This window comes from Papio anubis, chromosome 8, assembly GCF_008728515.1.
Source record: "Papio anubis isolate 15944 chromosome 8, Panubis1.0, whole genome shotgun sequence".
Lineage (NCBI taxonomy): Eukaryota > Metazoa > Chordata > Mammalia > Primates > Cercopithecidae > Papio > Papio anubis.
The window spans coordinates 110,567,177-111,143,892 of NC_044983.1; the positions used below are offsets into that span (position 1 = coordinate 110,567,177).

Below are 576,716 nucleotides of genomic sequence, written 5' to 3' on the forward strand. Positions count from 1 at the left end.
CCTGTTTCTCATTTAACACTGAAACAAGCTACCTTGGAAAGAAATATCATTACTGGAGGTATTCAAGGAAGAGCTAGATGACTGTCTGTCCAGGAGAAGAGAGAAGATCTTTAGTCTTGGAACCTGTCTGAATTTTATTCTGGCTTGCTGTGTGATCTTGAGCCCATCACTTCATCTCTGTGAGACCTGGTTGGTTCATCTGCAGGCACAGATTATACCCACCTTTTAGCTGATTTGAGAATTAGAGTTACATTTCATAAAGTATCTAAAACAGTGCCAGATATATAGCAAGTGTGCAATCAATAGGAGCTGCTAGTTTCTTTATCACATTATTATTACGAAAGTCAGTTCAGAGGATAAATTAGATAATAACTGTTTAAGTCAGCTTGGCTTGCCATTACAAAATACCATAGACTTGGTAACTTAAACAACAGAAATTTGTTTTCTCACAGTTCTGGAGGCTGGAAGTTCTAGATCAAAGTACTAGCATGGTTAGGCTCTGGTGATGGCTCTCTTCCTGGCTTGCAGATGGCAGCCTTCTTGCTGTGTCTTCCTGTGGTCCTTCCTGAGAGTTTGCACTAGGGGATAGAGAGAAAAGAAGGGAGAGGAAGAGAGAGATGTAGAATTCATTTCCTCCTCTTACAAGGCCACCAATCCTATCAGATTAGAGCCCCACACATATAACTTCATTTAACCTTGATTACCTTCTAAAAGCCGTATCTTTAAATAGTCATATTAGGGATGTGGAGCTTCAGCACATGGGGTTTAGGGGGACACAATACAGTCCATAGCAACCACTAAAGACTTTCTGTAAATTTTCACATTTCAAAAGCACTCTATAATTGACAAACACTTTATTTCACTTAATTCCATGGTTCCATGCCTACTCTTGCCAGTGTTGCCTCTTACCCTCTGCCTTTTCAATTCCCAATCATTACAGGCCTTTACACATCACTCCCCAAGGATGTCGTCTCTGAACCTATAGGCTAAGTAAGATGTCCTCATTAGGCATTCACATAGCACTCTGTATGTTCATTTTGTAGCCCTTCATAAAACTGCATTAAACATTTTGAGTCTTTTCTAAATGCTTCCTTTCACTAGAAACCCTCTATGCTCCACTGGGATACAGACAAGTTTTGCCTTTTCCACCTCTGTATTGTCTGAGGTAACATAGTTGTGGCACACAATACATTTACCATAAGCATTAATTAATTAACTAAGAATCAGTAGGTTGGTGCAAAAGTAATTGTGGTTTTGCCATTGAAGGTAATGGCAAAAACTGCAATTAGTTTGCATCAACCTAATAAGAGATGCTCCTTGCATACCTCTACCCCCAGCAATGTTGTTCTTGACACCTACTTGAAACCTGTCCATCCAAACTTTATCCACTAAAGTAAATTTGGTACTTCTGCGTTCACTCTGTCCATACTAATGATATAACACTTGACTACAATTAAGCATAACTGTCTTCACATAAACTTGCTAACACTGATGCCAGGAACTCAGAGTTTTTATTCTCAGAAATTACACAAACTGATAAAAAGATGGGTAGGAATATATGCAACACATTGTCAGGTGTGTTTGCCCCGCTAGTATCTTGCTCCCTGTAACACTGGACATAAAAGTGCAAGAATTTTCTAGAGTCTGAGACACAGATCCAAGAAACTAGTTCCACTAGTCCCTCAGGATGCTCATGACACAGTGTAATAACCCCTCATAAAGCATGTAAATTCTTGTTTCTAATCCAGAAACTAGAGTGGACACCTTGGGACCTTCTGACAAATACCAAATATGAGTTTTCCAGTGACCATCCATGCATTAAATATTAGTACACTATATTTCTCTTATATCTACATTAAAAAATATACACTATGTCTTTATGGTGGAAATACAACATTTGGGAAACCACTGCTCTCCAAACCTTTTTGGTTGTCCACCACATAACTAAAAATACTTTAACTGCATTCCTCTTGTATTTGTGGGTTGATTGACTTATCTTGTTTAAATATATACAACCATACCACTGTTACATATACTATAAAATATGCATAAAATATACATAAAATGAAAATTAGGTAAGTATTATATGAACAATATTTATGAATACTTTACTGTATTATTGATACAACATTAATCAGGCTATATATTGATATAAAATTAGTACAAAATTAATGACAAAAGTTAGTCCTTTAATAAATACAATAACTATTATTTTTGATATGAATTTTAATGTCTGTCACAGCCTAAAAAGAAATCTATAAAGGTCAAGTATATACATATTGAAGGTATTTATGGTTGGCCCATTTTTTATTCCCATCTACAGATATTCAAATATTTAGGTTTTAATTTGGCTGGAAAAACTCAATCTTCTGATATATTAATAAAAAATTAATTTATCCAAATTAATACAAACATGTTGAATGTTTATTTTTAATACAAAGATTTTAAAATTATTAAAACAACTGGAATATTTTTTAAGTTTTTTAAAAAATTATATTTCTATGTTTTTAAGTATGAAAATATGAGACTTTTTAAATAGGTGACTCACTTGAATGTTATTTGGCAACAAAATCTACACAATTCCAGGCATGCTTTTTCAAAATACACTGTCCATAGCATATTTGTTTTATTTTGTTTTTAATTTATTTCACATAAACACATTAAATGGAAATAACAAATATGTATAAATTTTCTTAACGTTTTGTGCTGCACACTATCAAAAGCTTTTAGTCATCACAGTGAGCTTACTACTTTGGGGATCACATCTTTTATAAAAGAAAATGTATAAATGATGTTTAAGTTTATGAATCCTTGTAAACATTATGGTATGGTAACTGCATTTCACCAATATTCATTCTTTCTTTTGGTAAGAGGGTTGCCCAACTTTAGCTGGACACGTGGACATATAGTTAAAATTAAAATTTCTCATTTCCATTGCAGCTGGTAATGGTGTGGGAGGCCAGAATATGCCACCCCAGTATATACTTCTTTGGCATATTCTGAGTTGGTAATTTGAGAACTGAAGATAGAAATATCTAAAAAGCTGTCCTTTTGATTAAAAGAATTTACATCTATCTTGGTAAGATAAATAACAGATGTAAGTTAAAGTATTTCTGTTAGGCTGCTTTATCTACCTAAAGACAGATAAAGTTCTGAGATGACCCCCAAACATCTTTATCTTCTCAGATAAAGTTCTGAGAAGTCACCAGTTCTTCTGATGGCTATTACCTAAAAGATTTTATAACATGATGGCCTTTGTTCACCAAGTATTTCCTCCCCTCACCCTTCTACAAATAGCTGATACCATCCCACTGTCCAGAAACCCCACCCCCCTATCATTTTCTGTACAGTAAAACAACTTCATTTATCTGGCCATTGAGTCTCATGTTTTGTGTGGCTCCCATGCACACATGTGCATATAACAATTTGTATGCCTTTTCTGTTAATCCGTCTATTGTCAGTTTGTTTTACAGACTCAAATTATCAAGCCTTCAGGAAGGAGGGAAGAAAACTTTTCTTCACTCTTACAGCTTTGGTGAGCCAAGAGAACAAATCACTCTACTTACTGGGAGTCTGCAGATGGGATCCTGGGAAAACTGACAAAAAACCAGCAAAGAAAGATAAACATTTTTTCTGAGGTCTCATGTCCCTGCCTGCAGTGCCTGGTTGGGGTGGGTGGTAAGAGTGTCTTCTTGACTCTTTTATCTTTACAAATCTATATTAACAGAAGGAAGTGTGTATGTAAACTAGTTCTTATATTTGTTGGAATCACCTTAGGAATAAATAAATTAGTTATATTTAAAGGAAAAAAAAAATGTTAGAGGGCTCTTATCTTAACCATCTGACCTATTGGTACATATGGAAAACCAAACTTAAACAAAAGACACTTCAGCCTGAATCTCCAGGCCTTTCTCAGTCTCCTGGAGATGTAAATCTTGCTATGTTTTTGAAATGTAAACATTCAGGGAGTTAACTAGACAGTCACTATACCTAATTCAACAGAAATCAGATTTAAGGCAGACTTAAAGTCTTTTGAACTCTCCATAAATTCCTTTCTTCACTAAATTACTTTAGCTCAGGAGAGAAAAATTTACTTTATAGAAATTAGTCAGAAATATTTGTTTTGAATTTGTATGACTCTTGTCTTTTGGGATACCCATTTATTAGTAATCTTTTCCCTCCCATAAACAGCTTTTGTTTTCCTATTTGTATCATTTTTATTTTCTGTCTATCAGTAGCACATGGATTATTGAACCTTCATGTGTAGGCACCCAACTGAAAGGCTGGGAACCCCAAGAATATGACCAGACAGAAATGCAAGTTGCACCCCATTTGTGAGTAGCATACTGATAGTTGTTTAAGCTTTTCTTTCTCTTTCCCTGTCTTCGGAAGTTATCTGGATTTTGAAAGGGCTGAATTTTATTTTGCTTCCTCTTTAGAGACTTGGTTAAAGTCATAAAGTTTATTTGCTTTTGGCTCACGTATACTTCTTTATTTTGATCTCAAATCACTTGTAGGTATATTTTTGATATAAAATGTTGGTTTCTATTTAGAATGCAATAGGAACATGTTATTTTGTTTGTTTAGCCTTCACCCTTAAGCATAATGGAACCATATACTCCGAATAAAAGAAAATAATTTATTAAAACATATCAAAAGCAAACAGCTTTCAGTACAGAACAGAGAAATCTTTTGATTTGCATCTTAGCTGGAAATCTGCTCCCTGTTATAAAAGAACAAATTAAAGATGATACTGTTGGATGTATGAGTTACCTTTATCATTCAGGTTGCCACACAGTTTTTAGAAGAATTAAAAGCAACTGTCTTTGTCTTACAAGTTAAGTATTTCCAAAAAACAGAAATGTTTCTTTGATAGAAATTTAAAGCCCACCTGTTCTTGCTAACCACTGAACTGCAGTTATTTATCTTAGGATGTCTGAAAATACTGTAAAAAATCGAAGCATTAGAAATGAGACCATCCTGCCCTTAAGAAATGGAAAAAAAATCGAATACTGATTACACAAGATGTCTAACATGCAAATATGTCCCTCAAAAGTCATTCTTGGAAAAACTTGTCTTCTTTCCCTATGCCTTTGAGATGAAAATTTTCTAACCAGTCTTGCCTGAGAAACCACTCTATTTAAAATGCAAACTTGAAGAAATGATTCTCAAAAGAAAAAAAAACAGTTTAATACTGCTGTTTGCCCTTGCTAAAATGTAATAAGATTTTTTTTAATTTAAAGAAAAGAGCTCTATGATCTATGGTCAGAAGTTGGCTTAATTAAAAGCTATTATTGAGACTCTCTCTTTTTCTCTCTCTTTGTGTGTGTGTGTGTGTGTGTGTGTGTGTGTGTGTGTGTGTAAGGTCTTTGTTGTGTGCTTTAGATCCTGTTTTTTCTATGAGAACTTATCAGTTAGCTGAATTCTATGTTTGTGTGCATTTACACATGTGTACATGTATGATATATGTTGTGACTACTTGGTATAAAATCCTTTGAAGGAATTTAGATAAATGAGCCCTAATAAAGCTAAATCCTAAAACTAATAAAAATATTGAATAAACTTAAGTACTTTTCAAGTACATGTGAATTGGGTGGCTCTTTGGTAAGGCTAGGTTAGTATCATTGGTTTAATAAAGACAATTAAATCTTCTTGAATTATCAGTAAAATACCCATGTATTTGATTTTAAGATTCTTACACATGTTATAAAAATCTTTAGCAGGGTTATAACTTACTTCATTTAATGTCTTATTGTATTTTAATGAGAAAAAGAAAACTAAATATATGTAAGTGGGATGAAAGTTTATAAATGTACTTTTTATCAATAACTATATTTTGTAACATGTTTGCTTAAATAAGTTTCCCAGATCCCTTTGATAAGTACACACTTAGAAATTTGCTAAGTTAAATCAAATGATAGCTAGTCATTGAATATCTAGATCATTTCCAAATTAGATAAAATATTGAAACATTAATAGCAGAACATGTTTATTTACTTTTGGCTTCTTTAATTTTATAAGAGACAAAATATATTTGATTCTGTAAGTATATAGGTCTTGGCCCACATTTAAAAATTATACAATAATGAAGCATATATTTTTTATAAATTATAAAATAAGTTGGTATGTGTCATTTTAAATTGCTTACTTTTTAGGTTTTCAATAGAAACTAAGGTTACTAAGGGTAAAATTTTAATTATCATATGTAATTAAAATTACTAAAAGTAAAGGAAACAATTCTGTATTCAAAGCACACAAGGAAAGTAAGATGGGGTTTTGGTTAATAAACTTATAAAGAAAGCATGAGGCTGTTTGTTCTTGTTGAGCAAAAAGCAATTTTGTCTATTTAGGAGGATATTTAAAGATTGTTTCAGAATGAATAAAGATAAGAGTGATATTGATAAAACTGAATGGATAGGTTATGAAAGATGTATTAAAGATGATTCTTATAAAAAAGAATTTAAGTATGATTAAGTTGACTAACATTAAAAAGAAATTATTTATGTTTTCTTAAAATGAGCCCTTAATATCAAAAGGACACTAATATAAAACCAGAATTTGGTCCTCTCTTTTAAACAAGATTTTTATTTAGTATTTATAGGGAATAATAATAAAAAAAAAATTTGTTTACCTTTTTCAGAGAACTGCAAAAAGGAAAAAAAAAAAAAAAAGGTGGAGAAACAGATTCTATGTACCGCATCCTGTCTTTTGATTACTTGTAAAAACTGCTTCTCTCCTATCAAAGAGTAAAGGTTTTTTGTTTTGTTTTTGTTTTTTACAAGTATGTAACTTCCTGTGTTTGCTTTTAATATGTTTCAATTCTCACTCTGATTAAAAGAATGATCATTTTGCAGTAATCTATAATTCTATTTTGATCAAGTGTTTAGAACCTTTATTTCTGACAAACTTCCCGAAATCAAAATTAAGGTTTTTTTGGCCTCCAATTACCTTTTGGGTACTCTGGAACGACCCCTAGAAGTCCAAAAGAGAGGTATTAAACAAACTAGGTCTATTTAATATAAATTACATGGGAAGCACTGTAAAATTGGAAATGATATTTAACATTCTTTGAGTTATATTTATATGGGTATGTTATTGATATGAGTAATACAAAATTGTATGAAATTTCTAGAATTCTGATATTTTGTCAGTCATAGTTCTGGTTATTTTGTTAAAATGTTGTACGTGACAAAAATAACCACTTTTTTATCAATGGCTATTTATAGTAAACTCATCTGATTTTTAGCCATAGCCATTCTAAGTTTTTGTCATCTACAGATCATGGTGTTGACTCATCTCTAAAAATGTTTTGCAATTAGCAACAGTGCAAAATTGCTTCTTCAAAAAATTTATGGGAAGGACTCTGGCAGGTACTCTGAAACACTTTCTGATGACTTTAAACCATATTAACCATATTATTAGACTGGGTAAGATTTCTAGAACTCTAATAATAATTTTTTAACAATGGACTCATAAAACTGCTAAACCAACATCTAGTTTTACGAGTCCAAAATTTGTATTAAAGAAATAATTATCTGATAAGAAGAAATAAAATTAATTATGTGGGGCTGAACTGATGAAGGACTATATTTTACGACTTTTGTTTGAAACATTGCTGTTTATTTTTGTGTCGTTTTCTAGATTTAAGAAAATTTTTTCTTTTAAGCTTTCCATAGCTTACAGCAATCTGGTAATACATACTTTTATAAACAGAATTGAAACATTTATATTTTTCTCCCTGCCTGATTCCTCCAAAATATGGAAACCATTCATCAGTATTCTTACTTTATGGCAGTATTGTTACCCACATAAGTTCAGTAATAATCTCTGCTCTTTGTAACAGGACAACTGGTAACACTGGTTACATTACCAAGATTGCAACTGGAATGTCATATGCTTAGATACGCTCAGACAGCTTTGAGAAACTGAGGTTGACTTTATGAAGCCAATAGAAGCCCTTGGAAAACTGGCCTGGTATCTTGAAGACATGCTTTTCTTACAGGGTTCCCAGACTTGAATTAAGTAAAGAATGTCACTTCCCAACAGTTCCAGGAACCTCAGAGTATTTTAGAAACCTCAAGAAGATAGGAATTTCCCTAGGTAATACAGGTAAAACCTGATGGCAAGTTCTTGGCTTAGTTTCATAGCAATGAGTGGCTTTTAAAGGCCTAATCTGAGATTCCTTATGATAAACTCCAGCAAAACAAACTTTAAAAGAGCCTATATGGTCAATCATCATTCTTGTGGCACTTTATGCAAACAATCAGGCCACATTTAATGAGACTAAACTCATTTTGCAAATAAATTCATCTTACTATGATTATCTTTTATAAAAACTGGTATGACTGGAAAGAGGAACAACTAGGTTTCAGAAGAAAACTATAGTATAATCATTATTATATTTTAACCCTGTTCATTGTTTTTGAGATTCTTCTTCACCTGCAATTCGGACTGGATTCTAAATATTTTTTAGCTCTAACACTCCATACTAATTTTACCAATTTTTCTCCCATTCTTCTGACTTGGAATCACAAAAATTAAAACCTTGCAAGCAGGAAACTGGTCAACTTGATAAACAGACTCAGAGAAATTACTACATCAGCTACATTTAAACTGCAAATCAGGAAAATCTGTACAGACTGCCATTGTCTGCTCCTGCTTTCACCGAAGATGCTCTGAGCCAACATCTAGAAATCTCAGCTGGCTGCCCTTCAAACTCAAATGTTAGTTTTTAGACTGCTTCAAGCATTAACCTTTGTTTTTATTTTGTTTCCTTAGAAATGTCTCTTATTAAATACCTGTTTTATTGTACCATATAGAGGCCTAACTTTGGGAGCCCACCTAAAACGCCAGTTCCTCAAATGAGACACAACTATTTAACTGAACCGACCTATTCTCAGGACAGAACTAACTTAATTCTCAGGACTACAAGACTGATAGGGGGTTTTAATAAATGAAACTTTCTGAAAATAAAGATTCAAAACGAAAACTCTGGAAGACCAGAATATACTTCTCTGGCATATTTTGAACTGCCAATTCAGAGAACTCAAAATAGGAATAGCTCTGAAAAACTGTCCTGCTGTAAAGAAAATTTACATGTTTCTACCTTACTAAGGTAAACAGTGGATGCAAGCAGAGGTTCTTTTGGAGCTCCATTTATTTGTCTAAGGAGAGACGATGTTCTGACATCTCCCCAAAACTAAGATTGTCACAGAGAGTCGCCCATTCTGACTACTTTTATCTAAGAGATTTCATAACAAGACAGCGTTGCTTACCATGTGTTTCTTCCACTGACCTTTCTATAATCTTTTGCCACCACCCTCCAGAAGTCCCAAGCCCTTATTCCTTTCTGTAGGATATGAAAACTTCATTTATATGGCCATTCTTTGAGTCTCACATTTTGCGTGTCTCCTGTGCACACGTGTGCATGTAATAAATCTGTAAGCATTTTCTCCTGTTAATCTCCCTATTGTCCATTTATTTTATAGAGTCAGATTATTGAAACTTCAAAAGGAAGTGAAGAAAAATTCTTTTTGCCCCTACATGGCCATGGAAATAAATTCTGGCAAATGGGAGGTGAGCTTAAGTGAAACAGGCTACTTCCTGACTGTACTGTCCTGCTCTTCAGATCCTCTACCTTTAATGGCCGGAAGGTGGTTAGGATACTAATCTTTAACCATGCAAATGAGAGAAACAGCTTGAAGACGGCCGAGGAACAAAACATAAGAAAAGCCATCTTTGCCATCATTAAATTGCCATTCTAGCTAGCCCTGACTGCACACTTGGATGCTTCTCTGAGGAAGAGAAAAACAGAAACAAGAGCCCTAACATGCTGTCTACTTTACAATGTATCGTCTTCAGCAACTGTATTTTGGATAACAGTTTTTGAACAAATCCACTTTTTAGATACGTAAATATTAACAACTGGAAAAAAAATCAGAGGGAGATCAAACAGGTTCATCAAAAGGAGGGAGCTGGTGAATTAATTTTCTTTTTGTTCTACTTTTTTTTAACTTCATTTTTCCTGTAAATTTGACCTCAACACTAAATTCTAAACCATTTAATTAGTTCAAGATTGGCTTTGCATTTTTTAAAAGAAAACAGACCAGAGCCCAGAAAAACACAAACAATCGGATATAGGCAGATAAGATAGGACTTACAATATAAAATAGCTCACATAATGATAGAGGCTGAATAGTCCCACAATATGTCATCTGCAAGCTGGAGACCCAAGGAAGCTGCCAGTGGAATTCAGGCTGAGCTCTATAGGACCCTACTTCTCAAGTGTAAAGTTGTCTTAAGAAGACAATCTTTAAGAACTGATGTTCTAATATAATCTCCTCCTCCTACACACAAGGCAATGTGACTCAGACCCTCACATGGGACATAAGTGTCTAGCCCCAGGTTACCACATCAAACTCAGAGCCTACACTAAAATCCAACCTTCCTTGGTTCTATTTATCAAAGCTGTACTGGAAAGAAAAGGACTATTTTTCTAGCACACTTAAGCATCTAATCTTAATTTGATGGTGGCAGTGATAAAGGTGAGAGGAGTATTTTTAAAACAATTTTTACTATAGGCCTCAAAGTGGCCAAATGTCATATAAGACATATTATCAGAGGCATGTGAACCAGAGCAACTCCATCTTGAATAGGAGCTCGGTAAAATAAAGTTGAGACCTGCTGGACTGCATTCCCAGATGGTTAAGGCATTCTAAGAAGTCACGGGGTGAAATAGAAGGTCGTCACAAGATACAGGTCATAAAGACCTTGCTGATAAGACAGGTTGCCATAAAGAAACAGGCTAAAACCCACCAAAACCATAATGGCCACAGAGTGCAAGAGTGACCTCTGTTTGTCCTCACTGCTACACAGCCACCAGCGTCATGACAGTTTACAAATGCCATGGTGACATCAGGAAGTCACCCTATATGGTCTAAAAAGGGGAGGCATGAGTAATCCACCCTTTGTTTAGCATCAAATCAAGAAACAACCATAAAAATGGGCAACCAGGTTGCAGTCCTCAGGGCTGCTCTGTCTGTGGAGTAGCCATTCTTTTATTTCTTTACTTTCTCAATAAACTTGCTTTCACTTTACTCTATGAACTTGCCCTGAATTATTTCTCGCATGAGATCCAAGAACCCTCTCTTGGAGTCTCGATAGGGGCCCCTTTCCTGTAACAATATGGAATTCTTTTCTAAATAAAAGGATTCTACAGGTAAGCAGAATTAACAGAAAAAAGCAGCCTCCTAAGACTAAAGACTCTTTATTCCTTAGATCTCCATCTCCCCTGAAAAGAATGTTTTAACCAAAAGACATAATCCTTTCAAAAGAAATAAATCATAAGTTAAATAAACACAGAGAATTATGCAGCTCCCATTTATGTAGGATGAGAGCACAACAGTGCACTTTGAAGGAGTGCAATTACAGCTTGATGCCCTAGGACACACTCTATGCACTCAACCATAAATCAGAGTCAATCTCCAAAAGAGATATGCTCAATTCTATCTACAGAAGTAAGGCCGCATGCTTGTTTATCACTTCCTAAGGAGAGGGACAGACAGACCTTGGGTGAACTCTCCCATATTTGAGTCAATCCAGAATGTTCTTGAGATATATGCTTATTATGCCACATTCCTATAGCATCTTATACAGGACAAAGTAGACCTGGGGAGAGCATGCTAATAAATTCATATGAAACTTAGGAAAGCAAACTGATGAAACACAATCATAGTTCTCATTGGTAACTTACGGTGACTCCCTTGAAATTCCATTTCTTTCCTCAACCAACAGGGTTTATGGAAATAGAGAGTGTGACAGGCTGTCAGAACTAAAAACAAACAAACCAGCATCTCGACAAAGAGATCGAGACATCACTTTGATCATAATAGTCAGTGCTATGGCTTAAATGTTCCCTCCAAAACTCACATTGGAATTTCATCCTCAATGTGCTTGTATTGAGAGATGGATCTTTAAGAGGTGACTGGATCATGAAAGCTCTGCTCTCATGAATGGATTGATGGATTAACGGGTTAATGGGTTATCATAGGAGAGGAATCGGTGGCTTTACAAGAAAAGGAAGAGAGACCTGAGCTAGCATGTTAGCACACTCAACCTCCTCCCATGTGATCCCCTGCACTACCTTGGGACCCTTCAGAGAGTACCAGCAAAAAGGCTCTCACCAGATGCAACCTCCTGCCCTTGGACTTCTCAGCCTCCAAAACTGTAAGAAATAACTTCCTTTTCTTTATAAACTACCCAGTTTCAGGTATTTTGTTATATGCTACAGAAAACAGACTGACAGTGTTTAGCAGCCTTACTGGGTATGCTAACAAAGACTATTTAAAGAAACCGCTGGTAACCGCATAAACACATGATAGCTAATTAAATTCAAACTTGAATAATTAACAAGAAAAAATTCCAGAAAGGTTTAGGAAGTTAAAATTTCCCTGGAAAAACCAATTGTGGAACATGCTTTAGAACTTTAAAATATCCTTGAACAAAAGTTATTCTATTCCTAGTATCTTCTCTGAAATATATTATCTTACTTTTGTTTTGCCTTCATAACACTGATCATGATCTGAAATATATACTTGTATTTCACTTGCCTGTTGGCGTTTTTTGGATTGTTTTTTGTCTTCTCACCCACTCACAGAATACAAACTCTGTGAGAATAAGGGCTATATCCTCAGGATATAGAACAATGGTTACCACATGTAGGAAATAAATAATTATTTGTTGGATGCACAAATGTATAAACCTAAGATCAATCTCTCTTCTGTTCAATTTTTCCTTCTGTCTTCAAAATTTCACATGAATGCCTCTTTTTGGCGGACACTAAACAGGAACCATATGAGGAAGGACTCTAAAAATGCAGTTTCTTGTTTCTCCACTGCCTAAGAATGTGTTGGTGGCAAACCTAAGCTGAAAATAGATAATCTGTCATGGGGTGGGAGGTTGAAATCTGGGTCTCACCACAGGCTCCTTTAGTGCTACCTCACCAAGATAGTTTTAAGAAGTTTCCTAATATCTCCCAAGCTCCGTTGAACATAAATGTAAAATCACTATTCTGCTCTAAGAAAAGGCTATGAAAGTTTGCAAGAAAACGGATGTTCCCCTAGACAGGCATTATAATAAAACTGGTACTAAATTCCATTGAGCAGAAACCAAAAGTAAAATACAGTAGGGCAGAACAAAGGAGGGTTGTTGTTGTGTTTAATTGTTTTTGTAGTGCTTAATGAGCACCACTTGTGATGTCAGAACCTGCAGAAAAGGAGACTGGTGTGAGCTACATGCAGGTGTGTAAGCAGCTAATGGAAGTGACAGCTAAGATTATATATAACCAGAGTGCTGAAAAATGAATTATCCACGCGGTTTAAATGGGCCAAATGATATATTGGAACACCATGTGGTTTAACACAAAGCATGGCATTCAAGATGGAAGATCCAAATCCTAACTCTGGCTCTAACACAGACCACTTTTACAAGACTGAGTGAGTCATTTAAACCACACCGTGCTGTGGTTTCTCCCTCAGTCAAATCAGTGCAGCAAAGTGTATTGCCCAGTCACAACACGGGATGTTGCGAGGAAACAAGGGTGGTAGCAACAAATGCAGCCTATTCTGAACGCTGCAAGGTGCATGCACTGTGCAAAATAATGACCCTCATGTGTGATCATCAAGGCAAGACTCTTGCAAAATTAATTACTTTTTCAAACTGAAAATTCCACTTTCTGAAACTGGTGTAATTCATAAAAAATATTAAGGTTTATTGCCATAATTCTGCAGTTTCTCCCTTTATGTGAATTTACATAACATACCACAAACATTTAGAATTGAAAAATCCATTTCAGTTATGCCAACAGTTGCCAATAATTCACGATATTTTACCATAACTGTAAGATCCCCTCAGGCCAGAAATATGCATCCCTGTCCCTGTATTTACAATCTTATATTTAGACCTTGCCAACTGGTCGTTTAGGTTGCTCCAAATCAAATAAACTTTGAAGCCCACACAGTAAGTATTAGATCATTACTGAGCAGGAGGTACACAGGCTGGAGGTGCAAACAAAACTCAGGGCAAAAGGGAATCACCAGACATGAATTAGATACAGAGGCAATTACGGCATAATGAAAAAGAGTAAGACATAGAGTCAAAATAGCTGACGTTAAATAACTGCTCTGTCCTTTATGGTATGACCTTGGCCAATCTTGAATAGGATTTTGGACCTCATCTGTAAAATCGGAATATGAGATTATGCCAGGTGAACAAAGACAAGAAGGCATGCATTAATCAATTCACCCACTGAGCGCCTATAAGAACACAAGCTTTACAGCCACACTGCACGGAGCTTTAATCTATAGCTCTAACCTTAACTGTGTCACCTTGGACGAGATACTTAACCTCTCTGTGTCTCAGTTTTCTTATCTCTAAAATGAGAACAATAGTAGACACTACCTTAGAGGAATATTTTTGAGGACTGAGTTAATTTGTGTAAAAGAATTTGAACAGTATGTAGCATATAGTAGCATTATCATTATTAGTATGTGCCAAAGGAGACAAAGATCAAAGATCAAGGAAAACCATGCCCCAATGGAGTCACAATGCATATCAAATGACCTCCCAAGATCTCTTACAGATTCATGATTCCCTTACATTTAGTTTTGTTTTCTCTTTTTTTCTTATGACCAACGAAGTTTCATAAAAATTCGCTGTTTATTGCAGATAGAATTGTTGGCTTTTACAAGCTTTCCCTCCCCTTAAAAGTTCTCACCAGTGACTGTGACATTAATTCTCTAACAATTGCTTTATCACAGAGAATAAACCACCATGGGAACCCAGAGCAAGTGCAAAGTTAGGTACACAATATTTAAAGCAGTTTTCATAACCTTATTAGAGATCAGACAAAAGGAGGCAAACAGTGAAAATCTCTTTATATTCTTTCCATGAATCTGCTCTTTGTTGAAGAATCTCGTGGATGAGAAACAAAACAAGGTTTAATGAACTCTAAATTAAAGATACTTTGAAAATGCTATTACGGTAGGTTTCCTAAGCCAATATTTCATAGTAATGACCCTTGTCTTAGTCTGCTTGGGCTACTAACAAAATGTTATGATAACAAAAATATCATAAGTTGAGTGGCTTATAAGCAACAAATATTTATTGTTCAGTTCTGGTGACTGGGAAGTCCAAAATCAAGGTGCCAGCGGTCTCAGAGTTTGATGTGAGCTCTCTTCCTTACAGATGGTGCCTTCTGGCTGTATCGTCTCATGACAAAAGGGGCAAAACAAGCTCCCTTGGGCCTGTGTTATAAGAGCACTAAACCCATTTATGAGAGTTCCGCTCTAGTCGCCTAATCACCTCTCAAAGGCTCCACCTCTTAACACCCACATGGGGGAGTGAGTAGGTTTCAACATAATAAATTTGGAGGGACACAAGCATTCAGATCATAGTTACTAAACCATTTACCCTCTTCTCAAGTTTCTAGCCTGCCAAATATACTCTTTTCTCTCAGCAAACTTCCTTACGAAAACCCATGTTTTCATGAAAGTAATACAGGAGTTATTAAAGAAGTTATTTTAGGCAGATAGAGAGGGTAAGGAGTCCCTGGTAAGGTTTTTTCTTTTAATAAAAGCAGCTCCAGAAACATTTCTTTTCTAATAGAAAAACTGCTTGAATAGCCAGGTGGGCAAGCTTTGATATACAAATGCCAACAATTAGAAACTGGATCCATCCAACATGGTGATTCCTGCCCTCTTCTCCTTGTCACCACTGTGTCAAGCATCATGGCTGCTTCCAGATAACTCCACGTGTGCAGGACATCATGGTGACCTGCCTTTGCATATTAAAAGGCTAGAGTGGGAGGGCCAGTTTTCTCACAGTCTATGTGAATGACGCACCTGGTCAAACCAATCACCTGAGCCCTATGCAAATCAGACACCACCTCCTACAGCCTCCTAATATAAATACTGTTTTCCACAGGACTGGCGAGGTGGGGGGGTGTCTCTCTCCACTCAGAGCCCCCCTCCCTCTGCACGGGGGAGCTTTTTTCTTCTTTCTTGCCTATTAAACTCTTCAGTCCTTAAAACCACTCCACGTATGTCCGTGCTGTTTATCTAATTGGCAGAAGACAAAGACCCTGATGTTCCTCCAGTCATCGGAGCCATATCAAAAGGCATACTCCACTGGCTTCCTATCACCAATTCTACGAATTTACTTTCATTACTTCCCCATTTGCGTTTTATTTTTGCACATCATTCTTACTTAAATGGAAGATTTGTCCTGCTTTTTCACTAAGGTGAAGTCTGTGTAATAAATCTCATCCAGTATCACCTGCTGGAGTTCATATTTAATTATCTCCATCCTTTTCTGTCACTACACTGCCCCTTTCCACTGGTTCCCCCACTTCAATATGTTATAGGAGGTAGCTAGTCAGACATGAGCAGGGCAGGAGAGAGCGTAGCCCCACCAGGAATGTCAGGCATGCATCAGGTGATGGTCAGGCAATTGTTAAACTGCATCTCTAAAATAATAATTGGCCGCAACTGGCTCCCGGGAAAGGCAGTCTCCCAATACACAGAAAAATCCCAAAACTAGTGACCAGTAGCTTCCCAATAAGAACTGAGGAGTTGGGCGAGTGGGCTCAAGCATGCACACCAAGAGGCAAAATGGTGGAGTTTAACTGGCATATGACCTTCCTCTAGCAATGCTAGACTGATAAGGGAAGAACACCTCAAGTGAGCATTCATACAACTCTAGTAAACACACTGCTCATGTTCCCCTCCCAAGGGCTAGCAGACCAAAACTGCACATGTGGACAGCCCACCACAAGCAAAGAAGCAGGGGAGAAGAGATGCAAGTACCCAGAAGCACACCAACATACAAAACTCCAAGTCATAGGTCAAACCATGCACTTGATATCTCAAGTCACCCACTTGGCCCTCTTCCAAGTGTACTCTACTTCCTTTCTTCCCGCTCTACAGCTTTTAAATAAAGTTTCACTCCTGCTCTAAAACTTATTTCAGTCCCTCCTTCTGACTTATGCAACCTCAGTTGAATTCTTTCTTCTGAGGAGGTATGAATTGAGGTTGCTGCAAATCTGTATGAATTAGCTGCCGGTAACAAATATACAAACTTAATAAAGGTTCCACATAGTAAAATGTGAAAGGAAAACAAGAAAAATAACAAAAAAAAAATCCTGCCCTCACACATCCCTCTAGCTTCAACTTTGTCTTTTTATCTTGTTAAAAGTAGCAATTTTCAAAGAAGTTATCTGCAATTGGCATCTCCCTTTTCTCACTTCTCCTTTTCTCTTTAACTCATTCAAAGCAGGTTTCTGTTCCACTGAAACTATTCTTGCTGAGATAGTCAATAATCATCTATATCTCTAAGTACAGTTGACTCAGTTTTTTTCTTGCTTGACCTGGCAATAGCATTTGACCTTTCTAACCACTTCCTCCTTTAAAAAAAAAAAAATAACAAAACACTTTTCACTCAGTGTCAGCACACCATACCCTCCTGCTTTTCCACCTACATCTTTAGCTGTCTTGTCAAGATCTCTTTGTTGGCTCTTCCTCATCTACCCATTTCCTAAAGATTGAAATTTATCAGCACTATCCCCAAGACTCCATGATCCTCTTTCTCCATGTACCTCCCCAAATTCTCTCTCATCTATCCATGTTTACAATAAATCTCTCCTCTAGTTTAGATTGACCTTGTCTAACCTTCAGACCCATATACTCAAATTTGTGGTCCACATCTCTACTTGAGAGATCTTGCAGGCATCTCAAAAAAGTTTTCTAAGACTAGTCATATCATCTCATTGACAGACGTGCCCAAGCCAGTACTTGGGTAGTAAGCTTGACTCTTCCCTCTTACTCACTCCTCACATCCAATTTTTATTTAAAGCATTTTGAGCCTTCATTTCTCAAGAAAAAACATCACATCCTAAAAATAGCTTTTCTTACATCCAGAGATATGATTAGCTATCTTCCCTTCCCCTGCACTATATGGTCCCATAGCTTTCCCTTCTTCTTCAACACCATTATATGCAAATCTAAATTATCACTTTCTTCTACTCATGTTTTACATTCGTCTTAATAAATTATTCAATATCTGTCTTCCCCAATAGGCAACTTAAATAGTTGAATGAGTGGACGATTCGATAGATGCATGAAAAGAAAAAAAGGGAAGGAAGGAGGGAGGGGAGGGGAGGGGAGGGGAGGGAAGGGAAGGGAGATAAGTAGATTTGCAAATCTTTACAATTAAAATAATAATTTATGAACTTAATATAGTAATTTAAGGGAATAAAGTTTTAAAGGAGAAATATAAAAATTAAGGAAAGAAGAAAAGGGGAAAGAATTTAGTAAAAAACTCAGAGTTTGCACCAAAATTAGAGAACAGACCTAGAAAACTTGGGACTGAGGATTGTGGTCATCTAAAGAGGTTAAATAAAATGCCCAGGGAGGTGTGATTTAATGCAGTAAGTAGTCCATTAGTTACTAATTTTATTATTGTAAGCAAGTTTCTTAATTATTCTGTGTCTTAGTTTTTTTACCTGTAAAATTGGGGCAATAATAGCACCAACTTCACAAGACTGTTATAAAAATTAAATTACACTAATTGATGTCATTTAATATTGATAACAACTTGGGAAAATGCAGAGTATTAGTTACCATTAGTGTTTTTGGTTTAAGTGAGTGGGCTTCAAGAACAGCTGCCTTCATAGTCTTCTCAGACCATCTGAACTTCCCTTTGCAGATAATCCCTTTTTCAACAGTGCAGAAAATGGACTACCTATACCCAAAATAGAGAATGCGGCCTGAAACACACACACACACACACACACACACACAGAGAGAGAGAGAGAGACAGAGAGAGAACTTCAACTAACAGTGCTTTACAAATGTATCTTGAAAATTAATGCCTCTGTGACTTTGCTCACTCTGTTGTCTCTTTATATGTGTCAGGGTTCTCCAGAGAAACAGAACTAATAGGATGGATAGACAGATAGATAAATGGATTGGATATAGATACAGGTATAGATATAGATATAAATAGATATCTCCCTCAGAAGAGATTTACCATAAGGCATAATAAATTAGACTTCATGTAACATAATATAAATAACCTTGTATACCTCACACAATTATGAAGACTGAAAAGTCCTGAGGTCTGTAGTCTGCAAGCTGGAGACCCAGGAAAGCAGTGCTATAGTTTGAAGGCCTTGGAGCTGAAGGACAGATTTGTAGACTTTTGTTTGGGTCTGAGAGCCTGAGATCCAGGTGTCAAGGACAGGAGATGATATCCCAGCTGAACAATCATACAGAGTTAATTCAAATTTCCTTCACCTCTTTTGTTATATTTGCACCCTCAGCAGATTGGATGATGCCCAATCACCTTGTGGAAACAATCTGCTTTACTCAGTGGACCAATTCAAATGTTAATCTCCTCTGGAAACCCTCTCACACACACACCCAGAAATAACGTTTTGTTATCTGGGCATCCCTTGGCCCAGTCAAGTTGACAAATAAAATTAGCCATCTCAGTTTGGAACGCCTGCCCTTCTGTTGCTGTTCAGCACCCAGGCCATCTTCTCCATTTGGCTATGCAACATTATTCACCTTGTACAACATTATCCACCTCTTCTTTGTAACTCTCAAAGCCTTTTGTTTCAACTCTGATCTAGTACACAGCCTGAGATTCAAATATGCCTTGCTGAGGTGATCTTTTCTTATTCATTGTTGATTTTTTATAATCAAGTAGAAAGTTAGATACAAAAGTGCTTAATGTATGTTTACTGATTAAAGTTGAAACACTGAAAAAGAGGTAACTTGATCATTAGTCTGAAAACCAAAAATTAAGATTTTAGTCTGTTTTTCATAAAGTTGGTTGAGCTGTCATGAAATTTCCTTAATTCTCAATAATAAAATACTAGTGGGCCAAGTGTGACATTATATCCTCTAAAGAAAATTTACATTATTCTGTACTAGAAAATGGGAGAAAAGTAATGATTAAAGATTAATGGCGGCTAATGTGAAAAACTAAATAAAACTCTGACACTTATTAATAATTTTTGAAAAATAAAGAATATGACAATTCCCTTAGGCTTTTTCTTAAAAGACATAAAGTGAAGTGTTTGAAACAACTCTGCATAAATTCTGGGAAAACACTGTCTTCATGTATAATATTAATAGCCTAATGATGTTAGAAATAATTTAGTGCTGCCTTGAGCTAGGATGAGAACATAAAGTCTTCTGAGACTGATTTGGGGCCTACTGATAAGAAATCATATAGGGATCCTTACTCTCTTCCTCTTTGTCAGGAATTTAGAGAATATTACTAACTTTGTTAAAAGTAATCATGTTCATATTATGTTGGTTGAGCTCAAAATATGTATTAGGTAGTACTATAACATGTCAATTATACAGAGTATATATGAAGCAGTCCCTTTTCTCAGACTTTTCTGTCTGAAAGCAAAGACACACAGGTAAAGCTGCAAAAACATACCAAATTGTAAAGACCATCTACACTATGAAGAAAGCACATCAACTAATAGGCAAAATAACCACCTAGCATCATAATGACAGGATCAAATTCACACATAACAATATTAACCTTAAATGTAAATGGGCTAAATGCTCCAATTAAAAGACACAGACTGGTAAATTGGATAAAGAGTCAAGACCAATTGGTGTGCTGTGTTCAGGAGACCCATCTCATGTGCAAAGACATACATAAGCTCAAAATAAAGAGATGGAGGAATATTTACCAAACAAATGGAAAGCAAGAAAAAGAAGGGGTTGCAATCATAGTCTCTGATAAAACAGACTTTAAACAAAGATCAAAAAAGACAAAGAAGGGCATTACATAATGGTAAAGGGATCGATGCAACAAGAAGAGCTAACTATCCTAAATATATATACACCCAATACAGGAGCAGCCAGATTCATAAAGAAAGTTCTTAGAGATCTACAAAGAGACTTAGATTCCCACACAATAATAATGGGAGACTTTAATACCCAACTGTCAATATTAGACAGATCAACGAGAAAGAAAATTAACAAGGATATTCAGGACTTGAACTCTGCTCTGGACCAAGCAGACCTAATAGCCATCTACAGAACTCTCCACCCCAAATCAACAGAATATACATTTTTCTCAGCACCACATCGTACTTATTGTAAAATTGACCACAAAATTGGAAGTAAAACACTCATCAGCAAATGCAAAAGAACAGAAATCATAACAGTCTCTCAGACCACAGTGCAATCAAATTAGAACTCAAGATTAAGAAAATGACTCAAAACCTCACAACCACATGGAAACTGAACAACCTGCTCCTGAATGACTACTGGGTAAATAACAAAATTAAGGCAGAAATAAATAAGTTCTTTGAAACCAATAAGAACAAAGACACAACATACCAGAATTTCTGGGACACAGCTAAAGCAGTGTTTAGAGGGAAATTTATAGTACTAAATGCCCACAGGAGAAAGTGAGAAAAATCTAAAATCGAAACCCTAACATCACAATAAAAAGAATTAGAGAAGCAAGAGCAAACACATTCAAAAGCTAGCAGAAGACAAGAAATAACTAAGATCAGAGCAGAACTGAAGGAGACAGAGACGTGAAAAACCCTTCAAAAAAAAACAATGATTCCAGGAGCTGTTTTTTTGAAAAGATTAACAAAATAGATAGACTGCTAGCCAGACTAATAAAGAAGAAAAGAGAGAAGAATCGGCCAGGCATGGTGGCTCATGTCTATACTCTCAGCACTTTGGGAGGCCGAGACAGGCAGATCATGAGGTTAGGAGATCAAGACCATTCTGGCCAACAGGATGAAACCCTGTGTCTACTAAAATACAAAAAATTAGCCAGACGTGGTGGCATGTGCCTCCCAGCGCTGAGGCAGAGGAATCATTGAACTTGGGAGACGGAGGCTGCAGTGAGCCAAGATCGTGCCACTGCACTCCAACCTGGCAACAGATTAAGACTCTGTCTCAAAAACAAAAACAACAACAACAACAACAACAAAAAAAAAAAGTAAAGAGATGAACCAAATAGACACAATAAAAATGATAAAGGGGATATCGCCACTGATCCCACAGATACAAACTACCATCAGAGAATACTATAAACACCTCTAGAAAATCTAGAAGAAATGGCTAAATTTCTGGACACATACACCCTCCCAAGACTACCCCAGGAAGAAGTCAAATCCCTGAACAGACCAAAAACAAGTTATGAAAATGAGGCAGTAACTAATAGTCTACCAACCAAAAAAAGCCCGGGACCAGATGGAATCACAGCCAAACTCTAGCAGAGGTACAAAGAAGAGTTGGTATAATTCCTTCCGAAACTATTCCAAACAATAGAAAATGAGGGAGACTCCTCCCTAACTCATTTTATGAGGCCAGCATCATCCTGATACCAAAACCTGGCAGAGACACAACAAAAAAAGAAAATTTCAGGCCAATATCCCTGATGAACATCGATTCAAAAATCCTCAATAAAATACTGGCACATCACATCCTGAAGCACATCAAAAAGCTTATCCACCACAATCAAGTTAGCTTCAACCCTGGGATGCAAGGCTGGTTTAACATACACAAATCAATAAACATAATCCGTCACATAAACAGAACCAATGACAAAAACCACATGATTATCTCAATAGATGCAGAAAAGGCCTTCTATAAAATTCAACACCTCTTCATGCTAAAAACTCTTAGTAAACTAGGTGTTGATGGAACATATCTCAAATTACTAAGAGCTATTTATGACAAACCTACAGCCAATATCATACTGAAAGGGCAAAAACTGGAGGCATTCCCTTTGAAAACCAGCACAAGACAAGGATGCTCTCTCTCACCACTCCTATTCAACATAGAGTTGGAAGTTCTGACCAGGGCAATCAGGCAAGAGAAAGAAATAAAGGGTTTCAAATAGGAAGAGAGGAAGTCAAATTGTCTCTGTTTGCAGATGACATGATTATATATTTAGAAAACTCCATCGTCTCAGCTCAAAATCTCCTTAATTAGATAAACAACTTCTGCAAAGTCTCAGGATACAAAACCAATGTGCAAAAATTACAAGTATTCCTATACAGCAATAATAGAGAACCAAATCACGAGTGAACTCCCATTCACAATTGCTACAAAGAGAATAAAACACATGGAAATACAACTTACAAGGGATGTGAAGGACCTCTTCAAGGAAAACTACAAACTACTGCTCAAGGAAATGAAAGAGGACACAAAAAAATGGAAAACATTCCATGTTCATGGATAGGAAGAATCAATATGAAAATGGCAATACTGCCCAAAGTGATTTATAGATTAAATGCTATCCCCATCAAGCTACCACTGACTTTGTTCACAAAATTAGAAAAAAAACTACTTTACATTTCATATGGAACCAAAAAAGAGCCTGTATAACCAAGACAATCCTAAGCAAAAAGAACAAAGCTGGAGGAATCACGGTATCTGACTTCAAACTATACTACAAGGCTACAGTAACCAAAACAGCATGGTACTGGTACCAAACTAGATATATAGACCAATGGAACAGAACACCAGGCTCAGAAATAGCACCACACATCTTCAACCATCTGATCTTTGACAAATCTGACAAAAACAAGCAATAGGGAAAGGATTCCCTATTTAATAAATGCTGATGAGGGAACTGGCTAGCCACATGCAGAAAATGGAAACTGGACCCCTTCTTATACCCTATACAAAACTTAAGTCAGGATGGATTAAAGACATAAAGATAAGAATCTAAATTATAAAAACCATAGAAGAAAACCTAGGCAATACCATTCAGGATATAGGCATAGGCAAAGACTTCATGACTAAAACACCAAAAGTAAAGGCAACAAAGCCAAAATTTACAAATGAGATCTAATTAAACTAAAGAGCTTCTGCACAGAAAAAGAGACTATCATCAGAGTGAAGAGGAAATCTACAGAATGGGAGAAAATTGTTGCAATCTATCCATCTGACAAAAGGCTAATATCCCAAATCTACAAAGAATTTAAACAAATTTACAAGAAAAAAAAAGTCAAAAAGTGGGTGAAGGATATAAACAGATCCTTCTCAAAAAAAAAAAGACAATTATGTGACCAACAAACATATGAAAAAAGGGTCATCATCACTGGTCATTAGAGAAATGCAAATCAAAACCACAATGAGATACCATCTCACACCAGTTAGAATGGTGATCATTAAAAAGCCAGGAAATAACAGATGCTGGAGAGGATGTAAAGCAATAGGACTGCTTTTACACTGTTGATGGGAATGTAAGTTAGTTCAACCATTGTGGAAGACAGTGTGGCAACTCCTCAAAGATCTAGAACCAGAAATACCATTTGACCCAGCAATCTCATTACTGGGTATATACCCAAATGATTATAAATCATTCAACTATAAAGACATATGCACACCTATGTTTATTGCAGCACTTTTCACAATAGCAAAGACTTGGAACCAACCCAAATGCCCATCAATGATAAACCGGATAAAAAAATGTGTCACATATACACCATAGAATGCAGCCATCAAAAAGGATGAGTTCATGTCCTTTGCAAGGACATGGATAAAACTGGAAACCATCATTCTCAGGAAACTAACACAGGAACAGAAAAACAAACACCACATATTCTCACTCATAAGTGGGAGCTGAACAATGAGAAGACATGGACACAGGGAGGGGAACATCACACACCAGGGTCTGTCAGGTGGTGGGGGCTAGGGGAGGGAGAGCATTAGGAGAAATATGTAATATAGATGGCGGGTTTATGAGTGCAGCAAACCACCATGGCACATGTATACCTATGTAACAAACCTGCACATTCTGCACCTGTATCCCAGAACTTAAAGTATAATAAAATAAATAAATAAATCACCTGGATAGACTTGTTTCTATGAGTAATAAAGAAATAACACAGATAAGAGAGAGTAAGGAACGCTAAGCATGAATGATTCAAGAAAATTCTATAAGAAAAGTGATTGAACAAAGTGTTAGTATTTGTTTTAAAGTTTTATTTATTATTAATCATATTTTAATTCTTGACACATTGAAAACCAGAATCAAATAACACCTGCAAATCTAATACCACCACCTAGAGTTACACACAATAAAATTTTAGACTTCTTCCCTTGATTTTTCTAACTACTTTTCCTTCATGTCATTGAGTTAATACTACATCTTATACCGTGCTTTTTGCCAGTGTATGTAACTAGCATTTTAAGTAATTCTTTGAACTTCAAGTATTTTTAGCAAAGTATAAATTTTTTTCACAAACATAATTTTCATAATCATCATATGAAATTATATTTCATGGTATACTAGACTATGTTATAATGTTGAGGTTTTTATTAGTTTTGGTATTCTAAATGTAACTATTACAAAAACAATTATAAGAAAGTTGTCTTCGTAAATCTCTCTCCTCATTTAAAAGGATAATTTGGTACAGAATTCACAAAGAAAGAATTTTATTTAGTGAACAGAATTTTTATTGAATAATCAAAGTTCAACACTTGCATGATGACAAGATAAGCATGTTAGACCCCTGCAAGTGAATGTACAAAAGAATAAAATCGTACCACATAATAGTGGTTTTAAGATTCGCAAGCACATTATCTTGCTATTCCATAAAGGTAAGTCAGGTGATGAGGCAAAGCTGAAGAAGCACGTAGAAACCAGATTATGAATACACTTTTATGCCATGATCAGTAACTTATCTTTTATCCTGAAGGCAATGAAAATTCAATAAATGTTTGCTCAATGTAATTGATTTACCCACTTAGGAAGAGTTTGCTTCCTTAAGTAAATAAGACTAGTAATGTTATATCTAGCAGGTGCCCCATTGAAAATATCATTTCTTCAGGAAATATACCTTATCTTCATAGCTGAAATTAGAGGAAGCCGTCATATCCTATTTATTCAGGTCTTCTAATAAATCCAAAAAATCATAGCAACAAATACTGTTTACAGATTTAGCAAAAATACTGAGTGTCAATTTACTTTAGAATTTAGACAGATTCTTCAGTTGAAAACTTTTGGTTAGAGCCAAAGCCTCTTCTTTGACTAGAGATCCATTGATCAGAGTTCTACCTCCCGATCTTTTGCATAAACCACACCCACAATTTATAATATAAGACACTAATTTATTCAAGATGAAGCAAAATGTGTGATATGTAAAGCACTCTAAATGCAGACTCCATCACTGAAAATGTTTGTAAAACATATTTCTTATGGATTTTTCCAATTCTCAAAATGTTTTTGGCTAATTCCATAGCAATATTTTTCTTAGCGACTCATACATAAAATCTTCTAAAAATACGTTGTTTAGATTTTTTTGTAATAATAAGTTTCATTTCACATTCATATCATTAGGTTACTTACTATTTAATCCTTTGAGTAGTCATATTCGTTAGTAAACTGGCTTAATAAGAGTTGGAAACAACTGCAAATAATTCTTTTTTTTTTTTTTTTTTGAGACGGAGTCTCGCTCTGTCGCCCAGGCTGGAGTGCAGTGGCGCGATCTCGGCTCACTGCAAGCTCCGCCTCCCGGGTTCACGCCATTCTCCTGCCTCAGCCTCCTGAGTAGCTGGGACTACAGGCGCCTACCACCGCGCCCGGCTAATTTTTTGTATTTTTAGTAGAGACGGGGTTTCACTGTGGTCTCGATCTCCTGACCTTGTGATTTTTGATAAGAATCAATACCAATGGAGGGAACACAATGGCCGCTGGCTGTGGACATCAGTCAGTCTGCCTTATAGAGGGAATGCAGGGCATTGCTAACCCAGCAAGCCTTTCAGTGGAGCTCTTCCAAGGAAGTTACCAGTAAGATTTCTCTTTTCTCCAAACTTCCAAAGCCCTTTATCTGAAACCTCATCACTGTCTATGCAAATATATGATTACTTAGGTACATGACTTTTCTCCCTTGACAAATCCATTTCTGGTATAGTTTTGTGTCCAGCATATGGAAACTTTCATTACATTTTTATCTTATTGATGGCAGAGCCGAAAAGGTTGAACTAATTCCACATGGACTTTGAAAAATATAAATATTGTTCAAATTGATAAAGACTTTTTTGTGTATCCTATTACTACCTTGTGGGGGTTTCCCCACATGTGCTTTAGTCGTTTAAACTCTTCTATGCAATAAAAGTTTATAAACTACAGAGTGTTATGGTTGAGTAGTGACTTTATATTGTTTTCAAGAAAAAAAATGTAATGATCATGAAAGAGATAATACAGAAAATGTTCCCAGACAATTGAGACCAGACAGTCTTGGGCCGCTGTTGTCCCTTTACAAATTCCTGCCCTACATAACCTTTAAGCCCCTGTTCTGACTCCTAGGAACTACTGCAGTCAATCCATCTAGTTCTACAAGCCAGAGGGATTTGGACAGCAGGAGGCCCCATAAGAGGATTGGAGGATGAAAGGAGACAGTGGGCCAGGGAACTTTGATCCCGTCTCCCACTATACCTCAGTAGCAAAATTTTAGCAGTGGCTGTCCCTGAACAACTCTATCTCCTGTGTGGCAACCTGGTTCCAAGAGGTTCCTCTGGTCTCCAGAGGACTTCCAGAAAACCATGTCATCTCCCTGTCCCATCAGATTTAAATTACTAGTGGCTTCCTTAGGGGTCTCGACATCCCTTATTGGTTCTCTTAATCCCACCCATACTTCTGTAAAGAACTACTCAACCAATTTTCTTCAAGATTTCAGCTGAGTATGTATGTATTCTGTTTTCTGCCAGGACATCTACTGATACCACTTCCAAATATTTGTCTATAAATCCCTACATTAAGTTTCTTTTTCTGAAAGAAACTCAAGAGTTCTTACTTCTTTTTTCTACTTAATTTGCATTGTCTTTAGGTTTAGATGAGAACCTAGACATAAAAGCACTCTAGGTATTTAATACAACTTGAAAAATAATTTCACAGTACTTAAAAAAAAAGTAACCTGATTTACCCTTTGACCTAGAAGTTCCAATACTTAAATTCTATCATTTAGAAATACTGGCCCGGGGGGCGGAGCAAGATGGCCGAATAGGAACAGCTCCAGTCTCCAACTCCCACAATTTGTTTCACACAGAAGACAGTGACTTTACTCTCTCAACCGAGGCACTGGGTCCATCCCACCGGGGAGCCGGAGCTCCATCTGCGCCTCGGTCAGCCGCTGTTCTACCATACCAGAGCTGAAGCTATGCTTGGTGGCATCACCCCACCTGGGAAGCAAGGGGAAGGGAATCCCTTCTCCTAGCCAGGGGAACTGAGACACACACAACACCCGGTAGCAAATCGGGTAACTCCCCACCCAATACTGCGCTTTTAAGCAAACAGGAACACTCAGGAGATCATATCCCACACCTGGCCGGGAGGGTCCACGCCCATGGAGCCCCCACCGCTGCCAAATACAGTCCGGTGATCCACCCATGCTGCTGTTTATGGGGCCGTAGAGTCCGAAGTATTGCTGGAGAGGCTTAAGTGAGGGTAAACAAAGCTGCTGGGGTGCCTGAACTGGGTGGGAGCTCTTGGCACCCAAGGAAAACTCCGCCTGTCTCTGTAGACTCCCACCCCGGGAGCAGGGCACAGTAAACACAACCCAGCAGGAAGCCTCTGCAGACGCAAACGACTCTGTCTGACAGCTTTGAAGAGAGCAGTGGATCTCCCAACACGAGTTGAGATCTGAGAAGGACAGACCTCTGCCCGGGCTGGGTCCCTGACCCCTGAGTAGCCTGCTAACTGGGAGACACATCCCCCACTAGGGGTAGTCTGATAATTCTTACACTACAGGGGTGGAGTGGCTACCCTGAGAGGAAGCTTCAAAGCAAGAATCAGACAGGTACACCTCTGTTCAGGAAATATTCTATCTCTGCAGCCTCCGCCACAGATAATTCCAGGCAACAGGGTCTGAGTGGACTCAAGCACCCCCACAGACTTAGACAGCTGAGGGTCCTGACTGTTAGGAATAGGAAAACTATCAAACAGGAAGGACACTCTGACACCAAAACCCCATCAGTACATCACCATCATCAAAGACTCAGAGGCAGATAAAACCACAAAGATGGGGAAAAGCAGGGCAGAAAAAAAGCTGGAAATTCAAAACAAGAGTGCATCCACCTCGCGAAGGAGCTTGAGTCTAATGTACAGCAATGGATCAAAGCTGGACGGAGAATGACGATGAGATGAGGAGGAAGAAGGCTTCAGTCCATCAAATTTCTGAGCTAAAGGAGGAATTCATGTAACAGAAAGCGCGAAAGAAATCCAAAAATCTTGGAAAAAAAGTGAAGAATCTGATACAGGAGTAATTACGGTGAAGAAGGTCATAAAACGAAATGAAAGAGATGAAAACCATGACACGAGAAATACGTGACAAATGCAAGCCTAGTAAACTGGACTCAATCTAACTGGAAAGAGTATCAGCGACATTGAGATCAAACAGGTTTGCACCGAAGGAGAAGAGAAACCAAAGAAAAAAGAAGAAAAAAAGAAATGAACAAAGCCTGCGTGAAGTATAAGATTATGTAAAAAAGACCAAATCACAGTCTGATTGGGGTGCCTTGAAAGGGTGTGGGGAAAAATGGAACCAAGTTGGAAAACACTCTTTCTGTAAGATAATATCATCCAGAGAACTCTGCCAACCTAGTAGGGCAGGGCCAACATTCAACCCAGGAAATACAGAGAATCTACAAAGATAATTCTAGGACATAACCCAAGACATTATAATTGCTAGATTCACTCAAAGTTGAAATGAAGGAAAAATCTCAGGCAGCCAGAGAGAAAGGTTACACGGCAAAGGGAAGTCGACTTTCGATTAATATTAGGTAGATTCGGTAGAATCCTATAAGCTTGAAGAGAGTAGCTTAAGATCTAATATTCGGAAGAGGACGGAATCCTAGAATTTTATCTTAGCTAATTCAGTCTGCCGCCAAATATTAAAACAGTAAATCCTCATGCCGGGCCAGCCAGAGATTCGGTCATCACCAGGCCTCGGCCCTACATTATTAACTTAAATAGCCACCCAAATACGGAAAAAGCCGAAACAACCGGCACCCGTACCAAAAACATGCCAAAACGTGTTAATCTCAACGATGCTGTAAAAGAAAACCGCATCAACCAACGACAAAAATAACCAGCCACATCATAAATGGGCAAGGACCGTAAGTTCACACAATAATCTTAACCTTAGAAATGTAAATGGACTAAAATGCTCCAACTAAAAAGACACAGACTGGCAACTGATAAAGAGTCAAGACTCCACTAGTCTGCTGCTGTATCCAGAGACCCATCTCACACGCAGAGCATTACATAGCTCAAAATAAAGGGATGGAGGCATCTACCAAGCAAAATGGAGAACAAAAAGCAGGCTGCAAATAATTAGTCTCTCAACAAAACAGACTCAAACCATCAAAGATCAAAAGAGACAAAGAAGGCCATTGGCATAATGGTAAAGGACTAATCCAACAGGAAGAGCCAACTATCCAATATATAGTGGAAAATTCCACATAGGAGTAATTTAGATTCATAAAGGCAAGTCCTTAGAGACTTCATAAAGAGATCATAGGACTCCATACAATAATAATGGGAGACTTAACACTCCATCACACATTAGACAGATCAACGTGAGGATAGAAAGTTAATAAGGATATTCAGGAATTGAACTCCCATCTCTGCAGCAAGCAGACTTTAATAGGACATCCACATGAACCTCCCAACTGCAAACCAACAGAACAATACATTCTTTCCTTGCACTAAGAATGTAATTTAATACTCCAAAATTGACTATATAATTGGAAGTGGTAAAGCACTCTCAGCAAATGTACAAGAACAGAAATTATAAATAAACTGTCTCTCAGACCACAGTGCAATCAAACTAGAACTCAGGACTAAACCTTAATCAAAACTGTCAACTACATGGAAACTGAGCAAATCTGGGTTCTGAATGACTATTAAGCATAACGAAATGAAGGCAGAAATAAAGATGTTCCTCTTGAAACCAATGAGAACAAAGATATTAAATATACCAGGAATCTCTGGGACACATTTAGCAGTGTGTAGAGGGAAATTTAGAGCAGCACTAAATGCCCACAAGAGAAAGCAGGAAAGATCAAAAAATTGACACTCTAACACCCAAATTGCTATGAACCAGAGGGGCAAGAGCAAACACATTCAAAGCCAGCAGAAGGCAAGAAATAACTAAGATCAGAGCAGAACTGAAGGTGATAGGAGACACAAAACCCTCCAAAAAATCAATGAATCCAGGAGTTGGTTTTGAAAAGATCAAACAAAACTGACAGACCAACAGCAAGACTAATAAAGAAGAAAAAAGAGAGAAGAACTACAACCATGCAATTAAAAATGATAGCTGGGATATCACCACCAACCCCACAGAAATACAAACTACCAACAGAGAATACCATAAACACCTCTACGAAATAAACTGGAAAATCTTAGGAAGAAATGATACCCCCTGACACTTACACTCTTCCAAGACTAAACCAGGAAGAAGCTGAACTCTGGACAGACTGCAGCAGGCTCTGAAACTGGAGGCAACATTTTTTGAGAGTTGCACCATTCCTTCTGAAACTATTCAATCAATAAGAGGGAATCTCCCTTAATCCCATTTTATGAAGGCCAACATCATCCTGGATACCAAAGCCTGGCAGAGATAATAACAAAAAGAGAATTTTGTGACTCACATCCTGATGAAATATCGGGATGCAAAAAATCCTCACAAAATACTGGCAAACCGGATTCAGCAACACATCAAAAAAGCTTATCCACCATGATCAAGTGGGTTTCATCCCTTGGATGCAAGTGCTGGTTCAACATCTGCAAATCAATAAATATGCTAATCCAGTATATAAACAGAAATCCAAAGATAAGAACTAATGATCATCCCCAACAGATAAGCGCCGCCTCTGGACAAAAACCAACATCTCCACAAAACCACCAACAAATCTGGTATTGATGGAACGTACCTCAAAAACTCATGAGAGTCACCACACAAACCCACAAAACACATCGCATACTGAAATGGGCAAAGAAAACTGGAAAATTTTGAAAACTGGCAAGACAGGATGCCCTTCACCACTCCTATTCAAGAGCAAAGTGTTAAAGTTCCAAGAGCAATTCAGGGCAAGAGAAAATCAAGCAAGCATTCAGTTAGGAAAAGAAGAAGCTGTACCCAATCCCTCTTGTGGCAGATGACATGATTGTATATTTAGAAACTCCCATTGTCTCTAGCCTAGCAACTCCTTAAGCTGATAAGCAACTTCAGCAAAGTCTCAGGATACAAAATTAATGCAAATTCATAAGCATTCTGAGACACCAGTAATAGGTAAAATAGAGACAATCAGGAATAGAACTTCCATTCCAATATAATTGTTTGTGAGAATAAAATACTCTAGGAACCAACTCTACAAGGGATGTAAAAGGACCCCCAAGGAGAACTACAAACCACCCAGTGAAATAAAAGAGGACACAAACAAATGGAAGAACATACCATGCCTATGATAGGAAGAGAACTAATATCTGAAAAATGGCCACACGTCTAGCCGTGTAATTTTATGATCCAACGCCATCCCCATCAAGCCACTACAATGAGTTTCTTCCTACAGAATTGGAAAACTGCTTTAAAGTTCATATGGAACCAAAAAAAAGAGCCCGCATCCCAAGACAATCCTGTCAAAAAGAACAAAGCTGGAGGTGCATCACGCTTACCTGACTTCTAAACTATACTAAGCAAGGCTAAGCAGTGCAATTCAAAACAGCAGGTACTGGTACCAAAACAGAGATATAGGACTAATGGAACAGGAATAGAGTCCCTAGAAATACTACTACATCTATGTGCCATCTGATCTTGACAAACCTGAGAGACAAGAAAATGGGGAAAGCATTCCCTATTTTAATAAATGGTGCTGGGAAAATTGGCTAGCCATGGGTGAAAGCTGAAACTGGACTTTTCCTTTACTCCTTATAATGAAAATTAATCTAAGATGGATTAGAGGATCAAATGTTAGGACTCCATTACCATAAAAACTTAGAGGAAAAACTCTAGGTAGTACCATTCCAGGACATAGGCATGGGCAAAGACTTTTATGTCTAAAACACCTAAAAAGTAAATGGCAGCAAAAGCCAAAATTGACAAATGGGATTCTCATTAAACTAAAAGAGCTCTGCACAGCAAAAGAAACTACTCATCAGCGTGAACAGGCAACCTGCAGAATGGGAGAGAACATTTTACAATCACTCATCCGACAAAGGCCAATATCCAGAACCTGGCTAAAGAACTCCTCAAACAAATCTCCCATAAGAAAAACAAACAACCCCATCAAAAAAGTGGGCAAAAGGATATGAAACAGACATTACTCTCAAAAAGAAGACATCATCTCATACAGCCACCAGACACATGAAAAATGCCTTAATATCACTGGCCATCAGAGAATGCAACTAAAACTATAATGAGATACCATCCCACAGCAGTTAGACATCATTAAAAAAGTCAGGAAACAACAGGTGCTGGAGAGGATGTGGAGAAATAGGAACACTTTTATACTGTTGGTGGATTTGCAACTAGTTCAACGCATTATGGAAAACAGTATGGCGATTCCTCAAGGATCTAGGAACTAGATGTACCATATGACCCAGCCATCCCATTACTCGGTATATACCCAAAGGATTGAGGTAAATTGCGCTGCTATAAAGACACATGCACACGATGTTTATTGCAGCACTATTCATATAGTAGATTTAATTCAATTTGTAGCTGTTCATTAGTGGATAGATTGATGAGAAATGGGTAATGAGAGAGCATTTATCAATGTCGCGTTTCATCAAAGGATGCTGAGTTTTAGTCCTTTGTAGGACATGGATGCAGCTGAAACCATCAATCTTTGAAGCAAACTATCACAAGAACTGGAAAACTGGGAACACCGATGTTCTCACTCATAGGTGGGAAACTGAACAATGAGGATCAATACTTTGACCCAGGAAGGGAACATCAGAATACCACCCAAATCTTACCGCTGGGGAGGCAGAGGAGGGATCAGCATCGAGCTACACCTGATAAAATGACGAGCTGATGGGTGCAGCACACCAACATGGCACAAGCATACATATGTAATAAACTCCGTATCGCTATGCACATGTACCCTAAGCAACTTAAAGTATAATAATAATAAATTCAATTAAAAAAATCTTAATTAACAGAAAAAAAAGAGAAATACTGGGCCTAACTGTTTAATGATACATCTCAGGGATCACAAACTTAAGGATTCATTAGAACCAGGCAGATACTATAAATGAATAAAGGCAGCTACATGCAATGTGATAGGAAAAGCAGGAACAGTAGCAAGTGAAATGAGTATTAACTTATAATTGCAGCAGGTTATACTCTGTCAAAGCAGAGTTTTTGCAATGCAAAAACTAGACCCATAGCTATTGATCTTTAGGGTTTTCTTAGAGACGCCCAAACTGGATTTTCATCTAAATTGCCTTGATTTATAAATGTTGACTCTAATTTTTTTAAACAATGTGGAATTCAAACTAGTTGAACTTGTAGTTTTGTTCTAGTTTTAGAGGCTAGTTTTTATCTTTGAAGGATGAATAAGAATGTTATTGGCTGCATTGTTTGTAATAGCAAATATTTAGAGATAAATTAAACGGCAGACATAAGGTAGATTTTATGATATATATCTTCTATGTACGAGTATGCCACAATTAAAAGAGTAAGGCAGATATGCATGCATGAACCAAAAAAAGGATATGCTATACACATTTGAGTTATTTTTAAACCAATTTCAAAAGTAACATAAAGATGATTATCTATTATTTAAAAGGATTCACGTGGTGAGATTGTGTGTGATGAATAACAAGCATCTGGAAGAATACACATTAGACTTCTGCCAGTGCTTCAAATATGGTTAGTGGGAATGGTAACAATGGAGGTGTATTTACTCTTGTCTTTTTTGTTTTTGTTTTTTGTGTTTGTATCTGTTATCATTGAGTTTTTGTTTGTTTGCTTGTTTTTTGTTTTGAGACACAAGATTGAGCAACATAGTGTGCTATGCTGTCTAGGGTGGTCTCTAATGCCTGGGTTCAAATGATCCTTCTACCTCAGCCTCCCTAGCAGCTGCAATTACAGGCACGCACCACCATACCTGGCTCTTTTTCTTTTGATTAATTTTCCTTCGAGTTATAATAGATGTGTAATTAAAATAAATATAAAATTTTGCCACCAAATAGCTTTAGATTATTCTATTATGAACTAAAGTAATAAGAAACACTCAATAGTCACTAGATATGGGCTATTAAGTTCTGCCAAGCATGTTTCTAAGCGATGTGCATGTATGAACTCAGTCAAAGCTCACAACTTTTGGGAGGTGGCTACTATTTTGTTCCTCATTTACAGTGGAGAAAACCAAGAGGTTAAGTGATTTGCCCAATGTCACACACCTACTGATGGAGCTGGTACACAAATTATTAGTTTAGCTCAAAAACCCACACACCTAGCCCCAACAACACTGCCTAAATGCTGTCTGTGAAACACCAATAATTCAAGAATGATTAAATATAAAATTAATGTTGCTCACTTTTATTCATAAAATATGTAAACTGAATTATCAAAAAACTGAGAATATTTTATTCAAGCTAAAACAGCTCTGTTTATTGGGAAGCAAACAACCCACAAAGAATTTTCCATATCTCTTCTGTGTAAGTTATTACCAAGGCTTAAGAATTTATAGATTTACCTCTATCCAAGCTAAAATAGCCAATAACTGTCTTTTAAATATTCAGCCAAAGAAGAAACACTTCAGTTTCCAAGATGTCTTGGGGTAGATGCCAAAATTATGATTTAAAGAGAGGTTAAGGCCATTTTATCTTCTGGGGAGAAAAGTATAGCTGACCTTGTAAACTCAAAGAACAATAAAGTAGATCAAAATATCTTGAAGACATGCCTCATAATATCGAATGTTTCTCTTAAGTATGACTACAATAGACACATCTACAAAGAATCACCCATTGTTAGGCCATATGGGCTTGGTACACAACAAGCAATATGTTAGAACATGCTAAAGTGACTGTAGAATTTGTCTTTTATGAGTTCCTACACCTTGTTCAGTTTTATCCAGCATTAGTCAAGGCAGAAGGAATGAGTTTTGACAAGAAGAAAGATTATAATTTTGCCATTAGTACTTGCCAGAGAATGGCATAATTGTGGCAAGAAAGATCTCTGTGGTTTATGGTTAATTTAGTATTTAAATTATACACATCTACCAACAAATGAAACATGCCATACTTTCCTTCTGTCCTTAAGTATTCATAGTTCTCACCCTAATTCACTCAATCAAACATAGGAGCTTATCTGCAGGGCATTATCAAGGCATCAGAACAAATTACTTTGTTCTTACTTTTGCTTTTGTTTTTTGCTTTCCTAAAAAAGATAACTAGATATATTGCATACTCCTTTATCTGGGAAATTCTAAAATTGTTAAAATGGATTCTTAAATGCCTGAAACATAAGAAAAAAGAATGTGTAAAAACTTAATTCAAAAATATCTATTTTAAATTATCAATTGAATACATGAAAAATAAGGAAAGAGACACTTCTGTGCTTAATTCTGCTGAATAACCGGAATTCATTCAAGAGATAAAATGGAGCTACCAAGTTAAAATTTTGAGAGAGAAAATGGTTTGAGAGAAAACGCAACTCATGTGTTAATTCTCTTCTGTCTGCCTCATCCCCCTGTGGTCATCCATATTGAGTCACAAAACACAAAGCCATTTTCCAGACGTAAAAGTATAATGGATGGAAGATAGGCATAAAATTGTGAATACTAAGATCAAGTCTTTACCTACCTCAAGGACTAGAGCTGATAGACTGCCAGATATCTGAAGCAAAGGAGCAATTTAAGAAAGAAAGAAATAAACCAAGACCAAGGGGCAGATACCTACCTCCCCAGAGAAGTCACATTACACTTGCAAACTAAGACAAAAGCTACAGATAAATGAGAATAAAATATTCTAGAATATTTAACACAAGGATTCTACATACCAGAGTTATCCCTTCCAACAGCTCTTATCCTGACTGGTTTCCATATTTAACACTTTCTTTGCAAATCCAACAGAACGTCGGCGCCCCAGAGGTTTCTTCAGGATTGAAAATCCCAGGGATTAAATGTCGACCTCTTTCCACTCCATACCAACGGTTCTTAGAATGTTGAAGAAGTCGTATAATCATGTGTCCTCTTTAGGATGTTATAAATACTATAGACCATTTCCCCCAGAAAAATGCACACTGCAGTTAGCTACAATTTCATGGTAACTGCTAAAGTCTGACCATAATCCTCCCATGTTGGGAACAACTACCCTGCATAGGTGCAAAAGATATAACAAAACAAAACAAAACTCTACATTTATAGCATTTATAGTTTTCTGTTTTTGTTTTTGTTTTGGGGCGGGGTGGGGGGGGGCAGAAACGGAGTCTTGCTCTGTCACTCAGGCTGGAATGCAGTCGCGTAATCTCAGCTCACTGCAACCTCCACCTCCCAGGTTCAAGTGATTCTCCTGCCTCAGCCTCCTGAGTAGCTGGGACTACAGGTGCCTGCCACCATGCTCAGCTAATTTTATTGTATTTTTAGTAGAGACGGGGTTTCATCATGTTGGTCAGGCTGGTCTTGAACTCCTGACCTCATGATCCGCCTGCCTCGGCCTCCCAAAGTGTTGGGATTATAGGCGTGAGCCACTGCACCTGGGACATTTATAGTTTTAATCATCACCTAAAGGCAAATAACTCCTAAATCTATGACTGTAACCTCACTGCTAAGGTCCAGAAATATACCAGTTGCTTTTTAGACATTCAAACTAGAATCCCATGGTAGTTGGGCCTAAGTTGTGTGAACTATTTCAGAAGTTGGGACTTAATATATCCAGGCTTGAATCTCAACTCCATGACCAATAGTATTTCTGATTTCTCATGATAATTGTATATATTTCATTAGTCCATAAAGAGAACTAACGCGTTTGTATATGTGAAACACTTGGCACAATATCTAGCGTAAAGTTAATGCCAAATAAATGTTACACTGATATCACCTTTCTTATTAGCATTAACACAATATCCATATTAATGATATTAATATAAATATTAGTAATATCAATTCAATATTTATATAATAGAACTCTCCATGTATTCTCTACAACCAGATACTCAAATAGTTCTCTATCCTTCACTTATTCTCTCTTCCTGAAATCCTTTTTCCAATGTATTTTATTAGCAGCTCCGACTTTCTTAAGACAATTTTGGCTTAATATTACTACCTTCAGAAAGATTTTCACAACACCCATTGCACTAGATCAGGCAGAATTTTTATTCTTTTCTATGTTCCGTCCTGTGAATACCCATAACATACATGACCTACATCCAATGCAATAATTGCCATAAAATATTGTTAACAGTTAGACCTCTATATCTGTGAGAAATTATTAGGGAATGTGTCTCGTTTAGCTCAGCAAGCCTATGGCAATCACAGTGCCTAGCATATACTAAGTACTCTCAAAAAAGTATTGAGTACATCCAGATAAAATCAAGGACAGTTTTTGTTTTTTAAACTGTTACCCAGGCTGGAGTGCAGTGGCACCATCACAGCTCAGCTCACTGCAGCCTCAGCCTCCCAGGCTGAAGTGATCCTCCCACCTCAATCTCCCAAAGTGCTGAGATTACAGGTACAAGCCACTATGCCCCGCCAAGGGCACAATTTTTGATAGTAAATAAAATATAACCCAACGATCATCCTCCCTATCCCCAGTAGTAGTTCTGAGTGGGAAAATAATTTAAGAAAATTTGCTGATCATTCCTGAGAATGGAAACATCAGAACTTTATCATTGACGTATTATTTCAATGAAAAGCAGTCATGTCCAAAAATGTCAAAGTGACCCTGCACTTTCATCAGTCACGTAATTAAGGCACTTTACTTACAATGGCCAATTGCGTGTAAGACATGAACCACCAACAAAGTACTGAGACAAGAGATTAAATTTACAGTCACCAAATCTCTTAATTTTTTAATGTTTCTGTTCATCTCAAGATGTGTTTTCCCAAAAACAGCTCTTACATTTTTTAGTTTTCTATTCACAAATGCCACATGAATCCATATTTATGATAAAATATAACTCTCACATGAACATTGCTGTTGCACTCTACACATTCAAAGATAGCGTGCCTAAATGCATAATTCATTGCCATCAATTTATAGGCAAAAATACAAAATGTCTAAGAAAATGCTTCATAATATGTCTCTAACTTCCTGGCATTTGACAAAATTAAGTTACAGAGTTTAACCAAAGGGGAAAATATTTCTAAATTGAATCTATTTGTGATATACTGGTTTAAAATGCAGAACTGCCAACATATTCTGTTTACTCCCTTGGCATCTGCTGCATCTGCCAACTGGTGGCCAAAAATTAGAGCAGACTTAACTAATTAGAAGGGTCCCCATCTGGTAGCTGAACTTCTTGTTTATGCGTCCTTTACATTCTAAGTACAGAGATTCGAACCAGAACTTTTGTGGTTTATAGCAGAGGAGGCTCTCTCTGGCTAGCCTGCTAGCTATTGTCCTGCTGAGCTGAACTTGGTCCAGATGGAAGTGTTTTCTATATTTTATGGCCTCTGTCCCTGTGTTCCCTTTGGGATGAATCATCGTCTTTGCCACAGGAGTTTCCATTGTCTCTCCACACTTTTTTCATTCATTTATTTCTCCGTAGGCCAAGATCTAGGACTCTGAGTACTTTATTGAGAAATAAAAGTTTCCAAAAGAATCCATGATTTGGTAAAGTCAATACTACCCTCATAAGAATAAAACTGGAGAAAAGAATTAAAGTAAAATATCCTAGTGTAGTTTCTTTCTTTATGGTTTTTATTTAATCTTTGTGAGTATAGCTTCAGAAAAAAGCATACTCCTGGCAGGATCAGGCAACAGATACATTTGTAGGCTTTGGATAAAGACTTCTGTGGGAATTCTGGCCCTGCCTGTCATTAGTTGCGTGTGCCTCAGAAAAATGACCTAACATCGCTAAACCTCAGTTTCCTCATATGCAAATTTAGAACAATATTTTAATTGCTATTTCATAGGACTATGAGGATTAAATAATAAATTATGTGTGACATGCTTAGCACCAATACTGGCATAAAGAAAACTGGCCATAAGAACCTCTACTATTGGCTGGGCGCAGTGGCTAATGCCTGTAATCTCAACATTGGGAGGCCAGGGTGGGTGGATCACGAGGTCAGGATATCAAGATCATCCTGGGTAACACGGTGAAACCCCATCTCTACTAAAATAAAATCAGCCGGGCGTGGTGGCGGGTGCCTGTAGTCCCAGCTACTCAGGAGGCTGAGGCAGGAGAATGGCATGAACCCGGGAGGCGGAGGTTGTGGTGAGCGGAGATAGCGCCACTACACTCCAGCCTGGGCAACAGAGCAAGACTCCATCAAAAAAAAAAAAAAAAAAAAAGGAAAAAACCTCTACTATTACTGAGAATAGAGGCAAAAATTATTTTTAAAATATTATAATAGTCTTTTCAAATGCAATATACCTTGTACCAATTAGTTGTTTTGAAGTTTAGATATTTTCCCATATATATATATATATATATAATTTTTTGGGGGGGATGGAGTCTCGCCCTGCTAATTTTTTGTATTTTTAGTAGAGACAGGATTTCATCCTATTAGCCAGGATGGTCTCGGACTCCTGACCTCATGATCCACCCGCCTCGGCCTCCCTAAGTGCTGGGATTACAGGTGTGAGCCACCGTGCCCGGCTGATATTTTTGTATATTTTTAAAGTTTCTCTTAGAGGCATTTTGATTTCCCTGAGCACATTCCTGTCAATATTAGAAGAAGATTAGCAACATGATGGGTGGCTAAAGAAGGCAAGCATGAGATGATCTTGTTAGAAAGAGAAACAGAAGTACTGTATTCACTTTATCATCTTTTTGTCTATTTTCCAATGTTATTTTTTTCACTAAGCAAGCAAGAAGTGATAGTAAATTTGAAAACAAACTTACTTGGAGGGTGTTGAGGAGTTATTCAACATCTGTTGAACATCTATTATGTGCCAGCCCAGTTTTACACCTGGGAATAGAAAGATGAGTAAAGCATGATCTCTATTTACAAAGAGTTTACAGTGTGTAAGTGGGGAGCCAGGTATATGATAAATAGGTTTCCGTATAAATAACCCATACCCGTGTTATAGTGTCTGGGAAAACCTCTGAGAATAGTGACTACTGAGATAAATTCTAAAGAATTCATAACAGTTAGAGGAGCTTCATATGATAAATGAAAGGTATGACAGTTAAAAAGCAGTGTGAGTTCAATTATGGAATGAAGTGAGATGAGATGTTCTGGGTTAATACAAGTAGTTTAGAATTGTTGGAGCCTAGAGTGCATGACTGGCAGCATAGAAGGCAGAGATGAAAGAGGTGGCAGTGACCCATTGCAGAAAGCTTCTGTAGGAGTTCAATGACACTGAGCAACTATTGAAAGGTTTAAAATAGTGAAGTGGCAAATACAGATGTTCATTTTAAATGACTCTCAGCAGCATTGAGGAGGACCAATCTGAAGTCGTCAAGATGAATTTTCTGCAACTCAGGCATTAGCTAAGGAAAAACACCCTCAATTAGGGCAGTAAGACCCTGAATAGAGTAGCTAGGACAGACCTCAGGAAAGGATCATGGAACAGGGAGGCCTTGGTGTTCTAACAATGTTAATGTTAGATATAGTGTGATAAATCTGGTACAACCACAGGAGCAAATAAGAACAAGGCTTGGAAGGAAGACATGTGTTACACCCACAAGTTCCAGAGTAGGTCACCACACAACATGCAGGGCTATAGGGGAAAGTGCCAGTATCCATCAGGAGTCAGGGGAGAGCTTAGGCCGTGGCCTTTGCTGGAGTTCCCTTAAGAAAGGCAAGATAGGGCAAGGTGAACAGTGTAGGATTGGCTAGTTTGAATAATTTCAGCAGCCTCTAAACTACAGGACTGGTTTCTAGTAGCCTGGTGCCTGGTCCTGGAAATGATCAAAGCAGAGGAACATTGCCCCCTGCGTGTATAGAGGAAATAAGGCTCCAAACTGGGGTTAGTTTGCCTATCAAAGGTTTTGTCCCAGCGGAGCCTTTTGCTAGTCTAAGAAATGGCTAGTAACAAAGATTCTGTCTTTACCCAAGCTCTAGACAGGCTCCTCTGAATCCTTTCTTGTCTAGACCTCAACCTTAGTCTATAAAGACTCAAACAAGACACTAACATAGCTCCTGACAGCATAAAGCCACATCACTAGGATGTCTCTATCCCTCTTAAAGTTCCTGCCTGAGAAAACACAGGCTGCCAAAATAATTTAGTTTGTTTCCGTCAACACAACACCTTTAGATAGGACTCTGGTCTTCCAATCTCTGTGTTAACTTCATTAAGTGCCAGTTAGCAAACCCAGGGACCAAGCCCTTCTTCCTGCTTTTGTAATTTTTTTTTTACTTTTCTGACTCTACTGAGCCCCGCTTCACTTCCCTCCCTGTTCACTCATTCTCCCTTTAAAACATTCAGTCACTTCTGTACAAAATGAAATTGAGTTCAGTTCATGTTGGCTTTTTTTCTCTATTGCCAAAGTATATTACTGATTAAAATCTGTCCTTACCACTGTAACTAGTGTTTGGCTTTGTTTATATTTGACACTAATCCTGGGAGGGGCAGCGGAAAAGGTTTTTAAGGTGACAAAACATCACAATATGTAGAAAACAAAAAATATATACAATATGCTTGGTGACTAATCAGATCTGGGGCATGTGTCACTGTGGTGAGGGTGGCACCTTCATTTGTAAGTGGGTAACTGGGCATAGTGACACCACACACAAAACTAGAGAACAGTGGAAGAGATACAGGCTAAGTAGAAAGATGAAGACTTTAGTTGAATTTGAAGTGCCTATTGCACATGGTGGCATAAGATGAGGGGGAGGGGACAAGTTCTCAGTCTATTGGTTATCATTAAAATCATGCAAATGAATGAGAACATCCAGAAAATGCATAGAATGAGAGAAGGGGTGGTTCAAGAATAAAAATCTGGGGGAAAATTCACTTCTAATGAACAAAACGAGGAAAAAGAACCCACAAAGATGACAGAGAAGCAACATTGATAGAGGAGAGTCAAGAAAGGGTAGAATCATGGAAGCCAAAGATGTAAAGCATTGGAACATAATGGAGATCTCATGACTTAATACAAAGTCTAAGCCGTGTAGTGATAACTGGATTTTGGAGTCAGGCAGCTCAAGTTTGAGTCCCACTTTCACAATTTACCAATTGTGTGACTTAGGGAAAGTTATTCTAAGACTGTAATATTCAGTTTCCAAGTCCATAAAAATAATGCAATATATCTCCCTCTGAGATTTGTTGAAAGGGCAAAATTAAACAACGTTAGTAAAGCATCTAGCACAGTCCTGGGCAGGTAATTCCCCCAATAAGGGCATCTATTTTGATGGAGATTCTTTTTTTCCCCTCTTGAAAATGTTAGTACTATAAAATGATCTCATAGTTTAAATGTTCTAATTAACAAATTAAGAATATGGTCTCTGCAAGCTCATTATTTTAATATGAGTACTGGGTGTTAATCATTCCCCAAACACCTAGTATGTGCCTCCACATATGTATTAATGAAAGAAGTATAATTAAAAAGGCAATTTGCAGTCAATTCTTATAATCACAGGTCTAACACTTTATCAATCTGGGTAATACCTTTGGATACAATGGAAGTTAAAGAATTGCAATCATGCTTTAATGGATCTTTGATGGAGGATTTATCACATTACCTGCAATATATTTCAGACATTTAGGAAAGTTGGACTCTAAAGTGGAAATAATAGTTCCCTTGCCTGCCCAAATCCTCTGTTCTCTTGCCCGTACATTTAGGCACCAACTACCTGTCACAGATGCTCCAAAAGAAGTCAAACAGAAAAACATGAGACATACAAGAATCAAAAAAGAACACAGCGCACAGTAAAGGCACAAATACAATTTGAGTGTTGACCAGATCAAATGCATTATCCCAGGTCCTATAAAGTACCCGTAAAGAGACTGCCTAGAAGAAATATACCCTCTAGCAGCAGAGATATGACACATCAAAATAAAGAGGAAGAAATCACATCAGCATAAGCCCTTTAGAAAATGCTTCATGAAGAAGCCTTTATAAGAGATTAAATATTAAATAAATAAAAAAACTTGTAATAAGTAGATTTGTTCAAAAATATATGTCATATGTCTGTGAGTCTGGCATCATTTTCAAGGTTGAAGACTTAGTTGCAAAAAGTGTTTTTCAGAGGCAATGGCTTGTTTGCTTGCTAAGCATCAGCTGAGTCAGCTGGGAGAGAAGAGCAGCCCGTGCAAGAATCAGAATCTTTCAAGATGTGAATATTTTATGTCAGTAGAATAAATCATTTGATAACATTATAATTGATATAATTCACATGTTTCTTACTATTTCACTGTCAGCACTTTGTATACAATTTGTCAAAATAAATGAGTGATAGATTACTCATTTAGACTAAGAGCCTAACTTACCCTGTGACCCCTGTTGTTCTACGTAACTAGCCTGGATCATCATGAATTTCTGAGGGAAACAAGCATAGCATAATACATTAAGAATACAGTAATAAGAACCTTGACAGAGCCCTGTTACCATGGACAGGCACTTCCTACCTCAGTTGGAGTCATGAAATCTTATCTAATATGGAGTCGATTGGATATTTACACCAGTTAATTGTGTCTGCAGAGAGAGTCATTGGTGCTGCCCTTTTTTTTTCATCTTATCAGGCTTTCTCAATCTTAGGATACAAGTTTCTGTCAATATATAAAGAGGCAAACTCACAATAACCCAAATGCAGCACAGGCATTAATTGACTGATCGTCATTGGAACTGCAAATATCTTATTTTACAAATACTTTTCAATATATATATTTCTAGATATATTTTAGTCATTTTTACATAAGGTGATGTTTTGAAACTTCTAAATAATTAAAAATACATAATGAAATATTAGGCAAAACTACATCAAACTGCCAGTTCTGTAGATCAAAAACAGATGATTTCATATGGTCCAACCTAACAGACAGCTGGGAAAACATCATATGTAAATATCAAATGTAATATAAGATCCACATATCCAGCTAACAGAAAAGTATGATTGAACCATGTACCAGAACTCATAAAACCTCTCAGCCAAACAGGTGAATTATCCTTACCTGTGCTCCTTTTTATGATCTTAGTCCCACCTCCCCACCATCCCAACACTGCTATCGAGGTAACTACTACCTTAAAAATATCGGTTATCTCTACAAGTATTTGTTTATGCTTTATTCAAACAGTGCCATCACAACCATTCTTGTACAGTTTTCCTGCACACACGCACATGAATTTTTCTAACATAACACCAAAGAGCAGAGCTGCTGTCTTACAGTGTATGTATATTTTGCACATCTCTGAATACCACCAATGATTTTCTAACATAGCTGTTCTTATTTATATATTTGGCCAGAGTTAAAAGGTAACATGGTTCCACATTCATACCAAGACATAATGATCAAACATTTTAATTGTTTCCAATCTGAAGGATATAAAATGGTCTCTCTTCATGTATTTCATCTTTATTTTCTTGTTTACTGCTAAAATAATTGTTAGGTATAAATGATACAGTTTCTAAAATTGAGCATAGGTTATAAATCTACTCTAGGCTTATGAACTATCTGGGCATGTCTGGAAGGCTATAAAAAGGAATCGCTTGATTGATTTTTGAATGAGAGACCTAGGAATCTCTTGGGGGACATAGGGAATTCCTGTGCAAAATGTTAGCATAAAGTCATTTGGATAATAGCTAAACAGAAAAGGTGAGTCTGGATATTGTTAAGGATCGAAGCCAATGTTGTCTACAATTTACTCCTCTGGATCTGCCTCGTGGACTCATAAATGAATCCTAGATAGAGAAAACAAGCATAGAAAAAAGTTTTTGTATGAATTTCTTTTGTTCAACTCTCTAAGACACTGGAAGATGAAGGCCACAATGCTCTGAAGTTTCCGTAAAAGGGTGTATTACAAGTGGCACACTCATAAGGTCTGCCATTTTCCTTCGCTCTCTAGCCCTAGAGCTGACCAAGGTTCTGGAGGACTTTGACCCCAACGACCCATTGGCATGCCTACTACTGAAGATGCAGGTTACCAAATATATGCCAAAGCTTCAAACAACATTCTTCCCACAGTTCTTCTGTTTCAGATGTGAGACTAGGTTGGCTTCTTCTCAGACCACCCTGTTTAGTGCATCAACCTCTCCCTTTCTCATCATTTAAAATAATATAAACTATACCCTTACAATATAAGATAAAATATAAAAATAGAAGGAAAAAGCATTGGGCATTATGTTCTCACATGCATTGTGATAATTTTTAATTTATGTACCTAAATAGAAAAGAGAGCAATTATATTGACTTGATTGTGATGGTCAATTTCAAAAGGTTTAAAGTACTAAGAAAAGAAGAATATAAATAAGAGGGTAAATGGCAGAAGTTAACATTTTGAAATACTCCTTTCAAAATACTACTGTTCCTTGACAGTGCCACTGGTCACCCAAGCACACTGATGGAGATGTACAAGATGAGTGTGGTTTTCATTCCAGCTAACACAACATCCATCTGTAGCTCATGAATCAAGGACTAATTTTGACTTTCAAGTCTTATTATTTAAAAAATACATTTTGTAAGGTAGTAGCTTCCATAGATTGTGATTCCTCTGATGGATCTGGGTAAAGTGAATTGAAAACCTACTGGAAAGGATTCATCATTTTACATGTCATCAAGAACATTCATGATTCATGACAAGAGGTCAAAATATCAACATTAACAGGAGTTTGGAAGAAGTTGATTCTAACCCTTATGGATGACTTTGAAGCCTTCATGACTTCCGTGGAGAAAGTAGCTGCAGATTTAATGAAAACAGCAAGAGAACTAGTACTAGAAATGGAGCTTGAAGATGTGTCTGAATTGCTGCAATCTCCTGATAAAACTTTAACAGAAGAGTAGCTTCTTATGGATGAACAAAGAAAGTAGTTTCTTGAGATGGAATCTACTCCTTGTGAAAAGCCTGTAAACATTGTTAAAATGACAGGAAAGGATTTTGAATATTACATCAGCATAGTTAATAAAGCAGAATTTGAGAGTACTGACCACAATCTTGAAAGAAGCTCTATTATGGGTAAGAGGCTATCAAACAGCATCACATGCTATAGGGAACTCTTTCATGAAGGGAAATGTTCATAGATGTGGCAAATTGCACTGTTGGCTTATTTTAAGAACTTGCCACAGCCACCCCAGTTTCAGCAACTATCACCCTTAATCAGTCAGCAGTCATTAATATTGAGGCAAAATCCTCCATCAACAAAAAGATTACACCTCACTGAAGGCTCAGATGATCATTGGCATTGTTTAGCAATAAAATATTTTTAAATTAAAGTATGCACATTTTTAGACATAATGCTATTGCACTCTTAGTAGACTACAGTATACTGTAAACATAAATTTCACAGGCACTGGGATACCAAAAAATTCACTTGACTATTGCGATATTTACTTCATTTCAGTGGTCTTGAACTGAACCTGCAATATCTCTGATGGATGCCTGTATTAAATTACTTTTCTTTGAAAGAAAGAATGGGAGATGAAAAAAGAAGGAGAATTGCTTTTTATTTAAAAACAAAAACTATGAAAAATTTAAACACTTAAAAATGTTTTCAATAGTAGTATCTGCCACGTTGGGACATTTATGAGCCAAATATTAATGTGTATCTCTATCTCTGTCAGTGTCTTTCTCTCATACACACACACGTAAAGCCCAGATGTTCAACCCTTATCTGCCTGTGAATGTAAAATAAGGTCTTTTGATTTCCCATTAGTGACTTTGAAACTCTGCCTATTAAATTATCTAGGTGTCTTGTCATCACCCAGGGTTCTCATCACAAATATCCTCAGGTTTGCTTTTATTTGTGGAGTTTGTTACTTAGTATTGATCTCAGCACTACATACACCCATCCTTTTCTCCTCTGCTCCACAGTGATTGGGTAGACTTTTGTAAACTACATTTCTCCAGCTCCCCTGCCAGCTGTCTGGCTGCCCTACAGCCTGTCTTAATAGGAGGGCCTGGTGCGTGATCACAAGCAAGAGAAATGATGAAGGCATATTTCTCTTCTCTCTGTCTCTCTCTCTCCCTCTGTCCTCTATTTTCATTTCTGTCTTGCTGCTGCTAGCAGAAGCTCTGGAAGTTATAGCAATTCCTTAGAAAACCAAGTCTTTGAATAGTGCCCCCTTCTCCACTATCTCAGAATGAGCTGTTTGCCCTGGGTCTTGGTATATCATCCCCTTTTTTGTTTGTTTGCTTATCTAGCTCTAGTAGTGTTTTCTGCTATTATTTGTCGCTGGATTACCTCACTTCTCCTTTTTACTTCCTTGGCCCTTTCAATACTTGTGTAACCAATTCCCTATATTTAATTCCTTCTGTTTGAAACACTGAGTGTTTTATGTTTCTCTGATTGGACCTCGGCTGATGCACTTGTGTATTAAACAGTCCTCCTCAATCTTCCACTGGCTTGCCAGGAATGTGGAAACTCAAAAACATCCTTTCACACAAGAATCTGCAAGTCCTTTGTCATATATGTATGTATGTTAGACACACACATGCACACAGGTTAAGGAACATTCTCAGAAAATCATATCTTAGTGTAATTCTTTATGTAAAAATGTACATGTATAAACGTGTACACACAAACACAGATGTCCATGTGGATCAGCACACTAACAAAAATTATCTTCTGGTGGAGAGCATTAACAGTTTTACTCTCATATTTTATATGAAATTATATTAATCTGATCACTTTACAAAGGTACTTTCGTTTTTGTTTTGTTTTTAATGACCTCTCACAGTCGTGTCAAAGCTACTTTTGTTTTGGAAAAAAAAACCCTTAAGAGTATATGCATATATATTAAAACATTTTATATTCATGAATTTGATTATATTAACTGGATATAACATGTAATAGAACTAATAGATGGGAAAATACTAGATGTAATGTAAAATAATGTGACTACAATATGCCTTTCTCAAAATAGAGACTTGATAAATGTTAAATTATTTTTTTGTTTAAAAGTCAATTATATTATATTATTTGTCACATTGTCATTTTTTAATTAAAGGATAAGCTCTCATAACTCTGACCTGACAAATTCTAATCTGAGTCATCCTTGCATCCATTAATCTGATACCAACCGAATTTACACAATAAATGTACAAAAGACTGAATTGAAAGCAAAGAAAGCACCAAATGTAAGACTGGTAATTATTTCTTCCAGGCACCTGTTTTTACTGTAACTGAACAGCAGGATACTACATGACTCAAAAGAATGTCTAAAAGGAGGAATAAAGCAATTTTCACAGAAAAGTTAAAGATTGAGTGACTCCATTTTGTTGGTCTGTGTTATAAACTTAATGCTATTTAAATGTATTTTTTATAGTGTGCTAATAACAGTAATAAAAAAGAAAAAATAACAACATACAGCTATGTTATAACAAGCAGATGGTGGCTGGAGATGGGCTGTTCTCCAAATGTTCCCATTCTTTTCCAATTTATGATCAGTAAAAGGAATAAACATTTGTGTTCCTCCAGTCTGCCATAATACTCCAGCTAAAGTCATAGAGCCTCAATGTTTTACCAGATGAAAAGTCCATACAATAATTATTTATCATTCTAAACTTGGAATTGCTAGTCCAAACCATGAGCGGTGATTTAGAAAGTTCAAGAACGTTATTTTTGGGATTATAGGCAATATTTTTGCCATAATTAGAATTCTTCCATGGGAAAGGATTATCCAATAATAATTTATCATCATAATTTAACAAAGACATACTTTACTGCCCCAAATTTTCTCCCATGGTAAGTTGTTTCAGTAAACAACATAATGGAAAATACCAGTCAAACATACTAATTTTCATATTTGCAATCTTGTTTCTGGCGTATTTTTGGTGACATGGATTAGCATTGATCTTTAAAATCCAAGTGGGGATATCTTTAGGAAAATATACACCGTACATCAAATAGACTCACCTTAATCATAGGGATTCCACGATCTGTGCTTACCAGTTGGTCTTATGCCATACAACTCAACCTCTGTTCTAATTATTTTCACATCTAGGTTTATTACATTCTTGATATCCCATTTTATTAGGCTATTCCAAGAAAATTGTGGCATAGAAGAAATCGTCTTTCTCCATCAATTTATCATCATTTTGGAAAATGTACCTGAATTGCACATACCCTTTTTTGTCATCAATAGATAACCAAAGTCCTCATGCCCTTCTTTATTTTTTTCTAAGGAACCAATGCTGTTCACGGGGTCTTATATAATTTCACACTAAAGTATAAATGAGTGCTATATATACAAGTATTACAGATATAGATGCAATAAAACCTTAAGTCAGTCGCTTCTTCTATGTGTACTGCAACCATCTCAGCTCAAACCCTGAAAAGTTCTCATCTGGCCTCCTACAACAGCCTCTGAAATGATCTCCCTTTCTCCACAGCCTGGTACCCCTTTAATCCAAGCCAGAATATATTTGTGTAATATTTTTTTAAAAGATGTTTATACTGCTATTCCCTCTGCCTCAAAAAATTCCCCATTCAGTACTTGTTAACATCTATAAACTAACCCTTCTCTAATAATCTGACATTATCTCCTACTATACAACTCTTACATCTTATATTTCAACCTTACTAAATGACTAACAATTTCCATACGCTGGACAATGTTACACGCTGCTATGTTTTATTCAGGTTTTGTTTGTTTTTTCTTTTGCTTCTTTTGGCTGAAATGAGTTCCATGCTGATTCATCTGTTAAAATCCTATTGCTCTTCAAGATGTAACTCTATAAGCTTCAGAAAGGAGCTTATCTTGGTCTGTGTTTCAAAAAAATCATTCCCTCCTTGATTACCTTTATGTATACCTGTATTTGTCTCTTTCTCACATTAGACTGTAAGCCAAGGCCTTAAGGGCAGTAACTATGCATAAATCTTTGTCTTATTTGTCTTTCTATCTCCTACAACTAAGCATTGTAGGTGCTTTATGCATGTGCGTTAGTTGAAGAAGCCGAAATAACATAGTTCTAATTATTAAATTTCAAACATCATGAAACCAACAGAGAAAACATTTTTTGGGGGATGGAACTTACACACTTGAAGCTGTATATGTATACAGCTGCTTAATCATAAGGCTAATGTACAGATAATCCATATTCCTTACATGGATACTATAATAAACAATTGCTGGATACTTTCCCAACATATATTTTACTTCCTTCTCCCTGTATTAATAATTCTCTGATTTCCCTAGCTGTGTGGTTTGAATGGAATAATTCATGCCTACTTAATAAAGTAAGCTTTGTTTTCCTTGTTCATAAAAGAAAACTTCATTCCCAGCCACAGTGATTGGTTTAGATGAAATCACACGGCACAAGTCAAGCCAGTCAAAGCCAATGAAACTCAGTTCAGGGATTCAGGGTGAATTACCAGAGAAGAAAATTTGTGTTTCCTCGTAGATATGTGGACATAAGTAAGGAAAGACATATCCCAAGGAAGTAAAGGCAATAATTCTGTGACATGGAGAAAAGAGCATGCTTTGGAACAGAGTCAACTCTGAGAAATCAGAGCCAAATACAGGAATCTTGGTAATACAAATGAGCTTTGGATCAAGCTTTCTGTTCCCAGGAAGTTTATTACAAGCCAAATTTTTTTTATTTGTTTTATCATATTTTTATTTTTTGGAGAATCTTAGGTTTATAGAAAGATTACACTGAAAGTACAGTGAGATCCCATATACTCCCTCATCCCCTCAGTCCCAAATTTTCCTATTACTAACACCTTTCTTTAGTGTGGTACATTTGTTACAATTAGTGAACTAACATTGATGTGTTATTATTAACAGAAGTCCATAGTTTACATTAGGGCTCATTCTTTGTGTTGCATATTTCTAGTTTTGACAAATACATAATGCCATGTCGCTACCATTAGAGTATTTTTCACTACCCTAAAAATCCTCTATGCTCCAACTATTGTTCACTCCTTTCTCCCTGCAAACCTCTGGCAATTATTGATCTTCTTCTGTCTCCATAGATTTGCCTTTCTAGAATGTCATAAAGTTAAGATCAGATAAGATGTAGCTTTTCTCAGGCTGGCTTTTTTCACTTGTCAGCATATATTAAAGTTTCTTCCATGTTTTTTAATGAATGAATAGCACATTTTATTTTAGAATTGAACAATATTTTATTGTTTGGATTTACCACCATTTGTTTATTCATTTCCCTACTGAAGGACAACTTGGTACTTCCAAATTACGGCATTATGAATTAAGCTCCCAAAAATTTATCTGAAGGTTTTTGTGTAGATTAAATTTTCAGCTCATTTGGATAAATATCTAGCAGTGCAACTGCTGAATCACATAGTAAACATATGCTTAGCATTGTAAAAAAGCTGCCAAACTGTTTTCCAAAATTGCTTTGCAATTTTGCACTTCCACTAACAATGAATGAAATTTCAGGTTACTTCTTATCCTTGCCAACATTTGTTTCCTTTAGTTTTCAAGGCAGCTTTCATGGGATTTTTTGGTTACTTGTAACTGATCAAATCCTAAGCAATAGAGTAATCCAGAAGTCTTAACCAAAAGTGGGGAACACATAAGTGTAATATAAATACTTTATAATATAAAGTATATATAAAGTATGATATAAATACTTTATAATATAAAGTATATGTAAAGTATAATATAAAGTCCACGGCATCTGGATTAGAATTCTAGTTCTTTTATTTATTAAATGTAAGATTTTAACAAGTTGGTTAGCCTCTCTGAATCCCAGTTTTCTTAGGGGTATACAAAATAGGAATTATTCTTCCCAACGCTGCCATAAACCCTAACACAAATGACAACCTAATAATCAGTGTATTAAAAAAGAAAGTCAGCTGTTAGATCATCCTGGAAATTAGAAAAAATGTAAAAGAGGAGAAACAGGTGTATTTTTAATCTTCCTTTTGAATAAAACTCAGGTCAATTTAATTTCATCTTTACATTCTTTGCCTGTATCAAAAATATTTGAAAGAAAACTAAGCCACAAGTCTCAGAATTAATCTCTCTTTCAAAACAGCAGATCTGAACTCTAGGACTTGTTAGTTAGCCTCTACCCTATTCACTCCCAAGCACTTAATGCACTATGTAATTGAGCATAAAAATACCAGTTTTGTGCCCCTACACGTTGATACTTAAACAGTAGCGTAATCACTTTTAAATGAAGAAACATAAAGTGAAAGTAAGATAATGCTTAAATGTTTTTTTACAAAATGAATTTCCTCTGCCCAATACAGAAATCCACGAAGAGATATTTTACTCTTTCCTCAATATTTTCTGTTCATCTCTTCCCATGCTTGTGTAAATATGTTCTTCCTTTTCAATCGTTTTATTCTTCAGAAACAGATCTTCATTCAAATAATCTCTTGGCTCTGTCATAGAGCCCCTATCCTCAAAGTTTTCTTGTATGTTCTCTTACATTTCTTAGGCCAAATATAAAAGTAATGTGAAAAAAGCATTATAATATTTTAATATGTATCCCAATTTTTATTTTGCCTGAGGATGGTCTTTAGCAGACAAGTCAATCAAAATTAAACTATCTAGTATGTGGCTCTTTTTGCTAAGTACATTGTAGGAATTCCTGGGAAACTACAAAGAATTGTACAAGTGAAAAATCTCTAGCTTTCTTTCTCCACCATTTTTAGAGTTTATTTTTTCTTAAGAATTCCATAAGCCCCAGTAAATTCTTTAGACTAACCCAGATAATTATTGATTTCTCAGGTTTTCCTATTTCTAAAAAGCTTATTTTTCCATTTTTCCTTTTTTTGTTTTTTCTTTTTTTTTCTGTGCTAAACATTAGTTGTTTATTTATGACAATTAATAAAGTTTATAATTATAAAATTTGGTCAAAATCTAGATTCTAAAAGCTACACAAGAACAATAAAACATGACACAATGATAAATCATTTCACTTTGATAATTTATAGGTTGTGCTCATCTAAGCAACTAATACATGTATTGAAATACATCAACAAGTAGCCGGGCGTGGTGGCTCACCCCTGTAATCCCAGCACTTTGGGAGGACAAGGTGGGAGGATCACGCGGTCAGGTGATCGAGACCATCCTAGCCAACATGGTGAAACCCCATTTCTACTAAAAATACAAAAATTAGCTGGGTATGGTGGCACAAGCCTGCAATCCCAGATATTCAGGAGGCTGAGGCAGTAGAATCACTTGAACTCAGCAGGCGGAAGCTGCAGTGAGCGGAGATCGCGTCACTGCACTCCAGACTGGGTGACAGAGCGAGACCCCATTTCCAAAAAAAAAAAAGAAATGCATCAACAAATAGTGACTATCCAAGATGTGCCAGAAACTGCTGCGTTAGATATGAGAGGAACCAAGTCAAGTGGAGCCTATTTTCTCTCTTTTTTTTTTGGTTTGTTGTTGTTGTCGTTGTTGTTGTTGTTCTTGTTGAGACGGAGTCTCTCTCTGTTGCCCAGGCTGAATTGCATGCAGGGGCACAATCTCGGCTCACTGCAACCTCCACCCCCTGGGTTCAAGCGATTCTCCTGCTGGAAGAGTAGCTGGAATTACAGGCGGGCACCATTACGCCCAGCTAATTTTTGTATCTTTAGTAAAGACGGGGTTTCACCATGTTGGTCAAGCTGGTCTCGAACTCCTAACCTTGTGATTTGCCTGACTCAGCTTCCCAAAGTGCTGGGATTACAGGAGTAAGCCACCACACCCAGCCTAAGTGGAGCCTATTTTCTCAAGAAGCTTAGAGTCTAGTAGAATGTGATGGGAATATAAACAAGCACAATGATGTGTTATGTAGACTGATTTAGTCTCCTATGGCTCCTATGGCTAATAGGAGAAGTATAAGCCAAAGAACAATCAGTTAAACCAAAGATTAACAACAGCAGTAAGTCAGGTTATTGCTGAAAAGACAAAGAGGCCAGAATTGTCTAGCAGAAACTGAAATTATGGCAGACCAGCTAAGTGAGAGCTGGAGCCATGAAGGTGACAGAGGTCCTGCAGGAAAAAAAGTCTGTGGAAGAGAAAGGGAAAATACATTGTCTTTCTAGATCTTTCCTTTTGAATCATCAGCCAGTGTGTTGTGCTTACAAATGTACAAAATCCAACTTCAAACCGACTAACATGAGAGCTTGAGAAATCTACCCCACAGCAGTCAAGCTCCCAACAACACACAGCAGTCCAGGAGAAAGACACAAAATAAGTCAGAGGGCCAACAGGCTGGACATTTCATATGTATTATGATAAAATCTGAGCAAAGTAGGGTGAGGGCATAAGAGAATTGATTAATTTGGCCAGGCGTGGGGTGGCTCACGCCTGTAATCCCAACACTTTGTGAGGCTGAGGCAGGTGGATCACGAGGTCAGGAGATGGAGACCATCCTGGCTAACACAGTGAAACCCCATCTCTACTAAAAATGCAAAACATTAGCCAGGCGTGGTGGTGGGAGCCTGTAGTCCCAGCTACTAGGGAGGCTGAGGCAGGAGAATTGCTTGAACCCGGGAGGCGGAGGTTGCAGTGAGCCAAGTTCATGCCACTGCACTCCAGCCTGAGTGACAGACAGAGCAACATTCCACCTCAAAAGAAAAGAAAAGAAAAGAAAGAATTGATTAATTCTGGGGTGAAAAATGAGAAGCATCCATAAATTCCTTATGGTAATATAAAAGACAGGGAAAGAAGGAAAGAAAGAGAGTGGGGTGGGGAGAGGTAGACAAAGAAGAGTCAAAAATTAAAGCCATTTTATCTTCAGCCTTATTTTCCAAAAGAAAAAGTGGTTACAACTTACTGTCTACTTTCTTTTAGTAACAAAAGAAACATTTCAGATATTAAGATGTAAATTGGTGCAGATAAAACATTTCTATAAGGGTGGCAGTTCACCACTACTAGCAGAAGAATGCCACTGTCATATAGAATCTTTTCTATTCAGATTCAGTGTCCTAATTGCCTTGACTGAAGACAGGACACTAAGAGCCTAAATCATAACAGGAGAATTTAAATATTTACCTTTCAGGCTTCAAGGGACTCCAAAATTGGTAGTGATCAACAACTAAAACAGAAATTTTCCATTTAAGTATTTATTATAGCATTCTAAGTTCAACCCTAAAAGAAACTCCAGTGTTGAATCTTTTACATATCATAATTTATTTCATTCCCAAAGGCTGGCAGGAATCAATAAAACAAGAAAAGTGTTGCGGGGCATGAGATGTAGTAGAAACTAAATGAAGCAGAGTCCAAAAGCTTACAAAACCACAATGAAACAAGATCGCTAAAAGTCTGAGCCTATTCAGCACAATGCACAATAGCCAAGAATAAATTGAGAATCAATAACCTCAAATGCTGAAATTGCCTACGAACTTAGAACATTGATATTTATCTTTTTCTTTTTAAAGCAATGCATAACAGGGTCATGGAGTCTTATGAAAACCACAACATAGGAAATTTTATTTCCCCCGATGACCTCATGAATCTTATTTTGCCTTATGCCACAAACACTGCATGGCCATATACATTTCTTGATGTGAGAAATACGCCCCTGAAAAGGCTGGAACTAAAGGCTGTAGCAAACTTACAATTCTATGTGTGTTTAATTTCATTTATGTGTTCCAATGTTTTTTCAAAATGTGCCTGTTAGCAATAGAAGGAAACACAAATCGGTACTTTCGATCTCCCAAATCTACTGCTGGGCCTTCCTGTGTTTGCCTTCTAGCAGAAAAAAAATACCTCCAAATTCTCAAAAAACTAATGAATCATTAAACATACAGTTTACTTGAAGCCAACAGAACTTTTACTAAGAAAAGAAAACCATTCCATGATTTAATCTTAAATCTCTGGATTTCAATATTGCCTGCTTTGAATTTAAGTTGTCTCTCAAAATTGTCAAAAGCTGTAAAGTTTCTCTGATGGCCCCAATGACCATTTAGAAAGTATTTTCCCTAGTCCGTGAACAGGAAATAGCATATTGATATTATCACTGTGTCTGCAAATAGAATAACTCCAGGACTATCTTTGGGGGATAGGGAAGGCGTGTCAGGGAAGTGCCTGCCTTGATTAGACTCCATTCTTATTCAGCAGTTGCTCAAGAAAAAATTGAAGATATTTCTAAGATTATTCTGCACACCCTAGAGTAGGTGAAAAAATATAAGAGAAGCTTTTGCTAAGGATCCTGTTTCTCTAAAAGGACTCAGAAATGAGGTTCACTATAGACAAGCATTTTGCTTCTACAAGACAGAATAATTGTAATGTTCTTAGTTTAGAGGACGTGTGGTTGCATATTTGACTGACCATTCCAATCTACTTTATACCAGCATGGTCCCTGTGATTCAAATGGCTTGCCAGAGTGCTACTGGAGGCTTAAAAAATGTCAGAGAGAAGAAGTTCCAAGCTTTCTCAGAGCCCCTTCCTTTCAGGACACTCATCATTCAAATTTGTATTGGTTTTCACCCAAAGAGCTTACCAATTTCTGTGGAAAACACAGATACTACGGAAAGATGTAGGGAGAGAAGAGGACAGAATTTGAAAAAGTCATCTGTTTGAATCCTTCAGATTGCTGAATGTCCAAGTCATTCAGAACAAATACCTAGTTTCTTGAAGACCTCAGGGAGGGAAGGAATGGAGAGAAAGGATAGACTTATTGAGTGTCTAATGAATGTAATCTCAACATCTGCCCTATCCCGTGATACTATATTCCATCGCCTTCATATTTAAAAATGTATTCCTTGTGCTTAGTTGTAATCTTTCTTCCTTAATTTTTACTAACTTTTATTGTGTTTTTGTTGTCCAGAATCATAAAGAATAGCTGTTCAGCAAACCTCCTCAGTTTACTATATTTGTACAGATAAAGATCATAATCAAAACACCCTTTGGACTTTCCTAAGTTCACCACTCAGTCTCCTTAGTCATTCTTAATATATTTTTACTATTTTAAGCATCTTGTGATTTTCCATTTCTGCTCACCCTTTTTTAATATTGTACAATTAAATTAAAAGATTACCTTATAGCCTATCTATTGTATTCTTTTTTCTACATAACATCAGGTAGCCTTATTTCCACAATGTCATTAAGCTGACTCATTCAGAGTCTACTCAACCAAGCTCCAGATACTTTTCTTTTTTGTTTTTATACACAGATAGTCTTTCCTTGAACTTTGTTTATAATGTTTACATTTTGTCCCTAAGCAAACTGAGCTATATTGTGGTTACAGCCAGGGGATGTAAGGAATTAAAGATAACAGATTTTAGAAAATCACCTTGAGACTTTACACTAGTTTCCTCTTGCACCAAATTTTAAGAGCAAGTTTCAAAACTTTTTGTAAACAATTTTGACAAATTTGCCCAGTTTTTTGTTTGTTTCAATGTCTCACTGATAAAAGGCAAAATTTTAACATAGTCAACAAATTACTCAGCTGAGAGCTTAGTTCCTTAGAGAAAATATGACACATACAGGAAATTATACTTTAAGATAAAGAGGATTCACTAAAAATACATGAATTAAAACAGAGTTGGTTGATCGAAATTCATATCATAAATAAAATCTGGAAATGTTACGGCAATCAAACTAAACTTTAGTATTTGGATGGCAAAAAAAAAAAAGAGAGAGAGAGAGAACTAGCTCGTCTTAGCTGCTAGGTAGTTTTCGATGTCAGCATATGGGAATGTGTCTATATCCAAGACAAAGATGATAAAATACTCAGCCTTAGATCAAAACTAAATGGGTATCTTCTTCGGAGCCTGCATGTGCCTCAGTGAAATCTAGTCCTTCTGAGATATGTATCAATTTACAAGTGTACGTCCAATTTTTAAATAGTTAGAAAATCATAATTATATTAATTTAAAATGACAGCCATTATTTTTACCTATTTGGATTATTTCCAGCTTGCAAACTAAGCTGGAAATCACTCAACTTTTTATCATAAAACCAAAAATATATAGACTTTTCACAGATTGTTTGGGATGTATTGGTACCTCACTCAGCAAACTGCAGGACCTCAAACTTTCCTCTTCTTTTGACACCCGCATTCATTTAGTCTCAAAAGACAGCTCAAAACTTCAGACATTTTTGAGTCAGACTCTTCTTTCATTCCACATGGTTGATTATCATCAAGACCTGTCAAAGTTTAACTTGAACTGTTTCTTATTCAATACTTCCTCTTTTCTCCAACAGCCAGTACATATGCTGTACCTTCTTCATCTTAATAGTCTGCCAGTTATTTTCAACCATTCTCAGGTGAATTTCATGACATTGGATGATCTTCTTTTTGCTACGAGATGCATATAGCTTAAATATTTCTTTTCTAGCTTCACTTTTTGTTCTAAATCTTTTCGACTTCTTTATTATTTAGGACATTGGTTACAAATTATAGAAAACTCAATAATGTAAAAAAAATTAGTCACATGACCACACATAGCCACTAGGAAGGCGGGAACATGTTGTGTACATGGGCATCCATGAACATAGCTAAAACCAGAGTCAGACTGCACACCACTAAAAAGAAGGAGAGACTGGATACTACTAACAATTAGCAGTCTCTGCGTAGCAACACCAAAATACTTAGTATTTTTTACATGTCCCTGGTAAAAGCATTGTTAGATAGAAAGAATTATAGTATGATTAGTCCAAAACTTAAAACAAGAATAAACTATCCCCTGGCAAGGCGTAAAATTCATCCAAGATGTCCCCTACCCAGGCTTTGGAGGAAAAAAAAAATTTTAAGTGATTTACTATTAGCAATTCTGGCCCTCATTTTCTATTCAATAAGAGTAGCTCTGCTTTTTTACCTACATATATATGCATAAATATATGCATAGGTAATATATATGTAAAATATGTGCACATATGTAAATATATTTTTTATTCTACACTACACAGGTTAATCATAGCCATTTTCTCATCTTGGGATAAATATTCTTCTGGACAAGTTAATCTACATTACTTGAACAATTATTTTTTAAAGTCAAATTGTACTGAAAGCAGAAGATTAAAACACTTCTTAGATATTATTGTGTTAGAAAGAAATAAACTGAAAAAAAATGGCCTGCTATGTATGCAAAACAAATTTTCTTAGAGAAGAATGTGATTTACAGACAGGTACACTAGAATGATAGGAAAGGGCAACTTTGGTCTGCACTTAATGTTAGATGCCAATATTTTTACCTTCCAGAAGAGTATTTATGACTTCCTATCAAGGCTTACAGTACCGTAGGGATAAAGAATGGTATTCTTTGAATTCCTTAAGCTTTCTCCACACCCATCCACTTAGTGTTTACTCTTGTCTACTACATGTTTCTTGGTATTTAGAATCTCAGAATATTTTCAATAGACAGAAATCTAACCTCTGAGGTCTAACCCACAGTTGTAATTTCAATTTTGAGTGAACACCCACTCAATCCCTAAGACAGTAATCCCTGACAAAGCTTTAACACATAGGGTGAAATCTCCCAAGGCTAGAACTTTTTCTTGGCAGAAAAACATCAAGGAGATGGAATACGCTTTTTAAAAAAGGACCTATTGTTTTAATTTGTACGCATTAAAGTCATCTTTTCAAGGTGCTTCTTAGAAGTTCAGCCTGCAATGTCCAAAGGATAAAAAGTAGATGTCCCTATGTGATTTTGCTACAATTAAATTTATTAAAGGGTTTTGTGTGGTTTACACCTTCAGAAACAGCCAAAAGACCCTAGCACTCATATTCACAGCCTGCCTCCAATGACTTTAATTTTCCATTTTCTCTCTCAGAATTTAGGTGCAAAATCTCCATCTCTATAGTATCTTCACTCATTCTTCTTCTAATTTAACTTCTTCATTTGTGTTTACCCAGGTTTCCCATTCTCAAAATTTATATTAGTCCTAATTGTATTTCTTCTGCATTTTATCAAAGCACCCATTAAATTCTAGACACGAAAAACATTATAAATCAACCATCTATTTCTTCTAGCTATATTGTCTCACATGTTAACACCATGTGAGGTCACAAGGCATTTCTTCTAGACAAATCCGGGACCCATTTCTCTATACTAACCTTTATTTTATTTGTTCTAGTGTTTTCTAATTTGGGGCTTCCATAATAATAATTTACTCTCTTACTCAGTGTAGTTCCTCATTACTCATTTCTTAACTCTCATTCCCAAATCTGTAAGTGGGTTGTCTTTTTAGTTTAAAAATGTTTGGAAATGTATTACATAGTGTGGCTAATTTAGGCAACATATTGAATTTATTTGGCTACCTCCAAAGAAAACTATTTCTTTTTAGTAAACTGCCTATATTTGTCAATGTTTCTACTCTTCTCAAATAATGAAGAGGTAAAACAATAGCTAGGGCAGAGTCTCAAGAGCTGAGGACATTTTATAATGGCTAAGCATCCTGGCATCCCTAGGTAATCAACATCAAAAATGAGGTGGGAGGGGTTGGTTTCAAAAACCTTTACTCTTCTGTAATCTTGCTTCTCCTGGCCCAAGACCCAACCTCTCAACCTTTTCACATGGTCCAAAGGTATATGAATCGGAGCAGTTCAAAAGTAGTGGAAACTAATTAAATACCCAAATAACATTTCAAAGAGTTGAGATCAAAGATATGGAACTACTATTGCTAGAAAAGATAGTTTTTCCTTTTTACAAAGGGCAAATAAATTATGCAAAGTACAGTTGAGGCATCTGAGCTTGTTATAAATAAAAATATTTAGGGATAATAAAAAGATTAATTGGCAAGTTGACTGTGTGAAATGATTTGGAAAATTCTGGAAATTTTGTTTAAGAAGGTAACAGTAGAGTGATTATATTTAATGTCTGCGATACTTTTAAGAGTATAAAAGCATGTTATTAATAATTATGATGAAATGGCAGGAGTAAATTGTGACTTCCCCCAAACAAATTAAGATATATGATCATCCTTTAAAAATTACAAATAAACTTCACACACTTAAGATATAAATTAGTCCCATAATTCCACAACAATTTTTTAATAAAAATGTTGACAGGAGGCCGAGCACAGTGGCTCATGCCTATAATCCCCGCAATTTGGGAGGCCAAGGACGACAGATCGCTTGAGTGTGGGAGTTCAAGACCAGCCTCGGCAACATAACGAAATCCTGTCTCTACAAAAAATAAAAATAAAAGGCTGACAGATTACCCCCCCAGATGCTATAAACAAACTAGAAAGAAACAAATAAAGATAAATTACAAGGGGACTAAGTGTCTACAAAAAGCATGAAAACCCGGACAGAAGCACCACCCCTATTTTTAAAGAATAAACTAGCAGTATCCTAGAATAGAAAAGACAAATGAACAACTGGATAAAATAACTATCTTAATTTCTCATTCAGTTCAAAAGAAAAATTGGAGTTAAGTTTAAACAAGTAATATTTCAAGTTAATATTTTTAAATTAAAAATAAAAGGAGTTGATCATCTAAGAGTAATAGTTATCTGTATGATAGTTTATCATTAGCAATGATCAAAACTTTATGGCATGGACCCTCGGCAAAAGAGACTCAGGTATCACATCAACTATTTCATATCTGGTTAAATTTACATACTTCTATATGAACACACACATAATTTATCAACAGGCTTAAGGAATTTTTCCTATAAACTAAAAGAGAGAAGAATAGATAAAGAGAGAAAATGCTTCTTATAAATATTTACAACCAAAAGCACTTATTTGATGACTATTTTGACATGACAATAGACTACAATTTGTCCTCAGAATACTTAGGTTTAATTCTTTGGAACAAACAACAGCAATGTTCCTCTATAAAGACAGGCCTATAAAGGTTGTAAGAATCATAGAATTCTAGAATATGAGAATAATAGCTTTTAAATCTGTAAATATAATAAATCAAGAAAACATTTAACTATACTAAACTATATTTGGATCATTAATAAAGTAATATTTTTAATTTAATGTACTACTCATAATATTTTTTCTATTTTGAAAGGCTTATAAAATAAAACTATATTAGTAATTTTATTATTATTGGAACAAAAATCAAATATTTAAAATGGCACTCTTACAAGTTATTTCTACTTTCAAGACTCTGCGCCAGTTTAAATAGTCTCACCTGTGTTTAGCAAACAATAGGCAAGTATTTCATTATATAATAAACAAATTAACATTTATGAAAAGAACATTTCTAAATCTGTTTAGGTTCCCTATCTCTCCCAACTTAATTGTTAGAACTAAGCAAAACTAAAGTGTCCCTTATTTTATACTGTAAATGCTTTTCAGCAAACACTGAATTCAAAATTTACTACATAAAATTGCAGATTTTTCTTTTCACACAGATAAGGCCAGAGTGTCTTATTTTTCACTGAAATAAGGAAACAAAACATCATCATAAGGACATCATAAAACATTTTGTTTCCTGAAATAAGGAAGCAAAACTTTATCATAATCAGTATGAATCAGTGAAGTCATTACTTCCTTAACCAGAAAAGAAGAAAAATCACAAATCAACTCTAACAGAAAGTAGGGTAGAGCTATGGAGTTGCGTGTTTTTCCTAAAGATCAATACACTGACCACAAGGTCTGAATGCAGATTTTCTTTTTCTGAATCCCTATGATGTTGAAATCAAATATAAGCCATTTCATGATGTTTTAATGCAAACAAATTAGCCACAATTTTTTTTGTTTTTTTAATGCAAATAATTGGATTTAGGAGCTTGAGAAATAAAAATCATTTTTTTATATTTTGTTTTGACTTGTTTCCATACTAACAGCTATCTTTATTTTGTGTTTCCACAGCTCTGAGATGCATAGGAATGAGAAGCCTCCTCTTTTCACGCTTCCCTGCTCTGGTTTGTTTAAAGCTTCCCTCATCATCTACTACTAACAAAACTGTGGTAAGGACAGCCACTATTTGGTGGGACTATTAATTTGTTTGAGGCTGTAATTTTTGTTCCAGTAACTAACACTTCATTAAGTTGAAAATCTTTCATTATGAAAGGAAATATTCACAAAGAATTTAACCAATGAATGGAAAATTACTGTTTCCAACCGGTTTGATTCAGACTAAATGTAGAACTTATTAATGAAATTGGTTTATGTTTTGGATTTCTTAAATTTTTTAATCATAGGAGAATGAAGACGGAAGTTATTTTTGTAAGCTTTTAAGTTTACCACAGAGAAGCACAAATGGCATATAAAAACACTTAATTACTCTTTAAAATGTCTTAGCTTCTATTTCACTGGAACTGAATGCAAACATATGCTTTGTTTTCTTTTCTTTTCTTTTTTCTTTTTTTTTTTGTTAAAGTATTATATCCTGGATTTTATGCTCCCATTTAAGCATAGAAATTCAGCCTTCTTTCATGTCATTCATCCGTTCAACAACTATTTACTAAACACACACTTTGGTCAAAGCATTGAACTAGAAATACTAAGGTAAAAAAAATTAACATCCATTCTTCCCCGGGGAACTAATATTTTAAGACGTGATAGAGAAATTACATCAGTTAAGGTTATTTTATTCCAATCATTTTAAGTGGCATGAAAGTGAAGCATTCAGTGCTAAGAATGTTTCTCCATAGAAATATCACTTAAATATATAACTGGAGAATGAACAAGTCTGGCTTAGGTGAAGGAGGAGGAATAAAAAAGATAGTTAATAAGCACAGATACCCTGAGGGGAGAAATAGCATGACTTATTTGTGAAAGTTGGAGGAAAAAAGAAGAAGAAGAAAGCTACTGAAGCTAGAACACAAACAACCAAGTGGGACTGAGTATTGACTCTAGAATAGGAGGTCTAGAGTCAAACCTCAGCTCAATAATCACTTCCAGGTTATGTGATCTTGAGCAACTTCAATTTCCTCATTTATCGGAAGGGATAATAATGTCAACTCTGTCATTGTTATAAGGATTAAAGAGCTAACATACTTAAAAGCTGAGGATGGTGTCAGGCCCATAGGAAATACTGCAGAAATGTTAGCCCTTTTATTATAAGGTTGACATAATCCAAATAAGAATCTAAATATATATGTTATTTATTGCACATTTTCTTCTCTGAACTATATCCTCAGGTACAGAATAGGATAAATAGGATGAGAAAAGGAATCTTTGTTTATTACAGCAGATGTTGAACACTTTAAAGAGACAGGCATCACCGCCGAAGCACTTGCATATATTTTCAAAATGTCCTTTGCAATAATCTCTCAAACTGCACTTCTAGGAAATTCAGCTTTTGTTTTTGTTGTGGTGGTCGGTCATCATTATCATTGTTACTAGTAGTTTTAGTTTTGCTTTAACAATGTTAAATCTTTGTTTTGTTTTCTCTATCTACAATGTCCAGAATTAAAGTTTACTATTATTGCCAGACTCTTGTACAGTAATAATTCTTTTAAATTAAATGTAGTCATATGGTGTGAACATAAGTTTTATTAAAAAAGAAGAACACTATATAAACATATGCATGTTTTTGAATCAAATTATAAGCTTTAAGCTTCAGTGTTGATTTTTACGGTTTTTCTTCTTTCCTCCCTGCTTTCCTCCTTTATGTTCTTCCTTCCATTCCTCGTATTTAATGTCTACTATTTTATTCATTCCTTACTATGTAGAAAACATAAGCCATACCCCTCCTGTTTCTTTTGTGGTTTTTGGCCATTCAAATGTAATTAGACTTATTTTGTTGATCAGTTATTTTTTTCTTTCTTGTTTGTCTATGAAGACCGTAGCATTTAGGGCCTTTCAAATGTAGAAGGATTAGCAAAGCCCTTCATTTTAATGTCATTTGTTACATGCAGGAGATGATTCCAGCCCTGTTCTCTGACCTAAGGTCACAAAATTTTCACATATAGCCTATAAATGTAGAATTTACTATAGAGACCAGCAAACTGACTGATAGTGATGTTCTTAGTCCAAGTACTTATCTGACATTGCTAGTGCAACAGAAATTCAGACTCTGGACAAATCCCTCTATGCTTTCTTGGAAAGATTCCCAGCTTTACTGATGTTCGCTCAGGAAGAGACTCAGGATTTTTCTAAATTTATCTGAAAATGAAACCACTCAGGGGAGTGACTACAATCCATTTATAGTCTGGCTCTACATGAACATCTATCTTGAAATTTGCCTACAATTATGAAAGACCAAAAGTATTCACTTCTGAAGCCCAAACTAATACTTGTCTTATTTGGTTTCCAAATTCTGTGTTAGGGCTTTCATTAAAGGCTTCCAAAACCCTATAGTTCCTCAGTTATCTTAATTTTGAATATGAGTTGCTTTTATAAATTGTAGGAAACATCATGTACTATCTCACTCCTAAGTTTGTTCTAAATTTTTTTCTGATTATAAAATAATAGATAATTATAAAAAAAGTTAAGAAATCATAGTAATACACATCCACCATAATCCATTTTTAGGTTGCTTCACTGTGAATGTTTCAGCCTATTTTTTTGTTGTTGTTTCTAAAATAATTTAAATACAAGTGATTTTTTTATGTAAACACCAGAAAAATAGTATTTATTCATTCAAAATTAAACCTACCATCTATATTCACCTACCCTCCCCAATAGAACACATTGATTTTTCTTAATCTTTGTAGCATTTTAAAATGTAAAGGAAGAGAGTTTCCCTTACAGATGCCACCATTTCTGAGGCAATGCATTTTTCTACTTTGAAAAAGTACAGTGAGAAGGCTACACATTAAAATCAATAACCTTCTTTAGACAGTTAGTAGGAGAGAAAGATGCCTCAAGCTGAACAAAGAAACAAGGTAGTATTTTTTTCTGGATTTTTGCATTTAAAACAAACAAACAAACAAAAAAACAAACAAACAAAAAACATAAAAGTAAGTCAATAAGCTCCCCTTAACTTTTTACTCTCCTTGATATTTTACTCTGTCAAGAAATTTTGCCATCTTGGTTAAATTATATGTCATTATCCGGTGTTTTTTTAAGTAAAATCGCACACCAAGTAATTGTGGTTAAATGTGGATCCATCTATTCAGAGATTTTTATAAACACCTACAAATATCTGAAGTACATTAACTGTGAATTTCTGTTTGTCACATATGGAAATATGATCACATCCAGATAAAGGCTAATGTTGTCTCATTTTTAAAATGCACAATCGATTTCATCATAAGGGGTTATGTCTACAAAAAACACACCTAAATAAAAAGAATGAAAAGATTACTTTGGAGTTATTTAGTAATTTTTGAACTGCTCTGATTTATTCATAGGAAGAGCAAATTTTGTAAAAACAAAGTCCAGAGTCAAGAAATCATATTTTACATCTTTTTCTGTCCTTTATCTTAGGTTAACCAGAGGCAGAAATAATTGCTAAAAAAAAAAAAAAAAAAAAAATGTTTTTATTTTTGTCTTCTTCCTTTGATGTCCTTGGATCATAAAGTAGATACACAGTGGGATATTGCAATTACTCCAAGTAGCTATTGAAACCTAATGATTCTACAGCCTTGACAATTATTGGCCAAAAATCTTGAATATGTTTAGGACCTCGATTTACATGTGATTTCTGCTTTAGTACCAGGAAAATTATAGCCAAAGAGTTAATATTGTCAGTATATTTGCTAGACATCACACTGGGCTATCAATTGTTCTAGCCAGGTTCTAAAATTATGGAATGCAACTTGAGGTGGGTGTAGGAGACAGGTGCCATTAAAAGGTAGAGAGGGAAAAATCCATTGAAATAAGTCACATCTTGCATATCTTTTCCTATGGGACTACCATTTTGACCATCATGGCTTGGGTTCTCTAACACCTACTGCCTTCTTCATCTTATCTTCATGTGAAATAAAATCTTCGTATTTTCATCATGTAGACCAGCACTCTACACATTGGGGTGTGTGGTACAAAATCACTCATTTGGGAATGAGGAGGAAATAGTAAAACTTCTATTTATATTGATCTTTGTCTAAAAACTAAAAAATAAAGCCTTTTAATATTTACTATGTGGATTGACATTGGCACAAGTATGTAAAATGTAAATAAGTATACATTTATGAGAAATATATACTTTAGCTTTTTTACTATAGAGGCAAAAATTAAGGTGTGAGAGCATTCATCTCTACTGGTAACTAATACAGCCTGGTTAAAAATGCACTTGGGAAAATGAGCAAACACTCTCCCTGCCCCAGCCCCACTAGCCTTCCACAAAGAAGGAAGTTTGTTTCTAGTGGACTGCTCATAAAACAAGGCACGCTTCTATAAGGGGCTTCTCATAAGAGAGAGTAGTTTTTGCTTGAGTGAGGAGTTTTCTGTCTGTGTTTCTGCAAGGAATTTATGATAGTCACCAAAACAACCCCACCTCCTAGGACTCATGATTTTGTGTAGTCTCCCTTCTACATAGAAAAGGGCTGACCTGTGCATCGCATAGGGTATTGAATAAATCATACGGCACAACTTCCAAAGGGTAATAAAAGACATAGTGATTTGCATTTTGCTCCCTTGGATCATTTTCTTTGGGAAAGCTAGTTGCCATGTTACAAATATGCTCCAGTAGCCCTGGTGTGAGGAACTAAGACTTCCTGGAACATCCAGCAAGGAACTGAGACTTCTCAGCCATAGCAAGCCAGCAACTGACACCTCCTCCCAACAGCTCTGTGAGTGAGGCATCTTGGAAGCAAATCCACCAGCCTTGGTCAGGTCTTCTGATGACTGTGGACTGGGCCAGCAGCTTGACTACAGCTTTAAGAAATTCACTGAGCCAGTCCATCTGGCTTAACTACTCCTGAATTACTGACCCACAGACACTCTAAGCTAATATAAGTTTACTGCTTTTATCTGCTAAGTTTTGGGGTAATTTGTTACTATGCAATATATAATTAATACATTTTGCTCCATAATTGCTACTCAGATGCAGAATTTGAATATAAATGTTAAAACACTGGATATACCAAATTAAAATAATCATAAAAATAAATATTCTCCTCTGACATTAAACATTGTGATGTCCCTAAAAGGTTGAGAAGGAAAACTGATGAGATGATTCTTTCTATTTATTACTATGGGATCTCAAAGAACAGAAGACAAATTATCAAAGTACATTTAATATTTATTCACTTTCCAAAATTTTGCCAAAATCTTTAGTTAATAAAATTCTTCCTAATTCTAATGTCTCACAAAGGCATATAATATACCAGTTTTGCTCTATTAGTCAGTGAGAATAATAGGATTTCGTTTCTACTTCTCCAAAAGCTATGCACACTGCCAATTTTTCACATTTTAATCTCTTTTTGAAGCTCGAGGAAAGACGGCTACTGCTATATGACTGCGTTAATCCTGTACTCCCTCAGCAGTTAAATGTATTGTTTAATCAATATGGATCACATATAATCTGAGAATATTTTTCAATTAATTTTCCAAACATGTTTTTAATCCTCTCTCAACAGACCAAATGATTCTTGATAAGAAGATGATAGGTCTTGCTTTTCTGTTGTTCTCAGAGTGACTAGAAATATGTACTGCATACAGTAAGGGCCCAATCAATAAATGCGGTTAAGTAATGGAGCAAAACAAACAACAGCAGACTTCTGTAAGGAATTATATCTAATACAGTTCAAATAAAGTAAATTAGCACAGATAAAATTATTTTGTGGGTCAAATCATGAACACACCAGCATAATGCACTATAAATATTTTAGTTAGGTCCACATTAACACTACAGTGTCAGAATCAGTCTTCTCCAGATTAAGCTATTATAAACAAGCTTCATAGCTATAACAAATAGCTATTTGTGTTTTCAATAAGAGATTCAAAAATATAAATTCAATTTTATTTAGTATCATTAAAAACATTGAACATTTAGTACCAGCATATTTAGGTGGTATCTTGCTTACATTTGAATGACTAAGCTTGTCTGCCCAGAGTTTCTGTAAGAGAATCACCATGTCCACACAAGGCCCACATGTTTGATTACACAGTTGACTCACAGGTATTTAGATCAGATGTTTTCCAATGGATCCCATTTATTGCTGGCCTGACACCTATAACGTGGTTAGAAAAGATCAATTTGGCCAATTCATTCTTGTTTCACAATACTGAATTTATTAAATAAGGGATCATGCACACTAGTTTGTGTGATTATCATGCTAGGCCATATGTAGACTCATGAGAAAGAGAGAAAGCAAATTGATAATGGGAAAGAACAACACAGCAGGCTCATTCAGAAAAGAAGAGGCTGGAGAGTCCTCAAGACTCTGAGACATGAGTCTTAGTTCTTGACTTTACTAATTTTCATTTCACATGAAATTAGACTGTACCTCAGTAACTGTTCCTCCACTTTACAATAACTCTTTTAACCTGAGCGACTCTAAGTGGGTTTTTATTCCTTGTTCCAATAAAAAGCTGTAGCTGTGATATTCCTTTAGTTTAAATATACGGATAAATAGAAATATTACATTAGTAAAATAGCATCAATGAAGATGAAAGCAGAGCTGCTTTGGAAGAATAAAAATGAAATAAACAACTTACTTTAACCTATTATTCCTGTGAAGAAAAAAAAAAAAAAAAAGCCTTTCTGTGGTCATCTCATTTACCATCATGTATTCAACAACTATGTATGTATAGATGATCCCTAACTCTAGTCTTAATCCACATCCCTCTCCTAAGAAATTCAGATTGTCTCCTCAACCCATCTACCTAAATGTCTAATGGCATTTTACATTTAAATCGTATGTAAATGTAACATATTTATGTACATTTATATACATAAGGTACAAATGTACATTTGTCATTCCCTTTACATTAGTTATGTTTCAGTATTTTCTATCTTGGGTGACCTCACTATCTTACCCAAGCTGAAATCTAAAATCCACTCTTGACTTCTTTGACTCCCTATTTCGATATCTTCCCTGGCCTCATATACCCAATATTTCAAGACTTGCCAATTGACTTCCTTAACATTTCTGTGAAAATGCACCCTCTTCTTCATTTCTAGTATTACTGCTCTAGGTTATCAGCTCTCCTCTGATGTAGTCAAAGCAGAGGCAAATATGCTCACTTACCAATATTTTCATGTACATAAATTAGCAAAGAAGTCAACTTTTCTCTTCCCTCCAAATAAAGCTGAGAACTGAAGGTATTGTATAACATAAGTGTTATTTTCTCCTCATTGTTGCTCCCCAACCATTTTTTTTCACTCGTTTTCTCTTCAATATCAACCATTGATTGTACCACGATGAGTGTCCTGTCATGTCATTATACCTCTTACCACTTCTCATTTTTTTCTGTCAACTAACTCCTAAGTCTTTCCCTTTATTTCTCATTGGTTTTAATGTTTGACATAGCTTCTTTCTTACATCTTGGTGATTTCAAAGTTCACCTCCAAGATCTTCCCAACACCTTAGTGTTAAAATTTTCTTTTCTAGTTATTTTATTCAGCACATATCAACCTTGCATTACCAAAAACAGCATATTCTTCATCTGAATTTCAGAATCCCACTTTCTGATCATCTCTTTTATTCTTCATTCACACCCTCTGGTACACCAATTCTAAAAATCCTTTACCAACACCAGGACTCTCCATTGACCCTACCAATATTTCATGCTCCTCATTCTACCTCCCCACTTTTCTGGTTTCACAGCTTAGACTGTATTACACATCATTATAACTGCCTCTTGGTATATGCTCTAAATTCCTTAGTCTTTCTCTCCTACCTTCTCACTGGCCTTGCATGATCCAACGTCCTATAGAAATAAAATTTGTGTGGGTGTGTGTATATGTGTGTAGTTATTTTTTGTAAATAAGAGAAAATGTATTGCCTTTATTTAAAAAAATAGTGTGGTACCAGTATGAAATACAATTATTTATATATTCTGTGCTATGACTGAGTAGCTCAATGTGGTGAGGTAAAATGCACACATGCATTAAGCTCAAGTGGGCCCTTAAGGCTATATGGAAATGTATTTATTTTTCCCTAATCCATTCAATCTCCTACTTTCCTAGATAACTATTTCATGCTTTGTCCTGTTTCCTCAAACTTTCAACACATCCTCCCTTCTTATCACTCTCTGGTGAGAAAACAGAAGCAATCAGAAGAGAAGCTTCATTTGCTGATTTACACTAATCTGCCTACATCTGAACTCACATATTTGTTTTTCCTCCATCTAGAATAAATAAAATATTGGTGCACTACTTGGGCACCAGAACCCTTTAACTCTCTCTACTGAAGAATATAATTTTAGCAATATTTTCAGGCTCTCTTCTCCCATCACCTTGTTCCTCTCTATTGGGTAATTGCATCAGCCTACAAGCATGCTGTGATGTGCCCCCTCTTACAAAATAACTCTCCCTGAGGCACACATTTCTCTGCAGCTCTGCTGCTGCCCCATGTTTTTGCTTTCCTGTATTGCCAAACTCCTCAATAGAGTGGCCTCATAATCCCCACCTCCAATTTAGCTTCCTATTTTCTCTTCAACTGACTTCAATCAAGTTTCCAACACTGTAAGTTCACCATCTCAATGTCACCAACCTACACAATGCTAAATCCAGCCATGAATTTTCAATGTGTGTCTCATTTGACCTGTTGGCAGTATTTACACCTTCCCCTTCTTGAAAACTCATCATCACGTGTTTTGGGGGACTTCATATTGTCCTGGTTCTCCTTTTATCACCTCAGACTTTATTACTGGTTTGCATTTATTCTGTTCTCCCACACCACACTTTTCATTTCCAATTTCTAAACAGCGAGTTCCTCAAGAAACTGTCTTTGGACCTCTTCTCTACCTATAATCACTCCCCATGTGGGATTTCATCTAGTGTCAATATTTTATATACTTTTTACATGCTGGTTACTCCCAAATCTGTATCTCCAGGCTTGACATATATCCTTAAGTCTTTACTTAAATAATCATTGATTTGTTCAACATGTTTACTTAGTTGTCTATCTGACACCTCAAACTCAATACAAAGAATAAATTTTTCCCATAATCCGTAAAAATATTCCATTCTACTTCGATTATTTTTCACGAAGGTAAATAAATTACATTTATCCCGTTCTTAGGTAAAAATGTTGGGAATATTTATGAAGTCTTATCGTTCTCTCTCACTCTAACTCCAAGCTATCTGCAAATTCTATTAGCACAAAATCCAAAATATATTCAAAATTGGATCGTAGCCTCCTAAATGGTGTTCTATGCAACCTCCTTTACTACCCACATTTTATCTTCCACTGAGAAACCACAGATAATCTTTGAAAAATTAATCATAGCATAATACTTCCACTCCAAAACCTTTTGAATCCTTTCCCTTTCACTGGGAATAAAACTAGAAATTCTAGAGTATCCTATAAGACCAACATAATTAATGTCTCCTCCTCATGACATCTGTGCCTTTTGAATGTACCAAACATACTCCCACCTCAGAGCTTTGGCACTTGCTGTTTACCTCTGCTTATAAGGCTCTTCTCCCAGAGATTTGCACTACTCACTCCCCCTCTCTCTTACATCTCTGCTGGCTCAAATAACAGAGGAGATCCCTAACCAACCTGACCTAAAAGAGCAAATTTTACTTTAGGCATTCTTCGTCCTACTTACTCTTCGTTATTTCAGTCCATAGAACTTATCAGAATTTGACACATTATACGGTTTTTATTTGTCAGTTTTCTAACTCCTCAAAATCAAATACAAACTTCAAGAGGACAGGAAAATCATTTGTTAGTTGTGGTATCTCATATCCATTATGGTACCTAGTCTATATTAAGCAATGAATGAGTATTTGCTAAATTGAATAAGTGAATGAACTGACTTAAGAACAGCACAGCTGTCCAGATTTTGCTGTAAACAAAAATTTTGCCTACAGACCCAACAGAATTTTGATGCAGTAAACATCTTCAAAATTGTATCTACAGTGAAGACATTGAAAGTTATTATACCTTTTTTATCAAGTATTTTAACATAGACCAATAGTCTAAGTAAAAATAATTTTACACGAGGCCAGTAAAACATATGCCAGGTACACACTTCTCTCATGATCTTGCTTAATTCAAAGACTAATTTAGAGTTCTAGAAAAATAAAACACAACACATTAGGATTACACTTTATTGTAAAATAAATTTAGAAAATATTGGCTGGCTGTGAGTTTGAGGATATAGTACTTCCTGACAGGAACCTAGGAGATAAGAACATGCTGCACCGATCAGACAAGCACAAGTAGTTTTGTTCTCCTCTTGTGAAAGTTGAGAAACTTTTAAAAGATTCAGTGTGTAAATAAAAGGACTACTATTTTTTCCCAGATCTGAGCCAAGGGAGTATTCATGGACAAGGTCAAATTTCCCCAAACAATTAATATGATTCTACTTCAATAAACACAGATTATCTAATCCTTGAAATTCTATATCATGAGAAAATGCAATAATTTGAGCATGAAGAAAATTAAAGCAATATTAATGTTGACCACTGAAAACGAGAAACATGAAACAAAAGTCTTTATCATGTGACCTTATGTTAAAATGTTTACAAAACGAGCTTTTCCTTGAAGTTGCTTTACTATCAAGATTATAAGCTATAAAACAATAGAAAGATGGAGAATCTCTACAAGTAGTTTCAGATAAGTTTGAGAAGTTACTCTTTCTACCAGTTGCTTGTTAGCAGAATTGGCTTTTAAAGAGATCTCCTTGTTCAGATAAAAAGACACATTCCTTGTACATGGACACACCAAAAATATAATTGAGGTAATAAAGAATTAAACTTTTAGGTACAGACTAGTGGGGAATAAGTTCATATTAAAATAAGCAGAGAAAAGCATAAATTTGACTTTACTATGTCACCTTGAATTAATAATAAAAGTGTAAGTTAACATCTGTGCTTACTAAATGCCTGCAATTATCCTAAGCAGTTTTCAAATATTTTTATTTTAATCTAATAAAAGGATTCATACACAGGTGAGGACACTGAGGCTCAGATATTTCAAATATTTTATTTTAATCTAATAAAAGGATCCATAGGTGAGGACACTGAGGCTCAGGTATTTTAAATAAATTGCCTCAAGTTACAGAGTTAATAAATAAAGAAGCCAGTTCCTGAACTGACAGTGGCAGCCTGTAAAACCGAGGCTTTTAACCAGGACAATCTGCAGTCTCCACCTTGAGGTAAGCATGGATGTCAGCAAGGCAATTAAATAAAACTATAAGAAAGCAATGGGGAGAAATTCAAAAGCTATCTACATGAAATCAAGATCCAAGGAATGGAGAAATTATTTGTATGGTAACCTATACAAAGGAGATAAATCAGGACAAAACTTCAAGGCAATGTCAAAGACAACAATAATTGAATAATATCTTTAGAGGGCAGCAGTGGTGGTGATTTATTAGTTCTGACCATGTCATCTTGTCAAAGAGATAGACAAGAACACCATTTGGAGCAGAGGAGAAAGAGTACAAAGAGACTTGGAGATAGATTTTCAGGGAAACTGATGCTCAAAGGATAAGAAGCATTTTGCCAGCAAGTCAAGAGAAAGAAAGGCATTTCAGAGAAAAAAGAAAACTGGGGCAAATGTATGGTTTAATGAAGAAAATAACCCAGCAACTTCAGGAAATTGGTAGTGAGGATGGTGGCAGAGGAAGGGGTTTCTTCAGAGAAATCATGTCAGCTAGAAGGCTAGCTTAGCTTCTGAACAAAACTTCCACATTAATTAATACAGACAGCACCTTGCAAACCTAATCCTAGATTTAAAGTAGAGAAATTATATCATTTGTCCAAAGCGTCCAAGAAGTCTAAAAGTACATGCAAAGCGACTTGACACTGGATAGGTTCTGGTAGTGATTCATTTAATTGAAATAGTGAAAATAAAAGCAGAACCAAAAAAGGCACAAAAAAAAATTTAGATAAGAGAAAAACAGGAAATGACACTGGCAGGTCTACCACTTTTGGGCCTAAAGGAGAACTGCATGATTAAAAGACAGAGTAAGAAAAGTTTATTTATTTATCTGCTTTTTTTTAATCTTCATGAGATCTGGATAAAACTAGACAATTCCATTTGAAGACAGATTTTTAAAATCATGAGTTGTGGTCAGTCTTTCCTGAACTGAAATCTTCAAGTCTTTTGAAATTCATTATTAACTGCTGACTATAATTCATCCAGTCAATTAACTCTGGCTTTGAAATTGTCATGACACAGGGGGCCCACCACACATCAGGGTGGAGCCTCTGTGCCATGCCTGATAGAAAAGAATAGCCAGAATTAGGAAAGTATTTAACAACCCAAAATGGCTTTGCTCACAAAAGGACAGCATTATATGACAAAATCTGGCTTCATTTGGGCTAACGCTAATAATGAAGTCTTCTGTACTGCAGAAAGTAAAGTAGCAAGATGTTCCAATCTATTCTACTAAGAGGAGCTGTATACATTGACTGAACAATTATGGTTTGATTAATAGAAGGGGATTATCTTGTCATAATGGGAGGACTGGCAACAGACCCATATTAATGACACTGTAATCATATCTACTGATTATATCAAGATTACCTGCCCCCTTTAGAATGACCACAAGAAATAGGCGGAACTGAGCCTGCAGAGGACAGAAGGCTCTAAACATAGTAAAAGCAGCACTGCCAACAGTTACTTCTTATTCTTCCTTCTCTTGTTATTTAATTCCTACTTTATTATTTTATTTTTAATATCTGTGATTAGTCTCTGCAGGTAATTGGTAAGTTCTCAAGAAGGAACAACATAATTCACAGATCATTGTAGCTAAGTCATAGCACTTACCCATTAACTGGTGCTCAAACAATGTTGGGTAATTTGAAAAACATAAAGATTATGAAGACGCAAATTATAATTATTAAAGAGTGACATTAGCAAGACAGCGAAATAGGAAGCATCAGATCCTCCTTCCTCCAATGGTGACACTAATTTAACAACAATACAGAGACCAAATCCCTTTGTAAAAAATTTAGACATCAGTTAAGAGACTCCCACACCCCAAATAAGTACTAAATCAGCGAGCTGTGTCAAAGCCAGAAGAAAAATTTGTGGCACCCTGTCACCACAGCCTGTCTCTTAGCACAAATCCACATGATCAAGAGGAAATTCTCAGCTCCCAGCTTCTTATTGGGCAAGGAAAGACAAGACTGATGACATATTCAACATTTTGAATCTTAGGATGGGCTGCCCAGGATTGGTTTCTGTCTCACCTATCTTGGAGTGCTAATGGGACCTAGCACACTTAGATTATGGGAGCCATAAAAACAAACAGAAAAACTGGGTAGCATGCTGTCGTTCCAGAGGACTGGTGGTACAGCAAACAGAGGCAAATACAGTTTGCCAACCTCTCCATCAAGAAGGAAAGTGAAGAGTGCAGCATGTGTCCAGTGTTCCAGGTTTTATTTGGGAGAAGGGGGAGTTTGCCCAAGGGACTAGATTCATTTTTACCCGTCTCAGGCTGTAGGCAGTACCTGGCATACTCTAGATGCCTTGGAGCCACTGAAAACTAAAAAGAGTGAGTAATATGCTGCTTCTTCAGAGGACCCATGGTACAGTGGATAGATATCAAAGAGTAAGAGGTTATGAGCCATACTTATATCACACAAAACAGACTTTAAGTAAAAACCTGTCCTAAATAACAAAGGACATTACATCATGATAAAAGAGTCAACCCACCAAGAAGACATAACAGTTATAGATATGTATAAATCCAATGTTAAGCAGCTAAATAAATGAAGCAAATTGGCAAAACTGAAGGAAGAATTAGATAGCAACACAGTAATAGAAACAGATTTCAGTACCCCATTGGATATTGGATATCCCCCATTGGATATTCCCCATAGATAGAACACCCAGACAGAAGATCAATAAGGAAAGAGAGGACTTGAAAAACCCTGTAGACCAAATGGGCCTAGTCAGCACACACACAACATTCCATCCAATAGCAGGAGAATACACAATCTTCTCAATTGCACATAGAACATTCTCCATGACGGATCTCAGGATTGATTTTAAAACAAGTCTAACAAATTGAAGAAGATTGAAATCATACCAAGTATCATTTGATTTCTTGAATGAAAGAAGCAGCAGAAGAAAAACTGAACATGTTATGATATATGAAATTTAACACTCTTGAACAACCAACAAGTCAAAGAAAAAAATCAAGAGTGAAATTCAAAAATAACTTGACATTAATAAGATGAAAACATAAATTCCAGAACTTGTGAGATAAGGTCAAAACAGTATTCAGAGTGAAGTTTAGAGGAACAAACACCTAATTAAAAATGAATAATGATCTCAAATAAACAACCTAAATTTACATCTCAGGGACCTAAAAAAGAAGAACAAATTAAGCTCCAAATTGGCAGAAGGAAATAAAGATTAGAACATAAATAAATTGGAGAATAGAAAAAAATGAAAAGTCAATGAAACTGAGTTGACTTTTTGAAAAGATTAACAAAATTGACCTTTAAATGGATAAAAACATGAGATGACTCAAATAATTAAATTAAAAAGGAAAAGAAGACATTACATTACAACTGCTCCCACAAAAATCAAAAGGATTGAAAGAAACTCTATAAACAAGTATATGCCAACACTGAAAACATACAACCTATCAAAATTGAAGAAGGAGAAAACAGAAAATCTTAACAGACACATAACTAGTAAGGTGATTAAATTACTAATCAAATAATTAAATCACTAATCAAAAACCTCTCAATACAGAACACCCAGGACTAGATGTCTTCACTGGTGAGTTCTACCAAACATTTAAAGAAGAATTTATACTAATCCGTCTCAAATAATTCTCAAAATTAAAGGGAAGTGTATTAGTCTGTTCTCCCATTGCTAAAAGGAACTACTGAAGACTGTGTAATTTATTCAGGAGAGAGGTTTAATTGACTAAGTTAGTTCCACCAGATGTACAAGAGGCATGGCTAGGGAGGCTTTAATAAACTTACAATCATGGAGGAAGGCAAAGGTGAAGCAGGCACATCTTCTCATGGGGAAGTAGGAGAGACAGGGCCAAGGGAGAAGTGCTACACACTTGAACAACCAGATCTCAAGAGAACTCACTCCCTCTCACAAGAACAGCAAGGGGAAAGTCCACCCCCATAATCCAATCATCTCCCACCAAGCCTCTCCTCCAACACTGAGGATTACAATTCAGCATGAGATTGGGGCAGGGACACAAATCCAAACCATATCAGTAAGGAACACTTCTAAATTTATTATGAGGTCAATATTACCCTTATACCAAAGCTAGATAAGGACACCACAAGAAAAGAAAACTACAGATCAATGTAACTGATGAACATAGAGGCAAAAATCCTCAACAAGATCCTAGCAAACTGAATTTAGTGTCCTGTTAAAAGGACCATATGCCATGTCCAACTGGGATTTACTCTTGCTGTAAGGTGGTTTCAACATATGAAAATCAATTCATGTGATATACCACATTATCCAAACAAAAGATAAAAAGCACACAATTACTTCGATAGATTCAGGAAGTGAATTTGACAAATTCAACACCTTTTATGATAAAAATATCCAACTAACTAGGAGTAGAAAGAAATTACATCAACATAATAAAGACCACATATGAAAGTTCACAAGGAACAACATGCTTGATGGTGAAAATTTAAATGGCCTTCCTCTGAGATCAAATGCAAGAGAACGGTGACTACTCTTGCCATTTCTATTCAACATAAAACTGGAAGTCCTAGCTAGAGCAACTGGACAAATTAAAGAAATAAAAAAGTATCCATATCAGAAAGGAAGAAGTAAAGTTATCTCAATTCACAGATGACATTATCTTATACGTAGAAAATCCTACAGCTTCTACCAAAAAAAAAAAAAAAAAGGACTAATTTTAAAATTCAATAAGGTTGCAGGATACGAAATCAACATATAAAAATCAGTGTGTTTCCACCAAACGCAAACAATCCAAAGATGAAATTTATAAAACAATCTCATTTAAAATAGTATAAAAATACTTATGAATAAGCTTAACCAAGGAGATGAAAGACTTGTACCCTGAAAATTATACAACATTGCTGAAATAAATAAAGATGACACATACATGTCAAGACATCCCATGTTTCTGAATTGGAAAACTTAATATTGTTAAAGTGTCCATGTTACCTAAAGCAAACTACAGACTCAGTGTAATTCCTATCAAAACCCCAAAGACTACTTTTATATAAATAAAGATTTCTAAAATTCATATAAAATCACAACAAATCCCAAACAGTCAAAACATTCTTGATAAAGAAGAACAGAGCTGGAGGCCTCACACTTTCTTATTGCAAAACATTACAAAACTACTGTAATCAAAACTGTATAGTACTGTATTGGTCTGTTCTCACTCTGCTATGAAGAAACACCCAAGACTGGATAATTTTTAAAGAAAAGAAGTTTAATTGACTCACAGTTCCACATGGCTGGGAAGGCCTCAGGAAACTTACAATCATGGTGGAACGCCAAGGGAAAGAAAGTCACCTTCTTCACATGCCAGCAGGAAGGAGAAATGCTGAGCAAACGGGGAAAAGCCCTTTGTCAGATCTCCTGAGAACTCACTCACTATCATGAGAACAGAATGGGGGTAACCACCCCCATGATTCAATTATCTCTCACCAGGCCCCTCCCATGACACATGGAGATTATGGGAACTACAAACCAAGATGAGAATTGGATGGCAACACAGCCAAACCACACCAAGTACCATCATATAGACAGACATATAGACGAACAGAATACAGAGCCCAGAAATAAATGTACAAGAATACCCGATGTAAAAATGAAAATCTATTCCAAAAGTTGTGCTGAAAAACTGAGTATCTACCTGCGAATTTGACTATTATATCACATCACGGACAAAAATCGACTCAGAATTGATCAGACACTTAAATGTAAAACATAAAACTATAAAATTCCTAGAAGAAAACATGGGGAAAACTTCATGAAATTGGTCTTGGTAATGGATTCTTAGATATGACACCAAAATCACAGGCAACTAAAGCAAAGATAGGCAAGCGGGACTACATCTAACTAAAAAATGTTTGTGGGGCGAGATGGCGGGTGCCTGCAGTCCCAGCTACTCAGGAGGCTGAGGCAGGAGAATGGCGTCAACCTGGGAGGCGGAGCTTGCAGTGAGCTGAGATCCGGCCACTGCACTCCAGCCTGGGTGACAGAGCGAGACTCCGTCTCAAAAAAAATAAATAAATAAAAATAAAAATAAAAAATGTTTGCGGAGCAAAAGAAACAATCAACAGAGTGAAAAGACAAATTCCAGAATGGAAAAAATATTTGCAAAGTCACCTATCTGATAAGTAGCTAATATCAAAAATATGAAAGGAACTTCCACAATTCAACAGCAAAAAATCCAGTTGAAAAACGGTCAAAGGACTTGAACTGACATTTCTCCAAAAAGACATACAAATGGTCAACAAGTATATGAAGAGATGTTCAACATCACTAATTATCAGAGCAATGCAAATATAAACCACAATAAGACATCACTTTACATCTTTTAGGATAGTTGTTACAGACAAAAAAAAAAAAAAATGAAAACTGTGAGGACTGGAAAACTTGGAATTCTTGTGCACTATTGATGGAATGCAAAATGGAAATGATGTTATTAAAAACAATATGGAATTTCTTTAGGAATCAAAAAGAGAATTACCATATGGTCCAGCAATTCAAATACTGTATACTTATCCCATTAAAATCAGGATCTCGAAGAGATGCTTGCACTCCCACGTTCATTGTAGCATTATTAATGATAGCCAAGAGCTGAAAACAACCTACATGTCCATTGATGGATGAATGAATAAAGAAAATGTGATATATACACACAATGGAATATTATTCAGCCGTAAACAAAGAAGTAAATCCTATCATAGGCTACAACATGGCTAAATCCTAAGGACATTATGCTAAGTGAAATGGGCACAGAAAGACAAATATTTCATTATTCCACTTCTTACATGTGGTATGTAAAGTAGTCAAAGTCATAGAAGCACAAAGTAAAATGATGATTGTCAGGGACTGGGAGGAGGGAGATACGGGAATTTGCTGTTCAATGGGTATAAAGTTTAAGTCATGTAAGATAAAACAGTTCTAGAGATCTCCTGTACAACATTGTGCCTGTAGTTAATAACATAGTATATATCTTGGGATATTGTGATACAGTAAGAAATATATCTTTGGTCTTTGTCCCTGGTTTCTTATACACAGCTCCTAAAATCTTTGAAATCTCTCAAATAATAAGTGTATTTTTGGATGCTAAGGGATAACTTATGGCTGGGGACTCCAAGATAGCTTCAGGATGGGAGGACTTGTTGGAAAGGGAATCAACCATGTGATTAGAGGGTTGGCATTTTCAGCCTCACCCCTTGACTACCTAGGAAGGTTGAGGAGCTGAGGGTTGAGATGATCGCTATAGCCAATGATTTAATCAGTGATGCCTATGTAATGAAGTTGCCATAGAAAATCAGTAGGACCAGGTTCAAGAGATTCCAGACACCTGAACAACCTCAAACGTTGTCTGCCCAGAGGAGGCATGGAAGCTTCTCGTCCCATCTTCCAAAACTCACCCTATGCATCTCTTCCTTTTGGTTCTTCATTTATATCCTGTGTAATATCGGTTACAATAAATTGGTTAACATAAGTAAAGTGTTTCCCTGAGTTCTGTGAGCCCCTCTAGCAAATTAACTTACTCAAGGAAGGGGACACGGGAACCCCAATTTATAGCCAGTTAGATGTACAGGTCACAACCTGGGCCTTGATATTGGTATCTGAAGTGGTGAAATAGGGCAGGGCTGGGGGTAAGTTTTGTGGGACTGAGCCCTTAACCTGTGGGAGTTGATGCTATCTCCAGGAAGATAGCATAAGAATTGAATGATAGGGCCGGGTGCAGTGGCTCACACCTGTAATTCCAGCACTATGGGAGGCCGAGATGGGCAGATCACAAGGTCAGGAGATCGAGACTATCCTGGCTAACACGGTGAAACCCCGTCTCTACTAAAAATACAAAAAAAATTAGCCAGCTGTGGTGGTGGGCACCTGTAGTTCCAGCTACTCAGGAGGCTGAGGCAGGAGAATGGCGTGAACCCAGGAGGCGGAGCCTGCAGTGAGCCAAGATCACGCCATTGCACTCCAACCTGGGCAACAGAGCAAGACTCTGTCTCAAAAAAAAAAAAAAAAAAAAAAGAATTGAATGATAGGACACCTAACTGGAGTCCACTGGGGAATCTGGTGTCAGAAGTGCTGTGTTGAATGGTTGTGTAAGAGTAGAAAAAGTGCTGTTTTGTTTTTCAATTTTCTATTAATTTAGAATTTTGCTAGAGAGTAGATCTCATGTTATACAGTTGTTACCATAATAATAAAAAAGGTATTAAAAATCATGATAAGAATAAATGAGATAAATATAGGTTTACTGCTAACATTCTGAAACTCAATAAAGAGAAGATAACCCTAAATTGTGGAAACAATAAAATTAAAACAAAGAAAACAGCAACCTATATAAATGATTGATTTACCTTCAGGGAGTGTTTATTGGAAAACGTAACTCAGGTGAAAAATATACATGAGTCCAAGAAGTATTTCAATAAATTATCAGATAATAATCTCAGGTGAAATTAATAAAAATCACATTTTTAAAAATTATTTGAAGTTAACATCATATCGGATAATGTGCTCTCTTAAAAATAAAAATGTTCCCTGATGAACTTGACCTCTATGTAGTTCAGCAAGTTTTATAGTAAGGTCACTTAGACAAGCTAAAGAAAAAGCCAGGAAAGATAATACTGACACTAACAGAGATGAAGTAAAGAAGGAATCTTTCCAGCACTTGAAAAGTTTTGTGCTCAAAAGTGCTGATGACACAGCAGGAATGAAACCTCTGTCCCTGAAGCTAAGGTCTGGTTAATATTTCATGGAGTCACTGCTCTTCAGAAGTAACCAAATTAATTCAGTGGCTGCACTGAGATCTGAGAGCACACAACTTCCTCACATACACACTTTATAAAGCCCCGGCTCCCTGGGAAAGCTGCTGGAGTTCTGTCAACACAGGGGAGTTACCAGTGGAAGATTCTGTAATGTCATGCTGGTAGTAAACAAAAGTAGGGACCATACTTTGTAGAACATCCCCAGGAAAGCTAATACATCCCACATGGACTCCAGAACCCTGTCAATGGTAGACTTTCAACTTTGAATATTATTTATTTATTTATTAGCTTGATTTAGCAGCAGATCCCACTTTTCAAATAAAGTTCTATTTGGAAATCCAGCATATCAAACTGGAAAAAGTGGATCTAAGCTGAATGAAATGGGCTGGGGAGGGTAAAGCTCTGCTTACCTTCCTTGGATCTCATGTCCCCATAGTGGCTCCAACATTTTTGCTGAGTTCTAGGGTTTTTGTAGAACACAATTTAAAAAGGAATACATATTAACTACTTATATGAAGTTTTCAACAAAATTTTTGGAAGTTTAGAATGAAGATTAGTAAATACTTTCACATAAATGAAATCAAAGCTAGATAATATTCACCACAATTTTTAAGAAAAGACACCATTCCTAATTGTCAACCAACCTGCTATATAGCTGACCTGGGAAAGTTGTGGAATACAATACATAGAAAAGTTGATTTAACTATTTGAATTTATTCAAGAAATACTTAATAGTATCTCTGATCCACTTGGCATGGACAAATACTGGGAATATATAGCTTGTAGAGCCCAGACTCCATCAGCTTTCATGCACAAAATTGGGTCATATTTATTAAATATCTTATAAATCTAAACATTTTTGGACCCAACAGCTTGATTAGCAGAAGTCCACTTGTTTTCTAGAAGATTCTCTCAGATATTGCTAGAAATTCCTTGGGATGCTTTCACGATGACTACCCAGCATATCTGGTTATCTCTGTCTTCCTGCCAGTGTGGTGGAAACTCACATACAGTGCTGAAGCCTTCAAATCACAAAACAGACTACACACATACACACACACACATGCACACACACACACCTGATTGTTTAAGTCAAGCATAGTCTATGATGCTAATGAGAATAGGATACACCTTTTTTTTTTTTTGTTGGAGTTGCCAGATCATTCTGAGCGTATGTGATCTTGATCCCTCATAGTCCACAGGGGATGTGCCTTCTCTCACTAGCTTTATGCAGAGCTAATTACACAGGCAATTATGGATCCAAAAGGTGAGGGGTAAAGTGTGCCTGGCTTTTGCTTTGCACTTAATCAGAGGGGTGATTGGAGCAGTGAACCCTCGCCCACCAAAGGACAAGGTGCTGGGAGATGAAATGGAGGCTCACCCTCACGTGCCAGCTTCTTCCTGGCTTAGAGGTCCCTCTGTGCTTGTACAAAGCACACGAGAAACTATTTCGTATAGAAGGGAGGAGAAACAAGAAAGACGAGGCAAGGGGAAGGCAATGGAAAAATGAATTACAAAGAAGAAAAAAAAGAGAAAAGAAAAGCATATAGGACATTTTGCAATAGTTGAACTGAGAAACAGTGAAAATCTAAACCTAGTAGTGGAAGGAACTGAGAAGCAGCTAAAATCTGGGTAAAACCTTGAGATATAACACAGTCCAACTGAAAAGAGCACATAGTTCATAAGCAAAATCTGTCATTGTGGTTATATGTTACTAAGTTACGTGATGTAGTCAAGATGATAAGTCCAAAAGACTTTTTTTTTTTTTTTTTTTTTGAGAGAAGGCTGAGGCTGAGGCTTTTATGAATCCAAGGAGAAGGTTTTTCTGCAAGGGTGTTATGAACTGCAGAGTCAATGACTTTCGATGACTTTGTGGCTATAAAACCGACTCAGGTTCCTTGGAGCCTGGCTACTGCAAGAGTAATATGTGGAGTAGCAGCATCTGGGAATTTGTTATAAATGCTGAAATTCAGACCTCACCCCTACCTTCTGAATAGAGCATATTATAGTTTGAGAAACACTGCCATAGAGGATTAGAAAGGCAGAAATGCTTTAAAACACATGTGGCTCCTCCAGAAACATGCAAAGAGTATCACAAGTGGAAAGCTCAGGTTCGTGTAACGCACAGGAAAACCCAGCTCAGGAAAAACTAATGTAACATCTGCTAAATGTAATATAGACATATCTTCCTAACTAGACAGAGTTCCACGACATTCCGCACTAAAGTACAATTTAATAAAGGAGGTTTAAATATAACATTTGAAAGGCTGATGTGCAATGAGATAAATAGCAAAGTATACTCACAAAGGTAGCATTAACTTGGGCAACGTGATTGTAAGAGAACTCATGACCAGCCACTGTAGCCGCAAAATTGCACTAGACCCCATTACTACTGAGAAGGAAAGCAACTCAGATATGACAACTGGATTTTTAAAAAGAGATCCAGGACCAGAACTTTACCTCTGATTACCGGGTTGTTAATTCCTTATGAAAATAGTTCTTTATTTAAAAATTAGCATCTGTATAATAAATGACATAATTAGCTACAAAAACATGTAAGTAAACTGCTAAGTAAATCCGTGTGTCATTTACCTTCTAGAGTTCCTTTGAATTATAATTTTTTCCTTCCCAAAGGAGGAACCCAATTCATGTGTAGAATTTGGCTAAGTCCTATATTTATTGCTCCTAAAACAGTGTTTCTTAACCCAAGGTCCCTAGATAGATCACCTGCAGAATCATGCAAGAGTGCTTTTAAAAACCAGCCTCCTAGAATCAACTCCAGATAATGATTCATAATCTCTGTGGACCAAGGCTAATAACAGACATACTTAATAAAACGCCTAGGTGATCTTCATTCATTCATTTATTTCAGATATTACACTGTGTCTGGCATTGTACAGTGAACAAGATGAATCCTTAATCATTGTGATGCAGGAAATAAAGGAACAGCCATTCTGTTACAACGTGATCAGGAGATCAGGAATGCTTCTCTGAGGAGATGAGCCCTAGCTCCTCAGCCCAGATGCAGAGAGTACCCACTTCAGTAGTAGCATCTGGCGAGTCCCAAATGTGTCTTTGTGGAGTCCCAGAAACAGGGGTGGTACATTCAGTGATACAAGAGTCAGCTCCAGACACCGTCAATATCAGGAGTCCTCAGTATCACCATATGGAACTGGGAAGAACATGGCCAAGCTAGAAGGCTTCCAAAATGACACTCCATTAGGATACTTGGAACTCTTTCAGGGAAATACAGAGCTGAAGGATTATAGAGCAGGAAGAAAAAGAATAGGAGAAATATGATTGGTTGGTAACTTGATTATGATGCTATTCCTTCCACCCCTTCACTTTCCTTCACTGGCTCTCTGTCCATTCTCCTCACCCAAAGCACCCTCTGACACATGGATTTTTAGGAATTCTGAAAATAGCTTCTTAAAAATCATGTAATTCCAGGGTAGGAGTGGGCTGTGAGATACCCTATCTAAATACCTGGCTGTTAAGTTTGTAGACTTATGTCAGTTTTGTATCTCAGTGAATAGAAACATTCAGTCATAAAATAGCAGCCCTCCCTTGCTAACAGGAGCAGGAAAGCCATAGGGAAGTTTTGTCAGTGATGTTTATATCTGCAATTGCCTAACTAGGAAAAATACTCGTGACAAACACATTAGGAATTTTCAATACTATTTACAGGGGAGTCCATACTGTTACATATGTATATATGTGGGGGCCAAGGCTCTTGGACCCCTACAGTTTCACTGAAAAATCACTGACATGAGGCAGATTAATAGGCATGCAAATTTATTTGATGTGTATAGATGGCAGCCTTCAGAATGGAAACCCAAAGATACATAGGAAATTGTCCTTTTTTATGCTCAGGCTTAACAAAGTATGGATAGCTGTGAAGAAATATGATTGGACAAAAAGGGTATAGCCTAACGTTAATAAACTGAGTGCGGAAAGCCAGCAAGGCATGTCTGTCAAGATTCCTTGTGGCCTCTCTGTGCAGCACTCCTTTTTTCTGGGTGTGGGGCAGGATCCTCTGGAATGGGGGTCTTATGACCTATCGTCAAACAAGGTAGGTCAGATAATGTCTTTATGGCCCATTTTTACACAGATAGGGCAGAGAGAAAGTTAGTGTACGATTTTTAGGTTTTATGGCTGGCTTTGGAAAAGAGGTTCTGGTTTGTATGGCCCACCTCAGGAAAGAGGGATTCTAGTTTCTATGTATATTACTCAGAATCTGTATTAGCCAGGGTGCTCTAAAAGGACAGAACTAATAGGGATAGCTGAATACATGAAGGGGAATTTATCAGGAGAACTGACTCTCCACTCACATGTTCACAAGGTGAAGTCCCACAATAGGTCGTCTGCAAGCTGAGAAGCAAGAAAGCCAGTCACACTTCCAAAACCTCAAAAGCAGGCAAGCTGACAGTGCAGCCTTCGGTCTGTAACCAAAGGCCCAAGAGGCCTGGCAAACCACTGGCGTAAGTCCAAGAGTCTAAAAGCTGAAGAACTCGGAGCCTTGTCTTTGAGAGCAGGAAGCATCCAGCGCAGGAGAAAAGTTGGAGGCCAGAAGACATAGCCCGTCTAGTCCTTCCACATTTTTCTCCCTGATTTTATCCCAGCCACACTGGCAGGTGTGCCCACCCAGATTGACAGTGGGTCTACCTCTCCCATTCTATTGACTCATATGTTAATCTCCTTTTGCAACACCCTCACAGACACACCCAGGAACAATATTTTGCATCCTTCAGTCCAATCAAGTTGACGCTCAATATTAACCATTACACTATGGCTAGCCTTGGGGGAAAATGGGCCTGAGAGATGGAGGGCAGAAGGTCAGAGAATAACTTTTGCTTCTGAGGCTGCTGCTTTCATTTTGGGGTATTGTTTTCTGAGCCCCAACATATACAATCTAGAGCTACTTGAGAAAGTGTCAAAATATATAGCTGAGCTCTCCAAAATCACTTTATATTCAAAATGTAAAGGCTTGTTCAATTGTTAAATATAATAAAATGCATATTTTTCTTTTAATTTTATTTTAGTCAATCAATGCATTGTTGAAAGAAACCATTTACTCAAAATTGAAGCATAGGTAAAACATGAGTCACAGTGCCTACCCCAGAGAGCAAGAAATTTTATAAAAGGGGATAATGTGAATTTATCTATACAGAGAGTAAATAACAGAAGCAAAATCACATGAATCAATGAATTAGCTCTATCTCTTTAGTGCCATAATGGGAATAAGGTAAGTCAGGGACGAATGGGGAATGTGGTTGTAGAAGTAGATGGAATTTGTTAGAAAAGACCATGAGGGAAGATGAAGGAAGAATAAGTTCAGTAATGACATAAAATAACTATTAAATGTTCAAGATGATTATGAAATAGGATCAGAGGCTAAAAATATCATTCTAAATGGAAAGAATCCCTGCAAAAAAGGAAGCATAGCATTATCATGAAATGTATTAGAAAGAAACAAACAAATTCTGATAGCTGGCAGATGTGGTATTTGAAATGAGGTACAACAGAGAAATGAGAGGACTTAAGTCTGCAGAGAGTATAATTGCATACTAATATTTTATTATGAAGACAGTGACAAAATAATCCAAAAAATTAGTGAGAAAGATTATTCCTCTTGCACTGACACCCAAGTAAAGACAATAATATTTGGCAACCTGGAAATAAACCTATAACAGTCCAAAATTGTTTAATAATTTTTACAAAGACATTTTAAATGCATGTTGGGTATCAAAAACACAATATAAAAGTGACAATAGTAGCAAAGATGTGCATTTTAGTGACCAAATGAGCTAGTAGCTAAATAAATTCAATTTTGTCACTATGAAACACACGACTGAAAAGTCAATCATCCAGAGGATTTTATAACATATATATAAATATATATGCACATGTGTGTGTGTTTCCATTGACTTAATTTGAAAACTATAAATTATAATTACATGAGAATTGGGTGCAAATATAACAAAAAGCTTACATAATATATCTGAAAATATGTAGTACCTATTTAGAATTGCAGGTCTAGATATTTCTTCAGAGACATAGATATTGCCATTGTTCACATATAATTGATTAATTTGTTTTAAAATACTTATGAACTTGAAATTCTTGACTAAATAGCTACTGAAATGACATGAATTAAACAAAATACAATGGGCAAAACTCGTAAATCAAAGACATGGAAATGTAGTTTTGTTGTGCTCAACCTTAGACTTGAGACAAAGGGTAACTTTCTGAGAACACTATTTTCAACATTCTAGAATCATTTATAGAAAAAAAAATGAACCAATAATTAAATGTATTCAAGACACTATTCTTGGGACAGCTTATATAGAACAGAGAGCAAAGTGGCGTTATAGTCACATAAGAGATAAGGAACATCTGATACATTCCTCGTGGCTAGAACTATGGCTTAAGTTTGATGATCTGGAACAAGTATCTATCAGCGCCCATTAAAATTTCCTTCCCTGGAGTGTTGTTATTATTAAACCATGAAGAGTAAGGTCCTTAGCAATACAAGCTTCTTGTTAAAATAGAAGCTCTAAGAGGATAAGATTTTTGTTGTTGTTGTTAACAACTCAGTAGATAAAAGAGTGACTAGCATTCAGTTAGTGTTGAATCAGTGCACATTGCATGGAAACAGAAAAGGACATAAATCCATATTTTATTTAGCCTAAAATATTAAGCATAACAGTGACACTATCAGTTATCCATGAATTTCTTTACATTTTCTCTTACTATTGTGTTATTTTATCAGTCTTCTACACAAAAGTTTCCTGTTTAAGTTACTACTTCCTTTCATTTATTCTAGATGTGTATCTTTTGTGCGACAAGAAGTACCTTTTGTGCAGGAATATCAAGGATGAAGCAGCAAGAAAGATTACTAGCAATCATAGTTTTCTACCATTCTTTAAAATCCCTGGAGTTTCCTTCAACTTCTTCACTAACTTCTTGGATAGCACCTCTCCACCTATGGTTACAAGAGATGCACTAACTCCCACCCTCCGATCCATCAATGGGAGCTAATTCTTCCCCAGATGATTGGAGTATACCCCACCCCAGGCCAACTGAATCTTTCTGGAATCTTTGGAGAAGGCCCAAGCTTTTTTTTTGTTTTTGTTTTGTTTTGTTTTGTTTTTTTTGAGATGGAGTCTCGCTCTGTCACCCAGGCTGGAGTGCAGTGGCGTGATCTTAGCTCACTGCAATCTCCACCTCCCAGGTTCAAGCGATTCTCCTGCCTCAGCCTCCGGAGTAGCTGGGACTACAGGCATGCGCCACCTCGCGTGGTTAATTTTCGTATTTTCAGTAGAGACGGTGTTTCATCATGTTGGTCAGGCTGGTCTCGAACTCCTGACCTCATGATCCACCTGCCTCGGTCTCCCAAAGTGCTGGGATTACAGGCATGAGCCACCGTGCCTGGCCAAGCATTTCATTTTTACAGTTCCCCCAGGTTATGTTGTGCATCCAAGCTGGAGAATTGCTGCTTCATTTGACTCATGTTTCTCAAACTTTAGTGTGCACATGAATCACCAGGAATCTTTTTAAACTGCAAATGCGAATCCAGTAGGTCTGAATTAAGGGTCTGAAATTCTGCATTTTAAACAAGCTCCAGTTCATTCTGATGGCTGCTGGTATGAACCATATTTAAAGTAACAGAGTATCCTTTAAACTTTTGGGGAAAGGGAGATCCTTTTTACTCCCCATTATTGTGGTCCTTAGAGGTAATTACAAGTTTAGCAATTTTTTGTTTTTTTTAGCTTATACCTACACACCCCTACTCCAACCCTCTTTGCATATTTCGTCTAAGTAGACCCTGATGATGCTTTAGTTTTGGAGTCCAGCTCTAAAAAAGTTATTTTCACTTGTCTGAGGGAAGGAAGGGAGTAATATTCAAACTCTCTCAGAAGATAATAGCAAATATTTATCTGTAACGAATGCTCGGAAAAAAATTTTAAAAGTAAATTTTCCATGTTAAAACAATCTAAAAGTCCCTTCTCAGTCACAGTTTGTTAATCTGGAGGTTCTATCCTATATTCTATAAGATGTAGACCAGAAGAGAAGTCACTGGAAAGAGAAAAATCTTAACGAGAGTATATATTGTTTTGAAGAAACAAATATATCTGCTTACAGGAAAACACCCTTCTCCCTTGATCTCTCTCTCTCTCCCACTACAAACATTTTTAAAGTAAGTTTATAATTTCTCAACTCTGGAGAAAACCGGTTAAAGATGTTTTTTTAAAAAGCAAAGCCGGCTGGGCGCAGTGGCTCACGTCTGTAATCCCAGCACTTTGGGAGGCCGAGGTGGGCGGATCACAAGGTCAGGAGATGGAGACCATCCTGGCTAACCCGGTGAAACCCCATCTCTACTAAAAATACAAAAAATTTGCCGGGCGTGATGGTGGCCTCCTGGGATCCCAGCTACTCAGGAGGCTGAGGCAGGAGAATGGCGTGAACCCGGGAGGCAGAGCTTGCAGTGAGCCGAGATCGTGCCACTGCACTCCAGTCTGGGCAACAGAGCGAGACTCCATCTAAAAGAAAAAAAAAAAAAAAAAAAAAAAAGCAAAGCCTAAACTCCACCTAGAATAACTGATTCATTCCCTTGGGATGAGATCCAGGCATCTGTGTTTTCTAAATTCCCCCATCAACGCACACAGAGTGTGGGTTGCAAATCACTAATATAGATGGAAATTAAGGCTATACCAAGGATCTCTGGGTCACTTACATTTTGAGGACTCCAAAAGGAACTGATAACAGAGATTGAAGAGTAGTAGTCTAATATGGTTTGGCTGTGTCCCCACCCAATTCTCATCTCTAATTGTAATCCCCATAATCCCCATGTGTTGACAGAAGGACCTGGTGGGATGCGATTAGACCATGGGGGCAGTTCCCCCATGCTGTTCTCGTGATAGTGACTGAGTTCTCACAAGATCTGATGGTTTTATAAGTCTTTGACAGTCCCTCCTTCACACTCTCTTTCACCTGCCACCATGTAAGATGTGTCTGCTCCCCCTTCTGCCATGAATGTAAATTTCCTGAGGCCTCCCCCGCCACTTGGAGGAGTCACACCATGTGACTGTGAGCCCGTTAGACTTCTTTCCTTTATAAATTACCCAGTCTTGGGCAGTTCTTTATAGCACTGTGAGAACAGACTAATACATAGTTAAAGTTCAAAAGATACTGAAAATGCTTCAGATAAAACTCAACACTCAATTATGAAATAAAACAAACAAACTAGTAAGCAAAAAATGAAAGGGAAATTCCTCTAACCTGATTAAATATTCTATCAAAAACCTACAGCAAATATTTTATTTCATGATGAAAATTTAAAAGTATGCCCTTTAAAATAAAAGCATATTAAAGGTGAGCCTATTGCTACCAGTTTGTAACACTGTGCTGAAGGTTCTAGCTAAAGAGGAGAACAAGGAAAAGCAAGAAGAATGATAATCAGAAAATAAAATACAAATACTCATATTATGTGTAGACAATATAATTTTGCACATAGAAAATCTTAGAATATTTAGCAAGAACATTTTAAAATACGGGACTTCAGCAGGGTTTCTAGATGTGAGTAACCTTCTAAAAAATCAATAGCATTTCTATTCAGCAGTAATAACAATAATTATAAAATTTTATAAAAATCTGAAAAAAAATACTATTTACAAAAGTATGGAAAAATTGTAGTATTATATAAGGGAATACAATTCAGTAGTTTAAATAATGCTATATATATATCAACATGAATAAATCACAAAAATATAATTTAAAAAGTTTTATAATAAAGTATTTACACTAATATATTTATTCAAGTTTTCCAGCAAATAAATTAAAAGTAGATATATTTGTTAATAGCTATGTAACACCAGTAAGAAAAGGTGAGTAACACCAGTAAGTTAAGTTATAGTTGGCCTTCTATATCCATAAGATCTGCATCTGTGAATCCAACCAATTAGGTATTTGAAAATAAGGAATACCTGTGTCCATACTAAACATGTATAGACTTTTTTCCTTTTCAGTATTCCATAAAAAATACAATATAACAACCATTTACATAACACTTACATTGTATTAGGTATTATGGGGAATCTAGAGATGATTGATAGTATGTGAGAAAATGTGCATAGGTTATATGCAAATACACAATTTTATATCAGGGGCTTGAGCATCCCTAGATTTTGGTCTACTCTGAGGGTCCTGGAACCAACCCCCCACGGATACCAAGAACTATTGTTAAAACACAACTTCAAGATAACTATTGCCTTATATAAGGGAAGGGAATGAAACAGGAGAGAATAAGAAAGAATAAGAAAAAGAAATAGAAATAAGAAAAAGAGAATAAGAAAAAATTATCATATTTGTAATATTTTATTTCTTAAAAATGCAAAGTAAATAGAAAATCAAAATGTTGCCTTTACTATGAATGTTTATATTACCAAGGTTTTTTGATATGTGGTATATGTTATGATAAGAAAAATTTACAGAATGGTGAGAGATGAGGATAACTATGATCATAGAACATCATGGAATGTAAGAAAGGAGGTTTTTATGCAAAGTCTATACTGTCAAGGGGGCCATTTGATTGGTGGTTCACAAATTCACTGATTCACTAATAGTCATATAAATAAAGTAGATAAAACTTTAAAACTTTCTATCAGATAGACATGAGTTTGATTTTTAATTTGGCCTCATTTGTTGTGTGGACTTGGTTAATCTTAATTTCACTAAGCTTCCATATTTTCATCTCTAAATCCAAGTAATAATAGCCTTTTGTCATAGGATAATTTTGAAAATCACATGAGATAATGTACACAAATAATGTATCATAAATATTGGTGACCTACTCATTGGCTCTACCTCTTTGGCCCAGAAGGAGTTGATTTAGTGAAATATCTTTCCAAGAATAATAAGTTCAATTCAATTGGGATCCCTCTGTGCTTCCAAATAATTTAACAATATCATTAAGAAAGCAGAGTGTGGGAGAGAGACGTTGGAGTCAGATAAATAGGAATTCATGTTCAGACTTCTCCACCTTAATGACTGTTTTCTTTCCAAGTCTTAAAAAATGGAGATAATAAAACATTTTCCACTAATTTGTTGTTAGTACTGAGATAAAGGATGCAGGAATGATGAGAACAAAGTTCACCATAAAAGAGTTGTTCCATAATGTTCATTGTCTTTAGAAAGACAATAATAATATGAAATGTGGGAATAAGTCACCAGAACGTGTAATCAAATGCCTAAGTGGGTGTACAGATAAGCGTTCCAGGAAGCAAGAGGGCGCAATGTGTAAGAGTGTAAGATCCACTACCTTTTTTATGGTAGGATTAGTCCAAAGGTGTAATACTTCTCAAGTCTAGGCAAAACTACCTGTTTAAGGAAGTGACAAAATAAAATCTTCCGTATCTCTCAAAGAAGTTTTTGAATTTTTGGCTCATTACCCCTGAGAACCTTCTTCATCAATCTTCTGAAACATGATCCCTTGAGGCTTCATTCTCGTATCTTATCTAATTCTACAAACTAGCTCTGTTATCTTTTCCTATTTTAATCTGGAGCCTTCAATACATATTTGCCTAAATTTTCATGCATCATTTGCAAAGCAGAAAATTAATAAGTAAGACTCGGCTGCAGACTGTGCATTGGTGCACAATTAGTCTGAATCCCCTGAAAAAGCTGAGATAACCTCTGCAAGAGAGGCTTATCTCGCTTGTTTTTACAAATCGAAAACAAGGTGCTGAACAAGGGTTTATCTCAACCAAGAGAGTTACTTGAACAATTTAGATAACTTTCTATTTGCCAACCAACTTTCTGTTATCAGGAAATACTATAGCAAGAGGTTGGCCGTGTAAAATATGTGGAAATTTTCAGCATACATTTATATTCCAGCTTGAAAGATGATGTTGTTTAAGTAACAGACAAGTGATGAAATGCTATTAAAAGTGTACAAAGTAACTGCCAGTCAAAAAAGCCAGAGCAAGCTGTCACAGATAGGCTCATGTATCAACAGCACTGTGACTTTTTGTTTGCTTTTATCACAACTTGGTGTATAAAGAGCCATTTACCTGATTGGATATGGGACAGTTGCCATTTTCCTCTTTCCCTTGAAAACGTGTATTTTGAAGTCATGTGCCTAATGATGCTCTAGAGACAGAGCTTTCTATACAGCGGTGTTTCTAGAAATGCCCAAAAATTCAGAAGATACATTTGGAATCCTTCAAGATCAAAAGCTTCCTGCAAAATTTGAGGGGGTGGAGAGGGACGGAAATTTCAAAGGCTTCAAAGGAAAAAACAAACTTGCTACCAGGGAGTGTTTTGCGAGTGAAACTAATTTTCAGCAATGGAATCGGTTACAAAAATAAAAGTGGCCTATCCCACAAAGAGGGACGTAGATGGCAAATGCTGTTTCCTGTTCCACACTTTGGCAAGTGGAATCTTGCAGTGTTAGGGAAATATCACAAAAGAATATTACACCGCGCGACAGAGAAATGTTGAGAAAAGAGGACGAAAGCCTGACAGTAGGAGGAAGCAGATGCATTTGGATGGAACTCGGCAGGAAGTTTAATAACATCGCCTCAGACCTGGCAACTGCTGAACCATAGGCTTACTCTAGCAATTAATCGAACATTCTAACAGTCACAGGAATAAGAAGCTGGCAGAAATTCTGAAAAATAAAAATAAACTGTAAAGAATCTCTTGTATGTGGCAAACTGCAGATAGACCAACTATGCATCTGATGGATTTTCATTATGCAAAGGGAAGCAGTTCCATATGAAACGACACTTTTTCGAATCAGCTGGCAACAAATTTGGAAAATGAAGATGAACCTCTTGATTTGAATACATTTATGAAATAAGATTGACAAAAATGGAGAAAAGGTATAAAGTGCTGGGGTAGAAAACAGCTGAATCATTTCCAAATTGAAAGTTTGGGATAAATGAAACTTTTAGGGAAACAAACATATACAACTGTGAGACTCATGATATTTATGAAAGAATTTTTATCTGTGAAAAGTCATGCTAAGTCTCTTAAGCAGGATACAAATTTTTAGCTTGAGTTCCCTCCTAGAATTCACATGTAGTTCAGAAACACAGTGTGGACCAGAAGGAAGAGTGTAATCTTAAACAGGTTACTTCTCATGCTCTGAGACCCAGTTTCACTATCATTGTAAAATGGAAATGATATTGATCTTCTGAGGTTGTTGTGATGATTAAACAAGAATATTTATAAAGAATTTAGTACTTTCCTGGCATACAGTAGATGATCAACAACTGAGATTATCATCACCTTTATTATGACCTTAACTCACTTTACCCTATGACCTGGAACACAAGAGATTTCGCCTGAGTTTTAAGGGAAAAACCTATAACTAAACAAATAAGTCTTTCATTTCTAAAGAAAATTAGCCTAGTTCAGTGTCACCAGTATTAATGCTCACATGTCAACGGGATATAGTGCCATGAAGTGGAAAGCGTATCAAACCAGGAAAAGACTGTAATAGCAGAAAGTCTCTAGACATAACATTCAGTATCGTTGATTTACGTGCTGAAAGAATTATCCCCTTTTTTAGTTTTTTGAGTACCTGATTAGTATGAGGACCAAGTATCAATGGGTGTTAAGGCCGCTTCCATTTTAACACCTCTCTAACACTTACTAATCTTAACCTCCTCTTAAACAAAGAAAGATCAGACTTCAAGTCTAGATTCTTTACTAGTAAGCATCTCTACTTAAATTTAGTAACACTGTTTGTTTTCATAGTATTCATTCTTTTTGTTCCTTTTAACAATTTTTAATTGATACATAATAATTATATATATTTATTGGGTACATGTGATATTTTGATACATGCATGCAATGTGCAATGATCAAATCAGGGATTTAGGATATCCATCACCCGTATCATTTATCATTTTTTTATGTTAGGAACATTTTGGCTCCTCTTTTAGCTATTTTATAATATTTAATAAATTAACTTGTGTCACCTTACTGTGCTATCAAAAACTAGAACTGATCCCTTCTGTCTATATGTTTGTACCCATTAACCAACCTCCCTTTATCACCCCCACCCCCACTCTTGGCAGCCTGTGGTTAACATTATTCTACTCTTTATCTCCATAAGATCAATTTTTTTTTGCTTCCACCTATGCTTAAGAACATACAATATTTGTTTTTCTGTGCCTGGCTTATTTTACTTAACATGTAACTTCCAGTTTCATACACGCTGTGGCAAAGGACAAGATTTCCTTTTTATGGCTGAATAATATTCCACTGTGTGTACATATACCACATTTCCTTTGTCCATTCATCTGCCGATGGACACTTAGGTTGATATCTTAACTATTACAGTATTCATTCTTATAATTATCTTGTATTTATAACAATATATTGTTTTTCCAATTAAGGTAATTAAAGAAAATAAAAAATATTCCACCCAAAATTCACTTCTTTTGAAATATTTTGAGATGGGCTATTCAGAGGGCCTGTAGACAGGAATAGCCCTGAAAAGCTGCCTTGTGTGGAAGAGACTGGCATCTGTAGAGAAAAATCTGTAATAGGAAAGTAAATCAGCCAAGCTTTCTCTGAGGCCTTCCCCCTTATCCGGATTCAGGAAAAATTAACTCAACCACAGGCTACCATCTATGCTTTCCGAGAGCTGCTACCTATAAGGTTTTATCTACATAGTGAGAACACCTTTACCCCAGGCCTTCCTTTCTCTCTACCTCCCATAAGCTCTCTTCACAATCCAATCCCCTATCCTTTTGTAACCTCAAAATGGTATAAAAGTATCTGGTCTTTTCTTTGTGTTTCATGTTTTCTATGACTCTCATACACACCTGTTAACATTAATAAATTTTCTATTCCTTTTCTCCTATTAATCTGCCTTTTGTCAGTCTATTTTCAGTGAACCTTCAGAGGATAAAGAGTAAGTTTTTCCTTGGCCCCTACATAGTGATAAAGAGTGTGATTTTAAAATACATATATGTATGTAAAAAAAGTGAACATATGTAAGGAAGAATATTCAGTAAATCATTGTTCAGCTTGTCATTAGTTGTAGGTTCTTGATAAAGTTGCTTAAACTTTCTAAGTCCTACTTCCTTGTTTATAACATGAGATCATTGTACGTATTTCCTAAGGCTTTAAAAGTACATATTTCCTATGGTTACATAATCTAACCATGTATTGAAGTGTGTAACCGAATGTTCCAGCCCATAGTAATACAGGCTCAATAAATACTTGCTATGATTTTAGGGAATGCCAATCCTTGAGTAAGTGTGTTCATCATTCTATGAAACCAATCTTCATATTTAACAACCTGGTTATCCAAATTACCTTCTACTAAACAAGCAGTAAGGTGAGATTTTTATTTAAAAAAAAAAGAAGAAGACAAAGCACATACATACAGAGTTCTTAATTATTTCACTTCTGATAACTGATAGAAATGCTTAAAAAATAATGGCAAGGCTGTTCAGTATATCTGAAAAGAGGAATACATAGCTATATGAGATTGAGAATTAAATAAACAGCAAGTATCCCAGAAACCATATGATATTCTTCTGGGGTATACAGAGGTTGAAGAAAGTAAAGAGAGAAAGAAAGTAAAGAGATGGATTTAAACATTGAAGATAAAGGAACACAGAGAATAAAAGAAATATTACCAAATGACTTACTTTAAAATGTTATACAACTTAGGGTCTTTGGTTGCAAGCAATAGAAACTGACTTTGACTAACATAAGCAAGTTTACATTTTTGACTCATAGCAGGGAAAGGCTGAAGAACCAGAAATGGAAATGCGTAGGAACAAAGGTGGCTCAGAGGCATGCAATGGAAATAGAATCAAATCAGGAAAGGTTGCTTAGGATGTTAATATTTGGAGAGGATAGAACTCTATTTTCAGTATTCTTTTCTTTCCGTTAAAATTTCATATTTTCAAAAGAAAGAATCCTCTTAGTCTAGCTCATGGCAGGTATCGCTTCCATGACCAAGAAACACCAAAAAACTTAACAACATTAAAACCCCATTAGCACGAACTCACTAGGAGAACCTCATGGTAATGTACCTATCAGGGAAAAAATAATTTTAATAAAGGACATCAAAATTCTGGTGAAATGGGAAAACAGATGCTAAGCAGCCAAGGAAAACAAAGAGCCATGGCAAGAAGGATGAGGTCCAGGCCAAAGGCATTTCATCATCAAGACTAGCTTTCCAATAGCCATAGTTCTTGGCTTATATTGAATCCCAAAACACAAATCAAAGACCATGGTGCTATGGAGAAAGAATGGCCCTCTCACATTTGCTGGACATCTTTAGTTTGCTCTTCAAGGCCTCCTTTGCCTTTCTCCAACCCTGATCTCACTAAAATAATAATTCTGCATGTTAGAAAGCAAAAAGTTAAAGGAAAATTATTAAGGATAATACATTATGACTGAACTTCATTGACACTAAAGGTAGAAGGCCAGGCCCAGTAGCTCACTCCTGTAATCCTAGCACTTTGGGAAGCCAAGGCAGGCAGATCACGAGGTCAGTAGTTCAAAGCCAGCCTGACCCACCTGGTGAAACCCTGTCTCTACTAAAAATATAATTAGCCAGGCATGATGGCGTGCACCTGCAATTCCAGCTACTCAGAAGGCTGAGGCAGGAGAATCGCTTGAACCCAGGAGATGGAGGTTGCAGTGAGCCAAGATTGCGCCACTGCACTTCAGCCTGGGCAACAGAGCGAGACTCCATCTCAAAAAAAAAAAAAAAAAAAGATACAAATAGAAGTCAAATTTCAACATGTTGAAGTTTGCTCTTTCCCTATTTAAATGGATTTTAATGGAGTGGGCAGGAGGGGAAGAAATGAAGAAGGACATGGGCACATTATCTTGGAAGAATGCCTACTAAAGGGGCACTAGCTCAATAAAATGAGAGGTAGAGAGGCTCAGCAAACTTCAGAGAACTTGAGAGTCCATTTTTCTGTAGTAGATGGAAATAACAAAAACAATGAACAGAAATGTGCCACAATGTCCTACTACTGTTCTATTTATCTATTAATACATAGCTCAGTCTCAGATAATCAATGAGATTTGAAGGGAGTTTTTTTTTGTTGTTGTTTTTTTTTTTTTGACAGTCAAATTCACTAAGAGGAAATTTTATGTTGGTAAGATTTCTTATAGGATGTCTCATTATAGACAATTTCATGTGATTTTTTAAACTGTTTTTAATTCATATTTCAGTAATGGTCCTAAACACCGTTGACTAGCTAGACCAATTCTACTAATCTCTCAAATGACAGTGGCTAGACAAGGCAAGACAAGGAGGGAGGTTAAGCCAAGAATTCTCAATGGCAGGAGCAGTAGACGAAGCAGGTTGTATCAGTCCATTTTCATGCTCCGATAAAGACACACCCAAGACTGAGTAATTTATAAAGAAAAAGAGGTTTGATGAACTCACAGTTCCAAGTGGTTGAGGAGACCTCACAATCATGGCAGAAGGTGAAAGGCGTGTCTTACAGGGCAGCAGACAGAAGAGAATGAGAATCAAGCAAAAGGAATTTCCCCTTATAAAACCATCAGATCTTGTGAGACTTATTTGCTTCTATGAGAACATCATGGGGGAAACTGCCCCCATGATTCATTTATCTCCCACCGGCTCCCTCCCACAACATATGGGAATTATGGGAGCTACAATTCAAGATGAGATTTGAGTGAGAACACAGTCAAGCCATATCACAGGTCTACCCCTAAGCTTTGTAAGGAGACCCACATGCCTTATGCCTCATTATTTAAAGTTACAAATCAAGCTAACAAGCTGATAAATTAAATATGCTTATCTGTATTAACTTCTTACCAACTCACAGAATTGATTCAAACTTAGAATGATTGGATTCCTTGGGTTTCCATATCAAAACATGAAAGTGCTGGTGGATACAATTCCTACTCTATTCCTCTGCTTTCTCCCTTCTCCTTACCACCCTGACAACATCCTGAATGGTGAAGGGCCTCATGTACATCTATGTTGTCATAGAGTGAATATTTCTGTTCCCCCACCCCAAATTTATATGTTGAAGCTCTATCATCCAGTAAGATTGTATTTGGAGTAAGGAAGTAATTAATGTCAAATGAAGTCATGAGGGTGTGACCCAGATCCAGTAGGATTAGTGTCCTTATAAGAAGAGACACCACGGTGTGCACTCTCTGTCTCTGAGCAAGCACCAAGGAAAGGCCATGTGAGGACACAGTGACACAGCAGCTGTCTGCATGCTAGAAATAGAGGTCTTACCAGAAACCTAATTGCCTAGATCTCGATATTGGACTTCTAGCCTCCAGAACTATGAGGAAATAAATGTCTGTTGTTTAAGCTACCCAGCCTATTTTCTTACATCAGCACAAGTAGGCTAACACATATTTGGACACCCCACACTGCACATCCAAGCTCTGTCCACACTTTCTGCTAACAGCCACCCTTTGGTTACCCCTTGTACACAGAAGTGTGCATAGTGGAGACATGGAATGCCATCAAGAAGATAACCTAGGCAGAGAACTGTGCAGGTCCTTAGTACTCAAATATGGTGGGGAAGAGTAGGCATAGGCTCTGGGTAGGCATGTACCCTTGACTCCAAAGAATCCTTGCCCTACAGAGAAGAGTATGGTTAAAGCAGCTTCAGAGAGACATCTCAAAAATATGGGGCTAGTTCTTAGGACTTATACCCAGAGACTCAAATTTGATAGATCTGTGATGCCTCAGGGGACTAGATGTTTTCTATTCAGAATTTCTGGTGATTCTGATGAGAATCCCCCATTGGAGAACACCATTCTAAAGAGGAAATATTGTGTAGTGGTTAAATGCATGACTAAATGTGGTTAATTATATTCTGATCTAAAATACCTGACTTTGAATGCTGCCTCTATTGGGCAGTAACCATGGAACTCTATACAAATTACTTAACTAATTTATGCCTAATTTCTTCACTACAAAATGGGATAAATATAAGTATTTCATTCTTATGGTTGTTTGAAGAGGAAATAAGTGAGTACATATTAAACATTTATAAATGTATCAGATAGAGAGCACAAAAATTTCTAGAAATTAGTTGACATTTACTCATATTTAAAATAATCGTGGAATGAGTGTGAAAGGCAGAAAACATATTTATCAAATCAATTAATATATTTTGCCAACAATGAATAGGTAAAGATATTGAAACTACTGCCTGATGCAAAGTTTTTGACACATGTGAAATTTAAAATCTTCAATATGTTCTTCCTATATTCATCATCTTTCTCCTTCATTAACTCTCATAATTGAAACTTGGTTTTGAATATGAAATGAAATTGGTCTGCCAAAGGGATAAAGTTGTTGTCTCTACATAGTGTGAAAGTCATTCCATCTCTGCTATGTAAACTCCTATTAGTAAAAGTGCAAAGTCCATGTACACCTTGAAAGATTTCCCATTCGTAGGACTATCAAAATGTCCTGTGAAAGTAGACCTCACTGAGTATTTCCAGCATACTAAATTCCTAATGATTTTTCCCCCATGGAAAAGACATCCTTATTCTTACAGGCTAAGAATATGCTTATTCAGAAACAGAACTGAGAAAGTATGCAGGCTAATGAAATAATATTTCAGATCTCACATTTCCATGTGGCAGAACAGGAATAGAAAGAAATCCTACTAAAGCTGGTACTGACATTCCCAGATGTGCAGCCATTAACACATGCTAAAACAGGCTTTTAAAAGAGTCTATGCATTTTTCTCCAAAGAAATATAAAATACTGTTCTCTAAAACAGTCCCATAATCCTCTGTCCTCCTTAACTTAGGAGTTATCAAAGCAGCAAGCAATTTTCTGGAACATTGCCACTGTCATGAATGTCATAAGTGGAAAAGAAGGAAGACAATGTAAATCAGCATGGTATTTTTATTTCTGGGTTTTGTTTTTTTGTTTTTTTGTTTTTTTGTTTTTTTTTTTTTTTGAGTCCTTACAGAACCATGCAATATTGATTTAAGGTAGGATTAGCCCACAGCAGTCTATGCATCATTGAAGGGTTTAGTTGAAAGCCTGTTTATTCATTATTGTTTACTGCCACCCAACATATCTTTTGGGGATGAGGATAGGACTCTGCCAAAAAGCTAGGTGAGAGCAAGCTGTATAAATCCACTCTCTAGCAGTACTGGTAAAGTATTAAATGCATCCCTGCCTGGACCTGGGGCACATGCTGGGCTGGAAATGGCTCTTTTGGGAGGTATTGAAGAATGTGATGTCATACAACTTCTCAAAATGTACTAAAACGAAGTCCAGACATTATCATAATAATTTACATTATGTAGAGTCAGAAGCTATTGATTATTCACAGGAGAATGAAGCCACAAGAACTGTCCCATAAAGGCTTAGTACTCTGCCATACTTACTCAGAAATGTTGAATGCAAGATAAGTTTTGATTCCAATTGTGATCAACAATAATAGAAAATACAAAGCCGTGTTTTCTTAAGAGCCTCTTTGACAAGGTTTCTGAGCTCATCATTCACTCTTCCAGACTACATTGGGTACATAAATAATTATGTGTAAATGTGAAAATGGAAATTTTCCAATATGTTTACATTAGGCACAAAAAATATGTCTTATTCATCATTGTATCCCAACTCCTTAGCTCATTAGCTGGTCCATAATAGGCTTTTAATTAAATATTGAACTGAAATAGAATAAACTTCCACTCATTTGTCGAAAACGCATACATTTTTGGGGAAAACACTAGCTTCTGCCTCTAGTGTAATTTTCATCGAACTAGTTTTACCATAGGACAGTGTCAATAAATTCCTCAAATGGAAAGTTACAAGAAGGAGTGAGGTAGACTGATTGCATTAATGCCTCCCCTCCAATTGCCCCTTTCTGTGTGTTTGTCTTTTGTCATATAAAATTGTCATCTCCCTGGTTCTGACTCAGAGTCTGGTCATGTGACTTGGTTTTGATAAATAAATGCTTATTGTTGACTGCCACCAATTATTTGTGATTGTTTGTTGTGCAGCATTATCTAACTGACAGAAGAAGCTAGTTTAGTCTTTTTATATTTTGTCTGCACACTAAGTCTTCTAGAAGGTAGAATTGACCTTTTTGCTCTAAATCAGGAAAAGAAGGAATTTGGCATCTAACTCTACTGACATTATTCTTGGATTCCATCTTTTTGGTAAAGCTTTACCTAATATGTATTATACTCTACATTTCGCTCTTTAGTATTCAGTGTCACACCATCTTTTTTTTTAACTCTCAAAATACCCATGATACTGCTAATAAAAACTACACAAATGTACACACACACAAACACACACACACACATCCTATGAAACCATGAACACGAAGTAGGACATTGGTATGATCTGAACATGTCCAAGATCCACACGTTGGAAAATTAATTCCCTTTTCGGTTCTCAAAAGCTATAATGAAGATTCTGTATTAGATTATAAAGGCAGTAAGAAAATCCTGAATATCTGAAGTAGAAGATTGATATATGATATTCTTGTTTTTTTCATAAGAAGCATTTGCATTGATTTCAAAAGCTAATAATCATTTTTCTTTTTTATTTCAACTTTTATTTTAGATATAGGGGCTACATGTGCAGATCTGGTACATGAGAATATCGTGGGATGGTAAGGTTTGGAGTGCAGGTCCTGTTACCCATGTAGTGAGCACAGTACCCACTATATAGTTTTTAAACCTCCCCTCCTCCACCCTATGCTAGTCCATAGTGTCTATTGTTCTCATATTTCTGTCCATGTGTGCTCAGTGTTTAGCTCCCACTTACAGGTGAGACATGTGGTATTTGGTTTGCTGTTTCTGCATTAGTTTTGCTAGGATTATGGCCTCCAGCTCCATCTATGTTGCTGCAAATAACATGATTTCATTCTTTTTTATGGCTGTGTAGTATTTTGTAGTATATTTGTACTATATTTTTTTATCCAATCTTCCGTTGATGGACACCTGCATTGATTCCGTCTTTGCTACTGTGACTAGTGCAGCAATGAATGTACAAGTGCATGTGTCTTTCTGGTAGAATAATTTATTTTCTCTTGGGTATGTACCAGTAATTCTGTGAATAATGACATTGGTCATTTGATAGGAATAGCATTGAATCTGTAAATTGCTTTGCACACTATGGCCTTTTTTACTTTATCAGTTCTTGCAATCTGTGAACATGGAATGTTTTTCCATTTATTTATGTCATCTCTGATTTCTTTGAATAGTGTTTTGTAGTTCTCCTTAGATATATATTTAACCCTCTTAGTTAGCTGTATTCCTAAATACTTCATTTTTGTGTGTGTGTGGCTACTACTGTAAGTGATATTCCTTAAATTTAAAAAATATTTCTCTAGATGCTAAGTGGGGAAAGGACTAGAAAGAAGGAAGAAAGAAAACAGGTATCTATATGAGATATATTTTCTTGAGCTACAGAGGTAGGGGAGGTGAAGAAAAGTCATATCAAGAGTTACACTAGCCAAATCTGATCATTTAATATTTGCACTGTAATACTGATATATTAATTATAAATTTTACGGTGTTCAAGCATGATTTCACCAAAATTATAACCTGGACATTTCTAAAAGAGGAAAATACTTGTGACTACTGATTTTGCATGCCTCTCAGTAATACATATAGTACAAAAAAAACCAAAAAGTTTTACTAAGTCACCACAGGTAATGATAATAAAACAGTAACACTGATAATATAGTTGGACCTCCACATCTGTGGGTTCTGCATCTGTGGATTAAACCAACTTTGGATTGAAAATATTTGAAAAAAAATGGCTACCCCAAGAAACTACTTTTTCCTCCTTGGCCTCCAGGCTTGTAATGGGAGGGGTTGCCATGAAGGTCTCTGACACTGCCTGGAGACATTTTCCCCATGGTCTTCAGGATGAACATTAGACATCTTGCTATTTATGTAAATTTCTGCAGCCCACTTGAATTTCTCCCCAGAGGATGGGTTTTTCTTTTCTTTCGCATAGTCAGGCAGGAAATTTCCAAACTTTAATGCTCTGCTTCCCTTGTAAAACTGAATGCCTTTAACGGTACCCAGGTCACCTCTTGAATGCTTTGCTGCTTAGAAATTTCTTCTGGCAGATACCCTAAATCAGTTTTCTCAAGTTCAAAGTTCCACAAATCTCTAGGGTGGGGACAAAATGTTGCCAGCCTCTTTGCTAAAATATAACAAGAGTCACCATTACTCCAGTTCCCAACAAGTTCCTCATTTCCATCTGAGACCACCTCAGCCTGGACCTTATTGTCCATATCACTATCGGCATTTGGGGCAAAGCCATTCAACAAGTCTCTAGGAAGTTCCAAACTTTCCCACATTTTCCTGTCTTCTTCTGAGCCCCCCAAACTGTTCCAGCCTCTGCCTGTTACCCAGTTCCAAAGTCACTTCCATATTTTTAAGTATCTTTCCATCAACACCCCACTCCAGGTATCAATTTGCTGTATTAGTATGTTTTCATGCTGCTGATAAAGACATACCCAAGACTGAGAAGAAAAAGAGGCTTAATTGGATTTACAGTTCTGCATGGCTAGGGAGGCCTCAGTATCATGGCAGGAGGTAAAAGGCACTTTTTACAAGGTTGCAGTAAGAGAAAGTGAGGATGAAGCAAAAGCAGAAAACCCTGAAAAACCCAACAGATTTCATAAGACTTATTGACTACCATGAGAAGAGCATAGGAAAACCAGCCCCCATGATTCACTTACCTCCTCTGGGTCCCTCAATTCTGGGAGATACAATTCAAGTCGAGATTTGGGTGGTTACACAGCCAAACCACATCAGATGGCCTTCAATGGTACCTTCCTATTCTATATTAATTTACTATTCCTCAAATCAAGTGGTGACTATTTTTTCACCTCTCCCTAAATTTAACTTGGCCTAGTTCCTTGCTTTGGTTTATAGAATACAACAGAAGTGAAGCTATGTCAGTTCTAGGCCTAGCTTCGGGTGGCAGCTTTCCCCTCTTTTTTTTTTTTTTTTTTTTTTTTTTGAGACAGAGTCTTGCTCTGTCACCCAAGCTGGAGTGCAGTGGCATGATCTCAGCCCACTGCAAGCTCTGCCTCCCGGATTCACACCGTTCTCCTGCCTCAGCCTCCGGAGTAGCTGGAACTACAGGCACCCACCACTACGCCCAGCTAATTTTTTGTATTTTTAGTAGAGATGGGGTTTCATCGTGTTAGCCAGGACGGTCTCAATCTCCTGACCTCGTGATCTGCCCATCTCAGCCTCCCAAAGTGCTGGGATTACAGACATGACATGACCCACTGTGCCTGGCCAGCTTTCCCCTCTTAAAAATCAGATGCCAGGTACGAAGTCCAACTACCATGAGACCATTACGCTGTAAGAAAGCTCAAGCTAACTATGTGAAGAAGCCACATAGAGAGAGAGAGAAAGAGAGACAGATACACACACAGAGAGAGGCTCAGCTCAGTCAGCCCCTAGCAATCCTTGCTGACACTCCAGACACGTGAGTGGCAAAGCCATCTTGGATATTCCAGCCATAGCAGAAGAGCTGCCTAGCTGAACCCAACTCAAACACAGGATTGTAAGAAATAATAAACTACTGTTGTTTTAAGACACTAAATTTAGTGGTGTAGCTCTTTACTGAGAACAGAAAACTGAGAAAACTTGTATTTATATAATTTAATTCACATAATAACCCCATGAACAGTTACTATCTTGGTGCACAGGTAAAAAAAACTGAGGTACTAAAAATTTAAGTTAGCAAATGGCAGAGTAAGAATTTTAATCAAGGTATCTGGCTCCGGAGTCCTTCCTCTTAACTTCCTGATGCAATTGATATGAATAATACATTCATGTGACCTGGCAAAGCATTTACAGAGATTATATGCTATTTTCGAGGGTGTGCCATTCACACTTTATTCTTTGTGAATGTTTTCCCTGGATTTGTGCAACTTTCTGCTCTACATGTGCTCAACACAAAAACATTTCTAAGGTTTTTAGCTATGAGACCCATTGAAAATATACAAATCAAAATAAAATTTAAAGGTACACTTTGCTCTAAAATCATCTGGGATTGGCCTTTTGGCTGTGTCAATAAGAATGCGTCAGAGTGCAAAAAGTGCAGGAAGCAGTGATTTTTTTCTGACCAATGCAACTGCTGAAGTGGAATTTCACTTTTATGCCCTAAGGAAAACACTTAGATTTTATAGCTCCAGAGGCTGTTTAATGGTGTTACATATGGAACGTCAGGATGTCCATGATTTATGCACTGTAGGAAAAGCTTTTCCAGTTTAACTCAATCTCAAGTTATTCTTTCCACCAAAAGCAACAAGGGTGTAAAATCACCCTGTTACTGTCACAGCCTGGCAAGGAAATATGTTGAGTAAGTTGAGACATGATTCATCCTACCTCCAACCTTTTTAAGGTAAAATCTTGTTTTTAACTGTTATTTATGCCTATAGAAACCATTCCTTCTGTTTTGTTTTGTTTTTTTTTTAAACTTTCAATAGTCTATGTCATATATGTTTGGCCTCCCAAAAAGTCTCAAAATATGTATCAGTGGGATTATTCCTCCTCTTCTTTCAATTATTCTAAAACATAAAGACATTTTGTCTGAAATTATAGTAGTAATGGATTTGGTTTGGATAAGGGTTCATCTTCAAATAGCTGGGATCTAAAAACAAGTACTACCATTGATTTTGTTTTTAATAGCCATCATTTCCCCCTGACTTCCCCTGGGAAAGGATTTGAAAGAACTTGAGATTTTCCACTTACATTAGATTGAACCATTCAACTCAGCTCTGTTTTAATGTCTTAAAGCTATCTTGGGGATTACTTTCATGCTATATTAAAACGCTCACTCTTAAAACAATGGGTTAGCTTTTTACATTATGATAGGCATACTATGTTTAATAAATATTTATTAATATTTCCATCTTAGGGAAATTTCAGCGTGTAAAAGAAAATAAAGGCTAGGTATACAAAGACTCTTCTGAAGTACTATTTTGGTAAAAGTTTATTGCATTGGGATCTAAATGTCCCATGCATGACTAACAAATGTAATACTCACAACTCCATGACAGATATTGAAAAAGCTAAGCAAAAAGAACCTTTTAGAAACAAAGAAGTTGGAGGTAGGTAATATAACCTTATATTGCAATATTTGTGAATCTAGTAGTTTAAAATAATCATAAAAGGGGAAAACATTAACATTTGCTTTAGGATCTTAAAGTGAATCATCTGAAACTAATTTTTGGAAGGATTGAGCTGTTCCTACAATTTTAACACCTCTATTTTCTGTTATAAGTATGCTTTTTCTACCTAATAAACCACTATAACCTCCAAATTGTACAGTAAATGCCCAGAATAGACCTTTGCTGGAGAGGTATGTATGTGCTTGGATTTGTTAGGTAGTATGTTTGGCAGGGCTTGTTTGATTTTTCCCTTCTAGGAATTCTTCCATTCTGGATATTCTGATCCAAGTTTCACCAAAATTTTTCTGTGAAACCCTAAACAAGTAGCTTAATATGCTTACACTTTAGTTACTTAAAAAGAAAAAAAATAACCTAGTTCACAGTGTTAATTACAGAAATTACCCAAAGAAATTATTTTCCAGCAATCTGAAAAACACAAACCAAATTAGTTCCTACTATTTCTGAGATTTTCAGAACATTTAATTTTGCAGAGCAAACTAAGTTCTCATTTGGCCAACCAGTAAAACTGAAGTAACTTTTATTTTTCATAATGTAGTTCATATACCAAAAGCATTAGGTCGATCACCAAGTAGATAAATTACTAATATTAAGAGTATGTTATTGAGAGCAACACATGGCAAATATAACTATCAAACTTCTTTATCTATCTATGGCATTTTATTTTCATTTAAATTATGTATAACTCCATGGCTATCTTTGTATTTTTTTCCATTGTTCTATTTTTTCCATCAAAAATATCACATTTGTGTGCACTTGCAATTACTATTTCACTCACTATTTTAGTTGCTAGCATTGCAATTACTATTTCAGTAACTCTGAAATTTAATTCTAAACATGTGCAAATAATGTTATAGCCATCATTTACTGAATTAAAGCAGGTTTTCTGCATTTATGACATCTCACAATCCTCCCCTGTAAAGATATTCCTACAAGTACACGGTCAAAACTTAAGTAAGAAGTTATGTTCCTTTTAGGACAACAGCTGTACTATTATTCTCCCGCTACATTTCTCTTGCAAGTAGGAACTTTTAATACGATTAATCACACATTCATATTTTTTTCAGATTTTTCTTTTTAAAAATGTTTGTGCATGTTCTCTTTAAGAAACTATTCACAGTGCCACAGAGTAATTAAACCATATATATATATATATACACACACACACACACACACACACATATATATGAACACATAAGGTTGGGAATTATTTTTCCTAGGGCTCATGAAGTCCCAACAGGACTTGCTCTATTATTCTATTGTTAATGAATAAGTAGTGCAACAAGATTAAAAAAAACTTAAAATGTGTATGTTGAAAGAAGTTGCTGTTAGCAGAATCCAAATCATGCTTTACAAAAAGCTGACTACTAATTTGTATAGACATCGGTAGAATCCCAGAGGCTATATGAAAATCCCCATAGTGCTTTCTGCGAAAGAGATTTAAGTATAGCAATTATTGCATTGTTTGTGGTTACAGTGCAGTTAACCTCCCTTATGTAGCCTTAGGCATAGACAGAAATTTGACATAGCAAAGATTTTAATGATTTTCTTCCTTTCTTACCTAATATATTTACCTTGATAACTTTATAGTATGGGAACTACAGGCTTTTTTTAAAGCAGAGAAAAGGGGTAATATTGAACATATTTAAGAATCTTTTCAATATGGGTAATACTTAATAAGAATGATGGCAACTATAGCAACAACCAATGAAAATGGATTCTGTCTATAAATAACTCTTCCTAACCAGTTGAATATCAGCCTTGGCACAGGCTCATACTGTCAAAGAAATTTACAGAAACCTGAAAATTCCTGTTCTGTGTTCCTGGTGTCTTTGCCTATAAGTGCATTCCTGATCTCAAGAGTTTAAAGAACCAGATAAAGCATAAATATATACATACATACATACTTACACTTAAAAGGATCAAAGAGGTAAGAAGACAATAAAGAATTACTAAGGTCCGAAGGGAAGGAAAACTGAGGACTGAAGGAAGAAAGCTGTTTTGGAATCACTTTTGTCCTAAAAAGATTTGTGGATCCAGGGAGATTACAATATTTGTTTTGATCAGCTTCACAAGAGGAGACAGAAATTAAAGCCTGGCATGTACAAGGTGGGAAGCCGAACAAAAAGCCCAGCCAAGTGGACTGCATTTTGAAGGTAGGGATGTCCCAGAAATAATAGATCTTATCTGCATTTACATTCAAATTTTAATCTCCTATACTGTCCACAGATATTTTAAACCTTGAAATTGGATTAAGGCAGTACTAGGAGCAGTAACCACAGATTCCTAGCAAAAATATTAGGAACATTGCTAAAAATTGAACATGGACTGAGTCATAAACCAAGTATCAACAAATACAAACAACTGAAAATCATATAGAGTATGTTCTTAGGCTATAGTTCGATTAAGCTAGAAACTGCTGAAAAGGAATGAACAAAATAAAATGTTTTTTCAATTTAAAGAAAGCTGAAAATGCCAATAACCTTAGAAATGAAGAAATAAGCTTCTTAATAACCTGGGGGTACAGAGAAAATTATAACGAAAATTTAAAAACATTTAAAATTGAAAAATAATGAAAATACTATATATCAAAACATGTCTGCAGATTTAGGCAAAGAAATATTTAGAAGACTATATATTGTCTAAAATGAACATATGAGAGAAGTATAAAATCGCTAAGAATCATCTAGAAGAGAGAAAACAAACAGCAAGAAAACTCAGAGTAGGATGAAATAAAAATAAAAGTAAAAATTACTGAATTAGAAAATCACATAACAGAAAAAGTCAACAAAGATAGTTTTTAAAGTTTCATAGATGAGAATCATCACATTAGAACTAAACATAGGATATTATGAACTGCTTTCAGCCAAGACATTAAAAATTCAAAAAAATAAATAGTTTAAAATCTCAACAAATTTATTTTTTTCTAAAAGAAGAAAACATTGAATAGTCTTCTAAGTTTTAAAGTAACTGAATCAGTAGTGTAACATTTTCCTACTGAAAAGGAAAACTACGGGCTTTGATCCCGCATTTTCTATTTGGCACAATGATATTCACTCATTTTTTGAGTCTCTCACATTCCTCAATGTTTCACTATCTCTGAGCAATGCAGGGTGCATTATCTTAGATGTATTTCTCTTTTCTGACATCCCATTAAGTGGTGGCTAAATTCTGTTATGTCTATCGTTTAAGTCACCCTTAGATCTCCCCACTTCTCTTTTTCCTAACAGATCTTTTTTTTTAACCTCATTCAGGTGGCCATCATCACTGCTCTCCTGGATGACTGCAAGGGTTTCTGTACAATCTCTGTCTCTTGTATTGTTCATTCTCAAAGTGATACTTCTATAATCAGAGTGATATTTCTAAAACAAAAAGTTTATCACGTCTCTTCCCTGATTTTCAAAAAAAGAAAAGTAGGTAAAAGTTAACAATAAGAAGCTTATCATCTTTCCATTTCCCAAGGGACGTAAAACATCTTTAACATGTTTTTCAAAGATTTTCAAAGATTTACTCCATTCATTGTTCCATCTTCATCTCTCACAATTATTCTCCTTAAGCTCTAAGTTTTAAACATCAACGTACTTTAACTTTTCTTAACATTCATGATTTCTCTTGCCTCTGAATACTTGTAATGTTGTTTCTGACTGTAACTCTCTTCTCCCATGTTACTCCAACTCCTTTTCAGTTGAACAATACTTATTAATCCTTTAAATCTTAGTTTCAACTTTACTTCCTTTGAGAATCCTTCATTTACTTTCCAAGTGGGTTAGAGGTCTTTCCTATGTGTTCACATAACATATTCTAACTTCCATCATAGCACTTCACAGAATGTGTTGAAAATATTTTCTTACTGGTCTGTATTTTCCCACTCGATGGTAATCTCAAAAAGGCTAAAATTATATCTACTTAATATCGTAATCCCAGTATTTAGTAGTACATGAAAAGATTGAATCACCCGTAAAATACAGCTAAATTATATTTGACAATAAATGCTCAAAATTTTCAATAAAAAGCAAACACTAAGATTAGTCTTTCAGACTGTAAAATTTCTACTGACCTATCTTAAATTCACTAAATCTGTCTTCTGCCATCTCAAATTTAATATTGATCCTCCCTAGTAAATTACTGAACATGATCTGGCACATTTTTAATTCAAAATACTGCATCATGACCCAGTAAATTTTATTACATTAATGCAAGAATAGTTCAGTATTATAAAATCTAGTGACATAATTTGTTACATCAAAAATCACAGTGAAACTAAATAATATCAGCGAAGATTGAAGACACCATTGATAAAATTTAATGACTAACATTGTTAAAACCTAAGTTATAAGAATATAGAAACCAAATATGATAAACTAAGAACAAATAATACTCTAAATAGCAAAACATTAAAAGCATTTTAAATTTTCTCTGTCATCAGCAGTTAATATATTTTGAATATTCTACCAAATACATTAAGAAAAAGATCATCACAAATATTGCAAGAGATAAAATATTGTATTTTTGCTGATAGCACAAATGTTCAGACAGGAAACCTACAGAACTCCAGGTAAAACAAAAAAGTCCTCTGAGAATTAACAAGAGACATGGCATGGTTGGTGCATATTTCTTTCCAAAAATTGTCAATAACTTTTCTCTCTATGGACAATAAGCAGTAACAAAAATAAGAAAGATATTTCATTAACCATACTAAAAAACAGAATATTTTTAAGAGTTTTAGGCTAAATTTTTTACTAAAATATTCTTTATAGAAAACATATTAAAAGCTGAATTCGTGGAAAGACATGCCATGTTTTTGGATGAGAACACTTCATATGAATTAAATTCAGTTTTCTCAAAATTAACATACATTCAGTGCAATTCTAATTAGAATGCTAATATTACCTAAAATTTTTACATGAATTTATATTCAAATTCATATGGAAAATTGAACTGAAAAATGCAAAAAAAGTTATGGAAAAAACGATGTCAGAGGGACTATTACCACCAGAAACCATAACATGCTATAAAAACACTAAAAAAAAGTAGTTAATATGGTATTTGAAAGAAATGGGCAAATAAATCAATGCAAAATAATAGAAATGACAAAATAGTTCTCTTATATATGATAATGTAATATATGGCAATGGCATATTTTAATTCAATGCTTTATTTAATCTAGTGCATGTTATTGTTATAACTGGCTAAACATCTGAAAGAAAAAAATGTTGAACCTTCATCTCACACTATATGGAAAAATAAATTCCAGATGCATTAAAGGAAATTCTTTTTTTAAGTTTTAAAATCAAAGGTTTCTAGTAAATATTAACAACAAAGTAAGGCTTGGATATACCATCTGAAGACAAAAACCCAGGAGTTATTACAAATATACATATAGGCCTATTCGACTCTAAAGAATATCACACATTTGAGTAAAAGATCTATTAGAGACACTGAAGTCCTGATATCTTACTTCCCCCAAGCCTGCTCCCTCTCTGTCCTTCCTAATCTCAGTTGATGGCCACCTCATATTTTCATTTGCTCTGGGCAAAAGCCTTAGAGTCATCCTTGACTCTTCTTTCACATCTATCATCAACAAGTCAGAAAATACAATTTCCTACCTCTGAAACAGACACAACATCTGGCTTCTGACCATGCCATTCCCACTGCTTTCTCCCTGCTGCAAACCGTCATCCCCTGAGGCCTACACTGCTCTAGTAGTCACCTGCAGGCCTCTCCCCCTATTCTGTTTCTTCTTCATCAGGCTCCGGAAATTATCCTTGTTTTAAATTTTATTTATTTATTTATTTATTTTGAGACAGAGTCTTGCTCTGTCACTCAGGCTGGTGTGCGGTGGTGTGATCTCAGCTCACTGAAACCTCTGCCTCCTGGGTTCAAGCGATTCTCCTGCCTCAGCCTCCCGAGTAGCTGGGATTATAGGTGTGCACCACCACATCCCACTAATATTTCTATATTTTTTTTTCTTTTGAGACAGAGTCTCGTTCTGTAGCCCAGCTAGAATGCAATGGCGTGATCTTGGCTTGCTGCTACCTCTGCCTCCCAGGTCCTGCCTCAGCCTCCCGAGTATCTGGGATTACAGGCATGTACCATCATGCCCAGCTAATTTTTGTATTTTTCGTAGAGATGGTGTTTCACCATGTTGACCAGGCTGGTCTTGAACTCCTGACCTGATGATCCACCCCTCCCCCCCCCCAAACCCCCCCCCCCGCCCCCCCAAGTGCTGGGATTACAGGCATGAGCCACCACGCCCGGCCTAATATTTGTAATTTTAGTAGAGATGGGGTTTCACGGTGTTGCAGGCTGGTAGGCTGGTCTCGAACTCCTGAGCTCAGGTGATACACCTGCCTTGGCCTCTCAAAGTGCCAGGATTACAGGCCTGAAATTATCCTTTTAAAACACAACTTAGATGTGATCATTTCTCTACTGTAAACCTTGCAACAGCTACCCATTTCTCTCAACATAAAAACCAATGTCCTTACAAACCACCATCCCCAACCTGGCCCCACACCCCATTCTTTCTCTAACCTCATCTACTACCCTCAGCCTTGGTTCACTCTGCACCTTGATTCACTAACCACAGTGGTGATTCCTCACTGTTTCTCCAACACAGCAGGCCTCCTGCTCCTCCTGTCTACAATGGTCTTCCTCTGTCATCCACATGCCTTACTCTCACCAGTCTTTTAAATATCTGCTCCACGTTACGTTCTCAGCAAGGCCTATCACCTTATTTAAAAGAGCAGTCGCCTCCCAGGCCCCTTCTTCCTGCTCTAATTCTCTTTGTTTTTTTCTTTTTCAATGTTCTCTTTCCTAAACTTGTCACCTTTTACATACTCTATAATTTAATTATTTGTTATGTTAATTGTTTTTGTTCCCCACCCCCACGCCCCCACTAAAATGCAAGCTCCTTTAAGGCAAAGATCTTTGTCTGTTTTACAAACTGATGTCTCTAGAACTGTAGAACAGGCTCTACCACAATGTAGGAGCACAAAATAAGTGAATTTTGACGGGATGAATGAAGAAACGAAAGCTGTATAATATCATAATAAAAGTCAATGGACAATAACTTAAGTAAATTTATCTGCAGTGCACATGACTATCAAGTAAGTGATGTTTATGTAGTTTGACCTGATAATGCCATAAATATATATACATAAATAAATATGTATGTGTACATACGTGTGTGTGCATATTTAGCTATATATATATATGTTTAAAAAGAGAGAGAGACAAACAAGGAGAGAAAACCAACATGGTGATACATGATTATTATTTCTTTCATATTTATCTTTTTTCCTAATTTTCTTCAATTAGCATTCAACTTTTATAAGTACAGAAACATAAATATTAACTTTTAAAAATAACTCAGTTGAACATTATCTTCACTAGCAATGCTTACTTGATCACCCACTCAGATATAAATTTTTGTTTCTCCAATGCATAGCATACCTCCTGGTATTTAAACCACAACTGTGGCCTTTGTTGACCCAACCCTATAGATGGTTAACTCCTGAAGAAAAACATGTAAGCTTGCATTATTTTTGTGAGTCCTTGGTATTCTCTGCAGGATTTCACTACATAAAGCAAGTCTCTGTCTCTTGATAACATGTTTTACTTCTCCAGCAGGCGGGCCAGTGCTCTTGTAGAGCTATCTGCCTGTTTTTAGTGTTTTCTTTGTTTTTTTAGTTTTGCAATTGTCACTTAATAATAAATATTTATTTTTATATATCCTAATTTTGATCATTATGTACTCATAAAATCCTGTATTTTCATGTCTTCCCATTATTGTATAAATTAGCTATTATGGGTATTTTTTGTGTCATTCAAATAAATCTCCAATTGCCACAATTTGAATTTTATAACAAAAGTAATACATATTCAATGTAGGGGAAAAAACAAACACATTCCACTTTGAAGGGAAAAATAATACTGTTAACATTTTTGTATATGTTCATTCATATTTTCCTTTCATATTATTAAATATAGATATTTATTCACAACAAAATTAAAATAATAAATCTGATTTCCTACCAATATTATTTATTAGTAAATTTTCCTACATCAGTTAATACATGTCCACAATAGCCTTTTAATGGCTCTATAGTATTCTATATCATGTTGAACATTAATGTTTTGTCCATGTTTTACTCTTCTGAGCAATGTGGTTTTGTCTCTCCTTACATCTAAATTCTTAAATGTACTTTTAATTATATCTTTAGAATCAATTCCCACAAATAAAATTATTGATTCCAATGGGCAAGAGTATTTTTTTCCTGCTTAGTTGTTTGATATTTAAAAGTATTACATCCTATGATCAATGCCCTCATTTTTCCAACAGTATACTGATAACATATCCTGGTGATTTTTCAACATCTTTGTGGTCTAATCAGAGTTTCATTAACATTTTAGTACTTAGATAATCTTTAGAATGAACAACATTGTTGTCTTTTTAATTACTCAAAGTCTAGTTGAAGCAAGTCAGAAAATATTACAAATAGTTTCAACAATTAAATATGGCACATACATATGAAAGAGGTGGTAGTTCCACATTAAGAAGAACTTTGAAATAAATCACAATTATGTGGTGCTGTAAATGTATCCACTAAGTGTAGAAGCACAATTAAGAGTCTAATTATAAGGGAAAATGCGATCACATCCTAAGTAGGAGCCTAAGCCACAAACCTGTTCCTACTTGCGCCATTGTGTTCAAGAAACCCTGAGGCTCTTCTGTGTCAATGATTTGAGGAGTTTCCACAAATTTGCCCCAGTTTTATCTCACTCCTCTCCCCTTAATGCCCATTATCTGTCTCATTATCTTCATTAAATTTCCTGTATAAACTTTCTTAGTTATTTTTTTTTAGACCATATCTCCACGTAGGTTGCCCACCCAACTTGCATCAGTCAAACCCTGATAAAAAATGTCATCCAAAATCTGACACCTCCTCTAGCATATCTCTCTGATGAAGAAACAAGAGGTGGTTGACAAAAGATTCCTACTGTCAACCAACTTGTCTTTCAAAAGGTCACAATTAAGCAAAATCCTTTCATCTGTTTAACATCCTTTTCATCCTTTCATCTATTTAACATCTCATAAACACAAGACTTAACCTTTAAAAGCTTCATGCAAGTATAGAAGACACAGAAGCAAATGCTTCCCACTTTATTTTTAGCCAATGTGAAAATCTATAAACTGGGAAACATTAAGTCTTAATTTGGGGAGGAGGTGTAGATGTTTAATATTCACAGTTAGATAACTTCAAGCAATCAATGGATATTATTCTCACACCCCAGTGGAGCATATGAGAGTTTTTGCTGTTGTTGGGAAGACGATAGAGTTGGAGGACAAAGAGAATTTAGTCACCTAAATCTATTTAACTCCATTCATCTCTTTCCCTTTTTATGATATCAAGTGATGTAGCCAGTAGCAAAGACTCAATCTTAAAATGTCCTTCCAGCTCTATGGCAGGATATAGCACACCTTTTTCTTTTGGTCACTCAATTTAATTGCTGTCATTTAATTTCTAGCAAAGGGCAAAAACAAAGTTACAGAAGACAGTTACTTTCTACATGGCAATAAAACTTTTCAAATGTCCTCTGATGTGATTTTTTATTTCCTAGCACTATTTGCTGACCCATGGCCTTTCCAATAAATTTGGGAAATCCATTTGTTTAGACTAATGGTAGAAGATAATTAAATGTTTAAAATTAAATTAGTATTTATCCATGATACTTCCAAATAGGCTCCAGAAACCCACTGCCATCGTAACACTCTAATATAAAGTACTTCGATTTATAAGAGCCAAACACCTGAGAGAGAAAGAGCTGAATTTTTGAATTCCAAGAAAATTTGATTTAGAAGGCAAATACTATAAACTATGATAGAAAAGATTAGAATATAACTCTGAGGTTTGTTTTTTGTTTTTTTAAACCATGGAGGAAGATGAAATCCTGTGCTGGAATTCTTTTTTTTTTTTCTTTTGAGAAACCTGGAGGGAGGAGAAAAGAGAGATTTAGCTATAGGGATGGGTTTCAGAGATGGAACTCCATTAAGAAAAACTCTGTAATGAGTTGGGAATCATAAAAGAAAATGTCAACAGAAATCATCTAAGTAGTTTGAGGATACAGGAATAGAGGGAAATTTTGCTCCATGTTTCAACAGATCTTTGGAAAGAAGCAGAGACTAGTAGCAGAGAGCTCGCTTCAAATAACAGGATCTTATAAAGAGAAAGTATAGATAGGAAACCAACATCTATTACCCACATAAGGGGTACCGTTGTCACAGTGTCACTAAAGGCAAAATTGGAGAAAGGTGAATTGCGTTGGCAACCACCAGGCCATAACTATGGCAAAAGGACAGAACTGGAAAGACACAAGCCTCAGGAAACTTCAGAAGCAGAAGCAGCTAAAACAGAGGCTTTCAAAGACTAGGCCGAATAAGCTTACTTTAAATACCTCAAACAGAGGCTGTTGACAGCCAGAGAGGAACCAGAGGTCTGGTCCTCAAGATGATTTGTATATCATCCACTAAAAAAAAATTTTAAAGGCTGCTTATACTCTTGCTAATGTTTAAATTGGCATCCATAGTTTTCCATTCTAGTCTTACGTAGTTGTAAAATATGTCATTTCTAGTGTGCTATAAATAATGAATTTTAAAATAAACCTGTTATATTGCTCTTTTAAATGAATCAAATGTAATCTAAATACCATACAGATTTGATATCTGCCATAATCCATCTATAAAACATATATAAACTAGCAAGCTCCTCTTTATCAATCAGAAATTTTAGAATGGAGAGCATCCTTTTTTTTTGAATTTATATATTCATTTCAGTTTCACTATAGAATTTAATGTGATGTAATATTATGTCCGAAAGCATTAATCAACGTATCATGCTTCACTATAACAAAATATGCATATAAATTGAAATTTCACTTTTTATTTTGACTTTGAGATCATAAAGCTGTAAGTAAAAAAGAATAGAAAGTGTTAGCAATAGAAACCCAGTTACATTAGGGTATTGCTATATAATGGAATACTATGCAGCTTTAAAAATCCATAGTGATTATATCTATGTCTCACTATGTATTAATATAGAACATATTTTAAGGTATGTCAGAAGAAAAAGAAACTATAGAATAATGTGTAAGAAGAGAAAGCAAAATTGGAATTTATAAGTAAAAGCTTGATTTTATAAGAAAAATTTCTGAAACACTAAAACATTATATTAGTCCGCTTTCACACTGCTATAAAGAACTACCTGAGACTGGGTAATTGATAAAGAAAACAGGTTTAGGTCATATGGTACTTCTAGTTCTAGATGTTGAGGAATCCCTTCCGCCCTTCCATAATGGTTGAACCCCAGTTTACAATCCACCAACGGTAAAAAGTGTTCCTATTTCTCCACATCCTCTCCAGCACACCTGTTGTTTCCTGACTTTAGCGATCGCCATTCTAACGGTGTGGTGGTATCTCATTGTGGTTTACCACACTACCTACCTGCATTTCTCTGATGGCCCAGTGATGATGGCATTTGCCTTTTCAATATCCTGCATTTTTCATATGAATGTCTTCTTTTGAAATATCTCTGAATTTCACGATTTCACTCTCTCTCACTTTTACACCACATGCCGAGTGGGGTTGTTTGTTTTTTCTTGTAAATTTGTTTTGAGTTCTTTGTGGGTTCTTGGATATTGGCCCGCTTTGTCGGATGGTGGATTGCAAAGGTGCCTTTCCTCTACGCGTCTGTGGTTGCCTATTCTGCGGCGCTTCCTGGTCGTAGTTTACCTTGAAGCTCTTTGGATTTAATTAGATCCCATTTATCCGATTTGGCTTTGCTGCCACGGTATTTTAGACATGAAGTCTTTGCCCGTACCCTATGTCACTGGGTTTTACCTGGGTTTTCCTCTACAGGGTTTTATGGTGTGGGTCAAATTTTAAGAGTCTCTAATCATCTTGAATTAGTTACGTATAAGGGTGAAGGATCAGTTTCAGCTTTCTACTTGGCTTCCAGTCAATTTCCCAGCACCATTTTATTCAAGCCAGGGAATCTTTCAGTACCTCGCGCTTGTTCTCGGTTTGTCAAAGATCCAGATGCACCATGAGATGCTTCATGAGTACTTCTTTTCTGAGGACTCTGTTCAATTCCATTGGTCTATATCTCTCTGTTTGGTACCAGTACCATGCTGTTGCGTTCACTTACAGCCGCCGCAAGATACCTGATTGCAGAAGTCGGGTATTGGTGTGATGCCTGCAGCTTTGTTCTTTGACTTAGGATTGTCTTGGAGATGTGGGCTCTTTTGGTTCCATATGAACTTTTAAAGCAGTTTTTTCCAATTCTGTGAAGAAACCTCTTAATGACTGGCTAGAATTATTGGGGATGGCGTTGAACCTGTATAGGTGCGGCGGGCGGTATGTGCATTTTCATGATATTGATTCTTCTATCCATGAGCATGGTATGTTCTTCCATTTGTTTATGTCCTCTTTTATTTCACTGAGCAGTGGTTTGTAGTTCTCCTTGAAGAGGTCCTTTGGCATCTACTGTAAGTTCTAGTTCTAGGTATTTTATTATCTTTCGGAAGCTTGCTTCGTGGAGTAGGAGTTCATTCATGATTTGGCTCTCTGTTTGTCTGTTACTGGTGTATAGAATGCTTGTGATTTTTGCATTAATTTTGTATCCTGAGACTTTGCTGAGGTTGCCTATCAGCTTAAGGAGATTTTGGGCTGAGACAGTAGGATTATTCTAAATAGCAATTTGCTTGGGATTCTGAAAATCCTGCTATAAAAGGCATGCACCGCGTATGTTCATTGCGGCACTATTCACAATAACAAGACTTGGAATCAGCAAATGTCCATCAGTGACAGACTAGTTAAGAAAATAATGGCATATACACCATGGAATACTATGCAGCCATAAAAGGATAGAGTTTGTGTGTCTTTGTAGGGACATGAATGCAGCTGGAAACCATTCTCAGCAAACTATACAGCAGAACGAAAATCAAACACGCATGTTCTCACTCGCCAGGTGGGGCAATTTAATGAATCACTTGGACTGGGGAAGGGGAACATCACACACGAGGGGGCCTATCCACGCGAGGGAGGGAGGAGATTGCATTGGAGGTATACGATGTAAATGGCGAGTTGTTGATAGATTGCTGGCGAGTTGATGGGTGCATACACTAACCTGCTGTAGAGTATACATATGTAACAAACCTGCCGCGTGATGCACTGTACCCTGGGAGCAAAATTTAATTAAAAAAGAAACAGGTTTGTCACGACTCAAGTTCCCACATGGCTGGGGAAGCCTCAGGAAACTAATCTGGCAGAGGCAGGGAGCAGGTGTCTGAAGCGGCGGGGAGACTCAGTGAGCAGGAGGGGTGGCTGGAAACTTGCTTTTAAACCATCAGATCTCATGAGAACTTACTCACTATCACAAGAACATCATGGGAGAAACTGCCTCACCTCCTGCCAGGCCCCTTCCTCAACCTGTAGGGATTACAATTCTAGGTGAGATTTGGGTGGGGACACAGAGCCAAACCATATCAAATGTCAACAGTCATCACCTTTTGGTGGTAGGGCTGGAAGTAGGCAGATAAGACAAGGGCAGGAGAAAAATATTTACTAAATCACAATTTATAAATCTTGAGTTTTGAAAGATGTGAATGTTTTGCTCTTTATATAACATATATTCAGTACTAATACATCATGACAAAAGTTTGAAAATTATAAATTTTCATAAATAATAACTATAAAGCTGTATCTCAATGAAAATGCATCACTTAATTAGATAAATGATGCAAGATTTTTCCCCGTGTGAATAAATATTACTTATCACTAGAATGTAGCCAGAATAATTCTATTCCAATCTTATATTTAATGGTAGAGTTTATTTGTTAAGAAACTGTTATACAAGTAGATGGGAAAAGAAAAAATTTTGTATAGCTATTTCATCGTTTTTATTTTTCATTCTTTCCAAGTTTTCTGCCAGAAATCTTATGACTATCATAAAAATTAATTTTAACTCTCTATCAGATGATAACTAAATTATCTCCTCCCTGTACTTCATTTAAAGTTAATAACTGGATACCATCTAATTCACAAAATGACTTGTTACCTGGTTATTAGAATCACACTTTTCAATTTTATAGAAGCACATAAAAATGTTATAAAAAGTTATCAGAAAAATATTAATGATACCCATTATTCTTTTAATTTTATTTTAAAATTAAAATACATTTAAACGAAATTTAAAATAAAATTATTGTTACTATCAATAACTTTGTCACTACAACATTTTAATTAAATAACTTCAACTTTTCTCACATTTTAAATAAGATATTTTTTCTAATCTGGGTGTGGAAAATTTATTTAATTTACTTAAGTGTCTGCCATATGATTTAATCGGAAAGGCCGATCTTTACTATCAGACTCATTAGCCTAATATGATTACTCTCTACTGGAAAAACATCTAACTTGATATTCCTATTCAGACAAGCATACGCATTCTCATGACAATGATCCTCTTCTGACTTCTAATTCTAAGATAGATAGATAAGGCACAAACCCTGCCAGAGTTTTGTCATCTGGATGAAATGAGTCACATGGCATTGGGCATTTCTTACCAAAGCTTTCTTTGTGTTGCTTTACTGTATTCTCATTCAGGAGCAATGCATTCTTTGACAATAGTCAAGGAATGGAACAGGCAAAGCTTTGAATCAATAAAAAAATCATCACTCCCCCTGCCTTGCCCTGTGTTTTCTCAATTCAGAGCATCCTCATACAGACCAAAGTACATTGTTTCTCCCGTCACTCTGCACTCTTTTAATATAAACATATAAGACAGAACTCAATAAAAATAACAGCACCCAAAAAGAAAGGAAAAGAAAAAATAACACAAAATGGTGTTCTGGTTAAAGCATGAGTTCAGAGTTCACTCATCTGGCCCCTTTTTACTCCTCAGATCTGCTCTGAGCCTCCTTCACTGAGACTTTGGATTCCATGGAACATAATCTGAAAAATATTGAGCTACACTGATTTTTTTTATGGATCTTAAAATCAAACTTGCAGCAACATTAACATTTAGAACGAAGTTGAGAACCTCAAAAGAATTTTTTTTTTTTTTAATTTTCTGAAGTAACAGATTTGGCACCAAGAGAGACAGTCAGGCAGCCTAGGTTTGAATTATACCTTGGGCATTTATGAGTGATATAGATAACTTGAATAATAAATATATTTAGCAAGTTACTGAACCTCCTTGAATCTCAGTTAAGCCATCTATGATCACCCTGTTTACAGAATTGTTAGAAAAATTAGCAATAATAGATACCAAGTACCTGATGTGTACTACGTAGCTGATACAAAGTAAGAGCTCAGCAAATAAATATGTGGGGTTTAATAAACTCATGAACTTTTACTTAAGTTATTTCTAGCAAAGTTCTCTTCTGCATATCTCTTCAACAAACATACCATACTTTTTAAAGCCTATTTCAATACCCATATCTTTGGGACAGAGGAGGGGAAAACACCTAAGTGCAGATTTTTGGAGAGTCCAACAAAGAAAATAATCCCAAGGCAGATGACTTGGGTCCAAAGAGAGGAGAGTGTTGGATCATTTTTATGAACTTTTAATACTACATCTGATATGTCAGAACACACAGAGTTTCACGCTACACATGAGAAGGAGGTGGATGGCTACAGGGAGACACATTGAACCAAAAGTGAATTCTGATAATCCGGAAAGAAAAAGAAAGACTACCATAATGTATAACAAAGGGCCATCATTATATTTCCAAACAGGCAAAAGATTAAACTATTTTCAACATTTGCATTTAAGAAATAAAGTGAATCATCTTACAAAATGCCATCATCAAAAGTACTTCATTTTTGTAAGCTTTGGCACTTAAGGTATTCAGTTTTTCCTACAGAAAATCCACGTATGGGTTTACACATTTACTGAAAAGTGATAGGTGGCATTGTAGTATAGTGCTGAAAACTTGATGTCCTGAAAGTACATTGCCTAATTTCAAATACAGTCAGCAGTTGAGTTTAAGCCCTATCCTTATTCATCCTTAAGTATGTGACTTTGGTCAAGTTTCTCTTAATCCTGCGAAGGTTTTTACCAATCTGTACAATGGAGTTAATATTGACAAGCAATTGATAGTTTTGCTGTGAGAAATAAGTGAGCTGATACAGGTAAAATGTTTAGTACACTTCCTGGAAGAGCAAAAATTCAGCAAACATAGGACATTATTAGTATTAGTATGACAACTACCACTGCTGTTACTGTACTTCAGTGATAGTGGCAGTATTGCTAGTATTAGTATTACATATAAGTATTTCCATTTCAGTCATTTTAGAAGTTTTACTACTGGTTCCCCAACTATAATACAATTTTCTTTGTAATAGGGTCCATTATTGTAATAGGGTCCATTTATCACTTTTTACAAAATCTGTCAAATTTCTAGCAGAGTTCTGAACTTTCAATAGGTGTCTCGTAAACATTTCTTGACTGACTGATATATGTACATTATAGTTCGGTAAATGTGAATTCATTGACATTTTAACTCAACACTTTAAGAAAACACCCAGCTTCACATTTGATATCTCCATTTACTCGACTCTTTGTTGCAAACAGCTAATTAGGGATGACATGGCACTGTTTGAGTTTTGGTAGACTATAATCTGTGGACTTTAAGGCAACCAACTGCCTAATTCATCTATGCTGGTCTACATGCCAAGAAAACATATGCAAATTAAAGAATATCATTTGGTCAAAGAAAATCAGAAGAATGGACTTGCCTAGTAATGACTTTGGAAGTCAAAATTTTAACATAGATAAATGGTTTTATTGATGCTTTCATTTATAGTGAGCTTTATTTATATCATAAATACTAAAGAGATAGTATTTTTCACCAAGGATATTCACAGGTATAGCATTAGCCAAGTAAACATGTCATTAGTTGTTGTAATTGCTCAACATTTTTCAAAGTAATATGAAACAAAAACATTTCTGTTAAAAAACTCGAATTCTGATGTCTAAGCAAATACCATTCTCAATACACAAATTGTTAACTGAAAGCACCCTCTGTAAAGAGATTCAGAAGTAATCAATATATTGCTTCTAAATCAAAATTTTCCTTCTCTCATTTTCACTCAATACAATTAAAATTAGGGAGTATCTACTATATTCTCTAATTTTAAGAAAATGGAACAATGTGAAATCACATATCTATTCACAGATGTATACATTGCTATATAGCTTACATGAAAGCATGGTACATCATTTGGTGTGCGTGCATGTGTGTGTGTACATATCAGATATAACTAGCACAGTTAAATCCACGTAAATTATCTCTTAAAAAATCTATATTCAAGTGCACAAAGCAATACTATAGTTAAAATTACTTAAATGGAATAGATAGAATCAATGTTACATCATTAGATAGACAGGTTGAGAGAGACAGAGAGAATAACAGATTGATAGAGATACAGAGCCAGACAGACTTCAATAGGTAATTTAATTATTATTCATAATAGTCTACTTCCTCATGTCCTCTCTTCACCTTTCCCATGTTCCTTAAATTTTTTTATCCTTCTGAATACACTATGAAGCAGTAAATAATCTGGAACACAAATACAGGTTTTGATTGTGTTAATTTTATTATAAACAAAATAGCCGCGGAAACACTAGCTTAGATTTTTTTCAAAAAGGAAGTGCACAGAGTAGAAAGGAAATTAATAAAGAAATCAGAAAGAGATGTGAAAAGAACTAGAACCTGCTTTTCACAACCTAAAATGAATTATTTGATACAGTGCATTCATTGCCACTCCAATATGTATTCCACTCTTCTTTACTTGATCTGTTTAGGTCAATAAATGCATTTAAAAAAACTACTTAAATTTTACAATCTTCTTTGCAGCTACACTAGGAAAAGCCAAGTCCTGATCAATTAGATGTCAGTGGGAGGGGACAGGTAAGCAGGTGGGAGCTCCCAGGAAGGAGAAAAGGCAAAGAAGAGATTCAACTGATGTGTTCCCTTTCCCTGTTGACCATATTGCTTCTCCTCTACCTACAGTGAAGCTGAAGGCATAGCAGCCATCATGTCCCCACAGCATGATAAGCATAAAGATGGATGCTGCATGGGTAGACTGGCTAATGCCTATTAAAAATATATATATTTTAGAAGGACATTTGTGAAGAAAATAGAGCCTTCTATATATATATATATATACATATAATTAATAGACATTAGCCAGTCTTTAATCATTCAGCATCCTGCTAAATAAGTTACTTGGATACCCTGTGCTCCTTCCCTCCCAAAAAGATGTTAATTCAGGGAGCCTTCTGTGGGTGGGAGACTAAAAGCAAATACATTTAGGCTGCCAAAGGCCTGCATGAAATACAACATGATCAGATTACAAGAGTCAGGAAGAATCACCTAGAAACGACTTGTTCTCTCTGAAAATGTAAAACTTAATTTTATAAGTCATAGTATGCTAGCAGAAAACATAATCCACTTTTGCTTGTTTAAGTAGAAATGGTTTTATCATAGCATATTAAGTGGCTTATAGAATTGTTGGCAAGGGTGAAGAAACAACATTTAATTTGAATTTTCAGAATGACTTTAAAACTGCATTACAAATTTGAGCCACTGATACTGAGTTCCAATCCAAAATGTGCACTGGGGATGGAAATCCAGTGAGATAAAAATTTAAGGTGCATTCACCGTCAAGATTGTGCCAAGTCCCACTGGGTAAGCTCCCCTTTAAATTTAGTAGCCTAGGTTCCTCATTTGCTTCAACCTGGTTCCAATCTTAACATCTGTGAAACTAACAGAATGACAGGGACTGGATTTAGAGCAGACATCAACAGTAGAACTAGAAAATAAAATTAAAAATGGCTAAAACAGTCTCAATGTTGTGTTTGGGGTGAGGGATGGGAGAAATCCTTCTAAGTGTTCAATATTTTTTGTTATTGCTCAAAATGTGTGTTTTTTAAAAGTAAGTGTTATCGTGTATTTTGAGGTTTATAACATGATGTTATAGGAGATAATATGGATAATAAATGATTACTAGAATGAAGCAAATTAACATATCTACTATCTCACATGGTTACTTTATGTGTGTGACAAAATCAGCAAAAAAACCTACTTATTTAACAGAAATCTACAATACAACATAATTTTATTAACTATAGTCCTTATGTTATATTACAGCATTATTCTAATATCCAAGATAGGGAAACAACCTAAGCGGTGACAGAAAAATAGGTAAAGAAAATGGGTGATGTGTGTGGGGAGGTGGAGGGATGAAATGTATAGAATATTATTCAAGCTTTATTTGCTGTTGTTTATTTGTTTTTGTTTGTTTGTTTAAAGATGGGATCTCACTATATTGCCCAGGCTAGTCTCGAACTCCTGAGCTCAAGAGAGCCTCCTACCTCAGTTTCCCAAAGTGCTGGGATTACAGGCATGAGGCACCGCACCCTGCCAATTCAACCTTTAAAAAAGAGATTCTACCATTTGCCACAACATGGATGGACCTAGAAAAAATTATAAGTGAAATAAGTCATATACAGAAAAAAAAATATTGCATGATCTCACTTATATGTGGAATCTAAAAAAAAAAAAATGTCAAATACACAGAGATAGAGAATAAAACAATGGTTATGGTTACCAGGAGTGAGGGTGGGAGGAGGAAATGGAGTAGTTCAAAGGACACAAAGTAGCAGATGTGTAGGATGAGTAAACCTGTAGATCTAATGTTCAATGTGATATTAAGGGAAAAGTTGTGACCACTTTAATCAGTGCCACTGAAGTAACTCAGGCTGTGTGCAACAAAAGCTCCTGATGACCTGCATCACATCTTCTCAGTCTACAGTACCAAGCCGCTGCTGTTGTGCATAATTTCATGTGATCTCAGACTCACCTGGTGCTCAAGGCTTCTCACCTCAAATATGTGCTGTGCATTTCTTGCCCTAGGGCATTCTCAAAAGCTACAGGAGCCGACAAAGGCAGCCTTAAGTGCTGAGAGCTAACCACCCCAGGGCATTCCTCTGCTAAGCAAGAAAATGAGCTGGTGGATAGATGTTCCAGCCAGAACTTCTCAAACTATTTGTATGAAGAACCAGCTTCCTTTCTCCTTATCTTCCTCCCTCCCTCCCTCCTTCCTTCCTTCCAAGTTTTTACCCGTATGGAACCAATAATATCACTTTTGTAAAATCACACACTTAAATGATGCAGCAATGTCAGATTGCTATAAGAGATTCTAAAAGCCGACTCTGACTTTCTGAACTTGATCTTGTTGTGACAGGTGACAAAAGTTCTGGGAACAGACACTGGTCCACAGAGTACGCTCTAAGAAGCACTGCTTTCACCTTGGTCCTTCAGGACAGCAATTCAGGAAGGCATTCTGTACACTTCTCAGGAGATTATGGTCAAAAGAAACGCTGTTTCCCACATTAACACACATTCTTATTTTGACTTTTCCTCCTTTCACGCCTCACTCTTCCAGCTTGTTCACTCCTGCTTCCTGTATCCCCTCCCCCAAATAAGCAACCCGAAAAAATAAAGTTCCTGCCTCAGGCTCTGCGTCCTGGGAACCCAAACAAAAACACCAGGATGGCTACAGTTCGGGGATCAGAAGCCTGATGTGGGGAAAGCTGTGAAATACAGATAGTGTGCATCCATGTAAAAAGAGGAACAAAAACTACAAACAGATTATCCTCAAGGTAATAGGAGAAAGGCTGCTCATCACGTTCCTCACTTCTAAAATGAAGGAAACAAATTATTGACCCTTCCTGGGACTTCTGCACTCTCTTGAGAGTTAAAGATATGTGTCTTTTTCATCTGTTATTTCTTATTATTCTTCTCTATTTTTATGTGAAACGGTATGGATAAAAATCTGGATAGACATTTACCACAAGAACATGAAAAATCTTATTAAACCTATAGATCTTGTCATTAATTTATGTTTCTAAACCTCTCTTTGCCTAAATTCTCTCATCTATGACAATGTGTTTGATCTTAGAATAAACTTGATACACATCTTACTATGACTAAAATAGAATCCAGGTAAAGCATTTGGTAAATTACCTAGCACAAACCTGGTATTATTAAATAATTATCATTTTCTCTCTCATGACCCTCTTTTTTCACTCATTATATTCCTGCCATGTTGGTTTTCTCCCTGTTCCTCAGCCCCCAAGTTCTTTCCTGGTCCTGTACATGCCTAGAATGTTCTATACCTTCTAACATCTCACACTCCCCATTAGTGCTAACTTAACTTATGCTCATCCTTATGTAAACATACTCGTGACTTCTTCAAGGAAGTATTTTTGACACCTTAATCTAAGCCTACCATTAGAGACTTGTTCTTCCCTATACTTTTTCTATGACACGCAATTGCAATTCAGAAACTATTTTATGTTTTTCTGATTGTCATTCTGTTCTCCATCGTTTATATTGAAGGACCTGTTCAGTACTTCTTTATGCCTCATATAATGGCATATAATAGGTACCCACACATATGCACTGGGCAGACAGATATTAACATTGGGCTCTTTCTGTCTCCATTTTATTTGAGGCTACATAATTCCTAGAACAAAATAACATTGTAAGTAAGCCCACCTATAAATGTGATTTGCTGGCCTAAACAGAACTTGCAAAGGTAGTGTTCTAAGAGAAATTTGTGATTCTTGCCCAACAGCCATATGAAAAATCTAAATGGAATATTGGAAGAGAATAGGATGTGGGAAAGAGTTCCTCCTTCTCAGCTTAAGCCTATAAGAGCTTCAAGAACACCCCTGAAATGATTGATAGGTGTTCCATAAAGTTTGAGGCACACAAGACTGTGGTCTGAAACACACCAGGGAAATCAAATTGCAAGAAGCTGTGGCTACCAGTCGGGGCTGTGTTGGGAGTGTGAATAAATGACTATTTCTTGCAGGACAGAGGGAGAACTGAAAGTTGAGATCCAGGACGTAATCATGTTTACATTCTTTGCAAAAGGACTTCCTAGAGTGATGATGTGACCCTAACAAAAAGGGGAGACCTTTGATATGCAGGGCATGGCACCTAACTAGAGGAGATAAATAATCCACATCACAAGAGGTTTGGGTAAATGTTTCAGTGGGAAATGTCTGAGGAGTCAATTAGAGTGTTTTATAAGCGAATAATTCCAATGAGATTTTTTCCTCTCTCTGGCATCTCCTTCCTACCGTTGCCTAACCTCTAATCCTAGAAGAAACAAGTAGGCTAGTGGTGAGAGGGTGGGAGAGGAAAGAGGAGAAGCTAAAACGGGAAGCCTCTCTTTCCAAAACACTGCAGGTTCCAGCCTGAGGCAGATCCTAGCTGAGGAAACATTAATTTCCTATTAAGTTCAGATTTCTAATTTTATATTGGAGTGGAAACAATAGTTAGAAAATGTCAAGAGGATTTTTTAATTATGTGAAAGTGACGAGAAATGTCACAAATCTATCTCAAAATTTTATTCAGGATATGAGAAAGAAGTAGTCCAACAGAATGGGTTTTAACAGTTGCAATGGGGTGAAGTTGGAGAGACATTTTTTTCTTTGGAGTTTCAATAAAGTTACACTCTATAGCAATGTAATCTTTTAACATAATGGTTACCTTTGAATAAATGATAGACTGAGCATAAATGGTCCTATTATCAAATGTACATTTTAACAATTTATTAATAAAGGCACTGCATGGGATTTTAAACGGCAATCAGCTTTTCCTTTGTGCTTTAAAATCATGTAGAAAAGTTAACTAAATTGATTATTTTTTGTGCATTATAAAAGATAATCGACTGCTATATTTACTCCACTAATGACACTGAAAATTTGCAAGGCACTAAAATGTATGCTTACAAGCAGAATTAATAACTTGTCTATCCAACTTTTGTCTAGTTTATTATCCATAGCATACCACATAGACCTAGAAAAATATTGTAAGCTTCATTAAAGTTTTAAACAATTATGAAATAGCAATACCCACCACATAGTTTAAATATTTTACGCAACATCTTTAATCACCTCTTTATAATTTATGGAACAGACTGTAAAATCATTACAGATGTGCATTAATAATTAATATGTAAAATTATCTCCTTATAAATATATATTATAGATTCATTAAAATGCTTTGCTTGCAAGATGAATAATAAAGTTTCTTTTATGACTGCTACATACATTATAGTTGTGTTGTAAACTTGTGTTTTACACTTAGATTTCCAGGCCAGATGATTGCTATCTCACATTAATTTAAAACTGTGATAACTACCCTTTGGATTATACAGATAATTTCTCTGCAGTATTACTTGTTAGCACTATTCACAAATATTCAAGTTTTCCTTCCAGATACATGGCAAGATTTCATTTTCCTGCTTCCTTTGAGGATAAACATGGTCCTGTGACTCTTTGCCCAAGAAAGTGGAATCAGTGTATCATTTCCAAGTGGAAGTTTTAGAGTCCTGTGATCTCAGAAGCAAATGTCAAGATGTAACTCCTGTCAACCTGGAACTGGGAACTTAGAATTCATGCCCATCCATTTGAGTCATGTAGCATGAGTGAAAAATAAATGCTCTTATACTTAGAGCCATTTGGACACTGTTTATTACTGCAGCATAAGCCAGATTAGGAGGTGGCAAACATTTTCTGTAAATGGCCAGATAGTAAGTATCTTTATATTTGCAGGCTATAATGTCTCTGTTGCAATTGTGTCCAGGGTTTGTTCCTTCCAGTGGGTTTGTAGTCTCGCGGACTGCAAGAATGAAGCCGTGGACCCTCGTGAGTGTTACAGCTCTTAAAGGTGGTGCAGACCCAAAGAGTGAGCAGCAGCAAGATTTACTGTGAAGAACAAAAGAACAAAGCTTCCATAGCGTGGAAGGGGACCCAAGAGGGTTTCCCCTGCTGGCTGGGGTGGCCAGCTTTTATTCCTTTATTTGTCCCAGTCCATGTCCTGCTCATTGGTCCATTTTACAGGGTGCTGATTGGTGCATTTTACAAACCTGATTGCAAAATGAGCACTGATTGGTGCATTTTACAAACCTCTAGCTAGCTACAGAGCGCTGATTGGTGCATTTTACAAACCTCTTGTAAGAAAAGTTCTCCAAGTCCCCACTCGACCCAGGAAGTCCAGCTAGCTTCACCTCTCACAGTTACTCAATGCTGCCACTATAAAGTGAATGCAGCTCTAGAAGGAAAAAAGTAAAGGAATAGGCATTCCTGCATTCCAATAAAACTTTATTTACAAAAACAATCAAAGTTAGTGAATCAGAATTTGTCTGTGGGGCCCTAGTTTGCCAATCCCTTGTCTAGCTTATTTGGACATAGTCACACAATGGAGTGATGGAAAGTTCATGAAGGTAAACATCAAATCATGTATTTTAATTGATTATCCTGATGTTTTATATTTTAGATTTTAAACTGATACTTCAAAGAAGTTTTAAAGTTCTTTGTGGTTTTCATTTTCCATGTATTTTCTAAACAGTATTTAGGTTTAAATGAGATAAAATATAAACATGTTTTTACATCCTTGAATTGAAATATTCAAATATTTCTTCTTTTGCTTAGTCTAAATATAAATATCTTGACAAGGTTTGGGCAACATTGCTTCATATTTCCACTATTCAATTATAGGAAAATAAACTATTGCAATATGTCAGTCTTTAAGTATGGTTGGATGAAGATGCAAATACAAACTTGTTTGAATTATCAAAAAACAAAAAATTTCTCCACCCAACAAGAAGTGTCTCCATTCTAAAACTCAGTGGTGTTACATAGGTGAGAATATGGCTAGAAATATCAAGGGTAGGTTTATTTCATTTATGTAAACACATAGCTTAAAAACTAAGCTGAGTCCTGAAAAGAAAGCAACATTTTTCTTCACATGTAGGTTTCTTTACACATAAATTGCCAAATTTAAAGTTGGAGATCAATGCAGTGTTGGGATTCCTTCGGACCTGTACTATGGAACGTATTAACATTTTAACACACAATAATACATCTGCATATATTCACTCTTAAAACATGTTCTTCACACACAAATACAAGTATATATAGTAAAATGGCTAAAAAGGAGAATATTTGAGAAAGCATAATTTCTATCCAAGGGAACTATAATCTCTAAGTTATTTCACTCAAAAAAAAATAACATCTAAATTATTCTTACTCTTTGTAACTTACAATGATTATTTTGTTTTGTGTTGAGACAGGGTCTTGCTCTGTGCCCAAGCTGGAGTGCAGTGGCACGATCACAGCTCACTGCAACCTCGCCCTCTAGGCTCAAACTATCCTCCCACTTAGTTTCCCAAGCAGCTGAGACTATGGGCGTTGCATTACCATGCCTGGCTAATTTTTCATTTTTTGTAGACACGGGGTCTCCCTAATTGAGGGAGGTTGGTTTAAACCAGGTTGAATTCCTGAGCTCAAGTGATCCTCCTGTCTTGGCCTCAGAAAGTGCTGGGATTACAGGCATGAACCATTGCACGCAGTCTACAATTATTTTCATTTTAATAAAATGTATTCATATTCCTCATTCTTTTTTCACAGTAACTTCTTCATCAAAATTTAAAATAAAAAAGTAAAAATGGTAAAGTGTACGTGAAGTATTTGAGTGTTAACGTAATAGCTACATATTTCAGTGAACATACTACTTTTTGGCTGCTAGCTATTATACCTGTAATGTCATTATGTTTTATTCTACACAATTCAATGGATGAATTTTTGAAAAGGCAAGTTGTGTTAATTCCTTTGGATTCATTATTTTTTTCATGAAATAGCCTTTCAGCCTTGGAATTATTAGTATAGTAGATTCTTACACTACTAAATATGTTACTGAATTGTCTGGCTTACAAGAATATTCATTTAATTAAGTTTTTTTCCATTCAGATATGATTGTTAAAATTAGGTCAAATTATACACCAAATGCATTCCAAAGTTCCTAATTTTCATTCTGTTAATTGTGAGTAGAGCTCAAGGAAAGCATCTCAAAGCATTGAACTTTCTCCCACACTGTGTGTGTGTTTGTGTGTGTGGTGTGTGTTTGTAAATGTAACCCTCTAAGCATGTAAAATATGCACTTGCTCTGAATTTCCAGGTTCTCCCTGAAAGAAATATTTAGAGTTTGGTACTAAAATCATCAAATTGTGGATTTTAATGGAAATATTGCCAGGCCTTTCATGTACTGCTCTAAATAATTAAAGATTATAAAATTCTTGGTTTGGTTTTTACCATGTAGATACATTTATTCTACTAACAAGCAGAACATTGTATAACATAGCCCAAATTAACAAAATGCAAAGAATGTCATCTCAGCAGGAACCCTGGAACATGAAATGGATTTCCATCGCTGGAATTTTTGTTACAGCTCATTTGGGTTCTCTCTATATACTGCAGTAGTAACATTTACGTGCCCAATTCTCTGGCTTAACCTTATGGTTTTTCTGTATAACAGGGGGAAAAGACTCTACAAACAAGCTCTGTGTATGAATTACTGTTGTTTTATTTTCTTTTGAAACTTTTCCCCCATGGGCTTGTTTTGTAATTAAAATAATAAGTTACTTACAGGGAGGTCTTGAGATTTTGCCCCATCTTTTTTATATTTTAGAAAAATGTCTTTGTTTCTGAGTAGTTGAGAAATCCTCATGACTTGGATTTATATAATTATGGCTTCATTAGAAGAGTTATTAATTTACTTAAAACATAGCCTTCTAGATTGAAAAGATAATATTATGAAAAGCTATTGTATGTATTCATTTTAAACTACATATTCAAATTCATAAAATACCTATTGACTCTCTGCTGTTAAAAAAACTAGTTCCACTATATTTCCTCTTACTTTTCCTCCTAATAGTTCCTGTTTTCATTAATCATATTTTAAAATACAATATAATGTATTTGTGCGTGTGTTATATAAGTGAAGGCTTATCACTTCACTTCAGTTACCACAATTTCCATAATTCTGTTTGAACTACTACTTAAATTAACTGAATAAACTCCACTAGTTCAATTTATATGGCTTCTCCTTTTCTGGATTCTTTATTTGATTGATCTCTTGGTTAACAGATTTTGTTGTCAAGTAGTTCTTTTCAAGAAACATACATAGGTTCCTTCTAATCCTTCCACACTTGAAGCCATTTGCTTCTTACCCTTTACGCCTGAGATGCAATGACTGGAAAATTACTGAGGGAAATTTTTCTCCCCTGAAAAATTTATGTATGTTGCTCTGATATTTTCTGATATTAAGTACTAAGGTATAGTTTTGGTAAGTTTAAGCTTTTCCTGTTGACCTACTTTGTTTCATTTTGTTTTTTCCATGTAATTCTTTCTTCATTATTAAAGTTAAATAACTTTCCTGGCCTCCTTTTCATCTGCAGATTCAAGCATTCCTTCATTTCAAGAGTATTTCCTTAAGGAAAATTTTATTGTTATCTGTTCTATTTGCTCTGATGTTTTCTTTATCAATTATAGTTTCCAATTTATCTTCCATATCTTTATCTTCTCTATTACTATTTGTATATCTTCCTTATTCTAAGTTTTGTTTTATGATCTTGCTGATCTTCAGTTGTGAAAAATTTATTTTATTGCATTCAATATTTTCTTCCAGCATTATTTATGTTTCTCTTTCATTTCTTTTCTGAGTTTTGCCACCATTTTCCCCTTTTCTTTTCTTTTTTGATTTTTTGAATTGTGATAACTTCATCTTTGAACTCCTGTATCTCTTCTTTGAGCTGTTAATTTGAGGTAAATCACATTGCCTACAATTGACTTTAAAACATGGAATATCTCTTGCCAGATTGTTCCTTTTACTCCTTGGATAAATTATTTTATAATTTATATGTTTATTTCTCATTTGTCTTCTCCACCTTTTCCTTATTTTCATTTCTTCTTTAAAATTTTGATGCTTTGCAGTGTATTGGGTGGCACCCACTAAGAACTGCTCTAGGTATTTCAAACAACAGATTATAGCACAAATGTGTTGGAAGAACAGAAGGAATGAGTAGATGTGTGATTGCAATGCTACACAGAGATCACTAACTAGAGGAAGCCATTCACACCTATAGGACTAAAGAGGCAAACAGAAGATAATAGTATTTCCTAGAGCCCATAAGTGTGCACACCACTGAAGCTGCTGGAGTGACAGCTCTGCCACTGCTGGAAATGGAGCTGCCACTGTTGCTGTCAGTCACTCATTGAAGTTGCCCACCACAGTATTTTCCTAAACCCCTTCATTGAAGGAGGACCTAGTCACCTGCAAAATAGTATTTGCCAGAACAAAAATAATAGAAAAAAATATAGTTATTTCTTCTTGCCTTTTCATGTCCTATCAATATCTCTTACTGGAAGATCTTAACTGGAACCCAGCTGAAGGGAGTTTATAACTTTCTAGACATTGGAAACAAGGGAGAGTACAGAAGGGCAAAGGATGGCTGAGATCCAAAAAGCAAAAGCTGGCATATACAGTATCCATACAAAATTCCAGTGCTTGTTCCCTTCTGATGAATGCATATGTTTGATGAGCATACTGTGGGGTGAATTAAGAGACTACAGGCAGGTGTACACTGTAGCCATGATGCAGGATTTCAGGATTTTCCTTTTAGAATATTTTCTCACCAAAGCCGCTGTTTCTCTTTCACCTATATATTTCTTCTGATTTTTTCCTCCAAAGAGGTTAGTGTTTTTCAGTTAGGCTCACTTCAGTCACAAGCATTTTTGTTTGAAATTTGATCACAACTCCCTCTCTCTCCCTTCCCCATTTACCTTCTGCAAAAAAGGCTGTCATTGTGGCAGGGAAAACTAGTGTTTACCAAATATCCACACACTTCCTCACTTCCCCAGTCTCCCTTGCAGATAGGATAAAAGCCACATGGCTCTTTATGGAGACTGAATTGTGAACAGAAGTGATATGCCTCACTTGCCCCGGAAGACCCACTCCTGATGGCAAAGATAAAAATGGAAAAGAGTTGTCTGAGCTGTACCAAACTTCATACAAGCAAAATAATCAAGTCACTGATGTCACTGATAGTTGTGTGTTTTTCAATATTAATTGCCTTGACTAGTCAGAGAAATTAGAGAGACATGATAGGTTCACACCACATAGCTCCTCTTCCAGCTCCATCATTCTTTCTTTCCCAGAGGCTCCAACTGGGTTTGACAGGAACAATTTTTGTGTATCTCATGAATCACTCACACCCCTGGATTTCATTATTCAAACACATAAATATATTTTTTTTTTCAGGCAATTTTAGGAAAATATATTTCCTACTCTAGGTTTGAGAAAGATGTGTCAACTTTTAGCAACTTCCTTTACATTCAAATTTAATATTATTATATTATGCAATTATACACTCCAGGTTTTGTTTTGGAATTTGAGCTGTATTCTTGTTATGACTGAAATACTTTATCCATTTTAACTTTTTATTTGTTTGGAGAAATGTTTTTAGTGAATGTAAATGACAATTTTTTCTCCACCATTTATTTGTAACTCTTCTGCAAGTCCTACTGAAACTTTGCATGCAGTATGGCATAGAATGGACCATGTCAGTTCACATGAATGGCTTTCTTTGCTCTTTTCCCGTTTCACCCTTTCCCAATATAAGCCTCATATCCAAATGAGGCTAAATAAACATACACATGACATTTGCCCAAAATTACAATAAAATTATGCATAATACCTGGAATAGTTATTTGAGCACATGAATAAACAATAAATACCCTTCAAAAATTGGGCTTAAAAATATATATATCATATATATTTCATATATAAATATATTTTATATTTTATATATTTATATATAACTATGTTTTATATATTTATATATAAATGTATATTTTACATATATGTATATTTTTTCTTTTTGAGATGGAGTTTCACTCTTGTTGCCCAGGCTGGAGTGCAATGGTGCTGTCTCAGCTCATTGCAACCTCCGCCTCCCCAGTTCAAGTGATTCTTCTGCCTCAGCCTCCCTAGTAGCTGGGATTACAAGCATGTGCCACCACATGTGGCTAATTTTGTATTTTTAGTAGAGATGGGGTTTCTCCACGTTGGTCAGGCTGGTCTCGAACTCCTGACCTCAGGTGATCCACCTGCCTCAGCCTCCCAAAGTGTTGGGATTACAGGCATAAGCCACCACACCCGGCCCGGTAAAATATATTTTTAACTTCAACTTCCCTTCTGATCTTCAAAGTATTCAAATCTACTATGTTCATAAACTCTAACACATATGCTCACTGCTCAGAGTCTAACACTCCTTTTCTCCATTTCTAGCTCCTACTTCCTTTCTTTTTATATCAACACTCTTTTGATTTTTTGGTAGATTTTAACGAAATATGCAGGGAGAAAAGAAAAGACACCAGGTCTCTATGAACAATTTAACAACAAATAATAACTGTAAATCGATGAGTTGTTTGAACAGCATTTCTCCTCTAGATATACTGAGTTTCATTTAATCAAATTACGACAAGCCATTTTTTTCCAACGGTTCATTGCTGTATCAATGTTATGTAATTACATTTCTAGTGTATTGTAATCCTGTAATTTTTTTTCAGTTTTTGTATAAATTGGATAAAAGATTAAAAGCAGAATGGAAACCTAATAAAAGAAGACTCATTAAGAACAAATATGAATATATTACTTAGGGAAACTTGCTTTGGCTTGTCCATATCTCATTTAGTACTAGACTACAAAGGGAGACTGTCTCAGAAAAAAAAAAAAAAAAGAAAGATAGAGAGAGAGAGGATTCCCTTGAGAAAGGGAAGGTGAATATATAGAAGACAGAAGGGAAGAATAAAAGGTAAAGCTTTTGAAAAGGTAGGAGTAAGATGGATCCAATGCTGGGAAGAAGGAATTATCATTAGAAAGAAAAAGCGAAAGCTCTCAGTTGTTTCTAGCTAGGAGAAGGAAAGAATTAATGCAAAGGTAGCAATTCTCTAATTTGGCAGAGGTGAGTGGAAAGATTTGCTATAGGAGGTTGTGTTATCTGCTGAAAGTGACAAGGTGAAGGCAGTGCTTAGGGTGTTTAAGAAGGATGAACAAGGCACAAAAATGACCATGAAAAGGAGATATTTCACCAGAGATAAAAGAGAATAGCCAAGGAGTATCAAAAACCCATTTGAATGCAGCGATTGCAAATTAGTAGTGGAACACAGGTGGCCTCTGGTGTGGCCTTCTCCAGGACTACTCCAGCACCAGCACTGAGAATTGGCTGTTAGGAAGAATGGGTTTTACTAGGAGGTTTAAATTAATTAAAAAGGTACTTTTGTAATTACAAAGGATTATTAAAATGACAGAGTATAAAACCTGAGCTGAATGATGAGACCAAGAAATGATTGGGAAAAGTAGAGAGATTAACACACTACAATCTCTGAAGAGGTAGATATAACTAAAGTTGTAGAATAGTTCATTCCTGATTATCCTAATTACATAGAAAATGATATTGTCTATGAAGAAGGTGAAGAAGGTGGCTGGGTATACAACTTGGACCATCTTTGTAAGGTGCAGGCTATCTCTTTTTATACATGAAATACATTTTTTGAGAGTGAAATTCATGATTTCACACCAAAGTTTGCATTTGTTTTTGTAAGGAAAAGGCATTAAGGAATTGTTCTTTAAATGCACTAAAATGCACAGTCTCAAATGCACATTTCCTAAACAAAAGCATACAGCTATTTGCTGAAGTAATTACTAGTTCAAGTTGGGTGGCCTGATGCTTTTCATCTGAAAGTTCCAACCAGCTCCAATTCTGTACATCAAATGACATTTGGTATGGGTATATACACATACATATGGATAACTAATTAACATTATTTATGAAGCCACAACAGTATGCATTCCTTTATAATAAAAGGCACAATTCACTGTTTTATAAAAGAACAAAAATAAATAAACACGAGGGAGACATTTATCCCCAAGTTTAACTTCTTTGTATAATCTGAAAATGTCCAAGATTACTTTTGTTTTGTTTCTAAATACCCATGGGCTTCTCGAATATAGTTAATAATAGTTTTCTGAAAAGCGATTACATTCCTTTAACGGTAATACATGATGGAAGAAAATATCAAATAGAGGTTGTACTATCATAATTCATGAACAGATCATGAAAATAATTAAGATTGTTTGATGGTTTGATAAACTTACTTTTAAAAATAACTAAGGTCCATTCTACGTTAAATATATTAGCTGTGTTAGAAAGAAAAGCTGAGATGGGATAATAAAAATGAGTCATTTCTAGGTACGTTATGAGACAATTTTACTTTGTATTCTAGTCTATCTAGTCTATAGTACTCCTCACTCAAACATCTGGAAAGCAGTCTAGAAAATTCAGCCATAAAGTATTTTGTTTCTATCAATAGAATGCCTTTGTCCATTAATTTCTGAAGTGATTTCCACACCCATGGAATTTTTGAAAGTAGCAATACATAAAGCAAATGAATGAAATACTGGATACGTGTAAAAATCTTTGTTGGGCCAGTTAGCTTTTTACATAATCTGTTAACATTTGAGAGTGTTCAGCAAATATGTAGCTTGTGCGTCTGTTCAATGAACTGGTCTTCACTCAATAATTTGTTTATTTAATGGAAGTCTATTGTTCTTCCTAGCAAATGCAATATATCAAAATAATATTTGTTGAGTCTAGCAAAGCGCCAACCCTCTCTGGACATTAGCCAGTTAGCAGTAATGCATGCAACTGGGGAAAATGGATAGAATCACATACGTACACCATTACTGTTGGAAGAAACCTTAGAGATTCTTGGGCTCAACCCATTTATTTTACATAAGAGGAAACTGAAACCTAGAAGAAGTGGCTTGCCAACGTTTGTACAAGTACTTATAAACTGGACTAGGACCAGAGCTCAAATCTTGGACTCTACATCCAATAATCTGTTTTCCAGCTGATGAACATAGCAGAAAGATGGATATCATTTTTGCAACATACTAGCTCTATGCAGTCTCATAAAGATAGGTTAATAGCTGCTTCACATATTAGAGAACAAAACTTGGTAATTAGAAGGAGCATTACAATAAAGCTTGTTATTTTCCCATTTTTGATAACATCATATTATCATAAATAAAGAATATAAATGTACAAACGTATCATTCAAATTCATGTAAAACTATTTTTTAGTCTTTAGTCCTTAGGCTATTCAAGGCATTATGACTACTGAGATTACAAAAGACACAGTGGCAAGAAAAGTAGAAAGGTTTAAATTACTTTAAACTATTTCATATTGACAAATAAGATAAATTGTCATTTTCTGGCTTGAGCAGTCATGAATATAATATCAACTCCATTACATCCATGAAGTATTGAGATGAATTAAGAATGTGCTATGTCTCCTATTAATAGAGTAAATAAGCAAGATTTTAACTTCACAGTCTGTTATATGTAAGGAAGTGAACTTCACAGATAACAGTAGGCAAATATTTATGGCAATCTATATGTCCTACTTTCTCAACTTTAAGTACAAAATGAGGTCTCATTTTATATAGTAATGTAATTAAAAGAGTTAAGACATCATCCTTGATAACTTTTGGTTGTTCTTGTTGTGACATTTCCTGTGAAGCATTTAACAATTAACTGGAGATGCTTACTAAGTTCTGGTCATTACCAGGGTGTAGAGAGAAATCAGAAAAATCTGGCCACCAGTTCCATATGTTACTGCTGTTGTTAATGTGGCTGCCACATGGCGTCTCTGTTGAAAACAGGAGCTGCTGTAGCCCAGATATTCTTGCCTACTACCGGCAAAGTCTAGGCACATTACATCAAAATCAGTGCATGAATTTACTGCAGGCTCTGTCCTCTGCTGGTTGATTTAATGCCACCTGAGCAAAACTCATCACCAAAACCTAATAGCTCAGAGAAGTCACTTTCAATTGAAAAATAAAACAACAACAAAAAAAAAAGACTGGGTGTCTGAGGAACACACCATGGTCACACTCTACCACAGTATTTTCTCAGTGAGAAGTTTTTCAGGATGCAGGCAGCAGAGCAACTTGTCCCAGAGATGAGCATAATTCAGTTTTTTCCAGCAATGTGTAGGCCTAATCTGCTAATATTAGGGCCCTTGCAATTACCTGAAGACCTTTCCACAGGGTCAGCATGACTGAAATGGACAAAGTCTTAATTTCAAGCTCAAGACATGCCTGGAGGTAGCATCTCCTCAGCAGAAGTTAGGCTTTGGTGTTAAACACAGGCCATCAGTATAGGGGCCTCCCTGGTCCTGTTACCTGCCACCTATATTCATTGCTTTTTCACCCTTCCAGCCGACTCAGAGCTATCATTCCCAAGCCTCTTTCTTCTCTCTCCCAAGTCATTTTATTTTCTCTCCTATTGGATCATTCACAACAGTATGCAAATACAACGTTTCAATTACATTTCTTTTTTTCCCTTCACTCTACTTCCCACTTCATGTACATATCAATTCGTTGGTCCTCCTTTAGGGCAAAAAGAGTTGTAGATTCAAGACATCGCCAAGCAAAGTGTTCTCTACGGTGGCTTAATGTCTATATCACTCCCAACTTTTAAGGGGTTGCCACTTTTAGTAAAGGTTTTGCTTTCTTTTTAAAAAGAGAAAAAAAATATAAACTGCAACAACAAATAATTGTACCCAATAATGTGTCCCATGTGAAATGTTTAAAAGAAAAGATTTTTATGAAACTTTTTTTAAATAGCTGAAAGTTCACAAATAGGCTTATAGGTATTATCTCTGACACGTTCTTGAAAATAAAATAGGCAGCAGAGACGTGGCATATTTGCCTTTCTCACCACCCTATCAACCCCAAATTCTATTTGTTTTCATCATTTAATATTAACAAATATTTATTAAGAACCAACTGTGTGTCTGACCTTACACTGCCCTCCCCTTATAATGACCTTATAATGTACAAAGGTAGAAAGACATAGCCTCAGTTCTCAAAGATCTCATACTCTAAACAAAAATAGGAATGGAAATAGCATTTAAACTAGTTACATACAAAATTTTACAAGAACAAGAAGCTGACATTTGCAGAATGAATAGGCATTGACCACGCAAGCTAGTAAAGAAGAGAGTATTCCAGGCAGAGAGGAGAGCATTTGAAAAGGAGGAAAAATAAATAAATAAATAAAAGAGTTGGGCTGAACACAAAGCACATAATTTGTTTACTATATCTGGAGTATAAAGCTTGAAGCAGGAATAACCACGTAAATTTGGAAAAAAAAAATACGGACCATATCTTCACAGCCTTCTGTATTATGCTAGTTTAGGTTCTATCAGGTAGGCCAGTCATTCAAACATGGACAAAAGTTCTAGGAAGAAAATAGGAGAACCACATGGGAATTATTTTCCAAATACACATGGTTACCGTATGCGTTTCGAAAAATGTCTCAGGTGGTTGATACAGTATTTCCTCCTTTCCACTTGATTTTAAAAATCACTGCTATGGATTATTGATAACCATTGATGCATTTTGAGCAAGTAAATTAATAAAGAGATTTGCCTACTATAAAGATGTATAAGAGCCCTGCGGACATTTGGTATTATTTCTTGCCCAATGCCCACCATGGAACCATTTTACCACAATAAACATAAATCTAGCTACACAGCATATTAAACAAAAATGGGCATGTTTTACATACAATTTCATAGGGAAGAACAAAAAATACTTTTCTTCATGCAGTAGAAACTTGATGAATATTTCACATTAAATATCTCTATTCTGCCGGGCACAGTGGCTCACACCTGTAATCCTAGCACTTTGAGAGGCCAAGGTGGGTGGGCTGCCCAAGCTCAGGAGTTCGAGACCAGCCTGGGCAACATGGTGAAACCCCGTCTCTACTAAAATACAAAAAATTAGCCAGGCGTGGTGGCACACTCCTGTAATCCCAAAGACTCAGGAGACTGAGGCACAAGAATTGCTTGAACCCAGGAGGCAGAGGTTGCAGTGAGTCCAGATCACACCACTGCACTCCAGCCTGGGCGACAGAGCCAGACTCTTTCTCCAAATAAATAAATAAATATCTCTATTCTGAACTGCCATTTTTTTCATTCTTCCTCTTTCTATTTTCCTAGCTTTTACAAACAAGTCCCCTCTATCATTCTGAGCAATTTAAGTTTTTACCCTCAAACTTGCACACCCCATTCAGAAAAACAAAAGTCCAGTCATTTCTTCATTTTTTTCCAATCACTTCCCTTAGTAGGGAAGCAGTTTATAAAATTAATCTACCCTTTTAGAATAATGGGTTCTAAATGGTGGAAATTTCAAAAAATATGTTTATATGTATTAGAAGCATCAGAATAACATTCATTCATTCATTTCATGAATATGTCTTGAGTACCTACTATATGCCAGTCTATCTTAATTCATAGTTACTCCTCTAGTTATATGTCTTTCCATTACTATCTATCTCTCTAAGTCTTAGGAATTTATTTCTATCAGTGAAAGAAATCATAAAAATACACACACTTTTTCCGTTAGGGAAGTACTGTATTGTAGTTTGTTTTGTTTTGTTTTGTTTTTTTGAGACGGAGTCTTGCTCTGTCACCCAGGTTGGAGTGCAGTGGCGTGATCTCTGCTCACTGTAATCTCCACCTTCCAGGTTCAGGTTCAAGTGAGTCTCCTGTCTCAGCCTCCTGAGTAGCTTAGATTACAGGCACATGCCACCACGCCCGGCTAATTTTTTGTATTTTTAGAAGAGACAGGGTTTCACGATGTTGGCCAGGCTGATCTGAAACTCCTGACCTCAGGTGATCGGCCTGTCTCAGCCTCCCAAAGTGCTGGGATTACAGGTGTGAGCCACTGCGCCCAGCCTGTATTGTGATTTTCTGAAAAAGCTTTTTCAAAGAATAATGTTGGCCTTTGCATATTTTATTTTAATTTTGTTATATTGAGACTTCCATTGTCTAATGCATTCTACTATCCTGCTTAGAGATAGGAAATGAAATAGATATCCGTCTTGCCCTGTATTTCTGTCAGACAAATAACAGACTTCCCCATTAGTTATATATGCCCTTACCAAATCACGTTTGTAGAAAAAGAATTTATTTCTGCACATAGGGAAAGTTATCAAATAAAAAGGCAATTTCTATTTATATAATTCTTATAATTATTTTATATTTCCAAAGTATAACTTTATAAGCATCGCAAAGGGAAGACTTCTATCTAGTTGTATCTTCTCGACCAATAACAGGTGGTTGAAATTCTCCTCATGCTCTGTTTCAAAATATTGCACTGCCATTTTTGAAACTAATTTAGTGAGCCTCAGTGTAAGGTATATAGAGAAATTGCATTTACTCTAAACTATTTCCTGGTGAAACTGTTTAGCCCTCCAACTATACGAAATTAAAAGAGGACATTGAATTACTCCCCACTCAAATCTAAAGTTCCACTTCGGAATGTTTCCCTAATAAATGTATCAATCTGAAGAATTCCATGTTAATATCTTCTATTTGTCTAAGACAAATATTTGAATAATATATCAAAACTATCTATGCTTAAGACAGAGCATGCTTTGTACGCACTCCCTTTAGAAACAGAGTATTTTTTTGTTTTGTTTTGTTTTGAGACAGAGTCTTCCGTTACCCAGGCTGGAATGCAGTGGCACAATCTCCGCTCACTGCAACCTCTGCCTCCTGGGTTAAAGCGACTCTCCTGCCTCAGCCTCCAGAATAGCTGGGATTACAGATACCTGCCATGAAGCCTGGCTAATTTTTATATTTTCAGTAGAAATGAGGTTTCACCATGATGGCCAGGCTGGGCTCAAACTCCTGGACTCAAGTGATCCACCTGCTTGGGCCTCTCAAAGTGAGACACAGAGTACTTTAATATACCTGTTCATTTTCTGCATGGGATCCAATTGTGTTTGAAGTAGCAACTTTGACTAATAAGCAATTATTTCAAGAAAATACAATATTTAAAACTAGGTATTTTATGCCAGGATTTCTTTTGGCTGTTGTTAAAATATTATACAAGAGGCAGATATTTTAAAGGATAATTGAATTTACTTCCACTAAACAAACAAAGAAGATTAAGGAAGAGAAGAGAAGATTTTCACTAAAATGCCTTAGGATCCATTGTGTACTTTTCCTTCCTTAATCAGTAGGTATATGTATGGCAGGGGTTGAAAGAGATTATTCAAAATTCATTTTAAAGAAAAAGACCTGACTGGGCATGTGAATGGCTTTATTAAGTACTCTAGCCCATTATCTTTGTCTGTGAAATATACATGTAGCGTATGTAAGGTTGCCGCATTTAGCAAACAAAACTACAAGATGTCCAATTTTAATTTCAGATAAACAGATAATTTTTAGTGTAAGTATACACAATGAAATATTTGGGACATATGTATATTAAATAATTATTTACTACAAACAGTATTTTATCTGGCAATTGTACATACAGGGCAGCCAACAGAATAAAGCACTGGGTCTTTAAAGAAAAATAATTAGCTAAAATGCAAACCTTATGCTACTTTGATGTTTGCTGAGTCACTTATAAATTGAGAACCCATTCCTCAAAGGGTCTGGCAGAAGGTGTTTGTGATTAATTTTAAAAATTTGGATCTAGACAGCAGTGTTCTCATGCCTCATGAAATCTGAACAACTAGGTACTTGTTTTATACTCAAAACATCGGCTCACTAGGAAAATCTGGTAGGTTTAATCGCATGGTCTTCTTTCTCTGTTATGATTTATTCATTACCACACTTCTGAGTGCTATTGAGGAAAATTCAGTTCAAATGGCAGTGTTGAATTAATTTACTTATTTAATTTTCCAAAACCCCCAGCCACTTTACACATTGCCCCTTATACATCTGATCGGTTTTTTGTTCTGTGCCTTAGCATAGCTCATTCTATTTCTTTCTCCTGCAATATCTTCCACTTGCTGATTATATAAGTAATGAAACTTTACAGAGTTTAGGATCCCCTACCCCATCAAGTCTCTCCCAGTCACTTCAGTTAACAGTGATTTTCCCTCTTTTTCATTCTTCTAGCACTTTATCATATACTGAAATAAAAACTTAAAACTCGTGAAGGTACACATACATCTGGATGCACATACAAGCATACACAAACTGGCACACCCTACTGAAGATAGTTTAATATCTCTCTTTTATTTTCCTCTCACCTGGGTGGTTTGCAGACAGAGCAATGACAAAGTATGCTGAGCTTTGACAAAATCAGGAAGGAAAGGAACGAGGATATTACTAAATATTAGAGTGGATTATACGTGGGTTCCCTTTGAGGTTCTTTGACAACTACATGTAAAATATTTGAGTTATTTTTGGCTATAGGACTAGGTTTTCTCTATTGCAACACTACTCTAAGATTGTACCAAACAGGCGCCCACATCTATAAGAGTACATTCTGTTAACAACCCAATAATAGCTTATACATAAATTGTCCTGACAGTATCTTAATGGAAAGGACTATCCTAAGCACTCTACATGATCAATTTTATTTAATATCCAAGATAATTGAATGAAGTATATTTTACATATATTTTGAAATGAGACAAATGAGAGTCAAAGAGTTTTCATAAATTTCCCGAAGTCACACAGCACTTCAGATTAATTCAGGAAAAATGCATAGACGGAGTTTCCTGTAACTCCGGTACTGAGCTAGATCTTTGGCATCAAAAATAGTATAAGAAGGAGGAGGAGGAGAAGAAGAAAAGGGGAAAGAGGAGATGAGGAGGATACAGTCCCTGACCTCCTATATATTATAGTCTATTAACAATAATATATCTGCAAATAAAATAATAAAATAAAATATAATATTAGATAAAGATTATAATTAAAGGAGATAAAACGATTACTTTTATGTGAGATAAGAGGAAAAAGGGGAACAGTAAAATATTCAAAAGGTGTCTCAAAACAGTAATTTGAAAAATAATCCATTAATATGCAAAGTAGTAAGTACATGTGCATATGTAAAGGTTTGTGATTGTGAAACCAAATGGCATGTTGGTGACACTACAAATAGCTCAGTAAAGTTGGAAAATACATGAAGAACCTCATATTCATGTAAATGACCTTGAACTGTATCATAGACAAGATGGGGAACATAATACCTTGTTATTCAAAATTAAGTCAAAATTCCTTCATTTAAAGTTTAAACTCTTAAGTCTAATATTCAAAGCTTTGAAGAAACTGGCCCATATTGACCTTTAAACCTTTATATTTAACTATGTCTACAAATATTTTTCTCCAAAAATACTGGTCTATTCATTCTTTCATGAAATATGTAATGGATGCTTCTCTCTCTGTTTTTGCCATCGTTTGTTGATATACTTACAATTTGTGCATGCACACATAGAGAGTTTCTCCATTAAAGCTTTACTTAAATCTCTCCTTCTTTATGAAAACATTTCTATTATATAGTGGAATGGAGATGTCTTCATAATAGGCTATCAAAACATGGTTTCAACAACTAATATTAGAAGTCCTCTTAGAAAAGGAACTATTTTCATTTAAGAACATACCTCGGCCAGGCATGGCGGCTCACACCTGTAATCCTAACACTTTGGGAGTCCAAGGCGGGCAGATTGCCTGGGCTCAGGAGTTCGAGACCAGCCTGGGTAACACGGTGAAACCCCATCTCTACTAAAATACAAAAGAAATTAGCCGGGCATGGTAGCATGCATCTGTAGTCCCAGCTACTCAGGGGGCTGAGGCAGGAGAATTGCCTGAACCCAGGAGGTGGAGGTTGCAATGAGCCAAGATCGCGCCACCACACTCCAGCCTGGACGACAGAGCAAGACTTCATCTCTCAAAAAAAACAAAAAAACAAAAAAACAAAAAACAGAAAAACAAACAAACAAACAAAAACATACCACGATGAGCTCCTTGGCAATAAGGATAAAACTCTGTGGCCAGGCATGGTTGCTCACACCTGTAATCCCAACACTATGGGAGGTCGAGGGGGGCGGATCACCTGAGGTCAGGAGTTGGAGACCAGCCTGGCCAATGTGGTGAAACCCCCTCTCTACTAAAAATAAAAAAATTAGCCAGGCATGGTGGTACGTGCCTATAGTCCCACCTATCCAGGAGGCTGAGGCAGGATAATCACGTGAACTCAGGAGGTGGAGGCTGCAGTGAGCCGAGACTGCCCCACTGCACTCCAGCCTGGGCAATAGAGAAACACTCTTTAAAAAAAAAAAAAAAAAAAAAAAATGAGAGCATGAGTGAATGACAGAGCAAGAGACAAAATCTTACTGGCTCCTCCCACACCCTTTTGAGAAGCCTTTAATGTCTTCTCCAGTCTTACAATAATTTTTCCCATGTGCTCCAGGGTTCTCTAGGCTAACTAACGTATGGCAGAACATTCATTAACTGTACTCTAATGGCCAATTGACAAGTGCAACCATGTTCTCCACTAGAGAGCAGGACAAGGACCCTGAGGGCACGAACTATACCATGATTTCTATTGTTCCTATAGTGCCCAGTACATAATACAGGTGCTTTGAAGATGATCAGTGAAAGAATAAATAAACACACCAAGGTGGAACATTGTTTTATTATCACATTTACTAGCATAGTGGAGAATCACTAATTTCTTGAAAACAACAAAGTAACTTGAAAACATTAAGAGGGCTTTGAAATTAGCTAACCTCCTTAGAGAGTTAATATGGCAGGCAAATGTCATATTACCAACAAAAACTTTGTCACAAAGGAGAGTTAATGACCCCAGTTGACATAAATAGGTCATGAAGGCAAATTAACTTTGAATCACTGTAGTTGTTCGTGATTGGACTGGGACCATCTCTAAAATTGTATCTGGGGCAATAGGATGCTAAAGATGTAACCAAGTTGGCCTTTACATAGCAGAGGGATAATCAGATATAGACTGTGTTCTGAAGTTTAAGTGACACCAGACATCCACAGAGATCAATAATAGGCAGAAAGTCAAAAGTACTCAGATAAATTGTCCTTTATCTCTTTAAGACTTTCATCAAAGCAGCCAGAGTCCCAGTCTTGCTAGATAAATGTGATAATCATTTCTAATGGTCTGTAAATAATAAAAGCAAGGAATATTGTTTATTAAGTGTTTTTTAAAAACTTTCGAAGAGTCATCCTATCAATCCTTATTAGACTTTAGATTTTCACCTCTTTCATTTATAAAATAATTCACTGATTCATTTATCCAATATGTATTGAATAACTACTATGCTATCAGGCACTAATTGCCAGAAATACGATGTTGAACAACACATACTTGGTCCCTCCCCTCACCAAGCTTACAGTCTAGGATGAAAGACATACTAGACAAGTAAATGAAAATGTGGCGGACAATACTAAAGGAGCAATGCAGAGGACTTGGAGAGCTTAGGAGAGTGTGATCTAACTTTACATTTTATTTCCGTTTTAGAGAAAGAAAACAGGGTGAATATCAATTGGAAATGCAGCTGGCCTACCCGACGTAAGTTGAAGGGAAACTATACTTAATATATGTTATTTTCCGTCATAAAGTTTAAAGGTAGAAAATAAAATAAAACAAAACAAAACAACAACAAAAATCTCTTCTCATCCTCATGTGGATAACTTAGTCTGAGAAGCTTTAGAAGAAAAGGGATGAGTAGGTCAATTTCAATAGCCCCTAAACTCTTAGTTAATAGCTGGAAAAATAAATAAATAAATAAATAAGACAATGTGATGAGGCTGGTCGCGGTGGCTCACGCCTGTAATCCTAGCACTCTGGGAGGCTGAGGCAGGCAGATCCTATGAGGTCAGGAGTTCGAGACCAGTCTGGCCAATATGGCAAAACCCAGTCCCTACTAAAAATACAAAAATCAGCTGTGCGTGGTGGCGCATGCCGTAATCCCAGCTACTCAGGAGGCTGAGGCAGGAGAACCACTTGAACCTGTAAGACGAAGGTTGCAGTGAGCCGAGATAGTGCCACTGCACTCCAGCCTGGGTGACAGAATGAGACTCTGTCTCCAAACAAAAAGACTTAATGTGATGATATGACCAGCCCCACAATTACATAGCTCATAAATAGTAGGGCTAGGACTTAAATCCAAGTGTTAAGGTCTCTGAAAAGATTTTCCTAGTATACTTCCACCCTGTATTATACAACTGAGAGGAAAGGCAAGTTATCCTCCACTACTACCTTTTTTCTTATCTCTCTTTTTTTTTTTTTTTTTTTAAAGATATTTATGGCAGGGGAGTCCTCATAGTTGTAAGATTCCAGAATTTTGCAAATGAAGGTGAGGATACAAAGGCTTTAAGACAAGGGACCTCCAAAAGAAGAATAGAACCCCAATATATGAAAATAGACTGATTAAAAAAAAAAAAAAAAAAAACCTCCTTTTAGGCAGGGACACAAAAGGTCAGCTCCTCATTCTTTTCCAGCTCTTCTGACCAGTAGTGGCACGGAGGAGTGCCAGGGAGTGGGAGTAGAAAAGCTAAAGCTCCCTCATAATGTCTACTAACCCTCTTCAGGATCTGTTAATAGGAAACTGAGTCCTGTTACTCAAAAGCAATTTCCAAGACAAGTTCTCTGGCACCGTTTCCTTTCTGCACCATGCACTTTCAACTCCACTGCTTCCTTAGGACACTGCTCTTTGGAAATACTGGATCACCCAAGACTGCAGCAGGGGTGAGTGCTGGTTCACTGGATGACCTTTGTCATCATCTACCTCATATTTTGCACCCGTGGAGGCCTTCCTTTGATTGACCACTCAGTCACTGGCTGCTTAATTCTTCACCCCCGATGCCCTCCATTGGTGACCCAGACTCCACTTTGCAGCAACTAAAGGAAATAAAGGTTACCAGTTTAAAGAAGGGAGTTTCTTTGACACTCAATACCAGAGGTGGTGTTCAGTCCACATGCAGTGGGGAAGTCCAGGGGTCTTTTGTTCCTGGATTTAATATTTAACCTTTCGTTAATCTCTCTTCCCTTAATGGGCTTTAACATTTTCCCTTTGATCTCTTGGCTTCCTTTTTTGTTTGGGAAGGGGAGCCCCCTTCTGCCCACTCAATCTACCACCCCTTTTTAGCACTTCCCCTTTGGCCTCAACAGCAGCTCCTTAAGGTATTGGCACCTCTTCAGCAACGTCTCCCTGAGACTGTTGCCATTATACTTGTCACTTTCCTGATTAACACCTCCAGCATTCATCCCCATTTTTTAGTACTTGTGAGAGCTTTGTTCCAAGAAGAGAGTTATGCCTTTGTGAAATTTCTCCCCAAAGCCTACTTTACTGACCATCTTTCACCACATTTCCTTTAACAGCAAGAACTATTCATCCAATAGAAATTCAGATGAGAAAATCATACGAAACCTCCACTTTAGGCATTTTGAGGAACTAAGTAAATTATTTCAGACCATAAAGCATTACCTGGTACACTGAAGCAAAACTGTAAAAGCCGAACCGTCATTAACTGCTACTTGTTTTCTCACAAAGTGTTTTCACAGACATTATTTAAAAACCCTGTGAGGCAGACAAGCTACAGAATAGGAGGAAACCAAGACTCAAAACATTTGGGTGCCTTACCAGTCTAAGGCTAATATGGCCATATAAATCACTAAATAACTGAAATACAGCAATGGCAATTAGTAAATAGCTGCTGCCTTGAGAACCATGGGTGCTTCCCCCAATTTCTTCCCTGGTCTTTCCCTTGGGACACTTCAGTCCTTCCACGAGGCCCAGCACAATGGGGTGAACTGTGCCCAACAGTTAACTGATTGTCAACATCTAGTATGTAACCACTGTTAAATGTGTAATATCAACCCAGAACCACCTGAAGCTAAATTTTCAGCTTTTTAAGGAGACAGGTAGATGGAAATCACATTTACAGTGTAAATTCCAGTGACAAATCTGTATGAAGGGAAATTTGTAATTATGGATTTTCACTTTTTTCCTGCTTCTGCCAGAGTCAAGGTTGAAATACACAAACATGCAGTCCTTCTGCTGTATAAGGGGTTTTGTTCCAGAAAAATATGTCATTCTTTGGTGTCCCAATTTTATGTAAGACTTGCCTTGCTATCACCTGCTCAACTTGCTGCTCAGAAAGCTGCTCAACTCTCAGCTTTGTGTCCTGTCCTTCAGTAACAGATGTCTATTACAAGGCAGGCTCTATACCACCAGCGATTGGAGTTGCCTTCAAGCACATGTCAGATCTAGCCTGTGCTTACACATCTGGATTCAAACATGTCTGGCTACTGATTATTTCATTTACTGCTAGTTCAGCCATGCTTTTCATAAAACTTAATGTTTAATCCAGAATTTTTCAGGTGTTTGATACGGAAAGAGCTTTCTCTGAATAGCAGGTATTCTGTAATGCCAGAAACAGAAGTCTCTGACCCATTATTTGTTATTCTGTCCTTTATTGGCTGCAGGACATGCCACGTATAAATCTTCAGGAAAAATGAACTTGCAAAATTGGCATAGAGGAGTGGAGTTACATTTCACGATAGTGTATGGAAATGGATGTGAGGGATGCGCGGAGGCACATAAGGCAGTGAAGTCACTGAAATGGCAGTCACCTGGAAAAGATGATGTGACCATAAGCCAGACACATGGATTTAAGCAAATCAAGTTTACACATTTATTATCTAAGGTTTTCTTTAGAAGAGAGGCCTTTTTTAAAAGTTAGAGCAGCAGCTGCCATGAGAAGTCTAGTAAAAGTACACTGCAGCAAGAGGGGACCGTGGCGGGCTTCAAGCCAATACAGATTGGGAACCAACAGTACAGAGAAAAAAATGTATTCATCTCATTTAGAAAAATGAGACTGTTCGATTTTCTCCTTTGTGCCAGGGAGTCCGTATCTCCTCTGGGGCCAAAAGAGAGACATTCTCTGCAGCTCCATCCACAGTCACCTTTCCAGGCAGATTTTTTCTCAGCGAAAGGGATAGATTCAGCTCCAGTTGCAAGGTACTCTATTTACCTGCCTGCAAAGATGTTTGTTAAGGCAGAATTTCATGCTCTATATGAGTGGGACAATCTCCTAAAGAATGGAGTTAAAGCAATTTTATGAAGAAATTATCTCAATCAATAGGCTGATATCAAATATATTGGAAAAGACAAACACCAATAAGCAATAAGAAGACAACTGCACAAAAATATCTGGGGTATGTAACACAAATACTGCATCTGAATACTACTGCATGCTAAGAGTTTTCTCAAGCATAAAGTAAAAAAGACCCTTAAAGGTGACATAGCTAACATTGTCTATTATAGGATGAATTCTAGTGCATCAGGAGAGATAAATTCATAGTAATTCATTTATCCAAAAATATTTATTGAGCTCCTCAAATGTGCCAATCAACGTTCTAACAAATTATTTAATGAGCCAAACACAAACTACTATAGCTGATAAGTAATATATGTTAATATAGGTCTTTGATGATTTCTAACCATTTTTCTGCCACTATATTTTACCACTTTTCTTTCTGGGAGTTCCCAGGGCTTTTGCCCTTCCCTCTTCTGGATATAAGTGTGCCTTTGTGGATATTATGGCCAAGAATAGTTTCAACAAGGTCCCTAATCCAACATGGAACTATATGGAGGAGAAAGACCTCTACCCAGTTCGTATGGATTGACCTTTGTGCCTGTGAGCTTATACTCTCCCAAAAAAGATGATTCAGGATAACTATTCTGGCACATTATCTCATTAGGCCTCCTGATACTAAATGAAGAAGGCAGTTGAAAAATAACACTCCATTTCACAAGAGAGAAATCTGGGGCATGCAGAGGTTAAATAACTTCTCTAAATCAAACAGCCAGCAATTGTGCCTGAGACATGGACTGAGATCTTTAAAATTCACATCACATTCTCCATCCCTTACATCGCACTCACTTTAGATTAAGTTTTAAAAAATCTGACGAAAATCAAGGATCTACAAAAAAGAAAATATAAATATTGAATAGAGTTGCTATTTCAGAATATTGCTAAAATTTGGATTATGTTGATTATAACTCAAGATTGCAAAAAAAGTTAATCATTCTCATATAAATATGTTTTATAAAATTAATTCTTATTTTATTGATTAGATAAAGCTGTAAAATATATTCTTAAAAGGTTTACATTCCAGAAGCCTCTTTTTCTCCTAATACTGGTAATATGTAACACACAAAAGTCCCAGAAACTGTTTCACAATATTATGTTGCTATCTGAGGTTTTAAAATCCAAATTTGGAAAATAAAATGCATTAAAAATAACAGAGGGAAACACATTTGTAAATAACCTGGAAACATGAAGAAAAGAGATCAGGCTGAAACTGAATATCCAGCTGTATAAACACATTTAGATACTTTAAAAAACTCTCAAATTGATGGTATTCATAGGGCCTTCCCAGTGCCAAAATCATATACTTCACATTAATTCTTCTGTGATTCCACATCCTTTCCACACTGCATCAGTCTAAACTGTCTAGTTCAGATGGAACCACTCGAATTCCATGAATGTTTTTGTTTAATCAAGTGAACACTGTAAACTGTTGTTCTTGGTCATACACTCTACTCTTAAATAAAAATAAGATTTTTGAAGATGAAAGATCAAGGTGCAGGTGTTAAATATTTGCAAATTTCTCCATTACTCCCAGAGATCTGAAACACAAGTGGAGAAGTGGGGCCTTCATTAGATTCTGTTCAGAAAAAAACTACTAAATTTTGGTATTTGAGGGAGAAATGATTTCCTATTAAAAAAAATAAAATGATTACTATTGAGACATCCCAGAAGAGTCCTTCAATACATTGAAAGTCAATAACAGAGGCCGGGCGCGGTGGCTCAAGCCTGTAATCCCAGCACTTTGGGAGGCCGAGACGGGCGGATCACGAGGTCAGAAGATCGAGACCATCCTGGCTAACACGGTGAAACCCCGTCTCTACTAAAAAATACAAAAAACTAGCCGGGAGAGGTGGCGGGCGCCTGTAGTCCCAGCTACTCGGGAGGCTGAGGCAGGAGAATGGCGTGAACCCAGGAGGCGGAGCTTGCAGTGAGCTGAGATCAGGCCACTGCACTCCAGCCTGGGTGGCAGAGCGAGACTCCGTCTCAAAAAAAAAAAAAAAAAGAAAGTCAATAACAGTTCTAGCCACATGTTGAAATTCCTGTTTCAATTAAATGAAATTAATGGTATAAAGAACCCACACAGTGCCTAGCATTACAGTAGGGGTTAATTTAAATCTTTATTGCAAACTTTGTAATGATGGTGAAAACACTTTTTTAAATGAAATTGATTACAAAGCAAATTCACATCTGAGTTCCAACAGATGCAACTACTTTAATGAATCCAACATCTCTCTCACCCATCACCCAACTTTGGTCAACAGGGAAGGGTCAAATGAATGCTAACCCATCAAATCCAGGAGTCTTATTTGCAAATTGCAGCAACTTAATTTTGGACCTTTATTAGTTGGCTTAAAACTACATTATTGATGCTAAACATAGTTGAAGTCACAATGTTGATTTACCACAAAGGTTGTGATTATGAAGCTTTATTTTACATGTGTCAGATGGAAGACCTCGATCTTAAGATCCATTAGGTCCATCCTGGTATATTAAACAAATGTACTCCACAAAAATAATCATTTTCTTGATCACACTAAGATATAATTGCAAGATTTAGCAAACAAAAATTTACAATGCCTAGTTACATTTTAATTTTGGTGTTTATTATTACTATTGATTGATTTTGGAGATTGGGTTTCACTCTGTCACCCAGGCTACAGTGCAGTGTCACCATCATACCTCACTGTAACCTCAAACTCCTGGGCTCGAGAGATCCTCCTGCCTAATCCTCCCTGCTAGCTGGGATTACCGACATGACCCATCACATTTGGCTTGGTGTTTACCATTATTCAGCAATTTTTTTTTTTTTTTTTAGTATAAATGTGTCCCACATGTATGGGATATACTTATACTAAAGCATTATTCATTGCGTGTTGAAAATTCAAATCTGAGAATGTGTATACTGTATTTTTTCTATTATTTTACATTCAAGGGTACAGGTGCAGGTTTGCTACACAAGCAAACTTGTGTCATGGGGGTTTGTTGTACAGATTATTTCATCACTCTGGTGTTAATCCTAGTATCCCTTAGTTATTTTACCTGATCCTCTGTTTCCTTCTACCTTCCACCCTCAGGTAGGCCCCAATATCTGTTATTCCTCTTTGTGAGTCTGTGCATTCTCATCATTTAGCTCCCACTTAAAAATGAGAACATGTGGTATTTGGTTCTGTTCCTGCATTAGTTTGTTAGAGATAATGGTCTCCAGCTCCATCCATGTTCCTGCAATGGACATGATCTCATTCTTCTTTATGACTCTATAGTATTCTATGATATACATGTACCATATTTTCTTTATCCAATCTGTCATTTGATTTGGATATCAGATGGGCATTTAAGTTGATTTCATGACTTTTCTATTATGAATAGTGCTGCAATAAACATACATGTGCATGTATCTTTATAGCAGAATGATTTATGTTCCTTTGGGTATATACCCAGTTATGGAATTTCTGAGCTGAATGGTAGTTCTGTTCTTAGCTCTTTAAGGAATTGCCATACTGCCTTCAAAAATGGTCGAACTAATTTACATTTCTCCCAGTAGTGTATAAGTGTTCCCTTTTCTGTGTAAATTTGCCAAATCTGTTATTTTTTTATTTTTCATAATAGCCATTCTGACTGGTATGAGATGGTATCTCATTGTGGTTTTCGTTTGCATTTCTCTAATGATCAATGATGTTGAGGTTTTTTCATATGTTTGTTGGCCGTATGTCTTCTTTTGAAAAGTGTCTGTTCCTGTCCTTTTCCTACTTTTTAATGGGATTGTTTGCTTTTTTCTCGTAAATTTGTTTAAGTTTCTTATAGATGCTCAAGATTAGACCTTTGTCGAATGCATATTTTGCAAAAAAATTTCCCCCATTCCGTAGGTTGTCTGTTTACTCTGTTCATAGTTTCTTTTACTGTGCAGAAGCTCTTTAATTAGATCCTATTTTTCAATTTTTGCTTTGTTGTGACTGTTTTTGGCATCTTCGTCATGAAATCTTTGCCTGTTCCTATGTCCAGAATGGTATTGCCTAAATTGTCTTCCAGGGTTTGCATAGTTTTGTTTTACATTTAAGTCTTTAATCCATCTTGAGTTTATTTTGTATATGGTATAAGGAAGGGGTTCAGTTTCAATCTTCTGCATATGGCTAGCCTGTTATCCCAGCACCACTAATTGAATAGGGAATGATTCCCCCATGACTTGTGTTTGTTAGCTTTGTCTAAAATAAGATGGTTGTAGGTGTGCAGCCTTATTCCTGGGCTCTCTAGTTTGTTCTGTTGGCCTTTGTGTCTGTTTTTGTACTGCTACTATGCCATTTTGATTACTATAGCCCTGTAGTATAGTTTGAAGTCAGGTAGCATGATGCTTCCAGTTTTGTTCTATTTGTTTAGGACTGCCTTAGCTATTTGGGCTCTATTTTGGTTTCATATAAATTTTAAAATAGTTTTTTTCTAGTTCTGTGAAGAATGTCACTGGTAGTTTCGTAGGAATAGCATTGATTCTATAAATTGCTTTGGGCAATTTGGCCATTTTAATGATATTTATTCTTCCTATCCATGAAAATGGAATGTTTTTCCAATTGTTTGTGTTATCTCTAATTTCTGTGAGCAATGTTTCATAGTTCTCATTGTAGAGCTCTTTCACCTCCATGGTTACCTGTATTCCTAGGTATCTTATTCTTTTTGTGGAAATTGTGAATGGATTGCATTCCTGATTTGGCCCTTAACTTGACTCTTATTAGTGTATATGAATGCTAGAAATTTTTATATGTTGATTTTGTATACTGAGACTTTGCTGAAGTTGTTTATCAGCTTAAGGAGTTTTGGGCTGAGACTATGGAGTTTTCTAGATAGAGGATAATGTCGTCTGCAAACAGGGTTAGTCTGACTTCTTCTTTTCCTATTTGGATGCCCTTTCTTTCTTTCTCTTGACTGACTGCTCTGGCCAGGTCTTCCAATACTTGTTGAATAGGAGTGGTGAGAGACAGCATGGTTGTCTTGTACCAGTTTTCAAGGGGAATGCTTCCAGCTTTTGCCCATAAGTATAATGCTGGCTGTGGATTTGCCATTGATGGCTCTTACGTTGAGGTTTATTGCTTCAGTGCCCATTTTATTAAGAGTTTTTAACATGAGGGGATGTTGAATTTTATTGAAAGACTTTTCTGTATCTATTGAGATACTCATACAGTTTTTGTCTTTAGTTCTGTATTTTATCTGACAATCCTGCTGAAAGGTATCACAATAACCAATACTAATATCTGTAAAGACTGTAAAATGCTGGGCTGAATCTATTGATTCCAGACTTATATTTTCTTAAATTGATCAAAACTCAACTTACTTCCCTGTCATTTCAGACGTGTGATCAAAGTGGAGTGCTGGATGATTAGGTGAGTACCTTTTGGTCAAGGTTAGTAAATACATTTTTGAAATTTAATTTTAATTTCAAAGATGAAAGATTTCTTGTAAACTGTTAAGCCTTTAAATATACTGCTTTAAAGATAATTTTAAGATTATTATTTTATAGAAAAAATAGTTAATAAAATCTCCATCTTTTTAAAGGCATAAAAACTATTCATTGAAAATTTTTAAGAAAAATAAGAGAGGGAGGGCAAGAATCTTCACATCGTAATGGTATTGATGCAATAGAAATCTAAAAGTTTATGCCAGATCCAAGGGCAGATGGTTACTGAAAGTTAGGTTAGTTGCATTTTTTATCTACATATATCTTACCATAAATATATATTTACATATATAAGTATTTAATTTTCCTTCAGATACTAAAATTTGGAATATCTATTTTTTTAAAAACATGTAACTTACATATAACTATAACTCATGTTCAGATAGTTGGATCCATGTTATTTAAACCTCTTTACTTAAGAAATAGCATTCTAAACTAGGAAAACAAAACACATTAGACATTACACATGAGAAGATATCATAATTACTAAATGTAATAGGCAAAGACAGTCAAGAGATAGTTTATCAAACATATTTTCTAGCCAAAAAAAAAAAGTGTTATCTCCACAACCAACTCAAGTGTGTCTCGTCAAGTGAGTTACTAATGCCTAATCCCATGGTACTCACACTGAAGCCTTATGAAATGCAGGTCACCACTGTCCCCTTGGATCAGGGGTCCCCAAGCCCCCAGACTGCAGCCCAGTACCAGTTTGTGGTGTGTTAGGAACCATGCCATGTAGCAAGAGGTGAGTAAGCACTACCGCCTGAGCTCACTTTCTGTCAGATCAGCGGCAGCAGTAGATTCTCATAGGAGCATGAACCCTATTGTTAACTGTGCATGTAAAGGATCTAGGTTGTGTGCTCGTTATGAGAATCTAACTAATGCCTGATGATCTGAGATGGAATAGTTTTATCCTGAAACCATCCCCCCAACCTCATAGTTCGTGGAAAAACTTTCTTCCATGAAACCAGTCCCTGGTACTGCAAATGTTGGGGACTGCTGCCTTAGAGAACGGAAGAGGGAATAACTCACCCAGCAGCACTCATCTCCTAGAGATAAAGGGTGATCAGATGGGTATTAACTCAACCACACATACAGGTTGTTCAACCATGTGTATTGTATGTGGTGGTTTTAAACCAAATCCTAGGTCTCTAGACACATATTTCATATATTTCAAATTTAGATGATCGTACCCGGTAATATGAGTTAGACTAAGTAGGTGATTATTTTAAAACTTTTTAAATTATAATTCTATAACAAACGCATAAACAGTGTACTTAATCAGAGAAATTTAAAAAATTCAATTATCTTTTTCATTTCTAAAACAATGTGCAAATTGATTGAACAAACTTAAGCTCTTTATTCTAAAGCTATGGAATATTAAATCTAAAATGGTTCAAGTTAGAAAATATTTTTCAATTTCTTAAAAATAATAATTTTCATAAAAATTATAATACTTTATAATAACTGTCAAATCTGCAACTTTCCTAGAAACTAGAAGACATGTTAGCATGTAGATAGAAGCTTGTGCCTTAAAGAATAAATTTCAACTCTGGTTGTAATGATGAACTGATGAGCGTTTGCATTTAAAGGCAAATCCATGTTCTTCAGTAAGATAAGAGAAAATACAGGGTCAAGTAGAGATAGTGACCTTCTCTAATAAAAGTCGTGATATTTATTACTAACCTTCTTAACATTATCATAATAAAACAAGGATAACAATTCAGAATACTTAATATCTGCCAATAATTTTACTTTATTCAGCTACTCCTCACAGCAAGATAATGCAGAAACTTTGTGCCTGTTTTCCACATAAGGACACCAAAATTCAGAGGTGTATCAGGCACTCTTAGCACAATTCCAAATCCTCACCCATCTCCCTCTATCCCACTTGTCTGCTCTTGGTCCCCCAGTATATTCCATCTACTCCTGCAGGGACCTGTTTTAGAAAGGTTTTGACCAGTTTCATACTGTACCTACCTTCAGGCTTCTAACCTCTGAGCTTCTCCAGGATTATAATGGGACCCATTGAGAGGTGACAGCATGCTGGCAGCCGTCGCTCGCTCTCTGCGCCTCCTCGGCCTCAGCACCCACTCTGGCAGCGCTCGAGCAGCCCTTCAGCCCGCAGCTGCACTGTGGGAGCCCCTCTCTGGGCTGACTGAGGCTGGAACCAGCTCCCTCTGCTTGCCGGGAGGTGTGGAGGGAGAAGCGCGGGCGGGAACTGCCGCTGCGCAAGACGCTCGCGGGACAGCGTGAGTTCCGGGTGGGCGCGGGCTCAGCGAGCCCAGGACTCACAGCGGCCAGCCGGCGCCGTGGGCCCCGGGCAGTAAGCGGCTTAGCACCGGGGCCAGCACTTGCGGAGGGGGCGCCAGGTTCCACAGCAGTGCGGGCCCGCCTGCGCCGCGCTCGAATATTCGCAGAGCCTCAGCCGCCTCCCCGCGGGGCAGGGCTCGGGACCTGTAGCCCGCCATGCCCGAGCGCCGTCCGCCGTGGGCTCTTGCGTGGCCGGAGCCTCCCTGACGGGCGCCATGTCCTGCTCCCTGTTGCCGCGTCTCATGGACCGCTCAAGGGCTGAGGAGTGCGGCCGCGCGGCGCAGGACTGGCGAGCAGCTCCCTCCGCAGCGCAGGCTCGGGATCCACTAGGGGAAGCCAGCTGGGCTCTGAGTAGGATGGGGACTTGGAGAACTTTTATATCTAGCCTGAGGATTGTATATGCACCACTCAGCACTCGGTATCTAGCTCGGGGGGTTGGGGGGTTGTGGATGCACCAATCAGCACTCTATCTAGCTACTCTGGTGGGGCTTGGAGAGCTTTTATATCTAGCTAAAGGATTGTAAATGCACCAATCAGCTCTCTGTAAATGGATCAATCAGCAGAATGTGGCTGGGGTCAGATAAAGGAATAAAAGCAGGCTGCCGGAGCCAGCAGTGGTAACCTGCTGGGGTCCATTTCCGCACTGTGGCAACTTTGTTCTCTCGCTTTTTGCAATAACTCTTGCTGCTGCTCAGTCTTTGGGTCTGCACTGCTTTTATGAGCTGTAACACTCACTGCGAAGGTCTGCAGCTTCACTCCTGAGGCCAATGAGACCACAAACCCACCGGGAGAAATGGACAAATCCGAACAGGAGGAGCAAACAATTCCAGACATGCAGCCTTAAGAGCTGTAACACTCACCCTGAAGGTCTGCAGCTTCACTTCTGAAGCCAGCGAGACCACGAACCACCAGAAGGAAGAAACTCCGAACACGTCTGAACATCTGAAGGAACAAACTCTGGACACACCATCTTTAAGAACTATAACACTCACCGCGAGGGCCGTGGCTTCATTCTTGAAGTCAGCGAGACCAAGAACCCACCAATTCCAGACACACCATCAGAATTCACCGGTACTCACACTATGACAGCCCGCAGACATGAGGAGTTAGTGTCCATACGGTCACACTTGACCAGTGGGGAAAATAGCTTTCTGATACACATTTTATAAGACTCCAGTGAGGGTCCCTACTGGATTAAGCCTTATTCGGCGGGCCACTGGATAACACATGCTCATGTAAATGGATATTCATTACTTGCATGTTTTGTTCCAAATTCTCATAAGGAATACCTATTTTTTTTTTGTACATAATAATAATACAAAATTTCAGATAGTGCTCTACTCTTACCCCACCATCCCCAACATCACGTGTGCATAGAACATGGCACTTCACATCTCTTAGGCTAAACAAGAGAATTTCCCTCACTGATCCACATTTATTTCCTACTCTAGTCCCAGGTTATTCTTTGAATGTCAATGACAATGAGCAACTTATGAATTTTGCATTTTAACGTTGCACAAGTTCAGGCATTTGCATAATTCTCCTCCTTCCATATTCTCTCTTTCCCCTAATTACTTTCTTAGTAATGGGTGGTTTCATGTAATGACATGCTTAACTCCCAGAAGAGAGACCCCCCTGTTAAACACTATCCCCTAACACTTCTGGAAGCAGAATAGGCTAGTGAGCAAAACAATTAACCAGGAGTTTAGACAGCTGAGTTGTAGCCTTGTTTCTGCTTCTAACTATGCATTTGACTTTGGAGAAGTGATCTGAACTGTCTAGTTTGCCAAAATATGTTCAACCTTATACAACTTTGCTTCAAGAAGCAATAGAGTCTTTATCACTTAAAAATTGCCTTTAGAAAGTGGTAAGTAAATTGGTAGATCCAATTTCTCACTGATTTTTTCCCCTATCTGAAATTTATGTCAGCAATAGCTAGAAAACCATAGAAAAAAAATTGAACATATGTTATCAAGCTTGTTTTTAGCAAAACAAAAATATAAAAGTATGGGAAAAATGATTGTATAATTGCAGTATTCCTCTAAGTGTTGAAAATATTTATCAAATCATATTTTCTAATGACTTTTAATTTGCCAGTTTACAAAGGCGGTTTCATTTGCAAACTGGTAGATGCAACCTACTCAAGTTAAAAAAAATCTCAAGGGCAATTAAAATAAAATGAAATCAATTTTTATGTTAATGTATTTTTTAGTTCAAATATAATTGGTTTTTGAACTACATATTAAATATTGTTATTTTTAAATCCAAATTTTTTGTGCTGTTTCATTGTTTTTAAGTAATCCTTGATAATTTCACAAGGTCACTTGTTTATTCAAAGTATTTTAAATTAAATTATTATTTTTTTGAGATGGAGTCTTATTCTGTTGCCCAGGCTGTGATGCAGAGGTGAAATCATAGCTCATTGCAGCGTCAAACTCCTGGCCTCAGGCAATCTTCCTGCCTCAGCCTCCCAAGTAGTTGGGACTACAGGTGCACACCACTGTGCCCACTGCACAAAGTATTTTTAAATCCATATATATTTTAAACTCACATTTAACTTCTTAAAATACTCTCTATGGTATAAACTCCCTAAGTAACTCAGATCTCTTTTTCTACTTTAGCAAATAGATCTGTTATTCCAGGTATCACCATATGGATGACAGATATATAAAGATAAAAAAGATATAATACTTGAATTTAAGGACCTTACTACCCAGAAGGTAAAATAAGCAAACAAGCAAACAATAAAAACCCAGAAGACTATAATATTAATCCACTTAATAAGTATCATGTAACATTTAGTATTTGCCATCCACTGTTCTAAGGGGTAAATAAATAGCAGTGAACAACAAGAAGAACAAAAAGTCTTTGCCTTCACAGAGCTTATGTTATCATGGAGGGAGAGAAACGATAATAACAAAAAGTAAAGCGTATTGATATGGTTTGGCTGTGCCTCCACTGGTATCTCATCTTAAATTGTAGCTCCCCCAATCCCCATGTGTCATGGGAGGGACGCAGTAGGAGGTAATTGAATAATGGGGATGAGTTTTCCCATGCTGTTCTCATGACAGTGAATAAGTCTCAACAGATTTGATGGTTTTATAAACGGGAGTTCCCCTGCACATGTTCTCTTGCCTGCCACCATGTAAGGTGTGCCCTTGCTTCTCCTTTGCCTTCCTCCATGATCGTGACACCTCCCCAGCCATGTGGAACTGTGAGTCCATTAAACTTTGTTTCTTTATAAATTACCCGGTCTAGGGTATGCCTTTATTAGCAGTATGAGAACAGACTATTACACATATCATATATCAAATGTTGATAAATACCATAGAGGAAAACAAAATCAAAAGACTGGGGAGAGTTGTGGGTTGATAAAAAAGAACACAAAAAGGATCTATTTGAACAAAGACTTGAAGTGGGTAAGGAGTTAGCAAGGGCAATAACCCTGAGATAGAAGTGTACCTGGATTATAGAAAAGTCTGATATGGCTAAAGCAGATTGAGCAAATGAGGAGATTAGCAAGAGATGAAGCCAGTGAAGGAATTAGGCATCATATCAAGGGTGCCCTTTTGGTGGTACTAAGTGTATTAGTTGTCCATTGCTGCATAAAAAATTACCCCAGAACTTAACAACTTAACACATAAATATATATTATCTAACAAAGATTCTGTGGGTCCAAAATCCAGGGAGCATTTAGCTGGGCCCATTATCTCAGGTTCTCTCAGAGTGCTGCAGTCAGGCATCTGTTGAGGCTGAAGCCATCTAAAGGCTTGACTAGGACTGGAGGATCCATTTCCAGGTTGGCTCATTCACATGCTTGGCAACTTGTTGCTGGCACTTCTCAGGAGGTCTCAGTTCCTCACCACATTGACCTCCCCACCGGGATGCAGGTGCATCTTCACAACATGGCAGCTACCTTTCTTAGAAAGAGAATAAGATCTAAGAGATCATGAGGCAGAAGCTACTACATCTTTTATGACCTGCTCTCAGGAGTTGCACACCTTCATTTCTGCAATGTGCTATTGGTGACATAGATCGGCCTTATTCAATATGAGCGAAGACTACACAAGGGCATACATATCAGGAAACAAGAACCACTGAGGGTTATATTATAGGCCACTACACATGTAAGAAATTTGGACTTACTTTGAATGAGATAGAAAGTTATCAGAAAACTTTGAGCATAGTTTTGGCACACTTTTAAAAGAATTACTGTGGTTGCTGGGTTGAAAGTAGACAGTAGTGGGGCAAGGGTGGAACCCAGTAGATCAGTTAGGAGGCTATTACAATAATCTCAGCAAAAATGTCAGACTAGATAAAGATCGGAATTAGAGGGCTGAAAGTAGTAAGAAATGATCATATTTGGAATCTGGAGATGTTTGGAAGACAGATCTGATAAGATTTGTTGATGAGTTTTATGTAGGCTGTGAAAAAAAAAAGTTGAAGATGAACCAAGATTTTTAACCTGAGCAACCAGAAATATGTTTATTACGCAGAAAGGTTTATTGGTGGTTAGGAGGGTACAGAGATTGGCTAACATTCTGTCACTTAATTTTAAAAATACTCTAGGAGGATAGTATTATTAGCACTACTTATGCATAAGGAACTCAAAGCCCAGAGTGGTGAAGTAATTTGCCCAAAGTGAGAAAGCAGATGCAGTGTTCCAACCCAGGTGTGCTAATCCCAGACTACAATTAACCATTGTCATATACTAACCCTCATTTATCTATCTTTAAGACTGAAAAGTTTTAAAGATAGAATAGGGAACCCAGAATAGGAAAGTCAGAAAAGTCCTCCAGGAGGAGAGGTCTGGATTTAATATCTATATAGAAGTTAGCCAGGCTAAGAAAAGAGAGAAGAGAACTAGAGGCAACAGAACAGCATAAATAATGGCAAAGAAGCAAAAAGTATTACTGTGTGTGTACAAAGAAATAAAGTAATTCTATGCTCCCAGGGTACCTGTTAAAAAGTATTTGGTGGGAAAATCTGTGATTTGAAGTATATCTTTTCCATTTGTTCAATTAAAAATTATTTTATTACACAACTGCTTGGTACCAGAAACTGCTAGCTGCAGAGGGTACAATGATAAACAATGATGTTATTTCAGAATAGGGTGTTGACAGCAGGACTAAGGTGATTAGAGCTAATAAAAAGATAATTCAAGGGCTTTTTAAAAAATGGAAAAAGATACACAGATGTTGGCCTTGGTGACTCCAGAATTTCTTTAAAAAGAAACTTTGAAAAGTGGAGAGAAAGAACTTACCTTGATACATTTAATACATTTTTGCCTAACTAGAACATCATTTTTACTTAGTGGTATATATATATATGAATACGTGGTTTGAGAGAAGGATGACATATAATACTGGGAGGGTAAGTAACTTCCAATCCCATCTTGGAGTAACCATTGGGTGGTTTCTGACTTGTATAACTGGGTAGATACTGATGCTATTTAGTGACGCTGTGCATTTGGAAGAGGGTAGCTTGGGGTTTGTGGGAGATCATGAATTAGATTTAGTATAGAAGAAAGGTCAACATATAGCCCTTTAATATTTTGTAAATAATTACTGGTTAAATAAAAAGAATCTAAAATGTTTTAGAGTATTATGAAATAAACACACTCAATACCTGATAAAATAACACTATATGACTCTACTATTTGGTTAAATACACTTTTATTCACATTGAGAAAAAAGCAAACTGACCTGTGCTTTGAGGATGGGTTGTGTGGTATATGTCTTCTCCATATGTCAACCTGAAAGTACTGATTTACTTTTAACAAAGCATCTGCTTCCCATATATCCAATAATAGTTATGGATTTGTAATAATTCACCACTGGTTTTCCCTAACCATTTTTATATTCGCAGAAGTGATACTGCAGAAAAAGTCTCAGGCCATGGTCAGAATACAATTAACTTGGGTATTGCTAAAATGTTGAACTGCTTGTTTCTTTTTCTTTTTTTTTTTTTTTAGACAGAGTCTCACTCTGTCACCCAGGCTGGAGTGCAATGGTGTGATCTCGGCTCACTGCAACCTCTGTGAATCAAGTGATTCTCCTGCCTCAGCCTCCCAAGTAGTTGGGATTATTATAGGTGCCTGCCACTGCACCTGGCTAATTTTTGTAGTATTAGTAGAGACAGGGTTTCACCATGTTGGCCAGGCTGGTTTTGAACTCCTGACCTAGAGATCCACCCGCCTTGGCCTCTCAAAGTGCTGGGATTACAGGCATGAGCCACCACGCCCAGCCTGAACTGCTCATTTCTTTTTTCTTGCCACTTGCTACTACAGATCCGGGACCCTTGGGAACTGTCATACTGTCATCTCTTCTAGCAGGACATGTAAAAGCGTCTAATTAAAGCAAAATCTAACATAAAAGCAAAAATCTAACATAAAATAGTATAAAATAGTATAATTTTGTCCAGAAAGAAATTAATCTTTGCAATCAGAGAAAATCCATTTGCTATGCTTCCTTCTACCCGATAAAGGAGGTAGATCTTGGATCCTGGAGACGCTTGTATTTGCTGGTTGTTTTTAAAATTAAGTGATGGGTGTGGGATTACAAGATTAGTAGAGACTATGAAATTAAGTTACTCTGCATAAGGGAAAGAGAAGGATTAAAAAAAAAAAAAACTGTGTCTGAAGATAGGAGACTTTTCAAGTCCATAGGTATAAAGAGGAGGAGGGTTCAGAAGAAGCCAAAGCTGAAGCTTGATTTGGGGAAAAATACACTGAGAGAGAATTTTGGAGTTAAATGCTATATGCTCGTGGAGTGAAGTCTCTTTGGTCTTTTCTACAAATTCTTCAGTAAAATTTCAACTCTAGTGCCTTTTGGAATCAAAGTGTTTTTTTTTTTTTTTTTGAGGGAATAAAGTGTTTAGTCCTGCTCCAACCAAGTTTTGCATGAGCAAGAGCAGCTCAGAGCCTGCCCCTGGGTCCAGCCCATATCTCAGTCCATGTCTTTATTTGCCACAAAGAACATTTTCCTGCTTTCCAGTCTCTCTGCTCAGAAGTTGAAATCTTTTTACCTGTTTTTTTTCTGAATTCCTGATTCCTGGTACCCATCTGCCTGAGTTTCTCCCCTAAACCTCTCCTACTCCCAGATAGCCAAGCTCCTCTCCTTTCTTCACCTAACTCTCTAGTATTCATATTTCCTCTTCCCAAAATAATGTTCTCAGCTCTCATACACACCTTGTACTTATCAGACTGCTTGCAATTCAGTATGGCTTCCTGGCTCTTTGTGATCTGTGAGCCTGCTCCTTTCTATCCTAGAGGCAGATCTAACCAAAGCAACTTAGAAGATTTGCTGCTGGATAAAATGTTTTCACAGTAGTAACATCATCATTATATTGTATGTCTTGTTACTATTATATTACTAGTACCTAACATGATTATAGATAGCATTTGTTGGGCTCTTATGTCAGCGCTAAGCTAAACAATCTGCAAGCATTCTGTCACTTAATTTTAAAAATACTCGAGGAGGTTAGTATTATTAGCACTAGCACTGTTTATGCATAAGGAACTCAAAGCCCAGAGTGGTGAAGTAATTTGTCCAAAGTAAGAAAGCAGATGCAGTGTTCCAACCCAGGTGTGCTAATCCCAGACTACAATTAGCCATTGTCATATACTAACCCACATTTATCCATCTTTAAGACTGGAAAGTTTTAATAAATCATATTTACATTATGATATCAAATACAAAAAAGCCGCACATGTTGTGTTCCGCTTTAACAAGGTAAGAGAATGATCATACAAACAGGATTGGAGGGACTCGCAATAGTGTAAAAGATTTTCTCAATAAATTGAAAAATAAGCTTACATAGTCTTTTTGTGAGAAAATCCAAAAAGCTAGAACTGAGCCACATGAGTAAAATATAAAAAGTTAAAAACAGACATTCATAATTCAGGTTGTCAGCTTTCAAAAATTTCATATTAAACTGGGTATTGTAAACTATACCATGATGTCTTACAAGATCATTAAAAAAAAAAGTTTTGATGACCAGGGAAAAAGTGAAGTTCATTTGAGTGTAGTCAGCAGAATGAGAAAAACTGAGATCAGGGGGAAAAAAAAAAAAAGAAAAGAGAGAGAGAGTGAGAGAAGGAGGAAGGAGGAGGGGGAGTTTATAGAGAAGCTTTTAAGTTCAGGGAAGCCTGGGGAAAATTGCTGCAGAAACATGATTAATAGTGACAAATTGACATCATTGATTATGAAATTAATGGAAGTAGGAAGAGCCTGTCTCTGAGCTTTTATCCAAAGATTTCAAATGTTTTAAAAGAGTCCCATGGTCAATTCTTTCAAAAGAGACTGATAAATTGAACATAATAAAAGCACAGATCAAGACCCTGTCAGCCAGCATTCTGGGATCATTATGTTCTCCCCGAAGGATGGCCTCTCCACCCTGATAGAAGCCTAAAAGCTGACAGCCACAAAATATTATACTGCTTCTAATGATCCCAAGGATGATTCCGCTCAGCTTCCAACCCACCTTCCCAGTGATTTTCTGTGCAAAGAAAAAGTTAGCTTGGCAATAAATAACCTATTTGCCCATAGTCAGGGAAGACTATTTGACAACCAGATGAATAGAGACTATTTTGAAAATAGAGGAAAAATTACTCTTCACCAAGAAAAGACTGATAAATGAGATGATCACACTGGTCTCAGTTAACCATTTAAAAAGTAGGAACAGCATGGATAGATCAGTTAGTGGTTAGACATAATCTTCAAACCATCTGTAGCATCAGGCTCTGAAAAATCCAGGCACTGCAAAACAAAAGGTAAAGAAAGGTATGCGTGGCACAAGGAGAACGGTTGGCATTAACGAAGCCCAGTTTGAAATACTGGGATGGTAAGATTTCTCTTGGTTTTCCAATCCGGCATAAAACTACTTGGCTAAATAATTATAGTTCAAAGAGGATGTCTTTTTTTTTTTTTTTTTTTTTTTTTTTTTTTTTTAAACCCAATTTAAACCTCAGTTACATGGGATGAAGGAAGCAGAGCAAAACTTGAAACTCAGGTTAACCCATTGTTGCTCTTCATTAGATCTCAGCTTGAGAGACAGTCCTAAGCCATCGGACCAGGAGGAATAAAGAATAAGGTAGTGTGAGAAACATTGGTTATGAGGGACTCTTTTGGGAAAAAGACAACTCTTTTGGAAGCCTAGAAGTCTATGACTAATAAACCAGAACAATACATATTTTGCAATTTAAAGTCAGTTTAGTAAAGTTCCTTTCAACCTTTCAGGTTGGGAAACAGATAAAACCTATTGTAGGTTTTCTGCTTATCAGAAGAGATTCCCACTGACTATGCATACAACCTGTCCTGTATCTATTAGCCACCAATGGATTTAGTTTGTCTAGGGCTCTATAAATGTTTCTGCAAGGATTGTCAGTGTGCTGGACTCACACAGAAGAATTTGGGTGAGTCCAAAGTAAGAGTAGGCAAAGAAACTTGCTGCAAAGTGAAAGTACACTCTGAAAGGCAGAGCAGGCTGCCCAAAGGGAGAGAGAGCCCCCATGGAGAGACAGCCCCCAGTGCCTTACTAGGAATCCCTTTAATTGAAACTGTACCTGCATATTTATAAAATACAGGTGGGATCAGGTATGCAAAGGCAGAGATGCAGTTGCCACATGTGCTCAGCATCTACGTGTTCTAACATGTGTCGCACGTATCATGAGCATATAAAATCTCAATCTAAGGGGTGTGTTTTTACTATTAAAATGAGGAAAGGGTAAGTATCAGCTGAAGCTTGAGCCTAGCTGTGCATGTGGGACCCTAAGTCCCTAGCTCCTCTAAGGCAGAAATTAAATTCTTTTTACCTTGTATTTTTTTCTGTATTCTTGATCTCTGGTACCCATCTGCCTGAGTTTCTAACTAACAGCTTCTTGGGCTTTTGGTGCTGATTGGCTGGAGAGTAGGGAAATGACCATATGGACAAGGGGTTCTTGTTCTCTTTCCCAGGCCATAGTAGCTATCAGGAACTTGTAGCCATCTGGGGGTCGACTGGTATCCTGTAGGACCACTTATCTTGCAAAAAAAAATTAGGTACTAAAGCAACAGGGCGCAAGGGACTTAAAAGGAGCCCACAGGGCTTCACACAAGGGGATAATGCATTGTTGCATTCTCACCTTACTTTTCTTGCCTCAGAGGATCTGATCTTATCACATGGGAAAGGAAGACTCTATTCAGAGTCTGTGGGTAGCCACACACTCCATAAAGCTCTTGAAGAAGCTTCATAATGGTCTTGAAGAGATCTAAAATATGAGTGCATTTAATTAAGGGACATAATGACCCTCACTACAGCAAAGAATTTTATAATGAGGCATTGATGAATAATATAATTTTTAGCAAAAATGATGAGAAACATTATCCTTACAAACAATACTAGGCAAGAGAGTGAGGATTGTTTAAAATTTCCCTCCATCCCCGCAATTCTCCTCTACCCAATCACCCCTGACCCCAGCGCCATCACACACACAACACTGCAGCCTATGATTTAAGGTTACGGGAAAGCAAGAATCTGAACTTTTGTGTAAAAGGAATAGAAATAAAATGTTAATGTTTTTTAAGAAAGAAAAAGATCTGACTGTCATAACTATTGATGAGAGCATACATTGGAATAGACTTTCCAGAGGTCAATTTGGCAGCATTTATAAAAACTTAAAATGTGCTTATTCTTTGACCCAATAATTCTACTTCTAAAATTTTAACCTAGAAGAATAGTTGCAGGTGTGCACAAATGCATGGACAATACTTTGTATTGTTTATTAAGTAGAAAAATTTGATTGAAACTAAATATCTATCAATAGGGTATTAAATTATGATTACTTTTCATGATAGAATACTAATGCAATGATTTAAAAGAATAAGGAGAATTGTATGTTTTGATATTTAACTATCTCCAAGACATATTATTACATAGAAAAAAGTTAAAAAATGAAAAATGCAGATATATATGCAGATTATATATAAAATATTCATATACAGTAATCCTTCAGTATCCTCAGGAGATTGGTTCAAGAATCCCCAGAGGGGCTGGGCACGGTGGCTCAGGCCTGTAATCTCAGCACTTTGGGAGGCCGAGGTGGGCGGATCACGAGTCCGTCCTGGCTAACACGGTGAAACCCCGTCTCTACTAAAATCACACACACAGAAAATTAGCTGGGCGTGGTAGCGGGCGCCTGTAGTCTCAGCTACTTGGGAGGCTGAGGCAGGAGAATGGCATGAACCCGGGAGGCAGAGCTTGCAGTGAGCCAAGATCGTGCCGCTGCACTCCAGCCTGGGCGACACAGCGCGACTCCGTCTCGGAAAAAAAAAAGAATCCCTAGAGGATACCAAAATCCACAGATGCTCAAATTCCTTATATAAAATGGTTTAGTATTTGCTTATAACCTACACACATTCTCTGGTACACTTTATGTCATCTCTAGATTGCTTATAATACCTAATCAAATGTGAATGTTATGTAAATAGCTATTTTAAAATATGAATGTTATGTAAATATACTAGATTGGCTTTTTATTGGTATTCTTGTTTATTGTTTTTTTTTAAGAAATATTTTAAAAATATTTCTTTATTTTTAAGAAATATTTTAAGAAATACTTTTAAGAAATAAAAATGTGTCATTTTTTAAAAATATATTTTGTATCTGCAGTTGGTTGAACCTGTGGATGTGGAACCCAGACACAAAGGGCCAACTCTATATGTCATACTATGATTAAAATATGTGTTTACATTTACATGCAAATTTTATATATATATATATATATATATGTATAAATACATTTACAAAGATAAGTAAAAACATGTTATTTGTGGTGACTTCCAAAGAGGAAGATGAGTTTTTTTGTTTGTTTGTTTGAGACGGAGTCTCACTCTGTCGCCCAGGCTGGAGTGCAGTGGCGCGATCTCTGCTTGCTGCAAGCTCTGCCTCCTGGGTTCAAGCAATTCTCCTGACTCAGCCTCCCGAGTAGCTGGGACTACAGGCGCCCTCCAAGACGACCGGCTATTTTTTTTTTTTTATTTTTAGTAGAGACAAGGTTTCATTGTGTTAGCCAGGATGGTCTTGATCTCCTGACCTCGTGATCCGTCCACCTCAGCCTCCCAAAGTGCTGGGATTACAGGAGTGAAAAAGATGAGTATTGAAGGAGGAGCTAAAGAGAGACTTAAAAAAAAAGTTGTATGTCTATATTATTTAAATATTTTTAAACAACCTTATACAATTAAAAAGTGAAATATTTTTAAATAAAAGATTAGATAATACTCTTGAAAAAGAGAACAGGACCTACTGAGGATAGCTTGGGGTATGCAGTGTATTAACACCAGAATCCCAGTGGATTACATTATATCTAGCATAGTCAAGTGGTGGCTCTGCTTTGCTTGGTCTTTACTCTGAGACTAAGACTGACAAAACCCCTTCATCAGGAATACTCCTGGTTGTTAAAATGGAAAAAAAGGATGCCTTGAGCATGCCTCACATACCCCCATAATTCACTGACCACAGCAAGTCACATGGCCATGCCCCAGTTCAACAGGACAAGGGTGAAGCATCCCACAGGATGTGCCACAAGGGAGGATGTCCAACAAACTTCAAACAGTAATGCAGCACACAGCACAGTGTGATAAAAGTAGCTTCTGCTTCTTCCCTTTTCTACTTCTTAAATATGTACATAACTGACCTCACTCAAACCCCAGCACTCTATCCCAACCACCAAATACTCCTCTCATCCCCTCCCTTGGCCCTCTCTTCTCCTTCTATTCCTCTTTCTCTCCCTTTCTTCATTTTTCTCTCTCTGTCTGTCCTATCTCTTTCTCTTTTGCCTATCTCTGTGGGTGTTCTTTCAGATAGATCCAGAAATGTAAAGGACAACTTAAATAACATTCTCTGCTAAAAAAACCTCTTGTTTGCTACTTTGCATATGTGATAAATTAAGGATTTTGAGGTGAAGAGATTATTCTCAATTATTCAGGTGGACCCAATAAAATCACAAACGTTGTTTAAAAGAAAGAAGGAGGCAGGAGAGTCTGAGAAGGAGGCGTTATGACTGAAGCAAGGGTCACAGTCAGATAGAGATTTAAAGATGCTACACTGTCGGGTTTGAAAATGGAGAAACAGGCCATGAGCTAAGGAATAGAGGCAGCCTCTAGGAACTAGAAAAGTCAAGGAAACAAAACGTCCCCTAGAGCCTCCAGAGGGAATGTGGCATGGTGACACGTTGCCCACTGTATTAGGGTTCTCCAGAGAAAGAGAACAATAGGATGGCTGGAGAGATAGATGATAGACATAGATAATAGATAGATAGATAGATAGATAGATAGATAGATAGATAGATAGATAGATAGATAGATACATACATACATACATACATACATACATACATACATACATAGATACATAGATAGATAGGATTTATCAGGGGAATTGCCTCATGTAATTATGGAGTCTGGGAAGTCACACAATAGGCTGACTGCAACCTGGAGACCTTAGTCTGCAAATAGCATAGCTCAGCTCAAGTTCTATGGCTTCAAAAGCAGGTAAGCTGATGGTGTAACTCTCAGTCTGAGGCTGGAGGTCTAAGAACACAGGTGGCTGCTGGTATAAGTCCTGGAGTCCCAAAGCTAGAGAGCCTGGAGTTCTGATGTCCAAAGATAGGAGAACAATGTCTCCTAACTCCAGGAGAGTGACAAAATCACCTTTCTGTTCTATCAAAGGCCCCAGCTATTAGATGGCGTCTGCCCACATTGAGGGTGGATCTTCCCTGCTCAGTCCACTGATGCACACACCAATCTCTTCTGGAAACACCCTCCCAGGCACACCCAGAAGTATTGTTGTAACAGTTCTCTAAGTATTCCTTAATCCAGTTAAGTTGACAACTAAAATTGACCATCATACCTAGTGAGACTAACTTCAGAATTCTGAGCTTCAGGACCATAAAATAATGTATTTGTGTTGTTTTAAGCCACAAAATTTATGGCAATTTGTTACAGCAGCAATAGGAAACTGAAATACTTGCTTTGACAGTTAGGAGTAATTTCAACTGTTAATAACAGAAATGGATACAGTGAATTAAGCACAAAAGCAGCTTCCCCCCTCATATTAAAAACTTCTGAAATGTGGTAGCTCAGAGCTTTACCGGTGCCCCCTCTAAGTTATCAGGGACCCACCAAGCTCCTCCTAGCTCTGACTCTGCCTCCTGTGATTCCATATGGCCTCAAGATGACCGTTCAGGTCCAGCTACTGCATTCACATTTTAGACAGCAGAAAGAAGAAAGAGAGAAGAAATGCTCATTCTCATAGTTTAAGAGCTTGTCTGGAAGTCACCCACAATATGTCTGCTAACGGAAAGGCGTCTCAATCCAGGCCCCAAGAGAGGGTTCTTTGATGTAGCACAAGAAACAATTTGGGATGAGTCCATAGAATAAAGTGAAAGCAAGTTTATTAAGAAAGTAAAATAATACAGAATGGCTACTCCATAGGTAGAGGGCCAGCATGGGCTGCCCTCTTAACTGAATATGCTTATAGTTATGTATTGATTATATGGTAAACAAGGGTGGATTATCCATGAGTTTTCCAGGAAAGGGAGTGGTTAATTCCTGGAACTGAGGATTCCTCCCTTTTTTAGACCACATAGGGTAACATCCTGATATTGCTGTGACATTTATAAACTGTTATGGTGCTGTTGGGAGTGTCTTTTAGCATGCTAATACTTTATAATTAGCTTATAATGAGCAATGAGGACGACCAGAGGTCACTTTTGATGCCATCTTGGTTTTGGCAGGTTTTGGCCGGCTTCTTTACACATCCTGTTTTATCACAGGGTCTCTATGGCCTGTGTCATCTTGTGCTGACATCCTATCTCATCCTGTGACTAAGAATGCCTAACCTCCTGGGAATGCAGCCCTGTAGGTGTCAGCCTTATTTTACCCAGCCCCTATTCAAGATGGAGTCATTCTTGTTCAAATGCCTCTGACATGTCCACACCATCTCATTGATCAGCTTGTATACATATGACTACACCTAACTGTGAGGCTAAAATGCACTTTTCCAAGTGGATACATTGTCCACGGTCTCTGAACTACAAACTCATATATTTATCCTCTTTCTTAGTATGTCCACTGGATGTCTGATAGGCATTTATCTCAAAAGCAATATTTCAAAACCAGACTCCTCTTTTTCCCTCCTAAACCAGCTTCTTCTACAATCTTCCCCATCTCAAAAACTGATAAGCCTATTATTACAGTAATCATTCCAGACTTGAATCCTTGGAAATGTCCTCAAATCCTTGCTTCCTCTATAAACTCACATCTAATACATTTGAAAATCCTGTGTGTACTATCTTCAAAATATATCCAGAAGGTAAGTACTTCTAAGTACCTTTGTTGCTACTATCCTTGCCTAAGCACATCCTTTCATGCCTAGAGCTTTCTATCTGGGTCCCTTGCTTAGGCCTTACCCATCTACAGTCAATTTCTACAACTAGAGTGCCTCTTTTTAAAACAAAGGCAGCCCATGACCCTTGTTAGCCGAATGTCCTCAAGAGCTTCAGATTTCTGTAAAAGTAAATTCCAATTGCCTTAATGATCTGACACCCACCTACCCCACTTCTCTGGCCTCGTCATCTGCAATTGCTTCTCTTTCTTTCTGGTCAAGCCATAGCATCTTCCTTGCTATTCCTCAGATTTTCCCATCACACACACACATCCTCATAACACATTTCCTAACCACTTTCAAACCTTCATTCACAGGTCTTTTTTTTTTTTTTCAGTAATGCCTTCCTTAACTACTCTACTTAAAAAACATTCTCTCCATCTACAGAATTTCCTACCCCTCTTCTCTAATTTGTTTTCCTTCACAGCTCTTATTACCATCTGACATATTTTGTATTTTGCTAACTTATTTATCTAATTTGCTGCTTCTGGTATAAAATAAGTTCTAAGTGAACAGAAGTTATTTGTTACATTTCCAGGTTACCCTATTACCTGGAAAGCATGATGATCTGATTTTCATTTATCCTAACTTATTTATTTGTTTATGTATTTATTTTATCAAACCCCTGCTACTCTGGGTTTTTGGAATTTGTGTTGCAGAGAAAAGATTAAAGAAGCAGTTCAAGAGACTAAGAACTATGCTCTAGACACAGGATGCAGCCCATCTAGTCTGCTCTTCCACAACATGAGCTTTCTGTGTTGAAGAATTAGACCTCTACATGACTTCTTCTGCAAATGGGCTTTTTCTTACACTAACTATCTTAAAGGCAACAGAGATGATGATCTATTGCAGCAGTCCCCAGCCTTTATGGAACCAGGGGCTAGTTTTGTGGAAGATCATTTTTCCATGGACTGGGGTCAGGGGTGGTGGTTTGGGGATGATCCAAGCTCATTACATTTATTGAGCACTTTATTTCTATTGTTATTAAATTATAATAATTGTAACATATAATGAAATAATTATACAACTCGCCATAATGTAGAATCAATGGGAGTCCTGAGCTTGTTTTTCTGCCACTAGGCAGTCCCATCTGGGGGTGATGGGAGACAGTGATAAATCATCAGGCATTAGATTCTCATAAGGAGCACACAACCTAGATCCCTCACATGCATTGTTCAGAATAGGATTTGCGCTCCTCTGAGAATCTAATGCTGCCGCTGATGTGAGAGGAGGCAGAGCTAAGGCAGTAACATAAGCGATGAGGAGCAGCTATAAATATAGATGAAGCTTTGCTCGCTTGCCAGCCACTTGCCTCCTGCTGTGTGGCCTGGCTCCTAACAGGCCATGGAACAATGTCAGTCTGTGGCCCAGGGGTTGGAGACCCCTGATCTATTGCACTGGAAGCACAATACAAGTAAATAGTAAAAAGCTATTTTCTTTAGTTTCTTAAAATTTAATGTTTAAAACTCTTTTATGAATAATGGGAAATACAGAATGTTATTCTAGTTTAATGTTATTAAATATTGTCTGTTAAATACAATTAAATTTCTTTGCTATCAGAAATGCATTTCTTTCTTATTTATGTATAGCAGTTATAAATTTCAGTCAACAAATTCAGATAATACCATTTTGTTTTCTGATGATGATATAATGTGAACTCTCGTCTTGCTGGTATGACATAAAAATTTAGTCTTAGTTCTTTGGAGTTTCTACTTTCCTCAGACTTCAAAGGCTTTGGGCATTTACACTGTGCCCAAAGCATTTGGTCAGAATAATTCTCAAACTCCTCAGGTCTGCAGGCCACCTCTTCTAAAAGATAATTCCTAAAGACACTGAAGTAATCCTACTGCCTCCCAGCACTGCTAAAGCATGAAAATATCTGAGAAGCTGCCCATGTAGCCCTTTTCCTAGACATACCGCACCACCAAACCTTTTGTGAGGTCTTAACACTGCTCCTGGAGTCTTCTGTGCTTAGATGTGCATACAGGGTTCCTCCTTCCAGGTTTCTCTGATGTGTTGCCTCTGAATACCTCTGCTTCATCTCTTCCATGCAGGGCAGACAAATTTATTCTTTTGCTTGTTTCAAAGGCATCAAGCAAAATCAAAATCTTTGTGATAGATTGACACTTTCAGAAACCCTGAAGACACTATTTTTTTTTTCTACTTCTTGACATGTTGGTTTTTATTCCCTAAGGCAACAAACTCTCTATCTGCTTGAAGAGGATGAAGGGCAAAGGAGAAGTACAGGACAGAAAAACCTTCATACTTCAAAATGTTATCTTACTTCAAGTGGATATGGTAAAGCTTTCAAATAAAATATTTTTTCTGCATGATTTTGACTGATAAAGTGTTTTTCAGCACTGGTTTGGCATCTAAATATGGTTTACCCATGTTCTAATTCCTCAGAAATGTATTTTTTTAATTGTATTTCATCTAACTATTTTGAGTATCTAATAAATGTCTGTTGAATTGGAATGTAAAATCATTTCACATACTCTAAAACCAAAAAGCAAAGAAGAAAAGATGTAAGATTGAAAAATCCAGATGTCATAACAGATGGGTAAGTTAAGTAAAATTTGTACATAACTTTCAATTATTTAGTAGGTAAATATCTACATTATTCGATGATGAATTCAAATGGTCAGGGGAATGGCATACTTTTCATATCAATATAGACTAGTCTGAAAAGACATAGAATTCTGTCTTCTATGACTTCGCAAAATGGATCACCATTTTCTAAATTGATTTGCTTCAGAGATTGTAGATGTATAGGGAAATAAGGATTCCATAGTGAAACAAGCTTGAGAAACGTTGCATATTATACCTTGGAAATTTAAAGTGTAAATTAGCATATCTGAAGCCTCTGTAGGAGCAATGAGAAGAATCTTCCTCCTTCATCCCCTGAAAGTTCACTAAAAATGAACTGACAAAAGAAAGATTAATAGGAGAAAAAGGCATATGAATTTATTTTAACATGCATAACATGAAGGAATTGCAGAAGAATGACTACTTAATAACTCACTGAGGTCCAGATGCTTCTATACCCTTCTTCATAGGGGATTGGGAGATGGGAGGCATAAGAGTAATTACTTGGCAGGGGGGAAAGAATGGATCCAATGTTCAGACAATTCTTTGTAAATGATTATTTTGGGGAATTAAATGAGACCTAAGAATAGACAAAAGTTTGTTTGGGCTCCAGGATAGGTGTTTAATTTTATTTATTTATTTATTTATTTATTTATTTATTTATTTTTAATTTTGAGATGGAGTCTTGCTCTGTTGTCAGGCTGGAGTGCAGTGGCGCAATCTCGACTCACTGCAACTTCTGCCTCCTAGATTCAAGCGATTTTCCTGCCTCAGCCTCCCAAGTAGCTGGGACTACAGGCTAATTTTTGTGTTTTTAGAAGAGATGGTATTTCACCATGTTGGCCAGAATGGTGTCGATTTCCTGACCTTGTGATCCTCCCACCTCAGCCTCCCAAAGTGCTGGGACTGCAGACGTGAAGGTGTTTAATTTTGGTATCTTCTTCTGTGATATGAATTTTAATCTTCTCTGGTTAATGACATTTCAGGAAAGGGTTGAAAGGCAACTGTGTTTCTCTTTGGTGTGTCTGGATTCCAGGTAGATGAGAGAACTTCAGAGAAGAGCATCATCCAGTGCTTTGGGAAAGAAAGGATTGACAAACAATGGTGGAGGTGGGAAAGGGGATCAGAGAGACCTTGAGTTTGCTTCTTTAGTTTAACATGTCAAAGTACCATATTTCAGGGTGTCATTTTTCCGAGCCTCAGCATTCCCCGAACTGAAACATCCCTAGGAGTTTACACACCAAACGCTGAGTTGTCGGCCATAGAAAGAAAAATCAATGCAGTAGTTGTGTGACAAAGGATCTTAATAAACAAGTCTCTCTTTCCTGGGAATAGGTGACTCCAGTTAAATAATTGTGTCTCATTTTGGAAGATGGCATTGCAGACGGGTTCTCAAAGCTAGGCCTCTACATATAATGCAGTCAAATAGATCTTTAACAGAGGTATTTCTATAGAAACAGACAAAAAACAAAAGTTAATATCTGGACCAGCCTATAAGCTAGTTTCTTCAGAGTCTGAAGGGCAGTCATTTGAGAAGGTTAGTGGCATTCTGCTAGATTTTTCTGGTTTGCACGTACAATGTTTGCCCATATATAATCTGTTGTAGTAATTTTTCCTTAAAGCCAATTTGACTACTTTCAGCAGCAGGAAAAGGGAAGTTTAATTTTTGTAATTTCAAGTCAGAAGGACAAGGGAAAAAAAGAAATGAAAATGTTAGTTTGGAGATTCACAGTCAGGTATTAGAGGAAACTATAAAAAATAAAGATCTAGTTCAAATTGCATCTAAAGAATAAAATCTCAAAAACAATGAGCTGGAATCTAATAAGAGGTGTACTACAGGTTTTCTTGTGAAACATAACTATTCTCTCTCCAGTCCTCCATTTCTACTAAAGATCAAATTACTTGAAAATAAGTTTTTATTTTATTATAATTCACCTGATTATTTGCATAAAGTGCTTCCAGAATAGTGATTGCTTGTAAGGCTTTTGTTGTTGGCTTAGCTGGAATTTTTCACAAGGAATCTAAAATTAGACTTTTTAAAACAGCCTGTCAAGGTTAAGGAACCAGGCCAAGTACTGTCATCAGACTGTGTCTAATACCTGTATGAGTTTGGTGAATACCCCTCTGCTTGAGGGACCCAAAATATCTTGAGGTTCTTGGGCCTGCCAAGAAGTGACATTCTTTACCCACCTGTAAGGCAATTATGTGAACCATGTATTTAAGGTATCAGGACAGTTTCTCAAGGAGCTTTTTATCAACTCCAAAAAAGTCAAAGTCATTTCCTCAAAGGAGTCCCAACACTTCTGAGGTGTTCTTCTGCATAAAAGAAAACTGTTTCTTACTTCTTCTCAAACTTATTTGAGCATATATATATATATATATATATATACACACACACTCTTATATGTGTAATGCCAGATATATTATATGTACATGATACTATATCTATTATAATATTCTTCTGATCATGCAGTATAACAAAAGTATTCTGTTTAAAAAATACAAAATATTTGGGGTAATTCAATTTTAAGTCCATAGTATTTGGTTATCTTCTATTTCTATTCTTAATTGTTCTTTGGTAACTTATCTTCTACCACAATGAATTTTTAAATGAAGAGACTGATAGTTAAATATTCGATGGAGAAAGCGGTGTGCACACCAGTACAATGTTGAAATAAGTAGCAAGAGCAAATAGCCTTGTGTTGTTTCTGATCTTAGCGGTGAAAGACTTCAGTCTTATTTTACCATTAATTGTGATAAAAGCTAAGGGTTTTCCATAGATGCCTTTTATAAGGTTGATGAAGTTGCCTTCTCTTTCTAGGTTTTGGAGTGTTTTTGTCATGAAGAAGTGACGAATGTTGTCAAAAGCTTTTTGTGAATCTATTGAGATAATCACATGAATTTTGCCCTTTATTCCATTGATGGTATTACATTCAATCTGATATGGTTTGGCTGTGTCCCCACTCAAATCTCATCTTGAACTCTCATGTGTTGTGGGAGGGACCCGGGAAGAGGTAATTGAATCATAGGGGCAGTTCTTTCTTGTGCTGTTCTTGTAATAGTGAATAAGTCTCATGAGATCTGACGGTTTTAAAAAGGGAAGTTTCCCTGCACAAGCTCTCTCTTTGCCTGCTATCATCCATGTAAGATGTGACTTGTTCCTCCTTGCCTTCCACCATGACTCTGAGGCCTCCACAGCCACATGGAACTGTAACCATTAAACCTCTTCCTTTTGTAAATTGCACAGTCTCGGGTATGTCTTTATCAGCAGTGTGGAAACAGACTAATACATAATCAAATACATTGAGTGTATTACATTGATTCATTTCTGTATTTTGAACTACCACTGCATTTCCAAAATAAATCCTCCCTTGGTCATAGTTGCAAGAGACTCTTAACTGATCTGACTTCCTCCCATCTTGAATGCCATCTAGCTATCCTACTATTAGCAGTATCTTTGTAAAGTGAAAATATGAGCTAGTCACATTCTTTGCTTAAACGTCCTTCATTTCTCTTTACTGCCTTTGATATAAATCCCAAAGTCAGCATGGCGTTGGCTATTCCTTGATGTTACCTACCAGGATCTCCAGCCTGATGACCCACCACTTCCACCCTCCAAACACTATAAACTACATGTAATTCTTAATCTACACAACATTTGTTTCCATGTTCATACCTCCGCAGATTTCCACCTAGAATGGTTTTTGCCATCTCTGTCCAGTGAACTCTTAGTGGTGTATCAAACCTGGTTTTAGCTGTATGCTCCTCCCAGAAGCTATTTTTGATATTCACTCCCCCAATATGGAAGAAATTCCTGTCCTAAGTACTTGTCAGTTCATTTGAGTCATAGTATTTATTGTGCCAAATTAAGATGATTTTTTTTTTCTTTTTTGAGACGGAGTCTCATTCTGTTGCCCAGGCTGGAGTGCAGTGGCTTGATCTTGGCTCACTGCGACCTCTGCCTCTGGAGTTCAAGTTATTCTCTTGCCTCAGCCTCCCCAGTAGCTGGGGTTACAGGCACCTGCCACCATGCCCGGCTAATTTTTGTATTTGTAGTAGAGATGAGGTTTCACCATGTTGGCCAAGTTGGTTACAAACTCCTGACCTCAAATGATCCACCCACCTCGGCCTCCCAAAGTGCTGGGATTACAGGCATGAGCCACTGTGCTTGGCCTAAGATGATTTTTATATGTGGATGTTTCTGAAGGAGACTGAACTCCTTGTGGAAAGTATCATGTCCCAGCAATCTCTGTATTTCTGGTGCCTACTACAGGCCCAGACCATAAAATTTGTTGATGTTTACTACCTGAATGTATTAATATATACAATGAATGAATGATTATGCAGTTTAAAGATTTACAAAACCTCCATATATATCATCAATTTTATCACCTCCATGGGAATTCCCTGTAGCATTTACCACAATCCTAAGTGAGTAGTTGCGTGTAATATATTTAACATCAAATCTCCCATGAAGGGTATAGTGTTTTGTTCACCACTATATTCCCAGAACTTAGCATAGTGTCTTTATATAAGAAGCCCTCAATAAATACTTGTTGAATGTACAAATGAATAAATGACCTACAAATGAAAAATTCTAATCAAAATTTCCTATTAATATATGTCACACTTGAAGGAAGTAAAATCTTAACCAATATCTTTATAGCAGTTTTTCCTCCACAGATTACTTGGCCTCAGAAGAATTGAGGTTTCAAAATCACTTAGTTTGACCTGAAACTGGAATAATCTATTTTCACGTCATGCATTTGCTCTTCACATAGATAATGAATATAACTTACTTCATGTCCTGTTCTAAGATATTTGTCTAAGATAACTCTTAGTTGTATGCTATAGGTATAATTGTTGTGATATTCATTGCCACCTTGAATATTTCTGGTTGTTGTCTCTTTTGAGCATGGGATAAGACTGCACTGCTTCACCTTAGTACCCATCTGGCCAACGAATTTCAGTACAAGTGATGTGGTTCACTTCTGGATGAATACACTTAATTCAGTGAGACCTTCCTGGGCTCTTTCTCCTCCAGCACAGCAACTGGCAACATCCAGGTAGTGACTGCTGTGTCCACGTATGTCCTTGAGCAAGACTGAAATGAAGCTGATCCCCCAGCCGATCTGAGATGAGCATGTAGTGTTAGCAAGAAACATCCTCTGTTTTTTATAAAATTAAGATATGAGGGTTTTTATTGCAGCAGAATCCAGATCCTCATGACAGATCAAATTATCATCCCCATTTAGAGATGAGGACACTGAGGTAGATAGTAAACAACTGAATTGCTTCTGTCATACTACCAGTGAGTAGTACAAGCGGGATTCCAGTCAGGCAATCTGCCCCCGGAATCTGCACACTCTCCTCTCTGCTGCACGGTTCTACATTGACATTAGCCATCTTCTGGCAGCGACACTTTTCCTCCTGCACAGAGAAACACACAGCTGCATGCATTCAAAATGAGAAGTGGATAATAATATAAAGAACCTGTTTAATAGGGCCAAACCTCAGAGAACCATTTTTCTCTCCTGATTGAGTACTCTGTCATTTTAATGGGACAATCATAGTTTCACAAATCATTTAGTTAAGACAATTTCTGGGATAATTACCTTGTCAGTTAAATTTAAAAATATTGAAATTAAGGTTGAAGTTGGAAAATTATTCACAGGTTTTGCTTTCTCCTTGTTTTATAAAACCACCAATAATATCCAGAAATACATGAATACTCTGATACTGTAAACCTGAGATCAAATGAAGTATAATCAATTTTTCACAGTGGTTAAAAAGGCCCATGGAGAAAAGCATGTTTCAGCTAACTACAGAGTCAGAGACTTATTATTATGATATAAAGTGGGTTTAGTATATTTACCAAAGTAAATTATTCAATAAATTAGAAAAAAATCCTTGATATTTTTAAATGGCCCTTTTTGGTGCTTGTAACATTAATTCACATGAAGTGTTTATAGTTAAATACTAAGCTTTTTACCATAGAAACAAATGGCAAGAAAGGACATTAAGCTGCTGGTGTCCTTACTTTCCCTGCAGTAGAGCAACATAACCTGTAAACCTTCAGGGAGAACCTAGGGCTGCATGGTCTGATGCAGTAGCCATTAGCTACATGACCTTATTTAATGTAAAGAAAATAAAGAAAACTAATTGCTCAGTCACATTCACTACATTTCAAGTGTGGCTCTCACATAGGGAGGTAGACTATTTCAATACTACATGAGTGAAAAGATCGGCGTGTGCCAGGAAGTCCAGAGGAGGGGAATTTTCAGCACCCTGTTCAGGGAAATCATGTTAAGAGGTTATTTCTGATCTTAGCCTCAGCACTTCAGTAATGAGAAAGATAGGCAAATAGATGTGGGGAGGGCATTCAAATCAGAGGAAATGGTACAAGTAATGATACAGACTTGAGAAGTCCTTGATGTGTTTGTGAAATTAGAACCAGCTTAGTTTTGCCTGGGAGTAATGAGTGATGAAGCTGTCAAGGTCAATGGGGGCCAGTCGTTGAAGTCTTTCCTATGCAAAACCACTTATGTTTTGTTCTGTAAACTAAGCAGGAAGCATGAAGGTCTTGATGTAGGTGAATAGCAAGGTCAGATTTGCATTTTATAAAGTTCACGTGGCAGCGATGTAGAAGCTATTTCCAAGTCTGCCACGACCATGGGATGCCCATGCCCTAAAGAAAGATGCCTCAAATGGGGCAGAGCTAAGGGATGCAGAGAGTAGGTGGCAGATTAGAAAACTGCTTAGCAAGTAAAATGAACAGGGCTTGTTCCAAGATTGGACACAGGGGTGAGAAAAAAGGAGACAGCTGGGAATGCTCCCTGGTTTTTATGAAGCACTAGTGTTACCTAGTGACATAATTTATTATAGGAGAAGATAAATAGTTTTCATGATATGGATAATCAACAATGTCTTTCAACAAACACAAATCAATTTTTGATGAAAGAAATAGAAAATTATATTTAAAAACTGACAAATAGCAAATTTTCCCCAAGGAATAAAACTTAAGGATTGTCTCTAAGTCATACTTTTTTTTTTGTTGCCATATCCAGATTGTAGAGTAACTTCAGAAGGACTTTTCTTTAAAAAATATCCCTATGGTTTCAACAAGGAGAGGCGTGTTATGGGATTTCTGTTGACTGTGAAGTAGCTAACCTGTAAGGCCCATGTCTTAGTCAATCTGTGCTGCTGTAACAAAATACTATAGACTGGGTGGCTATGACAGACATCTATTTCTCATAGCTCTGGCAGGCGGGACGTCTAACATTAAGACACTGGTAGACTCAATGTCTGGTGAGGGCCTACTTCCTGGTTCATCAATGGTCATCTTTTCTTTGGGTCCTTCCATGGCGAAAGGGTTCAGGCATCTCTCTTGGGTCTCTTTTATATGAGCATATATCCCATTCATAGGGGCCCTGCCCTTATGACCTAATCACCTCCCAAGGACCCTAGGATCTAATACTATCTCCTTGGGGGTTAGAATTTCAACATATGAATTGTGAAGGGGAATTTTTGGACTTTAACAGTCCCTAAATAAATAAATAAAAAATAGACTTGGATTTGGCAGTTTCTATTTTAGTGGTATAGATTGTTCACCTATATTTCCAGCCCTCCATTAAATACAGCCAATCCTTGACCTTTCATGATTTAATCAATAAGTATTTATTCAGTGGCTAATATGTTTAAAATAGTTTCAGTAAATATTAAGTTTTAAAAACAGAAAGCTACTCCTAGAGTTTCATTATCAAAATGATTTCCAAAAGTTATTCTTTCGTTAAAACCTCTTTTCATAGTAAACATTTTCAGAGTATTAACAAATGATTTCATTGAATTTAAAAAAATGTTTACTGAATATCCACTATTACTGGATACAGTGTTATAAATTAAGAACAAAGATGAAACGAACTCTGTCCTTATTGATTTTAAGCAATAAAGTCATTCTAATATATATTTACCTCCTCTTCCCTTCCCTGCCCTCTTCTGGTAGATATAAAAATGTTTTCTGAAATAGACCAAAGGCAAGTTGTTGGAGAAGAAATTCATCTGCAAGTAGTATCTGTATCATCAGTATCTTATTTTAAAAATAATGAATTGTAGAGATAGATAATGGGTAGGGGAGTTATTTTGTTGTGATTTCCTAAAAATAAATATAGTAAATATCCTTTGCCCAAAGGTGAATTTTTGGTACATTTCATGATGTTTTGAAAGAAAAGGAAGCTATAGTGATTCATAAATCTTGAATGAGAGCAGAAAAGCTTCTTCAAAATAGAAAAAAGACGTTTATGTTTCCCTATAAATGTACTTTGAATATCCTAGTTTTTAAATCTTCATTTTTTTCCTCATTATGGCATTTCTTATAGCTGAGCATATGCAAGAAGTAGTGATAATTTTTGAATAATCTGGTAATTTTATTGTAGTTTTATTTCAGTTATGTCTGACAAATAAAATTCATTCATTATTTTCTTCAAAATAGTACATTCAGGTTGTTTTATATAATTGTCATTCACGACACTTAGCAGTTTACAGGAAGAAGTAACTTTCATTTTTAGAAGTGAAAGCTATGGAAAGTTGTAAAAAGTTTAATACTTTTTCAGATTCTTCTATATTTTATTAAGAAAAAAATCACCAAATTGGGAAATAAGGCAAATACAATGACTTCTTGACCTTTCAGTGTCATATTAAACATCATCTAAAACATTTTTTATCTTAGAGTATACCTGTTATATTTTATATCTCTATAAAGCTATCTTGTAGAAAACTTTTCAGACACAAATGATCTTATGTCCATAGTAGAGGTAAACAGTTTCTATATAGCAATAAAAATAATTCAAAAGATTAGGATCATTATTTCCCAGTAGGATATAAACTATGTTGCGCCTAATTTAGCAATCTAATTTCTGTATTCTTTCTTTTTTGAATCTTTCCTTTTTTTTTTTTTTTTTGAACCAGCTTTGCCATGTTGCTTGTTTCCTCATAAATGGGTTAATTACAACTTTTCCATGAGCTCACTTTCCTTGTGGGAATTATATTGTTCTTTTTTTTTTTTTTTTGAGACGGAGTCTTGCTCTGTTGCCCAGGCTGGAGTGCAGTGGTGCGATCTCTGCTCACTGCAAGCTCTGCCTCCCGGGTTCACGCCATTCTCCTGACTCAGCCTCCCGAGTAGCTGGGACTACAGGCACCCACCACCACGCAGGGCTAGTTTTTTTGCATTTTTGGTAGAGACGGGGTTTCACCATGTTAGACAGGATGGTCTCGATTTCCTGACCTTGTGATCCACCCGCCTCGGCCTCCCATAGTGCTGGGATTATAGGCATGAGTCACTGTGCCCGGCCTCCCAAATATTTTCATACTTAGTTCTCCAGTTCTTTCGTCCTGTTCTCTCTTAAATTTATTCTATCAGGCTCTCACACCCATTTCTCCACCAAAACTACTCTCATCAATATCACTATTGACCAGGGCCAGCTTCGTGGGCATGCAATACTCTCTCCTTGGTTTACCTTACCCTCTGTAGTTGCACAGGGGCATTCCTTACAATGGCCCTGAGTTTTGTTGAATGTCCTCTCACCATCTTGATATTCTTAATCCTTGAACAAAGGGACTTCAAATTTTCATTTTGCTATGGGCCACACAAATTATATAGCTCTCTTTTCATATCAATGACCTTCATGTTGCTAAAGCCAATGGCCAATCCACTACATGTATTTGCTATGGTTTGCATATTTGTCCCCTTCAAACCTCATGTTGAAATTTGATCCCCAAACATTGGTGGTGGGCCTGATGGGAAATGCTTGAATTATGGGGGTGGGTCCCTCATGAACAGATTAATGCTCTCCTTTGAGGGTGAGATCTTACTTCATTAATTCCTGCAAGAGGACGTTGTTAGAATGAGCCTGGCACCTGCCCCCTCTCTCTTTTGCTTTCTCTCTTGGCATGTGATCTCTGCACACATTGGGCTTCCCTTTGTCTTCTGCCATGAATGGAAGCAGGCTGAGTTCCTCACCAGAAGCTGAGCAGATGCCAGCACCATGCTTCTTGTACATCTTGTATAATTGTGAGCTAAATAAACCTCTTTGCTTTATAAATTACCCAGTCTCAGATATTCTTTTATAGAAACACAAAACAGACTAAGACAGCATCGTACTTATCAATAGCAGATTTTATAAGGTCAATTACTCCCTCCTTCTTGATATAGTTCTGTTTACTTGGCCTCTAATATACTTTACTCCTTTTGCTATCTCAGAGACTCCCCTTTGGTTTTGTTGAGTCTCCTGGTTTCCCGGATTTACAAATTTGGACCCATTTTTCCTTCTATTCACTTTGCTAGATGATCTCAGCCAATCTCAGAGTTCTAAATGCCATCTATAAGCTAACGATTAACTCCCAACTCCCTCTTCAGCTCCAACAGTCTACTTGACCTTTCTATTTGGATCTTAAATGTAGCATGCCCAAAATGTAACTCCTTTTCTTTCCTACACCAAATCTGATCTACCAATACTCTTCCCCATTGTTTACGGCAGATATTCTTCCTGTTGCTCAGGCTAGAAATCTTGGAATAATTCTTGACCCTTCTGTTTCTTTCACACCCCGTATCCAGGCAATCTAGTTTGTTCTACCTTCAAAATGTTATCTGAAATTTAAATTACTTTCTGTACTTCTCATCTCTTACAGAGATTACTGAATTAGCCTCCTCCCTGGTCTCCTGGCTTCTATCCTTGTCTCCTCACATCTCATGATTTACTTTAAGCATAGTAGGGAATGGTCCCATTAAAACATAAATCACGTAACACTCCTGTGCTCAAACACTAAATTACTTCCCTACTTCGGACAGAATAAAAGCTATAGTCTTTAAAGTGGCCTACAGTGTTCTAAATGGTCTGACTTCTTCCCACCTTATCTCTGTGTGCATTTTAAAATACTTTTTCTTTCCTTTACCTGGCCATGCTGTATTGGTCTTCTTGGTATTCTTCCAATTTACTAGGTACACTCTTTCACCTTAGGGCCTGTTCTCTTTGTTCCCTCTTTTAAGTCTTGGCTCAAATGAAACTTGTTTAGCCTATTGAATATGGTTCCATCCACCCCACCTTGCCTTCATGCTACTTTGTTTTTTCACCAGGACACTTATCACTCTCTAACATGTAATGTTATTAATATATTTGCTTATTTTGTACATATGTTTATTGTCTGACTTTTTTCCATATAGCCAGGGGTTTAGGTCTGTTTTCTTTCATTGATCTATCCCAAATGTCTGGACTAGAGCCCAAAACATAGTAAATACTCAATTAAAATCTGCTGACCAAATGGATATTGTTTAATGAAGCCTGGGTTTATACTATATAGTATTACCAATGAATAACAAAATAACAGCAATGCTGATTTCACTAGAGGAAAAAATCATCAAGGTAATTGTAAAAATATATAGAAAATATACCATCACGATAACAATTCATGCTTTGCAAAATCACTGCCATATATATATACATATCCTTTTAAGGATACATCAATTACATTGAGTAGTACCTGCTATATAGAAAGAAAATATCTAAGGAAATTTAAGCTCTGAAGAAAATACTGTCAGTTCTATATTATATTAACTTTAAAAACTAGTGTGTAATCATGGTGATGGCAGGCTTTGCTTTCACATCAGAGGTGGTACATGTTCTGAGAAAAAGTCTGTGATGTATTCATGGGTTTCAGTTCATAAATATCCCTGGGAAACTGCTTACAGTTTAGTGCTTGTGTAGTTTTAACTTGGAAATTAACTTTCTATTTATGGAAATAACTTAAGCAATTTCTATTATATTTGTTAATGTTTACTGCTTGTTTTTATTAAGCAGTAAGTTGGGAGAAGAACCAGCTGTTGCTTCATGTAAGTATTTTATATAAATACTACATTTATGAAAGATGGTCTTAGGACTACTGACATCCTGAATATATTAGATAACAGTATTATAAAACTAGAAATAAGATTTCATTATAAAATTTCTTATTTTGTATACAAATTGTTTTTTAATTCATTAATATGATCAACTCTGACATGAAAAACTCCTTCCTTCTATCTATTGTTCTATTTAGTTTTCTACCCCTGGTGTTTTCACTCTAAAATATGACTTGTAGAGGACTATAAGGGCATCTTGGGCATTACCAAATATTAACTCCAGCTACTTTTAATAGTTTTTGACATTTCTTTGTCCATGAAAGGGTAAATTTGTTCATATCAGTATGTTTTAAAAACAGCACAACTGTACTTGGGGTTACAAAGATGAAGAACAGAAGTACAAAGTAATTTGCAGTATGAATATGCTGAAAAAACAGGGTTTATTTCTTTTCTGTGCCAATGTTCTTAGTCTTGAGCAAATCTTGCTCCGAAGGAATCAGACAAGTGCTACAGCTGTGATTCTGTTGGGCTTCCTGGTAGAGCTGGAGATAGACTGCAACCCAAGACAAAACCCAGAGGAAAAGCAACTAATCTCAGCCCTTTGCCTAATTTCCACCTTGCCAGTTATCAGAGTTCACTATTGTTCAAGCTCCAGGAGTCATACCATAGCAATCTACTGGTGGAATTTATTTTGAACAAGTGTTTTGTTTGGCTTGCAATATTTTTTTAAAAAAAGTAAGTAACATTTAAAACATAGGAGATTTCATATAAAATTCCCTTTGTCTAGTTTTTATTAAAAACTGAAAATCTGGCAAATGCAAGTTAAGCACTCTCCCTTGGCAATATGCTTAGAGCTGAAGAAAGACTACCTTTATACATGTGGAATGAGCTCTCCAGTTCCCAAAGTCTCTACCCAGCTGGCTGCCTCCATGGAGGCCACTTGCCTACTCCTTTGTGTCCTTGTATGTTCCTTTTCTGGACCCTTGCTCTGTCCACACAGAGATGGGAGACCCAGAGGTGAGAGCAGGGTGACAATGCTGACTCACTCACTTCTCTTCCCTCAAATACCGGTAAATAGCTGATGGCTATATATTCCTCCTCTAATGGGGTTCTGACAGTCCTGGGTGAGATCATGTGTATTCTTTATCTGAAGGGTGGTCCTTGACACAAGAATCAAGTTCTACATAAGGAAGTATATCACATTAAATGTTATTTTTACACTCTTATCTAGAGAACATTGCCTCCAGCTGCAAAACAAGGGCATTACCATTATGAAAGCCCATCAAAGACGCTCTGCTGTTTTCAAAACATGGAAAGAAAAAGGGAAAAAAGAAAAAAAATAATAATTAGAAAGATTTGCTCCTTAATTTGGGCTCCCAAAAATGAGAAATGATTATATAATGAGGGGAGATACTAATTATTTTGAACTCTCCAAGCAAATCTTCTGAAGCAATCTATATACTTTATGTTCTTTTTCTATTTTTCCTTCTGGTTAAAAACACACAGGTGAGTCTTCCCAACGTCCTTTCCTATCTGGATCTCTTCTACCTCATTTCTCTTTCAAAGTCATCTTTCAGGGAACTTGCTCTGATTAATTTGATTTTAACCAAACAAACAAGATATTTGACATATTAATTTAAACTTTTTGAGATGATTGATTAGAATCTTTGCATCATATTCACGAGTATACTGTATTCAAAGTTAAAACTTCATAAGCAGGAGTTTTTACATATCGTAACATAATCATTACCCAATACTCAACACTCAATATTTGATACTCAGTGAATGTTTTTGAAATAAACACAATTTTTATTGTTAATCTTTCTGAAGAAACTAGTATATATCTTTTTACACAAAATCTATCAATAAGAGATTGATTGGTTAAAGAAAAAAAGCAAAGCAAAATGAAACAAGTTGAGAGAATCCAGGCTTTACCAATATAAGTAATAGTTCTTTAAAATGGTGATTTGATTTCACCATTTCAATTCAGCAGAGCCTGTATATATATATATTACAATGATCTGTATTTCCTATTGCTAGACGGATGAAAGTGAATCCATATAAACCATACCAACGCCGTTATGTGTAACTGGTGGTAAAACTTTATTATTCAAGTTTAGATGTAACAGACATCTTTGCTGCCTGAAGATTGTTTGCATAAGAAATACACCAAGAACATGTTTGTGAGTAGAAATGAACATGCACTATGAAAACAAAACAAAATAAAACGAAAAAATTTCATGTGTTGTAAGAACAGAACTATTATAGCCAACATTCTAATATTCAAATCAGGACTACAAATTGAATTCTTTTTCTTAGCAACATGAAATCATTCCATATGAAAGACATTTTCTGCTGGTGAATATTGCTGTAAGTTAATTTTACATTGGCATTTTGAGATGTTCCCCCCACATGCCTCCCCCGAAATTTTCCATGTGGTTGTCAAATAGTCCACCCTAAGGAATTTGGCATTTATTATTGTGATATTTGCCTTATTGGTAGCCATTAAGAAACTATGGTTTTATCAGCCTAGTAACAGTTTTGCGTCTTCATAGTCAACACTATTGGCTGCCTAGTTGATATTTACAGCTCATCTTTAAGAAAAATGACCCCAACCTTTCCTGGCCTTCGGGAACTGACAGTTTAAATAACCCCCTTGGCCACATAATAATACTTGGCACTTCTATGGTGCCTTTCAACCAAGGATCTCAAAGTGCTTTACAAACAAGTACTACATTACCATTATTACTATTAATAATATTATTAATATATTTTTCAATTTTACAGCTGAGGAACCTGAGGCACAAAAAGAAAAAGTGATATGCTGCAGTTCATATGTTGAAAAAAAAAAACAACCACCACCAGGGGAAAACCAGAATTGAGTTTTGGGACTCTATGGTCTAGAAGGACCATTTTCTCTGATAAAAGCTAAACATTATTTCCATGGTAAAGTTATTCCTGCTTTTCTCTGGTGTAGGACAGAGTGAAGCTTACAGCTCTCCCTTTCCTTTCAAGAGAACACATGATCGTACATTATCTAGTTTCTCACATGTGGATTACTCTTGAATTTCACATTTTCTTCATCCCTGACTTGACATACTTCTGCCCTAGCATATTGCAGAAGTTCTAATTACTGCAATTAACTAGGATGCTTTCTAAGCAACTGCACCACAACATGTGAGTCCACTGTCTATGAAACAGTACTGAAAAACCAAAAGGAGCGCTCTGCAAAGAAGCCATCCCTCTGTTCTTGGCCAAGTCTTTCTTTGGGAAAATAACACTGCCTTCCAAAGTCCCGATGGGCGTCCTTCTATCTTCTTCTCATTTGCAGTTGCCTGATGATAGAATTCCACCTAACAGTACCTACCTTTGGTTAGAATATTTAGTTTGATACTCAGGTTGCATTTCAATTCCTCAGTTTTCTCTTGTGCCTTGAACAGTCAGCAAGCTTTCACCTTACTGGCTCACCAAAGATGCCTTGATTTTTTTTTTTTTTTTCGCCATGGCTCTCAACCCAAAGACAGTAGCTAAAGTTGCGCTCCTCTCAACTTAAGGCAAAAGGCTGGCATACAGCACAGAAGCAGACCACCAGTTTCTTTACTCCACATTTCCACCACTGGATGGCAGATATTCCCCCTCTAGAAATGCATTAATTTTATTTACTAAACAGGCAGCAGTTCACAGGTCTCAAGACTGGTCACTTTGTGATGTTTTGCAGCCACACAGCAGGAGGCTAATAATTATTTTAATAGCCATACTGAGACTCTTCAGTTTATTAAGAAAAATGTAATCCTCAGGCATTTTAAAATATATATACATTTAATATTTTTGGAGCTGTATTTGCATTGGATCGTAATAGATTATGTGCACATGTGCAATTATAAACATAATGTGCTACCACAGGCTTCAACAAAGAGCTGTTAAAGAGACTTTTTTGCCTTCTCATTAATATTACCTTAGAAAAGAATCCCCATGCTTGTTTTCTAAAAATCTACCTTTACTAAAACAGAACAGTTTAGAACAGAACATCACTATCTTAAAAGTTGATTAAAAAAAAATCTCAATAAGTCATGTAGAGAGAATTGGGCATACTCTTTTCCTTTTGAACTACAGAGTTATCACTTAGAGCTCTGACCTTTTCTCATATACTTGGAGTCATGTAGTGTCTCTCTCAATCCACAGCATTCTGAGGTGGGTTGGCTCTTTATGACTTTTCTGTCCCAAACAACAGAATGAATACAGAGGTGAGTGATGAGAGAAAGAGTGAGAATAGGAAGAGTGAGAACGCATGAGCTGGTCCTGGTCTAAAATTTGATCCAAAGCTCAATTTAGAACATACACAAATTTTCAGTTTTCAAATGGCATACAATTTTAGCTGGCACATCGTTTTCATCACAGGGGAAGCCTTTTCCAAGAGAGAAAATTCCTAAATCATCATGAAATTCCTCATTAAAAAAAGGTTCCGTACCATAATAGTTTGTTTAAAATCACAATTTAAGATAAAATAATTCAGAAATCTTAAATTAAAAAAATAAATTTTATAATATATCTTGAGATGGAATAAAGGCTTTAATGAGTCAAAAAAATAAGGAGTGTTTAGTGTTATAATAAATTTTTGTCTCTTTTAAAAAAGCCCAACTTCTTCTCCACCAAAATATGTATAATAATGAAAGCAAAAATGAAAATAAAATTATCAATAATAAAGAAGTATGGAATAAGATCTATCGTGTCAATGCTATCCAAAAATATTCTACTAAAAAGTAGACTGACCATAAATATTCCAAGAATAGTGATATGTATTTTCCAATGCTAGACATTACTACTATGTCTGTCTGAGAAAAAAAAATTGAATGAAAATAAAAAGGCATACATGCCAAAAATAAAGAACCTATTTGTGTCTGACACACTAGAGACATTGCTTAATGAGTAGTTTTGCCCAAAAAGTAATACTTGCCATATTGCCCAAGTTAACCAAACTTCTGGTGTTTTGCTGATTTAAGCAGTCCACATAGATAATGTTGCTGAAGGATTGCCATGATGCATTTTGTTATTCTTTTTACTAAGAAAATTAAATATTGTTGTTTGGGGAATCTCCTCTCTTTTTTAGATCTTTAATTGTCACCTCTCAAGTCTGGCTATATATTTTGAGATGTATCCATCAAAATTCCTATGGAAGATAAATTACATCACATAATTTGAATGTCAAAGCTCCTCATTCCACTTCTTTATTTCAGTTTATGTGAATATTAGAGCTACGCGACAGGTGAGATCAGAATAAGGCCCATTAACAATGAAACTGAAGCAGAGGACTTAGTCCTGATTTCTGTCTCTTGCTTTCTCTTTTCTCTTTTTTTAATATGCAAACAAAAAAATGCAAGAATGAAAATGACAACACAACATCAGAAAGACATTTTTTTTTAACTTCATTCGCTACAACAGTCACGAACTGGTTGAACTCTACCTGCCATCCAACTTTAAGAAACGAAGACCCGGCACTGTGAAAAAGAAACAAAACCCAAACAAAACAAAACGATACAAAGCAACTGCGAATTAATGTAAAAATGGAGTGCAAATGCGACTACAGAATGCAATAAAAACATCAGCGTTGCAGATTCCAGCAACACTTATCAAAATAATTTCTGAAATGTTTCATATGAAACATAGACAAAGCAATAAAAAGAGGATATATGTTTATCATCTTAAGCATAACAATGTGAGTTAAGAGCTTAAAAATTAAAAAAAAAAAAAAGTACTTGGAATGAATAGTGCTACCCTTTTTTTCCTAAGTAGGCATAAAAATATTTTCATTTCCTTCTTGTTTTCCATACCATTATAGCAAGAACTTTCATTTGTTTCATGTTACCGTTTACAACTTTAATGCACACACACACACACAAAAGGATATCTACTGCAATAGAAATAGTTGCTTCATTACCTTGTTTGCTACATTTGCAAATGTAAACAGCTAGGCAGAGCCAGAACTGACTCTAATGCATGATGGAATATCTTTGTTGCATACGTACACTGTAGAAAATAATTATTCAATATGTCAGGCACCATTATTTGAAATGTAATACATTAATATTTACTAGAAAAATAAGTTTTTCTTTTTTCCTATTTGTTCTCCCAACTTCTTTAATGAAATAAGTTAATCTGACAGTGCATCCAGTAGCTTGTAATATCTTCTACATCTCCGTGGCAAAAAATAAACTACTGGCTGGGACAATATAATGCAAATTATTAAAGTCAGTCCTTGTACATACATCCTTGTAGCAAGCATTGAGGCTCGACTAACAGCACCTTTAACCAATTATTTAATGTTCAGTTATTTAGCCCTATTTCCCTGAGCAGTTATGCTGAGGAGCTTTCCCTTCATGGATAGTTTTTACAAAGCCTTAAGTATTAAAAGTTCTATGAGGACATACTCCTAAGAATCCTATTTAATGCTACTTAACTAAATCTGTATACATTTAATGAAGGGATTGACTAGTACATATACCAACTGTCAGTCTGTGGTAACGTAACCTTAGACGCTGCCTGACCACAAAGTTTGGAAATTATATTTAACCAAAAGAAAATAAATAAATACAGCAGGTTACCTTATGGAGAAATGCCATGTGTTCTAAACAGATTAAACCCATGGTCTGACATTTGTATCCATCTATGCTTTTGAATTGAGGGGATTCCTTTAGTTATAATGTGCCAAGTGAGATTAGTAACCAACAGGAGGCTTAGAAAAGCAAATCCATACTGGCTCATCACACACAAGAAAGAAATACCTGGCTAAAATGAAATTACTACGGAAGCATCGAGGACATTGTTTTTTAAAATGGGTACATGTGTGGACAAAATGAAATCTAAACCGCAAACAAAAGAACTACTGAGTATTTGAACATCTAAAGGACAAAAATATCAGAGAGGGTGTGCATGTGTATGTACAGGCAGGGCTGGCTAAAAACAGCGTGCCACCATCTGTCATGTTTCTTGCTGCACTCTAACCAAGCCTAACCACAGCTCGCATTTCTAGGTCAAAATCTGAAACATGGCCAATGAGAGAAGACTAAATTGAGAGGACGTCATTTTTCTTTCATTGCCCTGGACCTTCAATTTCTCCTCCTCTGCCTAAGGTTTCATGATACTTACAAATTTAGGCAACAATTTGTGGGTTTTGGAACAAATGGTCCAATGGCCAGTCCAATACTGCTTTAGTATAATAATATGGAAACCCTTTCAAATTCTAGACAGTTTTGGTCTCTTTCTTTATAAATACACTAATTCTAGTCTGGTGATACCTCTTACGGATTATTTCCCCAGTACATATTAGCCAAGATGGTTTTGACTTAACAGGTTTTAAAAAGTGATTGTTTACCATCTTCCATTCTTTCTCATTGACCATTTATCTTACTTTTTAATCGTGGTAACCTACTCATCAAAAGAAAGAATAATAAAAGAAGGGAATTTCATGTTGGATAAGGCAGGCTCTATGAAGTATTTTTTTAATAGGTCTTCATAAGACATTACAAGCTATTGAATTCCCATCAAGAAAACCTATTTCTATTTAATTGTGCTAAGTGCTAAGGTTTTACTCTTTAGGTTTTCCATTTTTTTCCACTTGTGCATTGTTCCTATGCAGGCCCCTCTGGATATGTGTTGTGAAGTCATATTTGTCCGTGCAAAGATGCTGGCATATGCTGCACTGGAAAGGTCCACTGTCACCATGGCAACTCATATGCAAAGCATACATCACTTCATCCAGAAAGACAATGCCACAGTGCACACATTTTGTTGAAAGTTCATCTTGAGTACTTCTATCAACTTTCTCTGTTTTTACTACATTCAAGGGACCTTCATTTTTTACATTTGGTGGTGCCTTCGTTTTCTCCTTGGAGGCACCGTTTGCAGTTGGCCCAGGTCTGGAATGCTTGATCGCCAAATCTAGAGGAATGTCATTGTCTGATCCAACAGCTGAAAAATGAGGAGGCAGATTGAAGGTGGGATAAGGCACATAGTTTTGGCAAGGATTTGGTAGGCCAGGCACGTGACTCAAGTAGTGCGGATTCCCAGGAACGGAGAGCTTATATTTACTCCAGAACCGCAGCCAATCAGCTTCACTCTGGAAGTCATTATGTACAAAGGGAAGTCCAAAAAGTGGGTACTGGTACTTTTCAATAGGGCTGCCTGGTGGTGAATAATTTGGGTGTTTCGCAGGTCTCATGTACTTTTCTATAGGACTGCCTCTCTCAGAACTTCCTTTCCCTTCAGATACGGATGAACTATTTCCTGGATCTCCAGTACTTTCCTGAGGACTTTTTATCTGAATGTGCAAAGGTTGCATCCTTTTGTGAATATCCAGAGTTTGGCTGACCAGGACTGGCTGCTGAGCAGAATGGCTTTTAGTCAATGAACCCTGGGCTTCGTATTTACTTAGGCTGGGGAGCGGAATTTCTCTCTGGTGACTTTCAGTTAGATGATCTTCTGACCTCCTCTCTAACGGGCTTCCATTGACTTGCTCCTCACTGCTGCCCCTCTGCTGTTTGTTGAGCTGCTCAGCCTGAAGTGCCTCTGGGTTAAGGCGCTTTCTTGTTCTCCTCCTAATAATCTGCTCACCGTTGTTTTGTTTAATGATGTTTAAAGGCCTGGGAGTCTGCAGAGAACACATACAATACATAAAAGGAAAACATTAAAAAATACATTAAAATGCATTAAAAATTCCTCACAAATATAAACCATGCTTAAGTTCAAAGGCAGGGATAGGCTTTCTGCTGTAGATTTACTAAATCTCCTCCTTTTGCCCTAAGCAGGATCAGAGGAAGTAACCAAAGTGCACTATTTTACTCTAATTAAATCATGTCCATCTTTGCAGGGGGGACTGAAAACTTTAATCTACTTGAAAATAGCCTTTCCAAATGCAACAGATTTTGAGATTGCATCATTTAGTGATGAAACTGTGTAGAAAGTTACTTGAAGTGATGTGATTTTTCAATTTTTGAGTTGTACACTAAAATGCTAGCATACAAGAGTAACACAGGCGATACATATTGATAACAATGGAAAAATTACACATTGCTATAGACAGAATAAGTTTATATGCTGAAGCCCTAAACCACAGTGTGACTGTATCTGGAGACAGGGTCCTTAGTAGGAAATTAAAGTTAAATGAGGTTGTAAGGGTGGGGCCCTAATCCAATGGGACTGTGGCCTTATGAGAAGAGGAAGAAAAAGAGATCTCTCTCCACTGTGTAAGGGCACAGATAGAAGGTGGCTTAGTAAGGAAGAGAGCCCTCCTCAGAATCCAACTTTGCTGGAACCTGATCTCCAATTTCTAGTTTTCAGAATGTGAAAACATAAATTTTGGCTGTTTAAAGCCACCCAGTTTATGGTATTTTGTTATGGCAACCTAAGCAACTAATACATGCGTGCTTCTAAATAATTGCAAATGTGGATATAAAATATTAATATCAGAGCATAAATAAAGATAAACTGACAGAATTGTGCGGAAATATATCAGGTCATCAAAGCAATATAGAGGGATTTTTTTTTATTCTCACTTCTACTTCTCTCCCTTAAATAATATATTTATGATGAAAGATTCGACTTGTTAATAGGTGAAGCATTAGTTTTGTGTTGAAAATCTAAATTCATGTGTAGCTTTGGTTTAAATATCTGATCTGTCACTCTACTCTTAAAGTAAGTGCTAACTTTCATTCCGCTTAAGTATTTTGTTTAGCTTAAACATTACATGATTGGTATTTATGGACATGTTCAACAGGTATTTATATAATATGACTTAAATCCACGGATAAGACTATAATAAAAACTTTACTTGCAGTTGGAGCTCTTTGATGTATAAAATCAAAGGAATCAGTCTGATAAATTAATGCATATTTATAGGTTAAAAATTTAGGATAATCTTTAAATGAGCTAAAGTCTGATTTTTCTAAAAGATTACTGAAATCAGAAAATAATTTCTACATAAAACATGACTATAAATATAAATTTATAAATTTGTAACTTTATAAATTATACATTATGTGTATATAATGTATAATTTTACAAATTATAAATTTTTAAATATAAACACATATTCATAAATATGTTATAATAATATAAATATAATATAAATTTTAAAATAAATATAAATATAATTTATAAATTATTCCTAGAAGTGATACACTTGAATGCAAGGGAGTACCTCTTATATCTTGAACGAGTACAACTACAAATTCTTTTTTGAACATTTCTGTTGCTACAAACATACTTCGAAGTGAAGAAAGATAACACACTTGTTGTTATTGACAATTCATTGTTAAAGAAAGAAAATGTAACACAGCTTAGTTATGCCATGTGCATTTCTTTTGCTCAGATTTACAAAGGTTTACAAAGAGTTCATATTAGCATTATAAACATATGCATTATTTAATCTATACACTGTAAAGAAACCTGAAATTTGCATAAATTCCTTTTTTAAACAATCATAACTTTTGTGTCAGTTTTTGACATGAAATGTGAACATAACCTTTATGTATTTCAATGTATGGTTTTTAAAAAAACCTCAAAACTAAAAACATCTTACCTCTGGACAGATGAATGTTAAAATAATTTTTAGAAAATAGTTTAGTTCATATCACAGTGGTTAAATTACCATAATCTGGCAGAGTAGTATTTTAATTTACTTTTGGCCTATGATTGGCCAGAGTTCAATTAAAATCATTAATGTCAGTTCCCATTAAATAGAAGCTTATTGCTATGCTTAAATGATGAAGGTTAAAAGAAAAATAAGTTGGTATGTGGCGGGGGGCAGACTCTACTTGCTACATGCTAATAACTAAGGTTTTTACAGGTTACTGCCAATTAGTATTGTTAGCAGCATGCATTTTTTAAAGAGTGCTTCCAATAGTCCATATATGAGAACGTTTTGTCTAAAATTGTATTCCCTGTAGCCATAATGTATTCACTGGCTTGTGCTAAGAGCTATGGTAAAATGCCAAACAAAATGAAAAAGGCACAGGGAAATAAATTTCTGTTTACGAAGTGGGGGATTCCTATTTTAAAGTCAGCTCTTGTCAGCAGATGAACTTTCTAAACTAAAAAAAAAATCCTTCAGTAAGTCAAATCCATATTCAGATGGAGGATTTGTGAGTTTTAATTTTATTACAGAATTCTAACTAAAATTTGAGGAAAAGTAATTCAAAGGACCTCCGTGAGCCAAAGCCTGCTGGAGATCTTAAAAGACAAAGTATGTTTGCACCTTACTCTACCCTGGTGTGTGTGCTATTCAGAACTTCAGATACCTTATTGAAATACCCACTGAAGGCACTGTGGAGATTCCTGTGATATTCTCTGATCCTGGTTCAGTTCAGAACTATCCTTCCGAATGTGTCCCTCTGGCCCCTAAAGCGGTCAAGATAACACTTGCGAATTCCAAAGGTAAACTAAAAAATACTAATTCTTTCCCTGCCTTTTATTTTACACTGAACAATGAAAGCGTCCTTTTTCATTTTTAAAAATGTTTTGTATATTTCTGAAACTTCTAAAAATTTTCTCCTTTTTACCTAAAATAATTTTACTGAATTCTGATAACCATTAATTCAACTATCTGCTGTGAAGTTCCCAGAAATCAATCATTTTCCTCTTTTATATCAAAAGAAGCATAATGCATTACTAATGACCTCAAACCTATCTCCCCATCCCATCTAAGCCCCTTTCACCATAAATCACACATGCACTCCAAGTGACTGTATTAAACAACCCTGCGGGGGTAGGCACTGCAAGCCAGGGAATGGGACTTATCACACCGCAGACCAGGCCAACACTGCTTTATAAAGCTTTTCCTGAAAGAGTGGAACAAGTTCTTACCGAGTGAAGCTTCTGGTAGAGGCCACACGCGTTGCATACATATCCGCCATTTGCATTCTTTCGCCAGAGAGAGGTCTTTGTGGTCAGGCAATTGGCACAAAAAACACCGGAGCCTCTACGCCTCTGAAACAGGGGAAAAAACCCAAGGTCAGAGGTGAGTCACATGATCAGTGGAGTTAGACCAAATCAACCCAGGAGTTTTGTCTTTAAACTAGCAACAATGACAGTATAAAACCACACTGCCCATAATGAGGTCAGGTTCAATTGTGTTTAATAGGCACCACTGATTTTCATTATAATTAACCCTACAGTGATGGATGAGGTGTGTGGAACACCAAAGGCTTTTCATAGAAACAGCTTTAACTTTTTGAACTTTGGGTTTTATGGCTTTAATGATGGCTCCTAAATGCGGAACCCTAAAATATACCTTTTAAAAGTGTCAAAACACAAGTCAAAACGACAGAACATGGCAATATGTTTAATACACTTTGGAAAGGAGGAGCACATGCCACCTGAGCTTTAAAATATAGTCACGTTTGGAACAAATGTAAACCATTTAAAATCAAACTTGATTTCTGTGTTTTTGTATGTCATTCATGTAACGTAAGTATTAAGAGAATATAAGACACTCAATTCTGATCTTTCGTTTGCAATTGTAAAATCCGAAAGATTCCTCTATTCCTCAAACATGAGAGGGTTTGGAGAAACTTCAGCCAATTAAAAGTACAGTATTACTAATGAGAACACTTATGAGGTGCCTACTTAAGTCAGGCAACACAGACCCTTCAATGGCTATTTATTTACTTTATTTCACTTAGACTTGAAATCACAAGGGTTTCCAAATACAAATTGATTCTAGTGGCCTGAGTTTTGTAATCAACAGGTTCAAAATAACCTAAGAATATTTAAAACTAGATAATTAGTATTGCTTGTTCCATTCTTGCTATCAAGTAATGATTCCATTAAACTTCTCACTTAAACAAAAGTCAGGCTGTGTTTGTAGGCACAAATACTAACAGGCAGGAAATGGAATTCTCTTGCTGAAAAAAAAAGAAAAAAAAAAAAGACAGCTTGAATTGTAGTTCGGCTCTCCTTTCTCTAGGAAGCAAAGCCTTTAATGATAAAATATGCATGTTAGATAAGGAGTGGAAAAAGTCTTGCTGGAACCTAATTTTATTAGAAATTAAATATTACATGTGCTATAAGTCAAAATTTCAGGGATTCATAAAATTTAGGCAATTTATTTAACTCAAGTCCATACTGTAGAAGAGTGGTATCCCTGCCAAGAAAATACAATGGTTATAATTGTACTCTGATACATTTCAAATGGAAAGCTTTCTGCAGACATAATTTTGGCTTCAAGACTGGAACACTTTCTTGGCATTGAAAGGGCATTTGATTCATCGGGTGTTTCACAATGTATCACTAAAAAGACCTGGTGAGCAGCCAGTTCCCTATAGGGTAATTTTTCCATCCAGATGCAAGTGCTATCAGAGGCCCTCGTCAGCTAAACTAATTATGATCTTGCAATTGCTGATGCCTGCTCACTCTAACATTCGACATCCTCCATTAATCATCAATACAAGGAAAATGAATGAAACGTAAAGAAATGAGGGCTGGTAAGCTGCACAGCCATAAAAATCTGAAATGAGAGCAATAACTTAACAAGATTGGGGGAATGTTTTTAGTGAGCACAAAGTCAGGCTAACAATTGCCCTTTTAAACCAAGAACACGATTTCATTAGTGTAGCAGGTTGTGCTACTTTAGGTGATATAATAAAAACTAGATTTTCAAAGATAATCTCTGGCTCCCTTTTTTCTCCTTCCCCCCACCCAACTCTGGACCAGAAATGTATCATGAGTTTCTAAGTCTCAATAACAGCAATAACAAATGTTGGGTGTCAGTCTGCAAGTCCCAGTGAGTGCCTACTGCAAAAGTGGACTGCTGCTTCCCCCAAAATCAATGAAATATTAGAAGTTGTGTTTATCAAACATTTTGGGGACGCCCTTTATGCAAAGTAAACTGGGAGCCTAGTTAGGTTATAACTGTGAAACTTTTCTGGGGCTATCCTGTCATTTTCCTAGATCTAAATAACATGTTTGCAAATAAACACCAACTTGATACACATAAGGGCAATGTAAATGTCCATTTGGAAACTAACCCACATATATGGCTGCGGCTCAAATGTGAATGTGTAACCATTCTCTCCAGCCTGCTTTTCTTTCCTTATACCCTGGGTGCTTGACACACCATGCCAAAGTGGGTGTAATCCTGATTTCAGTGAGTGTTTCAACCCTTGCACAAGTTGGTGCTTAATTCTCTTGCAAAGAAAATGCCTTTCATTGGTTAGAGGGAAAATCCCGAAATTACAGCACTGGTTTCCAAAAGCACAGCTTGCTTTAAAAGCTGCACTTAAGACTCTAATATAATTTGCTATATTTTAGGTAAACCATATCACATTTTAAATATATCAGGAGTACTTTGAATACACTTATTCAGAGTTAGTAGAGCTTGGAGGTTAATAATCAGGTTTAGGTGTCAGAACACTCGTATTCAAAACCTGTCTCTGCCATTTGCCAGGCACAACACTGGGCAAGTCACTTAACCTTTCAATGCTTAAAGTTCTCCGATCTTTACAGTGTGAGCTACTGTGATTCTTTTTTTTTTTTTTTTTTTTGAGGCAGAGTCTCATTCTGTCACCCAGGCTAGAGAGCAATGGCACGATCTTGGCTCACTGCAAACTCCAACTCCTGGGTTCAAGCAATTCTCCTGCCTCAGCCTCCTGAGTAGCTGGGATTACAGGCATGCACCACCATGCCCAGCTAATTTTGTATTTTTTAGTAGAGATGGGGTTTCTCCATGTTGGTCAGGCTGGTCTCAAACTCCCAATCTCAGGTGATGTGCCCACCTCGGCCTCCCAAAGTGCTGGGATTAGAGGCGTGAGCCACCACGCCCGGCTACTGTGATCCTTGTGTGGATTAACAGATGCAATTAAAACAGTGCTAGGGATGTAGTAAGTGCTCAACTCCTATTTGTCAAGAGAATTCAATTATTATTTCTTTTGTATGAGAAAAATATTTTGTTAGTTTTCTTTTTAGCCCTTGAATCTTGTTATTTAATATTTGAGAGATGCTTAAAACATAAGGTTGAATATTGTTAAATGTGTTTCTTTCATATCAATCTTATCAAATATGAGAATGGAAAGTTGAGTCAGAGTGAAATATCTAGGTGTTCGCACCTAGAATTCAATAGGAGCAAGCTTGCATGGGGGTGGAGAGTGGGAGGTAGGTGAGAAATTCTTTCACACACGAAGTTACCTCCCATCTAAACAAATTTAGTACTTTGGTAAGCCTAGTAGAACCTTATTTTTGGTGCAATTAAAATTTCTGGAAGCAGCAGAGAAGGTGGGAGAAGTAGGGAGTGAGTGTCCTGAGCTGTGTCACTGCAGAACCACATCTTTCTAAAGCACCATACAGATGCAAGTCCTGACCTGGTCACACTGTGTACAGTGTAACCTGGCAGGACACAGTAAGGGATTTCCTTTGAAGTTATCAACATCCTTAGCCCAATCAAGGACAGGGAAGCAGCCTGTTACCAAAGGAAGGCAGAGTAGAAGCCTCCTGTGCTCTATTTTCAAAAACAAAGCTTGGCTTTAACTTAAAGAAAAAGAAAAGCACTAACGATCTTATTTCATTCATACTTTATCCTGCATGGCAGTTTTAAAATACTTTGTCACTCTCCTTTGCAGTAAGCCTATTAAGGACAGAAATCCCGTTTCCTAATCGTCACTGAGTATTGTAAGGAATAAGCACCTGGGACAGTGCTCTGTTAGGGTAAACATTAAGAAAGTTGAAAATAATCCTGCCTGCTATTATTTCTATCATTATTTTTAGAAAAAAATATTTTAGGAAAAAAAGTAGTGTTTTGTTTTTTTTTTTTTTTAAATCCCTTTTAAATGTCTTCCATTCAGGCTGACAAATTAATCTGGAGTTGGGCAGAGACGGCTGATGATGTTGTAGAAAACACAATCAAGAAAATTCATTGTCCACTCCTACTTTCCACACTTTTTTTTTTTTTTTTTTTGAGTCGGAGTGTTACTCTGTTGCCCAAGCTGCAGGGCAGTGGCGTGATCTCGGCTCACTGCCCACCTCCGCCTCCCGGGTTCAAGTGATTCTCCTGCCTCAGCCTCCAAGTAGCTGGGATTACAGATACCTGCCACCACGCCTGGCAAATTTTTGTATTTTTAGTAGGGTCAGGTTTCACCATGTTGGCCAGACTGGTCTCCAGCTCCTGACCTCAGGTGATCCATCCGCCTCTGCCTCTCAAAGTGCTGGGATTACAGGCGTGAGCCACCACACCCAGCCCCACATGTATTTTTGAGAAGGAGCTGATGCCAGGTACTTGCTAGGTGCTGGAGGTAGCTCTCTTTTATCTGTATCATTATAGTCACAAATTGCTGATGGTTCTATCTGTGTCTGTTTATGTTTAAATAATAAATTTCTCCTTTTCCCACAAGCTGTCTTAAGAGATAATAATTTGTACCTCCATCACCTTGTGCGTGAGAGGGAAGAATTATGGGTCATATGGATAAGATCAGTGCTGGGAGGGAAAACAGGTAGGAATAAGTAGCTAGCCGATAACACCAATTGGCATTCCTGAGGGGCATATATAGCACAAATCGTACTCTCCTCTCAGACTGAGGGAAGACTGCCCACTCACACATGTAAAGTCACATAGAGTAGTGGCAATCTCTGCCCCTAAACTGCTCTAAGTTCACCTTCCACATCTACGTGGCTTCAATGGAGGGCAAGAGTGAAGGAGGATTGGCTGAAAACCCAAATCTACATCAGTCAGCTCAACTCAAAATTTCTACAGAAAAAATTCTGGAATCAGCAATTCGAGAAAATGATTGTTTGCTTTTCTTTTAATGCTTTGACCAGTAAAATTTAGGTTGCATTTGTGTTGTCTCCAGGCCATTTCCGTTGGCTGGTAATTTCCTATGTGAAAAAGGATGAATAATGGTACGAACAGTTAACTGCAAGGAGTTTTGAAGCCAGTGATTGCCTGGCAAATGCTTTTCAGTGATAATTTGCATGTCTTTTGAGCCCTTGATCCCTTTCGGTATTTCAAATATTATAGCCACAACACTGATTTTCACAACAGTAATGTAGGTGATGGATCTGAAAAATCATCAAATAGAAATAGAAAATGACCTACCTGTCTTTTAATACGAATACACTTTAAATCCAGTGTAATTTTTCCCTCCCCTTTAGAGTAAACCAATAAGTATAATGACTAAATATTTAAAACAAACAAAACACAACACCTTTTGTCTTTAGGTTCATGGCTAACACCAACACGAGGGTTACAATAGTTGAAATTTTCTCTAAGTTTCCAATTCAAGTTTTGTTTTTCGGAGACTTAAATCTTCAGTCAGCTCTATATCATTGATAAATAGCTGAGCCTTGGCATTCATGTTAGGAAACCCAGATATGACTTAAGACATTTTTTATTAAATTTTAAATTGGTTCAGCTGTTTTTATTCCTGATTTTATTTTATATTTGAAGACCAGCCAAATATAAAAATTTTAAGGTTTCCAAATCTCCAAATTTTGAAAAAGAACTGATTTCATCTGAAGTAAATTTGATTGAATGATTTATTAAAGTGGCTTAACATTTACAGACACGGATATTCATCTTCAAGATATTAAAAGTTTCCATTGGTGAAGGAATTTGTGAAGAAATTATCTTTTACGATAATTTTTTATGAATAAGAACCATACTGAAATCATGTAATTACATAACAAGCCTTGATAGGCAGAATATTTACTCATATTTTTTATGGTTTTATATCTTAGCCATTTTAAACCGAATCAATTTGAAATTTGATTCATATAATGTTAGTATGAATGTACCTCAAATATTTTTAACTCTTTAAAAAATTTGTGTTTATTTGATTATATCAAAAATTCTTTGCAATGTTCATGTTAGCGAAATGCATAGATGGTTATGAGCAAAGCTTCTGGTATGATTTCACAGTAATACAATTTCAGTGGTAAATTAATTCAGTTAAGTTCTGGGAGTAATTATTGCATGTCCACCATGTGCCTGGCACTGTGCTACAAGCCAGGGTCACAGCATAAGACAAACATGGTCTGTAATCTTGCAGATTTTCCAGTGGAATCTTCTAAAAACATACTAAGTATAGAGCTAAAGTAACACAAACAGAAATTGTTCATGAACATTGACAGTTGAAATCATGTGAATTACGTGGAAACTTTTCTGAAGATACCAAAGCATTTCCCATTCGTAAATCTCATTTAAAGGCTAAAAGTTACCTAATAATCAGAGGGGTTACTTCCTGTGCTCCTTTGCAAAAATGTGTAATAGTTTAAGTCATTTCAGAAACAAATTAATACTTGCTTATTTTCTCATTAGTCATAATGTTCTATCAATCACATTGTTCTATTAGCAACCAATAGAGTTGACATGAGTATATGTGTTCATGACTGTCACATATGTAGGTGATATTCAGTAATTGTTGATATTCAATAATTCAATAAGTGTTGAATATTATTTTAGTTCTTATCTCTATCATTCACCACTAGGAGACATCGAAGGCCATGTCCCTGCCCTCTTCCCCTCCAAAACAGAATTAACCAGCTGTTGACTACACATCAGTAGATCCTATGGAATATACTGAATTCAGGAGCTAAAACAACTTAAAAATAGATGATAGTTTGCAATAAACACCTTTAGATGAACAGCCAGACTCTTATCAGGAGCACAGGCTGGCCAACAATTGGACAAGAGCAGGTAAAGCACTCTGCCAACAGAAAGCAATAGTTTACCAATATCCTGGCCAACTTTTGTTTCAAATAAAATTGTGAAGAATCCATTGAAATGGGCTGTACAGCATGTCTTTGCCTGCTTTAAAACAGTCCTCTTTGCCCTCAGATTTCTTGCCAAAAAACTGAAGGGACTCTATCAGGTTCAGCCAAGCACCCATCTTATAATCACCATAGAGCTTGGAAACAAAACCTGTTTACCCTGCTTATTAAATTCACTTCCTCAACACATCAGCAATGATAATGGAGACCAGTGTAAACTAAACTGGCATCTCTGGCTAAGAGCAATAGAACAGTTTTTGTTCCAGGACATGAGGCAATACATACTGTAGTAATCATACCTTGCATTGAGATATGAATACATCTAAGACTTATCCCACTGACAACGTCGCCACATAGGGAGCTACCCAATATATCAGGTAATGCTACTGTGCTAAACACATTAGCTCCATCTCTTCTGAGATGTAACTGGTGATTCTAGGAGTGACACAGCCGAAAATCACCATTTCCCCAGGTATATCCCACTCTTTACTCATACAGATTCTTTACATCTCAAGGTTTTAGAAATTTATCACACAGATATAAAACTTATTACACAGGTCTGAGGACCCCATCTCCCTTCTTTAACCCCATATTTGGTAACTAACCCCATATTTGGTAAAGGAGCAAACAAAACACCCTATGTCATAATGAAATTACATAATAGAATCAGAATTGGAAAAACCCAGATTTTTGGAGTTCTTACCATGCTGTTTCTGTAATAATGTTCTGCATTTACAGCAAGTACGCATTTGGACAGCTAAAAATATGGTTGAAAATTTATGTCTGCACTGTCTTTTTTTCATTCCACGTGAAAGTCATTATTGTTAAAAGAACTACTCAAGTCTCTCAGTGCTTCTATTTTTGCCATCATGTATCTGTTTTCACCCTTCCTTCAGCTACAACAATGGTTGGAAAGTAGCTCTACAGGGACGTTCTTCTATGCCAGTGCCAAAATCTGACACTGGAAGGAAAAAATATAATAAAAGGCCGTTCGGAGGCACAGTTAAACAATTTTAGCACCTCTTAAACTTCAGTGTGTCAGCACAAGAGTTGATTCTTTTAATAAATCTGTTGCATATTTTATTTATATAATATATTTAATAAGCAGCTTTATTCTGGGATAGGTTCACATTCTAAAAATAAAAATATCATAAAAATATCAGTGATGAAGACCTTTCTAGAAAAGTCCTAAGGTCCAAAAGTCTCAGCTTCTAGGCATTTAATTAGAGAGTCAAATACAGTTATTAATATTTCATGTATTACACCTTTCTAGGGCTGCCTTTATAATATATAATGACACATTATAATTTATAATATGTAATGATATATTTTTAAATTTATAATATATAATGGTTATTTTGAAAGAAACAGAAAAAAATAATAATAATTCTCTTCATAGTACCTAACACAATAACTGGTTTATGAAGTGTTGCCACCCTTGAGGCAGCTATATACACTTCAGTCATTCCTTGATGGTTTCTCACACTCTTGGGGATCATACAATCTTTTGGTGAAATTTATGACACTCCCCAGAAAAAATAAAGTATAAAATATTTTCCAAATAACTTTAACATGGTCAAAAGCATGTCCCTCACAAAATGTATCCAAAGATTTCCTGTGGATTTGAGTGCTGACGGAACCAGATCCCAAGATTAAGAACTCCTAACACTTATTTATCCCAATTTAGATTTACAGTGAATTACTAGTTATTATTACTCTCCTTTTATTGATGAAGTATGAAACTGACAATTGTTCTTTGACTTATCCAGCATCAAAAAACACATTCTGGTCTCTAAGTCTAGGCAATAAGACAGGATCATATTCTAAAAAGCATTTTTGGTCAGGCGTGGTAGCTCATGCCTGTAATCCCAGTGCTTTTGGAGGCCAAGGTGGGAGGATTGCTTGAGGCTAGGAGCTTGAGATCAACCAACGCAACACAGCAAGAACCTATCTCTACAAAAAGTTAAAAAAAAACTAGTTGGTGTGGTGGCATGCATCTATAATCTGAGCTAATCTGGAGGCTGAGGCGGGAGGATGCCTTGAGCTCAGGGGTTCGAGACTGCAGTGAGCTATAATCATGTCACTGTACTCCAGCCTGGGCAACAGAGTGAGATGCTATCTCTAAAATAGATAAATAGAAAATTAATCAATAAAAAAGAATTTTTGAATCAATTATTTAATAGAATCCTCTTGTTTGACTAACTTTGTCCCTTTTTAAATAATCATCATTGTACATGTGTTTGCAGGATAACATACGATAGGACTCGTCTCATTATCTGATATCTTCACAATGATCCTAAGAGTCAAGTATTGTTATCATCATTATTATTATTCCCTCCACTTTATAGATGAGAAAACTGAGGCTTAGAAGCAATTTGCAATTGCTGAATAGTAGGGGTAAGATACAAACCCAGGTTGTCCTCACTTGAAAGCCACAGTGAACCATGTTTCAGCCCTTATTAGTAAAGAGGAGATTGGGGAATTTTTTACCAAAAATATTTCAAAATATCCTGGCCTTAAAGAACCCTTATCTCTTCAAACCACCCAATAACAGCTGATTGAAATTATGCAAGTTTTGAGGTACCAGAAAGAAATGAGTCATCCTTCATCAGATATGGCAACGAGCTGTTTTGAGGTCGACACAGTCATAGCCAGAGGAACAGAGCACTTGGCTGATTGGGGGGCAGTGTTGGGGAAGGGGGAGGGATGCAGTACATGTGTTTTGATCCTGCTGTGTCAAAAAAAATAAAAAAAGTATGTGAAACAGGCCGCTGCTTAAAAGCAGAAGTTGGTGACACCACTGACTTGGCTTCTCATAGCGCCTGCTACATGGGAGGTTAGCTGTGGATGAAAGTCTCTGTTTGCTTTTGCAGAAGACTTGGCTAGAGTTGGGGCAAGAAAAATGGTGCTGGGGTTTTGACATGCTCTGTAAACACACATGTTCAGGTACCAATTTACTAGATTTCTTTTATATATGTATATGTTCCAAGGCAGAGACCTTTTGTGATATTTGGTATCATTTTTATTCAAGATACATTACTGGCAATTCTGAGATGAGGTTATTCTACCAAATTCCTCAAGAATCAGATAATATAAAAATATTTTAAATAATGTCTGCTTAAAAACTCTGCCAATATTATATATAAAACTTCATGTTCTTCATCTATCTATGAAGTTTACTATTATACTTTTCATATGTGACGTACTTTTGCATTTCATCACAGAAGAGTAATGACAAAAATACTCCTAACTCTAAACAGTTTTTATAGGCTATCCAATTGAAAGAATTCAGTACAAGTCAGATGTTAAAACACAGGCTTTAGCCTGCTCAGCAGAAAGATGGCAACCACTGCTTATTTTAATATAAACAACAAAAACATATGGGAATACATGAGTTAAATATACAGAGGTTCAAAACAGTTAAAAGAGTTAATAATAAACTATGAATGTGTCCACAGAACGACCCTGATGCCAAATATGCAATTTGGATTAAATACTTCACAGACTATCTCGGGAATACCTCTGGGAACATGCCATTCTCTCTGACTTTTAGAAACACGGGGAGTGAGGTGGTGGGAGACTAAAAACAAATGAACCTGAATTTCATTTATTTTTGAAACTATAAACCATTACAAATATTATCTCTCATTTAATTCAATTTTGTATGTCCTCAGGACACATAAAATCATAGGTATTTATGGACACCTCTCCAATGATTAAAATAAGCACCTAATGTTATGTCATTATTCAAACGAAAGATGTGCCTTTAAATAAGAGCTCTGTGACCACTACTGGTGAAAACGACCACGAGCAGATAATTTCATGATAGAGGTACTGTGCAGACAGGGAAAATTGAGTTGATTTCTAAAGTTTTAATAACATGATTTTTAAAAGACAATGTGGAATTATGAATTTCCTTAATAATGATGTAATTTTGTAATAACTGAAATCTTTCACGGGAAAACTACTTCAATAACTCACCCAGTCAATTACACAGGGAAGTCCTGTAATAGGCTGTCCCTACTCCCTGCCCCGTCAAATAGCTCACGTACACGACTTCCTTTTCAATTACCAACTTGTCTGCAGTACCATCTGTAAAAACGAACACATACCTTATGCTGCCAGTTTTTGCTTTTGCACGTCCATTAGTGGGACAGGCTGCAGCTGCTCAAGAAGAAAGCAGTGATTGTCTTTCTTATGTGTGTGTATATCTATATATGTATAAATTCTCTCTTCAGTACCACCAGATTAGCTCAAGGTAATACATTGTCTTGGGTAGGAAACTGCACTCATATTAGCCTTACTCGCACCCGGCTCTCTCTGTGATCTGGAGTTTATTAATCACACTGTATCGCATACCAAAGTAAGAACTACCTCATCGCATCAAGCATCCTGGAGGCTGCCCCTCAGTCATCCGTACCAAAAGGAACAGTTAAAGCTGTTTTTCACTTTGACATTTTGTACATCGAGCAGAATATCAGGAAACCAAAACTGAGACCTGGCAGCCCAACTTGAGACACAAAACTCCTGGTGAGTGAGATTTTATTTCATGAGAAGGGCTCTGAAAATACAACACTAACTTTTCAACAACTTTATTTTCCCCTGCCTCATGTTTATATTCTTTTTCTGTTGGCATTATTTTTCCTCTAGATGAACATATTGAATTTGTCACACAATCTCGGCAAAAGACGTAAATAAATTATAGCAAGAAATTACCCATAATTATTGTTTAAAGTCATCTGTGTTAAAGAAATGTCATTTCTCCCTATGGTTAAGTAATACAGATTTTTTTTAAAAGAAAAGAAAAAAATTATTAAGCTCTTAAAAATATTTTGAAAAAGGATTCATAGTGTAGCTGAAATTTAAAACACATACAAAAAATGAAAAGCAAACAAAAATGCTTAGTTGTGACTTATCTTTTGCTAATTCACATTTACAAATTTACCCCAAATATATCAAAACTAGTCTCCATCATAAGAGGAACTTTGTGACAATGTACAAACTTAACTTTTGGAGCATTCGAATGTTAGTTTGCCTCGGTTTTTCCTATATTGAATTGTCTGAAATCATAAAATAGTTCTACTTTCTCAGCATAGGTATAGGAGACAGACTGCTGGATTCCAATTATTTACATGTGCAAGTCACACAGGGGAAAGGAGGTTCTTGAAGAAGGACCTACTTTTTCCTTTAATCTTTATATTATCAGTGCATTGCATACAGTGGGCATTTAATTAGTGATAGCTTAATTGAATTGACCTCCAACAGAAGAGATGCTGCAGCCGCTTTGGAGTGTGTGTGTGTGTGCGTGTGTGTACACATACAAGCATTATGCTTTAAGCATACCTTTATTCATGAAATATGAAGGACAACCATTGTTACAGAAACTAGAACTTAGATTGAAAACAGTTTCACTTTTGTGAAATGCAAAAGAAAACTAATACATTCTGGGCCATGTTTAGGCCCAGGAGAGGAGAGGAAAGGAACAGTCCCTGTTTGTCTCAGCTTATGAGCAATTTGCAAAATGTATAGATATGGCATATGTTGGTTATGTATATACATGTGCATACAAACATATATATACATACACTCACATAAATGAATAAATGGAATCATTTTCAGCACTACCATGGAGTGAGATGTCACTAGTTGTTTTTATTTTCATTAAAGCAATATATTTTTAGAAGTGGGACTAAAACGCCAACAATGTTGTCAAGAAATTTCACGAGTTTCTTACATAGTTGAGAACAAATATAATTGGTTATACGGTAATTTTGAAAAATGCAGCAATAGAGTACCTAGGAGAGTGCTGTAAATGTCAGGCTAATAATTATTTACTTTAGTAGGAGGAAAATAAGACATTGATAACTTATGATTAATTTTTATTGTCAATTTATTTTTATTACTATGTTGGAGTTCTCTCAATTCACATACATACTCAATTAACATAAACATAATTATGTCTGTGAGACTATGGAACGTCATGCTTGACATATATGAGGCATTCAGAGATCATTAAATTTCTCCTTTCTCTCTTAATTTCAGAAGAGATTGAATAATTCAATAGATATTAGATTTTAGAAGATATTGAAAACAATACACTTTTGGAACTTATATACAAGTATATAACTCAATATCTACATTAATGTGCATATGCATAAAACTTATACAAAGGGCCTCATATTTATTTTTACAACATGAAAAAATGTATTAATGGTGACCCTAAAATTCCCTTATATAAGCAACTGTCTTTTAAAGAGTTTATTACATCAATTACACATTTAAAAATATATGAATACATGTCTCCTGTCTTTCTTTCCTATGCTCTCCTTTTGACTGCATTCTAAAAGACCTTTAAGGATTACATTACATAACTCTGGTGGTGACTTCCTCCATTTTAAAGATACATATTTCTAACACAAAAACTAAGTTGAAATTTGAGGAAGGAGTCAGGGTCCTTTCTAGAACATAAAGGAACACTTTGTAGATCACATTCCCTCATGCATGTTTTATTACTCATGTCTAGCTGCAGGTAGTTTTCTTCTTTCATATAGTGAGGCCACACAGATTACATACACAAAATAGAAAAATAGATATTTGATTCCTCGATTATAAAAAAAATTGACTAACTTGGGTTTATACAGACCCAGACATAGAAACTGCTAATTTTGAATAAATTTTGGGTGGTAGTTGCACATTTATATCCATAAATTTTATTCCATTTGGAATTTGACTAACATTGGCTACTTTATAAATATATATGCATGCATTTACAGCTAAATACACACACAAACATACATTTATAATATGTATAAGCATATACACATATATTCATTACCTTTTCAAACAAAGTAGCTTCAAGGTCCTCTAGTTTAATATATTTAAAAATTTCAGGTGCTAATGCTCTTATCTTTTAAAATGTCAACTTGAAAAAGATGGAAGTCATACTTCTCTCCCAAGATAAGGAGTTATAGCTGACTTAAAAGATAAAAATTTTGGGAATAAAATAATTATAAAAATATAATGGCAGAATCAGTAAATTAATGAAACTTAAGGAACCAGCAGTAGGATTTAACAAAGAATTAATTTATGCATAATTTTAAAAACACGTGCACATACTACACGCTCCAAAATGTTTATACTCTCTGAAGGAAATGTTAAGTGGCTAGATCTGATGTAGGTCATCCTCTTTCCACCAATTGTCTATGATTTATTTGATCTATAATTTTATTTAAAAGTCCACAATTTTGTTTAATTAACTTGTGTACATATACACACATACACGACATGTATGGGTGAATATAGACATATAATTTTTACTTATATTTGCATTTTTAAAATTTATTTTTTAAGTGCATTCCAAAGGAAAGCAGTAATTAAAAAATAAACAGAATGGACTGATTAGTATCAAACTAACATTGAACTCAATTCACATTAAAAAAATGTAGGTACAGAAAAGTGTGCCTAATATATAAAAATAATAACTTTTAAAGAAGTAGAAAACCACCATTAGCAGAGGCTTAGTTAATTAGTCAATCTAGTGCAGGATAAAAATCTAGTGCAGGATAAAAAAAATAGATTTGTGTAAGTTTACAAATTTCAGAAAATGACCAAATTACTCCACTTATCTCATTAACTTGACCTCTTTCAGGATTTGACCTTCCTAATAGATTTGTTTTATAAGACATGACATTGTGAACAGCTGTGCTATTCTTTCTTGAACTTGACTTTTTTTTCCTTAATGATGAAAATAGGCAGAATTTACTAATGCACGTGTATTTTTTGGAAACAGTGGGGGAAGGGACGAATCAGAAATGGAAAAATAATGTGAGTTCCTATCTGAGCAAGTAATTTTGAAACTCAGAGAAGACACTCAAGTATTACAAACAATTGTGACCAGTTAAGAAGTGATACAGAAAGAATTTGAAAATATCACCATAACGTTTGTTAATATAAAGAGGTATGATTATTCAAATGGGAAAGCAACGGGGATCAGAACATTTGAGTGTTCTGATTTTTAAACTTCCAATCACAGAGTGGATGCCATTATATACCCATTGGAAACTACAAAATGTTCAGCCTGGTTAGTAAGGCCCTTTCCAGGTTTTTACTTTTGAAAATAAATATAAATTAGGGTTAAGATAGTCAATTTCAAGGGAAAAATTCTCTAAGTTTCTTACAGAACACGAAAACTTGCAGGCATAGTGGGAATTTTAATATGTCCTAAAACTATAAATAGATAGTATTTAGTATTGCAGCTAAATAATATTTAGTTTGATTTAATCTGAATTATGGTTTTATTCAGAATTCTCTCTTCATGGTAAAAGCAGTACTGAATTTTTATAAATGAAGTACAAAGGGAGAAAACAAATGTTTAAGTCATGATTTCTACCCCTACTCAATTCAGTATCAAGTTTAATCTTGTAGACGTAGTTATGTTTAATTGTTATTATTCTACTTTGGCTCCACAAGGCTTCTTGACTTATAATGCAAGAAAGTACTTCAGACAAGCAATAAATTGTAGCACAGTATTAAACGTACATATGAAAGCTATTGTTAATTTCAATTACACTCTTAATACATTAATTATCTGTTTATCTGATTACTGCTTCTGATGGGTCCACCATTTTCCAACATCTCAAATACACTGTTCTTTTTACAAGAGGTGGAGGCATTTGCCGGGGAAAAATCAGACAACTTTGTTTCCAGTGTCTCTGGGATAATTGTTACCTTTCTCCTTTTCAGCTTTAAAAGAAAGCAGTGTCTATTTTGCTCAGGGCAGCTGTTTAAAGCGCCTGCTCTCAGAATCTTTTCACCCTGAGTAGATTTAGGATTATTTAAAAATGATTATTGTATCACACTAAGTTTTCTACTGCTGTTAAGAAGTGAACATGCAAAAGGTCCATACACAGCATGATAATTAAGCCCGGGGACATATATTCAGACTTACCTTTGTGTGTATGTATATACATAAACATGTATTTTACACAGGTGATTACAACTGGTTTGACTTAATACAAAAATTAGACAAATCTTTTTACATAGAATGCAACATCTGTTGGTAGTCTAAGATATAATAACAATTATTAAAATACTTGACCTTATATTTATAGATCTGAAATTCATATTTCAAAACAAATACATTCTGAAAACAATATTCATTTAAAACAGAGACTTCTGCAAGTTGATCCATGCTATAAACTTTAGTTTGCTATGTAATATGCTATTGTAATATAATCCCTGAATATTAGCAAAGAGGTTTTACTTTAATAGTCTAACAGAATCATTTACACCAAATTACTGTAACGACAGCAATATCCTTACATTTTGTAAAAAGTTATCTTCATCACTTAAGGTTCATAAAATGGATTAGAATCAATATTCAGAAAATATAATTTAGCTCATGGTTTAAATAATTGGAATTCCTTTTTTATTAGAGAAATAGTAATTTTTAACTTGGCGATATTGGTGTGATTTGCCCCTGGAATTACAGTTAAAATGCATTTTAGCCCTAGCCAGAAACATTGGTTTCTTTTAGCTGCCTACTAAGTTGATTTAGATTTTCCGTAGCAACAAATGCACAGCATTCTCTGTCCCTTTATTTCTCTGAATGCTTATAACCTGTTGAAATTTTCTTGGCTTGTAAAGGTAGCAGACAGGAAAGGAATAAACTTATAACCCAAATACCTGATATTTAATCAATAAGGAAGAGTTTTATCCTTTAGGAATTTACTACCTTACTTATAAACTCTGCCTCCTGTTCTCTCTTAGGAAAAGAGTCTGCTTCTCACAAAATTCCAAACCTTTCATCACTATAACACATCGAAGAACATAAGAAACATGCTTTTATTTACTTATTTATTATAAATTATTGATCTATTAACACCTTTTAATACAAGTGCTAATCAGTTTCTATTAAACAAAGATGACAAAGCCTCTGAGTTTATACTTATATTTCTACTTCTAAAGCTTCTCAGCGGTTTATATTAAGAATGTTTATTATATTCTCCATCAATCAATTTATTGACCTAGCTAGCTAGCTAGCTACTGAAGTTCTCACAGTAAAAGAAGTTCTACTTTCCTGGATGTCAATCTCATTTCTCGAAAGAGGCAAACTTAATCAGAGTAATATTGATGAATAAGGTGGCAGAACAACCTTGGTAGCACCCAAGGGTGATACTGAAATATATAACCGTTAATATGGCATGGGCAGTGACTGATCGAAATCAGAACCAGTGCTGGCTGCAGTGAAGGAAGAGAATTCTAAAGATTCCCCATGAGGCACATGCTATCCCTTTACTGCTGGATGGCAGCAGTTCCCACGAGATGCTCAGGGAAGAGGTGGGGTACTCGGGGCTGGCAGGATCCACAGGGGACTCAGCGTGGGCTGGTTCATAGGAATTGAAGTGATCTGACTGGGTTCAATATGATTCCCTGTAGTGTCACTTTGAGTAAAAATCAGAGGTAACTAACAAAGCACTGGTGTGATCTCATGGCTTAGAAGCTAGTGCTGATCATTATTCTAGAGAGTTACTATAATGTTCTTTCCAAAGTCAGCAAAACCAGAATAAATTAGCAGCTTCCTCAGGTGGTGGTTTTGAAAATCTACACTCACTTGATATAAGTTCTGGTATGTTTATTTATAAACGTCTTATTACTTTAAATTATCGCCTCATGGAAGAAAAGTCCAGTGCCTTTGAAGTGTTTATAATTTTGAGGGGAAGTAAGGTAAATATACATGAAGCAATTAAGAGAACGATGCAAGAAAGCAGACATGTCTCAATCCTAGGATTTTTATGATTCTTATACTTCTAAATGCTACAACAAATGACAAATGAGAAATCACACACACACACACACACACACACACACAGAGAGAGAGAGAGAGAAACACATTCAGCTAAGGAGCCCATGCAAATAGGTGGTGAGACTCAAATGAGCCTTTAATCATTACTCATAAATCTTTTATTTTTCTTCAGTTGTTTGTGGCAGAAAATACAACTCAAATTGTATGACTATGAAGGAAATCTTCTGACTCATGCAACTAAAAATCTGGGAAAAACTCTGACTTTAGGCCTATTTTGGCCAGGATTCAAGTGATACCCTGAGAGCACCATTTTTCTTCCTCTGGAATATGCTTCCTCTACACAGACCCCAGTCTCAGTCAGACAGGCCTGGATGGTAAAATGGCCGCATATCTAGCATCTTATGCCCTTTTGAACAAGTCAGATGGAAAATACTAAGTGCACTTTCTTGAGAGGTCAAACCAATGTCCTCAAATAGGGCCTTGTTGGGCAAACTTGGGTCATGTCCCTGTCCCACCATGGCCAGGTGAATAGAATTCCCACATTGGCTCTGGTGTACAGCAGTTTCTAAAACATTATTATTATTATTATGATTATTATTATTATTATTTTAGAGGCAGGAGTCTTGCTGTGCTGCCCAGGCTAGCCTTGAACTCCTGGTCTCAAGAGATCCTCCTGCCTCAGCTTCCCAAGTAGTTGGACTACGGGCGTGTACCACTGCACTTGGCTAAGTTTCTCAAACTCTAATCTGTGTTACAAAGTACCCTGGGATCTCGTCAAAATGCAGATTTTTACTTATTGCTCTGGGACAGGATCTGAGATCTGGCATTTCTAGTAAGCTCCAAGTTTGAGTAACAAGAATGTAAGGCACACAATCTGGCTCTGAATCTAGGGCAAAATCAGCTTCACTTGAACTAGATGAAATAAAAATGAAGGGGTGTAGGTTCTTAAGAGAAAATAAAGGAATGGTACCAGAAGTAAAGCAGTAAAAATAAGAAAACAAAATAAATACATTTCACAGATACAAACATATACATATTTTTTTCAATTTTCTACAAGTTGTCTGTCCAAAAGAGGAGTCTTTTCTAAGCAGAGCATCGGACAGTACTGCTGACCACATTTGAGGAGTCCATCTGTGCCATCTAGTATTTACTTTTGTTTGAATAATCCTTGAAAGAGTCCTTCATTATCTACACTTCTCATGTAACTGTTTTGACAAAATCAATCCAGGACATTTTCTTTTATTTTTTTACAAAAGCCACACTATGAGGAAGTAGTATAATGGTCACTAGACTGCTGAAGAATCTGTTTAGAAGAACTTGGCAAAACTTTATGGGCACAAAAAGCAGGGATAACCCCATGACAGGTGCCATGGTCCACTATTTGAGATGCCATCACTGCCATTTCCTTAGTTCACAATGAACATACAGGATACGCTGGAAGGTTCACAATAAAAGCCCTTGTGGCCAGCTCATATGAGAATCCTCCTGAAAGTTTATCTGTACTTGAAAGGCCACTAGAGCTCTTCAGTTGTCACAATGATGACAAAGGTAGCATTGGATTCTTTTCTGAATGCATATATTTACTATCCTGGGTCAAATATCAAAAAGTATTTAATGGGCTAATAATTGTTCCCATTGGCACATATGTCAAAAAATAAATAACTGACAAAAGTGTCATCCTTGTCTTCTAGAAAGGCTGAATGTCTACATGAACAAAAAGGAAGTTTTTGCCATCTTTTATATGAAGTAGCTAAATAGGATTGGGGGGTGGGGGAATGTACCATTTCCAGTACTATGTCTAGCCCTATCTCATATTTATTGTAAATATTACATTTACTATTGATGTCAACTCTTGCTGTCTTCACATCCTTAAGGAGCTGGTGTACTCCTGCTTTGGTTTTTCTGGCACACAGGTCGGAGTCATGGAGATCATGAGACTACTTTCTATATTCTTTCTCCAGGAAAGAAAAGCCGGGAGTTTTACTTTCCTCTATAAACCAAAGGCACCTTACAATCTAGCAAGCGAATTTCATATGTGTTTTATGAGGTTATTAAGGCTAAAATACCAACACATGACATTTTTTTCTACATCTAAATGAAAGCAAGTCAATATAATCAAAACATACACAAGAGTCACATTAAAAAAAAAAAATAGGAAACTGCAAGGTTCACTTACTCCCTAAAGCATGTAAACTTAGTACCATGTAGTTTTACAGGCACAGGACTGCATAAGCACCAAGGCCATGGCACACTAAATGAGATAACCCTGTGATATTTACCTGTAATTCATGTATTCATTCAGTCATTCATTTTAAATGCCATTCATTGAGCATCTGCCCTGTGCCCAGCACCATGTTGGATGCTCTACCTATAAAAGGCATAACTAGGCACACAATGGTAAAAGACATGACCAAAGGTCTCAAGTTGCTCAGCAATTATCAGGGAAGCCACATAAGCAAAGACCTGATACGTGCTCTAATAAAGTCATTTTCTAGGTTCTGCTTCAGAGGAAAATAAAGGAAGACCAAGTGGTCAATCATGATGAAGGGTCACGAATATGATGCACATAGAATGCCTCCAACTCTGCCAGTCACATGGTTGGTGTTCAGTAACATAGTTTTCTCCTTCTTTCTTTATATATTTATATACAGGGAGGGGGAAATCAGAGAGCATAAACAACAAATGATCTCTAATGTCTCTTCTAGACCTAGGGTTTAAAGAATAATTCATCTTTCTCCAGATGGTCTATAGTAACCTCATTGGCTCTGAGATTTACATTTTCTGCCTCCCTCCCTCTCCCTGCCCCTCCTACCTTCCTTCTCCCTCTCCCTCCCCTCTTCCAGTCCCCTTTTCTGCTTTGTTTCATTCTTTTTCCATTTATTATTTACAGACTGCCCAAGTTCCAGTCATTATACACTGAAATTCTAAGGAAAATTGTAAATTCACGGTAAAGCAAGCATTAGATTTATTCCTTTTGATAGGCTGTGAAAATAAAGCACCTGAGGAGCATAGATGACAAGGACCTTGCTGGCTTCAGGCATGCATTTTCCTATAAACCAGCGTGGAGGCTACTCACCTGTTCTATCTCTGGGACACGGGGTAGGGGCAGTAATTCTTACACGACAGTGATTTGCTGTGATTTTCACCTCCTGGCATAGCACAGTGAGAAGTGCAGGAGGGCTGGGAGTTTAGAGACCCACACTCTAGTGTGGTCCTACCTGGGATTATTTTTTGACTAGAACAAGTTAATTGATTCTTTCTTTCATTTATTTACACCTGCTTTAGAAGAGGGGCGGTATGATCTCTGCACTGCGGTTTACAGTGATGCTAAAAGGACAACAGTTAGAACTTGTGAAATTGACATGGAAATAAAAATCATGTTAGAAAGTCAAGGGATTTAAAAGAGGATTACACGGACAGACATTGAACTGTTGACATGGCAAAGACAAATAAAGCAAAGTCATTATGAAGTCATTAGTTTTTCAACTGGGCTGTAAGTTATTTTCCATACTATCCTCTAGGACAAATGTGGTTAACTATGTAATGTTCTTCAGATTTTTACAAAGTTTATTTTTAAAGTAAATCACTGGTAAAACTAAAATTTATTTTAATAGTGAAAAAGTTATATTTAAAGAGCACAGTTTTTCCTCATTAGCCACAGGGGACATTTTGTACCCTGTTTACGTTATTATTAGCACTTTGCAGCTAACAAGCAACTTTTAAATACTGTTCTGCAACAGCTGTAAAACTAAACCTTCCAGCCGTCTGTCCCTTCTGCTGAATATCCAGAAATGCAGTGTTATGACATGCAAGAACATCACCCTAACTTCCTTTAAACCGAGAAAGCTCAGGATGGTAGAAAATGAACTGAATCAACAAGAATCCTCTGCCTTACTGTACACAGTGTCTCACTCTCTGATTAGAGCCCATGGCACATTGCAGAGAGAGCAACAGCTGTTTTCTGTCTTTTCGTTCCCTTCTCCTATTAATGTTATTTCAATTGTGTTATGGGCTGCACTTTAGATCTAAAAAGAAACATTTAGTTTTATTTGAATGTTTAAATGATTAATGACCCTCTAGTGCAGTTGTCCTCTCATAATTGCCACAGAGTATGCTGCAATTTAGTTTAAAAATCCAGACCTCTGTGTACTATGGAAAGCAAACGCTAGCTTGGGAATTGGTCACAATGTCGAAAATCCCTTTTTACAAATGCATTTATTTCCTAGTCATCTATGTGGGCGATTTCTTAAATGTTTATGTACACCAAGTCCAAGAAAAGTCTGAAAAACTTATTCTGGAAGAACCACGGTATTGCCACATCATTCGGGAGTTAATGGCTAGGTGCATGCCTGAGAAGCAGAAAATGTAAGGAGAGAGAGGCTCACGCCAATAGGAAGACTGGCTGAGACAAGCCTCTGTGTTCTTCAAAGGGAATTCTTGCATTTCATCCGAGAGCAGCACACACAGCTGTACATTGAATGGGAAGGAAGTAGTTATGTGCTCCTCTCATGTCATCAGGAAAAGGTGCCTGTAAGTCGTAACAGGACCATGTGGGTCTTACATTCTTCTTTTTGATACAGCTAATATCCTCACATCCCAGTGAAAGGACAGCAGCCTCTGTAAATTATCTAACTCCTAAAAATATAGATGTTTACGTTTCTATAATGGAAAATGTCCTGGTGTTTCCTTGCCAAGGTTTCAGCAATAAGTCTTATAATAAGTTTGTGTTGCTCTCCTTTCTTTTTATAAAATACAAAATACATGAGAGAATAAAGATTCGAAGGCATTTGCAGAGTATATACTGTAAGACATATGAAGAATGGGAAGCAGGATAAAAACTGACATTGTCAAACCACAGTGCCTGAAAGTTACCTAGATAGTACTGTCATTTTGTTGCATTTTTCTTTTGAAGTCTTCTGGCTAAAATGTTTTCTGACTTTTGTCTTGGCCAATTTTGGGCCACACTGAATGTTAAATAAACTATTATTTAATCAAATACAGGCATATTAGTCTCACTCCTGCTGACAACTTCAATTAGAATATTTTTGCTTTGGTAAAAAAAAAAGCCCTCATGATCTTTAAACTGTTAAGGCCTCTGAACAACATCTGGTAACAATTTTTGATATATCCAACCATCAAACTTCTATCTCCATGAAGTGGTTTATCCAAGATTTGTTTTAATTAGGCCGCCTTTCTAACTTCACATGACTTTGAAAAGGCAGAATCACTCAGATGTTTTAAGTTGTAAACTCACCGAAAGGCTCAGAGGCTGTAATTAGAGCTTCGCTAAGGTGGACTATTTATGTTTATTAGCCAGATAGCTAGGTTAATTCAGTTGCCTCTTAAGGACAATAAACTATTTCTAATTTTAGCACATGGGTTTTTAATTTTATAAAACTTACGACTGCTCTTAACACCTTACTCCACTCACACCAAAAACAGTTTTGGTGCATCCTTTCCGTAGGAGCTCACATACGAAATACATATTTCTATACTTGGCTAGGTTCAGTTCAGTTCTGAAAGTTTCCCATTTAAACTTAATCTAGAGAAGACAAGATCGGGAAGAGTTGAACAATGAGTATAAAATTATATCTATTTGTAGATTCCTTTTCATAAAGTGTCTCCCTTCCATCAACCACAGCATTCTAATTCTATAAGATGCTGTTTTAATAAGAAATTATGCTTAGTTTCGGTGTTCGTTTTGTAATATATTTGCCTCTACATAAACTTTGGGAGTATAAAAATCTCCACCCATTTATTTGCATCGCAGGCACAGATTAAAGGCAAAAAGTAATGTGGAAACTTAAACTATTTATTTTATGAGGTAACTATTTTAAAATCCACTGGGAAAATAATGAAAAATGGCCTCATTATCCCTCTTTTTTGGTGAACCAGACTTTATTCTGCCAAGATAGGTCTCTCAATTGAGAGAGAGAGAGAGAGAGAGAGAGAGAGAGTGTGTGTGTGTGTGTGTGTGTGTGTGTGTGTGTGCATGTTTGAGGTGGGATGGTAGCCTCTGGCTTTTCTCCACAAGTTTTTGATGTTATTCCCTTTGAAGCACTAGCACAACTTTATAGTTTTTTAGTATTATAAAACTTCTTCACAAATACAGAGGTTTCTCACCATGATTCACAAAGCTTAAGAACGTTGGATCACTGATATTTTAGCTTTTCTGGGTAACACTGAGTAAAAGTTATTGTTGTAAAGTTCATTATTTAGTCTACATGATATAGTGCATGCAGATATTTAGGAGCACTTGGAGAATGGACTTTGAATGTCATATTTAGATTCACTGGTATTATAGAAACAGCCAACTTCTCTAAGTACAGGACACAGCGTGGGCCACAACAAACACTTTACCCACTGATTTTCTGAAGGAAAAAATACATCCAGTTTTCTATTTTTGCTTGCAGGAATATGGAAGAAAGGAAAGCATGAATTGTCACCTAAAATTGGAAACTGTAGTGAGGTTGATACTACACTGGAAAATTCTCTAATTCTGTCTATGGCAAAAAATAGGGGGCTGCACTAATATATATATAATGCGTATACATATTTTCTTCTTGCTGGTGAATATAGGTCCATATCTGGGTAGCAAGCATCCATGTGTGGCACATGTGTGTGTGTGTTTGGGGGAAGGAAGGGGTTACACAATATAGTGCAAAATGAGAATTTAAGTTAGTTATCAACATTTAAAAATTGGGTGATTTGGCGGGGCGCAGTGGCTCACGCCTGTAATCCCAGCACTTTGGGATGCTGAGGCGGGTGGATCATTTGAATTCAGACCAGCCTGAGCACCAACATGGTGAAACCCTGTCTCTACTAAATAAACACATAAATAAATAAAAATAGGTGGACATGGTGGTATATTTCTGTAGTCCCAGCTACTTGGAAGGCTGAGGCAGAAGAATCGCTTGAACCCAGGAGGCAAAGGCTGCCAGTGAGCTGACATTGCGCCACTGCACTCCAGCCTGGGTGAGAGAGTAAGACTGTGTCTCCATAAAAAGAAAAAAAGTGAGTGATTTGCCATAACAATCTATACTTTCTAGGTTTTGTTGACAGTTATAATGTCTCATATTACCAGGTTCATTTTCTCACATGGCAAGACATAGCTGAGGTTCCTGTGACTGCCTCCTTTAGAAGGTGTATTTCTCACTCTATAAACCTCCTGGCTTTGAGGTTTGCACAGTCTGCTTGGTTCTTATCAGCATTTAATTTTGCTACAATAACCTTCAAGTCCTTTGATATTAATTATCCTTGGCCTTTCTGTCTGTACTGCCTCGGTAATATGGAGGTAGTGGAGCCTGCTGGCCTGGGTTCAAATCCTGCCTATGGCACTAACTAGCCGTGTGACCTTGGGCAGGTTGATTAGACTTTCCTTAATGCAATATCTTCATCTGCATAAGGATATAATAATGGCACCCACCTAGCAGGTTGGGGTGAGGACTAAAGGAATTAATTCAGTGATTGGATAATGTTAAGTACTCAATAAATATTGGTTATGATAGTTCCATTTCAGACATCCATCCTTTCCTCAAACTCAGCAATCCCACAGCTCCTGTGACTGGCTGACACCAACATTTGGATGAGCATAGAAAATGTATCTCAGTGTCTAATATATCTGTAAACAAATACTTCAACATGGGTATTTTGTTACCTTTCTAAAAACATAGATTTACAATGTCTTCAATACAGATCTAAAACAAAGATCTCCCCTCTCCCCAAACATTTAAAGATCCCTATTATTTAGAGAAAAACAACCTAGGGCTCTCAGTCGTTCCCCATGTAGTTTATCATCAGCATCTTATCTTCCACTAAGGTCCCCCATCCTTACCCCTTTGATCCCTCCACATGGGAATACATGCCAGCTGCATAGACTCTGTACTTGCCAGTTTTTATATTCTCTAATAAGGAATGTGATTTATTACCAACATGTGTGGTGTCCAACATGGTACGTACAGTAGAACAGGTGCTCAATACATTTTTGTTAAATAAATAAATGAAGAGTGAATCCAATTGATCTATGTTCTTCCTATCCATTTTTTTAGGTGCAGGTCAAACTAGTTCTTTTAGCTCCTCAAGATACCTCTGTCTTCAATTTGTTCATCTCATGTTATTGGTAGCTCTAACATTTTCACAGTATACCTTTTCCTACAGTGTAAACTTGACTATATCTCCCACTAACCCATGAGCTTCTAGAGAGCAGAGAGCACCTTTTTTGGGGGGGGGTCATTCCCCAATATGTCTTTAAATCATCAGTGCTCAATTAATAAAATGAATGGTGTTTCATCATCTCAAAACTCAACAATTGTTTTTATTAAATGATATTTTCCAACAAAGATGATTTTCTTTCCCTTTTCAGTATTCAGTGTGACTCCACCATCCTGAAATTGGCACCAACTTCCTCCACTGTATCCAATTAGTCACCAAGTCCTGCAGAGTATTTCCAGTACTGATGTTTTCCTTCTATGAGGGATAGCTCCCTGCCCTTGTGTCTTTGTTTTCCACTCCACCAATGATACCATTTCTAGGTTAAATTTCTGAAGACAATCTTAATTATATCACTTCTTCATTTATAACTTTCATCTTTTCACAACCCAGTGGATAAATTCCAAAATCCTTTGTGCCACATTCATAAGGCTCTTCATAACCTAGATTCCTCAATTACCCATCACCCTTCTCTGAACCCTCCCAGTCAAACTAGTTTATTCTAAGTTCCCTCAAACAGACCTCATACACTCCCAGCTCAGCGCACTTCATACATTGTTCTCTCCCTTCCTCTCAACTGTCAGAAACCTGTGTAACCTTCACAGCTCAGCTCAAGACCCCACATTTCATGAAGCTTTATATGCTAAAATTTTGCTTCCAGGGCTTCTTCTTAAGAAGCTTCAGGCAACCTGCTTTATGTCTACTATGCTTTCCAAGCCTACCTCATCAGCTAAACCTTTTATGCTTTCTTCCTACTTACCATTTTCTGCAACATCTCCAAAACCTTTCTTTAGTGAGTTCTATTGAACAATTTCACTATTCTTACTATACATTTTGAGTTACATTCCTTTTTAAATTGGTCCAGAGATGTTAAAACTAAATTATACCCAAATTCCTCTTTCACCTGAGGAAACAAAAGAGTCAATGAGGTAAAACAAGTGTTTGTTACTGTATGAGACTGCCAATTCTGAGAGGCAGGAAACTATGACTTTTAATTGCCTAACAAAACTTTGTTCACTAACAAAATGAGAAGAATTAAATGACTCAATATATAAACTTAAGAAAAAGAGGCACACTAACTTGAAGACAATCTTCTTTCAAGACATGGCTTTAATAAAAGGCTAAAATCGCGGAAGGTGAGATAGAGGAGGCAACGAAAAATTACTAAGGTAATACATTATTGCCGTACTGTCACAACAATATGAAAAAACTTACCTATAAATATCAATGCATAAGGGTTTTAATATAAAATGTAACATGTCTGCCAAAATTTCTGCAGGACACATTTATAGAAGTATACTTAAATATATGCTGAATATATTTATTATGAAATTTTTTTCCAGTAAACTCAATTCTTTCCTGTAGAACTTTTTCCCCCTTTCGAACACTGATTACTTTTTAAGTCTGAGTTTGGATAAAAGGACTGTGAAATGCACCATTGTGGCTTGCACACATTTAGATTTCATGATAAGGCAGGTACGGGTATATGAGCTGCCGTTTGCTTTGACTTTGCAAAGTATTTCTTTGTAGAGTTCGTTCAAAATGTAAGGATGTTTCCAGCAGAAACATTTAAAAGAGTCAGATAAGTGTTTTCAAGCTTTCTGAAACATCATCTACATAAAAAGGAATGTGCTGTGTATATATTACTTATATTTATTACTCTTTGCTTCCACCATCAAAAAAATATTTTTTTTTCCTATCAGACAATAAAAACTGTTTCTTCCCCTGATCTCACACTTTTCACCTGCACCAGCTGCTTCCAATTACCTGCTTCCACCTGCAGGACCTTGTCTAGTTGTATTGAGATTGGTTCCTGTTTCAAAACAACCACCAAAGTGACCTGGGCCTGAGGCAGAAGGCTGCTTCAGCTAGGAGCAAGAATCTTGTATCAATTTAGTTTCCTGCTTGTTGTTCCTCTAAAATTCTTAGTTCCCCACTCTTGGCCTGGTTTCTGATCACTTGTATTTTTCCATCCCTAATAGGCACATCTTCCTGATTTCAGTCCTACCATGCATTCTCGCTCTGTCCATGGCTATTCTAGAATCCTCAAATGTTAGAGCTAAAGACTTTATAGATAACAATCATGAACCCAGAAAAGTTATGGGAATTACAAAATCTTATTCTGACAAAGAATGACTTATACATTGCACATTATTCAACTGGAGTCACCAATTCAGACTTCCTTTCTGCTCTATTCTGATGTCTTTTTATGTTTCTAGTTGAGTCTCCTTAGCAGTTTTCCGTACTTAGCCTTGTTCTAATATTGTGATTTGGAATGACACATTTCCTGGTCTATAATACTGTTTTCCAAAGGTGAGGGTGACCCATATGCCACCCTCATCAGAATTACCCAGGAGTACTTGTTTACAAATATGGTTTCTTTTGCCCTACCCCAAGACCCAGTGAATCAGAATCACTACAGTTATAAGTTCCAGTAATCTGTATTTTTAGCCATTTTTAGCAGGATCTCCTGTAGTGAGTCTCAGGCATGCTCGAGTTTGAGAATCACTTCCAATCTTTTAGCTCCAGCTGTACTATGGCCTTCTGGGTTCTGCTACATGTTCTTTATCAAAGCTACTGACTACACCTTTGCCCTATCCTTGCTCCAAAGAAGCTTAGTCATGTGATTGAAACATTAGACAAAGCGGAGTTGCTCAAATTTGCTACTGAATGTACTTAAAAGTAATGAAATTTTATATGTAAGAACACTGTTAGGCAATTCAGACAGATTTTCCACCTATGTGTCACTTAATTTGATTTTTTTCTTTAATCCTACAAAACAAAAATAAAAACTATCTCCTTTATGTCTTTTAGAAGCTTATAGGCTAATGAGCTTTTGAGCAAAAGATATAAGAAATAAAAGTTATAATACACTTAAAAACAATAAAACATTATGTCCAGGTGTAAACGTGAGTACAAACAGTTACCAACCAAATCCAGTTGATATTCCTATTGAATTAAATCAGCCTAGTTTCTTTTTGGAGGACAAACTTCAGCTACACTTTAGAAAGAGTTTGATGTTTTTAGAATGTCATATTTATATATATATCTCTCATACGAAATGTCAGCAATACCGTTCAAAAATAATTCAGCAGATTAAAAAATACAAGTATTTTAACTGTTAACTTTTGTGATTAAATACTTAAAAAACCCCAACACTTATGTTCAATGTCACCTACTATGAAATCACTGTATAGAGATCTAAGTCCATTCGTTTACTTTCATAACTGTTGTCAAAGTTAAAGTGCATTAAACCTTTGAAAATAGAAATGAAAATGTCTCAACTTTCTAAATCACATGAAAGAGAATACATTTTATGCTTGCTTAGTAAGCCTCTGATGTGTTCTCCTTTCAATTATACTAAATTACTGACTTGCCATGATGACTAACATAAAAGGACCTAGCAAAATCCTGTTCACATACCAAAGAAGATATATAGATTCAATATAATAAAGTGCAATTAAATTTTCGTTTTTGTAAACTAAACAACAACGACACTTGTAAGTACTGTCTTAGCCATCCTCCAACTCTTTGCTCAGAAACAGTGCAAACAGACATCAGGTTCACAGAATTTCATTAGTAATTTATTCTTTTCTACTGACCACGTTGCTCATATTGTTTTAGACATTTTCATTATTCTTGTGATGTTTGAGAAATGACAAAATTAGAGAAGAGGAATCTTACAAAGATACAGCATGGCACAAAAGCTATATGGATAATTGCCTTCACAAATGTAGTTCAGCTCTCATCTCTCCTAATTAGCTTCATTACCATACTTTAAGAGACTAGCAGTCACTCAAGACCCTGTTCTTTTCTGTCAGAACGAGTGCTGACAGCCAAATGGACAACATATGGAAAAGTGCTCTCTTTCCGGCTATTCTTTTCATGCTTTAGGCCTTTGGTTGAAAACGCAGGCCACAGAAATGTTCCTAGACTCCATCCTCAAATAGATGTCTCTAAATCCGAGATAGACAATGCACTTGAAATGCGTTCATCTCTCACTTTATCACAACTTTGAGAGGTTGGTCACGCATTTCAAGTATGTTCTATAGGAACTGACCATTTTTTAAAATAACTTAAAAAGTATAAGCATACTAATTCTACCAGACAACTTTATTTTTCGGACTTCTTCACCATTAAACAACTATAACAAAACTCTGACTCCTGGCTATTTCATGTTATCAGTTTGCCCTTGACATAATCATGATGTCTCCTGAAACTCCTTCTTAGAGGCCAGATACAAAACTTCATCAATCATCTTTTGAAAGTGAGTTTTAAATATTAAGTGTTAATAATGTCAAACAATCCTTGACTCAACATAACTGTCAATACAGACTCCTTTGCTGTAGGAAAAACACTTGGAACCACATATATTCTACTTTCTGATGAATTTCCTTTTTAAAAATAATATCTGATGATTTAAAATAAAGATCTAACCTAGTATAATACTGTAAAAGGTCATTATTTGATTACATGAGTCACAATTATTACAACATGACTAATTTCCTCTGTCATAAAGGAAAATCTTTCAGTTACTTTAGCTGAAATAATTTTAAGTTACAACTTAACTATTAAGAATTCCTCTAAGTACTTTTTAGGTCCATTTGTATATGCAATCACAGGTATCTTTCTTTTTCCTGATCACTTTTCCAGTTCTCTAAAAAAAAAAAGATTTTTGCTAGATTTTATTTTGCTTTTGCTGTGCAAAACCTATGATGCAATCTCAATGGCAACAAAATCAGGGAAATGGATTTTCTGCACTTTGCAGTTTGGGGAAACTAACAGTCCATTCAGCGTGACTGAAAAATACCCTGAAGGCCAATATTTACTAAGCATGGCACACACACAGGAGCCTTGTTAAAAATCCACAACAAATCTCTCATTGCAAACAAATCCAAAGGCTTCAGAGCTTCTGCAACTGTCTGAGTAATGTTGATTCTGACAGCAGAAAGCTGCTTTCTTACTAATCCAGCAGCTAGCTAGAGGTCTGTTGGCCCCACACCAAGATTTCATGATTTCTTCTCCATATTCTTTGCAACATATTCCTTTTGTAACAATCTACAGAGATGAAGACCATAATATTAGGGTGAGGTTTTCTTATCTGCCTGTTTAATATTCAAATGAGATTGGTAAACACCAACTAGCTATTTAACCTGATCAGTCCAATAATGGCATACATAATTAATGCTGGGTTCCCATCAGACTGCTGGAAGAGAAATAATGGTCAGAAGCATTCCCAAATAACAGGAAATACTTTGAGCTTCACACATAACACTTTAAAATGCATGTTGCCTTTCCTTGCAAATACTTGGAAGAGGAAAAAAGTGAGGGAATTTCTTGCATGAACAAATTAAGAGTGTATAGGAACGTGATGCAACTACACACAAGCATATCCTGTGCAAAGCCATGAGGCTGTGTGTAATGGAGAATTAGGAGAAGTACAATTCCAAAGTTTTCTTACAAAAACCTGATTAAAAATGTAGTAAGTTATTTATGAAATTTATTTCTTGCACCCACCTATGTAGCCTGGGAAACATCTGTTCTGATCGTGATATGGAGCCAGAAAGTGAATTCTAAACCCAATGAGATTAGACGATCCGTACTCAAGAGTCCTTCTGTGTCCGTAGGAGCTGCTCTGAATGGCACAGGCCTCACCGACCATCTTAAATGCTTTGAACATGCTTTTCATTCTTCACGCTATTTAACTTTCAAATGCCTTACATTCCATTTCCAAAAATTAGATAATACAATTAAGCGCCAATGATTTTGTGAGGACCACTTAAACGAAATCACTAGCTAATGCTCTGACTCTTTTAAAAAAAATAACTTTTAACCCTGAACTGGGAGTAACAGTTCCCATGGTTTTCCTTTCTACCTCTCCTTTGTATTAGTTTAGAATCTTGTGGCCTGGGAAGGTCTGCGTCAGGAACCTCTTCCCCAGATTTAGGAACTGTAACTCATGTGACACGCATGAGTTACCACATATACATGAACACCACATATTCATGAAAAAAACCCCAGCAGTGAAAAGTGGTTCCACACACATGTGCCTCATTCTTGCCTCTTCTTCAATAAAAACAAATTAACAGCAGAGCCTTGGGACAGCGTTTTAGTGTTCACACCTTACAAAAGTTTCATAGATCCATAATGCATCCTTTTGGGAACATAACAAGTTATATATGTTTGAGACCATTATGAAAACCCACAGAACAACAAAGAGAGCCATCAGAATTCCGATGACACATTACAGATAAAATTTTTCCTGTTACCCCAAAAGTGTACAGAAGGGTGGTCAGAGTGAGCAAGAATCCCTAGCATTCGGCAAATTCTTCCCCTTGCCTATTCTTTCTCACATCTTTACTTTTAATTTTATTTACAAAGATGACGTGATATAATATAATTGTGCAAAGAGGCTAAAACCTGTATATTCATGTTTATTGCTATATTAGATGTGCAGTGCTCTACTTAGGAGAATGGTGCCCTACAGATAAATGTGTGGCATGCTGTGTTCCTACCACTTCTGAATATCAGAAAATCCAAATGTGGCTACATACACACAAATGTATTCTTACTACTCATTCCTCATTCACGCAACAGTCATTGTCATTTTTTTAATGAGTATTTTCTACGTACCAGACATTGTGCTAGGTTCATCATCTTGCATTTTAAATGACAAAAGGGGATATAAAAGGAAGAAAAGTGACTTATCTCATGCACTGATACCAAATTTCAAACAGGAATGGAACTGATGAACACATGAAAGAAACAGACAGCAAAAAATGCAACCTCTTTCGCCAATAAACACTAGATCATTTAAGGGAAGTCCCTCAAGAGTTACTGCTTCCTGATTGATGTAATCCTAACCACAGCCTGTGGTCCAAAAATTGCCAATCAATCATGTATACATTACAGGAAAAATTGGGTTAACATGTCTTTATGCTGGTGCTTCAATGATGTTCTGTTCAACCCTGGCACAGATGCCCTTTGCAGAAAAATCAGCCTGGCGGCGTATCGTTCGTTTGTTTTCACCTCACCATTTTGTTATGATGTATAGGCAATGAGCCTCATGTGGCCTTCCTAATCTGAAAATGAGCCAAGAGAAAGAACGTGCTCAGAAGTGTTGAAAGAAAGGCCCATTCTCTGCCCAGGGAATTGCATCTAATACAGGAAATGAACACAAGTTTGCTGTAAGCTGTCCAGCTTCTGAATCAGCTGTTCCCCACTCCGACTCCTACTCTCTCCCCCACCCCCACTTCTAAAACTTAAGCGCTAAAAGCCAATATTAAAGTTTTGAAAAATGTGTTTTCCCCTTCTTCTCCTATGTTCTCTCAAAGCTGTGTAAATCTAACTTGAATGGTAAGCGGCTTTATTTTAACAAGTGTGAGTTATCAGAGTTCGCATATCAAATTAAACCCAATGAATTCTGGACTTGTTTTAAATTTCAAGCCAGAGGCCCTAACTCCCTGCATTTCACTTGGCCGCTGGCCAGACTTAGTAATAAAGTGCTAAGCAGAAGACAGGAAATACTAGAGAAGTCGAACAATGTTATGACAATGTTTATAACTTTTACAGTCAAGCCTGGCTGCACATCTGCACAACATCAGACTCTGGTCAGACCCGCAGAGAGGAAACCATTCCTTAGCTGGCAGCGTTTTGCTACAGCCAGATGTTATCATTTTACTGGTATCTTTTCACCAAACAACAAAAAAATATATTATATATTATATATTTACATTTCTGAGGAAATGGGGGGCTCTCTTGTTTGAAAGAAATGGTATGTCAAATTAATTCTGTCCCATAATTGATTTATTCTGACAGATCTAAGACAGTTTGCAGACAATGGCATCTTTCTCTTTGATGTGATAACGTTCAAACTGCTTTGTTATAGAGTGAGGCAAAGGCTTGTTTGATGCCATAGACTGAAATACAAAAGAACTTCCAAGTACCGCAGCCTTGGGATGCTTGGATAAGACTCAGATGCCTGTAAAATTAGGCAGTCACCTGACAAGTATTTATATAAACGAGATGACATTAGCGGTGTTTCCTGGAGCACAGATGTAACATAAGAATTTATCATTTTAGTTGAAACTGAGAAAACTAATGTCTCTTTTACCTAAATCATTTCAAGAGCCTGACATATAAAATGTCGCATCACCATTAATAACGCTCTAGATATATCAGTGTGGAAACAGATTTTTAACTAACCTAGGCTAATATCAAACAGAGCAAAATCAAAAAAGCTCAGTGAGCATTTGTGAAACAGTATAGTAATAAAATAATTTTACTTGTCCTCCACTTCCATTTTTTCTTTTTCTTTCTTTCCTTTTTTTTTTTTTTTTTTTTGAGATGGCATCTCACTCTGTTGCCCAGGCTGGAGTGCAGTGGTGCAATCTTGGCTCACTGCAACCTTTGCCTCCCGGGTTCAAGCAATTTTCTGCCTCGGCCTCCAGAGTAGCTGGGATTACAGATGCCCACCACCACGCCCAGCTAATTTTTGTATTTTTAGTAGAGACGGGGGTTTCGTCATCTTGGCCAGGGTGGTCTTAAACTCCTGACCTTGTGATCTGCCCTCCTCGGCCTCTCAAAGTGCTAGGATTACAGGTGTGAGCCACCACGCTCAGCCCATCTCCAATATTTTTAAACCTGAAGTTGGATAGAATCAGCTCAGTGTTACTGACAAACATACATACACAATCATGCAAACAAAATTCTGTCCACCATAGTGAATCCATGTCTCAATGTGCTAACAGAAGTGTATGCATTTGCACGAGTGTGTACATGTGAGTATGTGTGTGTTTGCATATGTATGTGTAGGTATCTCAGTGTACCTGTTCTCCACCTGCCTTCAGACAGTTCATCACATGTCTCAGATGAAAACTAGCGCAAAATGTGAAACACATTGTTGTCTTGACATCCTGGGAAAGCCACTTAAATCTATCAACAATAGCTATGAGAAACTCATGAAAATGAACATGGTTTCCGAAACACCTTCAAAGAGTCATGCATCTAACACAGCGTCAGTTATAAGACTATCCACTTCTGAAGTACCCAAATGGTAATCAGGTAATGAATTTGGATGAATTAGAGTAGATAAAATGTACAAACTGCTGTTGACACAGGTAACATTTTGTTGTGGTGTGTACGCTTGGTCTTGCGCACGGTGACACACTTGAAGTGTTTGGATGAGAGAACTCTTTACTTGTAAGGAAATTTATTCATGTGGTCATTCAGCTTCAGTGAAGCTGAAATAGGTTGTTTAATCTAGTGGTCTCCACACTCCTATTTATTAGTCTCTACTTGGCTGCTTTTAAAAAGTAGATAAATGCCTGAGTTTCATCCCCAGGTCAGCAACTCTATGATGGTGCCCTGGAAATTATATGGTAGTGGGGTCTACTTGCCTACTTTTTAATCTCCTTACACCCCACAATTTTGCAGTGTGTGTGCACATGTATGCTAGCCTGAGACATACCTCACAGTATGTCTTGTTGGGGCCATCAGTGTCCTCCATGCAGGCTATTCAACACCGTATTTTGAATATCTCCCTGGATATAGCCATTCAAATTGGCTAGCCTAAGAAAATTCAAATAGTTTTCTGGTAATGTTTTGAATTATCCTACTTGTACTACTGTACTTCCATGCTATGATTGTTTGTCTTTTAAGTTTTTCAAGTTTTTTGGCTTTTAAGCAAAATAAGCTCCACTATGTATAAGTTGTTTTGACATATTTAATTCCACAAGAGAATTTGAACCACTATTTCTTTCATCAGCATTCACACTACTGCAATGATAGAACGCTCTATTACCTAATTTTTTTTCCTCTGAGCCCAAAGATACTGATGCTTGATTAATCTCAATCTGATGCAGTCAACAGTGATATTATTATCACTGTATATGATGGATTGAGGTATTTGTAAATCCTATAACACTCTATTGGTTGGAAGCCTGCTGAGTTAAATTTTATTATGTTATTTTCATGAAATTCATAGAATTATCTTGAAATATAGAGCTTTTTCAACAAAGAGCTCTATATAACAGAATATAAGTACATTAAAATATCCTGGTTTCCAAAAATTGTTACAATGCATGAAATGTAAATCTTTCATGGTACAAAGGTTTCATTTTAAAACTCTGTATACTTTTAAAATGTATTCCCATTCTTCAAATTTTTCATAGTAATTCATTACTAGATCATTGACGGAGATATACGTGAGGTCTCCGTAAGCCTTAGGCTTCCAGATACCATGTGGATTTTGTTTTTCTTTTTATGAACTATTGTGATATTCGGATTAAATTACTCGTGATATTCGGATTAAATTAAAGGAACGTGTTGCCCAAATTCCTTTGTGTTTTCAAAGAGTTTGAGGATTCATTACTAACTAAATAATGCAAAATATCTGCTGATATTGTCACATTACCTTCTTTGTACTTTAAGGTATATGTGTTCTCATTGCGCAGTTCTGTAATAGCCTATCTTAATAGGCACATATTGCCACAAAGGCAAAAGAAATGTAAATAACCGTGTAAAATCTCAGGTTGTAGCACTGCCTGCATCATGGTTTAATTTCACATCAGATACCTCTGTAAGACATTTTGTCCAGTTTACTTGAGTGATTACTATTTAGTAATAGGAGTTCACGTACTTAATGTTTGCTAGGGTTTAGCATGTATTACCTAGTAATGGAAGCTATAATTTGTGAGTGCACGATAATTTCTAGTTTGTCTACATGATTTCTGTGGTTCTGCATGAGTGTCCAATGTTTACATTTAAAGAACAAATGAAACTGCTAGGGGAGAAGGTCTGATAGAAGTCTAAGGATACCACTGGACTCATGCAATTAAGACAGTTTTAGGGAATCCAGGGTGCACATCAATACATTATTCACAAACTTAAACAGGTAATATTAAACTCATTTTCTAGATTTTGAAACAGAGCCGAGAGACTAAATAATATACCTAGTAAGAAGCCATGACTGGCTTCAAACCTGGGTCTTTTTTCCTTTGTTCTCCAAAGACAGAATTTTTTTTTTCCATGCCGTATGACTTTTTCTTCTTTTTTTTTTTGAGATGGAGTCTCACTCTGTCGCCCAGGCTGGAGTGCAGTGGCGCGATCTTGGCTCACTGCAAGCTCCACCTCCCAGGTTCATGCCATTCCCCTGCCTCAGCTTCCTGAGTAGCTGGGACTACAGGCGCCCGCCCCCACGCCTGGCTAATTTTTTTGCATTTTTAGTAGAGACGGGGTTTCACCATATTGGCCAGGATGGTCTCGATCTCCTGACCTCGTGATCCGCCTGTCTTGGCCTCCCGAATAGCTGGGATTACAGGCGTGAGCCACCATGCCCGGCCATGGCTTCTTTCTAAAAGAAGAAAATACTTTCTTATACAACATACAAAATATAGGTAAAGTATTTTTATAAATAATTGCAGTTTTTTTCCTATTAGGTAACCTGTGCAAGGAAGTGTGCAATATGAAGGGGAAAAGTAAAAATTAGGTAAATTAGGCAACGTGTCAAGAACCTCTGTATGCATCCTATTTTATGCTACTTGACCTTGAATTATTTGCTTTAACTTCTCTGGGTGTTCCCTACTGCTTTGGAATTTTTAGCTCCTTTCTTTCTTGATGATTCAGATTTGACATTGCCTTTTTTCCTCAATTCTTACTCTGACCTGCAACTTGAATTGTACAATAAATAATTAACATATAAAATATTGCCAACTTTTAAGATATATCTTCTATATATAATATCAATTTTACATGATATAATGTTACTATTACAGGACCCAAGGATTAAGTAACAGAATAAAAATATTTTAGAAATTAAGTGAATTTAACATTATCCAAACTATTCACTTTGGCAAAGGTCGTCTTAAGATTTGTACATTGGAAAATTTTCTGGACTATTTATCAGTATATTTATGTACAAGCAAACCATAAAGAAATGCTAAGAAAATATATGGCTTTTCTATTTTACTCCCCACCAAAAACATAAAGGAACATGTATGGGCATGCTTCTCCTTCTTTTGATATGATAAAATCCTCACCATTTTAGACCATCTGGGTAAAAATCTATTAAGAAATTTGCTAAGAGAATGACTTAGCAAAATCTTAAATATAAAATACATAGAAATATATATTTTCAAGAATTGCGCTATTCAAATCTGTGCAATCCAGCTTCCACTAATGAGAAAACTAATTTGCTCATTTAATAATGGCTTCCTGAGGGCCTATGAACTAGGGGCAGAGCAGGGAACAAATTAGACAACATTTTTTGTTTACATTCTAGTGAGGTACAAAATGCTTCATTCAAATGATATGGCTTAGAAAAAAGAATGCATAAAAGATAATTACCCTATCAGAGCCACAACGATAGAAAGGTGTGGTGTGCACCAAAAACAGTTTTGATAAAAAGAAGTGGTTAATTTGGACTGATTAGATAAAGTATAGGAAGCTTTGTCCATCCAAAGATGAATAAGCAAAATATGGTATATACATACAATAGAATATTATATAGCCTTAAATATGAAAAATATCTGACATATGCTACAACATGGATGAACCTGAGGACATCATTATGTTAAGTGAAATAAGACAGTCCCCAAAAGACAAATACTATAGGATTCCACTTATATGAGGTAGTTAGAGCAGTCAAAGTCATAGAGATAGAGAAGAATGGTGGTTTTCAGGTGCTGAAAGGAGGAGGGAATGGGGAGTCTTGTTTAATGGGTTCAGAGTTTCAGTTTTAGAAGATCAAAGAGTTCTGGAGATGGATGGTGGTGATGGTTACACAACATTAGGAATGTATTTCATACCACTGAGTTGTACACTTCAAAATTAAAATGGTACATTTTATACGATGTGTATTTTACCACAATAAAAGATAACAAATTAAAAAATGTAGGTAGCTTTACTTTAAAGGTTAAAAAAGCAAAACAAAAGAAAATCCTAAAAGACCATTAAGGCTGGACCAAATTCGACATTTACCAAGGTGGAAATGGTGACAGAAGACGAATTTAGTGACTGACAGAGCTGGAAGAAGAGTAAGATGGGCACCTCTAGGGGAAAGTAGTGGGGGCAGGCAGGTGTGCTGACTGGCACAGCGAGAAAGTTGGTATTAACTGCTTTACATGAGGAGAGAAATTAACGAGTTTTGAGTTGGATATTCTGTCTGTGTGTTAGGTGTAGACATCTGCAGGAAGTGTGGCATATAAATTGGAGAAGTAAAAATTGCAGTCCCTTTAAGAAGTCTATGAGGTTCTCATGACCAAGCAGGGACAATGGAAAAGCCAAAATGAGGGAGGGGGGTCGAATTCAAGAGAAATTTTGGCAGTAAATGAGGGCATATGACTTTTAAGTTCCTTTTCAATCCTGACGTCCAATGGCTGCATGTGAGGAAATGGAAGCGGGCAGTCAAAGATGGGATTCCTGAGGGACACGATTTGGTAGATAACAGAATGACTCACAGGAGGTTGTGTTCTTAGATAGTTTATGGTGTTCCCAAGATAGCAGCACCATTGAGTTGCTCAGAAAAACTACTTTGTGAATGGGGTATGGTATATATGAATCTAAATCTCTCTTGAGTACTCAGTCAAGTTTAAAGGACATGCCATCCATTTAATCATCTTAACAGACATAAACATACCGAATCATATCATTGGTAACAATTAGAAGTGACCAGTTCAATCCAAATGGACAATGTCTAGGTCCTGTGAGCAGTTGTGGTGTCATTCAGGGCGACTTCTGTGGGTCTCATTTGTAAAAAGACAGGTTTGGATGGATCCTACTGATGGCCCTTTTAGTCTCAATGGGCTATGATTCTGTGAATAACTTTGCTATACTTTAAATTAAATTTAACAATCCCCTCATAAAAAATCAAGCGGATGTGACTGAGGATAAAAGTAATGATTTGTTTACCAAACACGTAGGCAGCACCTGCTAATATGGCGTCCAGCACCAGCGAAATGTATTAACACAGAACACAGAATCAGCATGGCAGGCTACTGTATTCCATGAATAAACCACTGGGGCATGCCGTGTTCATGGGGAAGGCTCAGAATTGTGTTCTTCTGTGTCTTTCTGCTTCAATAGGAAAACAAAACTGAAAATATTTGTTGTAATTAGCTTTCATTTATTTGCATCCAAGTTATTATGCTGCAGTACATTTTGAAATTCTTAAGATCTAGCCTTCAAAAAATCACTCATTGCATATATGATTAAATAGCTATTTTGTCTTTCCAAAATAACTATCCACAAAAACGTTTAACTAAAAAAATAAATTTTGTTCACCTCTTGGAGGTTGTAAAAGTTACCTTATCTTGGCTAGGCGTGGTGGCTCATGCCTGTAATCCTGGCACTTTGGGAGGCTAAGGCTGGTGGATCACGAGGTCAGGAGATCAAGACCATCCTGGCTAACATGGTGAAACCCTGTCTCTACTAAAAATACAAAAAAATTAGCTGGGCATGGTGGTGGGTGCCTGTAGTCCCAGCTACAGGAGAATGGTGTGAATCCAGGAGGCAGAGCTTGCAGTGAGTAGAGATCGTGCCACTGCACTCCAGCCCAGGCAACAGAGCGAGACTCTGTCTCAAATAATAATAATAATAATAATAATAATAATAATAATGATAATAATAATGTACCTTTTCTTCTTTAACCAAGTCATATTTAAAGACAGCTTGCAGTGCACTATCTTATATTTTCTGCAGTTCAAATTGTTGATATTTCTAAGATAGCTCCTCATTTATCTAAGTTTGGAGCCACTTCTTGAAACAGGAAGGATATCACAAGAATCACATGAGGCTGAGAAAATTGAGTAATTTTCAGGTTTGTAGAATGACAAAGTTAAATGAGAAAGTTAGTGAGATAATAAAACTATGATCCCCAAAGACTATTAGACTGCTGATTTAGTGATCTTTTAAGTGGAACTGCCTGCCTGAATTTTTAAATTGTGAACAGGTGCTTAGGTGTGCAGAGTTCTCATTTCTTTTAATGCAGTTAGTTACACTATGAAATCCCTATACATTACTTTGATTATTTCCCATATGTAGACCATAATCAAATTCAGACCACTGAAGTTATCCACATGTCTCTCAAGCTTGGATTCTGCCAGAATGTTGAGTTATACAAATGGATATCTAAGTCTTTTTTGTAGACCAGTGGAGTAAAGGAAAATTGTCCAAAAGGTTGGCCTATCCCATAATAACATCATTTAAAATGATACATATGTAATATGAAATTATGTATGTAATATATCTATAATAATATATTTCAATAACACACTAGTGAGTTCTTGTCAAGGACAACATTAACTGCCTATTAAAGATTAATTGTTTTCAGGCTTACTATTAAATTACCAGAAAGACATTGCTTAGGAAAGAATCTCTGTCTTTTTTTGTTACTGATCTATCTCAAGTGCCAAAAATAGTGACTTATACATAGTGTTTAATAAATGTTCAGTATATTAATAAATGGGTTTCAAATAATCCATCCTGCAACATAATCACCTGCTCAGTTAAATTTATTATTAGCCAGATTGCAGATTGAAAAAGTTTTCTTTTTCTGAAAAGTTAGTATTTTAGTTTACCCAGTACATCAAGTCACACACACACACACACACACACACACACACCACATTAAAAATCTGATAGCTTATTTAAAGTTTAATGAAAATCCCATATATCAGATTAAGATTGATATTTGAATCCTAACATCAAGTTTTTCTGGAGTTAAAACAAAAAATGAGGGTTTTTTTCCTATATAATCTTAAGATTCATAAAATCCCTGAATAACAGATATTTTTATTTTCAGATGATAAATGTATTGGAAATTATATTCACAATATAATAAAATTATTTTAGGGCAAAATTTTGCAACTAGATTATGGTGGCATCAGATCTGAAATGAAATCATAAAAGCAGTCACTGACATGATCTAGAAACTTAAGTGTTTTTTTCTTAGCATGAAGCCTTATAACCAAGACCATTCTATTCAATTAAGACTCAGAACTGCTTTTCTTCAATCAAATGTCTAAGAAGTAGTCTGGACGACTAACCAAACTTTCCTCCTTGCCAAAACCTTTCTAGCATGCATTCATTCAAGCAACAGTCAACAATGTATTGATCATGTACTATATTCTAATCTCTGGGCCTACTCATGAAGAAGAAACAATGCCTGATATTACAATGAATTTACCTCACAGTTCAAGCTAAACTATGTTACAAATAATTAAAATATGGCCAAGTAACTATAGCTACACAAGTATTTACAAGGCCCCACAATAGCATAGTAGCTAACAGCTTTGCCCAAGAGCTTCATGGAAGGTTTCACAGTTTCACAAACATGAGAGTGATAAGGTTAACAAGTAGTCTGGCAGAATCCCCTTTGCATGTCATACAAAATAATGAAAAATCTGGGAATTATAGGTAATAATAGCCATTATACAAATATTATTTATCAAGAACTCTCTGTGTACCAGGCACTGTGCTAACTGCTTTATATGTTTTAAGGATAGATACATGACAGATGGAAAGAAAGATAGGGATGGATAGATAGATAGATAGACAGATAGACAGATAGATAGATAGGTAGGTAGATAGATATATACATACATACATACATACATACATACCCACACAGGTAGATAGATATTTGACAGAGGTAACAGACAAGTGATAGATAGATAGACCATCAATTACTTCTTTTGTTGAAGCAATCAATAGTTTGCATTATGATTATGTGTTAACTCAGATGCCTTCCCTCCAAAGACACTGGAATCCCTTGTGGAAACTGTCTTATTCATCCATGTGTCCCCAGCAACAATTAAATTTTCTTCCCCATGGTAGGCATTCCAAGGTTTCTTGAGCTAATGAACACCTGAACCAACTATGTTTGTGGCATCTCTCAAGTCAATTAATATTTCTGTGCCTCAGATTTCTTCAATGTAGTTGGTCTCTAAGGGCCTTTTAAGTTGAAACATATATGAAGTTTTCTTTCTAAGTTCTACATTGAGAAACTAATTTCTAAAAACTTCATCTACAAGTAAAAATCAGAATATTTTTGTCTCAAGCTAAGATTAAAGGCTTTGGTTACCTATACATCCAGTTCTATTTTACTTTCCTTAAATTTTTAAAATTGGGAATTATTTTGAACACAAATAAAAATAATATAACGAAAGTAAAATTGAACAAATTCCAACCTTAAAAAAAGAACAAACGACACAAGTACAAACAAACCAAACCCAGAACCAATGAGTGGAAGCTTCCTGTTTACCTATCTTCAACACCTTTCATCTTTCTACTTTCCAACAGGCAGCTACTAATCAAAATTTAACATATATCTTTCTTGTGTCAAAAGAGCAAGGTCTATGGCCAGATATGAATGAAATTCATAATGAAGGTATTCTGAGGAAATATGATCTCACTCTCAAAGTCTCAACAATGCCCTGGGAGATAACAACTGCTCTCAAGGAACAAGATAGTTCCCAAGCAACTCCAGTGCCCAGAAAAGATGGTGAAGAGATCTTTGCAGACAATCTATCAGTCACTGGGGCAGAAAAATCATTGTGACCAGTCATCACCTCTTCACACGATAGCTTAAACCAACAGACAGAATTTATAGTGTAGCAAAGGGCAGTCTAATGCAGTAGTTACTTGGATCTACTGTTGCTGTTTTGTGACCCTGGGCAATCCAGTTAACCTCCCCCATACATTAGCTTTCTAATGTATAAAATGGAGATGACAATGGTATCTACCTCATTGAATGGTGCAAATTCATGAATGTATGATGCTTAGAAGACATCTGACAGATGAGTGCACGATAAATGTTAGCTTTTATTCAATTCTAGGTTCACAAACAAAACTTTACAAAATAAAAGGGTTTTGTTGTTCTTTCTCTTTCTCTCTCTCTCTTTTTTTTTCCTCATTTCAAGAAATCAAAGGCATGCACTTGGAAAAAGAAAATACACTTTTGAAGTCTTCTATCACTAGGGTTCTGTATTTTGTTGCAGTCCTATAGTGTGGGTATTTAAAGAATAAGGCCAGGTGACTCCGTCTCTAGTCTTTGTTCATTCATTTGATGCATCCTTGAGCACCTTACTAGGCACCAGTCAACGTTGTGGACAATGGGGATATAGCATGATGAAGTCACAAAGGACACTGCCAAAAAGGCATACATTAAACTCATAATTGCACCAAAATTGACCAAATATAGAATCCTTCTTTGGCTACCACAAAATTCTTAATGGCTGTCTCAACTTTCTCATCTGTAAACTAAGGCATTAACACCTGATCCTTCTGTATGCTGCTGTGAGAGGAAATAAAAGCATCTTTATAACAAAGCTTTGTGAGAGCTGAAAAAGCATTTGAATAAATGCATTCATGATATTAACACTTCCATTTGGCTGCTGAGATAGGTTCACTTAGAAGTATTCATAAATCTATCAAGGTAAGGAATGAATCATGAATCATGTCACAGAGCTTAGGTGGAAACCTATTCCATGACTACGATTTCTCTTAGGTGTACTGAACATAAGCTCTCCTAAAAGGAAAGCCTGTACATAAAAATTAAATTTAGTATAAGAATCTGAAAACTGAAGAAAAGAAACGTTCACCCTTTTCTGAGATACTTATTTTATCCTCAGAGAAAGAGTGAAATAAAATGAAATGTCTTTTGCCACTCTCCTCATAAATTCTGTCTGTCTGAATTCCTAGACACAACAATGACAGAATCCATGTAAATACACCTAACCTAAGAGGTCAGATTTGGGGACCTCATGGAGTGGTGCATGGGAGTCTGCCCAGCTGCTGACCACACTCAGTCAGTGTATGAAACCAAATATCCATCCATGACCAGTCAACATGGAAATCCTCATTGAAGATATAACTGCTTTGCTAAAGGAACAAGTTATTTCAAGTATTTCATTGATTTCAGCTCTCAAGTATTCAATAATTTTTAATTTTAAAACAAACTTAAATTGAAAAATAATTTAATAAATTAATATTTTGAAAGAGAATGTTTCCAGCTTGCATATGAAATTTCAGTTTTCCTTATTTCAAAGGATGCACCTTCCCTTAGTAGAAATGTAGTGTTAACCACAGCTTATAAAGTATATGTTTTAGATTTGTTTCAAAGCTAGTATTTTAATAAAATATATAATATAAAATAACTAATATAACACTGACATAAATTATATCCATCTTCCTATAAAGTAGTTTATAGCTGAATGTGAAATATCTCTCTCCCCAATTTTCACTTTAAATACTGAAATTGCCTGCACATGCTCAGTGCTTCACGTTCTTACCTCTTAGCAGTCAGTACTTAGCTGTTGTTTATTATAAAAAACAAAATAACCAAATAGCTGTCTTGACTTTTTTGTATTTCAAAGTCAGCTAATTTCCAATAAATAAAACAGTAAAAGCCTAGTAATAGAGCACAGATTTTCCTACTTTTAATTAAATTTCTTGCTTTTCATTGCATTGAAATATTATTTTATCCAACTGCTTTGTCCACCCTGGCAATCAGTATAAGTAGAGTGATATTATTTCCCGGTTTGACTTTATACAATGCTGGCCATTGGATCAAGTGTTCTGTGACCTGTTTATCATTGCTTATTCCTGGATAGAATTCAGTAGAGACTATTCAGAAACTATAATCATGGATTTACATCAAACTATTGCACTCAAACTATTTAGGAAGCCATTTGAACCCTGATAGTGTAGTTCATTATTTGTGCTTGTCTCACAAGGGCACAATAGTCTATGTAATTTTTTATATCATATAAAAGGTAAGGTTTGAAAACTTAGCATTACAAATGTCACATTTACTTCCAGCAGGAAATGTGCAACAATATGTGACAATACTGAATAAAATGTTGAAACATGTTTTCCTTTTGTTTTACTTTACTCATTTTTGTAATACAACACTGGTTACTGGAAAATGCCTTACAGCTTTATTCAAAACACATGTTCAAAGATTTGAATGAAAAAACTTTGACTCTCTCTGGAACATCTAACCGATATATCATTTGTGTGCCTTAAATTTTTTCTTACTGTCAGGAACACTTTTATGTCTTTAAGATTTATTTAAACTAGTTTATTATATAATGAAGCTTGTCAGATCATAGGAACAAAGTCAAACAAGATGTGCTATATCAAAGTATAACATTTAACATATAGATTTAAGTATACATATCAAGTACAACGCAATCAAGCAAAGTTTAATCTCAAAATGCAAATGCTTCAGATTATTAAAGCCACATCTGTCCTTTGAAGCACAATTTAGACTGTTTATCAAAAAGCTATGTGTAATTATTCTCTCCCACCCTAGACTTTGTAACAACAGATTTCTTAAGAACATTTCAATTTCACTTCAGAGTTGGGATTTTAAATACTTAACCACCAAAGGACATAAGAACACAAATGGAAAACTAAAAATATTTACAATGTGTCCTATTATAATTGTTGTTTTCTTGGTGAATCAGGGTAATATTTCAGAAAGCACTACTCTGAGTTTTAAGAAGAAATTCCCAATGCTTTTAGAAATCAGTTCCACATAGTTCTAACGTCAAAAATGTGTCCTTAAACATATTATTACAATTTTTCAATATAAAGCTTTATATTACATTTAACTCTCTCTGCCTTGGCCAACAGGAAACATCAAAGGCAACATTTTAGGTAGTAAAGAGAAATTCCAACACACTAGGGACAGAACTTTGAATTTTAAATACTTGAAGTTCCCAGGCCTTAAATTTATGTAAAAAATTAAAAAGTCTGTTGTATTCTCTTATGTATATTCACTGATCTATAAAATTCTCTTAAACATACCCATTGGTCTATCCATCGAAAACATATATATACTGTCTTAGGTAATATTATTAAGTCTGAACACTTGAGAAGGAACTGAATCACTGCAATATTATCCTAGAGCAGATCTAATTTCTGTGCAAAAGTATGATCTTTCACTTTATCCATACGAATTGAATATGAGAGAAATGTTGGGCTCTCATTTACAAAATCCACTTAAATATAAGGGCTCATTTTAGCTTGTAACAGCTCACATCTATTATAGTCTCAGAAAACAGCAATAACTTGTAAAATTAATTGGAGTCTCTGTTATCTACAGGAAAATTTAAAATTAAATATGTATTTCAGAAAACAATAAAAGAGAAGCTTATTGAACTTGAAAGTAGAGATTCACTGCTTGTCAATCTAGATCATGAAGGATTTCTGTACAAATGCAGGTACTAACAAGGTCACGGTAGCTCAAACTCTGCTTGTGCATTCAAATTCAATCCAGAAACCTCCAACTGCTAAAACCCTAAATGTTCTATATATTATTGCCTCAATATTTTATATTTAATGTATCCATTATAATCTGGCCTCAGTAATCAACATGGGAGAGAGGGAAAGCGGTGGCTAAGAAAACTTCAGCTTAACTTAAAACAATTTTTTCAAATGGATTAACTCACTCGTCTCTGACGCCATAGGCAAAGCAAACAAAAAACTGGATGATATCACTAATTATATATATTTTTAAAGAGACTGGTATCAACAGTTTGACTGAAAGGTTAAAGAGGAATCATAATTCTACAATATCATAAACTCTGTCATAGCATATTCAGAAAAGGAAATTGTTGACAAATGCAATTGAGGCAAGTGCTTTATTTCCTTTCCCTAAACGTAGAGAGAGCTTGAGAGTATTTCTGAAACTTTAATGCAAACTCTACAGCAAACTGAAGAAGGGCTTGGAATGAAACACACTATAGTTTCTACATGAGAAACAATTAGTATGCCGAAGAGCTTATGTCGAAGGAAACTTCTGAAATCACAAAGCCCTGTAAGACACAAACTGGCTATGGATCTAGAAATACTATGGATACAACACGCAGGGTAAGGAGGGAGCAGGATAAAAGAGAAGAGGGGTGGGGCAAAGGTCTCAATTAACGCACAGGCATTTGAGTAGTGACTGCTCTTTTCATTTCCCTCCCATTTTACAAATGCCCAGAGGCATTTCTGCAGTGGAACATCTTTGCAAATTCTAAAAATAAAGCAATAAACTTTCACTCCTCAACTTTCATAATATTTTGACAGATTCTCCCAACTTTAATTTCCTTTTTGTAATGGTAGTGAGATTTGCATTATGTTACATTGCTTCATTTTGTCACTAAAAAAAAAAAAAAAGTTAATCTCAAGAGAACTGCTCTGGAAATTATGCGCTACTTTAATAGACATCCCCTCAGAATGGAATAAAAATAATTTTCTCGTAATCTTATCCTGTAATGGTTGGTGCGATCTCACCATAGACCTGTTTTGGAAGCAAGGTTTGAGTTTTCTTAAAGAAATTTTGAATGATATTCCCAGAACAGGTTCTGGTTTCTCACAAAAATCGTTTATGTAACGGGAAGGAGCACAACTGATTTATTTAAAATTTGGGGAAATTACAAACCAAAAAAAAATGCATTCCAATTTACAAGTCACTTGATTCTGTCATATGAAGTGGCAGTGTCCTTTTCCTCTCCTGCTTAAAAAAGCAGCTCTGGCCTGTGGAAGGCAAGTGGCAAATGTAAGCTTTATGGCAAAACCCACTCAATGATTTAAAAATGCTCCCGGAACACTGTGTTGGAAAGAAATCAGCGGTACCGAGGTGTGAATGGAGGATGCTCTTTAAAGGAAGGAGTTTGGCCTTTTGTAAAAAAAAAAAAAAAAGTCAGTATCTCTATTTTGCCTTTTGTACCCCAATAAAGCTCATTTATTCTGAACTTTTCTATGATTTGAATTTCTACCTATTAGGCTTTCCTATATTGTGATATGAGCGTCCAGGAACCAGGACAGAAATTAACAGACATTTTTTAAAAAATGATAGGCTAGAAGGATAGCACTGGAAATGACGTTAATAGGTATGAAGGGAATAAAATGGAATGCGATAGCTAGTAAGCTATAAAGTCACTAAGCGGGATGAGACTGACGTTCAATAGGATAAGAACCCAGTCCTGAACACAAAATTTCTGATCACTACTCTTAGCTCACTGTGTAAATAACTCCATACTTCTAGTACACCTGACACTTCTCTGCTATCTAAAGAAAGAGTATAATACTTTTCCCCAGGCTGATCATAACCTGAGCTTCTTCCTATGACTGCAAGAAAATCTCCATAACCTTGGGTACAACAGAGATGTTATCCAAGAGTAGTCCTGCTGTACAACATCAATTAGAATGACTGAGGCAGCCTCCTCCACAGCGGTTGTTTTCTAGATTTTTTGTGCCTATAGAAATTCCCTATGAAGATTCCACTATTCCACACTTCACTGATGAGGAATGACAAACTAGAGCGCTGTTTTTGTTTCTGAGTTTCAATTTCCAAAATACTAATAGCACAGTAATATATGTAACTGTAACTCATTGAGTTCTCTATATTTTTTAATTCCTATTTTTAAACAGTGAATTTTCAATTATCTTCAAAGGATCAGATGCCCTACAGTTTATTTCTGACAAATCATCTGTTTTATTATTTCTGACATCCTTACCTGCTCTGCTTAATTAAATGATTTATTTACATAAATGGGATATTTGCTTAATCTAATCCAGGATTTTAAGAGGGAGAAATGCTTTAGGAATAAAAATAATTTCCCTTGCATATATGAACAAACAAATAGTACTTCTGTGTGAAGGTTGATAAAAATTAACTCCCAGAATAAAGTGGAAGTAAAACTGATTAGAGGGACAGGGTGGAAAAAGTCGACAGTTTCCAGCCTTTTGTGAGTCACATATTAACTCTGTGGTTACTGTGTCTCAGTTGTGGAGAATTTTCAGGTTACAGATACTCTCCAATGAACAATTAAAACCCTTGCCAAAGCCAAATATAAATGACTTTGAAAAAAGTTTTATACTCCTCAATGGCACACATGCAAAAACAACCTGAAGAGTAGAACAGAGTGACTAATTTACCAGCATATCATTTTGAGAAATAAGTGAACTGTTTGTTATACTGATGTTTTCCCCAATCCCCCAAAAAGCATACATGCACACAGGAAGCAATTATAAACTATAGAATTCATAATACATTTTGAAAAAGGGATATACATAGTACATTACTTGTTTGCCCCAAAGCCATTCGAATTTAAGGCCAGGCACGGTGGCTCATGCCTGTACTCCCCACACTTTGGGGAACTGAGGACCGCGGATCATATGAGGCCAGGAGTTTGAAACCAGCCTGGGCAACACAGATAATCCCCCGTCTCTATAAAACAAGTTTTGAAAATAGCCAGGCACAGTGGTACACACCTGTGGCACCAGCTACATGGTAGGCTGAACCAGAGGATTGCTTCAGCCTGGGAGGTTGCGGCTGCAGTAAGCCATTGTCTTGTCACTGCATTTCAGTCTGGGTGATAGAGTAAGACCCTGTCTCAAAAAAAAAAAAAAAAAACAAAAAAACAAACAAAAAAAAACCACACACACACATGCTGAACCAAACAAAACTCCCAACTGACAAGATGAAACAGTGTGAAGTGGCCCAAGATTCTTATTCACAGTTGTATAACAGGCTCCTTGATCTGCACAATATGTTTGGCAGCAATAGCATGAACAGATACTGTGCAAGTTACAAATTAACTAGAATGTCATTAACTGGTGCTAAGAAGACAGAGCCTGGTGTTATCTTCAGTAAATGGCTAAATAAGGAATTTTTTTTGAGCTATGGCTTTGCCATAATGCCACAATGAATAAGCCACAATCATATTATCGCTTCTCCTCAAAGAATATTCAATGGGCTACAGTCAGGTTGGGATTTTTTTTTTTTTTTTTTTTTTTGAGACTGAGTCTGGCCCTGTCACCCAGGCTGGAGTGCAGTGGCGCGATCCCAGCTCACTCCAACTTCCGCCTCCTGGGTTCAAGCAATTCTCCTGCCTCAGCCTCCCAAGTAGCTGGGACTACAGGCTTCTGCCATCATGCCTGGCTATTTTTGTAGTTTTACTAGAGACAGGGTTTCACCATGTTGGCCAGGCTGGTCTTGAACTCCTGAGCTCAAGTGATCTGCCCACCTTGGCCTCCCAAAGTGCTGTGATTACAAGGGTGAGCCACCGTGCCCGGTCTGGTTTGTTTTTTAAAACCAACCACTATACCATATCAATGCCACCAACTGACTATAGTCTAGCTTGTTTGAAAGTGTCTGGAAAAGTAAATCTCTCAGTTAATTTCATAAAAGGCTATTACTGAAATCAGTGTGAATATTTCCATGTCCAGTCTTGGATATGCTTTGGTCTTTGACAGCTTGATTATCTCTCTGATTGGGCAACAAGGACAGGATTTTAAAGGACAATGTCTTTTTACTCTTTGCTTCTCTAGCCACAAGTAATACTAACTTCAGGAACTTCCTAAGCACTTCTCTTTGATGCATTTGCCTTTTTTATTGTTTTAGCAGAATTATTAGCCTTTCTACTCTCAGGGTAGACCATTCTATGAATCAGAGGATTTCAATCATATTTGCTTTATACTTACTGTCCTTTCCAGTCTTTGACTAAGACATTGAAACAAGAAATAATGCAATGCACAATCAAAGTAATTCTATGCAAGATCTGATAGCTATCAGAATTTGAAAATACGAAATGCTATTTACTTATCCTTGTATTCCATTTATTTAAAACATTCAGATGCGTGTTTTTACATATTAAGAATATAATTATATAATTAGCATACAATTTCATAAAAGATCATGCCTATCTTATCTTATTGGTGCCTTATTTGTGAACGTTACGTACATAATACAACAGGAATAACAAGTACTTGTGTATCATTAGAATCAGACATTAGTTTGGTTTAAAAAATAAGTCCCTTTGTTTCATCTGGTCAATACAGTTTTATTAAAGCCTAATCATTTAAGGTATTTTAACCTTAGCTGCAGAAATGGAAGAATCTTTCCATTAAATGTAACTGTAGCAGTACATAATATTTAAGAACAACATAAGGTAAACAAATGTAACCAAATGGATAATAGAAGGCTGCAAAATTAAAGTTAGAAACTAACATATCAATGATTCATATTCTCTATGCCACAAGACATGAAAATACGTTAGGTTTTACTACTCTGTATTCTGGGGACATTCCTTTCAGACTGCATTTATGATGATTTTAGAGATACTAAGCATTTCTTTAGATGGAGTTGATCTTTTGTTTCTAACTTTTCAGAGTTTATTTCTAGGCATAGAGTCTTTAACTGTGGGTAGCAGTTATCTCTACAACATAGTGTTCTGCTTCTGTGATTAACACAAATATCACGTAAAGATGGAGCTGATGTGAGCCAGGGTCTAGAGTCCTCAAAGGCACTAATGCATTCGTTTGCAGAGTGTGATGCAATTTCATGGGGAATCAGGTTAATCCAACTTTTCAGCACATATCTACCTCCTCCTCAGGCTGTAGGGTATTGTATTAGTCCATTCTCCTGCTGCTATAAAGAAGTGCCTGAGATTGGGTAATTTATAAAGATAAGAGGTTTAATTTACTCAAAGTTTCACAGGGCTGGGGAGGCCTCAAGAAACTTACAATTGTGGTGGAAGGGGAAGCAAACACATCCTTCTTTACACGATGGCAGGAAGGAGAAGTGCCAAGCAAAGAGGGAAAAGCTGCTTATAAAACCATCAGATCTCATGAGAACTCACTTTCTATCATGAGAACAGCAGCATGGGGGTAACCGCCCCCATGATTCAATTACCTTCCACTGGGTCCCTCCCAGGACATGTAAAGATTATGGGAAGTATAATTCAAAATGAGATTTGGGCAGGGACATAGCCATACAATATCATTCTGCCCTGGCCCCTCCCAAATCCCATGTCCTTACATTTCAAAACACAATCATAACTTCCCAACAGTTCCCCAATGTCTTATCCAGCATTAACCCAAAAGTCCAAGTCCAAAGTCTCATCTGACACAAGGCAAATCCCTTCTGCCTACAAGCCTGTAAAATCAAAAGCAAGCTAGTTACTTCCTAGATACAATGGGGGTACAGCCATTGGGTATATACACATGTTCCAAATGGGAGAAATTGGCCAAAACAAAGGGGTTACAGGCCCCATGCAAGTCCAAAATTCACTGGGGCAGCCACATATCAATGCTCTGAAATGTTCTCTTTTGACTCCATGTCTCACAAGTAGGTCATGCTGATGCAAGAGGTGGGCTCCCATGGCCTTGGGCAGCTCCACCCCTGTGGTTTGCAGGGTACCGCCCTGCTTCCAGCTGCCTTCATTGTCTGGCACTGAGTGTCTGCAGCTTTTCTAGGCGACTGGTACAAGCTGTTAGTGGATCTACCATTCTGGGGTCTAGAGGACGATGGCCCTTTTCTCACAGCTCCACTAGGCAGCCTCACTGGGGAACTCTTTGTGAGGGCTCCCACCGCACATTTCCCTGCTTCACTGCCCTAGCAGAAGTTCTCAATGAGGGATCAACCCCTGCAGAAAACATCTGCCTAAATATCCATGCATTTCCACACATCCTCTGTAATCTAGGCCAATGTTCCCAAACCTCAGTTCTTGACTTCTGTGTACCTGCAGGCCCAATACCATGTGGAAGCCACCAAGGCTTAGGGCTTGCACCCTCTGAAGCAATAGCCTGAGCTCTGTGTTGGCCCCTTTTAGCCAACAGCTGAAATGCAGCTGAAATGCAGGTCAGCAAGTCTTGAGACTGCACAAAGCAGCAAGGCCCTGGGTCCAGCCCAGGAAACCATTTTTTCTTCCTAGGCCTCTGGGCCTGTGATGGAGGGGCTACTGTGAAGATTTCTGACATACCCTAGAGACATTGTCCCCATTGTCTCGGTAATTAAAATTTGGCTTCTCGTTACTTATGCAAATTTCTGCAGGAGGCTTGAATTTTCCCTCAGAAAATGGATTTTTCTTTTGTATCGTAGTCTCAGGCTGCAAATTTTCTGAACTTTTATGCTCTCTTCCCTTTTAAATGTAAGTGCCAATTCAAAACCATGTCTTTGTGACTACATAAAACTGTATGCTTTTAGTAACACCCAAGTCACCTCTTGAATGCTTTGCTGCTTAGAAATTTCTTCTACTAGATACCTTAAATCATCTCTCTCAAGGTCAAAGTTCCACGGATCTCTAGGGCCGGGGCAAAATGCCACCAGTCTGTTTGCTAAAACATAGCAAGAGTCACCCTTATTCCAGTTCCCAACAAGTTCCTCATGTTCATCTAAGATCACCTAAGCCTGGACTTCATTGTCCATATCACTATCAGCATGTTGCTCAAAGCCATTCAACAAGTCTCTAGGAAGTTCCAAAGTTTCTCACATCTTCTTGTCTTCTGAGCCTTCCAAACTGTTCCAACCTCTGCCTGTTACCCAGTTTCAAAGTTTCTTCCACATTGTCGGGTATCTTTACAGCAGTGCCCCACTCTACTGGTACCAATTTACTATATTAGTCCATTCTCATACTGTTATTAAAAACTGCCCAAGACCGGGCAATTTATAAAGGAAAGATGATTAATTGACTCATAGTTCCACATGGCTGGGAAGGCCTTGGGAACCTTATAATCCTGGCGGACGGGGAAGAAAACATGTCCTTCTTCCTATGATGGCAGGAAGGAGAAGTGCCAAGCGAAGAGGGAAATGCCCCTTATAAAACTATCAGATCTCATGGGAACTCACTCACTATCATGAGAATAGCAGTATGGGGGTAACCACCCCCATGATTCAATTACCTCCCACAAGGTCCCTCACATGAGACTTGGGGATTATGGGAACTACAATTTAAGATGAGATTTGGGTGAGGACACAGCCAAACCATATTGGGCATGCACTACACATCAGTTTCCCTGTCAAAAAGCAGTTATTAATTTTTTCCCATGTTTTTCCATATATTCAGAAGAGTAGGGAAGAAGAAACAAAAAGCAAAGCATCCTTAATCAAAGCATTCAAGATGATAGCTGACCTTTCACTTGTGTTGACCAAATGGCTTAGGCTTATTTCAGTCACTGCCATCTATCAGTCTTAATTACCATCTATCCAATAAAACACTTCACTCCTGAAATATATTAATTACTGTTTTATGTCTTTGGTTCCTATTATCCTAGCAGTACAACCACAACCATAAAAACATGGCATTTTCCAGTACAAAGGGACAGTATATGTTATGTATGATTCATGTAAGTTGCATTAATATTTAGAGGGGTGGTCTGGAATAAGCTGCTGTTCTCTGACTTTATGCTAAGGAGTTCTTCAATTTTCAGCACTAGAATCAAGTCTTTCTTAGTGAGACAATGATGCAAAGCTTTCTGCTATGAGGCTATGAGAATTTCAAAATCATGTTATAAGTGGCAAATCCAAATAAAAAAAGACTCTAGGTTTAGATGAAATACTCTGCTCTATAAATTTTCTAACTAGAGAAACCAGGGAACATTCCTTTTTGTAGTATTTGTGAGTAATGCAGGGATTTAGAGTCATTTATTTCCCTGCTAGCATTTAAATGAATAATTTTAAATTATTTTAATGATTTGATAACATGAAGTGCCGTAAATAACAGTTTTCTGTAATATTTACTGAAAATTGTTCACTTGAATTATCAAGATCGTAGTGTTAGAACCTCAGAAGTTTTGTTATTTAACTTTGTTTAGGAATTTCAAAAAAGAAATCCACTGAGACCATGAGAAAATTCTCTGGGATGGATGGATGGATGGATGGATGGATAAAAGAAAAGGATAAATGGAAAACTTTCTAGAGAAAAAAATTCACAGCACTTTGCAAGCTCTTTCTAGCAAATGATACTATTATAGAACTGGGTTGTGTGCTTTATTTCTCTCTTATTGTAGCTTAATATTTTTTTTAATTCCACTGTCAGTGAGATGAGAGAACAGATTACTGTTCCGTAAGAGTAGTGAAAGGGTCTGTATTTAAAAGTGAGCAGAAGTGAGTAATATTATGTTCAATGGTATTGCAAACTTATTAAAATATTAAGAAAGAAAAAGTATTTCTGTTATTTACATATGGAATATAAGGCAAATTTCAATTTCAAATGTAGAAAATGTAAAGAAGTAAAAACGAATTGGAGAGGGCAGGTGGGATATTTTAAAAGCTGTGCAAGTGGATTTAATACTCTCCTTAAAAGACTAGAGATAAACATTCTGTTTGCTCACAAGTTATAAAAGTAGCAAGCCCTGATGGTGCAGGCTTTACCTGTCACTAAGAAAAGAGAAAACAAATTATGGGTTCCCAGAATCAAGAAGACATTAAGATTAAGTGTAGAATGAACTTTCTTTCTGAACAAAAATACAGAAAGCTAAGGATGATGACATTTACTGCAAAACTTTTAAAGCTCTAAGTGCATAAAACAGAGGATTAAGTGAAAAACCAGGTTCATAAAATGCATTATTGTTATTTTAAAAGAATGCCATAGCAAAAGTCATTATTTTATAAACTTTTCTTGCCATAAAACATACACTTAGTTACATACTGGTTATAAGGTTATAATGAAGGTGAATAACTTCTAGGGATGACGGAAGGTAATTTTACTATATATTTTTGAATCATAGTTTTATATATATATATATTTCTTATCATGAACAAAATTATACTCAGACATGCTTCCCTCACATTTTCCTTCCTTATAAAACCTGGATCACTTGCTACTGCAATTAGTTGATGCCAATTTGAAATTCTTCTTGGAAACTATCATAACTGTGTAAGCACCTTTAACTTACTGCACAGAAAAATGGAAGCCATTTAAATTTCAGGAAAATTGAAAAGAAAGCAGTTCAGTCTCAGTAAATGGATGGTAATATGCTGAACACAATTTTTTAAAGAAACATTAACCTGAGATTCCATTATTTCATTTAATAGTACAGAAAGGTTATTAAGCTTAGAATACTTACACTAAACAGTAACATATAATAAACTGTAACAGTGCTATCTCGACGATTATAATTTAATACCAGAAATGTATCATATAATGAATGCATATTGAAGATAGTCCATGTAAGGCTTCACCCTATCAATTACTAAACAAAAGTAGTCTCCTATTTCACTCCTATGTGGGAAGAGTTCTACATCCATCATGTTTTCCACATTTACCATCTGTGATAAGTTCTAGCTCAATAAACTTGAAGTTCAATAAACTTGAAGCACAGAAAGTAAAAAACAAAACAAAGAACAAAAGAAAATAGGAAACAAAATTGTAAATGATCAAATATACAACATGCTTTACCACAAAGAGGTGTTTCAGAAAATATACTTTCTATTTGTTTAAGTGCAAGGAAAATCTGCATAAAATGTTGAACCTGATGCATATGTAACTATAAAGCAATTGTTGGTAATATTGAGCCCAAATTGGGACTAGTAATTAGCACAACAAACTATCAGAGAAGGAATTATTTCCCTAGGAAGCATGGCAGGCTCCCACTCCTGAAGTTTGGCCAACTAATCAACTTTCTATTCAACATATAGCCTGTGGCTCGCCTTTTGCCTCAGAGCATCTATTTTTGAAGAAAATCATATTGTAACAAACAAGTAATTCTGATTGAAAATGCAAGGCAGAGCTAGGCAGAAATTTGGTTTCTGCCTAACCAGCAAGCAACTCTTAGTTTATATAGACTTTGTAATTTTAGGTCCTCAATATTTGCACAAAATTATGAATTTTTATAAATGTTTGAGTCTCAAAAGGACCAACATGATCAAGCAAAAGACAGAAGCATAAAAATATTCAGAACCACAACTGATACAACCATGCTTTTGATTTCCAAAGGCTTAACAAGGAATAAAGAATATCACCCTCCATTTCTAAAAATGCGCTTAACATTCATATATAATTACTTATTCTCTATCTCCTTCATACGTCTGCATTTCTCAAAAACAATAATTATAGCCATTATCTAAAAATCATATTATAAATTACTCTTCAATTTTATAGCCTTCATTATAGAAACACAGTTAATAACATGAGGTTGGTTGGCACAGTATCCTCTTCATCCACACCCTATCATTTAAAAAAGTGGGAATAAAAGCATTTGAAACATTTGAATGAATTAAGTGAGAAATGTGACACAGAAATACCTGTGTGTTACCACTTCTAGATATGGAATTAGAAAAAAAGTAATATAATGTGAGAGAGCATGACACTCGGAAGAATAATACATTTATAATAAACGAATACGTCACAGACAGAAAGTAACAAGAGCATAAGAAATGTATTTTTTCAGCATAAAACAATTATAGGTTTGCCAGTAGGTACCAAAGTCCTATTGTAATATTTAAGGACACATGCACCATTAGCTCTGGACTAGCAGGGTTCCTTCACAACTAGTAGAGGCTCTCAAGTGTCTAGAACTGCTCCTGTATCTTTACCTTCTACCACAGCATTTTGTAGGAATTTCTAAACTATTATCCCATGATTCCTTCACAGCAGATTAGAAACTCCAACAGAAGAATGAATTGGAAACTCCAGCACAGAGATGAATTTCCAATCTCCAACACAGTTCAGTATGGTCAATACACTAATCCTTCTCCAGCTTAGACCCATAATGTTAGAACCAGGTCATGTCTTTGAGGTGTAAAATAACCTCTATCAGCTCCTTAGACTCCTGGTTACATAGCAGTAAGTTCCATTAGTACAAAGGCTCTTGTGTTCATCTCTGTATCCTTAGTCTGCTACATCACATAGGAAACACTCAAAAAGACAACAGGATCTTACAATACAGGCTGTTTCTTCAATCTACATTCTTTTTTTTTTTTTCATTTAATTTCATCTCATGTCAATAGCTAGATCCATCCACATTGTCCTTTTTTATGTGTGTATGCTTTTCCATGCCACAGTATATTATGGAGTGTTCAGCAAATCCCATGCCATCACATGTCTCAATTGCTTCCAATCTCCCTCCCTCCCTTTCTCTTTTCCATTCTCTTCCCTTTCTCCTTTCCTTCCTCTAATACAATCAATACTGTGATGAACATCCACGTATTTGATATTCTTTTTGACAAAATTACTACAAGTGGTCCTGACAGATTTCTGGCAAAGTATGCTGATTTAAAATCCTGATCTATATTGTCAAACAGAGGCCTCAAAAGATACAGCAATTTACATCAAAGTACTCACTAGCCCACACCTACGCAATGTGATATAGAAAGACAGAATTTCATTTTCATTCAAATTTATATTCCTTTTCTCAATAGTGATGTTGAAATTCACACAATATGCTTACTGGACATATGTATTTCTTCAATTTTGAATTGTACTGACTCAGTTTTAGTGACATACTCAATTTTTTCAAAAAACAAATTTAAACACATAGTAAATTGAATCATAAAACCTATAAATATCATTCGCCTTTTAACATTGTTTGATTTCCCCATGCTTGCTTGTGGGTGGAGCAGTTAAATTTTCAACATGAGCACAAAGGATGTGTTAGAAAATTCTGCTTTGAAAATATCATTCAAGGCCGGGCGCAGTGGCTCAAACCTGTAATCCCAGCACTTTGGGAGGCCGAGGCGGGTGGATCACTTGAGGTCAGGAGTTCGAGACCAGCCTGGCCAACATGGTGAAACCCTGTCTCTCCTAAAAATACAAAAATTAGCCAGGTGTGGTGGCAGGTGCCTGTAATCCCAGCTACTTGGGAGGCTGAAGCAGAAAAATTGCTTGAAAATGGGAGGAGAAGGTTGCAGCGAGCTGAGATCATGCCACTGCACTCCAGCTTGGGCGACAGAGTGAGACTTGATCTCAAAAAAAACAAAAAAAAGTGTATATATAGCTTATATATGATATATACTTATATGTATTTATATATAATATATATACATATATGCATTATACATATATATGCATTTATATATTATTTACATATTATTCAGCTAACTTAATAAACAGTTTTGAACATATACTATGTGCAAGCCACGGGTATTTTGGGGGATAAAACCATTAATCAGGCATAATTTCCTGGCATGGCTTTATGTTTTCCAGTTACCTTAAAAAACCATTAAACAATAAGTATGACACTTTACACAGTCAATAAATTTATTATTAAAATAATAATTGTCAGTTAAACAAATATTAATCGAACACTTACTCCAAACCATGATTGAATTATTGATCATGCTCTTATGTAACTTATAGTCCGGTACAGGAGGCAACAACAGGAAAGACATTGACTCTAATTCAAGTGAAAAAATAGTAAGTGAGTTAAAGATTATTTTGAGTTGGAAAGCTTCCATAGAGAAAATGTATCTGACCAGAAGCTGATAGATACAAGCAATATATAGTGGATTGCACAGTGAAAAAATAAAATAAAATGAAACAAAATAAAACTTACTTTCCCTATAATTTAATCCCAAGAATGGGGTTGATCAGTGGGAAAAAAACAAGTTCCCCGCCCACCAAACAAAACAAAACAAACAAACAAACAAAAAAACCCACAAAGATTTGTCTGTTAATTTCTTAAATCCTTTGGGTATTTTATAAAATCTTGTACCTAAATATCCCCGTTTTCATATGAATATGTCTATATTTAATGGCATTACAAATTACAGACAGCTAGGGCATTAATAATATATCAATGGAATAAATAAGTAGCAAAGGAAAGTTTTTAAATAGAAAGCAATAATGTGTAAAATATTTTGCTTTTAATAAATAAAACCAGAATAATGATCAATGATAACCTGACATAAACCCCAAATATATTTCTTAGGAGATTCTCCCCACATCATTTGATCACAGTATCCGAAAGTCCTTAGAAGAGTGTTATATTTTTTAAAAGGACCAGATAGCTTCACAATTCCCAGGTAGTAAAATGACTTTTTACTTCCCAATGAAGCAGAGGTGAGGCACATTAGAGGTGGGAGAAGACAGCAGAGTTCACAGGGATAGAATTATAGTCATATGCATATACTCTAATGGCATAGCATTTGCTTTAATTTGCTTTATGTATACGATGCAGTTCAAAGGTGTTCAGGGATTTTCTTCTGTTCATACTGAAGATGACTGTGAAAGTCAGACAGACTAAAATTAAGCACAAATCCCAATTCCATTTTGAAGTTTGGGTTCTCAGAAATTCACTTTACCTCTCTGAGCTTCTCTGCCTAATCTACAGCTTTTAACAGGGAGACAAAACGAAATACCCTGCAAAACACTTAGCAGAGTGTCCAACATAAAGGAAGCACCCAGGAAAGGAAGTTAGTATTATTTAGAAGTTTAAACATAAGTAAAGAAATCAACATTAAAATGGCTGTCTGGCAGAGTGTCTGTACTCTTTTATTACAGAGTCTACAGGAGATAATGTCAGTTGTAATTTATGCTGTGAAATGGACTAATTTATCCACAGAAGAAAAAATGTTAATAAGGCATGAGAAACCTGGTGCCTTCTTAGGTATGTGGCATTTTTATCTGGGAAAAGATTGATTTTTATTGTCCTCATTTTAAGTTACCATAGGTCAGAAATATATCTGGAAGGCTATATCAAATTGAGAATTAGTTTCTCTTAATGAATAACCTCTCATTGAAAAATGCATGCATGTAAATAATGCATATATTATATTTAGGGCCATTTTTCAGCATACATATATCTCTATTTTTAAGCCCTTTAATTACAAGTTTTAAAATAGAAGGCTTCTTTTAAAAGGTTTCTTTTTATAAATGATAATACTTGAATTGATGAACCTCTTCTGAAGTGCCAATCTAGCATAATTAGTTAACAGGACTTGCTGTTGTGTCATTTTTCATGTTAATGATTTGATTCAATATGAACATTAAATTTACGTGCATGTCAGCCATTAAAATAAGTCAACAGAATTATTAGCATTGGTTAGAAAGTAGGTTGACTAGAAAATATTTAAATATACTTTAGGAGAAAATATTAAATGTCCTTCTTTTTACCATTACAGAGAAAAAGTATTAGGTTGCATTTATATTTTACAATTTGTTATTTGCATTTTCTTTCCTGTAAATATGCTGTTTATCTTTCCACAAGCCCACTTTCAAGTAAAAGTGATGCAGAAAAAGGTAATGGTTTGGCAAATAAGATATACACAGATTTGACTTGTTTGCCCGTTTACAGATCAGACATTTCAGGTTTATAAATAGCTCCTTTAAAGGCTGGTTGCCACCAAAAATTAATTAAATTAAGAACAAACTGTGAACTAGCCAAGCACTATTCATTAAACGCAGTGAGTTTAAATTCCAAACTGTCTCAAAACTTTTGTGGTGCTAACAAACAGCGCCTATAACTTGGCTTACGGAACCCTCACTTTACTATGAAAACCAACCCCCCCACTCTCCTGCAACAAAACCCATACAGAGTAATTACATTTTTTACTTGTCCGTAAATATCACAAGGGCTTAGAATATGATGGAAGTGAAGTGATATTGTTTCATAATTCAAACACTAGAGAGCCTCATCTAACTGTACCAGATCATCAAAAAACTAGGGCATAAAAACTATTATGAGAACTCTATTCATTCTGAAATCTGAGTAACTACTTTCAGTGTTTGAAGAAGCTCCTGTCTGCTCATCTCAAATAAAGAGGGTAACTATTTGAGGAACAGAGATTGACTATGTTTAGAACTGCTTTCAGGAACACAGTGGAAACCTGGATAAGTATATCTGCTGAGACAGTGATCTTTTTTTTCCCCCCTCTGAGTTTTTCTAAAATATCTTGGTATAACTCAAATACCAAAGTTTTGGCTTCAGCCTTCGATTATGAAGATTTCTACTGAGTACCCTGTGAGATAATGTACTGCAAAGGCACAGTGAAGAATGTAGTGATGGAAGACAGTTCTTGGAAAATTTCAGTAAGTTTAGGAGGACAGCATCATGGTACAAATGAACAGAATACAGGGCAGAACAGGATGAGGCTTCCATTTGTCCCTTGCAAAATGCTAAGGAAGTACAGAGGAGGAAAACGATCCTTGAGATAACATGGATGTTGGGGGAAGTGATCCCAGATTAAGTACAAACTGGGGACTCAGTCAGGACCCCAAACTGATCTATTTTGGTGAGCCATTACTTAAATCAGGTCACTAGCTTTGCTCTTTGAATAATATCTTTTAATGGCAACTAACCATTCAATGAGGGTAAAAACAAATCATTTCAAATGAGAATTAATATGTGTATGTTTAGTTGTTTAAAGTCCTAGCTTGCTGCAGTTTGGTGATGTATAAGGTGAAATCTAACCTATATATGCAAATAGATTTCACTGAATCCTAACTGAACACATAGGTCAATTTTGGCTGTACAAAGTCTTATGGTTATCAGTAAGTAAATCAATTTTTTTACATTACAAAGTAGTCTTCCTTATTTCAATTACTACGAATATCTAAAATACTTAAAGTAAAAAATAAACTATTCATTACAATCATCAGCAATGGCTACATCTTCTCTGGCAAACATCACAATACTAGGAGAGCACATTCTGTCCCCATACTTTCAAGTTTAACTGAATAAACACAGGCCTTTTAGTGTTCCTTAAACCCCAACAAAGTTGGGATACATCAATTTAATAGAAGAAGGAAGTCCCTAAGGCAAGGTAACTCTTTTGATTTCTTTTTGGTTCTTTTCATCAAAGATCAAGTCTAGAGAGTGTATGAAAATAGCTTCAGTTGACCATCAACATGGTTACAGCAACAAAAGAAACAAGAATATAACCTCAATAACTAGGATCCATATCCTCTGGGCATTTTAGATAAAAGAACCCCACCTTAACTAAAACCGAAGTGCACAGAAAGCCATGGGAAAACCCAGAAAGAAAATTAATGTAATTATTTCCATGTGATCAATATAACTGGTTGTATAACTTACTATCTTTAGTAATAAGCAGTAGCAATTTGCTATTTACATATGAGTTTTATTTAACTGCTTTGCACTGTAAATGCATAAACATTTTCATTCCATATAAGTAGCTCTTGTCCTTTTGAGGAGCAGACATCGTAACTTATTTATCCTTATGTTTCCAGAGCCTACCTGAACTGATACTAGCACAGAATAAACACTCAGTCACTTTCTGCTGAATGGATAAAGTGAGAGAGGAGGTAAGAAACTATAAGTGATTAGAATGTTCTAGGCATCACGTTAGATTCTTTGCTTATGCCTTTTTAATTTAATTCTAGGCTGAGCACGGTGTCTCGTGCCTATAATCCCAGCACTTTGGGAGGCTGGGGCAGGTGGATTGCTTGAACCCAGAAGTATAAGACTGGCCTGGGCAACATGGTGAGACCCCAGCTCTATAAAAAATACAAAAAATAACCAGGCATGGTGGCATGCATCTGTGTTCTCAGCTAACTTGGGAGGCTGATGTGGGAGGATCACCTGAGCCTGAGACGGTCAAGACTTCAGTGAGCTACAATCATGCCACTGCACTCCAGCCTGGGTGACAGAGTGAGACCCTGTCTCAAAACAAACAAACAAAAACAACGGTGCAGCACACCAACATGGCATATGTATACGTATGTAACAAACCTGCATGTTGTGCACATGTACCCTAGAACTTAAAGTATAATAATAATAAAAAAACCCAACAGACAAAACAAAATTAATTGCAAGTATCATCCTATGATAAAGAATCATCTCCATTTTACAGATGAGATTTAAGCTCCAAGTGGTTAAGTAACTTGCCCAAGCTCACACACACAGCAAGGACATGGCAAGGTAAATGCTAACATTCTGGTCTGTCTAAATCCCAAACATTTGTGGTTAGACACTGACACTGCAGGCATATATGAAAAGGCGCTACCTCCATCTATTCTAAAACTGTAAGCCAGCTAGAAGTATGTATGCACATCAGAGTGCAAATCTGATCCACTGAATTGAACATAGCAAAGAAATTATACCACAACCAGCTCTCAGTAGCCTCTAAAGATGAGTGATTTTTGAAAAGCATATAAAAGATACAAACTGGATATTCTCCAGACAGGATACTACAGAGAACAGGAGAGGCTATTTCTCAGCTCCACAAATGCTTTCATGGAAAAATGTGTATTTGACTCATAGTTGCTTTGTAAAATATATGACTTCTCTCATTAATCATTGTAATGTGAATTCTAGAGAAAAATATAACAATCTTATTCTTGTTACAGAATGGGATGAGGTCATGATAAAGCAAATAGTTTGGAATAACGAAAGCACTTTTGCCATTAAAATAAACCAACATCAATGTATCTCAAAACAAGGTATAGTACATCCAAACTGGAAAATCTAAACGTTCCTCCCATCTTTACCACTGTTAACAATGCCGTGTGTCTTCATTAGCTAAAGTCAAAAAAAAAAAAAAAATCTGTTAGACAAAATACAGGTAAACACAATATCATAATATGATTTACATACATTCAATTTAAGTATCTAATATTAAAGATTCAAAAAAGCTTAAATCTTTAATATTTCATATTTTCAAATTTTATCTGAGAGAGGTAAGTCAAATATCATGTCCCCATGATAGAAGGAATATCTGTAGTACTTAGATGCTGAAGACTTCTCTAACACATCCTTCAAGAGGCAAATAAGGACACAAAGTCAGTTGTCCTTTGTCCTGCTTCCTTTCAGATCTTTAGTTTCTTGCTTTGATATTTAGGGTTTGTTATCTGTTTAGTAATACATTATAAAAGTATTCTTTCTGAGAAGTTCAGCTTCATCTAAAAGAGCTTCAAAAATTAATTTTTTTATGGAAATCGTACCAATTAATGTGATGTCCTACAATGCTATTTTCAAAATTTCACAGTAGGGGTAAGATGCCACATTAGTTTTCCAATTTTATCTCATTGACAGAATATGTAAAAACTGTTATAATAGTGCTTGATGCACTTCATGAAATTTTCCAGAAGTAGTTCTTGAATGAAGAACACAATCTTCTACCACCAGTTTTGGAGAACCAGTTGTCTCGAGGCATTAGCTCTAAAACCACGTTTCTTTTTGCAGTTATGGATACTGGAACTCCTTGTAGTAGGCAGAATTGTAAGATGACCTCCAAGATTCCTGGGTCCTCCTGTATATACATCTTGTCTCAGTTATTCAATAACACTGACCTAGGACCTGTTCTGAAGGGATTTGACAGATGAAATTTAGGTCCCAAATAGTTGACTTTACAACAAGAGGTTATCCAGTTGGGTTTGATATATACACACAAGCCCTGAGTTTTGTTTAGCTGGTCTCAAAAGAGGAAGTCAGAGAGATGTGCCTCACCTGGCCTGAAAGAAAGCACACATCTATGAGGGCCACATGGGAACTGCCCACTGGGGCTGACAGTGGTCTCTGGCCAACAGCTACAAGGAACATGGGGACCTCAGTCCTACAGATGCAAGGAAATGAATTCTTCCAACAACCAGTGAGCTTGGAAAAGTACTCTGAGCCCAGATGAGAACCACGGCCCAGCTGACATCTCAATTTCAGCGTAGTGAGACCCTGAACAGAACATCCAGTCATGCTGTGCCCAGTCTCCTGACCTACAAAAAACTGTGAGATAATTAATTTGTAGTATTTTAAACTGCTATATTTGTAGTAATTTGTTACACACAGCAATAGAACATATGTCTCTTTAGTTTTACAGTGTACCCCATGCTTGCTGAGTCATATTATATCCAAACAATGTAGTTACAATATATGTTGCCTATATATATCATCAATGCTATATATAGTCACTCCATGAGGGAATGTTAAAAAAAAAACTTACCACGATCTATGCCAGAGTTTACTGAGAAGCTGAGGGGAAAAGGCACAAATATAGGAAACGGTTCTTTGAAAACCCAAGTTACAGTCTGAGTCATCAGATGATTTTGAACCGAGAGATGATATAATTTGGGAAGCTGATCTTAGCACGAACTTCAGGATAGACAGGAGAGAGGAAATTCAGAGAACAGGAAGACCAGGTAGTAGGCAATAAATCAGGAGAGAAGAAAAGAGGCTTCTGATGAGCAGTGGAAATAAAAAGAAGAAATTAGCCATGTCACATTTGAAGGAAAACTCTATAAAATTATGCTCCTTCATTACATAGTTACAGGCATACTTTGTCTTATTAGGCTTTGCTTTATTGTGCTTCACAAATACTACATTTTTAACAAAATGTCAGTTTGTGGCAACTCTGCATCCTGCAAGTCTAAAGGAGCCATTTTTCCAAGAGCATGTGCTCACTTCATGTCACAGTGTCACATTTCAGTAATTCTCACAATATTCCAAGCCTTTTCATTATTACTATAATATCTTTTATGGTGATGTGTGATCTGTGATCTTTGATGTTACTACTGTAGTTGTTTCAGTGTGCTACGAACCACACTCATAAGGTAGTGTACTTAATCAATAAATGTTGCGTGTGTCCTGACTGCTCCACTGACCAGCCATTCCCTCATCTCTCTCCCTCTCCATGGGTCTCCCTGTTCCCTGAGATATGACAGTATTGAACTTAGGCCAACTATTATCCCTACAGTAGCCTCTAAGTGTTCAAGTGACAGGAAGAGCTGCATGTGTCTCATTATAAAGGGAAAACCAGAAATGAGTAAGCTTAGTGAGGAAAGCACATCAAAAACTGAGACAGGCCGAAAGCTAGGGCCTCTGGAGCTCAACGTTGAATTGTGAATGCAAAGGCAAAGTTCTTGAAAGAAATTAAAAGTGCTAGTCATGTGAATATACAAATGATAAAATAGCAAAATTACCTTATTGCTAATATGAAGAAAGTTTTAATGGTCTGGACTGAAGTTCAAACCAGCCATAATATTCCCTTAAGCCAAAGTCTAACCCAAAGCAAGGCCCTAATTCTCTTCAATTCCATGAAGTCTGAGAGAGGTGAAGAAGGTGCAGAAGAAAAATCTTAATCTAGCAGAGGCTGGTTCATGAGGTTGAAGGAAAGAAGCCATCTCCATATAAAAGTACAAGGTTAAGAAGCAAGTGCTGAAGGAGAAACTCCAAGTTATCCCAAAGCTGTAGGTAAGGTGATTGATGAAGACAGCTGCAATAAACAATAGATTTTCAATGGAGATAAGACTGTTTTCTATTGGAAAAAGATGCCACCGAGGGCTTTCATAGCTAGAGAAGAAAATGCAATGCCTGGACTCAAAGCTTCAAAGGACAGGCTGAGTCTCTTTTTAAGGGCTAATATAGCTGGTGACTTGAAATTCAAGCCAGTGCTCACTTATCATTCTAAAATTCCTGGAGCCCTTAAGATTTATGCTAAATGTACTCTGCCTATTTTCTATAAATGGGACAGCAAAGCCTGGAGGACAGCAGATCTGTTACAGTATGGTTTACCAAATATGTGAAGCCCACTGTTGAGACCTACTTCTCAGAAAAAGATTCCTTTCAAAAGATCACTGCTCATTGACAGTGCACCTGGTTACCCCAGAGCTCTGATGGATATGTACAGGAGATTAGTGGTTTTGTTTTTTTTTTTTTTTCATGCCAGCAAAGACAATTTTTATTCTGCAGTCTGTGGACCCAGGAATAATTAGGACTTTTCAAGTCTTATTATTCAAGAAATACATTTTATAAGGCTATAGTGGTCATAGATAGTGATTGCTCTGATGGATCTGGGCAAAGTCAATTGAAAACCTTCTAGAAAGGATTCACCATTCTAGATGGCATGAAGTACATTCATAATTCGTGGGAGGAGGTTAAAATATCAACACTAACAGGAGTTTGTAAGAAGCTGATTCCAATCCTCAAGAATAGGATTTTGAGACTTCACTTGGAGTAAGTAACTATAGATTTGGTAGAAATAGCAAGATAACTGGAATTAGAAGTAGAGCCTGAAGATGTAACTGATTGCTGTAATCTCATGATAAAATTTGAACCAATAAGGAGTTGCTTCTTATGGATGAGCAAAGAAAGTAGTTTCTAAGAAGAAATCTAGTCCTAGTAAATATGCTGTGAATGTCATCGAAATGAACAAAGGATTTAGAATATTACTTCAATGTAGTTGATAAAGAAGAGGCCGGGTAAAGAAGAGGCAGGGTTTGAGAGGGTTGACTCCAATTTTGAATGAAGTTCTACTGTTGGTAAAATGCTATTGAATAGCATTGCATACTAGAGGAAATATTTCATGAAAAGAAGAGACAATTGATGCATCAGACCTCACTGTTGTCTTATTTCAAGAAACTGCCACAGTCACCTTAACCTTCAGCAGACACCACCCTGATCAGTCAGCAGTCATCAATATCAAGGCAAAATCCTCCACCAGACAAATGACTATGACTCCTTAGAGGCTTAGATAATTATTAAACATTTTTAGCAATAAGGTATTTTTAAATTAAGATATGCACACAGTTTCTTAAGACATAATGCTATTGTACACTTAGTAGACTACAGTATAATGTAAACATAACTTTTATATGCACTGGGAAGCCAAAATATTCATATGACTTGTTTTATTTTGATACGTATTTTATTGCAGTGGTCTGGAATCAAGCCCACAGTTATCTCCAAGGTATGCCTGTGTGGTATAAATAAGACTACGGGCCGGGTGCGGTGGCTCACGCCTGTAATCCCAGCCCTTTGGGAGGCCAAGGTAGGTGGATCATGGGGGCAAGAGATCGAGACCATTCTTTCTGGCCAACATGGTGAAAACCCATCTCTACTAAAAATACAAAAATTAGCTGGGCGTGGTGACGCATGCCTGTAGTCCCAGCTCCTCAGGAGGCTGAGTCAGAAGAATCACTTGAACCCAGGAGATGGAGGTTGTGGTGAGCTGAGACCGCACCACTGCACTCCAGCCTGGTGACAGAGTGAGATTCCGTCAAAAAAACAAAAACAAAAACAAAACAAACAAACAACAAAAACAAAAAACAAAAACAAAAAACCCAGACATTTTTCAAAGAGCTTCTCTAGAATCTTTGGGAGACTACATTTTCCCTTCTCACTCAAGATGATATTGGAGAATTCATACTAAAAGGCAGAAAACGGATATATAAGAATAAAATAGACACCTGGATAATTTAGAGTTAAAATAATCAGCTCATATAATCAGTGACATTATGAAAGAGGTTAAGTTATGTATTAATATATTTCAATACTTTCAAAACGTTCTCAGAAAAAAGTGTGTAACATTTTAGCAGGTCGCAGTTACTTCTATTTTTAAAAAGTTTTGTCTAGTAAGTAGTATAGCTCTTACGACTTTTAAACTCCCACTCCATCATAATAAGACCTTTTTGTCTACTGAAAAATAATCTATATGACTTAGTTTGACCTTCTTATCCTCCACATCCTGCCCCCATTCTTATGCAAACTGGAATACATACCTGATCTCAAGTGAATTACATGGTATATACACTTTCAATTAGAAACATACAATATATGAGACACTAATAAAATGTCAGCTTGTTTTATCACTGCATATGGGAACATATTGTCTTATTTCATTTTTGTGTAGCCACATTGTCCAGTTACTCCCATTATACAAAATCAAAACAAAGACTGGGACTGAATCCCAATCTTAAAAAACAACAAGTTTTTAAGAAAAAATAGTGTTGTTACTGTTTTCTTTTTTTACTCTGCTTTATAGAAAGAAAAAAAAACCCAGAATTTTTCGTGCAGTATGAAATCTTTTCCAATTAAAAATTTTATTGCATACCATTGTCTGGCAGAATTTGGTTCAGCAATCACATATTTCGTGGTTTACTAATAAAGAGTTGGATTTGTAAACATTAATTAAAGAGTGTACATTTTGTTTTCATTTATTTGTATGAAAAGATCAAGAATTATAATGCTCTGAGGCCACATTATGTTCTAAGTTCAAAGCGAAGAGTGGCTTTTGGCAGGATGAAAAAAAGGTACACATGACATTTTGGAGAGGATGGTAAATGTTATTAGAAATATACTTTATTAGAGTCCCTATTAGCACGAATTTGGCTTTTTAAAAGACCTCCTTTAAAGTTAAGGCTTTCTGAAAGACATTCAAATCATTTTTGTAAAGATATTTAAAGAACAAGTAAATAATATCTTACCATTTTTAAATGGTAAAATGGCAATATTCAAATATGGCTTTCTTGATTCATCTTAAACTTAATGGTTTTAATATGCCGTTTCTTACGCCATACATAAAAATGTGTTGTGTTGCTTGTTTCCTTTAAAAGTTACTGATCCTCAATGTCTCTTTTTTAGCTAAACGTAAGAGTAGAAGAAAACACGAATGAAATAATGTGTGTGATATCTGGCTGATGGTTATCTCTATATTTTATTCCATTTGGTTTTACAATTGTATTTTTATAATAGATATCAGTGCAAGGCATACACAATGGTTCTGTCAAACAAACTTTTTATCTTACCAAGACAAGGAAGTTTTACTAGGGCAAGACCAAGTTTTACAGGGAATTCTTAAATATCTCAATTCTCATAAAATCCAGAAATGATAGTAAGCAAGAAAGTAAAACTGTGAAATAACTCTTTGCATTCCAATTTTTCTTTAACCTGAGGATAATTTAAAATAGCTTTAGTACAAGAGGATAAAGATATATAGCTAATTATGCTATTATATGTATTAAAGTTCTTTGAAAATTATAATCCACACATTAAAATCCATACAAAATCTACTGTATACACACATATGCACGTAATACATGCAATTTGCATGCATGCAAAAATAACTTTTTCTTAATAGGGCTAATGAATAATATTCTAATAATTTGGAATTCTATATTATAAATTCATACACTAGAAGAAGCTATAAATTTAGCACAATAACCAATACATTTTGATCTTTCATATTGTGTCTCAGTCAATTGTCTCCCTTTCTGTTGTCATTCCTTTTGTCTGTTATTGTTGTTGCTAACATTCACAGGTGGATCAGCCCAAAGAATGCAATTGTCTTAGACCACAGAATTCATCTCTTGAATTTTGAAACTGTGATTATCTTCTTAAGAATCTTACCTTTAAGTTAATATCAAGGACTAGAAAAATGTTTTCCCAGAATTTTGGAGACTTGTTTATTATTTTATAAGTTTCAAAGCGATCGCTCCTTTATTCAGATTAAATCTAGGATAGATTACAGCTCTTTGAATACACAACTCAAAAGATTCTCTGCATTTATAATATTCTATTTCTACAATTATCGAAACACACGGGATGAAGGACCAAACACCATCAACAACAAAATACTGAGACATATTCTGAATTCTGATTTTTCAGAAAATTCTTCAATTTTGTACTCAGGATGTCAGTTTATGGTAACAATTCTCTACTCCCCTTCTGAGGTACTAATGGGAGACAAACTAAGGAGACATCTAAACCCTTTACCTTGTAATAATTAGACTTTGACAAAGACAATTCCAATTTCCCTCTTTTGTAGCTTTGTCATTCACTATTATGTTTGAGGAGACCTTTGTCTCTCTCTTTTTCTCTTTCAGAATACCATAGGTAGCTGATGTTGCCAGACTTTACCTCCAAATAAGGGAGTTTTTGCATTTATTTATATGGGATTTAAATTCCAAGATATTCCAATGGAAAGAGAAGTGGCAATATGTACAGGGTGTTAGCGCATTAGATCATTACCCATTCCATCCTGAAGTGCAATTGGTTTGCTTTTTTGTCTTTTTAGCTTTGGCTTAAACCTGAGAGTCTTCCCATCAGTGCTACTAGAAGGAATCATGGTAAACTTAGCGGAGAGTGCTGGCGCGTGCCTGTAGTCCCTGCTACTCAGGAGGTCGAAGAGGGAGGATTGTTTGAGACTGCTTAAGCCCAGGAGTTCCAGCATGCAGTGAGCCATGAGCGAGACCCGGTCGAAGAAAGAAAGGAAGGAAGGAAGGAAGGAAGAAAGGGAGGGAGGGGGGGAGGGAGGGAAGGAGGAAGGAAGGAAGCAAGCCTGATACTGCTGCCCACCCTCAATCCCCTGTTGCTGAGAACCTGTTAGCAACAAGGCCACTGGAATCATTATACAACGGTAAGTATCTAGATAACAAGTTAACCAAGCCAATGACAGGTTCAGGTTCATTCAATTTGTATTTGAATGAATCCAAATACAAATGAGTTAATACAAATTTTTATGATAAATGAAATTTGTGGAAAGCAAATATCCTAGGGATATGGCTTTTCTTTTTGTAACAACATTTCATAAATGAAATATACCCAGGAAGACTTGATGATTACAAAAGGTTAAGGGTCTTTTAATTTCAAACTAACTCCCACTTGGCTTCTAATACATGTTTAAAAATTTGAATAGAAAAAAAACTATTGAGATAAGAAACAAAAAATCCAGAGGGGTGAGGTTTGGTTTGTCAGGAAATACTTCAAAGAGTGTAGGTCTTAAAGAAAATACTGACCTTAGGCAGAATCAGAGGGGCGAGAGTGCTCTTGGTTGGAGGCTTCGCTAAACAAGGACTCAGGAGGTAAAAATGTTCAGGAAATGTGTTTGGCGTGTGTCCAGACAATAATGAGATACATTTTCAGGAGTTAATTAAAGAGGCAGATCATTTTGCAGTAATAGACAGGGTTCCGGTGTTAGAATATCTAAACATTTTGTCAGAAACACGGAGCCACCAAAAGTTACTGAATACAACAATTGTTATTTATTGGGTGTCAAGCACTGTGTGTGTGTGTGTGTGTGTGCGCGCGCGCACGCGTGTGTGTGTATAGGTTTAATTCAATCGACAAAAATAAGTCTATGGGGTGAGTGCTATTGTCATTCTAGTTTATAGATGAGGAAACTGAGGCACAGATAATTAAATGGTCCAAAGTCACATGATCAGTTAGTAGCAAAAATATGAATGGACTCTACATCTCTCTGAAAACTAAGTGAACAAAACAGTATTGTTAGTAGGATAATGAGACAGAACGTTTTATGTTTCTGTTTGAGACAGAGTCCTACTCTCCCCCAGGCTGGAGTGCAGTGGCAAGATCTCGGCTCACTGCAACCACCATCTCCCAGGTTCAAGCAATTTTCATGCCTCAGCCTCCTGAGTAGCTGGGACTACAGGAGTGTGCCACCACACCTGGCTAATTTTTGTATTTTATTGTAGAGATGGGGTTTTACCAGGTTGGCCAAGCTGGTTTTGAACCCTTGACCTCAAGTGATCTGCTCACCTTGGTCTCCCAAAATGCTGGGATTACAGGTGTGAGTCACCCTGTCTGGCCCAGGCAAAAGGATTTTTGATGAATAGGAGGGATAAGATACTTTTTTTAAAAGACTGGTCAAGTGTATAAGTTCTTCTTGAAATGCATTAGGCTTGGCTTCTAGCCTGCACCTGAATATCTGTCCCCGGGACTATTAGCAAGAGTCTGTTAGTGAAAACATTTTGGGGCCCATCTTTGAACTCACAGGTTTTCAGCCTGTCACCATAATAAGCTGCTAAACTTCCATGAATTCTTTCCAGTTTTAAAGACTAAAATCTACTGCATGTCACATGGCATATAGCCTTTAAAACACATTGGTAGCATTACTATACTATTCTATCCTGTTTCTATTCTATGAAGCATTTATTTATTTATTTATTTATTTGAGACACAGTTTCGCTTCTGTTGCCCAGGCTGGGGTGCAAAGACGTGATCTCGGCACACTGCAACCTCTGCTTCCAGGGTTCAAGTGTTTCTCCTGCCTCAGCCTCCCAAGCAGCTGGGATTACAGGCGTGCGCCACGACACCCAACTAATTTTGCATTTTTAGAAGAGATGGTGTTTCTTCATGTTGGTCAGGCTGGTCTCGAACTCCTGACCTCAAGTAATCTACCCGCCTCAGCCTCCCAAAGTGCCCGGATTACAGACGTGAGCCACCGCGCCCCACCTATAAAGCATTTTTTAAAAGCTGCATTCAACATGAGTTACTATCATCAATTTATATTGTTAGAAAGCATATTGGCATGGACATTATAATAATTTGACTTAAACAGTTGCAATTTTATATTAGTTTTTATGTAAACTACATGTAATTTTAAAAGATATGGTATAAATGTGAATGTAATAAGAAGGTAATTAAATATTTAAATAGATGCATACATTAGTTTTCATAGAGGGCTATGGCATGGAATTATTTTATTTTACTGGAAAGAAAACAGTGATTTAAAAAGGAAACTCTAAATTCCATAAAAAATATATTCCACATATCTTTCACAAGGTTCTGTCACAGCTCTGAAAAAAATATATTCGATCATTTCATTAACAAAACTTGAACTCCTGCTGGGACATCTCATTCTGAAGCACTAGATTCAACAATGGGACTGTGAACTCCAGTGTCCATGGCAACAGTAGCTAATTCTTCTTTCCAATCATGGTGGCAATTTTCTCCCATGGCTTGAATCAGTTACAAAACAAAATACTCTCAAAGACCTTTCTGAGCCAATAGCCTTGCAGCTAATCTGCTAATAGGAAATAATCTGCAGCTAATACACACATTCCAGGGCAGTGGTGTGTTTTCTTAATACTTTGTTTCGTGGGCCTCTTTCCAAAGAAAGCACAGTAAAGAATAGAAAACAGACATTCATTAAAAATAGTATTATACTACCTGGCTACTATTAATGCCTAAAACTTGCTGCAACTTGTATGGCTCTTAAAGCGTTTGTTAAAAAGCAAGTCGAGAGGAGGCAATGTAGCAACAAAAAGAACGAAAGCAAATTGCTTACGCCAAGAGGGTAGGAACTAAGAGAAAGAATATTTAAAACAATTGATTTTAGCAAGACTTCAAAGTTGACAAATGTATTTTTCTTCAATCATTACTATTTGTAGAATTAGTTATTGGATGTGCTCCAGCAACAAAAGTCTCAACTTAACTTGTAAGCCTATTTTTTTCTCTCTCTCTCTCGTGGAATAATAGAAATGATTTAGCCTTGAAATTAGTTTTTCACCTCAAGGGTCACATTTTAACCTCTTGATGAATTATAATGACCTAAATTATTCTAATTAAAGAGAAAAAACAACATTATTCCACTTCTAATACAGTTTGATGAATCGGCTCCCAAAGCTTAATACTGCTGTGTCTTCATAGCAAGATTAGGATGCTTTTTGCTTGAAAGAAATGCTATGAATAATCATTAAGAAAGGTGAAATACCTTTTCATCCCACTCAGAGTGGAACTTCCTCCCTGCTCAGAGTTGGCATGTTTTGACACAGCAATGTATCTGATGTGCTCCTGACCCGGAATTTTACCTGGCTCAAAGAGAATGGGATGACTTAAACTTTGATGCTTCAACTCTTCATTTGGGAAGAAGTAAAAATTTCCATCATTCCCTCTAGCCATGCAGAGGATGTAGCATGGCTACTTTTACAAAAAATAAAAGTGTGACACATTTTACAAAAAGGAAGCAAAATAAACAGAAGTAGCAGTAGAACAAAATTTTTAAAGTTAAAGGAATCACAGGGTATCTCTTCATCCTCTTTAAATTCGTTTTATAATTCTGGTTACTATGACAACATGATGCAACTCTGTATTACCATGACAATCTGACACAACTTTCAAAAAACAGTAAGCACTGTTTCATTCTGTTGTCCAATTGCTCCCAAGGAAACATGCTGTTATTTACTTCTGTGATGAAACCTGTACTATAGTCTGATAGATCTTACGTCAGAAAAGGAGAAGCCAAATTATGGCAGAAACTGGAGGAAATATATATACATATATATGTGTATATATACATATATGTATATATTTAAATTACATATAAATTTATATCATGTATAAATTAGCCACTCACTGCATCGGAACCCTTTTTCCTATTCCTAAAGAATTTGACATTGGTAGGTCTTCCATTTGAAGACTGAAAACTACTTCTGTATATTAGAGGGTGACTGCACATGAAAAATAGGATTATTTTACCTTTCTAGCTACTAAGTATCTTTTGCCATCATCTGTAAAAAAAAAAAAAAAAAGAAATCAAAGTCTTTACAAGCCCAGTCTTTTGCAGAACTAAAGGGCCACAGGAAAACACGTGGAATTAACCAGAGGATCAGGTTAAACACACGTGATAGATTTTAATGAGCTTATCATATTGTTCAAACAAAATTCTACTGTTCAAATGAAATTCTACACAATCCAAATTTTTAGTTCAATTGAGCATGGTGTTGCTTGAATTAACAGACATCTTCAAAAAGGGTGTATTTGGAGTTCCCTAGTCGTCTTCCTGGCTGATCATTTCCAATTGTTGCTTTATATTAAAGTCAATGATTTGAGTCTTCTTTCTACCACTAGAACCCCCTCAATTTCCCCACTGCTTCTCATGGCTCAAAAGATAAATGTGTAGCTATACTTAGTTAAGCAACTGACTACATGTCAAATCCTGTGCAATTTCTAAAAATCCATTAGATCTAATCCTTAAAATAATTATGCAATAATAGGTGTTATTTATCCTAGATTGAAAACAAAATTATAACTTACAAAGCCTAAGAAACTATCAATAGAACCCAGGTACTAATTGGCAGAAACACAATTTGAACCCATTTCTTTGGTCTCCAAAGTCTAAGCTCTTTTCAACCAATGGGTTGTCTTTCAAATTAAGACCATTGTATTATGGAAATCAGCAATATAGTCTTTAACTGTAACAATCAATTATTAAACACAGAAAAAAAACAGCCTACATCCAGATAAGGTTTCCTTTGCAAACAGGTAACTGTTTTCACTATATCAATATAAAAAAAAACAGAAAAATAAATCATTCTAGGCAGAAAGAAGGCAAATGTGAGTAATATCCTATAATGACTTTGTTTATTTTAAAAAAGATGCAAGTACATTGTTTTTTCATTCTGAAACATAAAGGCTATCATTTACTATAGAGTGCCAGGGGAGAAAAAAAAATAGTCAATTAAACTCTCTCAGCAATTTTACTGGTTATTTCAATTCTTATGAAAAATGTAAGGTAGTGTGAATTTCTAAATGTTATGAAGAAAGATAACACCAATCTCACAACAACAACAAAAAAACTCACTGAATTCTGACTCTTTCAAAATAACTAGTAGCCTATACCATGAAGTCGTGATTAATATTTATTACAACAGTTAGCAGTTTTCTACATTTGTATCTCCATTTTAGATAAAATTTGAATATATATTTATGTGTAGATTTAAAATTATCGTCACTCTTATACATACATCCTACCCCAAGTTTTGCAGCTTAAAGTTATGATGCTGAAAATTACCAAATTTGATACTCAAATGTACCTTTTATTTCAGGTAGTGTTTTCCTATGTCCAAAGTAAGAGGAAAAATTAATACCAGAAAATGAAGGTTAAAAAATATGGGAATCAAATATGCACTTTGCTTATGGGACGATTCCTCTGAGTGAACACAGTACCTTTATTCAGTTCTCATATGTGCCTTAGGACAGTGGTCCCCAACCTTTCTGGCACCAGGGACAGGTTTTGTGGAAGACAATTTTTCCACAGATGGGGGATATGGTTTGGGAATGAAGCTGTTCCTCCTCAGATCATCAGGCATTAGTTAGATTCTAATAAGGAGCACGCAACCTAGATCCTTCTCATGTGAAGTTCACAAGAGGGTTCATTCTCCTCTGAGAATCTCAGTGAGGCCATCATGCTCCCTCAACAGCCTCTCACCTGCTGTGCGGCCCAGTTCCTAACAGGCCACAGACTGGTATCTGTCCATGGCTTGGGGGTTGGGGACCCCTGCCTTGGGAAACATCTATCTCCTCCACTCCGTTATCATATTTGGGGCTTATATCGAGTCCAGAAATGGGCTCCAGGTGCTCAAGTTCTAATTCTTCTGAAAACCAGAGGAAATTACACAAAAGAAAAATAGAGACATGACTGAAAGTGGAAAGGGATAATTCTACCAGTTCTGTTTAGGGAACAACCTTGTGACCTCAGTAGATTTTCTGATTCATGTTGCTCAGTTTCAAAGAGCAGACCCTCTACTCGCCCAAGTTTTGACATTACATATGACACAAAAATATCAGAGATTAAAATTATGTTACATCAATAAGCCTTTGTAAAGGGCATCAATCCTATGCCTGGATTTTGATTGTGGGCATATACCAATCCAGCGCATTCTTGTGATATTAAAATTTCTGGTTTTGAAGTCCTCAGCAGATTAGGGGCATCCAAAAAGGAAAGGATAGGAGAGGAGTAGGGAGGGTCATTTAACAACATCAGGAATGGAGAAATATTAGTCAGATGATGAGGAAGATTAGAAAACTGTAAGAGGCCAACAAAAGAACCCGAAAAACAATGGACAGGTGTAATACAGGCAGAACAATGGGCACTACTGCCATACCATAGTACCATACCAATAAAGTTACAAAAGAAATCACAGGCTGGGCGTGGTGGCTCACACCTGTCATCCCAGTACTTTGGGAGGCTGAAGCTGGTGGATCCCTTGAGCCCAGGAGTTTGAGACCAGCCTGGGCAACATGACAAAACCCTGATCTCTACAAAAAACACACGAAAAATTAGGTGGGCATAGTGGTGTGGACCGGCAGTCCCAGATACCGCGAGGCTGATGTGGGAGCATCGCCTAAGTCTCTAAAGTCTATGCTGCAGTGAGCCGAGATCATGCCACTGCACTCCAGCCTGGGTGACAAAGTGAGAGCCTGTCTTAAAAATATTTATGTAGCCTGGGTGCGGTGGCTCACGCCTGGAATCCCAGCACTTTGGAAGGCCGAGGCGGGTGGATCACGAGGTCAAGAGATCAAGACCATCCCGGCTAGCTAACATGGTGAAACCCCATCTCTACTAAAAACACAAAAAAATTAGCCAGGCATGGTGGCAGGTGCCTGTAGTCCCAGCTACTTGGGAGGCTGAGGCAGGAGAATGGCGTCAAGCGGGGAGGCGGAGCTTGCAGTAAGCCGAGATCGCCTCACTGCACTCCAGTCTGGGCAACAGAGTGAGACTCTGTCTCAAAAAAGAAAAAAGAAAAAATAAATAAATAAATATATATATATATATATATATATATATATATATATATATATAGTTGATTCACTGGCTTCAATTACAGGAATATTTCCAACAACAACACACATTTTTGTTGTTGACGTTTTCAGTTTAAATCTTGGAGAGTAACTTCAGAATTTTAAAATTTACTTATATGGAAACTAATAAGCCAGAAAAACGATATAATGTAGTAGAAGCTATGCATATATATTTGAATCCTGTAGCTATAAAATTTAAGGTATTTGAAAGAAAAAGTTAGTGTCACACAAAGTAAAGAAAATCAACCTTTGCCTGAAAACACTAAAGGAACTTCAGGCTGCATATTTCTTTGAAGAAATGCCCTAGTTGATGGGAACATGATGAATTATAAATAAACTTCTTGTCACTAAGAGAAAACAAATATAGCCCCGGACAGAAGTGAGTTAATCCTGGTTGTTTACTGAAGTTGTAATAATGTAACCTGTTTCTATCACAGGGCAGCTACCTCCTGGGAGGTAGGGTAGACGTCAGAAGAGACTTCCTAAAATGGAAAGGTTCATTGATCCTTTTAATCTGTTTATTAAATCCTTTGGAAAATGAAGTACTTTTAAATACAAAAAAATACAAAATTTCTCAGAAATCAGATACTATTTTTGGCATTTAACAATATTTTTATGTCTCAAGCAGAACTTATGATATAACTATTATCTCCATTTTTATTTAACAAAAGAGTAAACTAAAGAACAGATGAAGAGCTACTTTGACACAATGATTATGTAAGTTCAAAAAGCATAGGCATCTTGGTTATTTCCTAAACTGCCTGTTAAAATTATTCTTGTCCACTTATAAAGTATTTTATGATTCTTGAGTAAAAATTCCCAGAAAGTGTAAGGTGTTATATTAATGATATAGACACATTATGGATGAATCAATACATTGTGCTTCTTTAAAAAAAAAAAAAATTGGTTGTTTTCATAATGCTACATAAAAATAATACTGCCAGTGGCCAATATCTTTCTTGTGTGTTTATACTGGGCTCCTCTTTCCTTCCTTTCTCTTTCTTATGAACATCCTACCATGGAGAGGACCCCTGCTGTAGCTGGTGAACACAAAGTCTTCAATTTAAAAAAAAACTAAGAAAGATTTTCAAATTGGGATCTCTTACAGATAAGATTTTACCTCTAAACAACACGAAACAAAGTTAAAATCAACAAGAACATTAGAGCCCTAATCAGAACCACAAGCCAGGGGTTGTCTCCTAAACACGCAGTTTTCTCTAGTAATGGAATCGGTCTGTTTAAAGTGTTTCCATTCTATTTCCTTGGGGCAGAAGAAATGCTGCTTTAGTGTTCTTGTAGGTTTAAAAAATGAATAAACACAGATTAAGAGGAATTATTGGATTTGTTTGCTGTGTCTAAGCAATATATCTACTTAGACAGTACAACTAAAGGAATATGGGGAGCTAGGACACAATGTGAATTGATTTGTAATACTAGGTTAAGGCATGATGACATCTGGAAAAATGCTGAATTTCTTTCTTTCTTTTCTAGTATTATTTCTGAAGAGTGGTCAGACAACTTTTCTTTTCTTTCTTTTTTTTTTAATTTTTCCAAGACGCAGTCTTGGTCTGTCACCCAGGCTGAGGTGCAGTGGCGTGATCTCAGCTCACTGGAACCTTTGCCTCCCAGGTTCAAGCAATCCTAATGCCTTAGCCTTCCAAGTAGCTGGGATTACAGGCATGCACCACCACACCCAGCTAATTTTTGTAATTTTAGTAGAGACGGGGTTTCACCATGTTGGCTAGGCTGGTCTCGAACTCCTGACCTTGTAATCCACCTGCCTTGGCCTCCCAGAGTGCTGGGATTACAGGTGTGAGCCACTGTGCCCGGCCTATTTCTTAAGTTACTCAAAAAGTTCAGTATCATTTTTATGTCGTTACAAAACAGTCAGTGTAAGATTTTGTCTAGATTTGTCTCAGTTGTCCACCTCTATTATTACAAAAGCAACTAAATGTTCAGCATACTATAATCCATCCTTACTGAATTCTGTAAAAATCTTCACACTGAACAACTGTACCTTCAAAAAATTTCTAAAGACATAGAAACAATATTTTTAAACCTTGCTGCCAGTTTATCACTTGATGTGTGGAAGAACATGGAATAGGTTTTCAGTCATGTATCTGAGTTGAATATTAGATGATAAACTTGGTTTTAATGACAATATAGTCCAGCAATGGCATCTATTCTTGACAATGATAAGGAATCTCAAATTTCATCCTAAATGAACCAGACATAACTTCCCATGTGTACGTAGACCTTTCTATAGGCTAATTTATTTCATCGTGGGTTTGGGTGGAGGGAGCTTAATGAACGTCATGAGCAGTAACTCCTGATTCTGTGACTCTATCCTCCCTTGGTTTCAGTGATCCCCACTACTCTTTTCTGGTTCTCATCAAAGTTGTCTGACCACTCTTCAGAAATACTAGAATCTCAAATCATATTTTCCCCAGGGTTCCTTCCTTCCCATTCTACATGCCTGTTTCATTTACTACATATTCACTTACTTATTCATTCACTAAACACTTAGCTGAGCAAGCCCAATGCCCATGTTCCAGCTACTATGTTAGGTGGTAGAGAACCTGAAAAAAAGGTAGACAATTCTGTCCTCAAGGTGTACACCTGCTAGTAGGGAGATAAGCATGCAAGTAAAAATGATGGTATAGTATAATGGCAACAACCTACTTATCTACAAACTAGTGTTAACTTTGAAACCTAAGGAATCTCAAGTATGCCCAGTTTTCAACTAATATTTAAAACTATTTTCAAATTTTTATGATCATACAAAAATATCTTCACCCATATTCTCACCAGTTGACAGTATTAAATCCTGGATCTCAAATATGTGAAATTCAAAGTGTTCATGAAAAATAAAATCATTAATCATATACGGAGTCCTCTAACCAAAACCAAACAAAAAACCCACTGCTACTTCTTATTTCCCTATCTTAGTAAATAGTACAACTCTTCATACTGTCAGCCAGAGCCAAAATAGAAAATCATTTTTGTTTGTCACATCTGGTATCTTATCTTCACCGACTCTGGGTAACTTGACCTCCTAAATTTCTATGAAACCCACCCCTATTCTACTTCTCTAAATCTAGTCTACTGCTTTTATTAAGGTCTTCAATTGATTTATAACTGATCTCCTCATATCTGGACACTGGTTGCTGCCCATTCCAGTCCATCTGCATTGCCAACAAGATACAACTCCTAAAATGCACATCTGACCTTGTCCTCCTGCTTGACATCTTCCGTGATTTACCATCAACAAAGTTTATCAAGTCTACCTTCTTAGCATTATATAGTCAACATATACTTAACTATGTGGGAAACACATCATCCTACATGGCTTAAAAGTGAGCTAAAAATGAATCATCAGGAAGATTACGGGCACAATCTTGATATGCTGCAGATTTGAATCCCCTTTTTTTCTTAACAGAACAAAATACCATCACAAGTTCAGGGCAAGATCAATTAAGTCATGACACTCTTCTCTGAGTTACAGTTTTGGTTTTCTTAAGCACAGGCATCAAAGATAGAGAAGGCCAAAAAATAATAAAATCCAATTGCTTAAAACAGATGAGAAAAACCTTGAATACTTGAGCCCTAATAAGCCTTAACTTCAAACACTAGAATACTGAAAGGCTTATTACCTCCAATTATCAATTCCCTCCCCTTATTTCTTTGATGCAGGATCCAGGCAAACACAGAGTTACAAAAAGAGAAGCTATCAGTACAGAAATGTGGACATTTATAAGACTGTTTCAAAACATCTGATATGACAGCTTATAAAGTATCCATGCAAATACCAAAATCCAAAACTGAAATAAGATTATCTAGTAGGTACTTAACAAGCAGTATGTGAATTGTGTGAGTGCCAAAGAGCCAGCTAGGGACAATCAAGAAGTGGTGGCAGTGAAACTGTTAAAAATAGCCAGTCAATTCATCATGCTTAGACTATTTATACACATACATACATACATACATGCATACACATTGTTTTGAAATGGCATCTCATGTATTTAATATTTAATAAAGGGAATATTCATTACCAGGCATAATGGGACTTTCTTGACAAATTATTTTTATAACAAATTTTCAATATAAAGATCCAGAAAGAATCAAACTTTCTTCGTACACAAGCTACTGATAAGCCCTACTTGATGGTGTTTCTCTTTCTGTAGGTAAAATACTTTTAAGAATGACATTTAGGCTGCGTGCAGTGGCTCACGCCTGTGATCTCAGCACTTTGGGAGGCTCAGGGGGTGGATCACGAGGTCAGGAGATCGAGACCATCCTGGCTAACACGGTGAAAGACCACTTCTACAAAAAAATTATCTGGGCGTGGTGGTGGGTGCCTGTAGTTCCAGCTGCTCCTGAGGCTGAGGCAGGAGTATGGCGTGAACCCAGGAGGCGGAGCTTGAAGTGAGCCAAGTTCGCACCACTGCCCTCCAGCCCTCAAAAAAAAAAAAAAAAAAACAGACACTTAAAGATGCCACACCAATGTATGTGAATTACCATACAATTGAACCACTGTTCAGAGCTAGCTGTCAAAAAAATGTCATTAACAACAACAAAAAAAACCCACACATTTTACCAATAGTAAAAAGGAAAAGTTTAAGACTAGGCATAAATTGGGTAAGGCTATCTTGATTTATTTTCTACATTTTAAGAAAAACACCAGAATTATTAAAAAATACAGGAACAAAAATTACAATAAAGGAAATTCAAATATCCTGAAATAGAGCAAAATATAGGGTATGTTAGAGCCTAAACCTCCAAATTGAATGTACAATAAAATTCTGTTTTATTTAAAAATTAGAAGGCTAGGCCAGATTTCTTGAAGTTCCCTTGGCTTTGGAAAAATTATAACTAATGTTGACAAAACTAAGAGTTTAAAAATAACTTTGAAAGAGAGCAGTAAGTATTCATGTATTAACATAGATGCAAACCAGTATTTAATACATATTTTGTCATAATCCTGATTGATCCTGGAGTTATTTCTGAGTTGATAGAAAAGAATGAACATTCCTTTCTTAATATAGTAATGGTAAAATTCAAACCATCAAATTGTTACCGCATTGAAAACCATGTTATCCCCTTATTTGGTATCGTTGTGACTGTGAACGAAAATTATGCACTCTTATTATTATAGACAATAACTTACATATTTTTCCAAGGGCATGTGTAAAATCCCCAAATGTGTGTTTCATTAGATTGGTCAACTGAATTCTACATACTTCCCGCACAACGTGCTTACAGTCTTGTGAAGGCAGGTTAACTTTCTTGTATTCTTGTTTCATTCCCCAAACCCTTCTCATTTCCTACTGGCATCCAATTGGTTACCAAGTGCTGTGGCTTCAATTCCACTAAAATGCTCCAACTTCAGAACTTTATTACATCTTACTTAGACTATTTAAAAATATATTATTTAGTCTGTTTTTAGCCTGTCTTGTAGGAAGAAGGGTTATAGGGCATAGATGTCCAAGCCAAGGGGAATGAGAACTAGGCACAATGAGTCCAGAAACTCTAGAGTGTTCGGGGGACTACTATAAAAACAATCATTGTCCACAAATGTATTTGTAAATCAATTATAGAATGATACATGGGTGGAACAAAGTCCAGGAGCTGTGATTCTTACTCCCTACAAAATAAAGTTCAGATTATTTCAGAGTATTCACAACTCCCCTGCAATTAAAACTTGAACTATCTTTGTAAAATTAATGTCATTCATTGCCCTCATGCACACAACCTAATGTACTCAACTGAGAACTCACCCTTGCCCTACCTTTAAACACACTTGTGTATGTGTGTTTGGTTGGTTGTTCTTTTGTAAGTGGTAGAATAGGCAGGTTCAATAGTTTTCCTAGCATAAGTCAGGCCATATGATTATGAGTTACATTGATAGCACTGAGTCACTTTCCATGAAATTATAATGTTAGGCATATTTATTCTGAAATCCACAAAAGATTGTTGCTTTTGAAAATATATGACCTTTTACAACAAGGATTCATTCTGTAACTAGCTTGTTAAAATATATTAAGATGACATCATAAAGAAAATAAAATGAAAACTCGTGTTTAGGTGTAAGAAAATATCTGACTGTAACACCATCACAGGATAACATTTTATTTTAATGCACAGCAGCTGTGGGAAGGGCTTTGGCTGGCATTTTTATAAGGCATAGCATATATATCTTCATATTCATATAGAGAACCACATCATCTGTCATCCTGGTAAAAACATATCACATCAAACAAACACTCATATAAATAAGAGTGAAATAAATAAAAGACAGTCCTTTCCAAGACATCTGTAGAATTCTGTAGAATTCTCTGAATGTTGTCATTATCAATTAGCATGTATTATTTCAATGAAAGAATTATACCAAATTAACAAATGTACACAAGAGACAAATAAAGTTCTTGTGAAATATAAAGCTGTCTACACCATGCTTGACATATAACAAAATCCATGGTTAAGTACTGTCTCTGCTAACACGGTTTTACCTACAGTGTAGACAAGACAGTAAATTGTCACATGTTCCAATAAGAGGACTTGGTCTCACTTTTGAAATCACAGTGGTAATATTTTTAATATACAAGAATTCTTACCTGTGGCTAGTAATGATATGGGAAAACCTATGTGCTAAAATTTTTTCATGTTTGAGAAAACCACACACTTCACCAGTTTTTTAAGATGTCACATGACACCTTGATAGTGTATCTTCTGTAACAGGTGTTGTGTGTGACTTTGTCATTGAATGATCTGAAATTATAAAGCCTTCTGGTTTACCTATTTCTACTTATATATAGCATTCTTTCTCTAAAACTTTCTTCTAACGCTTTTAATTTTTACAAATAATAAATGACCTAACTACCCACTAGAAGAATGCATTTGGTTCCAATGTCTCTATTCACAATTTTTGCAAAATGATCTTGTAAAGCATTTGGCACAAACTCATGAGCTTTTTGTTTACCAAAGTCAGGTCTTAAGACTTCTAGAGGCAATTTGAAAGACTGTGAAAACGTAGGACATATAGATTGAATTAATGTTTACACTTAAAAGCTTACAATTTTTTTTTAATTTGTATGTTTAAGTGTTTGAAATGCTTTCCTCTAAAAGTTATAACTCCTAATTTTGAAAGTTGTATATGGGTAGAAAGGGAAAAACTTCAAAACTATAATGGCTTCGAAAATCTGTCAGTATTAATCTACAACTTAAAAATGTATATTTCTTTTGGAGTCAAAATATATTTATTTGCAGTGAAAGCTATTTATCTTGTTAATGAACTACAAAGATTTATATGATGCTACTCACAGGTTTCTAAAAGTTATTGGTAAAATTAAATTAAAAGAAATATAAAGGAAATAATTCCATAAATAATGTTAATGACCTACAAATTTGTAAGGGAAAAATGGGGTTAAAAAAAACAGGGGGGTGACTTTTCATATACTGGTTATCTAGAGGCTCAGCAAATTAAGTTCTGAGATGACTACAATTGAGTAATTTATTGTCAAATATAATTGAGAATTGAAATTCACTTCTAGAACTGATTTTGTTCATCAAACTCATCATTTTTTTTTCTCTTCTGTGGTAAGTAGAAACCAAACAGTCCTAATGGAGTTCAATTCATATCTTATGGCATTATAGAAAGGCTTAGTTATGAAACTATCTTGTTATTGTTACTATCACATTGCCTGGCCCATATATATAAAGCATTTAGAGAGACTGTTAAAATAACTCTTATTTAATTGGAGAAAAAATTAAATATTGGTTTAGATACTTACCTAAACATTACTAGTTAAATTCAAAGTAAATGAGTCTGTATCTTTAAAACTACTTGGCAGTAATAATGTTTAAAAGTAGATTTTGATGATTACAGCTATTGCTTTTCTTCAACTAACTAGTGTTCATACAACACAGGTAGTTTTATTTGTGCCTGGAATTAAGGAGTGAGACACATTTGTAAAATGTTCACAATCAACACCTGTCCCATTTTAAAATCTCACAAGTTTTTTCTTCGTGATTACTCAAATCACAAAACAAGAAATGGTATTTGGTGATTCTCTGAGTTCAATCTGTGATCTAGTAAATATAACCTGTGAGGAAAAAGTAAAAAGGTCGAGAGTCTAATTCATTTTCAGTTTTAAAAACTATATTTTAAAAAGAATGACTTGGGTTAAAAATAATGATGGCTTAGTTTTATCTCCCTTACAGTAAGTAGCAGAAACTTGAGCTGAAAACACATAGAAGCTGTACTCATTTATATTCACAAAGAACTGTTCTACTGTCTGTCTGCAAATAAATCTCCTCAGTAAATAGCTCCAAGGTTGAGCTAAAGAATATTGTATGGATCAAAGAATTCATGTCTTCCTGTGTAAAGTGAACAGGCTGCAAGCTCGCTCGTTTGTCTAAAACAATTAGGGCTCGTATGAGAAGAAGGGGGCTGGAACAAATAAGTTACAGCTGATTTTACTCTGCAAAATATTTAAGGGGGGTTTCAAATTAATAACCATCCAGGGCCCCCAAACAGCCTAATCTTTGTCAATTGGTGCCAAATTATGCAAGGTGCTGCCAATTCTGGTTGTCTAACAAATCAAGACCAGTGTATGTTACTCCTCGGCTGAAGCCTGATTGATTCTGGTCATTATATGGGCTGATCTCATTTTCACACATGGAATCAATATGTGAGCCAGATGTTCATTTACAAAGAAGCACAGAAACAACTCATCTACACGCAACTTTATCCCGGACCACAGAGCACCACAGAACCAAAGTCTCTCGTCACCCATACAAAGCTTCACACACTACAAAAATCTATAAAACATTCCGCTAATATTACTGTCAGCTGAATGACTTTTACAGTACTATATAAAGTTGACAGATAATACATGCCAGTCCTAATTTGAGATAGACCTTTTCTTTTGGGACCTCAACCATTGAACAAGCGAACAGATTGAGAAGTAACATTTATTACAACACATAAATCATTTTCTTACAACTATTATATAGGTCTGGCCCGAGGGTGAAGCTTCTGCCTAGGTTGAGAATCCTAATGTACTGCTTAAGTCACTAAATTGTACTGTCATTCATGATTGGTGTGTAGAAGAGCTAACCTAGCTTTTCAGAAACAAATTCTTATCAAGATAATTTTTGTTCTTTGTTCCTTGGGAAAAAAAATGCTAACAACTTGCCTGTCTAAAATAAAAAAGCAGAACATTGTTGTCTCTTGAATAGTAATGACCACCTTAACATATTTATTTAAATTAAGCCAATATGCCCAGTTCATGTAGAAATTCAGTTCATGTAGAAATTAGCGCATGTTCAAAATGAGAACGAAATCTGTGTTTACTACGAAGATATACAAAGAATTTTTCACTTCGAAGATAAAACTTGATGTATATCACAAATATAATGGAGTCAATGCTGATGGCACAAACTTTCCTTTGAGAAATAAATGTCATTTTAAAGATTGAACAAAGAATGTTAACAGAGAATCATCATACACAGCTTCAAGAATTTCGCCGTTCTTTTTAGAGCTGACTGAAATAAAAATTCTCTACGTTTTCTGTCAAATATTGTTGTAGTACTGTCCTCAGCTGGGGAAACTAATATGCACTTCATGATATACTAAATTTCTCTAATGCATCTCTAATAACACCATGTTGAAACACATGAGTTACCTAACATAGTGAGCTTATATTTTGTATCAGTTTGCTTTCCTCCACCATCTTGGTCTCCGTGGAGTCTTCTAATTGCATTTAGTTCTGTTAGTGCTGCTTGAGGATAATCCAAAGGATGTCTGTTTTTCATCAGGTAACGACCACTAAATTTGGCTGCATTTCCTTCCAAATCTTGTTGAATGGCATAAGAAACGGAAGCTAGAAAATCTTTTTGTAGCTTTGCTATGGTTTCTGAACCCAGACCTTTCTAGAATTTTTGCTCACTACTGCAAAATTCTGAGGCCAGATCCTTTCGGAAGTGAGTCTAAATGGTCTGTAACCTTTGATCTACTTTCCCTGGGGGTACTTAAGACTTTGGGGCATCTTTCTGCATACCCTGGAAACACTTGGACTCTAAGTAAAGTTGCCAGATAATTTCTAAAATGTTTTGAATCGTGAGTTTATGTTTAGGCAGCATTTGGGGCTTTCCTTCTCTTGAATTAAACAAACATATTGGCCAATCAAATACTCTCCCCTAAAAAATCTTAAAATTCCTCTCTATGGCTCCTTATACTGTGTTAGTGTGTAAGGCTGGAAAGAAATGTGTCAGATCATTTTTTTTTTTCCTGTATGGCAACAACCTAGAAAAGTAATGATAAATGGAGTCTACGAGGTGTTTTCCCTGAAGCTGAACTCCTGATTTTATCTCTTTAAAGAGTACAGGAGTTCCTAGTAGGACCTACTCCAGGCAAAGCGGGAAATCACACTAGGCTTCTATTTATTCATTTAATCATCATTTATGGAACATCTGTTAAGTGCTAGGAATGGAATTAAGGGTTGAGGCTATGGAGACAGATAAAAAATAAATACCTGTCATTAATGAACTCACTGCTAAGTATGGGGAAAGGTTCGGTGAATATCTCAGGAATAATTAGTGAGTGTGGCACATGGCAGGTGAAATACGTTAGTTTAGGCCAAATATTAAACCTAAAGAATCCAATTCAATTTTTGTTGGCATTGTCAATTTTTTAATCATCTGCAATGTAGTAAATGGTTCCTTCAAGACTAATTAATGTTTTTATCATTTTACAGAGAAGAAAAGTAACCAAACCAGAATTTGCACTAGAGAAGTTTGAAAGAAGCTGATCCATTTTGAGAAGAGTTACAGAAAACAAATACCAAATCCGCTGATGTCCTAGTAGGTTGAGCTCGACATGAGTGATTCTTCGCTCTTTGGATTCTCTCACTCAATATCCAGTGTCTCACAGTGCCTTAGGAATTTTCCTTCCATCTGTGTTTCATCTTTGCCTTTATCTCCACTGCCTAGGCCACCACTCTGCTGTCCTGCCTGCTGTAGCTTTACCCCTGGAAATACTCGTTCTTCAACAGGTTTCCAGAGGTCTTTTCCCGCTGACCTCCACCTTTCCTGCCAATATTGCAGTAGGACTAATCTGCATGAAACATTTTTCTCATTTCAAAACATCAACGGTTGCGCCCTGATTAACAAGTAAAATTCAATTTCTTAGCTTGGTATTCAAGATTTTTTACCTCCCTGATTCCAACTCTATTTCCTAAATGGAAAAATATCCTGGATTCAGATTAGCCTCTGTGCATCCTCCTCCAGCATCCACATTTTACCCAGCACATCCCACTGATCTCAGGTTTGTTCATTCTTCAAAGCTCAATTCAATCATCCATATCCTAAGTAACAGCAAACCAACCTGTGTCATACCTTTTGCTTTACTTTTTAAAGAAACACTGGATCTGTATAGCCATATAAACATATATTCCAGACTTGGCTGGTTATGGACTTGTCCTTTATAATGCATTTTCAGTGGCCAAAGAGCCTTTTAAGAGTTCTTAAAATTGTGCAGTTGTAGACACTGAACTGATTGATCACTCATGCCAGGGCTCAGGTCATCCCTCTATAATTCAGGCTTTACTCCAAAAACTATTAATCTGTTCTTCCTAAGCTATAAATCTTAAGCTATCTATTAATAAAAGTCAGTTATCTGGGGCTTTGTCTGATAGACCCCCAAAAGAACATTGAACTTCTAACAACACTGTTTCTCAATTGTCAATTTCTTATTGAAAGAGATTTTCATTAAGATTGAAAATCTTTGGCATCGAGTCACGTTTCATCTTTGACCTTGGCTTTTCCCAATGGATTTCACATCCTGAAAACAAGCACCTTCTTTTACCTTTTTACATAGCTCAACAAGTCAATTTGGAATTCAACACAGATGTCATGTTGCTTTATTTATCAATATTAGATAATTCTTCTTGCCATACTGAAGCGTTTTGTGGAAAGCTATCTATCCTTTATCTCCCTTTTGAATGCCAAGGTTATCACAATTAGTTCCAGACACAGATATTAGAAAGCTTCATTCAATTCAAGAAATAAATGTAAAGAATTTTCAGGATGTAGTAAAGCAATATTTCATCACTAATTCATGCGCTTGTCTCAAGGACTATTAGTCTTAAAGTAGTTTGTTTTATATTTTTTGTTCCTTACAGGTGTCCTTTATCAAACTATTTGGTTTTCCTTTTAGGTCGCTTCTTCCAGAGAGTATACACGTCAAGAACTTAAAAAAGCATTAACTTCTGCCAAATATGAAATTATTGTCTTTCTGGTGGAGAAAAGGAGCCACAGAGAGGTTCTGGGTAAAACATGAACTTTTGTCTCTTTCAATGTGGATCATCTGCTAGAATAAAATTTAGTAGATGCCTATAAATTTTCTACATTACTAAAATGCTGTTCGATCAGATATTGTTCAAAAAAAATCACACTGCTGCTAAGAAATATTTTTCTCTGGAGACAACCTCAGCAGAATGATATGTGTGCATTTTATTGGCCTTTGGTCAGCAGTACTTCTTCAATTTTGTTTTGGTCCATGCAAAAATGACCAACGCTCCCTGCTATTGGGTGTCTATGTCATTCATTCTCTTTCCAGCACTGCCCTTTCTCTGTGCCCAAAGCTTCAATAATTTCCTGTCTTTTTCTTTCTGTTCTCCAATCTAAAATTGACTCTGGTTGCAGTATACCAAGTTATCAATTTTGGAAGTGACACCTGTGGTTCTAGTTGCCTAAAATCCCTATGACAGAGTTGGGAGCTAACAAAGACCCACAAGGTCCTAACAAAGATCTGACATATTCTGTATTTCCCCAAAGGGCAACTGACTCTTTAGTTTATATGGTAAAAGTGAGAGGACAACAGCTTATTCAACTACAACAAATCTAACTTCTAGGGTGAATCACTTGCAAGTTAAATCGCTAGTCAAGTTAAATAATAGGTGACATATCAAAAAAGATGGATAAGACATACTTCTACATATAAACTATATTTGGTGGAGGACAAATGCACTCTAAAATTTAAAACTGTTATATCACATACAAAACATACGAAAATCTTAATATGATAAACTAATGTAACATATCTAACATACGACTAAACAAAAGCTCTGTCCTTTAGAAACTATCACGTCAACTTGTTGCTACCATCCCTAAATACTAAAAAATTACCTTCATTCTCAAAAAGTGGCAAGATTTGTGGCCGTCACTAAGGGTGTGTAAGCATTTCCATTTAAAATTTTCTATTTTCAGGGTTTTATAAAAGCTATAAAAATTCTCTCCAAGCTGAAACTTGGCAAACAAGAACTCAGCATGAGGACAATTTTTTAAAAGACTAAATTTAAAAACAGTATGTTCATGTACATTTTTAAGCAATAAGAGGACAAAAAAGGAGAGAAGTTTTTTAGGTTTTGGTTGCCTTTTTTAAAAAAAATCTGCATTCCTTAGGAACTAGTTTGTTTTTAAAAATGAAAATTTGCAGACTATAAATTCAAAGCTTGGCCTTGTTTCTTCATGAATTTGACATAAATGAACATAATCTAAAATGGACCCTATCATAAAGAGAAGAAATTCATTGTTCTTAGACAACTATTTCTAGAAATAACTGTATCATTCTTCCCTCTAAAATGAATGTGAAAAATAGAAAATTATGCTTCATGGTTTTTTTTTTTTTGAGCTAAAAAATTCATGTTCATGAGTGAAAAAGTTCAATGAATCACCATAATATTTTTGGCCAGAAAATACTATATATTTTATCAGTCTCCATCACTAGCTACTATATATATATATATATATATATATAGTTACACATGAATATTTTATTTATTTGGCATTATCTGTCATACTCTTAGATTTTGGTCAAAACTTACTCCATTAAAGTTTGTGTGTGCATATATTGAATTCCATAAATACATGGTCATGTAAGACTACTGCATACTTGCCTACAAAAACATGTCTTAAATATATGTCTTAATGGGACTAGTTCACTATTGCAGAAAAGACATATCAATACACATGTGAACTTTAATTACTGTTTCATCTCCAAAAACATTTAACTGCTTTTTCCCAAGTACTGTTATGGGGAATGGGAATGACACAAAAATGAATAAGGCATAGGACCTGTTCTTAAGCCATTCAAAATATTGTGGTGGATCTAACCACATAAAATGTAAAATACTTGTACCCACACCTTCTTATAGAAAGCAGCTACAAAAATATTTTCAAAAAAGATTGTTTCAGTTTGCCTATTCTCTTACTTCCATCCTTTTGGAAATATTTGAAATGTAGGGAGACACTCATAATATTACATATTTGAAAAGAAATTAAATTCAACTTTTGTAAGTATCATGTAACTAACATGAATTCAGTTGCCTTAAATCCATGTAATAAACATGAAATACCAATGTCAACAAAATCCCAAATGGCAGCGTAAGGGAGAATGATTGGTGTTTCTTCTTGCACTATAGTTCCAAGGCCTTATATTTTTGGGTAACATTTTCATTTTAAGTACCATATTTGGTTCTTCCATCATTTACATCATGATCTCATTCGTGAACGTGATGTAGTTTACAATTCCTTAGACTTCTTGTGAAGAAAAAAAGTAGACAAGAAGTGCCTTTTTGTGTGAGTAATGTCAGTCTTATTTCTATCCACTCTAAAGGCTTTTACTTAACAGAGCGAGGGTTGGTAAATTATGGTTCCTGGGTCATATACAGCCAATGTCTATGTTGTAAGTATGGGTTTACTGAAAACCAGTAATATCCATTCATTTACTTATCGTGTATGACTACTTTCATACTACAATATCACAGTTGAGTTCAGAGATACCATGTGGCTCAAAGACTAAAACATTCACTATAGAAAAGGTTTGTAAACCCCGGGGCAAGAAAACTATTTCTAGTTTTCTCATAGTTCCTTTTTCAAGTTAGAAATCAGAGTCTCCTGATCCTCTCCATGGCACAGTCCTATATTATAGGTGTCTTCTGTTGACAGTGTCCTGTGATAGACATATATGTTTAAGTTGTATATATAAAGAGCTGTGTGAAAAAAATAAAAATGATACACAATTATAGCTAGAGAGTCAGATTATGGCACACACAGGTTTCTCTGTTATGACCTAGGTAACAAAAGCCTATACATTCTCTTAGTGAACATGAGGAGTATTCACACGGTGTCTAAGATAAACAATGTCATCGCATCATAGTAGATTAATTATAATACACATCCTGAGACATTTTATCCAGAAATGCCTATTGCAGGACATATTTGAGTCTATTCTTCTCCCAATAACTGAGAGAATTGACTCCCTTCTCTAAGATGCTCTCTTGTTTGATTTATAAGAACAATATTCACTTTGGAAAGAAAGAATTAAAGAAGATATGGTCCTATGTTCAAAAACTCACTATTTTTAACAGCCTATAAGCTTATTCCCCAAACCTAGTTTTAGGTGGGAGTCAGTGTAACACAGTAATGAGGGGATTTCTGAGCTACACTGAGTTGAATCCTAGCTCTGCCACTTGTCAGCTGTGTAATGTTTCATGATTACTCGATGTCTCCATTTTGTTACCTGGAAAATGGGAGTAATGTCACTATACCTCTTTTATTAGATAAAGGCATATATTTGTTTTATTAGATAATAACATATAATTAAATGTAGAGTACATATTCTCTTTTCTTTCTTACCCCATAGTCTATCCGAAGATGTTAGCACTTTTAGTAGTTTTTTAAATGTATAATGAATTATTTTTAAAATTTCCTTGAATTATTAGTAGAACTAAGCCTTCCATGCAACAGATATTTTGTATAATGAAATGAGTTTACCATACTGACGCCATTTCTCATTCATACAAATTAGATTAATTTTGCAGTGAACATGACACAATTCCAAATACTTCAACCCTTCAAATAAACTCAAGACATAAAAACAAAAACAAAAAACAAAAACAGTTTAATAACTAAAATTATTTCTTAGGATAGGATAAGAAATGACTGTGGTTACAAGCTGTCATTAGTATTCTTATGTTCAAATGTACGACTTCTACCATCACAAGATCTTTATAGTGTCATATGTCAATTCCAATGTAGAAAAAAAGGATACATTTTGATGGTTTTTAAAAATGTATTTCCTGTATGACAAAGACTATTACCACCTAAGACTAGAAAGGAACCTCCAGAGATGATCAAGTACATACTTAAGATAATTAAGATGGTATATACTGTATAAGAAAAATTTGTTGAGGACTCAAGAGAAATGAAGTAACTTTCTCAGGGTCACAGAATAAGTCGGGGAGAATGATACCCAGAAGAGAAAGACATATTCATTGTCCAAATTCTTTTCGTTACTCTCTATTATCTAAATATTAATCAGATCTTCATGGAAGCAGTGGAGGTCTGGTTTTCTCAAAGACTAAACTGCTCTTTGGGAGTCATCCAAGCAGATTCAAAAACTTAATGCAGTAACATTAACAAGTACAGTTAAAAAGTTAGAATTAGCTCACTATTTAATGTGGAAAGAATTTAAGAACCTGAGATTACTCGAACCTGTGCATTTTGCCATGAAACATAAATTAAATCAAATGCCAAATCTCTTTTTCCTATGACTTTAAATGTCATTAGTTTGGCATGTAGCATTAATAAAAACAGACAAATAAATGTATTTTTAAGGTAACTAACCTAAATCAGGACATAGTAAATCCATTAATAAACTTACATTTTCTAAATAGATGACTTAGTATTTCATGTTGATAATACATTAAAAAATATTTTGTAATTGTAAGAAGTTATATTCTAAATGCTCTCATAATACTTAGTTTAGTAATAAGCTAAAATTAAATCATGTTGTGGTTTAATAATATTTATTAAAGTAATAAAAGAGAATATGCATACCTGCACCCACAGGGTCTTAAGTTATCATGTAAAATATAATAAATAAGTTATCATGTGAAATATCATGTAAAATATTGACTGCTAACTTTAGCTGGGTAGACATTAAATGGTCCTTGTCAGTTGGCATCCATTATTTTGATTTTGTTCGCAAAATTCATGACAGACTAAAAATCAGTTTGGGTTCTGAGGCCATTATCTTTAGTTTGGTTTTCTCTGATTCCCTGAAAACATTTTAAAGTATTCCCAATGATGTTGTGCAGGACAAATAAACTCATCAATTATCCTTTTAAAAAATCCATCATTAAACTGAGCATACTAGAGTACTACATGAGCTACCACATATACCACTAAAACTACAGTCATTAACAAAATTGTATATAAAATGAGGCGAAAAGGAAACAAAGGCAATGAATACTTCTTATAACCAATGTGTTAACAATGTTACATTAAGATCGATTTTTAAGAAAATTATCACCATAAGCATTTAAAAAATATCTAATTACAGAATGTATAAGTCTTGCCATAGGTACTGAAATTACTTGAGCTTCCTTTGTACAAATAAGCAAATGAACCTAAAGTGTTCACTAATGAACTTTAAGTGTATTTCATACTCGTCTCTAAATTTTATATTGTTGTATATTCTTCTAGTCCATATTTCTAAGAAATTTAAGTCAGTAACTTTTTAACCTGATGTCACACAATGTGAGTGAAAAAAATTGATATATTTTATGAAAATCATGTTGAAATCTTTGGAAAGATGCAAAAAGCACAAGTTGCCATAAGATTAATATTAGTTTGGATATGGAAGATATATATATATGTAATATATATTTTATATATCTATATTATATATATAATATATATATTATATAAAATATATATTTTATATATATCGATTTTTATATGTGATATAAATATTACATATATGTGATATATATATCACTCTATCAATAATATTAGAAAGAATCCTATCAATAATAAAAACAAGTAAAACAGGATTTAAAAGTTTAACTGTTGCTTAATATCTTTCTAACCAACTGTGGTAATTGCAAAGATGACACATTGACTTGTCATTTTCATACACATTTTGTCATTTGATACAGCAAACTTAGAAGTAGGCAAGGTAGTATAGTTAGTACCATTCTGGAGTGTAGGGGGCAGAGGTTCATAGAGGTTAAAGAGTATGAAAAAGGTATCTTGAGGCTCAGACTAAAACACAGTTAAGCTTAATCCCAAACCAGTGTTCTTTTATTATATAACACTATCACCAAACAAACACATAAAAACATAATAAAACAATCTTATACATATTTTATAATTATGTGAACAATTAGTAGAACTAAAAAAGTAAAGGGTAGAGGGGAAAGTCCTAATGCATCCTTATTTTTGCAAGGAGTGATTAGTGGTTAAAAAAAAAATTCCTTTTCTGGAATCTTTGATATATACATTGTTAATGTAAGAAGTAATCCGGGGCGATTTCTTGCTTTTTAAACAAAACATATGGTTGTTCATCCAAATCTAGAACATTTTCTGCTTTGATGTTTCTAACAAATTGTTTTAAAATATAAAATCTCTACCCTTCCATAATCTTCAAATTGGAATTGCCAATCTGTACTCACTGAGTTCTTATTATCATTTAGATAGATATCCTAATTACTTTCTTATACAAATCATGCAAAACTTCACTTTTAGCAAGCCCTTGAAAAGCTTTGCATAAATACACACCTTCTCTGGAAGGTACTTTAACTAGACATGCCTCTTAAGACTGTATGAAGAAAGTACAGCTATTATAAGTAGATCACGGTAGTTGGGAACTTATTCCTCATGCAATTTTTATACAACAGTTATTAAAATGACAGAGAGAGAGACAATGAGAGACGATGCCAAAGGATGTCATATGGGCTCTGCAGGGCTAATTAGTAACATTAAAATAACATTATAACAACAAAAATTGTTGTGAAAAGAAGTTCCTATGATTCAATATGCAGAGGAAAAAAGTCAGATTAATGGTATGAATTGATGTTATGATATACTAAAAATTATGTCTTTCTGCATGAAAGAAAATAACTTTAAAGCGTAGTTGGCAACCTACCCATGTTAAAGTTTAAAGCTCCAAATTCTGATTTCTAGACTATGTAGGAGAGACCAAAAAGTCACCTGGCAATCTTTCATCAATCTCAAACCTTTGTCAGTTTGACTCCAGGCTCTCTGCTCTTGATCATGACAAAGAATGGCCTTGATTGTTGCACTGTTTGACACTTTCAATCCTGGTTGACTTGGTTTGTTTGATAATTGCATTTGTGTTAATTTTGACTATTACTTAACTATGTAGTAAAACTTTTAAGAACCCATACTAAAACTGGATCCAGTAGAATTCTTCAGCAAGCCACTGTGATGTAGGAAAGGCTTCCAAACATCAACCAGGTGTAAGGACAGGAAAATGAAGGGCCAGAGGTCATATCCCAAGAAGAAACTTTCCAACATGCCCAGCACTACACAATTCTTGGTAGTAGAAGTGTAACAAGGCTTCAGATTCACAGAGCCATAAGTTAGCCTGTGGAAAATGTATCCAAATCTTACAGTATATATGCAAGAAATCTGATGGGAAGTGTTTCCAAATGGAATGACAATACTATAAATTTAAATCACACACCAATAATGAGTTGTAAAGTTAAAGGAAGCTATTCTATAACATCGAAAATAAAAAATACATTTTTATTATTCCAGGCTAAAGCAAAAACTATTCTCACTCTAGAAAATATTACAAAAGTCTCGTCATATGATTAGGTAATCAAAGAGCAAAAATACAAAAATGTAAGAGAAAAAGATTATAGAGATTATCAGAAAGATAATGAACATAAATATTATGCTACTTTTCTGGGTTTTCATGATAACTGTGGTATTTGTTAAAATTTAAATTCTGTAATTTGCTGTGACTTACTTTCTCATTCTAAACAAATATTACTTTTTGGCCTAGTGGTATATCCAAAATTATGAATTATTTTTCCTAAAGTGGGGCTTCCAAATTTGGTAAGTTTTCAGCTGCAGAAAACTTGGATCAACCTTTATAGATGTTAGTGTAAATGGAGAAAGTTATTAGGGACCGTAGATATACTTATCAAAGTTAAAGAAACTGTACGGCATAGCTCCGATCACTTTAAAAAAGAGGTTAGAAGAGTAAAGGTGATATTTCCTCTGCAATGCCTTTTGCCAACATCGAACTAAACTGTCAGAAATTTACTTCTTCTCACATAACATCAACAGATACAAATCAAATGCTCATATACAGTCATATGTAAAGTATGTTGGCCATGCACATCACTTGCCTTTTACAATTGTCAAGCTTATCCATCTCATGTGCTATTATACAACACTTTCCTATGCATTTTCCTAAAGGCTACCCTTTAATAGCCTTTAGGAAGGGACCACTTTAATATGTGTGCAGTAGTTATACATGTACAACAACATGATGCAATGAAAATTCCATTAAAATTTCTTTGATGTATTATCCTTATGGTAATATTTTACAACTTTTTTGCCTGCTATTTTTTGTTTTCCTTATTAACTTATAAGTAGTATTTTCAAGGACAGTAAATTGGACAAGGGAAAAAGCAAAAAAGCAAACGTGTCATTAAAAAAAATGATGTTTTAGTTATAAAGGCACACATTGTGTAAAATTAAGTAGAAACACATCCTTCAGATGACTATAACTTCTTAACAATATTATCAGGAAGGATTTACCAACATAAGTGCTCATTGTAGTAATCTTTTAAACTTAAATTTTTAATCAATTTTGAAATCCAGTATGTAAATTTGAAATATGTTTCCTTTAGAAATCATGTCCCAGTTAATGGGTTGGAATAAACTAGAATCTAATAAAAAGATTATCTTTCAAAATAATTTATTTAGTGACTCAAAGTCCATTTCAATGGATGATCATTGGATTAAAAAATTAAGAGCTGGAATTTTAAATTATTTATATATTGTGTTTTTTTTTTTCCCCCAGTGTATTTAATACACAATAGATGTGGTGCCAACAAAAAAACTACTAAATTATTTGGTCAGGAAATTCAGGATACATAAAAATATTTTCTATATTATAACTTTAAATTCAAAAGGTTTTGTCCCATATTGTGCAGACAACATTAATAACAATACGGAAAGAAATAAAAACTATGCAAAATAAATTAAAAGGTCTTGTTTAAGTCTATTTTTACTAAAAACATAAGATTACAGAGTGAAGTTCTATGACAGTTCAAAAGAAAAGAAGAATTAATTATATTGAATATAATGTTTTTCCAAAACTCTAAAATGTAAATTGCTAAACAAAATAATCTAGAATATGCTTTTCAAGAAATGCTTTTTGTAAAATTCGTAACTATATTTTGGCAGTAACTCACAAAATTTCTAGTTCCCATTTAATTCCATCTAAAATACTCAACTCAGCAAAAAGAGAAATAAGCATCTAGATTCTAGACACTGATTCATATACACACCTCTTCACTGTCAATGTAATCATAATTGTTTTGCAAATTCATCAACAGATGACATGGAACCACTTTAAAAAAAACAGCATTAATATATGTCCTGATTGTGATTGGCAGTGTTAATTACATGAGGTTTTTATCCTGTCAGCAGTTTCAAGACAATTATCCTTAGGTTTAAGTTCTAGGAATGCTCTGTATGTATACATACACATATATTTTGTGGCCTAGGAGATCAGAAGAAATAGGCTAAAGAGCAATGAAAGTACAGAAAAAAGAAATAACATAAAACTGGGTATTTTCCAGCTCATCTCACCTCATTTATCTTTCAGCTCTTCTCCCTATAGCTTGCTATAGATTCTTGGTTAAAGCCATTTAGCCTCTTGGGAGATGAACTAGATGACAAGTATAATCTACTCAGTAGTCAAACTTACTGTTTATGTAGGCTTTGAAAAACTAATTTTAACATGAATATTTTTAAGATGACATCTAATATTTTTCTCTGTTAGCACTGCTATGAAAAATTATGCAAAACTTGAAAATTAGGCAAAAAATAAAAAGGAGGTGGCATGTTCTTTTAATATACCCTAGGGACTATTTGACAGGCTCACAAAAGGATTATTTAATTACCTAAGGGAATGTACTTGTGTTTGATTTTGCTATTTACTATTAATTAAAGTCTTAGATTCTGTCAAGTTACATGTTAATTTTCTCCCCAAAAGAAATGATAACCTCAAAGGTTAATGTTCCATTACCTTATTGGACAGTATTAGCTTCATAATGTCACATTCCTCTGATTTTCCCTTAAAGCAGTTTTTCCATCTCACTATTTTCCTTATTAATGAGTTAAATTTTTAACATATGTTTATTCTATATTTGTACATGTGTGACGTTTCAAACTTTTTCGTAACTATTCTTGGACAGTTTTGGAGGTTCCATGCTTATGCCGCCCAGAAGTGACTTACCTACTAGAAATATTTAAGCAAAGGCACACTTTTCTTTGGTCCTAGGAGTCAATTCCAAACAACAGAACTTAACAGTATCAGAACTTTACCTTCCGTAAGAGTTCTCTATTTCTCTTTCTTATCCTAACTCTGTGTTTGCGTTACTATTTCTGGTTCCTAGCCTACTCGTTTGGTTCTTCTTCTGGTGTGCACATAGCAAATAAGTTATTGCTGGTTGGTGACTGCAATGATAGTGAACCCACTGCTGACCATTTGGTGATCTCTAACTACGATTCTCTATTATTCATCGAATGAGAGGCAACAGAGATTGTATTTTGTAGTTTCTTGTATTGAGTTGTTTATGCAAGAACATATTTCAAACTCATGAAAAAAAAGAGATGAAAAATTTCACATTTGAACCAGTGAGTTTTTGTGTTTGTTTACTCTTGACCCAAGGCTGACGTTGAAGAATAGAAGCTGAAAGCTCTGTTTCTGTGTTTATTTAATTTAGAAAAGACTTCATCTCTCACTGTACTTTTCAGATGTTTTCCTGTATCTATGATGTGTTAATAAATTATACAATAATATCTCTAATAATGAGTTCTGTCATGATTGCCTTAGAGAGGTTAATAAACACATTGATCTAATGTTTCCAGAATTCAAAAAAAAAATCAAAAACACCTGAACTTTCAAAATTTAAATGCGCTAATACTTTATTTAAAAAATAGCAATCTTTATAGAAGATACAACCTCGGAGCACTTTTGAATAAGGACATAAACCAAGTTTATGTAATTGAGGTAAATATTCAAATTACTATGACAGTTTTGATAATTTTGGTTTGAAAACGTTATATAGCTTTCCTTGAACTTTCCTTGATTTTACCAATATTAAGCAAATTCCAAGATTATGAATATTTTTAAAATAAAATTTGGTTTGACGTCCTCATGAAGAGACTAACTAATCTAAACTTTTAAACGTATTTAAAAGTTCACTGCTAACAACAATGTTGAGCACTGAGAAAGACATAAAACTATGAATTCAACAAAAATATTTTTATATCAACAATAGTTATGTGCTGTAGTTTGTCAGGTTAAACATAACTAAGTCAATTTAATGGATCATTTTTAGATAACCAGTAAATTTTTAAGTAAGATAGGGTATTGACAAATTAATCACCAACCTATTAGAATTATAGCATGGCTATATCTTTGAGTAATTATAATGTAAGTAGTTTTCCCACAATAATGAAGTATAATATCAATGAGGATAACTGTAGGAGATTGTGTGATGGCATTTAAGAGATTTGCATATCTGTGAAAATGACTATAAATGATAGACATATCTCAAACATCTACATCTTAGCTCTCTCTATTGTAATTCATACGGATGCTCCATACTTTATACAAGCAATGAGGGAGGAAAGTTCAACTGTGTAACTAAGTTAAGGATTATGTACTTCATTTGTCAAGTGGAAATAAAAAAAAAATTTTTTCAAAATAAAGTGTCTGTTTGCTTTATAATATGAAAAGGTATAGTGAAAGATAAAACTTGAGTGAGTACAAGTTGTGTAAGAGGTGAGAGCTGACTCAGTTTGATAACACCAGAAAATAATGAGCCTGAAAGGAAATAATGAAATCTGTGAAATTTTGGCAAGTTGATAGACTTATTCATAAAATAATATCAAAGAAAAGAGAGCATGTAAATTCTTTAGTACTACATATTATGTTAATGTAAATTAGACATATTTTTAATAACTGTTAAAATAATACATTGGTCTTAGAGCATTTAGTCTGTTCTCAGCAAAAATTAGTAAAATTTTACGTTCTGTAATAAATTCAGATAACAGCATTTGGTTTAATACCATACATTTCTATACTTTGAGTTTTTGTTTTTTTTGTTGTCTTTGTTATGTTCTTGATTCTGAAAGATCTACAGTTCATAGCAATCATGTTACTTCCATGTTGATTTAAAAATGCGCATTGTCCTTCTGATTTTTAAGTAAGACAGGGTATTGACAAATTAATCACCAACCTATTAGAATTATAGCATGGCTATATCTTTGAGTAATTATAAAGTAAGCACTTTTCTAAACAATTAGCCAAGCTATTGTTTCTAGGCACTTTGATCCTATTTGAATCACACAAATCCCCTGTGATAAACCTTTTGATTTTGCTTTTCCAAGATCAGATACTAAGTTTAGGGGAGAAAAAAAAAAAAAACTGTTCTCAGAGAATCCCAACATATCCCAAAATATACCATTAAGTGCAAGCTTTGCTCTTAACAGATATATACAAGAATTGTAAAGGACAGGGAAAGGCAAGAGGCTTAAAAGGTTTCAATAATTTTGATAAATCAGAAGGGCTTAAAAGGTTTCAGGTAGTTTCATAAATCACTAGGAGGGATCCAGAAAAAACAGTGTTTGATCTCCCTTCCGTTAGGAAGATGCATCATGGTAAAACTTGGGGTATGTTTAGGCTATGCTTTTCTTTTCTAAGGTAGTTATGAACATGTGGGTACCTGTGAAAGTTTAGTATCTGGAAATCAATTCCCTTAAAACTATCTATATAAGAGCTTGCAGTGAGCTGAGATCACTCCATTGCACTCCAGCCTGGGCAACAGAGCGAGACTGTGTCTCAAAAAAACAAACAAACAAACAAACAAACAAATAAAAAAAAAAACTATCCATATAAACCATCTGGAAAGCTGTCTCAAACTCCAGGCAAACTCGCATTTAAAAGGCTTCTGATTAATCCCTAAATTCCATTCTGAATATTTAAAGGTTTCTCTGTAGTCTGAGGCTTTAATATATCGCAAAGCCAACCTGAACAAAAGGCTACCTAAAAGAGCATCATGGTAACAATATCCGTTGATACATGGATAAGTCTCCGGCTACGGCTTGGCTGTCAAAAGGAAGCTTTCTTTCCAGTCCATCAATTGAGTGTCAGGATTGTTACTCAAATCAAGTGAATTGTAAAAAATTCCTGGCCAACTGGAAGGCTGAGAAGGTTATTGCCAAAATCAAGATACAGAAAAGAAACTCCCATTCTCTTTCCAAAATAGTTTTAAGACTAGCTTAGCCTTCATGAAAAATAAAAGAATACAATCTATCAGGACATTATGTCACACCATTTTTACAAACAAAAACTCCAGAGTCCAGAAAATTGTTTTTCGGTCAAGCTTCTTAAAAACTATCCATAACTGAATTTATTCAATCATTTCTATGATAGTGTTATTGAAATAATAAGATAAGTGGGTGAGAATGTGTTTTACTTCCCCATATAGATGCTAAATATGTACATTAAGAGACAGATTTGGCTTTAACTGGTCGCTTTATTGTCTGCTCTTCAGCAATAATTGGCATGTGCTGATAGACTACTGTATTGTCTCGTACCACAAAACACTCATAATTCTAATTTTTGTCTTGGTTGCAATGACAAGTCTCACTCTGTTGCCGAGGCTGGAGTGCAATGGCGCGATCTCAGCTCACTGCAACCTCCACGTCCCAGGTTCAAGCGATTCTCCTGCCTCAGCCTCCTGAGTAGCTGGGATTACAGGCATGCGCCACCACTCCTGGATAATTTTTGTATTTTTAGTAGAGACGGGGTTTCACCATGTTGGTCAGGCTGGTCTCAAACTCCTGACCTTGTGATCTGGCCACCTAGGCCTCCCAAAGTGCTGGGATTACAGGTGTGAGCCACCACGCCCGGTATTTTCTTCTTATTTCTAAGAGTACCATCAGAAAAGGCACATGCCATTTGTATTAATATCAACTCTTCCTCTGAAATGTAAGTCTGTGGTAAACAAACAATAGAAAGTTCTAAAATAATATAAAATGGCATTAACATAGTGCTTCTTCGAAAAAAAAATTGAATAATGTATGAATGCAATTAAATTAACTGTCTTCAATAAACACCTTAATATTGGTCAGCATAATTTTACATAGCCAACACTGTGATCAAAGTTGCTTATAGATATATGTAACACTATAATAGTGGTTATAATGCCATTCCAAAATTTATAATTTCTTGAACTTTTACAAAGATTTTAGTATGGCTGCTAATGAAGGAGCCATTCGTTCAAACAACTCTGTCCTTTAAAGATTGTTTTTTGTCAGTATGTAGAAGCACCTCTTTTAAAGACAAAAATGTATTTATTTTTATCTTCACCAAGTCTTTTGAAAGCACCTGATGCATTTTATTTGAACAAAAAAACTTTCAATTTTACCAGAAATGAAGTATCTTATGGTTAGATCTTCTGGTATACTCTGGATTTAGTGAAAGCAGATCAGTTCTCCCTATGGACTGTATAGTAAAATTTCTCATGAGATACAGAAAACCTACCAGAGAAAAATGCCACCAATTCAATGCCCTACAAATTGAATTTGAATGCAATTTTAAGTACTTCTAAATTCAGATAAAGTAAGAATTTGTCTACAGTATAGAGAAGCCAGGAAAGAAGAAGCTGTATTTTATCTCTATCAGGCTCACTCAGCGTTCCACATGGTGGTGTGAAGATTATCATAAGCACCATGTATGCCAGTGTATAAAATATTTCATCCTAAACAATGGTGGTGATGGGAGGACAGGCACCAGAAAAAAGCAACAGGAATGTATTTAATATTTTATGGGTTAATATGTAGAACGGTAATAACCATTCTCAATTTGATTATTTAGCAGATTCCTGAAACTATAGTGTTCATTTTTATTAACACCTTAGTAGTATGGGAGAGTGGTTAGAAACAAAGCTTCTGAATACAAAAAGATAATGCAACAGCAACACTTATTCTTCTTTTTATATTGTCTTCACAGCTATTTCTAAAACTTGGATGCAAAGCACATATTCTATAAATTGTGCTACCATATTGGACAGTACATATAGAAAATTTCCAACATCACAAAAATTTCTAAGAGTGCTGAAATGTGGAAGAGTTTAAAGTAGTGGAAATCTATACAGGATTTCACTTGCTTAGTATAACCAATAGAAATAATTTTAAAACAACAATGATGGTGTGTTAAGCAAATCTTTCAGCAAAAATGGTAGTGATACCACTGGCAGAGTACATGCTGAAAAATAATGTCGAACAATAAATTATTTGCAAACATTTTACACTGTGGGAAGAAAGGCAGAACACAGTATCAAGATAAATCAGGCTAACATGAAAACATGTAAAATGATTGAGTATTCTGAGTCTCAAGACCAGCCTGGTCAACATGGTGAAACCCCATTTCTACTAAAAATACAAAATTAGCCAGATGTGGTGGCAAGCGCCTATAATCCCAGCTACTTGGGAGGCTGAGGCAGCAGAATTTCTGGAACCCGGGAGCTAGAGGTTGCAGTGAGCCAAGATCACGCCACTCGCACTCCAGCATGGGTGACAGAGCAAGACTCTGTCTCCAAAAAAAGAAAGAAAAAAAAGAAAGAATGTTCTGGGTCATCTACTCAAACTGGTAATGCTGGTAATACTAGAATGCACTTAATGTGGGTCTAGTTTTCTAAAACCTGAAGATGTTTGAACTAGTAGGTAACACATTAAAAAAAAAAGTATTATTATTATCTTTCAACATCCTAAATCTGTTGTTTCATTCTTCTATTTTCCAACAATATAATACATTTATAATTTGGACAAAACCAAAAATGTTAGAAAGGGACTCAATTCTGAAAGCAAGAGAGAAGAGAGAGAGAATACCTAAGTACTGGAAATTTTAAAACAACAAAATCACAGTTAAAAATCACAAATTCATGCCTTACATAGGAAATGGCAATAAGCTATGTGCTAAAGACAAAATATTAGTTCTTGTACATTAGAAAAGGGATCCCCAGACTGTCCTGCCTTAAATTATGTGTCAAAGAACCAGACTATTTGTTTCTACTAGCAATAAATTAGATAGTCACATAAGGATTAATTACAGAACTGACCCCTGAAACACTGCCAGTAGCCCAAGTTTGAACAATAACTCAAACTTGGTCTCCTACCAAGGAATTTTTAGTAAAGAGAATCCAAATGGTTTAATTCTAGGAGAGATACACTGATGTGAGGATTCCTTTTATAGATTTTTTCCAGCTACTTATCCACCCTCTAATATGTGTATAATCCTGTGTTTCTTTCAAGGGCCCAGCATCCTTTGGGAACATAAGACTGTGTAATTTATATACAAGTTTTCCAGGGGATATCACATTTCATCATAAAAAATACTGTTATTACTCACGGCTTCAAGAATTTGATAAAGAGAAGGTGTTGATTATATAAGCTGATATAAACAAAGACTTCAGTCCTCAGCCATTTTTTTTCATTCTGACTCCGCCTTCCTATTAATTTTTAGTAGTCACTTAATCTTTATTCTCTAAGCTCTAATCTCCCAAGAAAATATGTGCCTCACAAAAGAAGGATATCGTTTAGGTGAGTACATTACCTGCTATTTTTCAGATGTGCAAAATTATATTTAATGTACAAGGTGAAATACCTTAACTCCAAATGTGTGTGAGGCTTTGTTCAGTTTTGAAATCAGAAAAATGAATATCTGAAGATCATACTATTCCTGACAACTTAACCAATAATGTATTCAATTTCCCCAACATCTTTCATACTGAGTTCATATACTAAAAAATTAAAAAGAAAATAACTCAGTGGCAGGATTAGAACACATAGAATAAAAGAATAGTCATAATTCTACTCACTTCTTCACTTCGTTTCTAATGCACTAATGGGCAATTTATAATAAAACTGAAACTATGAGCTAAAGGTCTCTTTCACCAGCCAATTAAACCCTCACTTGAAAATGGTCCTGAGGAGAAAAGTCAACTTTTAAAAAGTACAGTTAATAGATGAGGATCTATTTACCTCCCCAAATGCTCAGGATAATTGAGCATTAATAAAAAGAAGTCATTCAGGTATTACACTTCAGCTGACATTCACTCCTTTGACCTAATAGGGTTGAGATAAACTGTTCCTTCCAAATAAAAATCAAACCATCACTATTATCCATTCTCAAAGTCTCAGAATCTGAGTAAGGCACCCCAAATTAGAACCTTTCTGAATCCATTACCAGGAAATGAGGACAATTTTGTTTCCAGCCATCTTAGATTTCAACAGACAGGTAAAACCGGAAAGATCAAAGCATAATCAATTGCTTGTTCATATACCCCAAATGGAGAATTTTAAATTGGCCTGCTCTCCTTCTTGCTTACATTCTTTCTGATTTTAGCATTAAGAAGCAATCGCTGTAGAAAAAAGTTAGTAACTTAAATAGGTACCATAAAAGACTGACACAACCTTTCTGGGAAAGTAAAACTCAAGGCTAATTATTTACTAAACTCTATAATAGTTTGCAAGCTGAGCAATTTACGTGAAAAACGTTGCTACACTCCTCTTTGTACATAACTATAAAACTATTGTGTACCTCTTTATAATAGGAAATTAGTTATAATAATGACTAATATGTACTGAGCACGTAGTCCCACAAAACATGACATTAATTTGAGTTATACGCTACCTCTCTTAATCCTCATAGCAACACTCTGAGAGAGGTTAAATAGCATTCACATAGCCAGAAAATGAGGGGGTCAGGATTACAACCAAGAAAGTATAAGTCCACACCAATAAGGAAACAAAATTTTTATTTAAATACGATTTTAAAAGATTTCAAACACACCCGATCTCGACTTTAATTTTCTTGTGTTACATTCATATGACACTTTCAACTTCCCTGACCATTATTAATCCAGCTACTATCCTCAGAATGGTACTAGAAATTCTAGGGTAATAAATGATAACTGAAAAACAAAATTCAAAACTAAACCAGTAGACAGTGTTCAGATTAATCAGTAGTCTTTAACTAACCACTTTATTATAAATAGTCTCTAGATGACTTATAAAATCTCATCTAGAGGCATATAAAGATATATATATATATATATAGTCATTCAATTATAGAGATGGTATTACATGCAATTATTAAGGACAAGTACTTAGTTCCCTAATATTTTATGATTCTTTTAAAAACTATTTCAAAATAGAATGTGAGGTCAACTATAATAGAATCACAAATCAGAGTAGCTAAACATTATTAGGACACACAAGCTGTACAATGGTTACAGTTAAGAACCTCACCAAGAAAATGAAATTAAGAACAGTATCACTGGCATCATCCAGTTAAACCATTAAGGAACCAATGCTATGAGCTAGAAAGGAGATGATTGAAAACTAAGCGGGGCAGTAACACAGGGAATATAAATAGGAAATGTAGATGAAAAACTGGCAGAAAATTGGCATTTGGGCTGATTGGCTATCAGGTAAGAATGAGAAGGAATAAAAGAGAGCTGGAGTGTGTTTGCAGGAGAGGTACAGAAATAGTGTACATGCCAGTGAGCAGAACTGTGGAGGTCGGGTAAGCAAATATGTAAAATCTAAGTGTAGACTTTCAAAAATTTATGGAAAGCTTTACTATGGCTTTGAAGAAGCCAATGTGAGTCAAATTTTAAAATAACAATTGCACACATAAGTTGTAGACTGAAAATTATACAATATATATTTTCATTATTAATATTGCTTCCATGTTTTTACGCTAATTAAAAGCATGATCTGGAAATCAGTGAAAAAGATTACTCTTAACAATTGATTTTATGTTAACAAAAAAAAAGTGCCTTCACCGGACAGGTTATTTCAACATCTTAATGCAGTAAACATCTATGACTACCTCTCCTGAAGAGAAAGGTTACTCTACAGAAAATTCCACACCCATTTTGCACCCCATTCATATGCATGAGAGTAGAATCATCTGCAGTGTGTTTCCACAGCATAAAATCTGTATTATATTACAGAAAGTCTCCAGTGTATTTATTTATTCTGTGCCAACAATGTCCACTATATTGAGCAGAACGATAGAAAATGAGAGGGCAACACCAGGTAGTTACTTGATAACTCTAGTTTTCAGCATCTGGTAAACCAGCATACTGTAGAAAGCATAGTTCTTAAGCATTCAGAGGATGCTAATCACACAAAACATCTAACAGTAACTGGCAGGGAAATATAAAGGTGCTTTGTGTATAGGAGATCTTTACAAAATTAAAGTGGCAGAGATGCACTAAATGAGAAAGTCCATCAGAAAGAAAGGGGTAAAGACAGGGTAACCAAAAGGTGAGACTGCATACTGGGTTCCTATGTCTTCCTCCCAATCTGAAGAACTTAATATTTTTTTTTAAAAGTTCATGTTATTAGTACCTTAGGCATTCTAATAAATCTCATAAACTGACTATTTTGTGCGATTATTCTTTGAAGGCCTGACTTTTAATGTCATGATAATATTCCACCATGATGTACAAACATTTATTTTACCTGACCCTATTTTTTGACATTCTATAAATATCATGACATGAATTAGTAAATATTGACCCCCACATTCAGCACTGTTCTGAGAAATTTAGAGACAATAAGAGTATTGGTTAAAGACAAGACACGGTCCAGAATTGTAGAATGTGAAGTCTTCTTGGGAGAAAATAGGCCAGTAAACTAGGGATTTGGTATAGAAAGAACACTTAATCAGTATGAGGAAACAAGTTAGCTACATAGCCCTGGGTAAGGCAAAACAAAAATAGTCCATCCTGAATGAAGTTAGATACATGTGCAAACCAATGTGAAAACATGGAGTAACACAAAGGTAGATGTAGTAATTACAGGAGAAGCATAACCCATTTGTCAGGGTTGTCAATTGCAGTAAAGAATATGTTAAGTGATTTTCATGTCAGAACAAAGAGGTCTCTAAAGAACTTTTGATTTCTTAATTTTATGAATTAACAAGATAGCTGCAAAAATGAATGATATAGGTGCCTGAGAAATTTTGAGAAGGAAAGATCAGGCCAACTGAAGTAATTGGGAAAGGCTTCCTGACAATATTAAACTGGCTAGTTCTGAACTTTCTATTAAATTAGTCAAAGTATTCTTGTAATAAAAAATGGTTGCAAATCGGGCCACTAGACAGACTAGCAAATTCAAGAAACTCGTTGATTACTGTTGAATCCATTAACTATGACCCTAACCTGGCAAGAACGTTTCAGCTCTAGGCCATGAGCTGAAGGAGGGGAAAAAGCTTCAGAGAAAAATGTTAAGAAGATAGGGGATAATTTAATATACTTTTGTGCAGAAATAAATAGATTGGTAGAAAGGAAGACTGAAATCAAAGGCTAGTGTGGAAGTCAGAAGGACCGATGAAAGGGATTAAGGAAGACAGGTTAGAAAAGGAGATGAAGTACCCTTTCCCTGTTAGGAATGGGAAGAAGCTGAGGATGCCTTTGTGGTTAAAAAATATATATATATATTGCGGCTGGGCGCAGTAGCTCACGCCTGTAATCCCAGCACTTTGGGAGGCTGAGGCAGGTGGATCACGAGGTCAGGAGTTTGAGACCAGCCTGACCAACATGGTGAAACCCCGTTTCTACTAAAAATAAAAAAATTAGCCAGGCCTGGTGGTGGGCACCTGTGATCCCAGCTACTCGGGAGGCTGAGGCAGGAGAATTGCTTGAATCTGGGAGGTGGAGTTGCAGTGAGCCAAGATTGGGCCACTCACTGCACTCCAGCCTGAACAACAGAGCGAGACTCCATCTCAAAAAAAGAAAAAAAAAAAAATATATATATATAGCTTACAAAGAGTAAGAGTTTAGAATACATAACCGAGAAGGGTTAAAAAAAAAAATGTGTGTACACACTGGGGTTTTGGGGGGGGGGGGGGGGGAAGGGACAGCATTAGGAGATATACCTAATGTAAATGACAAGTTAATGGGTGCAGCACACCAACATGGCACATGTATACATATGTAACAAAAGTATATATATAAAAAAAAGTGAAGAGCCTTGTTTGGGAGGAATAACACAGGCAGTCACATAAAGACCAGTAAAAGGATCGCTGAGCACAAGTGGAGGCATAACAGGGAATCCAGAGCATGAAGACGTCTGGTGCAGACGGGCGCTTGTTTCATAAAGGCTGAGGAAATGGAGAACGTACAAGAAAGAATGGGAGGATGTGGTCACAGGTCGCTGGGGTTTCTGAGTTGCTGGTTGTAAGGGTCTGTTGTCATGAGAATGACGAAATCTCATTTCGTAAGGGACGGCATGCTTGTGAATATCTGAAGAAAAAGGAGTCGAAGGGCTATTGACACTCACGAAGTTGAGATATTCTTAGAGAGAGATATTGGGAGAGTCACCAAACATACAAAACAATATACAGATTAGATAATCAGACCCTGAAAGATACATATTTGCACCATGATTTCAAAATATCTATAATTGGTCCAATACTTCTCAAATAAGTCTACCTAATCTAAGCAAGAAATGGAATTAAATAAGAGTGCTTTTTTTTTTTTTTTTTTTAACCATACATGGTAAATGGCATGGTAAATAGTATAGCCAATATTTGACTGATGAAAACCGTAAGTCGGAGAATAGATGAATAATCTACAAACTAAGGACTTTTCAGGCATATTGGAGTAAATTAAAATCTACAAATACTGACTGAGGGATTACTTCAGTCAGGCACTAAGCTTGGTGTCTGGAATATGTGTGGAGAGGACACAGTCCCCGTCTTGGAAGCTCAGCATTTAGAAGAGAGATAAAGCTGTAAACAACTAATTATAATATGGTGCTATTTTAGAAAGATCAGTAAAATACACAGGACAGAGTTACTCCCTAATAGTAGGCCCAATCAGAGAAGACTTCCCTTTGGACCTGAAGGGTTGAGCTCAGTTCTGAAGCATGAATATGATTCATATTGAGGCCACTCATGACACAGGTACTGTGCGTTAATTATCTTAGTACTCCTGGACACAAAAAGTGCTCAAAATCTTTGAGTAGTAAATGAATAAATCTGACTGGTCTGCAAATCATCAGAGAGGAATATCAGGACATGAGGCTGCATCAGAAAAGTAGTGAATAGACGAAGGGCTTTGGGTGCCACGAGGATGATAAGAAGGCAGAGAAGGGTTTTATTCAAGAGCCAAAGAGGACCATTATCAGATTTCATAAAGGTTACTCTGTTGGCAGAGTGGAGGATAGATTAGAGACAACAAACCCACAGGAAAGAAGACAAGTTCGGCAGCTATTGTGAGAGTTTAGAAAAGAGAACAGGGTCTAAACCAAAGGAGTGAAACAGAAGATAAATCAGTGATAGACAGGATATGAGTCCCAGGGGTTCTGCACTTTAACTTCTATAGGATCTAAAATTTCATACTGGAGCAACACTGAATGCTGGAATCTGAGAGAGTAAATTCTAGCTTGACCAAACTTTTAATGGCTCAAAAACAGAGGATTCAGTCTTAGCTGTGAGGTTATCCACTAGGTTGTTCACCACACTGTATGAGAATACCTCCCTAATACTCTCCCACTACCCTCTGGTGAATCGAGGTCAGTAGGAAAACCAGTCCCAATATTTCTAATGTTGTCAATTACGGTAAATTCTGTATACAATGCCACACAGGAAGTACCTATACGAACGCTGATTCTGAACAAGAACAAACATTAAGGGGCCTGCTTCCCACATCTAATCTGTTTTTTTTTTTTTTCCTGAAAGAAATCATGAGTGAGTTAAACTTAAATATTTTAAACATGCAAACTCTCAAGAGGGTACCATGATTACAGGGATTAAATAACATAAAGGTTTCCTACAAACTCTAGACCTGCTTATGCCCCTGCAATATCAAATGTAGTTACATTCTGGTGCAAACGTAAAAGTAATTTTCACTTTAAATTCTCTCTGAACATGGTGCTTTAGTCTGCTTGGGCTGCCGGAACAAAATACCACAGACTAGGTGGCTTAAACAACAGAAATAAATGTTCTCACAGTTCTGAAGGCTGAGAGTCCAGGATTAAGGTTTTGCAGGGTTTGGTTTCTAGTGAGGGCTTTCTTCCTGGCTTGCAGATGGCCACCTTCTCCCCATATGCTAACACGACCTCTACTTTGGGGAAGTCAGAGATAGAGCAAGCTCTCTTGTGTCTTTTCATACAAGCCCACTAATCCCCATCAGACCAGGACCCTTATGACCTTAAACCCTAATTACATCCCAAAAGCTGCATCCCAAAACACCATCACACTGGGGATTGAAGCTCTAACCCCAATACCATCACACCGGAGGTTGAAGCTCTAACCCCAATACCATCATACTGGAGGATGAAGATCTAACCCCAATACCGTCACACCGGAGGTTGAAGCTCTAACCCCAATACCATCACACTGGAGGTTGAAGATCTAACCCCAATACCGTCACACTGGAGGTTGAAGCTTTAACCCCAATAGCATCACACTGGAGGTTGAAGCTCTAACCCCAAAACCATCACACTGGAGGTTGAAGCTTTAACCCCCAGACTGATGGTATTTGGGGAGCAACATTCAGTCATAACACGTGGCAAAGGACTGCTGAAACAGAAAACATGTTTCACACATGCTTTGTGTCATGTAAAGACAAAAGAGACAATTCCCCAAAACTCATTCTCTTTCTTGCTTTTTTTTCCTTTTTGAAGATCAAGGTATGTTAAGCATATCAACAACAGTGATATTCAGAGAGTGGTAATAATATATGATGCTAAAATGTTTTGGAATGAGATTCAAGCAGCAGAAGAATATGGAGAAATAAACTATATTACATAATCCTTTGTTTTTCAACTACCAGTTTACTAATAATTTGAGTAAAATATAAATACTAGTTTTAAAGTTACAAATACACTAGGAACTTCCTCTACTGCCTTCTATAAAATGAATGCTTTAGGTTTGAGGAGGTGAAAAAAAGAAGTTCTTTTAAAAAGATATCTAAAGTAAGAAACTTAGCGCGTATATATAGATACATATATAGTCTACATAGTCTATATATAGTGTCTATATCGTCTCTATATATCTATATATAGACTCTACATATATATGCTAAGTTTTTTACTTTAGATTATATACATATCTCTATATATAGATATCTATCTATATATATAGACTTTCTCTATATATAGTGTCAAGACTTTTGATTCACCTGCTTTGGATACCAGTTAAAGTTAGTGCTTCAGCTCTCATTGTTATTAACAAAACTGCAGAGCATTATAATATGAATAATATTTCAGACTCGAAAGTCTCACATTTCATTTTATGAGTGATAATTACATTGCCCACTACTACAAAAATAAATACATTCAAGAGCACTACCATTTTCACATCATAACATAATTTGTTAAGACTGAATTGTACAATATTAAAATTAGATGATTATTACTCAAAATATAAAATTAATGAGCCAATCAATATAAAGCACTAAGGTATGTGTTACCAAAATTATTCAACTGTATACAGGTACATAATAAAGACAAAGATGTATTTTTACATAATGTAATTCATTTAATCCTAAACTTCTAAGAAATAGTTTTAAAATTCTAGGTTACCATAAAAATAGTATTTCACAGGCTGGGTGCAGTGGCTCACCCCTGTAATTCCAGCAGTTTAGGAGAACAAGGCAGGTGGATCACGAGGTCAGGAGATCAAGACCATTCTGGCTAACATGGTGAAACCCCATCACTACTAAAAATACAAAAAAAAAATTAGCCAGGCGTGGTGGTGGGCGCCTGTAGTCCCAGCTACTCGGGAGGCTGAGGCAGGAGAATGGTGCGAACCTGGGAGGCAGAGCTTGCAGTGAGCTGAGATCACGCCACTGCACTGCAGCCTGAGTGACAAGAGTGAGACTCCGTCTCAAAAAAAAAAAAAAAAAAAAAATTGTATTTCACAGCATTGTAAAATGCCATTTACATAATTTTAAAACAACTCCTCATTTTTGCCAATACTACTTCTGTATGTTCACATTTTACTCTTATTTAATTCATATAAAAGTTATCATAAATCCAGTTGGCAAATTTGCCAATCTATTCACTATCATCATCCCAGTTGATACTTTACTCAATTAGGCCTTGCATTTTATCCTAATGTTTGGGACCTCAGTGAGGACTTACTAAATACAGCTGAAGTTTTTTTCTTCTCCCTTAGTGGTGAGAAATAGATGTATTTTTAATGTTTTAATAATTTAAAAATATGAACATAAATTTGAAGGTCAGAATTTCACATACAGGGGGTTCTTCCTTTATATTCCATTTAAATAAAGTTATAAATTGCCTTAAGGGAAAACTGAATTTGTTTTGACACATTAGCAAAAATTTCCTTATCACATCACATGTCATGAATAAAATGCTGTTACAGAGCAACAGAGGGAGCTCACACATATTTGATTCTCTCCCTGTCTCTTCACTCTGGTTAGAAAAAATGAAGTTTGTTTTAAATTTTTTATTAGATGATTCCCCCACCCTGCCAAAATAAATCCAAATATATTTTTTAAATCAACAAGGAAGTTAACTACAAGGATATTTTTCCACTGTAAATCTTACATGTTGTTTTGTTTTCCTTTTTATAAAAAAAATTATCTAAGAAATGCTTCTGGAAAACGTTCATAGTTATGATTCATTCTGTTTACTATATTGTGTTAAATAAAATATGTTCTCAAAATTATACATGTAAATGTTTGAGAATGAGAATCAAATCTTAAACATAAGCAGCCAAAATTTCACAATCAACTCTTACCTACAGAGGACTATAAAGAAATCTCATTAGCAACCACAAAAACTTAATAAAGCTAAGAAAATCACATATAACAAGCCATCAGAGAATCCAAACAACTTCTGCCATAAAACCCATAAGTTGATGTCTATGCAAAATGTATTTAAATACCATGTTTATGTATTATAATAACTTGTCTTCTGATAATGTTTGGGGGGCCCCAAATTAGTCTCCTATAAAAAAAAAAAAAGAGACATGTCCTAAGACTCCAAAATAAATTTTTAACTTAGGAGAAAATACGTATGTTAAGATACTAAAATATAATCCAAGAAATTCAACGGTTTCAAAATTGTATTTATTATTTTTCAAAAACAAAAAATCTACGCTTTGCAGAAACCTCAATGTAATAGGTAACTGAGTTGGACTTCGAGCAACTTAAAAACTGGACAATTATCCTTGCTTTTAATTTGCTCCTGGTTTAATCTTAGTCACATTGTACAGAGCTAACACTTACCCTCTAGTGTTCTACTAATTGCTTGGTGCTATGTTGACTACTGAGAATGAACCACAAGATACATCGCTGTAAACTGCAGGGAGTGCTTCAGTGATCATGAGGTTAAAATCTCCCCATCAGCAGAAAGAGAGAATTCTTTACTTAACTCAGTGGTACAAATTATTTCCAGGTGGTGATAATTATCACTTGCGGTGTTTGATATTCCGGACTTTGCATCTAAATTTATACTTGACAAGTTAAACTTTTCATCGTGTGCATTTTCCCGTAATCTCTCAACAGCCAAAGACAAGGATAGACGGATTAGTGATGGGTGAAACCAATTCAACCCAAAATGGCAACACTTAATTACAAGTCTTGTTGTTTATAATTAACTGTGTAAATCACTAACTTGAAAGTTTCTTTTCAAAGTATTTAAAACCAACTCTTTTCCCAGGGGGATTTAATACTGTATATTATTACATAGTTAAGTATTATTTGGTTTGCTGTATGAACAAGATGTGAAAATGGCACATTTTACTGACTATCTTGCTAGCAAATTTGGAAAATGTTCATGAATTGCATTACTAGCACCAACTGGTACTTCTCAGTATTTTTAGACAGTTTTTGCCTTATATATGAAAGCCATGGAAAGACAATCCAACTACCCAAATGACTATGAGTAATTTCTGAGAGTGGAGAGTGAGGGTCAAATTCTCAATTTCAGAAAACAAAAAAATGAACTTCCAAATGTATCTTCTGAGATGTATTCATGTTTCTGTGACCAATATTTAGAATAAAAAATTACTGAGAACATACTCTGTGCTAGATACCATATGTTTTCTGATATTCTAATTTAGTATTTTCTATTGTAATATTTAAAAATATTGAGAGACAAGGTGACAACTCCTATTTCATTGATGATTAATCTGAGATACACAAAATGTAAATAACCTGTTAATGGCTACTGTGCCAGTAAGAGGTTACAGACCTATAGTTTGAACTCAGTTCTTCTAAATCTAAAGTTGTACTTTTTAAAACAACCTCGCCAACATAATATCAAAAAAAGTAAATTATTCACTTACGTTGCGTATCCACATCAAAGAAAACCACAGGGAAAAGAAAATACAGATGCATGTGCAGTAAGTCTAAGATGCTTAAAAATGTCACATCATGTTAAACTTGAGTCAATCTAACAGTAAGGCTGTAAAAATTCTCTACTTCCTGATTTGTTGCTGCATTCAGCTAATGTATTGAGGGCCTAGAATGGCTCAGATCCTAGAAATATAAGGAATAAGAAACAAAGAACCCTTCCCCAGGCTAGTGCAGGAGACCTATCAGCAAAGAGATGACTCTAACACAGCATGATAGGTTCACTGGCATAGGTTGCAAAAAGGGTTTCAAAGAAAGGTTAGCGGTTCAGGATAAATTTTATTTTAATTTCCAATGTTTTTTTTTTTTTTTTTTAAATTCTGAACTCTAACTCAATCTATTTAGCTTCAGCTGTCTAATTTTTGCACCATTTCTAAATCTTTTATGTCTAGTCCCATCCTCTACCCAGTTCCTGATTTTATTATTTTGGTTCAAAAAGAACCAAATGAAAATTAAGTAGTTGAAAAGTAAAGCAATCGAATTTGAGTTGGTAGACGCAAGAATCAGCAAAGTTGAAGATAGGTCAATTGAGATAATGAAATTTGGCCAGGCATGGTGGCTCATGCCTGTAATTCCAACACTGGGAGACTGAGAAGGGCAGATTTCTTGAGCCCATGGGTTTGAGATCATCCTGGACAACATGGCAAAATCCCATCTCTACAAAAAAAATAAAATAAAAATAAATAATCCCCCCAAAATAGCCAGGCATGGTAGCACACACCTGTAGTCTCAGCTACTCGGGAGGCTGAGATAGTAGGATTGTTTGAGCCCGGGAGCAGAGGTTGCAATGAGCTGAGATCCTGCTGCTGCTCCAGCCTGGGACACAGAGGCTGGAGTGCAGCCTCTGACTCAGGAATTATCCTGATTTTGCTGGATAATATCTGCTGTCTACATGATCCATCATCGAGAACCTGAAAGCCTGCTCCTAAGAATCATGTTTCTCTCATTCTTCAAAGTCTTTGCAGATTGTTTTTCTCTTGAATGAGAGTTGCATATGGTTTGGCAACACAACTTTCAAACTTCACACATCACCTCTTGACCGCAATGTCTCTTCTATCCCACATTCTTTTTTCATTCCTTAGAATTTAGAATTCATAATCTGATTTTATGTCTCTTGGGTTATAAATTTCATCATGGAAGAAAGCTTAACATGCTTTAGTACAAAATAGAAAAACAGCACAATGGACACATTTAACAACGATACTTGAGAATTCACAAATGTTATAGCGAAATCAGAAAGCTAGTGGGAAAGTATAATTAATAAGAAAATGTAGTAAGACATTGGTAAATATTAAGGAATATTTTAAAGATCAGCAATATTGTAACAGAAAATAAACTCAAAACAAGCGATGGATGACTGGTGGTTGGTTCTGTGTGCCTCCTATAAATAAACCACAATAAAACAAAATGAGTCCAGGAACAAAAAAATTAGTTAGAACTTTCTATTTTTATAAAAATAAAAAGGATTCTTGAAGAAGTGAATCAAAAGATCTTGAGAACAGCACTTCTTGATCTTCTCTTACTGCAGAATTCATCTTATCAGTTGACTGATCAGTAGTCAGTTAACTGAAAAAGTCAGTTACAGTGGGGAATCATAAAAAAAATATAATCACCATTTAAATCACTAATTATATTATTTAAATTAATTATTTAATCATGAATTATATGTCAAAACACATAAAATACATATTTTGGCTAAACTTTGAATTACATACCAGTTGTCTTTTTTACACAAATCTGTGCACATAATAGATCCTCTAAAATTTCTTCATTGCATGCCTGTATCAAAACAACTTATGTACCTCATAAATATACAGACCTAATATATGCCTATGAAAATTAAAAATAAAATAAAATTTTCAAATGCTTATGATCTTTTCCCGTCTGCTACAATTATCTCACTCACGCTTAATCTGATACCTCAAGTGATACATTTTTATTAAATCTTTCTTTCTGAAGCATTCATTTTTGCCCCTGAAGAGCTTTCTTTTCATTCTCAGATTTTAAGCACTTATATAACATTTATTTACATAAGGATATTAATAAGTTCTCATGCCATAACAGGTTTGCAACAATCTCCAACAACTCTTGGTGAACATACAAGTCAACTAATAGTAGCAGAAGTGAATGTAGGTTACATTAGAGAACAAAGCCTACTATCTGAAGGCACTCAGCATGCTGTGGACATCAGATGATGCCTTTTACCAAGAAAGTCCAGAGAGAACTGGTTACATAGGGATGGCTTAGGAGGGTTTCTTACTATACTTTTTTGATATCCATCTTTCTTTTTCACCATAGTGCAAAATTTTCAACTCTACCCTCCACTCAATACACATTAATGCTTTCATCACAAACGATAAAGAACAGGAAACTATAGCTATTCTTTATTCTAGTGTAACCAATTTTCACTGGTTATGCCAAGGCAATAGAACACTTTCACCCTTAAAAAGTAACCTCTCTAGGTAGACATACTTCCAAAATTATATCCATAATTTACTTGTGTTTTAAAATGAAAACTCAATAATTAAAAGTTAGATTCAGAGGTCAAGCATTCCACTTGAAATCATTTGTTTTTCAGCTCTGACAGTTACATAGCCCGCCTTACATCCAAAAACTAAACTTCATTAACAGCATTCAATCTCAGGTTCCTCATTTGTAAAATGAAAGGTCAAACTAAGAAGCTACTCATCCTTAATGTACTTTGTGATTCTGATATGGATGTATTTTAAATGACCACATTCCACTTTAAGATATACTTGACACATTTCAGCCAAAATTCTTGACTGTAATACAATATTAAGTGAAATGTCAGGCATAAACTGTGCCAGAACCCTTATATCCACACACAGCAGGACCCGAAATGAGTATCACTGTACTGAATTATACCAATAAGAGAAGTTGGAGGTCAGAGAAGCCACACAGAGCCGTGCAATAGTCAACAAATGCAACTTAATGTCCTTTCCATGTCCAGAACAACTTGCCATACAGCTTCTGCAAAAGAGATTAATGGTGATAGTAGCAGCAAGTGGAAGAGAAATGCAAGATATGGAATCCTAGCCAATATTCCATTTGTAATTTGTCACATCACAGCACAATAAGACTACTGCAATTTACTATTTGCACTGTTGGCAATTTACAATTCAAATGAGCGCCTTGATTTTTCAAAGAATGGACTGTGTACACATCAGTCAGCATGACACAAAAATGCCCGGTCAGGTTCATTTTAAATGCACGTTTTATTTGGTACTGTTAACTAATCACTATCATTACTTTTACTGTTTACGGATGCAATATTTATTAGGCAAAATGTAATTTGGAATCCTTTCTTGCACCCAAACCTAATTCATTTCCTGACTTTCCGAAATATTTATATCCTGATTAGACATATTATGTCTTTAAAGCTATTATACTAAGATGATTTATTTATTTCTAGGGGCAGTGTTAAAAAAACTACTCTCTAAAAGGAGGACTGAAAGGAAAAACGCCAGAGTGTTTTCCAGAACTTGGGAAAAAAAAAGAAAGAAAGAAAGATGGGGAGATGAGGAGAAAAAGGGACGAGGTCTAATTTAGAGCTATGGAAAAGGATTCAGGCGCCGGCCACTCCCAAGTTTGCAGCCTGCTTTTAGACTCTGACTTCCCACTATGGCCCATGGCAAGACTCTTAACTTACTTGAATCAATTTCCACATCTGTAAAATGGGGATGATGATACTCAGCTCACAGACATGTTGTGAGGATTAATTAGTGCTTGTGAAATGCTTTGAAGATGAAACGGGTTATATAAATGCTAACTATTATTATTATGAGAGGACTGCCCAATGCTATAATTACAGAGTGTTAAGTCCCACAATATGACCTACTCCGAAATAATCATAGTTCCATGAGGGAAAAGCACAAGCTAGAGCTTTCCCCTTTCAATTTATTGAACAAATACAGGGAGAAGGCTCACATTTCCTTTTTCATACTTGCAACAAGCAGGGAATCTATTCTCTCCTTAACCTTGACATAAACGATTTCAGCAAGTCACTACAGCAGTTTTGAAGCAGGTTGGTGTCCTAAGGGATGTGGAGGCCCAAAGGACAGAGGGGGAAACAATAAAAGCCTGAGGATATTTTCAACATCACTTGAAACACAAAGGGAAAATAAGTAAGTGGCATCGCTGTTGTTCTCTTCTCTATCACTGTTATAGGGAAGCAGGCATGGTCTTATGGAAGAGACACAGCTTCAAGGATCTCAGTTTACCACATAGAGGTGTAAAGCATTAAACTAAATTGTGGCTATGTCAGCTCTGTTGCTATTGCTATCGGGTTATTTATTATACATTCACCTCTAATATGGACTTTTATCTGTTGTCTCTTTTAAGATTAGCATCGACATAAAAATTGCCAATTAGCTTTCAAAAGATCCAATAAAATTTTTAAAATTTTTTTTTAGCCATCTGTGATTTTTCTTCTGAAAGAACCAAGTGTTTATTTTTTGTAGATTATTAGTCCTTTGGTTCTAAAATATGCAAGTGAGCATTTAAAAAATATGTATCTATATACCAAAATAAAAAGTTTTAAAAATTGAGGCTAACTCTTTACCAAATTGAAAAACGATGTCCTTATTTTTTCTTCATACAAGATTAACTTTAGCAACTTGCTTAAGCCAAAAATCTTTCTTCTTTTTATGTACCATGAGAAGGTGAAAAAAAAATGAACCAAAGCCAACACGATACTGTAAGTCAAATAAGAAACTAACTTAAATTAGCCTGGATTTTAAAACGACCCCTTCACCAGTTTATAGATCAATTACTTATCTTACACAATTCTTTGATTTGTCCTGACAAAAATAATTTAAGAAGTGATTTCTCTGAAATTACTCTACAACACATTCGATGCTCACATCTGTTTTAACATAGTATTGACAGTTCCCTTAATAATAAAACATAAAAATGCAAATATCCTAAACATTAAGACATGGATTTTAAAAACTGTTACCTGTAATTCATCAAGACAAAAGTGAATAAAAAAATGTATTTAAACATAAAAGAAAATCCTCCTATCACGAAATGTAAAGAACATTTCAGGCTAAAAAGAGAATAATTCTGAACCTGCGAAGTGGCATTTTTGTGAACACAAAAATGGGAAGGAAGCAGAAGAAACGAGTGGCTAGGAGGAAAGATCTAGTATGAATTCTCAAATTGCAGTCCATCACTAAGTAGCCTTATTTAACTTCCAGTCAGCCACTTGCCTTTTTCAGGCCTCATTTTCCTTATCAGGGAAATGGGAGTTATAGTAGCTATTCTCATAGCATTACTATGAGGATTTAATAAATTAAAGTATAAAAATATTTTACTTCCTGACCCTGAGGAATGTCATGAATGTGACCTATAAAATGCTGGATTGGAGGCAGGTGGAAGGGTCAGGAAACCACTGAAATCTAAATCCTGTACCTCCCTGGTATCTGCTGAGGATGTTGCTAGGGTTATACCTAACACCACGGTGTGCAAAGCAATTCTTCCAATTACACCTAAAAATACTAACGAAAAAGCTGTATTTTATCGATTCACTCAATAAAATTAAGTCATCCAGCAGCCTACGAAAAGCCATTTCATGTACAATATTTATAATAACGTAATGTTATTTCTATCAACAAGGATTCAAACACAACCATTTTTGCCTTACATAGAGGCACTTACATCCACCAATGCTGTAACATTTGCATTAGTTAACACCCTTTCATTAATTTATTAAATCATTCTCCAGGGTAACTTCTGTAGAATTCCCAGTTTTTGCTTTCGTGAAATTCTGTAGTTGATGAACCTCCAACTTTACAAGCAATTGAACTTAATTCCAGGAGAAGACGGTGGACAGAAAGGACAAGAAAAACAGTAAGATATAACTTTTTTTGGTTCCTATCTTTTGATATTTTTTCTAAAATTTATACTAATCAATACCAATCATTTAAAAATGCAGGTATCTGCCGGGCGCGGTGGCTCAAGCCTGTAATCCCAGCACTTTGGGAGGCCGAGACGGGCGGATCACGAGGTCAGGAGATCGAGACCATCCTGGCTAACACTGTGAAACCCCGTCTCTACTAATAAAAATACAAAAAACTAGCCGGGCGAGGTGGCGGGCGCCTGTAGTCCCAGCTACTCGGGAGGCTGAGGCAGGAGAATGGCGTGAACCCGGGAGGCGGAGCTTGCAGTGAGCTGAGATCCGGCCACCGCACTCCAGCCTGGGCGACAGAGCGAGACTCCGCCTCAAAAAAAAAAAAAAAAAAATGCAGGTATCTAAAATTGCAATATAAACTGGTCCTTTGAGTAAGTCAGAGAATTTTATTTGCTCATTTTTAACAGTTGTATTTTTAGTATCTTCCAAACAAAATCCTCTTTATCAATCTCATTACCATTTGCAGCTTTTCTAGGTAGTTTCCAAAGTGGATGCATGCTCATGGTTAGAAAGGATCCTTCTTGACAAAGATTTCACACTCAGAAACTACTATCAAATGCAGTCAAGCAGGAAGAAAGAATACACTGATGACCAAGTATGCTGAAATAAAGAAACACACGGTGCTGCTGTCTATGAATTCACATTAGAGTTTCTTCCACTGGTGTTAGTGTGGTAACCTATCTAATTAAACTGCATGAATTATACTTTTCCTTCCTCTATTCAGTAGCATTTTTCACTGGATGGTGGAAGACCTCAAGTTTAACAGTTAACACTACGTTTTCTTAAATATTCTCTCTAATTCCTATCTAGATAATTCATATCTCTTCTTCACTATGCCTAAGAGCCTTGGACATTATTGTTTGCTACAATTCAATCATCTTAAAGAGCAGAAAGTCATTAAAATAGCACAAAACATTCAATGGTGTCAATTATTCTACTCTTGAAACCATCCGAAATTAAGGCCAAACTAAAAACAAATAAATAGAACTATACTATTTACTCTACTTGCTTTAAAAAGATGATATTAAAATTAGGCAGATTATTTCCTTATTCCTATTTTAGATAAAGATCCAATTCAGATTTATGAAAAACTCGAATACAACTAATGATCTCATCAGTCAAATTCATACTATCTTTTAGTTATACTGGATAAATCAATTTTTCAACATTATTTTTAGGACAAATGGCTTCACTGTTTTATTTCAAGAACAGATTCAAAGAAGTGAAAAGGCATAGAAAGTTATCTGAGTGAAATGCACACCTTGCAACTTATTTCACCATTTTGATTCTTTTATCTAAGATATCACAGAGTACAATTAAACTTGTAGATAACATAAAACAGTTTATAATCTGAAAAAAAGTATATAATAATGGAATTACAGTGTCTTTAATTATCATCATCCCTCACCTAAAGAAAAAGAATATCTTTTCAAATTGTCCACATTGTGAACTTAAGCTAGCATTATTTATACCTAAGAACATATTTAGAAAATGTCAATGGTGGGCAGTAAGCAACTTTCAAAATAAATAACATGCAACAAATTGAAATGAATATAATATAATATATATATTTATATAACATATAAAAATTAAATTCTTGTGTTTAATTACACACAGATATGTATATACTATATACACACATATTACATATATATTTAAAAAGCGTTTGCAATAATGTTTTAACAAGATTCCCAATGCTAGCTAAAAAATGCTAAACAAACAAAATATAAAAACATCATAGAAATAGGTGACTTTCTCTAACAATCAAATGTATATTCTAATACACTTCAGTGATACCTGGGATACTATTTGTTTTTAATTTCAAAGATATAACACTTATAGCATAATAATATTTGCTTTTGTAAGTAACTCTGAATTTGGCATGTTCTTATCCTTAGTGTTTCAAGAAATAATATACATCCAATGGATAAAGTAGGAAAAAATATAAAAGTAACTCTCTGGTGTATAAAAACATGACACACACACACACACACAGCCACGGGGTTTTTAGTGTTTAATGTAAATTACTTTTTAAAAATCTTTTCAAAATACCTACTATTATAAGTACCCAATATACGCAGACATCTGTAAACTTGGGCAAAACAGTTTATATAACTCTTCATTACTGTGAGCTGAATAAGCAACTGTCATTAAAATTTGCTTACTTTTTAACAGAGAGCAGAGGTTCATTCGAGATCCAGGTTGGTAAAACAGAAGGGCAGATGTCACAAGTACCGACAAGAGGCCGTTATTAAATCATTCAAAGAAAAACGTCCCAATCCTATGTTAACTTTTCCCACAAAGTCCAGTTCAAATGTTTAAATAATAAAACTGCCAGTATAGTTGTCAACTACATTTGAAGCTCATCACAGACTTTGTGATTTCCTAGAAGTTAAGTTTTTAATCTAGCCTCCAAATTACTTGATGTTTACTTAATTTTACTTTTTAATTATATTAAGAGATATATGAAATGGTATAATTCATGCCTGATAAAATCATAAAAATGCAGTATCAAATAGCAAATGATTAAAAGATGCTTTTATTACCCACACTTTGTTAAACTGACTTTCTAAGTATCACTGGTTTTTTTTTTTTTAAATCAGGAAAGGGAATAAAGAATGACTCAATTCTCTCACTCTCTCTCTCTCTCTACCTCTCGCCCTCCCCTTCCCTTTCTCCCTCTCTCTCTTCCCTTCCACAGCCCTCTCTCCCTCTGCCTCTCCGTCTTTTTATCTCTGTGCTAAACTGAAATAATCCGACGAGTCTTCAGCTTTAGCTGGGCCAGTAAAGCATGTGGTTTAAGCTTGTGGCTGTAAGGCAGTGACCTGAGTGTGAGTACCTGCCCGTAAAGCTAGGATTTTAAGCAAGTTATTTGATTCTCTGGTCATTAAACGCATCACACACAGGTTAGTGTTTCAAATAGACAGCAGTCACCATAATTAGCTTCAGGACAATCAGAATTTCTTTCTTGGGTTTCTCTGTTTTCTCCCAATCTGCCTCCTTCTAGAGAGACTCTTCACCGTCTTGCCACAGTCCCTAGTCCCCTGAGCTACCCTTATCCTGGGAAAAGCTTCACTCCTTTCACCCCCGAAGAGCAGCAGCCTTTATTTTAGCCATCTCTCCACCACTCCTACTATGCTGCACTTATTTCAGTTTTCCTTTTGGGTCTTGTTCTCTACTTTGAACAGTGAATTAATTACCTGAGAACTAAACTGTGCTGGGTTGTAAACACTAGAAATAAATTAACTTGTGACTACTCTAAGGATCACTTCTATTTTAAGAGAAAATTTCTATGCATAATAATCCTTAATCTGGCCAGGCACAGTGGCTCACATCTGTAATTCCAGCACTTTGAGAGCTGAAGCAGGAGAATTGCTTGGAGTCAGGAGTTCAAGACCAGCCTGAGCAACATAGTGAAACACCATCTCTATATAAAAAAAAAATTTGAAAAAAAATTAGTCTGGTGTGGTTGGTGCATGCCTCTAGTCCCAGCTACTCAGGAGGCTAAGGCAGGAGGATCACTGGAACCCAGGAGGTTGAGGCTGCAGTGAGTCATGACTGCACCAGTGTACTCTAGCCTGGGTGACACGGCAAGATTCTATATATATAAATAATCCTAAACCTAAGGAAATCAAGTTTTAATGGTGGGCATTTTAGAAACCAAATCAACAACATTCATTTTTTTGTTTTTGTTTTTTGGGTTTTGTTTGTTTGTTTGTTTTTGAGACAGAGTCTCACTCTGTCGCCCAGGCTGGAGTGCAGTAGCGCCATCCCAGCTCACCGCAACGTCTGCCTCCCAGGTTTAAGCGATTCTCCTGCCTCATACTCCAGAGTAGCCGGGATTACAGGCGCCCCGCCCGCCACCACGCCCTGCTGATCGCGAACTCCAGACTCCGCCCACCTCGGCCTCCTAAAGTGCTGGATTTACAGGCATGAGCCACCGCGCCTGGCCAGTAACATTCATTTGGAGGAAACCTGAGGATTTGGGAACCCTGCAAGCCAAGATGTAAAGACAGAAAGAAGCCAGCCAGAACCAGATGAAAACCTTTAACTCTAACATTAAATTCTTATATTTCTAATAAGCATATTACTCTCCTTTGAGTCTATAATTAAAGTTTCAGGTAAATAAGACTACATTCAAATTCATAAAAGAATTAGTAAAGGATGAAAAATATTCTCAGTATAATCTGTGCTGTGTCTTATTCAGAATGCCTGTCTTAATCACATAGGCTTCTGATTGCTAACAATTAAAATCCTGATCTCCTTTTTCTCCCCCTAATAGATGAAAGCCTTTGTGAAGAAGATGTAAAATTCACCCTGTCATATTACTGACAAGTGGCACTGAGCTGGTAAAGTAGTGTATTAATACTGATTACACTGATTAATAGTACCGTAAAAATTGGTTCAATGGTGCTTTAACGTTTTTTAAAGAAACAGATGAAAGACATTCTGGGCAGAATATATAATAGCTTTACATCATTCTATCACAAAGAAAAATCTTTGAAATGTATGAATTAAAGTGAAAGCCGAACTGTTCCTACTGTATATCAATAAATTCATTTAAAAATTGAAATGTCTAAACATCTCTCCCTAACCCCCCGCTATCAGGAAACTTTAAGAAAATAATGCTCAAGGCTTATGACGGATCCTGCTAAATTCAAGCACCGTTAATCTCTTTCATGCAAATGAATATGTATTCAGCATTATATCATTGTAACAAGAATCAATATCAATTATGTTTCCAATATGACAGGTCCTAGGAAAACATCATATTGTATAAGATGATAACATCAATACGATAAATTCTTCTAAGCGAAAGTTACATGTTTTAACACATCAATTGGTAAGAATGTTCTCGTATGTAGTCCATTCTACTCCAATGTCAAAGATGGATGATTAGTAGAAAAGGGATTCCCTTGTCCCCCTTTGACAGCTGAAAGGGCTATATTCCTGGAGTTGTGTAGTTCACCAAAATGTCTGCAGCTACTCAGACAGACTGAGGAGCCTTGGTCAAGTAGCTTCTCTACTATAATACTCTACTAAAACAAACAAACAAACAAACAAAAAAACTAAACTAAACAGCCCTTTGGAGTTAAGATTCAAAATGCAGAAAGTGTTAAATTAGAGTAAATTAGAATTTTACTGAATAAACTCAAGAATCTATTTGTTTTGGGGAGTGCTTTTCATGCCACTACTATGCAGCAATAGTAGGATGGTCAATGCTATCCTAGTAAGCCTGGCTAGGTAACAAAGGTTGCAAGAGTCTCTCCTTGCTATATTAAAGAAAACAAACAAAACAAGAATGATTTCTAGGCTGGGCCTGGTGGCTCACACCTGTAATTCCAGCACTTTGGGAGGCCCAGGCAGGTGGATCACCTGAGAGCAGGAGTTTGAGACCAGCCTGACCAACATGGTGAAATCCCATCTCTACTAAAAATACAAAAAATTAGCCAGGCACGGTGGCCGGCACCTGTAATCCCAGTTACTTGGGAGGCTGAGACAGTAGAATTGCTTAACTGGGGGCGGAGGTAGCAGTGAGCCAAAATTGCACTATTATACTCCAGTCTGGGCAATTGAGCAAGACTTTGTCTCAAAAAAGAATGATTTCTAATGGTAACCAATGATTTGTGGGGCTTTTAAAGGAAAGTAATTAAAAATAGCTCTGTAGCAATAACAAAAGAGAGGCAGTTGTGAGCTATGATGCCAAAGCATTCCGGTTCTTAAGTTAGATACTGGTGAACTCTCATGCTGGCTCAGCCACTACTTAGCTGTGGGGCTTTGGGTAAGTCACTCAACCTCTCTGAAGTTCAGGATCCTTATCTGTAAAATGAATATAATCATATTTAGTGGCTAAATCTTAAGGATATTGTGAAGGCTAAATGACAATTAATGTAAATTCATATAAAGTACAACTCTTTTAACTGCTATTTGTCATTATTATAAATTGGAGTTGATCAATCTAGAAAGAGCTACTTTGCAAAATAGTGAACTCTCTGGTACTGGAAGTCTTCTACCAAGCCAGAAGAGGATCTATCTGTTAAAGAACATCAGGTAAGAAATTCTTGGCATTGAGTCGGAGGTTGTTCCATTTGACTTCTAAAGCCCTTGGTATCCTTGGAAATCTATAACTACCCTGCAAGTCTCTTCTGCACCTCGACTATGTTAAGTTTATCCAACTTTTATTGAGCTCCAACTACTGTTCATGTAAACATTAGCAAGAATCAGTCCCTTCCCTTGAGGGACTTCCTTTAGTTGGAGGAGACAGAAACATGGACAATTTCACGCTAACATGGAATATCAGTAACACAAGTTCTACAAAATTTGGTTTCAGGAAGGGCCTCCGCAAAGACATAATCTCAAACTGAATCCTGAAGATACAACATGGAGGACTTCTGTGTAAACTAAAGACTCCAGCCTTCACTCTGAATAAAAGGCACAGGCATCCCTCCAGGCACAGTGCAAAGGATAAATTTAACAGGCACAACACTGGAAGTAAAAAAGGCCACTTCACCACTATAAAGCACTTTCTTCAAAACCAGATTACAGAAAAAAAGATCCAATATATTATGTTTCTTAATATTCCAAAAATATTAGGACATTTGTATATCCCATGATTTTATGATAGATTTGTAAAAAGTGAGCCTACCTAAGGCACATTTCAAAAGAAGAAAAATGCTTCTCAGAGCTTGAGGACTGAATTTCCATATCATTCCAGTGCTAAAAAGTTTGAATTGTTCCCAAAAGTCCACAGTTTTGCTCAAGTTGTGACAAATATAAATTCTATACTTGTGATATAGTCTTTTCTTCTGGGCTTCTTGGGAGCTAATGCTTGCGTACTGTATGTGGTTTAGTGCATGTTAAACATACATTTAAAAATTCCATTTTTGCAAAGTAAATGTGACAAATGTATGCCACTAAAGTCTTTATCATCAAAGCTGGATAACTCACATGTTTTAAGTGCACAGTATTGAGAGTTCAAAGAAGCAAAGCAGATTTTGATCATTATGATGCTTCCAGGAAAATGAATGAAATGATTCATAGTATAAAGTTTTTCAAAGTGCTTTTGAATAGACGTGTATCTAGTTTCTAAAACATCTTATATAGCATTAAAAGCATAATTGAGCAAAATATGATTACATGGAATAAAATTGGAATAAAATTATGTTCAAAGGCAGAAGTAAAATGCATTTTATAATCTAAATTGGGGAGAATACATTTGCAACACTTAATTTAGTGCATCCCCTTTATTGCTGGCTTGCTAACATAGCAGAAAAGCAGGCCAGTCCGTCTGCTCTCACCTCCATGCAATGCCTGCCTTTTGCAGGTGCGCCTCAAGGACTTCTCCTTCTCATTCTTTGAATCATCTTGCAGACACTAATGAGCATCGCTCTTCAGCTTTAATTATTGGCCCCTGACAAGTCAACATAATAGGAATCAGCTTAACCAAGCATACTCCCCAGCGACATGTTCAATTACTCAGGTTGTACTTCTCCAAGAGAGGTCTGAGGGGTTGCTAATATAACACTGTCAAAAAAATAAACATAGGTATCACTTACAGTTTATCTTTTGACCTTTATGTCACCGAATCTAACAGGATATGCTTTTTTTTTCCTCCTCCCAGAAAAGATCTGCAAATTAAGTGTGCTACAAGACCTTTTCAAAAAAAAAAAAAAAAAATTAAAGTATCTGTCTGAGGTCCACATGATGAATGAAGTTACATAATGTACTTTACAATCTAAAAATGCTGGAATTTGTTAAGGGAGTCATTTCACCTCTTTAAAAAAATGAAAAGATATTCTGATCTGTTGTTTACTCCTACCACTTTATCCCTTCACGTCAGGAAAAAGCAATAATCCTGTTACTTTAATGCAACAATTAGTAATCATGAGTGGAAAATCAAATGCATATTAAACTAAGAATTTTAGGCATAATTTTTAAACAGAAATATACTATGCAGCAAATGATAATGGTTTATAGTAATATATCCCTCTGTTACAGTACAGAAATAAATAAATTAGTATTTTTACCTAAAAACTGTAGCATAGTAACATCATTGGTAAGTTAACTAAATGCAAACCAGCAAACTGCAAACGGCACCATATTTGAGCTATATCAATAACACTCTTATTATAATTTTTGTAACCATTTGGTTGTTATAATATAAGTGTTCCCATTAGCTCTTATGAAAACTCAATCTCCAATTTATACAACCCGTTGAAGACACTCTATTTGTCAGCAATTTCCCCCACCCCCTAAAGTCCTGTTACCTTCAAACTTTAATCCTGGCAATATCCACAGTGAAAGGTTCATCCAAGAAATAACTAATTAAATTTGACCTAGTACAATGGTCACAGACTACACACTTCTAGAATGCTGAAATGTAAAAATGCATCACTACCTAATAGGGAGATAAGATGTCCAAGGGAATAAGATGAATCTTCACAAAAATATTGCATCTGCTACTAAAGAAATTCAAAGCACGTGTCCTAATGATAATGGGCCAATTTTAAGTTTACATAAAACCTTGATTTTTAAACAGTGCCAAAATTATATATTTTTATACATGATATAACATCATATAAATCATAATATATTACGTTTTTATTATTATGTTGAGTAAGTAGTATTTTTTATTGCCTTTTACCAAGATTATTGAGATGTAACCTTTACTTGGGCAGGGACCTTGAATATTTCAACTTTGTAATTGCAATGCCCAGATCAGAATCTTGCTCATTTAGAGTAAATGCTCTACAAATATTTGTAAAAATAAATAATGACTGAATCAACAAATGAATTATCCATATTCTGAATGTTCAACTCACTCTATGAATAGGTGTATGTCAATCCTTCAAAAAGTAGTTTCTTAACTAACACACTAATATACTAACATGAAGTTTATGCTGACCACGCCGTTAAAAACCTTTCTAGAATAGCAAACCATTATTGCTGCTTATCGTTTGTGACAGTATGTTATTGTACAATAATCTATTTTCCTCTTTGATATGAAGGTAACTGAGAAGTAGTAATAACAGACAATAAATTATTTAAGAGAATGTAAATGTCACTACAACATATATAAGCAGCTTAATTTTCAATAACATTTAGTCTTCTAGGCTAAGATACTCTGATGATACATATTAGGAACTTTCATTGGTCTTCCTCTTTTTTACAGTAGCATAGAAGTAAATAAATTTATATTAGATGTGTTGAATCCTTTAGCAAGTGATAGCTAAAATTTAGAAAACTATCTACATTTGTGATCTGATCATAAATAGAGAATATGTGGAGTTCATGATATTCCTCATGCAATTAACACTTCAATGAATTTATTATCAGGCTCTGATAGCTGAGTATTTGCTAAACTTGAATTCCAAATTTATAAAACAGTTTTTATTTTTATAAAACAGTTATTAAAACTTTATTAAAGTTTTATAAAAACTTTATTAAACAGTTATTTTTTTCCAAAAATCCTTAAAATGTATTTGTATACTACATTTATAACGTTTTTAATTTTAAAGAAACTGTTTTAAGAGTGTGGAATGTTTAAAAGTATGAAATATTAATACACATTTCTACAAGAGTGTTTATTCCTTTCCCATCCAGTAAACTAGTTCCTCAAAAGCATTCTTAGTATTAATAGAAAAGCAAACAAGAGAAGAAAATCTGTAAAACTGGCTCAGCATTTCTAGTCATTAATGAATAATACGGGGGGGCTTTTTCTCCCTTTCTTTCAAGTCCTCAGAGATAACCTAAGAGTACAGTACCACTTGTCCTAAAAGGGAGCTTTTCAAAATGACAGGACAGTCAGACATCCAGGCCCTAGCTGGGGCCCCACCTCATACCAAAGACACTTGAAAAGTAGAAGGGCATTTCTGTTATCACCAAATTAAATGACCCATCCCTTTCCTAGAACCGATCTTTATTCCAAAATCATCACGATAAAACAATGCACAAAATAAAATGATTGATTCAGGGTGACAAAACTGAACCATGCTTCATTTCAAACTTTAAAACTGAGACCCCTCTATCAGTTATTGTGTGCAAAACAGCCCACACATTATGACCAATGAAGATTACACCACAGTTTTCGATTCAAGATTTACATCAGTTCAATAGCACATCCCTCAAAGTCTGGTTAAATGTGAGATTTATCAGTGTAATAATAGAAGCAGAAATAAATTACAGTGTAGAGGGCAAAACAAAGAGATAAGGCTTCCAAACAGATTAGAAAAGGGGGCAAGTCAATGAAGTCCTGAGATAAGGGCAGCTGCTCTAGATGGCACAGGTTCAGAGGAGAAGGCCCTTTGAAAGGCATGCCAGTGTGAAGAGGGAGACGAGAGGCCTGGGGGTAGGTGAGGAGAAGGACAAAGGAAAGAACAGGGTGACTGAGACCAGTCTCACAATGAGCATGAATGGAACAGGGCAAGAGGGCGAAAATAAGTAGTTCTACCTCAAACACTGAGGGACTCTCTTTCTACTTCCTAGTTACTGATACCTTCCTATCTCTTCCCAAAGTATCTGTGGGAGCTACATTCCCCAAACACCCAAACCCTAGAAGCTATTAACTGTCAAAGGCAAACATAGTTTAACAGACACTTAACAATCACAGTTTTCACAGTCTTCTGAATGGATAGTTCCTAAATGATAATCCAATTTAAAAATAAACTTTTTATTTCTCTACTGCTAACTTTGCTCTTATAACTTTCAGTAAGATATCAGGTAGAATTTCAATCGGACTCTTAAGATTACATGTCCTAAATGTAGGAGTATGTAAGGTACATGAAATTGATTATTTCAACATCTGTTTCTCACTTCAACATCAAGAGTTCCTCTGTAATTATTAAAAACAAAAAAAGAAAACCTAACAGTTTTTCCTAACACTTCCAATATGTTATCAAACATTAAATGACCTTTTTCCATGGATTTTAGAAAACAGATTTCTTTGGCAAGTACTTCTTTTTTTTTCTTCCAGCTGACCCATTCCCTTCAGACAAGATTATGTGAAGCAGAGAGGGGCTGATGAAGGGAGGATAATGACACCAGTATGTGGTCAGGTGGGCAGAGCTCAGGCCAGTATATTTCCACTATGCAAGCCAGTCGCCAGCACTCAAATAGTACTTTCTGCTAAGACAATGATAAACCTATCACAGAATTTTAAAGACTAGCAGGGCGCAGTGGCTCATGCCTGTAATCTCACCACTTCGGGGCTAAGTGGGCAGATTACTTGAACCTAGGAGTTCGAGACCAGCCTGGGCAACATGGTAAAATCTCATCTCTATAAAAAATACAAAAAAAAAAAAAAAAAAACCCAGGCATGGTGGCTTGCACCTGTAGTCCCAGCTACTCAGGAGGTTGAGGTGGGAAAATCACTTGAGCCTGGGAGGAGGGAGGTTGCAGTGAACCATGATTGCACCGCTGCATTCTAGCCTGGACGACAGAGACTTTATCTAAAAAAATAAAGTAAAGTAAAAAGAACTTTCAAGACTAAGACACTAAGTGTGATTTTAATATAAGCCCAACTACTCTACATGTGGATCTTGAACAGGGATGGTAAAAGATTACCATTCAAAAGGCTGATCACATTGGCAACCTCTAGGTGTCAAGGTTCCTGTTGGCAATTATTCTTCCCCCCGCCAGAAAGTTCTGAAATTGTCTTTTAAAAACTACAGAATGACAACACTATTTTTTTTTTTTACAGAGAAACTGATGGCAAATGTAATATGCCTGAATGTCTGCTTTGAAATATTGTGATATTCTAAATTCTGAACTTCTTTTTACTGACTGATAAGCAGCATATTTAAGTTGCCTATTAACACACCTGCCATACCTCCATATCCAGTTAAGTAAAAACTGACCCTAGCTTTAAATCTCTCCGAGTCAATTGTACAGGTCTTGAAAATCAACGTCTTTTTGTTGAAAACCATGGCCCTTTACTTATTCTGTGGTCGTTTGATATTCATATGATATACTGCTACCGTATCTGTCTAAAAGGATGGCAGATGCCATTCCCGTGCCAATTCATGTGCCTGTGTTCTGCTTTACAAAACAGACTGCATGTTTCTTAAGCCAAGTAGCACATCCTATTGTTATATATTCCTAATATTTTTGGGTCCTTTACACAAACATCTATTCAGCAAATCTGGCAGCTTAATGAAGTTGGGAACCCTTCTGTCTAAGATTTCCAGAAATTCATCAGGTCTAGTGGCATTTCCTATTTTTTATGATGCTAAGTATGCCTGTATGCCATATTTCCAAGCTTCCTATTATCTCATCCCTAGCTTTTTTAACCCTAGCAATTTATACATCAGCCCATGCAAAGAAGAGGTTCAGTGCTGGAGTTTACTGGTTGTATTAGTCTGTTTTCATGCTGCTGATACAGACATATCCAAGACTGGGAAATTTACAAAAGAAAGAGATTTAATGCACTTACAATTCCACATGGCTGGAGAGGCCTCACAATCATGGTGGAAGGCAAGGAGAAGCAAGTCACATCTCATATGGATGGCATTAGGCAAAGAGAGAGAGCCTGTGCAGGGGAACTCCTCTTTTTAAAACCACCAGATCTCATGAAACTTACTCACTATCATGAGAATACCATGGGAAAGACCTGCCCCCATGATTCAATTACCTCCCACCAGGCCCCTCCCATAATATATGGGAATTCAAGACTAGATGTGGGTGGGGACACAGCCAAACTATATCACTGGTTATTTAAGACCCTATTTCTCATCCTCATGTGTCTCAAACTCAAAAGATGATAAACCAGGACTACAGTGAAACTTTCTACTTTTCCTCCCAGAATCTAAAAGCCTCTTGATATGGTTTGGGTATGTCCCACTCTAATCTCATCTTGAATTGCAGGTCCCATAATCCTCACATGTCGTGGAAGTGACCCAGTGGGAGGTAACTGAATCATGGGAGCAGTTACCCCCATGTTGTCCCTGTGATAGTGGCTGAGTTCTCACAAGATCTGATGGTTTTATAAGGAGCTTCCCCCTTCACTCAGCTTTCTCATTCTTCTCTCTCCTGCTGCCTTGTGAAAGACATGTTTGCTTCCCCTTCCACCATGATTGTAAGTTTCCTGAGGCCTTCCCAGCCATAAAGAACTGTAAGTCAATTACACCTCCTTCCTTTACAAATTACCCAGTCTCGGGTATTTCTTCATTGCAAATGGAGAATGAACTAATACATTTTCACTGGATCCAAGAAGAGGTGCAAACATGACCCTTGTATGTCAAATGCTGTTACAATCTCCCATCCCAATAGCACCACATGTTTCAAGCACCATGGCTATTATCTGTCTTCCATCTCAGACTTAGGGAAGAATAATATATTCTAGGGACTTTTTTGCTTGTCACTGACACTAAGATACACAAAAACACTACTACTTGTAACATTCATAGTTATGGGAAAATTATGAGGTGATGTTTTGTTAAAACTAAGAAGCTCTAAGCTTAGAACCCAAGTAACCAGATTTCTAATTACGATGACAGTCCTAAGCTCAATTCACAAAACAGACAGGAAAAAAAAAAGGCTTTGCATTTCTTGCTAACACAGATAAAACACTGTATTTTATTCTTCCAATTTGTGAGATATTCTGTAAACTCTAGTCTAAGACCAGGGATGAAGGACACATGATGGTAAACCATCTTACTATAATTTAACTTAATCCAGCAGTAATAAAGATTGTTGTAATTTACTGTTAATATTGGGAAAGGTTGATGAAATAAAGCAAAAATCTCCCACTGGGGTTCAATCAGAGCTCTTCAATTTTCAGATGAGTATAAATGAAAATCAGAAAACAAGCCAGTGGGGAAAGAATGGCAAGTCAAGGCTTAAGCCTAGCTGTTCTACCTCCCCTAGATAAAGAGGCTGAGCCACTCAGGCATCCAGGCACTGATTTTCCATAGAACTCAAGGTTAAAGTTTGGCACAACTAATCTTGCTTCTCAATATTTCTTCTCAGTGCTGCAAAGCATTTTAGCAATTAAGTATGAAAAACACTTACTCCTGGAAGCATAAAATTCATTTTGTGGATTTATATTCTCCCATTATTGGGCTATACTTAATCACTGCTTTTTTTTCATCATCTACTCAGTGGGGTTCTGTACAATTAAGATTTTTCAAATCCATAATTACAATTATATTTCTGTAACATAGTTTTATGACAAATTGCATATGCTTTTAGAGTTATCAAATTATCTAGAATCGAACCTACCAGATATATGAAAGCACCATGTTAATAAAACAACTGCTATAACTAGAAACGATAAAGAATCTTTGGAATGCTAATATGGTATTTTTTAAAGGATAAGGAGATGAAATTTAATACCACTTTTACAAAGATGCTGTACCAAAAAAAATTCATTTGTTAAGAGTAACATTGCTATCAGAATACCCGTGGTCATCAGTTGCCTTTAAAGGCAACTGAACTTGCCTTTATTTTAAATGTATCCACATTTCAAAATCTACTAAACACCCTAAAATTTCAAGATAAAACCTTTTATTCTTTAATGTTACTGCATCAGCATTACAAAGTACATTAATATTTACGAATAACAAAATACATTATGAAATCTTATGAAGATGTCTTCTCCATTTATTCTACCCAGTTTATTAACATTAATAAAAATGCCATATTTATTATCATCCATGGCTGGTGTGAGGATTTCAATATGTTACCCAGCAGCACTTGAAATATTGATACAAAAGTGAGAGTACGTTATTCACTGGCTTTCTAAAACAAGCTTTCAGCATTTTAAATCTAGGTATTCATCACTGATGCTGCATCATTATTTGGATAACACTAAATTCATGAAGTGTCAATCTTAGGGTTATAATAAGAACTAAGTAGGTGTGAGCTCATTCTGATTTATTCCTAGGTCTCACGCACCACAAATGTTTTATGTTTATTACTCTTGAATGTTCAGATATACACAAAAGAAGTAACTGCCGTAAGAGATGTTTCTGTATGGTTCACTACTGAATACCAGTACCCAGCATAAAACCCTGCTCTCAGCAGACACTGATATATGTTTATTGAATGTGTGAATAAAACCAGCTTCATCACATTTGATGCCATATGAGAAATTTATTTTCGGGCAATACAGAATTTATAAATGAATATAAAATTTGAAATCAAATTTCCAAAAATTTTATTTTTAAAAAATTTCAAATTCCTGTAAAATCTTACAGTTGCCCTTGAAATGCACTTTTCCCCCATGTGTACATCCTTCATATGAAACCAAATCATCAAGTTGTTGACTTCAATAACAGACAATGGATGGATTAACTGGCCTTTTAAGTCTTTTTATACAATTCCTTTACTAACATTGTATACTTATAGAAGTACCTTGAGTCATAAGTGTTACATTTCAAACCTTCATCTTGACTTTTTTGGGAGGCACTAGGTTCCCAAAGCACAGAATGAGTTGCTTATACTTTAAGAAAATTTAAGATGACTCTCTTCTCATCTCCATCCACTTTCATGTTGCTGTTTATTAATCTGATTAATCTGTATGTTTGTCTGTTTGTTTTCAAAGTAGAGTAAAAGTAAAATCAACATTACTTCACTTCTCAAATCATTTCCCAAAGCTAGAAAGAGGATTACTGTGGGCATTCAAATTCTAAAAAGGCTATTCCCACAATTTATAAAACAGGTCAGGAAACTACAAGCATTAAATCAGCGATCAATATCAGGCCTGCCCAAAAAGCAATCCACGAAGAAAAATTTTATTTAGAGTTCTTACAACATTAATGAGGCAGAGAAATCTTTGCTGACTAAAGCCAGAAGTTAGCAGAGAAAAGAAACAAAGACTGTTTTCATAAAATCATAACAACCACGTTGCTAAGGTGTAAAGGGGCCATTTAAATATCTAGGTTACTTTGTGCCTTGAACTATTTTGAACATTCCAGGGAAATGCTGCTGAATCCATTTTAGGGAGTCCCAAATGCAAAATTAGCCGCACTGTGAGAAAAGTTCAAAGAAACTTTTAACTTAAGAAACTGTGAGTGAGTGAAATCTGTACATTGGTGTAAACGGCTCCTGTCCCTTAACTTACAAAGTTCACTTTTATCAACTCTGGGTAAAATGTAGGGTCCTTTCAGAAACTGGACTGGATGAATGGCCTGAAGTGATATCCAATGCACATTTAGATTTTTACAATGCTACCTGGCAGACAGCATGGTAGGGAAACAAGTAACCATTTTTCACTCCTCTTTTGACTGCTGAAGTATTAAGCACCATCAGTTTAGCATAAAAATCCCTACTGAGTTGGTAACACCAAGCAAAACTTCAGCTTAAAGGCAGAAAGCTTGTTTTAGGAGGTAAACCATAAAAGTCTAACTCTGCTTATTATGATTTTAACGTTAACATTCTCCTACCTCATTACCTCTAACACATTTACTAGAACTCAAAGTACAAAAACCACAGCTTTATTTTTATAAAGACAAAAGGAACATTAACATTAATCATGAACTGGTGTGACGATTACTGTGTCCTAACAGCATGCTTTTTATGTGAATGTTTCTAAATATTTTACAAACAAAACCTCTGTGGTACAAAGTAAGAGAAGTGTGAATATTACACCAATGTTTGAAATGCTTATTCCTTGCATTTGACACTTACAAATCTTCACCTATATTCTGGGCATCTGTGTGCACGGCTTATCTTCCCTGACAGACTGAAAACACTGTGAAGGCAAGTCGTGCATCCTGGCATTTGTACATGCAGTCTGGGGTCTCTGGCACACACAAGGCAGCCATGAGCTACTTCTACAAGGCTGTGAAATTCAATTTTAGGAAGCTGATCTGAATACAGGACAAGCAACATTCTTCAACACTAGCTGAATCAGATGAAAGGTGATATTTTGTTCTCTCAACTTTCTTAATCTTGTTTTTTTTTTTTTCTTAATTATTTTGGAACTCCAGTAGCAACGAGGGGTGCAATTTGGGGGCATGTAGAAACAACAACAACAAAACATCTAACACTATTAAGTAATGGAAATAGAATTTTACCCTCAGTAACCTTTACAGTAGGATGAATTGAACGAAACCTGCTACAGGAAGAATGACAACCTGAATAAAGTCTAAAGATCCATCTATACTCAGTGTGCATCATCAAGTTACTGGCTCCAGTCATGCATAGCTACAAACGCATGCAAGAAAATGCAAGAAAAAGTACCCAACCTGTTCTGAACACCATTAACACGACCACCAAGCATGTACCGGAATATCCAAAAACTTACAACCCTGTCTAAAAACAAAAGAATACAATTGCTAGTAAAAACAAAAACCTGGGCATTACCAACCTAAACTGAGCTTGCAGAGGGAAGGGAAGTCAAGCACCTTAATCATGTGCAGATCATGATCAACAAAACCAAAAATATTTTTCAAAACTTAATGGCCAATAAAGAATTACGTTTTCCCAGTACTTGTATAAATGTCCCTTGAGTAATATGAGTAATAGGCAGCAATAATACATCAAGACGATAGCATAAGAACGAAACAAATATAACAATAAAAAGCTCCAAGAAGGGAGGTATGAGAAGGTAACGTTTTGTAGGCAAGTATAATTTCACCCTCTTAGCAAACATTGTAATTTTAAAAAATAGACCAAAGATATTAAAAATAAAAATCCTAATTCTCTAGAGCCATTTAAAAGTACTTATATCAAAAAGGAGGACCACTCCCTATATTTTGAAGCTTTCAATATTATCTTTTCTCTGATTGTTCCAATGGATAAAGAAAATGGTTATTCACTTTCATCAATTTTCCTAACTTTTTTCAATACTTTTAAAAAGTTGTTTATTTAAAAAAACACACTTTTAAGTTTTAGCACTTTAATTCAAATCTGTAATTGGAATTATCAAGAATTATTCCCTCTTCTCTTTTCCAAAATAATCCAAAACTCAAAACAGTTGGTCAGTGTGATTGCCAGGAAAAAAAAAAAAAAAAGCTTAAACAATACTGAACTGCAGTTGATATAAGGAGAAAAATTGTGTTGAATTTTAGTAACATGATTTGTTTTAAAACAATTTTAAGACTAACTGAATATAGACTAGTCAGGCTGAACAAAATTTTGAATTTTTTTTCAAGTTTCCAAGTTCAAGACACTGTGCTGATAAGTTGTACTTTTTCTATTACCCAACAATACAGTGTACTTACCTAAACAAAAGGAGAAAAAAAGGAGCATATATATCAAGGAGAAATCAAAGGAGAGATAGCACATAACTTTTCTAGCTTCTAAGATAATGTGGATATAAACCATGAAAGAATGCATGCCTACTCCCCCTACTCATCGTGCCTCTGTGTGTGTGTGTGTGTGTGTGTGTGTGTGGTGTTCCTCTCTCTCCATTAGTTTTATTAGATTGGCTAAGATTTACATTAAAGGTTGCTGATCACCTAAGGCAAATGGCATGATCGAATAGATTAAATGCAAAGCAACCAGCCTCAACAAGCACCACACAACATGTGGATTATGTGAATGAAACACTTGTGTTCTGTACCGACACACTCTACCCACTAGCAATGACTGTATAATTTCTAAAAAAGAAAAAACATCGCACCCAACAAATACACATCACTAAAAAGAACCGTAAGCCCTTTTAAGGTAGACAGGCTTTCAGAAGTGGCGGGTGAGGGTGTGCTAAGGAAGAATTTTTTCTCCTACTTTTCTGTTGTCTGCATTTTCTTATTCACCATTTAGGGCACAGGCAACTTGACACTAGTTTCTGTAACCAACCTGGTCCGGCAGGATTTCTCACACACCCTGCACAAAAGGCTAACCTCTTACAAAATACTTATTTCAGATTTACGTCAAGGTTCAATGAATTGCAGCCAGGAAACTGAGCTCCAAACCTAATATAAAAGTCTCCTCTGCTAATCACTAAACCGATGGTTAGCCAGAAGGCGGGGAAATTAAAACTTTATACTGTTTCATTTCCTCTTATGCTAATGTAAAAGAAAGAAACACTATCTTAGAGAAATTTATTTTTCTTCATTAATTTATATGGAAAAATTTATGACTTCAAAGTGACCATACAAGTTTACTTTAACAATGTAAATCTTCCATGGGAGCCAACCACATGATCTTTAACTTGTATTCACAGGCCCTCCTAAAGTCTTTACTGTACTCACTTTAAGTCCCCAAACTGTCATAATGCTTAAACTCCAGCTGAGGTATTAGGTGTTATGATAACTCATGCAATGATAATGGGTACTGCTAGAGTATACACCTTCTAAGGGAAACCAATGCAGTCTTGGGTTTATTTAACATTGCCAGAGGTAAAACAGACTCAGGAACCAGTGAAATCAGTTACCAAGAAATCTCCAGATTCTGCCACTGTTGGAAAAAAAAAAAAGTGCACTTTCCTATTCTTTCATGTTCCCCTTTATGTCCCACAGAATTCTCAGGAGAATCAGAAGTATCCTAAACATTGTTCAGTTCTTGCAGTGAAAAGTGCTCAAATCTCACTCCAATTACCTCCAGTTATGAACTGAGCCTGCGAACACTGCAGAAAGAGTCAGTGGCCAGGAATTTATGTCAAATTACACGTTACACAACGATGAATAGGAGAGAAAAATAGCAGCGATTAAATACAATACTATGGGGTACATTATTAGATTTGCAATAAAGATACAACTATGCTTTCTTGACTCAATTGTACACATTGGAAAAGAAACGCCACAGCTTTCACAGGGTGTTCTTTAACACTACATTAAGTGCCTTTAATACTTAATTTTATTTTTTTAGGCTGTGGCCCTCTAGCTATATCTGTTTTTGTTTTTCAAATAAGAAATTGTACCATAGATTACTGGTAGGGGAAACAAAAGCAAAAGCAAAACAAACCAAAAACAATAGATCCTGATGACACAGGTCTATTTATACAAAAGATCGTAGCAAAAATCAATTGTAACTGTATCAGTTTATGCAGGGAGAAATGACAATTCTATGTCATGTGACTAGACAATATGGTGCCAGATGGGTTTGGAAAGCTTCAAAATAATTGGTGTATGTTTAAACAGTTGATACTGCCCATTACACATACCGTATGGGCCAGCAATTCTTTCTTTCCAGTTTTTGTTGCCAAAATGCTGAATTCAACCAACCCCCTCACAATATTGGTACCCCAAGATTTCTGTCCACTCCTGTAGCAGACTTGGATGAGGGGAACATGTTTATCTATAGCAAGTAGTCAAAATACAGGAGTTGCTTATCTAGTTGTGTTCTTTTCAGGAATAATAATACTTTTCTGGCCACCATCCACACCCATGGTATATTTGCGAACACATTAACTCCAGTGAATGTCACATTCATGGGTTTATATATAATGATGCATACACTTGAAAAGACAGTCACTGACAAGTCAAACATGTTTTTCTTCATACCCTACACTATATATACAGGGGCTTCGAATCAACATGTAGCTTTCCAGGAGAGAGGTGAGTCGATGGAGAATACTTAGGGGAAAATAATACATAACATGTTACTGCCCTATGGGAATAGAGACCTGAGGCCTTTATTCTGATTTCTGATGTGACAACTCTTAGGTGTGAAACAAAGACTCCTGCTGACAAGCAGAAAGTAGTTAAATGACACGTAACAATGTGGACTGTTTGCTGAAAGTAGTGCTGACAGCTACAGGTGTTTTTCTTTTTTAAGTTTAGAAGGCCCTGGGAAATGGTTCTACAACACTGTCTTTTAGCAGGCTACCCTGCAAGGAGATTCAAAATTATTTCCAAAATCCCAACTGCGTATTTCATTGGTAAAGTCTGACAGCATACATCCCTCTCTAAGGAGGTGGAGGAATATCTGCAATGGTTCATATTGCCGAGAAGACATGAATTAGATAAATGTAATATTAGTGGTCTCTTTGTATTTAATTGCATTGGAAAAAATGACAGGTTTTTTGTTTTCTTTATTACTAAACATACTGGAGTTCCTTGTTTTGATTTTATTTTCCATTTGATGAGCGTGTGTTTTCACACATATACTAGTGAGTTCGCCAAAGTACTACAAAGTAACCACGTTTTAAATAGAAAAAAAAGAAAAAAATTCCACCCAATTTTCTCAGCTTCTGTAATTTGGTGGAAAATGTAGAAGTTGTCTCTCCAAGGTAAACTAGCTGAGAAAGTGATTCTAAGAGTAAAAGCAATAAAATTTAACCATAGCTTTACTAGCTGTGCTCACAAATGAGGTAATTCAACAATGCCAACTAAAATAAATATTTACTGCAGTAAAAATAACAGCACCAAGAAGAAGCATCATGCTACATAATTCTGATTGCACCAAAGGCAATATTTCTTATCACACCAAATTAAAAGGACGAAAAACATTTACTTGAAACTTCAAGGTAAGGGAATTTCTAAGTTCTCATACAAACAACATTATTTACCTAATTTTGTACCATATTCTCCTGTAAGTTATCCTCATACTATGGCATAGATTTTAGCAAATTCGTGGCCCTATCCTATTTTAAAGAAAACTGTACATATTGAATTACAGATATAGGTACCTACCATACCATGTTTGATACTAATGTGTGTGGGCAAAAGTTAAGTATGAGAGAAAGAAAGAATATCTACACTTAGCCTGTTCATTTAAGTCTTAGCAGGTGGTCAGAACGCTGCATGTATCATAAAATTCTGGACAACCCCCATTCTACAAGATGGTCTTGATAGAAGAGCCTAAAGCCACTAAACAGATTGCCAAAAGGCAAGTGGTCAGAATTATGGACAGAAGCTACCCTACAGTTCCTTCAAGCCTGGAGCAACAAGAAGAATACACATCTGTTGCTCAAGGCCAGTTGGCAAAATAGAAAATGGAAGTGATCCAGATCTAGAACCTTGCTAGTGAGCTCCAGGTTATGTAGCACTAAAGGAGGGGCAGTGCCAACGGCATGGCTTAGGGAAGCCATGATTTCTGGGTTTTGCTGTTGGTTTTGCATTTTTTTTCTTTCTTCTTCTTTCTTTTTTAGTTGCCAGCTGGCATTCTTAAGGTCAGAAAAAGATGTGGAAAATGGCAATATTCCAGAAATCAGAAAACAGAAAAAATAAAACAGACTGTCATCACTTTTGTCACTCATTCTTCAAACCATGGACAATGACTCTTCACTAAGTAATAGCAACTTGATCCTCTATCTGTAAAAATTTAAGATAGTTACAAAAGTTAAAATAAATCGGGATAATCGCACATTTTTATTTCTTCTCGAAGTTTAGTCAGATGATACGTTTTCAAGAGATCTGTAATTAAAAATGGTTTAGTGCCTATAAATTCATCAAACCATTCTGTGAAAGGAAAGAGATAAGATGGAAAAATGAAGAGAAAAATTGATGCAAGAAACTAAGGCAAAAATAGTGCTTCAAAACCTGATAGGATAAATGTAATAATCACTCTAATACCATATATGTTTGTAGCATTTCTGTCTCTGCTTTTTATCCTAAATAAACCCACACATCTTTTCATTTGAGAAAATTTACATTTCTTTCCCTGGAATATTTCTTGCCACCCATGGCAGTTTACACCACTGAGAGGAAAGTTTGGTTAACACCAAGTTTTAGGCCTCAGGTATATTCAAGATATACTGGTTCCAGATACAGAGAGACAGATGAATAAAAAGATTCACCACATGTTGAAATAATTGCTCCCAAAAATGCCATCAAGGGAATAATACATCAATATGGACAGAAAAATTCAGTACATCAATTCCTAGTTACAGACATATTTTTTTCCACATGTTGATTCTTCATTTCTACTTTCATTTCCATCCTAATTTAATGAAATTGTAAATGGACACAATTACTTCTCAAGTCATTTGCTGTTATTAGAAAGGTGGGGGGGGGGGGAGAAATCTGGCATTACCTGTCCACATTTTCAGGTGCATTGTCCTTGATACAGCCATTCCACTTCCAGGAATTTGGCAAAGAAGGATCTGTGAACAAGATATCTTTGGCAACACTATTTTTAATGGTGGGGGGATGGAAACAGGTTGCTTATTTGTGAATATAAAATATTATAAAAATTGATACCTCTCTATACCAATATCAAATCTTCCTAAATATTCAGACATGGATTCAAAGCAAAGGCAAGAAACAGAATTTGGAATGAGCACTTTTGCAGTGACTTAAAATTTCTAAATAGCTTGATAACATAAAATATTCCAAATATCTAACGCAAGGATCCTTGTCAAGAAGGCGCCACCCAGCAGGTCACAACTACATCATCTGGGCAGAGATGGGGAGCCCATGCCAGGCACCTCTATCAATGTGGACTTCACATGTGCTCCTTAGTCCATTTCTATCCCTAATGTGCAATCCACCATGTTAATATAATTCCCAGTACTTCCTGCAGCTCTTTCAGGGCGGCTGTGTAGTAGAGTCTAAATCCTCTTTCAGCATTCATGATATTTCAGGGATTAGAGTATTTAATACAGTGACCTTCTAGTTGTAAGAGGCTAGGGTTTCAATACCTCTCATACAGAGAGTTTTAAACCAGTTGTGTTATTTTGGGGCAACTCATTTAACTTTTCTATACCTTAGTGCCATCATTAAAATTGAGTTGACAATGCTCAACATCATAATGTTTATTCAGAGGATTAACTGAGATGATGACTGTGACTGATGGTGACTGGCGTAATTCCTGACCCATTACCATACTTCTTCCCAGAAGGCAGATAGCATGTATTATTGACCCTTGTACTCCCCCAGCAAAAACTACATACCAGACACACTTTATGAAAGAATGAACAATTAATTTGAACCATAAAAATAAGGCTTATTTATGAAGGTTAAGTTGAATGTATATACATGCACATATATGCAAATATATGTATGCAATTCAGATATTTTATCTTAATGCTTAGATGACTCTAAACTCTCACAATTTTAAATTAAAACATAAATATGACATAATTGTAAATTTTTCAGCTTTATACATCAGCATTTTACCATCATGAGAAAAGATATTCTTTTTCTTCTTTCTAATTTCCCCAAAGTTAAATTTTTAAAGCATAGTTTACTATTAAAAAAAAAATCAACAAATTAGCACTGAATAAATTGTTCTTTATTTCTAGTTAATTTATCTGAAAAGTTGATATTTTATGTTCTAGTTTCTGGCATGAGATATAAAATGTGCCACTGCTCTAAAAACTACATCAGAAAAATTTTTTCCACAAATGGCTTTTTTAGGGGAAAAAATATAATTAACAGGATCAAAATTTCACATAGTTCCACATCTCTAAACTTATATAGAAATTTAATGGTTACATAACTTCAACCATATCAGCAAATACACTTCTTTTACTAGCATACATCAATATCCTCCCAATTAAAATACTCTGTAAGACTGCCTACATACAGTATTTCAGATCAAAATAGCTTTTACTGAAATAGACTTTCCTGCCTCTCTGATTTAGCATCTCACTTTCCCTTATCGGCAGATGGTTAGCCAAGTTTTATTTAAATCCATATGTCTTCCATAGGCATCGTACAAATACTGAATTAAAAGATGAACAAATGTTTTAAAGCTAATCAGATTAGCCTTTAAGTGAAAAAAGTAACAAAGTGGAGTTTCATTTCCTGCAAATGACTTTTACTACATCACGGTTAGATGACTGAAGGAGTTACATCCCCGTAAACTACCCAGACAAAAATAACTCACTGTATGAGACAAGATTACAGAAAAAGACTTTCCTGACTTTGATTATTTTTTCATGAATCCTTCCTCTCTGTATGAATTCCAATCCTGGCAGGCAATAAATCTGGTACCAGAGGGATAGCATAGTGTAGGCATGGTTCAACATCAAGGCTAAGAACAGAAGAACAGAATACTTCACCAACCTTATTTCCATACAGCTATACCCTCTCTCCCTCCTTTACTTCCACTAATTTGCTAAAGGGTCAAGAAAACAGACAAGAACTCCCACTTGTGGAAAAAAGCTCCACGCCTTCATAGATTTCAGTTTCATAAATATAACCTGTAGTTTTATTCATCTTTTCTAGGCAAAGAGATTAAGATGATGAGGTTGGGATTGTAGTACAAACATCGTATGCATTCCTGAGTTCATAAAAGCTTTCAAATTCTCCTATCCAGGTTTGTCTCTAGTTAAGTCATGTTGCAGGCTTAAGCAATAATACCTACTAGTATCGTTCCCTTCTTCTTATCATGCTTTCGGGGCTATATGCCTTTGCTTCTCTGACTAGGTCATAAAATGATCTAGATAAATGGTCCCATTACACATTTTTGGTTATCTTGAGCCCAGTATCTAATATTCTAAAATATATCCCTTCTTTAGAAGGAAGCAGTATATTGGTATGGTAAATCATTCTTCACATTTTTGTTTCAACACTTGGTAGCACTGTGTTCTATAACCTAATAATATAGCTGTGTAGAAGACTAAGTTCAACCGAAATTGAATCTATAGTTAATTTTATTTAAAAAAAGAAGGTATATAAAAAATAAATTTTGGAGTCATGATTTAAAAAATAGACAATTTAGGTTTGAACTGAAACTTTTAAAACCTAGAAATGCACTGGCAGATTGTGTCTCTAGATTCCTGTGTCACAAAATTCTATAAACCTTAAGAAATCTCTATTTCACCAGATAACTCAGAAAAAGGGATATATATATAGATATACATGTAAATATAGATCTATATCAAGTGTTAGGATGTTCCATTAAAGCTCAAATACTTTTTATTGTTAAATGAACCCTAAATTGCTGTAATTGATTTTTTCCAGAGTAAGTAACTCACTAGATAGTATTATACCCTAAAGGTTACTGGAAATAATGCACAAAGTAATAATTTACTAATTCATCAGTCCTAAAAAGAGTATTCAAATAATAATCAATTTATAATTATAAACTTAATTAATGGTAGAAAATTTACACAGGCGGTATGGCAGTCCCATCTAGGAAATAAAATATGGTTTTCCAAATTTAAAAAATGCATATTTCCTCATGTAATTCTATTCAATTAAAGATATATTGATTCTAGACCTCCTAAAAGATTAGCAGTATAACAGGGCCAACAAGAAACAGAAATATAAAAATGCACTGCCCTCAGGAGCTCTAAATCTGGTATGGGAGGAAAATTTGCAAACGGATAAATTTAAAAAACCAGTATTTGCAGTATCTCTCATATCTTTGTTCTACTGTGTCCCATACTTGTCTAAAAGCTCCTTGCTTTTAGTGGAAAAACCTCAAACACACACACACACACACACACTCACACACACACTTCAATGAACTTCAATTTCAAGCCCAAGGAGTATCACATAAACCCCAACATTGCCATGAAATGGATACATTAAAATCATAACTGGAAACTACATGTATGCCAACTCAACCCCATGTAAACCAAAACCACCATGTTTGAAACTCATCATGTTTGTTCATTAAAAATAGAATAACCAAGACATCGGACCAAACCAGAATACTATGCAGTCCATGTTGCCAGCCATAAGAAAGGTCAGACTAGCTTGGGCTGGTCCACTGGATCAATCATCTGCACTGGGACTGTGAGCCCAAGTGTAAACTCCGACTGTATTGTTACCTATTTCCAAGACTTTCACCCACTATAGTTAGGTTAGCTATTATGACACAAGTGCAGATTGATTATGATTAGAGTTCATAGTCCTTCCAGTTTGGGAATAACTACTTAAAAGCAATCTAGATATAAAACTTAAAAGGTTTGTTTAAAATCATGGAAAACTGGTATACTCAGGGTAGTTCCTTTACTTTTAAAATGATTTTAATACATCTTCAGAGAATTTTCAAAAGAACTACCATAAATTCTGTGATCATCACACAACGAAGTGTGGTTGATTTTTTAAAAGGCATTTTAATTTGTACTTATTATAACAAAACTTCTAAAAAGCATATTTTTTTCTTAACATTAAATGGGTAAACAGGCTAGTAAAAAGTCATAAATAGGCCTATCTCTCAGATCCAAATTGTTTACAAGAACTGAAAGCCTTAAAGCTTGGAAGATTTTAATCAAGACTTCCATTAACCCCCTACCAATATTCCAGGGATTGTAGGAATTTTAAACAAAAGGGAAAGCAGAATGCTTTTAAAATGACTTAATGTGATACAGTATTAAGATATGTAACAGTGTTAGCCATTAAACAACAGGTGATACATCACAGGCAAGCATTTCTCTTTTTTCTCAATTATAAAATAAGACATTAAACAAGACTTGAAAATGAGCCACTGGGTTAAATCTAAGAGAAATGATTAGAGAATAAATCAGAACACCAATAAATAAAACCAAAATCTGATAGTTCTTATATATAATGAATCTATTAGACAGGCACAGTAAATATGGCATTCATTTTTAAATGTGTATTCAAGAATTTGTCATGTATATTCTTTCTTTGATTTTATATATATATATATATATATATGATCCTAAATAGTAGGGCTATTTTTATCTATATCTGAATAAGCACTATTTACATATATATACACCCTACATATATAGTTATATATTTAAAAGAAAATACACATTTTGAAGTTATTTAATTAAACAATTAAATTTTATTTTAGACTTTGATTTAAATACCCACCTTCTGCTCTAAAACTTACTCTTAGTTTAGCTTGTTACAATAAGACACTTAAAGCACTCATGTCTTTGTGGTGTTTCTGAATCCTATCAGTTAGGAAAAGATTTTGACATACTCAGAGGATCTTAACATTTGATCTCACAAATGTCAAAATAGTAACTTTCACTGCAGAGGGGGCCTCACTCATTTTTTTAACATAGATTTTTAGGTGGAGTGAAAAGTTCAAATTCTGCTTAGATTCTCCATAGGCTAGTGTACCATGTTTCTTAAGCTTTCCAAATACCACTTTTCAAGAACCACACTTTTCAAGAACCAACTGATAAGCAACCTCTTCTGGAATACCTGGCCTTGATAGATTAATTAAGAAGGGGTCATTTCCTTTTCTAAATTTCTACAACAGTTTGCTATGGTTTTGTTTTGGTTTGTTTTGTTGTGTTTTTTTTATTTATTTTGTTTCACTCTGTGGTACCTGTCACTCTTTTTTCTTGTGCTGTAATCGGTTTATTGAACATTATTTTTGCTACTGGTTTGCAAAAGCCTTAAAGAATCAGTGTCTATAGCTTAGTCACAGTAATGTTGCTCCTATAATATTCTGAACAAACTAGGTTTTCAGTTTATATTCGATTATTAAATGAATGTCAATTAATTTGGAAGTCATTCCAACTCTTCTATTCCCCATGAGAGTCTATGTTTCCAGCTATCCATTAGATATTTTCATCTGAATCCTTACAAACTTGCTAAGTACAAAACCAGCTTCATTATTTTACCCTCATAAAACAGTTAACTCTAGAATTCTGCTAATGATACATTGAAAATAAATATAGGCCAGGCTCAGTGGCTCAGGCCTGTAATCCCAGCACTTTGGGAGGCCGAGGACGGTGGACCACCTGAGGTCGGGAGTTTGAGATCAGCCTGACCAACATGGAGAAACCCCATCTCTACTAAAAATACAAAATCAGCCGGGCATGATGGCACATCCCAGCTACTCAGGAGGCTGAGGAAGGACAGTCGCTTGAACCTGGGAGGTGGAGGTTGTGGTGAGCTGAGATCGTGCCATTGCACTCCAGCCTAGGCAACAAGAGCGAAACTCCATCTCAAAAGAAAAGAGAAGAAAGAAGAGAAGAGAAGAGAAGAGAAGAGAAGAGAAGAGAAGAGAAGAGAGACGAGGAGAGGAGAGGAGAGGAGAGGAGAGGAGAGGAGAGGAGAGAAGAGAAGAGAAGAGAAGAGAAGAGAAGAGAAGAGAAGAGAAGAAAAAAAGAATAAATATAGTAAAGCGTGTGAATTTTGAAGCCAGGCTACTTGGACATGATCCAGTTTGATCCAGTTATTCACTAGCGGGGTGACTTTTGGCAAGTGACGTAACATCTCTGAGGCTCTACTTCCTCTCTGTAAAATGGAGAAAATACAGCACCTATATAAAGGGGTTATTATGAGGATTAAATAAGATAGTACAAACAAAGATTAAAGCCTTGCCCATAGTTAGTCTTTATCAAAGATTAGCTAGATTAGCTATCATTTGTCTCTTTCCAGTCATCAAAACTCAAAGCCTCTTTTTTGTCACCTGCACATACCAACTTTGCTAACTCTTGAAGATTGTCTGCCCAGCATATTTACAGAAATCACTTCCCAACATCATTACCCTAGTGTGGGCTCCCTGTTATTACTCATAGGGTAAGAGATCAACCTAATAAGTCTTTGTCACCTCAACCCTGTCCTTTCCATGCCAACCTATGTTAAGACGGTCATGTTAACCCTATTAAAGCTTTGATCAAATTATCCTTCACCCAAATCCTGGTATGGTTCCCTATTTCCTTCTGAGACAAAGTTTTTCAAATAAACATTTTAGAAAATTATCCTAACCTGTATGTCAAGTCTTAGCTCCTCATACTATACTATACCTACCTTTCTATCAAGATTTTCTCTTTTCTATATCCTGAAACTGCCCCTTGTAACTTAGACATTGTTTCCTCTATATGGCTTACCCTTCATGCTGTCATATTCACCTGCTAAAAGTTCGGTCTTTCTTTCAAAAACAAGCTCAGAAAATCTTTTGGGACAGCTAAGTCGATTCTCTCAACACAATGTGATCTGTTCCTCTTTAAACAATCATAATCATTCTCATCTCCCTTCACCTCTTTTATGGAAGTCTGATTGTATTTTAGCTGTCACCATACCTGTCTTATCACCTACAGCTAATTGTATATAACTTGAGTACAGAAATCTTGATCTACTCATTTTCATACCCTTTATAAGTTCTTCCACAGTTCCTGCCTGAAACCTAGCAGGTGCTAAATTAATATTTATCGGACAACAAGAAACTTCAGAGACCAGTATATCATGAACTAACTCTACAAAGTTATTCTCTACTTCTTATATTTCTATTTCTATTTCTTTCAAGTTTGAGTATAGGTTAGTTTGGTCTAATGAATGTCTGTTCTTTGAAAATAAATTCTGAATCCATATGAGTACCAATATATTTAAATTCAGACACTCACCAACATGCATTCCAATCCCACAAACAGAAGTGTGTTTTGTTAAAATTTCATGAACTACTAAATACAGTGAATCTCTAGTGTTATGAAAGGACTTTGCCTAGAGAAGTCTAATGCTTGGAGAAGCAACTGAATGAGAAAGGACATAGAACAGTTTTGTAGTCTTTACTGTAACACCTGATTTTCCTTCTTATCTTATAATAAGCTGTATAAATAGCTGTAAGCAAATGAAAGTAAATTTAAATATTTCAAAATTCAGTTTGTGCACCAAACACTTCACTGAGTAGTTCCTGGCATGGACTTCATGTGCTCACCAAAACACATTAAGAAATCTGACACATTAAGAAATGTTTTGGAGGCAGTTAAATCCCCATATATGTATAACTTTATAAGTGCATTGTCCTATGAAATATTCTCTGAATGTCACAGTGACTGAGAAATCTTTCAGTTATGAAAGTAAAATCGATACCTGGCTGATTCTTTGCTGGTGCTCAAGAAATGCACTTTATTCAAATCATCATAGTTATTCACTTTTTCCCCTATAATAATGTTTAAAAAACTTTAGGGTTTCTACTTCTTAGCTATCACTGCGATGCAATTTGAATTAATGAAAGCCAAGAAATAATACTGTTTTCCTGTTTCTCTGGAGTACATATACACGATCTGGTAACGTGACCTACGGTTGCCAATAAACTCTACTATTGCAATAATTGCAAGTTGCAATTATTCAGCTATAAAGATACTAAATAAAAGTGGCACTACTGATAATAGCAAAAATTAGAAATAAATGTCCAACAATAAGAAATCAATAGACAACTTTTCTAGGACAACTAGTACAACATATAGTGAAATTCTATGAAGTCAATAAATATGATGTAGCAGAATATACAGTGCTATAAAAAAGTATATAATTTATTAGAAAATGAAACTGCAAGTTATTTAATAATAAACGTACAAATCCATGTTTGCAGGTGCATGTCTATGTGTGTGAGTATGTTTGTGTGTGCATGTCTGTGTGTGTGAGTATGTCTGAGTGTGCATGTGTGTCTGTGTCCAGAAGTAAACACATTAAAAACGCTGATAACTTATTTTCTTCTTTTTGCTTGTTTATATTTTCTAAAATGTCTACAATGAACATATATCTTAATAGGAAAGATAATGCCAAGAAATCCTAATTTAACATCCTTTCCTCTTTTCCTGGACTTTTTCCAATTTATTTCTCCACTTAATCCCTAGCCTCACCCTAGAGTCTACCTCCTCTCCTGAAACCCACAGGAGCCAGTAGAAATTTGGTCACTTTCATCATGACCACCTATACTTCAAATAATTCATATATGAGTAATGACATATGAACTCTGAAGGAACATAAAGAACAAAGATAGGTTTATAGTTTTAAGATTTCCGTGGGATGAAACTGTATTATTCACATCCATTAAATAGAGTTTGAATGATTCACAGCCAATTTTATTTTTATAATTGTAATGAAACAGCTGGGATTAGAGTCTATTCGTGGACTCATAAGAAATTTGCACCCCACCTACTAAAATTAGTTTCTGCATCCAAAATTCTGACTTGAACATCTGACTGTGAACAAAACAGGCATCATCGCTCAATGCCAAGAAATTGAGGAAGGAGACTTTAAGCATGTCACTTTCTCACAGAATTATTTTCTCATTGTGCTTACTTCCCTTTAACTTCATTCATAAGCAGCCCCTTAATATGACTCTTTTGTAGCAAAGTTGTTTCCAAAGAATGGACTTCCTTGCACGAGGTAAGTTCAAAGAATATAATTTTTGAAGCTTTCAGACTGTATGTGTGACAGGTGCTTATAACTTATGGATTCTCAGCCACCCGGCTGGAAATCATATTTAAGAATTTGTAGTTCATATATATACACACATATATATATATATCTCTTTGGACATCAGCATCATTACGTCTAAAATATAAGATTTTTGTCTTAAAGTTGCCTCGGGTATCAATTTATAGATCTGAATGCTTAAGGTTTTAGAGGAAATTTACTTCACTCTAGATTTGCTTGACGCTGCAATTGTAAAGAGATTTGAGAAACTGCATACTTCAAACTATAATCTTCCAAAGCAGGAAACTGTGTATGAGGCTTGAGTGACTCACCCAGGGTCACGCGGCTAGTTAGTCACGAAGTGAGTCTAGAACACAAAGCCTCCTTTCCTCCAATCCAGAGCACTTTCCACTACATCACAAGGGAAGAGCAAAAAGAAAACATAACATCTAATTTTACCAGAAAATAAAATACAGGCAGGCCTGAACCACAGCCAGAGTTAAATGTGGAGCTTACCTACCTCCAAACCCAACTGGAACCTCAAACGTTAGTATCTATTTTAGACTCTTCAAAAATATTTAAATCACATGTGAATTTGTGGAAAGCTGTGATTTTCAAAACTCAAAAACACCCAGTAGTCATACAGCATAAAGTTATGACAGTGTATTAACTGGATAGTAAATTTGTAGACCGTAGACTGTCCATCCAGACAATTTACACTTTAAAAACATCCAACTTTCGGCTGGCTTCTGTGGCTCATGCCTGTAATCCCAGTACTTTGGCAGGCTGAGGCGGGTGGATCATGAGGCCAGGAGATCGAGACCATCCTGACTAACACGGTGAAACCCCGTCTCTACTAAAAATATGAAAAATTAGCTGGGTATGGTGGCGGGCGCCTGTAGTCCCAGCTACTCGGGAGGCTGAGGCAGGAGAATGGCGTGAACCCGGGAGGCGGAGCTTGCAGTGAGCCGAGATCGCGCCACTGCACTCCAGCCTGGGCGACAGAACAAGACTCCGTCTCAAAAAAAATAAAATAAAATAAAATCCAACTTTCTTAGAATGAGTCTGTAAGTCAGGCAAAGAGGACAGATTTTCCTGTATTACCAGGGAACTTTTGGGTAGCCAATTTCTGACATGGAGATTTAGATAAGTCAAATATGTGCATCTCCTAAAATATAGCCAGCACTGCCTTCAATTATACCACGCTTTTAAAAACAAATATACTTCTAAAATGTAACAAGTAAAGTTTTTTTCATTGTTCAATGTACAAAAGAGGTTGTTTCAAAAGTTCCACACTGAGTCTTTTTTTAAAAATAGCAAATAATTATTTTTAAGTAAAGTGAATGTATCTTTCAAATGTAGTGTTTGTACATTTTTAGATTCCATATAGAAGAGTGGCTTAACCTGTTTGTCTTAAACATTCAGAAATAACATCATACATATTTTTATGAATGTATGGTTAAGAGTGGTCTGAGAATCTGTATTTTTAGCATACAGGTAGCACAAATGCAATGTTAATTCAGAAAGTATTCTTGCTCCTGCTCCTTCAAATTTTCATAATAGTAATAATATTCTATAGTTAGCAACAATATATTGCATATTTCAAAATGGCTAGAAGAGAGGACTTAAAATGTTACCAGCACATTGAAATTTTGATAAATACTTAAGATAATGGATACCCCAAATACCCTGACTTAACCATTACTTACTCCATGTTTGCAAAACTACCCACATATACCTCACAAATGTATGAAATATTAGGCATCAATAACAGAAAAAAAGAATATTCTGACATTCTGACAACTTTATCAAAGAAAAATACTTAACAATCAATATACATTTAATATATTTCAGCAACAAATAAAAACAAAGATAATTAAATGCCATTATTTTAAAGAAAAGATAAATCAATTTTTTTCTCTTGTACTCTCTCAAAGCCCATGCCATGACCCACACATCCAACAAACATCTGGGGAAGGCGAAAACTTCAAAACTGGTTTGACAAACTGTGAAGGGTAGCAGGAGCATCATCCACGGAGGCAAAGTAAAAGCAGAGAAAAGAGAGAAATTATTCCCCGGAGAAAGGTAAAGCCTGAGTAGACTGTTTTCAGTTAAAACCCTTGACCCAACTCTGCTTAAGAAAATGAGTTCTTCTTGCAAATAAATTTCTCTAAAGAATAAACTACACTGCATATGCAATATAAGGTAAGATTATTATACTATTTACCTTGTATCGAGCATGTACTGTATTCTATATAAGTGATAGAATTGCCACTTGCTTTTCTCCTAATTTTTTGCATCTAAAATAAGACAATTTATGAGTTAGAAGTTAATCCTTAAATATTTCTAGGATATTATTCCCATGCATCTTTTATGAGCCAACTTATTTAATAGCTTAAAAATTACCCTTTTAGCTAACAGTGACTTGGACATTAAATACCTTTTGTTATAAATCATGTACTTTCTCATTTAAATAACTGGAAATATACTACACAAAATTATCCCAAAAAGATGATAAAGCAACAGAATAATATGTACAAGGAGGTCCTTCAAAATGTTCTTTATAATTAAAAATTGGAAGTAGCCTAAATATTCATTAATAGGGAATGCCTTAAACATACTAGGATGTCACTATTCCATGGTATACTGAAGCACAAAAATGAACACTGTGGGATGTATTCGTTGATGAGAAAAGATGACCCCAATACACTGAAAAATTAAAAAAGAAAATTATAAAACAGTGAGGTACATAATCCTATACTTGAATAAAATATACATTTAAATATACATAAAGGATACATTAGATGCCAAAATATGAACACTAAAGTATTTATAGGTTGGGATTTATGAGTGGTTTTCATCTTCTTTACAGTGTATTGTATTATCCAACTCTTTTGCAATAGGCATGTATCACTTATATAATTTCAAAAAGCTATTTTTTTGTTTCGTACATACACACATAAAAATGTGTATGCTTAGATGAAACAAATTAATTCTGAAATTGTAGACAGTGACCCAAGTATTTATTAGCAAACCATATTGAGCAATGGTTATGAGCAGGGACTCTAGAATTGTCAGAGCTAGAATTTAATCTTTGCCATTATGAGCAGTGTGATCTAGGATATCAAAACACTTGATACTCAGGCCGGGCGCGGTGGCTCAAGCCTGTAATCCCAGCACTTTGGGAGGCCGAGACGGGCGGATCACGAGGTCAGGAGATCGAGACCATCCTGGCTAACACGGTGAAACCCCGTCTCTACTAAAAATACAAAAAACTAGCCGGGCGAGGTGGCGGGCGCTTGTAGTCCCAGCTACTCGGGAGGCTGAGGCGGGAGAATGGCACAAACCCGGGAGGCGGAGCTTGCAGTGAGCTGAGATCCGGCCACTGCACTCCAGCCCGGGCTACAGAGCAAAGACTCCGTCTCAAAAAAAAAAAAAAAAAAACACACTTGATACTCAAGCCTCAGTTTACTCATTTAAATGATGGGGATAATAACAGTTTTAACCTCAAAGAGTTCTGGTGAAGATGAAAGGAAACCATCCACTAATAAATTAATGGAAAGGCAGTAAGCTTAACCCTAGAAACTGAATGCTAAATAACTTGACAACCAGTTATAAATATCCCTCTATTTTAATCCAATATTTTTTGTAATGCTTTCCTATACAATTATTTTAAAGTAGTTTCACCAGATTTTTTTTCTTATTAAGAATTCGAATTTGATAGCTACAAATAGGTATTCTTGTGTTACCCAATGTATATAGCTACAATCAGAAAGTTAATTCCCCGAAATTTTATGTGCTTTGTCTACCAATACTTTTTTTTATGACTGAGCATCAGTCTTGTATAAAAATTTTAACTAAATGTAGCACTACAGGCAAATGCAATTCAATAAATCATGTTGCAGGGATCTTATCACTTCCTTCACACAAAGTATTGTTTTAACCAGAAATCTATTTTAAAAATCTTTTCCATTCTGTACCTAAATTCTCATAAAAGTACGATTCATAATCACTACCTTTTTTAATGTTAGCAATTTTATAGAGTGTATTTTGCCTTTAAAAATAGATATCTATACTGTATATACTTAGCATTTTCTGGTTATTCATGATGTTACACATATATAAATTTCCATGGTAGAAAATGGGTTATCCTTTTCCTAATTAATATGTCCAAAGGAATTCTTCAAAATTAGGAAACTATATTTTTCAAAAGAGGCAATTTAACATATAAAATTACAAGTGAGAGGGAGGCATTTAATCATTCTGAGATGAACAATGATGCCAAACGCTCAATTTATCACAAGTGTGCTATTGTCAGAAAAACAAAACAAAACTAAGATTCCTCTGCTTCACTCCTAACCAGATATAAAGTTGTGTTCCGGACTTCCTTGCATTTGTAAATTATAGTTCATAACGAAAATCTGTAAATAGTATCGCTTCTCCAAAAGGAAAAAGTGCCTTCAAATATCAATGAAACAATTTGCCTTTCCTTAAACTAATAACACAACTAGATACAGTAGTACTTAGCTTGCCAAGTTTTCTTGAGTTAACAGGCAGAGCAGTCTACTAATCAATGCCTTTGCCTATAAACGCTTAAGGGAAGTTTTTGAGCAGAATCTAAGGGAAGGGAGTGTGTGTGTGTGTGTGTGTGTGTGTGTGTGTGTGTGTGTGTGTATATATATGACAATGGAGACAATATTTTCCTTTTTGGTGAGAACAACAAAATCCACAAAAATCCAAAATATAACTTTGTTGTGGCATTTTAGGTATTAATGGACTGTAAAATGAACCCATCAGACTGGGCTCTGCCAGAAAATTACCAGATTCACATCAACACTACATATCTCATTTTTGAATCATTCTGGCCCTATGCTCCTGAAACTTGGGCCACCTTCTGTATACTCTTCACTTCCAACATCTAAGAATGCTCAACAGTGGGTTCTTTGGGGGCCCTGTTATCTCCTGACTCATGCAGTCCATGGAAAAGAGAAGCCAAGCGAAAGATAGTGATACAGGAAATAATGAACAAACACTGTGCTAAAGGATAACATTTCACAGTGGCTGCAAACCTACAGTGCAATTCACTAAGATACATCTGCTTCACCTGCTTTAGAAACCTGGGCCAGCAGAACTATGCCAGACCTCACAAACAGTCTAGGTTACAAAAACGTTGTTGTTGTTGTTTTTCAAGTGTTGTTAATGTGGGTGGGAGTGTAAACTAGGGCAGCCACTATGGAGAACAGTACGGAGACTCCTCAAAAAACCGCAAACAGAACTACATACACGATCCAGCAATCCCTCTACTGAGTAGTTTTCCAAAGGAAAGGAAATTAGTGTATCAAAGAGATACCTGTCCTCCATGTTCACTGCAGCACTATTCACAATAATCAAGATATGGAATCAGCCTCGGTGTCCAACGACAGATAAATGAATAAACAAAATGAGGTAAATACATATAATGGAATATATTCAGCCACAAAAAAGCATGAAATTCTGTCATTTGCAGCAATGTGAATAGAACAGGCGAACATTATTTTAAGTGAAATAAGCCTGGAATAGAAAGTTAAACACTGCACGTTCTCACTTATATGTGGAAGCTAAAAAAAAAAAAGAGTTGATCTCGTAGAAACCAAAAACAGAACAAAGATAAGAGAATAGGAAGGGTAGAGGAAAGGGAGAATAGGGAGAGATTTGTTGAAGGATACGAAGTTACAGCTAGACGGGAGGAGTAAGTTTGAGTGTTCTGTAGCACTGTAGGATGCCTGTAGTTAACAGTACCATATTACATAGTTTCAAATAGCTGGAATAGTGAATGTCCCTAATACAAAGAAATTACAAATGTTGAGGTGATGGATATGGAAATTACCCTAATCTTTCCACCACACATTATATGTTTCACAACAGCACTACGTTCCCCATAATATGTACAATTATTGTGTGTGCATTAAAAAAGGAAAGTGCTTTAAAAAATGTGTGGGCTAATGAAGTAGACTTATAGAAAAGAAATTAGATTACTTGAAAACCTCATGAATCAAACTAATAAAACCAAACTTCTATACCTATGGAATTGGTTTTAGTTGTTTTCTGCCATCAAAGATGGTATATAAATGTAAATGATGAATAATCAATAAATAAGAAAAAACTACTTAAATTTTACATGGTAAAACAGAATTGTCATGTTCGGTGTTACACATAATGAATTTGATACGTGGATTGTATTTTTTAAATCTCAACTGAAACATATTTGAATTTAAATCATATATTTTTCAAATAGATGTCAACACAAATACATCTATATAGCACAGAAGCACAGACATGTGCAAGGATTCTTCATCTCTGCATATAGTCAATAATTTTTAATTATTTATTTTACTCTCAGGCAAAGAAAATACCAACTGCTACCTAAAGAGAAACTACCAACAGGGCCTAAAGTCACGGCTTCATAACCAGTGTTTAGAGAGGTATATACTTCCCATTTTTCCTGATATAGTCTGATCTCTTTGGTTCTTTATGCACGAGTAAAAAGTTCCAATCGGGTGAGAAAACAGTTACGTACATAAACATTATGTTAAGTCAGTGCCACCTCTATGATAACTGGAATTTTGCTTTCATTTTAATTAAATATGAAGCAAAACAATTAATATCACTTTTCACTTCAGACCATCTTTAGTTAAAAAAATAGCTCCTGCAGTCTTCTGTCAGTGGTTGTAAAGGCATTCAACATTGTCACTTGTTTAAACGTCTGTTTGGCTGCCAACGGACTGTCCCCAAAAGAACATTTTTGCATCTCAATAGTCTGTCCGGTATCAACAATCTTTAAACTATAAATTTAACGCTGCTGAAGAAAAGGGGAAATAACATTCGCATTGTACTGTCCTGGTATCACACTTACAAAATGAACAAATAATCAGACTATTTCCACTTATCTAGCACTCTGCATCTGAGGATCTCAAATGGCCTGACAAACGTTAATTAACTAAGCTGCACAACACTCCTGTGAGGGTGGCAGGCAGTATGATCCTCTCCAAGCGACAGATGAACGGAGATCCCGGGAGGCCCTTCCTTTGAAAGTCAGTGGCTCAAGCTGGAACTCAACTTCCAGAACTTGGAACTCAACTCCCCAGGCCCATGGTTGAGCATCTCTGCTGAAGCCAAGCAGCACAAAATGTAGATGTTACAACTGATAGACTTTCCTAAATAAATTTAAACTGGAAACCAAGATCAATCTCAAGGAGATTTATCTTTCCTCTAGGTGCAAGAAAAAAGTGCTCTAATAACTACAGCATTTGAACCTACGAAAGAATCTGAGCTATAAGTTATCTAGAACATTCCGTTTTGGCAAATAACATGGAAGAATTTACCTGAATGTTGATTTGCCATGAGCTCCCCCTAAAGATTAACCCAATAAGCTTAACTGTACTTCTGTATTTTATTAACAAATGAAAAACTATACTATATGGTTAATTTTTTTGTGAAATTTAATGATCAATTTTTGGATCCTTATTCATATAGTTATCAGATAAAAAGCCAACTTTTCTGCAATGGAATATTCAATCTAAAAATTCCATTACAAAAATAAAATCCAGAATTTCTTATTCAGGAAACAATAAGATTAATACAGTTGCATCTGCATAAGTTTATCTAAAATATAAAAACCTTTGTGTAGATGTGCATCATAACAAAAAACTTGTCAGAAAAGTAGACAACTTTACATGAATGCTGACTATACTACATTACTTAGTTTAAAATGGTTAAGAAACATCTATTGGAATATATAAAATAATTTACTTATACTTTTAACACAGGTAATTTTAAACATGCTAACCTATTCACAGACCTAAACCTTAAATCTAAAAAACACTGAGTTTTCAAAATATTATTAGTAAATGTTGGTGACCACTTTCAGAAGGTGATTCATGTTTTACAAGATCTATTCTAGAAATGTTAAGATAATAGATTAAAGTTGTCATATAAGCTTAGACTATTTGTAGCAAAGATTCTAAAGGCCTTAATACTTCTTCCTACTAATACAAGAAAATACTCAAAAATTTTGTAGAAATATTGTGTGATTAATATGCAACATAAAGCCTAGTTTTCCTAGAGTAATTTATGAGATCAAGTTTATGGCAATGTGCCTTTTGTCATACTCAAAGCACAGTAGTCAACAAAGAGGCACATGCAACTTAAAATTTTTATATCAAGATCAACTTCATACTAATAACAAGGGAAAAATATAGACATTCACTAAATAAAAATACACATAAATGATATCATATTGAACACAAAACTTAAGCCAAACACTGACCCTGCCTAGGCCAAAAAAAGGAGAAAACCAGTAATGTTAATGAAGAGAACATTTCGAAATTTTAGCTCTTCTTGTGATTCTTATATTTCCTTCCTCACTTTGAGGAGTACAGCAAACTTTCATTGCTAAAACCAGTAAAAAAAAAAAAAAAGTTATCAGAAAGACTAATATGCTGAAAGTAACATTTAATTATGTGCTTTGTAACACAATCCTAACTACATTCAGCCTTTTATTTTAAAATGTTAAATATTTACCAGCATAGTGTTGAACTATATTAAATCAACGTTTTCTGTTGTGCAAGTTTTCCATACTTAATTCGTGATATCACTCTGCATAGTATTTTTAAACGGTTAAGTTTTACTTTAGTATTAGAAACTGGATATATAAATGTATTAATACACTTGTTCTATTAATGCTGTGTTGAATAAACTATTTAATTTAAAAGGTACTTTTTAAATCTAATAGTTTACATTCCTTAAATTGCTTACAATTTCCAAATAATTGTAGTTACTTTCGAGTTCTATTTTATTGTTTAAAATATATAAATATGCATTCTGTAAGCATATTTATAACTACTGTAATTTTTGTTCAAAACATGTAAATTATATTTGTCTATTTCTATGGTGTATTTTAAATTATTACAGGACATCTTCACTAATAACTATGCCTCTGCAACTACAAACTTCAAGTACTTTTTTTTTGCCTTTAGTAAACATGACCTCAAAATTCTGCTTTTTTTTTTTTCTACCACTGGCAGGGTAATGAATTGGAGGTATGTATTCGCTGTGATAATTTGAGAATACCAATACCACCAAAGTAGAATTTGTGTCAAATTCACAATCAGAATGGGCTGTTTCTTAATTCTGTTAGGTGTCTTAAAAAGCACATCATCTAAGATATGTACACACTGAAAATTCCATATACAGCTAATAACCTAAATGTTGCACTATAAATTAAATTGGCTACCCTTCCTATTCCAAATATCCAATAAAATTGGTGATTTCCAAAAGCATTATTCAAATATAAAATGTGAATCTTAAAAGATTTAAATTTTATTACAACCACAGAATGATTCAATGCTCTTCCTTTTATATATGCATATGTATGTATATGTATATATTAATGTAATTTTATCAGATCTCTGAAATTTAGTAGATTACAGCCTTTGAAGATAATAAATCATAGGGTTGGAATTTGGCTATTATTGTAGAACATAGCTAAGGAGTCTCTTGTTGAAGGCTTCCTACTTCAGCAGCTAATGTGGAGGAACTGAAAAGGCGGTTAAAATGATGCAATAGAACTTGAAATCAGGGATTTAAGGAAGTGGAGGAATTGAGAAAAACAATTTTTTAGACAAGTATTATCATCTCCATCTTGCTGAAAAAATGCAACCACTACACTCAGGTTTTTTATACCATTGCTTAATAAATTGTCATTTCAAAGTCTTAGACTATATAAACAATGGCAGAAAAGGTAATATTCCAGAAACAGTCAAAACAATATGGCGTCAAATGAAGATGTCATGGATGAAAACAACTTTAAGTGGAAAAAGGAAGGAAAGAGGTTCCAGTGATATAGATATAAGGCCCCCAAATATACCATACTCTCAAAATGCAGTATGAATGTAATAAAACATAGGACGTTTCATTCCTGCCTTATAACCAGAAGCCGTAAGTCACTTGAGGCCAGAGGAGTAATGGCATGCTGAGAAAACAACAAATATTGACAATTATAAAAATGCAGCTCCATGTATATTCACTGGAAGGGAGTTCCCTAAATTGAACCCCCTCTTGAAGGGCACAGAAACTGTTTCTCTTTTTTCCCGAAGTTACTCATAATAAACTTGCTTCTTCCCTCCAGGAAGGATTCTTTGTTTCTCTCTGTACAGGGGGCATCTCCTCTTCTGTATTCAAGCCCTTCTCTTAGCTCCAGGGCATGACTACAGATGGGAAAGGTAACAGCTTTTATAATTAACTGTGCACCTCTAAGGGGCGTTTTTCAACTCCGCTAGAGAATACTGAGAAGCACAGATAGGCTTCAGAGAATCTGCAGGAAATGAGAGCAGAGCAGCCAAGCAGACGTTGGGAAGAGCAATTTTTCTTCCCAGTACATATCCAGAGAGAACTGACTGGTCTGTGACCCGCAGGTCAAAGCACCGGGCTAATGGAACTCTATTTCCTAACTGGATCTTTTGTAAATGTTAGCTAGTTTCTGATCCTGCCTTCTATGCACGAACAAAGCTTCAAACTCATCCAGAAAAGCTCAAAACTTTCAGAGTTAAGGTAAAATGTCCCAGAGGTGGTGTGTCAGGCATTGAGCAACTACCACTTATTGGGAGCTCATGAATTTTCAAAAATCTAAATTTTTTTTAACAACGCTGAGTCTACAGAGTATGAAGAGAGCAATCGAGGATCTTACCTTACTCAGAGGTTTTGTTTCCTTTATCCACATGGAACTAGGTCTTTCCCCCTAAAAGATCCTGTTCATATCAAATGCATGGCACTCTTCTTTGGCCGCTTTGCACGCTATTCACATTTTAGGCTTTTCTCATTTTTCCCCCTCTTGTTGGCAACTCGACAACAGCGAGCATTGTCATTTGTACATAATTATATCGTGGGTTTTAAAAAACACTGTATTTTTGTATAAACATCTCATCAAGGACATTACATTCTTAGTGATTTAAATCTCTTCTGACTTCCTTATTAACCATATACTGTCATAGCAGCTTAAAATGTAAAAGCCATTTAGTTATTTCAATGTAACAGATGTACATCCTTCTGGGATTCTAAACCTCCCTTCTCCAAATATGGCCTTGTTGTTTTGCATAGTCACCAGGAATGATTAACCAACATTCAATCTGAGCTAAGAGCAAAGACAAACAAGTGACTGCCTAACACTGTATCAAGTAAGTGCACAGCACACACAAACACACATGAGCTACTTGCTGCCACTTTGGCCTTAGGAGTCTAAATCCCCAGATTGAGACAGATCATTAAGTCTCACTTCACACACAACACAATCCCATATAGAAAGAATGTGTGTTCCTCCTTTTGCCCTTCAAAACAAATGAATTATTTAAAAATGAAACCTTCCTACCCGTAACAGGGACTGGGATTCATCCTTGGGCTTGTTTTCTCCCGATGCAGGATACTGCTGGGGGAGGGCCCCAGACTTCTCTCCGCCAGCTGGCACCCCCTGCAGGAATCCCTTGGTTTCCACAGCCAAGCCATAAATAGGTCGCGCCAGATGGGCAGCTTCCACATTGGGGCTATCCCTTAGAGTCTTTGTCTGCTCTTGGGTGCCGGACACAGGCGTCAGCAGCCCCAGGCTTGCTTGGGTGTATGACGGACTCCCCCGCAGGATGTCTGCCCCTCTCCAAGTCACGCTGCGAAGGTCATCACTGGAACTCTCGGTCCAAACTTTCTCTTTGAGCCCGTCCTTCTCCTCCAGCTTCTCTCTCTTCACCACACTCTCAGAAACTGGCTCTCCCATTTTAGAGTCTGGAGTGAGCAGATTGTAGACCTTGAAGTCAATTTTGGGCTCCTCCTTGATGGTGGATATGGCATGACCGTCCTCTTCGCCGTTGGCTGTAGTGATGTCCTGTTCCTGGCAGTGAACAGTGTTGAAGTGCTCCAGTAGTGACTGAGTATCGGCAGCTGTAAAACTGCACTGACGGCATTTGTAGCAGCTGTGTGCTCTCCTGGAGAAGAAGAAAACAGTTATTGCAAAGACAGCGTTCTGGAGGGTTGTTTTATTTTTAATAGCCTTTAAGCACCTGAATTTTCTACCTACTCATGCAATGTAGTAGGTAGAAAGAACTACAATATTCTTAACACCCAAAAACTGGAATGTAATTAACTGGCATTTTCAATTCTATATAAAGTTCCCTTGTTATATTAGCAGTAATAGCCATAACACAGACACACACACAGACACACACACACCATGCACGCACGCACGCACGCTGCTCGTGCTTGGGTGCATCCATTCCAGATGATTAGCATTAAAACTGGTTAGTTTGCATTATTATTAAATGCCCCACTCTGCTCATTTTACCTTGATAGATGCATTTTACCCTGATGGATAATCATTAATTATATTATTTAACTCACTATTCTTATGTTTTCACACCTGATTTCAAATGCCCTTTTCACTTTCTGTTATTTAAACTAAATTGAGGATTTTTCCCCCCCTGTAGATACACTTCAATTTCTAATGCTGAAGTGCTTTGTACAGCTTTTCAATATATTAAAAGGAACTAAATTTAAATATAAAATAATAAATCATTATCAAATTATGAAATGATTTGAAAAAAGAAATAAAGTGTTATTTTCGGTCATCAAATTTAAATCCATTTAGTGAATAAAATATTGCTGACTGATCTAAACTCTAGAAAATAAGATGTACATATAACGCATGATTTTTCTCGAAACAAAGTCTATTCATCTATGAGAACATATACACATTCAAGAAATTGAGTGTCTGTTGAGTGTCAAACATCTTAATAGAGACTTTACAAATATATTGATTAAAAGGGTGTGTGTGTGTGTTTTCTTTTTAAATGGCATAAAACAAGACGATTTTATTATCACATCCCCTACCATCTTCTGCTGTTAAAGAGAGAACAGTAACTGCTCTATTAGGACAAATATTTGATTAACAAAGAAGAACAGAAGTATTGCACTGTAAAAAGCATACCCAAAAGATACACAAGTGATGTGGAATAAGGTATATTTTGTTTAACTATAAAAGCTGTGTATGGCTTTCTAAATAAATATCAGGGAAACACTTTCTACTTCCCTGATATAACTTGCTATGAATTACCAACTTAAAGTAACAAAATAAATTTTGCGAGATATTACTTAAAGCTGTAAGATACAAGTTATGTACTCATATATGTAATTTTTGATAATCATCAAAATATTTCTTTGCCAGGCACTGGGTACACATTGGTGAATAAAAGAAAGTCTTTGCCCACCTGGTGCTTAGAGTCTAGTCAGGAGTGACTAGACAGGAAGTTTCACGTGACTATGAGTCTGTAAGGCCAAAGTGTGACAGATACTAAGAAAGAAATGGATGGTAATTGGTGTCAAGGGCTGCATAGGTAATTAGGAAGGACTTTCTGAGGGAGATATACGAAATCAAAGGGTGAAAAGAAGCTATCCTTGGAGGATGAGGAAGGGGAAAGGAAGCCACATTCTAGCAAGTCTGAGACACTGAAAAGAGGACATTGTGGTTTTAGAGGAATAGACCAGAGGAAGAATGTCAATTGACAAGCTTGAAGGGTTATCTAGAGCTCTGTAGGTCATGGTAGGGATAGGGGATCTCTTCACAGGTAAAGGAAGGCAATCAGCTGGGGAGTAGGGGCTCAGCTGCATGTTTTAATTACTCTGGGGCTGTCATGTTTATCAATAACTTCATTTCTTTATAAGACATGTCAAATGGCTGAAATTCCAAAAGAATGTTCCTATTTTATGGAAGCAAAATTCAAAAGTATAAAACATGTAACAAAATCTCAAGTATTTGTTGAGAGTGCTTAATGTAGCACACAAGAGCTTACATTTTGTCAAGTAAATATGGATATTTACTTTTTACAGAAAATTGTTTCCAATCTTTTCTCCTATTTTTTTCATTAAGTAGTAAAGATAAATACAACAAATCACAAACAATGGGAGGATGAATTGACCATAAAAGCACAATAGTAAAATTAATTTCCTCAAGTGGAAATAGCCTAACCTTTAATGTGAAGATGGTTATGACCAAGAGAAACAATCTTGCCACCAATGTCAAGGCCAGAAAATTCAAAAACAGGACTAAGAATACAAAAGACAATAGACAATACCTAAAATCTAGGACCTAGAACCTCTGTGGATCTCATCTAAAACAGCTTCTTATCAAAACCACATTCTAGCCAGGGACCGGTGGCTCACGCCTGTAATCCCAGCACTTTGGGAGGCAGAGGCGGGCAGATCACCTGAGGTCAGAAGTTCGAGACCAGCCTGACCAACACTGTGAAATCCCATCTCTAATAAAAATACAAAAACTAGCTGGGTGTGGTGGAGGGGGCCTGTAATCCCAGCTACTTGGGAGGCTGAGGGAGGAGAATTACTTGAACCTGGGAGGCGGAGGTTGCAGTGAGCCGAGATCATGACACTGCGCTTCAACCTGAGTGATAGAGCGAGACTCCATCTCAAACAAAACAGAAACAACAAAAAAACCACACACATTCTAGTTTAACCTAATGGGAGATAAACACATAAATCCAAAATTACCCTACTGAATATATTCTACACAATATATTGAGTCATGGAAATTAAAACAACAACAAAAACTTCTGAAAGCACTTAGCAAACCATGATTAATTTTCACCCCAAGATGGTTAGAATGGACTCACTGTCTACTTTAGCATATTTGTGGTTCCTTGACATGGTGAGATCTCTGCTTGAAATCTCTAAGGAGATCCATGCCTATAAATTAAGACTATAAATTACCACTGACACTTCTACCAAAACTGGTAAATCCAGTGACAAAATACCAAAGGATTATAGTGATTCTGTTTCAAGATATTAAGACTGTAAATACCAGGATGACAAGAAGGAGAAAGGATCAACATATATGAAAATAAATACAAAATTCTTGTGGACCACACAGCAAAATTATTTTCAAACAGTAGTCTCTTAGTTCTTACTGGTGAAACAACCAACCACACGGAAGAGTGTAGACTCTTAAGGAGAATGCTTAAGCTTCAAACTTTGGCTCTGTATTCTACAATGTAAGTAACTTTGAATAATTTACTGAACCTGTCTCAGTTTCCTCATCTGCAAAATGAAAATAAAGTTGTCTCTTGATAGGGTTCTTGTGCATATTAAGTAAGTAAATGAGAGTTAATCAGTATAAATCCTAAAATTAAATAAAGCCCCTCTGTTCCCTGTGAATCCACATTCTGTACTGTTTCTCCAAGAGTTTAAACTTACAAACTGATGATTTGGTATCATTCTTTGCCATTCCCCCATGTACCTCAACCACTACAAAAAATATATACGTATTTTTTAAACCAAGCGTATGTCCTAGAAGATCCTTTGCTTTAGGACATGGCCCGGTAGAATATAGTCTATGCTTTTCTGCTTCATCTGGCACCATTCAATGACACGAAAGAATGAGCAGTTTAGCCTTTCACTGCTTGATTGTCAAGCTTTACTCTTTTTTCATTAATAGCAGTCAGAGCCAGTATCTTCAAATTCTAAATAACAAAGACAGTAAGGGCATTACCTGTGTTTTATTAAAACCTTGGGAGGTAAGGATGTTTTATGAATGTATTCGTTAAAAGTTGTTTAGAACATGGCATATCTAGGAATATACCTAAGTAATTAAGATTATGCTGCTTCAATATCTACTAATTCTGAATAAAGATGAAGGGATAGGGGTCGATTAAAAATATTTCTAGATTGCAGAATCAGTAGATATTGAAGTTACATCATCTTCATCTATTATTTAACTAGTACTTCCTCCCAAATATACAAGGTCCTAGGTCCCTGCCCAAAACATGAGTTCATTACAGGGTATCACACCCTGAGACAAGGTGTCTGAGTCTTCTAGGTTTTCTAGTTTGAAGTTCCTGTCCCAAAGGAAAACTCCCTGACTCCTGGCATGTCTCAGCAGGAGCTGCTCTGATCTGCCCGGAGGGGACCTCGTGAACCAACCGACCTAAGCAAAACCGCCCATGGTACAGGTGCTGGAGAGCTGTAGGAACACAGAGAAGAGTGGGGATAGGTATAAAGTACAAAGGAAACAGAAAGTGCAGGGGTAAGTTTTCCGTGAGAACCAGGTTTTATGTCGAAAAGGAAAACACATTTTAACAGGAAGGATATTACAAGGTTGTAAAAACAAGCTCAATTCACACTTCTTTTGAAAGTTCAAAGCACTCATGTCTACAGGTTCTCACGTTCCACTGAAGTATATGGCCCATTTCACAGATAGTAAAATGGAGAAAGAGTGCCTTACCCATTTCATCTATATCAAGCCAAGAACACAGGGCTTCAGACTCCCAGAACAACATTTTATTTTTCTATTTTCCACTGCCTACCTTTCTAATTGTATATAAATGTAAACTACTGATGATACACCAAATGAAAACACAAGGGATGGGAAAGGGCTTCTAAGAGAGAAAAAAGAAACTGACTACAGCGATGGTTTGCAAAACAGGCTGGGCAGCATTGCAACCCGAAGAGTTTCTTTCTCAGCAATAGAGATTCCAAGTCTTCCTTGTCCCACTGAACCAGAATATCCTGGGCATAATCTGAGAATCTAAATGTTTAACTTTAGCAAAGTCCTCAAATGACACCAATGCAGGGATCAGTACCCATAAACTGTATTACTAGCTACATCATGACTCTAAGAAACTTAATGAATAAACGCACAAGACATCTCCTAACTCCCAAGGCTTTAATAAAATACAGGCAATGACCTTGCAATGACCTTACTATTATTGTTATTCAGAATCTTAAGATTCTGGGTCTTACCACTATTTTTGTTTGTTTGTTTGTTTGTTTGTTTGTTTGTTTGTTTTTTTAGTAGAGACGGGGTTTCACTGTGCTAGCCAGGATGGTCTCGATCTCCTGACCTCGTGATCCGCCCGTCTCGGCCTCCCAAAGTGCTGGGATTACAGGCTTGAGCCACCGCGCCCGGCTGGGTCTTACCACTATTAATGAAAAAAGAGTAAAACTTGACATTTAAGCAGTAAACTGCTAAACTGTTCAATCTTTCAGGCTATTGAACACCACTAGGTGAAGCAGAAAAGGCAATCTGCTACAAAGTGCTCTTGAGACTTGAACAACTCCTTTCTCCTTTTATTATCAGATCTAAATGAATGACAGAAAACATATTAAAAAGACAACATTACTGTCAAAAGCCTGGAGCAATATAAACTTTTCAATAACCTATGCTAAAATCTAGACCAATGCTTCTCAAACTAATGTGTAAAAATCACCTGGGGATTTCATTCAAATTCATATTCTGATACTGGAAGACTAAGGTAGGATCTAATATTCTGTATTTCTTCATTTATTTCAAATTTTCCCAGATCCTGATAATATTCTGTATTTCTTACAAACTTCTAGATGATGCCAATGCTGTTGGTCCCCAGAACACACCTTGAGTAGCAAGAATCATGCAACTATGGTCATAAATAACTCATGAGAAGTGTGTTGGCTTGGAGTGTACTCTTAATATACCTGTTTATACTCAGCACTTTCAGAACATTCCCAAATGATTTTATTTTAAGAGACGAGGTCTCACTATGTTGCCCAGGCTGGCCTTGAACTCCTGAGCTCAAGGGATCCTCCCACCTCAGCCTCCTGAGTAGCTGGGATTCCAGACATGAACCACCATACTCAGGTCCAAGAAGAATATTGTTATGAATGGCAACATTGTTATCATTCTTAAGTCACATACACCTTCTGAGTCAACACTCACAGCTGTATAAAATAACCTACAAGCACAAAATTGTCAGGAATAATCCCAATTCATTTTTTCTTTATCACTGTTTGGAGATTGTCTTTAAATATTCTTTAGTGCTAGGCCATTTACATATATTGCCCGCAGCAATAACAAGAAGTATATACTTCCACCCCACTTTGCAGATAAAGAAGCGGAAGCACAAACGAGTTAATTAACATAAAAATATTGAAGGCAAAATAGAATACTTTTGCTCTTATCTATGGTTACTGTTTCATGTACGTTCTTTGATAGTTAAAGCAATGGTTGTTCAGGAATCAGTACCTAAAAGATTTGAGCATATTCTCTGACATGTATTATTCTCTCAATAATAACTGACAAGATCTTCAATATAATGTCACACTTCCAAATCATAAGACTAGATTATAATAAACCCCAGTAAAAGGAAACTTTTCTCAAGAATAAAAGTTTAGTCATTGTGAAAGTACATTAATGTGGATCCTCCTCCAACCTACTAAATGCATTTTCTTTTCATCAGCATTAACATGAAAACTTCAAAGACATTCAGGAAATTTTTCCTCTATTTCTCAAGACCCAACTTAACCACCCCCTCATCCATAAAGACTTCCCAAATGATTCGATCCAAGAAGAAATCTAGTGTCTTCCTCATTACTCTAAATCCTTGTATTCCTCTTCAGTTTTTTTAATCACAGATGGTATTTGATTCAAATCATATATACCTCACTTAACAGGTATATGTAATTACCCTAAGGTTGAAACCAAAGCTCACACATCTATTGATTCCCCTCATGACAAAACATCCAAACAGACAGTAAGTATCTGCTTAATAACAAAGAAATGGACAATCACAGCTCTGGACGTTCAGGATGCTGGATTTAATATGTAGGGTCACAAAGCAGTGGAGAAATACTAAGATGTACACTGATATTTTACAGATGGCATATTTTGAGTAATCCTATGAATAAACTCTTCATTAGCTAAAAACTCCTAAAACTTCTGGGTACATTAAGCCAAACTAATTTCAAATTTTTTACAAATATATGCTTTGCATTAATTTAAATGCTGTATCCTCCTGCCACACTGATAACAAACACTTTCTTCATATTATCTGAGGAAAAAGATGTCGTTTTATAGATCTCCTTAGCATAAGCATAAGGTCATCACATAAAACACAGAATGCTCAGTTAAATTTAAATTTCAGATAATAAATGAATGTTTTAGTGTATGCTGCATAAAATATTTGGGACATGCTTTTATAAAATGTCACTCTGTCCCATATAATATTCGACAACGTGGAGACAAGTCAAAGAAATTTTGATTAAAGAACTAAATCATGCTTTCTCTCTAGGCAAACGACATCAAGTTGCCTAAAAATATCAAATTTGTATTTAATTCAAGTGACTTAGAACCTCTGTGAAAAAATAAGTGTTATTCCTTATTCTACTTTATAGAATTTTCAGGTGCCATAAAAAAGCATTTTTATCCTTCCATGTTTCAATGCACAATAGTCTTTATTCAAAATAGTAGTATTTCATTCATTAGTAGAGAATATTATGAATTATTTTCATAATTCATAAAGCATTGAGGAATGCTTCTAGAAAGAAATCAGCTAAGAGATGCTACTCCTTTACTATGCTCTGATAATATTTTTATTTTTATAATAAACCAACCCACAGTGTATGTGAAGTACAGCTCTGAGGGATGCCTTGTTTTTTTCTTTTAAATGTTAACTTGAGATTTATGTCATCACTTGAAGAGCTCTTTTTACTAAATAACAGTATATTACTTTCAATATTTTTTTAAATCTTAAAGACAATCAATGAATAATTTAAACCACAGTTTTTATTCTTCAATGACTAAATGAGGCATCAAAGTAAATGAATAAATCATAAATACTAATTGATTAGACTTTCTGAGGTATTTTTTGGTTATTACAGAATCAAACAACTACAGATAAATTATCACAGAAGTGGGGAAAAGGAAGGTGATTCAAATACTTCAGTTTAAATGTAGTTCAAGTAGGTCTGAAATCTAACAAAGTCATTTTTGTAATATATGCATTGTTGGTATAAATGTCTACAACAAGTGGCATGTGGCATTACTGCCGCTGTAAAATGATAAAATGAAAAATGAGAAAAGAGTGGCAGGAACAAAGACAAAAACAGAATTACAGATGGATTATTAGGTCAATCTTTGAGAACTGTAAAATGTTAAAAGAGGAGAAACAGTCTACAGAACATAATCCAAGAGAAATTGAAATTCTGGATGAAAATAATTATGTTGTTTACTCATCCTGCATTTTTAAGTTGAAATAATTGGATTAGGATTTGCTCAGTAATAGTAACTGGCTTTTGGGGAGATGCAATGAAGTCCTTATATCTTCAAGTGGTAGAAAAAATACTACTAACACCATACCTTAAAAATCAAACTTAGGATTCCCTTTCAAAAGGTAAACGTTCCCTACAAAATGTTCATATAGAAAGACAAGTCTTTCTACAAAACAGAAAGTAAATAAGGAACAGCAAATTATTTACACAAATGAAAATGGAATTGAAACTGTGACTCAAATGTATCTTATTCCAAGACTTGATAACTGTTCTTGCATAGTATTCAGAAGCATTAATTCTGAAATTTCTAATAAATAATGTATACAAATAAAGGTAATGTCTTTGTGAGGTTTTGTTTGCTTGTTTGTTTTTTGGTGAACTATAATATCCTGGGTAACTTTTTGACTCACAATAGGTATTTTCTAATTGAACTATCATGCTTATTTCAAGGTATTACAAGCAACTGATTTATTAGGTTTTTTTTTTAAAATATGACACATAACATGTACTAATTTAAATGTAACCATGAAGGCCCTCACCCTTTTAGAAATTCTGTATTAACACACTGTATACTTGGAATTTTCAGATACGTTGATAATTAAATAATTATCATAAAAATCCCTTCTTCAGAATCAGCAAAGTACGCAGTCCATATTTTTCACGGAGCTTTTGTGAGATAGAGACTGAGCAGGACCTAAATTAATTTGACCACCTACTGCAACCAATGTCAACTCTTTCAGTCTGACTTTACCTATTTTATGTCTGAAAGTTGAAGCACTGTTCAAAAATTTTAAAATGCATTCGTAAATCTCCTAACACACAGAGTCTTGTCATTGCATACACTACCAAAATATGTGTGCGGTTTTCCGCATTTTAGCCAACAATGAACATTTTAATATTTGTACTAGACAATAATTATATTACTGAGTCTGTAGCAGTTCTTTAATAGTAAGTTCTTTAACAGCGAGATTGATCATTGTTTCATATATTTAATCTACATGGGCAGTGATGAGAATTGATGCCTCATTTTTTATTTTAAAGTTGTATAATGTATGTTAGTGACATACAAATAAATACACACACACATATTCACTGACATCTAAGTTTGCAAACAAATTAAAAACTGAACTCATTACAGAATCACAGAATGTGATTTTACATAAATTGAGATCTATTTGTGTGGAGAGAGGAAGAGATTCTATACAGATATGATTCATATAGATTCATATAGATATGATTCATACAGATATGATTACATATGATAAAGAAAGTACTATTATGGTACAGTAGAATATAGGTATATGATATACATATGAGTATCTCATATATACATATATGTACGCATACATACATATATACATGCACATGTATATATCATGTATTTATACATATATACATGCATGTTTTTATACATATATACATGTTTGTGTATATGTCATATGTATTTATACATACATATACACATGTATGTGTGTGTCATATGTATTTATACATACATATATAGGTATGTGTATACATCAGATGTATGTGTATATATCAGATGTATTTATACATGCATACACATATATGTACATGTATACATGCATATGATATATGTATATCATATACATATAACATGAATATTTGTATGCAGTTTTATTTTGTTATCTTTTGAATTTATATAAAAAAACTATCCCAATGCGACTTGTCTTTATCATCTGTTTGTATTCAGTCAAAATTATTCTTACAAGATTTATTTATGTTGTAGTCACTTGTCATTTACTAAATTCACTACTGTAAAACATTCCACTGCTTGAAAATTCTACAAATAAATTAATCTTTTTTGGAAAGACAATCAGAGTTTTCTCCTGTTTTTATTTTGGACTGACTTTGTTTTGGTTGTTCTGTCTTCTAAAAAATGCAATTATGAACATTTTTGCACGTTTCCTAGCAAACCCATGCAAAAAGTTTTCTTCTGAAAAGTAAAATTATGTAGTCACTGGGAATATGAACATCTGATAATGCCAAATTTTGCCAAATTTGCCTTCCAAAGTAGTATGTTCTGACCACTTCTATCCCTTATAAGATGTTTTATTGTAAAATCTATGTTTTCTGAGATTAATAATCTCTCTTTTTTTGTTTGGTTAGAATTGGCCCTGTATAACTTTATCCTTAGCTTTTTGTTACTGAGGTCTAATTTCATTGCACTGAGTCAAAGGATATATTCTATGAGATACTGGTTTTTGAAATGTAATTTCTTTTTGACTTAATATGTTTCAGTTTATATAACTGCTCTATATGTGCTTTAAAAGCATGTACATTCTCTAATTGTTTGGTACAGAATTTGTATATTTTTATTAAATCAGGTTTGGTAATTTGTTTTTCAAATATTTTCAATTTTGAAAAATGTTTTGTGCCTAACTTTTAACAAGGAGTTTTCTTAAAACTTTATCATTGTGATTGTGGTGTGTCATGTTTTCCCTGTAGTTCCTCTATCACTTTTTGCTTTACTTATTTGTATTTACATGTTATGTATTTAGAACCATTGTATCTTCTGAAGAAGTTAAACCTCTTATTATGCAATGATCCCTTCTTTCCTCCATATGCTGTTTGTAATAAAATCTTAAAATTGTATGAGATTAATAAAGATACCTCAATTTTCCTTTAGTTTATATTTACTGGTATAACTAAGTCTATTCTCTTCTTTTGAACATCCAGAGACTTATGTTTCAGATGTATATCCAGTATGCAGGATATAGTTACAATTTTTTTTAATATCATCTGATATCTTTTCAGTGGAAAAGTTTAACACACACACGTTAAGACTTTTGATATCAGCAATTTTTGTAGATTTTACTTTAAAATGTCTATATGTCTAACTTTTCCCACATATTTTCTCACCTTTTTTTAAAAAGTTAATTGAATTTGTTCTTTATTTCATTATTCCATTTTTTTTCTCCTCTATAGTTTTGGAAGTTACGCATTTATTTCCTATTCTTTCATTAGTTATCCTTAAATTTTTCCAAGTACGTATAACGAAGTCCTAGCTCACTAACTCACCTTAGTCTTTGTCGCCCAGGCCAGTGGCATGATCATGGCTCACCGAGCCTCGACCTCCTGGGCTTAAGTGATCCTCCCATGTCAGTGCCTGAGTAGCTGGGACCACAGGTAATCACCACTATACTCAGATCTTTTGTTTGTTTGTTTGTTTGTTTATATATAGATGAGATCTTGGTATGCTGCCCAGGTTGATCTCAAACTCCTGGGTTCAAGCCTTGGCCTCCCACATACTGGGATTACAGGTGTGAGCCACTGTGCCCCACCTAGTCTGTTCCTTTTTTAACTGCATAAATGAGACAGGCAATGTTTGTTTAGATTTGCTCAGATGTTTCCCTAGTCTTCACTTATCAGAAAATGTCTTTGCTTTGCTCTTATTCTTGGGAGATAGCTTTGATGGTCACATAATACAAGGTTGACTATCTGATGTTTTTTCAAAACTCTGAATAATATACCTCCTTCCTCCAGTTTCCATTGTTGCTAATAAAAAGTCTGTCAACTTAAACGTCTTTTCTGAGTAGTTTGTTTCTTGTTAGTCTACAGCTGCTCTCAAGGATGTCTCTGCCTTGGCATTCTCACTTTTGCTACATGTGTGTGTAACTGAATTTATTTGTATACATCATCCTGTTTAGTGTATGCTACGCTTCTTTGTATCTGAGTATTTATGTCTTTCATTAGTTCTAGAAAATCTTTTTCCATTTTCTCCTCAAATACTGATTACCTACTCTCTATTCTCTATATTTTCTTTCTTCTGGGACACTGATTAGATGCATGTTAGAAGAGCTCATTATATTCCATACCTTACTATATGTCGTTGATATTTTGCATCTCTTTGCTCTCTCTTATTCTAATGCCTCATCCTGATTAATTCATTTGCTCTCTTTAATTGTCTAATATGTAGTTTAATCAATCCATATGTTTTAAGTTTGAAGAGTTAATATTTCTCAATTAAAACAATGTTATTTGTTAATTTTTTGGTGATCTTGATTTTTTTTAAATTTTACTTTAAGTTCTGGAGTACATGTGCAGAACGTGCAGGTTTGTTACATAGGTATACATGTGCCATGGTGGTTTGCTGCACCTATCAACCCATTATCTAGGTTTTAAGACCCATGCATTAGGTATTTGTCCTAATGCTCTCCCTCCCCTTGCCCCCGACTCCCCAACAAGCCCCAGTGTGTGATGTTCCCCTCCCTGTGTCCATGTGTTCTCATTGTTCAACTTCCACTTATAGGTGAGAACATGCGGTGTTTGGTTTTCTGTTCCTGTGTTAGTTTGCTGAGAATGATGGTTTCCGGCTCCATCCATGTCCCTGCAAAGGACATGAACTCATTCTTTTTTATGGCTGCATAGTATTCCATGGTGTATATGTGCCACATTTTCTTTATCCAATCTATCATTGGTGGGTATTTGAGTTGGTTCCAAGCCTTTGCTATTGTGAACAGTGGTGCAATAAACATACATGTGCATGTGTCTTTATAGCAGAATGATTTACAATCCTTTGGGTATATACCCAGTAATGGGATTGCTGGGTCAATTGGTATTTCTGGTTCTAGATCCTTGAGGAATTGTCACACAGTCTTCCACAATGGTTAAACTAATTTAAACTCCCACCTACAGTGTAAAAGTGTTCCTATTTCTCCACACCCTCGCCAGCATCTGTTTCCTGACTTTTTAATGATCGCCATTCTAACTGGCATGAGATGGTATCTCATTGTGTTTTTGATTTGCATTTCTCTAATGAACAGTGAAGACGAGCAGTTTTTCATGGTTGTTGGCAGCATAAATATCTTCTTTTGAGAAGTGCCTGTTCATCTAGTCTCATGTTGCTTGATCATTTTTAATTGTAACTTTCATATCTTTGAATGCTTATTTGTATTTTATAACTGAAAACTCCTGTATCTAAAGTGACTGGGTATCTAGCTACATCTATTATTTGTGTTTTCTACTGATTTCACATATGGTGGCTTATTTTCCTGTCCATATGGTGAATTTTCATCATAGTGAGCTCATACAAGATTTATCTGCATCCATCAATATCTGGGAGGTAAAAATTGGAGTACTTTTCTGTAGACAAATTTGTATTTAATTATGTCAGAAGTCAGAGGGAGGACTAATGTAAAAATCCTAGCCACTTCAAGATCTAAGCTTAAAGCAAAACTCAGATTCAACTCCTCCTCTCTATGAGTAACTCCAGGCTTAGTCTTCTGATCAAATGCAACATCGACATTGGCATTTGCCCTCAGTGTAACCTCACATTCCAAGCTTACCCTTCACTTCTCCCTACTCTGTGTTTAGTGCACTCTTCATGAAAGGTAGAACAAAGGCTCCAAAAATTTTTCTTACTTTGTAGAAGTCTGGCAATGCATTACAAAATACGTTTTATCTAGTATAGTTGTTTTGCAGGGAAGTAATCCTCCTACTTATGCCAAAAACCTAAGTTATAACACTGAAAATTTTGATAAGAAAAGTAGCAGTCAATAGACAGCAGGTACAAAATTGAATTAAATGATAAATAATAATAGAAATGCAGTGAGAAAACCATTTATAAGTGGAATATAATAACCCAGTTATGATCTGAGTTAGGGGTATCATAGGTAAATGCTAAACATTAAGAGAATGGACCAAATCCCTGTTGCTGACTAGATCATGTTTACAGTTCTACCAAGTTTAACTTATTTCTTAAAGAAAACACCCATGCCATGGAATCGACACCGAGGTCTTTCAATCAGAGCTCTAGATCAACTCTTCTGCTTCTCAGCTACAGTCATTTTATAGCTAAATGATTTCACATGTTGTACAGTTCATGGCTTATGCTAATTTTTACTACACCGTTAAGTCTTCTATATAAAGCACTCAAAAGCCTAGAATATTTCACAGAAATAACATAGAATTATGGCAGAAGTTTCCCAACATGAATAGTTTGAGTAAACAAATTTAATTATACCGATACTATGTGATAAGGTACACTTGTCCTCTTATTCTATCTTAAAAGTGGGGCATTTTTGGAAAATGCTTTGATAGCAGATCAAGTTCTGAACATCCACGTGACTATGTCCTTTCACATCTCTGGGGCCGCTATTACTGTTCAGCTTTCAGTAGAGTTTCTTTATCTTTCCTGCTAAGCTGTGACTTCTGAAATCGGAAGGCTCCAAATTTCAAATATCTCTATAAGAACTCAGAAACAGATGAGCAATAAACTACTCAGCACCTTAAAGGATCTGTGGTCAGCCAAACTCTATCAGGATTTAAATATAAGTGCAAGAATATTTTAATGCCCTATGGACAAGTGCTATTTAAATTTTTAGCTAATAAAATGCTGAGAAGTTGACTTAAATTCAAAATGAACAGGCAACTCCCGTTTGGTATAGAAGCCTAGGTCCACAGAAGGGTTCCAAGACCATATAATAGTGAAGGATTAAAATGTAGCTCACCTTGGAAATCTCAGCTTATTCATAACTACTGTGAAGTCAAAAACTCACAGGGATCTCATTTACATAAAGATATTCACTGAACTCCCATTAGGCATCCTGCCACTGTGTTAAATCGTGCAGAATCAGTGGTGAACAAGAAAAGAATAGTTCTCTTTTCTCTAGAGCTTACTTTCATCACTGAATATTAACTAAATTCTGACAGTATTCAGTAATAGTTTTATTCATATTTTATTTCTTGGGGGATTATTTTGTTTACCTAAAGCATGTGAAAACCCTGTTTTCCCAGACAGATTCTCAAGCAATGCCTCAGCTGCATCAATAGAAAAACCACTTGTCCAACTGTACTGGTAGCTAGATGTATCAGAATGAGTGTGTGTGCATGTGTGCGTGTGTGTGTGTGCACATACGTGGGTACGCAGGTCCAAGATGTGTGTGTGTTCTGGCTGGTTCCCTCATGATTAAAGAAAATCATGACGATTTCTCAAAATCGTCCTTGTCCTTTTCAAAAAAAGAATGGACTATCTGATTTTTACATCACTCAACAAATGTACATGAACAATGTGCACATACGCATATATCCACACTGGCAGAGCTCAGAAAGCAGCTGATGTCTGCGAGCCTCAGAAATAAATTAACATGCAGCTAACATCAGAGGAGCCAGAAACACTCATTGCAAGTGTGAACACACATTTGATTGCAGGACTGTATCTTTCCCAGGGCTGACCTTATAAATTAAACAGTGTAAATCTCAAGTAAGTGTTTTCTGAACATTTTGATTCACTGTGAGCACTGGGATGTCCTTCAAATTAACATCTAACATTATTAGCCTATTGTTGGATATGAACTGCTTCATTACTGGTGACTGAAAAAACATACACACACTCGCACTAACACACAACTTTTAAAAGAAGTGGAAGAAACTGTTTAACATCTTGGGGTATAGAAATTGAAATGAGTAGATTTTTAGACTAGGATATTGATAGAGTAAGCAAAACTTTCTACTTTGATGCCAAAAGGCATAATAATAAGAAAGTACCCAATGAGCACTAAATAATACCTAAATGCAGGGTACCACCAACGCTTTGCTGAACTAATTCCTATTTATAACCAAGGCTCAGTTTAAGTGCTCCTTCCCCAGGAAGGCATTTCCTAATCTATCATATTAGGTTATGTTATCATTATATTCAAACACACTGCCTTGCACTTCATCTTTTATGACAATTACTACTCTTGTAATCATCTAAGTGTCTCATCTTTCCTACTAAACTGTAAGTTCCATGAGGGCACTGACTATGTCTTCTCTTCTATATTCATTCAATGCCTGGTACAATAGGAGTTTTGACATTAATTAAGTAAAGAATGAATGCATAAATGAAATAAAGATACATATCCTATACTTATCTTTAGATATTATAAAAGATTAACTGGGAAAGTTAATGTTTATAAAGAGAATAGAGTGAAAGCAGAAGGAAAACACAAACATCCCACATCCATTTAAGAATCTGGAATAACTCAAGCAGTTTTACCTACTTGGAGGAGCAAGTCTACATCCAAAATCACACATATTACAAAAATTCTCACCTTTAGATTACTGTTTATATGCCAAACAAGGATGTTGCAGAATTGTTCAAAGCTAGAAGAATATATAATCTCATTTTAAAATAAAAATGAGCAACAGGTTCTCAAAATTTTTTCTCAGAATAGAGAATAGGATATATTTACAATAGTAACTTTCATTTGGGAGCTGCCCTGTCAAAAAAATATAGGATGTGGAGTCATATTTAGTAAGGACAAATAAATGGACTATGATAAATTAGTAAACTCATCAGCATTATTAGCATCACTGTGAATTTAAAAAGACAACCAGTAAATGGTATAAAACAAGCATCAAACATGAGCATACAGTCCAAAAGAAGGAACCAAATTAAAGTCTACAGTGATCACAGCTATAACTATACCACCTGCAAATCTGTGATGATCTTTTATGTGGTCTTCTCCTATAACTTCCCCAAGTCATCGGAATCACTCCCAACAATTCCTGGTTCAGCCCTCTTTCTGTGGATTTTTTCTATTATTTTATTTGTATATTCCTCCTGACCTACCCCCCTTTGACTCACCTGTAGTGTCGGGAAATCTCTTCTTCCACCTGGGTAATAAAATCACATTTGGTACATGAGTGTTCTTTGCTTTCCTTGACAGCCTGCTGCCCATCCGATCCTTGCAGGTGATTCGCTTCTTGTTTGACATCTGATGCTTGGGACTCATGCACACCCTCATAATGAAAGAGGAGTACATCTACGTCAGGGGTGGTGAATGAACACTGATGGCACTGATGCTTGACTCGTGAGCTTCCGGCTGCCCCAGGAGACAAGTGCAGAAGCAAGAGTGCACAGTGGGAACAATTACTTTTTCTACAAGCAAACGGATAAGTAATTTCTCCAAGGTGCTTTTCTGGGCTGCAAAGTCCTCTGGGACAGAATGGACAGTGTTTAATGGTACACTTGTGAATGTTATGGAGCTGTTGATAATGACGGAGAAGAGGCCCCACTACAATTACATCAGGGCCATGGCTTTTGGAATATCGGAAGTCACAGAACTGACAATTATAGCTCGTTACCATATTATCCTCGGCTCCCTTGCTGGAGAAGTCCTTCTTTTTAGCCCCACTCGAGCTCTTGTCTGCCTTGCTCATTGTCTCTCCTTCTGAACTTTTGGCTAGATCATTCTGATTAATGACAGAGCCCCTGGAAAGCTTATCATTCAACTCTGGATTAAGGCCGCCTGACTGCACTGCTCCGTGCTGCTTGCCATAATGTTCTAGCAGTTTAAGTGAGCTAGATGACTCACAGCTGAAACTACAAAATTTACACCAGTAGTAACTGGTGGCCTCTGTACCATTTTGTCTCGAGGAATCGAGGGGCTTGATGGGCACTGAGTACCCAACAGGAGTGTCATCTCCTGCTTTGACTGTTATCTTGTCCTGCCATTTTCCCAAGTCTCCAGAATCACTGGATCGAAGTGCCGGGATGGACTTGTTAGAGTTTTTCTCTGAAGGTTTTGCAACCTCAGAGGAGGGGAGAGAAGCTTTTATTTTGTTTGGGTGCGTCTGAAGAAAATGTTGTTCTAATTCGGTGGACGAGTTGCCCATATAAGTGAAATTGCAGAATTTACAGCGGAAATACTTGGTGTTTCCTTGGCAATCTGGTGTTTTCCGTCCAATGCCAATGAATGTTCCACCTGAAGTCACCTGGAGAAAAGAAGAAATGGACTTTACTTCTGAGGTGTCATTAATTCAATGGGTCCTCTGCAGGGGAGGGGGAGGGTACTGCCAAGTATTCCACATCAAAAAATACAATAGTACTCCTGCTTATTATGAAATCACTTGAATAATCACAGAGCCAAATAAATTCACTCTTCATTTCTCAACAGTTACTCTTTGAGAGGCTCATTATGTTATACACTGTAGGCCAAAGTAACAGGTGAGGGTAAGTAATAAATGTACTATAATTTGAAAGACTGAATAATATATTGTTTAAACTAAGAAAACAATTTTCAACACAGTATGTTTTACTATTGCCTCCTTCAAATCACACTCCTACAGAAGCATCCTAATCACATGGGATTTCTTTTCAAAAGGTGAGGCGTTACTGTCAAAACTAGAGGCACTTGCTCAAAAAGTACTCAAGGCAGATGTTCTCCAATGAAATATTCTGTTCAGTTCCTACAGCAGTGAGGCTGCAGGCAAAGATGAGGTCTCTGTTTTAGGTAATATAAAGGTGCTCAAATGACCACCCAAAATGGCTTATAATTAAAGCTCAGTGAAACAAACAAAAAGATGAATTGAGTATGCAGGAAATACTAGTGAAGAAGAACCATGTAAATAAAGAATTTTGAATGTTTCCCAATCTAGAACAAACAAACAAAAAAGAAAAATCTTCCAGGGCCTTATTTGATTACGGTTCTGTTTCATTGCAAAGGGCTCCCAACTTCTCACATGAGTAGGTCATGGAGATGTTTGAATGGCAAAATGAAATAATTCCACCATAAAAATAACTACAGCTCTGCTTTCTTTCCCAAATTATGAAATTACATGGAATCAGGACTATGAAAGCCTTCAAAGGGCACTTTACGTAAAATCCTTCCTCCATTCTCAGTGTGTATCTCAATAGGAGTACAATTAAGCCACCACTGAGCAGCCAAAATTCAGAGTTTAAAATAGAGTTTTTGAATGAAATACTCCAAAAAGGGGGGAAAAAATTCTCTTCCAACCACCAGGGAATTTTTAAATTTTCCCAGCAACCAGATGTAATATATTAAGCAAGTGGCATAATCATGTTCTGCCTTCTTCAACAGCTGTTCAAAAATGACACGTGTGATCACTGTTCATATCCAAATCACTCCATGAGAAAAGTCTCAGGCATCTCAAAATCATGTAAAGGCTCTATTTGAAATGCAAATAATATTGCTGTAGTACACTGAGAGATATGTTTGTACCTCTATTGTACAGGACTAAGATTGAAGTATTCTTTTTGCTATTGAAAACAGATGTGACTTTGATCAAGTTACTTAACCTCTCTGGCCAATAGCTTCTTCAACTGGGGCAACCTCTAAATTCATATCCAGTATTATAGTTCTAAGAAATGTGCATTAATACATAAACAACTCAACATTTACTGTACATTAAGACAGGAACTTACAAAAGTTTCCCACAGCCTTTAATCAAAGGATGTAATGTTTCGCATTAGGCAATGTCTATAGCCACCACCCCAATCGCATAGATCTCAGTCTGTCAATGACAGAGTATCAACCAGCCAGAAAGCTAAGAATGGGGCACCCTTCCAGGCAGCAAACCGACAATCATTCAATGGTGTGAGAGATTTCAAAGTCATACACTCAGGTATACAGAATAGAGCATTCTAATCTAGCATTTAAGTGACTAAAGCAACTAAAACTTGCACTGAAATACAATGCATAATATTATAAAAATCTATACATATATTTCCCAATTCAGTGGAGGTAAAGAGAAAGTTTATTTGCCAAAAAAAAATATATATATATACACACACACACACACACACACATTTAAATGGATAGCCATCAATCAGGTTCTTTGTTCTGGAACTTAAACTTGATTCAAAAGGGATACATTCAGATGTATCCTCTTCTTCTTTAACATAGGCAAAGAAAGAAAGTGTGCAAAATCTAGAGATAAAAAATTTTCTTGTTTAAGCTTTCACATTGCATCAGCGTTGCCAAGCTTCCCTATTATAAAACGCTTTGAACTTCTGCTTGTTGAACCAAGATTCCCAAGAAACCACCAGGCATCATCACTATTTCTTTGATTTTGCAATCTTTAAGCCTCATGTGCCATGACCACACTGAAAGGGCTGAACAAAGAGCATACATACACTTAAGAAATCCCTAAACATATGATTTTGAAGTGGATTTAAATTATTACTAAGCATCCCAACATCCTAAAAAGGTTGCTGTTATTTAAAAACAACCTAAGAATTCAGAAAACCCAGGCTACGAATCAATACTATCAGGAGAAGGGGACTACGAAAGAAAGGCAATTTTGTGAAAAATTATCAGTAAAGCATTTTGGTTTAGGATTAACTAAGCTATAAAAAACGAGTTAGGTCTTTGAAGTTGGTGTACGTGTCTAGATGTGTTTTTTTTAACCCAGGGAAAATGTGCCAACTTCATTATTTAAGAAGCTTTTAAGGGCTATATATTTTAATTATGCTGAAGAATAAATACCTTCATACTATTGACTGCTCTTTCAAAAGTCAAGCTGGCAAATGAAAACTCATGGATCTCATTTAATGGCAAGAACAATACTGACACTTCTATAGGTTACATACTTGCCTTTTTGGTTAATATCAGCAAATAATATTAGTATTATATATTATTAAAAGCTAATACAATATTAGAATTACATATTTTAAAAAGCAGTTTTGGAAAACATAATGACAGTGTTCTATTCCTTTTTTCTTTCAAAAAGAAAATCTAAAAGCTCTATTTGTGGCAATTTTTATACTTTCTATACTACTAGAGGTACATTCAAGTCATAGTGAAATATAACTGACATACAACATTTAAATGCCATTTTACAGTAAAACAAAATTTATTATTTTAGGAGACACTACTGGTGTCTATTGACCACATTCATTTTATTTGCATGCCCCAGATACCCCATTTTAAATCTGTTCTTTTCTAGGGTAAAAACAAATATACAGTGAGAACAATTACGCAAAATAAGTGTTTGCAGCAATGGTTTATTGAAACGTATTGTCTGGAAACAGTGCCTACATATTCAAAAAACATTGCAAACTTTTCAAATGGCTAAATCCAACGTGGAGTAGAAAAATTTACTGCTTCTTATCTATGACTATACTAAAAAGAGAGTGCAAGCAGAATAAAGAGCACAGCTTTCAAACTTCCTTCTTTTGCTAACCAGAACTTTAATTATAACCCTTTAAACCCAGCAGTTCCTCTGGTAATGATATCCAAATTTTTAAAATTATATTAAACTGTAATTTCTGTTTGGGCCAAAAACTACATGTATTATCCCTCTAATTAGTAATAACTAAGTGTTCGGCTTGTGTCAGACTCTGCGACAGATATTAGACATATAATATTGAAGAGGTAGACAATTTTACATTTTAAGATTAAAAAATTATAGATAAAACCCTTTATTCATTTGTATTTACATCTGCCTATATTTATTTGCTTCTAGAGGAAGTTCTCTAGCTCAAATTCTATGAAAAGATCCATTATTTAACCTCCTGGCACCTTGGTTTCCTGGCCTCTATGGATATAATACTATACAACTTGTCATTTTATGGGATTATTATGAGGATCAAGTGAGAACGATAGATTTGTGCTGTCCAATAGTATTCCCTGAGATGATTAAAATGTTCCACAGCCTTCCTTGGCCAATATGGTAGCCACTAGCCACAAGTAGGCTTGGTAAAAATGAAGAACTAATTTTTAAATTTACTTTCATGTATTTTTCTTAGCATTTCATTAATTTATTTGTAATTAACTGAAATGTATATATTTTAAAAAATTCTTTTTTAGAGGCAGGGTCTCTGTCACCCAGGCTGGAGTGCAGTGACACGATCTCCGCTCACTGTAACCTCCGCCTCCTGGGCTCAAGCGAATCCTCTCACCTCAGCCTCCAGAGTAGTTGGGAAAATAGACACACGCCACCATACCCAGTTAATTTTTGTATTTTTTGTGGAAACAGGGTTTCGCCATGTTGCCCAGACTGGTCTTGAACTCCTAGGCTCAAGCTTGCCACTTCCCTTGGCCTCGCAAAGTGCTGGGATTATGGCATGCACCACCATGCCCAGCCTAAAATTTAAACAGCCACATTTGCTAGGGAATACCATATTAGATAGCACACTCGACATGTGCATAGATAGGATTATTATTTAACAAAATGAATCATTCAAGTAAATTTTTCCTGCAAATGGGATAAAGAGATTAAATAGAAGGGAAGTGGTAAATTCATTCAGTGACAAACTCACACACTTGTCACTATCAATATTCTTAGCTGTAAATGCAAAGGTTCAATCTGTTGTTACTAAGCTAATGCTTCTGTTTATATTCCTTCTTGAGCTAGAGGAAAAGTCTTATTCATATCTAGAAGAAAGCAGGGGCTCAATGCATTTTGACTGAATGAGCGAAGGCAGAGGTGAGCAGATGAAAATTTCTCACCAAGGCCCCTGAGTTACCTGAGATACCCTGGCCACAGTACTTCATGGCACCCTTGCCACTGACTTGACCTGCCATACATGGCCTTCTTCAAGAAACTACAAAATGCATCTTTTATCCACAAGCGAATGACTGCCTATGGAGTCCTTTGATTGTGAATTAAAGTTATATAAAAACACCTAAAACAATTAAGGCAGAAAAATGAACAGATTTTAAAGTCTTTTTCACTGACTAAGGACTAGCATGGCTTTTTATATTTGATTTTAGCCCTAGTTTTAAAAACTGTTCCATCCATGAAGTGTTTTCCATGGCTTTCATTTATAATTTACTTACATATGTCTTTTTACACACACACAAAAATGTTTTACCACAGAAATGAAGAATATAAAAGGGTTGGTTTTTTTCAAGGTCATTAATATCAGTTTCCTTCTTTCCTTCCAATAATATGAAGTAAAAACTAATAATAATAATATCTAAAATAATATGTCAAAGAAAAATATTTCTTAAAGCCTCAGAGCTCTTAAAATGACACTTCAACACATGTACTTATTTTCAACGCAGCAAAGAAAGAGCTGTTTGAACTAAACACAAACCTTTTCTCAGATGTGGTTCATTTTCAAGTACTATAATTGATAGCAACAGAGACAATTATAAGGGTACTAATCTAAGAGAACTTGAGGTTATGGGCTGATAGTCAAAGAGGTAAAAGCTTAAAAATAAAAAGCTAAGTTGTTAAAAAAAAATCATTGTTCAAATACTAATATTTCAAATAACTTGAAAAAAATCTGTAAGGGCCGATCTTAGCTGAAAATAACTGCAGTCAGAATTAATCTGTATATATATATAGGGAATTTTTCTGCATATATAGTGCTTCCAAAAAAAATTCTAGAATACAGAGTGTGTTTCAGTGATATACTTTTGATGGAGAATAAATGTTTAAGAATCTCAACAACAAATCTAATTATATGGCATCATCTTACTCTCATGCCATGCATAGCTTATTTCCGAGGTTTATTCCTATCAGTGACACTGTAGCAACTCCCTTATTTGGATTTATAATATAAGAGCCAACCAATGGCAGGGTAGGATACAGGAGAAACCAAAACTTAAACTTCTATACTGGGCACATTGAAGAAGAAAATACTACATATTCCTCATTATGCACATTTTTATTATTGGCTTTTTGCATTATAGCAATAAACAGTTTACCCTAAACTGGTTTTCTCATTTTACTCAGTATAAGTCTGAATTAATTTTTCTATAGTTATCTGGTATTTCAGATGACAGAATACCAATAAATCTTAAAGTCCATCTTAATAGCCCGGGGACAGTGGCTCATGCCTGTAATCCCAGCACTCTGGGAGGCCGAGGTGGGCAGATCACCTGAGATCAGGAGTTCGAGACCAGCCTGGCGTGGTGAAATCCTGTCTCTACTAAAAATACAAAAATTAGCTGGGTGTGGTAGTGGGTGCCTGTAATCCCAGCTACTCGAGAGGCTGAGGCAGGAGAATCGCTTGAGCCTGGGAGGCAGAGGTTGCAGTGAGCCGAGACCATGCCACTGCAGTTCAGCCTGAGCAACAGAGCAAGACTCCATATCAAAAAAAAAAAAAAAAAAAAAAAAAGTCCATCTTAATAATTTGGAAGACAATCTTTTATGAGAAAAATAAGCAAGAGAAAATGCAGTTCAAGTGGGTTACAAAGCTAAGTGAATGCCCCATAGCACTCCTCTACAGCAGCCAACCTGCAGGTGCTGCTGGTTCATAACGGAGATATGTCAGAATTGCACGTGTATTCTAAAGAGCATCTTAATGGGAAGAGAGAAAATGTAATCTCTGAAAATATAGAACATCCTTCCTCAAGGGAGGGTTACTGTTTTAACACATCTACTATGTGACAAGCACTGGAAATACAAAAAGAATGACATAGTCCAAAATCACAACATGTCTATGGTTTAGCACAAAAAGCTCACAACTAAAAAGATCACAACAGTGGAATACATGCTTCTGCTGAGACGTGTAACAGGTTCCATGACAACACAGAGGAAGAGCCCCTAACCCAGACTGAGGAGTCAGCAAAGGCTCCCAGAAGTAACAACTGAGCTGTGGACAGATGAGCTGACATGTGAAGATTAGCCTCAAAGGCAGTGATCATGGAAGGGCATTTCAGGTAAAGGAAACAAAACCAGTAAAATCAACAGTGAGAGTAAGACGATGCAAGCTGCTCTCAGGAAATACTGAGGAGGGTTGAGACATTATCAAATCTTTAAATGGAATCTGGTACATAATGGTGCTTGCTATGTAATAAGTAATATAAATGTGCTAGCCTTGTTCTTACTATTATCCCTTCTAGAAGAATAGTGAGATTTAATGTAGAAAGGTAATGTGTTATTGGAGAGCTGATATTTACATAAGGAAGTATAATTAGATGATATGCTTTTTAACAGAAGTAGTCCCATACTTGCTATAAAATGTAGGACAAGTCATCTATAAATAGAATTTTTAAAAATTAAAGGAAAGAAGGAAGAAAGGAAGGTGAGAGGGAGGGAGAAAAAGAGAAAGGAAGGAGGACGAAAAAAGAGAAGCAGAAAGGAAGAAAAAAGAGAGAAGGAGGACAGAAGAAAAGAACAGACAAAAAGAGGCAAAAGAGAGGAGGAAGAAGAGGGAATGAGGAAGGAAATAAAAACAGAAGGAAGAAGAAAAAAGAAAGAAGAGAAAAAAAAGAAATCAAAGGAAAAGAGAGGAAGATGAAGAGGAGGAAAGAATGGGAGGTGAGAAGAGAAGGGGAAGGAAGAGACAAGAGGGGAAGATAAAGATAGAACAACAGAAAAGAAATCCATAAGGATTTACTTGAAAGAAGTAACAGTAAAAGAATAAAGAAGGGAACAATGGGGCACACTACTCAAATGTTTGGGGCATGATATCAGAAAGAAATTCAAGGTAACTCCATGATTTCCAGCCTGACTTAGTTGAAAACAGGAGTAAAGAAGAAAGGAGGCAAAAAGGAAGTTGTGGGGAACTTCACTTTTACATATGTTGACTTTGAAGTGCCAATGAATACCAACGTGGAGCTTCCCATCAGCTGGAAAAACAGGTCTTGGAACAAGCCATCATTTATTATAAGATTCCCAAATATGTTCCTGGACACATGAAAGGATGCAGGCATTCTTTAATCTTATATCAACAGTTCGCCTAAATGTGAAAGGAGAAATGCTAGGCCAGGAGACTCTGAATTCCCCAACTTCTCACTATGTCCCACCCGTCTATCACTTTCTGAATTCAATGAAATCACACAGCTCCAAGCACGGCTGGAGAACCCAGCACACTACAAATTGGACACTCTAAAGGCATTCCCATTTGTTCGCTGCTTCCACACCCATTCCTGCGCTGAATGTAGGCAGAGGATAAAACCTTAATTACATAGCCTTGAAGGACAGAAATGGGAATGGAGTGTATCTCCTTAACATGTAATCTGCATGGAAAAAAAAAACAAAACTAAATTGTGCTTGGTAACTAGAAGAGCATAAGACAATTTTCAGACCATCATTTAAGTCATAAATTCCTAAAACAAAGTCCTCTAAATGAGGGGAGTACAAAATAAGTCAAACACATGGATGAAATGTCCCTTAATTTGGGGATCAAACATTATATCCTTAATTGATTACATCAAAATTTGCACCTTACTCACTCTACCAGAACTAATTTCTGCAGCAAAAGTACCAGGGAAAATGAATCACAGTAATTTTAAAAAGACGAATCAGCAAATTTAATTTTCTTTTTACTGATTTCAACTAGAAGCTTAGTAAGTTCAAATAAGGTAGCATTACACTACACGGAGCCGATAGCAGACAATCTCAAAGAAATCACCCAAGTCCCCAAAATCAATGTGATTCACAGAGACTGCATCAAAGAGCTCTGATTTACCAGTCTTCTATCTCCTCCCTTATGTGCAATTGGCCTATCTTCTATTGCTTTGCTATTGGCAGTAAACTCGGGCTCATGTTTGACCAGGCCATATATCAGGCTGTGATATATGGTTGTGAAGACAGGCTTCCGTGGCCTGTCTATCCTGCTTTACATTCCATTCTCTCTACTTATGCAACTCTGTGATATTGGGCATGATACTTTAATCTATGCTGTTTCCTTATATTTTTAAATGGACATAAGGTTAGTGTTTACTTCTAGGGCCATTATGAAGATGAGTTGATAAACACATGTAAAGAACTGAGCTTCATATACACATGTAAGAAACCCTTAGTAAATTTTAGCTATTATTAGAGGCAAATTCAAAATTGGAAAAAAATAAGGGAGCTGTACAAATTTTGATGATGTAAGCTAAAAGATGAAAGACGTATGAATCAACTTAAATGTAAGACAGAAAAATAAATTTTACATTTGATTTCAATTAAAATTAAACAAGGGTTTATATGATGTTCTGAAAATGTATAACATTTGCTTCAAAATGTGGATCACCTGATGAAGAATTCAAGAGATCTACGGTCTAATGACTGTCAGAATCAGACTCCACGAAGGAAATCAGAAAATGAACAGAACAACTTTCTCTCTCCAAACTTTCCCCGTATTGGCACACTACTTACATATCTGTGTTTCTAACAGCGGCACGTATGCTGTAATTACAATGATCCAAGAAATAAAAAACACTGAATAGTCTCCCGACTTGAGATAGTTAGCAGAGCAGGCCACAGGAGAGGTAAAAAGTTTTCTTAGGAGTTGAATAATGCTAAATTTGATCGAATCCACTGATAACCACAATTTATTCTCCTAAACATTCTGCCTAGAGAAAAATTCTGATATTCAATAAAATTATACATGTTCTTTTAAATGATAACAAATAAACCGAAAATCAAAGATGATACCAACTGTCATGAACAAGGTCAAAAAAGATTCAACTGACATGCAGGTAAAGGGATTAGTAATGATAGTTGAACTATTCTACTAGAGTGGCTACATTATTTAGCTCTGCCATCTCCACTGATGAAAATAACCTGGTAAATACCAGACCTTTGTCTTGCTTTATGGCCTTGGCGTGAGCATATGTCTTATTTTGCACACTTTATTACTTGTTAAAGAGACACAGTCCTGAAAAAGAAGTGTGGGTTCATATGCCAAACATTCTGTATTCTATGACAGTCTGAATTGATTCAAGTCTCATTCACCAGTTTTTCTAAACTGAAATTGTCCTCAACTCGGAAAAACAAAGAAACAGAACGTGCTAAGATCTACAACTTCCCTCCTACTCCAGATCAAAGAAAATGTGAAGGCAAAAAATAAATGTTTAGAAGTAAAATTCAAGACAAGTCAAAATAAACCACAATGAGATTAATGGTCTCTGATTTTTTTTTTTTTCAAACCAAACTGTAATCCCCTGCTCAAACGATTGTACTGATACATGTTAAAGATCTATAAACTCATACAATTAACTCTGTTGAAGATACAAATCCGAAGAATGACTTCCTCTCTCTAAAATCTGTTCTTCCTGCTTCTAACATGACATATTGTGCAACTCTGATAAAAATATTTACAACATAGAAATGTAACACTCCTAGCTCAAACATAAGACAGTCCTTCGTAAGTTAATCATGTGATTCTTCTATTAGCCTTAGAATTTCATTAAGGGCCAAAATAAATTTAATAGCTGGAAACCAGTAACTACCTTCTTAGAGTCCTGAATAATGCAGTAATAAAAAAGAATTTACTAATATGAAAAGGCAACAAATATATCATGAGCATCTGAACTTGGGATTGCATAAACACTTTCCCATGGGAAGCACAACTTGACAAGACTCCTACTTTTATAACCTGATCTGAGTGCTAAAAGCTCCCCAATAAAGATGATGCAAACACCCAATGCACAGCACATTAAGCCCTAATGAAACAGCAAAGGCCGCGTCGTTAATTCAGGCCTCCATTCAGCAATGGTTTAAATACAAGCATAATAAAGCAGATTAAAAAGAAAGAAGCTGGCAGGGCGCAGTGGCTCACACCTGTAATCCTAGCACTTTGGGAGGCCGAGGCAGGTGGATCACGAGGTCAGGAGTTCGAGACCAGCCTAGCCAATATGAGGAAACCCCGTCTCTACTAAAAATACAAAAAAAATTAGCCGGGCACGGTGGCAGGCACCTGTAATCTCAGCTACTCGGGAGGCTGAGGTAGGAGAATCGCTTGAACCTGGGAGGCGGAGGTTGCAGTGAGCAGAGACCATGCCACTGCACTCCAGCCTGGGCGACAGAGCGAGACTTCGTCTCAAAAAATAAAAATAAAAATAAAAAAATAAAAAGAAAGAAGCTGTAATTACTTTTTTAAGAACTCGATCTCTTGTATTATTGGTCTCTATGGCAGCCTCAGTGGCTGAATACAGATAGTAAATATTACATGAAAAGCTAACCAATCATGCTGCATCTATTATTTTTAAAAATTTAAGCATGACAATTGATAGAACATGCTGGATAAATGAAAAATTGGGAAACTAACATCCTGGTCAAATCAATTAATTCTAAGCTAGCCATTACAGCTTCTCTTGTTTTCTTGGTAAAGAATTGACATGTCTTCTGCTTTCGGGCTGGGCATGCTACCTCAAGGTGTTGGGAGGAGAATCTGATAAAAGCCACACTTAGAAAGGACGGTCTTGGCTTTCTGATGGCTATTTACAGTGACCTCCATTATCCGGCTGGGGCTCTATCCACTATGCAGCACAAAGAAACATTGTTATTTGACAGTATTTTTACAAAGTTGTAATTCTTTGACTCAGTCATTTGTGATGTAATTTATACAAAAGTGGATATTATCAGTACAAGCATGTCTACATTTCAATTATTCCTCCACGTATATTTGAAATAACTTGCACTTAAAACTGGAAATCTTAGAATTTGTTTAAATTACTGTACTTCTTTTTCCCAACTGTATATCTCATATTTGCACTCAAGTCCATTCAAATTATTTAAAACCATCCATGTCAAACCAAAATATAGATCAAAGCCATAGAGTTCTTTCAGTCTTTTGCTTTTGGCTTCTGTTACTTTTTTCTTGGCCTAAAATGTCATAAATCTATCATTAACCACCAACTGTTCTGAATGTTTTTTGAAAAGCAAGTTTAATTGAAAAGAATTAATGAATTCTTCATCTATTACTTCAATTAGCTTGAATTATGGACTTATATAAATAATTCCTAAAATTGAATGATTATTTGTCTGTAATACTCATATTTACCAACATCTTTTTATCAGAACACACACAGGCCATTAACTTACTATATGTTTCTGACAAAACGGCATTAAAGAAATTCTATAGTCAGTATTTTATCTCCCACAGCTTTTAGCCTCCACAAAGTTTAACCGCCAAGGAAAGAATCTCTCAAATAGCATTTCAGTAACACAAACTTGTGGGTAAAAAAGGAAATTTCAGATGCGTTTTTATTCATTTTATGCGTATAGAAAAACTGTTCAATATTTATTTCAGCATAAAGATATTAATAAGTTACTTATCTTCAGACATTTTTCTGCATCAGTATCTGGCATATGTGCAAAGCATTCAAGATTAGCATTCGCCCTACAAGTATATTCAGTGTTAGCCTCACACATTGAAGTTAACCCTTTAGATGCATTTCAAAATCCAATCGTTTGAAATAATCACGCACTCTTTCCACAGATTACATTTTTTTCTATTTTTAGCAATATTATTTATCTTGGAAAAAATTTGATCTTAACAAGATTATGTTCCTGCATGCTCTCTCCTACCACTTTTTGTCTTCCTCGCTGTGTGCTGCAAGGACTTAGCAGACAGCATAGTCGAGGATCAGCTGTTTTATTTCTACTTCTATTAGTTCAAACTTAGATAGCTCACACATCTGTTTTACTTCTAAAATCACTGCCCAGGAAAAGTGTCCAGCTCCTTCTACCCAAACATAAACTTTACTATAAATAACCAAGAACCTAACAAATAACTGTTTGGGGGAAATGGAAGTGTGTTTAAAAATCTGAATTCTTCCAAACTATAGGCCTTAGTAATCTTCGTTTTTAGAGCTTTCCTGACAGCCTAGATCAGCTTCCCTCAGAAGTTGTCCCTAGAGTGAACAAACTGAAACTCCTGCCGGAAATCCAGGTATTAACTTCATATTACTTGCTAATTATAAAACACCGTTTCACATACTGACATTATTCACTTCCAACCCTTTTATCTAAAACACGTATTTGCTTCCCAATCATAGTTTGACAGCAGAGTGTATCTGACATAAGACAGTGAAATGATCTTTAATAGACAGCAGTTCAAAGCATGTAGCTTTTATGCATAATAATTATGTTGGGTTAATTTGCTGCTCCACAGAAATAATTCTATTTGTGGAAATTCACAAACTAAGACAGAATTTTTAGAGTGCTTTACCAAGATGAAACTGGTGTTTAAAGAGTTCTTTACATCTCCCTTAAACTGATAAGATTGCCATTCTGACATTTAAAGGACCAGGAAATTTCTCTTCTGATTCTTCTTACAAGTATTGCAAAATATGTTCACTACCTGTTATTTATAACCTCTTTGCCTGACTTTCTTAATTGGCATTAGGTCAATAGAGAGGTCTGAGGCAAATGAGCTATAGCTATCGAGTTGATAAAAATGACTGATATTTTAAGGGATTTATTTCATTAGTTCTCTGGGTACTACTAATCATTCCTAAAAAAGGTCACTAGTAAAGCTAACATGTTTTGAAATCCCCCTGGCCTTATAATACAATAAAAATCTACAAACTGTAACAAAATCTAATACACTTTCTCAAGCTGACCGTGAATTTTGACTATGCTAAAATTACTAAAATTAAATGTATACATTTATTTAGACTCAGTTCCATGTTTCATTTTATGCAAAATGGTAACAGTTTCTTTTTTCCATTTCACATATGCCATAAACTAGAGACAGAAAGATAGATCAAAAAGGTAGGCTGTTTTTAATGAAAGTACAAATCTAAATTATTACTAAATGCTTTCATAAATTATTGTCATTTTCCTTAAATGCAGAAAGGAATGCTTTATTGGCCCCTACCAAGGTCATTCTGGTGTCCCTAATACTTAAAATCACATTTACTTCTTTCTAATCAATGTAAAATGTTATATCCCAGTTTTCATTTGCAATTATTTTGCCTTTTCAGGAGTATCTCTGCAACCATCAATATGACCCGTCAGGATGAATATAAAATCAAATCCTAATCCAAGAGATAAGAAATATCCTCACTGAAAGAAAGATTATAGCAAAAGCCTTATAATGTAAAGCTGGAACAAGGCATGAATTATCATCATGTACAACCATAAAGATTAGTAACATTTTTGGAAGACTGTGAAAACATCAAATTACCATGAAAAATGTCCAGAATTGTGAAGCTTAGCTAATGCCATGAAAAGACTTTCCCAAATCAAAAAAGATGCTGGGATTGTATACCACAATAAGAGGCTAAAAGTTGTCTTTAGACAACTCTGAATATACTTGTAATGAAGTAGCTATGGAGTACGTCCATCTCTTCTGCTAGATTTAGCGGGCTACCTGTCTGGTACTGGGACCTTGGTTTTAACATGTATGTAAGAATTCACATTTCATTTCTAATAACTTTTTCTGTACAAAGAGACAATACGAAGTACAAACCTGCACATCATAGGTCCCATTTAGTAAAACAGGCCTTGAAGAATTGATGTCCTGCAGCACACCAGAAAACACAGAACGGTTGACCTTCTGGAAGTCTTTGGAATGGCTGAACTGCACCATGTTATGAAGGGCCAAGATTTTGCTGTCCAGCTCAGCATCCTGCCTGGTGCGGTTATGCAGTCCTAAGTGATACTTTCGGAAGTGCTTAATCAGATCTGTGGGGTCATTGCCATAGTAACCATATCCACAGATATTGCATTTAAAGTCCTGAAGCTCTGGAGACAGAGGTGCCGGGTCTGGGTTGTCATTCACCAGTAAGTCAGTTTTGGATTTATTCAGTCTTACACCCCCATCTGAAGGCACTTGTGGGTTTTTTGAGGCCACTGAAACTGGGCTCAAACCTTGACAATTGGCTTGACCACTCTGTGCTTGCCCTGTTTCCTCCGTAGCCTTTGGTGACATCTTCTGATCTTCCTTTGTCTCCATTGAGTCCCCTGAGGGGGTGCAGGCCATATCTTGAGGGTCATCTGCTTCTGCTCTTTGAGGAGACTTCAAGGGCTCACAGACTCCCCCAGCAGCTGGACATGAGAAAGCCAACATATTTCTGTCTGTCACCTCATCATGCGGAAAGGAGGGAAGGTTTCCTCCCTTACTGGGGCTTTCATAATTGAAGCCAGCCTTCTCACTCAGGACTGCGCTTTTCAAGTCCTTCTTACTGCTAGAAGATGGATCTTGAACATGCAAGCTATGTTCCTCCTTATGATTTAGTTCTGCAGCATCACTCTGATCCGTGTTTTCTGACATCTGATCTGCAGTAAATTCTTTGTTCTTTCCAGATACCTTGCTTTCTGTACCTATAGGCTCCAGGATCTGGCCCTCGCCTTCACTCGCAACGTTTCTCAGAGGGGGGTTCTTTTTCCGGACCATATCTGCAAAGATACAGGGAAAAGGCAGATACAGTGTTATTTGAAAGTTACAGAGATATAATTGTATCTGGAATATTTTACTTATGCAAGTTTTTTAAGGGCCATAATCAAATGCTTCCTCTAGGAAAAAAAATCAGTTCTAAAAATAGCAAAAAGTTGAGACTAAAACAAACAATTTACATGTAGAATGACTTTTGTAACCAAGAGTGGCTCATTTATTATTTTAAGGTTGTTTTATGAATAATGAAGGATTTTTATTACTAGGTTTACCCTTCCTATTACTTATGCTTTCCTGAAAATATATTTTTGCCCAATTTCTTCCTTCCATTGTAGCTAACAATATATATACATGCTTATATATTTATATATGGTCTATATTATATATAACATGTACACGTTGTGTTTATAAAATATATGTGTGTGTTTATGTTTATGGAATACATCACGTGTTTATTTATATGGTACATATATGTATACATGAATAACATAAATTGGAATTCGATATTGTTACCCTATGCAACCGGGATGTAAATATAGTTTCAAAAAAAAATCTTCATTGTCAAAAAGACAGAAACAGCTATGTTATAAACAGAGTGAAAACTGCCTCATCACTTTCAGGAAGTGGAGGATGACAAACGTTCCAGCTCTGACCTACCACCAAATTTCTTTAAGCCACATTTGGAGCTTGCCTGAAAGACAGAAGAAAGACCTGGTACACATCACAGTGGTTGGATCAGGTTTTCCTAGGACTCTGTCCAGCATGTTGGGGAACCTAATAAGCTCTGGGTGTCCCATACGCAGCCTGGTGAAAACAGTACCTGTTCCACCACCGGGAGTGCACTGGAAACTGACTAAGAAAGAATATTAAGCTGAACCATATGATATTGTCCTTGCGTCGCTCAAAACAGTAAAATATTAGCAGTTTCCTATGGTTCACCTTTACACATTAGCTCAACCATGTCTCTCAAGTTAAGTTAGTGACATCAGTGACTGGGGTCAAAAGAAGAATACTGGAACAAATTCTTCTGCTGGAATAGAATGAGTCAGAACTCTAAGAATATAAAATAAACTAAGAAATAATTTACGTAGTGTCAATTAAAGAATACATTAACAAAGGCTGGTCGAAGACTGGGTTCCATGGCTGCTGTTTCTTAATCACTCAGCTTAAAGAGCTGTCGAGTGCTGTGTAAGTCATCACCCCAAATGTCTCTTGGAAAATTCCACCTGTGACATTCTGATTAAGTAAGACTTCTTTGTTAGCTGACTTCACCATAAGGACTAACAGTTAGTTATACCACGATTATCCAAAATGTGCTGAGAAAATCCAAATAACATAGTTTAGTCATTTTCATCTATAATTTCTTCAAGTACTGAAGTACCACATTAGCTTTGGATATATAGGTTTACCTTTGCTTCTGAAAAGCTGGTCATGCAAAATTTTTATATGAATCACTGAACAACGATAGTGCACTAGAGTATAAAGAATCATTTACAAAGTAAAAATGTGCCACAGTGAATGTCAAAAATAGTATAATGGTACTTAAGAAAGTACACTGGGCAAAGCGCAGGGGCTCACGTCTGTAATCCTAGGCACTTTGGGAGGTCACAGTGGGTGGGTCACCTGAGGTCAGGAGTTCGAGACCAGCTGGCCAACATGGCAAAATCCTGTCTCTACAAAAAATACAAAAATTAGCTAGGTGTGGTGTTGCACTCCTGTAATCCCAGCTACTCGGGAGGCTGAGGCAGGAGAATTGCTAGAACCCAGGAGGCAGAGGTTGCAGTGAGCCAAGATTGTGCCATTGCACTCCAGCCTGGGCGACAAGAGTGAAACTCCATCTAAAACAAAACAAAAACAAAAACAAGCTAAAAAAAAAAAAAGAAGAAAGAAAGAAAGTACACTGTTCTTACACATCAATAATGTTATTTGCCAAATATCTACAGAAGCTTTCTCCTGGAACAAAATACACATATACAGGATGAAAGAGTGAAGTTTCAAGTAGAAGTGGTTGTGTTGAGGCAATGTAAATGTGCCTGACTTCTGAAGGGAGGAAGAGGACTATGAGCTTCTCATCTTGGTTATTCTGTTAGGCCCTAAAATTAACGAAGCCTGATGACCACTGTTAAAAAAGGAAACACTGGTCAACTATTTTTTTTTAATGTTTGCATTTCAATGTCTTATGTGTTATGTCAACCTTTTAGGAGTCCTGTACTCTTTTGTCAGAAGTGACTAAAGAAGCCCTGGGAATGTGTGAAAATACACAGAAAACTGAAGGGCAATTTTACTAGTATTCAATAAAGGGAAAATGGGGGGAAAAAGACTAAATGGGCAACCTGAAAAAATTAGTTATCATTTAAAATATAAGTTTAAGCAAACTATGCACGGTTTTAACGTGGTCTACAGAAAAGGATATTTTAGGTTGTAATCAGACATTCCTACACATAAAACTGTGAAGGCTTGATACAACTTCTCCTACCATTCCCTCCAGAATTTCCTGATTGTTAATTTTTTCCATTACACATAATGTCTTCACTATTACAATATAATCTTCCCTTACTGAATACCTGTATCATTTGTATTTTAACCGTTTCTTCTTAAGATGACTAGAATCTAACACTGAACCACCTAAATGAAATGAATAAGGTTACACACAAAAAAATTAAAAATTCTATATCAAAAGACAGGACTCACGAAGAAATGAGGAAGAAATAATCTAATTCATTAAGATTATCCTTCCATCAAAATGAAGAGAAAATGGTTTATGGCCGTATGTTAACGCCAGGGTGAGTGATTAGGAAAATGGCAACATTTTAAATAGCAAAGGAACCAAGATAAAATACTTAAAAGTGAATAGATCCAAATACATTAGTATTTTAAAAATTAACTTATTTTTCAAAACAAGAAGAAGCTTTAGATCTAGTTGATTTATTGTTACATTGAAGATATATAATGGGTCATAGTTTAAAGACTACTCAACCAGCATCTTTAGTGGCTGGGAGAAAATATGACTTAATTAAATTATCATCTTTCTAAAATTGAAGTTCCTTCTTCTACCCAAGAACAGATACTTAGAACACTTATGACTCATGACTCCTTATGCTGAATAGAGTCCTTAATAATACACATTGCAAAGACTGTTAAACTGCTAAAACTTCAAAGAAATATCCGAAAGGTCATTTGGGTTTTATTTTGTGTTGTGGGGGCAGGGGCATGCTCTTTAGTTGCTGTTTTTTTTTTTTTTTTTTTTTTTTTAAAAAATTGTGCTTAATTTAGTTGACTATACTTTGAAGTAGTTATAGAAAAAATAATTTTACTGGATATATATCATCATAATTTTTCAGAGTGACAGATTATGTAAATATAAGCACATCTGTCATACTTCTAAGTGAAAGAAACTCCCCTAGCAAGTCGTAAGTTAGATACCATAAGACTATAGCCACCCTCAAGTTATTATCTCTAAGACAAATAACAGATTGCACGATGCTTTACTGTGTGCCAAGAACTTTTCCAGTTAACATTTTCACTTGAAAAAATAGATCACATACTTGTAAAATCATACCCAGCATTGACTTCATAAGGCATGTGGCTTTAGAGTGCTTTTTACAATTATTAATTCTATTAGTCAACTAGCAGGAGGCTAATGCAATTGTCTTAGAAGACGCTCGGAAGACACAGAAGACATTTTGAGAGCTGATCTGTACATCTGCAAAACAAAGCAAAAAAAAAAATTTTCCTTCCTAAATGATGTAAACACATTTTCATGTATCACACCTAAAATATATTAATATGCCAGCATCATAGGCTGCCTGAAAGATATAAAAGCATGAGCAGATCTTGAGCAAGATCCTCTCCCTCCCCTGGGTTTTAATAAAGCAACAAGAGAAGGAGGAACATCATATAAAAGGTTATAGGATATAAGTCATCTTCATAACAGACTGTGATGTTGGTGAAATTATTTAACCTCTAAAACCCCGTCAACCCTAATAACCATAATACTTACCTACAATGGGGTGGGGGTAAAAGATCTTAATTTGCAAACACCAGCAAACGCTTTTAAAGGGAAAATCTTAAAGCAATTAAAATACCTAATCACAACAATGAACGCAGTCATTAGTTTTGGCAACTCTATTTTAATCTTTATTACTCTACTACATAGCAGTATCCTTGATGCAGTACCCTACCCCCAGAAAAGTTCAAAATGCCCATTAGAGTAAGTCCACTATGAATTGCCATTTTAGATAATGGGCTAAAAGTGAAGTTGAAAAAGAGGAGGTAAAGAATTTAAAGGAGAACTGCAAAGCTCAAAATTGCTATTTTAGGTCCTCTATTTAATTGTGAGATTAAAAATTGACCTCTGGGGCTAAGTAGTAGGGAGCAGGCCTACATTTACATTATTCTCCACCTGAACAGCCCATATAATGAGAATGTATATTATGTGCCAAGATATTTAGGCAGGTTAAAAATATATGTAGCTTTCCAAAAATACTCTATTTGTATTAATTTTCATTGCTGAAATATAAGACATTCCATCTGTAAAAATTACAAATTTCTACTTTTAATTAGCCATATTTCCTTCTAAATAAAACAAATCTAAATGCTTTCTTTGCTTTCTTAGAAAATGTGTTTACTTTTATAAAAATAGGAGCTCATTATTTCTGTTACCATATAATTTAGACAGATTTATGGTGTAGAAATAATCAGCATTCGAGCTTAAAAATAATTCTGATAACTATTTTATCGCACTATTTAAAATGCTTAAATACATAAGAAAAAAAATCTTCTCCCATAGAAGACTGACTGATGTTCTCAAGAGGGCACCTTCACAGGCAAAGGGATTTGAGTTTTCTATCATTACCTAGATACTGTAAATTAACCACTAGTGATTTAGTTATATTACATATATTACATATAAATATATACATGCATACATTTAATGATATATTCTTACTCCAACTAACCTTGCAATAGACAATCAAATAAATTATTCAACTAAAGAAATCAACTATCACAGTAATTTAAAAACAGATCTTAGATCACACATCAGCTCAATGCAGATGAACTAAAATTTATTTCCATTAGATGAGAAACTCTTTGAAGGTAAGAGGTGTAAATTTTACAAATTCTATATTCTTTGTAGTATCTTGACCCTAAGCAAAGTAAAGAATTAAAACCTGAGTAAAAATGGTATGGAAATTGCATATCCAGTCTCTACACCTGATTTAAATCACCTGCTCATGTGATCAAGGGCAAGTCCTTTTGCTTCTCTGAGTCTCTCTTTTTACCTGTACAATAAGGGAATTTGAATAAATTATTTCTAAAACTCCCCCACCTCTGTGACTCTACAGTGGTTCCGGTTAATGGCACTTCAGTTTTACCTTCAAAAAGTTTGCCCAATTGCACTGAAAGACTATAGAAGAGTAAACCACCAACTACTAAGGGTGGTCTAAATACCACTAAAGCCTATCTTTGCCTCAGTTTCTCACTTCCCCCAATATTCATTCATTCAGTAAATATATCCAACCTCAGTTACATGCCAAACACACTAAGCAAGATGACTTTAATTTTATTAATTGTCATTAATTTAAGAGAGAGATGTTTAAAAAGAAAATGACTATAAGGAACTCCTATTCTCAAGGAAAACTGACACTTTTGAGTATCTCTCCAAATATAATTTCATATACATATATGTGTGTGCATATATATGTACACACACACACACATTACATTCTGAACAAGACTCTGAAAAAGCAGGAGGGCAAGATCCTGTAATTGGACCTCAGTTTCAAATCTTGTTGCATATAATTTTTAATTATAAGTATCAGTTCTTATTTTCATAACATATAATGCCAGATGACATGTTCCTTTTGTTTTTCCAGCTTATAAAACTTCTCAACTGTTTAAAACCAAAGCTTAACACAAAAAGAAGAGTCATCATGGTCTTTGCCTTAATAAATATGTTTTCTTCCATGCTTGCTTGTATCACCAGCATAAGAGTACTGAGTTATTAATTACACATTTCATGTAGCTTTTATTTAAAAAAAAAAAAAAACATAAAAGAAAGAAAAAAAATGTTTCTTTTGATCAAAAGGCCCCAGAAAGAATTTAAAGAATTAAGCAAGTGATAGCAAAATAAAAGGAGGGTCAAATCTTGGGCCTAGAGCAAACTAGATAGCTTCCATATGAACAACATATACAGTTCAGTTTTGAAAGAACATATGTGTTTGCTCATTGGTTTAGGGAAAAAAAAAAAAAAAACACTTGAATCCTGTCTACTCCATATATACAGATCAAAATCAGATTGCTTAAGTGAACTATAAAATGCAAGAGAACATTGTTTATCCAATTCACAAACCCAAGAATCACTGAAGAAGTTTAGATGTTTTCTGTTTCTTCAAATTCCAGGGCAATACTTCAATGGTAGATCGCTTTTTTTGTAAACTGCTTCAAACTTCGTAAACTCAATGTCAGATCCTGTTCTTTCCTATCCATTTCTATTTAATTTGCTCTCTCTGAATTGACTGTTCCCAAATTTTTTAAAAGTATTTTTGAACTTCTTAAATCTTGTTGAGTTTTAAATGTCATCACCTTCAAACAACTTCCACCAAATAAATCTCTTATTAATTCACATCAAACTAATCCAAAATGATCACTTCTATTAGCATACGCTTCAGAGCACAAAAGCCCATTAATAGTCATCTGGACACTAGAACTAACCGAAAGCCGTCTGAGATAAAATGCACACTATTTAGATATCCTATTTCAAAGGTTTTGATGCTAGCCCAAACACATTTTATTAGGATTTTATTTCATCTTGCTATGTTCTCTAGATTTTAAATATCTCATTTCAAATGCACTTGTCTAAGTAAAAGGAGATAGTGTGGTAAGTTAAGTAATAATGTTCTATTTGCCTAAATGAATCTTCCTATATCCAAATACATGTTAGAGAAAAAAATTCATTAACCATTGTACTTTTATAAGAAAATTACAAAACTATTTTTTCAAAGACTTTAGGCTATAGTCACAATGACACTGTAGGATATATCTGAAAAAAAAAAAAAAAAGAATGCACCTATTTCACTAACTAGGGAAACTAAAATAGAGCAAGAATACATCATGGAGTCTCAAATGGCAAGGGGAATTGATTATTTTTCCTTTCATAACTGGTGAGAGGCAAACGTATTGAAATCCCTGATTTGAATAAGATCACAATTTCACTGTGCAAATTGAGAAATGTTACCATTTGTTTCCCTGAAGAAAAGTAGTTTTTCCTTTTGTTTTCCTCTCAAACACACACACACACATACACACACACAATACAATTAAAATACCTGCAATGACAACTGTTGATTCACACAGGCCAATCTGACTTTACATTTGCACACAAGTCAGTTTCAACTTCATCCCTACTTCTCTGTTAAACTTAGAATATTTCAACTGGTCTCTGGGCAAAGAGCCAAGCACAGCACTTAAGTTCAAAAAGAGTAGCTCATCGAAGAGTATAAATGTTTCTATTTATCTTGATGGTTATGATGTGAATTGACATTTTATTGTATGTAAATTAGATTTTCACTCATAACAAAAATAATGAGTGCTGTGCTTTGTAGGAATGCCTTTATGTTCCCAGCAATTGGTGAAAACTATCACTGAATAGTAAAGGTAGTTTAATTTTTTAATGTATTAATGTTGCTTTTCTCTGTTTTCCAACCTGTTAATCAATAGAAAAGAAAATCTCAATTATTAACTCAATCCACCAATATAACTAACAGCTTTCTTAGTTCTCCCTAAAGAAATCTGTGTCAATCATTGCAAATCCATTTGGTAAACTGACACACATATACAGTGTAGTGAATCTAATAGACACTTACCATAAAGATAACATACTGCAATTAGAATGCTCGTTGTCTTCACAGCACCAGTAAGCCAAGTATATTCAGCAAAGTATATTCAGTATTTAATACTACTACTAGTAGTATTAAAAGTGCCAAATCTAATATAAGATTAAAAATGATGTTGTGAAGACATACTGAGAACTTACACCTGTAATGTACTCTGTATGCGTGCATATGCATGTGTGTGTATCTCTAAAATGAAGGGAAGTAAGTTTGTGCCTCCATATGCAATAGTTCTTCGTCATGAAACTAGGAAATAACTCACAAAGCACTATGTTCACCCCTACTGTACCACAGGGAGCAGCTTAAATGGCCTGCACCCATCTGAGGACCAATGGACTAAGGACAACCATAGACGTATCCAACAGATAACACAAACATTACAATGAACCAGCTAATCCATTCAGGCAACAAAAAGGATTTAGAAATTTAGTACAAAATACAAAATTTGGTTTAGAAAACCACCCTATTTAGTGCCAAATACTTATTTTAACCTAATTAGCATCACTTTTCACTCTGACAAAAAAAATTACAAACACACACACACACACACAGAGGAGTCATTTTCTCTCTTTTGTTAAGTACGGAGAAATTTTCCAAAGAAAACTGATCTTTTTATATATATATATATATATACACACACACACACACACACACACACACACTTGGAAGCAACTTCTCATGGTAAGATTAAATCACTTTTTCTTGACTTCTAGGATATGAAAAGCTTTATGTATGGGTGAAAAAAGTAAACATAGAATCCGTTCATAATTTAGAGTTGGATAAGTAACAGGCTTAGAAAGCTTCAACTATAAGAACATTTTTGAAGAAACATTATGGTATTTCAGAACATTCTGCCATGCTCACCACAAGTTTAGCTAAGCTCTGCCTGGGATTTTAATATGGTAACTGTTTAAGCATAGACGACAAGAAACCCAAGACTTATCTCTACACTCTTCCCATAATATTAGCTTCAAAAAAAGAAAATGAAAGGAGATTCCTTGGTCAAATTAAGTTTAATGGAAACTGTATAATACATATCCCTCCCAGAGATCCAGAATGTACATTAGCGATTACAGCTCTAAGAAGTCCTAGGGATTGCAGAGGGTGACATCTGCTCAATTTGGACTGAAATTTCCCAATCTCATTTGACTTTATGTCACATAGGGCCATTTAGCCAACAGAACTAATGTTCTGCTGAACACAGTGGGAAAGGCCACTCTAAGACAGTAATGTTCAAGGAAGAAATTTAACCAAGATTTCAAAGCATGCATAGTTAAGGAAAAAAGAAAAAAACAGTATTCCTTCATTAATTTGGCAAAAAGACTAAGATGTTTTGTTATGACGTGGGCTATTCTGAAGAATTTGTTTTTGTCTTTTTGGTTTTTTTCCTCGAGAAGAGCTATCTATATTAAAAGAAGATCAAGGTATATCATGATTAAAGATTTAGAATCAGAATTTTTTGAAAGAATGTGTATGAAGAGCATTACAGATAGAACATTGGATTTTAAAAAGGGAACGGATAAAACATCTATGTACAATAAAATCCCAGGTGTCAAAATTATACATTCATAAACATATGTGGATATAAACTCAATGTTGTCTTTGAGCTAAATCGATTATACAGATATCACTGCATAAAGAAGCTCTACTTTTACAACTGTTGTTGCCAATGCTGTCCAGCTACTGTGATCAATTTAAAACCTTGTATGCTAAATTTGTCATTATTTTATAATAACTTAAATTTTATCTGATTAAAATTGAGTCAGGAACCAAGATACGGCAAAGGCTTTTAATTAAATATGGAACGTAGAAAGACCCAGGATTGCACTGACGCATCTTCAGTTCACATAGTTACAATCGGTAGTTCTCAAATGCTTGCAGATAACTCAGATCTAACCCACATGCTCCTCCCTGGTTATTAATAAATCCTTTCTTCCCTACTCCACTCAGTCTGTGTCCCCAGATCCACCTGTCCTAACAACGAAGGACAGAAAACCAATGCCTGGGGTCACAATCAGTAAACACATGTCTAGTACAGACCCTATCTCACCCTTGAAAATCCCAAGCAGATCCCATAGCTTTATGGGCTTCTGAATTTTGTTTTATCATTATTGCATTATCTTACCCCCAAAGATTAAAACAAAAGATCAGAAAGAAGAAATAAAATAAAAAATAAGTTAGGCAGATGTCAAAGTAAATCTGAAACAGGTGATTAATCTTAAATTAATTGTAAACACAAAGCCAGATAGACTGGTGAGATTCAAGCCTGAGAGGATGACCACGAGTTCCTTCTGGACCCATCCCACACAGCCTCTATTTTACACATTCACATATGAGAGGAAGAATCGTGACGTGATATACATGAGTAGTACTATAGAATTCAGGCAGAAATTAGCTCACTTGTTAAGTATTTTGTATAGGCAATCTAGTCAATCTTCACTTTCAAATTCAATATAAACTTAAGAATCTATCTAAGCATACACAGATACACACACAGACCTTTAGAAAAGCTTTTCACCATCTGCACCCCAATTAGTAATTTCTCCATCAATCTTGTTGTGGACACCTGTCATAACAGAGTAAGGGAATACACACACACACACACACACACACACACACATACATACACATATATAATTCCAGATTCAGGTATTTTACAAATAATTATTTCAGAGTTTAATTGGATGTTGAAAGAAACCAAAAGTCAGAGGTAGATTTTTTTAAGGCCTATGATCTTCAATGTTGATACATATTCTAACCTGAATTTTTAGCTAATAACAAAAATATTTTGTGTTCTTATTATACGAGCCAGGAACTGTGCCAAGAGTGCATTATCTCATTTGATTTTAATTTGGATGAACCATTCTTTAAGTGCTATTATCATTCACAGTTTACAGATAATGCAGCTAAGACATGGAGAAGTTAAGTCACTTGCCTAGACACAGACCTAGCACATGAACAAGCTGAGTCTGAAGGAATCTAAAGGCCACTGCATTTCCCAATGCATTTCTCATAAACACTTTAACAACAGTTAACCAACGCAAAAAGTGATACCATTTTAAGAAACTTACAAGAGAACACAATCTACAAGATGCCATGTTACAAAGGCTGCTATCAGACATATTTGTCTGCCTCTATAGTTATGTCAAGTAAATGAATATACAATCTTCCCAATATTCTCACAGACTACCAGATTATCCTAACTTTTGAATCTGCCTCATAATGCCTAACACATCACCAACATTACCAAACTACATGTCTCTAAAATGGATTCACTTCTACAAAGCCCTCTACAATTTTCATAAGCAAAACTTCGTCTTCTCCACCGTCACGTGGCACCTTATGCATATCTTCTCTTGAGGTACTTGCCACTTTACACGAAATTATGTGTTTATGTTTTAGGCTACTGGTCTAGACTGTGAAACCCTTCAAACCAGAAAATATATTATGAGTTATATTATTACTGTTAATTCAAAATAATAGATATCCAGTCATCTATGGGATAGTAACCAAAATATAGATATATAATAATTATATATATATACATAGCTACATCTCATCAGTGATCACAAGCTTTTTCCAGGGGCAACACACCTGAGGCTCATTTCCATCATTAGCACTGGCAGACTCTGATGGTGACTATAGCAGAGGAATAAAGTATAAGGGATTATTGGCACAAGGGACATGCAAGTTTTTAAAAAGCCAAGTGATACTATTATGCCCTTCCTCACAGTGACAGGCCTATGACACAGTAGGCACTTATTCTTATTGGATGGATGGATAGACGGATGTTGACACACTTGAAAATTTCTACATATTGCTTTTGTCTTCAAGGAAAGTCTGAATCTCTTGATATTAAATAGGCTCAGGAAACTAACAGCTAGAAAAAAATGCTAAAGTTGTCTCAACAACGTAATAACTAACCAAATCAAGACATCCAGGGAATCAAGGCATTAATTTTCTCCTTATTTAGGCTGAAAAAAGAATCAGATATCATAGCTCTAGATCCATAGGCACAGATCAAGAAATGCACAAGTCATGAGAAATAAGAACTATTGAATTTACTTTTTTAATGGTAAATCACAACCATGTTGGTTTGATTTGGATTCCATAAATGTTTGTATAACTTTACACATCAAAAATATCTGTAGACTGATTACACAGAGGAAAGTTCATTAAAAATTGGCACAGTCTCTATATAGCGATAATTCTATAATAAGGGTATAGTAATCAGTAAAATGAATTTGTATGTTTATATATTTGGATGATTATGTATCTTTTATACATGAACATCATATGGTATGTAATAGGTTTATTAAATATATAATGTTTACTACAAATATATGCATTTGTATATATATGTTTTATTTACAAATTTTTCATTCTGTATTCTGCAACATTCCAAAATTCAAAATATACTGTACAAGTAGCATAATACATAAAAAATAAATAGTTTATCTTTTAAGAGAACAGCCTGGAACATAAAAAGAATACAGAAAAGCCTCAAACATCTGGATTAGACTCCAAGAAACTTAAAACATTCAGAAGGACACAATACCAGAAGTTTAATTTTAAAATGCGTGTATACACACACACACACACACACAGACACACACCCCAATTCTCACAGTATTACTTTCTGAATTTCTCAAACTGGAAACAACCTAAATCTGTAACAGCAGTAGAATAGAGTTTTTACAGTTGTGGTATATGATTATAAAATACAATACCTGTTCATACAACAGAATATTATGCTACAATATAAATGAACAAACTATATACAACATGAATGAATTTTACAAACATGATGCTGATTGTGACACGCCAGACACAAACCAACGTATGCTTTCAATGTATACAAACACGGGCAAAGTTCAAAAACAAGTAGAACTATCTAATGTGTTTAGCAGTCAGGAGAGTGACTGAGGAAGAGAGATCAGGAGGAGCACAAAGGGCTTCTAGAGTACTGGCAACATTGTATTTCTTGACATGAGCGATAGTTACACAGGTGTATTTGTTTTGTAATAATTCATTGAGCTACAGACTTAAGATCTGTGCACTTTTCAGCTAGAGTTTAAGAGTGTGTGTGCAATTTTTCAGTGAAACAGCAGTTGCTCTGCAGAGAGCATGGAGTAATACATTGAGAAGAAACCTTTGAGCTGCAATATTTTGATGAGCAAATCAAGCAATCCAATGGAGTGGAATGGGTCATTGACGCCTCAGGCTGAATTACAGGGGAGAAAGGGCCAGGATGTGCTCTAGCAGGCAAACAGGTGGTAAAAGAAGGAAGAGAAGAGAAATTGAAGAGAAAATAAAGTGTTCTGAACAAATGGGATTTCAAAGGGTGAGGAGTTTGAAAAGAGAGATGAAGGGCAAAAACAAGAGCAGAAAGCAACAGACACCCTAACAGGGGTGAAGATAATCAGAGACAGGGAAACAGAAGAGAGAATAAGAACTCTGTATGTGATTCTGCCAGTGGTGGTGGTGGTGGAAAGGCAAGCACAGACACACATCTGTAGATATTAAATGTTCCATGAGGATGCACTATCTTGATTATATGACAAAGACAAGCTCCGTAAAGGTGGAAGAGAACTAACATTTCTTGAGTACTTATTATGTACCAGACATTTGCTTACTGGCTCACGTAATTTCCCCAGTTGGTTTTCACCAAAAGCCTGCTAGTTATTTAGTAGTCCTATTTGACAAATGAGGAAACTGGAACTGAAAGGGGGTTAAGTTGTAACTGCTTACCCAAGAAGACATGAGGGAACAGATGAAAGAGAGCAAATAAAACAATACTGTGTTTTTTTCAGAGAATTCATGTATCTAAAATTCTGAATATTTTTATAAGGCTGAATAAATGTTGTGTTTAAATGAAGTGTGTGCTAGATTCTACCTTCATCTAAGGTGGTTGCTGTAAATCTATGTAATACCAGTAGACCGAGGTATCCCATCTCACTAACAGAATAATGATGAGTGGTTTCTTATTTTGCATAAAAAAGATAAGTTAATAGGTAAAACGCCATCAGTTTTAAACTTTATACCTGGTTAATATTTTCTTGAGACTTTGGCTTCTAGTGTCAAAAGGCTTCTAATGTGTACTAGTAACTAACCAAAAAAAAAAAAAAAAAAAAAAAGGCAGCACACAAATGTGTTAACAAGAAAACTGGAAAATCTTATTCCTTAAAAAACTGTTTCATGTGGCATTTAGTCTTTGTTTTGTAGGTACACACTGATACAATACAATCACATTGTATTGTACATAATTTACCCCATCTTTGTATGATATGATGATTTAACACTATTCCATGGAGTTTCTCAGACAGAACCACAAAGTCCAAGACTACAGTCACCTAAACAAGCTTGAGAACTTTGGGTTTAAGCAAAGTAAGAATTAGTTGACCGATCCCCAGTCTACAAATGCTTTACATGTTCTAGAAGTCAAAGCATGATTAATGCTTTACATGCTTTACTGCTCTCTACAGGAAATAAGCCTACACATGGATAGAAAAGGATGTTTGTGAAAGAAGCAACATATTACCCAGGAAAAAGCAGCACTCTATAGCATTATTTAAAATTAATCACATCCATTAATCCTTTAAAATTTTTGCAAAACAGCACTTCATAGTAACAGTTTTACCGGATTATTTCAAAAGCAAATTATTACAGATTTCACCTAAACAGTACTGGTATCTGGTGGTATTACCACCATCTTTATACCTGCTAATGACACCATGTTTACTGAGCCTGCAAACCAGGGTGCTATTCAGAAAATACAATACTATTATTTAACTGTTACTTAAATGACTTAACATATCATGTTAAATAACAATACTGTTATTTAAATAACTTAACATATCATGAGAATACCAAACAGTACTTTTAATCTTGTTGTAACATTAAGAATGCCCTGTTTTAACATCAAAATAGAACAAGTTATATTAAGTGTGAGACATTATGGCAGTCATTAAGAAAGACAATTGCAGCCTACTAAGTGTTTACCATCTTCCTAGGTTAAAAAAAAATAAATAAAAGATGAAAAGAAAAAAGGAAAGAAAAGACAGGTGGTTGTAGGTCCCAAAATATCCTGCCCTGGTTTACTGAAATAAAAGTGGAATTCTCCTTCATGAAGTATCACCAATGTAGTCCAAATGAGCTAAAATAATAGATGGATCCTGGCAGGTAATACATGTAGTCCAGGGTATGAATAGTGAAAAAAACACATGAAATACTTCGGAGAGTGCTAACCAGTTAAAAGATAGCACTGTTCAAGAATATTTTCTGACAGCCAGAATACTGCTTGAGAGATGACTGCTATAGTCTTTGATGCAATAAGTTAGAATAAAGTTAGTCATGTCAAAAGTTCTATACTTTATTCATCTGGGTATCTATCACTTCCCTTTCTCGAAACCTCTGCAAATAATTATCCAAACAAGCTGATACAAGATTTTTTTTTTTTCCTCCAGAAACCAAGGTCAAAGGTATCTGCTGGCATCAGCACTCATTTAGCACTAACTCCTATTTTTGGGCAAATATTACAAACCGACCAAGTGATATGATAACTGATGCTCATAAGTCAAAACTCACGTAACATTTATTCATTCAACATAGTTTCTGAGGGCCAACTATGTGTCAGGCGTTGAGTAAAGTGTTGAGTAAGGTGTTGAGGCTACAACCGTGAACAAGGCAGAGAAGAAACTTACCCTGAGTGAGGTTATAGTCTACCTGGAGAGAAGAAATAAATAAACAAGGAAGAGCAGTGACTGATGTCAGTTTGGTATAACAACAAGGGGTCTGCGGGTAAAAAGGAAGAACACAAACTAGGATAGGAAAAACTGGCAAGGTGAAAAGAGGATTGAGTGATTCCAACAGAAGAAACAGCAGAAGACCTGGGAAAGGCCTGGATGAACAATGTGGCTTCTTAGGGAACTGAGAGAAGTTCAGTGGTATTAGCAATTTCTGTGGTGTTTGGTTAATTTTTTCAATTCTATGAAATAAAAGATTAGCACATAAATACTGTAGAAAATGTCTGTTTTCCTGAAAATATTAGATAACAATGTATCATATGTATTCACAAAAGTTTACATCAAGTTTTCATACAAAACATTTACTACTGGATTATGGATAGTTTTTCTACATAATCATGTCAAGTAAAAAAGCATTACTGAAATGACATAAATTTTTTATTTAAAATATTGTCTCTGATTTTGATGCATTTTTTCATTGTCTGATAAGATAATGCCAATAGTCCTGTTTTTTTTAATTATCAGGAATTAAATACAACCACGTAAATATAATCATTATATTCTCTATATTTACATATTAACATATATGTACATACATATCATTTATTTTAAATTGATCTCTTCCTAAAAGCTTAATAGTCTGGCTATGAAGCACAAGATGACACATTTAATTTTCAATAGGGTTCCTGTTTACTGTGTCACAGATGCAGAGGCATTGATGGTTTTAAAAGTCACTCTTGTCTATCAGGCTGGAAAATAAAGTACCAATGCAACACCAAATGTCATACACATAATTAATTTATTCATAACTGTATTTATTGGGCATATAATATGTTTAAATTCGAAGAGAAAATTATTGCTCTCTAAGAAGCTAGCTACCTTTGTTAAAGAAACAAGCCTCACATTAAACATTTCAGTAATAATACAGAAAGAGACATGATTTAGCACCAAAATGAGCAGTGCAAACAGTAAATTCTCTTGAAAGTAATCAGTTAAGTACTTGGCTGGGCATGGTGACTCACGCCTGTAACCCCAACACTTTGGGAGCCCGAGGAGGGAGGACAGCTTGAGGCCAGGAGTTCAAGACCAGCCTGGCCAACATGGTGAAACCCCGTCTCTACTAAAAATACAAAAATTAGCTGGGTGTGGTGGTGGGTGCCTGTAATCTCAGCTACTTGGGAGCCTGAGGCAGGAGAATCGCTTGAACCCGGGAGGTGGAGGCTGCAGTGAGCTGAGATTGCACCACCACCACACTCCAGCCTGGGCAACAGAGTGAGACTCTGTCAAAAAAAAAAAAAAAAAGTAATCAGTAAGTACTAACAGTTTGCTATCTTTTATTAATATTTCTATTATTTCTTTCATTCACAATAAAATAACCAATGTGGTCAATGGCAGAGGAAACAGTTAATAGAGATGAGAGTGAAGATCATCCTGAGAGAGAAATAAGAATTGCACAGCTACAGGAGACAGAAAAGGGGATTCCAGCAAACAGGAGTAAAAGAAACAAAAGGTTGCTAACAATATTAACATATGCCAAGAAACAGAGAAGAATCTAGGTTTAAAACAAATGGCTCACATGGAAGACGTGGTTGCCAAGGTTAGTAAGATAGAATCTTGAATCCCAGTTGATGACGCTGGACCACTTGCAGAAAGCAGGAAGCCACTTGAAGTTTCTAAAAAGAAGAGATCAGGAAAACTAAACTAGATGTGGTGTGACGTGCAGACTGAAGAAGGGAAAGGTAGAAAATGAAGAAAAGTTATGGGTTTCAAAATAAATCTTCAACTCTGATCATAAAAAGAAGTGGAATTTTTAAAACTTCAGACATATCGCACAGGTTCAGATAAAAAGATGGGCTGACTGATATACACACGTGAGACATTAACGATACTGGAGTTTTCCAGAATTTATGTGCTATGATCATCTTTATATAGCTATATTGGGGTTATGACTATCAATATTTTATTTATCTGTTATTTGTATGCTTGCCTGGACAGTGTTCTTTTGTTGTCATTCATATTGATATTCTCACACCTTAGTACAGTATCCCATAAATGAGTAGGTGCTGCTTAATGAATATTTGCTGCATGAACTTATTGAAGTTATTCATGTTTACTGGACAAGCTTCATGAAACTTACTGAAAAGACAAAAATAGAGCTGATCAACTCACTAACTTAGCTCTTGACACCCATCTGTTTGTTTCCATGGACTGTCTGACTGTACTTAGTGTTTTATTCTAGCCCCGTTTATCCTGATCCATTGTAATTCTTAAGTTCTTACACCTGCAGCATTTTATCAGGTTTTCCAAATTATTTAAAAACATAAATATAGGTTTTCCAAAATGAGCCAGATTTTCCCAGTCCCACTGGGAGCTTTCCCAGAACTTGGTTAAAACTCAATTATGATCCCCACCAGTACATCCCATGTAAATCAGTAGCTAAAATAAGGGCCAGGAAGGCTTCAACAGAACACACCTCTTTATTTCAAGTCAGATCTATAAAAACAGAGACTTGACAGACCTCAGATTTAGGTGCTAAAGGTTGATCTAAAATTCCATTTTACACCAAATCTCCCTCGTAATCACTCAAGTCTCCCAGTGACTCGCCATCCAGACGGAGTTTGTTTTTGAAGTAGGAACGCTATGAAGTCAGGGTACTTTTCCACAGAGGTTAGTAATCTTTGTGTCTATTCCAAAACAATTCCGCTAAGACTCTGCCGTGGAGAGCCCCAAGACATGAGTGCAATGAAAAAAATAGTTTGATTTGTGAATTTGTGTTAAGGTCATGAAGGTACATTTAGGCACAAGCCAACACTGCCTTTAAGGCCAAAAAAATTGACGTTGTTCTCAAATGTGAGGGAACTGACCTCACGAAAAAGGTGTGGGCAGAGATCTCCTTGTAGCTCCAAAAGCAAATTCTGGCAAAACTACCCCTTTGCCAAAGTTGGACAGGATACAGAGAGAACTACACACACTTACGCACAATTTTACACATACACTCAGAAAAGACACAGATTCAAAGGATTATGCAAGCACATTAACCAAAACCAATAGTGGTTTTGGCTGGGTTTTTACCCTCTTCTTTGAGCTTACTCACAGCTTCACTTTCTTAATTCCCACAATAATATGTATAACTGGCCTATTTTACAGGGTTTTTTTTAAGTGAATAAACAGAAAAGAGAGTACAAATTAGATGAATAAGATAATGCACACTGAAATAGACAGTAAATGCAATGTGCTATAATTTCTTTTATTCCTCCTATCCTTCCCCCATTAGACTATAAACTGCTAACAAGTAGCACACGAAGTGGCCACTCTATATATACTGAAAGAAGATGCCAGCACCCATTGGGAGAAAAAGGTACTTTCTGCACAGGTAAATTCAATCACTATATGATATTTATCTATTTATTTATTTATTTATTTATTCATTCATTCATTTATTTATTTATTTTTGAAACAGGGTCTTGCTCTGTTGTCCCAGCTAGAGTACAGTGGCATGATCATGGCTCATTGCAGCCTTGACCTTCCAGACTCAAGCAATTCTCCTGCTTCAGCCTCCCAAGTATCTGGGACAATAGGCATGTACTACCATTCCGGGTTAATTGAATTTTATATATTTTTGTAGAGATGAGGTCTCCCTGTGTTGCTTAGGCTGGTCTCAAACTCTTAGGCTCAAGCCATCTTGCCACCTTGGCCTCCCAGAGCGCTGGGATTACAGGCGTGAGCCACAATGTCCAGCAGTCAATCATTACATGATTACAAAACGCAGGCAGCCAAACAATTTTGGGTGGAAGGATAAAAGGAAATTTGACCAGATTTCCCTTGTTTTCACTTTTCAAAGTCACTGACTCTTATGCTTTAAGATCAATGTTTCTCTTAAACAGCTTGTACACTAAAAATACAGTATAAATCAAATAGTGGCCGGGCGTGGTGGTTCATGTCTGTAATCCCAGCACTTGGAAGGCCAAGTCGGTGGACCACTTGAGTTCAGGAGTTGGAGACCAGCCTGGGTAACACGGTGAAACCCAATCTCTACAAAACAAAATTAGCCGGGCATGGTGGCACATGCCTGTAGTTCCAGGTACTCCAGAGGCTGAGGCAGGAGGACTGCTTGAGCCTGGGAGGCAGAGGTTGCAGTGAGCTGAGATAGTGCCACTGCACTCCAGCTTGGGCAACAGAGTAAGACCCCATCTCAAAAATAAATAAATAAATAAAAAGTCAAAAAGTGGTAGTAGAATGTCGGTTGCCTGCTTATGTCACTTCATGAGGACACTCGATGTAAGACTAATGTCTCTTTTGACAAACTGAGAGACCTTAACTTCTTAAAGTAGTCAATACTCAGTAGTAGTTACATATATTATTGACAGTATAGTAAATGTACAGTATGTTACAGTATTAGCAACACATACTTTCATAGTATCAAAACACCTTAATTCCATAATCTGAATCCAGAGAAAGTCTTAAGAAACATTAAAACATAATTTAAGCATCAACTTTATACTTGATAATTTCAAAAATTTCCAAGAAAAAAAACTCTATAAAAGGCACTTAGCAGAAATTCCTCATGAAGAATTATTAATTCTATGTACCTCTTTCTACCTGAACCTGGTTTTTCCTAATATCCATCTACATGTTAATTGATAAAAGAGACACAAGTTCATTACGGGAATGATAAAACAATATCCTCTGAATTTGATAATGATTATCTTTTCTTTCATGATGGAAAACATGCATTTCCTTAAACCACTGAAGGAAATAACATCCTCTCCCTATTCTACAACGCCTCCCCATGCCTGCCTTTAGGAATCTTTGCAGCGACAAAATGATGAGCATGGAGTTTTAAGCTTTTAAAAGACACAGGTCTACTGTTCAAAAGTGCTATCTGTCATTGTCGTTCATGTTCACAGGAATAAGCAAATCATAGTGCTAATATGAACATGCATAAAACAGCAGGTCTTTGGGAAAAACCCTGGAAATGAATTGCTGGTAACTAACATACCTACAGTACGAGTATGTGTTCCAAAGGACTGAAAGCAATACAACTTTACGTCATTTTCTCAACTCCTAAGGTTTCCGTAAGTGTTGAAGGACGTAGTCTATGTTCAAATTAGGAGAGGCTATTGGTTAGAGGTAAACTCACGTATTGAAAACTAAGTTTTTGGATAATTACAGTTCAAGATGCAACACTCTCATTTATACCCACTCTCCCTTATATAACAAGGAAGCCTCTGAGTCTGACAATAGAAATTCTACATTTATTCAGGTATTTAGGAGCCAGCATGTCGGAAGCAATTCAATTGCTTAAACCTGATTTTACTACCTAACTTGGGGGTGGGGAGGTGTTGCAGGGAACAGTCTGGATTCATATGTATCAAGTTTTCTGTTTTGGAATATAACTTAAAATATTTTTGAAGAAATATGGTAAAGTGATTATCCTTCTGGAACTAGATACACCGACACTGTCACATTAACTCACAGCTTGTTAAATACTGTGCAATCTTTCTATAACATTCTTTGTTATGAGACTAGAATCAGCATATGGGAATTGCTCTTTTCCTGCTAAACTGAAGTCATTACTAACTACTCATCTGTGACATGTACTCTTTCTTGTAACCAGGGATTTTAGCTTCACAAAATTTAGAAACTGCCGCATTGTTTCTTGGCATTGCTTTCAAATGTGACATCATTTAAATTTTGGAATACTCCGTTTTAGCAAATACACTAGTGGGTGCCAGGTTAAAAGATGACTGTCCAAAAAGGGGCAGCAGGGTCTCTGTAGGGAACAACCACAGATTATTCTTTCAATCTATACCATCCCACGCCTTTCACCAGAGGCACACTGAATTACAATGAGCTCAACAAATACATTTCAAAATGGGTTATCAAATTACCAGCCTATAGCAATGGCTTCCCGTCACTGAAGATCTATATTGAAAAACAACTGTGACATGGAAATGAAAACTCCATTTTCATTTGGGAGGCCAGGGCAGGTAGATCACCTGAGCTCAGGAGTTCGAGACCACCCTGGCCAACATGGTGAAACCCCATCTCTACTAAAAATACAAAAAATTAGCTGAGCATGATGGCGCATGCCTGTAGCCTCAGGTACTAGGGAGGCTGAGGCAGGAGAATCACTTGAACCTAGGAGGCGGGGGTTGCAGTAAGCCTAGATTGCACCACTGCGCTCCAGCCTGAGCGATAGAGTGAGACTCCGTCTCAAAAACAAAACAAAACTCCTTTTTCAGTTTTCCTAATTTCCAAAGTCTACAATATATGTGTAATCCCAGCACTTTGGAGGACTGAGATGGGAAGAATTCCTTGAGGCCAGGAGTTCAGGACCAGCCTAGAAAATATAGCAAGACTCCGTCTTTACAAAAAATTAGAAAATTAGCCAGGCATGATGGCTTGTGCCTGTAGTCCCAGCTATTTAGGAGGCTGAGGCTGGAAGAGCCCTTGAGCTCAAGAGTTCAAGGCTACAGGGAGCTATGATCACACCACAGCACACCAGCCTGGGCAACACAGCAAGACCCTGCCTCAAAAAAAAAATAAAAGAAAACATATATATACACACACACATTCACTTATTAAAAACACTATATACATACATAATAGTCATATATACGATATGAATACAAACAGAAACATACAGATGGACCTATTGACTCATTTATTGCTGAGCAAAAAAAAATAGAGAACTGTGTTTAAATGACAAAAATGACAGAAAATCACTATTATTCACACCCTCTGAAAGTCTTATTTTGGAAATTTTTGTATGATTTCTAGAACTTATTCCATTATTTAAAAACTTACATAACCAAAAGAGTAATTCTAATCATCTCATCAATGCACTCTGTAAGCCTCCAGTTATGAAACTTGTGAATTTTATAATCCAAATACAATTCAATAGCAGCACCTGTCAACAAAAATTTAGAATTAGTACTCTCAGTTAGGGACATCTTTTCTATCAAATAAAAAATAACTCCAAAGATGCATGGTAATTTCTCCTAGAAAATATGAATGACTGTGTCAGTGTTAAAAAAAAAATGCTTTGATAACCTAACCCCAGCAAAAACATTAGTAATTTTAATCATTTTTATTATTCCCTAAAAAGACATATTTCGTTAATGTTTTTATCTCTGATATTGAAAGCATGCTTACTTCCTGAAAAAAAAATATATATATATATATATACAGGCACACCTCAGAGATACTATAGATTCAGTTCCAGACCACTACAATAAAGTTAATATTGCAATAAAGCAAATCACATGAATATTTTGGTTTCCCAGTACATATAAAAGCTACATTTACATTATAATATGGTCTATTAAGTGGGTGATAGTATTATGTCTAAAAAATGCACTTAGTTAAAAACATTCTTTAATGCTAAAAAATACTAACAATCATCTGAGTCTTGAGCAATTTGTAGTCTTTTTGCTGGTCTTGCCTCATCGTTGATGGCTGCTCAGTGGAGGTTTTTGCTGAAGGTGGGGGTATCTATGGCAATTTCTTAAAACAAGGCAACAATGAAGCTTCCCACATCAACTGACTCTTCTTTTCATGAATGATTTGTTTGTAGCATGTAATGCCATTTGATAGCATTTTACCCACGGTAGAACTTCCTTCAAAACTGGAGTCAGTCATCTCCAACACTGCTGCTGCTTTACCAACTAAGTTGATGGAATATTCTAAATCCTTTGTCATTTCGACAATGCTCACAGCATCCCCACCAGGAGTAGCTTCCATCTCAAGAAACCACTTTCTTTGCTCATCTTTAAGAAAAAGCAACACCTCATCCATTCCAGTTTTATCAGGAGATGGCAGTAATTCAGTCATATCTTCAGGCTCCACTTCTAATTCTAGTTCTCTTGCTATTTCTACCACATCTGCACTTACTTCCTCCACTAATGTCTTGAAGCCTTCCAAGTCATCCATGAGAGTCGGAATCAACTTCTTCCAAACTTTTGCTAATGCTGATGTTTTGACAACCTCCCATGAATCACGAATGTTCTTAATGGTGTCTCGAATGATGTATCCTTTCCAGAAAGTTTTCAACTCACTTTGTCCAGATCCACCAGAGGAATCACTATGGCAGTTATAGCTTCATGAAATGTATGTCTTAAATAATGACTTGAATTTTGAAATTTCTCCTTGATCCAAGGACTGCAGAAGGGACGCTGTGTTAACAGGCATGAACATAACATTCATCTTTGTACATCTCCATCAGAGCTTCTGGGGTGACTGTGTGCACTGTCAGTGAGCAGTAATACTTTTAAAAGAATCTTTTTCCAAGTAGTAGGTCTCAAAAGTGCACTTCAAATATTCAGTAAACCATACTGTAAACAAATGTGCTATCCTTCAGGCTTTGCTGTTCCTTTTACAGAGCACAGCCCCACAGAGTAGATTTACCATAATGATTAAGGGTTCCAGAATCTTTGGAATGCTAAATCAGCAACGGATTCTACTTCAAGTCATCAGCTGCATTAGCCCCTAACTAGTCAGCCTGTCCTTTGAAGTTTTCAATCCAGGCATTGCCTATTCCCCTCTAGCTATGAAACCCCTAGATGGCATCTTCTTCCAACAGAAAGCTGTTTTGTCTGCACTGAAAATCTGTTGTTTAGTGTAGCCACCTTCATCATTGATCTTAACTAGATCTTCTGGATAATGTGCTACAGCTTCTTCATCATCACTTGCTGCTTCACCTTGTACTTTTATGTTATGGATATGACTTATCTCTTTAAAACCCATGAACCAACCTCTGCTGGCTTCAAACTTTTCTTCTGCAACTTCTTTATCTCTCTCAGTTTTCACCGAATCAAACAGAGGGCCTTGCTCTGGATTAGGCTGTGCCCGAAGGGAATGTCATGGCTGGCTTCATCTTCTCTCTAACCACTAAAACTTTCTCCATATCAGCAATAAGGCTGTTTTTGCTTTCTTATCATGTGTGTGCTCAACAGAGTGACATTTTTAATTTCCTTCAAGCACTTTTTCTTTGCATTCACAACCTGGCCATGTGGCACAAGAGGCCTAGTTTTTGGCTTCTCTCTTTTTCAGCATGCCTTCCTCACTCTCACTAAGCTTAATCATTTCTAGCTTTCGATTTAAAGTGAGAGACATGAAACCCTTCTTTTCACTTGAACACTTAGAGGCCACTGTATGGTTATTAATAGGTTGAATTTCAAAATCTTTGTGTCTCATGGAATAGGGAGGACCAACGAGCCCCAGAGAGACAAGGGAACAGCCAGACAGTGGAGCACTCAAAACAAACACATTTATCAATTAAGTTTGCCATCTTACGTGGGCACCACTCATGGCTCCCCAAAACAATTACAATAGTGACATCAAAGATCACAGACCACCATATCAGATATAATATAATAATAATGAAAAGGTCTGAAATATAGCACGAATTTTCCAAATGTGACAAAAGAGACATAAGGTAAACACATATTTTTGAAAAAATGGTGATGACAGATTTGCCTGACGCAGGGTTACCACAAACCTTTATTTATAAAAAAGGTAACATCTACGGAGTGTAATAAATGAAAGTGTAATAAAACGAGGTATGCTTGCATATGTACATATGCATATATACACACATACATACACACACTTAGCTTGAAATTTAGGATATGTGATTATAACTCAGAATCACTCTGCTATAGAGTACACCCTACTGTGACTATGGAATCACACAACTTCTATTTATTATTCTCCTGCTGAAAAACTGGGTGATCTCAGTAATAACAAACCATTTTTATTAACGAAGTGCTTATGATCATGTAGGACATATCCCACGTAATCAAAATAAAACTTCTAAAATATCCAGCGAAAACCACAAAACATTATCTCTAAAATGCTACTCCTCAAGAAAGGTCCTGATATATTCAAAATTAAAACAACCTATTGAAAAATAAGACAGTCATTAGTTTTGAGGAGGAATTGTGTGCTCATTTTGGAAAAGAGGAAAAATGTCATAAAATTAACGCAAAAAAGTAACTATAAGAGGAAATCTCTGGATATCAAAATGTCATATTTTTTAATCCCATATTAAAATTAGGTGCCAATACAAATATTAAAAAAAAAGATGGCACATATCATTAAAGGCCCATAAAAGGTCATTAAGGCAAAGATGTACAACGTGAAAAAAAATGCAAAAATACTTCTTGCAAGTTTTTCCAATTTAGACCTTGAACTCGGCACTACTGAATACCAAAGCTTATAGAAGTGAAATTCAAACATAACAGAGCTTTTGAATTTAAGGCATGTATTCTACCAAGGTATGACACTGAGCTAACCTTTTGGGATAATATAATGCCACTCTTTTCTACAATAGCTGACGGCTAGAATGCTCAGTTTGCTCCTCTCCGTAAATATCCTAAATATAATTGTTAAAATTAAAAATAAAATAAGGCCTTAGAAATACTATTTTGAATAGTCTAAGCACTCCCATAGTTAATGATATACAGAAATTACAAAGATTAGAAACAGAACAATCATTATCATTATTTATAGAAATAAATATTCAGTCGTTTGACATTCACCAAACCTGTTTTACACATCTTATCTAAACTGATTCTTCTCCCAAAACCTGTGCCCAGGTACTATTACTCACAGCCTATGGGTGAGAAGACTGCACTCTAGAGAAATTACAGAATTACTTTAAGACTGGTTTTATTCCAACAGAGCCACATCACAAAAAGGAAAACATAGCTACAACCTATGGGACTTCTAACCATAGCTGGACATGAGTCTATTCCAGACAGTCGCGTGTCCCAAAAGGCACTGTGATGACTGAACTTTCTTTTAATTTGTATTGTGCATTTCTGGAGAACAAATAAACTCGAAAAGAGGTCAAAGTGCTCGTTACAGAAAAATGCAAAATAAAACAAAAAGTTCAGAAAATACTGTGATCCACATTTATGACAACTGAAATAATAAGTATGCCCCCCATACTGTAGGACTGGCTCCTCCAGAAATATATGGTGGACCTAAAGTCTTTATTATTTGAATATTAAAGCACAGTTTCTGGTGCTGTGCTTTCAGTACCTTTCTTCTAATAATGTAATTATTTAGCTTAGACGTTTGATGGCAAACTGTAGTTATTAATAATTGGTTTAGTATTATTTTTATCATGAGGTCATGGTTTTCTTTTAAACACATTACTTTAAAAAGAGTTGCTGTACTAAATCATACATTAAAGGGATTTTTTTGTAATAAAGCATCTCTAATTTTAAATACTATCACTTATGAAATCAACTCATGTTGTCAACTGAAAAATTCTCCCCTACAGAAAGCAATACTAGAAGTTGAAGTGTTGCAAATTAAAAAGAAGAATCTAAACTTCCCCATTTTAAAAAATATATATTTTAAAGTTAATGAAGGGGTCCAGAGATAAATCCTGTCACCTACAATTTAAAATGGCCACCTCACATCCAGTTATATATCAACTATTTTCTTTACCTAATATTAGGCACACCGGAAATCTCAAGGCAAAAATGAAGCAGTTGGATACAAATTCCATGAAACAATATAGCTCAGTTATTGCAAAATATCTCTTGTGGAAAAATTTCAGAACAGCTCTACTAAAAATACTAATTTTCCTGATATGGCCTTACCAATATAGACTTCTAGAAAAGGAAATTAATACAGAGGGTATAAAAAGCATGCCCTTAAGAATTAATTTAAAAAGAAGCTTGATGATGTAAAGAAGGCAAAAACTTGATAGGGATCCACGTATAGCAACTGTCTTAAAAGTTCATAATTTAAGAAAAATAAAAGGCCTCAGTTCCCAGAATGCTAAAAATATAGTAGCCTTATATACATATATAGCCTTAGCCACTCCAAAAGGCTTCATGTGCTTGTAAAACTATTACATTATAAGGTAAATTTTGATTTACTGAATATGACTTTCTTTATAGTTTCTGATTGAGAATGCATGAGACACACACTTCCATCTACTCAAGAGTGTTTATGTAAGTAAATATACTTCAAAGTATCAGAAACACTTTAAGCAGCTCCTTGAAAACTCTGTATGAGAAAGTACATGACTAATTTAAAGACTAATAATACATTTTCATTAATTAAAAAACTAGTACTTTATCTCAGTTTTAGTTATCTCAATAAAAAATGGGCAATTTTGTTATATTCATTTGAGGTTATTTTTTCAGGCTGTCCTTCTTTGCCTTATTCCTGGACTCATTAATAATCTATGCCATCATTTTAAATTTTTTCATATTTACATTAGTGCTTAATTTTAATATGTGACTTTAAAAAAAAATGACTTTTTGATAGCCAGAGATCTCCTCCCATAGTAAGGAACTCTCTTTTTTGCATTAATCTCATGCCTCTTACAGGTCGCCCAATGATCACAGGTGAATAATAAGATTTAAGGATGAGTAACTGCTGATGAACCCAATTTGGGATCTGGCAAGAGGAAATTAGAGCGTCAAATAAAGGAGGGGCGGCAGCAAAGAGGAAGCAAAAGACAAGACAAGAGGGAAGAGAGTTTATGGAGAAAGGAAGCCAAGTTGGGAAGTGGGGAGAAGGGCAGGCTGGCCAGGGGATGCGACGCGACAGGGCAGAGGGAGTGGGGAGAGGCGGGCAGGAGGCGGCCTCCACGCAGCTGGCAGGGCAGGCAGCGCTGGGAGAGGGAGGAGGAGAGGGAGGCTGCAGGCACCGCGCAGCAGCCGAGGATGAGCGAGGTAACCGGAGGGAACGGGCGCACACAACTGCTTCCGCAGGACTTCCTGCGATAACACGCCCACAGCCCGGGCGCCGAGCACGCGTGGTGGCGGCCTCAGGCCCGGGGCTCCTGAGAGAGCGAACGCCAGCGACACACACGCAGCTCCTGTCGTGTCGCCGCTGCCGCCTAGGCAGGGCCGCAGACAGCAGCCTCCTTCCCAGACTCAGCCAACTCACTCTCACCGTAGTTGCTCCAGAATCCGTGAAAAGAAAATGCAACGCTATTTCTGTTCCTGATGTGCAGTTCTGATTTTTTTTTCTTCTTAAAAATAAAAGGAAAAAATTTTTAAAGAAAATGTCCTTTATTATCATTATTATTACTACTATTTTTATTTCTCTGGCTACACTATCCATTAAAGCACACTGAGTCTTTAAAGCTCTTTCATAAAATATAAATTACTTAAAAATCTAACCGACACACTGGATAATGACTGATGCAAGTACTGTTTTAAGTCTAACCCAAACCACGCTTTCTTTTCTGTGTGTGTGTTTGTAACACACATAAGCCACCTCAGATTCAAAGCTGTCAAGATCCCATGTGAAGCAGGGGTAGTTACCCAGGAGTATAAATACACTAAGAAATACAAAGCCATAGGATTATCAGGACAGTACCACATCCCTGTCATTCAACAACTTCCCCTTACAAGAGGGTGCTGATCACAGACTTTTTACTGTAATGGAGCCAAGAAGAGAGTTACTTAAACTAATAGAGTTCTTTTTTTAACCAGAGATAGCAGATATCGCTACAGAAAGAATACTGGTTGGATGTTTCCTGAATTATTACTAAAAACATTTGTTTAAATGTCTCGTATATAAAGGTGACGGCCTTATCTCTCTGACAATGAATTAGGGCCTAAGGAGAAAGCAAATTGGAACAGTGTTAACATTAAAAAGTCATCTAGTCTTTGAAATACTATTATAATACTACCTTGGAAGATAGAGCAACTCAAATCTTGTTCACCCACGAGATAAGAAACAAAGTAGAGGGAGCCTCAGCTCTTAGGGCCAGGGTGCCTGGACTGAAATCCTGACTCTGCTACTTGCTACCTGTTGTAGCCTAGGCAATTCATTATACTTTCCTGAGACCCAGTTCTCTCCATTCTATAAAACGAACATGACAGCACTTTCTACCTTAAGTGAAGACAATACACAGCAGACTGCTCAACCAATATGAACCAGGATCAGCATTTTAAGGCGGCCCCAATGGAAGATGAACCTCTTGAAACGCAGCCTTTCCCCGGCCAACCTAGCTCACCTATGGCCTGTGGTTGCGCTCACTTTCATTTAGTAATCAGTGCTTAGCTGCACATCTACCAAGTCAGTTATTACTACACGCAGCTCATTTCTATGCAAACCGTGTCCAGCCTTTGGGCAAAGTTTGCATGCCCTCTGCTCCCTGATGTTCACAAGTGAAAACACTAAGCCCAACACATTTAATAATGTCCTCCTTCCCATCATTAAAGGGCACCATGCAGCTTTAGCAGCCAGGAAACTAGCCCAGCACACATGCTGTGCAGCTGGCAATAGAGGCATCTTCAACAGCATCCACTCCTACATACAGTCTGATAAGGAACATTTTAATGGAGCCAAAACATCCATTTCCTTCCTCTATTTCTGCATTTAGCAAACAGGAGAGCTGGACAATCATATCAGGGATTATGAAATGGCCACTAAGGCTACCAGAACAGCAGGTCTAAATTTCGCCTACTCACTTTCAACCAAAAGTATGCACCCTTTCAGTTGTGGAAAAGTACAGAGCATTTTAAAAACCCCTACTTATTAACTAGCATGTACTCTACAGTGAAACTGTTTCTACTGTCGCTTAATTTGTAAAATCCAAGCAGATATTACTTTTAAAAATCCAGTGAAACTGTTTCTACTGTCGCTTAATTTGCAGAATCAAAGCAGATACTACTTTTAAAAATCCAACTATCCCTTTCAAAGGATTTGTGAAGTTGCTTACAGACTTAAGGTGACATCAGAAAAGCATGTTGGTATAATGCAGTTAGCTAAGGTTTCTAGGAAGCTTTGGAATGTTTTGTTTTTAAAGAAGGGATAGATAAGTGCAAGTCCTACAAGTAATGAACTGTCCTAGAAGCAAAGAAATTCATTAAATAGATCTCCTTGATTTCTCCTTCATGGTCCCATGTCCATACAGATTTGGGAATGTACAATAATAGCAGGGCTTAATTTTCCAGAGCTGTTTAAAGTAATATTTAGGTGCTTAACAGAGTTAAATGTTAAATCAAAGGGACTTCCCAATTCTCAGATAAAATAATTTTTTAAGTTAAAAAAAAGAAATTCTTAAACTTCAAAATTGTTCCCAGGCTTTTAAGACAAAATTAAAAGTGATTAGTAAAAATCAAACATTCAAAGAAATCTCAGAGGCATTGTTGTTCCAACATGAAAAACGACTCAGCAGCTATTACTCAGTTATCACTTGATTGGCTATCACTCAGGGAAACATGAATATTAAAAATATTTGAGCAAAGAGGAATACAATATCCTCTTGCTGCCATAAACCTGGGCATCTTAAAGCAACATTACCTATGGTTGTGCTCAGCTCCTAACCCTACTCATCAACATTCATGTTACATCTCCTGAGTCTAAATCACCCTTGCCCCCTCAGCATGCAAGCATTGGACCCACTTACAAGTAACTTTCTTCCTGAAGCCAAGACATAAGCCATTGTCCTCAAACATCACAACACAACCTTTGGGCCTGAGAATATTCAAAACATGGACGTTAAAAAGGCACATTTCTGACTCATGACCTTAGAGCCTAACGCTGTTATCCTCAGTTAAGGACACATCATTTATCATCTTGCATCTCTGATGAGTTCATGGTGTCTCACATATAATATCAGTAAAGTACAAGGCTGCTTGTGTTCTCCTTTTCCTATATTTTTCAAATGAATTCAGGCTTCCCCTTTGCCTTAGTTTCACTGGCACTGTTCCACTTCGCTAAATGACATTAATCGATAAAAGGCAGGATTTGAAAGCACACTGCAAAATACAACATACTACGTTGCAACCAGTGGTATCCTACCTTAGGAACGATACATTAGGGCAAACATCAAGAAACATATGTAACTTATGCAATACCAGGTAATATTTATTTTCTGCTGAAACCTCACAAACCAATTTCACAATTTTCTTAGTACCTGAAAGTCTATGTTGCTGGCCAAAGTGTTCTTCCCCTATGTTCCTATTTAATGCAACACTTTTGAGAACTACTGCATCCAAGTCATTTGTAAAGGGAACAAAAATGAATTAGGTATGCTCTCACTCTCCTCAGGTTCGTGATGCCCAGTAGCTCCTGGTATGAGCTATGCTAAAGCCACACATAAATGGGAGCACAAGGCGAGGATGTTTTAACCTAAATGAGCAGAAGTAGAAAGTTTCAGGAAGAAGAATATAGAAGCAAACATACCGAGGAACAGGTAGAATCCCTGTAGTTACAGCTGCATAGAAGGCATTTCATAAAGAGGGAAGAATATGAACAAAAGTCAGTGTGAGAATGTTCTAGGACTAGAAAGCACTACAGTAAGGATAGACACATGATGTAGTACAGATGGAACTCGTAAATTGGGGGCAAATTGAAGGGTCCTGAATGCCAAGTTAATGATGATAAACAAGTTTAAAAGCAACTACTTAAGGAGGCTGAGTTCCATATTGGAACCCAGAACCAAGTTAGGTCTAGAGGTGAAGGCTCAGAAGTTATTTCATTTGGATAAAAAGCTAAAAGCATAAAACCCTCCAAGAAAATTGCATAGATTAAGAGAACATTCAATGACAGACTAGAACAAGTGTGGCAGAGATGCAGTGCCTGGAAGCCAAGCCAGAAGAGATACTCAAGAGAATGGCTGGCAGCATCCAATTCATCTGAGAGATGCAGTCAGATGGAAAGACCATTGGGGCCTGGCTTCCATGAGGCTACTGGCGACTTCAATACAGCAATGTCAACAAACAGAGGAGCCTTGGCAGATATTGCTTAGTTGAGAAATGGAGATTCACATGAAATGAAACCCAGATTCGGGCATTCAATATTTTCTCCACTCTGAGGTTATTTTTATTTTTATGTCTGAGTAGGTTTCTCTTTTATCTGAAACAGAACAAACTCCGTATCCAACTTAAAAGCATTCTAATTAATAAATCTCAACAAGCAACGTTTTGACTTTAGCATGTCACTTACAAGTTGAAATCCATCTGGAAATAAATAAAAAGTAGCTGTTTGTTTTGTTTTACCTTGTCTTGTTCTAAACTTTCAAAGGAGCCATATTCAATACTTGTTGTTACCTAAAATCCATCCCTTGCTTAAAACCTAATCTATCTCTCAGCTTCATTAGCCATGTATAAGGTATAGAATTGCATTTGGACTCTTCCTAGATTCCAAGAATGGTCCATAATCAGTCTACAACTGGATTATAATCCAAATACCAGAAGATAATGCTATTTAACTAGCTTCTATAAAATATCCACGATAGTCTGTGTTCACAAATATGCCTCATGAGAACAATTATAAAATAGTTTAAAGAATGTCTGAAAAGGAGTTTTCCAAAGTAGGTGACTACATTAGCATAGTTGTGATTCAGGGCATTTTCAATACAGTTAAGTGTATACTGATTTATCAGGAAGGTAAATCCCTTAAGAGGTGGAAATAAACATTAAAATACAGCAACTCATCTTATTTAAACCTTATCTGGATATCACCTGTTATAAAAACCAACCAAAAAATAGTGCTTTCTGATAAACAAAGCCCAGAATAAGAACTCTGTTGCCTTATTTTGATCTGCAATGCCAAGAGTACATGAAAAGGTTCCAATCTCTCAAAGTCAAAGAAGAAAACGAGATATTTTACATACAGGGGGAGAATTATGTAAAAAATAAATAACATTAACAAAATCATTAAGAAAAACTAGGGCTCATAAGCACTGATAGGGTTTCCTCTGGTTCTATAAGGTATACAATGAATGACAAATTATAATTCACAGTCTGGGTGAAAAATAAACTTTGCTATATAGAGATAATAGCCACAGGATGAGAAGGAAAAAAACTAGATGATTATGTAATAATAATGGAAGTTTCAGCCTTTCTTCATATAGTACGCTTACCACACCAAGAAAGAAATTTTACGTGGGATGATCAGCATAATAGTCAAAATAGTTCCTTAACCCATTTTAAAATTGCTTTTTAATGTTAAACATCATTCTATAATTTTCTGATTTAATTGATTATATCTGATGGAATGAGTAAGATTATTTTCCACCAGCAAACTGTTTCATTTAAAGGAATAACTATTTACAAGCTATTTATAAAAAAGGCTTTTCACTTGAAAGAAACATTAAAGAAACAAAAACAAAAAAGACAAGGCTGCCTTCTGGCTAAGAGACAGAGAGGAAAACCCATGCAAATGAAAGTACAATGTCTTCTTCACCCTGCGACTCAGGATGAACTGAACGGGGTTCAAATACAGACCCTGGACCAGCCCAGGTGTTTCCAGGGCCTGACACACCTCCTCCTCCTCCACCTCTTCCAGCATTTCAAAGACATTTCTGGAGCTATGCTCTGAAAGAGCTTGGGGCTGTCTTAGGTTCAACATCTTTCTGCATGATTTTAAAGAAATATTTACCACAATTCTTTAAAATCCAGAGGTGAAAATGACAACAGCATTGGGGTTGTAATGTGTGAATTTCACTTATGCAGGCATTCACCCTTTGGACTATACAATATAACCATTAGGTCTGGAAGACAAGAAACAAGGGATTTAAGTAAAATACCTCAGAAGTCTAAGAAGACAGAGAATTATTCCTGTATTTCCACTCCAACAAAGTAAATGATTAAAATTAGCTTAACTGTAATCAATAAACATAAATTGCATCCATGTTGTATGGTAGAGGCATGGCTAAAAATGGAAAGTTGAGAAATTCTAAAAGAAAAATAGAGGCATTAAATGTACCTTTTAAATTATTTTCACTCCATTTGAAGTTGAAATTGATCATTCAAAAGACAGGATTCACAAGGAAAGTATTTAAAATAAATGAGGTTCTTTTATTTTTCTTTCATTAGTTTTTTATAAATGCTGAGGAGTTTATGTAAAACACCACTTATGGTTTTTCCAGCCAGATTTTAATAACTAATTGCACATTTCAAGCCTAATCTCACAGATGCTGTCTACAGTTCTTCAACCAGCCAAGGGAACTATGGCGTTATGAATAAAGAAACATCCATTTCATGGAAGATAAAAATATCCTTAATTCAAATGGACTATTTTTAAAAATATTACTCTCTATATAGATAAATGTTAAAGCTGCTTTAAGCTAAAGGAAAAGAGTAATACAAACTTAGCTTCTTATTAATGACCATTTTCATAACCAGTTTTTCAGTACCAATTAGATTTTATCTAAATGAATCCAACATTTCTATCGCTAAGGTGTTTGAAAAAAGCATTAAGCCCAGATTTTTCGCAGTAATTCTTTAACTTTCTGTGACAGCTTCTAAACATTTGATGCCCATCAATCTAAAGTATTGATAAAGAAATCATGTGAATAGATCAACTGATTCATTATGATCCTCAATTTCTCACTGCATCCTAATAAATGACATTTTAATTCTATTCTCATATCCATGTGCAAAAGGAAAAATAAAGATTAATGAATCTTAACTAGTGAGCAGATTTCCTCAGCAAACATCAAAATCATCTAGTGTTTGACATATGAATGAGGATGGTGAACACACCCAAGTTCTAGTTCAGTTCTTTAACCAAGTAGGCGGAAGTCACCTTTATGTTCAGTTTTTTTGTTTATAAAATAAGATCATGCTAGAATAGACAGTAGTTCAAGTCCTTTCTGTCACTCAGAATAAAACATGACCCAGTGGTCACTCTGATATACCTGAAGTCAAGAAAAACAAAGAAGTAAAACCAAACTTGAACAGCAGATTTTAGACTGACCAGCCGAAGAAAGTTCCACCATTGAGAAAAGAAGTGTTTCCTTGGCCAGGGTCTATTTCTCCATAACAGAATGTTAGAAGACTCTTAAGCCTAAACCCTTATTTTTTCCTTTTATGGGAAGCTGAACATTGTACACTTTGGCACAATGTGTCCAAAGCAGAATAGATGGGGGCCAGCTCTTATAGTGAAATCACAGAACTAAGCGAGTCACCTCAGAGACTACACCATTTACCCTACATCTGACTTCAGAGAGGCGATTTCATTTATTCTTCTGTTTATATGTTTTTGCGCATGGTTTTATTAATGTAACCTAATGAAATAAAATGTACATTCTGTTAGCTCAGAAAGTCACTTATATATATGTACATGATCTTTTGCCAAAAAAAAGAGTTGATCAATTATTTTTACAATGGTGTTTATGAAAAGAAACCCCTACATTCTCCCACACTAGGAAAAGATGAAAAGAGCTATTGAACTTTTCATAATTTATCTGTACATAGAGGCTTTGAATTAAATCTAAAAACATCATCCTGCCTCTTCTATTGTATTCCAAATGGGCAAATTTTTTAAATTACACTTTCAAAATAACACGTTAACAAGATTCAAAATCAGCACATTATCTTAATTACACAACACCGATGTGATTACATCGGACCAAACATTTTGGCAAAACGTTTGCCTGACATCACAGGAACCAAACAAGGGGGTGGCTAGTTGAAATGTCCACATTTCTACCAGTGGAGACACCAAAATATTGTTAAATACACTCTACTAGCAATACAAATAATGAGCTCTCTCAGAACCAATTCCACTTTCCAGGGCCTAGTATGGGTAATGTATTAGAGATACTAAGTTTGCAGTTTGGTATCTGAAATTTACTTAGGACCTAATGCATTTATTCCTCTAATGAAAATGTTTTCTAATAGTATTCAAGATGTATGTGCAGAGCTGTTACTTGTTTACAGTAGCAGCTTATTTGTCTTTATACATAATTATAATTTAAGAATGCCGATCATCTCAGGCAAAGCGGTCGAAAAACAAAAACAGCCGACAAAACCAGAGAAAGCTTTCGTTATTCTAAAATGTCTTTATATTAAAATATGTCAGATTAAAGTCTCCACTCTACATACAGATTTAATTTTAACCCTGTGTCTGGGCAGTATTTTAAATTTTTTTATCACTTTTGGAGAATTCCACAGAACTATCTTAAGCTAGTTTCAAACCTGGTAAAAGTTGTGAGTTCTTTTTTTTCTTTTTCCTCCCATCAAATTTTGAGATATAAAATGCATCATGTCTAAATGAGAAACAATCAAATGTTATAGTATTTTACATCATTCATAGTTTTCAACTAACCACAAAAGTACTATATGATAATTTTCCAACATCACTGTTTTTTTGAAGTGAAAATGACTTATGAAAGGATTTCGCTCTAACTACTCTTTAGAAATGACCAAAATATCTTATCATGAAAAGGTGTGACAGGAGAACTGAAATCACTGATGTCTCAATTTCTGATGCATCAAAACGTTTCTGAAAAAACAACACAAGAGAAAATAATACAAAATAAGTGCAAAATTCATTTGCATTTTATAGGCAATAACAAGGTTTCTAGAATAAGAAAACCCCAAAAAGATAAAGTACTTCCTCTACTTTCTGATAAGCTTTAGAAGAAAAAAACTAAACCAAGTATTTCACAATCAATGGACTTCAAGGAATCCAAGAGAATCTGGGAAACATTTCTCTAAAAACTAATCCAGAACACAAGGTGTCAGTTTGGAAATAATGGAAGCATATTTCGTTTTAAAAATCTAAAACTTTTTAAAGACAAAAATTCAAGTTAACATCCCAGTGATTAACTCTGGAACTGCTTAGCCAAAAACAACTTTCGGCACTTAAAACATAAAACTGTCAGTTTCCTCTGCTTGGAGACAAAACACACAAAAAGCAAACATTCACAGTTATATTTTCCTAGACATGAAAGATAGAACTAACTTTCATAAAAGGTGATCACTCTGAGTATTTCTACCTGCTATGACATTCATGTCGTAGCTCCTAAAAATCAGTTACAAATTCCAAACCTCAGAACTATCCTTAATAGATGGCTACTATTCCAGTTTGCGTTACTCCCTAAACTTGATGGAAATACAATCATTTATTGAACTACACTAGCTCAACGCATAAATATGTTAAGCAGCCCGTGACTGATGTTATTGAATTTATAAGCTACCAGAAACAAGTAAACTCCTTACTGTAGACCTCAAAGAGTTGATAACATGATACTTGGCATTCTACTTCTTGGGAATCTAAAACATAATGATATTGAGAATCTTGTAAGTATTCTTCTGCCCTAAATCCAGAAAACATGACTTTCAAGCATCATCCATGGTCAAATGGTCAAATTCATATTTATAAACTTGGAATAGAGAGTTTGGTGGAAGTATTGCATAACTAAAATTGACTTTTTTTTTAAGCCAGAACTATGTCACAGTTGGTGCTTGTAATTGTTTCAAAACTATACAACTTTATTTAATTCCGTGCAATGCATTTCCTCATAGAAATGGAATAGCAAACTCCTACTCAATAGCAAACAATAAAATAAAATAAAATCAAGTATGTAAGCTTCTTCCTCTTCTTAGACACTGCCCCCAAAATGGAAAAGTTATACAGAAAGGTAAGTAAAAATCCTGCAGCTTACACATTTTTCCACTGAGAAGGTAAATCCTTACTCCAGAAACCAAAATATTAGACCCCAAAGAGTGTGGAGGGAAGAGGTGTAGGAGGTTGAAAAAAAGAGAAAAGTGATGATCAAGCAGGGCAGAATAAACCAGAGGAAGCATGCTTGGTCTCAGCATAATTTTCTTTAGCATCCTAAAATCAACGACATCACGCAGCCTATGATCTCTGCTTACTCTTCTGAAAACCATTCAGAGGATTTTCAAAACGGAAGAAATCTAGTTGTGCTTCCAAATGCCAAATGAACTAACAGGACCTTCCACTCCTGAAGGAAAACAGCACAGTAGCGCACCAGAAGCTAGAGAATGCTTTTTGTCACGCAAAGCCGGAACTGATGAGTGTGACCCCAATAGGGTTTATCTAAAATTCCCAAGTACAACAGGCGAAGGGGTCAAAGTTTTCTATGTCAGAGATATATAAATAAAGCCATATGCAGCAACCATTCCTTATGTTATCATGGATTATACAGTATCCTAGTCCCCCTTCTGTTCAGATATATATACATCTCTCTTTTAAAGAAGGAACTGAAAATGGGAAAAATTAAAAGGAGGGAAACCTGCTAACACTAATATCTACCCCCAGTTCTCCAGCTCTAATCATTATTGCTCTCATTTTTAAAATGTTAGTATTGCCAAGGACACACTGAATTGTTCAGAGAGTGAGAAGAACATGTATGTGCATAATTACGTGCTAACAGTGATATACTGAATTATTCTGGGAGTAAAAAGTACGTGATGTACATAAATGTACACAAATACATGTAACACTAAATACAAATATGCGTAACATTAAATGTACACAAATATGTGTAACACTGAATACAAATATGCATAACACTAAAAAGCTGAATGTTAGACACAGTGAAGACGCAAGATCGTGTACACATATTTACACATAAAATATGTACATTATTATTTTTACCAATGACCTAAAATCGTCTTACTGACAGCTTTCTTAAAGCTTATTAAAGTAAAAAGAAAAAGTAAAATGTGTTATAAATAATTAGGGCATTCCTTCAAAAGCACAAGTTTTCTTAAACACGGGACTTTAAAAACAGACTAAGCAGTGATGGGATAGAGTAAAATAGTTTATTATAATTGAGGTTTAGATGACAGTGGGTTTCTTACAGTAATTTACCACATCATACATCCAAAGAATGTAATTAAAATGCATTATAAATACAAAGGAGAAACATCTCTTAGTGTTTGTTTATAAGTTACAGAAAATAGTATTTCAAATTTTTCAATCCTTGAATGTGTAACTGCTTACACTAACTACTTGAAGATAAATTATTTTCTAAAACTTCCCTAAGTTTGCAGAACTGAGGAGGAAATTTTGCAATAATCTTCTAAAAAGGTATACTTCCAATATTAATTTAAAGACAGCTTAACATCAATCGTATTTTTTAATTTATAATTTAAATACAATTACTCATACAAAAATTCAGCAGCCGAATACAGGCAAAATGTATCATTTTAAAAGCTCTCAAAGGTATATCAAAAAATAATTGAGAAAAAATTATTAATCATACAACAAAGAGATGAATATGTATTGAAAAATTTAGTAATATGGCCCTTGATTAAAATTAATATATATATGACCTGTCTTAACTTGGCATCAAAAAGCAAAGCAAAAACAAATGCAAAACTTTCTTTTAGGAACTTTTATATGTTCAGGAGCTACTTAATAGGATTGAGAGAAAATGGGCTGATGTATTTATTTCCACATCTTGCAAAGCTAAAGATGATATGCAGATAATGACATCACAAAGTAGGCACAAGCAGAATTTGGTTTTTAATTTGTTTTGTCTATCATGGTCTCATTTCAGAACCAAAATTACAATTAAATTAACCCTCAAATAGGTGTTGGGATGCATTAAGTAATTAAAATGGGCATTACAAAGACTAAAGTCATTTCAAAAAATATGTAATATGTTAAAATTCCATGTAGTGCCTGTAATGTAAAAACATTCTATGCAAGTGAGATTATAGCTATCCTGCACGTACATGTATGCACTTAGTTAATATGAAGCCACAAATTCATATGTTGCACTTGTGCATAGCTCAGAAAGAAAAAGCTAAAACTAGATTAGTAACGCTTGATCCCTTTGTACATGAAGTGTATCATGTAATAGAGAAATTAGATTCCACAAACTAACTTCTGCCGTATATTTTTACACTATTTATAAACGTATCTGATCTTCCATATGATACATAGAGAAACTAAAATAGCAATCCACATTGTATTGTAGAATCTAATCAGGAAGCACATGTTATATTATTAATGTTTATTGATTTGTAAGCTTTATACATTCTGTCCAAATTCTACAAGTAAAAACAGCTCTGAAATCCTTTTGATCTTTCTTTTTCTACAGCTAAGGTGTTTTTAGTGTTTAAATAGCAGTTGATGTCGTATCTATTGTCTTATACAGTACTGGATTCATTCCTGGTTACTATAATACTCAATTTAATAACTAATAATATTAATGCTTTTTTTCAAGCTTGGGACATATACAGCAGATAATATAAATATGTTTACTATTTTTTATGATACTGTACTACTCACTATCATGAATACAAAGTAATTAACAGATAAGGCTATTATTAATGCAAACAAGAGAACCATGCTTCCCTCAAAAAGAAAAAAAAGAAATGGAACATAAACTATAAATACTCATATATTTCCTTCTAACACTATCTAGTATAGAAGACAAATAGCTAACAATAAATCATCTGTTTATTCATGTTAAATAAATTTAATTTGTACATTAACTTCTGACTTACTTAAAAGTATATGGAATATTTTCCAGAGCCTATTTTGACTGTGTCAATTACCCTAGATACCAAAGTTGTTGTATTGTGTTGCTTGATGAAATAGGACATAGAGCAACCCTCAAAACCAGTATTACAAGCCTGGCAAATAGCATCACATTTGGGTGACGCACAGAATCCATCACCCTAGGGAAAAACGCATTGGGTCATAGTACAGAGTCTTTACATGTTCCATATTATTTCCACATAACGTTTTGAGATGATAGAATTGTAAACTATAAAGTGGTAGCCCATAAAATGATATACTCACAAACAGTCCGGTCCCTTAACTGCTCCTCTCAACAGAAATGAGACTTAAAAAAATGATCTCAGAAGCATTTCTTAAAATGCACTGAAAGGTGGCATTTTGATTTATAATTTTTTTCATTTAAAAAAATTCCTTAGTAAATTCAGTGCAGATATAAGTATTATGATAACAATTGATTCATTATGTTTAAACTCCATACTCATTTCAAACTTTTAGACTTCACAATGTAGGTCATGTTAACTCCTTAAAAGATTCACATTTCAAGTACAGAGTTAATAGTTAGCACTCTAAATTCCACCATCAAAATGTGTCTGAGTATTATCTGTCTACATACATTCCATATATAAAACACACCTATAATAGCATGCACATATAATGGCAATAATTCAAACACAGCAAAGCTATCGTGAGTACTTCAAACATTTGCAGGCAATTACACTGCTAGAACTCCTCTCATATTATAGGTATTCTATGACTAGCTACTAAAAAATTACACAAATCAAAATGTGTTACCTTTGTTCAAATAATACTGCTGTTCATTATACGACAGAAAATGTCATCCTTAATCTCTCGGGAACCAAGATAGTGGTGGATTCTTGGAGCAGAAGTAGTGCAGAATGGTTTGAGGCAAAACCGAAACATATTGTTTAAGTAAACCTTAAGGGGAGGGGAGCATATGCGCAATTGATGGATTTTTTTTTTTTTTTTGGGTATCATCTTCCACAAAGCCTCCCACCAACCCCTCCCCACCACTTACCAGTAAACAATCTGCTGATATTAAGGGACTACAACTCTAAACACCTCCCTTTGCCTTCTTTCCTTCTTGTTAAACTTGCTTGCTCTTCCCTCAGTTTTGTAGTAACAAACAATATTCATTAAATAAAAATTTATTAACAGATGCAGCCATAACATGAAATATATATTTGAAAACTTTGTAATAAAATGAATCTAGATTTACTCCAAGAAACTTTCACTATGCTGATGTGAACAACATATACATTAAGTTCCTTAAGTTTTTCCAAACAAATCTTTAAAGGAGCCATGAGCAAAAGAGAAATGTCTATGATTTGAACTAGAGTCTGTAACTCTTGCAAGAAAAACCGAGAAGCCTATCAAGTAAATCAAAACTGTCAAATTTCTAAGCAGAGAACACTTCAATACCCCAAATATGCGGAACGCTTTTTATAGTCATAAATGCCTTAAAGACTAAACTCCTTCTTGTGTGACAATTTTCACTATATATATTATTCCTTAAATGTGCTCTAGGTAAGGAAGGAAAAAATCTATCAGGAACAATTTGGGTTAAAAGCAAAGTCCACGACAAGTAACCATAAGATTTAAACCTCAGGAACAATTCACCAAAGAAAAGTTGAAACAGTACTTAGTTGTGACCCACCGAATGGGGCAGAGGGCCCCATTTCTGGGTGGCGTGTCTTTCTCCAAGGAAGGGAACACTAGCACAAATCTTTTTGCCCCCTAAAAATATTTTCCTACTTGCCAGCTTCTGAAGTTGCCCTGATGTCAATCAACATCACCAAGATGTCTCTTAACTGGTGAAAGTTGTTTGCCTGTGCAAAGTCAGAAAGAAAGACATGACTATTTATATTTTTTTAAAAAAAGGAAACTATAAATACTGTTTGATAAATAGGGTTAAAAAAATCATCTAAAATTGTAAGAAAAAAAGAGCGGCCTGTAGAAACGCACTGACCCTTAAAATTAATGTTTTCAATCTAAAAATGCATTTTTGTAAAGTTTCATCTATTTTCCTTCCTCTGCACATAAAAATGATTAATGTCACATTTAAACTTCCACATTTTAGGCTCTTGCTAACAGGTGTCACATTCTTTATATAAACATATTCTTTGACCTGTGGCCATTGATAACCTTAATTAATTAATCTCCATTGAAACAAAAACAAATGTTTTTTTTTTTCCAAATAAGAAAGAAATAATGCAACGCAAATACCCACTCTCCCCAAAACCCAAAAACTGTTTAAGTTACGGTAACCTGAAATGCACCAGCCATCACAAAGAGCAATTGGAGAAATCCAGCAGTGCTCAGCAGGAAAGATTTTTAATAACAGATTGAAAAACAAGAATAAAAATAACTGCATCAACAGAGCCTTTCTTCCTCAGGCCACAAGCCCGTTCTTACTTGAACTTTTTTTTTTTTTTTAAATGGCATTTTGGCCACTAAAACCAATCCAGAACATTATTAAAAGTTAAAAGCTACCAATTACTTCTGTCTGTTCTTTTAAAGCAAAGTTTGGCATTACGTCAGTTGGTTTAAAGAAAACAAGAAAGAGAGAGAGAAAGAGTAGGAGAGAAAGTTTCCTGCTTGTATAAACTAAACCACCAGGGAAGGTGTCTAGCCACTTGTAAAGTATTTACTGCAGGTTTTTAAAAGCTAGAAACATTTTAAAAATTAAAAGTTTTCTGTTATTATTTTTAGTGAAACACACTTAAGAACGACAAGTGTATCCTTAATGTCTTCTTCGGGGTGTCTTAATGTTATGTTTGTATTTCAGTTATAACTTGGAATCAGAAAATGATTTCAAATGATGCTCCAAATTTGAAGTACATAGATAATTTCACCTTTATGTTTGCTATTTTTTGGATTTGTGCTCTTGGAAAAGGAAAAAAAAAAAAAAAGTGGGATAGCAAAAAGTAAACCGCTACAATAATAGCTGCTATATGCTGCAGGGACCAGTCGAGTTTCCTCACCTAACTAATGCTTAACAATAAAATGGTTTTCACCTGTAGATCCTACTGCAACTTCAGAGATTCCTGAAGCTCAAAGATCTCTTTCTAACCAAAGTCAACTTCTACATTATTATGTCCATCAGAAAACCAAACTAAAGGCCAAATTCAGTTCTCAGGAACAGGAGAAACACTGAGCGCTGTGACAGCTCAAAAAGTGATCATAATAATAAAATTGAAGATATTATTTATAAATGTCATATATAATTAATAGAATATTTTATACAAACAAATGACTTTGGCCCTACTTACATTGGAGGATAAATTTTGAAAAGTGGTTATATCCTCTGCAGCACTGTTTACTATGGAACAATGGTATAAAACAAGATTTGGTATTTTACCATATTTACTTTAATCCACTGGTTACAGCTTTCCGGAGACAAATTATTTTTAAAATTACACTAAAACAAACCTCTACGTAATTTTTTAATGTAAATAATCGCAAAGTATGTTAGTCTTTTCCACACACGACAAGTACTCTTAAACAATTAGATTAAATGTCTACTTGGCAAAGGCTAGAAGAGCATCTTTATAGTATATCTAAGGGGGACTCAAAAATTCCATAAATCATAACTATGATAGTAACAAAGAATTTACTTATTTCTGTATAATAACAAAAGATAAATGTCACTTTCACAGAGAAGCCATCACAGTAAAACCAAGTCTACATATGCTGTCATTAATTTCCTAAAACTTCAACAAATGGTAAATAAGGATGATAAATGAGTACACAAGACTCAGAATTAGTTATCAATGGTATTAGCAGTTATCATCAGCAAAAGAGGGAGAAAAAGAAACCTATTACCTGAAAGCTTGACCTAGCAAGGATGAACAACAAAATACGAGCCCATAAAACTTGCCTGTTTTTATCAAATTGATTGTAACTTGTGAGCTGCAATATTTGGGACAGAACTGTCTGAGTTTATAGTTTTCTCTGCCTGCTAAAAACAGATGCAGACTACCACACTAGCTGTCCTGCGGAAACTAAATTAAGGAAAGGCAAATACCAAGTGGAAAGTTGTCAGCCTGTTGAATGAATGGCTTCATTTTACACACTAGAGAAATCTTAATAAGAATATGTTTTAATGTAAGCCAGTCATTTTATTTTAAGTTCATCACTTATTACAAAAATAATCATTCCTTTAAATCAATTATAGACACCTGCCCCTAACTTTCTTAAAGTCTATTTTGTTTTACACACAATAGCACAGTGTTGTTACATTATCGTTGCTATCAAAAGAAGAACTGAAGTTAAAATATAATTATCTTAAAATATTTGTGTTACGAAAAACGTTTAAAGGTCAGTTATCAGTATTTATTCCAATTTCAAATTTGAAATAAAGTTCCAGTTCAAAAACAATTTGCTGCAAGTCCTCTGAAAACTTTCAGTAATGTTTATTTACAACAAAGAAGGTAAGACAAGAGTTTATAAAAAACATACACTCTTTGGTTGCTTTCTTCATAAAAACGTACAGATCATTAATCACATATTGTAGGTTGTATATCTGTACACACATACACATATACATCTAATAATAGTAGTGATAATAGTACCGTCACTGAAATACTTAACCGTAAAAGCTGCTTTTCTACAGATGCATCCATTTCCCTGTTTTAAAGGTTTTCCTTATGAATAAAGATTTCCGTATAGGATGAGACCTATATGATGTAAATCAGAATAAACTCAGGAGTGGTAGGTGACTTAAACAATACTGAAAATACGGTAGTAGTATGTGTAACTCATTTAGGATTAGCACACTGATTCGGATCCTAAACTGGTTTTCAAACACGTATGCAGAAAATGTTATAAAATCATTTAAAATATTAGTCATTGAAATGCTAAGTTCTAAATTCAGTTGAGACTTCACAGCTATTATGACACTTTTCTCCTTACCTTCAATGTTATCTTTAATAGACAAAGGACAAAACCTAAATAGTAGCACAGACCCTCACAGCATCTAGAATTCAAAGGAGTGACAAGCATTGTGTTAATAACTTGCTACTTTCCACCACTTATTTGAAAAGTGTTAGACTAGCTATTATGTATGTAAAAGCAGTATACACATATATATCCTAACATATAACATACATAGCAGGAAGCCATAAACATCAGCTCGCCGGTGGTAAATAACACTTTGCCAACAGAGCACTGATGAAGCTTCAGAAGGCCTCACATTTAGAGAAATCAAGTTATAATGTTGGCATTAAGACTCTATTTCCCCCTCAGGAGTTTTATTTTCACATTATTAACATCCAGAAATAATCGTCAAACTTTAGGATGTTACTAGCTAGCCCTGTATATTAAATTGAATCTAGAGATGTTTTTATCCAAAGGTGTAGCTTTAAAAGGAAGTTATGAAATCCAAGGAGAGAGAAACTCTAAGAATATGTTTGACTTGTTAAGATTAAGATTAAGCACATCATTAATAAACTTTCACTTAAAGGTAAAAAAAAAAAAAAAATCCTCAAAATGTTGGTATCATTTCCAGACTGTCCTGTCAGCATCATAACTTACAGGAAACGCTTCATCTTCCCATACAAACCCTGTATTTATTCACAACCCTGGCATACTTGGGGAAAGAGAAAAAAAAAAGCCCACACGATTTTAGATTCTGTTTGCTTTTATACGTTAACTGGTGGAATATCTGAGAGAGCCTTCTAAGCAAATGAGCGGCATGTAAAACTTCACAACAGTGACTTCAGAAACTTTCATTCTCATTTTGTCCACGTCAAGAACTGGCTGCCCGCATGACTTTCCTTTGCTGTCCCTTGCATTTTTAACTCTGGCAGCCTTTCCTAAATGATCAACTTTTTCTAAAACCAGCAGGAAAGTAACATGATGCCAGCAAGATCCATAGGTTTTAGCTTCAGAGCTGGAGGACTTTGAAGAATTGTTGGAAGGTTCCTATTCTATTTTTGCTTTGAACAATCAAGTTTTAGCCAACAACCAGGCCCGGAGTTATCATTTCTTTGTAATTTTGTCTCAGGCCCTATCTGTATTTTTCTTTTGTACTTATTATCTCTCCCAGACCCTTTCCTGTTCACCTGGTGTGTTTACAAAAGTTCAGTGAATCTACAAAAGTTCAATGAATAGGCCTAACTTGTCTCAGATTTAACTTCTCCGCTGAGCTTCTCACTTACCTCGCTTAAACTCTAGCCGTGATTTTCCAAAATGGGATAAGAATGAATATTCTATCATAATTTAGATTCACCATTAAGATCCATGGCTTACTCAAAAAACTTTCAAAGCATCAAATATGAGGCCTAAAAAGATAGAGGGAAGTAAAGCCCGTCCTAAAATTTAGTAAGTCCAAGATTCCCTCTGAAACCCACCAGTCCTTCTCACCCTCTAACTTAAATTGCTTTAGAGTCCTGGGGCCATAAAACAGTTACTGACTTCCCTGGGGAAGGGGGAAACACCACCATCTCAGACAGGTACTAACAAAAAAGCTTTCCCAGCCACAAAAACAGCTTTGCACTTCAAACAGCTCCCACCGCCGCCTCACCCTCAAATTATTCATGGGGTCCTATAATCCTGGAGTTATTTGGAGGGACAGCGATGTTTGCCTTGGCCTTTCAAAGATGCGTTTCTCTAGATCCCAAACAGGAACTAGACAGAAAGCAAAGCGTCTGTCCGCCTGGATGTCCCACCGCTGTCAGGCATTTAATCACCGGCCAGTGTCCCCTGACCCGCGCGACACATGGCGCATCAACCGCATCGCAGAGGAAGTCTGCCCCTTCCTCAGTCCCTAAGGAAGCGCCCGGGCTGCAAGGCCCTGCCACATGGTACGGACAGGGCACAGACCCCTCGGCCAAGCTGTCCTGAGCCGCTCTGAGGCGGGTGCACCAAGGGATGCGACACCCGCCTTCTCCAGAGCCCAGCTGGGCCTTTAAGGGAAAAAAGTTTGAAGCCTGCATTTGCAAACTCTTCAAAGCCAAAGGCAGTCCTGTGCTGTTTTCCCACTTCGGGGACCACACGGAGGTCCCTCTCTGAGACCCTCCCGACCCTCCCTAGTTCGCCCAACTTACTACTCTGCATGCTGGTGCCTAGTCTGCGCCCCGCTTGTCACGAGCCCCCAGAAAACTTGCAGTGGCGGCGGCGGCGGCGGCCCCTCGGGTCCAACCACCTCCAGCTCCTCCGCTGCGCCCGGTAGGAGAGAATTAAAATCAGCCAGAAAGAGACAGCGAGGGGGAGTGGGGCTGCGAGGGGGAGGGGGCACCGGCCTGAAACTTCTTTTTTTGGCAAATGGGGATTTGTTTTTCCTCCTCCCCGGCGGCTGAACTTGACCCTGCTGACTCCAGGGGCTACTGCAGTTTGAAGTCGCTGGTTTCCAAGGCTCAGATGCCTTAGACCCACCAAAAGGAGGAGAGGAAGGGGTGAAAAGGGAGCAGAAGAGAAGAAAGAAAGAAAGAAAGAAATCACACGCTCAAAAAGGAAGAAAGAAAATGCATGTGAAACCCGAGAAGCCTGCGCTTGGCTTTCTGCACACTCTCCCTCTGCCTTTTTTTTTTTTTTTCAAAGAAAGTCACTTTTAATTCCCAGGGCTCCCCGCTCGCGATCGCCCACATTTTGCGCACACACGAGCGGGCGCTGCACTCGCGTCGCGGCGCCCCGGGCCCGGTCGAGGGGAGCCCGCGCCCCCCGCGCCCCCCGCGGCCCCCGGCCCCGCGGCCCGCCCGGGCCTCCCCTCCTTACCTGTTGATTAATCGTCAAGAACACCCTCGGCAGCCCGAAAGATGGTGGCGCGGCGGCCAAAGCCATGAACCGTCTTCTGTTGTTTGCAGAGTTGATCTTGGATTATTGCGGGGGGGAGAGAAAAAGGTCTTTCCTGCCTCTCCCCCCTTTCACTCCCCCACCCTTATTTAAAAAAGAGAGAGAGAGAGAGAGAGAGAGAGAGAGAGGGAGAGAGAGAGAGAGAAAGAGAGAGAGAAAGAGAAAGGAAATAGAGCAAGGATGTGCCCGGTGCCGGGTGGGAGAGGGGAGGGGGTGTTGTTTTTTGTTTAAAAAAAAAAAAAGAAAGAAAGAAATAGGAAGGCGAGAGAGCAATCGAGAGGACGCGAGGTCTGAAGAAACCAGCAGCACCAAAAAAGAGGACGCTAGAGATTGCAGTGAGATCGGGTCTTTATCAGAAATGTTATCGCTTGTCAGGACCTCAGTCTCCGCGCATTACGTCAGTTTCAAGACACCAACACTATTAATATCAAAGGAGCCTTCGCGGAGGAAAGCGCCACCCCAGACCGAGCTCCCTTAAAGAGACAGCGCGCGTCCCCGCGCCGCCGCCGCCGCCGCCCCGCCCGGCTCCGAGCACCCGCCGCCGCCGCCCGCCGGGACCGGCCCCGGCCGCGGCGAGCCGGCTGCGCGAGAACTTCGCCCGAGTCGGAGCGCCGCAAATGAGAGCGGCGCGGTGCAGGGACCCGGCTACCTTCCCGCCCCGCCTCTCCCCCCTCCTCCCTCCCCCACCTCCCGTCTGTGAACGTGCGGGCTGGAAAAGGAGGAAAAATCCAAACGCGTTAGGAATAATGTGATAAAGACGAGGACTTACCTTGGGGGAGTGGGGGGCAGGTGGGGGGCAGTGCGTGGCCGCCAAACCGACGTTCCCCAGACACTCAGAGATGCTAACAGAAACAATCTAAAGAACTCTCAAAGTCCTTTTACCTTTTCTGTTGTTACTTTCCCTTCTGTCTCTCAATTAAACGACGCAGGATGTGTGTGTGCGTGTGCGCCCCCTCCCCCGCCCTTTATCTGTGGCAAGAAGTCTCAGGACACCTAGTTGGTGATCAGGATTCCCCATGCTTTTCATGGCAAGAAGGCTTGAGGAGAACAACTTGAACTCTATCCTGAGTTGGAGAAGTGCGGACTGAGGTTGCTATGGTTTTCTGAGCTAAAGAGAAGCCAGAAACTCAATGGGTGCTTCAAGGGGGTACCACAAAATAGACAAAATGGGAACATTATTCAAATGCTGCAAGATTAATACATGCAGTTTGGGGTTTTAGTAGCAGATAAGGAACTCTGAATTAAGCGTGACATTCTTTTTTACCTACTTTACATTACCATATACTCTCATTGTTAAGAGAAATTGTGTCAACATAAAGTTCAATGGATTGAGCTTTTTTTTTCTTTTTCTTTTTCTTTTTTTTTTTTTTTTTGACTTCTAAAGATCAACAATGCATAAAACATTAGCATGACAGGATTCAAAGTATAGTAGGTGTTAAAAACAAAGTAAACATTTATTGGGCGTTTGGACTTCATTTTCTTCAGTTGGGTGACTTTAAGTGGCATGTTTTTCCTCTGGTGAAAGTCAGTTTAAAGTAATTTTGTGCTAAAAGGAGAAACATCTTTCCTTTTCCAAACTGCAAAATGATTAAAATTAGAATCTTAGAGAGGTACAATCACGAATCTGAGAGCCGAAGATGAAGTAATTTCCTCCAAAATATTTTTCACTAAATGATTCTTGCATCTTTTTAAAGAAAAGATAGGTATATTTTCCAAACATACTATTATCAGAAGTGAAAAAGCCATTCATACTAAAAAATTAAAACTGAAGTAGGTGCTTTTAGAACCTTACTCCTTTTTCTCTATGGTCTTTATTTAATATACTTAGTCAAGCAGATATGTGATTTTTTTTTGTAGCACATTTATTCCAAAAGTGTTTTGGTACCGTTTCCCATACACTGTTTATGAGTAGAAAAGGAATAATTCTTTTGCAATAGAGAAACTAGTCAGGTGAAAAAGTAGTCAAAATACAGTTTCACAATGAGGCAAACTATATATTCCCTAAAGGAGAGAGAAGACAGTGAACCTCATATGCCTAGAGTTATTCATATGTTATCATCCATTTAAATTAATTTGGGAACAGAGTTAGATTTATATATAGTACTGCATGCCGGGAAAATTAATATCAAAATCTTCAGTAAATCTCATAGTCAGCTACTAATGACCACCTGCATATTTCCACACTGGAGTCATTTAATACTGTCCACCACCAATTTCCACTGTAAAAAGTATTCATATATTAAATATAGACCTTTTATTTTCTTTTTTTAAGCCATAAATTAACTTGCCGACTTTTATGGAAATATGCACGGCACAGTGAGAAGCATTTTTATTAAAGGAAAAAAATAAGGATCTGAGTGAAACATTCTTTAGCCATGACTAACTAAAAATATTAAATCAATTTTGAAATATGTATTCGAATAGTGAGACTGTATTTAAAGGGTTAATACAACCTAAAACTGCTGAAGCTGGTATCTAACTGATAAAATCTGAGGCTATAGCATCTTAGCAAAGTTAAATAGTACAATTTATCACAAGGATTAGGCCCCTAATCTCCCTCTGCTCCCCAAGATTTAAATGACATTTTAAAAGGGGAAGTGATCTTCCTCTCCATCACCCACAAATCTAAGGCAATCATCAAGACTGTAAATTTATTCACATGAAACAATCATTGATTAAATTGGTTCGAAAAAAAAATGAAATTACATGCTTTTGCAAGCACAAAGCCCTTGAGATGGCTGGTGTTTTTCCACCTGTAATAATACAAAATTTGACCATTAAGTGTACCCAAAATTACATATTATATGAAAAGTTAAAGCCAAAGGTCTGAGGGTGAATTATGTCTTTTAATTGAAAGGATAAAGTTACACTTCAGGTACTGAAGCCAACAAATTCATGGTCACTTAAAAATTTAATGAATGAAGTTTCACGGATTCAATCTTGCTGAAGTTTGCCTGAGAAATGAAGACTCTCTTCATGTTACTTTTTGTATTTCAAGTTAGAGTAGAGCAGATCAAACTACTGTCTGTATCAATTCATTTACATTAACCACAAAGGATCTGTAGAGAACTTAATAAAAGCACAAATATTTTTGTAAACTTTTTCAAGCAAATTACTTATTTATTTATGAAATAATTTATGAAGAAAATTTTTACCTCATGCTTTAGATATATTACATGTGCTCTTGATTGACACAATATGTTTAAGCTCAAAGGCCCTCATAGCATTTTTTAATTCTAATAGGAATATTTCAAAACAACCAACTAATACATGAGGTCATAATTGTTTGACAGTTGTTTTTAATATATAAAATAAGTTACGTATATTGTTTTCCTTGAAATGTTTGTTGATTTGTTTTTCTAGTCCTGACATTTGCATGGCACAAACTGAATTAGGGGAAATATTAAAGATTTATTTACATTTAATACCTTCTGCTGTCAAACATATGCGAAACTCTTAAAACCATTCTCTTATTTGCAACGCATTTCAGAACAATGGAGACTGGATGTTAAAAAGACAACCTGTGCTTTTATAGGACATGCCAGAAAATAAAGAAGATATTAAGAGAAAGAAAAAAGCAAACAAAAGAAGCACATTTTAATTAAAATAATTTCTTTATACTCTTTCCTAATTCTTTGAATTATAGAATCTTCTCTCATGACTATAGCACGGATGAAACAGTTCCTCAAGCTGTATTATTAATGCACAGTATTTATCAAAATGACATAATATAATATACTTTTTCTGTTTTATTATTTAAACATTCTTTTCCCCCCTTTTCTTGTAGTTTATTCAACAGAGATACAAAGAGGGATTAGCAGTTAAGCACAAGCATACTTGTTTTACATTTTCAACCTTTTAGCACACTACTTACTTACAGTTCCAGTGCCTGTAATCACAATGATTTTACCTGATGGAACACGTATTTCAGAAATGTAATCCAACTGTTTACCCTAACACGTCATAAATTGCAATTCCTTTTAGAAACCTCAAAGATTGACAACCCTTGGTCCTAAATGCCGACTGCTTTAACACATACTATCAAGAAAACATTTATGTATTATTTGCTTTCAAGTTAGTCCTGCCCCATGTGAAATGGAAGACCCTTTACCTTCCAGCATATCAAAAGCAATTGTTGAAATACTCTGCCTTCCTTCATGGTAAGACCTGAAGGAACAGAGGCATTATCAGAGATGAACTACCTTAAGTTTATTTCTTCCCACAATCACTCGGCAATCAACATTTAAAAACATACTCTTCCACAGAAATGATGATAGTTTTCCAAACTACCTATTGCTGAGCACCTCTGGGTGAATTTATTAAAGAGAAATTCAGCTTTAAATAGCCTGTATCTGGTATTCAAATTCACACTTACACTTGCCAATCTTCCCCCTGCAATATCAGGCAATTGCCTAGTTAAACAGATGGGCCTCACAGCCCACCCTAAAAGCCAACAAACATGGGCTTTATTTAATTAAAAAGGGAAACAAATTTCTGAGGTGTAGACACACACACACAGAGACATACACACACAATCTCTGACCGGGGTCAATCCCAGAATAAAAATATTGATTCTTGCTTTCTCGTTAGGTTTTATGAATGTCCAACCATATACTATCCACTGGATTGAAAGAACTAAATGAGACCATTCAGTGCTGCATACTCAAACCAAATCTCTATGGGAAAGAGCTGAACTCATTTCCTTTCTCTCAAGTAAGAGAGAACATTTACATCTGAATTAACCCAGATTCAACTCTTCTCCATCTGACATAGAAGAGTAGGTGTTTTCCAATTTTCTTCCTATTTCTACCCCCTGCTCCGTTATCCTCTGCTGCTTTGCACTCTTATCCCACCCACTACTCCATACTTACGCAATAAACTCTCAGTTGTACATAACCAAACTCAACACCTGACTTTGTCTAAATTTGAGACTAAAATATTCCACTAGAAACTCAAATTTAATATGTCCAATATCATCATTAAGAAAGAGGAGACTATAAAGACAGACAATATCGAAGAAGGAAGGAAATCGACAAACCTTATCTGTGTTCAAGGCGTGAGTCATCCCGACCAGAAACCTTAGGATTTTGAGATCTTTGGCAATACCTTCTCCCACAGGTCACACATCCAATCATTTACTAGTCCTCTAGTGCTTCTTTTTAAAAGGCGTTTGTACCTGTTACCACCTTTCTTTTCATCCACACGGATCCTTCTCAAATCCAAAAGTTAAAATCTTTCTCAAGACATGCAGTTGAATGTGTTATCCCTACTCTAACCCCTCATGACCTTATGACAAAAATCCCATAACTCTCAACTGCCAGAAGAACGACCCCAAAAAACTTCAAGTTCTTTCACAACCTAGTCCAAAATGGCTTTCTGACCTCATTCTTCACTCAACTCTTCCACACAGACCATTCTCGACCATTGATTGACTCACCGTTCCCCAGATACAGCTAACATTTCAGAATGTCTTGGCTTATGTTTACACAGCCACCTCACTTCGAAGGCTTTCAAGAGACTTTTATGCTAAATCTCCATGTACGTATCCTCTCTTCTGTAAGGTCAAACTGAGACTCTGCCTTTTTTCATAACCTTCATCAAATTCCAAATCATCATCAGCAGTGCAAGAACTAAGATTCTATAGAATTTGCTTCCATTTCTAAGTAGCATTTCATCACAGTGACTTCTATGATATTGTTCCTTGACTTACCTTCCTCCCCTGCTAAACTGAAAGATTCCTGAGGGCAGAAAACCATGAAATCACAGTTACTCAATAACATCTGTTGAATTGATTTTGGGAATTGGATCAACTTCTTTAAATTCTACCTAGAAACAAACCTTTGAGGCCAGGTTTCAAATTTTCTATATGGCTCACTCCTTCTTTCATTTCCTTCCCTCCCTTCCCTCCCTCCCTCCCTTCCTTCTTTCCTTCCTTCCTTCCCTCCCTCCCTTCTTTCCTTCCTTCCTTTTTTCCTTCCTTCCTTCCTTCCTGCTTCCTTTCTTCCTTCCTTCCCTGCCTCCCTCCCTTCCTTCCTCCTTTTCCTTTCTTTTTCTTTCTCTTTCTTCTTTTCTCTCTGTGTCTCTCTCTCTGTCTCTTTCTTTCTGTCTCTCTCTCTCTTCTCTCCTTCCCTCCTTTCCTCTCCCTCCTTCTCCCTCTGTCTTTCTTTCATACATATGGGCTGATGCATCATGTACTAATTGAAGCTTCTGGGTGGTCCTCATCTCAGCTACATATTTTTGGCAAAGTATCAGAGGAGACATTTGTCCTCTTCTGAAATATTGTCCTCATTATCATTAAGTTTTGGTTTATAATTCCATGTTACTCTAAAAATAGTGACTTAAATGATCCTTAAATCCAAAGGCATTAAAATATGGGAGTATTGAAAATGAGGCTGAAAGCAGAGAAATTTTAGATGGGAAGGGATTATTTGTAGTTTTAGAAGCCAGGAGTGTGAATTAGGAAAGTTAGAACGGTGAGGTAGGAATAAGCAACCTCTTTAGACATTAATAGTGTTTTTTTCTCTCTCTCTGTTGTTTAACATTGAAATATTGAATCATTTTAGCATAGTTCCATCTGTTCAAGTTTTGCAGATGTTAAACTCTCAAAAGCTTATGTGATATTTAATTAATTTTATACACCCAAATGTCCAGGTTCCAGCAGAGATTCCGTTTCATAATGTTCTATGAATCCAGCGGAAGTGTGTGTGTGTGAGCACATGTTCCTGTGTGTATACATGGGCATGTGTCTGGGACTGCGTGAGCATCTGGCAAATGAAAACCCCTATTTCGCTGGTGTTCCATCTTGGTGGTCACACAGTTAACTTACCCTCAGTACACCCAGACAAGTTGAATGGACTGCTCCATCAAGAGCCACATAGGCATTGCTAAATGATCACATGATAAGTATTAGTTATTATTTTCACTCTAAACTTCATTCATCATTAACTCTACATTAATTAGAAGACAGTCCACTGTCAGCTTCTGGAAGGAAGGCACTTTCCACATTGTCTCTCTGCTCTGTGCCATGAGAGAAGGAACACTTTATCACCTGATCTCCCTTGCCATCTAGGTTCCAGGGGGTTTTGGCCCAGAGCATCATTAGATCAGAGAACAGGAAGAGAGACAATCAGTGTACTTATCCCCCGGCTCCTTTCTCTCATATTGGGCAGCCCTTCTTCCATAGCTGTACTCATAGGGTTCTAGTAGTAAGTCCCTCCCCTTATGGTTTTAGTCCTGAGGGTTGAAGCTGCTTCTGGCTGTTACTAGGCCCTGGGTGTTTCACCATCTCTTTTTGGCTTCCTTAATCCTACTCATACCCTTTTTGTAAATGACCCTTCATTAAATTATCTTTAATTACTCCTCTGAGTGTGCCTTGTGTTATCTGCTTGGACTCTTATTGACACAGAGGACTTGTGATAAAATCATCTTTGCACCCTAGAGTCTAGCATCATTTTCATAATTTAATTCAGTAAAGACAAACAACTATATGTTGAGTAACTCCCGTGTGCCAGACACTGTTAGATATTGGGTACCCCAGTGGTAAATGAGCTGACATGGCTCCTATGTTGTGGATTTTATGATCTAATTAAGTGTTTCATAAAGAATCTTGGGTATTTTAAAAATACAAATGGATAGGCCTCACCTACTGAACATGCATCCTTAGAGCTTGGACCAGAGAATTCAATTTTAATAAGCAGACTGTGTGATTGTTGTACTCATTAATGTATGAGAGAGAGAGAGTGATCTTTTGACTGTGATAAGTATTGAATAATCCGTTACAAATATGAAGATACAAAGTAAGGACTTAATAAATGTTAGTTGAATTAACGTATGAAGGCATGAATTAATGTTGAGAAGAAACTGGTTGAGATATGGAGGGTGAGTTCATTAATAGTGGATTACAATGCTTAGGGCACTGCCTTTTCATGGGGTGGGCAAAAGTTGAGGGTAGTGGATGCTCTACATAGTTTGCTAATTGTTTTTAATAATTGGGCTCCATTGTATTCACGCATATCCCTGCTCGTCCTCTGTAGCAAGTATTCACAAATCTACTGTAGCAGTCCCAGCTGCTGGGTTTCCCCAGCAGAGCAGAGCCCTGGGCAATTGTTCCAATTCGCTCTAATCTAGACTCTGGAGACAGCTCTGTCTGGAAAGAGAAGCATGGACACTCGTAGTCCGAAGCTAATTAAGTTAGCAAGATAAACAAGGTAAGAGTCCTGGGAATAAGGGGAATTTCTTGAGCCTCAAAAAATTCACAAATTAGAGATTGAGAACACCGGTAGTATCTGAGACTTCTAGCTATATTTTTCACCCCTCCCAAAGACACCTGAGATTTTCTGATAAGGGGCATGCCAATGGCACGCCAGATGGCCACTACATGGTCATTTCATTACTTTTTCATTAAATGGGAATATTTATTACTTTTAAGAATTATTCACAATTGTAGACTTAGTTTTTAAATAATACTATTTAATTTGTTCTTAATATTCTTGAACTATTTTATTGAACGCAGTCCTGAGCAAGATCCTTGAATTACTCATATTCCAATTACTTAACTAGTCCAGCAGTAGAACATGACACTATACATATAGATTCGTAAAAATATTTACATGTATATTGAGGCACTTTAAACAAGGAAACATAATTGAAACATATCTCCTATTATCTCTCCCAATCACAAGGACACATGAAGACTGCAACTACTGCTTCAATAATGTCATGAGTTTCCAATTGCTCTACATTAGAATCTAACAGAGTCCCAGAACAAATTTAAGGTACTTCAAACCAAATCTTATTTTATTTTATTTAAAAAGACAGTGGCATTTCATATCTTGATGTTATATTAAGTGAATAAAGGTAATTTTATCTTTTGACCACAAGAGTCAAAAATGAATATGAAGTAGCCATCTAGACACAATCCATTCTGTAGAATGCATCTGAATGATTTATATAGATTGCATATGGAATATATTATAAAGATGGTGAATAGATTGGGTACAGGTAAGAACTTTGTGGTCTTCCCATACTGCATACTATGTAGTATGTACTGCTTCCTTATAATGTCATTAGACAAAACTTAAAATGTTGCTCAGTGGTTCATCACATATCCAATATAATACTCTATTGATACATTTTAGCTGAGGATCATTCTGCTTTATTAAGATTTTTTAGTAATTCAACTATAAGCTACTCTAACAAGGTACCTATTTCTTAACCACATTTTTGGCAGTGGTTTTCTTTTCTCATTCAGAATACCATAAGATAAAAGTTATATAATTTCTACTGAGGTCATGGTGAAATTTAGCTTTTTCCTGCTGGGCTTCAGGACTCCTTCTTCAAAGTCTCTGTAGGAAAGATGATTCTAGAGGGTAAGAATCATCCAAATGTCTGTGAAGGCATAGAATTGTGGAACATTGAGTTTACAATGTTACAGTGATTTTACAAATAAAGGAACTGAGTTTTCGACAGTAAATGACTGGAATGATCAAGAACGCACCTAAGTAATAATAACGGTTAACACTTATGCGGTGCTTACAATATGCCAGGCTCCGAATTTTTCACATATATGAATTCAGTCAATCTTAATAAGCACTCTGTGAGATATCACTACTGTCCTCATTTTATAGATAAGGACACTGAGTCATATGCAATAATATAGCCAAGGTCTACCAGTCGGGTGTGCAACTAGTTGAGTCAAGGGTCAAAGCCCAACTGTACTCTACTTTCATTTTGGTGGCAGAACTGGGACTTGAACCAATGGTTTTGGCTTAACACTTAATCATGCAATTATGAGTCTGTGTATGTGTGCGTGTGTGTATGTGAATACTTTCTACTTTTTAGCCATCAACATTCATTCTTTCATTTTTTCTTTGGCAATAGCCCACTGGTTTCCTCTGGAAGCTCATCAGAGAATGACATTCAGAATCTTTACACAATTGGAGGCAAAGAAGCTTTGGGTGACCACTGGAGAGAAAACCTGAATTTTGTATTGCATTGCACTTGGACTGACAAAGATTTAAAGCTGGAGCTTTTGGCTTTGTCTTGGTGCAGAAAATTTGAGCTAATTCAGAGAAAGCAGAGCTTACACATTGAGAGGCAGATTCTGGGTTCTGCGGGATTTTTTGGACCCCTTAATAATGCCACACCTCAAGTCAATCATAACCCCCAGAATTCTCCAGTTGTGCTCTTTTTGTGTGGCTTTTGCCTTTGTGAATTGGTGTCAAAGAGAATTCAAATGAATATAGCAGACAAATTTCAATAACTTCTGTGAACAATAGCAGTATCTTTGGACTACCTTATATTCTCTCAAGCGCTAGGAAATATGTTTGTTTTAAATAGCAGTTTTATCTAATAATCTTAAATTGCATATGTCCTTGACTTCACAAATTATTATTATCATATTAATAAATGGCTGGTGATTTGTAAATACCCTTTAAAATGAACTGAAAAAAAAAATAGGCTAACTGGCCAAAATATTTATCACAACCTGTCGATAAACCCTTGGTGTTTGAAAGGCTCCATATGAAGATGATCAAGGAATTCAGATCTATGTAGAAATGAAGATTTCATAGGAAGTGATTAGTGTTTCATCAAATGAGGAAGCATAGATTAAAACCTGTTCCATCAAAAGTTTAGACGTTTTGTGTTAGCCTAAGTAGGCAAATGATGATTATACACATCATACATGTTGTGAGTTTTGAAGTCTAAAAGATTATTGACCTGAGAAAGCCCAAGGAGACATAATCTCGAGTGATCTTTCTGATGTTTCTGTTATCAGTTTTAACAGTGATTAAATACCGACCTACAACATACTTCATTATGACTCACTACACCCTATGCAATGTGGCTCTGGTGGTGTCTATTTTATGTTTACCTAAAAACACAGCACATATTAAAACAAGGTTATTGTGTAACAATGAATGAGATACTACAAAAAGGGGTATCTAGACTCTGTACGTGATGCCAAATTTATAAATTCAGTTAAACTAGTAAGATATTTGCATCATTTTCACTTTCTAGTATGTAATTTCCAATTTATGTTGGAACTTTGCTTATACAAATAAAACTGTGTGGAGAGGCAAAAAGGAACATTAGCTTACTGTGGTCCAAATAAAATCACAGAAGTGGCCCAGTGCGGTGGCTCACACATGTAATCCCAGCACTTTGGGAGGCTGAGGCGGGCAGATCCCCTGAGGTCAGGAGTGCGAGACCAGCCTGGCCAACATGATGAAAACCTGAAAACTTATCTCTCCTAAAAATACAAAAAAATTAGGCGGGCGTGGTGGCAGGCGCCTACAATACCAGCTATTCAGGAGGCTGAGGCAGGAGAATTGACTGAGCCCAGGAGGCAGAGGGTGCAGTGAGCCAAGATCACGCCATTACACTCCAGCCTGGGCAACAAAAGCAAGACTCTTTCTCAAAAAAAAAATCCATAAAATAAAATAAAATAAAATAAAATCATAGGATGTTAGAGATGAAATGTCCCTTAAATGCTTTTTCATACAACTGTTCACTCTTAAATGCAACAACTTAAAAATCAGCAACTGAAATAACAGTAGCAAAAGTAATTCTGGTGACAGGATATTGACCCTGTGTCAAGCACTGTGCTAAAGCTTTATCATTATTGGCTCCTTTATTCTCAAAACAACTATTTAAGAGAGCTACTATTATTATTCCCATTTTGAGATGAGGGAAATGAGTCACAGAGAGATAAGTTGCTTGCATAAGATTACATGACTGGTGAGTGACAGGACTAGGATTTAAATTCAAGCAGTATAGCCCCAGAGTTTCCCTAAGAAAATATAAGATATTTTATATTATTTTTATATTTAGTGATAGTAGTGTATATTACTAATGTATATTAGCGATAGTAATGTACTAATGATATAGTAAAGTATATCACTAAGTTAAAAATAATTATATTTTCAATGACTAAAAGTTAGCCAACTATATATACAGTGTTTATATCATTTTTTAATCTTTAGAATAAATTTTTCTAAAATAAAGATATACAATTGTTGCAAGTACTCTTGAGCATTATTTCATTATTTCATTATCTTTGATCAATTTTCCTTAATTTTTATATTTTGACCAAACTACCAGAAGTCATGTAGCTAACATACTCCAAAGCACATGACTGTAATGCATATTTGTACCAGTTCTATATTTTTGCACATGGTTTATATTGGCATCCCTCAAAGATCTTATGGGCTAATAATTGTGAAATATATTTTGTGATCCTCTTAAAACTCGAGCCACATCATGTCAAACACCTCTGCTCAAAGTCCTTCAATTGCCTTTCACATCATTCTCCATAAAATCCAAATCCTTCACTGTAACTCAGAAAAAATCCCACTCCCATCTCCACTTTGCCTCTAAATGAATTTCTCATTACCCTCGTCTTCTTTTTCACTGCACTCCAGCCACTGGCCTCCTCGATATTCTTTAAATATGGAAACATATTTTCTCCTTTCAGTGTTTGCACATGCTGTTCCCTCTGCTTGGAATGCCCTTCCCATGAGTATCCCCATGGTTCTGTCCTTCACTTCAAGTATGTACTTGAAGTATCAACTTCGTCAGGGTTGCCCTGGCTACTCAACTGAAAATGCTACACTTTTTATCCTTCCCTGCCTTGTTTCTTCTCCTTGGTGCATATCACTATTTGATATATTATGAGTTTTACTTATTTATCTGATTTGTCTGTCTCTCTAACTAAATTATAAGATTCCTAAGTACAGGGATTTGTCTATTTGGTTTGCTACTATGTTATCTACATTCATAATAGCAGCTGGCATATAATAGGTGCTCAATACATATTTGTTAAATTAATCAGTTAATTAATTGTAGTTCCTTGTATTAAATTATTTTAAGCAAGAGGGATTTACATTGCAAATGAGATCAATTACAATGTCATTAACATGAATGTACCTTTCAGTCCACCACTTTGAATATTTGAGTTTAGCATTTAGGTATTTTCTTGGCAACTATGATACCAGGAATTTTAATTTTGTTTATAAAGCATCTCAATCCAATTTATTTTACCATCCACTGGATTTTCTTCACCTTTCCAGAACAAGTTTGTGATCATCTTGTTACCAGTTGAATCTAATATATTGATTGATTTGTCAAGTTTTTCATTCAATAAATATTTACTGACCATCTACTACATATAAGGCATAGGATAACAGCAATAAATTCAGGACCAACAGGAATTTTTCTCTCATAGAGTTCAAGATTGTCCAGGGAAAGATTGGAACCAAGAACTGAAGCATGAGTAGGTACAGGGTTGTTACAGTACCGTACTTAGTTTGAGATTATGGTGATGCCTGATGAGGCAGAGAAAAGTGAGAAGACTTGAGAGATACTTTGCTTGCAGAATTGGTGGACATTTGTGAATGACTGGATATAAGAAATAAGAGAAAATGGGGACTCAAGGATGCCTTCCAGTGTAGTGATTTGAGGAAACAGAGTAACAACAGTGATACTATTTAGTGGAATGAAAAAGATGAGGAAAGAAACAGGTTTTGGTCAGACAAATGTGATGTTCAAGAAAAGATGCCATGTCACAAATCCAAGTCTTGAATTCAGATCTGGGAAGGAAAGACACACACACACACACACACACACACACACACACACACACACACACGTCATCTGCATACAAATGGCATTTCAAGCTATGGAAATATATTACATCAATTATTTCACAGTTACAGGAAAGATGAGCACCTAGGATTGAGACTTCAGAGGTCACATACAGACAAAGATTTCTTCTCAACTAGCACGGGAGATTGAGAAGAAACAACACGTGTTACAGAAAGAAACACATAAAAGGATGTAGTCAAATAATCCAAGGATAGAAAATTATTTTGAGATAAAGGGAAAGCTAAACAGTTGAGTTATATGAATTGGGTTACATGGCATTAGGTTATCAGAGGGTTACAATATGTTCCATTGGAATGATGAGGGCAGACATTATAATGCAGAGAGTTGGGGAATGAATCAGAGATGAGAAAGTGGAAGCAATACGCATAGATAGTAGGATGTTTGGCAATTCAGGAGTCAGAGGCTTAGAGTTCTTTGCAAGTGTGGGTGAAGGCATGACATTTTTTTATAGATGACAGATGCGTGAGCATGTCTACAGAGGAGAAAGAGCCTGTGGAACAAGAGAGGTTGATGAAACACTGGAGAAACAGCATAATGTGAGAAGCCAAGTCCTTAAGTAGGTGACAGATGGTACATCCTCCTTGGATAGAGAAGGGTTCATCTCCTCCACGATGTCAGAGAGAAGGTACAGATGAGAGTATGAATGTCCATTTGGTGGTGGGAAGCAGAGGAGCATGAGTGTATCAGGCAAAGTCCTTGGCTGCAAGCAGACTAGATGATTAAGAAGAGAATCACTTTATTACAAGTATACCCTGCAGCTGAAACAATCAGTGGGAACCAACACAAAGCTTACCTTCCAGAAACAATACCCCAAACTATCTTCAGAGCTAGACTGATAAAGAAACCACCATTGCTACCATTGAACTCAAGATGTGACATTTGTACACTTTTACCTCCAGAAACTTGGCCATGCAGCTGCCACCACTGATGCTGCCACCAAGAAAGGAAGAATGTTCTTCTTCACGTCTCTCTTGCAGTAATAACTCCTTATTAAGATCTGGTGCTGGAATATTTGATGGTGGAGGCTATACCTGCCCCAAGGAATGCTGGAAGAGTAAATATCTCACATGATTAGCTTCTATAAAAGGAAGTTTTTTCTTTATTCCCTATAAGGATTCATAAACTGGCCCAGGTGTGGTGGCTCATGCCTATAATCCTAGCACTTCGAAAGGCCGAGGTGGGCGGATCACATGAGGTCAGGAGTTCAAGACCAGCCTAGCCAACATGGCAAAACACTATTTCTAAGGCAAATACAAAAAAAAATTAGCCGGGCATGATGGCGAGCACCTGTAATCCCAGCTACTAAGGAAGCTGAGGTAGGAGAAGCGCTAGAATCCTGCAGGTGGAGGTTGCAGTGAGCTGAGATCATGCCACTGTACTCCAGCCTGGGCAACAGAGTGAGACTCCGTCTCAAAAAGAAAAAAAAAGAAAAAAAAAACATAAAGTGAAAATTGGGTTTAAATGTTGGATAAGTGAGAAAAAAAAATGTATCCCACAATGATCTTCCAGGATGGACAAAATATACTACCTTAAAAAATATTAATAACGATTTTTTTAAAAAACTAGAGTAATGTTATCCTACTAACATTGATACAAGACATGATAGTTACCTAGCTTCAGGAATCAGTTGTAAGAATGTAACAATGAGTATTTACTCACATTTGCAGACATCGGAATTTCGGACACCAAAGATCTTTCTATTTTAAAAATAGATATTTAATTTAATATCTATTTCTAATAAAAAGGTATTTCTATTTTAAAAAGTCATTCCAAATATTAAACATGATACAAAAAGAATGCTCACAACTGCCACAGCTATTGACCAGGTGTTCTCCGTTCACTTTTAGCTCACCAAAGCCACAATATTCTTTATTCATTTTATTGTTTTTAAAATAGTGAAGCCTATAAATTTTGAAAATTTCAACCCTATGGAAGAGTTTCCCCAAAATAATGTAAAAGCCACCTTGAATCATATCAGTGTATTTATAACCATTGAGAAATATGTATACAATTTTAAGTAAATGGCATATTAGGCATCTAGCCTGTAATTTCCTTTTAATAATTAAAAAGATGTTGTGGGCATCTTTTCATTCCATTTACATCATTATTTTTAACAGCTGCTTTCAGTATCCACCCCTTACATTTTAGATCACTCTCCATTTTTCTCCATTGCAAACCACACTGTCATGACTATTCTTGAGTGCAGAGCTTTTCACAACTCAGGTGTTATCTTCTTAGGATGAATTCTGAGATCTATAATCAAGTTGACAGTTACTATTCCTCTCCATGTGCCACAGTCAGTGGGGTAATGCAGCAGTGCAGGGAAGGCAGTCAGCCAGTAGCTCTAGACTTCCTTGTGGTTCTGGGGTTCTAAACCAAAGTTCCAGAGTTTCTCTTGAGCCTACTTGGTCATCTGCATATATTCCATGTGACAAAGTCTCAAAAATTTAGTTATGTGAAAGGGCATCAAGTCTAATCGCTTCATTTGACAGCTATGGAAATGGAGATCCACAGACATTTAGTAACTTTATCAAGTGCACAAAGCTAGTTGGTGCAAAAAATAGTAATAAAACCAAGTTATAGCTCCTATGCTATTTTTCTCATCCATTTCTATGTTAGATTATGTCATATCAATTCAAGCCATTCTTAGATATGTTAGGCATTTGGAGAAGTAAGTTATCTCTTTCAGGATTTGATTTTTAAGTCATATATCATGTAGCACACCTCTTCCCCCAACATTTGACAATTATCTTTAAAAAGTTGGCAAATTAAAACCGGAATATAAAAGAACACAAGTAGCATTCTTGAAAATTCCCCCTAAAACAAATTCTTACAAATCAAATAAATTTAAACATATAATGGAAACATGTGACTAAGCTTTTGATAACTATTTCTAGACAAAATAATATTATATGATGGGTAAATTTGGCCATTTGTACTCTGGAGGTTCATACTGGAGACAAATATTGAGTATAGGGCACGCTCAATGATTAATTCTGAGGAAAGAGGATTAGTGTCACTGTTTTGCTTGGTGGATGTTTTTTTGACCAATTCCTCATTGATACAGTCTTGCCCAATGCCATATTGTGGTGCCTAACTTAAGTACCACCCAAAGTGTCACACCCTAATACAAACCGTTAGACTTGAAAGGCTACATTTTAAAGAGCTATGTGCTCTGATAATGAAAGACTTCATTTCACATAGTATGCTAGATCACTTCTGGACAAAAATCAAATGAATATTTTCCTTTCTGATGGAAACCTTAATTAAGAAATATTCACAGGGCTTCCACTACTTGATTGTTTGTTGTCAAAAGCATAATGGTCGCAGTCTTTTAGGGACTTACGTCCTCAACCCTTTGTAGTACATTTTGGGCAAGAATGTGTAACACATTCACTCTTTACTTAGGCAAAGTCATTTAAAATTTGTATCCAGTTTAAAAAATATTACCGGTCAAATACTATCGATAATTACAAGGTATAATTTAACGCTATATTTTCTTTTCTTCAAGTCTGCCAGTCAAATCTTCATCAAACTCCTTCCCATTCGATTTTGCTATATTATTCACTCAAGATGGACTATCTATTTGGCTCACTGACCCAGCTTCCAGACATCCAGATTCTGCAAGACTGACAAGACTATTCAATGAAAGAGTACATTTTACAATTTTGTACTTTTTAAATTTTGTATTCCAGTTTTCCCTCTGTATCACAATCTTCAGTTAGTCCATAATACTTAACTCAAAGATGGTAAATGCTAGCATGAATTCTACACACACGTGGTCACCACATTCGTAATACTTTTTCCAGCTCTGCCTTGAAAATCCTATCCAGCGCCAATTCGTAATCTTTGTTAACATAAATTTCAGGACATCCACTATAAATCAATCTATCTGTTGATCAAACAGTAAATCAGACGTGACTTGTGATACTTACTCTCTTAGGCTTTCAGAATGAAGTTTCATCTTATTGACCCAGACTCAACATTTGCCCACATCTTTTTTCAGCAAACCTTCAAACTCTTTTCCCAGAAACTCCTCATGAGCTCTTTATTCCAACCACACCAGTCCGCAAAAATGCCTTTTCCTTTTCAGCCCTGTGACTTCTTACAGCATTCCTCCAGTCTAAAATGCTATACCCTTCTCCTTTCAATCAATACGACTTCGGAAAAGTTCCATTTCTTTCTTATAACCTTTATAGTCCAGGCCTAAATCTACAGTCCTCTATGAGACATATTTGATAATTAACCATGATACCCTTGACATTTCTTGCTACTTAATCTTATATCATTGTTTAACTTTTCATTTCCCTGTGTCTTGAATCATTAAATGGGTTGTAGATTTCCAGCTAATATATTTTCTCTATATCTTACAGTAGCATGGGAGCTCATGAATACAAATCAATGTTCTGAGTAATTTTTGTTTATTCCCATGGGAGTGGAAAATGGTAAAGGTAAATACCGATAATCCAAGAAGATAATATAGTGGTGGGATATACAAGGAAAACAAGAAAATTATTAATATAATTAGAGTTTTAAAGATAACAATAATGAAAACTTACATGCTATGACCAAAAACTGAGGTTGCCATGCCAAAGATAATCTGTCCTTGGGAAACAGAAATCATATCTGGAGTTTATAAGCAAAAACATGATATGTACTACAACAGAGAGATGAATTACCCTAACTCCTCTTTCCCTTGGAGATATATTATCCAACTAACTGCCTGTGCTCTGTTTAGTTTTATAAAACCAAATGAGATCATCCATATTCAGGCTTGTTCAACTCTACTCTCTCAAGTAGCAATCAAACAGCTGTCTTCAGTTGCAACTTTGTGACTCATAATACATTCATCCCAAAATGCCCTTGTACATCTTGTGGACCATATCATCATAATCATAATAATAGTAACACTTAAGCATTGTGTACAGTCTTTTTCATCTTCAAAGCTTGTTTAAATTCTATAATGCACTGCAAACGTGACAAGTTGAAAAGGTATGGAAAGTTTTTTATTGTTATAGGAAAAGGGTGTTGAATGCTGCAACCCTGATTATAGTGTGCAAACCCCTGAGAGGGTCTGCAAGTTGGCAGTGTGCATGCAAAATAAAACTTCAGAGCTGAAAATTATCAGGTTGGAATTACCTCTCCCTTTAGTGTAAATAGAATAAAAATCTTAGCTGTTAGAGAAGTACCAACTGGTAATGTGATTATTTTCTGAAAGTGTAGCACTAAGTCACCGTCTAAGCTAAGTATCTCATTAAACTTCATCTTTTAAACAAATGAATGTTTTGCTGCTCATTTACCAAACCTGTATGCACTCTTACATGCTCATCTTTTGGAAATAGTTCTATATATTCAAGCTACACTTAAAATTCTAGTTACACTGTTATTCTTACCAATCACCTGACTCTGATGCACATTAATCTGCCTGCAGGCTCCACTTGCTGTAGCTTAAATGACATTTTTTGTTTGTTTGTTTGTTTGTTTGTTTTTTGTCTAATGTATTCTTGGAGCTTCATTATTTTAGTTTTTTTTGGCTCTCATTTTGAAAAATCAAAATTGTCTCAAATTTCGTTAGCTGAATCTTGGAGAGAGAGAGAGAAAGAGAGACAGAGGGAGCATTTGTTTCACTTTTGGACTTTCTTATGGTTGTGAACTGACTGCTGACCATCATTTTCTATCATCTACTACCCTGCTTTGGTTAATTTTCTCTCAAGGAAGTTATAAATTTGTTATTACTGTCTTTACTGGTCAGGCTAAAAGAATTTTTAAAAAAGCTACACCTGTTTGCTTTATTGAAATTAATATATAACAAGAATTATTGCAATAAACTATTTCATAGGCCACTGACTCCCCCGATTCCAGGTGGATAGTGGGGAGTGCAGATGCAAGCCAGCTCTTCAGTGAAAGATATTTATGCCATGTTGATGTGTAAATCCTGTTCTTCAGCCCTGCCGCTGTGACCCAGAGAAAGACGCCTAAGCAACCTGGTTTTCCTCCTATTTTCTTTTTACTGGTGGGCGGGTGTGAGGGACCAAAACATACCTCCTTCCCCTGCACCATTCTGTGTTTATCCAGGAGGTTAGGAACACATTTTCCCCGAGGATCCTTCCTGACCCTTCTGTAGACCCTCAGCATCCTTAATCTGGGTCATGACCCAAGGAAGGGAGCCAGTGATCTATGACAATTCTTAAGTAATTTTCAAGTTCATAACAAAATAGTGTATTTTCATTTATTTCCACAGATATCTTGCTTTATACTTGTTTGATTTATCTCGTTATTTTGGTAACCATTTCCAGTCTTCAGGCATATTCACATTTTAACATGTTTCTTAGTGTTGACAATTTAATAAACTGTTGGCATGCATCTAAACTGCATTAATATAGATGCCGTTCTCCCATCTTTAAGAAGTGAAAGGAAAAGATACTTGTGATCTTCTTTAAATACCTTTATAGAACAAAATAGGTGGCCACTTAGCATCTTCTTGGTATTTTGGCCTCTCTCCCATGTAATTTTTCTTGCTGGATAACTAATTCAGCAAGTGTTATTTGGGAAGAAAAATTAATGTTTTATGAAATATGAATGTATTACCTTATGTTTTATTTCATTTGGAACTCTTTTGCACAATGTTGTTTTTCTTTGAACTAATTCGCTCTGATGTTATTACGCCATTTTCTAAGTCTTTACATCTTATTTTTTATATTTATAGTTTGATTAGTTTACAGAATTATATCTACAGTAATCCTTCTTATTTTTGAACAATGATGAAACTCGTTGTAGTGTTGGATATAGGATTTGAGAGTAACACCTAAAATAAAGAGCAAAGGGATACAGCAAAAAAAAAATTTTTCTTCTTTATATAGTTTGAAGGTCTTGAAGCTGGAATGGGTGGGTGGGCCATGATTTACCCTTTGGCAAGTCTGAATTCTTGTTGTAATGAGATGTATTATACATGAGGTTTGCTGCTACATTTCTTTTTCTATCCAACTACATATAGTACCTTTTGCCTATAATGTAATCCTCCTATGAGCACTCCATTATCGTGATTAAATTACCTCTAACTTCAGCAAACATTAAATCTTATATAATGAATATGTAAGATCATGTTAGCTAAGTCTCTTATATTTTGCATATGTTCAAAATATTACTTGATTTTATCAGTCCATAGTCAAGTTTATTAAATGCTTATGGTGTAGTGAGCAAGATTTGTCATATACAATAGAACTGCTTTCTTTTTAATTTTTAAAGGAAAATCTTCACATCTTTCAAACCAGTAAATTAACTTTTCCCCAAAGTTTAAAACTCACCATTCCTTATAAAATATGCACTGAAGTACTAGCATTTTTAAGGGTGAGCTCTATTTTAGAGACTTTTCTTTTTTGCCCATGGTTTATTGATTTGAATGTGCATTTCAAAAGTTTCATCTTCAACTGACTTAAATTTCCTGAATTTGGAGTCCAAAATTTTATAGCTATACAACTTCTGAAGGCATATATTACTATATAGGCTGAATTTGAATAGCTTATAGAAACTGAGAGTAAATATGGTTATATTTTTATATTATCATAAGCCATGGATATAGTCAGGAACCATGGATATAAGAGTTTACTTTCTTTAATTGGGAATCAGCTTTCTCTGTAATAAATTTTTAGCAGAAAAGGCTCTGAGAATCCTCAACCAGGTGCTCATTTCTGAATCTAGCAATCTCTATTAAACTAAACCAGTAAAGAGAAAATGATGCCAAGCTTGTGTAAGTACACAATTTAAACATGTTTCTTTTATAACTACAAATCAGATAAAATATCACTCTCTCTATATATATTCATAATTAAGATTACATAAATGTTGTACCTATGCTAAGAAAGAAAACTTAAAGTTTCTTTTCAGGGATATATTATTGTATGATGACATCTGAATGTAGTTCTCTATGGCAATGAAAACTACTGTATTCAATAAACCTTTAGTAAATATTTAGGGACTATTCAGGATATTTTGTTTTCTTTCTTTCTTTCTTTCTTTCTTTCTTTCTTTCTTTCTTTCTTTCTCTTTCTTTCTTTCATCTTCCTTTCTTCCTTTCTTTCTTTTCCCATGTATAATAACTGGCTGCTAGAAATGCTTAGAATCAAATAATCATAGAATTGAAAGGAGTTTAAAAACAAGACCAATTGCCCAAGCAATGAAGAAATCCCTTTGTTCTGTTCAGTCTCTGCCTGCACACTCCCAGTGACAGGAAAATGATTGCTTCACGAGATAGGCGGATCCATTTTTTTGGTATTTCTAATTGAAAGAAACCTCTTCCCTGGTTTCCTGCAACATCCACCAATTGTTCCTGGCTACGGATTCTGGACCTGCTCAAAACAATATATTCTCTGCCATGTACTTCTCCTTTACATCACTAAAGATAATTCTTTCAATCTCTTTATTCTAAATCCCTCAGTGGTTTGCAACTGTGATTGAAGCACCCTTCATCAGCCTGGGTCATCTCTGGACAGGCTCCAGTTTGACAGTATCCTCCAGATGTTAGTGCCACAAAAATTGCAAATAAGTGTCCAGATGAGCTCTGATCAGTTGTAGGTGCAATGGTAATATTGTTTTCCTTCATCTGAAAGTGATAGGCCCATTTTGTAATACTTGTCACTCAACTGTCTCATATTGATAATCTTGACAATTAAAAACCTCAAGACCTTTTCCCATGGCTTTTGATGTATACGTTTTCACTCATCCAGAACTATAAATCAGTTTATCACCTAAAAACATCGTATTGCTTTGTGTTCGTGTTGTGATTTGTAATGATAATCAAAAGTGAGGTAGTTTGGCAATATTCGTCTTTAGGTTTCCCATGAAAGTTTCTAGCGATGACTGCATTTTTCCCATTTACTTATACATCATCTATTTGATAACATAATCTTGAATTTGACTGGGGGTTGACAAGTTTCCTAGCATGTAGTTGATGTAATGTGCTTTTTCTCCTTTTAGAGATTTGGGACATTTTCATATCTTAGTCTTTTGGCACCTCTCCTGTTGTCCATGATTTCTTAAAGATTACCAACAGTGGTTTCATCATCTCTTCTGCAAGTTCTTTCAGGACTATGGGATGTTATTCATAAAGAGACCTGAACTTATTTGAAGTGCTAGCTACTTTCTATTATCTCCTCATCTATACTGGAATTCCGTTCCCTCATAATGATGTTTGTTCTAAACTCACCAGTTTGAAGATCATGCTTCTTGATAGAAAAGTTGGAAAAAATGTTGAATAATGATGCTCTTTTTTATTGTCTCTTAACATTACCTCTTTTCTTAGCAGTGAATGTAACTCTTCCTTGCTCATGTTCTAAAACAAAATAGCAATATTAACAAAACAACAAAAGTCCATTTTTCTTTTTACCATTTTGATCATTAATAATGAAAAGTCTTAATAGTAAAAATTAGGGTATGAATTAGGTATTCTTGTACGGTGGTCACAGTGGACTCTCCAACGTGGAAATCACTGAAAGAGTTAGCATATAGACAAATCCATGATGAAACCTACATTTCATATTATTCCATGTAAGTGAAAAGAGGGTCTCTAAAAATTATATTCTTTTACTTTACTTCTAAAGTTGATAAGTTGCAGTAAAATCAGGAGACAAGTTTGTTTTCAAATTGAAGAATAAAACTTGATTCAAAATAAAGTCTTTGAGATTTATTAGCAAATATACTCATGTTTTGTGATTTAAACTTTGCATGTTGAAAAGCCTCCTTTTCAAGAATATTCTGCAAGATAGTAAAGAGTGTATTCGTAAACCTTTTGCAGATTTTATAATGGATTAATGGAAGTTCTATGAAGACAATATGGATATGTGACCCTGTAGAAGACAGATTTGTTCCTCAAGTTTAGTGATCCTGGAGTAAACAAAAAAGCAGGGTTTTGAGGTCCTTAAAATACTTTGTGAACAGGTTATAGGACATTTTGGGTTTTCTTTTTAGTATTTAGGAGATAATATGTATTGGTTGCTTAACATATGGTTAAATAGATTTATTTACACAGGTTTGCCTATACTAAATACATGTCAATATGTACACATTTATATATGACTCTCCGTCTAAAGCAAACATTAATTAACAGCTATGCATACAAATAGACACTTTCACTACATCACTTTTTTAACCATACATATAAAAACATTTTGAGTTGTGCTATAAAAGTGCTAATGTTTCAGAGAAATATGACTTTATTTTTACCTATAAACATCTGCCAAAACAGTGTATTTTCAGATCAAATAGTTGCAAAACTTAAACTTCTTAAACATAAATTAATAATACATACAAGATGTTATTATACCAAAAGCAAAGGTAATATTAATATTGGCTTCTCATGGTAAAGAATTTCTGTTAACATCTTTTAAGGGAAAATCTAAATAAATTAAACAAACTCGATAATGATTACTCTAAAAATTGAAATATACAGAAATATTGCATCATATTTCAAAAATAGACAAAAGTTTGAAAGAATACTTAAAAATTGTCCTGGTGGGACAAAGTTAAACAAATAGTGGCACAACCAGTAGGAATAGTTATAATATTTCTAAACATATAATAAAATATCTTATACAAAAGAAAGGGAGATGGCTGTTAAGTTAAAGAAAGGCTTATTTAAGCACGCAATGATGAATATCTTCCTGGGATGTATGTAAGGGGTTATCACCAGACACCAGGAAATACAACAAAACATTCAGCAACAGCCCGTGGGATTTAAACCCGTTGCTTGCAAAGACATTCTTCTGCATCAGGCTCAGTCCAAGTAGGCTGTCAACATGACTTATGTCATCCTTGCTCTTTCCCCACCCTTGTGAATCTACCTCTATGTAGTTTTATTTACTTTTCTTTTAATTCTCTGCTTGCCTGCATACTTTTCCCCTACTTGGTCAGGTTGCTGATGCTACAGTAATAGACTTTAATCTATTTTGTTTATCTCTGACTATTACAGTTGTCAGGAAAAAATAATTCCAGTATTAATTCAACTTTTGCAAACTGCTGTATTTTCGTAACAAATCAGGGAAATGGGACTAACCCTAGGGCTTATTAGTTGGATTCATTCTGTTCCATGATTACAAACTGCAGGCCATCTCACATCTAATGTCACTGGGCACAAGGAAAATAGAAGTGATTAACTATCTGCCTGTGATTGTAAAGCCTGCATCTCCCTCTTTACCACTATGTCCTCGTTAGTGCTTAGCACATTGTAGGTGCACAAAATATATACTGACTGTTTAGCAAGTCAGTTGGTCACTAAAATCTAATTATTACACAGACTATTAATGGTGTTCCTGTTCCATCAACCTAATAAAAATTATATTAACTATATGGACAATTTAATTGTTTCTGTTCTGATGTGTATATCCAGTTTGCTATCTCTTTTGTTCTGTCCATTACTGTAAAAAAAATAAATTCAGGGTTATGAAATTGAAAAGGATCCTAGATGCCATTTTATAGATGAGAAAATTGAGGTCTACTATAATTCAAACCTACAACTAGAACTTAATACTCTTAAGGACACCAGTAAATATAAATTTTGAGCGCCATTACTGTATGCTAAGCTATAGCAATAAATTAAACTGAAAACATTCCTTTCATCGTAGAATTTACATTCTGCCTTTCCTACCAAAGAAGTTGATCTATAATAGGTGTGCTATATATATAGTCATGCATCCTTTAATGATAGGGATATATTCTGAGAAATGCATTGTTAGGCGATTTAATCCTGTGTGGACTTCCTAGAGTGTACTTATACAAACCTAGATCGTATACACTTTGGGTAGACGGTATAGCCTATTGCTCCTAGGCTATGAACCTGTGCAATGTATTATTGTATTGAATACTGTTAGCAGTAGTAACACAATAGTAACTATTTGTGTATTTACACATACAAAAGGTACAGTAAAAGTATGGTATAAAAGATGAAAACATGGTACCTCTGTATAAGTCACTTAACATGAATGGAGCTTGCAGGACTGGAGGTTCCTCTGGGTGAGTCAGTGAGTGGTGAGTGAATGTGAAGGCATAAGACATTGTTCTATACTACTGTAGACTTTTTAAACACTGTACACTTGAACTACACTAAATTTATAAAAACATTTTTCTTTCTTCAACACTAAATTAATCTTACCTTATTGTAACTTCTTTCCTTAACAAAGTCTTAAATTTTTAAACTTTTGACTCTTTTTATGTAATAACACTTAGATTAAAACACAAATGCATTGTACAGCTGTTCAAAAACATTTTCTTTATTCATATTCTTATTTTATAAGCTTTGTTTTCTATTTTTAAAATTTAATATTATTTTAACTTTTTAAATATTTTGTTAAAAACAAAGACACAAATACACGCATTATAGCCTAGGCACACACAGAGTCAGGATCATCACTAGGTGATAGGAAATTTTCTGCTCCATTATAATCTTATAAAACCACCATAGTATTTGTGGTCCATGGTTGACCAAAATGTCATTTTGCAGGGCATGATTCAAATTCATTCATGTACATTAGATAAATAACTATTGCTCACCCTATTGATTATGAAGGTGAAATTTTCATCCTGTTCTCTGAACTCCTAATATTTGTAATTTTTCTGAAGCATTTTGTTGCCTCTCTGATAATCACCCAAACTGTAATTTTTAAAGTAAGTTTGAGATGAGATAGTAACTTTCAAATTATACTTAGTTTTCTGTAATAGTTACAAAATAAGTGTGCATTCACAGGGGTGGGAAGGGATGGATTATTCAATCTGCTATATGGCAGGACTTCTCTCTATGTATAGTTTAAATGCAATTACTTGCGCGGGCGTGTGTGTGTGTGTATTTATACACATGATCTCAATTCAATTACATGTGTATATGCATATATGTATACATATAAAATATGTGTGTATATATGTTTATGTGTGTTTATTCTCACTTAATTCAATAACTCCACAAGCATTATTCATCCTATTTCACAGATGCTCAAAATAAGATTGAGAAAAAATAAGCATATCTAGTTATTGACATAAATGGATTTTGACCTCAGTGCTGTCTGAATTCAAAGCCCATACTCATGATCACACTTCCTACAACTAATCCTGCACTGCAAGCTAATCTGCCAGGAAATTAACCTTTACAGTGTGACTTACTCTCCAAGGGATCTTCAGGCTACCATGCTACATTGCACCTGGATTCATCAGGTGCTTATCTTAGGGAATTCCACCGAAACCTAATGCAATTTTCAACGCCAGAGAGAAAATTCGATGCTGAGTTAAACCACCAATATAGAGTGCATTTTTTGACTTAGACTCAGCTGTGATTTAAATTTCACTTATAAAAGTAATATGAGCTATCTAGCAGAAGACTATGAATTTGAGTCACCTTAAGAAATTAATATTCCTGCTTTCAAACTAAAACGCGTGCCAAATTCAGTGGACATAAATCTTCTTGGAACCCTGCTGCATTGGAATTTGTTGAACACACTCTCCTGAAACAGTCTCTTCCCTCGGCTCCACATGTCCTGGATGTCCTCCGATATCTGACTGCCCTTTATTTTCTTCTCTCAGTCCCTGTTCTCAGGAACTCGGCATTTCACTGCTTTTCTAAGTCAACATATTCTCCCCATATGATCATGTCCTGTCCTGATTTTAACAACCAAAATATAGACGGATGGCTGTCAGATCTTCATTTCTATCCAGACCATTTCTGGAATCTACAGTTGTGTAAGTCCAAACGCCTGATGAATTTCCCAATGCTGATCTCCTATTTCTCCCGTCCAAAAATTAAAATTATCATCTCCCCCACCTTATTTCTGCTCATCTGTTTCTTACTCTACATTTCCTTTGTAAAGTGTTTGAGCTCCTCCAGTCTTTGAATACAAACTAGGTCATTTGCATTTATCTCTATTGTTTTTTAGTGTGTTAGCCTCTAATGGAATACCTACACCACTTTCACCCCTCCAGGCCTACATTCACGCTTCTCAATAATTCGTAAAATCAAACCATCACGTAGCCCCAGTCAGTCTAGATCAGTGCTCCTTGAATTTTAATGGGCATGCAAATAACCAGAGGATCTTGATACAACAGATTCTGATTCTGTAGGGTTGGAGCGGGAGCCTCAGATTCTGCTCCTGGGTTATGCCCATGTTGCTGTCTGCAGACCTCACTTTGGAATTATCTCTTTACTCATCTTGTTGCCTCCAATTTGTTTTCTTCCGGCAGTCTCTTCTTACACTGATTCTAGAATGAGCTAGAAAATTGGCCACATCTTCTGCTTAAAATCTTTCTCTCTCAAGCATTCTCAATCAAAATCTTGGCTTCCTAGGTCCAGACATCCTGCAACATCTCACAGATTTTAAAGCACTCCTACTATAAGACTCATCTTAGGTGCCTTTTCTTCCAGAAAGCCTTCTTGGATCTGTAGCATCTTCACTCTTTATTCCCCACATGTCCCTAGACATTTCTTTCTATGTGTTTATTTCCTGTTTCTGCAGCATATTAAATGAAGAACAAGTTTTTTTTTTAAATGAAGAACAAGTTCTTGGTCACCTTCGTGATCCACTGTGCCCAGAATAGTGCTTCTACACACGTTATGTTCGGTACTCATTTGCTGAGTTAAACTGAACATATTAAAATTGTTTACATTACACTTTCAAAAGTACTTCAGCCTCTTGAAGGCAAAATACGAATATGCCATCATATTTTAGTGGAAAATTACAGAATAAGTTTGGAGCATTGGACCACTTTCAGGAACAGTGGCAGAGAATGATTCAATAAATTAATTAGAAATTTTATTTCTTCATAGCACATTTTGCTCACGGGCTTTAAATAAATATCCTATTTTTATTATCTGAAAATATAGAAAAATATATCATATTACGTGCAAGTAATGCCATGTTGATGAACAAATTTATAATTATAAATGCCAAATGTTATGAAAAGAGAAGACATAAAGACACATGGAAGGTATGCTCGTTAAAGCCGCAAAGTGAACTCAGTAGTAATGAGATGTGGAAAAAAAACAGATAAAAAATGCAGCTTATTGAGATCTCCAGTATACATCATAACATCTCTTTCTGAAAAATGTGGTATTAATGTTAAACTATGTTGTTTCATTTTGAATATGCAGACGTCTTATTTGAAATGCGTAATTCAGCTAAAATATGCTGATGTCAGCTACAATCACAGATGAGGTAAAAAAACAAAGTTTGGGTTTCCTTCTGACTGTGTGTGGATGACTTATTAAATGTGCAGGTACGGAAATGGTGCTATTGGTCGATCGGCAGCTGCACATTTTGCTCCCTGCTTCGGCAACATACCAGGGAAAATTTGTGATTGATGACCTGTGGAAAGATTAGAAGAAGGAAAAAAATATGCTACACTTGCTTCTCTACAGGCAGACTGAATTTCCTTTTTTCAAAAGTAACTATTTTATTCTCAACGCTGTTTGCACATAGGCAAATTCAGCTGGTTTTAATGTTTTTTTTTTTTTTTTTTTTTTCAGGAGAAAATGTAAAGATAAACTAACTTGGTTTATGGACAAATGACCCTTCTTACATAACTGAGATATGAAGTTTTCCCTTTAAGATAGTGCAGTTATGGGCTTTTGAAAATTCTTTTAAGAAACAAGTGATACTCTTAGCACAATTATGACACGTGTCACAAACATGAACCAAACCAGTTTCTATGAAATGATCGTTTATATAACTTTCAGACTCGCACTTCCTTTTTGTTTGCAATGGAAAAAAATACGTTATATAATTCGCTCTTACAATTTAAGGATTGAATTCCTCTAATTTTACAGGTGAAACAGTCTTTAATTGTCTACACATTGCATTCTTTCAAATGGGTGAGGACTGCCCCCAAAGAGCATCACTATCTTAAAGAAACAGCTTCATTTCCCTTTTCCTTCTCTTCTGTAGATATCATGTTTTCTTTGAATCATTCTTACTACTTTGTAGAATTCAAATAAGCATGACTGACCCACTTTAAACTTTTGTAAGGAAAACAACTTCCTAATGACCGTCTCTTTAAAATTGGTTTTTCAGGTGGAGTTTGCATTCTGATACATGACAAGATTATAAGATTCTTGAAGGCTACTTAGTAGAGTATTAATGTTTACTCTGGGCCCTTTGAAAGTTGAAGACAATGCTACACTCTATTCAAAACACATTAACATAAAATTACCTATTGAAGAGCCACTGGCAAAGCCGGACTTATTGGAAAGAATTCTTGGTGGTGTGTTGAAATGGTAGATGGATGGGAGAGGTCAGAGTATCTGCACCCACTCGTACTACAAACGACTTACTTCTAGAAATGACCCCCTTCGGTGACTTGTAAACCTACTAATGTTAGCTTAACTCGCTTCAGGGAAGAAGAGTTTAAAGCATATTTGCATCTACCTGACACCTTTTATCCAAGAACATTTATGAAGTATCATTATGACACAAAATGGTCGATAAAAATGAAGCAGGGAAGAAGGAAAAACAGGGTTCTTAGAAAGTGATTGGTACTGAGATTTATATCAGGAAATTTTAGTAACAGAAAAACTGTCCTCGGTAATAAAATTTTTTCATAAGTAGCTGCTTTTAAATTACCTTAAAAATATTAAATCAACATTTTAAAAAAGTTGAGCTAGGAGCCTTAAAAGGTTCTATTTTTTGCAGAAAGATTAAAATGAAGCCCAAACTCAACTTAAAATTTTTTTCTTCTGTGGAGGAATATAAGAAAAATGAATTCATAAAACTAAGAGTATCAAATGCCATGAAAGATAAACTGACGGTTGTCTTTTTTAGGCACTGTCTTTCTTTTAAAATTACACAACAATCAAAAGAGAAATGCCAACAGTTAAAAGAAAATATGCTGACATTGGATTATTTTCTTTTTAAAGAAGTAGCTTTTACTGGGAAGGAAAATGTATGGCAATTTTAAAACAGGCCACAGAATACCCAGTTTGTGGATGTTTAAACTACTGCGAGTAACACAGTTGTTGAGTATTCATTCAGAATAACATTTACAATAATTTGCATTCTTCTATATATAAGAAGAAGGTAATAATGAGAATAAATATAATATTTTTAAAAACCCTATTTTATTCATCCCAATAGATAGCACTCTTCCACCTTCTCCAAATGCAATCATCTTCATTGGACTCCCTGCAACTCCCTCCTCCCACCAGCATTTCTTTTCTATTAGGTATTGGAAAGAACAAGAAAAAAAACGATTACAGTTTTTTCTCCGTTGGTTCAAATAACAACATTAAATATGTTGATCAACGTTGTCAGGTGAAATTCCTCCTCTAAGAGCCAACTTCCCATTAAGATACTGCAGATCAGGTGCGGATCTTATGACGTTTTCTTGAAAGACAGGGCCAAATAAAGAAATGAAATGACGCAGACAAAGCACTTAGCACAGGGCACTGTGCACACCAAGGACTTGGAACATTTTGTTATGATGTTGATGGTGGTGGTAATGAATAATGATAATGATAAAATACAAATATACATGGTACAGGTCGTAATCACTATTGTGTATCTAAGTGCAAGCAATATTTACTTATACATTAAGGTGTAGAAAATATTAAAAACTTACTTTTCAAGATCTCCTCTCATGAGCACATGAAAGGATATAACATACTAGGGTGAATGTTATTAATATTTTTAGATAAATTACGCTATTTTAAAATTAAATTTACAAACATTTGTGGTTTTTTTTTTCAAGTCAATGGTTAAGTATTTAGCTTTGCCTTTTAAGAAAAGAAACTCAGTGTACAGCTTGAATCCACTAGTCCTCACAAATCAGAAATGCCCTGGCAATCCATTGAAGCAAAAACTTTAAAATTGTATAAAGTGACTTAGGGAAAAGTATTATGTTTACTTCACTAGGGGGATGTCAGCGTTTTGTTTTGGAAGTTAGCCTGTGACATGTGCGTCTGACATATTAAATAGTTGTACGAAATGTATTTTAAAACACTCAGAAATAACCCGGCAACTTAACAAACACTCTTACCATCGTCAGGAAATCACAAAACATTGAAGGTATTTCTGTGCTAGAGAAATTACTGTTTTTAGTGACATTTTCTTTAGAAGTCCTCTTTGAATGGGGTTTCAAAATCTTTCCTAAGAACCTTGTTTTGTTCTTGTTTCCTAAGAGTGAAAATAATAATATAATAATAATAATAACAACAATAACAATTGCCAAACTTCAGAAACGATTGTTTGGGAATTGCTCAGATGTAAAACTTAGCCAACCACACTTGTCTCAATAATTTTTTAAAAAACTTGTGATATGTGAAGCCCAGAAGTGAACACTATCCCTGCTTCCTAGGATGATTGTGAAATGCTGAAATGAGACATTGTGATCCTGTGATCTGCTGAGTGTTTTATGTGTCTATATCGCTGACCTAAAATTTAATAAGAAAGTAATGCACTTTGCTAGCTCTGTGAGGGAAACATACCATAACAGTAATCTGCCTCATAGAGAATTCTGTTATCCACCTATATTTCAATTAGGATAACATTTTTATCAGGTCAAAATAATTTTTAATCATAAATGTTCAGTTTTGTTTTACTCTAGCAATTATTTTTAAAAATTCGAATGAACAATATGGATAAACAAAGAGAGTTAGTCCTATTCCATTCTTTAGGGGCCTAGGAGGCAATTTGACAGTCCTGAGTATTAGTTAGCATTTAGATTTCAAATACGACAAAAGACTATTTGAAAAAATAAATACCATCTTTTGAAAAGATTGTATCAGAATAAACCTTTTTGCTTAACGGTTGTCGAGTGTTTGTTTTCTTTGCCAATACTTTACACATTTCCATAAATAAATACTCTTTTTTCATCTCTAATAAAATCCACATACCTGGTCTCAGATTGCTAAATCAAACTGCTCAGTATGTTTTGGATAAAGTTACTAAGCCAATCCAGAGAACTCCTGCTTGAGAAACGCCAGAGTGACATGGTCTTTTGGTAGAAAGCAACTGAAAGCACAGTAACAAAATAGTATTCTAGAAAAATGTAGTCGCAGCATGGCTCTTTGATTAACTTTTAGATCCAGTTTGGATGCTTGCCGAAATAAGTATTTATGAAATATTTCCCTTTGCTCTTCCAAAAGTGCCCATTGCTTTAAAATGTTTGCTACTGCGATGTGACTGCTTTTTAAATGCTGTCAGCTACTTAGAATGATGGGACACTCTTTGTTTGTCAGTTCATTAATTTATTTAAGATGTGTGTATGGTCAGATTCATGAAGGTAATAAATCTCTTTTGTAGAGACAGATAATTACTTTAACATGGCAAGACACAATAACATAGAACTTAATACAAAGTAAGTTCAACATATGCACAATAGAAAACAATAGAAACCAAATATTAATAGTAAATAAAAAACAGTTCTCAATTACAAAATAATTGAAGAGAACACATTTAGAAGTTGAACATTTGATATTTTCTCCTGCTAACAAGCTTGCCTTATTGCTAGATACTTTCCCACATTAAAATTCCACCAATGCCACCGTATTCAGATCTCTAGGGAGTCCTTTCCCCTCTTGAAAATATTTTGGGGTTTCACAAAAATCGTTTGCCTGTCTCACTGGATTGAACCTCAAAGACTCCTTTGACGCAAGTGTTATTTTGACCACGTGAACATGGTTTTCATTTTTTAACTAGATTAAAACATGCATGAACAAACTGCTTATTGAACTTTAATGTTGCTTTGTTGCTTTGATGGTTTACAGATTTCTGTTTCATAGATGGTTTTCCCCCCATACATTCTAAAAGTGAAATGATACATTGTAATTTGAATGATAATTCTGTTTTGATGATTTAATTGATAGCAGACAGAGGGATACAATCCCTGCTTTTCCGTTTATGTTTTTCCCCCTGCTGAACAGATGAGACAACTAGGAGTTTCATAAACATCTGTAAATAATTAAGGGATGTTACACTAAACTGTATTTCCTTTACCTTCACCCAGGCTTTTCTTGAGGAACTACATGATAATCTTGATTCAGAGAAAGAGCACCTTCTTCTTGTCACTCAGAAATCGTTGCCCTTTCTTTCTGTTAGTTTAGGTGATGATTAAAGGCAATCTTCCCACATTAATTTTCATGACGCCAGAGAACGTCTTCCCACATCTTTTGTTGTTATCATTCCAGTAGTCTTTGCATCTACTCACTTCACCTAATTCTAATTCATTCTAATTCTCTCTTTTTCTTTCACTTTTTTCACATAAGTCTTTCAAAGCTGTACTTATGCTTTTGAAAACCTGTTTTCAAAATGCTAGGGAAAAAAATCATAACGTGGCTTCTTCTAATCTGTGTGCTTGATTCTGTGGCAATACCATATTTTAGAAGATATGTTCATCTTTGTATGGACATGTACAAAAAGGAGAGTGCCAGCTATTCAAACCTGCTCCACCTATGTTGCATCCAAGAAGCTATTCATTTCCATTTATCAGCTATTAAAAAGATTAGATTACATCCTAAATGGTCTCTGACTTTCAGTGTGGAGCATCCTCAATGGATAAAATATATGTATATTCATTCTTCTACTAAAATATCTCTGTTGGCTTCAGTCCTAACAGGAGCTTACAGACTTGTAGAAAGAAAAATTCTATCAGCAAACTGAAAAACAAATCAAAACACTTTCATTGAGTGCTGTTTGGTTATCCTAACACATATAAGGTCAAAGATTGAGAAGCTGCTATATATTTATTTTGACCTACTGCCTCGAGTTTTTCGACGTTGTTTTCTATTTATGGAAAGTCATAGCCTTGGGAAGTCTTTATGGCGTTTGCTAGATAAACTGTTTTTCTCTAAGTTCACCTTCTAAATTCCTCTCTCCACCCCTATCCCCCAACGTCAGGAAAGTTTGTATTATTGATAGTTGGTTAGATTTTTCCACTGAAAAGTTCAGGAAAATGGAGTGAAATTTTAATTTTAGTCACCAAGATATTTATAGGAGGCAGAAATATAGTTGGGGCAAAACCTTAACAATGTTTTAAAGTCTTTGGTAAGTCTAGTTTTGATTTTGCACTTCTACTGAAATTGTAATTTACATGTAGACTAGTGCACCTAAGTAGTCAGCTGGAAGAATTTTCACAAACTGAGCACTCTCATACATCCAATACACTAGACAAGAAACAGAACAATGCCAGTATCTGAGAGGTACCCATCACACTTCTTTCCAGTCCCCCTACCCAAACAACGCCAACAACTATCCTGACTTTTACTTAATGATTTTAAAGAAATTAGTGAATAATTATAAAGTGAACACCCACCTTACACCCACAACCCAGGTCAAGAAATCAAACTTTATCACCCACTTAAAAACTCCTTGTGCTCCATCCTAATCACAGACACTTGCTTTCTTCAAATGTAACCGCGCTCCTGACTTTTACTTTAATCATTTCCTTGCCTTTATTTTTCTGTTTTTTGTCATGCATGCATGAACCTCTAGACATGATAGTTTAAACTATATTTAACTATGATATCTCTGTTTCCCGAGCATTTTCCATCAAACAAGTACATAGAATATTGATTCGTATTTACTTGCTATTGACAAAACTTTAACATTGGCAGTGCATGCCAAAAACCTTGATATTAAGAAGCTTGCAAGAGAAATAAGTTAAAGCGTGTTAGACAGTGGTCTGGAAGAAGAAACAAATCAGTAACTAGCACTCTAACTCCCCTTCTGAAGAGGCTGGGGAATAAAGCAGCAGGGAGGAAAAATTAACTACCTTCTCTTAACTGGGTTCTACCCCCAGGCTAAATTTTTGATTACTCCCAGACAGATTTGCATTTTGCCTGTTTGTACCTTACCTGGTATATGAATGAACAGAGAACTCCAGTCTCTAGCCCTGACAGTCCCTTTTACCTTGTAAAATCACATTTATTCATCACCTCATTAAATTGAAGAAAATGAACAAAATATAAACAAGGTAGATGGGGGAACACTAGGGGTGGTCTTCTATTAATTCTAAACTAGAAGAGATTGCCCCAGGAGGAGGTAGGGGATATGTCTTCATGGTCATTGAAAGTCTTTCCTTCTTTTGTCATTAGGATTTCATTCAAAAATGGGTCCAAGACTTGGGGGTGGCATGTGTTGGTGGAAATTGAGGAGATACACAAAAAGTCAAGTACACACACACACACACACGCATATACATACACATGCACCCGGAGAAAAAACACACACCCTCCTCACCAAATGTGCTCGTTGCACACAGTATTTCTTTTGGCAAAGTTTAGACATGTCTTTCTAGTTAACAAATGTATTCTGCTGTCAGCTCCTTTAAAAATTACACCCCATGCTTCATGCCAAATAACCTCTTTAAATATTAATAAATAACTCAAGGTATCTTAGACAGTCTGTGCTTGAGGAATTATGCTAATGCTTTCAATAGAAATGACAGAGGGAATCCCCCTTTCAATATTTGGCCCAGTAGCAGGCTTCCTCCAATGCAGCCTCCAAACTGGTGCACTCCTGCAAAAGGGGTAAAACAAAACAAAACAAAACAAAAAGATGTCAGTTTATTTTATTCCTATGAGCTACGTTTTGTGCATAGACTCGCTGCAGGCCCCTCCAGAACCTTGTGGTTTCATTGTCAGTATTCTCTATTGTTAATCCAAACCAGGCCATTCTGATCCTAGCTGTACAACCGACATCCTGACGTTTGCTGCTTAGATGAACAAGAATAAAGAGTCATCAGCAGATGGTTAGAAGAACTCACTGAATCTGCGTCTACTGCTTGTGTCCATGTGGTAGGACCTTGAAGGAACCCTCTGATTAATCCCACTGCTGGGGGATATGGCTTGGATTTTAAGCACAGTCTTCGTAACTTGTATATGTGTATGTTTTCTCTAGTTTATTCCAGTTAGCTGATTTTGTTTTCCAGCCTATCTCTCACAAATTTGCATTAATCAAAGCAAAAATGATTTTTCTCTGAATTATCTTTAAAATATTTCAAATTATCTCTTCAGCAAATCACCCTTGCTACATGGACTTTGCCCAAGAGATACAAACAACTTTGTAGATAGTCATCAACTAAGTTTCATGACATCAGCAAAGGCTGAGATAATCTATAGAAGCGTGTAAGGATACAGGCAAATGATCTTATGAGGTGACCCTGTGACTCAGCTTTCTTCACAGAAAGGAGATTAAGAGAATCCTGACTCCAGTTCCAGCTTCCCCCACACAGAATATCAAGCAAGAACTTTCTAGCTATATCCCCCTGTTCATCGACAGCAGGGTTAAAATATAAATTAAATGCTATTTAGTTGTGTTATTCATTCATATTGAGATTAATAGGTCTTTAAAGCAGGATGCCTTATTCAAATGTTTCCATTTTGTTTTGCCCTGAATTGGGAATATAGGACATATAGAATATTACCAAAGATGATTAAAAAATTACTATTCTATAATGCAAAAATACAAAATTAATTAATATTTGGGTAATATGTGTATGTATACAGTTGTTATTTGTGCTAGTTATTGCTACTAAGATCTGTTTCTAGTTTCGATCCATATTCTAACACCAAATATGTATTTTTTCCTCACACCAACAACTCATTCTCCAACTCTCTGGACACCACCTGGGTGTCCAACAATTTTCTTCTTCAAAGACTACCCAGAGTTAGCACCAGACTCCACAGGTTAAGGGTTCAATCCCACAAGACTGCCTCAACTTGACACCAATCGCATGTCCAGGCCATCTGAACTTCTTAACGACCAGCAATAAACTGGAGGTTCCCATGATCCTCTCTTCAGGTTTTGTAATTTGTTAGAACAGATCACAGAACTCAGGCAAGCACTTTACTCACAATTTCCAGGTTACTACAAAGGATATTAGAAATAATACAAAAGAACAGGCAGATGAAGAGTATATAGGGTATATAGGGTGATATATAGGTGTATATATAGTGTATAGGTATGTATAGTGTGATATCTGTAAGAATCTTGAACATAAGAGCTTTAGTCCCGTTGGAGATGGGATGTGCCACTCTCCAGGTATTTGGATATGCTCTCTGAGCCTGATCTTTTATGGTTTTTACGAAGGTTCCAATTGTAGGTGTGATTGATTAAACCACTGGCCATTGGTGATTGATTCAATCTTCAGTCTTTCTCTCCTCTTTACGGGTTAGAGGTAGGGCTGAAAGTTCCAACCCTCTAATCACATGGTTGCTTCCTTTTGCAACTGCCCCCGTTCTGAAGACATCTGGAGGTCTACCAAGAGTCACTGCATTAGCATAAACTCAGGTATGGACGAAAGGAGCTTATTTTGCTATGCATAATAAGTGCCTTTCATCCATATTATTCAGAATATTCCAAGGGTTTATGTCAGGACCCAGGGTCAAAGACCAAATATATATTTCTTATTATATCACAATATCACTATTATGTTCTGTAAAGTTGCTATGAACACTGGATTAGCAAATTCTGAAACACTATAGAGGGTCAGGTCCTGCATCCACCAGCCACATTTTCATCAACTGGTCAATATATAATCTTATGTATTGTGTATTTCTGCTCATGTGTGTTTCTGTTTAAAGATAACTTATTTAATATGTGTTCTTGAGTTATTAACATTGAACTCATGGCAAACAGAATTGTGCCTTATTCATGAACTAATCTTATCCAACATATGTATTTTCTGCATAAGGCACATCACAGCCTACTTGCACTTAGTGCTTCAGCCCTTCTCTTGGGGAACATTCTAAACAGTGAAATCACCAAGAAAAAGCACAAAAATGTGAAAAATGTGGCACTAAGTATACCATGTAAATGACACTTCTCTACTTCATGAGAGCTGAAACAAGGAGGCAGATTGTCCCCTTGTTTGACCTCAGCTGTAATGGGTGCATCAGGTGACTCAATTTTTTTGCTGCTCCACACACATCTTCAAATGCCTATGAAAGTGCCAGGAGAATTGATTGGAGGTTACAAATAAATTTTAGTCAGTAAACCAATTTACAAATAGAGAATCCACGAATAATGAGGATCAACTCTCTATTATAGCAATTAAATGCCTATGTAATTAATATATATACTGTATTAAAAGTTATAATAATAGTAACAGCCATATTAAAGCACCATAATTGGCTTAACTGCACATCTATTGTTGAGCATTTAGGTTGTTTATATAATTTGGTATTATAAATGAGACCTCAGTGGATCACTTTGTATATGATTCTATGTCCACATTTCAAATTATTTTCTTTAATGGAATTTCTTAGCAATGTCGTATCTGAATCAAACGTTATAAAAATTTTTTAAACATTTGCAACATATTAAAGACCTGGACAGATTTACAAGTCTATTGGTAATGTTTAAATTTTTTTTTTTTTTTCAGAAGAGCGAGCAACTCTTTATGATCCAGTTATTGCTTATCCCTCTAGAACCCATTTCTTTCCCCACCAGCAGCTGACAAACGATACCTCTACCAACTTCCGGCAGCTGTACCAAACTACTTAAAGGCCTGTAAATACCTGACATATTCTCAGCCTCCATGTCTGTCACCTTTGCCTCCACCACTTTCCCCTGGGCTAGCACCTCCTCATCTTTCTCATTACATTTGGTCGTCTAGCATGCTGTCCCTGATCCTCTCCAAGACTGAATCAGCGACTCTCATTTTTTGGCTACGTAGATTCTCTTTTGCACTCCTACTGTAGCATTTAGCTGGGTGACTTGAACCAGCCTACCTACCTGTCTGTCTCTTCCTCTAAATTTTAAGCTATATTAAGACAAAGATTCCACCTTATTGATCTTATATCTAACTACCTAGCACATTGCAAGGCATAATAAAAATCTGTTGCAGGAATAAGCCAAAGAATAACAAATAAATGAATTACATAATTTCTTACCAAATCCAGGTAGTGAAAATGAGTGAACGCTACATGGTCAGTGCTGAGAGTCAAAGATTTGAGATTCAGTTCTCTCTGCTGGCTTCTTTTCCATTCTCCATGGGATTCAATGTAAGGCAGAGGTCAATTTTACAGACTTTGGAGTCAACATCAGGTTTAAAATCCCAGCCCTGCCAGTTATTGGATGTAATAGCTTTTAAATAAGTCATTTTACTTCTCAAAGCCTCAGCTTCCTCATCTGTAAAGTCAGAGTTGTAGTACCTACCTTTAAGTGCTATTGTGAGGATGAAAGGAAAGCACATATATAAAATATTTTACATTTATATGAAGTCCTCACTGTACCCTTGGGTTTTAAAAATACTTAATTTCATTCTGAACTCTGCTGTCACATTAAGCTTTTCACAACTATTTCTAGATACTTCATAGCTATGTCCAAAAATGTCTTTTAATCTTCGTCTGTTCATTTTGTGACCATTTCAACATGTCCTCATTTCCATCAGCATCTCTAGGACACTTGAGCTAATCCTCTCTCCTCTGTCTCCCACCAAACTGAGCATGATGCTCATGCTCGCTTTCCTCTGGTCTTCCTCCCTAAAGAGAGCTCATGTGTGATTTGTTCACTTTTATATTCCCAACTTCTTGCATGATGTGTGGCCAACAATATATTCACAATAGATTTCAAAAGAGTACTTTCTCCTCTTATTTCTCCTTATAAAAATCCTTTGAGCCCCATGTCCAATGCCTCGATAATAACTCTCACTGCACCTAAACCAAACTACTCAAACCAATATCTAACACTCTATAAAGCTTTTGAACTTTGACACAATCAAATTTGATTTTCATACCTCCCTTCTTTGAATCCCATGGCATTTTATTTGTAAACCCTCTTGCATATATTTGTCTTTTTCATCTTGTATCATATTTATTTGTGTCCTTGTATCATTGGCCGTTCAGAATGCATGATCTTTACAGACATTACGTCTCATTTATCTGAGTGGTTTCTGTATCTGCCAAGTGCAATATCTTTTGCATATTCACTAATCAATTGATATTTGTTGGGCTGAATCTGTTGAAATAATTGTAAGACTAAGTTATTCAATACCACGGGCAGTACCCTCATGATTTCTGTCAGGCCTCTGAGCCCAAGCTAAGCCATCATATCCCCTGTGACCTGCACATATGCATCCAGATGACCTGAAGCAACTAAAGTACCACAAAAGAAGTGAAAGTAGGCAGTTCCTGCCTTAACTGATGACATTCCACCATTGTAATTTGTTCTTGCCCCACCCTAACTGATCAATTGACCTTGTGACATTCCTTCTCCTGGATAATGAATCTCACAGGCTCCCCACTGAGCACCTTGTGACCTCCACCCCTGCCTGCCAGAGAAAACTGCCTTTAACTGTAATTTTCCACTACTTACCCAAATCCTATAAAACTGCCCCACTCCCATCTCCCTGTGCTCACTCCTTTTTCAGACTCAGTCCACCTGCACCCAGGTGATTGAAAAGCTTTATTGCTCACACAAAGCCTGTTTGGTGGTCTCTTCACATGGATGCACGTAACAATTTCTTTAGTTAGATATTATTAACTCTGTTTTACAAATTAACACACAGAGAAATAAATAAATTACATAACATGAAAGTTTTGAGCTAAACTAAAAACAACTTGTGTCTGCAATTGTCACAGCCAAGGGGCAATATACACTAATCCATTTATTAGGCAATTTGATTGCTCATACCTATACATGCATGCATTTTTATTTACCTATTTCATATTTCTCTCCAACTTCCTGTTACTTTACTATTCAGACACTTGTGACCACCTACCTATGCTCCTAAAACCTTAGTTTCAAAAATTCTCATTGATTTATTTTCTATGGCCTGAGATAAAGGCAGTAAAGGGATGATACATGGTCTCAGCCTTTCTCAACTGACTAAAAATCATATTAATAATCATAAGAATACATTTCCTTTCCATGCTACTTTATAGTATACATATATCCTGTAATTTGATCCTCACAACCACGCAATGAGGCATTGAAGGCAGGTGCTATTATCCCTGTTTTGCAAATGAGAAGCTAAGACAATTACATGAGAGGTTAATTGATATTCAAGGTCATTCAGTTGGTAAGTGGCAGAGATATGACTCAAGTTGAAGTTGTCTAACCTGAATTTCTTTCCATTCTATCCAAGTGTTTCTTTAGGAATACTCAGCAGCAACAGTGAGAAGAAGAGAAAGATAAAAAGAAATGGGTAGAAAGGAGAAGTATTACAAGAGTGATAGGAATTAATTATATTAATTTTGGAATATTCTAAGGTGTCTGTACGTTGAAGGGAAATTTTAGTTTAAGAGACTATTCTGTATACATCATTAATGTTGCAGAAATTTCATTGAAATTTGTAGGGAAGGTATGTGTTCTCAAATCTGACTTAAAACTAAAATCTGTAAAATCAGATTGCATGATAAACTTGGGCATCTGTTATTGTAAAACTCACACATTAACTCAGGTTTATATCAGTCATTTCAAAAGGTTAAAACCACAAGAAGAAAATAGTAGACCTTGCTTCTTGCTCAAAATTGTCTTATAGTTCAATCTTCAAGCTTAGTATAGCTTTTTTTTTTCCAAAAAAAAAGCTGAGTACATAATTTTCTCAAAAATGAAAATAAGAGTTTTTAGTGATTATGTTTTTATAAAATCTATTTGGGCACTGTAGAAAATATAGAGAAGGTTGACGACTATCACCTCCAACGTCATCACCTTAGTCACAAGAAGATTTAAACACATAGAACTATTCCTTGCTTGTTTTCCCTTAAAACAAAAATTGGATCATCACATGCAGGCTGTTTTGTGCTGCTTCCCCTTTCCAGACTCTCTCTTAGCATCCTCTCCTGAGTGGAGCTTAATGCCTGACACCTGCATTCCTTCAGCTCTTTATATTTTGAGTCAAAAACAGTGAAGCCCAAAGGAAACCACATGTGTTGAATCCCTGACATGTGAGTCAAACTCAGAGTGGGATGCTATGAATATGGCTATTTTTTTCTGGTGACAAAATTGATGGGGATTAAATTTAAAAGCACCAAGCAAGCTGATAAATATAAACTCTCATGACAGATACTCTGAAATGGCAATAAAGCATTTCTCAGAGAAACAGAAAGGATATTCTCAGAATATTAGGAAGAAAATAAATTTTAATTCCTGGTTTGTTCATGTCAAAAGACCCTGGGGTGCCACCTAACATGTGTACTCTCATCAAAATTTACAGATCTACAGATTCTGGTACAAGGTATGTATCCATCAATACAAAAGCTTGTCTAATTTGCTTGAAATTTGGACCATTTATGTGAAGTAATCAACTATGTCCAAGAAAACTAGTCTTTTCTTAAATGTTTCTTTCAAAACTTTAAATGTTATAAATTGTTAAAATTATAAAATTGTTAAAATGTTAATGTTAAAAACTTCCAATGTTATAAACTAAATTATTACAATAGGTTTTTAGTGTCATGCTTAATAAGTCTAAGAAGCAGAGTATGGACTGGGAAAGCATTTTGATACCAACAGGTATATCAAAAGGCCTTTTGCCTACTACTTTATATAGTAAGATGCAATCAAAGTATATTCAAGGGAAGTCTTTCAAGGTATTTAAATAACTTTGGGAATTTTAATCACAGTTACTAAGGATTCCTCAATTTGTCATAAGAACAAGGGAACATCCTAGTTAGTGAATAGTCTAAATTAAATAGCTTTAAGGAAATACAACCATTGCTCTTAAGCATGAGACATTTTTTAGTATAAGATATTAAAAAGTATGAATTAAAAAATTGCAAAAATACCTCATTCTCCCAGCAAAGGTATTCCTAAAATAACAAAACAAACACACCAAACATGCTTACTAGCAGAAATAGGAAACAAATGCCAAATTCATGAGAGAGATAATTACTTGGAGAAAATTGGCAATACAATACCAAAACAGCCTTTTGATTCATTTCTTCTGAAAGTTTAAATTATGAACTGTGATATTTTATTGAAGTAAGAAATATACATATAGAATGTATAAAAATTGGGAACAATATTTAAATAATAAAGTATAATTTAAGTAATAACTGATTTATGATGTGTTTAAATTATCTCCAATTTTGAATTACTAAGTGGATATGACATTTGTCCCAGCTATTGCTAAGCATTTTAACAGATGGGCCATTTTGTCACCCTGAAGAGGAAAGAACAATATCTTCCTTTGCCTTAAGGTCCCATTTTCTTTAAGGCCAAATTGCTAGATCTCTACGAAGTGGCCAGGATGGGGAAAAGCCAACTGTAGAAGAAACAGATCCTGAAATTCTTCCCTTAATAGGCTAGTGTGTAGCTCTAAGTTGTTGGGCCAGGGTCAAAAACTCTCAGATTCCTGAACAGGAAATTATTCCTTTCTTCTTTATCATACACAGTTGCTCTGTACTGGCCAAACAACACACATATAAAGGAAAATAGATTTTTCTTAATATTTTTGTTAAACTGAGCACCTTGAAAATTCATTGAAACATGGATTTTGTCTAAAATTCTTAAAACTAGTTTTATAAAATCATTTGGACAAGAGCATCATTTTTCTGCTTACTCTCTGAGCACCTACATCTAAACTAGCAATCACGTATGCACTCTACTCTGTTTGGTAGCTCATGACATGCCCATTTCTCCCATTGGTTAGCTCTTTGAGGCTAAGGTAGTCCTCAGAGTACTCAGTGCCATTTCTTCTGTAAAGCACATAACTGAATTGACCTCTTTGCCAAATTCAGCACTTCTGATTAATTTTCTCCTCCAAACTCTCTTTTCTGTGGGCTCCTTTGCTGGTTTTCTTCTGTGGCTCAGATCACTTTTTCTGTCTCTTTTTTCTTGCTGCTTCTCTTCTGTCTAACCTCAGACCCTGGAGTTTCTCAGAGCTCTGTCCCATGGTTTCTCTCCTGCACACTCTACATACATCCTCCTTAGGCAATCTCCTACATTCACATGGCTTCAATTACCATCCATAAAAGCAAATCTGAAATTTATATCTCCAGCTCAGACCCTTTTCTGAGTACCAGACCATGTTTTCAAATGCTTACTTGTCATCAACAATTGAGTGTCTCATAGGCACCTCAACAGCAACATGCTCAAAGTGAGCTCATCTAACCTTCCATGAATTTGTCTTCCTCCAGATTCCTCAAAGAACTACCCTATCCACCCAGTCGCCCAAGACAGAAAACTAGGAGTCGATTTCTATCCCAATATCTGAATTAATATCATGGTCCTACTGCGTCTACATTCTAATTACTGTGCCTAGAATCTTTCCAGATTTCTCAGTCTTCCCAGCCAGGTGCCTAGTCTGAGTCACCACTTGAACTACTGCAATACTCCATCACAGGCTCTCTGCTTCTACTCACGAATGCCCTTACATTGTTCTTTATGCTCCATCCTGAGAATGATTTTCTCAAAGCTCCTGTTTAACACACTTCTCTGGATTCTCATTGTACTTAAGACTAAACCTCAAAATTATGTCATTGCCCATAGATCCTGCACTATATCTCTTGACTGGTTTTTGGAAACCTTATTTTATGCTGTTTTTTCACATTGTTCTTCTTACTCCTCTAATGCCCCCAACATCTCTCAGGATTCAGGTCCTTCAAGCCACTATTGTTATCTTGTCTGAAATGTGTATCCTTTCCTTCTTTTCCTCTTCTAGCCTTCCGTTAACTCTTATTCACCCTTTACTTCTTAGCTTACACAACACTTCCTCATGGAAGTCTTTTGCTTTTGCTCTCTGAGTTCCTGTAATCTTGTTGTGAATTATCATTGCAACTTTTCCTTATCTTTTACAATCTTCATCCCACCCTCTTATCTTTTACAACATTAATCACACAATTATCTAATTCATGTGATTCTTCCCCATGCTGGACTGTAAGCTCTGTGTAGGCAGAGATCACGTGGTCTTTCACATTGATGTATTCGTTGTGTCCAACACAGTGACTGATACGTAGTAGGCACTCAAAAATATTTGCAGGACAAATGAAGAGAAAGATACATGAACAGAAGTTCAATAAACGTCATTGGATGAATTGTTATGTTTCCAACTATGTATTAAGGAACTCAGCTAAGTGTATAATTAATATAGTTTTGGAAAATCCAAGAAGATAATCAGTTATATTTCAATCTTATTCTTGTTTTCACAAAGGATTTAATGTGACTACTTCAATAGTATTAATTCCAGATTCAGTAACAGAACTCATATGCTTAAGAGAAATTGGAATTTTTAAGATAGTCTAACTTGCTCATTATTGGTGGACAAAAACTTGCAAAGAAGAGATTTATTTTTGCAGAAATGACTTCATTATCTTTGACTGTTCAGCTGAAATAAATCATCTGTTCAGATAAAAAGGCGTATTAGAAACATGCATTTAGTTCTATTGTAAATATGTTAAGAAGAATTGCTCTAAGTAACTCAGGAAAAAAAAAATCTAGTTTACTTCCTTGCATTTGTTGGAACATTATGATGTTACAGCTTCAGGAAGTAGAATTTTTCTATGGTATATATACATATATGCATAAACATGTTACATTTATCAACCAAAAATGTAATGTGGCAGAGGAAAATTATACTGCATGAACTGACTTTTTAGTGGATTATCTTCATCTTTATTTTAAATAGTTAAAATTTAGCTATTTTTTCCCCAGATAACAAGCATATATGTAACTCCCAAATAATAGAATACTTATTCTGAAGGAAGATCAGGTTGACTCATTTATTTTTCCAGTGAGAAGACAAAGGAGATAATGTAATCAGTTTTTTAGTATATTACATTTTTCAACAATTACGCAGAATTTTCACACTTTCTGATTTTATGGAAACTTTCCATTTAAAAATTGTTAAACCTGGCTCATTTGAGGTCTAAATATATGCAAGGCAAATAGAACTCAAGCCATATTTATGTCTTTGGTAGCAAAAAGTCTACGTTTGGAAGCATAGTCTCTAATAGATAAATATCAGAATAGAAAGGTTGGGGTTTGGAGAGTTTTGCTTAAAAATATCACTTTAAATTTTGTGTTTTTCATTTATATTTTCTTTACAGAAAGTTAGCAGCACTTAGAATTTTTGGTTTTGGGCATGGCCTCTGAATATATTTAGGAATAAACTTTTTTTTTTTTTTTGCCTAAATGAAGAGTAGATTAGACCTTGGTGAGATATTAAAAAAGGAGCTATTTGTAAATATTACCCACACTTAAACTTTAAACAAAAAAGCAGTAATCCTACCACACATACTCATTATATTCTGTGTATGAGAATTTGAAAGCTTTGGTGCAGGAAACTGATGATTTCCAGAACTACAAAATGCCAGCCAATGAGTAGTAAGAGCAAGGTGGCAGAATTCAGACTTAAAGCCATGCAAATTCTTACAAGGAAATAATATTTAAAATAACTAACTTGAGTGAAATATCAGTACTATTGTACAATGAATGATATCCAGTTCTCTTTTTATATAATACATACAAATAGATACCATTATATCTTCAACTCAAATTCTTCTTCCTTCCATCCCAAGGTATTAAAAGGAGCATTTCAGTTTACTTATTGGAAGCTATTTCAACTCCTGCTTACCAACAGATTAGAGCAGGTTGGACAGGTATTGTACAGAAGCATTACAATGATAAAGCCAAATATCAATCAGTTTTACTGCCAAAACTGTAATGTGTTTGAACTTAAGGATTGGATAAAGGTGTGTTAGTCATGTCAGGAGATGGGGCAGCTTCGTGGGCATGACTCAGAAGGTATTACATGCCTACATCACCATGTATGTACAAGTTGTATTTTAGCCACAAAGCTTTCCTTTGATGATCATTTATTTATGTAGCACATTTCTTTTCATAGGCTTTTAAGGAGGCGGTTTGCAAAGCAGGGATCCTATAATTTGCATCTGGTGGAAACGCACACCAGTTCTGTGTCAGGAGACACAGACTCCCTTTCCTACCGTGTCACTGTCCTACCAAAAAATTTCGGCTGAGTCATAAAGCAGTGAATTTCACATGTGCGACCCACTTTAGTGGTAATCTGGCCCAAATCCCTGATTTTGCTTTTGATTTTACAGATGAATATATAAGGAAGAGAAAGACTCAGTGATTGGATTCAGACCATTTAATGTGTTTATTAGCAGAAGCAGGATTTGAATGCTGGGCTTCTGACTCCCAAAATACGCCTCTGTCACCTTTAACAATTATCTCTGGACTTGTTTTCATGACTAGTAACATTTTTAAAGCTCAGAATCAATATACACTTGCCAACATTTTATTTTGCCAGTGGGAGACATTAAGAACACATCCATCAACCACTCACCATTACTATTATTTCATAGAAGTTAGTATTTTAACACACAAAAGGAGAAAGAAATTGCAATAAAAACAAAAGGGAGTGTTCTAGATTCAATACTTTTGACTTTATGGAAATCTCACTGTTTTGTCTTTGTTTTGCTCTTTGTCTTTGACCTACAACAAAATGTTGTAGGTCAGTAAACACTTCTTCATAGATCAGTATTTACCCCTTGTTACATCCTCATTTAAGAGCTCTCTGTATTTCACGCAAGAAGAGAATTCCTTTCTGAGAATAAACTTCAACACTAGCTTAAAAGGATTGAAAAATTCAGTTTTCTTTACCTCCTTCTCTTTTTCCTTCTTCCACTCTGATAAGCATGTCTTATTGATATTATATTCTTATTTCAGAATGATAACACCTCTCCTGGTATAGGCAGTTTTGTGAAAAGTTAGGGTACGTGAGGTTAGCCACTGGCACATGTGGTTATTATACACCTGAAATGTATATAATTCACATCCAAATTGAGATGTGCTGTAGGTGTACAATAGGCACTAAATTTTGTACAAAATAGAATGCAAAATATACATACATAATTTTTATATTGATTACTTGGTGAAATGAGAATTTGAATGGATTAGATTAAATGAAATATGTGATTACAATTAATTTTAGCTGTTTATTGATTTTTACTTTTTAAAATGTGAGTACAAGAAAATTAAAAATGACTTAGGTGGCTCCTATGTGTGGATCTCCTTACATTTCTGTTGGGCAGTGCTGGTCTGCAAAGAATAAGCACTGTGGATAATATACGCAGGTTCCCCACTTTTTCCCCTGCCTCTCCCCACTGCTATCCTCAGAGATCACACATACCTGAGTGTCGTTTCTCACAAAATGAGCACAACCTAACAACATTGCACATGTATCATCTGGTGAGATGATGGTTCAGGAGGCATCGCTGCTAGAACTAATCTTGCTTCTCAGTGATTTTTTTTTTTTTTTTTTAGCCAAGTGTAAATTCTTCCACTCCTATAAGATCTGAAGGGATAAAGCAGAGGGAAGCACTAGGTTCTTTGAAATGCCAGGAGCATCTAAATAAATTCAGGTGCTTATCCATACAGGCTTCCAAAGTAGATTCTGACTACTCTGTAGAATACAAATAGGAAGCGGTACCTTCATCCTGGAAGCCTTTATTACACTGTCCACATTAGTAAACAGAGCACACAGGCAGAAACATTCTGAAAAAGCAAATAGAAAAAGAATGTGAATCCAGAAACCTTTGGGGTGCCTAACAACATTAATTTTTTTCTTGCATTTTCCAAAATTGAAGACATCGTCTATGACAGAAAATGGAGGATTTTTTCCTGTAATTTGAGAGTAACCACAGTAACTGTTGTTTTCTCTAAATCTTGATAAACTCAACCATTCTTCAAATTCTACTGACGTTAATGTATAACAATAGATCACTTTTTTCCTTAACGTATAATTCCATGTGCTGGTTGGGTCACAGGCTGTAGTTTTATAGATTGTATGGCTGGTCTGTGGCGTCACAGAATTATTCAGCACAGTATTTGATGAAAACTGTACCCTACCTTCCAGGTATATTGCAGCTGAATACACAGTGAGACTGTCTGAATGCATTGTTTAAAATGACTCCAGTGACTCATTGGTCCATGGACTCTGTCCAGTTAAACTGGTAATCTCCAAGTTGGCAAGCCCATGTTTTCGTGTTATTTTTTTGGAAGGTGTCATAGAAATGGTCGTTGCCATGCATTTTACATTAAATAAAGAATCCAGGCCACCATCAGTCCACACCTGGATTACTCTAACACCTGGCTAGTTGGCTTCTCTTCCATCACTTCACAAACTTAATCTGTACTGTATATGACTGCTAGATGAGTCCTCTTTAATTTATCGTTTTTATCATATCAAAAACTACAGCATATCCTACAAGGAGTCATTTAGTCTAATCTTTATCTGACATCAGAGACTTTCATATCTAAACCCTCTACCCGTATCCAATCTCATTTCCTGCAACTGGAACCAATCCTTGCTGTGGTTGCCCTTTATAACTCTGAACATCCTACCTTCACATGTCTGCTCTTGCACTTCCTACTATAGAAGTTGCCATCACCCTTGCTCATTGACTATCTCTGTGCAAAACATCTTTCAAAGTCCTTTTCCTGTGACTCTTCAGTCTCTCAAAGAAACTAACAAATGTATTACTAATTTATATAAACCCTTGAATTCTTCCCTCTTGGCCCTATATCTACTAGTCTTTCCTCTCCACTGAGATTGTAAATTTGTTGATAATGCACATCAAACTCAGCACAGTTCTAGACTCATGTGTTAAATAACATTTAGTGCAGTGATGTATATTCCCATAGACCTGCCTCTGAAGTTCTAGCTCTAAAACTGAACCTCTCTAAGGCACAGTTTTGTGTTGACTGCAAAATAGTGATAATAGGGCTTAATTCATGATTGATGATGAAGTAAGATGTCCACAATAGGTTTCCTCTCTTTTCCAAAAGAAATTTTGATAGAAGAGGGTGAAAGGAAGCATATGAAGCCACTGGGTAAGTATCATGGAGTAAACTGAGTACACTAGAGGAGGCAGATGTGCACAAAAACAAAATAATTGGAGTAAACAGCAAATGTGGATTAAAAATTCATTTTGCATAGGGTTGCATTTTATTGTATCTATTACATTATATTTCTTCCAGGGTAAGTTAATAACATTATTGTATATACCTGAAAATTATAATATTATGATTCTCCTGTTTAAAAGTTTCAGAAAGTTCTCTATTGCCTACAGGATTAGCGTTACATGATCTCACCCTGACAAACTTCTCTAGCTTAATGGCCCATCTCACCTCTACAGTGTACTCTGTGTTCCAGCTGAATAAAACTATCTCCTCCTAAAAATGCTGTCTTTTTTTCTTTTGAGTCTGCATTTCTCTTTCTTCCTGGAATACTTTTGTTTCTTCTTTTCTTCCCTTATTCTGCACTTGGGAACATCTGACTAATCCTCTAAGCCCTGACTTGAGCTCCTCTCCTCCACAGATCAAGCTTTCCTGAATTTTCTCATGATTATCATAGGGGTCTAACTGTAAAGTGAGCTTTCCTCTCAAACTCATCCCTCAGAAAAGAGGAAGGATACCTTAATTCTTTGCAAAGGATCTTTATATTGTGAGGAATTCTCTCAATTTCTATTTTGAGTAACAATTTATTGTTTGGGGAGAAGTCATATTAACAAGAAATGACTACTCTTGGTGCTGAGAGATGTCCCTGATGAAACTGGTTTTTAAAAGTTGGTAAATACATTTACTTCAATTTATAAATTATTTTTCTACTCTGATTACATGCCTGAAAATAAGATACTTTGAGAAAAACCTTTTAATGATCATTTAACAGTGAAATACAGAAAGAGGTTAGTATGTGAAGATCACATGATACATACATCTGAGGATAATTTAAAAATTCCAATATTTACTTACATAACTTTGAATAAAATTTCCAATGACAATACCTAGATCAGACAAATGTCTATCTCCAACAGTTTAGACAGAGTAAAGATGACAGGCCTTAAAATACAGTTTGGCAAGTCGAAAAGCAGCTCTAATCATGAGGAAGAAACTGATGTGAAAGTGCTCAGAAGAGTTTGCAAACAATGCTCCACGGAATATGTGAATATTATAAAGGCAGTGTTACTAAAATATCTTATTTTCAACAACTTCTGTATCTGACCACCAAATGAAATACTGTAAGTAGTTGTCAGCTATTTCCTCATCATCCTTAACATTTTATTGTCAGTCAAAAACATTGTTTTTTGTTTGTTTCTAATTTTCTTTTTGTGAAAATGAGAGAAATGCCTTATAGTTTTGTGCTCCTTCGCAGTGCTTTCCTGCCACTGAGTCTGTTCAGTGGTAGCACCATAATTATGTGCTCTCTTGTCTGGCTCCCTTTAGAAGGATCAATTCTTTTGTTATCTTCCTGTCCTAGATCTAAGAGAAAGCCTGATTCACATATTTTTCATAGAAAGAGAAAATAAGTAAAATTGTAGAGAAATGGTTCATTAAGACATTATTATATCCCATTTTTTGGCTTTTATTTTGATACTTAATTAAAATGGTACAAATAATTGTGCAGTCTAAAATAAAACATACCTAACCTTTAATCACGACTGTTTGCAATAAATGCTCAGGAAAAGTTTGCTGAATGAATGGGTGAATGATATCCTTTCTAAATAACAACATATATCTTTGATTATTAAACACTATTTTTCATATTTTCACATTTCAGAAAAGAATGTGTTTTACACTCTGTGAAAGATAGCATTGCGTTACAATTTAAGTAATGACTCCCCCCTTTATTTACCCTTATGGGACATAAATAAAGGTGTTTCTTACGAAGAGGTAACTGCCTAATGAGAACAAAAGTGATTTGTCAATAACTTTGTATGTGTCAGGCACAACAATACAATCTTCTTCAGTAAATAACATAATCATTATTTAACAGTTGAACATCAAGATACAGAAAGGATGAGTGACTGGACTTAAGGTTACAGCCAGCACCACATATCCTACATTTTGGAGAAAAAAATTTTTATTGATTTTTGAAAGAGGAATAAATACATTAGTATAATAGGTTTATTTCAATCCTATAGGTTTATACTATGGTTTCAAATGTATCATTTGCAGAACTTGTTACTCATAACAGTTTACTATAACAATTCAACTATGATAGCAATTATTAAGTACATGCTATAGTTAATATATTCAAGCTATTTCTGTCACTTGTTAAAAGCACGTACTTCTAAATTTTATTTTATTTTCATTAGAAAAAGTTTAAAAAGACAAATCTCTGCTAGGTTCTGGAGAGAAACACTAAGATAGATATTGCTGGCCCCCCCGACTAGTTTTAAAAAACACTTAAACAATTCCATTGCTATGAATTAAACATTAAAGTCAGCAAAGCATCCCTCACCTGTGCTATTAACTGTAAAAGCCTCTATCAGATACCCCTTTCCCCATAGAGCAAAACAACATCAGCACACATTAAGTGTTTATTTTCAGGCATCTTACTTTGTTTGAAGGAAGACACTATAATATTCTGCAATATTAGAAATGTTAAAGTCTCTTCAGAAAGCCTTATGTATATACTTGCATATATATATGTGAGTTTCTTATACACACACACACGTTTTTAAATTCCATAAATATTCATTGAGTACTACTACTACAAGCCAGGCACTGTGTAGGGCTACACATTCAATATGAAGCAAAAGAGGCAAAGTCCTTGTATTTTTAGAAGAGACAGGGTTTTGCCATATTTCCCAGGCTGGTTTCGAACTCCTGAGCTCAGGCTATCTGTCCACTTCAGCCTCTCAAAGTGCTGGGATTACAGGCATGAGCCACCGCACCTGGCATGGTGGTGGGTGCCTGTAATCCCAGCTACTTGGGAGGCTGAGGCATGAGAATCACTGGAACCTGAGAGATGGAGGTTGCAGTGAGCCAAGATCATGCCACTGCCCCCTAGCCTGGGCAACAGAGTAAGACTCTCTCTCAAAAAAAAAAAAAAAAAAAAAAAGAGGTAAAATCCTTGTCCCTACAGGAACCTTTGACTAAAGGAGAATAAAGGTAAATAAAATTTCAAAATATAATTATAAATAGATAGAAAAAATAAATATGCAAAATATAAGGTATGAAGAACTTGCTCTCTCTTTCTGTTGCAAAAAAGTTGGAAATAAGTTTGCCCTTCGAATTAAACTAAATCTGTGTACAATGACTTTGATGTGTATCAGTAGAAGCAAATCATAAAAACAAACAAACAAACAAACAAAAAACCCAAGATGGGGTCTTTAAGGGTGCAATTAAAGTGGCAGGAGAGAGACATTTAAAGTTTCAGTCAAGGTAATTATGAAGTAATCCCAGAGGCAAAACAAAGTTTTAGTTTAATAAGCAGAAATATAATCAGGGAATAGGTTGATTAGAAAGAGCAAGAAGCATCATCAGAATCATTAAGGGAAGAAAAATGTGAGGACTTGAGGATTGCAGTTTCCTTGACAGTGCTATCCCTGTAGTAGGGGGTAAGCAAACTAAAAGCCAGCATTAGCTGAGAGATGCTTTTTAAGTTCACATAAGTCTTTTCTCAGTGCCTGTAAGCCTTATAAGTAACCTCCTGAACACTGGCTTGCTTGAGGACAGTGGTTCTCAATGGAGGACGATTTGTCTCTCAGGAGATTTTTGGCAGTAGTAAGGGACAATTTGGGTGTCGTGACTGAGGGAGTGGGGCTGTTACTGGCACGTAGTGAGAAGAGGTCAAAAACGCTGCTAACCATGCCACAGGGTACAGGACAGTTCCCCTATAACAATGATCCAACCCAAAATGTCAGTAGTGCCCAAGTTGAGAAATCCTTCTCTATTGTTGCTCAAAACAATAGCAGAGAAAGAGAGTAAGAGCGAGAGTAAAATGGGAGAACATCTTATGCTTTCAAAGTCCAGTTGACCCTGGTGGGAGTTCACTAGGAGCTGAAGAGTGATCCCTGGCTGACAGCCAGCAAGAAAGCATGAACTGCAGTCCTACAGTCTCAAGGAACTAAATTCTGCCAACAATATGAAACAACTTGAAGCAGGCTTTCCCCCAGAGCTTACAGATAAGAACTCAACCTGATATTGTGATTTCATCTTTGTGATACTTTGAGCAGAGAATCCATCTATGCAATACCTTACTTCTGATACACAAAGGTTGTGGTTAAGTTGTGACATAGCAATAGAAAACTAATACAATGCCCAAAGGCACCAATGCAGGGTCTGGCAGATTCCAATATACCCAGTTTGACTGCAGCCTCCCTGTGGGCAGGAGTTGGGCATGTGGTGTTCACCATTACTTTCCTCAGCATTCATGTTGTGCCAAGAATATGGTAGCTTTTCAATAAATATTTGTGGACTCACTCACTGATTTTCCTTGTCTTCATAATTTTTTTCCTTCATTGTCAAAGTATACATAGGAATTCTGTGACACACATAAACTATGTTTATCCATCTGTGAACTTGTTTAATGTGAACCTGAGTGAAAGAGTTGGACCCATATCCATTGTGCCTATAAATATAGATTTCTGGTTGGACAAGTTATGGACAACCATGGACAAAATCCTGGACAAAGTAAATTAACCGCAGCAAAGGTCACTTTGTACAGGAATTGACCAGGTTGGCCTTATACATTTCTGGGTAAAAGTGATGGCTAATTTTATGTGTCAACTTGGCTGGGCCATTGTGCACAGCTATTTGGTTGCACATTATTCTAGATAATTCTGCATGGGTATTTTTGGATGAGATTTAAATTAAATAGAAGAAGTTTGAGTACAGTAGATTGCCTTCCATACTGTGGGTAAACCTCGTCTAATTAGTCAAAAACCTGAATTGAACATCCACCTATTTAAAGTTTTAACTAGATGCATTAGATTACATGATTATCATGAGCATCTATGGGTTATATTATTTTAAGCCTGAAAAAACATACTTGACCAAAAAAAATCGTTTTCCAATCCAAATTTCAGTTTTTCTTACAGGAAATGCTAGCACATGCTAATTTATTCCCATAAAATTTTGCAGCAGATGTGAAATGTGAAATATGAAATGTTTACAAGTGAATTGCAAGTATCTCCTGGGTCAGGCTCATTAGAAAAAAGTAGTATTTGAAAACATTATTCACCTTTTTAAAGGGAAAAGAGCCCAGAAAGCAAAAGGGAAATGTAATTTTATTTTTTTCCATGTATAATATAGAGGAACAAATGAAGATGAAATAAGTAAACTTGTCGATCAGAAGTATTGATTAGTGTTGGAAGAGTTTGGAAACTGAGACTGGTTAAGAAGGAAAGACAGTATGAATTTTGGTGAACCATTACTTTGGGTAGAAGGAGGTACTAATGCTCTACTTTAAGGAAGGAGATGGGAAAATCCCAATTCAGTAATATTTAATAGGGCAAATATAAGCAACAGATGTTGTTTTTATCATATTATCCTGGTAAGAATATCCAAGAACAAGACACAGTAGACAGGATCCAATACCACAGATTCATTAAATTTGAAGTTTTGAATATTTAGATAGAATATTAAACTGAGAATAATAATAGTCACTGAGGATTTACTATGTTCTAGGCATTGTTCCACACACTGTAGGTCTAATTCTACATTTGCTCATCTTGACAATCTTATGAAATGTACAATATTTTTTACCCATTTTACAAAAGACATCTACCCATTTTAAATTTTACCCATTTCTGTGTGCTACAAAAAACACACAGAAGTTAAAGAACTTGTTCAAAACTAGTAAGCATGACGGTTGGCGCTAGGGTTTATTTCACATTGTCTAACTTCAGAGTTCATGCTATTAAATACAAGGACAGACAAGTCTCTTAAATGTAAATTATTTACTACACAGCAGGATAAATTTACCAATATATTTTAAAATTGCAATAGCCATCTTTAAAAAATGAAAGAATAAATAGAATATTGAGTTAAACCATATGAGATGTCCAATTTCTAGGTCAAAAATGATCAAATATTGATAAACTCAAGTGCCTCAATGGGCATCAAGTCTATTGTTATTAACCTAGTAACTGGAATGCTGCCTTTATTATTTAATTTTAATTACTTTAAAGATTCAGAAAGTCATCACATTTTGGGGGGCATGCTTTTGGCCCTATTACATATTTCTTTTATAAAAAGCCTTAACTTTTTGCATCACAATTTTTTCACACTTGAGCATTTTCAGAAAATTAATAGTATTTGTTGGTTGTCATCTGTAATTTTTGAATTATTAAAAATATTACTTTAAATAAGCATTTGTCTCATCTATTCTGGAAGAAATAAGGATCTATTAAATATACTACTACCTTAAAAATTAGTTTATTCCTGATTACTTCTGCTTTAGCAGGTCATCAAATTCAGAATAAAACCCAGAAGTAACAACTTTATAAGACACTCTTAGAAATGTAATGGAAACTTTTAAAAAGCAATAAATATAATCTACCCTCAATAGATATAATTGGCTACCATATTAAACTCAAACTTCTGGTTACTTTTCCAATATTTAACAATTTTTTTGGCCTATAAATTTGTAATATTTATTTTTTGGTCATCCCAACCTTATTTTTTTCTACTCTCAGAGTTATCTCTTCACCTTGGTGTCACCATGATCTAATACAATTTATCTCATATGTCTCTATTTCCTAAAGCATTTTTAATGCTTATTTTTGAGAAATAAATTCTGTTCTTTGAATTCCCATAGTATGTTATTTTCATGTCTCCTGTGATTCTTACATTTTCCTTCTCAGTTATTTGTGTTCATGCTTTTCTGCCATACTAGCTCCATCTTCTATCTCTGTCTCATTGATTTAATCCTTTAACCATGTAATTTCTCTGTCCCTTTCCAAGTGGTTTCTCATTTAGATTGATTACAGTAGGTCTAAACCAATTTCTTGATCTGTCTTCTACCACTTAGGATGTTTTCAGCAAGAGTAACAAAATTCCTCACTCAAACAGATTTAAATAATAAGGATATTTATCCTCTCACATGGGCAGAATTCCAGAGATAGAATGAATTTGACCAGGCAGCAACAGCAATTCAATGTGACTATCATGGATCCTGGTCCTTTCCATCCTCAACTTTGCCAACTTTGCGTTTCAGCTTCACTCTAGTACCTATTCATTTTATATTTGCAGGACTGCTGCTCATTGGTCCATGTGTCACATCTAGATTCAAAAATGTTTGTAGAAATCAGTAAAATAGTCTCTTACATTGTCTCTGTTTTAGGAATGAGGAAACTACTGAGAAGACCTCCAGAAGACCTCTTGTCATGTCTCTCGTGTTAGTGTTGGATCTTTCTTAGTCCACAGAGGTGTGGTTTATGCCATCATAACAAGATATCTAAGACTAGGGAGTATGTAATGAACAGAAATTTATTTTCTTACAGTTCTGGAGGTTGAGAGTCCCAAAATCAAGAAGCCAGCATCTGGCAAGGACCTTCTTGCTGCATCTTCACATGATGAAGGCAGAAGGGCAAAGAGGCAAAAGGGGACAAAACTAGCCCTTTTATAACAGCGTTAGTCTATTCATGAGGGTGGACCCCTCGTGACCTAAACATCTCCCATTATGTTCCACCTCCCAACACTGATGCATTGGGGATTAAGTTTCCAACACACGGATTTCTGGGAATCATATTCAAACCATAGCAGAGTTTCACATCTTTTCCAAACCAACTAATGGCAATAAAAAGGGTTAAACACAGTGATTCAGGCTAATGGTTATCAAATCTGGCAGCATATAAGTATTACCTGGGGAGTATTAAAATTTGTTGAGGCCTGGGATCCACCTCCATAGATTCATATTTAATAGTTTGAGGGTGGAGATAGGTGTGTGTATATATATATCTCCAGGTAGAGAAGAAAGAGTTGACAACAGAAGCAAAAATAAGTGGCTGGAGAAATATAGGGAGAACATCAGAAGTGTATCATATCATAAATGCCAAAAGAAGAGAATGTTTTACAGAAGAATTTATCAACTGAAGAAAAGTGTGTGTGTGTGTGTGTGTGTGTACTATTAATATATTAACATATAGATGAATTATAGTGTGTTTTTCTGCCAAAGCCATATTTAACCTACTATGTGGAGATATTCAGGTGAAGAATGGGATAAGATTATTTTGTGAAGAGGAAAGGGCAGGTGCCAAGTCTCTCAGATGGGAAATAACCTTGCTCACTTAATAAATTCTATAAATGTGAGTGTAGCTAGAGAAAAGTTGGAGAGGAAGAAACCAGAAATAAAGTTGAAGGCCACATCATGCTTTGCCTTATAGACTTTTCATTTCCTTCCACAGACTTTCTATTTCATTCTAAATTTAATAAAAAGAGTCATGTTAGGAAATGGATTAGAAGGAACCAGGCACAGAATGAAGTAGACTAATCAGGAAGCTGTAATCTAGATGTGCTGGGACTAGGAGATAGGCAGTAGAGATGGATTTCAGTGGGTGAATTACAGATATTTTAAGTGTAGAAACAAAAGGAATGGATGATTATTTGCAGGGGTGTAGGAGAGGGAGGCTTCAAGGCAGACTTTGAGTCCCCTGGCATGATGCAGGGAATGGGAATGTCATTTACTGAGAAGGTTAACACTAGAAAAAGAGCCTTTGAGGGAAAGGAATAATGAAGATCATGAGTTGATTTTAAACAAGTTATGTTTGAAATATGCAACTAGATATTTCAAGTAGGCTCTTGTTTACACAGATTCAAAGTTTCAAAGAGCTGAACAAGCTGGAAATAGAAATGTGGGAGTTACTCCCTTATAGATGGCATTCAAAGCCATGAGAGTGGAAGAAAGCACCTGGGAAGTATGTGGAGAGTGAGAGTAAAGAGGACCCAGGACTGAGGCCTATGGAATGCCAGGTAGAGAAGAAAGGGTTGACAAAAGAAGTAAAAAGAAGTGGCTGGAGAAGTGTAGGGAGAACATCAGAAGTGAGTCATATCGTATATGCCAAAAGTACAGAATGTTTTACAGAGGAATTTATCAACAGAAGAAGGAAAGAGAGAGAGAGAGAGAGAGAGAAAGAGAGAGAGAGAGAGAGAGAGAAGGAGAGAGAATAGGAGAGGGCAGGGGGAGGAAGAAAGGAAGAAAAAAAGAAAGCAGGAAGAAATGAAGAAATGGAAGAGAAAGAAAGGAAGGAAGGAAGGAAGGAAGGAAGGAAGGAAGGAAAAGAAAAGAAAAGAAAGAAAGTTGACTCCTACTTAAAATAAAAATATAATCCATTGATACCATTTGACATGAAAAAAGACTCACTTCATGGGAATGTTCAAAGGTAAAAGGACAAAGATCTCTACTGCAATGTCTTGGAACTGTCTTATTTTCTGCCCAGCTTGGCACTACCATAAAATATTGGAAGCCATAAAATATTTAGAAACTGATTATTAAACAGGCTTTGAAATCACTTTTGTGCCAGTCTGTCGGCTTTCATTTTATCTGATCTCTGCATTCAGTTCTGCGTTAGAACACGCACTAGTTAAAATGTCCATTATTATCACGAATAATGAATTTGATGACTCATGAAGCCTGTGTCTTTTAAAGTCAGACTTCCAGAAGAAAATAAAAATTTTCACTGCCTGAATGTCTGATCTTATGTGAATGATATGGTTAGGCTGTGTGCCCACCAAATCTCATCTTGAATTGTATTAAAAGCTCCCATAATCCCCACATGTTGTGGGAGGGAACTGGTGGGATATAATTGAATCATGGGGACAAGGTTTCCCATGCTGCTGTCATGATCGTGAATAAGTCTCACAAAATCTGGTGGTTTTATAAAGGGCAGCTCCCCTGCACACACTCTCTTGTCTGCCACCATGTAAGAAATACCTTTGCTCCTCCTTTGCCTTCTGCCATGATTGTGAGGCCTCCCCAGCAACGTGGAACTGTGAGTCCATTAAACCTCTTTTTCTTTATATATTACCCAGTCTCATGATATTTGCTCATAGAAGTGTGAAAATGGACTAATACAGTAAACTCATACCAGTAGAGTAGGGTACTGCTATTAAGATACCCCAAAATGTGGAAGTGACTTTGGAACTGGGTAACAGATAGTGGTTGGAACAGTTTGGAGGGCTCAGAAAAACAAACAAACAAACAAACAAACAAACAAAACCAGAAAGATATAGGAAAGTGTGGAGCTTTCTAGAGACTTGTTGAATGGTTTTGACTAAAATGCTGATAGTGATATTGACACTGAAGCCCAGGCTGAGGTGGTTTCAGATGGAGAGGAGGAACTTATTAGAAACTGGAGCAAAGGTGATCTTGCTATGTTTAACAAAGAGACTTGTGGCATTTTGCCACTGCCCTAGAGATTTGTGGAACTTTGAACTTGAGAGAGATGATTTAGGGTATCTGGCTGAAGAAATTTCTAAGCAACAAAGTGTTCAAGAAGTGACTTGGGTGCTGTTAAAAGCATTCTGTTTTATGTATTCACAAAGATATGGTTTGGAATTGGCACTTATGTTTAAAAGGGAAGCAAAGCATAAAAGTTCAGAAAATTTGCAGCCTGATGATGCAATAGTGAAGAAAAACCCATTTTCTGAGGAGAAATTCAAGCCTGTTGTAGAAATTTGCATAAGTAATGAGAAGCTAAATGTTAATTGCCAAGATAATGGGGAAAATGTCTCCAGAGCATGTCAGAGGCCTTTGCAGCAGGCAGCCCCTTCCCTCACAAGCCTGGAGACCTAGAAAGAAGAAATGGTTTTGTGAGTCAGGCCCAGGGCATTACTGTTTTTTGCATTCTCAGGACTTGGTGCCCTGTGTCCCAGCCATGGCTAAAAGGGGCCAACATACAGCTCAGGCCATTGCTTAAAAGGGTACAATCCCCAAGGCTTGGCAGCTTCCATGTGATGTTGGGCCTGTAGGTGCACAAAAGTCAAGAATTGAAGTTGGGGAACCTTCAACTAGATTTCAGAGGATATATGGAGACTCCTGGACATCCAGGCAGAGGTGCACTGCAGGGGTGGAGTCCACTGCTAGGGCAGTGCAAAAGACAAATATGGAGTGGGAGCCCCCAACACAGTTCCCACGGGGGCACTGCCTAGTGGAGCTGTGAGAAAAGGGCCACTGTCCTCTAGACCCCAAAATGGTAGATCCACCTATGGCTTGCATCATGCGCCTGGAAAAGCTGAAGTCACTCAATGCCAGCCAGTGAAGGCAGCCAGAATTGGGGCTATACCCTGAAAAGCCACAGGAGTGGAATTTCCCAAAGCTATGGGAGCCCATCCCTTGCATCAGCATGACCTAGATGTGAGACATGGTATCATTTCACAGACAAGAAGATAATTTCAGAGCTTTAAGATTTGACTGCGCCACTGGATTTCAGACTTGCTTGGGGCCTGTAGCCCCTTTGTTTTGGCCAATTTCTCCCATTTGGAATGGGTGTGTTTATCCAATACCTGTACCCCCATTGTATTCAAGAAGAAACTAACTTGCTTTTGATTTTACAGGCTTATAGGCAGAAGGGACTTGCCTTGTGTCATCTGAGATTTTGGACTTGGACTTTTGGGTTAATATTGGATTGATTTAAGACTTTGGGTGACTGTTGGGTAGGCATGATTGTGTTTTGAAATGTGAGGACATGAGATTTGGTAGTGGCCAGAGGTGGGATGATATGGCTTGGCTGTGTCCCCACCCAAATCTCATTGTGAATTGTAGTTCCCATAATCCCCACAGGTCATGAGAGGGACCCAGTGGGAGGTAACTGAATCATGGAGGTAGTTACCTCCATGCTGCTGTTCTCATGATACTGAGTGAATTCTCATGAGATCTGATGGTTTTGTAAAGGGCAGTTCCCCTGCACGTGCTCGCTTGTCTACTGCCATATAAGATGTGCATTTGCTCCTCCTTCACCATCCACCATGATTGTGAGGCCTCCCAAGCCATGTGGAACTGTGAGTCCATTAAACTTCTTTTTCTTGGCCAGGCACAGTGACTTATGCCTGTAATCCCAGCATTCTGGGAGGCCAAGGCAGGTGGATCACTTGAGGCCAGGAGTTTGAGACCAGCATGTCCAACATGATGAAACCCCATTTCTACTAAAAATGCAAAAATTAGCCAGGCATGGTGGCAGACACCTGTAATTCCAGCTACTCAGGAGGCTGGGACAGGAGAATTACTTGAACCTGGGAGGCAGAAGTTGCAGTGAGCCAAGATTATGCCACTGCACTCCAGCTTGGGTGACAGAATGAGACTCCATCTCAAACAACAACAACAATAGCAACAACTCTCTTTTTCTTTATAAATTACCCAGTCTTGGCTATTTCTTCATAGCAGTATGAAAATGGACTAATATATGAACAATGCTCAATGCCAAGTAATGAGCTGCTAATGATGAGATTTCAGGCAGTAGGCATCAAGTACAGAAGGATGTATTAAGGTAAGCTATCACATTATCTCACCTTAGGCAACTGCCTATATTGCTCCTGTCTTGAATAAATATAAGATAAGATAATGCTAATATAACTTATTTTTTTGCCAAAACTAAATTATGCTCTTGGCATTTCAAAGAATGCATCATCTGTATCAGTGATGCTGAAACTAAAATAGTTCATCGTGGGCAAAGTTTGATAACTTTAACTTACTCAATTTTGATGGCCACTGGTGAAAACTTATTATTGTCCACCTTCTCTACTCCTAATGCTACCACCAGGGATAGGTCAAGTTTCAGGGATTTTCCTTCACACTCATGATGCCAAAGGAAGTGAGCTTTTGTTGTACCTAAGGTTGTAGTGTATTGAGTGGTGGTTTCCCTTTGGAAATTAGGAAAAATGTACATCTTAGATGTTAAGAGCACAGGCTCTGGTGTCATAGGGAACTGGAGTTCAAATCACAGCCCCAGTACCTACTAGTTGAACTGACTTGGCTAATTATTTAACTACATTTAGCTTGATATTGCCTCAACTATAAAATGGTGATGATTATATTATCAATGTTTAATTGATAAACTGTGATTTATTGTGGTTAGTAAATTCATTAATGCACCTAAAGCAGTTAGCATAAATACATGCTATTATCACTGCAATTCTCAATAACAGCATTTGTTATTTCTAAACATAGGAAGAGTGGTGAGGATTCCAAGCTGCTCACCTGTGAGATAATCTCTAACACAATTACCCTCTATTTGCTTTCTGAAACTGGAGAGGTGGTCTAGGCTCAGTGCGTCTTTCTGGGTATTGGTTTTGGGGAAAGAGTGCTGTTTAGTCTGCTTTGGTTCTAGCCTGCATTAGTCTGTCTAATCCATACAAAAATAGTGCTAATAATCCAATCTACATCACTGAAATTCTACATGGAGGTTTTGGGCCAAAACTTCAGTTAGTACGGAAGCCTGACTTCCCTAAACCCTGAGAGGGGGACTGAGTCATGTGGTGGCTTTCAAAAGGAAGGTATTCAAAATGCTCACTAGGTTCTTCCCTTCTCTCTTTATATACATATATAAAAATCACGCTTCTCCTAACAAAATTTGCAAGTTTTGTCTTCCATTTATCCACCAGGCATGCCACCCTATGTATTTGACAATTAACCTGAAGTCGAGTATGCAATACACGTATTTCAACTTGCATAGCAATTCCATGACTTGGTATCATCAACTAATGGAAAGTCAAGTTTGAAAAGAAAATGTGATGCATTTAATTTCTCTCTCTAAAATATGAACTATTTATATAGGTAATATTATTCTCAACTTTGTAAAATCTGGAATGCTTTTTTGCTAGCCTAAGTAATTTCACACACACTAGATCGTTTGAACATTACAATCACCCTATGAAATAGTAGCTCTTATATTCCTTTCTACTTTGCTGATGATGAAATTTAGGATGAAACAAATTGACAGATTTTTCAAGTAAGCATATATAATAAATGATGAAAATGTCCCTGAACCCACATGATTTTGTTCCAGTATCAAAGTGCCTTTCTGTACCATACTTTTAGGTTTCAGTCCTTTAGAAATAGGACAATGGGGCCCCATCAAGCTTAGAAAACAGAAAAGCAAACTAACTAAACTCTTTATGGCTTAGAAAGCCCAGCATGATCTGTCCTACCAGGCTCTCGGTCCTCATCCCTAAACTCTATTCAAGTCAAGACTGCCTAGTCAGAGTAGCCATCATAAATATCCAATGCTCCTTTCCACGTGAAATTTAGCATTTACTTCCAGTTATCTATTGTTTTATTACAAGCCACCTCCAAAGTTTGTGGCAGATAGTAACTGTTTTATTATTCTCATGGGCTCTATGGGTCACAGTTTTGTACAGGACACAATAGGGACAGCTTGTTTATGCTGTACTATGTCTGGGTACACAACTGGAAAAGCTCAAAGGCTGGGGGTGACTCTACAGCTGGGGACTGATATGATCTGGAGGTATCTCTGTGCATTTGTCTGTGGTTGATACTGGCTATTGTCTGGGAACTCATTTGGCACTCTCAGTTAAGACACCTGCTTTTCTCTCCATGTAGTCTGGACTTCCTCACAGTGTGGAAACTGGATAGTAAAAGCAGGCATCCCAAGAGAATTGGGAAGGAAGTGCATTGCAATTTTATGATCTAGACCCAAAAGTCATTTAGCATCACCTCCACCACATCCTATTGGTCAAGGCACAGAACAGTCTTTCCGGGTTCAAGGAAGTATTGTCAATGTCACACTGTAAGTAGAGCACATTGTGGGGGTATACTGTTTTGGCCAGATTCCAAAAATAAAAGCTGCCACACTACCCCTATTTCTAAATAGATTTTTCTTCTGTTACTTACATTGTTGGCTCCTTCATGTCATTCCAGTGTTTGTTCAAATATCACTACCTATGCCAACTGTATTTGCACCATTCTCTTTTTGCAGCTTTCTTTATCTTCCTGCTCAATAAATTATTTACTCTACCTGATTCTCTTTCTTTACCTTTCTTGCTTTGTCACTTGCTCTCTCCCCTCTCAACTGTCCTCCTTTCTCCCTTCTCCTTCCTTCCTTCCTTCCTTCCTTCCTTCCTTCCTTCCTTCCTCCTTCTTTCTTTTTCCTTCTTTCTTTCCTTCCTTCTTTCTTTCCCTCTTTCTTACTTCTTCTTTCCCTTTCTTTCTTTCTTTCTTTCTTTCTTTCTTTCTTTCTTTCCTTCCTTCCTTTCCTTTCCTTTCCTTTCCTTTCCTTTCCTTTCTCTTTCTTCTCATATTTCTATCACTGATTTACCTGTCTATATCTATTTTTCCATCTCTCTGTCTAAACTACCCTTCTACCTATCTCGCTGCTTTTGTACCTCAATAAAAGTAATCTACAAGAGAAGAAAAGTAATTCTCCGAGAGAATATTGAATCAGAGTGTGGCAGTGAAACCACACTCTGATACAATAATGGTATCACATGTCATTATACATTTGCCAAAATCCACAGAATGTACAATATCAAGAGTGAGCCCTTATGTAAATTATGGACTTTGGGTAGTAATTTTGTGTCAGATTACATTCCTCAATGGTAACAAATATATCACTTTACTGGGGGATGTTGACAATGAAGGAGGCTATGCATGTGTGGGAATGGGGTAAATAGAAAATATATGTATGTCTTGTTCTTTTGATGTGAACCTAAAACGGCTCTAAAAAATAAAGTCTATTCTAAAAAAGTAAGCTCCATGATGGCAGGAACTTTGCCCTGTTTGCCACCATATTCTGGGGCACAGAACAATGTCTGGCACAGAGATAGCAGACGCTCAATAAAAATGTGTTAAATAAATGAATGCTTGAATGAATTCATGGATATGAGCAAGGTTAATAGATTATTTTGTTTTGGAACTAGAAGCACATAAACCAGCAATAAAACCACTGAGTACTCAGGAAAAGAATGGGCTGAAAAGTTAGGATCCAAGGGCTATTGGAAAGATGTACAAAAGCCAAACTCTCCTGATTTCATGATTATTTCCTGGCCCAACACTGACTCTCTAAATTCTCAAATCACAGTATTCTGAGGAGGCTTCTCAGCCTTTTCAATGTATGCAGAATATAAGAAGCTTGCCATTCTCCGTTATTCAATCACTTACACTTGTTGTTAATTCAATATTCATGTGAGACTTCGTTTAATGTACAAATTTTATTTCATGAATTACTCATTCTCAGAAATATTTTTCCCTTCTTTTAAATTGTTCTACTTCATGACTATAGTGGATCAAACCAGGATTTGAAAATGTCACTTCAAATTTTGTCTGTCATGATATCAAGAGTTGAGGTTTCTTACATAATAATGTTCAAACTGTCCTTAATAAGTTACTAATGTTTATGGTAATTTAGAGCTGAATAGTAGTGAAAAGGAAAACCTGATACTCCCCTACATACCAAAATTATCTTCTAACTTTAATAACAAGGTATGTATTTCCTTCTAAGAAATTGCCATAGATTTAAATCTAAATGATAACTGCTAAATTACCAATTTTGAACTCAGGCTTTTATCTTAAAGGCAAGATTTATATATCCAATTAGTTATTGGATGTTTTCATTTTGATGATGCACCAGAACTCAACATATCCAACGTTTATTTTATCATTGACCCTTAAAACCCTCCCTTTATTTTATTCTACTAGTGGACAGGCCCACTGTGAGAGGCAGATTTTCTACGAAGCCAACTAAATCTAAACCTCGGACCCCACACTTATATGGGGTCTTTTTAATGCTCTAATCTTGTATTATATTTCATCATTAAAATGCGTATCCATTTTCTACAGCCAATAAAAGGCGATCATTCTCTTAAGCATACGATACAGTTTTATTATTATGACCTAGTTTAGCTTTAACAGAAAACTGGTCCTTTTGAATAACATTTACTCTAAAGAGAGGCTGTGGGTTACTCTTTTAAAATAAAAGCCATCATTTTTACTAATGTTTTACAACTTTTTACTTCATTGTTACAAGTAAATCTATTGACCAACTCATCTCATTCAGGTACCTAAGTGTCAAGGATATACATGGAAGTTATTAACACATAATTCAAACCTAAAGGCTTTGTGGGTTCTTCCCTGATGTATTTGAATGGTATAAGAGAGTGATCTGACATACCTTCTTTAAATTTTTTCAGGCTAAAGATTTGTCATATCATATCATTTAGACTTTTGTATTAGAATAAATGTATATTTTCTCAGTGATGTACTGGTTCTATCTGATGTTATTCCTTTGGCTTATTTCCGGATAGAAAAGGACTCTCTTGATATATAAGTAATGTCTTAGGTAAGCTTTACGGTGTTCTCAAAACGGCATCAATTTCACCTACAGTTTCATTTGGGACTTTAACCTCAACTGGAAAAACTGAATGGCTGCCCTGCAGATACTTCCCAGAGAGTATAATTCTAAACTCATACTACCTAATACATAGCAAAGGCTTGATTGTGGGAAATAATACTTCTGTAAGAAACCATGAAGATTATGCTGTCCATCCATTCTCCTAGATTTTCTGCAAGCTACTTTTGGATCATGCTAGACTATCAGAGAACCGAGTACATAGCAAATAATCCACTTCTGTTAGATTTACTTTTTAGAATGATATTTTTGTCCTAAATTTAGAGACACTTCTATGAAAATTCTTATTTGGTTCACTCTAAGGATACTTATAGCAATGCTGCTCATTCTGTTAGACTGAGGGTTATCTAGGTTTTCTCCCTTCCTGCTCAAGGGGGCAGGTTTTTATAGGCTTCAGAGTAATTCAAAAGTTTGATTTTATTGCTTTCTTTTCAGGGGGATGCTTGTGGTTGAAACATTGATCTCTCTTACAAGTTACATGGCTGCGGGATTCTGTAGGTCTATTCTATACTGGTCTGCTTTTTCACAGTTTTTATTTCATTATTGGAGAGAGAACACTCTAGTTCATAATAGCTATCTATTCTTATCCTTCCATTCATTCGTTTATTGAGGAAATATTTACAGAATCTACCCTATGTGCTTGTCACATTTCAAGTCATTGAAGATACAGCAGGGAAAAATTCCCTAAACCCCTGTATCTTACGTTCTAATGAAGTATAAGATTGGTTTTGGCTTCCTTTAAATCAGAGTCTTTGGTAGATAGTGTTTCAAATCCTGATTCCAGGAATAATTACATCTTGATCAGTTTGTTTATCCTCTGGATAAACAAATTATTGACTCATAGGAAGCCTACAGCCAAATTTGTGTACCCTTAGCTGTTGATTATAAGTGCATGCTATACTTTTTTGTGTTCCATCTTACTTTGGGTTCCATTTATTCCCTTTGCTTTATTTTTTAACATTACTTATAATTTGTTGTGTCACTGTGCTGTATATGTCTTGGTAAGCATCTAAAATAATTTTTGAGAACATTGAGTATAAATCATAAAGCATACAAACAAATAAAAAATACTCTTATCTTTACCCACTGTCCTCCAAGTTTCTCTTGTTAATTCTCCTTACCAGAAGCAACTTTCTAAAAAGCCACTTCCATCATATTATAAAATTTCTTATACATTTGGTGACTTCCCAGATAAGCCCTTCATATTCTGTTCTTGTTGAGCTACTTGAATTTGGCTATTTTCCTCCCCACAGCATATGTCCTTACTTTACTGAGAAAATTGCAGATTCTCACAAGTGTTTTGCTCTCTCTCACCCCTAAGCTTTTGGATTTGTTGTTTCTTTTGTTAAAAAGCCCATCCTGTCCACACCCTCTCACCTGGCTTGCTCCCATTCAATTGGTGTCATCTTCTCTGGGAAGCCTTTCCCACTGCCTTAGGCTTAGTTGGGTGCCCCTCCTTTGAGTTGCCATAGTATCCTCTGCTTATGTCTAGCCTGTACTTATCACTGTATTATAAGTGTTAATTTGCCTGTTCTTGTCTGTCCCTAGACTGTGACCTTATTCAGGGAGGGAGCTCTCTTTCATCTGCGTGTCCCCAGGGCCTAGCACAGTGCACCATAGAAAGTGTTCAGTGCAGATTTTCTGGATGACTCAGTGAAAGAGAGACATGTTTCCAAAGGTTGCCTAGAAAACTGGCTTACTTCCTAAAGTGGTTCTTATTTCCCCACAGTTTCAAAATGGTTTGCGATTTGTTTCTACCTTTGCAGTCAATGACTGCACCCCTTATAGTTCCACCTTTTGGAAGCTGGCTCAAAGAACACAAAAGAAGACCCCAAGGAAAATTAGGCTAGTTCTTTTTTTCAGATTATGATCACATTGACTAGCACTAAGCCTAACACACAACAGATGCTCCATAAATATGGGTTAAATAAGTATTAGTTAAATAAATGACTCACTAATTGAATGAATGAAAGTAGAATTTTTGCTCACATAGTATAGTTGGCTTTATAGTAAGCAGAACTGATTGTTGTCTGGTGCTGGGAAACCTCTACTTGACCTCCTACACCGTTGTTAATGATTGACACATTGGGGTTAAGAATTAAGAATAAAGACTGCAGAGATGGTATAATGCTGAGTGGCCTCAGTGAATAAAATTGTCTGATTATTTTGTGTGTGAGTTCAGGGCACACACAATTGGATTGCCATGGGGGAAGTGAGGGCAGGGTTGAGAAATGTGAAGGAGGAATCTGAAATAGGACAAACAAAGGGACAATGGAGGCTAACCCTGAACCAAATTTTAACATCTTTGCCTAAACAGACTCTGACAACTCAACGCGTCACTATTTCCTTCTTGCTTTCCCTGCATGCTTCCTCTGATAAATATTTACTAAGGACTTGTCATACATCAGGTACCTTGGAGATGCAAGGGGTAGATGGAGAGCAAAACAAAGGCAACTACTTTTTCACAGAGTTTGCAGTCTAGTGTGGAAGACTGATAATACAGTAAGTAGAAACACAAATTATAATGAATGCTATGAAAGGGTAATTTTCAGAAGTATGGGAGCATATTACAAAATATTTCATTGGTTTTCAAAACTTCTTCAGTTCCACGATGGGCTGTTCAAGGTTTTGTAGCCACATGGTAGTGGTTTGAGTAGGGGTCCTTGAAAAAGTTCTTGTGTTTTATAGAAGGTTGGGGCTAAAGTTGGAGCTAAGTAAACAAATCTTCTATTGACTGAAATGTGTTGGCTCCCCTTAAGATTCCTCAAAGTGTCTAGACTCAACCATTGTTCATTGATGAAGAGTGTCAATATTTCTCACATTATTAAATTGCTTGGCTTGTACACATGAAAATATTTGATCTCAGGAAATCCCCCAGATACCACATTTCCCTTTTTAGATGTGAGAATAAAGACTATTCTATTAAGGTACCTGATGACAGCATGACCAAAACATAAATAGTATGCTGAGTGTTTATCAAACCAACCCAAAATATTCAAATTGAGTGGTCACTTCTGGAAACTCCAACATGATTGAAATAATTCTTGGAAGCTCAAAACTTGATCAAATGACTTATTATCAGTTTAAGCTTTTCATGAATCAGTTGTGGGAGGGTAAAAACAGGTTTATCAAGATTCTGAAACTTGTTGAAAACATACTCAGTCTGAGACAAAGTGATATGTTCTCTGAATAGAACAAGCATAAAATTTGGCTTTGGTTGCCAAATTATTATTTTATCAACGACTATTACGTATATTCCTACAAAATGTGAAATTAAATACAGTACCACCTAAATAGGCCACATCAGTGTTTTATATTCTTCTTAGAACTATGTCTGCAACAGTATAGGAATTGACTAATCTGGTAAGTTAGGTCAATTGCTAACACTCAGAAATGAATAAACTAAGTAGTTAAGTAAATGAAGATATAATTACTTCTATAGCATTGCATTACAAGAAACTGAGGTGTTTGACTAAAATTTTAATTTTCAAAAGATGGGATCCTGAAGCGAAGATATAATCCAAGTGCCTGGGTGTTGGCACAAGCCACTATGAAAAGGAGACTTCATTCCTTACTTACTGCTTGTGAACCATTTTATATGAAGATTTAATAATGAATAAATATTTATAAAATTGAAATACTGCAATATGAATGGTATAAAGAAATCATAAGACAGTTTGCCTACTGTCTGGCTAGGCAAACAAGTCATTAAAAAACAAACATGAAAATCTAATTAATACAACCAGGTAAAAAATGATAAATTCCAAGTGAGTATTACGGTCAGTTAGTATTGGTTGAGTTCCGAGGAGGGAAAAAGAGAGATGAATATTTGGGCCTGGCTGCCTAGGATTCTAAAAATTAATAAATGAGGCAGAGGGCATTTTGAGCAGGAGAGCAGGGCCTAGAAATTCCAATGTGTTTGAGAAGTTGAGGGTAATTAGTTAATCTGTAGTGGAGATTTTGTTTTCTTGTTTTTGAGAGTAATTAAAAAAACGCCAGGAGAAATTGTAGGTTGATTTCAAGATATAGAGATTAGTATTCCTTCCCGAATCACAAAAGACAGTGATTTACTTGGAGGCCAGCCTATAGGTAAAATATTGGGCAACCTCAAATCCTGTTTAGAAACATGTGGGTTTCTAAACAAAGACAAAAAATATAAAATTTTTTACACATGAAAATATATCCAATAGCCTTGATTTTTCAAAAACTCATTTTAATTGTATTTAAAAAAATGTCGTTTTGATTTTTTTTTAAAGAAAATAAGTATCCAAAAGTGCTATTTCCTGGGCTCTGTATTATATAATTCACGTATTTTGTTTCAGCTAGTCCTTACGATGATCCAATGAAAACACAGTATCTTACTTAACTCTCAAAACAAGTCTGTTAGATAGAAGATATCATCATCCTCATTTAACAGATGAAGGAATTGAACATCAGAGAGGTTTTGCAACTGCTCAAAATTATACATAGATCAAGTCTTGGGTCTGGGCCAAGCTTGACTCCAAGTCTTATGCTGGAACCGCAATGCTGGCTTTAAATATAGACAGCACTAATCAACTGTGTAGGACGTTCATTTCCCCAAACTCAGACCAATGCCGACTACTATGTCAATACTTCAAAGTGTTGTGTCTGTTTGAATCAATTATTTCAAGATAATGTATTTTTATTGTGCAAAATCAGGTAATCACATTTCAGAGAACAAAATAAATAATGAAACCCAAAGACACCAAATGTTTTGGTTTTTCAATGCCAATGGATTATGTTGGTTGTCTACGATTAGAGAGGTTTCAAATATTAATACAGAAAATGTGAAATGATTCCTTGCTCTTTATCAAACTCCTCTCAGACTTCTGCATCTAGTTTAGTGGTTAGGAGTATACGTTTGCAAGCTAGATAGAAATGGTTGCACCCAGCTTTGCTCCTCTTTCTAGGTGACTAATGGAGAACCTTTTTTACTTCTCCACATCTCAGTTTCTTCTTCTGTAGAATGGGATTAATGCAATTTACTTCAGAGCACTGATGTGAGAAGGAAATGTAAAGATGTATAGAAAGTACTTTGTACAATACCTGGCACAGAATTAATACTCAATAAATGGTAGTGATTATTAGTCATTTTGGGCAAACCGGCATTGTTCCTATGAGGAAAGAACTGTTCAAAGGGAACAATGAAATCAGAGTGGATTTCCTGTTCTCTGCCTTTTAAGCTTTTCATCAAAGGCAACACAATGCAGCAGAGGCTCTGAGAACAAGCCCAAGATTGAAGCCTCCTTCTCTGATTAATGCAGTGCTTTGAGCACGAGCAAATAATGTGAAGAAGGTTAAATTCATGCATGGCTTAACTTGAACCAAAGTGGTCAAGGATCGTCGCAGGTTCTGTGGAGCTGAATAATTCCAGCAAGGATTGGTTAACCCCAGAACATAGCCAAAAGCAAATTCAGAGACAAAGTGTCATGAAGAAAATGGTAAAGTTTTGGCATTATGATGCCACCAGTAGCATATAAACTTATCTGATAATTCAGCTTACTTATTCAGGAATGATGACTTTATACATTTAACAATTTTCTTTTCACCTCTGGAAAACTATCAGCCTAGCAATAGAATAAGTTATTCCCTCCCCTACCATAGACAGGGGATCAGAGATAAGGGTAGTGAGGGGGATATTTCTGTATACAAATATGTGATAATATCATATATTCTAGTATCACCTTAGAGATCAATAAGTGCATTAATATACATTACCTTACTTTATTATCACAGATCAAGGGAAGAAAATGAGGTCAATAGAGGTTACAGACTTGTTCAAGGGTACACATCAAGCCTAGTGAAAAAACCTCCATTAAAAGCCTGATCTTGAACTTAGGTTCAGCTAATTTTGCATCATATTACAGCGCCTGAGCAGTGACTCTTACTAACTTTTATGTCTTGCTTCACAAACTATAAGCCATTCTGTGTGCATATTCCAACCTAATTCTCACATGATTGTAGAAGCAGAGTTAGTCTTGTCCTCACTTTAAGGACCAGGAAATAATATCAGATTGAAAGACAAAGATTTGCACTTTATGGCTTTAAATACCATGCGTTTATTAATTCAACATATATCACTGAACACCTCTTACATAGTAGGAACTTCTCTAGATAATGAAAGTAGGGTGGGGAACATAACAAACTCTTTGCCTTTATGGAGCTCAGATGCTAGTGGTGGACATGAACAATAAGCAAATTAACCAATAAAAATATTAGTTAATGTCAGACAAGGTAAGTAGCATCAAGACAAAGAAAAGGACATGATGGGTTCAGAGAAGGGGTTATTTTTGGTAGAGTGAAAGTAAGTCTTTTTAAAGTTGAAACATTTGAATAGAGACCTGAATGAAGTGACCAGCAAGCCAGAAGAACAAGCAAGGCTTTCCAGGAAAGGGAAAGTCAAGGTCAAAGGCATTCCAGCTTGGTGTGCTGGAGAAACCACAAGATGACCAGGCAAGAAAGACTTCGTCTGAATACAAAGTGATGAGTTTGGAGTGATAGGCAAAGCATTGTAACAGGTAGGGCTTTGTCTTAGTGCATCGTGACTTTTTTTAGAAAAGATCTCAACCAGGTTGGAAAACAATAACTCAAGCATGATGGTCATAAGCCCTTGCACATTTCCTTTTACTATCAATTCATTTATCTTTCTGTCCTTGACATAATTCTTCCAAGCCACTTCCATTTTTACCAGTTTCTCGCATATCATTGAGGGCCAGTTGAGCAGTGGTTTCAGTGTCATGACTATTTTAACGTTAAGTGTAGCCATCTCATAAGCAGGAGGTCATGTCTCTTGTATTTTGACTTTGTAGTTACTTGTCATGAGCAAATAGTTTTAAAGAACTGGGGGACCTGAATTTAGTATCCCCACAGTTCTTCTAAGTGTATAACACAAAACAAAGTAGAATCTATGAAAATAAAGACATTTAACAGTGCCAGAGGAAAAGCACTGTAGTCGTATAACTGCAGTTATACTACAAATTTATATAGATTCATTGGAAATCAAGTGTTTCAAGAGAAATTGCTGGTGATATCAACTTGATTATTTTGCCAACGTGGAGAAGCCAGGCAAGAAACTGAGAATCAGGGTTACAAAATGGACCATCAATTTATCTTGTAAATTTTTAACTGTTACATATTAACTGTTACATATTAACAGTTTAACCTCTTATATATTTCTTTTAAGTCTTATTTTATCTCCAGCATTTGTATAGCAAATGTTAAAGTAGCAAAGGCTCTCTCTATTAGCTAGCTCTGATTAAAACACATCTACTAACAAGGAATGTATTGGGTAATGTGAAATAAATGTCTTAGTGTCTTTACCATATAATTAGTGAGTTTCTAACCTAACTTTTTAAGAAGCCAGCTATGAGTCCAGCTGCATAGATAAGGAGCAACTATGAGACAATGCTATTTGATATGAGGTGGAACAGTCCCAAAAGATACAGCTGCAGGAATGGAGGCGAAAATTATTTTTACAAACAAATCCACATGTAAAAAATGACAGGAAGATTTGTATTTAGGAGGTGGCATGGCTTCTTAAATTATTTTAAAAGTTTGCTCTGAATATGGCAAGTGCTGGTCCATTTAAAGTTTCAGTATGACCATATTGCCCTTTATATTTGCAAAAGATTTCTTCAGAGAGACTTCAAATCTCAAAATCAAAAGGTGCCCACCATCCTTTAATTTCCTCTTAAGGGATAGTAAGTGGTCGTTTTAAGTGATGCTTTCAGGGTTAATGGGAGTGTTTCTGAAAGGTAGTCACCAGCCACCCGGTGCCTTAGCCAGGACTCCTCTCCCTTTTCCTTCAGTCCTTCTGGCTGATTGACTCAGCACCATGCTGCATCTTCCTAAGCATCTAACCATGGACTCACTCAGGATCACGGGATCTCAGTCCCTGTGGGGGTCTCTTATCACCGTCCTCCTGCAAGGAAACCAGTATCTGTGATTGTATGTGAAATGCAAGATGGACACACACTAGTTGGTCCTCTTTCTCCCCTTTCCTCTGCTCCTACTACATCCACAATTCAACCACACCAGCTTAGGCACACCATGCCGGCAGCAGCCAAGTTCACTTAAATTAAAAGTATTCATATATATATATGTGTGTGTATATATGTGTGTGTATGAATATATATTATGTGATTTTATTATAAATGAACGATATAAAACTATGTATTTATTGTGAACCAGAGCATATTTTGAAGTATATTTACATTGCAGAATGTTTAAATCTAGCTAATTAAAATATGCATCACCTCACATAGTTATTTTTGTGGTGAGAACACTTAACATCCACTCTCTAAGCCTTTTTTTCAAAATACAAGATGTCATCATTAACTATAGTCACCATGCTGTGCAATAGTTCTCTTGAACTTCTTTGTTCTATCTAACTGTAATTTTAAAAAGACAAAAGATAATAAATGCGGGCAAAGATGTGGATAAAAGGGAACCCTTGCACACTGTTGGTGGGAAAATAAATTAGTATGGCCATTATGGAAAAGAGATGGAGGTTTCTCCAAAAATTAAAAATAGAATTACCATATGATCTAGCAATTCCACTATTGGGTATATATGCAAAGGAAATGAAATCAGTATGTTGAAGAGACATCTGCACTCTCAATGTTTATTGCAGCACTATTCACAAAGTCAAGTTATGGAATCAACCTAAATATCAATGAATGAATGGATAAAGAAAATGTGGTATAGATACATAGTGAAATACTATTCAGCCATAAAAAAGAAGGAAATCCTATTATGTGAAATAACATGAATGAGCTCAGAGGATATTATGCTAAGTGAAACAAAATATCAGGCACAGAAAGACACATACCACATTATCTCAGTCACATGGAATCTATAAAAGTGGATCTCCTAAAAATACAGAGTATAGTGGTGGTTACCAGAGGCTGGGGCAGTTGGAAGGTGAGGTGAGAAGATGTCGGCCAGAGGATACAAAATGACAACTGCACTTTTAAAAACATCCCTGGTAATCTGTTTCACCAAGGATAGTGTGGAGTCAAATGTGTGTTTAAACAGAGTTAGAAACATGTTTATCTTAAGAACCTGTGAGGTCAGTTGCAAATACCCAAATTATTGGAGGTCAAAGAGCTACTGGCTTTGGGTTTTCAGAACTCTTTCATGTACAAAACTTCCTTCTATTTCAAAAGAGCCCTGCCAGGCAGGTGTAAAAGGCATTTGCAATGGAGAACAACATTCTTCTATTTCATAAGTAAGGTAACTCACTTTCAGAGATGGATCCCCAGCTCCAACTCCAACCAAAAAGCTAATACTTCTATCTTGATTTAAGCCTGCTTCCCTCCTGCTATATTAATTTGAATAAAACTATTGGGTAGCCATTTATAAAAGAGATGAGTCATAGGGTAGAAAAAAGTGTGGCTCTCCCATGTTTCTTGCAGCTCTATTCACAATAGCAAAGGTATTAAATAAACCTAAATGTCCATCAACAGATGAATGAATAAAGAAAATGTGATATATATACATATATATATATACACATACACACACAGTGGAATACTATTTAGCCATAAAAAAGAATGGAATCTTGTCATTTGTGGCAACATGAATGAGTCTGGAGGACATTCTGTTAAGTGAAATAAGTCAGGCACAGAAAAAAACATAGTGCATGTCCTCACTCAGACGCAGGAGGGAAAAATATAAACTCATAAAATTAGAGTAGAATGGGTGTTATTAGTGTCTGGGAATGGTCAAGATGGGGAAGAGAGGATAAGAAGAGGTTGGTTAATGGATACAAAATTAAAGCTAGATGGGATAAATAAGTTCTAGAATTTTGCAGCATTGTAGGGTGAATATAATTAACAATAATTTAGCATATTTTTCAAAAAACTAGAAGAGAGAATTTTAAACATTTATAACACAAAGACATAATAAATGTTTGAGAGGCTAGATATGCTAACTACTCTGATTTGATCCTTATATACTGTACGTATGTATCAGAAATTCATACTGTATCCCAGAAATACGTTATATGTCAACTAAAAATAAATGATTCTGAAGATCATATGAGGCAGAAAAATATTTAAAATAATAAATGAAAGCAGTCTCAATAAAATGGTAATAATAACCAAGGTTTATTGAGCACTTACTATACATTTTGAAGTTTCCATGGACTTTATGCTGGCCCTTAGTTTTGGTGTATGATCATCAAGGTTCTTAAATAGCATGAGAAGTTATGATAAACACTTGACAAATAAAAGAAATATGTGAACATATTACTGAATTTGAACATATTTGAAAGGATTAAAAAATATTATTTAACACAACATATAACTTATATTTTTCTCTAAATATTAATGAAGGTTGTTTTGATAGCTACTTACTGCTTTTATTGAGTGATCAATTCACCAGCTATCAAAATTTAGAAATTATTACTATAATCATTTAAAACTTTTGGTCACATGTATTTTATAGATACGAATTTGACCCAGATGTTTGTCATTTTGATCCCAATTATTGATCCAAAAAAAAATTCAATTAAGCCAGAGAACCACCTCAAAGTTGGCTTCCTATTAATTTTTGTGTTGAATTTCTTCCCAGTTTTTACCCATCCAAATTACATGAAATCTGAGCAGCTAGAATAGGACACAAATGAGAAAAATAGAAATGACATAAAAGTAAAGAAAGGTTGAGAAGAATAACCACTAATGCTATAAAAGGTAAGTTTGGAGGGAGAATAACATGATGGGTAAATGCTGGTAGCTAGAGAGCCAAATATACATTCTCCTTCTTCCTGGGCACAGAGCTTGCCCATGTTTCCCAGCCTTCCTTGCAGCCAGATGTGGCCACATGACTGAAATCACGCCAGTGAAATTTGGGCAGAAGTTACAAGTGCCACCATGTTCTTTCTCCATCCTGAGGACTATAATGGAGAAGATCACGCCAATCTTTGAAGAAAGGCATGAGTTGAAAGTGGCAGAGTCGGCCTTAGCCTAGTTTTCTCAATGGTTCTGCATGGAGCAGTCATTTCCAACGTAAAACCTCTGTTTCGGCCTGTTTCATAAGAAAAATAAACTTCTGCTTTATAATGTTATGTGTATACTCTGGTAGGCATAGTTTATGTTTTTAATTCAGGGAAAATCAACATAAAATGCATGGGATACAGATAGAGTATTAGAAAGCAGAATATGGATGCACACTTCATAATAAAATACAGAATGCAGAAAAATATTACATGAATTTAAATGTTTTAGTCATATTTGAAGAAAAACCTAATACATTTGAATTAAAATATATGGTGCGGGGCCTGGCGTGGTGGTGGGTGCCTGTTATCCCAGCTACTCGGGAGGCTGAGGCAGGAGAATTGCTTGAACCTGGGAGGCAGAGGTTGCAGTGAGCTGAGATGGCGCCATCGCACTCCAGCCTGGGCAACAAGAACGAAACTCTGTCTCACAACGACAACAACAACAAAATATATATATGTGTGTGTGTGTGTGTGTGTGTGTGTGTGTTTGTATAATGGTTATATATATATATATGGTACAATAATGACACATGTTCTAGATCTATTCTCTGGACTGCTGTATTTCATAGACATGGTCAAATAAATGTACTAGTGTCTTGGAAACTGCCAGTGATTGTCAAAAAGGCCATAACAGCATTTTGGAAGGAAAATGTAGGAGCATCACATTTTGCTAAATCTAAGAATTAGTTAATCTTCAATTTAACAAACATCTCCATCTAGTCTATTGAGAAAGAATCTGTTCTTGTCCCTCCCTCCAGGGTAATAAACTGCCTTTTTTTTCAAGCGAGGGAATTCTAAATTGTATCCAGTGGCCTCATATTCCTTCAATTTTTCAATAGCTACTTTAAAAAAGGTCTTGTTTAGGGTTTGCTGTTGTAGGCTGATATTATTTAAATACAGATATTTAATAAATACTTTTAGACACTTTTGGAAATAATCCTCTTAGCTTTATATTTAGTTTTAGATATTTTTATATTTCATTGTGACTAATTCTTTGGTTTTACAGACATGGCTTCTCTACTTATTGCATATAAATGATGTGCTGAATTGACACTTAGAAAATTCAGTCCTAATAATGTATACGAACACATAACCCATCTTTAAGAAGAGGGTCACTAATATTAGCCAGATTTTTGAGGCATGTTTCACATCACTTCACTCAACACGTGTTTAAAAGGTGATGAAGTTAAGAAATAAGGTTTCTTTGATAATAGATCAAAACAAGTAAAGTGTTAAAATAAAAAGTATAAAATGTGGGATTTCTTTTGGGAATTATTACAATGTCAGTTAGAGAAAACATGTTTGGACATTTCTAAAGATAAAGTGAAAAACATCTCTTAATTCACTGGAGGAAAGAGAAATCCCAACATAGTGATACAGGTACCAAAACACAAGAATCAGCTACTTAGCGACTGAAGCCATGGAAGCAGTTGATTGGGAATATACACAATCGACATTAAGTCCTGCCACTCAGATAGCAAATCATCTGCCTTTAAGAACAGAACAGATTCCCACTGGATGTGTCCCCACTTCTAAAAAATTATGAAAGCTCACCATTTCTTCCCTCTGTAAACATACACAAGACAAAGCACTGGAAAAACATGTATGTGGAGAAAAAGAATCAAATTTCATAAAACACATAGACACATCTGCATAAGCTTCATAACGAATTGCTATTTCATTCTGCAATTTTCAAGGGTTCACAAACTAAGATACTGAAGAAATGTGGCGGTGCTGACTTCTACAAAGGGTATCAAATCGAAATCAGATTGTAAACTCAAAATGAAAATTAGATTGTAAAAGTCAGTTTGACGACAAGAAATAAAGAATTTTAAATGACGACACAGGTGGAAAAAAAAGTATGGGGAGGAAAATATCAGTGTGATGCATGTTAAAATATACGAAAGGCTCGACATGATTGATCTTTGTTTCTATCTGTTTCAGTAACTGATATTGATGAAGCACAATCAAATTCCCAAAAAAATTGGATATAAGAGGAATTGTATTTATATGCCCAGTTTAGCTGTAGCTGTACTGAAATCAGTGAAACATTGATAATGAGATTAAAAGGATCTTAGACAGAAGATCTAAACTGTTCTTAATTAAGAATAAATAAAATGAAGCCCAAAAAACTGCCTCGTCTAAGGTGACCACAACCAGTTCTGGCAGAACTGACTGAAAATTCACCCTTAGTCCAGTTCTCTTTCTTCTATATCTCATCTTCACTCCTTGAGGCCACCTCTAATAGTAGATCAAGGAATTTTAAAATATTTGCTCATGATCTTGTTTTTTAATAATATAATAATAATAATGGCCACTATGAGTTTTTGAGCATCTACCATATAATCTGATAAAGATATAACAACTCCAATTTATTATGTCATTTTGTTCGAATCTCATTTTGCAGATGGGAAAACTATAGCTCAGAAAATTAAATAGCTTGTGCAATGGCATATAGCAGAGCTGGAATTGAGACAGAGCTGTATCTGAATCCAAAGTCTATATTCTTTATACTATGCATCAGTGCCTCTTTTAATATTTGTGTGTGTGTGTGTGTTTTTTTTTTTGAGGTATGTCAAGAAATCCAAAGCAGAACTGATCATCGAAAGCTTGGCTAATCCCTCTAGAATCTGCTGTGTAGCCATCCAAACATCATCAAAAATTGATTGTTCTAATCAAGATTATTTGCACTCGTGCTTCTAAAATGGCCATCCCGACAAGAAACTTTAGCAGCTTCATATACAAAGAATAAATAAATTAAGTTTTTAAAATCATGATAAAACAGTAGTCACTGAGAGAAAGACTGGTGAAAATTTTATGATCTGGTAAAAATCTCTGCAGGCTGGTGATTATACTATCCTAGCTGACATAGATTATGTCAGCCTTGCAGATGGTGTTTAAAAAAATAACCCTATGTGTATATGAGATCAAAACACCAAGATTGAATTTAACCCAGATGCTTGGCACTATGTAGACACAACCTATGTCATATCTTCCATTTACTGTTGGGAGGCAGCAGAAGAAGGGTGTGACTACCCACAGTTGTTAACGGAATAATATTTCCAAGAAAGCTTGCATTAATGTTTTAGGTTTTTTTTTCCTCCCTCCTCTGTTTAAATTCCTAAAATGCATCAGACCTCATGAGTTTTAGGCAGACATACTCCGTTAGGAGTTGAAGGAAGATTTGCACATTTCCTCTGACATGTGGACAAGCAGACGCTCAATTGCAGGGCTTCGACTGCTGACTGGCTTTCTTTGTCTTCATTCACACATACATCCTGGCCAAATTCCCACTGAAAATGCCACTGCAGAGCCTGAAAAGTTTTTGGAATGCCTCTCATGGCTTTCAATCTCCTCGACAGAAAGAGAAAACTTAGACAGTCTCGCTTCAAAAAGAAGAAAAAAAAAAAAAAAGAAAGAAAGAAAGATTGAAGACAGTGTTCGTCGTCAGCACAAGCATCATGAAAGCACTTAGAGATAATGGGTTAAGTGTAACTGAATCAGAAACATACCGATTTGGCAGTAATCTCATTCATAAAATGTTGGAGTGCTTGTAGGTGATGCCAAGTTAAACAGGATGATGGACTCAACACAATACATGTTTGCAACACGAATGGGTCCTTGGTTCAAGGCCACCCACCTCCAGGTGGCAGGAAGCGGGGGCAGCTGCCCCATCTCTGGAGGGTCGGAGAGATTTCCTGCTCACACAGAGACATATCCTAGGCCATGAAAGAGAGATAGAGTCCTTGTTCTTGGTGTTACATGATCCGTGATGGAAGCAACATTTACCCTTAGATTGGGGCATGACTTGTAATTAATTTGTGATTCTTGGGGCAAAGCAAGGAATAGATGTGTAGTAGAAATGTTTTACACTTTCCTTAATGACTGTGGCCTTAAATAGCTGAATATTGGGAGAAATATTAACGAGGCAAGTAGACATTTCAAAGCCATTTGACATATATGACACCTTCATCCAGCATCCAGATGTTTTCTTTTGTCTCTTTCCAAGCCACTTTCTGCCTACTACTTTGTATAGTGTGCTGTTTATGCCAAGATCAGACATCATCAGATGTGATGTGAGGACTCGCTGACTCAACGTGTCTTTATACTGATGGCATCCATGACTTAGAACACTAGGGCAGACCCAGCGGCACGGGCAGTAGATAATTGTCTCGTAGAGAGAGGATTAGTTGAATGTCTTCTGGTATTTAAGTTACAAAAGATTACATTTGTAGAAAAGAACATTTTATAATGTGATTTTGATTGTAACTATAAAAGAATAAGAAATATAATATTGAATACCAATTAGTTAATTATAATTGAGTCAATAATACTAATAGTTACCATTATGTCTCAGGCATTCTCCTAAGTACTTCACACTTATTAACTTGTTTAGTCTTCACAAACCCCCATACTCATTTAGAGATGAGAAAATTAAGACACAGAGAGATTAGGCTACCTGTCCAAGTTCACTCCAGAAGGAAAGTAGCAAAGGCATACTCCAAGTCCAGGCAGTCTGGCCCAAGAGTGTGCAATATTTTCTGTTAATAACTTAGTATTCAGCACTGAGCTAGATACAGGTGAAAAACTAGGATGTACGCGTATGAAGCAATAGGAAAGATTTTTTTTTTTAAACAAAATGAGCAGGAATTGTATTGAAATTTAGTCAACCTTTGAAAGAATGACAAAGTGCCACTCTTTAAAATGTGTGTCACTACCCCCTCAGCGTTACCTCCATAGCTGATTTATGAATCACACAAGAAAATCAACACCCATTATTTAGATTCTTACTTTATTTTTCACTAGAAACTATAATGTCCTTCTAATCACTAAATGATTCATAAATCGAGTATCCAAATGACTCCTGGCCATTTCCAAAACCCAGAACTATCTTCAAAATTCAAAGATTTGTCATTCAGCATAAAGAATATTCTAAGGTTTCTGTTGAGGTGTAGGTTCTTTGGACAGGCCCCCAGATATTTTTGAGTTGTGGAGGCTGCCTTGCCATGCATGTGCCCTGGAGCATGGTGGCTGTTTGTCAACTGAGGGCTCTCACTGAGATCCCTAAGTTCAGGTTTCTTGAGGCAAATTATATCTATAACTTTATGGTCAAATATCATTTATAGGTACCCCGGGGCTTTAATTTCTTATTGGGGAGGTAATCTTAGACATGAAAAAGCAATCAGGGAACAATGCATGGAAGGTGAAAGTCAAGGGCCAACATGTATAGTATAACATAATTAAAAAGTTATATGGGAAATCATAATGGTGGAAGAGAATGCTGAAAGTAACCAATAAGTCACGAAGGCTTCACGGAAGGGGTGACTCTTGCCTGAGCCATAAGTGGAAAGGAGCATTTGGTCATCATCTTAATCACTGTGTTAAGAACTATTAACATGGTGAATGGATGATACCTATTTGATGACTGACTCTTAATTCCTGGCCCTCCCATGTTTGCTGAAACATTAAGTGACATGAACATTTGTTAACCTCTATCCATAATCAGTCCAAAAACTGTGTTATGTTTCTCTTCACTGAAATAGAAAAAGCAGGAGGACAAATAACATTCTTAGAAAATGATTTAGAAAAGTTTTGTGTACCGGCTATTTAGAATGTGAGCCCTACCAAGGAAAGACAGCACCTAAAAGTGTTCTTTACAACCCATGTTATGCTGGAAAATGTTTGCTAGAGTTGCTACTCTAGAACATGCTATGGGATCACAAAGATGACTCTTGATAATACTGGAAATAGTTAAATATGCAAGGATGATAATGACTATTTCCTTCCAGAGACAGACCTTAATTGGCTAAGTCCTACAAGAGTTCAAATTCATTATAGTGGCTTCCGGCTCATTCTATTATTTCCCCATCCATATCCATTCCTTTCCCCTTTGTCCCTTCCATTAAACCTGTATTCCATCCACCAACTCCCCTCTCTTTTATCCTTCCGATTCCGTTCCTTTGTCTAAAATATTGTCTTAAGTGCCATTCCATTTCTTCCATTATTTCCTGTCCATTCCACCTCACAATCCATCTTCTCCTTCCTTCCCTTTGCCCTTCCCTTCCCTTCCTTCCTTCCTTCCTTCCCTTCCTTCCCTTCCCTTCCCTCCCTTCCCTTCCCTTCTCCCTTCCTTCCTTCCCTCCCTCCCTTCCTTCCTTCTTTCCTTCCTTCTTTCCTTCCTTCCTTCCCTCCTTCCTTCCTTCCTTCCTTCCTTCCTTCCTTCTTCCTTCCTTCCTTCCTTCCTTCCTTCTTTCCTTCCTTCCTTCCTTCCTTCCATTCCTTCCTTCCTTCCTTCCTTCCTTCCTTCCTTCCTTCCCTCCTTCCTTCCTTCCTTCCTTCCTTCTTCCTTCCTTCCTTCTTTCCTTCCTTCCTATTCCTTCCTTCCTTCTTTCCTTCCATTCATTCCATTCCTTCCATTCCTTCCTTCCTTCCTTCCTTCCTTCCTTCCTTCCTTCCTTCCTTCCTCCTTCCTTCCTTCTTCCTTCCTTCCTTTCCTTCCTTCCTTCCTTCCTCCATTCCATTCTATTCCTTCATTCATTCCTTCCTTCATTCATTCATTCATTCATTCATTCATTGTCATCAAACATCTTCCTCCCCTCCTATTAGGACACCTCCAAGCCATAATGGTAAAAGATCATTAATTAGGAATGAGATGTAACTAATCCACTGTAGCAAAAACAAGATTCATCTTAATACAGTGCTACTGGTTGGGCTGTGTTGAAAGCATTTGCCGGATTTGTAAATAACCTATCAATATGATGAGTTGCCATGAGGTGACCATAAAAAAGGTGAATGAAAGAATTGTTTAAAGAGATACTGTGTCAGGATGGCATTTGTTTTTTCCTGTTGGCACACAAGAGCACATGCACCAGCTCAAACTAAAATGTCAGGTATAATACATTCTAAAATCAGGAAAATTTTGATGAGCTAGACTATGGCTATGATTGTGACTAAAAAACTATTCACTAAGTTTCTGCTGTGTATAGGGTTAGTAATGAGGGGATATAAAGACTGCAGAGATGCCTTTCAAGTTGCTTGTAACACAGATGGATGAATAATGTATGAAGTCATCCTTAATATGAGGCTAGTTAATATACAACAGTGGAAATGCTAACTAGGCTGATCATAGAATTAGGGTGTGCTTGGTGACATTTGTGATGGGAGATAGATCTAACCATAGATTTAAAAAAATACTGTTAGCTTTTTGCTAGAAATATATCATTCTTCCTTCTAATTCCGTTGGAGGTGCCAACAGACTCCCTGGCACTGTCACAGGAGATTATCCAGTGTGTCAGTTTTGTATTCTGAATGGGTCCCCAGGAAGGACCCACCTCTTCTTCATATCCTACTGCAGCCACTTTTGTGGGATGGTACAGGTGATGTCAGCTAAAGATAGTCCTGCCAGAATTGAGAGACCTTGGCAATAGTCATTCATCAAAGATCATCCCTGAAGGGACACAATAAAGATGTAGGGAGAAAGAAGCAATTCATGTCAACAAGGGTTTTTTGAGCCCTGATTTTGTTTTGGGGGACCAGGCCAATATTATTAATCACAAAAGTGTGCCTTTTTAGCCTCAGAGGGAGGTAAAATCTTCCTGCAGGTTTGGGGATAGATGCTTGGATATGCTAGGTGGGTTCTTTCATTTCGTCCTTTTTCACCTCCCTTCAGCTCAGGTATCACAAAAGTTTCCAAAGGTTGATCATTTCCTCTGTCTAGTTTATCCTGGGCAGCTTTACTATACTGTGACATAGAATTCAAGAGTGTGGAATTGATTGAGCGGTGCAATCCACTTCACACCCATACCTGTTAGTGTGGTTATCTCCTGCTTTCCCCCGTGGGACTGCCTGAAATCATTTCAAACCGTTGCCACTTCTTTGTCAATCCTGGCTGTGCTCTGAAGCCAGGGCTAGGCACCAGTGTAGCATCCAAGGGTATCATATGAGAAACATTTATCCTACATCAGCTTTGAGTTGGGTGTATTCACTGGTGGCTGACTCAGATTCCCTTTCCTAGAGACAGGATCACAGTTTAACATGGAAAACCTGTATGTCTAGGAGCAGGGCTACATAAACATAGTCATCTGGCATGGGAACAGTCACTAAGACCAGGACGGGGACATTCAGAAAGGCCAAAGTGCGGAGATCCAGATATAACACCACTATTTTCCTGCCTCTTACTCCTGTAGCAGTTGTTTAAGGAAATTGGATTAGTTAGCACAATAAAAACAATCCAAGCTTAAAATGTGACAGAGCAACGGAGAATATCAGAGTGACCATTTTGGAAATTCTAATATTGCCACTGAAATAAAAAAAATGTCTGGGAGTGTGTCGGTTCTATGAGATGCACAGTAGATATTGGAAGTTATCAGTAAAAAATTAGGGTGATAGATGAGTGAAGAGATAATCCTAACCTAGTGACTTCTAGCTAAAAACTTCACCAGTACCCAACTTAGATCAGAATCACACAGAACCTGCATGCTATTCGTGATTCACTACACATTTCATATGTGTCTATAGGATTAACAGACGGTAAACAGAAACCACACATTACATGTAATGTATACAGATAGTACACTTGTTCACAGTTTCATTTTGTGGTTTACTTTCTTCCCAATTGTTCTTTTGGTGATGTAGAACTGTAAGTCAAAAACATCCTTTTAGAATATATTCAACCAACATTTGGCATTTCTCTCTTAGAGAAAGCCCTGAGTGAGTTGGCCAGACAAGCATACCACTGACACTATAACTCTGCTTGTTTATGGTAGATATTTAATACATGCCAGTTTATTAAAATAAATAATCTGGAACATACATGCTATAGGTATCCCGAGGAGATGCAAATGCCATCGATGTTGAGAGGGGAGTCATTCATTCTAATCTGGATGAATCTTTCTGAAGGTAATGACAGCATTTGACCTGAGCCATGCAGGATAGGTAGCATTTGAACATGCAAACGTGAAAAAAAAAAATTATTCCAGGTGGTTGTACTGCTCATATAGTGGAATATGCATGCAGAGTTGGAGTTGTGAGTAAAGAAGTTCAGGGAATTAATTTAGCAGTGAATGAGAGAATTAATGGGGAATGAAGTGGAAAAGGTATAAACCTAAAAAATGCTAAAGTGTCTGGATTTTAATGTATAGGCAATGAGGAGTCAATGAAGATGTCAAGCAAATAAGGAACATAATCTAGGTCATGACTGAGAAAAATCTATATGAAAGTATGAGGTGAATTAAGGAAGGGAAATAAGGTAATTTCTCCTGGTTTCTGGAAATCAGGGTCCAATTTTCATGCATACGCAGGATCAAAACATCACACTTCCTTTGCCATATTTTCATGTATGCCAGCAGAAAATGAATAGACGTGATCAATACATGTGTGTGCATGTGCAGGCTCAAAATATATTATTATTACTATTCAGCTAGATGCTGTTGTCACACACACATACACACATACATCTACTGGCAAAAATTAAATGCAAACTAATAATTATTTAACACACTCTTTATTTTACTTAAGAGTGTCTGCTATGTACCAAGTACTATTCTGGAAGCAGGAGAAAAAAGATTAAATTCAAAATCTATCTGGAGAAAGACGAGCAAATGAAGAAAGCAATTGTAGTGGTGTGGACAAAGTACAGTGAAAACATAGAAGGTGAGCAACAAATACTCCTTTGGGGGCAATAAAGCAGGCACTTTTTAGTAATTAGATATTCTATATCTTAATTTCCATTCTGAAACTGACAAGGAGATATAATCCTGAAGAGCCCTGTCAGTGAATATGCCCCGCAGGTAGAAAATTAGCTGAAGGAAATTAGCAAGGCATAGAAGATACGTGTTTTCTCCTAGTTTTATTCATGTTTGGCTATTATTACAGGTACATGTGTTTCCATTATTCTAATTATTTTCTGCATTTCAATGCTTTGGTGTCTTCCTAACATTAATTAACGGTGGAAGCCAGGCGCGGTGGCTCACGCCTGTAATTCCAGCACTTTGGGAGGTTGAGGCAGGTGGATGACCTGAGGTGAGGAGTCCGAGATCAGCCCAGTCAACATGGTGAAACCCTGTCTCTACTAAAAACACAAAAAAATTAGCTGGGTATGGTGGTGGGTGCCTATAATCCCGGCTACTTGGGAGGCTGAGGCACAAGAATCTCTTGAGCCCAGGAGGCAGAGGTTGCAGTGAGCCAAGATTGTGCCATTGTACTCCAGCCTGGGCAACAAGAGTGGAACTCCATCTCAATAATAATAATACTAATAATAATAAACAGTGGAGAGCAAGGAAAATATGGAACAGAAATGACTGAAAGGTGAGTGAAGCATCTATGACCTAAACAGACCTTTTGCAGGAGGAATCGCTGAAGTGAACTTGTGTGATTCTAAAGTTATTGACAGAAATAGAGATATGTGTATGTGAAGTAGCAAAACTTTTCAATAAATTATACCTCTTACTCTAGAAAGCAAAATAATGCCTAATGCTCATTTTCCTACTTTCTTTCAATTTTGTTTCACTCTTGGAACATAAACCTTGTATGAAGATCCTTCGAGTTAGAGGGACTAGGATTCATGGAAAGTGAGCGTAAGAGTGACCTATAAGACTATTTCCTAGGTACATCGTAATTACAGAAAATCTGCTCTCCCAAGAACGCTTCTCCAGGGGTTTGTATTTTGAGAAGCTGTGCCTAGTGTTACCAAAACAGCAAAGGCAGGTGCAATCTGTATTAGAAGCAAAAACGTTGTTGTAATTCAGGGCTATTTTCTAATTAGTTAATGAAGGAATCCAGCAAACTCATTCAGCTGCTAGTTACTGAGTGAATAAAAAACTCTCAGTTCACTGTCATGCATGAGAACCTCAAAAATAGAAAATATACCCGTCACGATGACATGTACTCACATAATTCTGGATTAGCACCAACGTCATGTTCGCTTTTTTATCTTTTCTTTTCTATTTGCTGGCACATGGAGATTTTCTCAACAAAACGGTTTTGTTATGCTTGCTTTTATCTCAAAGCATCCCAGGTCATGTCTACATCATATGAATAAGATTTGTGAACTGGTTATATTGTAGTACTCTTTATATTGCCAAAGTGCACATCTCTGCAAATCGTGGCAGAGAATCTGCATTGAATTAGTGCCACAAAATAAAGCACTAATGTATGATGCAGGAGAGATACTGTCAGTATATATCCGCACTTGTCTAATATTTTTACAAAACATGTTGGAAATGCCCTTTGATAAATAGGGTCCAAAATGAAATTGCCATTCTTAGGATTTTATTTATAAACCTTTATTCCTTCCTCTGGAAGATATCGAGCATTTTCAAGCATCTCCTTTTGGGTTTTGGCTGATTTGTAGCAATCGGTAACATGCAAATGGTCTGTATTGTTATAAAAATTATTTATGAGAGCCAGTGCGGTGCCTCATGCCTGTAATCCCAGCACTTTGGGAGGCTAAGGTGGGTGGATCATGAGGTCAGGAGTTCAAGACCAGCCTCACCAACATGGTGAAACCCTGTCTCCACTAAAAATACAAAAATTAGCTGAGTGTGGTGGTGGGTGCCTGTAATCCCAGCTACTGAGGAGACTGAGGCAGGAGAATTGCTTGAACCCAGGAGGTGGAGGCTGCAGTGACCCGAGATCCGCCACTGCATTCCAGCCTGGGTAACAGAGCGAGATTCCATCTCAAAAAAAAAAAAAAAAAAAAAATTCTGTATAAGAAGTTATTACCCTTTTACTTTTGCAATTTGTATTGCAAATACAGATATTAGACAAACTTAACCAATGAGCATAAACATTCTAACTCAGCTTGCTATACACTACTTACTTTTGAAGACATAATCTATCCTATATGTTAAAGTTAAAGTGCTTAAAATATTATGAATGTGAATACTTCTGACACCTTCAGTAAGCATTTAGTCTAGGGCTTGAAAAGCACTGTTCTAAGTAGAAATTCTTGTATTAATGGCATTAGGGTGAGCAGCAACTTTTTTTTTTTTCCTATTTTCTACTTTTTGTTTTGTAATGTTAGCACTCATTACAGTTGATCCTCAAGCAAGAAAAAATTTCTCAGGTTGGAAGACATCACAGAGAGAGAGGAAAAAAAACCTGTATAGAGTTAATTTTATTTTATAATTCTCTATTACGATTGCACAGCATACAGACTAGATGTAAAAATCTAACAGGAACTGCTGATTTTTTTACAAGACAAATATTAGGCAGTGATTTATCTTCATGGACACATCTTTAAAAGAAACTACCATGGATAATAATAGCCTCTGGAATGCAATGGCTCCATCAGAGCTGTATAACACAATGGAAGGAGAAAAGGAAGAAAAGAGAGGAGGAGGAAAAAGAAAAGAAGAGAAGAAAAAGGGAAGAGAAAAGGAAAGGAAAGAATGGGAAAGGAAAATAAAGGAAGAGAAGGGAAAAGAAAGGAAAGAAAGCAAAGGGAAAGGAAGAGAAGGGAAGGGAAGAGAAGAGAAGGGAAGAGGAGGGGAGGCAGAAAAAGAAAAAAAAAGGGGGGGAAGGGAAGAAAGGGAAAGAAACATGGGGGAGTAGGAAGGATCCTGGTTCTACTCCATGAAGTGAAACAAATCATTACTGCTGCAGGAGATTCAAGACCCTCTCCCCATTCCCTCTCATTCTACAGTGGTGCTGGGTCCATGATATGGGAACATATGGCTTACTTAGAAACTATGTTTCTATCTTTCTTAAGAAATTTTAAATCTCTGCCAGCCGAGTAGATTAAGAATGTTGGCACCAGCGTCTACAGAGAAATCCAACCAGGATTCCCACTTGATAAGCTTGGCTCGGCATATTCTATGCAACAAGAGAATGCCATGTTGCAGGACTGCAGGAGATAAAGCCAGTACAGTTCATTTGATAGTCTTGATATCCAATAGATAATCAGCAAATTGTTCTAGAAAAAGCAGTATATATCTAGTCAGTATCCTCAGGAATAACATTTGAGAAGCATCTGGATTCATGTTCACTGCTGAGCTTCCCTAATTTATACCTGGCAACTTGGTTTTTTGAAAATTACGAGGCACAAGTTCCAACCAGGCAGACCTTGGTCAGTTTACTCTAGTTTGGATCTGTCCTAATTATCTGCTATGACCCTAGATGGGCAGTGACTATGAAGGCTTGGCTTGAGCTCCTTCTGTGGTAAAACTCCTCTAAGAAGGGCTCTATGGAACCTGAGTTCTGTGGAAAATTTATGGATTTCTTGTAAACAGAAGTTATGTCTTCAAATTATGTTGGAAGTGCATCAATTAATCAATAGCAAGCAAGGTTCTTTACAATGGCACCCTCAGAAACTTTACTATGCATACTACTATTTTCTTAGAGGGGGATAGAGAATGTAGTGTTTTTAAACTGATCTTTTTTTTTTTTTTTCCTCACGGAGTAGCAGGATTTCTGAGGAATATTAACTGAAGAGCACTGTTTCAGGTGGTTCCACATTCACATGTCCCCTCCTGTACCACCTACCTGTGAAAAATCTTTGAGAAATTCCACAAGCCTCGTGAATATTCTACAACAGTGCTGTCTAATAGAACATTCTGATGGAAGTTTTCTGGGTTTCCAATAGAGTAGCCATAGCCACACGTAGCCATTGAACACTTGGGTGTGGTTTGTGTCTGAGGAACTGAATTTTAAATTGTACTTACTTTCAATTAATTTAAATTTAAATATCCACATGCAGTAAGTGGCTACTGTATGGGCAACGCAGTCTAGAATATGACACGTCAGTGGGGTGCCGGTAACGCACACACCCTGAGCCTTACAGTGATCTGGGGGGCGGGGTGGGGGGGGGGCGCTGGGAGGTGGGCTTCTGAGTTGACATGGGCATGAGAATTCTAACTTTCAAACATAACAGTTATTTTCCAATCTAATGTTGCCTGAGTAGCCTGGTAATTCCGTTCCCTCCCTCCCTTCCCTTCCTCCCTTCCCTTCTTCCTTCCTCTCTTCCCTTCCTCCCTTCCCTTCTTCCTTCCTCTCTTCCCTTCCTCCCTTCCCTTCTTCCCTTCCCTTTTTCCCTTCCTTCCTCCTTCCTTCCTCCTTCCTTCTTCCTTCATACTTCCTTCCCTTCCCATTCCATTCCATTCCATTCCTTCCTTCCATTCCATTCCATTCCATTCCTTCCATTCCATTCCATTCCATTCCATTCCATTCCATTCCATTCCATTCCATTCTCCATTCCATTCCATTCCATCCCTTCCATTCCATTCCATTCCATTCCATTTGTCCATTCCATTCCATTCCATTCCATTCTCCATTCCATTCCATTCCATTCCATTATTCCATTCCATTCCTTCCATTATTCCTTCCATCCATTCCATTCAGATCCATTCCATCCATTCTATTCCATTCCATTCATCATTTCATTCCCCCATTCCATTCCATTCCATTCCTTCCATTCCTTCCATTCCTTCCTTCCATTATTCCATTCCATTCCTTCCATTCCATTCCTTCCATTTCCATTCCATTCCATTATTCCATTCCATTCCATTCCATTCCATTCCATTCCATTCCATTCCTTCCATTCCTTCCATTCCTTCCATTCCATTCCGTTCTTCCTTCCTTCCATTCCATTCCATTCCTTCCATTCTTCCTTCATTCCATTCCATTCCATTCCATTATTCCTTCATTTCTATTCATTATTTCCGTTCCCATCCATTCCATTCCATTCCTTCCATTCCATTCCATTCCATTCCATCCATTCCTTCCTTCCATTCCATTATTCCATTCCATTCCATTCCATTCCATTCCTTCCATTCCATCCATTCCATTCCATTCCTTCCTTCCTTCCATTCCATTCCATTCCATTCCATTCCATTCCATTCCATTCCATTCCATTCCTTCCATTCCATTCCTTCCTTCCCTCCTTCCTTCCTTCCTTCATTCCCTTCCCTCCCCTCCCTTTCTGTTCCCTTCCCTTTCTATCATCTTTCACTATCACACACTCTCTCTCTCTTTCTTTTTTAATAGCAAGTTCCAATATGGGCATTAGTTCCTAACTACTTCTTTTTCTCTCTTCCCAGATACTCTGAACCACAAAAGGGAATGACAGTGACATTGAAACCTTTCCATACAAATCTTGAGCCAGGGACAGTTGGCATCTACCTTGTCTTCTACTACAAAGGACTTCACCAGAGACAAATGTGTCTCTGTGGCTGGGCTCAGCTGCATTCTCCACATACCTTGCCCATTCATCAAATACTACTGTTTCAACATTGACTGTGGTACTCTTCTGTCCCTGAGCCTCAATACCACTTGGCACACCAATTTTTCCTGTTAGAGCCTCGGATCACACTGCTTCTGCCGGTTGGCACCAGATGAAGCTGTTACATGCAATCAAATGAAAGGAAAACTTGAACACTTTGGAGAATATTCCCAGTAAAGAGGACAACACTTCGGTTCCATTTATAAGGGGAAAAAATGGGGAGTAGGGGCCGTATTACACTGTGGCTCCAAGACCTGTAAAAGCGGAAGGTGTGAGGAAGAAGACTTTCAAGGAGAATATTTTCCCTCCTCAGCTCAGGCTGTGGTCAAACAGCTTAGAAACTTCACAACTGTTCTTTCTCTTGTTGGCTGATCTGGTTCCAGGACATTGCAAAAGATTTATTTACAATCACCCAAAGAGCCAGAATAGCTTCACCTTCATCTAGGAAATAATAGCTGTTTTGTACTATTTCGTTCAACAACAGTGATTCATTATGTAGCACTAGGCCTTCCCTGATACTTGTAACTGTCAGGCAGATTTCCTATGGCTTGTTCTCACACAATAGACCTATTTTGTCAAATTAAACTTAGAGGTGTATAATTATCCACATGTGTAGATATGAGTGTACTGACTTATATATAAGAATGCAATGTATTTATTAGTACATGTTTCTACAATGATATCATTCCAAAATGCTTCTTGTAGCCACTGTAGGAGTGTGCCTCTGAGGATCCATCCCATTGGTCATCTCCATGTGACTAACAGAGCTTGAGTGGAGTGGTGGCTTCTGTTGAAACGTACAAAATTATTATTCTTCAGATCAGAGAGGTGAGTTGCATTGCTCTATTGCTTGGGAAAAGAGAGACGTGGGTTTTCCATATATCTGATATCCAGGTCAACAAAAGGAGTTATTTTGAATCTTATCCTTATTTGTGAAGGTGTTAACAATATAGACAGAGGATTATAATATTCAATTATGAGAATTTGTCTCATGCTTTCTCTCCTCTGTATGTCTGTTTTTCAGCCTCTGGACCCAAATATGCCTTCTTTGAAATGTAGAAAGGGAAATACCTAGTCTCCTGCTCATGTTCAGGGCTTTATAGTTTAATCTTAACTAATTATAGAAGTAAGTCTTGAATTTGGTATTTTAGTCATTTTATTTTAGAATATAATTCATTTAACCTACAAGCCATAAAGTAGACCACATCTTAACTACACAATCTTCTTTCAAAGTAAAATATTAAAAGTAATATGATATAAAATAACAATATAAGGTATGGGTTTCCTAAGCATCATTTATCAAGACATGTACTTCAAAATTCAATCCAAAAAAATGATTTTTTTTGAAGTGAAACAAGCAATCTGTTTTCAAGCAAAAGCCTAGCAGAAAATTCGAAATTACTTTAAAGCACTTGCTTTACACCAATTTGACTCAAAGTTAATAAAGTACTCAGGAGTAACAACCAAACATCTAGTGACTTATGGATTCCCATTGGTGTTTAAAACCTCTTAAAATCATTCAGCACATGGGGAATTTAGCCTGTAAAGAACTTTGTGGCCTGAATAACATTACCTTACAAGTTGAGCATAGTGATTTGTCTAAAATAATTATCTAAATGAGAGAAGGTATAAATTAAAAGTCAGAGCCACTATATATAAAACAAATGAATGCAAACCAGGTAGTTTCTTTAATGAAATTGAAACTCAATATTAGCCTAGACTTAGGTTTTCTAAAAATCAGCATTAATTACAAAAATGATCCCATCAATTTTACTTCTGCTTGAATTTAATCTAATAGCTAAGGGGCTATTGATAAGAAAGACATATATAATTTTCAAATATTTGCATATTTTTCACATATGTGTTCATTCATCCATTTGTTCAAGCCAATAGACTAGGGCAAGTGTAGCTACAAAGAAGCACATATTAAAGAAAAAGAAAAAAGTTAAGATTTGGCTTGATTGCAAACTCTGTGAGTCAATAGTGCAATGCAGTCAGAAGAATTAATGCAATCTTAGGTTGTGTCGACGATGGTACCCTGAAGAAAGTGCATCCAATTTCCTGCACACATCAGATCTGCTCTGGGATATTTAATTCATTTCTGGGCAGCATGTTTTCAGAAGGATGCTGACAAATGAATCTATACTCAAAGAGAATAACCAGAATGTTGACAGATATGGAAATCATGACATAAGAAAAGTAGGGATTTATAACACAGAGAAATAACGACACAAGATTGGGCATATGTGTTTATCTGAATGTGTAAAGATCTTTACATACTTGAAATATTTGCATATATAAAACATGGTACTTACAGAAGGTAGAACTAGTATCAAAGATGATAACAGGAAGTCAAATTTCCTGTGATCCTAAGAACTTTCCAACAGCCCATGAAATAAGGTGCAATGAATTACAATTTTTCTGGAGAAATTCTGGGGGAAACTGTACATGAATTTCCTCCAAATTCCAATTATGACATGTTGTAAAAGAAAATAAGCCTTAGATGGGACAAGTAAATGGTTTGACTGCCTCGAGAGACTTCTGGTTTTACATCCTTTGAAATATCTACTGAGCATCTACTGTACACTTCATACCTTTAAAAAAAAGAAAGTATTCAGCCAATTGGTTCATAAAAGAATGAAGAAATATGTTTGTAAATTGTCCTGTGACTGACATTGTCAACCCATGGTATGCAGAGATCTCTGAAAGTTCAGTGACAAAAATCAAAGATGTGTGGTCACTGTTAAACAGAGAGAAATTATGCAGAGAAAAATGCATTTCATTTATTCCAAAATTTTTTGTGCAGAGAAAGAAATAAGTGAGAGAAAAAAGAAGAAAGAGACTCTGGGAAGTTTTGTATCAGTCATTTTCAATTAAGATAAGTGCTAGGGGATTTACAGATAGTTTTAAAAATGTGCATCAGTTTGCAAGAAGCATGTTAGGATCTGCTGATTGTGGTTCCACAATAGCTTTGAATGTTCTGGGTCAAAAGCAGCCCAGTGAAGGGAGTTGCCATTATTTCAGCAGACTTTGAGGCCCTGGGCTCTGTATTGTTTCTTCCTTTAGTCGTCATGGATGCCTGCTACAGCAGGAATCTCATAAACAGCTTCCTGTCTGAATCAGGTCTTAGCCAAGTTCAAGGTTGCTATGTTTCTGAAACCATGAGTCTGCACCTGTTTTCTTGACTGGACACCTTGCTTTCATTCACTGCAAGTTCCCTTCACTTTTTACTTTGGAGCCCTTTCTCATTTCTGACTGAGTGCTTGATTTTTTGTTCTCTGTTCTCTTTCAGCTGGGATTTTGCATGTTCTCTAGTTTGTGGCAGTTTAACTTTTAACTTCTACTTTCTCAGCTTCTTTCTAACCATGATCAGTGTTGACCTTGGTTCTACCATCTTTTGTTGCACCCTTGTTTCCCTAATCCACTGAAGAGCCTGGTTGCAGTTGCAGCTCTTCCTAGAAATGATCAGACGTTATAGGTATTAATTTAAAAGTTTTAATGTTTTAAATTAAAGGTTGAGAACAGCTTCTCAACCCAAAATGCACTGCCATCCCCTGGTAACTTGGAATAGTTAAGGTTTTAAGGAAAACCTAATGTGAAGATGTGCATTAGGATTTTAGGACAGTGCACACTTACTTATTCACAAAATATTTTCTGAATGAACAATGTGCTAAACCCTATATTAATTACTAAGAATAGTGCACTGGGTAGTGAAAACTCTCTGTTCTTGAGGAACATCTTACATTAGGCTTATGATAGTATGTAAGTGCACTATTTCTCTCTGTCCGACTTACTAGAATTATTGTAATACTGTATTGCTTTACCTCTACTGGTACTATACTACTCTCATTTTTCTTTTTCCTTTTATTCAGTACTAAAAACTCTGCCACTCCTCATGTATTGAAGAGTGTCTCCTCTTTGACCTTTTCAGTCTCCAAAAAACCCATTTGAGGTTAAGAAAAGCGTCTTGAACAGGAATTTAAATATGGGGGGTGTGCGGGTGGTAAATCACACACAAAAAGCATTTGACAAAGCAATTTATCACTAATTTTTAAAGACATATATATTTCAAGCGAATTCAATTTGCATATTTTCTGACTCATTTTCATTCCATTATCATAAGCTCTTTTTAAATACTTGCCACATTTTTATATTTTCAAAGGAGGCATTTGTGTCATCTATGACTTCCTAACCTTTGCTTTCTGGAATTTGACTATCAGAAAATTCTTCCTTTGTCTAACCTCTTAGCTGAGATGGAACACTCGGCTATCTTCTGGAACTAAAGAGAGAAAGTAAAATCCAGTTGGGTTTCTCTTCTGTCTAAAAAGTCAGACAGTTGTCTTTGACCTTTGGCCTTTAAGGTTTTCATTAAAATGCTTTCATTATTTCAGCACCATCTCTGAGCACTTCTCATTTATCAAACTGCGAAAGTAAAAAGTAAAAAGTAGCCTAGATACTTAGTTGATGAGCATATATTAAATGGGTTACCTATTGGCATTGTTGGGGGCACTCCTTCTATATAATTTAATAGCATGTCTATTGATTACAATATTGCTGATGTGGGCTTTACAAGTGGTCTGTTAAAACTTGTGTCCTATCGTATGCTACATAAATAATGTCCATGTTGAAACATTTGTGTCATAAACAACACTTTACTCGAAACTGGTATTTTAAAACAACTGGACTGCTTTCTTGAGGAAGGATACCATGTTGTATTGTTGTTTATATCTCCAGAATTATCCCAGTGAGGCAAGAAGAAGGCATTCTCTCTCTCTCTCTCTCTCTTTTTTTTTTTCTTAACCCCAACCCATGGACAAATGATAGCAAGTGTTAACTTCATGGAATGTTTACTAGTGTTAGGTCTTATGCTAAGCTTTATACATGAACTATTTGATTGAATGTTTCCCAAACATCCATGGAGCAATTATTAACCTCAGTTTGCAGATGGGAAAACTGAGGTGCAGGGAATGTTGCTTAAGGACATACAGTATCCTTGAAGTAGGGGAGCAAGATTGCAATCCTAGGCAGACTGATGCCAGAGACTGAGTTCTTATCCACTTGAGACAAAATTGCTATCATAGTCTTAGAACCAATTACACACACACACACACAGACACAGACACACACACACACACACAGATAATGCACGTAACGCATGTTAAAAGAGAAGTTAGCCTTTGGTTCTGGGAAAACACTGGCTAGGAGTCAGAAGCTCTTAAATTTCATTTCTTGTTTGTCTTTTAAACAACAAAATGTATTTAAATAAAATACCTTACTGTTTCATGCCTTGTTCTTCATCAGCGAACGAAGGATTGAATTAGAAAGAAAAATGTTTTGGCCTGTAACCTTCCGCGATTCATCGGTTTTATAAAAGAGCGTAGCACTGAAGGTGTTTGAAGCCAGGCGGGCCTCTGGGTTGGATTCTGAGCCATGAATGAGGACACAGCACAGAGCTGGTATCTGTTCTCCCTGTTGGTCTTAATGCTGGGTATGGCTTGTCAGCTGTTGCTTATTTTCCCTGCTCAATCTTTTCTTATCAGAGGCAGAAGGCTTAAAGGATGCCATCTGGGATTGCTTGTTTAGATACAGCATGGTGTTAACAAGTTTCCCTCTCTCTTACTCTTTCTTGTTTATTGCCGGGTGCAAAGAGCAGCGATACACATGTCCAAATGCAGCCATCGCCCAGCCTCTGTTCTTCATGAACTTTAGGAGCAAAGGGCAGTGGAAGCCACAAGCTCTGAGTCACTTAGAGGAGGGGCAAGAAGTGCTAGGCTATGAGTGGGTGCTACATTCTGCAGCACCTAGAGGAGCTTCGAGATCAAGTTATTTGAAACTGTGAAAGACCATGTATGAGATTTTACTGACATCCTTTCTGGGAGTAACAAGAGTCTCCATATTCCTTAGAATCTGGAGGCTGGTAAAAACATGGCACTTCTTAACCCTGTGAAGAGATTTTGAGTTTACAATATATTACAGTGTTAAGAACATGGCTTCAGAGTCACAGGATTTCGACCCAAGTTCTGCCACTTGTGAGCTGGTAGCTAATACTGTATTTGCCTTACCAAGATTCCATTCACCTGGACTTTGCACCAGTAACCAGCTGCTGTGAATTTTGGCTGCTAACTATGGTCACAATTGCCCCATGTACCCCTTCAGACAATTGTCCTTAGCGAAAGTGAAAAGACTTCTCCTAGAAGCCAAAGAATGACTGTTTTCTGACACAAAACACCTGTCTCCTTGCCTCAAGGTGGGACCAAAGCTCTGGTACACTTTGTGCTTTGGCGCTCCCATGGGATCGGGGTGAAGGCAGACTTTAGCTGATGCCGCAGCCTTCCGCTAAATAAGTGACTGCTTCTAGTCTGCTTCTACGAAAACTGACCTGAGGCATTGGGTGACTTTGGGAAGTAACTCAGTCTCTCTCTGCTTCAGGTTTCTTCTTTGTCAAAACGGGATTATATCCCATGGGATTGATATTAGCGACCTTTCAATTTTGTTCTAAGTATTACGTGTTCACACGGTGCTTAACACAATACCTGACACACAGAGTACTTATAGTATCAGTTATGTGATTTGCTATGCTATTAGCTATAGGGATTGGAGATTCTGATAAAGTGATGCCTTCTCAAACATTTGGGAACACCAGTGAAAAGGCTGGTTTAGCTCCCCCATTCTGAATGAGAGTAGTTATTGCTTGAATATCCTGGCTCCTAATTAGATTTTTTAAAAGGCAGGGAGGGGAACAATCTCAACTGAGTCACAGGAAGGATCTTGAGCTCCTAGTGCTCAGCCCTCATGCTACAAAGTGATGCATCTGTGTGCTATGTGTCTCTCTGTGTGCTTATAGCTGCTGGCAGCAGTCTCCATTTGTGCAATGGAAAACATTGCTCTCCTCAGACAGAAAAAACATATATATATATAAAATAAATCTCCATACTGCTAGTGTCTAAATTAAGAAATGTAAAAGCCAATTCATGTAAGCCAGCAGGCAAAACCAACAGCAGTGCTGGCTGTGAAAAGAGCAGACTTCCCAGACGCGGAGCCTTCAGTGGTGCCTCCCCCATTGTGCTTGTGGGTCCTTTCCAAATCGAACATCAGAAACTGCGTGGTACCTTGGGACAGATGTTCATTCAGAACACAGTTAATTGAGTGAGGGTCAAAGAAATAAAGGGGGGTTAGTGTTGCTAGAAGAGAAACAAATTTCAAAGTAGGGCTAACTATGCCAACCAAAGAACCCATAACAAGGGATTCTGACGGTCATTGCAAAACTTCCTCTGCAATTGTGGAGTTAATAAAGCCCACCTACTATTTATCAACTATTAGTGATATCTTTCCTGGGACTCTTACGTGCTAGGCAAGAGGGATTGCAGCCATTTGTTCATTCAATTAATAAAATTTTCTCCCTGAGAATATGTCAACCAACCTATACTGTGTTTTAAGATGGAACCACAGGAAAATAGACACCATCCCTTGGTTCATCAGTGTTGCAAAATAGAACTTAACTGGTAACACCCAAAGTACTGCTAGTCCCCAAAGTTGAGTTTCCCCCTGCCAGGAAATTTCAGGGACCTGTAAAAACTGTGTACAGCTGGACTATAAAATTCCTAAGACAGAGGAGCTGTTTTATTAACTGACCAGCTAGCATGGTGCTTGGTGCATAGTAAGTGCTCAACTAATACAATACTTGAGTTGATTTCCCAATCCATTTATGATATCTGGAAGAACTCGTATAGACATGTACTATAGTTCAGCTAAAACAAACCCATGTTGCATTTTGCTCCATTCTATCTTCAGCACTGCCAGTGCTGAATCTGAGGAGGGTCTGTCATAGTTTCCCAGGGCTCCTATAGCAAATTATCACAAACTGGGTGACTCACAAAAACAGAAAGTTATTCTTTCACAGTTCCAGTGGACTGTAGTCCAAAATCAAGGTGTCTGTGGATTTGCTTCCTTCTGAGTCTCTGGGGGAGAATATTTTCCCCGCCTCTCTCCTGGTTGCTGATAGCTGCCGGCAATCCTCAGTGTTCCTATAGTTTCATTCTTATAGTGCCTATAGTTGCATCACTCTAATCTCTGCCTCAGTCTTCACATGGTCTTCTTTTCTGTGTGTCTTCTCCCTTTTCTTCTCTAATAAAGATATTTGTCATTGGATTTAGAGCCCACCCCAATTCAACATGATCTCACCTGAAGTTTCTCAACAATTACAGCTGCAAAGTCCTTTTTTTTTTCCAAATAAGATCACATTCACAGATTGGACGTAATCTTTTGAGAGGCAGCCATTCAGCCAGGTACAGGGTCCTAAAGTTTCCAAGTGAATTACTGGGAGTGGCATTTGCCTAGCAAACCACAGACCCAATATTTAGGATCAGCCAAGGATGATTATGAGGACAAATGGGAGTTGGAATGAATGAGTCATATAAACCAAGTGAATAAGTATTGAAATCCAGCCAATGGATCATCTCCTTCTAACCTGAGGCTACAACGAGTCCAGTTTTTTAGCCATATCCTCCTCTTTCATCCACATTTTTTTTCTTCTCTTGACTTTCTTATTTCAGTGGCACGGTAGTGGGCATTTGGACAGATGTTAACTGATGCTTTATCTTATCCTTTGAAATAGAGAAACTCCTAATTCCACTGCTTGTATTTCTCCCTCACACCATTCTCTGATATTCTGATCAAACTTTTCCTTTTCATGTCTTTTTTCCTTTTTTCCTATATATAATCTTTTAGATTTAAGCAAAATATGATGGCCTTATTTCTAACCTCTCCTCTCTTAAATTCGGTTTGCTTTAAGAACTCACCAACATGCTCATTAAGGAGATACTATTCCTTCTTATGTAGAAACAGAATTTCAAAATAGAGCCCCTGTTAGAAAACAAAACAGAACTTCTCTTTTCTTTTTCTTTGTACATGCTTCTTATCAAGACGATATACTCCACAATGAAAAAATCGTGTTGCTAAGAAAGCCCAGCAAGTTGCTTTTGAGAATCTGATTTGAGTACACTAATGTGTGAATTGAATCCGAGAGAAAAATAATTATTCTTTAATGAAATATGTCTGCTAATTTGTCCAGCAGCCATAGACAGGCCGAACAAAGATAAAACTGAAAATTCAAGCCTTATGCTTGGTGTGAACTGCTGATGTTGAGCTTTTCCTCCTTTGCTGATCAATTTGACCTGTTTCGTGACAGTGGAACCAGAAGAAACCATTGGAAAAATTTTGGAGACTGAGTTTTCTCCCAGAAGGTAGCTGTCACCACTTGTTCAGGGTTTTATCACCTTAGAAACTCTGCCAGGAGAGGACACACCCAGGTCTGAGCTGATGGGCTGGACTTGCCCTCTTGTTTGTCATGAGCAAACTTGATCATTTTAGTGATCTTAAATGTAAGCCACCTTCTCACTCAGTACTTAAAGTCTGCTGGGGAGAAGACACAAACTTGATTTTCTTCTCTGTCTAATCAGACTGATCACTGTGCCATTTCAGAGATACCTTATTCATATGGGAGATTAAAAAGCGAGTACTTTTGTCCTTGCTTTAAAATGCTGATTTAATCAATCCTTCTTATTACTCTTTTGCAGTGATCTCTTCTCTCCAGCACTCTTCCTAAGCCCACCTTTTCTTTTTTTTTTCCCAGCCAAGGTACATTTTGCACTTCATGTTCCATCTGCCTGTAAATTTCTACCTTTGAACTGACTAAAGTACCCTAGCGAATGTTTCACAAAATAAGCCTAGGTTGCTTAAGACCTACTTTTAGCTGAGCATCATTTTTTTTTTTTTTTGCCTTGAGAAACTGTGCAGAGCCAAGGATAGTGGCATAATAGAGTGTTTCATAAGTAAATTTCCCGTATATTGTGTTTTTTTATTCACAATTTGGATTCAGAGTTGCTTCTGAGATGATCAGTTCCTCCTGTATTCAGGCAATATGACCCCTCTCTATAGGAAAAGACAGGAAGAAAAAAAGCAAGGAAAAGTTCACACACACGCGATTCTGTTTCTTTACATCAGCGTTTGGTCTCCAACCATATCTGGAAGGCCAATTAGTATACATTTCCTCAGGGCACCTGGGAGTAAGTATGAGGAGAGAGAATTTATTTTCTTGGTTTTCCTAATCCTCCTGCTGCTTGTTTTCATTAGATAGAAAGGCCATTAAACATTATGTAGCCCAGGCAGATTTTAGAGGCACAGAGATGGGCTTCCTTTGGCCCATCAAGAAAGCTCTTTCAGAAATGTGTTTTGAGCCCTTTGACAAACTTTGGGCATCATAAACTCCTGCTGCTTTTCCTCTCTTCCCTCCCCCTCAGTCATCTCTCCCCTTCATGCCCTCTCTCTTACAGCGAGCTCCCTGTTTTTAGCTGAGTCACAGCAGCTGGCTGGCACCTCCAGGGTCATACTGTACGTAACACAGAATCCTCTCTGTTGGCTACCATGGTGCTTCAAAAGAGGGGCTGTGGCAGCCGCTGAAAAGCATCCTGGGTACTCCAGCCGAGCGCTTCTTTGAAGCCCTGGAGCAAGCGGCAGGCAGAAGGAGCCAGTTCAGGGATCCAAAGTTCCTGGATAACATGGTTTCACTGAGCCCCAGGGCTCCTGCTGCCACCGAGATACTGCTCAGAAGCAAATCCTGAAGAAATTCAGAACAAAATCCAGACAGACAGAAGCAGAAGCCTATGGCCTCTGCAAGCCAATGGCTGCCAAGAAACAGTCTTAAAAGTGCCAGAGCTTTGGCAAAAGGCCTCGAGCTCTGCCCGCGGGTGAATAGGGAGTAGGAGTGGTGGTCACATTCTCTTTTTCCAGTCAACTGGATTGTGCCTGGGCACAGAAGAGCACATGTGGAATTGGGGAGCAATAATCTATCACTTTCTCTCCTGAAAACAAATGCTGGCCTGTTTAAGTAGAATATATGTCCTAACCCGGTGGAACAATGCAGATTTCCAGCGTTAAAAACACCATCTTTTGGCTTTCAGATACTTAGAACTGGACTGCTCCCAACTTCCAAAAACTGTCTGAAGCCTGAGTATTTTACAAACAGTAGATCCTACAACCCTCTGGTTGATTTATTTGTTCTTTCTTCCCACTCCTCCCCCACATTATTGATTCGTATCTGATTCTTGTTCTAAGAAACTTTTCTTTTACAAATTTAGAAACCAAATTTAATGATAATGATGATGATGATGATGATATTTAAGCCATGGAGAATTCTTTCTGCAGGATGCTGGAAGAATATTTGTAGATTAATATTAACAGTATTTTATATGTGTGTGTTTGTGTGTGTGTGTGTGTTTTGACATACTCTTTGGCCTCAAAACAAACCCAACTGAAGAAGCAATTGATCCTACATGGAAAATTTCAAATCATGAAGAGCCTGGTGTCACATTCAAAACATGGCTTGTTGAAAAAAAAAGTGAAACACATTTGTCTTCGCAGCTGTACCCTCCACACAAACACTAAATGGTAGAAGAATTTAAAAAGACAAAATGATAGGAGGGCAACAGTTGCTTTTTGTAGCTTCTTGGGGACATTAATATAAACTTATAAAGCCAAATACCATGGTATATTCAAACACAAATTAAAATGAATCCTAAAAATACAGCAATGAAGCACATCATCTAAAATATTTATGTTTTTGCTTTTTTTTCAATGAAAGAAGCTCAGTGAAATATAAGAGACAGGATATTTTACCTTAAATGCCAAACTTTTTAACTAGGATGGTTTTCTTCAGCTGTCAATGCCAAAGAAAGCCAAAGTTAACCGAAAGTATTCCTTAGAAGACAGTGACGACACTTGAGATGAGCCTCTGAGGAGTTATTAGTAATTGCTGTTCTGAGAAGTTAATACCTACAATGTGTGACAGAACAGGTTCACCTTGCACTCAACACGTTAAAATGTTTTCATTCCTGGTTAAACCATTTTTAATAAACAAAGTAAATTATAATTGATCTGCTAGAAGCCAGATACTTCATCAGTGAAACAGGTGTAAATATTTTAGAATGTATGATCAGCCTGTACTTAAAATTCTGAACTATTTTTTCCCTCATAAGAAAAATCTGTATTTTCCTTTTAAACACTATGAGAAAAACACACACACACACACAGTTCTTATACATCTTGCCTGCCTGCTGAACATGTCCTTTGAGAAAACCATAAATTCAGAGAAGCTCAAGATTTTCTCTTCTGAAAGCCTTCAAAACACATATGGGCCGAGTGAGTATGTCTCTCTGTTATACTATTAGCACAAAGGACCTTACATGTATTACTACTAAAATATTTTCACATAGCATATAATTATTATGACTTATGGGTCTCACCCATCAGACAGTGAGATACCTAAGTTAGAAATGAATGTATGCTTATTCATTTGTGGATTCTCAGAACATAGCACAATGTCCAGTGCTCCAGTAGTTGGTAGATGTTCAATAAAATCTTTGTTGAATAAATAGTTCTAATAGTTAAAATCGCCTGACATTGTACTAAGATTTTTTACATCTATCATTTCGTTTAATCCCCTTGACCATCCCAGGAAAGAAATAGTATTATGTATACCCATTTTGTAGATGTGGAAACTGAGGTCGTCAAAAAATTAAAGAACTTGCCTGAGGTTACACAGTAAAGAGGTGCAGCTCAACTCCAAGTAGGGACTAGTCAGCCCTCATGAAGATGCAGCTGAAGAAAGAAATGAGGTCAGAGTCTTCTCTTCTTTAACTCATGAATGACATTGTGCTTATTTGTGTGTGTGTGTGTGTGTGTGTGTGTGTGTGTGTGTGCATGCTTCATGTTTCATGTCCATGATTTCTCATTCCAGCAAATCTACTTTTCTCAGACTAATACAATACTGTCAATGGCTGAGGTCCTAAGTCATTAAATTGTCTCCATGAAACTAATTTTGATTAGGCCTGACTGGTGCCACTTTTCACTAAACTATTATAACTATTATAAGTTAGCATTTGGTTATCATGATGTCTGCTGATTGTCTTATACTGATTTTTCTGACCTTCCCTACTGGATTATACTTTTCTTGAAGTATTGAGGTATAATTGATATATTTACAGTATATTTAAAGTATATCATTTGATAAGTTTTGATATATACACCTGTGAAACTATTGTCACAAATAAGATAATAAACATATTCATCATACCAATAGTTTCCTTGGGTTCCTTTGTCATTCATCATTGCTTCTTACCATAACCACGGGGAACAGCTGATCTGTTTTCTGTCACTAGAGATGAGTTTGCATGTTCTAGAAATTTATATAATTAGACTCATACAGTGTGAATTCTGTTTTACCTGGCCTCCTTCACTCAGCATAACTATTTTTCAGATTCATTCATTTGGTTGCATGTGTCACTAGTTGATTTATTTTTGTCACTGAATAGTATTCCATTTTATGGCTGTATGACAAATTGTTTACCCATTAATCTGTGGGTGGACATTTGCATTGCTTCCTGTCGAGCTATTACAGATAAAGCTGCTATGATCACTTGTGTACTGACCATTCATTTACAAGTCTTTGTGTGGACATTGCTTTAATTTCTCTTGGGTAAATGCCTAGGAGTAGAATGGCTACATCATATGTATTTTTAGTTTTTAAAAATTATTTTAAATTTCATTTTTAGAGTCAAATATTATTTTATTGAAGTAAAAGCAAAACAAAACAAAAACAGAAAGTTGTTCCCTAAGACAATGACATAGCTGATATGTTTTCAGTAATAATGAAAACAATTATTTATTCTTACATTTAAAATTTGTGGAAAAGTGCTTTACATTTAATAAAGGTGTGTTTCCCAAAGAGATACAAGGAATTAAGTACAATCCTGAACACCAATTTTGACTACTTTTAGGCCTACAAAAAGACTTAGACAGCCACACAGTAATAGTGGGGGACTTCAACACCCAACTTACAGTATTAGGCAGATCATTATGTGCTAGTTAAGAAATCTCTGCCAAGTTCAGTCATTATTTACATTAGATTTTTTTGTTTTAGTAATTACATAGCTTTAGCTCTAATATTTAGGTTTGCAATTGATTTCGAGCTAGCAATGATAAACGGTGTGAGGTAGAGGTGTATGTTCATTATCTTTGCATGATTATCCAATATTTCTGCCATAATTAAAATTTAAAAATAATTTTGTTAAAATAAGTTGACCATAGATGTGTACTTTATTTCTGAATTCTATTTTGGTCCATTTATCTATATTTCTTTCTTTACACCAACAATATACTACATTTATTACTCTAGGCTTTTAATAAATTGTGTAGTCAGGTAGTATGAGTCCTAACATTTTGTTTTTCTTTTTCAAATTTGATTTGGTAGTTATAGGGCATTTAATTTTCATATAAATTTTAGAATCAGCTTGCCAAGTTTCATAAGACATCTGCTGGGATTGATTGGGATGGTATTTAATCTTTAGATAATTTGGAGAAAATTGACTTCATAACAAAATTAGGTTTCTTAATCCAGGGGCAAGGAATATCTCTCAATTCATTTAGGCTCTTAATTTCTCTTACAGATGTTTTGGAGTATTCTTGCATATTTTTTCAAATGTTATTCTAAGTATTTCATATGTGGTGCTATTGTAAATAATATTTTCATATTTTAATTTTCATTTTTCAGGGCTAGTATAAAAATATGATTGATTTTGTATATCATGTGTATGTACTACAAGATTGCTAAATTCACTAGTTCTAATAAGCTTTTTTGATACATAGGAATTTTTACATAGGCAATCATATATTCTAACAACAAAAAAACTTTAACTCCTTTTCTACTTGCTTATGGCACTGACTAGAACCTCTGACACAATTTTGAACAGAAGCAGTAAGATTGTACATCCCTACATTTTTCCTAATCTCATGAGGAAAACATTTAGTCTTTCACATTTAGTATGATGTTAACTGCAAGAGTTTTGATGATACCCTTTATTAGGTTGAGGAAGTTCCCTTTTATTTGTAGATTGCTCAGAGTGTTTATCATGAGTGGCTGCTGAATTCTATCAGACTTTTTTTCTGCATCGATTGAGATGATCATGTTTCTTCTTTCTCATTTTAGTGTATTATATTATTATAAAAATATTAGATAACAATATCTTAACTCTGTCAAATTACAGCAAGCATCAATTCTTTTTAAGACGTCATCTTTACTCAGGTTTGTAAGAAACTAGAGTATATAAATCACTTTTGAGATAACAATTCCTCTGCTACCCAATGAATCATGTGAGAGAACTTTTCAGAGAATACGTTTGAGAGAACAATTTCCCTACTACCTGAGGAATCGTGTCATACTAACATTGATTGTAATTCTGCTACTACTGTCAGATAATATACATTAAATGGTTTTAAAAAATATATTAGTTGGAAATATTTGAAGGCTTTTCTCATCTTAATTCTCCATGCAGTATCTGACCTGTAAATCCATAATGAAAATGTTACTTTCATTTGGTTTTCCTCCTTCAGAGGAAACTAACTTTAACACAGATTTTTATTCTCAAAGATTCACAAATGTAAGCCATACTTATTAAATGTAAAATTTTACCCATCATGATTTTAAGTTATGAGAATTAAACTAACTTTTCATTATTGGGGAAAAACCACTTGGTCATAATGTATTATTATTATTCAGAATGATTAAGAAAAACGTTAAGAATTTTTGCATCTGTGTTCATGAGGGTTATTGGTCTGTAGTTTTCTTTTCTTGTAATATATTTGGCTTGGTATCTGTAATACCCATCTCCCAAGATGCATTGGGAAATATTCTATATTCTCTACCCTATTATGTTTGCAAGAGGGTAGGTAGTAATGGTATTATTTATTCTTAAATAGTTGATAGAATCCACCTCGGATTCCATCTTGGCCAGGAGTTTTATTTGTGGGAATATTTTGTATAAGAAATCCTAAATAATTTGTTCAATTTATTTAATTTGTTGAATTCACTGGCATAAAATTATTTGTTATATTCAATTGTTATCCTTTTTACGTCTGTAGTATCTCTAAAAATGTCCCCTCATCTCATTCCTGATGTTGGTAATTTGTGTTTTCTCTTACTTCTGATCAATCAGGCTAGCATTTTTATCACTTTATTAATCTTTTCAAAGAATAGCTTTTCATTTCATTTTTTTTCTATTGGTTTTCTATTTTCTATTTTTTTTGTTCCCGCTCTAACTTTATTATTTCCTTTCCCTGCTCTCATTTCCCTTCTGTTTAATTGCCTCATGTTATTCTAGCTATTAAAGGTAGAATCTTAGGTCATTGACTAGCATTTTTTTCTATTGTAAATGTTTAGTATTGTAAATTTTTAAGCATGGCATTACAAACTTTATTATGTCATGTTTTTATTTTTATTTTATTCAGTCCAAGATACTTTGTAATTTCTCTTTTGATTTACTGTTTGATCCAGGGATCACATCTCCTTTTATGGTTTGTGTTTATAGTATGGTATCTAAAGAGTTTCATGGTTTTATATTTTACATTTAGATTTACACTAAATTTTGAGTTAAATGAAATTTTTTTATTATACTTTAAGTTCTGGGATACATGTACAGAACGTGCAGGTTTGTTACATAGGTATACACGTGCCATGGTGGTTTGCTGCACCCATCAACCCGTCATCTACATTAGGTATTTCTCCTAATGCTCTCCCTCCCCTAGTCCCCCAATCCCAATCAGCCCTGGTGTGTGATGTTTCCCTCCCTATGTCCACGGGTTCTCATTGTTCAATTCCCACTTACGCATGAGAACATGAGGTATTTGGTTTTCTGTTCCTGTGTTAGTTTGCTGAGAAGAATGGTTTCTAGCTTCATCCATGTCCCCACAAAGGACATGAACTCATCCTTTTTTATGGCTGCATAGTATTCCATGGTGTATATGTGCCACATTTTCTTTATCCAGTCTATCATTGATGGGCATTTGGGTTGGTTCCAAGTCTTTGATACTGTGAACAGTGCTGCAATAAACATACTTGTGCCTGTGTCTTTAGAGGAGAATGATTTATAATCCTTTGGGTATATATTCAGTAATGGAATTGCTGGGTCAAATGGTATTTATGGTTCTAGATCCTTGAGGAATCGCCACACTGTCTTCCACAGTGGTTGAACTAATTTACACTCCCACCAACAGTGTAAAAGTGTTCCTATTTCTCCACGTTTTCTCCAACATCTGTTGTTTCCTGACTTTTTAATGATTGCCTTTCTAACTGGTGTGAGATGGTATCTCATTGTGGTTTTGATTTGCATTTCTCTAATGACCAGTTATGATGAGATTTATTTCATCATAAAAATGATGTTTTTTTGCTGCATGAATGTCTTCGTGACTAAAACACCAAAAGCAGTGGCAAAAAAAGCCAAAATTGACAAATGGGATCTCATTAAACTAGAGAGCTTCCTCACAGCAAACGAAACTATTATCAGAGTGAACAGGCAGCCTACAGAATGGGAGAAAATTTTTGCAATCTATCCATCTGACAAAGGGCTAATATCCAGAATCTACAAAGAACTTAAACAAATTAACAAGAAAAACACAAACGACCCCATCAAAAAGTGGGAGAAGGATATGAAAAGACACTTCTCAAAAGAGTAAATTTTTATATAATATGTGAAGCACATATACAGATTTCTTTATATATAAATGGATGTTAAATTGTTCTAGCACTATTTGTTCAAAAAACCCCTTTTTACATTGCAAATGACTTTGAACCTTTGTAAAATTTCAGTTTTCTATAGTTCTGTGAGTTTGTTTCCGGGGTCTCTATTTTGTTCCATTGACGTTTATGTCTATACTTTAACCAACATCACAGTATCTTGTTGTAGATACTGTGAAATCAAGGGGCATGAGTTTTCTAACTTCTTCTTCCTTTTCATATTATTTTGGCTTTTCTGCTTCCTTATATTTTCCATACAAATTATAAAACCGTCTCATTGCTGTGTGTGTAAAACCTTTCTGGAATTTTGATTGGGATTGTGTTGAATTTCTAGATCGAGTTGGTGTCTTAATACTAAGTCTCGCAATTGAGGAAAGAGATATATGTCTACTTAGATCTTTTAAAAGTTTCAAAAGTGTCGTTTCTGTGGTTTTAAACATAAAGATTCTGACTGTATTCCTTTAGATGTATACGTAAGTGCCTCTTAAATTTTTTTTTTGCTATTTAAAGCCATATTCTTGGCTCTGGATGCTCTTTCAGTATTGTTCTGCCTGGTCTGTTCAGGTGGTTCTTTCTTGGCCTTAGGTAGTTTCTTTGGATTTCTGTAAATTTTCAATTACCTCTCTGTGTGACTTTCCTTTTCTGTGAAGCTCTCTTTTTGCAGTACTGTAACTTCTCCAATTTTTCACTTCCATCCCTTCAACTCAGTGGCCTGCGGGCTCTGTTTTGGTTTGCCCCACTGCACTGTAGCCTGGAAACTCTTTGCAGGCGGGAAGCTGGGGCAGTCATAATATTCACTTAGTTTGCTTCCCTTCCTGTAGTCATCCTTTACTGCACTGAGTCTTGATTAATGTCTGAAAAACAGTTGTTTTATATGTTTTCATCTCTTTTATCATTGCTTAAGGAAGGAGGGTAACTCTAGTTCTCATTACCCCATTAAGGTTGAAAATAGAATTTTCAACATGCTTTATGAATAATAAAATTGTACAATTTAACCTTTTCTTCTGCCTCTGCTTCAGTCACACTGAACTTTATTCAGTCTTTCACATATACTAAGATAACTGCCAAAGGGCCCTTGTAGATCGTCCTTTCTTTGGTCAAAATGCTTTTTCCTCTTATTATCTGCTTAATTCCTGCTCATCCTTCAGATCACAGTGCAGTCATCATTTCTTCACTGGAAGTTTTCTTCGACTTTCTTACGTTGTCAAATCCCCTGTTGTAACATGTCTTCATGATGTTTACCTCATGTTTCATTTTACACTTATTTGTATAACTATTTGATGCTTATATGTCTCCTCCTCTAGACTGTAATAAGCATTGGCTATGGCTGTCTTTGCTTACCATTTTATCCAAAGTGGCTGGTGTAAAGTAGGTGCTCATCAAATATTTGTGAGATAGATAGACAAATTGAGATTACCTCCGTGTTTGTCTTTTTACTAAGTTTCATTATTTCCTATACCTTCTTTAACATGTAATGCACCAATAAGTAATTATACCTTTTCTGTTATACTATTAGAATTTTCTATATCTCACCAAATAAGATTAACAAAAGAACAACTGTTCTATCAAATTGTAACAACATTCAGAGACAACTAATTAAAGTCTTATATTAAATAAACTACTTATAGGAGAATTCTGCAATGAATTAGGGCTCTGAAATTGCCATTTGCTCATCACAGATGCAATAAAGCACAACTTGGCACGATCAGTCAATCAGAAACTGACTCATGAGGGATATCAGATTCCCTTGCTTCCATTTTGTTTTCATCTTTCTAGTTTGTTTGAAAACTTATAAAAACCATATGATGAGTTTTCAAGTAAAATTTGTGGTAGTTCCATGCTGACTTCTTGCCCCCTATAGTTTGTGCTTTTATTTCAGGGCTATAGTGCTGGTATCACAAACAAAATCTTAAGGTATATTCTCACATTGTACCTAATATTATAAATTGAATGACAAATCTGGTGGCTTTTTTTTTTTTTTTTAACGTGGTGACTCGATCACATTCCCTTCACTAGTTGATGCTAAAAAATGATCTATTAGATAAAAGTAGTTGTTATTTTTCTGAAATAGTTGCCAGAGAACCACTGGATATTTTCTGTAGTAAAGGAAAGAGCACAAAAATTTATTTTTCCCATTTTTTGTTATAACTCAAGATATCCCTCCAAAGTTAGTTATTACTATTTTCCATTTAAAATAGAGACATGTTTTAATTCTAATTAACCTCCAAAATCTAGCAAATAGTCCCAAAGTTAAAAATAAAATTTGAGATCTACTGAGACATACTTATAAAATTTCCTTCCCTGTGCTTTTTTGTTCACTATCTGAGAAATCTGAGAAATAATTGCTAGTTACCTTCCCAGCAGAAAAATTATGAGGATTATTAAAATAATATATGTAAATTACCTTGCTGTCAGAAGCCCTGGATGCCTGTGTAATATATTACACTGCTGAAAACTCATATTAGTAGACTTTAAATTTTATCTTAATGCTCAAATAAGTAATTCCCATACATAGCTCAATGTATTGGACCTGATTTTTCTTTATAAGTAGACAGGTGCTATGCTGCTTTAATTAATTTGAATGGACACAGATTCAAAATTTTCTCAGTGAGAAAACATGGTTGTTTTAATGTTAATAAAATCTGATCAGTTAGAAACTTGGTCTGCATTTCACTGGGGTCTCTATCTGTTTTGAATGCAGTATTCTTATTTGCTCATTCTGATCTCCTAAAAGAAATACAACATTCTTAGTGATGTACTATTGTAAAGCACCTGGTTTGGGAATCATACATGTCTGGGTTCAAATTCAACATTTGACATATGTTAACTATGTTACCTAGAACAAGTTCCTTTTTTCCCCCAGGCCTATGTTGCTTCTTTGTCAAATGGGTGATAATCCAGGACTTCCAGATTAGTGATCTCTGTAGAAAACATTGAATAGAGGAAGAAAGTACAAGAAGCAGCTGAACAGAAGCCTCTACCAATCATCCTCTCTACAGGAACAGCAAATTTAACAAGTATTTACACAAAAAAGCACCTTCGGAAGAACCAAAAATCAGGAGAATGATCACAGTGCCTGGTTTTTAACTTCATATCATCGAAAGAGGCACTGAAAAGGGTAGGAAAGACAGTCTTGAATTACCAACACCATCCCTGCCCCAATCCCAGGCATTTGTGTGTAGTGCAGAGAATCTGAGCGCTTGTGAGAGAGACGGCACAGTGCCTGTCGGACTTTGCATTGGAATTCATTGTGGCCCTGTCACAGCAGAAAGAAACACTGGACAAATTCAGTTGACACCCATGGCGGGAGCATTTAGATAAACCCTAGCCAGAGGGGAATCCCAGAGGACAGGAATGGTTCAAACCAGAGGTCAGAATCTGAGTTCTGCCAAGCCTTGCCACTGTGTGCTAAAATGCTCTGGGGTTCTAAATAAACTTGAAAGGCTGTTTATGCAACAAGGACTGCAATTTCTAGGCAAGTCCTACTGCTGTGCTATGCTTGGAGCCGGTAGACTGGGGGCATCACAACCTAGTGAGACACAAACTGGGGTGGCTAAAGGAGGGCTTGCACCACCCCAACCCCACACAGCACAGCTTGGAGCTCCGAAAGAGACTCCTTCCTTCCACTTAAGAAGAGGAGGGGGACGAGTAAAGAGGACTTTGTCCTGGAACCTGGATACCAGCTCAGCCACAGTAGGATAGGGCAGCAGGCAGAATCCTGAGGTACTCACTCCAGACCTTAGCTTTCAGATGGCATTTCTAGACACACCCTGGATCAGAAGGGAACCTACTATCTTAAATGGAAGGACCCGGTCCTGGAAGAATTAATTACCTGAAGACTAAATAGCCCTTGCACCCTGAATAATCAGCAGCGGTATCCAGACAGTACTTGCCATGGGCCTTGGGTGAGACTCTGAGACTTGCTGGCTTCAGGTGTGATCTAACACATTACCAGTTATAGTGACTATGGAGAGAGATTCTTTCTGCTTGAGAAAAGCAGAGGAAAGAGAAAAGGAGACTGTCTTGCAGCTTAGGTACCAGTTCAGCCACAGTAGGGTAGAGCACCAAGTGGGTGCTTGGAGCCTCAATTCCAGGCCCTGGCTCTTAGATGACTTTTCTGGACCTTCTCTGGACTGGAGGGGAGCTGAATTCCCTGAAATAAGAGTCCTACGGCTGGCAGAAATCAGCACAAGCTGACTGAAGAGCCCCTGGAGCTTGAATGAACATCAGTAGTAGCCTGGCAGTATTCCCTGCGGGCCTGTGGTAGTGGTGGCCATGGCAAGAGACTTCTCAGTTTCTAAAATGGGGCAGGAAGAGTGGGAAGGACTTTGTCTTGTGGCTTGGGTGCCAGCTCAGCCACAGTAGAACAGATCACCAGGCAGATCCCTAAATATTTAATTCTAGGCTCTGACTCCCACATAGCATCTTTGGACCCACCGGGGCCCACAAGAACTTGCTGCCCTGAAAAGGACACAAGACTGGCTGGCTTCATCACCTGTTGAATGTAGAGCCCTAGGGCCTTGAACAAACATAGGCAGTAGCCAAGTAGTTAGAGTGGGCCCTGGGCGAGACCTAGCTGTGCTGACTTTAGCTCTGATGCAGCACTGTCCTAGGGGTGGTAGCCATGGGAGTGCTTGTCTCACCTCCTCCTCCAGCTCCAGGAAGTTCAGCACAGGATAAGATTCCTTTTGTTTGGGAGACAGTAAGGGAAGAGAACAAGAATCTGCCTGGTAATCCACAGAATTCTTCTGGATCTTACCCAAGACCATCAAGGCAGTATCTCTACAAGTCTACAAGAGCCACAATGTTATAGGCTTGGAGTGCACTCCAATGCAGATGTGGCTGCAGTGACCAAAAACAGATTATAACACCCAAATCCCTTTGAATACCTGGAAAGTCTTCCCAAGAAGAATGGGTATAAACAAACCTAGACTGCAGAGACTAACAAATACCTAACTTTTCAATGCCCAGATACTGATGAGCATCCACAAGAATTCACAAGCATCAAGACTATCCAGGAAAACATATTCTCACCAAATTGAACTAAATAAGGAATCAGGAACCAATCCTGGAAAGACAGAGATATGCGACCTTTCAAACAGAGAATTGGAAATAGCTGTTTTGAGGAAATTCAATGAAATTCAAGATAAAACAGAGAAGGAATTCAGAATTCTATCAGATAAATTTAACAAAGAGATTGAAATAATTAAAAAAGAGTCTAGCAGAAATTATGGAGATAATAATGCAATTTACCTATTAAAGAATGCATCAGAGTCTCTTAACAGCAGAATTGATCAAACAGAAGAATTAGTGAGCTTCAAGACAGGCTATTCAAAAATACACAGAGAAGATGAAACAGACAAAGAAACATCAGAAAAAGAAAACTGCAGGTCAATATCCTGGAAGAACATTGATGCAAAAATCCTCAACAAAATACTAGCAAACAGAATTCAACAACACATTAAAAAAGATCATTCATTGTGACGAAGCGGGATTTATCCCAAAGACGCAAGGATGGTTCAACATATGCAAATCAATCAATGTGTTACCTCATACCAACAGAATGAAGGATAAAAACCATGTGATCATATCATCTGATGCTGAAAAAGCATTTGATAAAATTCAAAATTCCTTCATGATAAAGAAACCCTCAAAAACTGCATATAGAAGGAACATATCTCAACTTAATAAAAGCCGTATATGACAGACCCACAGCTGGTATCATATTGAATAGGGAAAAACTGAAAGCCTTTCCTTTAAGATGTGGAACACGACAAGGATGCCCACTGTCACCACAGTTATTCAATGTAGTACTGGAAGTCTTAGCTAGAGCAATCAGACAAGTGAAAGAAATAAGAGGCATCCAAATTGGAAAGGAATAAATCCAATCCTCTTTGTTTGCAGCTGATATAATCTTACACATAAAAAAACTGAAGACTCAACCAAAAAATTATTAGAACTAATAAACAAATTTAGTAAAGTTGCAAGATACAAAATCAACATACAAAAATCAGTAGCATTTCTGTATGACAATGGCGAATAATCTGAAAAAGAAATAAAGAAGGAATTTCATTTACAATAACTACAAATAAAATAAAATACCTAGGAATTAAACAGAGAAAAGAAAGATAACTATAATGAAAACAATAGAACACTGACAAAATAAATTGAAGAGGATACACAAGAGATGGAAGGATATTTCATGTTCACGAACTGGAAGAATAACTTCCAGTTATTCTTTAACTTAATGTGATCTCATTTGTCCATTTTTGCTTTGGTTGCCTGTGCTTGTGGGGTATTATTAAAGAAACTTTTGCCCAGTCCAATGTCCTAGAGAGTTTCTTCAATGTTTTCTTATAGTAGTTTTATAGTTTAAGGTCTTATATTTAAATCTTTACTCCATTTTGATTTAATTTTTGTATATGGTGAGAGATAGGGGTTTAATTTCATTCTTCTGCATATGGATATACAGTTTTCCCAGCACCATTTGTTGAAGAGACTGTCCTTTCCCCAATATATGTTTTTGGCAACTTTGATGAAAATGAGGTCACTGTAGAAGTAGAGATTTGTTTCTAGGTTCTTTATTCTGTTTCATTGGTCTATGTGTCTGTATCAACTACTATGCCGTTTTGGTTACTATAGCTCAGTAGTATAATTTGGAGTCAGTTAATGTCATTTCTCCAGTTTTTATGAGATCACATAAAGTTAAAAAGCTTCTGCACAGCAAAAGAAACAGCCAAGAAAGTGAAAAGGCCACCTACGGAATAGGAGAACATATTTACAAACTGTCCATCTGACAAGGGACTAATAACCAGAATATGTAAGGAGCTCAAACAACTCTACAGGAAAAGAAAATCTAATAATCCAATTAAAAATGGGCAAAAGATCTGAATAGACATTTCTCAAAAAAGGCATAAAATTGACAAATGGGCATATGTAAAGGCGCTCATCATTAATCATCAGAGAAATGCAAATCAAAACTACAATGTGGTATCATCTTACCCAAGTTAAAATGACTTTTATCCAAAAGACAGCAACCTAAGTGTCCATTAACACATGAATGAATAAAGAAAATGTGTCACATATACACAATGGAGTACTATTCAGCCATAAAAAAGAATTAGATCCTGTCATTTGCAACAACATGGATGGAACTGTAGGTCATTATGTTAAATGAAATAAGCCAGGCATGAAACGACAAACTTCACATGTTCTCATTTATTTGTGGGAGGTAAAATTAAAACAATTAAACTCATGGAGAAAGAGAACAAACTTTTGCTCAGTCCAATGGGCAATTTATGTAAGAAGAGTCGTAGAACTAATAACCATTCCATTTTCCTTCTGAAAGTCTCTCTCTAGTGTTAAGACGTATACATAGTTAGATCATCTCTAATATTCATGACATCTGCATGTCACCTCTCCTTCTGGAATGCTAATTTATAATTGTCAAACACTTGTTAGATTAAAAAAACACTCTCAGATTCTTACAATCTTGCTCCTATATTTATTATAAATTACTAAATAGATAAGAAGCACTGAATATAGCAAAAGGGAAATACCAGTCGGAATATCTGGTAAAGAATTCATAAATTGGACTCTACATCTCTGCTCAACGCTTACAAATTTACAGAGTTAATGATGTCTTAATGAAAAAGGTGTATGAAAGAGGTCTGAGGAAGGCTATATGATTTTAATATTGCTTAAATTTGAGTGAAAATAACATGTGTGCCTACCTTAAAAAATCGATTTATTCTCAAAACATTATTATTAAAAATAGTATTCCTTGACCTCCTTTAAGTTAATTCTGTCTTTAAGACACAATAAAACATTTAATTCTTTAGATACTCATTTCCAGAATTCATCTCTGTATTTTCAGATAACATAGTTTTCATTTCTTAATGTATAAATTTTCATATTATCTTTTGACTTTTTTGATAGTGGAGAATTTAGATCGCTTCTGCCAACCCTTACCCTTCCTCCTATTCGATTTTATTTGGCGCGGTGTTTTAGGTAAAACAATAAGCAGTGTTTATGTGCTTATAACCACATAAACACCATTTGCTTCAGAGTCAAGTTAGTGTTATGTTTATACGCGTTTTTTTTTTTTTTTTTTTGAAACAACTCCTTGTTTTGCCAATAGTTTGTAACAATTTTTTATTGTTTTCCAGGTCTATTTGTCATGATTACATATTTAATCATTTTTCAAATATACCTTTGTAGTAGGATTTTTTTCTTAAGTTATCTTCCCAGCCCATGCACTTTCTTTTTATTTCCCCTTGGAGCTCTTTCTTCCAGACCTAAAAGGAGAGTATTTGATCATGTTAAGTAATTAATCACTTGTTTGTAAGCTACGGGAGGATGTGGACAATGCTTATATTTGTTCACCTTTATATTTGCAAATCCTCATATAGTGTTGGCATATAGCATAACATACTCTCAGCGCGTATTTTTGGAATTAATGGACAAGTAGTGTGGTTTAAATACATTAACTGAGAGGGAGCTAAATACTGCACCAGTCCTCACAAGTCTTTAAATGATACCAGTATTAAACAATTAAACAGATGTTGTTTAAAAAGTATTTTTAAATTTTTGCTCTATTCTTTGTTATTTCCAAGGAGGTTAGCAGTTCTTTTTATAAAATACTTTTGTCCCAGAAGCGGGACAATATCACAGCACCGGTTAAATCTAGCTTTTTCTCTTCTGTACCCTGGCGCCTGTGTAGTTAAACTGGTTGACTAGCTTAGTTTAAACTTAATCATGAAGCTCTTCATGGACCCTCGATGCTGCTACATATTCACATTCTTCTTTCCTAGTTCACTGTTTTTCTTCCTCTATTCTTGTGTCTTACAAAGTCATGAGTTAAAAGGAAGACTATTACTGGTGCTAGATTTCTCATCAGAGATCATGGTCTCCTCATGGAGGCCA

General features: G+C 36.0%; 1 protein-coding gene across 11 annotated transcripts; it reads right to left on the bottom strand.

Moving 5' to 3' along the window:
- Positions 1-195,660: 195,660 nt before the first annotated feature.
- On the bottom strand, positions 195,661-456,747 carry TRPS1 (transcriptional repressor GATA binding 1). Of its 11 annotated transcripts, XM_021942569.2 has the most exons (9): positions 456,176-456,747; positions 430,025-430,127; positions 424,791-424,887; positions 411,123-411,280; positions 406,654-407,582; positions 391,411-392,540; positions 374,119-374,722; positions 205,731-205,853; positions 195,661-202,518 (listed from the first exon to the last, which is right to left on the bottom strand). In XM_021942569.2, the coding sequence occupies exons 4-9, from the start codon at positions 411,157-411,159 to the stop codon at positions 201,457-201,459; spliced, it is 3,885 nt and encodes a 1,294-aa protein (XP_021798261.2). In that variant the 5' UTR covers positions 411,160-411,280; positions 424,791-424,887; positions 430,025-430,127; positions 456,176-456,747; the 3' UTR covers positions 195,661-201,456. The 11 variants fall into 11 exon arrangements, with proteins under 11 accessions (XP_021798261.2, XP_021798262.2, XP_021798263.2 ...); XM_021942570.2 differs by lacking the exon at positions 430,025-430,127; XM_021942571.2 differs by lacking the exon at positions 424,791-424,887.
- Between the last annotated feature and the right edge of the window lie 119,969 nt (positions 456,748-576,716).

Coding starts and splice junctions, on each gene's coding strand:
- TRPS1 (XM_021942568.2), bottom strand. CDS start 411,159: ATGCCTTATGAAGTCAATGCTGGGTATGATTTTACAA. Junction 392,541..406,653: donor ATGGGACCTATGATGTGCAG/GTTTGTACTTCG, acceptor TCTTTTCTCCAG/GTGACTTCAGGTGGAACATT. Junction 374,723..391,410: donor GAGATTTCCCGACACTACAG/GTGAGTCAAAGG, acceptor CTTCTTCTCCAG/GAGAGCACACAGCTGCTACA.